Raw genomic sequence first — 515,627 nt, 5'->3', positions numbered from 1 at the left:
AGGTGAGGAGAGCTGGTTCATAAAGCACACCTGTTGCAGGTAGAGACCAAGCGAACACTGAGCCCCTCACATAATAACTCTACTATCTATAAATAATAATGTTGTCATGGTCACTTGTCCTGCCTGCTGTCCTCGCTTTTCACCCGCTCTCTGTGCGTGTTTTGTTGTTGAAAAGTGACGATCAAGTGAGGACTTAGGTTTATGTTCCAAGGAAGTGAAACTGATGACGAAACCAATGACGTACAGGGGCTGAGGTTAAGGTGATTGGTCAAATTTGAGGGAAAGTTGCGGTGATTGTATAAAAATGCAAGGCTGCGCAAAAATCACACTGATTTTGGTCACAAAATCGCAACTTCCTGGAGGGACTGCCTAGTCACATTTATTATGCTGTTTGATGGAGATTCATCAATCAGTGATGTCACAATCTCCCTCCTGTTTAGTTCTCATGTGAAAGGCGTTCAGAGCGGCCTGCAGTCTCATCCTGGGATTACTCCAACACATGTTTACCTCACAATTTGACATTCATGTCTTGTATTCACATTCAACATTAGTGATGTGTCGGTCGCGAACGATCCGGCTCTAAGAGCCGGCTCTTTGAAGTGAACGACGGGAGCCGGCTCCTGACTGGGAGACGTTTTGGGGTTTTTTTTTACTCGTCTTTTTCTGTTAAAGCCTCACGTGATTGGTCAAGACATGGTGGCGTCTTGACCAATCACTTGTCTACATTGAGCAGAACGGGAAGGGGAGGAGTTACAGACACGCATCACAGTGAGCACACCAACATGAGGGAGACGAGAGGGAGAACATGCACTAAAGACAGAGAATGCACTGGAAAGGTGAGAAAAAGAGTGACTGCAGGAAACACAGTAAACTTTAGACACATTGAAACGGCATAGACTCTTAAAAGGCAGAGTGTAGACTGTGCAAGGTGAAAGTGTCATCAATCAGGGTCCACAAATAAACCTGCAAAGGCACATTAGAAGTGTCTGTGAAGGATCTCAGTCCTCCAGGTCATGGACATTAGAACTGTTTATCCATCAGTGCAATAAGTGAAGAATAAAGACAGTCAAGGGAACCTGCTGATAATGAAGGTGTTTAAAAGTTTATAAATAATATACATGAAATTAGAGATTGGACCTTTTTGTCTAATTGGGATATGTCTTATTTTTTTTAGAACACTGTTCTGTGTTGAGTATATAAATGCAGCCTTATGAATAATAAACATTTGATGTAATGTATGTTTTTTACATTAGTTACTCATTTTACATGTAATATTACATTATTTTAGGTCATGCATTAATTTAAACAAGAACAAATCTGAGGAGCCACTCAGGAGCCAAAAGAGCCGGAATTCCCATCACTATTCAACATTTCAATGTAATATTTGTTTGTAAAAATGTGAGAAAAAAGCACAACACCACCTCATAGTTTGAGTATGTTAGTCCTCACCATGCTGTGCTGTGTGAACAACGACCTCTCTCCTCAACATGGTTATTTAAGCACAAGCACACTGCACTGTTTTATCTCTCAGTGACAGATTGAGAGCTGAAGTATTTTCCTCAGCCTCTCTTGAATGGCTTTCTTCAAAGTGAATACTCGTTCAAGGAAACAACAAAAGTGATGTGACTGAGAAATAACGCTGATGAAGTGAAAAATAGTCCACTTAGAGATTACATTTAATTAGACTTAACGTGAGACCACATTTAGAGTCTCTCAGTGGCAGTCTCTCTGTGTGTTCTCTGTCTGCAGTGTTGTTTGACTAACAAACATTTAAGATGTGCTTATCCCCCTCTAGTGGGTGACATATGGAGGAAGCTGGTCCAGAATTAGCTTCCATTCAAGAGGTGCAGATAGAGCCTGCATTCAAAATCAGGCTTTATCACAGCAGCACATTATTTTGTCTCCTGTGCATTATTCACATGAGTGACGCGTGGACGTTTTGATAAAGTGAACGGGTAATAATGCAAATATCCAGCGCTGCATGTTCAGCCTGTTATCTGCTGCTGTAAGTTAAATAATGTTGATAAGGTGGATTGAATTTTCTGCACACATTGACACTTCTTGCTCAGTATGTATTGCCTTTGCAGATGCAGTGATGAGAATAACATATATGGTGTAACCTCACACACACACACACACGTCTTTTTATTCATAGCTTCCAATTTACTTCATATATATCAGTTTCTGTAAGGAAATTCAAACCCTGCATTCTTCGATGTGTCAGCTGTGATTAGTCCATTTGAATGAGGATTTCCTTTCGTCTGTACTTCATTGGCACTTCTTTGCTGCGTTAAAGGCACACTCTAGTGTTTCAAACCTCAGCCTTCTTTTACATACTTCAGGGTCTAAATGACAAATCACCCATTGCAGCGCAGCAAGGCTGTAATCCCTTTGGGGCGAGTGTGCCTGATCAAAGTACATCCACCGAAAGTGCTTGTTTTTGCCCCTGACTGGCTCAGTTTGTCACTCAAAGTGATGACAACATTATGGAGGGATTCCCAGCAGAGGGACGCTTTTTTTGTTGTTAGAGTGAGAGGCTTTTTCAACTTGAAAAGGAACCAGGCCTCTTTTTCAAAACAGGGATTTTACCTTGTGAGTGAGGAAGAGGTCGTGTCCACAGAACTTTATGTGTACGTGTAAATGTTACTGCTTTGTAAGGCTCTTTTTTTCTGTATAAAAGTGTAAGGAACTCCCTGAAAATTAGAACATTTTTAAGTTTTAAATTATTTTTTTCAAAGTTATATTTTTGGGCATTTTCGCCTTTAATGGACAGGACAGCTGAAGAGAGACAGGAAATGTGGGGAGTGGAGAGTGGGGGAGGACATGCAGTAAATGGTCAAGGCTGGAATCAAACCGGCGACCTCTGCGATGAGGTCTATAACCTCTGTGTATGGGACACACGCTTAGACCGCTGGGCCAATGGTACCCCGTCATTTCAGCATAGTGGGAGCTCCTGATCCACTGCTGTCAAGACAAGATACTTTGTCCTACGGCCAAATACCACCAGATCCATGGCCAGTCCCTCTCCGATCCATCATGGCACCATAAGTTTCTATTCTGGTCAATGTGTTAACTTCCACTGGATCCGCTCTGCTGCGTTCCAGCTGTGTCTCTGATCTGGCGCACCGGATACCCAAGACTTCTAATTTTGCCGGATGCTGGAGCATGCCAGCGGGACAGGAAGTCAGGCACCAACACTCTGTTATCACCAGATCGTATTTTACTTAGGTCAGAGGTTTTTAGAGGACCATAAAGACAACATGGATCAGGAGAGGAGGAGGAGAATCCTTGATTCAGTGATTACCTTGGGGAAAACCTCGGTCACATGACTCCAACTGTCCGGCAGTCCTGCTCTGTGCAGAGCTGGACCGGACACATATCTGGTGGAAGTCCGATACTATTATTATTTAACTTGGATGTAACAAAATATCTGTTCCCTCAAAATCACTAGACCGGCTATGCTGCATCCCGCAGAGTAAAGTTACTATTTTTGCCAATGGAGTCTGGTGGCTTTGAAAAGGACAACACAATATTTGTTTCTTGTTTTAAGATTGAATATCATGCTATACAACAAAAAAGGTCAGCATGGTATGGAATCAGACTTCTAGAATAACAAGCACTTCTGATGGATGGATGGATGGATGGATGGATGGATGGATAGATGGATGGATTCACTTGGACCGGGATTTTTGGACCGTTATTGGAGACAAGAAATGTACCAAATGATGTTGAGACCAGAAATCAATCCTATGACCAGTGTGACAAGGACCAACATCTCTGTACATGGGGCTCTATCAACTGAGCAAAACCAGCACCCCAACCAATGCAGATTTTCTGAATGCAGCTCTTACATGCTGTTATGCACATCCCGGCTGAAGCAATGTGCATACACAAAACCTTTTTGTACTGACTCACTTAGGACTCTAAAATATGTAAAAACAAGTCCAACAGCCAAGCTCTGAGATTTCTGACAGTATGATATCGTGTTTCTTCAGCTCTTCATTTTCTGATATTTTAAGGATCGAGAACTAACTGTTCTCGCGTTGCTCCTGAGGTGTCGAGCCCTCAGACTGATTTCCTGATCTAGCTCATTACCGTGACACTGCAGTGTTAAATACATCAGGCGTAGAGCGAGGTCTCGTCGTCGCAGTGTGTTTAATGACGGCTTTTATATTCCGGGCATGACGCCTCTCCTGCAGCTGTTCGACAATGTGCACCTGTCCTGTCTTCTGCCACGTGATCAATACACCCGACCCGTGCATGCGTGCATGTGCAATCTGCTGCATCTGATAAACTCACCCTACCCTGTGCCATTAACAGCAAACTGTGGACAACCAAAACACTACACAGCTTCTCACAACTTCTGATACTACACTACAGAGATTTAATAATGTGTGACCTTCATTGATCTGTATTGGTAAATGTTTCTGTTACACAAGATCTTATTTGCACTGCAATACTCTTTAGTTGAAAGCCTTAAAAGAAGAGACTTCATATTAACTTTGTAAAGGACTGAGAGAGCACTGAGCCCTCCTTTCTCCTTTGAGATCTGCTGCATCACTACACAGAATGATTGCTGCATCATTATTATCTTTAATGCTCAGCCTAAGACCCAAAAACATGCTGCAACACTTCCCTTCATCCTGCTCACTAAAAAAACACACCAGCCATTTATCCACAACACTGAAATACACCAGGTTTAACTGACAAAGACCCCCAGCTGCCTCATGAATCATGACTCCTGTCTTGTTATACCCCAAAAAGTATTACAGGGAGGCAGCTGATGGAGATGGATAGGTGGACAGAGAGTTGGCGCTTCAACACTGGAGACAGCTGTTTATTTTTTGTCTTCTGTCAAAAAACCCTTCAGCTGTTTTTCACTGACCCTGAATGAGACACTTTTGTGACTCTTCACAAGAGAACTAAAGCAGGCATTGACCAGAACTGGGGCTTTATCAGAATCTCTGGAAGGTGTGACCTCGATTTGACTCTTGCCTTAGCTTAGCTTCATTTACCTGCAACTAAAAGGACGTTTTTTTTTATGAGTTAGACTCTATTATCTTATCTTTCACCCTATTTGCCCTTCCCTGCATGAATCGGAATACCTTTCTTGCATGACTTTCCCACCACTTCCATCTACTCGAGGCTGACCAGTGCCTAGTTTGATGTCGCTGTCATTCTCACCGTGTACACCGTTCTTTTTTCATTCTCTTTTGTTTAAATTTGGAAATGTGGATATATGTGTATGTTTGTATGTCTATACAGTTGTATGAAAAAGTTTGGGCACCCCTCTGAGGCTGCATAATAATTTACTCTGTCTTCACAGAAAATTTACATTGTTAATATTGACTTCAACAGCTGTCCATATCATCCATTTCACAGTTGCACTATATACAGCAAGCCATGCATTTACTAATATATATACAGTTGTGTTCAAAATTATTCAACCCCCACAGTAGATAAGTGTTTTTGGAAGTTTGACATTTATTTTTCATCTTGTTTATAATCACATTAAATAATGACATGTCAAATAGACAAATACAACTGAAATTACAACAAAATGTTTGTAATATACCAATTAATGGCCTTTCTGTGATTACTTCGTTGACAAAATTATTCAACCCCTTAGGTATGTATAACTTTAGTACTTAGTACAACATCCTTTTGCAACAATAACATCCTTTAGACGTGAAGCATAGCTTGACACAAGTTTCTTGCAGCGATCCACAGGTATCTTTGCCCATTCCTCATGGGCAAAGGCCTCCAGTTCATTAACATTTTTTGGCTTGCGTGCTGCAACTGCCTTCTTCAAGTCCCACCAGAGATTTTCAATGGGATTTAAGTCTGGTGATTGCGATGGCCACTCCAGAATCTTCCAGCCCTTCTTTTGCAACTAAGCTGTGGTAGATTTTGAGGTATGCTTAGGATCATTGTCCTGTTGGAAGGTCCAACGTCTCCCAAGCCTCAGCTTTGTCACTGACTGCATGACATTTGCATTCAAGATCTCCTGGTAGTGAACTGAATTCATAATACCTTGCACACGCTGAAGATTCCCTGTACCTGAAGAAGCAAAACAACCCCAGAGCATGACTGACCCCCCACCGTGCTTCACAGTAGGCAGGGTGTTCTTTTCTTTATAGGCATCATTCTTTCTCCTCCACACGTACCGTTGATCCATTGGCCCAAAAAGTTCCAGTTTGGTCTCATCACTCCAGAGAACAGTATCCCAAAACCTTTGTGGTTTGTCCACATGGTTTTTGGCATACTGGAGTCGACTCTTCTTGTGCTTTGGAGTCAGCAGGAGGGTGCGCCTGGGAGTTCTTGCATGGAAGCCATCATTTCGCAGTGTGCATCTTATTGTCTGGGATGAAACCTGAATACCTCCCTCTGACATGTCCTGTCGTAGTTCCTCAGCTGTCACCCGGGGATTTTTCTCCACCTTTCGCCTCAGGTATCGCACAGCAGTTGCAGACAGTAACCTCTTTGTACCACGCCCAGGTAGCGTTTCCACTGTGCCTTTAGCTTTAAAATTGCGGACTATGCTCCCAATTGTGTCTCTTGAAATGTTTAGCCTCTTTGCTATCTTTTTATATCCATATCCTTGCTTATGAAGTGAAATGACCTCCTCTCTGAACTTTTTTGACCATTCCTTGGACTTCACCATGTTGCAAAGATGTCCTTAACTGCCAAGAAGAGCCATGTGTCACAGTCCTTTTAAATCTGCTTAATTGCTGCTCATTAGGGTTCCGTTCACATCTACAGGTGTTTTCATCAGCTGTTTGACAACACCTGATGGAAACCTCTGTTCTTAAGAGTGGTGGACTAGGGGGGTTGAATAATTTTGTCAATGAGGTAATCACAGAAAGGCCATTAATTGGAATATTACAACCATTTTTGTTGTAATTTCAGTTGTATTTGTCTTTTTGACATGTCATTGTTTAATGTGATTATAAACAAGATGAAAAATAAATGTCAAACTTGCAAAAACACTTATCTACTGTGGGGGTTGAATAATTTTGAACACAACTGTATATATCTTACAATAGGGTAACTTAAAAAAGACAGATTTGCAGTTAATTAATTGAAATCATCTGGTAAACAGGATGCTAAAGTAACAACCTTATAATACTTTCAGTTCTGTCTTCAAGTCAACACAAGCAGACAACTTTCAAATAGTTTCTGTTTAGATAGTAAAAGTAAATAGGTGCACCAAAGTAACCCCAAAAACATATCTGTCCTTTTTGAATTAAACTCTTTCTGTAATAACACACATTAGTTATGTTGAGAATTAATTGCCCGTCCCTATGAAATTACAAAGAGTATGAACCGTATAATTACAACAGTTATATCTCATTTTGCTTCCACCTGTATGAATGTTTAACTAAGCTGTGGGTAAAGTAAAATAAAATACAGCCCTGCTAAGCTCCTTAAATCCACAGGCATTTAACTAATCTGAATCACGGGCATCATCGAGGGCAGCGCATGCAAAACCAGTCAACAAGCCAACAAAAAAAACCTCCCTCCAAAAATACCCTCAGTTTGACACAGTTGGAGTGTGTCCACAGGTCACAGATAACGTCAAACCAAACGTATTCTGTGTCTTCACTTTCCCTTTTAGAGCTGAGAGAAAACCGCAGCCTCTCTCTGCTGCTTTAAATGAGATTTATCTCCGGGAATCTTTGACCCGTCTCGTATAAACAGAACAATATCTGGGGCCATAATCATAGATCATAGATATATCTGCCCGGCATCTGTTTACTGACCCTCCCTGCAGGTCCTGACCGATCATTTGGGGAGTGATGAGTCAGAGGATCTTAAGATGGATTAGGGTTATAAATAAAACTGCATCAATTGTTATCCCCGTTGTCGTGGACATTTGCTCAGACAAATTGAAACCCAATGCCAAATCTGGACCACAAGTTTAAAGCCTATCTGTGAATATTTGGAATGCTAACAGGCCAAATACACAACAAATGAAATCACACCATGCGGTTAAATCAATAAACTAGGGAGATTCAGCTAGTGGCATGGTGGTGCAGTGGTTAGTGCTGTCGCCGAAGGTTCCTAGTTTGAATCCTTGGCTGGGCAGGTGTGCAGAGTTTGCACGTTATCCCTATGCATGAGTTGGTTTTATTTGAGTGCTCCGTCTTCCTCCCACAGTTCATGCTTGATGCTTGTTGGATAATTGCTCCCTCTAATTTGCCCGTAGGTGTGAGAGTGAATAGTTTTCTGTCTCCATACATCAGCATCGACTGCAGACCTGTCCAGGGTGGACTACGCCTCTCACCGCTTGTAACCTGTGACCCCGACAGGATAAGTGGTACTTGATGGACGGACTCAACCTTATAATCCTGGTAACAAACATTTGACTGCATTGTCTACAAACACCATTTGTTAGGAGGCAAACTAAAGGCTTCCTTTTGTTTTTGTTTTTTTATCTTTTTAAGTTATATTTTTGGGGCTTTTACACCTTTATTGATAGAAGGAGAGGGCAGTGGATAGTGTAGGAAACTGGGAGAGAGTGGGGGAATGACAGGGGGGAAAGGAGCTGCAGGCTGGATTCAAACCCAGGCCATTCAACTTAACCAGTAGGCCAAGTCTGCGCCCAAACTGAATGTATTTAAGCAGTCAAAACAAGTTCCACTGTAGAGTAGCTAAGCAAACAGATATCTACTGGTGTTGGTCCTCTCAGTGTTTACTGAACAAGGATACCTTTTAAATTTAGTATGCTGACAAGATAGAGTCTAAATGTAGTGTGAAAGGGGGCGCAAGTTGAGTGCCGGTTAAAGCGTGCCCCATATACAGAGGTTATAGTCCAGGTACCCAGTTCGACTCCCGACCACAACCATTTGCTGCATGTCCTCCCCCTCAAGCGGCAACCTGTCAGTATGTCGACGTGTGTCTTGGTACACAGCTACAGCTACGACATGTAGCTATGTAGCTATGCTAACTAGCGCTAGCACTTATCCATGATAAATAAAAATCATCCACTAGATCTTCAAATCTGCAGACGTGGGGAGTAAAACCGACCTTTGTGTTTATTAAGACAGCCTACAACTAGCATGCCTCCCTCCTAAGCTCCTTGTTAGCACACATGTGTGCAGGTAATGAAAAACGGAGGAGGGTTTCAGTATAATTTTATACAGTCTATGGGCTGAACAAGCTCCGAGCTCTGACTCCGTGACAGATCGGATATTGTTGTTACGTAACAATAACACGGAAGTCTGAAATGGCTCGTTTCACACACATTTACAGAAAGGTGGAGAAATCAAAACAGGGGCAGAATGGATTTTTTTCATTCTCGGGGGGTTTGTAGACATGCCAGGGACACATATTTCAGGTAAAGAACCATTAAAAAGTCAATTTTGCATGATATGTCACCTTTAAGATTACAAGTTTTGCCAATTTAAGGACATGACTGGCTGGATTGACAGGCGGGAACACTCAGGGTTCCCACTCTTTTCCAGAGATCATTTTCCAGGACATTTCCAGGACATTTTCAGTGATGATCAAGCTGGTATGACAGTCTAAATTGAGTTCCTAATTTAGTTCCTAAATAGTCTAATATGTTCCTCTCAGTGGAAGTCTACATTGAAAGACGTGCAGTCTATGGCTATCCATGAAATCATCTCTTACATGCTTAAAAATGATGGCAAATTAATTATAGAATAATGCAACCACAGATGTACAGCACTTCACTTTATTAGTGCAACCAAGTAACAAATCTCATGTCAGCGTTCTCTTTTCTCCAAAAATATAAAATTAGCTTAGTAAAAAAACAAAAGAGCCAGCAAAGGACTCTGGAAGCTGCCTTACTGAAATAAATAAACATTAATAATCAGAGGATCAGTGCATAAATTGACCTAATTAGAACTGAATGACAAATATGGCAACAGATTTTGAATTGGGATGTTTTTTTTTAACCTTGTCAGGTCGCACGCAGTCATGTTGGAATAATTTTCCAGGACTTTTTACTTTTTCTCCCATTTTCCAGGTGTTTTCCAGTACTGGAAAACTGGTCACCTGTTTTCCAGGTTTTCCAGGTTTTCCAGGACGCATGGGAACCCTGACACTGTAGCTGTTAGCTAGGAGGCTCAAACTCCGCCCCTTTACCTCACACTAGCTTGGACAAAGTTTGGTTTAGTTCAGCATTTCCAATATGGCTCCCGCCGCCAATTGGCCTCAAAACAGCGCTCAGGAACAGATGGGTGACGTCACAGATATGTCAATTTTTTTATACAGTCTAAGCTTCCCCCACTCTCTACTCCCCACGCTTCCTGTCTCTCTTCACTTCTTCCTATGAATAAAAATATACACGCATGGACAAAATTGTTGGTACCCTTCATGTCAAAGACAAAAAAAAAAACAATATGTCACTGAAAAAACTTGAAACTGACAAAATGAATTAAAGATAAAAATGTATGAAAATGAACAAATAAAAATCAGACATTGCTCTTGAATTTTGGTTCAACAGAATCATTTAAAAAAAACAAACTTATTTCAGTGACATTTGTTGAGTTTTTGGTCTTTAATGGAATGGTACCAACACTTTTGTCAATGTGATTATATATTGAAAGTAATGTGAAATCTAAATGTGCTTGGACCAAACCAAAGAGTAAAACCTTTTCTGTCTATTCTCATATTTGTAAAGATGCTGTGATTATAGTTCATTTCAGCCACACTCTAACCTTGGTGTGGAAACTCTCTATGCCTGTTAATGTTTCCCGCTGACCCTCACAATGTGAATTACCAAATTTGTTGAGGAAAGCTGTTCCACACTGCAGAGAGACTCTGATTGCAAATGACAGAAAAATAAACGCCTGCCATAATTTGATTAGTGTTGGAAAAGTCACAAAATAAACTCATTCCAAAGACCAAACAACCAATATTGGACATCATGAAAACGTTTGAGGCTGAAATGAAAAACTAAACGTTTGTTGGTGGCTGTCTAATGCACTGTGAGACAGACTTACAGCAGAAAAAGTGTGTATACATGACTGAACAGCTGGTACTATATCTACGAAGGTCAAGGAGTACAGCTGCTTTACAACACCCAAATGAACTTTTAACCTTTTGCATAAATCAGGTCATGTTGCTTATATAACACAACATCAATGCAGTTTTTATGAAAACAAGAAAGGGGGGGTGGGGAAGAAAGACCAGCATCTTATCCTATATTACTTCACTGTATTGCAAAGTTAGATACCTGGGAGTAAATGTGTACTCATAGTTATGGAAAGTAATGCACCATCTTCCTATAAATATCAAGCCCCTCCATTGTAACCCCATATTGGTCCCTGGGGCCCACTAGTCAGGTGTCATAGTATTTACAACAATGAAGCCTTTTTCGAAAGGCAGTCAGGGTGATGGATGGATTGTTGAACTTTGACCCAGAAGCACAGAGGGTTGAGTCCAGAGTACATTGACTTTGACAACATTGACAACATGGATGTTTTCTCAGTGACATCACCCATTGGTTTCTGGAGCTGTTATGAAACCACAACCGACCGATAGCCATATTGCACTGCTAACCCCAACTAGCTTACAGCTAACTCAGAAACTGGACACGGTAAACAACCTGTCAGCCAAATCAGCCATACCCCAATTATGCATATCTCTTACATCAGACTTCCACCAGATCCGTGTCCGGTCCGTCTCTTTCAGGGCAGAGCACTGAGCAGGACTGTAGGACAGCTGGAGTCATGTGACAAAGGTTTTCCTGCAGTAATCTCTGAATCAGGGATTCTCCTCCTCCTCCTCTCCTCATCCATGTTGTCTTTCTGGTCCTCTGAAAACCTCTGACCTGTTGACTCCAGGCCTGGCTCTGCTCATCATGGCGGTTTGTAAAGTGGCATACGATCTGTTGATAACACAGAGTGTTTAATTCTGAAAATTAACCAGATGATTTTATTTTGTTTTGGTGCCTGACTTCCTGTCCTGCTCCATCTGCTCTGTTCTGATTTATTCGTTGTGCTCTGGCATCCGGCAAAATTAGAAGTCTTGTGTGTCCTGCTTGCCGGATCAGAGACGCAACGGGGTGGATCCAGTGGAAGTTAACAAATTGACTAGAATAGAAACCTATCAGATCTTGTGCTGTGACGGATCGGAGTGGGACTGGACAAAGACCTGGTGGAATTTGTCCGTTAAAGTAGAGTGGACAGAACTACTGCCTTGAAGACCTGGGTTTTAGTTTTGGTCCTGGCCTGGAGGTCACAGTTTTGAAAGACCCTTTTTCTTCGTCTCAAAAGAGCCCCGATCAAATCAGTGTCATCTTGCAAGGATAGGATGCTGCCAATATATTTAAAGAGGTCACATTTGTCAGTCAGGTAATTGACAACCCCCCCCCCCCAAAAAAAACAAGTCCCATGACCCCTCCCTCCCTTCTCCCAATACATCTTGAGTGTTGAATATTAATCCCTAATGCCTAAAATGTAAATCAGATCTGGTGATGGACTATATATACGAATGTGGTGGAATTTGGCCGTTACCATTGATTGGGAAAGTTCAGCCCCATCCTGCAACTATACACAATTCTGGCTCTCAAGACCAGCCTGAGACGGACACTAGGTGAAATGAGCCTGATTCCTTTCTGCAGATTAATTTGATAAGAAGTCTGATCAGGCTTTTGTCATGTTATGGGGTTTTGACCAATCAGAATTAAGTATTCACTATAGTCCAGTGCTAATAAAAAAACATGCTCATGAAATGTTATCTTGGAAGCTAAGAGTAAGGTATGACAGTATTTTACTGTAGGACGTGATACAAACTGTCAAATGTGGTTACATTGCTTTGATTGGTCTGTGTTGTGACAGTCAGGTACAGGATTCTTGACTCCTGTAGGGTCTGACCCTTGACCATCTTGGCAGAGAGAGTTCCCTCACTGACCACCTCTAAAACTGTCAGTAGATTTACAACTGCATTCTTTATGGTATTTTCCAGTTTCACGGTCATGTGATAAATGGCGGCATCACGCTGTCATTTTAAACAGTATAGGATTTTTCGTTGGTGTCCTGGTGGCGGTGCACCAAAAGTGATACCACAAGAGAGGCTTTTATGTGATTTATATGTTTGTTGTAACCCCTGGGGACAGAGGTATTTCAAGATTCAGTCAGAGATTGGTTTCCATCACAGACCCCCAGTAGACATATTTAATACATGTACACCCATACATTAACTGTACACAACAAGTGATTGATCTGCAGCAGGATGAAAACCTGTGCAGGTGAAATCCCAATAAATCAGATCTTTACTGTCTCTGAATAAGGACTGCAGGGGGAGGAGGTGTACGTGAAGAGGGGGCTAGAATTCCTTGTACATTTTCATATACTGCAAGAGGAATCACTTGAAGGGTGTTCATGCTTTGTCTGGTGTCTGTCTCTATGCATTAAAGGATTTGAATATTCAGGAGTGAAGTGGAGCTGAACTGAGCAGTTGGATTTTCCGACTCTATAGAATCGGAAGCACTACGATCAGCAGGTTTTAAATGCCACAGCAGATGGAGAGTGATGTAGTTGTGCTGCTTTATTACGGCTCTGTCATTGAAATCCCATCAGCTCCTAGAGCAGTATGTGTAGGATAACCTTGATCACACGACATGGCGACAGTCTTTTTTTTATGTTACAACAATCAAAGAAAGTGGAATCAACGCCACTCAGAGATTCAGATACAGGACAGCAGGTTTTTTTTTTTTCCCCTCCAAGGACACCGTCCTCGCCTGTCATTGAGCAGATGTTTGATATATTCCTCTCCTGTTTGCTTTATCACATTTACGGCGAGCGCAACACTTAATCAGACGGTGTTGGCGTTGTCATCCAGCAGTGCGGTGAGATCGAACAGATTGTATGTGCAAGTGTTTGGAGGGTAATAATCTTAGGGAGGCGGCAGATTACAATGACGTTGCGAGTGTAATCCATTTTGCTATACCACATGGATGGATGCTTACCTGAGGCTTACTGGTCTGGACACAGCCTCCTGGCATTACTATTACTACTCTGACCTGCAGGTCGACCTGGCTTTAAACCGCAGTGACAGGTGACATCAAGGGTAAAAAAAAAAAAAAAATCAGTGTTTGGCGGCCTCCACGCTCGGCCTCATGTGTGTCTGTATGTGGAGCAGGGATCAGTGTAAGACCCTGTTTAAGCTGAAACCATGGTTGCCCGTGCAGAAACCAGACCACCCCCCTCTCCACCCTGCCACCGGTCCAGCTGTCACTAGCCTGCTCTCCCTGCTGACTCGGTTGCTGCCCACACATTCAGCTGATCTCTGACATACACACACATGTACACATACTCTAATCCACACATGAGCATACCACTTTGCTTTTAATCTATCCTGCGCGTGTGTGTGTGTGTGTGTGTGATTGTGTTTTCCTATACTGCTTTAAATTGCAATGTTTTCTTCCTCTGTCTCTGCTGCTAATGCGTTTAAAGCGGGCATGTATTAAGTCAAACCGACTGTACAAATCAATTTTGACCTTGCAGTGTGTTATTTAGAAACCAAACTTCAGCAGGTTTATTGAAGGCAAATGTGTCACTCATGGTTTGCTCAGATCAGATTTTTTTGACGTGGCTTTGTCAACATTCATAATCAGTGCAGAGATGAGTAAATGTGCAAATTCACACTGGGTATCATATCCAAGCAAATTTCATTATTTCAACTCAAGGGCGAAGTTGGTGGAAAGTTGTGTCGCAAAATTCTTCTGATGCTTAAGCCTCGGGTCCACAGGATGTGTGGCTGGGCTGCTCACTGTGCAGCCGATACGTTCTCCCATTCTAGTCAATGATCTAGGGTCCACAGGGCACGCCGCGGCACGCCTCAGCTCTGTCTTGGGAGCGCGCCCCCGCGTCTCAGATATGCTTCAAGTCTATTTTGGACAGAGCCCACGCCCAGCATGTGTCACCTATAGACTGTAAATAAAAAATGGACAGCTTTGCTCCGCCTCTTCCCGTTGTACGGTTCTGAAGCCAAAAAATCCCGCTCCTGGGCGCCGCCATTGTGCAGCCAGAGCCTGTGAAGCCACAGTAATAAGCTCCGCCCCACAGTGTAGCGTCACAAGACGCTGTGTGTCCTTTAAAGTTTCACTCTACGGCGGCTGTGAATCAAAGGAAACCAGGAAGTAAAACCCCGTTTTTTAAACTCTACTAACTAATGAAAAAGAAACTTTTCAGGAAAAAGAGGCCTTGGACAAAAAACAGTCAAATACTAACTACATATCACCACAGCATACGGATGGGAGAAACATTCATACGACGTGTATTTATTTTTTAAAGTTTCACTGCTCCCCCCATTTTTGACCTATACTGCAGCCAGCAGGGCAGACACTCTGCTGAAAGCTTCACCACCAGTGGAGCATCCGGCTCGCTTGGTGTCACCATGCACAGAAATGAACAACCTGGACAGGAAGTCAGGCACGGGGATTGCATGCAACATCTGCCAATATCAAAATAAAACATCATATACGGACTCCCGACCGTTTAAAAGAGCGTTTAGATCAGAAATACTCATCAATTATGGATGTAAGCTACATGTAATAACAATAATACCTAAGTTTTATATAGCGCTTTTCAAGAACTCAAAGACGCTTTACAAGAGAGACAATAAATAAATACAATAAAGACATATAAGACAAGCAGACGACAAGGGAAGAGGTGGAATAATTAATGTGTGGGGAATGCCTGTTTGAAAAGGTAAGTTTTTAACTGTTTCTTAAATGAATGAAGTGAGTCAGAAGCACGGATGTGTGGGGGGAGAGAGTTCCAGAGGGTGGGGGCGGCTATGGCAAAGGCCCGGTCCCCCAAGGTACAGTCCCCCAAGGTACGGTGCTTGGATTTAGTAATGGGAGTGAGGAGGTTGGAGTCAGAGGATCGGAGGCCACATATCTGTGATCCAGGTCGACTACAACAGGACTTTAAGATGGTAACTGTGGCAGAAGGTAACAGGACAACAAAACAGAGCCAACTTATTCATATTAAACTCATCTATGTTACAATGTTACAATGTCATGTAGCAGACGCTTTTATCCAAAGCGACGTACATACGAGAACAAGAACAACACAAGCAAAGATCTAGACAAGAGGAAACAAGATCAGTACGAGTAACAAAGTGCTTCAAGTCAATTTGGGTGCAGGTACTGCCAAGCAGTGTAAAGGCAATGCACAGAAGTAAGGGAGGAAAATCTACAATGAAGCAACCAAACAATTTAAGACCTTCCATTATCATCATCAACAATTAACATCACCACAATAATGACCAAAGTACCAAGTGCTGGGTCACTCAAGAGCTGAACACTGATTCCCAGAGTAGAGCAGGACAGTGCGAGTCAATTGTAGCTGGAAGACATGATCTGCCACTGGGGACAACAGTGGAGAACAGTCTAGCTAAGTGCATAGTGCTTCCTAAAGAGCTGGGTCTTTAGCTGTCTTTTGAAAGTAGAGAGTAAACCTGCACAAATTAAACTGTACAGTTATGCAGCATACTCAGTGATGATAAATGCATTTTTTTCCCCCCATTGCTTAGCGCCGCTCGAGTGGCTGCTTGTTGCAGCAGCTCTCTCTTCGTTGTTCTTCTTTCATATCTGTTTAGTTCTCTAGTTGTATTTGGAGCCTGTCATGACTTCTAATGTGTCTAATGTTTTTACTCATTTTGTTCCTGTGTGTGTCTGGAGATCCTGTGTAACCATGGTTGCATTGTTTACATACGAGATCAGCTGTTAGCAGCCCGTAGCATGTCGATGCTAAACGATGCTAGGCCAGATGTTCCCTGCTAGCTGAGGAGAAGCGGGCAAGGATGACGTGCTGGTATTTAGGTGCAAGCTAACGGTGGGTCCTTCCACCCACCGTTATGGGGAATGTAAGATCTATCTACAATAAGGTTCAAGGTTCAAGGTTTTCTTTATTATCCCCGGGGGGCCTTTTGTCTTTCAGTCAGCGGTGACACAAACAAAACAGTACAAGTCACACCAACATCAAAACATTCAAAACGACAACAACAGTAACAACATGGAAACAACAGTTATGCAGCATTGTTAAGCAGACTAGCTGCTGTCGGTACAAAAGAGCTCCTCTTCTTATTCGTCCTGCTATTCGGCATTCTGAATCTTCGGCCTGAGGGAAGCCGGCGAAATTCAAGAAAAAGAGGACGGTACGGGTCAGCCACGACGGACCAGGCCTTGCTGAGGGTCCTGGCTCGGTGGAGGCTTGACATGTCAGGCAGGGGTGTGCCCGCAACCCTGCTGCATATCTTAACTATGGCCTGCAGTCTATTTTTGTTTTTTTAGATTTGTTGACCCGTACCAGGACACAATTGAAAAGGTTAAAAGCGATTCATTAAAACAGGCATGAAACATCTTCATAAAAGTGGACGAGTTAACCCAGCACCAGAGGGAGTGCTTGCAAGAGAGGAGGCGGGGGGGCTGGTTCATACAGCAGACCTGCTGCAGGTAGAGACCAAGCGAACACTGCGCCCCTCAGATAATAACTCAGTCTGTCACAGGAAGTCATCACTTTTATCTTTACAGGTGACATATCACGCTTTTTTCATCAATATATATTGGTCTAAGAGGTCCCCAAAACATGTCTTTAAAATTTATGCTCAAAAAAACACTTTGAAATCAGATTTTGGCATGCCTGAAAAGCCCTCTTCTTCAGTCCTCTTCAGAACACTCTGTTTTCCCTCTGACCACGCCCCCTCAGGAAGTGGATGTGCCTCAGCTCTCCGGCACGTTGATCTAATGTTTACATATTGGCTGAATATACACGGCTGCTCAGAGATCACGTTACTTCAACCCTCTGAATCTGATCCAGAATCTGATCCTGACAGAGAGGCGCCTGTAGCAGGACCTTTCTGAACGATTGGTCACAGATTTAGTGTTTCTTGTTGTTTTATTTATCAGTATCTCGACGTGTGTCTTGGTACACAGCTACGAACATGTAGCTATGTGGCTATGCTAACTAGCGCTAGCACTTATCCATGATAAATGAAAATCGTCCACTAGATCTTCAAATCTGCAGACGTGGGGAGTAAAACCGACCTCTACCAGAAAGGCAGCGGGACCTTTCTGAAGGATTGGTCACAGATTTAGTGTTTCTTGTTGTTTTATTTGTCAGTGTGTCGACGTGTGTCTTGGTACACAGCTACAGCTACAGCTACGAACATGTAGCTTTGTGGCTATGCTAATTAGCGCTAGCACTTTTCCATGACAAATAAAAATCACCCACTAGATCTTCAAATCTGCAGACGTGGGGAGTAAAACCGACCTTTGTGTTTATTAAGACAGCCTACAACTAGCATGCCTCCCTCCTAAGCTCCTTGTTAGCACACATTTGTGCAGGTAATGAAAAACGGAGGGGGGATTCAGTATTATTTTATACAGTCTATGGGCTGAACAAGCTCCGAGCTCTGACTCCGTGACAGACCGGATATTGTTGTTACGTAACAAAAACACGGAAGTCTGAAACGGCTCGTTTCACACACATTTACAGAAAGGTGTAGAAATCAGAACAGGGGCAGAAAGGATTTTTTTAATTCTCGGGGGGTTCGTAGACAGTAACACATATTTCAGGTAGAGAACCATTAAAAAGTCCATTTTGCATGATATGTCACCTTTAAAGATTAGATGCACAGCGGGGGGAAACATGGATTCTTAATGTCCAACGATCCCCCACTGATGTTTTCTTCTCGTCATCGTCTTGTCAACGATATCTAAAAATATTTGGTTGACATTATTGTTTTCCTCATGAAGAAACGAGTCGTTGACGAACATTTACCGTCATAATTTTGGTAACAAAATGAACACTGCCATATACTTATCTGGGAATCATGATGGAAATATTGAGGAAAATACATTTCCATGAAACACACTACTGTACATTGTTTCAGCTGGTTTTACTGGTTGAATAACTGGCAGGTTGTGAAACTGTAAAAAGAGAGCTACATACAGCCCCAATCCCTCTAATTGCATCTCAAAGATGTAAAACCGCTGCACAGAAAGCAATCAGAGCATGTCATAAACAACTGTGACTTTTATATTTTTCTCTGTAGATGATGTATTGATCTTTCCCGCAACAGAAAGTGAAAACAATTCCTCATTTCTGGACAGGGTGTTTATGCAGCTCCTGGAACCGGTGGTCTTGGTGCCAAAGGTTGTTGTCTGTTAATAGAGCATCATAGCTCTGCTGAGCATTTTGGCTGAATTTGTGAGGTGTCAACAGAGAGTGACAAGAGGCTATACGGGAGAAAGAGGGGAGGATATGTATGAGATACACTACCGTTCAAAAGTTTGGGGTCACTTAGAAATGTCCTTATTTTTGAAAGAAAAGCACTGTTTTTTTCAATGAAGGTAACATTAAATTAATCAGAAATACACCCTTACATTGTTAATGTGGTAAATGACTATTCTAGCTGCAAACATCTGTTTTTTAATGGAATATCTACATAGGTGTATAGAGGCCCATTTCCAGCAACCATCACTCCAGTGTTCTAATGGTACATTGTGTTTGCTAATCGCGTTAGAAAGCTAATGGATGATTAGAAACATCTTGAAAACCCTTGTGCAGTTACGTTAGCACAGCTGAAAAGGGTTTTGCTGGTTTGAGAAGCTATAAAACTGGCCTTTCTTTGAGCTAGTTGAGTATCTGGAGCATCACATTTGTGGGTTTGATTATACTCTCAGAATGGCCAGAAAAAGAGAACTTTCATATGAAACTCAACAGTCTATTCTTGTTCTTAGAAATGAAGGATATTCCATGCGAGAAATCTCCAAGAAACTGAACATTTCCTACAACGATGTGGACTACTCCCTTCAGAGAACAGCAAAAACAGGCTCTAACCAGAGTAGAAAGAGAAGTGGGAGGCCCCGGTGCACAACTGAACAAGAAGACAAGTACAGTAGAGTCTCTAGTTTGAGAAATAGACGCCTCACAGGTCCTGAACTGGCAGCTTCATTAAATGGTACCCGCAAAACGCCAGTGTGAACGTCTACAGTGAAGAGGAGACTCCAGGATGCTGGCCTTCTAGGCAGAGTGGCAAAGAAAAAGCCATATCTGAGACTGGCCAATAAAAGGAAAAGATTAATATGGGCAAAAGAACACAGACGTTGGACAGAGGAAGATTGGAAAAAAGTGTTATGGACAGACGAATCGAAGTTTCAGGTGTTTGGATCACACAGAAGAAGATTTGTGAGAAGCAGAACAAGTGAAAAGATGCTGGAAGAGTGCCTGACGCCATCTGTTAAGCATGGTGGAGGTAATGTGATGGTCTGGGGCTGCTTTGGTGCAGGTAAAGTGGGAGATTTGTAAAAGATAAAAGGGATTTTGAATAATGAAGGCTATCACTCAATTTTGCAATGCCATGCCATACCCTGTGGACAGTGCTTGATTGGAGCCAATTTCCTCCTACAACAGGACAATGAACCAAAGCACACTTCCAAATTATGCAAGAGTGGACAGCGCAGTCACCAGATCTCAACCCCATTGAGCTGTTGTGGGAGCAGCTTGACCGTATGGTACGCAAGACGTGCCCATCAAGCCAATCCAACTTGTGGGAGGTGCTTCAGGAAGCGTGGGGTGAAATTTCTTTAGATTCCCTCAACAAATTAACAGCGAGAATGCCAAAGGTCTGCAATGCTGTAATTTCTGCAAAGGGAGCATTCTTTGATGAAAGCAAAGTTTGAAGGACAAAATTATTATTTCAACTAAAAATCATTATATCTAACATTCTCAATGTCCTTTGCCCCAGGCGGAGGAGTTCAAGTATCTCGGGGTCTTGTTCACGAGTGAGGGGAAAAGGGAGCGGGAGATTGACAGACGGATCGGGGCGGCGTCTGCAGTGATGCGGGCGCTGTACCGGTCTGTCGTGGTGAAGAGAGAGCTGAGCCAGAAGGCAAAGCTCTCAATTTACCGGTCAATCTACGTTCCGACCCTCACCTATGGTCACGAGCTGTGGGTAGTGACCGAAAGAACGAGATCGCGAATACAAGCGGCCGAAATGAGCTTTCTCCGCAGGGTGTCTGGGCTCAGCCTTAGAGATAGGGCCAGGAGCTCAGACATCCAGGAGAGGCTCAAAGTAGAGCCGCTGCTCCTCCGGATCGAGAGGAGCCAGATGAGGTGGTTCGGGCATCTGGTTAGGATGCCTCCCGGGCGTCTCCCTGGGGAGGTGTTTCGGGCATGTCCGACTGGGAGGAGGCCACGGGGAAGGCCCAGGACACGCTGGCGAGACTATGTCTCTCAGCTGGCCTGGGAGCGCCTCGGTATCCTCCCAGAAGAGCTGGTGGAAGTGGCCGGGGAGAGGAGTGTCTGGGCTTCCCTGCTGAGACTGCTGCCCCCGCGACCCGGACCCGGATAAGCGGAAGAAGATGGATGGATGGATGGATTCTCAATGTCTTGACTATATTTTCTATTCATTTTTCAACTCATTTGATCAATAAAAGTGTGAGTTTTCATGGAAAACACAAAATTGTCTGGGTGACCCCAAACTTTTGAACGGTAGTGTACAGTGTGTGAGAAATGAGGAATGGTTATGTCTGATGAAATGACCAGAGTTTCACCATTTAAGTCAACATTTGTGCAATTACTAACATGTCTTAATTGATGAGAGCAGCTACAACTTTTTGTCCAGAGGATTTTTCAAATGGAAAATCTGGCTTCTTATTCAGTGTGTGTATTTCCATGGATTTTGCACAAAGTTGCCTTTTTTGATATTGAGTATTATTTTCAAGTGATGCTTGTTTTCCTCAAGCATCACTGCAACCAACAGAGCCACCAGGACGCCCCGTGTCACTTGTAGTTAGACTGTCGTGCAAGGTGTCCTCCCTGATTTCTTTAGATTCATCACGCAAAGTCAAACAGCTCCTTCTGTGTGGACACTGTGACGTCTCCTCAACAGAGCTCACGTTGCAGGCTTCGTATGTAAGGTTATCATCATTTTTCATGAGGACGCTCCCCACTGTGTCACCGCTCAGGGCTAATTGTGAAAAATTAAGCGGCACACATGCAGCTTTTGGAATGGAAAGCAATTACGCTAATCAATTTCCCGTATTACAAATTGCACATGCACCAACGTATGCCTGCCGCACATGCACAGGTTAGTGTCAGTATCCACAAGAGGGAGAAGAATGACAAGAGAGGAGAGACAGCCCCCCCCACCCCTTGCCCACGGCGTGTCAGTTTTCCTTCTCAACAGGGACAGGACGTAAGGCGAGGTGCAAGCGACGCTGCGCCATGAATATAAATGGGCCTCTAGTCTCTGTTGTGCCCGTGAGCGCAGCCATAAACTCAGAGAGAAGGAGAATGAGAGAGAGAGAGATAGAGAGAGTGAGAAAGAGAGAGCAACACATCCTGTCAGAGTTCTTCTGCCCCAAGTTTAAGATCTCATCAGATAGCTTGCATAGTCAGAGAGCACCCCGAGGACTCGTGCACATGCACTATCACGACATGGATCTGTGCTCCAACCTGAAAAGTGGCCCTGTCAGGTGTCCATAAATTGGCTTGGGGAAAAAAAGGGATCACATGGAGATGCAGCATTGCCTGATTCAGGGTGAAATTTACAACTCCTCTCCCATGACCTTGGATAAATTGCTCAGATATCCTGCAAGCGCCGCCACTCCCCCTGCAGTAAATGTTTTACAGCCCTGCATGCTTGTGACTGGCCGTCAATCAGCGCAACATCCATCTGAAACAGTCGTCTGTGCGAGCATGGCAGCTTTTTGTTGTTGTTGTTGTCTAATCTCTTTGCCCAGTTCCCACTATCCCTCCTTTCCCTCCTTCTGTCTGTCCTGTGTCCTGGCATACTCTTCCTCCTCCTCCTCCTCGTCTCCTCTGTGTGGCTGCAGTGACGGTGATGATTGCGTGAGGTCTGATTTTTTAACAGTTGATTAAGCAGATCGCTTCTAAGTGTTCGTGGAAGAGCTGGACGGCTGACAAAGCAGACGTTTACCCTGAGATATAAAACCCAGAGGTCATTTCTAACCCGCTCGAAAGGCTACAAATACACGCAAAGGCGCTCTAGACTCACGTGCCGCGGCGGAGTGGGCCCCTCAATTTCCTAAAGAAGCCTGAAAATAGATTAATCATCCTGATGGTGGGTTTTGGCAGAACGATGTCTTTCAGTTCTTCATTTGTTAAAGATCTCTAAATGAAACTGCTGCTCCTTGCTCATATATCTGAACCAATGATTACTTCATGCTGCTCTTAACTTATCAGCTGTTTGTACCTCTATCAATTTAATGCAATGCACTGTGATTCACACCCTTCTTAATTAGGACCAATTAGGACCACAGGAACTAGAAACTACACCAGCTGCCCAGCATGTGGGGAACAGGGTGATTTATTAGAAATAAGGAAACAAGTCTGATTGGCTGATTTTAATTTAGCCTCCACAGTTAGCCAATAAAATCTTTTATGCATCTCAAGCACATTAGTATGAAAAGAACAGTTAAGAGCCAATCTGGCAGCTCGGTTTTGTACAACTTTAAGGTTTTTTTAGATGTTTTTTCAGCAGCACCATGTGCACCATCTTGAGTACCACCTTGTGCATCATCCTTTACGCCATTCATTGCACCACCTTGTATGCAACCTTATATGCCACCTTGTTTGCCACCTTGTATGCTGCCTCATATTCTACTTTGTACACTACACCTCTCACACTACCTTAGGAACTGCCTCATACACCACTTCTAATGCTTTCATTTGTACTTTAACTGTTATGCAACATCATAATCTACCACATGTGGAACATCTTTAGGTTCCTCATACACTTTCTTGTGTTGCCTTGTCATCTTCCTTGGAAGCTACTTTGTGTATGGGAATTGCCAAAAAAATGTTGTTGAAAACTTTTTTCATTTATAGAAAACATTTTGCTCCACAGCGCTGTTGCCTCACAGCTAGAAGGTTCCTTGTTCGAATCCCCGGCCGGGCGGGTGCCTTTCTGTGTGGAGTTTGCATGTTCTCCCCGTGCATGCTTGGGTTCTCTCCGGGTACTCCGGCTTCCTCCCACAATCCAAAAACATGCTCAGGTTGATTGATCACTCTAAACTGCCCGTAGGTGTGAGTGTGTGCATGAATGGTTGTCCGTCTCTCTGTGTTAGCCCTGTGATGGGTTGGCAACCTGTCCAGGGTGTACCCTGCCTTCCGCCCGAAGCCAGCTGTGATAGGCTTCAGCCCCCCGTGACCCCTAACGGGATAAGCGGTCAAGATAATGAATGGATGGATGGATGGATTATGCTCCACAGCAAGATTGCTTCATTTATATACTCATGGATGTTCACACTTCAAAATCAAGAGGTTGTTTTTTCTGAATCGATGATCATTAAAGTATCACTCTGAACTCTTTCAGGTTATTCAGTTAACATCTAATACATATTATATTCTCACTTTAATGTATTTTCTGTATATAAAACACTTTGAATTGAATAAAAAGAGTCCTCTGTAAGTCACAGGGCGATTTGAGGGAGACCCCTGTTGTAACAGAGCATTACATTGATTAAAAATGGATCATATCTCTGACAAAGCATAATATCAGACAGCAGATCAGCAAACGAGGACTTAGAACAAATCACCTCAGCCTGCACGCTAGAGTTAAGCAGTTTCAGTTTTGGCTTGTGATCTAAAAGGAGAAAAAGATGGACGGACACACGGGAGACACGGTAGACGCGGAGGGATGTAGGGCAGGAGCCTTGTTCCTAAATATAAGTACGATTAGCAACGCCTCCTCCTGCACGAAACATGTCCTGTGGATGTAATGCTACAACTGATCGCAGCTGTTCAGGGCTGTTTGAGAGGCTTGTTCACTATCTATTCAAAACATTTGTAATCCTGCTTAACCAACTGTAACTGATAACATGCATTAGCCCTCTGCACCTAAAGTGCCTACAAGGGTATTTAAACTAATTTAGGTGTAATTTCTAAGCATATTTTAAAATGGCTCATAATGCTGGAATCTGTACAATTTAAGTTCAGCATGAAAGTGATGAACCATACAAATTTTAAGTATGATAATTTCTACTAATATATATGGTTTTTGGCCATATTTATAGTTATTTTTAAACAATGGGAAAAAACACACAAATACAAATGCATAATATTTTCATCCAAATGTATTCTCGACAGCAGCAATATGGCCTCAAAGCAGCACTTCAGAAAGAAATGGGTGACGTCATGGATACTACATCCGTTATTTTTACAGTCTGTGTCGAAGACCTTAGAACGTCTTGTGTGTGTTCTTATTAAAAAGATATCCTCTCCTATGAAATAAATGTGTAAAGTCTTTCTACTTTGTTCTTGGACAAACACCGTTGTAAGTAAACAACTGGCCAACCTTCATAGTGAGGAGATTTGATCGATTTCAGGATCCTCACATGGATGGAAAAACAAGCGTGTGTGTGTGTGTGTGTGTGTGAGGGAGAATGTGTTGTTTGTGTGTGAAGGATTGCGTAGGAGTGGGTGGGGGGATTAGTAGAGCATCTGCTTGATCCAAAATAAATCTGCTTAATCAGAGGAGATATCAGCTGTGTTATTGATCAGGCTCGTCCCTCAGCCTGGTGTCCAGTTCACATTCTTCCATCAGTGTTGTACATGTGTTGTGTAGTTGTGTGTGAATGATGGGCAGAGAATCCTCTCCTCCTGTCTCTCACACACACACACACACACACACACACACACACACTCATTTGTGTGCATGCACATACGTTTACTCCACACATGCATACCAGTACATCCAATTACCGAAGCTAGATATGGTTGGCATAACATAATGAACAGCCATTTTTCACCTGCCTAACTGGTGCCGCACCGTTCACACTGTCTCATTCTGCACTCTCATGCATCCTCAGGTGGAGCATGTGGAGGTGAAACATATTTTATCAGCACAGAGTGAAACCAGCGCCTGCAGAGCGGTTGATTTTCGGCCAAATTTAAACCAATAAGAGAGATTTTATGACCCTGACCAGTGCTACATTTGTTTTACAACCAAACAAGTGGAATAAATGACCGTCGTTATGACTTAGAGTCTCAATTTAAAGACTAATTGACCTCTAATACTATTTCCAATCTGTGGGTTGTTGAAATCAACTCAAGATGTGGGGACAAGAAGAAGAAGAACTCTTTGTCAAACTCTACAACACATGAAACTTGTGACCCTTGGATCATAAGCAGGTATTGCATGGACTTAAACGGCTTGGATTCATAGTGAGTGTGTGTGCTGTTTTCTATCAGTGCCACAGCCCCATACACTGTCTCACTTGAAGCGTGTGTGAAGCACAGCGTGGTGGCGCGCAGCTCAAAGCAGCTGACCTCAGGAGATCACAAAATAATGTGGGAACTCAACAAAATCAACATCACAAGATAACAGTACTGGATACAGAGAGCAACATACAACAGGTTAGCTTTTGAATAATATGACATCTTAACCCTCCTGTTATGTTTGTTTCTCAGGAGCAGCAATAATGCCCCTGGGTCAATATGACCCGGGGCTTATTTAATTATCCAAAAGTGTCAAAACCAGAAAAAAATCCCGTTAATTTTTTTTTTTAAATCTCATTATTAACTCCATTACTAACCATTTAAGCCAATATTTAGTCTCAATATTAGTCTTTAACTCTCACAGATCATGGTTCAATGAGGATAACTCACTCAATTTTCATAAAATTTCATGTTAACACTTTTTTTAATGCACATTGGAAAGCCCTAAATATAAATACAATCATTTTACATGACATAGATTTTTGTTTATTTCATTTTACATTTTTATTTTATGAAGCGATGTTGAGAAATTAACACTCGACACCTCTTCTGTCATATGCTGCCCATATTTTTAAGCTGCATTTAGCTGGTTTGTAAGGTGTATATTGCCTAAAATGGAAGGAACCCCTGAATGCCTCTAGCCTTTCATCCACTATGACATTAGGGCCTGGGTTATAGAGTAGTGGAAGTTGATCTATCCACTTGTCCCTCACTGTCCCAATGGCTACCAGCTTGCACTGGAAAAAATGCCCCTCCAAAAACAAGGGAAAAAAAACTCATTTCAAGGTACTTTAACCTTGAAATAAGCAAAAAAATCTGCCAATAGAACAAGTGAAAATTTGCTTGATAAGATTTCTTTAAATAAGATGTAATATTTAGAAAACTCTGATCTTAAAATTAGCATGGAAAACTTCTTTTAAGCAAAATTTTTCCAGTATTTTAAAGCTTAGTGTCTCAGATTAAGCCAGGAATTCTAACAATTAATATTTTTTCACTCAAAAAAAGATTTGTGCACTAATACATTTCATGTCAACCTCTTCATTTGAGATAGATTCACCTTAATTTGAGTTGTATTATAGCGGCACTTCTCTAGGTTTAAGACCATCTTGTGCTTGAAATGAGATTACAAAGTTTAATTTGAGCATTTTGAGATTTAATGTCTTCTCCTAGTGAGCTGGATATACTAACATTCAGGCATGTTGTCTTTTAGGATAAGCCAGCTATGCTCAAAAGGAGGTGTTTCATTGTATGCATGTAGTTTGAAGATGTCTATTTTTATCTGGTTTAGAAGAAAAAGTGCCTGAAAACTGAAACCCACCCTTAAAAAAACAACTTTTCTTTCTTTCTTTCTTTTATCAATGGAGCTGTTTTCTGATAGATTCTCCAATAAAAGTCATTTACTTAAATCAAGTAAAGGGTTTGTCTTAAATCAAGATTATCCATTTTCTACAAATAAGACCTCAGCTTGAAAAATGTCTGAAATGTTAAATAAAACTTGTTTCTTCTAAATTAAAACTCAAAACAAGATCATCTCAAGATTGTTTGACTTAACAAGATATTAAAGATGTCTTAAAACAAGTCCCTCTATCTTGCTCAAATGTTAGTGGAGAAGACATTTAGACTAAAAATGAGACAATTTCACTTGGTAAGATTTTGAGTTTTTGCAGTTTGTCTTTTAACAATACTTTTAACCTTTTAGGGCCTGGGTTATAGAGTAGTGGAAGTTGATCTATCCACTTGTCCCTCACTGTCCCAATGGCTGCCAGCTTGCACTGGAAAAAATGCCCCTCCAAAAACAAGGGTAAAAAAACTTATTTCAAGGTACTTTAACCTTGAAATAAGCAAAAAAATCTGCCAATAGAACAAGTGAAAATTTGCTTGATAAGATTTCTTTAAATAAGATGTAATATTTAGAAAACTGTGATCTTAAAATTAGCAGGGAAAACTTATTTTAAGCAACATTTTTCCAGTATTTTAAAGCTTAGTGTCTCAGAATACGACAGGAATTCTAACAATTAATATTTTTTCACTCAAAAAAAGATTTGTGCACTAATACATTTCATGTCAACTTCTTCATTTGAGATATATTCACCTTAATTTGAGTTGTATTATAGCGGCACTTCTCTAGGTTTAAGACCATCTTGTGCTTGAAATGAGATTACAAAGTTTAATTTGAGCATTTTGAGATTTAATGTCTTCTCATAGTGAGCTGGATATACTAATATTCAGTCATGTTGTTCTTTAGGATAAGCCAGCTATGCTCAAAAGGAGGTGTTTCATTGTATGCATGTAGTTTGAGGATGTATATTTTGATCTGGTTTAGAAGAAACAGTGCCTGAAAACTGAAACCCACCCTTAAAAAAAACAACTTTTCTTTCTTTCTTTCTTTCTTTCTTTCTTTCTTTCTTTCTTTCTTTCTTTCTTTCTTTCTTTTATGGAGTTGTTTTCTGATAGATTCTCCAATAAAATGCATTTACTTAAATCAAGTAAAGGGTTTGTCTTAAATCAAGATTATCCATCTTCTACAAATAAGACATCAGCTTGAAAAATGTCTGACATGTAAAATAAACCTTGTTTCTTCTAAATTAAAACTCAAAACAAGATCATCTCAAGATTGTTTGACTTAACAAGATATTAAAGATGTCTTAAAACAAGTCCCTCTATCTTGCTCAAATGTTAGTGGAGAAGACATTTAGACTAAAAATGAGACAATTTCACTTGGTAAGATTTTGAGTTTTTGCAGTGTGTCTTTTTAAAATACTTCTAACCTTTTTTTTTTTTTTATTTAGATTTTTGAACTTTAAAAAGGGTCAGTTCGACCCCCGACATAACAGGAGGGTTAAGGATGTATTGCTCTAATATATCACTATAACTCTGGTGCAGCATGAAATGGGGTGTCAGTTTTGACAGGTGCATTTGTCAATGCAAACAACAACAACAGCAGCAGCACAGTGCTCACTAAGAACGTGATCAGTGCAAGCAACTCATCAGTGACAGTGTTGCTGTTTTTTTTCCAACTGGTTTTGGTGACTTGTAAATATCAAATCTGGGTGACAGAAAGACAGAGAATGATTGCGCTTCTTTAACTTAAACCTAAGTTTTGATCAACCTGTGATGAGAAGCTGTAAGTTTGGCTTCCACTGGGTTTCCAATGGATTTAGCTTTGGGCCCTTTATAAGCAAAGCTGTTTGTTTGAGTAGATTAAAGCTTCTTTAATCAGTTCATTTCAGTAGATTTCAAGAGCCGGACAAAATAAAATGATCCATTATTGCACCTAAAAAACCCCCAGCATATCTGCTCCAAAAGTTTGTTTTGATACCTCCTTTCTTTTTCTAGTGAATAATCTCATGACCTCCAGATTCAGTCATGACTCCTTTGTTGGTTCCAATCCATATCTTTGGAGTGACTGCTCAAGAGGTGGATGGTATCAATTTCTGTAGATTTGGTGAGTACATTATTTTTACATGAGGTGAAAATTAAATAATTAAAACAGCTGTATTCTGCACAGATAGAATAAGCTCCATGTGCTCAAAGGCAAAAATGTATTATATTCTAAGGGCAAGCTGACCCGTTATATTCAGGCTCCGCTCTTGATGGGATTCCAATCTGAGCTGTAGGACTGGTCCCAGTGGATCCCTTGTCTCACTGCAACCCCTGTCGCCTCTGATTTAAACCAATCAACACATAAACCTGCGCCTTCTCCTGTCATGTGACCTCAATTTCACTCTCATTCCTCCACCCAACAGGTTTCGCTGCGAGAGGCATTTGCGGCCGGTGACGGAATAATCTAAGCGGTGCTCTGAGATAAAGAGACAGTCATTGAGTCAGATACAGTCGAGTGTTACGGATGACTTCCTCCCGTGTTCAGATGGATTCTTGGCGCCGTGTAATGAGGAAACACGTCGCTGATAAGCAGCTGCTTCGGCACGTTATTACGCTTTGCTGCTGATGTTGTAGGCTGATGTTGTGGAGGTGTTGATATGAAATACGACGCTGTTCTTTCTCCGCTCTGCTGCTCGTGGTTGCTGTTATCAGTTGATGTATTGCCTTTGTGTGGGGTTGTTACTCTGGGTTAACTTAAAGGGGAGTTTCAGGGACTTGTTTATTTTTCAACCATTTTTAAAACCTAACTTTTGGGTGTAAATGACTAAAAATAATTGCAAAAGTTTAACATTTTTGGAGTTGCAGCAGTTGATTTCTTCTGCCACAAACTGGCTGTAGTGGCCTCATGGTAAAAGGCTGAAAGTGAAATTTTGTTTTGCAGGAAATTGGATTTTCTGGTCAATATTTTCTCAGTCTGTTGACTATTTGTTTTTCTATCTGGAGACATTTCAGGATGGGGATTTTATTTACATAAAAATGTGCACACATTTTAGGTCCAACCAGTAGCAGCTGATGCATTTTTCTGCAGATGGGTAATAACACAATCCAAATATACACATTAGATATTACACAAGTGTACTCATCTGAAGGAAATCAAAGGCATTTATCTATAAATGGACATGAGCATTTTCCACGTGGGCCCTCGTAGCTTCTGCTGAGACCTTCTTTCATCAGTTATAATCAGAGTCCATGCTGGGTCTGATCCTGATGTTTGCAAAAAGGAGGCAGGAGAAGCTAAACAAAGCATTAGCATCGCCACATACCACAAGCCTGATCAGGAAACCAGATTCTTGAGAACAACTGAGTGTAATTTATCTCTGTGTTGTTGGAATGCCTTTTAATTCTGACGTGTCACTGATCAGGTCTAAGCTCTTTAACTCCCAGCTTCTCCTGCTGGGATTTCCTCTCAAACAACCACTTCACTGAGTTTTCTATCTGCTTTGTGTCAACAACCCCAGCCTCAAACTTTTTGCCACAAGTTTAACAACTCACTCACAATGAAGCGGGACTGACAGCAACACTGGATGCCATGCTTTACATGCTTTATTTAAGGAGTGTAGCCCTTTTTGCTGCCACCTGCTGGCACAACCAGAGTCAACAGAGGCCTGAGGGCGCAAATTAAAACCGTCCCAGACCACAAATACGTGAGCGATCAAGAACTTTAGACATCTACAATACCAGTCAAAAGTTTGAACACACCTTCTCATTCAATGGTTTTTATGTATTTTAATTATTTTCAACATTGTAGATTAATACTGAAGACATCAAAACTATGGGTAACACTTTATATTAACTACACACTTTTAATTAATGCTTAATTAATGCTTAACTCATCATCTGTAAAGCATTGTTCATACATTAATACCCATTTATATATCTTGTACAAACACAGTTATAAATGTTTTATTATTCATGAATATGACTCTCTATAATGTGTTAACTAACTCTTTGTTCATACTTTATAAATTATGGATTAACCAAATACAAATGAGCTATTATGGTCATTATAAACCAGTTATAAACACATTTACAGGTTATGATTCTAACATTTAGTAAGGGTTAGTGAACACCTTATTACATAGCAAATTATGATTAATCAAGGTAGTCACAAAGGACTTATAAGCTGCTTGTTCATGGTTTTGTGAGCTGATCTAAAGTGAGGACTTTTTATCCTTAACAAAGCATTCATTAATGAGATTTAAGACCAGCAGCACCTTAAAGCACAGAATCCAAGTTATTGTTCAGTTTTTCAGCTGCATTTCAACTTGTGTTTACAAATGGTTTTATACAGCCAGCATTTAAATGTTACTGTCTTTTTATATATTTGATATGTCATATTTTATTTGAGTTTTTCCACTGTGAGCACTCTAAGTTTGAGAGATTTTCTTTTTCAGTTGCAGAGTATTTTAAGTTCATATGAAGAGTTATTTTGATAAACGCGGTTTTATACAGAGGTTGTTTCCTTTTAATAAACACAAGTTTAAGTCCATGTGTTGTGCCTGTTTCCTTATTCTGTTGAATCAATATCTGTGACTTCTGTGTTTTAAGGTGCTGCTGGTCTTAAATCTCATTAATGAATTATTTGTAAAGCATAAAAACTCCTCACTTTAGATCAGCTCACAAAACCATGAACAAGCAGCTTATAAGTCCTTTGTGACTACCTTGATTAATCAGAATTTGCCATGTAATAAGGTGTTCACTAACCCTTACTAAATGTTAGAATCATAACCTGTAAATGTGTTTATAACTGCTTTATAATGACCATAATAGCTCATTTGTAATTGGTGAATCCATCATTTATAAAGTATGAACAAAGAGTTAGTTAACACATTATAGAGAGTCATATTCATGAATAATAAAACATTTATAACTGTGTTTGTACATGATATATATAAATGAGTATTAATGTATGAACAATGCTTTACAGATGATGAGTTAAGTATTAATTAATGCTTAACTAATGCTTAAAAGTGTGTAGTTAATATAAAGTGTTACCAAACTGGGTAATAATCTGGTTTTGCCATAATCTGGATTACAGGGCTATCCATTGTGCGCTAACTTTACCTCTGAACAACACAACTGATGGTCTCAAACACATTAAGAAGGCAACTCATTCTACAAATGAACTCTTGACAAGGCTCATGTTCATTAGAAACCAGTCCAGGAGACCACTTCATGAAGCAGACTGAGAGAATACCAAGAGTGTGCAAAGCTGTCATGAAGGAAAAAGGGGGCTACTTTACAGAATCTAAAATATAAAACATATTCTGCTTTGTTTAACACTTTTTTGTTCATTAAATAATTCCATATATGTTCCTTCATAGTTCCAATGTCTTTGGTATTAATCTACAATGTTTTAGTGTGTATTCTTAACGCAGTTTATACATTCAACAATCGTTCAAGTAGACCCACAACTCCCGTCTTCATGGAGGTCAAATAACTGTGTTTGCTTTCAGAGTCTGGTGGCTTCATAGAAAGCAAATAAACAGTTATATCTGGATAAATGACAAAAAAAAAAAAAAACCTTGACAAAAGGGTCTTTATTGGGACACTCTATGTGGTATTGACAGTCTAAGTCTGCCTCAAGGTTTAGGCTCCCCTGCAGCCGTTACAGCTATTTCAATCGCCGCTGGATAAAGCCATCCACATGAGCAAAACTTGCGTGTATTTCAGTAAGTTAGACCCTAAAGAATGTGAAAGAAGACCAAGTTTAGAAATGCAAAAACAACTCCCCTTGGAAGGTCGTGCAGATTTTTCCTTCAATGTCCTTCATCTCCTCTAACCTGCCAGTCACTTTTAGCTCTGCTCAGACAGAACTGAGCTTTCAGTTTACCAATTCATCTCTCATTCTCTGTGCAAAAAAAGAAGAACTGCTCTGTATTCAAGCCACAGGAGGGCCGAACGGATCCTTCAATAATTACAGGAACCTCTCATTCTCTCTCATCCTGGAAAGTCACTCTTCAGCGGCATGTTCAATTTCCCATGCAGTAGCAGCAGCAGCAGCAGCAGCAGAGGCAGAGGAGGCAGAGGCAGAAGCAGAAGCATTGGCATCCCGGGTCCGGTGGGCAGGTATCAAAGCCCCTCTCAGCTGCTCTAACTATTTACAATGACGCATCGATCCGCTCTGTTTAATCCCACCGGCAGCTCGCTGAGTTAAAGCAACAGTTACAGCCACCACGCACACACCTACAAACCCAAACACAGCGAGCCGTCTGATCCCCCCTCTAACAAGGATGCTGCTTTTGATCGGATCCTCTGCGCTCTGATAATTCCTCTATATTGACAGTTAGAGGAGAGCAGAGGGAGGAAGAAGAGGCACTTTAAAACTAAAACACACCAAAAGAAGAAGCAGAAAGCATTCTCAGACTTCTTCACACAAGTTAAAGAGAACATTTTGGGATGCATTCTGAGATAAAGGAGGATAAATGTGATTATGTGGATTGATGAAACATCTCAGTGACAGATGAAGGTGATCCGTTACCTGTGTCGGCAATCCACATCCAGCCCTGGCTCGTCACCACTCATCCCGTGTCCGCAGCTTCAGCTGTCCTGTTCCTGTTTCCCCCTTCTTTGTTTTCCCCCCCTTTCTCTTCTTTCTCTTCCTTTCCTCTTTTGGCCCTCGTCTTCTTTTTTTTTTTTTTTCCTCTCCTCTCCTCTCCTTTTTCGTTCCTCTCCCTCCTCCCTTCCTCTTCCTCTCCCCTGCACTTGTTTGAGTCTATTTCAGTGGCAGCAACAGAGGAGCCCGCTGCGACTGTGGCATGGTTTCCAGCACTTTGGCAGAAGGTCACATTATCACTCGCCGGTGTAAAAAAAAAAAAGAGGAGGGGGAGGAGGATGGATGGAGTGATGGAGGGAGATAGAAGAGAGCAGGTGCCAGAGGAGGAGAAGAAGAGCGTAAAGAAAACAAATAATCAAACCGTGGCTGCCTGCACTTGCTCGTGTGCTCTCGGCTAAATGTTCCACGTTAGAGTTGAAGTTGAGACGGCTCCAACTGAAGAGGGTTTTCAGGTAAGACGTCCCAGAATGCTTTGAGGTGAAGCCTGTGAGTGTGCATATTTTTTTTTGCGCGTGAAGTCTTTTTAAGGTCTTCAGCAGCTGCTCACCTCTGGGAGGGGAAAAACGATAAATCCTCTCTTGGCTTGGAGAATGAGACTTCAGAAAAAAAAAAGCTGCCAGAAACTTACAGTGTGTAATATATCAGTGAGGAAAACAAATCCCCGAAAACATCCCGCTCTTCAGTTTGCCGCCGCCGCCGTGACACTCAGAAAGACACGCGAGTACTCCATCTTTCCCCAAGACACCCGTCCACGCTGCGAGTCCCATCAATCACAGCTTCTGCAGGGTGACCCTTGTCTTCCTCTCCCAGGCTCCCGTCTTCGCCCTCTTCTGATTTGAGCCGCGCTCTTGTGGCCGCTCCATGAAATTAAGACTGAAGAAGTGATCCAGCTGCCCGGGACGAGGGTATCAGCGGCCGGGCGACAGATGGTGGGACAGATGCGAGTCAGCCGCTGGAGTTAGTATCTTCTAAAAATGTCTGGTTCTCAGATCTGCCCCCGTCCTCCCTTTGGAACACACCTTGTTTGTTGTTTTCTTCAGTTAACAGCACTTGTTGTCCTGTTTTCCTCTTTTCCTACCTGTGCCCCTCCTTCCTTCATCAGCAGAGCTCTCACTCTGGATCCTCTGACCAGCTGTAATCCTGATTCCTCCACTCGGTGTCACAGGAAGGGCTTGTGAGCTCTAATCATTATGTAGTAAGGATTTATCCTCTCATTCTCCCTCACTCCCTCCCTCTCGCTTTCCCTCCCTCCCTCCCTCCCGTTTATTTCCCTCCCTCTGCTGTTGGAGCGCCGGCCGCCTTACAACTCTCAACATACTACAGCCTCTTTTTTTTTCTCTCCACCCCGGCAGCGTGATGCATCATCCCTCCTCACTCTTCCCAGAGACCCCCTTTCATTTGTCAACTCATTCTCTGGTGTTTCTGGCGTCTCTCGCTCCGCTCTGTATCTTGTCAGTCTTGCTGCAGCTCACATCAACAGGTTTGTCCTTGAAATGCTCTCTGGGACAGGCAGAGTCAGGGCTCGTCGTTTCCTGCCTGTTATCTCTCTGAGAAAGAAGCTTTGTATGTGTCTGAAGCGACAGGATGGATACATGTTTGTGCGTACTTTTCTAAACAGTACTCATATGCAACACATTTATTTAAGGGAATTCAAGATTCTTTTGAACCCTGGCCCAATTTGACATTCATATCCAGTAGGTATAAAAAGTGGACGTCTTCCTCCAGTTAATTGTATTTGCTCACAGTCACAAACCCTGAATGTGAGCCAGAGATGCCTCATCACTCAAGTTCTGTGCTGGACCTCTGAAAAGGAGAAAACTATTTCAGCTCGATTCCAAAATGTTGACGGCATCCTGACACGAGACAAGTTGGACCTGTCACATCGGCCGATTGATGACTGTAGTTGTTGAAGGAGACGTTTAATCCCATAACACTCTTTTGCCATGCAGTGTATGCACCGTACGCATGAGACTTGTAAAGTGCTTTCTGTTAGACTCAACACAACACAGCTGAATAATGTCCAACAAGTCTGAAGCTTGTCTGTCATGATATTTCTCATATCATCAGACATGTACGCTAGGCTCATAGACTGTATAAAATATGCATGTAGTATCCGTGATGTCACCCATCTGTTCCTGTCCTGAGAGCTGTTTTGAAGCCAATCAACGGCGGCAGCCATATTGGAAATGCAGAACTCAACCAGGCAGAGTGTGACATAAAGGGGCGGAGTTTGAGCCTCCTAGCCAATAGCTATGTGTTCCCAACCAGATCTCACGTCAGTCATGTCCTTATTTGGGCAAAAACTCGTAATCTTAATATCTTCTGAACCGTCACGTTAGAAAAAATTCACCCCCGGTACAGTGTGCCGAAAGAGAGATTAGCTACGTAGAGCCAAGCCTTTTTTGAACCAGGCTGTAAGCATGTTTATTAATGCTGCAAAGATCGTCTTTTTCCCATTCATGTGTATGTAGTTTCCTGTGTTTCTGCAGCCAGCCTCAAGCAGATTCTCAATGTATTGCAGTTTATAACACTTCAGCATGGGCTTCCTCGTTTGAGACCTTTGAGAGCTTGGCTAGGCTTAAATAAGAAGGTAGGTGTATTCACAGCAACAATATTATTATGGTGTTTCTACAAAATATGGAAAATAAACAACCCTGTCAGATAAATTAAGGAAAAGGCAAGACTTCATAAACTTGACTTACAATGCAGCTGACTTACTTACATGTCATCATCCATTTTTAATGTTGTTCAAAGTTACGTTGCATCTGCATCGCCAGCTTTGTTACAGAAACTTCTATTTGAGCAAAAACATCCCTTCTTCTTCTGCGTTACACATTGTCCTCAAGCATCCTGTCTTTTTAAAACTCCCAAACTGGCATGGAAACTATTTTTGGGCATGGGTATCAATGCAATGCCCGCACCAAAATCCAATGCTGATAAAAGCCGGATACAAAAAATTAAAAACAGAAAAACAATCAGGTCACTGTCACTAATTTACTTACAGACAATCTCTAATTGAACACTGGGGGTATTGACTAAGGACGCCATTTTTCTCCCCTGCCCCTTACCTGTTTAAAGCAATGAAAAAAAACACACAGTTCAATATGCCAAGCACTTTCTGAGACTTTGCTTTGTACATCCTACTAATTACCTTTTCCAAGATGTTTTAAAGCTAACAGTCATTAACGGAGGTTGAAATCGTATTAAAGTCACAGTTTGATAGACGCAGACCTATATTCAGTTACGAGCATTTAAGTTTAGTGAAGACCTGGTTGATCCAAACTTGAGTACCTCGCTTTCATCTGACATCTCCTCCGACATTATTTGCGCTGCAGTAGTAGCTACAAACTACAGTAAAGACTAGCTAGCTGGTTACTGACTCTTCTGCTGCTGCTGCTTCTTCTTCCTCTTCCTCTTCCCTCTGTTTTACCAACGTAAAGAAGCACTACCGCCTGCGACTGTGAGCTTATTAAACACACGGTATGATTGCAAGGTAAGGTAAGGCAAGTTAATTTAAATTGTTAATTGGAATCTCATCTCTGCTTTTTGCAGACGATGTGGTTCTGTTGGCTTCCTCGAGCGGGGACCTCCAGCGGGCATTGGGGCGGTTTGCAGCTGAGTGCGAAGCGGCCGGGATGAGAGTTAGCACCTCCAAGTCTGAGGCCATGGTTCTCTGCCGGAAAACGGTGGATTGCTCTCTCTCGGTGGGGAGTGAGACTTTGCTCCAAGTGGGGGAGTTTAAGTATCTCAGGGTCTTGTTCGCGAGTGGGGGTAAAATGGAGCGTGAGATCCACAGGCGGATTGGTGCGGCATCAGCAGTGATGCGGACGTTGTATCGGACCATTGTGGTGAAGAGGGAGCTGAGCCGGAAGGTAAAGCTTTCGATTTACCAGGCGGTCTACGTTCCAACCCTCACCTATGGTCATGAGCTGTGGGTCATGACCAAAAGGATAAGATCGCGGATACAAGCGGCTGAAATGAGTTTCCTGGGAAGGGTGTCTGGGCTCGGCCTTAGAGATAGGGTCAGGAGCTCGGACATCCGGAGGGAGCTCGGAGTAGAGCCGCTGCTCCTCCGCGTCGAAAGGAGTCAGCTGAGGTGGTTCGGGCATCTGATAAGGATGCCTCCCGGACGCCTCCCTTTAGAGGTGTTCCGGGCACGTCCAACTGGGAGAAGGCCCCGGGGTAGACCCAGAACGCGGTGGAGGGATTAAATCTCCCGCCTGGTCTGGGAACGCCTCGGGATTCCCCAGGAGGAGCTGGAAAGTGTCGCCAGGGAGAGGGTTGTCTGGGTTAATTTGCTTGGACTGCTACCCCCGCAACCCGACCCCGGATAAGCGGAAGAAAATGGATGGATGGAAGTTAATTTAAAAGCACCATTCAAAGTGCTCAAAACAAAAAAAACAGAACAGTAACAATCAACAAAAACATTCAGCAAACACTTAAAACTGTGCTCTTTTTTTTTTTTTTCTTTAGCAAATAATCATTTCTTTTTCTTTCTTTTTAAATATTTTTTGTTTTTTTACACCTTTTTATTGACAGAGGAAGAGGGGAATGGATGGTGTAGGACACTGGGACAGAGTGGGGGAATTACATGTGGGAAAGAGGCTGCAGGCTGGATTTGAACCTGGGCCACCCACTACATGGGCGCGCAAATTAAACCAATAGGCTAAATCTGTGCCCTTATTTCATTATCTTAAAATTATCATTATTGTCACTCCTGGTTTATTTTGTCAGCACTAGCATGTTTGCTCGAATGTATAAAAGGTTATATTTTCCTCTTTTCAAACCTTGGCTCTGTAATGCTTTAGAGTTAACTCCTCCCTTTTTACTGAAGTAGCTTGAACTAAGGATGTGAGCGCTAAGTGGACTAAAAAATCTAATGCCATCAACCTCGCCAGTAAGCACTAAAATTATTATTTTATTAAATGAGTCATTCATATTTTTATCATTGTAGGCTGGAACATGCTGGTCAAATATTGTGTCTAGCCTGTAGTGCAGCCTCCCTCCACTAGATGGGGCTGTAGCTCCAGTTAATGGCTACTACCATAACACTGTAATGTTCCACTTCTGTAAACAGGCACAGATGACGGATGTTATCTTGCAGTGTGGCGTGGTTTGTCAGTATCTTAATCTAGTAAATGGAGATAAAGTTGTATGTAGGCTGCAACTGGTAAAACTGGGATATAACCACTCAACCAGAGCAATAAGGAACCAGCACAGACATGTGGATGTTAACCTGCAAGGAGGGCTGAAGGCTGGTGGTGCTAACTCTGCTAGTGTTAGACACACTAGGAAAAATAAAAACTATTTGACATCTTTTACCTCCAGACTTAACAATCATGGTTTAGCTGCTCTGTTTGTACGACAAGGAAGATAAGTCACCTTGAACTGAATTGTGTGAACCAGTAAAATCAGCCCGAAGGCCAATGGGCAGCAAAGTTTGGATCATTTTTTGCACTATATCAGGCTGCAGACATCTTATTGGAGTAAATTCTGGAAGAAGAAGAACCGTAAAATGCAGAAATCAAAAATATATTTTACCAATCATTTAGATAAAGAGTTATGTATCACTATCAGTATCCACTCAAACCTTGCATTATATGTCATAGTTGAATGTTCTGTATTTGCATGCCTCAGTTTGATATCTGTTCATGGAGACGTGTCCTTTCACCTGCTGTTTAAACCCTGAATTACGCCTATTAAGAAAGAGATAATTAACAAACAAGGAGACACACTTTCTCCTTCTTCCTTTTGTTTCTATAGTGTAATGATTCAAGGATCAATAATCCACTTGGCTTCATGACTGCAGGACAGAAGCCAAGTACCTCACACTGGTGGCTCTCCAGCTGCAGTTTGATGTTAATTAGGAGCTCGTAAAGTTGAGAAAACTGAGCGCAGAAGAGATTTGTTGCTCACAGAAGAAGTTGTTGAGGGTGCAGGTGAACAGAATTCCATCACTCATTATAGGATGAAACCTCACGTTCTTTTTATGTGGGTTAGTAAAACTCACTTTGCACTTAATTGCAACATTTCAGTGACCATCAGGATTTTCAGTGTTCTGCGATAGAGGGATGAAGTTGCGTCGTTATGTGGAAGTGAAAACTTGAGGTCGACATCTGCGAAACATAAACTCTTGATATGAAACTGCCTCCTGTTGCACACCTTGTAATAACTGCATAGGCAATTTTGTTCTACTTGTTTGAGAGGAATAAAGGAACAGTTCCCTCAAATGAGGTAACAGGAGTTTGGTCTTGTCACTAAAGAGAAGAAGCAAAGCAAAAAGTCAAGCTTTCATTTTAAGAGTCTAAAATACAGGCTGCTTTGGTTGCTATCCAGCATGTGAAATACATGATCGTTTGACTTTGACAGGAAAACCCCCCTGGTATTTTACTGGGCAATCCTCAGATGCAACAATCTTGGATACTTTGGCTGTAATTTAAAGATTATATAACCTATATAGCGATGGTCCACTTTTCAAGGCTTCTGAAGTAGCTAGCTTTTAGCAACAGAGTTTCGTTCGTCAGAAGTGAGAATGGAGTTGGTGTAGAGAGCAGATCGTTAGTTGCTCTTGCATTCAAAGACCTGTTTGGGATTACTTCTTGTTTCTTTCACTTTTCACGTTGGACTGTTTTCCTGGTCTAGACCGTACTCTATGTTCTATTAACAAAGACCCAACATCAAGACAGGATAAGATCCAGTCCCATCTTACAGACAAGACTCGGTCTGATCTCATCTTAATCCACCATGAGCAGAGCACATTGCAGCATTTAGCAAGTTACAGTTGCAAGGACAAACTTCCTTTAACTGGCAGAAACCTCCAACAGGACCAGACTCATGTTAGACACACAACTGCTGAGTTGGAGAGACAGGGAGAATCGTTCAGTCATCCACAAGCAGGACAAAAACTACACCAACTGTGTACATTTTTTTTAGAGATAGAGGCAAAGAACCTGGACAAAATGTAAATTATAGGCTTTTTTTTTTTTTTTTACACCAAACTGTTAGAATTAAAGAATAAAGTCCAAATCTGCCCGATAGTTAATGAGAAAGTAGTGATCACTAACCAGCATGAGCAGAGCACTTTGCAGCATTTAGCAAGTTACAGCAGCAAGGACCAACTTCCTTTAACAGGCAGAAACCTCCAACAGGACCAGACTCATGTTAGACAGACATCTGCTGAGACCGAGTTGGAGAGAGGGATACAGGGAGATGAAGAGAGAGAGGGAGAATCGTTCAGTCACCCACAAGCAGGACAAAAACTACACCAACTGTGTACATTTTTTTTAGAGAAAAAGGCAGAGAACCTGGACAAAATGTAAATTATAGGTTTGTTTTTTTACACCAAAATGTTAGAATTAAAGAATAAAGTCCAAATCTGCCCGATAGTTTATGAGAAAGTAGTGTTCACTGTCCAACATGAGCAAAGCACTTTGCGGCATTTAGCAAGTTACAGCGGCAAGGACCAACTTCCTTTAACAGGCAGAAACCTCCAGCAGGACCAGACTCAGGTTAGACAGACATCTGCTGAGACCAAGTTGGAGAGAGGGATAGAGGAGATTAAGAAAGAGAGGGAGAATCGTTCAATCATCCACAAGCAGGACAAAAACTACACCAACTGTGTATTTTTTTTTTTAGAGATAAAGGCAGATAACCTGGACAAAATGTAAATTATATGCTTTTTTTATACACCAACCCTTTATTAAAGAATAAAGTCCAAATCTGCCTGATAGTTTATGAGAAAGTAGTGTTCACTGTCCAGCATGAGCAGAGCACTTTGCAGCATTTAGCAAGCTACATTGGCAAGGACAAACTTCCTTTAACAGGCAGAAACCTCCAGCAGGACCAGACTAATGTAGGACACACATCTGCTGAGACCAAGTTGGAGAGAGGGATAGAGGAGAATAAGAGAGAGAGGGAGAATCGTCAGTCATCCACAAGCAGGACAAAAACTACACCAACTACAACAATTTTTTTAGAGATAAAGGCAGAGAACCTGGACAAAATGTAAATGATAGTTTTTTTTTTTTTTTTTTACACCAAACTGTTAGAATTAAAGAATAAAGTCCAAATCTGCCCGATAGTGAATGAGAAAGTAGTGTTCACTATCCAGCATGTGCAGAGCACTTTGCAGCATTTAGCAAGTTACAGTGGCAAGGAAAACCTTCCTTTAACAGGCAGAAACCTCCAGCAGGACCAGACTCATGTTAGACACACATCTGCTGAGACCGTGTTGGAGTTGGAAAGAGGGATAGAGGAGAATAAGAGAGAGAGAGATGATAGTTAATGTTAACATTCCACCTTTGGTTCCTTGTGTCTGCTAGGCATTACACCAAACTCTTAATCAGCCTAGATGAGTCTCAATGTTTACCTCTGGGTAACATTTTTAACAGTTCTCCATCAGTCAGAAAACCAACCACCTTCTCCATTTTCAAGTCACTTAATTGTTTTGTTTTTTACTTAATTTCATTATTTCAATTAAGGAGTTTAGTCAATGAACCAAGTTATCAGTGGAACATGCAACAGCTGCATACAGCAAGTAACTGCGGCAAGGACAAACTTCCTTTAACAGGCAGAAACCTCCAGCAGGACCAGACTCATGTTAGACACACATCTGCTGAGACCGGGTTGGAGAGAGGGATGATAGTGGTGAGATGGATAGTAGTAGTTGTAGCAGCTGGAGTCTGGAACGTCCACAGCAGCAGGACGTCTACGGCAGAGGAAGCTACGAGACAAGGGAGCTCAGGGACTCCAGAAAGGTCTATGGTTAGTAACTTTAATGGGACAGGTAGAATTAAAGTAAGAGACAGGCAGAGAGAGGGGATCCCAGAATACTTGAACAGGGAGGCGGGCAGTGGATCCACACTCTAAGAAGTAGTAATTGAACACATGTGAAAGCCTATGACTGATAACCCACAAACACACACATTCCATATCTGTGTGTGAGGAACTCTTCAGCTGTTGGTGTTTCCTGTTTTGTCTCTTTAAAGAAGAGAGACTAGAAATCAAAGGACTCTACATACAAACCATTGTTGAACATCATGTCCTCAACAAGGCCACTAAAGGCTGCTAATACTAATACGAGTCAAGCTACCATCAAAAAACCAGAATCCTCCTGACATGATAGTACAACATTCACCAGATAGTCTCTTTCACAGCCACTTCTCTCTGGTCTGTCATTGGTCATTACTCAAACAGAATGTCATCTTGACTGCTTATTTAAGTCGCCTCTCTTCAGAAAAAGGACCCAGCTTTGTTTTCTTGAGGCTGTTGAATGTCTAAAGTTGAATTTCTCTGAAAGGTCAGGCTGGTATCGAGGACATGGAGCAGCACTGAGACAGTGTCGGCTGTAACAGACCAGTGCAGGGCTGTCTGCAGGTGACTCATGTCTGCCCCTGCTTTTCTCAAACTCCCTACAAACTGCCTGAAGCTATTCTGGCTCCATTCTCCTGTTTGGGTCAGGACGTGAGCCCCCCCTGGAGTTCAAGGACCAGAAATACTTCTCCTGATCTGCACGATAAATCACTGATAAAAAGCAATCATACCTCGCTTTTTTAAAACCCTTTGCCTTAATTTTAAACATTATCGCGTTCCACCCTGTGCTCTGATTTCCTCTCTTACCTGAGACTGTGCAGATCACTTTGAGACCACCTGTTAATGCACTTCCAGGTCACATTTGCATATATATATCATTGCCTGGCTGCAAACAATCCCCCTAACAAAGACAATTGCAAACTGTAGCAGAGCACAGGAAGCCATTAATCTTAATTCCCTCCCCTGTGGATGAATCCCTCCAAATATGAATCCCCTCTCTCAGGCAGGAGGACATCAGTGGGGTTTTATGAGCCTGTCAGGGCTGCACTGAGAGATTTGTCAGCAAGGCTGTATTTGTTTCTCTGCGGCTGACGGTGGAGGCAGGTCTGCGTGACCCCAATCGATCGCCATACCATAATAAATGTCCATGAATCCCCTGCTTGTGATCAACCGCATATAGAGTTGGCTTTCCTCGATCGATGGATAATCGATAAGGCAAACAGATAGGACTGTAAAGCATGAGATAATTACATGTCAGGCGGGTCTCAGGTTCGTGTGTTTGCTGTAGGAGATAACAGGAACAGCTGTTTGGCGTCGGCGTAGGTGGGTCACATGATACTACGACACACTGACCCACAGTTAATGCTGCTCCTTATCCAACCGTCTTACCCAAAGTTAAAGAGTCTCTCATTTTGTAGAAATGCGTGAGTAACACAAAGCCTAAGCAGATTAAGACCGGTCTATAATTTATCTGAGGCTTTGTGTCAGAAAAACACTTAATCTGTAGACTTCTGATGGTTTTTAAAACATACACTCATACTATGATATAAGTTCAGGCTTCCTAAAATCTGCTGAATAAGGTCACCAGTGGGGGTCAATGTGTTCAAGGGGGCGGCTGTGGCTCAGTGGGTAGAGTTGGTTGTCTATCAATCGGAAGGTTGGCGGTTCGATCCCAGCTCGAAGTGTCCTTGAGCAAGACACTGAATTGCTCCCTCTGTTGTTCAGAGGTGTGTGAATGTGAATGAATGAGATTAGCTAACTACATAGCAGCCTCTACCATCAGTGAGTGAATGGGTGAATGTGACGAGTAATGGAAAAGCGCTTTGAGTGGTCAGACAGACTAGAAAAGCGCTATTTAAGAACAAGTCCATTTACCATGCAGTTCTATGTTTTAGATGTCAAGACGTTCTTACTGTGACTTTAGATACAGGTTGTGTTACCTTCCTGGCACAATATTGTTTAGGCTTTTATTTTGATAAGACTACTTTTATTTTGAAGTTAATTTGTCATGCATGTAGACGTTGTTTTGAGGAAGTCAACTAAAGGCTGGTTTATACTTCTGTGTCAACCCTACGCAGCAGAGACCGATGCAGACACGAGTACTACATACTTCTGCATCGATGTGTCCGTGTCGTGAAGCAATACTCCCCTGAAACACTTGAGGGCAGTGTGGTCTCTCTGAAGGCCGGTCGCCTGTTTCTGGTCCTGCTACGATCTCTGTTTACTTTTCCACAGCGATTCAGAGCGTGTTATGTTAATCTACAGCTGATACATGTTGCTGTTTATCATACAGACATGATTACAGGGGAGAAGTTGGAAGAAATGAAATACAGGGCTGATGTGCGGGTGTCCTGGAAGTGCTGTAAATGCAGAATTAAAATGCTTCTGAGCGGACCAATTACTGGGCTTCGAGGTCCGCGTTGATTTGATGCATAGTTACATTTTGGAGGAGGTGCGCGTCGGCTACTTGCGTAGGTACAGGAACTATGCAGACCTACGGCGTAGGCTATGTCGTCGATTCGACGTAGAAGTATAAATCAGGCTTAAGTGAACACATGGTTTCTGTTTGACACTGTTAACGCCACAGAAGCAATGTCGTGAGTACATGACGGATTTATGTCATAGTTTTACTTATAAGTTAATCTTGAAATATATTATTCCCATTTTAAAAAGCATTGCATTTGTTTACTTTAAAAGGGAATTTATTTACATGTATTTGCACTGGAAAAATTCAGCTTTTATGGTTTTCTGATTTAAAGGTGACATATCACGCTTTTTTCATCAATATATATTGGTCTAAGAGGTCCCCATAACATGTCTTTAAAGTTTATGCCCAAAAAAACACTTTGAAATCAGATTTTGGCATGCCTGAAAAACCCTCTTCTTCAGCCCTCCTCAGAACAGGCTGTTTTCTCTCTGACCACGCCCCCTCAGGAAGTGGATGTGGCCTCGGCTCTCCGGCAAGTTGATGTTGGATGCTCACAGATCGCGTTACGGGGCGAAAGTTAAGAGTCTGTTGGAGTTCTTGCACAGAACAGGAGTGTACACAAGAATATGAGAACTGATCTAAGGATTTGATTCATCGACCTGAGGAGGGCAGCAATATGCCGTTGTTGCATCTAGCCTGCCGTACCCAAAGAAGAAGAAAAAGCAGACGATCACGTTACTTCAACCCTCTCAATCTGATCCAGAATCTGATCCTGACAGAGAGAGGTGCCTGCAGCAGGACCTTTCTGAACCATTGGTCACAGATTTAGTGTTTCTTGTTGTTTTATTTATCAGTATGTCAACGTGTGTCTTGATACACAGCTACCAACATGTAGCTATGTGGCTATGCTAACTAGCGCTAGCACTTATCCATGATAAATAAAAATCATCCACTAGATCTTCAAATCTGCAGACGTGGGGAGTAAAACCGACCTCTGCCAGAAAGGCAGCAGGACCTTTCTGAACGATTGGTCACAGATTTAGTGTTTCTTGTTGTTTTATTTGTCAGCATGTCGACATGTGTTTTGGTAAACAGCTACGACATGTAGCTATGTGGCTATGCTAACTAGCGCTAGCACTTTTCCATGACAAATAAAAATCATCCACTAGATCTTCAAATCTGCGGACGTGGGGAGTAAAACCGACCCTTTGTGTTTATTAAGGCAGCCTACAACTAGCATGCCTCCCTCCTAAGCTCCTTGTTAGCACACGTGTGCAGAGAATGAAAAACAGAGGAGGGGTTGAGTTGTATTTTATACAGTCTATGGGCTGAACAAGCTCCGAGCTCTGACTTCCTGTTACAGACCGGATGGCGTTGTGACGTATGAAAAACACTGAAAACTGAAACGGCTCGTTTCAGCACACATTTACAGAAAGGTGGAGAAATCAGAACAGGGGCAGAATGGATTTCTTTCATTCTCGGGGGGTTTGTAGACATGCCAGGGACACATATTTCAGGTAGAGAACCATTAAAAAGTCGATTTTGCATGATTTGTCACCTTTAACTTCTAAAAATTGAAGAAAGTGGGTTAAACAGCGGTGTGCTTGAGCACCAGGGAACTCTAGTAAGTGAGTGAAGCTGTGTGTTGTGCAACTAACTTCTTCCTTCCTATCCCAAAGATCAGAGCTTGTTCTTTTTGGATGCAGACCCTAACAACTGATCGTGTCCGTGAAGAGTGCAAAAACCAAACAGGCTTTCTGACGGTAAAGTAAAGCGCTGAAAAGTGGCTGAGTAGCGCGTTCACACTTCAACCAACAATATTGTTTAGGTCAGTGTTTCTCAAAATTAGCTAAACTGTGGTCAAGCTCACATACGCAGCAGTTTATCACCTAACCTCTGTTCTGGTTCTCCAGATGGTTTCTCAACCAAGGGTTCTGAACTGACCAGGATCCCCTGAGGGTAATACACTTAATATTTACAAATGCCTCAAATAACCATACTTCAAAAATACAGAAGTATTACTTCCAGCACTTCTAGTGGGTGTCCTTCAGTTAGTTCATTTGCCCCCAGGAGTTATGTTTCATGGTGACTGACTGACGCAATCTACTGGAAAAGAATAGAGCCAAGCATAAAAACTAGTACTGAGTCATCATGATCTTTAAGAACTAGTAACCTTACATCTAAATATTTTATAATGTTAAAAAATAAATAAGTGATAAACCATTTTTATTATTTCAGGGCCATTCTCAGATCTAATAGTCCATCATTTGAACCCAGTTGCTCTTCACTTCTGTCTAACCTTGCTTCCGGTCTCTGCAGACTGACACGCTCTGCATACTGTTGCTGTAGGCTGGCACTCATAGAAAACTAAAAAGCTTTGCCAAGCAGGTGGGCTGAGTGAGGAGGAAGTAACACATGTCAGGGGCGGCAGCAGAGGGAAAGGCCGGCATATGCTCTCTCTTTGTGGCCTGGCTTGTCCCGCTTCACCGGACAATATGGCAGAGAAGGCTCATCTGACCCAAAATAATATCCTCACAGGCGGCTATCCGAACGTCACGTCGGTCGTCACCTTGTCTCATACTCCTGGCGTTCTACAAACACGCTCTCGTTTTTCTCTTTCTGGGTTTTCCTGGAGCTCATTCAGAAGTGGTTCTGGGACTGAGGCGAGTAAAAACAGTGAGGCAAAAGGCCAAATTTGGCTTTTGTGGATCCCCGGAGAGAGGCCCAATTTATCCCTGTCGTCTCCAAGTATTGACCAACAGAATCTCAGCTTTCACCCTGACACTGAAGTTTCTCTGGTGCGCAGCGAGGCCCTCAGTGCTCTCTGCGAACGCCCTGATTCTGACAACAGAACAAACCCAGATAAAATACTCATCGCATACATGTTGTTTGCTGATGGATAGTGATCCTATGTCTTAAATTATTCCCCCTCTTTCCCAGAATAAACAGCCGGTTCTCTGCCGACAGTGTGTGTGGTTGGTTTTTATTAATAGCAGCTATTAAGTGAGTATTGATCCAGCTTTTTCAGGGTAAAAGAAGTCTTTAAAAGCAGAGAGGGCTCAATTTCAAACATTCCTAGCATTCAAGCTACGTAGGACCATTTTTCTTGCAGTATTTAATGGTCACATATTTTGCAAAATTGACTTTTAAATTGGGCTGCATGGTGGTGCAGTGGGTAGCGCTGTTGCCTCACAGCTAGAAAGTTCCTCGTTCGAATCCCCGGCCGGGCGGGTGCCTTTCTGTGTGGAGTTTGCATGTTCTCCCCGTGCATGCGTGGGTTCTCTCCGGGTACTCTGGCTTCCTCCCACAATCCAAAAACATGCTCAGGTTGATTGATCACTCTAAATTGCCCGTAGGTGTGAGTGTGTGCATGAATGGTTGTCTGTCTCTCTGTGTTAGCCCTGTGATAGGTTGGCAACCTGTCCAGGGTGTACCCTGCCTTCCGCCCGAAGCCAACTGGGATAGGCCCCAGCCCCCCGTGACCCCTAACAGGATAAGCGGTCAAGATAATGGATGGATGGATGGACTTTTTAATGGTTCTCTACCTGAAATATGTGTCCCTGGCATGTCTACAAACCCCCCCAAAAATGAAAAAATTCCATTCTGCCCCTGTTCTGATTTCTCCACCTTTCTGTAAATGTGTGCTGAAACCAGCCGTTTCAGTTTTCAGTGTCCTTTTTTTTACGCCACAACGCCATCCGGTCTGTAACGGAAGTCAGAGCCCGGAGCTTGTTCAGCCCTCAACTCCTCCTCCATTTTTCATTCCCTGCACAAATGTGTGCTAACAAGGAGCTTAGGAGGGAGGCATGCTAGTTGTAGGCTGTCTTAACCCTTATATTATGTTAAGCAGTCCCTCCAGGATTTCGCGGGATTTTTTTGTGATTGTTGCGGCCCAAAAAGCCTGAATTTGCGACAGCTTTTTGAAAAATTGCGGGTTTTTTTTTATTTATTTTTTCCCCCAATAACATCTCAGGGGTAAGTAAATACGCTAAATTACAGTTGTTTTTAGAAAACATTCTTGATGTAGCCACTGACTGTATTTTGATTCTCTTGATTCACAGTAAAATGCCATGAAAGGACTGTATTGCACATTTACGACGGTCCCTGAATGCACCTAGCAGTGACTGATGCACAGTCAGTTCACAGCACTCTGAAATGCATCTGCATCTTTGATGACGAGGAGTTGATCAAAACTTACTGAATGTGTCTGATGTATCACCAAACTGAATTAAATCAAGCTGTAGATGCAGAGCTTTTTACGGTAACCACGGCAACAACGTCAAACGTCAAATATTAAACAGACGTCCCCCGGTTGTGTCTTTGTCACTAACGCACACCGGGGGGTAAAAATCATCAATGAAGATGAGACAGATGCATGGAGGTGAGGAGAGCTGGTTCATAAAGCACACCTGCTGCAGGTAGAGACCAAGCTAACACTGAGCCCCTCAATCTATAAATAACAACGTTGTCATGGTCACTTGTCCTGCCTGCTGTCCCCTCTTTTCACCCGTTCTCCCTGTGTGTTTTGCTGTTGAAAAGTGCCGATCAAGTGAGGACTTACGTTTATGTTCCAAGGAAGTCAAATTGATGACAAAACCGATGACGTACAGGGGCTGAGATTGAGGTAATGAATTTGAATTTGCGTTGATAGTTGCGATCGCAAAATCGCAACTTCCTGGAGGGACTGGTTAAGGGTCAATTTGACCCTTTTCAGTTTTTGTGTTGACCAAAGTACTGGTTATCTTTTCTTTTTCTTCATGAAACTTTGTGACTTTTCCTCATCTAGGGTCATGAACTGGTGTGTAAAATCTGGACACTTTGATGTGTAGTGGAATGTCTGTGCAGAGTGTGTATACAAAGATGATGTTAAGGGTCATTTTGACCCAGGCGCTTTAATGTGGGTAATTAGCTGTTCAGATCAAATAAACATGTCTCTTTGATGTACTTTTTTTTGGAGTGCCTTTGAATAGCCATTCGGACCCAGAGACCCAGGTGTGTGTAGAGGAGGAACTTTCTCTCCCTTGTCCTTTTCACTGTTCTCATGTCATCTCTTTGACAAACACACCAAAAATGAGCTCCAGAAGGATTACAGCTGAAGAAGCTTTATCACAGATTTTGAACTGGGATAGTGACACAGAGGAAGAGATTCTGATTACGCTCCTTTATTTGTATCACCATGTTAGCTGTTGTAAAATAAGCAATCATTACATTCAGAAAGTCCACAATACTTGTATCCATGTAACAAAGAAACCCAACTAGCTTGTTCTAACACCAGAAACTGCAGCTGATGAAGGTTTCCTCTAGTACAGGGGTGTCAAACGTGCGGCCCGCGGGCCAAAACTGGCCCGCCAGAGGTTCAAATCAGGCCCATGGAACGACTTTGCAAAGTGAAAAAATGACAGAGAAGACATTAACTGCAATTTTTCAATAAAAGTAACTAATACTTCAAATGTGTCCTCTGGGGGTCGATTCATAAAGACTTTTTAGAGCACTATAAGATGATCCACTAACTCAGTGGTCCCCAAACTACGGCCCGCGGGCCGGATACGGCCCGCCTCCACATTTGGCCCGGCCCCCTGAACAATAGCCTACCAGAGACGGTTATTTGGTTATTATTTATTTCACAAATAGTGTTATTTATTTCCTGACTTTTTTTCTGTGAAGATCCCAGAGAGGGTTATTTGGTTATTATTTATTTCATTAATAGTGTTATTTTTTATTTCCTGACTTTTTTTTCTGTGAAGATCCTGGAAAGGGTTATTAATATTTGGTTATGTGTGGCTTTCTGGAAAACAATAAATGTTTTGTGTTTAGGCACCCCTGCGATCGTCACACTTTTTCTGTTACAAACTGACCCCGGCCCCCATCAGAGAAGGGAAAAGTTATGTGGCCCTCACAGGAAAAAGTTTGGGGACCCCTGCACTAACTACTAACACTAGCACTACACCCCTGCAAAATAATCAACTTTACCTTCTTCATTATTATAATCTATCTGTTCTTTTGCAGTAAATAGTACACTCTGTGTGTCAGGTGAGTGGGTAACCTGTGTTTGGTGTGTTCACAGCAGGTTTCAGGGCTTAAAGAGTCAAATATTCGGCCCACTATGAGACTCATCATGGAAGAAGAAAGATAGTTCATTAAATGAGAACATTTTCAGAATGTACTAGTCGTTATTTATAGGTTATTATGTTCTGATTTTACTGGTCCGGCCCACTTCAGATCAACTCGGGCTGTATGTGGCCCCTGAACTGGAATGAGTTTGACACCCCTGCTCTAGTAGATCCGGTCTTTGTCAAGCAATCACTGACTCATAAATCACAGCCTTGTAAAAATACAGCAAAATAAAAGTAGTACAATGATAGTTTTATCGACACTAAACCAAACATGAGTAAAATGTTTGAAACAATCATAGTGATGGCAGAGATTTCCCTGCAGCTGCAATCCACAAAATCTCAGAAACTTGTGCAAAAATATTCTCAGAGTGGTGACATCTCTTAAAGTTTTGTTTGTTTCAGGAAAAGGAGAAAATTATGATTGTAAACACAGGGCAATTTAAAGTTCTTGTGTAAGCCTTCAGAAGAAAAACACAGATTCAACGTAAATATTACTCCATCCTCGTTCTGCACTTCAAACTTCTGTTTACCACCCAGCAGCCCCAGCGAAGTGTCGCCCTGAATGCAAAGTGCTCTGGGCATCCTGAGGCTGTCTGGTGTTTCCGTCCAGCAGCCAGCAGTGTTTCGGTCGGGGCCTGAGAGCCTGGACACAACCTGTCATGCCATTAAGCATCTGTGCTCTCTGGGAACTCATGCCAGGCCTGAACCTGTTGCCTGATGGATGATACGATGACTGTAAACAACTCAACATCACTGCTGAGGCCCCCTCGTCCATTTTCTCTGTTTCCTGCTATATGTTGCCAAATAAGAAGAAGAGTTCAATGCACAGAAAACGACACTCTTTGTTTCATTATCATAAAGATTGTCTGTTGTACAAGGAAGTTTATTTCCTCACATATCTATCAACCATCTGCAGCTGAGCTCAAATGAATGTGTACAAAGCTGATTCATTCAGGTCTTACAATCTGAAACTGACATCCTTATGTCTTTTTACGACACACCTCCTGATGGTAAACATGTAGCTCAGAGAATTACAAAGCACAGCGTAGAGTTGTTTGCAATCCATTCCCCAAACGACTGAGAGTGAAAGCGAGCCGTGAGGTATCTGAGCCGACGGTTACTGCAGCTTGTAGAAGTGAAGGAAAACTTAAAGATGCAAGAGCGTTAAATACATTTCCTTAGGATGCCCTGATAGTCTGTGTGTGCTCCGGTGAGACATCAGAGCCTGAGAAGGAGATAAAAACTGAGACAGACATCTGAGAAGTGAAAAATGGAAGAAGCTGTGTTCAAAACTAGTTGAGCAACAACCCAATCTTAGTGGGAAAAACTGCCTTCTTTAAAGGTAACCATTGACTTAAAGTTAAAGCTCCTGTTAGGGACATTCTGTTTTGATTTTGGCGCCCCCTGTGGACAAAGTTGTAACTCTCCTCTTTTCTTATTGTCCCTCTGTAAGTAGTGTTTTCTTACAAAAACCTCATCCTGTGTTATTTTAAAATTTAAGTGTATCACTCATTGGAAATCTCTGCAATGGAACGGCTAATAAAAGGCTGTTTTAGTAGCATGCAGTTTATCAATTTGACTGACACCTACCTCCCGCCTGCAGCTTCAGACATTGCACATAGCTCTGCAGGAATAACACATCTTGTTGCAGTATTAGGACCAGGTTAAAAACTCCTCTGTAGCTTTAAGTCCATACCAGGTAATTTCAAACAACAAGGTGCAAATATGAGAGAATGGCCACCAGGTGGCTTTGTAACATGCATAACATCAAGAAGGAGGAAGCAAATGGCACACATTCAGTTTGGGTTGAAAATAAAACATACCAACCTTCTTTTGGTCAAGTCTCAAGTTGTATGCAAAATCTTGCATACAAATGCATCCAGAAATTCTTGAAACTTCATGTGTGGAGGCTTACTGTTCACACACCTACGTATATACATGTTGTACTTACACAAACAATAAGTAGTTAACGATTATTTGTATATTTCTCAGGTCTAATAAGCTAGACCTTTTCAAACATCAAAAGTGTTAGACCTCATTAAGGGCCTAAGTCCACTAACAGCGTTTTTCTTTATTTTTTGCACCAACTGCGCCCATTTTTTTATTTACAAAAGCACCACAGTCCAGCGTTTTCAGAGCTAAGCGTGCAAAGCCCAAAATCACCTTCACCTTGCTATTTTTTTGCATAGTGAAAACTCAACTTCGGGAACACTGGCATGCTTTTCCTCACTGACCAATCAAAATGAAGAAGGCACAGGACTCTGGTTGAAAAAAATTGAAAGAAATCATGTGATAGTGATTTCTTTCAATTGTTTTTATGCTTTCTTTGAAATCTCAGTCAAACAACAGCAAACATTAGGCATGCAGTGTATTTTAAAGGACTTAACAGTCACTACTGAGGAAAGTAGTTAAGCTAAGAACAGTGAGTGCTGTTGAGAAGCGCTCTGAAATTGATGTTGACAAAAAGCACCGCCAGTACAAACAGGCTGTAATTGGCTTGCAGCTGATTGAGTGCAAATATCTGCAGCGAGGTCTGCAGACATTCAAAGTCTGGTGCAAAGCCTGAAACCAAAATACTTTGAGGCCATGAACAGGGTTCCCACTCTTTTCCAGAGAACATTTTCCAGGACATTTTCAGTGATGATCAAGCTGGTGTGACAGTCTAAACTGAGTTCCTAATTTAGTTCCTAAATAGTCTAATAATGTTACTCTCAGTGGAAGTCTACATTGAAAGACGTGCAGTCTGTGGCTATCCATGAAATCATCTCTTACATGCTTAAAAATGATGGCAAATTGATTATAGAATAATGCAACCACAGATGTACAGCACTTTAATGATGGGCAACTCTCATCTTAGCTTTTTCTTTTCTCAAAAAATATATAATTAGTAGGGGTGCAACAATACATGTATCGTGTGGTCACGGTTCGGTACGCCCTATGAACCGAACGATACACAATTTTATATTTATTTGATCAACTTCTGACGAGGCGCTCTGTGCTGAAAGTTCAGAGGATCTGCGCTCAACTCCTCCGGGCTGCATTGTCGAGCGCAGGTCCACTGAACTGCGCGCTCCTCCCTCATTCATTCAGTCCAAGCTGGTCACGTTTGTTTTAACTGTGTTTCATATGGAAATATATATTTCACCACATGACGGGCTGCTGGGTTCATATGTTCACGTATGTGTGTGTCAGCGTGCGCCCGCAAGAGAGGGAAGCACGAGTGTCCTCTGTGGTTGCAGAGCACAGTTGTTCTGTGGTCCTGTAGCTGTGTGCAGCTTTGTTGATAGTGATGCTAGACTGGGTGATGTGGTTTTAAAGTGCGTCTATACATTACTTATTGTCTTATACTGCATGCTGTGGAAGACTTCAGCCTGATAGCGGACAGTGTTTTCCCTGCTGTTATATCGGGGGCGCACCCGCCGGGTCCCGCCCCCCTTGGAAGTCAAAGCAGAAGTAATTTAAGGTTCCCTCTCTCATAGATCAGGTCTATACCTTGTTCTTTATTTAACAGACTAAATATCCTGATGTTATTTATCTTATCTACATGACGGGATGTCATTTCTGTCTCTACATGGTTGCGCGTTCACAATTCTCCTCTGCTCTCTGTATCGCACATGGCAAATTTCGCACTCAGAAAGACACACATACACTCTCACACACACACCTCTACACACACACACACACACACACACACACACACACACACAATCCCCCCATGCACAGCAGAACATGTGTCAGGTGTAGCTGCCCCTGATACATTTAATTTGATTTAAAAACTGTGCTTTTGAGCTGAAACACAAACGTATCGAACTGAACCGACCCGTGAGTTTTGTGTATCGTTGCACTGAAATAATTAGCTAAGTAAAAAAAAACAAAAGGGCCAGCAAAGGAATCTGGAAGCTGCCCTCCTGAAATAAATAAACAATAACAATCAGAGGAGAACTGAATGACAATAATTTTCCAGGACGATATGTGATTTTCCAGGACGTTTTTCTTCTTTTTCCCATTTTCCAGGTGTTTTCCAGTATTGAAAAACTGGTCATCTGTTTTCCAGGTTGTCCAGGTTTTCCAAGGACACGTGGGAACCCTGCATGAACTACAAAGTGTAAACTTAAACAGTTGAATGATATACTGATTTCTGAGAATTATACCAATCTCCACATACATGCATATAATTAACTAACATGGCAGCCAAAGCACTAAGAATGTAAATTTTGCATTGACTAAATGCCACAATCCACACAAAATCAAATGCAGTCTGCACAGCTTGACTAACATCATGTTTCCTACACCATGTGAAAGGTTGTTTTGTCCATGACGTGCAGAAAAGTCTGCAAAAACTAAACATGAACTAAATAAAAAGCTGTAACAGGCCTATATTTGCATAATATTTTGATGCACAGGTATTGTTTAAAGAGGCCACAGTGTCAGTCATTACGCCCTGATTGGTCCATAGTCTGCAGTATAAAGATGAAAACAATATCACAGTCAGGTTTGAGATGTCGGAGCGAGCAGCCTCCTGTGTGCGCTGACAGGCTCAGAGGTCTGATTGAGGACGCTCTCTGCAGGCGAGCTGCTCTTGTTAGCACCATCCCCAAGACTTCACACACATGCTGCGGCTGAGAAGTGTGTCCTCAGCACCTGCCCCCTGACAGCAGCTACCATCACCAGTGTGTCAGCACCCTCTACAGGGCTCACAGAGGGATAACCTAACCCACACTCAAACACAGTGATTTAGGCTTTTGGCTTGAAAAGTGAAAATGTGGTGACCAAAAAAAAAAACCACACATTTGGGAGATAATTCAAATATATTCCATAATTTCCCGTGCTCTGCATGCAGGGCATCCACCTGCATGGTCCTTTCTTGGCTTCGGTGGAACAAGTGCAGCCCTGCCAACCAGTCCTATAATCCACAGGGTGAATAAAAATGGATTTGGCTGGAACAGGCGCTCAGTAAGCTGCCTTAAACCATCAAGCATGATAGTCCACAACACAGATTCTCTCATGTGCATCCTCATTTTTCACAGGTCATGCTTTCTCTGCACTAACACCACCCCTGCCGGTCTCTGAACACACACTTTTAATCATCCTGAAATAAGATTTAGAGAGAAAAGACCACACATAACCTCCTTTAAAGAGCACCAAATAGCATTTAAATCACATTATTAGTAACAATCATCACAGACTGAGAGAGCTGGTCGTTTGCAGTTTAACGACATATAGAAGAACCTTTTCATTAGCTGACCGACCGGCTGTGTAACCTCTTGATAACGATTTGAAAGGCAGCATTAGTGCACATGTTTGTGCAGGCTGGAGGCTGTCAGAGTGAGCGAGTGTTTCCTGGCACGGCGTCCTCTCCTGCCTCCGTCTCCAGAGGCCTCGGACAACAGACGGGTCACAGCGAAGCCACATTTTTAAATCCGGTGTGCAGATGGACACCAGTAGTGGTTCTAAATCCTGTGCTGGGCAGCAGTGAGAGAGAGAGAGAGAGAGAGAGAGAGAGAGAGAGAGAGAGAGAGAGGACAGAGCAGAGTCAGACGGATGCATCACCACGGTGGTGTTATGATAATAAGTGGCCCATAAATATTGGCTAGTTGGAGCATTTTCACCTGTGATTTCAGAGACTAAAGATTGAGACACTTTGGCTAGAGATGCCACTGATGGAGCATTTAAAGGACTCTTCATATGCAGCAAAGTTAGACTGCTTACTTTCAGATAACTTGCAGAAATAATTTGAAACAACACTTTCCACTGTAGCAAGATAATCAACCACCTGCCAGTGGTTATAATGTTACAGCTGATTGATGTACTGTACAACATATCTCATTATATTTGACCTTTATTCAGTCAGATTAGGTTGGGATAGGGTTGTGGTTGTGCTGCCTCCGACTTGGAAGCAACACCAACCGGATGTTGCATACTTTCACAACTCACAAACATGACTGTCGTTTCGTTCTAGAATATGCTACAACTTAATTGGCGAGCCCGCCAGGAGACAACGCAAAACTAGAATCATCTAGTGTGTGTGTTCAGAAGTTTTGCAGTTTAACCTGACGACACAACTGTCTCAGCCCGGATCTCATCCTGCCTTGCTGACATTTCTAAATGGATGAGGGAACGTCACCTACAGCTCAACCTGTCCAAGACTGAGCTTATTATCATTCCAGCCAGTCCCACTATGGACCCACAGATCAATATCCAGTTTGGATCACATAACCTCATGCCCACTAAGTCTGCCCAAAATGTGGGTGTCATGATCGATGACCAGCTAACCTTCAAGGTTCATGTTGCCGTTTTTCCCTCTATAACATCAAGAGGATCAGACCCTACCTGACAGAACACGCAACACAGCTCCTGGTTCAAGCTCTTGTAATGTCACGCATTGACTGCTGCAACTCTCTACTGGCAGGCCTCCCTGCATTCACAGTTAAACCTCTGCAGATGATCCAGAACGCAGCAGCACGTCTGGTCTTCAACCAGCCTAAGACAGCTCATGTCACTCCCCTGCTCATTTCGCTACACTGGCTTCCAGTTGCAGCTTGCATCAGATACAAAATTCTAATCATGACTTACAAAGCAGTCACCAAAACCGCTCCAGTTTACCTGGAACCCCTCATCCTACTCATCTACTGCCCTTCTCGCCCGCTACGTTCAGCCTCTGAAAAGCGCCTAGTGCTTCCAGCACACAAGGCCTCAAAATCACTAGCTTGACTCTTCTCTTCTGTTGCCCCTAAATGGTGGAATGAATTGGCCAACTCCATTCGATCTGCAGAGTCCCTCTCTACTTTCAAAAGACAGCTAAAGACCCAGCTCTTTAGGAAGCACTATGCACTTAGCTAGACTGTTCTTCACTGTTGTCCCCAGTGGCAGATCATGTCTTCCAGTTACAGTTGACTCGCACTGTCCTTCTCTACTCTGGGAATCTGTGTTCAGGTCTTGAGTGACCCAGCACTTGGTACTTTGGTCATTATTGTGGTGATGTTAATTGTTGATGATGATAATGGAAGGTCTTAAATTGTTTGGTTGCTTCATTGTAGATGTTCCTTATTTACTTTTGTGCATTGACTTGAAACACTTTGTTACTCTTACTGATCTTGTTTCCTCTTGTCTAGATCTTTGCTTGTGTTGTTCATGTTCTTGTTCTTGTATGTACGTCGCTTTGGATAAAAGCGTCTGCTAAATGACATTGTAACATTGTAACATTGCAAATGAGGCTACAGATTGTTCCAGAACACCTACAACAGTGGTGCCCAACCAGTCGATTGCGATCGACCTGCCGATCTTAGACTGATACCCCGTCGGTCGTGAGACACTGGAAAAACTTTTTCCCCATCTAATAACGTGGCATCATTTGGTGAATTTCAAATCAAATCAAATCAACTTTATTTATATAGCACTTTACACACAACACAGTTGATCCAAAGTGCTTTACAACTGAAAATGAGGAACACAAAGAGAGAATGAAAAATAAAAATCACACAAACAGAGGGAGAGAGAGGGGAAGAAGGGCGGTAAGAGAGCAATATAATTAAAAATGAAATTAACAGTAATAATAACAACAGTAATGACAAGAAATACAATTAACAGTGCAGTGAGTATCTGAGCCAGTTTGGTTAAGGGCAGTTAAAAGCTAATGAATAAAAGAGCGTTTTGAGATGACTTTTAAAAGTCTCCACAGAGGGGGTGAATGGATGTTGGGGGGACGAGAATTCCACAGTTTTGGGGCACAGATGGAGAAGGCCCTGTCCCCATGTCTCTTTGTCCTTGCTGTTCGGACAGAAGTCACAGATAGGAAGTTTTGGTGTGATGATCTGAGAGCTCTGACAGAGTGATACAGAGACAGGAGTTCTGAGATGTAAGAGGGGGCCAAACCATGAGGTGCTTTATAAACAAACAGAAGGATTTTGAAATGAGTTCTATAAATGACCGGAAGCCAGTGTAGGGAGGCAAGAATTGGGGTTATGTGGTCTCTCTTTTTTGACCTTGTCAGTATCCTAGCTGCTGCATTCTGGACTATTTGAAGGCGGGATAATGACGATTGAGTGATGCCAATGTACAAGGAGTTGCAGTAATTGATGCGTGATGAACCTATTTGAACCTGTTTGTTCCAAACATATCCTTATACACCTGAACACATCACAGAAAACAACAAACCTAACCTGTCCCATTAAAGTTACTAACCATAGACCTTTCTGGAGTCCCTTAGCTCCATTGTCTCGTAGATTCATCTGAGCTGCCGTAGACGTCCTCCTGCTGCGGACGACCTGGACTCCAGCTGATACGGACGTGCTGGACTCCAGCGGCAACAGCTTCTAGGACTCGTCTCATCACTATCACCTCTCTCTCTTACTCCCCTCTATCTGTCTTTCCAGACCCAACTCAGTCGAGGCATGATGGCTGTCTAACATGAGTCTGGTTCTACCTGAGGTTTCTGCCTGTTAAAAGGAAGTTTTTCCTCGCCACTGTAACTAGCTAAATACTGCGATGTGAAATGCTCATGATGGATTAAGGTGGGGTCAGACTGAGTCTTACCCTGTCTTGAAGTTGGGTCTCTGAAACGGGCAGGTAGCATCACCGCTGTCCCCTCACACCCTGGACACAAATTCTTCAAACTCCTCCCCTCCGGCAGGCGCTACAGATCACTGTGCGCCAAAACAACCCGCCATAAGAACAGTTTCTTCCCCCAGGCTGTCACTCTGATGAACACTAAACCATAACAGTGTCATACCTGTTGGATCAATACTCTCTGTAAATATACATGTAGATATACAATGCAACACTTCTCCAAGCAGAATTCCATATTTCTATTTTTTGTATTATTTAACTACTATTTTTATAATGTAAAAACTACCTCTGCAACTCACCACTGCACTTTATCATATTATTTTAGCCTGTACATATTAGGCAAGCCTATTTGTTGTTCTTTATGTATTTATAGCTGATGTTATTGTTATTATTTTTATTTTTATTTGGAGGTCTTATTCTTATGCCTTGTACAAAGAGAGCACAGTTTACTAAAGTCAAATTCCTTGTGTGTTCAAGCATACTTGGCCAATAAAGCTGATTCTGATTCTGATTCTGATTCTGAAAAAGTAGATCTTGGTTCAAAAAAGGTTGGGCACCCCTGCCCTACAATTTGTCAACAAATTGCACAATGTCTATCAAACTTCAAGATAGAAGAGAGGAACGGTCGTCTAACGGCCTGGAATGACTCCAAATGAAGATATTTGAATGCAGAGGTGGAGTGTACTTAAAGCAAGCTAATTGACTTTGGAATATAAAGAACAATGGTGATTTAGAAAGTCACAGTTTGCACTAAATGTCAGTGATACACACTATCCAGGGTGTGAGGACCTTGAGCAGAGGCATTCACACATCACCTTCATCAAGGACAGGTTAAAATGAGGACTCCACTAATTTCTTTTTCACTCAGAAGGAAAAACAGGGGGCTCTGGTGAACTAGTGGTCTAAGCGCCACACATACAGAGGCTACAGTCCTTGTCGCAGGGGTCACGGCTTGATTCCTGGCCGGTCGACCATTTCCTGCATGTCTTCCCCCGCTCTCTACTCCCCACATTTCCTGTCTCTCTTCAGCTGTCCTGTCAAATAAAGGCAAAAGGGCCAAAAATATAACTTTAAAAAAAAAAAAGAAGAAAAAACAGGATTTGTTTCTGTAGTAAAATCTAGGTAAAACTTTATCTAAGTAGAAGTAGAAGTTTCCATGTTTTTGAATGTAAGTTGAAACCTAGTCCTTAAGTGAGAGTTCAAATGGTCCATTAAAACAGACACTAAAGTACGACCTGTACCTTTAAGAGGATGAGTCGTACATCATCCCACTTTGTGTGATCTTCTGCTGAAACTGCACTCCAGTAGTTACATAACTCCACCCATCGTGGCTGTAACGAATCAGGAGTTAATTTTGGGAATGGGTAAAAAAAAAAAAAAAAAAAAAAAGCTATAGCTGCAGGAAGGAAATTTAAGGACTTCTGTGTTTAGCTTTCTTATGAAGTGTGCATGAAAGAAAAGAATAACAAGTCTAAGTTTGGTTCCACTAGATTTGGAAACTCATTAGGTCTTCTCTGTGAAATTTTCTTTAATTAGTCTTTCTGAAAAGTTTTGGGGATTTTCTCATCCAAGACCAGTAGATGACGACTTTATTTTCATGCAGGCTATATTAAAATAGTGATTCTGAATTTTTAATCACAAATAACAGTTTCTGTTTTAACTTTTTCCTTGAAGGATGAGATTTTTCTTCTTGTCTTTGTATAATTTTTGGTACAAATCAAACATGCCCTCCAAAGCTTTGGACATGTTTACATTTTATTTTATGTTTTTAGGATCAAAAGCTAATTAGAAATTGGCCAAAAAATGCTGTATGGCCTCCTTTTTCTCCCTCCTCTGCTTCATCTCCTCCTCTCCTCATCTGTCTTTACCGCCCATGATTCCTAGCCTCATGCCAACAAAGTGAGTTCTCTAATGCCCCGGCTCTCAGATCACCCAATTCCCCAGTCTGACCTTGCATTACCCACAATGCTTCGGGTCATCAACGGCGTGCTCACCTAATTCCACAAATTGTGACCGGGGCTCCAGTTCTGTCGAGCCCAGCACTTTAGTTTCCATTTTTAGCTCTGCAGCTTTTCAGGATTCTTATCATTATTTTCCCTAATAGGCTGAAGGAGGGAAGGTGAGTTTCAGCCTGGCCGGGTTCCTAATGACGGCACCTCCACACTGTTGTAATGGGTATTAAACCACAATCATATTAAGCTGTCCAGAGTAAAGTGAGTGTCACACAGGACGGTATTTCTTCTTGCCCGTGTGCTTCATGTTTGAGGAGAGGAGCGCTCTGCTGACAATGCTGAGCACACAGTTTATCTGAAGGTAGTTTTGTGTCGTGTCCTGGCAGGACGTTCAGTCACGTCTTTTAAATTTGTCCTTTTGGTCCAAAGTGACAAATAACTCTGGAAGCTACTGTTCTAGCTTTTCATGCAAGAACATGACTTAAACTTACTAATCTCTGTCTCAAGACCTTTTTTAAGAAAAAAAAACAAGGTACTTTAGTATGCATATTTCTATGACAACAAAGACATACTATAGTATGTGTTTGCCAGTGGGCCCCCTGGAGCCTGAATTAATTAATTTATTTATTTTTTGCCAGGGCCAAAGCCTGGAGGTATATTGACCGCAGTCAGTTGCCATCGCCCTTCAAAGCCTAAAGGATAATTCTTGGGAATATTTTTCATGGTGGCTACCAGGGGTACTGGCTACCAGGGGCACAGTTTACTTGTATACCTTTTTTATGAAAATAACGACATGCTTTAGTATGCCTTTTTTTTTTTTTTTTTTTTAATGAAAAAATGCAACATACTATACTTTGCCTTTTTTTGGACATACTGAAGGATGGCTTCTTTTTGTTTTAAAAAACCCCAACATCTTCATGGTGGCTACCAGGGGCACCGTTTACGTGTATGCCTTTTTTTCATGAAAAAAACAACATAGCATAGTATGACTTTTTTTTTTTACATACAATATTATGACTGTCTTGATAGTATGCTTTTTTTTTTTCTCTCTAAATGACCTACAAACGTTTGACAAAAAAACATACTATAGTATGCCTTTTTTGGACATACAAAAGGATGGCTTTTTTTGTTTTTAAAAAGAAACAACATTTTCAGGGTGGCTACCAGGGCCACAGTTTAAGTGTATTCCTTTTTTGTCATGAAAAAAACGACATGCTATAGTACGTTTTTTTTTTCGACATACAATATTATGACTTACTTGAAATGATGCATTCTATTTTTTACTTTTTTTAAATGACAAACAAACGTAAGACCCCCTGGAGTCTGGAGGATATTCTGGGAATATTTTTCATGGTGGCTACCAGGGGCACAGTTTAGGTTTATGATTTTATATGTGAAAAAATGCGACGTACTAAACTGTGCCTTTTTACATGAAAAAAACCCAGCATTCTACAGTATACCTTTTTAGCAAAAAAACTTTATAATATAGTATGCCTTTTTTGACATACTATAGAATACCTTTTTTCAAGGAAAAAACAACTTTTTTCATGATGGCTACCAGGGATGCCGGATACCAGGGGCACAGTTTACGTGGAATCCTTTTTTTAATGCAGGCAGGCATCCTCAAGTATGTAGGTTTTTTTCATAATAAAGGCAGACTATAACGTGTTGTTTTTTCATAAATAAAGGCATGCTATAACGTGTTGTTTTCCAGAAATAAAGGCATGCTATAGCATGTTGTTTTTTCATAAAAAAGGCAGACTATAGCATGTTGTTTATTCATAAATAAAGGCATGCCACAGTGTCGTTTTTTCATAAAAAAGGCAGACTATAGCATGTTGTTTTTTCATAAAAAAGGCAGACTATAACGTGTCGGTTTTCATGAAAAAGGCAGACTATAACGTGTTGTTTATTCCTAAATAAAGGCAGACTATAGCGTGTTGTTTTTCCATAAAAAAGGCATACCATAACATGATGTTTTTTCATGAAAAAGGCAGATTATAATGTGTTGTTTTTTCATGTAAAAGGCAGACTATAGCATGTCATTTATTCATGAATAAAGGCATGCCATAATGTGTCATTTTTTCCTAAAGAAAGGCATTCTATAGTGTTGTTTTTCCATATAAAACGCACACTATAACGTGTTGTTTTTTCATAAATAAAGGCTGAGTATAGTGTGTCATTTTTTCATATAAAAGGCACACTATAAAGTGTTGTTTTTTCATAAAAAAGGCATGCTGTAACATGTTGTTTTTTCATAAATAAATGCATGCTATAGCATGTTGTTTTTTCTGTGAACTGAAGGGTTCATTGAGACAGACATTAATAAGCTTTATTAATGAATTGAATGGTAACTCAAGAGAGACATGTGAAAGTTTCATCCATAAATTAAAGGGTAACTTGAGACAGACATTCGTCAGTTTAAATCATAAATTGAAGGTTACCTTGGCACATATGTTCATAGGCAAGGCAAGGCAAGGCAAGGCAAGGCAAGGCAAGGCAAGGCAAGGCAAGGCAAGGCAAGGCAAGGCAAGGCAAGGCAAGGCAAGGCAAGGCAAGGCAAGGCAAGGCAAGGCAAGGCAAGGCAAGGCAAGGCAAGGCAAGGCAGCTTTATTTGTATAGCGCATTTCATACACGAGGGCAACTCAATGTGCTTTACATTAACACATTAAAAGCATTGGAGACATTCAGACAGGCATAAAAGAACATAATTAAAATGACAAATATGATAAAACAGAAAAGAAAAGGAAAATTAGAAATATATTAAAAATTACATTAAAATTTTAATTTAAAGTGGGTTAAAATAATCTAAGATAGGAAGGCAGTGGCAAATAAAAAAGTCTTAATCTTTGATTTAAAAGAGGTGAGAGTTGGAGCGGACCTACAGCTTTCAGGGAGTGTGTTCCAGATATGTGGTGCATAATGACTAAACGCTGCTTCACCATGTTTCGTTCTGACTCTAGGAACTGAAAGCAGACCAGTACCTGATGACCTCAGAGGTCGAGGTGGTTCATAAAGTAGTAGCAGATCAGCAATGTATTTTGGGCCTAAACCATTCAGTGCTTTATAAACCATCAGCAGGATTTTAAAGTCTATTCTCTGACAGACAGGAAGCCAGTGTAGAGATCTAAGAACTGGAGTAATGTGGTCTACTTTATTCATAAGCTTAATACATGCATTTAAGGGTACCTTGAGATAGACATTAGTAAACTAAAATCATAAATTGAAGAGTACATTGAGACAGACACATGTATGTTAAATTTACAACACAAAATATAAACTGAATGGTCCTTCTGCAAAGATATTAAAGGGCACCTTGGACAGTTACTCAAGGTAACTAATGACACAGGAACTTAAAGGTACATAAAACAGACTCAAGGTCGCTTTCCAAACAGAAACTAAAGGAGACCTTTAATATGTCTAAAACAGGCTTTACCCTGCAGACTGTCTGGTGTTATTTTAAGTGAGACATATCACTGCTGTTGTTGCTTATACTCTGTGTATTTCAATTGAGCTGATTGAAATTCTCATGCAGGCCTTTTTATTCAACAGCTTTCACACTGTCACGATAAAACTTCTCACTATAAAACTGAATAAACTCCACTCAGAGTTCTTCACCACATCACAGGCTGCTCCCTGCTGATGTCAAATTTGTTACAGCATTACTTGAAACTTTATACAGCCCTAGAGAAGCTCGCTTGAAACTCTTATGGAGATCCCAAACTTTTTAAAGATGTTGAATTGAATATGTAAGGGGAAAATTCTCTATTTGATTAATATAGTGCTACTGCTCCCTGATAAACATCCTAAACCTTTGCAAAACCAGGAGAATTAGCCTGATTGGAGGTTAAAAATGAATGCAGTACAGGAAGTAAGGCACATGATGTGTTTGCTGCTGCACTGATTGCAAAAGCAGAATGTGAAAGAATACAGAAACATATGTTTTAACGTGACATATGTGCAGCTTTAGTTTTGAGTTACCTCCTGACCTTGAGGGAGATTTTCTTGCCTCTGTTTTAGTGTTATTCTCCTTTGCTTCCCCTTCATGTCCGCCTGTATCTGTGATTTATAGCCGTTTGTCTCCCTCTTGTGAACAGCAAGGGTTACTACAGCTTCTTGAGGCAGACAATGTTTGAGACAAAGTACAACAAAAGGAACCACTTCTTATCCTCTTCACATCTCCTTCCCTGAGAAACAAACAAGAACACAAAAAGTATGATCACATGTGTTGGAAAGTCGCCCCTGATGGTCCCTTTTTAAAACCCACTCAGCATTCGCTCTGAGTCCAAAGTAAAACTTCTCAGAGCGATGTGAGTGAATTTGGCTGCAGATGGCACTTAGCCGGACGAAGCGCTGTGGTGTTAGCAGCAGATGGTGGAGTGCCGAGCTGATGGATGCTCCGTCTAAAGCTCCAGACAAGAAGCCTGCTGCTCCTCCTCAGTCTGAGTTACTCCGGGAGTCTACAACTCGCAAAAACATCCACACACAAATTAACACACACGCACGTAGATCATTAGAGCACTGCAGTCGGGGAAACATGATGTGTTTTAGAAACCTGCTGTCAATGCAGTCTCTTTTGGACTTCTGCATGTCTAACTGAAGTCTTTCATTCAAATTTGTATCACTTTAAAGGTTAGTAATTCCTTGAATCATGCACACCTGGTGGTGGGGATTGATAAGATTTGATCAATGTCAATGCCATTGTCGATTCTGCTTATCAATCCAATTCCTCATCAATTCTCCTAACGATTCCTGAGGATTTTTTTGAGGGGAAAAAAATTAGTTCTACACAGTCTTCCGCAACAAAAATAACCATTTTATTTTTTCCAAAATGATGTCTGCACAAGACTGAACATGAACATATTCAACATGAACATACTGAACAATAGGTTGACCTCATTCTCGGCCCCGTGAGTCTGGACGTGGCCCCTGGAGCCTGGAGGAAAATACTTGAATTTGGAGAGGAAAAACGCTTTTCCTCCGGGGGTAATCGCGGAGATATTTTACCCGCTCTCGGTGCCTAATTTTCGACCACGTGAGTCTGGACATGGCCCTTGGAGCCTGGAAGAAAATACTTGAATTTGGAGAGGAAAAAACCTTTTCCTCCAGGGGTCATCACAGAGGTATTTTACCCGCTCTCGGTGCCTCATTTTCGACCACGTGAGTCTGGACGTGGCCCCTGGAGCCTGGAGGAAAATACTTGAATTTGGAGAGGAAAAACGCTTCCCTCCGGGGGTAATCGCAGAGATATTTTACCCGCTCTCGGTGCCTCATTTTCGACCACGTGAGTCTGGACATGGCCCTTGGAGCCTGGAAGAAAATACTTGAATTTGGAGAGGAAAAACGCTTCCCTCCGGGGGTAATCGCAGAGGTATTTTAACCGCTCTCGGTGCCTCATTATCAGCCGCGTGAGTCTGTACGTGGCCCTGGAGACTGGAGGAAAAGACTCTGAATTTGGAGAGGAAAAACCCTTTTCCTCTGGGGGTAATCGCGGAGGTATTTTACCCGCTCTCGGTGCCTCATTTTCGGCCGCGTGAGTACGGACGTGGCCCCTCAAACCTGGATGAAAATACTTTGAATTTGGAGAAGAAAAACCCTTTTCCTCCGGGGGTCATCGCGGAGGTATTTTACCCGCTCTCTGTGCCTCATTTTCGGCCGCGTGAGTACGGACGTGGCCCCTCAAACCTGGATGAAAATACTTTGAATTTGGAGAAGAAAAACCCTTTTCCTCTGGTGGTCATTACAGAGGTATTTTACCCGCTCTCTGTGTATCATTTGCGGCTGCGTGAGTCCAGATGTGGCCCCTGGAGCCTGGATGAAAAGACCTTGAATTTGGAGAGGAAAACGCTTTTCCTCTGGGGGTCATCGCAGAAGTATTTTACCCGCTCTCTGTGCATCATTTTCCGCCGTGTGAGTCCGGACGTGGCCACTGGAGCCTGGATGAAAAGACTTTGAATTTGGAGAGGAAAAACACTTTTTCTCCGGGGGTTATTGCGGAGGTGTTTTACCCGCTCTTTGTGCCTCAATTTCGGCCGTGTGAGTCCGGACGTGGCCCCTGGAGCCTGAGGGAAAGCGTCCCAACTCAGAACGGGGAGTGGTAGTCTCGAGACTGAGTCGACAAATGCTTCAACATATTTGAGGTATTTGCACCTTTACATGAGATGAGATCGTTAAGAAGAATCAGGTGTACAATTCCAATGGAATTGATCAATTGGAACAGGTTCTAAGTCAGATCCTGTTTTTGATTCCCACCCCTATGCACACCTGTTCTCGGCCTAGCATATTGTAGCAAACAAAGTTACTTGAGAGCATTTATTTGAACCTAAATTCTTACACTGACTAGAAGGAACACCTGACAGGAGGAGAGAAACAACCTCTCAGTCTCTCTCTTGTGACGGCTGAGATTAATTGCCGCCATATAAACACCGGACTAAACTGAAAATGAAACCGTGTCATCAGCTGCCCTGGATTCACAAGTCATTTGGCTCATGAATCATCTCTGTTAATTTTATTTGCCGCCGAAATTACACGAGGGAATCCTGTCGCTACAGAATTGATAGCGGGCCACAAATATTTGAGCCGTGTTTTCCTTTGACACGGACACACGCTCCGCTTTGTCAGCTGCTCTCCGCCCCCCCTTCCCCCCTCAGCTAGATGTACTGTGACTTGATATATCGGGTCTCTTAGCCCCTGCTTTGGCTCAAATCCAAGGCCCATTTGTACAGATGGGGTTTTTACGTGGGGCCGTTTTAGCAAAGCACCCTCCCCATAAAGCCAAAGTGTCTCATCGCTTCATAATTGTGTGATTATGGTCGATTGCTGTAGTTGGGTTGACAGATTCTGCTGAAGCCCAACAGATGCTTTTATCATATTTTAGATCCCCATTTGACCTTAATCAAGCGTTACATGTATGAATAAAACAGGGAGAGGATATTTCACTCAGGAGGAGGATCAGGTGTCCGACAGAGGAGACACTGAGCCTGTGAGGGAAGATGAAACACTTCAGTTAAAGCCACTAAGGCCTCCTGCAGGAATGTATGAGGGGTACATAGTGCCACCAAGTGGGAAGTAGATGAAATTACACCGTATAAAGGAGGAACCATCTACTGAAAAGCCCTCACACTTTCTAAATCTGCTTGACCAAGGGTTGAAGTTTAGTTTTAACGTAATGTGGCACATTATAGTAGAGTTTCTCAAAGGAATATTCACCTTTGAAATTCTTAATTTACAGATGTGGAGGGCTCTTAAAAATTGATGCAAATGATACCTCAGACACTTTGTAAACAGTCTGTTTTAGGGTACCTTTGAGCATCTTTGGGATGGATTATTCATTGCATGTTTCAATATACCCTCTAGGATCTTTTCATAACTTTTGGCTTCTTTTAAAAAGTAGCCTTGTTAGAATGTGAGCTAAAGGGTCTGTTTTTAAGCACCTTATTTACATGTGTAGAGTGAAGTAGCTAAGAAATCCTGACAGAAGCTTTAAGCAGCTGTTTCCAGGTACTTTTTTTTTAAATCTCAGATTTTTCAGCTATTTCTAGTCACCCTCTAGCGTCAGTTTTGAGGCACCATCTACCTTTGTGAAGAAGTCTTCAAAATGTATGCAAATTGCAAACAGTCTGTTTCTAGGTACCTTTTTTTTTATATCTCAGATTTTTCTGCTGTTTTCTAGATGCCCTATAGCATCAGTTTTGAGGCATCATCCACCTTTGTGGAGGACTCTTGAAAAATGAATGCAAATGATACCTTGAACAAGTTGTAAACAGTCCGTTTTAGGGTACCTTTGAGCATCTTTGGGATGTATTATTCATTGCATATTCCAATATACCCTCTGAGATCTTTTCATACCTTTTGGTGTCCTTTTTAAAAAGTAGCCTTGATAGAATGTGAGCTAAAGGGTCTGTTTTTAAGCACCTTATTTACATCTGTACAGTGAAGTAGCTAAAAAATCCTGACAGAAGCTTTAAGCAGCTGTTTCCAGGTACCTTTTTTTATCTCTGATTTTCTGCCATTTCTAGTCACCCTCTAGCGTCAGTTTTGAGGCACCATCTACCTTTGTGGAGGGCTCTTGAAAAATTGATGCAAATGATACCTCAAACAAGTTGTAAACAGTCTGTTTTATGGTACCTTTGAGCATCTTTCAGATGTATTATTAATTGCATATTTCAATATACCCTCTAAGATCTTTTCACTGTTTGTAAGCACCTTATTTACATGCATAGAGGGAAGTAGCTAAGAAATCCTGACAGAAGCTTTAAGCAGCTGTTTCAAGGTACCTTTTTTTTTATCTAAGATTTTCTGCTATTTCTAGGCACACTCTAGCATCAGTTTGATGCACCATCTACCTTTGTGAAGGGTTCTTAAAAAATGTATGCAAATTGCAAACAGTCTGTCTTAGGGTACCTTTGCGCATCATTCTGAGGTATCAAAGATTTTTCCCAGCATACCTTTTGGCTTCTTTTTAAAAAGTAGCCTCAGATCCTGAATGTAAGTTAAAGGGTCTGTTTTTAAGCATCAGTTTTGAAGCACCATCTACTTTTGTGGAGGGCTCTTGAAAAATTGATGCAAATGATACCTCAGACACGTTGTAAACAGTCTGTTTTAGGGTACCTTTGAGCATCTTTTGGATGGATTATTCATTGCATGTTTCAATATACCCTCTAGGATCTTTTTATACCTTTTGGTGTCTTTTTTAAAAAGTAGCCTTGATAGAATGTGAGCTAAAGGGTCTGTTTTTAAGCACCTTATTTACATGTGTAGAGTGAAGTAGCTAAAAAATCCTGACAGAAGCTGTAAGCAGCTGTTTCCAGGTACTTTTTTTTTAATCTCTGATTTTCTGCCATTTCTAGTCACCCTCTAGCGTCAGTTTTGAGGCACCATCTACCTTTGTGGAGGGCTCTTGAAAAATTGATGCAAATGATACCTCAAACAAGTTGTAAACAGTCTGTTTTAGGGTACCTTTGATCATCTTTCAGATGTATTATTAATTGCATATTCCAATATACCCTCTAAGATCTTTTCACTGTTTGTAAGCACCTTATTTACATGTGTAGAGGGAAGTAGCTAAGAAATCCTGACAGAAGCTTTAAGCAGCTGTTTCAAGGTACCTTTTTTTTATCTAAGATTTTCTGCTATTTCTAGGCACACTCTAGCATCAGTTTGATGCACCATCTACCTTTGTGAAGGGTTCTTAAAAAATGTATGCAAATTGCAAACAGTCTGTCTTAGGGTACCTTTGCACATCATTCTGAGGTATCAAATATTTTTCCCAGCATACCTTTGGCTTCTTTTTAAAAAGTAGCCTCAGATCCTGAATGTAAGTTAAAGGGTCTGTTTTTAAGCATCAGTTTTGAGGCACCATCTACCTTTGTGGAGGGCTCTTGAAAAATGTATGCAAATGATACCTTGAACAAGTTGTAAACAGTCCGTTTTAGGGTACCTTTGAGCATCTTTGGGATGGATTATTCATTGCATGTTTCAATATACCCTCTAAGATCTTTTCATACCTTTTGGTGTCTTTTTTAAAAAAGTAGCCTTGATAGAATGTGAGCTAAAGGGTCTGTTTTTAAGCACCTTATTTACATGTGTAGAGTCAAGTAGCTAAAAAATCCTCACAGAAGCTTTAAGCAGCTGTTTCAAGGTACCTTTTTTTAAATCTCTGATTTTCTGCTATTTCTAGTCGCCCTCTAGCATCAGTTTTTAAGGCACCTTCTACCTTTGTGGAGGGCTCTTGAAAAATGTATGCAAATGATACCTCAAACAAGTTGTAAACAGTCTGTTTTAGGGTACCTTTGATCATCTTTCAGATGTATTATTAATTGCATATTCCAATATACCCTCTAAGATCTTTTCACTGTTTGTAAGCACCTTATTTACATGTGTAGAGGGAAGTAGCTAAGAAATCCTGACAGAAGCTTTAAGCAGCTGTTTCAAGGTACCTTTTTTTTATCTAAGATTTTCTGCTATTTCTAGGCACACTCTAGCATCAGTTTGATGCACCATCTACCTTTGTGAAGGGTTCTTAAAAAATGTATGCAAATTGCAAACAGTCTGTCTTAGGGTACCTTTGCACATCATTCTGAGGTATCAAATATTTTTCCCAGCATACCTTTGGCTTCTTTTTAAAAAGTAGCCTCAGATCCTGAATGTAAGTTAAAGGGTCTGTTTTTAAGCATCAGTTTTGAGGCACCATCTACCTTTGTGGAGGGCTCTTGAAAAATGTATGCAAATGATACCTTGAACAAGTTGTAAACAGTCCGTTTTAGGGTACCTTTGAGCATATTTGGGATGGATTATTCATTGCATGTTTCAATATACCCTCTAAGATCTTTTCATACCTTTTGGTGTCTTTTTTAAAAAAGTAGCCTTGATAGAATGTGAGCTAAAGGGTCTGTTTTTAAGCACCTTATTTACATGTGTAGAGTCAAGTAGCTAAAAAATCCTCACAGAAGCTTTAAGCAGCTGTTTCAAGGTACCTTTTTTTAAATCTCTGATTTTCTGCTATTTCTAGTCGCCCTCTAGCATCAGTTTTTAAGGCACCTTCTACCTTTGTGGAGGGCTCTTGAAAAATGTATGCAAATTGCAAACAGTCTGTCTTAGGGTACCTTTGTGCATCATTCTGAGGAATCAAAGATTTTTCCAAGCATACATTTTGGCTTCTTTTTAAAAAGTAGCCTTAGATCCTGAATGTAAGCTAAAGGGTCTGTTTTTGAGCACCTTATCTGCATGTTTAGAGCTACACCCCTGGCATACGTCACATTACTTCCCACTTGGTAAACAGCAGGAGCACTTTCTTGAGCTCACAATTACTGGGATCATACATGAAGCAGTAGTTGTAGGTACAAACAGAGACAGAGGGAACAGCCTGTTCTTTTGAAAATGTAAAGTGTTAAGTTTTCTTGATCTTTCTCCATCTCCACCCTGATTGCGCTCAATCTACGAGAGGGAAAGCATGAACTAACACGCTGATGTAGTCGTTTTTGAGTGTAAGCCTCGGGCTGTAAAACAATCCTAAGTGTAAGAAAAGGATGCATGGTGTGTTCACATATTGCACAGACAACATTGAGCGCATTTTGATGCGGTACAGCACTGACACAAAAAAACAACAGTGTTTTCTGGCGTGTCAATTTTTCTTTTTCTGCTTTTCGGAGGGCTGTGACAAAAAAAATCCCATCTCCCATTGTTTGTAGAGGCTCAAAGGATTAAACAAAGTCAACAGTGATGGAAAGGCACTGATCTTTTGAAGTATTTACATTTGTGTTTTTTTTCTTTGCCTCTCCTCTCTATCCCCCTGAAGGCGTGTGTCTATATTTCTCCTCTCTCTTCCTCTCGCTCAGAGTTTGTCTTTGCTCCGGTTAGGTAAATGGCGGCCTCGGCGACAGACAGGTGCTCTCCATCTTGTAAATCCGGAGGGGGTTTGGCATAAGACAAATGGGTCTGGGAGCGTCATCCCGCCCCATTCCACCTGGCTCATCTCATACTGTGTTGCAGTGATGTTGTGTCGTGGGATTTGTAGTCCCACTCCACCCCACAAGCACGCAGCAGCTCATCACTCACCATAAAACAGCGCTGAGACACGGAGGCTGAAGTAGACAAGTTTATTAATGATAATAATGAGGATGATGAGGATGATGATAATATTAATAATTAGTCATAATTATAATAACGTTAATGTCATAATAAATAGAACTCTTCATCTGAAGCACGTAAAGAGAAGCATACAGAAAGAGAAAAAACAAAAACACAAAGTTCAGAGTACAGAGCCAGAGGAGGGGGGCAGGGACTTCTAGAGACATTTTTTAACCTTTCAATATATCCATTAAATTTTTTAACATTTTAAACTTTATTTAACTGGAACATTTACAAAAAGGAGAAAGAGATAGATTTTAGAAAATCCTTATAAATAAATTTTGTCATTATTAGAACAAAATACAAGATTTCGGGGAGTCAGAGGATGTCGTTTTTTTTTTCTTTTGCCCCCTGAAAGGACAGGTAGGGGGGAGGAGTCGGGAACGGGTGAGGGAAAGAGAGGGGGTGAGGGGTAATTATGTACAGAACACCAGGAATACAAAAGGGGCCAGTCGACTCACACACTAGAAGGCAAAGAGGGGAGGTTTGGGATGGAGGGGAGGAGGGTGTAAGGTAGTCAGGGGGGGACTCTCAAAAGGGGGGGAAGGGGGGCATCCTGCGAGTGTCACAGCTCAAGCAGTTGTGCTCAGGAAGATCAGGACCAGTTCATTACACTGAAGGCATCTGAAGGAAAGGGAGGGAGGAAGGAAGGGAGGGTGGCTGTAACCCTGCTCCTCGCTCCATCCCGCTGCTGAGGAGCGAGGCTGGAGGATTCAGACGGGGTCTTTTTAGAGGCAGAGCTTCACCGGGGAGCAGAAGGTTTAAGAGCAGAGACACAAAGAGCCACAGTTTTATGAGACTTCAAAACCAACTGGACAAATTAAAAAGAGGCAAAGAACGCCTCAAATGTAGGACAAAAAAAAAAATGGATTCACGCCCTACCACTGATGCTGAGACGAATGAATAATAAATCAGGTGTGTCTATAACGACATGTTTTGTTATTTAACTACAAATCCCATGATGCTTAGTGAGAGAAACAAGCCTCACTGGAGTATCTTTGTTTTTCCTTTAATGTGAAAAATAAAGCTCTGCAATTTCAGCCATGCAAACTTAAGCCAATGCTATATTTCAGATGTGTTTTATAACATCGGTTATGTTCGGTTTTGAGACGCAGGGAGTTTTGCATGTAACTTTTAAGAAGTGAGTTAAAGTGAGTGTGTTTAAATGCACCGCCTTGTTGTGATGATTCAATCAGCTGCCTGTCCTGCATGAGCTAACACAACAAGTTCTTGATACTGATTACGGCTATTGTTACACAGATACATACATATAATGATCTTTTTTTTAAATGATGCATATTCAAATAAGTTAAAAAAAAAAGTATAATAAAAGAAGTGATGTGCTGATATGTCTGACTTTGTGTGCAGGGGCACCACAAGGCCCGTGAAAACAGGAAGTTCCAAATTTTTTTTACACGCTCCTAACTATCGCCCTGACTTTTCCACCCTGTGCAGCACCCCTGCTTATGAGTCTTACCTTGCATGTTTGGTGTTATGCATATATATATATTTGTCAAATTAGATCCGCTTATTAAATCTACATCCAGCTATTTTTACCACTTAAACACTGCAACACCTTAAATACTGCTACTATGACTACTACGACTAATAACAAAAATATACATTATAATAACCTTACTGCGAACTTGCTACTATATGTGCATCAGCAATAACAGTATTTTTAAAATAAAAATGGTTGCCAAATATTTGAGCATCAACCACTGACGTCAATTTGAAGACGAGCTACAAACTAAACTCTGGTTTATGTCACAAAAAGGAATAAAAATCACATAAAAGACACTTCCTGCGGCAGAGTTTAGCGATAAGACGGGGAAATTAAGCAGATATTGCAAAATAAAAAATACAAAGAGCAGCATCCTAATATAAATATGAAATATTTTCGTCATCTGAAAACAGAGTAAATAAAAAATACCCCATAAAGGAACCTACACAGCATACTTGGATTAATCTGCCGCTGAAACTAGTCCCACCAACTGCACTATTCACTGTTATCTTCAAATAGACAAACGTGTATATTTATGAGCTGCTTCTAAAGATTTTAGTCTTACATTGAAACCCTTGTAGAGTGGTTGAGAGCCAGCCCTAAGATGTAAGTTGTCCGTCTTCTTCTGGGTTTTAGTGGATATGAAAATAAAGAACACAAGCCTTATTGCACATGATTTCATGAAGTACTCGTTTCAAATGAAAAGGAGATAACAGTAGCCTAGCACGTATGACATCATATCTGTTTTGGTTGTGAAGTGCATAGATTGTTCAGTGGATGAAATCAGATCAAACTGTAAAATTAAAAGAAATCAAAACTGTGCCTCTTCATCTCTCTCTCTCTCTGTGTGTGAACTCCCCTCATCAGAGCGGCTCTGCCTCCCAGGAAGTCCCCCGTCAAAGTAAAAACTCCAAACCCTGCTCCCGAGTCGTTCCTGACCCACCACGAGCCTCTAAGTAGGCCAGGTGGATCACGTGACTCTCAGAAACAAACCCACAGGTATAAAAATGCTAAGCCTGCATATGATCGCTGCATGGGAGAACAAATGACCGACTTTACCCCAATTAGACTTCACAACAGTTAGTTGCCATGATATAGATACTCTTTGTAATATATGAGAAGCTGTGTACAGATGAACAGAGGTCGCGTGGGTAGGAGCCCTGATTCAGAACATTTTTTTTAACCTGAAATAAGATGAAGTTACTCAAGAGTTGTGAGGTGAGATTTACTGTACAGGATATTAACAGTACACACTGTAGTTTTGTACAGGAAGTCAGGAGCTTAACCAAGTGTTTCCCCTCTTGGAGCAATTCACACAAAACCACTACTAGCTAAGTAGTGTACCCTGAACTCTCAAACAAAGTTGTGCTTCACCTGAACCTGCTCGCCCCCTTGAGAAAAAAAAAAAGTTTCTTTTCAGGGCCAGCAGGTTTTTTTTTTTTTCTCCAATATGCAATAAAAGCGCCCGCCCACCAGGGTCAGCATGAGAACAGCAGTTCATAAAGCGAGGGCTGCTGCAGGAAGCTTGGCTTCATCAGTGCGGGGCTCGTTAGATTAGAACAGCGAGCTCTTCCCTCCTCAGCGGCGATGAGCGAATGAAATCTGGGTCACGTCAATACACATCCGGGGCTCCGCCGTCATCACAGAGTCTCGCTGTCTCCTGATCAAAGAGCACTGAGACTGTGTGTTCAAATCATACTTTGGTTCAAGTAAGAAAAGAAAAATCAATATTCATAAACTTTTTATCTGACACCCACAACACCTAGCGCTAATTAGCAAGTCTTCCCAGCTCCAATGAAGGGCCAAATTACTGATTCTTTTCCTGAAGCGTCTGTGGGGGTAAAAGGAGGATGATGTTTTGCATTTGATGGGGGGAAAAAAAAGTAGCACTGTGTGTTCATCTGTGTGTGTTTGTGTGTGTGTGTGTTTGTGTGGTAAAAGGGGCGGGGGGTTTGGAGGGAGATCAGTTCACACTATCACCATCACACTTTCAATCATATAACACATGATCACATGTTACAGTAAATATCAGGGACATATTTAGTTGGAGAGGGGGGAGGGGAAAGGGGGTCTGATATCTATGTTCGGGGGCCAGAGGCTTTCCTGCCCACCCCCTCTACTCCCTGACATCACCACAGCCCATATAATAGATATGTATATATATTTATATACAGAAAAAGAATACATACTTATTGGACACCCTAGACATTAATGTACATTCAAAGAACTGAACCAACATTCTTGTTTAAACACGTTTACAGTGACTCTCCTGATATAAAGAATTTTTCGCTTTCCACCAAATCAATTTTTTTTCCTCTTTAAAAGTTTTCAGTGCTGCAAAAAAAAAACCCAAAATTTTAAACACACAAATAAATATTCTCAGAATACATTGACAAAAGAAATCGACATATTTCAGCCCTCGTTCCTTTGTTACCGTTGGATGGGCACTACTGTATTTCTATAATGTTTTTTTATCTAGCGACATAGTCTATATGCCTCAGGCTTGTGTTTTGGTTATGCACCTGCTGATGTAGTACAATGGGATTATTCGGTTATAATTCAATTTGTTACATGGACGTTGATGAGTTATTCTCGTCAGGGTGGAAACGTGCATCCTTGGTAGTTGTACGCACCTTGTTTTCACGTTGGTCTGAAAAGTCCGTCCGTCGGTGCAGAGTGACACGAAGGCTTGGGCTCGGAGTCTGGCAGGTGAGTAAAGTCGGCGACTCAGCGCCGTTTTATCTCTAACTAGTCCGTAGTCTTTGACCTCTGCTGGGGCGTGGAGAGGGGCAGACCGGGGAGGCTCGGCTGTATACCGTCTCACCGTCCCGCCGTGGCTCACCCCCCCACTCCCCAACGCTGTAAACCAGTGACGCTGCCCATTGGGGAGGGCGGGGATGCCCAATGGTGCTGCCAGGAGAAAGTGACATCACGACAGTATCCACAAGGGACGCTGCTAACAGTAGGCGCTGCCGGTCAGTGACACCGCAACAAGGAGGGAAGGTGCGACATCACAGGCCCGGGAAAAGGAAGGAAGTAAGTTAGGAAGTTAGGAAGGAAAGTCAAGGGCGGGGAGGTTGGAAGGAAGAAGGCGGAGCAGTGAGACCAGGAGGCTGACCTTTTGACTCCACCGGAAGTACAGCGTAGAAAGTGCGTCTGCCTGGATGCCGAGCTCTCCCTGCCACCTTTCTGTTTGTTTGTTTGTTTGTTTGTTTGTTTGTTTTTTTACACAACCTCGGCGACAGAGCAGTGTGCCATAGAGAGAGGAGGGGGAGCTCCTCCCTCCTCCTTCCTGCATACCACAGAATCAGCATCAAGGGCCAACTGTTCATCTCCCTTACCAAAAAACATAAAAACAGATTTGTACATATATACTGCTTTATACACACTTTTTACCATTGTAAATCACAAAAGTATAGAAAAATAAAATGTTTTATAATAACGGGACACTTTTCATTCTCTCTCTGTCTTTTTCTACCCGGCAAAAAGGTGGTCCCTGGTGGAAACTGGCTCACTCCGTCTGTCAAGTTTGTGGCTGGTTTTGACACCGCTGCTGCGGCGCCACTTTGTACGCCTCCCGTCATTCCCTCGCCAGCCTCAGTAGAGGGACTCCTTCTCGTCTTCTTCTTGTGTTATTTTCTTAAAGCTAGTTCTCCTCTCTTCGTTGTTTTCATCTGTGATGTCCATCAATACTGAGTACAGCTCTTCCTTTTGTATTTACTGGAAACAGGGGGAGAAAAGTGGGGAGACTTGTAAATATGCAGAAGGTGATGCAGGTCTGATAAGGCATACATAATGAGAGGTGCTATGAGAAGTGAGTGTGGTGCAGCTCAGTTGCAAGTCCCTGAACAAGTTTGCAGGAGTGTTACAGAAAGAATAGGCAGGGGAAACAGTCCCTTTGAAAGAAAAATGTATGGGATAATGTATGAAATAAACAACTTCCCCGCGCTCAAGATCTCTCTAATGCACACTGTCACAAGATGGGAAAAAGTTCACATCGCATGGATGGAGTCAAACACAGCTAAAAGGAAACGATTCTAAAACTCAGCTGCATAAAAAGTTTGAGCGCAGCAGAGAGACAACAGCTTCATTCACTTTTCATCCCCCGTTCTTGTATAATGCGACACAACAGAAGCAAGAGCAGAGGCCGCACGCCTGCCAAAGCTAGTGCTACTGCTCTCCCCAGAATAAAGATCAGAGCGTGCTGTAATCATACAAGTGGAGATCGGCACTTTGGCACTGCAAAGAGGAAAAAGTCTCAGTGTAATGGGGCTGGATGGATGCAAGAGAATGGAGGGTGGGTGTGGGGGTGTGGGTGTGTGGGTGTCGGGGGGGGGCAGGCGAGGCAAGGCGAGTGTCCCGGGACCCTCGTCATGACAGATGCTCGCTAATGCAGAGTGATCTCCAGCAGCTCCACAGAGCCTCTGACAAAAAATAAATAAATTAAGAAATGAAAGAAGACGAGGCTTTAATTTGCCTTTGTAGTGAGTTACTCTCCACCCTAACCGCCCCCACCCAACTTCCAATCCAGAGAGACAAACACTCAACCCAGTGGCGTGCTCAATCAGCGTCCACCCTGTCCCCCTCCCCCTTGTTCTCATTCAGGAGCTGCCCTCAGCACCTCCCCTATCTATTCTATACCTCAGCTTTACTGAGCCCTCACCAGGGACCCACTATACAAAAATATCCACATGCAGCCTTATAGCTCAGCAGGGAAGGGAGCACAATAGCGCCGGAGCTACATATAGTCCTCTCTGACAGGCAGCGCAGAACTCAAAGGGCTGCAGAGACAAATATATTAATCACCCACGGACGTGAAGGATTCAGGGGAGGGTTAGTTCAGGTATCAGAGTCTCTGCCTCTCTCAGTCATAGTTTGTTTAACAAGTCTGTCTTTAGTAATTAAAAGTTGAGCCCATTAGAAGGCTGGGTCACCCAGATACAAAGAGCTGTTCTACTTTATACCCACACAGAGAGCTACAGGTCCATATCACAGACTGTGTGAAACAAGGACGTGGTCTCAGTGATGTCACCTGTTGGTTTCTAAAGAGGGTTTTTTGAAAACCAACCATGGTGGTCCCCTTATTGGAGTGGGTAAGGCTAACTTTTGGTCCACCTCGAGATAGAGGTAAATAAGTAATGTCGTAAACAGCTCAGGGTTCGGTTTAGTCAACAGAACTTCTTGGTGGGTTGGGTTAGATAAGCATTCTTGTTGAGCTAGATGAATACTGAATACATATAGGTTAGAGTTAGCACCTGTTATATCAAGCAAGTATTTGATTTGGCGCCATCTGTATTATAAAAGCAAAAAACGAGAAGTGAGCGTTGACATTTGGTTTCACGAACCTGCTGTGTTTGACCCCTCCATCACTGAAATGCTACGCCACCTTGCTCCGAACTTTTCTCTGTTCGGCCACTAGAGGTCTCTCTTGCTTCAAAAATCGTAAATATCCGATGTTTGTCTTTTCTATTTCGATTCCACTTGCACTATAACTGAGCTTGTTGCTAATGTGTCTTATAATACGAACATGCAACAGGATGCTAGCACCAATTTCAAACTTACGATGTCTTGTATCGCAGTATTGAACGTTCTTTTTCTTAAACTTTGAGGTCAAATATTTATGACAGCGTAGTTAAATAAAAAAAAAGGAACAAAGGAGACTGAGGAGAAGAGTAATACTCCAGAATTAAAGTCACAAATTTGTGAGGTTAAATAGTCGCAAATTCGTACGAAAAAAGTTAGAATTTTTTTTGCGAAAACACATTCGACAAAGAAAATAAAAAATAAGAAGATTAAGCATTCACATTTGGTTTCACATTGGACGAGAACTATCTCCCTCCCCCCTGTGAACTACTGTGTTTGACCCCTCCATCACCTCCAGCGTCCACACTGAACAGACTCCATCACTAATACGCTTGCTCCGAACTTTTCTCTGTTCGGCCACTAGAGGTCTCTCTTGCCCAAAAATCGGAAATACTCAATGTTTGTCTTTTCTGTTTTGATTCCACTTGCACTATAACTGAACTTGTTGCTATGGTATCTGATAATAAGAACATGCAACAAGATGCTAACACAGATTTCAAACTTACGATGTCTTGTACCGCAGTCGTGCACTTTTTGGATTTTTGTTTTCTTAACTTTTCAGGTCAAATATTTACGACAGCTTGTTAGGGTCATTGTTAAATAAAAAAGGAACAAAGGAGACTGAGGAGAAGAGTAATACTGGAAAATTAAAGTCACAAATTTGTGAGATTAAACGGTTGCAAATTTGTACGAAAAAAGTTTCAATTTTTTGCGAAACACATTCCACAAAAAAGAAAAAAAAAAAGATTAAGCGTTGACATTTGGTTTCACGTTAGACAAGAACCATCTCCCTCCCCCCTGTGAACTACTGTGTTTGACCCCTCCATCACCTCCAGCGTCCACACTGAACGAACTCCATCACTAATACGCTTGCTCCGAACTTTTCTCTGTTCGGCCACTAGAGGTCTCTCTTGCTCAAAAATCGTAAATATACGATGTTTGTCTTTTCTATTTTGATTCCACTTGCACTATAACTGAACTTGTTGCTAATGTGTCTGATAATACGAACATGCAACAAGATGCTAACACAGATTTCAAACTTACGATGTCTTGTATCGCAGTCGTGCACTTTTTGGATTTTTGTTTTCTTAACTTTTCAGGTCAAATATTTACGACAGCTTGTTAGGGTCATTGTTAAATAAAAAAGGAACAAAGGAGACTGAGGAGAAGAGTAATACTGGAAAATTAAAGTCACAAATTAATGAGATTGAACGTTTGCAAATTTGTACGAAAAAAGTTACAAATTTTTGCGAAACACATTCGACAAAAAAGAAAAAAAAAAAAGATTAAGCGTTGACATTTGGTTTCACGTTAGACGAGAACCATCTCCCTCCCCCCTGTGAACTACTGTGTTTGACCCCTCCATCACCTCCAGCGTCCACACTGAACAGACACCATCACCAATACGCTTGCTCCGAACTTTTCTCTGTTCGGCCACTAGAGGTCTCTCTTGCTCAAAAATCGTGAATACTCAATGTTTGTCTTTTCTATTTTGATTCCACTTGCACTATAACTGAGCTTGTTGCTAATGTGTCTGATAATACGAACATGCAACAAGATGCTAACACAGATTTCAAACTTACGATGTCTTGTATTGCAGTCGTGCACTGTTTGGATTTGTGACATTTTTCTTAAACTTTGAGGTCAAATATTTAAGACAGCGTGTTAGGGTCATTGTTAAATAAAGATATGAACAAAGGAGCCTGAGGAGAAGAGTAATACTGGAAAATTAAAGCCACAATGTTTGAGATTAAACGGTCTCAAATTCGTAAAAAAGTTGCAAATTTTTCACTTTGGCGCATCCTGGTTACGCCACAAACGCAGCCAGTAAACAGGAGATAATACACCAAGTGAAGATGAATGGTAGGAAAAGTGGCTTCCTTTGTAAGGTTTTCTTAATGTTAAATTAATGAAGAAGTTAGTTTATGATTCATTTATGACGGATGATAAAATGTTAAAGGTGACATATCATGCAAAATCGACTTTTCAATGCTTCTCTACCTGAAATATGTGTCCCTGGCATGTCTACAAACCCCCCAAAAATTAAAAAAAAAATATTCTGCCCCTGTTCTGATTTCTCCACCTTTCTGTAAATGTGTCTAAAACGAGCCATTTCAGTTTTCAGTGTTTTGTTATGTAACAACAATATCCGGTCTGTCATGGAGGTCAGAGCTTGGAGCTTGTTCAGCCCATAGACTGTATAAAATACAACTCAACCCCTCCTCTGTTTTTCATTCCCTGCACACATGTGTGCTAACAAGGAGCTTAGGAGGGAGGCATGCTAGTTGTAGGCTGTCTTAATAAACACAAAGGTCGGTTTTACTCCCCACGTCTGCAGATTTGAAGTTCTAGTGGATGATTTTTATTTATCATGGATAAGTGCTAGCGCTAGTTAGCATAGCCACATAGCTACATGTTCGTCGCTGTGTACCGAGACACACGTCGACATACTGATAAATAAAACAACAAGAAACACTAAATCTGTGACTAATGGTTCAGAAAGGTCCTGCTGCAGGCGCCTCTCCATCAGGATCAGATTCTGGATCAGATTCAGAGGGTTGAAGTAACGCGGGTCTGTGAGCAGTGTGTATATTCAGCCAACATGTAATCATTAGATCAACGTGCTGGAGAGCCGAGGCCACATCCACTTCCTGAGGGGGCGTGGTCAGAGAGAAATCAGACTGTTCTGAGGAGGACTGAAGAAGAGGGTTTTTCAGGCATGCCAAAATCTGATTTCAAAGTGTTTTTTTGAGCATAAACTTTAAAGACATGTTTTGGGGACCTCTTAGACCAATATATATTGATGAAAAAAGCGTGATATGTCACCTTTAAATCCAATTTAAAAAGTATGATTTAAGGAGGGCGAGGACAACAGAGGCGTCTGATGTGCGAAAGTCGGAGGCGATGAGATTCTCTGACATACTTTTTTCTGATTTTCTTTCCCACAAATTTGTGACTTAATTCTCAAAATGGTATTCTTCACCTCCAACTCTGTTTATTCATCGATTTCTTCTCAAATCAATGTCGTAAATATTCAAATAGATTTTTGCAAAGTGCAGTTTTCAAATTGGGAAACTTCATTTTTGTCTCTTGGTTTCAATTGCAATATTCCCATTTTGCTGCTAAACACAACACACACAAACTGAGAAAATGTTAAAAAGTAAAAAAAAAAAAAAAAAATCACACACCCCCCCCTAAAAAAAAAAAAAAAAAATACAATATCTGAGGATGACTGAAACCCCCCAAAACATCGACAACATCCATGTGTGAAAACAGACATTATATTCTTATAACTGCTTTATTCTGACACTCAAAACAATCAGAGGTTACTTATATGTCACATACTGACAACAAAATTAATCATGAGTAAATGAAAGGTCATGATACTTAAAGCTATGAAATTAATCCAAAAGAAAAGTACTTTACACCTTTCAGACAATATATTCTCAATATAGAAAGTACATACAGTTCAAGAACAAGTTCAGCTGAATTGAAAATACACAGATAACCCCACTTCATATAGGAATACATATAAAACAGTTACTCAGAGAATTGCGATATAGTGTGTTTGTGTGTGTGTATATACATTTAAATGTATTTACAGGAACTGTGACTTTTTTGCTTGGTTCTCTTTTGTACAAATCTTTTTAATAAATGCACCCGCCAGCTTATCAGGGCTTACTGAATACTTGTATTAAATATAAATAATGGATAAAGACTATTTTCTGCAGATATGTAAACATTTCTCAGTACGGCTATTACAAATTAACAAATGTTTGAATCCAATAGAGGTCTGGTTGCATATTAAGCTGGTTATGGAATACAACAAAAGCAAATTTCTTTTTATAAATTCACATTTAAAATTACTTTGACTCACTGTAAGCATAAAGAAACTGCTCAGACCTCTAAGATACTGACTACCAGAGTTATGTACATTACATGGCGTGTCTTTAACTTTTAAGCCTTGATAAGCTGACACTGAAACAGTTAAACAATGCTTTTTTTGAACTTTTTTTTTTTCTTTCTGTAAACTCTAGACGATCCCGTGCAGACTGATCTCAGACCTGACCCTGTAACAACATGACAGCAGGAGCAGAGGAAGAAGAGCAACCACTGATGTAGCTCCATTTGTTTTCATGTTACTTCCCTCTCCATCATTAAAGTAAAGCACTTATCTTACAGATCTTAAAACATCTTAAAGTGCACTTATTATTATTAAACTTGGTGTTTTGGAGCTTAATATGACTTAAAGTGACATATAATAATCAGAATAATATAAGGCTGCTGGCTGGACTTATCAGTGTCCCAGTATGTGATGCTGAGCTCTTCAGCTCAGATAAATGTGGATGGATATGCCAGTGGGTTAATAAGCAACACCTAAACCAAGCTAATGTGCAAAATGCAAGAAACTACAATCACTTAAAACTAATTTTGTGCACCAAAAAATTTAACTTTCATTCTTGGATCTGAGTGTTTGGATTTCCAGATTCAATTTCTGTCCCGTGAGGAGCACCAAGTGATCTGTAACAGGACTTAAATATGTCCAATGTGTCTTATTCAACACAGCATGATGTCAGTTTCTGAGCACAACATATAAATATTTGAGAGCACATTGAGACGCACTTTTAACATGTTATTTTTATCTAAAAGTGGGACGCACTGATGCAACTAAAAAAACAGTCTGAAATGCACAGAGAGGTGTTGAAACCAGAAGTTGGCCCCAGACTAGAGGTGGCCAGGGACCCCAGGTTCCAACACAAAATCCTTCACTATGATTAGCTTCATCAAACGTTGGACTCGTGTTTGAATCAACTATTTGGGCTGCCAGGAGCGTTCTTTGAATTTCAATGCAGCCCATTCCCATTTGTTGATGCTTTAAATTGTGATTTTGGACACTCCTTTTTGAGTCCTAGAATAATTAACCCTAGTAGATTTATGTGTCACCACTTCATTGTGTTACTTTTTGTAGTTAAAAACTAACAACTGTTTGATGCTTTAATGATAATATTTAAAGTGATGACCGAGGGGACACACAGAGACAGGGATCAGGCTGGTAGCACAGATCCCTCCTTCATTAGGTCATTATAGAGAAGTGTTTGAGTTTATTTATCATGATAGACCCCTTGAGATGTACCATCTCATTTTCAAGTGGTCCCATTATTATGCATTTAAAGAAAAGACTGGTTTACTATGTTGTAAATAAACCTTGTGGAGGGCTGGTTTGACTGATACGACTCCTCAGTACAGGACAAGAAGAGACCAGAGGAGGAAAGTGACAATATTATCTATTCAGGCTTTTATGTTGGGTTTCATAATTTTACTACTTTAATGTTTTGTATTGATGATAATTATCCATCCATCCATTATCTTGACCGCTTATCCCATTCGGGGACACAGGGGGAAAGCAGGGTACACCCTGAACAGGTCGCCAACCCATCACAGGGCGATGATAATTATAATTGTATTTATTTTTAAAGCTCCTGTGAGGAACTTTCTGTTTGCGTTGGCTTTGGCGCCCCCCTGTGGACAAAGTAATGCCTCTATCGTTGCTGAATTAATTATGTTTCTGACACGAAATCTCCTCCTGCTTACAACAAGAATATTTTCTGCAGAAAAAGTACTAAAAGGGTTTTTCTTTGATGTGCTGTTGATCACCTCGTCTGACACCTACCCTCTCAGAGCTGTTTCAGGCTTTAGAAATTATAAAACAGAAATTGTTAAAATATTTTCTAATGGTTTTGTTTGATTTTGAGGATCATAAAGAGGCATGGTTGTTGATTTCAGCCTGTTTCATAACCCTTCAAAACCCCCTCACAGGAGCTTTAACTGTTTTTTTCTACTCAGTTATACTGATATTTTTAGTGCGTTTATTTAGATTTAATTGTTATCCTTACTCTTTTTTAATTATTAATTTGGCTGTTTATATTCTTATTATTTTGACTCTTTAACATACTTTTAATTAAATATATTTCTTTAAATAATAATTTGAGTTTTTTAATATGTAGAATATTTCGCTAATAATTTATTTCAGGCTTCTTTTTCTTGTTTTCAGTTGCTGCAAAACACTTTGAACTGCATTTATTTAGTATAAAAGATACAATATAAATAAAGTTTGATTGATTGATTGATGTGTTTTGGTGAAACAGTTCTAGACTTTGCTTGGAATCATCACACAAGAGGACGGTTAAACAATGACCCTTAAAAAATCTTAAATTCTGCTGCAATTATATTCTGGATATTACAGTAAATTCACTAGTTTTTATTCTATATTAATACTCAGTCTGTTTGTTTTAATGATGTCTTAATGATGATTATTTATTTTTATTCCCTGTAAGGTGACCTTGGGTGACTTGAAAGGCGCCTCCAAATAAAATGTATCATTATTTATAAACTGAGTTTGTGCAGAAATATATTATTTTCAGTTTAAATTAGTTTGAGGGATCAATGATCGATGAGTTAGTGATGAAGTGAATATCTAAGCTGGATTTTATTCAAAATATTTTAGGTCAAATGACAGATCACTTAGTTGAAACGGTGCAGTGACAGGTTCTCTAGAAGTAATGTGTAATAATTAAAAACTGTGATATATTGCATTGCTTACAGAAAAAGTACCATCACTCATATGATGAATCATATCATCACTTTCTTGCACATGAGCAGCCCTTTAGTATTAATGTGCAGGTGTTCAGTTATGAGCCGAGAGCAAAGGGGAGACCTATATGAAGCCAATATAGTCACATCAGAGTCAAACGGCCGTCATGTTGTCACAGGGAACAGGAGTGAAGTCGTGTTAAACTTTTAGCTTACTGCAAACTACTGTGTGTTAGCAAACTGCATTCACTTCCTACTTCTCTGTCTCCTCCCTCAAACACACAAGCAGACACACAATCACACACATTCTGATGCATATATAGTTTATATAGCACACAGTCGCGCACATTCAGATCAGAAAACAACAACCAAAATCAGGTTCATTCCAGCCTTGCTCACTGAGAAGTGAACACCCACACATGTTCTCTGCTGAAAACCACTTCTCCTTTTTGAAAATGATAAAAAATAATACTCAAATGTCCTTTAGACTCTTATAAAAACCCCAAATGGTGCGTACGTACTAGCATAGAAAAGGAAGAACAATTTGTTTACCCACAGAAAGATTTTCTTTGACTCATGAGATTTTTTTTTTTTTTTTTTTTGTGATATACAACATTACTCTATATCATTTTTAACATCTCGACTAAACATAACTAGCTGTATATGGTACTTTTATAAATATGTTACATCTCTGAAAGTGTTGGAAAAACAAAGAAACAAATCAAAGTGCAACAAACAGATTTTTTTTTTTTTCTCTTTACCACAAACACTTCTGTGAGCACATGTAAATAAAATAGTATTGGCAATAGCTTTGAGTCCATAGCTGCACTGAAATCTGGACAGCTCGCTGTAAGCTACACAGAGATTTTCTCCTCCACCTCACGTAGCACAAAGTTGTAATAGAAGCCAACCACTGCTGCACTCTGCACACATTTACATTATGTCCTAACTCCTGGGTGCTTTAATGTAATATCTTGCTCTACTCGTGTGTGTATATATAGCTGAAATGTTTTATACAGTATATGTCTACATAGATATAATACAGTAGCTTTAATAAGAAGAACAGTACAGACTGGTTTTATCACCCCCTCTTGGGGTCTCTGCGTAAATGAAAATCAGCTCGTGTTGCAAAGAGGACAGAAACCTGCTGGTTGTGTTGGAAATAACGTCTAACCCGCCTGCTGAGAAGTGAATAGTTTTCTACTTTGTGAGTTTCTGTTAGCTTATCCTGAGGTAAAACATTTTGTGCAATGCTTAATAAAAAAAGAGACCGGTGACTGGTAGTGGAAAGAGCCCTCTCTGTCAGGTTCACCCACCTCAGTGCTGTGTCATTAGTGTGTGTGGAAGTTAATGTGGAAAATATGCAGTGTTCCAGTGCACCTTGAGTGCAGTTTATCTGCCATGGTGTATTAGTGAGGATACGCAACCGTGTCTCCTGCAAATTTAGCTCATATGCAACTATTTGCATTCGGCAATTACATCTTGGGGGAAATATACACAGAAACTCTGCACACTGGGGTGTTATTCTGTGATTAAGCATTTGACAATTTGGTGTCTGAAGCATGAAAAAGACTGCCCCTAAAGACAAAGGTGGTGTCTGGAAAACAAATGAAGCGATCGGTTCTCCAACTATTGATGTGCCTGTCCTACAATTTATATTCTTACATCTATAACTTGAGGTACTAATGCTTCATAGGCCTGAGGTATATTGTCAAGTCTGATCTAAGATGATCTAAGTCAGGGGTGTCAAACTCATTTCAGTTCAGGGGCTCAAGTAGGCCGGTACTGGAGGCACCTTTGGCCTTGCGGTCTTCAGATTATAATAATGAAGAAGGTAAGGTTGACTATTATGGACCCCCCCCCCCCCCCCAGCACCAGCATGAACAGTTTGCTTGCTGGACAGTGTCGTATGCAGGGGTCCAAAAAGTCAACGAATTTCCACCGGATTATGCAATCTGCAAATATTCTTTTTCCTCACTCTGTAATTTTTTCACTTTGCAAAGTCATCTTGGGGCCAGATTGGAACCTCTGGTGGGCAGGTTTTGCCCCGCAGGCCGTTTCTTTGACACCCCTGATTTAAGTGCTTCCCAAGAGTCAACACATGATGACAACTGGAGCTTAAATTATGCCTCCACATTTCTGTTAAAGCTCCTGTGAGGCACTCCTCTGTCTGCGTTAATTCTGGCGCCCCCTTGTGGACAAACAGCTCTTTTACATCTTTGCTGATTTTGTCCCGTTCATATGTAAGTAATCTCATCTCATCATGCTTTCTTGAAAAAAATCTGAATCTACAGGAAGCTGTAAACTGACTCATCTGACACCTACACCCCCCCCTTGATTTGGTTACAGGTAGAAAAAACTTGGGGGCGCATGTGCCCCATGTATAAAGGCTATAAAGGCTATTTGCTGCATGTCTTCCCCCACTCTCTACTCCCTACATTTCCTGTCTCTCCTCAGCTGTCCTGTCAATGAAGGAAAAAAAAGCCCCAAAATATACCTTTAATTAAAAAACTACAATATAGAAATAATAAGTCTTGTTCCTGACGGTCTTTTTTGATTTTGCAGGTCATAAAAATGTGATTACATATAAATTCTACCACCTCGTATTGAGCAATAGACACACTTTCAGGTTTATTCGCCCCAGTTTTGTTTCCTGCTGCCATCCTGATGCAATCAAATCAAATAAGTTAAATTTAGTGCCCTGCATAGAGAGCACTAATCCCTTATAATAGCTTTGGTTGTACTTGTATTAACTGTTCAACGGTTCCCCCTCTTAAACATCACCACCTCTGCAGAATAGTTGCATTTAAACTCGCGTAAATGTGCAGGAGACAGAGCCGGAGTACGAGCATTGTGAGTCCAGAACAGAAATCTGACCTTCATGACCCCTTTTTTTTTTTTTTACTCTGCATGCTGTCAAACCACATAGTACAGCTGCTAAAGCTCCACTGCAAGTGCACAACAGTAGGACACTCCAATGTTTAAAAGGAAAAACAAAAGCAATCAGAGCAGCGCCGCCTTTGAACTAAGAATCACCAAGGCATGCAGATCAGCCCGCGGACTGACCTCTTTTACTTCTGCATGTTAAACAGATGGTAAACCAGTACTTAACAGGGATGGGTTATTGACAAGTATCTCTCATGTTTTTTTTTTTTTTGTGTGTGTGTGTGTGTGTTTGTCATGTAAATGTGAAAATCTTTTTTTTTTAAAAAGCCCCGGTATATTCTTATTCAGATGACAGCGGCTGCATACACACACCTCTGAGCATGCATCATGCGTGCTGCAGTAGGCTCACATTGGTTATGGTGACACAGCACCCAGATACAGCAATCAAGATAATGCACATGTGCATAAAAAGTTTCCAAAAGAAAAGCACAAAATGAATACAAAACAAGAGCAGAACAATGATGACATCAAATAGGTTGTTGTAGAAATATCGGCTTGAGAGGGTGTCGGAGGGGCAGGGCAGGGTGGGGTGTGGTGAGGGGGGGCTCGGGTTGGGGACCTGGAAGCTTTTAGTTTGATTTAGCTCTCCACCGAGGACTTGTTTTGTGTTTGTATTTCTTTTTTTTTTTTTAAAGATTGTTTTTTTTTGTTTGTTTGTTTGTTGGGGGGGAAATGTCTCTGTCTTTTTTTCTTTTCTTTTAGTAGGGAGTGAAGCGACTGTACCCTCCTCTGTATAGGCTAGCCTGCAACATCAAAGATGAAAAAGTACCAATCAGTATTCAGGCGACAGCTTTAGTCCGTTTCTCTTTCTCCACAAATTTCCTTCCTTCTTTTCCGTGCAGTTATTGTTTTCCTATTAGAGTCTCCATATACTGGGGTTGTTACTTTGATATATTTAAGCCAATAGTCAGTGTGTGTTAGGAACAGGGTCAGCAAAGTTAAAGCGGATTGGTGGACGCGGAGCTTAATTGGGGCAGCAAAAAGAACATTTCTTGGAATAGAAAGCCAGTGAAACATCGGGCCTGGGCTGACATATTTCCTTTAATTAATTACAATAAGAATAAATTAAATAAATACTCTGCTTTGTGCTTTTTTTTCTCCTTGAGGGAAACCATTCCTTTTCAGGCTGCAACAATATCAGAGATTCATCTAAAGCAGCATAAGTTCAGAGAGGTTTAATCACAGCTCCTTTTCATGTCTAGCAGAGGTGTCTGCACCTTTCTGGAGGGGGCGAACCACCACAGGATATTAGCCCTTAGATTTAGCACCATGCTCAAGATATCTAGGGCAGACACACACGGAATAAAGCATGCAAGTGGGCCTGTGCATGCACACCTGCACATGCACACACACTCACACAGAACTCCTCTCATCTTTCTGTGGCTCTGCTGCAATTAGGAATTCAGACAAACTCCAAAGGCTACTGAATGTCTTCAAAGGCTAATTTTGCCTAATTTCAGGGAGCCCTCTCGCTCGTACGAAACTTTCATCCGTATGAGATGCTTCTCTATGCTGAGAGTGAGTAAAGAGAATTTCCAACCTCAGAGGAACTAATTATTGTATAGCTTTTAAATGCAAAAATGACTCCTCTCTGCTGGAGAACCATTAATCAAATATGATTAAAGAATTAGAAACCAAACTGCACTTCTCTCTTTAGCTTGCAAGTTGATTCAGTGTTAGCCTCAGAGCAGCCCTGCTCTCAGCGGCCTCGCCATTTGTTCAACACCACACGTACACACACACACACATATACACACATCCTCTGGAGTCTGTGTTAGCTCCCCGAGCTCCCAACACACACAACATTAGCTCTGATATTTTTAGGGGGGGCCAAATCCTGTCGTGTACTTTGATCGAGAGGACGAGCAAAGTGTCAGAGAAATGGAAGGAAATTTGGAGGAAAAAGAAGAAAGTATAAAAAACATTCAAGCACATTTTTAATTAAGTAAATGAAGAGGAAAAAGAAATGTCTTAATTAATGAAAGCTTTTAGCTAGCAGCTGCACCGGGGAACTGTACGCTTTATGTTGTTGAAAAATCGCATGCATGCCGGAATGGTAAATTTGAGTCATTTCTCAAGCAGAGAGCACGCCTCGCTTCAAGCTTCAAGCTGTGGGCAGGAGGAGGGAGGGCGAGACAACTCCCTTCCTCCGTCTTTGCTCTCTCTTTTATGTCCCACGGCACACTGCTGCATGCGTTTGATGGTCCTTAATCTTGAGGTTTTGGTCTGCGAGCCCCGGTCCCAACCCCTCATCATCATCATAAAAACAAAAAAAGCAAAGAGAAGCTCTCTCTCTCTGTTTTTACAAAAAAGATACCCTTTTTTTTTTTTTATTTATTCACTTTTTCATCTTTGATGTAACAGTAGCTGCAAAAGCTAGCTAAAAACAGACATTAACAATTCAACTTCATCCCTTCAAGTTTGGTTTGTCTGAATGGGGAAAAAATAAAAATAAAGATGAGCCAACTCACTCACAGCGAGTTGAGGGATGTTGAATGAACAGAAAGCTTTTAGAAATGTTATGTAAGATGCAAAGTTTGTGTTACGAAGAGAAAAAAGAAAAAAAAAGACACACTGCAGTAATCACTCATTCTCATTTCAGGAGGAAGTCAAATTAATATTTCATGGGGTGAGCTTGCATGGCATAACACAAGTTTGTTGCACTAAATGTTTGAGCCAATTTCCACATGCTGGGTGTTTTTCAGTACTGCTCAGCTCCACTAGGGTGCGCCAGAGAGCATGACAAAAACTTAATCAATTAATGAATAGATACATAAATAAAAACTAGAGACCGCTGCAGCCTCTGGTCTTTATTTTTGGAGTGTGTGTGTGTTTGTGTGTGTGTGTGTGCTGGCTCGTGTTGTGAGGGTGCAAGCAGAAACAGGGGTATACGGCTCACACACTTACCATAGTCCCCACACTGTACGTGGCAGCAGGGCCAATCGTGTGGTGGTAGGGGTCTGCTGTTGCATAGACTCTGCCATAGCTGCACAACAGGGGGGCACAGAGAGAACACACTCATTGATCTATCATTGACAAGGAGAGCAGAACATTTATGCATGCTTGTTTAATGCTCGAGCCCTCAAGTCAACTCTTTCAAGTCTCCAACACAATCAATTATTTCCCTCCTCAGCCTCCTGGGCTTCCTACATTATACAAGGTGGTTCAAAAAGGGGAGTTCAAAGGTTGGTGAATTATACTTGTCTTTTCATTGTCATCTTGATTGGCTAGATGGAATAAGTAATGAGCACAGAGAGAGAGAAAGAACGAGGCAGAGAGGGAACACATTTGGTGCTGGAGGGCTTGGTCTCTCACCCTGTTCTTGTTTACCCAGGCTGCACACTGGGCTCACGCCCCCTGTCTTTTCATTGTTGCTGGTTTGGAACTAATCCTTCCAATTTCCTTCTGAGACAGGACAAGATGTGTCTGCCTTATTTATTTATTTATTCGACTTCACATATTCCTCTATTTACTTTGCTTTTTTTTTTTTCTCCCCCCTCAATGCTCGCTTGCAAATGAGGGTCTGCACGGAGCAGATAAGGCGCAACCAGCCAAGGACTGAGGGCACCAAATCAACCAGGAATAAAAAAAAAAAAAAGGAGTGGAGACAGAGGAAGAAAGTCTCCTATAGGAGCAACAACACATACATGCTGTTCGCATGAGCCACACAGAGTTTTTATACAATCTAAGTGTGGCTCGGCCCATTTAAGACCAGCAGCACCCAAGGTCAGTGAGCAGGACGTGAAATGGGAAAGGGCTGCCTCGGCTCCTTGGGGAGGGGGTTGGTGCCATGAGATGGTCAGGGGAAGTCTCCGTGGTCCTCTTATCTTCTGTGAGCACTGAACCCCACAGGCCCTCTAAGGCTAATATATCTACAAAATGACTCTCAACAGAGTGGCACCGCTGACAACCAGCAGGTCAAACCACCCTGTGCAATGTCACAGAGCCTCCACGGAGCTGATTGGACGTCGGCAGGGACTCGTCAATGTGACTGGCTCCCTGAGATGGGGAAAGCTACTTTTGAAATATAAGCTAGCAGTTGCTCCGTGTTAAATGAAGGTCCAGCACACTGCCAGAGGAATGCAGCAAGTTAAGCTACAGCAAGCAGCTTACTACACCCAAGTTTTTTCAAACACTGAACTGACTTCTGACCATTTCATTCCTGTAGTTGTCGTATTCCCATTAGGAACACTGAATGATTATAGCTACCCACATAAAGGTCAAGAAAAATTGGATTAACCAGCAACGTTTTTTTGATTTTATTCACTACTGGGAAGGTGGTTGAGCATGAGGAGCACCTTAGTCCATCGTATCGTATTATGTCATATTGTAATGTTTTGTTTCGTACTGTATCATATTGTATCATATTGTATTGTGTTGTATCGATTCGTATTGTATCTAACTGTTTTGTATCGTATCATATTGTATTGTATCGTATCATATTGTATCGTATTGTATTGTATTGTATCGTATCATATTGTATTGTATTGTATCGTATTGTATCGTATTGTATCGTATTGTATTGTAACGTATCGTATTGTATTGTATTGTATCGTATTGTATCGTATTGTATCGTATTGTATTGTAACGTATCGTATTGTATTGTATCGTATCATATTGTATTGTATCGTATCGTATTGTATCGTATTGTATCGTATCATATCGTATTGTATCGTATCGTATAGTATTGTATCGTATCGTATTGTATCGTATTGTATCGTATCATAACGTATTGTATCGTATTGTAACGTATCGTATCGTATTGTATCGTATTGTATTGTATCGTATTGTAACGTATCGTATCGTATTGTAACGTATCGTATTGTATCGTATCGTATTGTAACGTATCGTATTGTATCGTATCGTAACGTATTGTATTGTAACGTATCGTATTGTATCGTATCGTATTGTAACGTATCGTATCGTATTGTAACGTATCGTATTGTATCGTATCGTATTGTAACGTATCGTATTGTATCGTATCGTAACGTATTGTATTGTAACGTATCGTATTGTATCGTATTGTATTGTAACGTATCGTATCGTATCGTATTGTAACGTATCGTATCGTATTGTATCATATTGTATCGTATTGTATTGTATTGTATCGTATTGTAACGTAACGTATTGTATTGTATAGTATCGTATCATATTGTATCGTATTGTAACGTATCATATTGTATCGTATTGTATCGTATTGTATTGTACCGTATTGTATCGTATCGTATTGTATTGTATTGTATTGTATTGTAACGTATCGTATTGTATTGTATCATATTGTAACGTATCCTATTGTATCGTATCATAATGTCACGTATCGTATAGTATTGTATCGTATGGTATAGTATCATATCATATCGTATCATATTGTAACGTATCGGATCAGATCGTATTGAATTGTATTGTATCGTATTGAATTGTATAGTATTGTATCGTATTGTGTGGTATCATATCGTATTGTATAGTATTGTATCGAATTGAATTGTATCGTATCGTATTGTATAGTATCATATAGTTTTGTATTGTATCATATCGTATTGTATTGTATCATATTGTATCGTATTGTATCGTATCATATTGAATAGTAATATATTGTAATGCATCGTAACGTATTGTATTGTATTATATCGTAGTATTATTTTGTATTTTATGTATTTTTCCTGTTAACATTCACCCGTTTTGGTGGTTTGCATTTGTTAGTTTTAAATTAACCCCTTCCTGCGCATACTTCAATCTCTTCTAGACACTGAAGAAAATAGTAACTAGCTAGCTTGAATGAACAGCTTGAACTAACACCTCTTGTGCCTGTATTCCTCTACAGAAGAAACTAAGTTGGCATCAGCTGCAGGCTGGTGAGTGATGTCATCTGCATCAGTCACTAGATGCATTAATCTGGTGTCACTTAAACTGTTGATCCATAGTCTTTGTTTTTAGCTTTGCAGCTTCAGAAAGCTTAGGAAACATATTCTAACACCTGGCTCCAGAGAAATGAGTTCAAATGGTGACGCTGCTTCTTTCAAACACTGCTAGCGGCCTCTTTGATGCATTCAAATAAACTTTGTGTAGTTACTGTTTAGTTTCTCAAAGGGCTTTGGTAATGCAGCCTGTAAGCACTGCAGGCTTTTCAGATAATAAATGTTTCATATTTTCAGCGGTTTCGCACGCCTTTCACAAGCCTAGTGACCTCATTCTATGATTGGCTGATGGCTCCACAGTTAAGTCTGATAAGGTATTGCTGAGACAATACCGACAAACCCCTATTGATCCAATGGGCATGACCGCTTATTCAAAAGGAAGCAAACAGACAAAGCAAAGCAAACAACTTGGAGGAGAATTACATTAAATCTCAGGGAAAAGTATAGGCAAGAGAAACAGGAATTAAATCACTCCAAGAGAGAAAAAAAGCCGCTGTCCAATTTCTGCTCTCGCCGAGCACGGCTGCTCATAATTCGAGCCGCGGCGAGGCCTGATAAATCTTACATTATCGATATGATCTTCAGGCTCTCAGGCAGGGTGTACGTTATCACAAGTGACATGCTCAATCCTTCCCAGATTAGATTCCCAAACCAGCCCACATCCCCGGCTGACAACGGCTTTCAGGGGCCGAAATGAATCAGGGCCGCCTCCTCAAACGGAGCACACCTGAAGCAGAGTGACATCACTCAGAAGTGATAGAGTCCCTGCCGGTCCATCTCTCCCTCTCTCTCTCTCTCTCCTTCTCTCTACCTCCTCTTCCACAGACCTGAGGCCATTCATAAATACCGCAGTGATATACCCACTCTCCCATCACAAGCAGAGAGTCACGACATATATCATTGCTTTTCTCATCCAGTCCAACAAGGTTAGTCCTATTTTTTTGCGTTCCTTAGCTCCGAGCTAAAAAGAATATGGCGGTTTGTCTAATAGATAACTGGAGAGAAAGAAAAAAGCAGGAAGCCTTTTGGAAAGTAGAGTAATCTTGGCGAAGCATCCCCCAATTGGTCGCAGACGTTTCCATTGGTCTCATTTTTCAGTGTCTTTTATAATGCACTCTCATCCCTTCAGCGTTCTTCTTCCATTAATATTATAATCTGCTATTTTATCTCTCTCTCTCTCTCTGCAGGAAAAACTCACTTTTTTAAAACAAAGTTCACAATTATTCAGATTTATTGTCATTTTAACACAACATGTGTTTATAAGTATACTACATTTTATGGTGTCGTCTTGCTCATTATAGTTAGATTTAAACTACTTTTGTGCTCTCTTGGAATTCTTAATGTGACACTATAAACACTACCAGTCAGAAGTTTGGACACAACTTCTAATTCAATGTTTTTTTTATTTATTTTAATTATTTTTAACATTGTAGATTAATACTGAAGACATCCAAACTATGAGATAATCTGGTTTTGCCATAATCTGGATTACAACAGTAGTCAAATAGGGCTATCCATTGTGTGCTAACCCTACCTCTGATCAACACAACTGATGGTCTTAAACACATTAAGAAGGCAAGTCGTTCTACAAATGAACTCTTGACCAAGGCTCATGTTCATTAGAAACCAGTCCAGGAGACCACTTCATGAAGCAGACTGAGAGAATACCAAGAGTGTGCAAAGCTGTCGCGAAGGAAAAAGGGGGCTACTTTACAGAATCTAAAATATAAAACATATTCTGCTTTGTTTAACACTTTTTTTGTTAATTAAATAATTCCATATATGTTCTTTCATTGTTTTGATGTCTTCAGTATTAATCTGCAATGTTGGAAATAATTAAAATAAATAAAAACATTGAATGAGAAGGTGTTTCCAAACTTTTGACTGGTAATGTAGTTCATTTATAATAAAAATAAGAGTGCAAACCCCCCCAAAAAATACAAACTTAAGTCATAAATTAGAAATACACTGCAAATAATGACGTATTTTATTCTGGACATGCCTTTTAGACCACTGTGGTCTTAACTGTGGTAGACTTAAAAAGCCTGTGTGATCTAAAGCTGTTAAGCAAGCATGTTTATCCTACTTTTACATATTTGGGGTCTTAATAGCCTTTGAGTAGAAAAACGTTGGGAATTTCTGTGAAGCTGTTTACGAATTCACAAAACCCTGGAACATTTCCTGGATGAGCTGCATGTATAAACACCAACAGCTGAGAAATATTCACCCCTGACATCACCTGGACTGTTTCCTGTCAGTGCACAAGTAAAATTCCTGCAAATTGCACGAGCAGGGTGCAAACCCGTGGTGCAAACCCGAGAGAGTGACATGAAACAGGAGGATTAAAAACATCCAGGGCTGAAGAAGAAGAAGAAGAATGACCTGCAAGACGAGAACAGCTACATTTGAACGCCTAGACATCCCTTGTTGGACAAGGACGACTTCACATCTTGAGGGGCATGTGTGTACCAGTAATCTGGGAAATTATGAGGGGGCAGAAGTCTTAAAAATGTCTATGGATAAGAAATACGAAGGCCCTGAAAATGTCTTGAAATTCTCAGGACAGAAATCAACATAATCAATCAATCATCATCAATCAATTGACGCTTTTACAAACATAGCAGGTCTAGACCGTACTCTATGTTGTATTATCAACAGAGACCCAACACCAAGACAGGGTAAGATCCAGCCTGATGTCATCTTAATCCTCCGTGAGCATTGCACCTCACAGTATTTAGCTAGATACAGCTGCAAGGAAAAACCTCCTTTAAACAGGCAGAAACCAGACTCATGTTAGATAGCCATCGCCTGAGACCAAGTTGGGGTTGGAAAGAGGGATAGAGGAGAATAAGAGAGAGAGAGAGGGATGATAACCTGACTCCTCTTACAAAATGAGGGATTTCAACCTGCAGAACTTGGTAGTTGCATGTCTTCTGATGTGTCACTGTGTTATATAAAGGTTGTTTTGGATCATTACTAATAACCATGAGTCTAAAGTCACAAAATAATACCATCTAACTAACCAAACACTGCAGCTTTAGTCAAGCAACTTTCATATTGTGCAAGAGAAAATGACTGGAGATTGTTGGCTTTGACGATGGATCAAAAATGTGCATTTCTGTGGAAATCCTATCCTGATGATTGATCGCAAAATTTGAAATATATTAGTCAATTACACTCAAATGATGTAAAAGTAGGCTGAAACACCCCTTTAGGGTATTTAAGTACAACATCATGGAGGGATACATGATGATGGATTTGAGTTTCACAATGTAGATGACTTGAAGAAAGAAGCAAACTCAATCAGAAGGATTCTCACCTGTCACTGTAAGCGGCGGTGGTGGTGGGCTGGGCAAATCTGTATGCTGCATATCCACCCTGTAAAAATACCACAGTGTTAATCAATGATTAAACTCAACCTGCACGGAGAAAGGTTATATCTCAGACACACAGAGAAACAACAATGCACACACAGAGCTTTAAATTGCCTTAATAGTTAAATGTCACTGCACAGTATGTTGATCATGAGCCCACTTTCCCCAAACTGCACGCCTCCTTTCAGACACCAGAGGGTGCTGTTTGATATATGGAAGTATGAGACGAGGGGTGGCAAACGGGGAGTGACTGATGTTCCTGGAGGCTCGTCCAAGTAGCAGCAGCAGCAGCAGCAGAACAGAGGCCATGTGAGCCAACTCCCCAAATTCAACCCATTTTTAGATTGGGGGAGGTTCGGCTGCTTCATTATTGAAGAGACCCTTTTTACTTTTACACGACCCCCCTGGCTCACAAATGAAGTAGGAAGGCAGAAGACGGTCGGACCATTGGGGAGTCAGGACTGCTGTATTCATTTGCCAGAGTGGGGAAGGAATTAAAGACCTCATTCTGGAGTGCTGCTATTACTCTCTTTGAAAAATGAAGCTGTTCTCCCACTGTTTTTCTATTAGTGCCAGTGGAGTGTGTGCCCATCTGCGTCCATACGTCGGATAGGTGGCTTTTAATAATGCATGTTTTCATTCATTTTTAAACTCGGGGGGGGATGACGTCCAATGAAGAGGCAACGCTGCGTTGGTCGTGGATGTGGATGCACGTGAAATCAGGTCAGAGGCCACAATGATTGAATCACACTCCCCCCCCCCAATTCCCAACAAGATTTTCCACAGAGACAGGAAGTCAGGCAGATGACTTCCTGTGGGACAGCCATGCCTTGGGACTGCACTGATTACAGCAACAGCCTGAACAAACACAGGCCAATAAATCACTCTCCCACATTGTCAAATCCTGCACACAACAGTGCAGCACATTTGTTATTTTGTCGTGAGGAGTGCGTTTGTGCATTCATGTATGTATGCGCTCATGTGTGTTTCTATAAGGGGATGCATGCATGCATATGTATGTGGAGTATATTTATAGGTGCATGCATCCCTTTCTGCTAATGTTTCAGCAGGTGATCTATGGCTAACGGGATGCTTTGACACATCAGCTGGTTGCTTCCGACAGCTAGCCAGTGTCCACTGAATGATTGTGGAGGACACTGAGGGCTAAGGGACGGCTTCCTCTTGGTCACTGGAGACGTTCACCCACTCTCAGACAGTCTGAAGCAGTGCAGCGGCCAGTGCCAGAACTAATGGCAGCAAAGCGCCAGGGGCTGGCATGACATGTTGAGTGATGGGGCGACCTGGCCGGGCCTTGGTCGAGGGACATGGGGGTAGCAGGGACTTAGCTGGAGGTGGCTGAATGAGCATGAGAGACAAACAATATCACTCAGAGCACAGCCCAGGTCTCGTCTTCGGTGGTGGATGTCACCACAATAAAAACCAGTGAAATACAGTCCTATCATGTGGGCTGGTGTGTAAGTCATATATCACTGGGGGTTCAGCGTTTCATTACCAGGCACTGGTTGTCGCCAGGGTGAAAGTGAGAGGCAACTGTCATTGCTCCTGCACCCATCGTCATCTCGCTATCAATGCAGAGAGAAAAGTAGCAGAATCAAAGGGACAAATTACATCCTCCCACAAACGTTTGGACTAATGTCAAAGTGGGGCAGCATGGTAATTTCGGCATTATCTCCACAGCGTCCCTGCTTTTCTCTGTCAAGGGCGACGTGCAGCAAGGCCAGCCCCTGATGTGACCCTGCCTGCACGGACAGCTCCACGGGGATGGCTAATCCCTTTATCGGTTGCCGCTCCTCTTATCTCCCACATGGTGATGGCTGGGAGGAGCTGGCTCCACTCAGGCCTGCGCAGACCCCCTCGGGGCAGGCAGGGATATCCCAGCCAAACCCCTCTGAGTGTACACAAATACAAAACATGAGAGAGGAGGAAAGAGGTATCTAGTATTGGGGGGGAGGGAGGGCTGCAGAAGACAAGCCACCTCAAAAACCCAGACTAATCTAAAGTAAGAAATGACCTAACTTGACACGGGACACTGAGCCCGGGTTTGCCTCTTTGCCAAAGTCTGAGATCATAGGAAGAGAGGAGAGAGAGAGAGGAGGGAGGAGCTGAGGGGGTTTTAAATTTTGTTGTTGGGTTTCTTGGCACAGCAGACAGAGGCCTAATCGACGCCGGCTTGGCAGCGAGGCTGAGAGAACGCTGGGGGCTGAGGAGATCACGTTTTTGTCTCCAGGGCTGGGCTTTTGTCTGCTTTACTTCTGTTTCATCTAAGCAGGCACGAGGAAAAGCCAACTGTACTTACATAGATCTCTGCACCATAGAAGCCATCCTGGTACACCACCCTGTGAAATTAGAGAACAGGAAAGGAGCATTAGTTGATTTGGCGTACACGCTGCCCTGCTGAATCCAAGCCTTTCTGGTTTGTTCCTCCCTTTTTGGACCATTTGTGGGTCTGTTGGGTCAGCTCTTAGCGGCTTTAGTGTACTCTAGCACAAATAATGAATGACACATTAAAGCGAAAAGTGCAACCGTTTCACATCCCCGTCCAATTTTCTGCTCTGGTAAAATTGTTTGTCTTTTCCAGTTGCTGCAGCGTTGTCGAGAGGGCTGGTGGTGCTGGTGATGGGGAGGAGGGGTACAAAAGAAGGAGCTCTGTCACATGGCCCCGCTATATAAATCAACCAGCTGCCATCGGTAGCAAAAAGGCCCCGGAGTGGGAGGGAGGAGAAAGGGGACGTGGGATTTCTAGTCCAGGCTTCAGCGGCGAGTCTCCCCGCAGTAAGACGGATCCTGATCTAATCACAGATAGACAGCTATACTGGGCCCCCGGCCGGCCTCCGTCAGACCTCTCCCACGGCCACACAGACCACTGCTGATAAGAGACGAATGTGAGGCAGGGCTGCACAAAGCCAGGAGATCAGCATAGGCCCTGGTCACAGTCCAGTGAGATCTGCCCAGTAATACGCTATCTCAGCTCCCTACAGCTCTCCCTGTGGCTTTGTTAGTTCCCCTTTTGTCAATAGACAATGTACAAACAAGGACGGGCAGAGTGAGGGCATGTACATACCTAGATATAAACAGTGATTTCACTCCCTAAAGACATCTCTTGGAAACATAAAGAGTAAATGGAGTGCAGCACCTTAAGACCAGAGCTATTATTCTGAGAGATATGAGTAAACTGCTTTCTTGATAACACAGAATGTGCAATGTGCGGCCATGTCTTACATCATGTGTTGTGTTCAACAGAAACAAACAACACACTTCCAACACTGGAATGTCATATGATGGTCATGGCACTGTTGAGGCAATAGAGATGTGACTGTATAATAAATGGACGCAGTACCTGTGATATCATCCATCTGTTTCTGAAGCCATGTTTTGAAGCCAATCGTCGGCGGGTGCAATATTGGAAATGCTGAATTCAACTTAACGTCTATCAAGCTAGTGTGAGGTAAAGAGACGGGCCTTAGAAAATAACCAATGCCCTACTCTTGCCCTGTTTGGTATTGCTGGTGGAGATACCCCTCGCCTCACTCCTACAGGACACCGCATGGTTGCCTTTAACTTGCTCTTGGTCAGACGTGCAATCCTGCTAAAATGGAAGGGTGCTGACCTGCCCATGCTTGTCCAGTGGCGTAAGGATGTAATGTCATGTCTCAAACTCAAAATGCTACGTTTTTCTATCAGTAGATCGAAGAGGAAATGTTATGAGACATGGGATCCTTTCTTAGCCTACTTTCATGACACCCTAACTAAAGCTTTTAACCAGCCCTTGGCATAAGAAGTAAGATCTGACTCTGTGTGGTGCGCTGCAAAATAACTCTTACATATTACGCCTTACTTTTTTAAGGACAGCTGGGGATGGGGGGGTGGGAAGGGGTATTGCACTATATCAGGTATTACTATCACTGCCGCAGAGACCTGTTCGTCTTCCTTGTTTTGCACAATTCTGTACCCGGTGTTTTGACTTATTATTCTTTGCATTTTTGTGTGTTGTGTTTTGTATTTTCACATGTGATGGAAACTCAAAAAAGATATTTGAAATATAAAAAATAACCAGTTATAAAAGAACTGTGTGTGTGGGTAGCTATTCAGACCTAAACTGTTTTTGAACCAGGCAATATGTTTATTTCTGCTGCAAACATCATCTTTTTTGAATGGGTGTGTATGTGGTTCACGGTGTCCTGCAGCCAGCCTCAAGTGGACGCTCGATGAACTGCAGTTTTTAGCACTTCTGCATTGGCTTCATATTTTAAGACCGGAGGTTGCCACTTGGGTGTGATGTACTTTGGGGATTTTACACACATGACATGGAAGGTGTTGATGTAGACCAGGGGTGTCAAACATACGGCCCGCGGGCCAAAACCGTCCCGCCAGAGGTTCCAATCCGGCCCACAGGATGACTTTTGAAATTACAGAGAAGACATTGACTGCAATTTTACTGACTGTAACTGGTATTTCAAATTTGTCCTACAGGGGGGGCACCTGAATGGCACTCCGGGACTTTTTTTTCTCAAAGTGAAGAAAAAGAATATTTGCAGTTTGCATAATTCGGTGGAAAATCATAGACTTTTTGGACCGGCTGGGGGGGTCCATAAAGGTCTAGTATAATCTATCTGTTCTTTTGCAGTAAACATTACACTCTGTGTCAGGTGAATGGGTAACCTGTGTGTTTGGTGTGTTTACAGCAGGTTTCAGGGCTTAAAGAATATAATATATGGCCCTATATGAGACTCACCATGGCGAGAAATACAACAACTGTTTTTGTAAAAAGATAGTTCATGAAATATAAAAATTTTCAGAATGTACTTGTACTTTCTTTTTGCAAACAAAGGGAAACATTTAGAGTTTTTGTTATTTATAGGTTATTATGTTATGATTTTACAGGTCCGGCCCACTTGAGATCAAATTGGGCTGAATGTGGCCCCTGAACTGAAATGAGTTTGACACCCCTGATGTAGACATTTGGTTTCCAGCTGCCACACCAAAGTCTGTATACTACACCATCTGACTTGTGTTTTTGTCTCACAGAGTAATGACAATAACCACCAGAGGTTGCAGCCTTACCATTCAACCAGGAATCATGGGAAGGGGTGGAACTAGACTTATTTGACTGTGGTGGCCAAACTTGGGCGATAACTTTTGCAGATGTGGCATTGAGTATGTGCGCATTTATTCCCCTTCTTCTATCACCACTTATTCGGCTTTAACTACTAACATATTCAATTCAATTCAAAACCTTTATTTATTCTCGAAAAGCCATTGAGCTTTCCCTCATTTCCAATGTTGTCACGATCACAGGCACAAAACAATAGATTCATTAAAACAGATACATTTTGAGACCCAGTGGTCTGAGATCAAAGTCTTAAATTCTGCAAACGAGGGAATGGATAGCAACTTTAAAGTCTGTTGGAGGGTATTGCATGGAAAATGCTGGTCTACCCAGCTAGGTATTAACTTGAGGTGCTTTCAGAATGAGCCAATCAAAAGAGTGAGTCCCGTGAGATCCATATGAAAGTAATCAAAAGATGTTTCAGTATAGTTCTGTGCATTTTTTTTGTTTTAACTTACCAAAGTAATGCAGCATAAGGAATAAACAACAAATCCTTGTTTAAAGTTACAATTTAAGGTACTTAAAAAAGGGAAATGCAAAGAAAGCTGTTGGCAGTCTGCTGCAACACAGCCCAAATAGTTGCTTGAACCCAAGTACTTCCTCTGACAAGGCAAATAGCCAATCACTGTTTGGTATTTTGGGGTTGCCACTAAGTTAGGAAGTCCCATTGTGAGGAGGGCCACTTTCTGGCTTCGCCCTGGAATATGGGTTGTCATAATTTGAAGTAAAGATGAATTATAGGGTCATATTTTGGTGTGAACAAGCCACACAAAACAATACAATACATTACAAAGTCCATGTCACTGGGATGTAATCATAGAAACATGTCAACTTGGAAAATGTGAGTTTCTAACCAACTCACTAGACTTCCATAAAGCCTCACACACTCGACAAAACACAACAAAATGTCACAATCAGTCTGTAAGTGTTTGTTTTTATATTCTACATTCAGGTTGGAGATTTGATACTCACGCTCCATAAGCTGGGATGGGTGGTGGTGGTGGAGCTGTGCGGAATGTGTTGTACACAGCCCGTCCCCGACCTCGCAAGTGGGCACCCCTATAGGCCACGGTAGCGCCTGTGGCAGGGTAGGGAAACCCTGTTACTACGGAAAAAGAAAAAAAAAAAAAACACACGAGAGGAGAGAAAATGACTTTCACAGAACATCCTCCACTTGGCATTGCTTACCTTATGACAGAATACATTAGAGTGAGACGTGTGGCACTGCTTTCCCTATGACAGAATGCATTATGGGGACGACAAGGAAACAATAGATTTAATCTTTTCTAGGTGCGCCTCATCGAGCACTCTCCCCTTTCCCAGCTCGCTGCTTTGTGCCGTACTCAGCAAGGATCCACATTTGCTGTACGCATCCTTCCCTGATGCCTGGCGAGGGGCAGCCTTGAAGCAGAGGCAGGTAATGGATGCAATACCACTAGTTTCGCACCACAGCTTTTGCATAGTTGAGACACAATGGGCTGGCAGTGAGGAGAACTGTGGGAGGGTAGACTCGGGGAGAGGTAGAGGGCGTTTCTAGGTGTTGAATTAAACGGGAGGTGAACGTATAGCTGAACAACCAGACCAGACATGCAGAGCTCTGCCCGGGGGGAAATGGAGCAGATGGGCTGGACAGCCAAGGCCCAAACCTCAGAATGACCCCTATCTGGAAACCCATCTGGGACCATCTTTAGCCAGTCACACAGGTACATGTGTCCTCTGCTGACGGCCACCGGTGAATCAGGGAGGTAGTGTTAGGGTGAGAGACGTCAGGGTGAGTACGAGGGCTGGTGTGATGGTGCGACAAAGTGTCCACGGTCACAGATTAGAAAACAGGCCATGTGATCTGCAGCTCCCTACTTAACCTTCAATCAGTCCAGTGGCTGTCTGATTACAAGCTGTGGAGGTGAATACAAACACACCATCCAAAACATGATTAAGTTGGCTCCCTCTCTTCCAGCAATCGAAAATTCCCTCACATCCTGCTTCCTCTGTTCCTCACTACCCCCTCTCCCTTCCCCCCATTCCTGGCCCATCACAACACACTCATCCCCATTATTCTTCATCCCCAGCAACGCCCCCTCATCACCCTCCACTCGCCTTATTCCCCTTTATTCATTTCCATGACATGTTTTGGGTGAATTCATCACAGACCACTTCAGTTTGTCCAATCAGAGATCACTCTGATGTGGAGCAGTGGAGCGTCTGTCTGGCTGAGCATGGATAGGTGGGTTGGGGGGGTTGAGTAACACAAGTTAATAACATGTATCCAATGTGTTTCATATGAACACGCTTCCACTGAGGAGACAGCAGGCAGTCCCTCACAATCGCAGATAAACTGGTCCGCAATAAAAGATCCACGCTAGCTTGTACATAATCAGTGGTGTGTAGGTTTTCGCCTGAGGGTGGGAGGGGGAGAGAGTGACGGCCTGGCGTTAGCGTGCCATGTGCAGCATTCACCCTGCAGGGTGGACGAGGCCAGTGAGCACCCTAATGAACGATGCACACCCTAGCCCCGCTGCTTCAATAAAGCTGACAAGGAGACAGATTAGTGGTGCTTTTAAAAAACACAGAGAGCCAGGTTTAATGTCTTCTGCCATTAACATCACGCTCCATTAGTGGGTTTTCACACACACATATTCAAACTCTGCGTCTCATTTGGCCAGGTAACGCCTACACACACCCCAAAACACCAAGGTGCGTGGCGCTTTGTTTGCTGCCAACATACCAATAGACTGTCTGGGCTTGCCGGGTGCCCCCTTTCCCCCCCAAGTGATTTATAATGCTGACCTTGACATTTAAATTAGTCTCTTTTTTTGGAGCACTGGACATCTGAGCGCGTTTGCTAAAGGGCAAAAACAATCCTCTTTGATAGTTTCCATGGTGTGTATTTTTTCCCTTCTTCTTAACAAATCACCGCTATTTCTGGGCCCCAGAGAGTCCAATTGCCTTTTCCTTTATTTTTTGGAGAATTTGTATGCGATATGCATACAGTGATGTATGTGAATGTAAACTTATAATGAGTTGGCGATAGGCTACACTGCTTCAATAATAACCCATAAATCAAAGGCACTGTCACACCTTGGTAAGCCTGTGAAAAGCAACAACAGCCCCAGTGTACGAGAGCACAAACCTGGTCTAGCCACCAAAGTCAAACACCTTTTTCCGGGGAGGTGGGTGCCGGAGAAAATATGAGTTATGCGCTGGAGGGCGACGGGGTCACGCTGCACCTCATATGTCATATGTGTCAACCTGAGAGAAGCTCAATACCTGCAGAGCCAGTTGGACCCGAGGTAATCCAGCTCTGTGCCAATGATGGGGTCATAACCAGCTCCCATAAAGAAAGATCTGATTTTCCACAAGGTTGATCTCTCTAATACTTCCTGCTCAAATACATTGGGCAATGAGCACTTAATCCACGCACTGGGGACCAAAAACAGCTTAATCTAATCAAGAGTCTGGAGCTTAATTATCCCCCTAACGTACACTCCAACAATGAAAGGATCTGTCTACATATATTAAGATGGCAATTAGCCTTTCTTTTCTGTCATTTACACAGCTGCTAGCTTTTCACGTCAAGTCCTCAACAAAACTGCACCTAAATTACGAACTGGTGAGTTAAAGTACTCCTCTCCTGCTTACTTATGAATAAGCTGCAGAGGAGAGCCTCTCTCTGTTTGCCTGAGGGGACGCACCATATGAAGGGATTTCTAAATGGCAGCTGTCCATGGTGCTGAAAACATCCGACGGGAAGAAGGAGCCAGAAAAGTTTGCCAATTATTGTAAAAACAAGCTTAAGAGTGCAAAATGTGTTGCACTCAGATCTGCGTCAGATTCTTTAATGATTATTTCTTTAATCTCAAGCATGCATGCACCAATAAGTGTGTGCAAATAGGAACTCTTTGCACTTGCATTCTAACATGCATGTGATGGCTATTCTGTTCTTTTAGTTATGGCTAACCAATCCATCTAGGAATAAAAGCATCACTTGGCACCCTGTATCGTTCAGTTAACTGTTTCTCACTTCAGGTAAGGAAAATAATTATATCTCAAATAATACTACCCATCTTAGACTATGCTGATGTTGTCTATCAGTGCACATCAGACACTCACCTTAAGCCTCTCAACACTGTTTTTAATTCTCTTTGTCATTTTGTTTTACAGTGTCCATACAGAACACACCATTGCCTCATGTTTGAAGACATATTCCCTGAGACGTACGCAGCATCCCTTCTTCATTGTCCCCAGAATCCATAAAGAAATTGGTCGCAGGTCATTCAAATACAAAGCCTCATCTGATTGGAATGATCTACCCCTTTCTTCTTAAATCCATCACCTCCATCCACTGCTTTAAATCAGATATGTTTCATCATTTTAAAACAAGCTGTTCCTGTTTCTGACGTGTGTTAATGTCCTTTTTTGATGCCTTTTTGTTGTGTTGATGTTGTCTTATTTTCAAGGTTTTGTTTAATGATGGTGTGCTGGGTGGGTCCAGGAGTGAGTAAGGGTGAGGGAGAGCTGTCTGTGTTTGTTGTGATGTACTGTTCTGTGTGTATTAATTTGCATTGTGTTTTGTTGGGACCCCCTTGAAAACGAGATGCTGCATCTCAAGGGGCTATCCTACAATAAATAAATTCCAAATTCTATTCCAACGTTTGAAGGGTTAAAACAATATTTCAACATTTTTTTTTACACTTAATTTACATTGATAGGAAGTAAAACACTTGCATTAGCTTGGGTTCTCTTTGTTTGCATTACTGAATATGTACAACATCAGATTATAGTTTGTAAAAGTGGCTGGATCCATTTAAAGGAAGCAGAGTAGGACAGTTTTTGGGGGGGTTTGCTTACAAAAGTTTTCATGTAAACCAGATCAGCCCACAGGAAAGGGGAACAAAGGTGAGCGCTGATACTGGATGCCTACCAGCTCTCTCACACCATGATTTGTGCCGTTGCCATGTTTTATTGCCAATCCTTCCATTTGACTGGGAACCCAATCACCTTGCTCCTCTTTCCTGCACCATGACCCCCCCCCACCCTCCTTCCTCCGATGAGGGCTCTGGGGGAGGTTTGGGTGTTCTGTGGCAGCAGAGGACATGGCGCCACCTGCCTGTAACCTACCAACTACTCCCCCCCCACCCCACCCCACCACCACCACAGCCTCCCCGTCCTCCTCCTCCAATAGGTAGGAGGAGCCAATCTACCCTGGAAGAGGTTAAGAGCGTGGAGCCGGCATGAGGCTCTCATCCGTCATTCTCCTGAATGGGTTTTGAGGACAATAAACCTGTAGCGCCAGGACGAATGGAGACGAAGTGTGCTGTCACCGAGCCAGGATTTATGGCTCCCAATTTCACTGATCTCCCGCACAGAAATGAGGACTGATAAACAGTGATTAATCGCCTTTATATCCCATTTTACTCCCACCAAAAGTGTATTAACTGTAGCTATAATGATTTTGGAATACATCCTGAATCTAACGAACCTCATTTTTGTGTTTCCTTTTCTTGACAAAGGGGAAAACATCCAAGTCAAAGGCATGTTCTATATTCTTTCATTCCTCTTGTTCCGAGCCACCTTTCGTAGCCGCTCATCGGGGGCTGGTTCTGTTTCAAAAATGTATCTCTTATTTATGTTTCCCATCTTCCCAGCTGGCAAGCATATGTTGTCGTTTAGGCTTGGCAAACTCCAGTGCCATGTCAAGACGACTTGAAAAATTAGCAGCCAATAAATCACCCAACCCCTCCTGCTTCCCCTGCCTGGAGTGGTGGACCACACTCCCTCTGATTTATGAGATGATTTGGGAAGTGTGTGTGTGTTTGTGCGAGTGTGTGCATGCATGTGTGTGTGTGTGTGAGCGTGAAAGGGAGAAAGTGCACATGAGAAAAAAAAGGACTTGTATTAGTGTCTCGTGTTCTACATAGGTTATCTATTTATGTGTGCTGGAATGCTTTGGTCCGGGTGTGAAAACAGGGCAGAGGGCAGCGTTGTGTGTTCATATAGGTCAGAGAAATGATGGCTAATATAAGTTAAGACTTACTTACAGGGAAACTTAAACTTCAGTCCTTCTTCAGACATGACTACAACACAATCAGTAGTGTTGTTAACAATGTTAGCAAATATTCCCAATCAAGCTAAGTCCATTTAAAGCGCTTGTTGAAGGCTGTCAGAAGGCTCAGACTGTTTTTCTTGAAGTTGGAGGAAGAAATAACTTCCTGACACAGACATGTTGCTATATAGTTAGATTTTTACAACCATTAATGGCTTCTAATTTGCCCTCTTTAAAGATACTATGAGGATGCATTGATTCTGTTGATCCCTTTGGATGAAATCGGTACAGTCTTTCCAGAACAAAGACTGCATTTCCCATGAGCACCATCACCCACTGTTACAAAGATGTGGCTCTTTCCTAGGCATGCATTTGTTGTGGAAGCAAACAAATGGAATACAGATGCTACTTTTCTTTGTTTTGCAGGCTGCAGAGTGATGGAATTCATGTATTGATTTGTAGCTAAGTAAAATGAACAAACGTAACATTCCTTGTTGCTTAGCGCCGCTCAAGTGGCTTATATCTGTTTAGTTCTCTTTGTATTTGGAGCCTGTCATGACTTTTAATGACTTTTTTTGTTGTCGTTTTTGTTCCTGTGTGTGTCCAAAGATCCTGCATGTAACCTTGGTAACATTGTTTACAAACGAGATCAGCTGTTAGCATCCCGTAGCATGTCGATGCTAAACAATGCTAGGCCCGATGTTTCCCTGCGAGCTGAGGAGAAGGAGGCAAGGATGACGTGCTGGTACTGAGGTGCAAGCTAACAAAGACGACACGGACCTGTCCTTCCATACACCGTTATAGGGAATGTAAGATCTATCTACGATAAGGTGGACGAGCTAACCCAGCACCAGAGTAGCATCATGCTAAAAGGGCTAACACCGGACATGAACGCCACATTGGAAGGATTTCACCTGCTGTGGGCGGACAGGATACAGGAGAGCAAGACTGAACTAACTGGGGAAGAAGGCCAGCTCAGTCCTGGACCCTGTGGAGGTGGTGGCTGACAGGAGGATTATGGCCAATCTGTCTCCTCTGATGGACATTTTTTTTCTATATATATTCTTGTTGAAATTATTGTACTGTACACCTTCTTGTTTGCTGCTGTAGCTCCAGGAATTTCCCCATTGTGGGACGAATAAAGGAGTATCTTATCTTATCTTAAAACTTTTAAACTTCTGATTTACTATCGTTAGCTAGCCTTAAAAACGTTCCCCGTCGTGATTAAACTTCTTAGTCCTCAAAGTAGAGAGCAGCATTATACCCTGGTATTAAAATAAGTTAAGGTTTTAACTTAAACTTGGGAGCAGGACCACACCTAAACCACGCCCTCAATCACCTGACAACCCTACTTCAACATAGCCGGCCTACTCCAACTGTTTGTCTGTGATTCTTCAACCCACCCTCCCTCATCTTTCTCTACTCCACTTAACCTTTTTCCTTATCCTCTCCTACTCAACTTCTGCTCGCATCTTCTATGCCATTGTCTACTTCCAGGTACTACATGGATCAAGATCAGATCTGGTAGGATAACGCTGAGACTGAACCCCCATCCTGAGTCTCCTTCTTCTGGGCCACACTACGCACAAATGATTCATTAAATGTTCAAACGTATGTCCTTGTGTGGCGTGGTCCTTGCTAGTGAACATTACATACTGTTCACAGCCATCAAGGCTTGGTTGTAGAGTGTCTCCACCTCCGGTTGGCTTACGTCCTTTTGCTAATCCTGAGTGGTGTCCAGACCAGTTTTTCTATCCAGCAGAACACTGCGGTTGCTGGTCTGCCCCATGCTCAGTTACTCTGTTTTGCGTCGGATCAGCACTTATTCCTAAAAGTCGCACAAAAGTACAAAAGCCAAACCAGTCCAAGCAGCAGAGGTCAAGCCTCCAATGCGCTCTGCAGAGTAAAATCAATGATTTTATTGATGGAGTCTGGTCGCTCTGAAAGACAGCAATGTAATGGTTCTGATTATGCAAAATAAGGCTCAAGTTTTATTCTCCCTTATTGTCCAGATTTCTAATTTGGTGGAAACTCCACTTGACTATGCGATAATGTATACGTACTGTATATGAGCATAAGGGATGAGTGTGTGTGTTTTTCAGTGTGTATAATTATCAGGGGGAGATGTCGAAACCAATGGAGTGTCTGGGGGGAGGAGGAGGTGGATTGGAGGGAAGGGAAGGAGGAGGCATGGAGCGGGTGAGGGGTTGGGGATGAAATAAAAATGATAGATGACTGCTTTCTGTCATGGACAGTTATTTAGAGGTTCGCCGTAAAGCTGTCCGGGGAATGAACAGATTTTAGTCTAATGAGCAGAAAGGAAAGCCGTTAAAGTGGCGCGATGTGCTCAGCACTTCTTCCAAATGAAATAGTACCATTTCCCCCTCATTAAAATGCAAAGGGTTCATATAACATACAGCAATAAAGCTGGCATGTCGAGGCAGAGAGAGATAGGGAAAACCCCACTGAGCTCATCTCATTCCTCCATTACTGAGACCAGAAGGAATAGCGGCCTTCGACAGGGTAGGTGCCAACAATATCGCTCACTCAATCTCCCTTATTCGGTTAGCTCTGTAAAAGTCAATCTGGCGCACTTGGCAAATCCATCCACAGCAGCAGCCTCCACAATCTGATAAGAGTTGCAGGGGCGCTTGCTCTTGAAATCTTTTTTTTTTTTTCAGCTTTACAGTTGCACACAGCGCAAACAATGGCTCAGGCTCCCTCAGCCACTCAGAGAAGCTTGGATCATCCACTGCTTATCTGGGCCCCGCTCTCAGATTCACTTTGATTCAAGGGGAATTTCATGTTCAGTAGGTGCAGGATGAGCCCGATTGTAGAATTTCAGGGGTCAGATTCGGATTGGTTGCGGCTGATAGTGGCCTCAGGTATGGAGCGGTACATATGGGGGGAGAGGCAGAGAGAGAAAGACGCTCAAAATTCTGACTTCAGGGGGCTGCGGGGCTCTTACCGGCATACAGTTCAGGACCATAGACAGCTCCTACCACTGGATTCAGCTTCCAGCCTGGTGAATGAAAACAATCAGAGCACAGTAAGATCAGTATGGGAAGGTGTGTTCAGGCATTATGCATAGACTGCTGTGTATGAGAAGTGGACGGAGACACTCTGAGTCACACTTTGGTTTGTGAACTACACCATAATACATCAAGTTCTACATTTTTCCCCAGTAGTTTTTGGGGCCTGAAGTAGAAATACTTCAATGACGGATAAAGCAAACTCTTATTACAGTCTGAATGGGATCATAATTTACTAAATGAACATCATGCTTCTGCTGAAAAAGTGAGTGATACTCTAAAATCTAATGTTTACTGAGGGGATTAAACGAGTGGGAGCTGTGCCTGTTTTCTCATAGACCTATATGCAAACAGTGGAGTCGCCCCCAGCTGGCCATTAGAATAAAAAGCATGTTTCAGGCACTTCTATGTTGACTCCACTTTACAACCAAGCAGCAACCTCTGGTCTAAGAATATGAGGCCAATGCGGAAGAGCTAAAAACTGCAGTTTTTGGAGGATCCGCTTGAGGCTGGCTTCAGAAGTACCAGAAACCACATAGAGATTAAAATAGAGATTAATAACCAGCATATTGTTTTTTGTTTTTAATCACTTCTAGGAAGGTAGTTGAGCATGTTCAGCACTTGAGTCCAGGACAAGTGTATCGTATCGTATCCAAGCAGCAACCTCCGCCCGCCTGAATTGAGGCCATAGACTGTATAAAATATGGACGTAGTATCCGTGACGTCACCCATCTGTTCCTGAGAGCTGTTTTGAAGCCAATCGACGGCAGCAGCCAAATTGGAAATTCGGAACTCAACCAGGCAGAGTGTGACGTAGTTTGAGCCTCTTAGCCAACAGCTATGTGTTCCCGACCGGGAGTCATGTCAGTCATGGCCTTATATGGGCAAAAACTAGTAATCTTAATATCTAATGAACCGTTGCGTTAGAAATTTTTTACCCCCCCCCCCCCGTACAGTGTGTGCCGATAGAGAGATTAGCTTCATAGAGCCAAGCCGTTTTTTGAACCAGGCTGTAAACATGTTTATTAATGCTGCAAAGATCGTCTCATTCCCATTCATATCTATGTGGTTTCCGGTGTTTCTGCAGCCAGCCTCAAGTGGATTCTTGATGTATTGCAGTTTTTAACACTTCAGCATGGGCTTCATAGTTTGAGACTGGAGATTGCCGCTTGATTGAGGCAAACATGTTTACAGCCTAGTACAAAAAAAAGAGTGTAGTCTGGATAGCTCATTTTTGGATCGGCACACACTGTACAGGGGTTGAATTTTTTCCTAACGCAGCAATTTCAAAGATATTTAGAATACAAGTTTTCCATTGTGAGAGGCACAGCTGACTTGATTGACAGGTGGGAACACCGTAGCCAGGGTGTAAAATTTACACCCGCCAAGCGCCAATGGCGGGTTTAAAAATTTGTTAGGTGTGTAAAACCACTGTCAGGCTATTTTGACCCTTGTGGCGCGCTGTACTTGCGCCGGGAACGGCGTGGCGTCAGCTACTGGAGCTCTATTCATTCCCTTTTCTTGAAGACGCACGGCGGGAAGAGAGTTTTAAGGAAGATGTGGCGGCACATTCATGGCGTGAAGCCACCACAAACAAAAAGGCAGGAGACGATGGAGAAGAGGAACAGACAGCTAAAAGAAGTAATGTCACCGTACAACGTTTAAAAGAAAACTGGAAAACTGACAACGCTGTTACTATATAAAATCAAATAAGACATGTTTTTTTTTATTTGGCCGGTGAAAAATATTTTTGGCCAGTAAATTTTTGGATTGGAGGTCACTAGCCAATGACAGATGAGGTGAAAAGTTAATTTTACGCCCTGACTGTAGCTGTTGGCTAGGAGGCTCAAAGCCCGCCTCTTTACTTCACACTCGCTCAACAGCAGTTATGTTGAGTTCAGCGTTTCCAATATGGCTGCCGCCAATGATTGTCCTCAAAACAGCGCTTCAGGAACAGATAGGTGACATCACGGATACTAACCTGACCTAGTCCACTTCTTAAACACAGTCCATGTTTTTTGTCACTTACCATTCGTGTAGGGATTGGCCACTTTTTTGTTTGTCATCACTCGTGCTGTTGCGTTGTTCACCTGTTTGAAGCATTAAAGCACACATCTTAGTATCACTTCACCTTCACTTTTACTATCCAGGCAGGGTGGGAGGAGAGCAGGCAGCAAACCAAGACAAATAAGGACAAATCCTTAAAATAACAGACAAATTAAAGATGATCATGTCAAATGTTCACGGCGGCACTTTGGTCCACCTTTTTTATATAAATGTATTCATCATTCTCAATTTTCAGACAGATTACTAAATTACTGGAAAGAGGAGGAAAATCATGCACCAATTATGGATAAAAAAAAAAAGACAAAAAGAACATCCTCCAAATTCAGTAATTGCTTGGATAAACAAATGGATTCCAAAAGAAAAACACAGACAGTGCTTTGATTTTCTTCTATTGACCCGATGAGAATGACTGAGTGGAGGGGATCCGCTTGTCGTAAACAAGAGCAGAATAAGAGCAGGCAACACTAAACGATGGTGACAGGGGGGGATGCAGGTCTTCTCAGATTAGACGGGAACCCAAAGGATGATGGCATGCATTCATTCTGCATTGTCAGGTAATGATGGACAACTGGCGTGTCCGGGTCGACATGTACTGGATCCCGCATTCTACTCAGAGCAAGTTATATGCACCATTATGCATGCATGTATCCAGGGGATGCAGATATTCACACACACACACACACACACACACACACGCGTGCACGCACACACACGCTGCAGCCGCATGCTAATGCATTGGTTTTGAAGGTACATTTAGGAGGCAGCAGGCAGGAAGTATAGAAAGATGAGGGGAAAAGAGGAAAAATGAAAGCACCTCTATTTTGCGTCCCTCTACGATTGTACCGTTTAGTTTCTCCCGTGCACGATCAGCATCTGTGCTTGTTTCAAAAGTTACAAACCCAAAGCCCTGAGAGTGCCACGTTAGCCACCAGCAGAGGAAGAAGGGAAAAGGTGCACACACACACACACACACACACACACACACACACAAAGAAAGAGAAAAGAGAAGGGAAAGAGAGGTGAGAAGACAGGAATAGGTGTGCAGCAGCAGCAGCGGCGGCAGAGTCGAGTTGTAAGCAGCCAGATTAATTAGAGGCAGTTAGTGAGGCGTCAGGAAACAGCAAACAGAGAGATCCAAGGAGGAGAGAGGATAACGGTGACATGACCTCGCACAACAACACCAACAAACCTGCCTGCTTTACCCAATTAAACAGCACAGCACTGGTGCCATGGGTGAATGTCAGGGAAGCAGCGGATGCAAAACACTGTTAGCTGCCATAATAGTCGTATAATTATCTACACAACTTCAGCAGCTTGGCCGCTCAAACAAAACCCCCCCCTCCACCCCCTACCCCTACCCCCCCACCCCCCGCCCGTCTCCTTTGAAAAAGTGGGCAACAGCAGAGGGAGAGTCTGCAGAGAGACTTGATCTCTGACTGTTTCTAATCCACTGCTCTAATAAGTGGGACATTTTTATGGAGGCAAAAATTACACCGGCCCATTGATGCGAAAAAGTGAATGGTGTCATCGCAAATACCATCCTCAGTGATAAAGAAGAGCGGGGGATATCGCCTTAAAAATACACCCAACCTCTCATTTCCATCCCCCCAGCCAGCTCTCTGCCTCCCCTCGCTCCCTTGGGGGGGGGGGTTTGTCACATCCTTGAGTTATGTGGACTGGGATACTGGACCTGAGCTTTATAGTGGGAGCATTATGATACGCTGGCCAAACAAGTCCCATTCCTTTGGTTTCTATATACTTATAGAGGCATGAGGAGGGGGGGGGGGGGGGGGGGGAGCGAGAGGGGGTAGGGTTGCCGACGCTGCCTGATAATTGCTTGAGGATGTAATACATGTGAGAGATGGTGAGCGGCGTGATCCGGTATGCATGTGCAGGATCTCCGGGGCTGCTTTTCCTAGCATAAATAACATGGGACCTGTCCTTGGGGAAAGAGAGATAAAGAAATAAATTCAAAAAAGGAATTGAGGGCAAAATTAATCCTTTGGACATTCACCCGACTGTGGTTACCCCTCTATCTTTTTTTCCTTTATCATGCACAAATAATTAGCTTACAAGAGGGGAGAGAGGGGCCACCATTTTTCAAAAGAGACAAACATATTGAATGCAAATTGCCAAAGCTTCATAGGAAATAGATTGTTTATTAATGGCCTGGTCGGTTCATTATGTAGCACACAGGGTGCAGGAGAGAAAGAGGGGCATCATGGGTAATGGCTTTGTAGGGCACAAACAATAAATGCTTGTTACGGCGGAGGAGGCAGGTTTATCCGGTGCTCAATCTTGTCTGGCAGAGGGAGGCTGAGTGCAGCGGCGTCTCCGGGTTCCAGGCTCCCCCCGCGTGCCTGTATACCAACCCAAACTACTCCCAGGTATGAATGGGAATCAATAGTATTCATGCCTCAACACCCAAGCCGGGGATCCTGTCTCTTTTATGAATGGAAAGCTGTGGAGCTTAGTACACTCTATTAAGTGAACAGCTGGATGAGTAGCACTCGGCTGTTCACACCACCGCAGGCTTCACCTGTCCATGGTAGGTGGTTAGGAGACTGATTCTGCAGGAGGAGCAGCAGAGCCGGGGATATTTTTCTCTCATAGCTTGACTGGATTCGGGCTTTAGATCATCTTTGAAACATAAAGGACACACATGGTTCAAGGTGTGCAAAAAAAAACAGTCCTGTTGGATTGCTGACGGTGAAATTTGACTCCAAATATTTCAGATATTTCGCTCAGCTGACTCTATCTTTTTTGGAATTATCATTTTTACATCATGCAACATAAAAACATGTCGCTGAGCAAGCAGAAGGTTTATCTTGACCCAATCCAACATACACTGGCTGCACTGTTAGTACAGCCTGACTGATTTGAACATAAATAAACCTTTTACATACATTACCAGTCAAAAGTTTGGAAACACCTTCTCATTCAAGGGTTTGTATTTATTCTAATTATTTGAAACACTGTAGATTAATACTGAATACATCAAAACTATGAAAAAACATATGTGGCATTATCTAATTTACTAAAAAGTGTTAAACAAAGCAGAATATGTTTCATATTTTAGATTCTGTAAAGTAGCCTCCTTTTTCCTTCATGACAGCTTTGCACACTCTTGGTATTCTCTCAGTCTGCTTCATGAAGTGGTCTCCTGGAATGGTTTCTAATTAGCATGAGCCTTGTCAAGAGTTAGTCTTAATGTGTTTGAGACCATCAGTTGTGTTGTTCAGAGGTAGGGTTAGTACACAATGGATGGCCCTGTTTGACTACTGTTGTAATCCAGATTATGGCAAAACCAGATTATTTCATAGTTTGGATGTCTTCAGTGTTAATCTACAATGTTGGAAATAATTAAGATAAATAAAAACCATTGAATGAGAAGGTGTGTCCAAACTTTTGACTGGTAGTGTACATAAAACATTATTTTATATACCCTCAATCAACCACATCACATCTCTGAAACTGCACCATCGACTGGTTCCTCCATCTTTACCGATCCAGAGTGCCACACACCGTTGCACCCGGATCTTTAACGTTAAGATCAGTAACCGGCTTGGATCGGTGAGTCTTAACACCCCTAATGAATGCCTACAATGACCAGCTGTTTGAGCCCTCTGTAAGAAATAAGATTGAATATCTGTCACCCTGCGAATCAATGTGCTTCAGGTAAAGAGCCGCAGACTGAGACAAGCTAACATATGTTTGGTTTGAGTTCTTTTAAAGTCTATTTTATTGGCTGTGTTGACGATTCCCTCGCACTTATCCTTTGATTTGCTCTTTTAAATTGACAAATTGATTCAGTTTGGATGTAAATGAATATTTAAAAGCCTCCATATAGAAAACAAATCATGTCCTTTGTGTTCAAAGTTTGAATTGTAAAGGGATTATTGAATAAAGAAATTCCTTTTCACTGAATTACATTTGTTAGGAAAACATCCCAAAGCCTTAATTTTACCTGAACAATGGTTTATCAAAACACAAAAAAGATAGAGGCTGAATAATACCGGCTTCAAAGAGAACCGTGGTCCCTAAACAAGCAGTTTAAATTCCATAAGCTTGAGGACCTGCAGCCTGCTGCTGGATTAAGTGAATTGTGAAACAGCTCAATAATGAATTGATTGACAGGGCTAATGATTCACAACTTGGGTTAGAGCTGCAACAACAAAAACAATAGGGAGGAGGGGAGGAGGGGAGAACGGGAAAACGGAGAGGCATGTGGAGGACGTAGCTCTCCAGGACCAGGCTTAGGGACCACTACTCTCAGCCAATGTACACACTACACTAATGCCATCATTAGGAAACAGAAGAAGTACATGGTAATGAAGCAGCTGGCGTTCTAGTTCACTTACCTTGGATCCTCGCTCATTAAAGATAATCTCCACATCTAAAATCTTTCCAAATTGCTGCAGAGAGAAAAGAGAAAAAAAAGGAGAAGCGGGGCAGAGATGGAGTTAGAAAAGCCTTGCTGGGTGTGAATTCATGAGAAGGACGACTGGAGAAAGAAAAACCATTAAGGCAATATGGAAATGTTACTTTTGTGAGGAAATGGTGGTCAATTTGCATTTGTTAGCTCTGCAAACACTTCTTGAAGCTGGCTGGCATGTTTTAAAAAGAAGACCGCTGCTGCTGCTGCTGCTTTAATGCATTTTTATAGTTCTATCGATACTATATGAAATGAGATCACAGGATCTGGAAAAACCCTGGCTCTTTGATTACATATCAGCACCTCTGATGTTTGTTTGCTCACTTGTTTCACACACGAAGAAGAAAAAGGAGATTATGTTTTGATGTTGTCTTCAGATACTGAACCCCTTCCACCTTCTTTCTCACCTGGGGACTCCTGGAAGTCTCCCGAGCAGATAGCTGAGCTCCGACTCGTGGAAAGTTTGGTGGATCCGTTCCGAATGTACCAGGTTTATAAAAAAAAAAAAAACTTTTATTTTCCTCTCTCTGTCTCATCTTTATTCTCTCTTCCGCTCTTTGTTTGTGCGCTCTCACAGTCAACAGGACCTAAGGGCCGGTCCCCAGGGGTTAACATGCTCCAGCCCTTTCGATTTAACAGGCCTGCCTTCGGATCATTAGAAAACGGAGGAATGAAAGTAAACTGTAAGTTCCTCTAATGAGTGGAGTGAGAGCGACTTTTAATTGCTGTCTACAATGGCCGTATTATTTCATTAAAAGTAATTACCCTGTCAAGCGGTCCGCGTCGCCTTCATTTCAGCACAACAGGGAAGAAATGGGCCTTCCATGTGGTCGACGCTCAATGGGAATGGATGGATCGTTTGACTGAGCCGCTAATAGGGGTTAGGAGGAGCCGGCTATTATCTGGCTGAAGTGGAAGCAGTGGGCTCGGGGTGAGGGTCCGTGGGTTAGAGAAAAACACATGTTCCCTGCACTTCAGATGGTTTAAATGACCTCACCACAAGAAGTTAAAGAGTAGCTCTGATATTTTAAACCTCTGCACTCTTTTCTTTGATGTAGTTCAAGTTTCCAATGAAATATAGCTGCAAAAATTCAAGTTGAACGCTGCAGTTTACGCCATTTAAAGAACTTCAATTTAAGGCTCATTTATGCTTCACATTGCTTCTTTACACAATGCATCCACTAGAGGGCGTGTGACCAAACTGCCCAGCTAGGCATGCTCTTTCATGCTCTCAAAGACTCCCTTCTTTTTTCAAGAAAGCATTCTTCTTTGTTGTGTTTTGCTTGTCTGATTTGAATTGTTGGTCAGGCTGCTCAACACTGCCCCAAAGGTTCCCGGCGGTACTGCAACGCTTGGTCAGTGTGCAGAAATACAGATGAATTGAACACAAAAGGACTGGAGGCACCAGTTTTGTATGTAACTCATGTCCTTAGATCCCTCTTTACCATCTAGGGGACCAGTGTGGACATCTTGAAGGACTCCAAGTACTCGCCAGTGCACTTGGACAACAAACTGCACCTGGCCAAGAACTCTACAAGAAAGGCCTGAGCTGCTTCCACTTCCTGAGGAGGTCCTTAAACATCTTGCAGGACAAGTCTGAGGACATTTAATGAGCCCTTGGTGGCCAGAGCTATCCTATTAGGGTGAGGGTAGTGGAAGCCAACAGACTCAATAAACGGATCTATAAAGTCAGTGACGTAGTTCAGCTGGACCTTGAGTCTCTGATGGAAGAATCAGAGAAGAGGATGCTGCCAAAGCTCTGAACATTTGGTTTATTTCTCCAATTCTCTGTGCTTTTTTTGCACATAGCTCAACTTGTAAATTCTCTGCACTCTGTGTTTTCATTGTTTTTGTACAAATTGTATATTTAGGGCCTGAGCACTGACACGCAGTGGCGGCAAAGGTCCTATTGGAAACCTAAAGATTGTTATTATTATTCATCCACCTAAATGGTTACATTTTTGGAGCCTTCAGCATGCATGAAAGCGTGCCAAATTTGACACGCTAATCAGGCCTGGTGACTTTTTTTTAATTTTTATGGGTCTGGCAAAAAATTCTATAGTAGACAAATTGAAGATTCAGAATTGTTAGCAGCATACCGTTCAGACTAAAATTGTGGGCGTGGCAGACTTTCAGGCGGTGCATCAAATGCACATGTCTCGGGGGCGCTGATGGCCTAGCGGTCTAAGCGCCCCACATACATAAGCTACTGTCCTCATCGCAGGGGTCGCCGGTTCGAGTCCTGACCGGTCGACCATTTCCTGCATGTCTTCCCCCACTCTCTACTCCCCATATTTCCTGTCTCTCTTCAGCTGTCCAATGGAATAAAACCAAAAAGGCCCAAAATTATAAAATAAAAAAATAATAAAAATGCACATGTCTCGCCATAAACAGGAAACAGATTTTTGGGGGGTTCAAAGTGCACAAAATCTCACCAAATCATCAGGCAGTGGCTCATGTCAGGCAGTGGCTCACATGAGGTGGTTGCTGCAGGTGTGCGAGGGCCCGTTCATCCCCACTTGCGGCTTTACTTTTTGTGTTTATTTTTCTTACTTCCTATTTTTAGTCCTACACTCTTCCTGCTTTAATGAGTGCAATGAAGAGCGACTTATAAACACAGTATTCATGATTCTAATTCTGAAAATTCATCTTACTCTTAAACGAAAAGGTCCGTCTCTGTAGGTTTTAGACTCTTGGATGTGTCTGTGATGTTTTCAGACACTTAAAGACTAACCTAATCACGTTTGTGATAAACACCAACACTTAAAGTGGACACACTTTCTTCATCTGCGTTTGCAGCAGAAGATCATGCTGCAGCCATTAAAGCCCATTTTCATGGCTGCTGGCTGAAGCGTTCAACTTGAGAAATTTGACATGGAGTGTATTTGTATCTATTAGACATTAAGACTCCAAATTATCCTGAAATAGAGCCCAGTTTGTAAAAGACATTCATTCCCCTTTAAAGGAAAAGAATCTTGGGAATTTAAAACCCTCCTCTGGTTCAGAAGGGGGCATCTCCTCCCCTATACATCTGCTCTGGAAAAGACATTCCATAGATCCCGTATCCACACATCTGCCTCATATGGCGCTCAGCTTCATTGATTCGAATGAAGCTCCAGCTCGATCACACACACACACACACACACACAGGCATTCATATCCCAGCGTGATGCCCCGTCCTCGCCTGAGATGACAATGCTTTCCCCACGCAATGTGCAGATGCTAATTGTTTTAACCGAGCGTAATGGGCTTGTGGCGTCGATTAATTAGTTTCAGAGGAAGTCGTCTTTGTGGATTTCCACATGGCGCAGGGGACTGCTCGCTGCTCACCAGTGATCTCATGCGCCGCCATCCCCTACCCACCCACTCACTCACACACATCCATACACACGTACACAGACACACACACACACACGGAAGAAACAGCTGCCTCAGCAGCACCGATAAACAATAGCTTCAATGGGAGGAGTCTCCAGAGGGAGGGCAAGGGAGGGTGACGTCACCAGAGAGGCTGCAGCTACATCAAACATACATTTACTGTGAAAGAGAAAACAATACCAAATAAAACTGAGACAGAAGTCCTCACAAGTTACAGCACTTGTGGTTTTTCATCTTTTACCGCTATTATCTATTTTCTGATCACAGCTCATGATTTTCTTTTTTTTTAAAGTTATATCTTTGGGGCATTTTTGCCTTTATTGATAGGACAGCTGAAGAGAGGCAGGAATTGTGGGGAGTAGAGAGTGGGGGAGGACATGCAGTAAATGATCAAGGTTGGATTTGAATCTGCGACCTCTGCAACCAGGACTATAGCCTCTGTATATGGGGCGTGCGCTTAGACCGCTAAGCCAACGGCGCCCGAACAGCTCATGATTTTCAAAACATGCATGTGCATTTAACACACTCGATTGCTTTTGTACCATTTGAGGAATCACCCTGTCTCTGTTTCATGCAGCTGCCATTACATTAACCTAAATATACAATGCTCCACAGCATCCTGACCTCTCATTGGTTAAATATGGCAGCTGTGTCAGGGGCTCAAAGATTCAGTATGTTCTCAGTCTTGTACCCCTCAAGCAGAATCTCTGGAATATTTCAACCAGCTTTCTGCTTCGTGCTGCTGCTGAAGTCAAGAAAATGTCAGGACGAGTTGAGTCTGCTCTGAAAGGTGATCAGGTGTTAATGTTAGGCAAGATACCCCAAATTAGTAATAAGTTACATTTACTAGTTACTGCTATGAAACAGTGACTGGATTACTGACTGAGCCTCTTAATGCAAAAGAAACAAACAAGAGACAAGATGAAGGCCAGGACGAGTGGTGAGTGTGTTCTGAGTGGTAATCATGGGGTAGTGTTAGGCAAGGTACCCCAAATTTGTAAAAAGTTACATTTACTGCTACCAAATTGTAAGTGGATTACTGACTGAGCCTCCTAATATGAAATAAACAAGCAAGAGAGAAGATGAAGGCCGCGGTGCCTCCACCTTTGATCAGCTTGAATATCCTTTAGCTCTTCAGTAACCTATAATCACGCAGCAGCAACCCCTGTGTGTTCAAACAGCAGAGCTCAAGTGTAGAGCAGCAGCGAGTGTGACAGCGGGATGGGGGTTGAGGGGAAAGGGGGGGCAGAGGTCCTGATTGCTCTGGGGAGTGCTGTAAGAGCCCTCAACATGCTCTGGAAGAAGCACTGCTGAAGAACCCGGTCACACAAACGAGGGCACCCTCCAGCAGCGCAGCACAGGCGCCGCACAGAGCTCGTTCGCACTTGGAGTGTTTTCATTTCCTCCACACTTGCGAGGCTCTCAGAGATCACAGTTTCTAATTACTGATTAAGGTCCGCTGTGGTCGCCCCTAATGAGCCCTTCATTCAGCGCCTCGTTAAAAGGCTCACAGGTTGCTCCACACCCTTAATCCTGCAGTGTGCAGGGTGCACATCGGGGCCCTCCCTTCTTGTTTTAGGGTGCCGGCTTTGACACCGGGATTCTCCTCGCCATGTAGGGAAGCAGATGGAGCTCCCGGCGGGGCTTTGCTCTGCTGTCAATGGGCCTTCTTGAGCGGGCTGTGCTGCACCTTCACTCCCCTTCTCCTCCGTCTTTCCTTGCCTGCATGTCTGTTGGTTTCACTCATGCGCAACAGTAATGGCATATTGAGCCGTGGGCGCTCCAGAAGCCATTAGAGCTGGAGGGATGAGGCTTTGCACATGCTGATCACACAAAGACCCATTGTGGAGGGCATGTCAGAGGGTGGAGAACACCAGCTATCTTCTTGCCAAGCTCTACCAAAGACAATCAATCCCACATACCTCTATGTGCTATGCCAACCAAACGAGAAGGGCAGGGCATGTAAGAGGAGGGAAGGGGCACCATGTGGGTGCGCAGGGTGATTGAGGGGGACTGGGTGGGCTGTGATCAATTCTGTATTGTATATCTGCATGCGGCGGCCAAGCACACAAAGCCTCTGAGCTAATTACGGAGGCGATTTGGATTCCACACGACCTGCACCGGAGCTGGGAACAATAAAGCCAACAATCAGAGAGAGAAAGAGCAGCTATGTTGTCTGCAATTTATAAAGCCCCAGCCAGGCCTCTCGAGTAATTAATATCATCAGCTGGATGTTGTCTTCATAACGATGAGAATTAACGCCTCTGGCTTCTAATGGTCCAATTAGCTCATAACATTTAAAGTACATTTTTGGCAATCGTCTCCATTCACATCCATTATGGTTATTGAATTGGGGATGTTTGGTTCAATTCTTATTGAGGCTTTTGTGAGACACAAGGGTGAGCTGTTGAACTATTCATTGGCTCATTAATTGGGCGAGAGACGGAGAGAGGAAGAGAGGATTTCAGCAGAGGACCTCGAGTATGCTGACATGTAATCTGATTGAGGTGGACTAACGCTACAAAGGCAACCAGGAGAAGTAATCCGCACTGTTTCTATACCAGCTAACAACGCTTAATGACGACTTTGAAGCCATTTAATATTTATTTTAGGCCAAGAACAAAACAATCCTGAGGAATCATCTGATTTATACAGGTGACCATCATAGGAGAAGTAAAATAAGCTGTGTTTTTCACCAAGCTTGGATCTGGGGAAACTGTGATCTGACAGAAAAGGCAACTGGAGCTCAAAGATAAACTGTAAAATCACCACCACACTCGGTTTTACATCTTAACTAGCTTCTGCACGGTGTTAGTCCACCAGTGTGTTTCATGTCTCACACATCCTGCCCCCCCCTGCTGTGACCAACTGAGCTGTTTTCTATTTACCTCCTCACACAAAGCTCCTCCAGGGTTTCCTGACGTCTCCTGACAGTTGTTCTCAATAAAGTAAGCGATCGCCTCGCACCAATGAAGGCTAGTTTATAAGATTTTAAACCTGGGCCGTACTTTTGCATGGCTTTGGGTCTCGATCACTAAATAACATGTTCCCTCCAGTGGATTGTTTCTGCAGCTAAACATTCAGGTTGGGATGACTGCAATGTTAGATCTGCGGGCAAATGAGTCCTATCAAAGTACGTCCAGTGAAAGAGCTTGTTTGACACATTTAGGTAGGTGTTAGATGAGTGGATTTACAGCATCTTAAAAAAACAACCTTTTATTTAACTTTTCAATGGTGCATATTCACAATCAACGGCACATTTCACTCCCTCAGGTCTTCCTTCTGCCTCCACCTCACTGTGAGCCTTTTGCCCGTCTCAGCACCATGGGGAGCAGAGCCTTCAGTCGCTCTGCTCCCCAACTCTGGAACTCACTCCCACCAGACATCAGAAATATTGACTCTCATACCCCTTTTCAAATCAAAAATTAATTCTCTGTTTAATTTCCACTGCTTCATTTTTAACTTGGTGTTACCTTGCTTGTTGTTTTGATTTATTTTATCATTTTATTTTATTTTATTGTGTTTTAATCCCTCTGTAAAGTAGCCTTGAGTGTTAAGAAAGACTCTTTTAAATACAATGTATTATTATTATTATTATTATTATTATTATTATCATTAAAGGAAACATTTCTTACAGGTGCACAGGCAAAGCTGTAAGAGGTACCACTTTGTCCCCATAGGGGGCGCCAGAAACAACACAAGTAGGACGTTTTTCCTTGTCACTGTAACTAGCTAAGTACTGCAAGGTGTATATATGGTGGATTAAGGTGGAGTAAGACTGAGTCTAATCCTGTCTTGGTGTTGGGCCTCTGTTAATAATTTGACATAGAGTACAGTCTAGACTTGCTCTGTTTATAAAAGCGTCTTGAGATAACGTTTGTTGTGATTTGGGGCTCTACAAATAAAGATTTTTTAACTGATTGATTGATAGCACACTGAAAAACAGCCATTGTTTTGCCTTTTTTCAATGGCACGTATTCACAATTAACACCACATTTCACTGTTAAAAGAAACATTTCTTACAGGTGCACACGCAAAGCTCTAAGAGGTACCGCTTTGTCCACAGGAGGCGCCAGAAACAACATGAACAGAAAGGTTCTCACGGGATCTTTAAGACAATTACTATGAGAAGGGGATGCTTTCTCCTCTAATCCCTCTTTAAAGACCCAACTCAGTCGAGGCAGATGGCTGTCTAACATGAGTCTGGTCCTGCTTGAGGTTTCTGCCTGTTAACAGGAAGTTTTTCCTCGCCACTGTAATTAGCTTAATACTGCGAGGTGCAATGCTCATGGTGGATTAAGGCAGGGTAAGACTCAGTCTTACCCTGCCTTGGTGTTGGGTCTCTGTTCATAATTTGACATAGAGTGGTCTAGACCTGCTCTGTTTGTAAAACCGTCTTGAGATAACGTTTGTTGTGATTTGGCGCTATACAAATAAAGATTGATTGATTTCTGTCAGACACTTAGCCTGTCTGTGGCTAAATCAAGACCTTTTATTGGACGTTTTTTTAAACCGGCCCAGTTCCCCAAAGGTTAACATTGCAGCCATTACATCCAGTTCTGGGCTGCTAGCTGCATCCAAAGAGTGGAACTGCTCTAAAACCTTTCATTCCCATTATTCATGTTGACCCCAAAATAGAAACAACAGGCCCCAGCCTCATAAATACCAGAATAACCCTTTAAGTATGTTGCCTTTGTTCTGCAATAAAACCCCACTGCTTGTTATCCCTGAAGCTTAATAAGCCAAATATGCTACTTCATTATGGTGCAATAATTCTTTGATGTTAGCGGAGATCTGCTTTGTTGCAAGCGAGGTGGGGCTACTCTAATATGAAGCACTGCAGGATACCCTTATTACCACATTTCCTGGGTGCTCAATTTAAATTTTTACGACTGGCCTGGTCGGATCACGTGGTTTTTTATCGTTTTGTACATTGTAGAATTGTTACCGTCAGATCACAGTATAAAGCTTTTATTTAGTTTTTTAATTTTATATGCCAGAGCTTCAAAAAGGACACAGATTGTGATGAATGGAAGAATCTCTTTAAAAAGGTACTCACCCCAAACATTTGCCTTAGGTCGGGGTCCCGGAAGCGGAAGGGAATGTTGGAGACATGTAACCTTTTGGGCTGCTGCTTCTCTGAAGAGTCTGAGTGCTGGAGCTGGAGCTGCTGAGAGCCCTCTGTTTGCGTCACATCATCTGTCTGCCGGAGGAAACAAACAGAGAAGAGACACAAGCTGCTCATTAGCCGCTACAGTATACAGTACCTCGCGGCCCTGAAGAAGGAGAACAGGGGGGGCTTTTTGAAACAGGAGGGGGTAGCGGGGGGTGCAGGGTGGTGGGGACTGGGAGGCCTGTCTAACTAACTTACTCAGCGTCTGCCATTTTTCAAATCTGGCAAGAAAGCCAAAGCGATAAACAGCCGATGACTTATAGTGTCAAACCTGAGGTTGTGCATTACAAATCCACTTATTAATCTCTTGCACTTAGCTCTTGAGCAACAGGGAAGATTGAAGGTGCTGACAAAAAGGCGTGGATATAGATCCCACGGAACCCTGACATGTCTAGACTAAAGACACATTATTGGTGACGTTTGCACACAGCCATCAGTGTGCGAGGCCCAAAGCCCTCAGCGTTGTTGTTTCCATCATTATGCGAATGCTATGCTGACATTTCTATATAAATGACGTGTCTGATGTCAGTGACAAATCTCACTTGTTCCTGTCTGTGACATCGCAGATTGATTCCTCGGAGGCTGCAGCTTGTCTGTTTAGACGGACCTTGTTTTTGAGGCAGTTTACTAGTCCGATGTGTTTTCTGTGGACAAAACCATTTCAGTCAATAGCGTAGCTTATCCTCTCTTTTTTCAACCTTAGCAGAAAAGACCATGTATAATTCTCATATTTGGAGAAGCAGGTCTTTTGTCAAGTATCTTTCAGAAGCACTTTATATTGGTACACAGATTTGTCACATGGGTGAAGTTTGGCATCTCAGAGAGTGATTACAGAGAAGGCAGGTTTTAATGTTTGTTTGAGCTTGTGTGATGGCATTTCTTGTCTTTTTTTTGTTGTTGCATGTTTCATACCCCCTGGAATAGATACAACCTTTAGATTAAGCTACCCTGGTTATTAGCAATCATGCATTTAATTATGCAATCATAATCAGATCATGCCACCCAAGCACTTAAACTAGAGTGTGCAAAAACAGGGAAAGGACATTTTTAGTGGTTTTAAAAAGATGGTGAAAATAAAGGAAACATGGAAAGGGGGGAAAAAGAAGAAGATGAATACTCAAGTTTATTGTTTTGATTTTGGGATAAATCCAAACTGACTATGCAAAATAAAAAAAAGTCTCCCACAACATTAAGGATATAACTGTACACTCAACCTTTACAATGCTGGGTTCAAAACATGATATACTCATCAATCTTTAAGACAGTACTCAATTTTTTTTTAAAGCTTTAGGAAGAAAGTGTGTTAAGAATTAGTGACGGAGCATCACTAATGTTTAAAATCCACGTTTCCCCCCGCCGTGCGTCTAATCTTTAAAGATAAAAGTGATGCATTCATGTGACAGGCGCAGTGTTAGCTTGGTCACTACCTGCAGCAGGTGTGCTGTGTGAACCAGCTCTCCCCACCTCCATGCCAGGACACAACCGGGGGGGCGGGATGTCTGTTTAATATTTAATGTTTGCCATTTTTTGCCGCTCTCACCGTAAAAAGCTCCACGTCTACATCTTGATTTAATCCAGTTTGGTGATATATCAGACACCTTCAGTAAGTTTTGATGAACTCCTAGTCAGCAAAGATGCAGCTGCATTTCAGAGTGCCGTGAAATGACTGTCTGTCCAGTGCAACTGTCACTGCAGGTGCATTCAAGGACCGTCATAAATTTGCAATACAGTCCTTTCATGGCATTTTTCTGTGAATCAAGAGAATCAAGATATATTCACAGAGGTCACATCAAGAAGGTTTTCTTTTGGCATTTTAGCAGGGACGGGCTGAATTATTTCACTTAAGATATTACACAAGCAAAAGTGTTAAAGGAGTGATTTTAACACTTGGCACAATCCTGATACTGATATCTGATCGACTACATGAATTATTTAAAGAGTGAAGATGGGTTTTTTTCTGCAAAAATCCAAGACTAAAATGTTTAGAGTTTCCGCCGACTAAAGCTAGACTAAAACTAGACTAAAACTATGAGGACTGAAAGATTAAATGTGACTAAAACTAACAGGCATTTTCATCTAAAGACTAAGACTAAGACTAAATCTAAAATAGCCGCCAAAATTAACACTGCAGGTGACTTTATTTCCTGTTTTGATAAAACAAACGGTGGTGATTTCAACTTGTTTTTGGCTTTCAGTTGGCATTTTTGGAAGTTAGACTCTTCCTCATAGAGTTTGGGCGGCTCCACCTGCACCTTCACCTTCACACCTCCACCAGATTACTGCAATCACCACCTGTATCTAAGCCCTGCTGTGAGGCTTCTCCAGTGCCAGATTATTCCTGCATCTGATGTCGCATTTCGGCCCATTCTCCAGAGTTCTCTTGTGAATTTTCAATTGTTTGATTTTCAAGCTTTGTGTGTTTTTACCAAGCGGCATCCTCCGGTCTAAAATTATGAGTCCAATATGGAAGTGCTAAAAACGGCAGTTCATGGAGGATCTGCTTGAGGGCTGGCTCCCTTCAAAAAAGCCGATCTTTACAGCAGATATAAACATGTTTACAGCCTGGTACAAAAGATGAATCTAGTCTGGATAGCTCATTTCTGGATCGGCACACACTGTACGGGGTGTACATTTTTTCATAACACTGCAATTTCGAAGATATTCACATTACGAGTCCTCCAATGAGAGGCACAGCTGACTTAATTGACAGGCGGGAACACTGTAGCTGTTGGCTAGGAGGCTAAAAGCCCGCCTCTTTACCTCACACTCGCTCAACAGCAGTTATGTTGAGTTCAGCATTTCCAATATGGCTGCCGCCGATTGCCCTCAAAACAGTGCTTCAGAAACAGACGGGTGACATCACAGATACTACGTCCATTATTTATACAGTCTATATGTGTAACCAGTGGAGCCAGAGAGAAGACCTAGAGGCTGCCTCCACTTCTTCTATACCGTCTATAATTTGAACAAACAGCCAGAGCTTTGCTTTTTCTGGTGGGAACCTCTGCTCTGAAAAGCACACAAATGATTAAAATGAACAAAAATGAGGCCTGGCTTAGAGACTCAGAAGGCAGACTAAATAAAGAAACACAGCGCGGAGGGGGAGACGGAGGAACGACGGAGAGGAAGTGGCAGATATTGAGCACAAAAGCTGTTTGAATGTGATATGTAAACTGCAAGGTCTCCTGGGAAGTGCTCTCGGAGCATGGCAAACACACTATACACTGTGGCGGGGAAGTCACATACACAGACACAATCTTGTACTGAGATACAGACGTGGAAAGGGGAGGAGGTTGTTACTGGAGTACAAACGGTTCAGATGACACACACTCACACACGCGCGCTCACACAGTGATAACCCTCGCCCTGCTCGGAGGCTGTCAGATGGCTGCAGGCCACTCTTAGTGATACATTTCCAACCATTTAGGAAATGGGGTAGGGATTTATTCATTATAATTCATCATCACAGTATTATCATTATCATCATGATCGTAATGATGATCGCCTTTATTATTCTCATTATCATAATCACAATCTCCACTGTAATGGCCGTCATTTATTTGGTTTTTATGGCCCATTCCGAGACGGTGACATACATTGTTAGGAGTGACAGTTGTTTGATTCAAGGTCCCACTTTGTCTCCCCCCTTTACAGCCGCACAGGTAGCCCGGGCGGCAGCTTCCCCCGAGTCCCCATCTGGGCTCTGAAGGCTTCCAGACCACAGGTTAACAAGTGGCGAAGGACACAAGAGCTGGGGGAACGCAGCGAGTAGGCCGGCCCTGGCTGGCGAGGAGTGGATTTGTGACGGAGAGAGTCGGGCGGAGGGGTCTTAACTCTGCCGTGTCCTCGCGTGCTGGAGGTTAATAGCCTGAGTAGCCATGTTGGGCCCTGGGGGTGACACATTGCAGACAGATGCTGGGACCGTGGAGGGTGACAAGGTACCAGAGCCCCGCGGGTCAATCTGTTTCATCGGTCACACATGACACTATCGACCTTTAGCGTATGTTGCCAGACTACAGAGCGCCCGCTGTCCTCCAGCTCTGTCTGTCCGCCTTTTTATCACGGCGGGGGCGCAGTTGTTTGCAAACATCCAGATTAACTTTCACTCGGCGCTCAGACAGGCCGGCAGCACGCTGACATCAGGGGCAAATACACATACGGAGAACACAAAGACTGAATTGCTGACTCCCAAGCATTCCCACACTGCATCCTACTAACTCAATAACTTGGAGTGTCACTGAGATCTGGAGCGCCTGCCTGTGCGCACCGCTCCCGAGGCTCCAGCCCGCCCGCCTGCCTGGTTGTGAGACGGTGGCGTTGCAGTGGAAAATAATTACCTCTGTATTACCATAGGAGGCCACCTTCAGTGGCACTTTACTGTCCCGACAGCTGCTGTCACAAAGAGGAGGAGGAGGAGGAGGAGGAGGGGGAGGAGGTGGGATGCAAAACATGCCGTCACCGCTGAAGCCAGCAAACCGGAGAGAGTGAGAGAACTGTCAACTCCGGCAACTCTCCGGCTTCCTGCTCAGTCATTTCTCTAAAAGACTCCCTCGCTGTTATTTGCAAATCGCCTGCAAAGTGCTCTGCTCAGCACTTTCCCCCTCCTCGCAGAGTGGCATTACAAGAGCATAATTGAAACTATCTGATTGGAATGCTGCCAAGCAGGTAGATTACATCCGATTAAATAGTGGGGGGATACTGAGTCTTCGCTCTCAAGAATTATAATGCCTGAGCTGTAATTCATTATTTTTTTTTCTTCCTATACCCGGTCCTCCGTGCTGTTTGTTTTCGTTCTCTAAAGAAGCTGCAAATATATCCTCTCCATCACCTGGGAGAGCTGCCGAGCAAGGAGAGTGAGCGTGGAGCAGAGAGGCTGCTCCCCTCCTCCTCCTCCTCCTCCTCCTCCTGATTCACATAAAGTGACAGAAGGTAGAGAAGTTATTTCAGGTGACGGTTTGTAGTCCAATGCAAACTCTGCATGGTGAATGAAGGTTTTGCTGTTGTCAGTACAGACAGCAAAACATTAAAACAGTAAATATAAAACACTAAGAGTCCATTTGCTCAGCCTGTTCCTCTTTCATGTCTGTTCTTATTGAGAGGAGGAAAGGTGCAGAAGTTTCCTTCAAGGGGCAACGTGTTCCCTTCGTTCAACTTCAACTTCGACCAAAGAAACTGCCTCATAAGGCTAGTAGTATCCGTGACATCACCCATGTGTTACTGAAACGCTGTTTTGAAGCCAATCGTTGGCGGTAGCCATATTGGAAATGCTGAACTCAACCAAACGTAGTGTGAGGTAAAGAGGCGGGGTTTGAGCCTCCTAGCCAACAGCTATGTGTTCCCCGCCAAGCGGCAACCTCCGGTCTCAAATGATGATGCCCATGCGGAAGTGTTATAAACTGCAATACATCGAGAATCCACTTGAGGCTGGCTGCAGAAACACCGGAAACCACATAGACATGAATGGGAGAAAGGCGATCTTTGCAGCATTAATAAACACGTTTACAGCCTGGTTAAAAAAAAACAGCTTGGCCCTACGAAGCTAATCTCTATCTGCACACACTGTACAGGGGGGGGGGGGGGGGGGGGATTTTTTTATAACGCAAAAGTTCAGAAGATATTAAGATTACGAGTTTTTGCCGAAATAAGGACATGACTGACGTTACTCCCGGTCGGGAACACATAGCTATTGGCTAGGAGGCTCACACTACGTCACACTCTGCTTGGTTGAGTTCTGCATTTCCAATATGGCCGCTGCCGTTGATTGGCTTCAAAACAGCTCTCAGGAACAGACGGGTGACGTCACGGATACTACGTCCATATTTTATACAGTCTATGGTTCCCGCCTGTCAGTCAAGTCAGTCACGTCCTTATTTGGGCACAAGCTCGTAATCTTAATATCTTCTGAACCGCTTTAGAAATAAATTGTAGCTGTTGGCTAGGAGGCTCAAAGCCCGCCTCTTTACGCCACAGTCGCGCGACAGCAGCAATATGGCCCCCGCCGTCGATTGGCCTCAAAACAGTGCTTCAGAAACAGATTGGTGACGTCACGGATACTACGTCCATTATTTATACAGTCTATGGTGCCGATGGAGAAATCCGGTTTTTGATCCAGGCTGTAAATATGTTTATTTCTGCTGTAAAGATCGGCTTTTTTGAATTGGTGTGTATGTGGTTTCTGGTACTTCTGGAGCCAGCCTCAAGCGGATCCTCAATGAACTGCAGTTTTTAGCGCTTCCACTTTGGACTCATATTTTTAGACCCAAGGTTGCCTCTTGGTTTAAACTCAGGCCGACATGATGCCTTTGAGACCACCTCTGAAAGATACAGCCTGGTCGAGTCTTAAACACAGCTTATGAGAGACAGCAGTGTGTGTGTGTGTGTGTGTGTGTGTGTGTGTGCCCTATATGTAATATAATGTTTGTATGTGCCCCCCTCATGTTTTCAGCGTGCCCTTGTGTGCCCGTGTGTGTGTGTACATGTTATCACAGTCCCCCAGAATGCCCTTTGGAGAGTCTTCATGCCGCTGTGAAAATCTGGAATTGAGTGCTGCCCTAACGCCACTGCCTTAATTTGTTATCTGAAAAGAGAATGATTACTCATGAAATTCAACCAAACCTCAGACTATTTGAACTGAGCCAGATAACGAGCTCAGTTTTTTTTTTTTTCTCACTTCTTCTTCTTCTCCAGCGGAGCTCACTGGCAGCCCACTGCTCCCCTCATCTCTAAGGATTTGGAGAAAAAGTTGGGGTCTCTCTCTCTCTCTGTCTGTGTCTCTTCCTCAAGCCGCCTGCTTTCAAGTCAGCTTGTTTGAACACGGCACAGAGCGAGGTCCCAGAGGTCTGACTCTGGACAGCGCGCCACCTTCCCCAGTAAAGACGGAGCCGACTGGTAGACACAGGCAGAAACACAGAGAAGTGGAGGAGTGCTGAGAGAGTCCCTGCGCCTCATTAAAACATACACACTCTCCCGCTCACTGCAGGGAATACACACAGAATCCATACGTTTCACTGAATTCTCACTTTCTCTTGACTCTTTTAAAGTCTTTAAATCGAGAAGATGTGCAGAGCAAAGCGTCGTCGCGGGGAAGAGGAGCTGAGCACAGCAGAGTCGAGCCATGGGAGGAGGGTGAGTGTGACGGGGGGAGAGAGTTGCTGATCTGCTCCCTCAATCTGTGTTTCTGCAGGGTGCCCTAATCAAAGGCACCCGGGCCCGTCTGTAGAACCCAGAGCAAACAGGCTGGGTCTGTCATTAAAGCCGGGGAACACAGCGGTGGGCGACACTACACCAGCGGCCCCCGAGGATTAGACTCTGTGTTTACACCCCACTAATCTCATCCCTCTGTCCTCCAGTGAGGATGAAAAAAAAAAAAAACGGGTGGAGGAGAGGAGGAGTGGATGCAGAGAGAAGGACGGTGCAGGAGAGAAGGGATGGAGAGCATAAAGGAAAGCAAGGCAAGCTCTCATCTCTCCATGGCCACCATCTCTGGGCTTTCTTCGCAGCGGGCGAGCACATGAAATGAAATCAAATGTAGAGAGAAAAGAGAGGAGAGACGGTGGGAGATAGCGAGCGGAGGAGTGGTGTACAGTGTCTGAGGAGGAGGGGGCTGCACCTCCTGCCAAGTCTCTGTTCGCTTTAAACTCTCTCATGTGTCAGCCATTACTGTAAGTGCGGCGAATGACTGTCGAGCAGTTGGAGAGCGTCACACAAGTCTTCAAATCAAACATTGCTACATTATAGGCGGATGATAATGCGCGATGCTTCCGCTCTGCTTGTGCTTCATAAGCACTTTTCTGCCGCCAAATGTTCTCAGCCGTACGGTAATTGCGCGGCTCAGAGAATGGAGTTATTAACAACGCTCTTTATGAGTGACCCAGATCCGTCTCAAGGAGCGCCGTGGCCTCGCCGTGACCTCTCCCAGCAGGTGTTTGCACGCTAAAGGAGAGAGGGAAGGGTCTGAAGGTCTTATTTTTTTCATCTCTGCCCGTATTATCTGCCTTTCTGAAGCGCGCCTCTAAAGTTCGCAGCTAAGTCGTCCCCCCCTTTTTATCTACATCTTCCTCTTGTGAAGGTAAATCCCAGGTCGAGGCATTCCATATAAAAGTATCAGCACACAAGGATGAAATGTTTAATGTATAACTTTGAATTTCACTCACTTCCAAGCCCTCTATCTCAACACACAGCATCGCCATGGGGTTTGTTTTCCACTTGGAGTGCCAATACTTTAAACGTATGCACTCTTATGGAGAGGGGGGAAAAAGGAATACAACCAAAGCAAGGCACAGTCACACATGGAGTCATAGTAGGGCCATAGATATGAAGAGAGGTGTGACAGAAAGGGAATATTTAACCCTCCTGTTATGTTGCGGATCAAATTGACCCTTTTAAAAGTCTATTTCATGCAATATATACCTTCCAAACCAGCTAAATGCTGCATAAAAATCTGGGCAGCATGTGACAGAAGAGGTGTTGTGTTAACTTATCAACATCACTTCATAAAGAATAGAAATAACCATAACAAAACCTTTTGTATTTATATTTAGGGCTTTCCAATGTACATTTAAAAAAGTTTTAACATTCATTTTAATAAAAAACGAGTGAATTATCCTCATTGAAACATGATCTGAGAATTAAAGAACACCAATGGACTAAATCTTGATTTTAATGTTTTAAAAAATTTGATTTTAAAAATTGTGTATTAGGACTTTTTGGAGTTCTGTCACTTTTGGATAATTGAATATGCCCCGGGTCAAATTGACCCAGGAACATTCTTGACATAACAGGAGGGTTAAATGATGAAATAAATAAATATATAGGGTAATAAATAGAAAAATTAATTAAAAACATGACTTAAATAATTAAAAATATATATATATAAAAATAAAGACTAATTTCTAACATCAAATATTAAGATGCAACATAATCCAGTGACTTTAGAGTACTTTTCACTGATCCCACATATTTTCTCCAGTGTGTTGCTGAATAAAAACCCATTAAACAAATATAGGTTAATGCCTCAATACCTTCTCTGATTGTATTTCTTTGACATTTCTTAGTGGAAAAAAAAAAAAAATTGTAATATATTTTTTTCATATCCAAAAATAGAAGAAAAAAATTAAAAAATGAAGAGTTCATTTGCAAAAATCAAATCCTATTTTTTTAAAGTTTTAAAAATATTTTAAAGAAACATTTTTTCTATTACTAGCTTTAAGTATATTAATCAACTGAAGTAAGGTGGCTTTGCCCAAGTCAAAATTACATTACCAATTAGAGATATCTCAAAATATTAACTTTATTAAAATTGTATCTTAAAAAGAAATGTTTTTTTTTTTATTATAAAAAAAGAGTTATCTGTTTTTGCAAATTAACTCAAGCTAGCCTCAGTCATTCTGCAAACTACCCTAAAATCCAGTATGCTAGTTGTTGTATAAGACAGTCTGTTTTTGTGGGCCTCACAGTGGGAACACGATTTTGACTGTGTTCCTGAGTGAAGACTTCCATTGCACCCATTAATGTGCAGTTTCCATGCAGCTCTTTCTAGCACCATCTGCTATCACCACCTTGCTTGATAACCATATGGTATTTGAACCTTACAGTAGCATTTATAGTTGTGAGGTACGCACAGATCCTCTGCCTGCGACCAATTCGCCGATGGACGTAGTATCCGGTACGTCACCCATCTGTTCCATATTGGAACATCATCGGAGCTAGTGTGAGGTAAAGAGGCGGGCCTTTAGCCTTTTTGCTAACAGCTACAGGGTGCCCGCCTGTCAATCAAGTCAGCCATGTCCTTGTTTGAGCTAAACCATTTTTTGAACCAGGCTGTAAACATGTTTATTTCTGGTGCAAAGATTGTCTTTTTTGAATTGGTGTGTATGTGATTTCCTGTGTTTCTGCAGCCAGCCTCTAGTGGACGCTCAATGAACTGCAGTTTTTAGCACTTCCATATTAGCTTCATATCTTTACACTTAACCAAGACTCCCACCACCCCCTCTGCTGGTCAGTTATTGTCTGAAATTCAGCAGTCTTTTCAATCAAACCAGCACTCCACAGGTGTATTCAATTCATATGGCTCGTTTCCACCAAGCGGTCTGGTATGGATCAGTACAGTTTGGTACGGGTCGGATCGGTAACGCCTGATCCTGTTTGCGTTTCCACAGCCAACCGTGCCCTACTTGTTGGACGGCATGTAAGCCGGATTCCGACAGCCGCGTCAGCTACGTAATAGCTTGACGTCATGGCGGCGCGACACAGTGTACCCCGCTAATCAATGCAACGAAGAAGAAAAACGCGAGGAAAGTCTGCACCTCCGCGGTCGACCATGGGGCGCTGTGTCTTGACGCCGATTTCCTAAGTCTTATCTTGCCGAAGTCCACTGGAGGTTTAAACATGGCGGGGTTATGTGTTGTTCTTTATTACCGCTGTCGCATGGGAAGTGACGATTCTTTCAACCAATCAACGGACTGCAGTGTTTCTAGCTCCACCTTCTGGGGTCAGATCGGTATGTCTGGCACCCGAACAAAAGGGTACCAAAAAGTGGGATGGTACAGCTCTGTAATTTTGGGACCTGTCCCGGTTTTAGCCAATGGAAACGCCACAAAATGCATGCCGTACCGAGACGAACCGAACTGAACCGCTTGGTGGGATCAGGCCTATAGTGAACCACAGCTTTCTTCAAATACATGATAACGGCCTAAGGAGGGAGAAATGCGTTACAAAGGGGAAACGCTACAGTTCCACCTCGCTTTGTATCCGGCATACTTTGTACTGCAAGGCAGTCCCTTTCATCTCCAAGCCTCATCCTCTGGGTGAAGTACAGTTACATGGGGGTGGCTAGTAGCTCAGTCCATAGGGACTTGGCTTGGGAGTCCCAGTCAAGTCCCAGTATGGACGAAGCTTGGCAAGTGGACTGGTGGCTGGAGAGGTGCTGGTTCACTTGTCTGGGCACTGCAGAGGTGCCCTTGAGCAAGGCACCGAACCCCCAACTGCTCAGGGAGCGCTGGTTGATGGCAGTATCCTCACTCTGACATCTCTCCCTAAGCATGTTCACTGCATGTGTGTGCATTTGTATGTATATACCAAAAAAAAAAACTGTATATGTAACATGTCCAAAAAAAATAGCATGAGTGAAAAAATTGAATTCCCCCCCTGGGGATTAATAAAGTACCTTTCTTTCTAATTTAAACCTCTCTCTGCATTTTATACTGGAATATTGGTCGCAATGGTGCAAGAGAATCCACTCTATTGGTTGAGGAAAAAAGGTATCAAAAGTGCATCTTGATTTTACGGTATTTGTTGTGTGTTTTACTTTGAATTTTCTGTGCAAGTTTTTGGGCTTTGTGGCAAATCTGTGTATCTTCAGCATTCCTAAACAGTTCTGACGTACACTTTTCTACTGCACCAAAATGGGGGATAGGCAGACTTCCCTTTGCTCAAGAGCTAAAGCTTTCATTGTTTGGAAATGGCAGACGCTGGACATAGTGAGCAAGCTTCAGAGAAAACCTTACTCAGGGAAACAAAAGTCAAGAGGAAAAGCAAGCAGAAATACATCACAAGTTTTAGACTGCCTCTCAAACTCTCAGCTCTCAATAATGTGGTTAGAATCCAAGTTTGTCAATTAAATACTGATACTTCAAATTAAACATTAACCTATGTTGAGAGAGAAGCTTTTACACTTAACTCATGATATGATTCATGTTCTCTAACACAGAAAGGTAACATAATGGTAATAAGTAATGGTAATAATGTGTTTTACTTGCTGACAGCGTGTTGGGAACAGTGTTTGCAGGTGGTGGAGGACACTGACCGGTGCGGTCGTGGTGGCGGTGATGGCAGGCGTGCTGTTGTCAGTGCCAGCCGGCTCGCTGTGCGTCTGTGTGGGCGTGTAGAGGGTCATGGCGTGCTCGGGAACCCGGCTCTGCCCGGTGTAGTCCTGTGTCGGAAGCGGGTGCGGTGCCGCAAACTCTGCGGGGATGCCATTCTGTGGGGGAGGGGGGTACTGGGCTGGGGTGTACGGCTGGGCCATCGCTTCTGGTGGGTTGGTGGCCTCTTGGTTACCCTGAGAGAGAAAACACACAACGAGAGGCAAGTGTTGAGATGAAAGTTGGACGCATTGTGTGATTGTACAAGCGGCATGAAAGGAGCAGCGCGAGTTGTCCTGCAGACTAACGAAGTCAAGAGGAAACAGCCATCATATCAAGCTCAGCTCACATTAGAGAAATCCTTGATCACTGCTAATGAACACAGTTTATGTTGTAGAGCATGGCTCACTGTTGGAGGGGCAAGAGTCAGGGGGAATCTCAATTGCACTCGTGGCAAGGCACAAGAGGAAAGATCAATTAATTGATAAAATTTTGATTAAGGCCTTTGATTTCAATGACAGGTCTGTTGAAGTAGCAGCTGCTCCCTCTCCAGGCCCCACTATCTTATTTTAACACAAACCCCGCCCGGCCTCACATCAGGAGCGGTCCTGCTGCTCGCTGTCCCAGCTTCAGTGTCCGTCTCTGGTTTTAGATGCGGGTACTAAAATGATGTCACACTTTGGGCCGCATACTTTTAAAAAGTCTTGTATAATATTGTGTCATATAATAAAAAGTTTTGTTTCATTTTGTATTGTCTTTTTTTAATTGTATCTCATCATCTAGTCTTTTATATTCTTTTTTGGGTCTGAAATATTAAAGTATATAAATCTATCACCATGTCGCATCCCATCATAGTGTTTTGAACTGTATAGTGTCAGACTGTATTGTATCATAAATGTCTCACTATAAGTTTAGCTGAAGTGCACCACCAAAAAGAAAATATAAATTTCAGTGTTTTTCACCAAATGGTCATTAGAACCCAAAATATTTGAAAGCAGTCTCTAGTTTCAGAACACGACTTAAACAAAGCATGAAATCTTGTCAGTTGTGTGACCGCTTTTGGCACTTTGCAGTTTGAAATAATACTTGGAGACACAATTTAGTCACAGTCAGCCCTCCAAAAAAGAGTGACACCGAGCTATAGCTTGATTTATATAACTCTTGTTCTATTCTCCTCTCTATTGAAGCCTTGAGCCTCAATGTAACCCACAATATTTGATATCCACCACCACATATGTTTTTTATTCTTTGCTCCTGACTTAAGTGATAAATGGCCCTTCGCAATGAAGCGGTTTCACAGACCCTTTGTCTCGTGTGGATGCTCGAGATGATGAGCTACAGAAATAATGGACTTTTCTTAGCTGGTGCACATTGTTAAACTCGGTAATGACCGGACTTACAGAAGTGCACGTCTTATTGTTGCGACTGCACCACGGCTCTGCGAATACCCGACTAATGAGCAGAACGGTGAGATCAGTGCTGCTGGAGCGGATATCCATCCCAACATTAAAAACACAGAGGGAAAAGGTGAGACAATAACACCGAAATCCAATAACAGCCCCCTGCAAATACCCTCAATCAAATTTAAAGATACAGATCATGCGAGCTCGATGCATAACTCTTTCGATAACAGTGAGGGAGGGGAAAAGCACACAATAGCGGCCAGAAGTAAGGGTTTATGATTGGAGAAAAACAATAACAGTAAACAGATAGAGAAGTTTCTGTCTCTTCCTTTACAAGCTGGCTGGGGATGGTGAGATAGGAGATAAATGTGTTTTATTCTTTTCGCTTGCTGTGGTGTTTGGCTTCTTTCTGCAGATTTGCACAGAAAGCTGGACTATATGGGCAGCAGGAAGGCTGTGGTTTTAATGAGAGAGCCGAGCAACACTGTGCTGTAAATGTAGTGGAAATAATTCTACTCTGACGTGTTGGCAAACAAACCTCGGCCTTAGCTGTGCTCCGCCAATTAAGGAAATGCTCCATTATCTAAATGAAAAAACGCACAAAGCCTTGAGAGGGGGAGAAGGATTGACCAGCTTCCTGAAGCCTGCAGGGCCTCAAGGCTGCTCCTGCTGTACCGGTGGACCCTCACTCCTGCCTGACCTAATCCCCCATCTCTTTTTCATTATACTGTATTTCTATCTCCTCTGTCTCTTTCTCAATCCCTCCGCCCCCCTTTTCCCTTTCATGCTCATCTCTCCCTCCCCCACCCCCCTCTTTTTATGCAGAAACTTTTTTAATCTCTACCCCTGTGCTCTACTTTCCCTCTCCCTCCAGTCATGGCATTATATAACACACTTGCATTGCGGGGCATCCTAATTCAAGGAAGCTCTTGATGTTGGCAATTTTCAACTTCTAAGCGCCCATTTTTTTTTTTAAAAAAGGAGAATGGGATTGGTTACCTAAAAAAAGACGCACCTCCTGGTATGACAGCTGAAAGTACAACCGGATCTCCCATGTCCTCCTTTTTAACTATCCTGTGCAAACCATCAACACGTCCACGCTCAACAGTCCAGCAGAGACAGAGAGCTCAGCAGCCTGGGAACACGAAGATGCTGTGTTCGACTGTTTGTACATCAAACACTGGTCATGTCATTAAGGAGATCAAAGCGCCAGTTATGTCTTTTAGTTAGCCACTGTCAGGATCACTGCCCGCGGCTTTGATTGGTGTTTTCAAAGATTTGCTGAGGAATTACTCAGCGAGAGCGCCAATACCGGGCACAACAACGTGCAAACACCAACGTCTGGTGTCAGAATTCAGGATAAAGCTTTACCTGGGTTTTGAGAACCTCACTCTGCTAGCATGCTTAATCTGTACTTGAAGAAAAATACTTAGAACAGTAAACACATTCATGCATGTGAGGCAAAATATGATATTAAAATCAAGCCTAAGACACAGGGTCCAACCATAGACTGTAAATAAAAATGGACAGCGTTGCTCCGCCTCTTCCCGTTGTACAGTTCTGAGGCCAAAAAATCCCACACCTTGGCGCCGCCATTGTGCAGCCAGAGCCTGTGAAGCCACTGTAATAAGCTCCGCCCTACAGCGTAACGTCACAAGACGCTGTGTGTCCTTTGAAGTTTCACTCCACGGCGGCTGTGAATCAAAGGAAACCAGGAAGTAAAACCCCGTTTTTTAAAATCCTGTCCAATGCCTGTGTTCGTTTATCTTGTCTTTAATCAGATTTGCTATGATGCAAGTCATATCTCAGATCCTGTCTGAGTTTCAGGTTTGGCGTGTTGTAAATTCCACCCACAATGAAAGCAAACAGTTAAAGCAACGGCGACGATCTACATGATGAAATGAAGGTGAAAGTCTATCGTTTCTACTGTCTGTCATCGCTCGAGGTCATATATCCGTGCCAAATCCAGCTTTAGCGGTTCATGGAAAGGTGTTGTGGAAGTCAGAGACATAAAATGGAAAATGTGAGCACATATCCCAAAAAGACAGAAAGGATAAGAACAAACCAGGATTCAACTGTTCATTTAAACAAGAAGACATAAAAACATGAATGTTTTTGGAGCTCATTCTGTTTGTTTTCTCTTCTGAGTATGTTTTTTGAGATCTTCTGTTCCTAGTTTCTTGTTTGCTACACCCTCTGCCTTCTATTTGACACTTCCTTAGTGTAGAGAAATCTATGCTTTAGCTTACTTTCCTCACTTTTACTTGAGTCCTTTTTTTTTTTTTTTCCCCCACGCCTCACTTCTGCATTAGTCATGACACGTTCCATCAAACTTGTTAAGTCATCGTCTGCCTCCGAGTGCGTCTACGTGCTCGGGTCAGAATAGGAATCGCTGCCATCACACAGGACACACGTGGGCCCGGGCGTATATGTGTCAGGTCTGCTTGCTATTTGAGCCTTGTACGAGTGCAGAGGAATGAGACGGGGAGCCAAGTGACACACAAACAAGGGATAACGGCCCCGAGGTTGGTTTTGGAGAAGGAGTGTTGTAGCACCATGTCGTTGCTGTTTCAAAGGGCAGCAAGGCAAGGCAAAAAAAAAAAAAGAAGCAAGGAGGCGGGGAGTACAGGCCTCATTAGTGAAACACAAAGTAACGCTGGCTCTCGTATGATCTTCGCCTTCCTCTGATGTATGTGACAAACGAGTTATTCGACTGGAAATGAACTGGGAGAAGAAAAAAGGCCCATGCAAATCAGGGGGGGGGGGAAGTCGTGCTCGTCCCAGTGCGACCACGTGCCCTTTTCACTGGGGCTGAATCGCCATCATCAAGATAATCCATGGCGCCTAATGAAAAGCCCTCAACGGCGAAGCAGTCAGGTACACGGCACATCTCATTCCGCTGAAAGAGATTGCTGTTCATTATGACCGAGAACCGCCGCCGCAAATTGTTGTTATATTGGGGACGCTTGTGAGTGTTTGTCTACCTGCAGGGCCCGGTTTCATGGGAGAGGAACAGGTCCCTGCGCGGCACTTTAATGCCCCCCCCATCCTTACATGTCCTGCTGCCACAAGCCGCCAAAACCTCGTCTCCACGGACACGACGACGAAGACTACCAGAGAAAGAGCAGCCTTTATCGATCCATCCCTCTTTCCCTCCTTCACCCTTTCTCCTCCTATTACTGAAGAGCACAATAAAAAAAAACACGAGCTCTAATCTTAAGCTCTCTCCTGGTGTAAAATTGGATTGGAACCCCCTTTTACTTAAGGAGATCACTTCTGGAGTTTTTTGTTTTTACAAGTCCGCATCAGGAGCCAAAGAGGTCAGGAAGGCCTTGTAGCGATGCCCACTGCTGAGGCTGCCAGTCTAAGAGAGAAACTCCCAGCATTCAAAGAGAGAGAGAGAGAGAGAGAGAGAGAGAGAGAGAGAGAGAGAGAGAGACAGGACCAGTGTGGATGGTCCAGGCTTTTATTCCATCTCAGCAGGTACAACCACTTGGCCGCTCGCCAGTGATTTTTCGTGATCCTCTTTAGCAGCGCCGGGAGGGGACGGTGTTGAGAGAGAGGGCCAAGAGGAGACGGGGCTGTGCAAATACAGGAGCTGTTAGGGAGGAACTCATATCGGCAGAGTGCTGCACTGACTCATACGTGCGATGGAGGGGTCAAAGAGCAGCGCCGAGGCAAAATACGGCAGGCGACTAATTGCGTTGCATTGAATCCGGAGGGAAATCACTCAAATGGGAGCGGGCTGATCAATCTCGGGCAATCTCAGCCCGTGATGGAGTGGGCAGCTTTATGGCTTCAGCTCACTCACATGCGGCGGGGATCATTTTTCAGCGGCGGCCAGCCCTTCCTGCTTTGCATGGTCCCAACTGTACCGCGCTAATAGTCTCAGGCAACATTCTTTACGCCGAGCAATTCAAGTAGATTTATGAAGAGCTCTGCGCAGAGAAGTTAAATGTTGACTTAACATAAAGCATGGCTGTGTCAGTCCTTCACTGTAAATGTACACAAGCAACTTGCTTTGTCAGGTAACGCATGACATAACACTTTTCTAATTTTAATTCGGAGCTTGCTCTCTCTCTCTCTCCTTCTCTCTCTCTCTCTGTGAGCCGGAGAACTGTTTGTGTCTCCTCCAAAAGCATCAAGCCGTTCCCCCACAGAACAACGCTCATTTGGTTTTAATGACCGCCTGACAGCGACGGTGGCAAACTTGTGACAAATCCCGCTGGGCCGTCACAGCGCAAACCCGAGCAGAGTTTATAGTGAAAAGCGTAATGCGGCTCAGCAGAGGCCAACGCCGCGGCAATCAGTTGATGCAACACAAACGAAACACTGAGTGGTTTTCAGGCAGCTGCATGAAAGCCTCTTGTTGTCTCCGGCTCTGCTTCTGCTTCTGCTTCTTCTGCTGCTGCTGCTGATGCTGATGCTCGGTTAATTGTAGCCCCGCGCGCAAGACAGGCAGGCGAGGCCGAGATGATTTCCACAAGGCAACTGGCATTCATTTTGTCTTGGAGGCGCATAAATAAAAGGGCTGTCTAGCCAGGTCCATTTTAATTAGGGGAGCCACATGATCTAACTCCAAGTCTCTCTGTTAACACTCACCAGAGGCTGCAGCATGTGTTAATTACAACCACATGCCACACAGTGGATCCAAGGTGAGCCAGAAAAAGAGCAACTGAAAGGGGTAAACAACAACAGCAAAAAAAACTAAACAAAACCCAAACACCTTCAACTGAGTTTCTCATGATGAGGCACATATTTGGAGCGGCTCCCTTCCCCCCCAGTCAACCAATTACAGCACAGAGAGAGAGAGAGAGAGAGGGGATGTGTGGAGGAGCAGTCCAATTTAATGCAGATTCACAACGCACCCTCATCCCAACAAATACCACCGTTTCCCTCCCCCCATTACAGGAGGTTTATGATTTCAAATAGGCCGGGGGAGAGGGTTATTGTTTTGTCTCACATTTCCTCCCCGTCTCTCAATTTTTTCCACCTCATTTGTGAAGAAATCAATTCATGAAAATAAACACTCGCCGTCTTCACTCTACGTCCGGTTCAATTTAGATTTGGTTGCAACGTTTCTGCCTCTCTCTCTCTCTCTCTTGTTTTTTTTTTGTCTCTGAGAGGCTTAATCGCTTTCACATGTCACATATGTTTCATCCCCTCTAACGTGATTTTTCCTCGTTATTGGGAGCACTTACTTGCTCCGTGGGCCCTTGCATGGAGGTATTAGAAAGAGAGTTCATTTTCCCCTCACTCCCTTGCTGATTTCTTCATTATGTTGCAGCGGAGGAGGCGCCCTCTGTGCGTGCACACAGGATCCCCGGTACCGAGATCGGGGGGGGGGGGGGCCCGCTCTTAGCGATGCGACTTGCGAGTGTTACTATACCTCAGAGACGCCGGAGCACCACTTAATAAACAGAGTAGACAGAGGATCACTTTGAACTCCTGTGACATGTAATGAACCTGTCTGTCTCATCCGCAGCAGCAGCAGCAGCAGCAGCAGCTCAGGCTCCGTCTGGAGCTCGGGCTCTGCATGGTAAAAAAAATGCAGATAAATAAATAAACAAAAGGCACATCAGAATCAGCCTAGAGGCCCTGTGAGAAAGCCATCAGTTACACATGGTTAGACTCATAGCATTTTGCCAACGCCATAAGAGGAGATAATTGTCTGTTTCAGTGCTGCTGCCTCTTTTGTTGCATAACAGATATTTACATCTGGGACTAATTACTCCAGACTGGGTGTCAAAATTGGGATTAACTTGTGGGATGCATCCAGTTTGGTGTTTAGACTCATTTATTAGTGAGCGCAGACACTGTTGCTGCTTTGACCCCACCCCCGTCAAAAACAAACCAAAGAACTTTCTTCTCTTTCTCTACTTTTGTTCCTCTGAAGTCGTCAGAACAAAGTGATATCGACACACGTTCTATTAAAAGTCCTCACAAACTCAACCACTCCTTTGAGATTGCTATTGATCACCAAAGATAAAGACCTGAATGACATGAAAACTGATAACAGAGCGGGGCGGAGTGTTCGGTCATTCTTGTCATGTCAACCTTTAAATGGTGTCATGCTAACGTACAGTACGTGTGAGGGATCGGCATTTCAAGACAAAATACCATTCGGTAATCATTGGCATCTATTGGACGATCATTCGAATAATCACCCCCAAAACACACACACACACACGCTTGTCCCCCACACACATTAACCAACAACAGGACAAGGTGCTGCAAGTAGCGGGCACTGGCAGCGTCTGTATCTATCTTTATCTCGGTGTTTCTGTGATGCGGCGTGGTGTGTGTGTTTACATTTTACAGCCATGCTCAGTCTTATCAGTCCAATTCCTTATCAATTCTCCTGATGATTCCTGAGTATTTTTTTAAGGGGAAAACAAATATTCAACAAAGTATGTTCAACTTGAACAAACTGAACAATAGGTTGATCTCATTCACAGCCGTGTGAGTCAGGACGTGGCCCCTTGAGCGTGGAGGAAAATACTTTGAATTTGGAGAGGAAAACACTTTTCCTCCAGGGGTCATTGCAGAGGTATTTTACCCGCTCTCGGTGCCTCATTTTCGCCGTGTGAGTCCGGACGTGGCCCCTCGAGTGATGGAGGAAAATTATTTGAATTTGGCGAGAGGAAAAACGCTTTTCCTCCAGGGGTCATCAAAGAGGTATTTTACCCGCTCTCGGTGCCTCATTTTCGGCCGTGTGACCGGACGTGGCCCCTCGAGCGATGGAGGAAAATTCTTTGAATTTGGAGAGAGGAAAAACACTTTTCCTCCGTTGGTCGTCATGGAGGTATTTTACCCGCTCTTGGTGCCTCATTTTCGGCCGCGTGAGTCCGGACGTGGCACCTGGAGCCTAAAGGAAAATACTTTGAATTTTGAGAGTACAAAAACGCTTTTCCTCTGGGGGTCATAGTGGAGGTATTTCACCAACTCTGGGTGCCTCATTGTTGGCCACGTGAGTTCGACGTGGCCCCATGAGCCTGGAGGAAAAGACTTTGAATTTGGAGAGGAAAAATAATTTTCCTCCAGGGGTCATCGCGGAGGTATTTTACCCGCTCTCTGTGCCTCATTTTCGGCCATGTGAGTGCGGATTTGGCCCCTGGAGCCTGGAGGAAAATTCTTTGAATTTGGAGAGGAAAAACGCTTTTCCTCCAGGGGTCATCGCAGAGGTATTTTACCCGCTCTCGGTGCCTCATTTTCGCCCATGTGAGTCCGGATTTGGCCCCTGGAGCCTGGAGGAAAACTCTTTGAATTTGGAGAGGAAAAACATTTTTCCTCCAGGGGTCATCGCAGAGGTATTTTACCCGCCCTCGGTGCCTAATTCTTGGCCGCGTGGTTGAAGGAGTTCTGAGTCGCAGTGTTCATCAATTCGATTCCCACCCCTGGTGTGAAGTAGTGTGAGGTTCAGAGACCGAGAAAATCGCTGTTTTCTTCTTCTTTCGCTATTTAATGCGGTTAGCATTCTTCTTCTGTTATTTAATACGGTTAGCAAACAGCTTTAAGAAGCTCTATAGCCACCGTCTGGCGGGAATACCGTATTACAACCAGGCATTGGTAAAAACAATGAAAAATTGTACCTTCAAAATGAGAAAATATTTGAAGTAACTCTTTGATTTTTACAAAGTGAACGGATATTTGAAAATCATTGGCCATCCCTATTACATGTAGCCCAAGCTAACGATCACAGACCACCTCTCAGTCATACTCTGGTTCAATCAGCAGCTCTGCAGCAGATTCTCAAACCTCCTGACAACAATGTGAGTCATGTCCGTCAAATTGATATCGTGTTATCATTGCACAGCATTGCAGCAGATTACAGGCCTAAGCTGGTGAATAAAGAATTGCACATTAAAGCATGAAACTTTTTATTTCAGCTTTGAGTGTGTAAGTAATTCATCAACTTTTTTCTCTCCTTCCACTGTCTTTCACACTTGAGAGCTCTGAGCAGTGAACTCTGCAACTAAGATCTGAGTACAAGACTATTTCTGTTTGTATTTATATTGAATTGATTTGAGCTCAAGACTTTTCTGTTGCGCCCAGAAATCTTTCTGCAGAGGTTCCCTGATGGCAGATTTCTTAAAGAAATAACTTTATTAAATCACGCTGCATTGGAATAATGAGTCCTGTCAAAATCCAGGATTAATAAATGAGTCAGCCCGGGTCCAGACAGTTGAGGACTCTACTTAGACTCAGACTTGTAGCTTGACCAACGGCCAAATTCCACCAGATCCGTCTCTGATTAGTCACGGCACCGGATCTGATAGGTTTCTATTCTAGTCAATGTGTTAACTTCCACTGGATCCTCTTTGTTGCATTCTGGCTGTGTCTCGGATCCAGCAGGTCAGAGCCCTCCAGATCAGATACACAAGACTTCCATTTTTGCCGGATGCCGCAGCACGACACATCAATCTCAACAGAGCAGATGGAGCGGGACAGGAAGTCTGGTTAATTTTCAGAATAAAACACTCTGTGTTATCACCAGATCGTATTTCACTTAACTACAACAACAAACCGTCATGATGAGCGGAGCCAGGCCTGGAGTCAACAGGTCAGAGGTTTTCAGAGGACCAGAAAGACAACATGGATGAGGAGAGGAGGAGGAGGAAAATCCTTGATTCAGTGGGAAAACCTCAATCACATGACTCTAGCTGTCCGGGGGTCCTGACACGGATCTGGTGGAAGTCTCGTGTCAGACTGGATTCTGATTCTTCCACTGTGGGCTCAAGATTTGGCTCGGCTCGGACTCAAGGTTTGGTGACTTGACTACAAAACCAGTCTCTGGTCCAGGAGTACAACTTAAAATTCCAGCTTAGCAGTAAAACCACTTGCTCCTGCTCCTCTTTAGACTACAAATGAGCCTTTTGAAATTCTAGTGGGGATAAAAAAATGCCAACATTTGTTTTAGAATCAGCTGATTGTCATGTTAATTCAGCCTTTTTTTTTCTTTTTTTTTTCCTCAGTGCATGCTGGGATTATGATACGGGGGCCAGAGTTCCTCGTGGGGACAAAATGCCATTACTTAAGCATGCAGGAATCTCGACATGACATTCGTTGACCGCTGTGACAATGGCAAACATATGCAAATGAAGGAGAGTGCCACTGTCATTATGACCCTGTCACGGAGACTGACACCTCCCACTGGACCCCGAGCGTGTTCGGAAAAAGGAGGGAAAAGAGAGATAAACGGAGAAGGAGACGATGACAACGACGATGAGGAGGAGCGGATTCTGCAGGAACAGGTGTAACACGTTGTTTTTGTTATATCTCTGCTCTCTCATGTCTCCCTTTGTAATTTATTCCATTGGCCTATTTGCCTCTCTGAGTCTTTTTTTTTTTTTTTGCATAGCTCTGCAGCGGAGGGAGGGACAGGTTTACATGGGCGGGATTCTTTGAAGTGAAAACGCCGACTACTCCCTGCTGTAGCCAAAGCTCATCTAATCAGGGGCTAATTCCAGTTATTAAGATTTGAGAGATAACTTTGATTCATCACAGTCCATCTACCCCTATCGGTTAATCACTGTCGCGCTAAGCTCTTTTTTAGTCATCCTTTTGTTTCCACTCCCTCTGGCACGCGGAGAGGGAGAGAATAAAGAGAGATAGAAGAGAAGGAGAAAGGGAAAGGGAGAAGATATTAACAATATTAATGACCCGTGATCCTCGTCTCCTTAATGAGAAGGGTTATTAACTGTGATTATCCATGATGAAATGGTGGTAATTCTTGAAAGCTTGAGAAAACTTGTACGATCGCTTGTCTGCTGATTTGCTCCTGTGATGTTTAAGAAAGAAGAAAGGTGAGTGGGATGAGGGAGAAGAAGGGAGAGGAGAACACAGCGGGTAAAGAGGCTGGAGGAACTTGGGGGGGGGGGGGGGGGGGGGACAGAGACGCTTGCAGCAGGAAGCTGGGAGGGATTTTTATTTGGAGGCTGCTCCAGTCCCAGTGCTGCCTCTGCATTTCAGACGCTTAAAACCTGTCTCCTTCTTCAGAGTTTGATCCAAACTCTGGAGGGTTTCTCTCCCATCGCCTCCAACTTTTCTCTCCTGACTCGTCTCCCGCGGTGGCTAACGAGAAGGGCCGGCGTTCGCACCCCGCACCCTGCCGCCTGCCGCCTGCCGCCCGTCTGGCTGGTTGACACTGCTGAATGGCTTGTTCGAGCACCTATGTGATTCCCTGATACAGCATTTCCCTCACTCGCCCCCTTTTTCATTCCAATTATAGGAAGTTGCATGCTTGTGGAGTCCCTGTCGGCTCCATATGATTCCCTCAACGGATTGGTGTGTGTGTGTGTGTGAGGGGAGGTGGTGGTGGGGGGGCTGTCTGGTGAATCATTGATGTGCAGTCAGACTGTTTCATTGCAGATCTGTGTGTGCATGTGTGTGTGTGTATGTGGGGGAAGACGGGGTTTAGCAGCAGACAGATAACAATCCTGAATTATGCATGTCTGTCCCTTGTGAGGAGACAAGGAGGAGGGGCGGGAGGGAGGGAGGGGGTTGCTGGCGACAGAGATGAGCCACACTCCTTCATCCCCCCCGGGGACAAATTTGGATAGAGCAGAAGTACAGTAGGTGTGGAAAAGTCAGGACCACCATGAGCGCTACCTGACCGCTTCAGACGCTGCTCTTTAGCTCCTCCAGCTCCTCAAACTGTGGCGCCTTAGACACACACACACACACACGCTGCACACACTCCTCTCTGTGCCGCTCAGTAAACAGCCCCGTTATGAAGCCTGATCTGGGGTAATAACGCTAATGGGCCGGAGTGGCAGACTCGCCAACTTCTTTGTTGGATGTTCCTTTTTTAAAAGTGTCTCAGGGAATTTAAAGCCCGGACCACACAGAACACTATCACACTCCTGAAATTACACTGTATCACAGAAACACCTGCTGGGCCCATTTTAGATAATAATCCCATTTCTACATGCCAGTGCAGCGCTCAGACGGGAGAAATTGGATTGTTTGCATTACTGACCTGTGGAGCAAGGCAGTCTGGGAAGAGAAAGCAACAGCCTCAAGGCTTTATTAGATTCAATCGGTCTTTCATAAACAAAACCTTACTTTTCAAAAAAGTTTGAAAAAAAAAAAGAGGACGAAATGTGGGTAAGGCAGCACTTTGTGGACACACTCCATTTATTCACTCCAATTAAATCTCTTTAATTGGATTGAGGGCTGGCACCTGGTTTACACTCTGTCAACCACGCAATCCACAATAATTGATGCCAGAGCTGCGGTGTGTGTGTGTGCATGCGTGGGATGTGTAGCAATGGGGGAGGGATTTAGAGCATGTCTCACTACTCCACAATTTCACTGTGATCAATTTATCAATGGCCCACCTCGCTGTCCGCCAGCGTCCACTGCACTGAGACGGGAAATGCCTCTGAACATACAGCTACACACAAACACACAAACACACACACACACAAACACACACAGCAGTGTTTGAGTAAGCACTTAGGAAAGTTACTTACAGGTGTTTTGTTGCAAATTGTCATTGATATATTTTGTATTTAAACTATCCAACAATGATCTGTTAAAAGTAGCTCATGCTTTTTATGGTCACCACCTCAAACAACAATGATGAGGCCTAAGTTTAACTCAGAGGTGTAAGCACATGTTCTAATACAGAGTGTTCAGAGTTGCTGGTTCAACTCCCAGACTTTACTCTTTGCTGCACATAAGATAAGATAAGATACTCCTTTATTCATCCCCCAACAGGGAAATTCATGGAGTTACAGCAGCAAACAAGAAGGTGTACAGCACAAGAATTGAACAAGAATATATATATATAGGAAAGAAATGTTCCTCAAATGAGTCCTGATAGATTTTAAGCCCAGCTGGAATCACACTGGGCTGATATTGTTGGCTTATCACAGATATCTGTTCTGTTTCTGATTTAGGATGAACACTAATTTGTAATATTTTCAACCAGGCATATTTTATGGAAAAAAAATGCTTGAACTCATTTATTAAAAGTGTCATGATGTTTTATTTGATTTTATTTTTGGGGGGGCATTTTTGCCTTCATTTGACAGGACAGCTGAAGAGAGACAGGAAACGTGGGGAGCAGAGAGAGGGGGAGGACATGCAGCAAATGGTCAAGGCCTATAGCCTCTTTACATGGGGCGCTACTCCAAGGACAACATTGCCCCCACAGCGTGTTTATTACAATCAAACGGCAGCCTCTGGTTTTAAAATATGAAGCCCATGCAGAAGTGTTAAAAACTGCAGATCAATGAGCGTCCAAAACCACAGGAAACCACATACACACCCATTCAAAAAAGACTGTAATCATGTTTACAGCCTGCTTTCAAAGAACAGTTACGTTCTGAGTAGCTCATTTCTCTATCAGCACACACTGTACAGTGGTGAATTTTTTTATAACTCAATATTTTTGAAGATATTGAACTTAAAAGTTATGCCCAAATAAGGGCATGGCTGACTTGATTGACAGGCGGGCACCCTGCAGCTGTTAGCAAAAAAAGCTAAAGGGCCCACCTCTTGTAAATTGTGAATGGACTGGTACTTATATAGCGCTTTGGGGTTCAGGGTCTTGCTCAAGGACACTTCTGCATGTGACTGCCGGCAAAACTGGACTCTACCCACTGAGCCACAGCTGCACCGCCCTCTTTACCGCACACTAGCTCTGGCGATGTTTGGTTGTGTTCAACATTTCCAATGCGGCGCCCGCCGACGATCGGCTTCAAAACAGAGCTTCGGGAACAGATGGGTGACGTCACTGATACTACGTCCATTTATTATAAAGTCTATGATTACAATCCTCTTAGCACTGTCTGCACCACATGTAGCATCACAGCTGAGCAGATTGCAGACTTTTGTACAGTTTGTAATTATATGTAAAGTTAAGTGCTTCAAAAGCAGCCTGGAAAAGATGTATCTTCTGTCACAATCATGCAGAAGAATCATTCACAGCTCTAAAACTTGACTCATATTGGGCTCTAAAAATCGCATATTGGATCTTTAATTTAAACATAAGTTAATTTGTGCTTCTAAGTGCTGCGTATATAAATTGAACGGTACATTTAATTTGCCAAATCTGAAATCCCCTTTTGAACTGTGGTATAAATGAAATATAGATACTTATGTACAGTTTGAGAGTCATATGATTTTCCTTTGGTTCTTGTGTCATTGTACTCACTTACTCCACCACAGAAAGAAACACACTCCCTCTCATGTATGCGCATTTAAACATTCACACATATGCTAATGCAGCACAATTTACATACATAGTTAGGAGCTCTCACACATAGGTGAATATGCACACCTACAGAACTTGGATCCCCCCTCCTGAATACAAATGCCCGCCCAGAATACAAATGGTGTGCGCCCACACGAGGAAACACGCAGAGATACAAATCCAGGAGATGCATCACGGGCGCTGCTGACAGCACCTTTAAGACACTTTGAGAAACACCCGGCTCCTGGATGCGGAGCTCCGCTGCTGCTGCTGCTGCTGCTGCCGTACAAATGGAGAGAGGCAGAGACAGAGCGAGCGGGAGGCCAAGGGAGACCCGACACAGTAAATAAAAATACAATTTCCTCCAGTGACATGCCCATTCTGTTGGAAGCCTGACTCTAATTATTCTAAGCACTTTGAGGGATGGCTTTCCACTGCATTAATCTACACATCCCACTAGCCCATCCACAGTCGATGCACTTTTAACTACCTAAGGACGCCCCGAAACTCTTCTGAAAAACCTCAGGAGGAGGAGATTGACTTTGTACAGTGATGGGGTAAAGTGCTTTGCCTGACTGAATCTTTCTCTAAATCTCACAGCACAACAACCGCGCAACAATTTTCATTTTCAATTCCAAATAGCACATCTCTCCAACACAACTCCTGAAAAAGATCAGATTTGAAAAAAGAGGGATGTACGTGCGGCTCAAAATAAGTTGGTGAATTCTCATTACGTGGCTTGTGTGTGTGTGTGTGTGTGTGTGAGAGAGAGAGTGTGCTTGTTTTCCTCTGGGCAAGGAAAGCACTCGTAGCTCATTTGGAACAGAGATGAATCGATAAATCACCAGGGACCATCAATCAATCAATGAGCCTATCAATACTCGCAGGGGGTTGAGGCTCCTCCCACTTGCGAGGAGGCCATCTTTGCTAAGAATATGTCGAGCAAATGGGCTTTTAACATAATAGCTCTGTCCACTTGCGCTGAGTGCAAGATTGATGCCGTGCAATGTTTACATGTTGACACAAGCTGTAAGAGTGATACACAGCCGGTCCCGTGTTTACATGTAAAATAATCAGCACACACACTCTTCTCCTCTCTCACACACACACACACATATAAATTTAGTGTAATGTAACAGACTGATCTCATTCTGGTCATGTTTATCAAAATCCAAACAACATCAAACCATCTTTGATACCTCCAGCCTGTATACTGAGCTTCGCTGCTCTGCTCTGCATAAACATCCAACCCCCTCGGAGGAGACAAAAAAGAAGGGATGCAGAAGTAGAAAAACGGAAGCAGAGATCCACCTTTCCTAATTAATCGCCCCTCGTCTTTGAGTAAAAACTTTGTCATAACTTGCTGCTCTTTCTGAGGCCAAGCTGCACGGCGCGTTATGAGGAGAGTGACATTTTGATGTGATCTGCGGGGCAACGACTCTCTGTGTTCAATATGCTCGTGACAAAACCCCAGAACAAGGCGGAGGTTGCGATGGAAAGTGGCATTTTTACTGTTAAAAGAGAAGGCAGGTGATATTCTGTTAATGTCAGCGAATCCCATGAAAGGGGCCGAGAGTAAAACTGAATTGATCCCGCTAACAAGCACTGACAGTCTGCACGGGCTTACACACACACACACACACAGAAACACACACTGTGGGTTATTTGCTCCTTTTCTGTAAGCATAAAAACTCACTGAGCCACCGGATGTGGATTACTCTGACCCTGAAAGTCTTCTTTTCCTTCTTTTTGAGAAACATTTCAATCTAAAGTACAGCCTCGACAGACATGGGAAACTACTGCATCTTTTTTAAAAACTCAAACCATTTTATGCATTTAGTTTCAGGCTGAATGTTGCAAGATTCAGGTGGCACAATGCGCACAAAGACAGGGCTTAAGATTCAGTGTAGTGACATATCCTGCAAAACTCTGCAGGAAATCTGCAGTTGCATGACTCCTTTGCATGCAAATACAGGAATAAAGTCTGCTTTGGACTTCACAAGAGTCCTTGCAACTGTACTATGGTCCTCAAGTGGGTGACCTGTGGTTGATTTCAACTTTAGGCACCTTTCCTTATCCGCCATTCCCCACTCCCTCCCCTGGTTTTCAGCTCTATCCACTGTCCTATCCTCTCTGAATAAAGTGTCAAGCTGATGAAATTACTGCATCTTTTTTGAAAAGCTAAAAAATGTTTTGCAAACCATTTCATGCATTTAGTTTTAGACTGATTGTTGCAAGAATCAGGCAACACAATGCGCACAAAGACAGGGGTTAAGATTCAGTGTAGTGACATATCCTGCAAAACTCTGCAGGAAATCTACAGTTGCATGACTCCTTTGCATGCAAATACAGGAATAAAGTCTGCTTTGGACTTCACAAGAGTCCTTGCAACTGTACTATGGTCCTCAAGTGGGTGACCTTTGGTTGATTCCAACTTTAAGCACCTTTCCCCGCCTGCCATTCTCCACTCAATCTCCTGGTTTTCAGCTCTATCCACTGTTCTATCCTCTCTGAACAAAGCGTCAAGCTGATTGATATTACTGCATCTTTTTTGCAAACCATAATTTTCCTTTGCAAACAATTTCATGCATTTAGTTTTAGACTGATTGTTGCAAGAATCAGGCGACACAATGCGCACAAAGACAGGGGTTAACATTCAGTGTAGTGACGTATCCTGCAAAACTCTGCAAAAAAATCTACAGTTGCATAAAACTGGGGTTCCCAAAGTGTGCTTTGGGACCCCCTGGGGGGTCGTGAGATGTCTTTATTTTTTTTGAAGTAATCTAAATTTGCTTATTTTACCCATTATTGTAAAAATAAAGACCAAAGTAGTAGTTGCATTTGAAGTAAAACACTGCAAATAAGTACATTTCATTTGTTTTCTGCCTTTCTTTGTTGCCAGATGACTCATTTGCATGCAAACACAGGAGTAAATTCTGCTTTGGACTTCACAAGAGTCCTTGCAACTGCACTATGGTCCTCAAGTGGGCTGCCTGTGTTTGATTCCAACTTTAGGCACCTTTCCCCGTCTGCCATTCTCCACTCAATCTCCTGGTTTTCAGCTCTATCCACTGTCCTATCCTCTCTGAATAAAACGTTGAGCTGATTGAAATTACTGCATCTTTTTTGAAAAGCTCAATTTTTTTTGTGCAAACCATTTCATGCATTTAGTTTTAGACTGATTGTTGCAAGAATCAGGCAACACAATGCGCACAAAGACAGGGGTTAAGATTCAGTGTAGTGACATATCCAGCAAAACTTTGCAGGAAATCTGCAGTTGTGTAAAGAACACATCATCATAGGTATAAAATAAGATGACACAAAGCTTACTGTGCATGCAAACACAGGAGTGAAGTCTGCTGCAACTGTACAATGGTCCTCAAGTGGGCTGCTCGTCTTTGATTCCAACTTTAGGCACCTTTCCCCTCCGCCGTTCCCCACTACCTCTCCTGGTTTTCAGTTCTATCCACTGTCCTATCTTCTCTGAATAAAGGCATTAAAGCCCAAAAATGTAACCTAAACTTTGCAAAGTTTAAGGCTACACTTTTGCAAAATGATTGCAAAGGGTAGCCAATATTTTTGAGTGCAGGGTGTGAGGCCAAACGACTGCATGAGGATCACTTTTCATGACATTTCTTAAGGATAATAGAAATGTAGAAAGAACACCAGCTTCATCCTTTAAATCTAATGCACAAGAAGATATTATTATGAGAGATAATTGCATTGCTGCACCTCATTCAGGTACATTTCATTAACTGTATAACACTCAGTGTCTGGTGCAGGGATACAGGTTTTTTGTTATCAGCGGTAGCAGAAGCCTGAATTCTCTCCTCCTGTACATAATTCCTCACACCGGCTGCAAGCGTTAAGTGTTGGCAGGTAAATTAACTTCCCCTCTAAGTTACCATTCCCCAAACCACGTGCCCTTCAGCGAAGCACTTATCCCCTAACCGAGCTGCTTGTTAGCCATCAGCAGAAAAGCGGGACTGCGCTGAGAGTTAACATGCTGTGTGTGAGAGAGAGAGAGAGAGAGAGAGAGAGAGAGAGAGAGAGAACTCTGCAGGGCAACGCCTGAGAACGGAGGATGCACACTCAGCAAACACGTGTTGAATGGGAGAAGAGCATGAAATGAAGAAGAAACAAGCGGGGTTGAGAAATGTGGGGAGTTGCTCAGAAAAGGGAGATTTCCACTGTTGAGGAGCTCGTGTGAGGAATTGGTGCAGGATTACAGACATTGATCTACATTATGGAAACAGATGCAGCTGCGCCCTTTTATTCAGGCACTTACACGACAATCTCAGACTGCTGGGATGCTTAAAATCCAAAATTGAGCTGTTCACAAAAGTGAAAATGGCAAATAGGATGTGTGAGAGAGATGTAACCAGCGTGATGATGATGCACAAGAGGGAATGACACGCAGGGAATGAGGGGAAAACCACAAACTGAGAGTCTGTTACTTTGTACAGTTTTAAATCTTTTAATTTGTTTTACAACCAACAAATTGTGTTTCTATGTGTTCATTTGAAGCTGGCGTTCATTCAAATTTAAAACTCACTTCTGTACGATGAAACAGCAAATCTCAGCACACTGCCCGGGTTTGGAGCTCTTAGATTTCTACGTTTGAGGCAGAGTAAAATCCCCTCCTGCGGTTTACAACACCAATGTGTAGCACCCATATATTAGGCTTTAAATATCATCTTTTTGGATGTGAATGCAAAGTGTGCAAGCACTTCCTGGACTCTAAAACAGAGAGAATAATCACTCCTTCAGTAAGAAAATGACCCTCTTACTCTTTCTCTGTGATTCTCTAAAGTACAGCCTCTACTGCATCTTTTTTAAAAACTCAAACCATTTTATGCATTTAGTTTCAGGCTGAATGTTGCAAGATTCAGGCGGCACAATGCGCACAAAGATAGGGCTTAAGATTCAGTGTAGTGACATATCCTGCAAAACTCTGCAGGAAATCTACCGTTGCATGACTCCTTTGCATGCAAATACAGGAATAAAGTCTGCTTTGGATTCTCTCAGATTAAAGTTGTATTTTAGGGTTGTTTAAAGACATCACCAGAAGTGTGATGTTGCAATGCCTTCAGTTTCAAACGTGCAGCTAGAGCTGGGCGATATTGAAAACTATGTTATCATGATAACATTTTTCAAATCATTCTTTCATATCGTTTTAAAGGTTTCTCCTGAGTGAAAGTTGAAGACAGTCCGTTAGCTTGTATCTGGGATTTAGAAGTCTCATAAATAGCCAAGATATCTTAACTGATTAAGTTTAGTGGCACTCTGCTTTGAGCTGAGAGGTTTTGCGTGTCGCTTGTTTCAGCTGTGTTTCCATTTCTACTTATTTATTAAAGGTGACATATCATGCAAAATTGACTTTTTAATGGTTCTCTACCTGAAATATGTGTCCCTGGCATGTCTACAAACCCCCCGAGAATGAAAAAAATCCATTCTGCCCCTGTTTTGATTTCCACACCTTTCTGTAAATGTGTGCTGAAACGAGCCGTTTCAGACTTCCTTGTTTTTGTTACGTAACAACAATATCCGGTCTGTCACGGAGTCAGAGCTAGGAGCTTGTTCAGCCCATAGACTGTATAAAATACAACTCAACCCCTCCTCTGTTTTTCATTCCCTGCACAAATGTGTGCTAACAAGGAGCTTAGGAGGGAGGCATGCTAGTTGTAGGCTGTCTTAATAAACACAAAGGTCAGTTTTACTCCCCACGTCTGCAGATTTGAAGATCTAGTGGATGATTTTTATTTATCATGGAAAAGTGCTAGCGCTAGTTAGCATAGCCACATAGCTACCAGTTCATAGCTGTAGTTGTAGCTGTGTACCAAGACACACGTCGACATACTGACAAATAAAACAACAAGAAACACAGAATCTGTGACCAATCCTTCAGAAAAGGTCCTGCTGCCTTTCTGGCAGAGGTCGGTTTTACTCCCCACGTCTGCAGATTTGAAGATCTAGTGGATGATTTTCATTTATCATGGATAAGTGCTAGCGCTAGTTAGCATAGCCACATAGCTACATGTTCGTAGCTGTGTACCAAGACACACATCTACACACTGATAAATAAAACAACAAGAAACACTAAATCTGTGACCAATCCTTCAGAAAGGTCCTGCTACAGGCGCCTCTCCGTCAGGATCAGATTCTGGATCAGATTCAGAGCGTTGAAGTAACGTGATCTCTGAGCAGCCGTGTATATTCAGCCAATATGTAAACATTAGATCAACGTGCCGGAGAGCCGAGGCACATCCACTTCCTGAGGGGGCGTGGTCAGAGAGAAAACAGAGTGTTCTGAGGAGGACTGAAGAAGAGGGCTTTTCAGGCATGCCAAAATCTGATTTCAAAGTGTTTTTTTGAGCATAAACTTTAAAGGATTGTTTTGGGGACCTCTTAGACCGATATATATTGATGAAAAAAGCGTGATATGTCACCTTTAAGTGTTTTTTGGGACTTTTGGCTTTATTAGATAGGAGAGACAGGAAACGTGGGGAGTAGAAAGTGGGGGGAATAAATGCAGGAAATGGTCATTGCAAGAAGTCGAACCAGCAACCTCTGATACAAGGACTATAGCCTCCTTAAGTGGGGCGCTTCTGCCGCTAGGCCACCAACCCCTGTTTTTACATTTTGCTTCAAACATCTTTAAGCCCACCTATCTCTTACCCTGCAACATGATTGGCTGTTCAATTTCCAGTGGTTTGGGGGTGTAGTTACAGGTTTAAATGTCAGAGTTTTATTGTACATTTGTTATATTTATACTGAGAAAATTTTGATCGTGATCAAATTATCGCCCAGCTCTAGCCTTGAGTCCCAGCACATCTCTGCTGGCCACTCCCTCTTAACTCTGTGAGACAAACAATCATGTGATGGACTTCAGTGTAAAGAACGAGGCCTTGGTTTTGGATGATCTCTGCTCAGTGTTGTCAATAATAGCACGATAATTATCGTTTTATCACCCGGCCCTACATGCAGCAATCAAAGAAGGATTCAGACATGTCAAAAAAGCCCAGACATGTCCCTGTGCACGGTGCCTGAAATGTTTCCTCTTTAATTGGGGTGATATTTTGTACATGAATACTCATAATGACTGAACAATCATGTGCTAGAGTGTGATTGAGATGAATAAAATAATGTATAGTTGTTATTAATCTCTCTCTCTGCTTTGCAATGAGAAGAAATCAGCAAAAATTCTGGATCCACACCCAAAACCAATCACTTAAGATTTGGATCACGTCTCAGCTTTCACAAAAATTCTCCTGATTTTTTCTGACACTTTGTCCAACTGGCCGAGAACCAGAACCACCACCAAATTAGACCTTTAAAAAAACAGAGGATCTGCGACTTGAGGATCAGGGCCCTTATCAGTTTAATTGAACACAGGTTTTCGTCCAAATGCTCTCAGCCTGCATCATGCCAGACAAGCCTGTCTAATGGCGTCCAGTGTTTTTTAAAGGCTAGAATCGACTGGGTGTGTTTGTGTACATGGACGCGCTTGTGTGTGTGTGTGTGTGTGTGCTGAGGCTCTGAATACAGTGCTGCTATGTGGCAGCTGACACAATGGAAACAGATTGCTGTGGTCGCTGTGCAGCTCTCCATCACATCGCAGCAGATAGAGGAAACGTGGGGCCTAAGGGTCAGCGCCGCGGCTGCCTGCAGACACAAGGCACCGGGCCCCGGCCATTACTGTTGGCTAATTGGAGTTTTCCTCGGGGTCAGGCTAGCCATCTGTGGTGCCTTTTACCACCGAAGACCCCCGCTCAAATCAACCCCCCGAATCATTTTTAACACTGTGTCACCGCTTGATGTGGCTCTCTTTCTCTCTCCCCCCCCCCCCTTTAAGGACGGGGAGGTGTGTGTGTGTGTGTGGGGGGGGGGGGGGGGAGAGGGATTAAGGGAAGAGTGTGATCTCCCTCCACCAAAGCTGGTTAATAGGAAAAGTCTCTGTCTCCTCTGTGCACCATTCATCATGTCAAATGGTAATATCTTTAAAGGTCAGGCCGAGTCATAAAGAAAAAAGAGCCTTGGCTAAACTTTCTCTGGGATTTCCAGAGGTCTAATCACCAATCACCAAATCTGAAGTGTCTCTTTTGATTGGCTTTTGATGGCCTGGTTTCAAAGTGAATCATTATGCAGAAAAGGGGGCGTTTAGCAGACCAGTGCCCGGCTAATTCTCACACAGCAGCAACATGAATAGAAACCTTCCTTCCGGATGGAATTTACCAGCTTGGGGGGGGGGGGGGGAGAAAAAAAAAAGGAAGAGAGAGAGAAAAAAAAACAAGTCTGGGAAAACATAAAGAAAAACTGCAGGCGCGTGATTTATCCAGCTGGAAAAGCAGCAGGGCGCGCAACCAAAGAGGAGCGAAACGGCGAGATAAAATAGAAGCAGAAGAAAAGGTGGAAGGAAATAAAAAGCGAGGCAGAGGGAGCTAAAGACTGCTACTGTCTGACAAGTGTCACACTTGCGCTTCGATCCAGCCTTCCTCCTGCGCTAATGACTGTCAACACGACAAGCAGGGCCGTCTGAAGGGGGAGAAAATTACTCGCTGAAAAGCAATTGACTGACCCCCATCATTTCTCAGGGAACCAGTGACCTGTGAATATTTCATTATGGGGAAAGTCGTGAGGCCCATATAAATGGGGGGCGGGGGGTGTTGATCTGTCGAGCTGCGCCGTCCCAGGAAGGAGGGACCTGCCGTGCCGTGCTGTGCCGCGCCGTGAAGCCTTTTCACCGCTTTACCCCGACGATGCATAAAAGAAAGAAAAGCAGTAAAAGGAGTTTGTTCAAGAGCGGGAAGGGTCTGAATAAGAGAGAGGTGTTTCCTCTATCAAACTCTAAAGTGACAATAAATGGTTTGAAAGGGGGGAAAAAGGGGTGGGGAAAAAAAACCCCAGTGAAATGTTTTGTAGGTGTGGGTCAGAGCGAGCCATTCTTTTACCCTCTGCGCGACATTCGTCTTACATTGAGAAACATCAGAGGCCTCGGAATCGAGAGGGGCAGGAAGAGAAAAGAGAAGACGAGAAAGATGAAAGAAAATCAATCCCTCGGCAAGCCTGATTGATCGGTGGAGTTTTGGACAATTTCATCAGGAGACTCCACTAACCAGAGATGACACGACCCATATTGGAGGGAGAACGCATTGTGGAGATTAATACCCCGCATTAGAGGCATCAGGTCGGATAAACGCGGGGCTCTGGCAGTAAATACACTGGGCCCGCGTGCCCCCTCAATGACGACTTAATGCCAGAAAAATCCCCACGCAACCCACACTTTACTTTTCAAACTTTGACTGGACGAGATAATTGAGTCAATTAAGGAGCACCTTAATCCGCGGAAGGGATCTTCAAAAGAAAAATATACAGTCAAGGTTTGAGTTTGGTCTTAAGGATATAAATAAAGAGAGCTTTGAGATTGTCTCTGTTTATCCAACGATGGAGGGAAAGAGCAAGAGGATTATACCTGATCTCATTCAGGAAGCTCATGTTACATATTAACTTCCTCTCTCCACTCTTCGCCTGAAACTTTAATTCATCTTTTTGGTGGGAATAACACTTTTTTTTATTTTTATATATAATTACCTTGTGACAGTTAAGTATTCGTCAACATTGAAGGAATTGCTAAGTTCCATGTGCGCCGTGAAGAGCTCTGAGATAATATCAGGCGTGGATTTAATTAGATAAGAGCAGGAGGATTTCTGGTCATTCTGACATTTCTCTTTCTTCTGCTTTTATTCTAAGACAGGTGAGGAGAGATGAAAAATCCTATTTCAGGTAAGTTTTCTTTGGAGACAAAACTGGAGAATTCTCTCTTGACCGGTGTGACTTTCACGCCAAATGCTACTCACAATGACAGAAAAAAATAGGCTTAACAGGAGCTTATCCATTTAGAGGGAATGTCTGAGTGACCCATTCATAGGAAGGTTCAATATAAGAGCAAATGGCATGTGGATAACTGGACAAAGCAGGAGAGGAGAGGACCAGATAGTGATGAATAAAGCAGAGGGAAACATGGAGATGATCCAGCGTTATTAAAGCACACAAAGAAAGCTGCTCACATCAGGGTTCCCACTCTTTTCCAGAGATTATTTTCCAGGACATTTTCAGTGATGATCAAGCTGGTATGACAGTCTAAAATGAGTTCCTAATTTAGTTCCTAAATAGTCTAATATGTTCCTCTCAAGGGAAGTCTACATTGAAAGACGTGCAGTCTATGGCTATCCATGAAATCATCTCTTACATGCTTAAAAATGATGGCAAATTAATTATAGGACAATGCAACCACAGATGTACAGCACTTCACTTTATTAGTGCAACCAAGTAACAATGATGGCCAACTCTCATGTCAGCTTTCTCTTTTCTCAAAAAATATAAAATCAGCTAAGTAAAAAACAAAAGAGCCAGCAAAGGAATCTGGAAGCTGCCTTACTGAAATAAATAATAATAATAATAATCAGAGGATCAGTGCATAAATTGACCTAAATAGAACTGAATGACAAAAATGGCCACAGATGTTGAATGGGGATGTGTTTTTTTAACCGTGTTAGATCGCACGCAGTCATGTTGGAATAATTTTCCAGGACTTTTTACTTTTTCTCCCATTTTCCAGGTGTTTTCCAGTAACGCGTGGGAACCCTGTCACATGAAGCACATATCACTCCTTTATCAGACAGGTGAGATGCACGGCTGTTAGTTTTCATTGGCGTCCAAGCAGACAGTGCTGCAACTTCTATCACACATAGTAAATCATGGACATCATGGCGTGATGGAACGGCACCGTAGATGTGCTCGACGGTTACCTGGAGCAGCAGCTTGATTTGGCACGTCTCTGTTTGCACTTGGAGAGGACTACTTTAATAACTGTTAGAGTTTGCATGTAAAAATGAAGACCAAGAAACACTTATTATTGTATTTTACACTGGTTTCATCTTTTAGCCTCAATTAGGGATGTCACCAATTAATTGAGTATGGTTAAATTGATTGTTAGGAATTTTTATTTGATTTTACATCATGTGGAACAGACATCATGCGATCTCATATTTGGTTCAGCTATCAGGGAGGTGTTTTAAGTTTAAAGCATAATAATAATAATAATAATAATAATAATTCATAGAATTGATATAGCGCTTTTCTAAGTACTCAAAGTTGCTTTACATAAGGTCAAACTAAAAGATGAAACATGTAAATAAAACAAAACAGGCACAGAGGTGGGGTGAGAAGAGAGGTCATGTCTTGAGGTGGTTTTTGAATGATTGAAGTGAGTCAGAGTTGCAGATGTGTGGAGGGAGAGCATGTTTTGATGTGAATCAGCTGACTCAGGGTCACCATGAGTGCTTTATTCCTCCTCCGCCGCCGGACTGATCCTGATCCAGCTGATTATGACACCTGACCGTGTTCACATGTTTATTCTTCTCAATAAGAAAGAGTAGACAGAAAAATGGACACTGTGAGTCTGGAATATATTTCTGTTCAGTTCCCTTGTTGAAGTCTGAGCCTTCACTTTTATGAGTGTGTGACCACAGAGATTATGAACATTTTGAACACCTCAATACGATCCGTAGCTAATCAATACTGTCAGTTATATACATTGTGTTGTGAGGGAAAATTTGATTCAGGGGAAAAACGTATTTGGCATTGTTTTTGACATGGAAAACGGATATGTTTGAAAACTGATCGTTCCCATTTCCAAAGATCGATCATGGAAAATACTTGAAATTTACACCCCTAGTCTCAATGTGTGGAGAGGAGCAGAGTTATAAGGACTGAAGAGACTCATGAGAAGTCCCTGAGTTTGAACCTAAACCTCTGACAGTGCTTACATATCGTTCGTTTTTATTCAAACTAGGGATGTAAATTTCAAGTATAATCGATAATCCATCTTTGGAAATGTTAACAATCAATTATAGATTAATTATAAAAAAAAAGGTAAATGTTTTCATGTCAAAAATAACACCAAATGCCTTTTTTTCCCCTGAATCAAATTGTCCTTCGAGACACAATGTATATAACTGACAGTACTGAATAGCTATGGATTGTATTGAGGTGCTCAAAATGTTAAACACGCTGAATATCAAGGTGTGGAGCAGGCTCGTAATCTCTGCGGACACACAGTCATAAAAGTGAAGGCTCAGACTTCAACAAGGGAACATGTATCAGACTCACAGTGTCCAGTTTTCTGTCTACCTGTTCTTATTGAGGAAAATAAGCATGTGTACGTGGGCAGGTTTCAGCCAGGAGCGCAACCGGGTCAGAATCAGTCCGACAGTGGAGAAAAAAAGCGCTCATGGAGACCTGTCACTCAGCCGCAGCCCCCAGCTGAGCGTCTCACCTTCAGTCAGCTGATTCACATGGAAACATGCTTGAAACTTAAAACACCTCCCTGATAGCTGAACCAATTATAAGATCACATGATGTTTGTTGATAGAAAATCAAATAAAAACATGTGTTCAAGTAAGTTCCTAACAATCAATTAACCAATACTCAATTAATTGTTGACATCCCTAGTTGAAACATTTCAAAAGTGACATGCATTGTTTTGCATTTTGTGACTTTTGCTGTGTTAAAAAGTCGTCTTGTCTCATTCAGTGAACCCAGGATTGTCTCATGAGCTGACTGCATCGTTGCACCCCTAAGAAACACACACCCTGCTTCTTCTCTGAGCGTACGACTGGATCCCTTTGGGAGAAGCCTTTATTCAACAAAATTGGAGGAGTGGAAATTGAACCAAAAATCCGTCTCAACGTAAAGTTCAACGAAGGCTTTGCAAGAAAGTCCATAAGCAACCCCGTGATCTGAATTTCCCTCCGCGCTGAAAATCAAGTTTCTCGCTCTCTGCCGTGTATGTCAAACCACCGGAGGGAGGAAATAGACGGGGTGAACTAGGGGGTGGTGGGGGGAAGTGCAGAGGGACAGAGGGAATAGTGCTGATCGAGCAGATCGGGCAAGAAAGCATGAAATACTACATTACAGGGGGAAAAGGACAAAAGCAGCCACCAGGGCCTGATCATGTAGGCCTGACAGGGTGGCAGGGGGTGGAAGTAATTGAGGGTCACACAGGCCAGATGAGTGATCGCGCGGCGGCGGCGGGCAAAGTGACAATTTTTGTGGATGGTAAATATTTCAACAGTGCTCGGGCGCGCCGTGGAGGTCAGGCAAGCTCCATTTTAAAAACACAATAGACAGACACCTTTAATAAAACATCCCACACAAACACACACACACGCCACAAATTCCTTCACACACACACACACAGAGAGTCTGTCTTTCTTGCACTTAATGGTCGATTCCCCCCACAAGCAGCCGGGAGAAGTTTTCTTTAAGAAACCGGATGAATTCTGGTCTTTGCTCATAAGCAGGTGTGGAGACGTGACCATGACTGCCTGTGACATTTCGCGATGATCCACTTTTCACACGTTTTAATGCAACAAAAAGGCCCTCCTCAGTCCCTGTCTCATATCTGGTTTAAAAGCTAAGCCTTAAAGAGCACGCCTTTTTTTTCTTACCCTTAAGTGCACCGCCGAGGAGAGGAGGAGAGGAGGAGAGGAGTGGAATAAAAAATAAAAAAGAAGAAGAAGAGAGGCAGAATTTACAACATAAAGCTCGCTTCCAGCTCATCAGACTGGCGTCCGTCCAGACGAGAGCTGGAGTGTCTCTCTGATATACAACACTGTGTGCCGGTGTGACGCTGCACATGGATCTCGTCCACGCATCCCCTGGCTGAACATCACTTGCGGCAAGCTCCTGAGGACTCGTCCAACTCAACGCTACCCAGAATGCCTCTGTTCTCTTTGTCCGTCAGCGCAGGTAGCTCGTCAAAGCAGAGAGTGACGACAGAACCTGAGTCTGATCCAAAAGCTTTCCGCCGCCCCCCATTCCCCACCTCCCTGCAACAGCTCCTGTAAACTTGGCAGCCGATGTCAGTAGCCACTCAGTGGGGTTGGGAAAGCGATGTTCCCCCTCTTGCTCCCCATCTTCACTTAGTCGTTGATAAGGCAGCTAGTGGGGGAGGGTGTGGGGGGGGGGGTTGTTATAGTGTCAGAGATGGGATTGGCCTCCCTTCCACTGTTTTACATTACTGCATGTCTGCAGGAAAGTTGATTAAAGGCTGGGCGCAGATGTGAACTCCTCACCTGCTCTGCCTTTCATCACTGTTGGGGTGGGGCCTCCTTGCCCTGCCTCGCCGTGCTGTGTATGCACCGAGATTATGACCATGAAGGCTGCGTTACTGTGCCCTCAAAGGGTAATCAGAAGCTCGGGGTGGGTGGGGGATAGTGTGGCCTGGGTGTGGGTGGCTGCAAAGAGCTAGATGGTGGGTGCTCATTTATCAAACACCTCCAGGATAACCTCCGTTCTCTTTCTTTCTCCTCCATCAAGAAAAAAAAAAAAAGTGGCATGCATTAAAAATCCTCTCAACCAGCTCCGCTTTGAGCCTGAACCTGTGCTTTCTGGAGCTCTGTCCTTGTGGCAAATTAGCACTCATAATGAGCTGGAATCCAGTCCTCCATGCTGCCATTAAAAAGGGCCCTTGGGTTCTAGGTAGACTCTGTGACAAGAACCATTGGAGTATTAAAGCAGTGAAATGCATACCCAAGACCTCAAGCATGTACGGGGTGAACTCTTGACCCCCCTCATCCCATCTACATCTCACATCGGGCACCTCTGACACGGTTCCTCAGAGCTGTGTTCCCTGATCCCAGAACCCATTCACCCATTTACCCATTTTGAAACAATGAAATGGCCACAATGACTTCTCAGGCCGGATTCAATAGGTACTTCAAGAAAAGGGAAACCTGCTGGGATTGGCTTAAATGATGAAAACTATTGTGCGCAGAGAGAATCAATCGGAGCTTTTCAGCGTAATTCGATTCTATTCACAAAGGGGCTCGGGAGGCAATCTTAAAATGGAAATGCCACTTTGCTTGGAGTGGGTGGGGAGGGGGATGGTGAAAAAAAAAGGATGGTTTGCATGGCAGGACACCATCGCCTACACCTTTCAATCATGTCGGTTTGTGTCTTACAAACCGCTGTGGAGTTTGTGCTGAGTGCGGCAGAACTCGACGTAAGTGGGTTATCGTTTTCAGCCAAATAATTACGGCGATGTGGGAGGGACGCTCCACACCTCTTCTCTTACAGCCACCGCAAAGAAGCCTCACAGCGGGCACAAATGTTAAATTGGTTTCTGCTTACACTCTCCAAAACCGCAGTCCTGTAATTGCACAATATTAGAGAACAGTAAAGCCTCGCCTCAAGTAGAGTCAGGACTTCACATCGGTTTCCTTAAAGCGAGACAAAATGTAAGCAGTCTGTTTTTGTAGGAGTGGGAATGCTGCAGGTTCAGGTAGGGACAGCAGCCAGAGTGCCTTACAGGTATTTACCGTTGGGGGGGCTGTGTTACATATGGTTGCATAAGATATAAAAATATGTCATCCTCAGAATAACAGCATGTTGTTATCTAATCATGGCAGAGCAACAAATTGGTTCATTCAGCGGCTTTGATCAGGGAGGACCAGAGGGCAGGCATGGCACAAAAATAAAAGCAACTTTTTTGGTGCTGGAGCCAAAAACAGCACCTTGTTCCCTTCTTGTAATTCTTTGTCTGCAGTGGGTGGACAAACTGCGTTAACACCTATCCATTATCTTAGCCACTTATCCCATTTGGGGTCTGGAGCCTATCCCAGATGACTTCGGGCGGAAGGCAGGGTACACCTTGGACAGGTCGCCAACCCACAACAAGGCAAACACTGAAAGAGAAACAACTATTCACGCATGGGCAATTTAGTGTAACCAATTAACCTGGTGAGGATATTTTTAGACTATGAGGAAGCCGGAGTACCCGGGAGAACATGCAAACTCCACACAGGAAGGCACCGCCCGACCGGGGACTCGAACCAGTAACCTTCTTGCTGTGAGGCAACAGTGCTACCCACTGCACCACCATGCAACACTTAATCATGCACAAGTTGATCCTGCAGAACTGTAGAGCCATGGGGGCGGCAGCAGATCAGTCCATATGGACCTGGCTTGGGAACCAGAGGGTTGCCAGCTCAAGTCCCAGAGTGGACAAAGTTTGGCAAGTGGACTGGTGCCTGGAGAGGCTGGTCCATTTGCCTGGTGCCCTTGAGCAAGGCACCAAACCCCCAATGGCTCAGTTGGCATTGGTTGATGGCAGCCCCTACACTCTGATATCTCTCCTAAGTGCATGTCCATAGCATGTTTGTGCATGATTGTATGTATATCAATTGTGTGTGTATTTAGCATGATCCAAAAATTGAATTCCCCCCGTATGATACCTATGATGCATGAGAAAAAAAAGAGCTGAAAGAAAGTACAAGAAAGAAGGACTCGCCTCCCCTCCAGAGCCAATCCTGCAGGGTGTAGCTTATCTCTCTGGCCGGTAAAGTGCGGTTGAGGCTCCGGTCAGCATCCTTAACCGCTATCTGTCACTCTACCTTCTTCCTTTCCCACCCCCCCCTCCTCCCTTTGCTGCTCTGGGACCCAGTTCAGTTTCAACCTGGCTGTGGTCGGAGACGGACAGGAAGAGGTAGACGGGGAGTTGGACTGAGTCTGCAGGCAGGCAGGCAGGCAGGCAGGGAGGGAGTGTTGGGCGTGCGTGAGAAGGGAAGGGGGGGACATTGTTAGAGGCTAACCCATGGGGCTGTTCTGTTCAGGGGCCCCTTCTCCTCTCCCTCTGTCTGACTTGGCAAGAGAAGAGGCAGTGTCTCGTGCATCTTTAATGAAGGCGGTCGACGCCCTGTACAGCAGTGCCCGGCAGCCAAAGTCTATCCTGCCGCCTGCCACCGCCGGCCTGGAAGTTTGAAAGAGAGCTGATGTAGTGTATATCCACACTATGGTAATGACAAAAGGTAAAGCCAGGCCTCACTCTACTTTGGCAGTGCATGCTGTATAATCAGGCATGACGAATGGAACAACTGCAGAGATGGAGAGGTCTGCTAACTTTGGGGCTGGCACACGTTGGGGCTCCATTGTGAAGTTTACGAGTAATAAAGGAAGGAATACTCAAAGAGAATCCATCAAAAACTTCTGAACATGAAAGCTGCTGTCTGTGTCTATAATCTCGACTAAGCAGCGGTGAAGAACAATGAACTAATTAAAGGGTACTTTTTTCAGAATTCAAGTTTGATTGAATCCTGGATAACATGCATCTCAAAGAGAGATGGAAGCTCTGTCAGAGTCTGTTTACTGTAAAATGCATGATGGAGACAGACAGAGGGAGAAAAAAAACTACCCCTCTTCTCCTTTCATCTACAGTGAAGACAACCATGTCACTATTGTTGCCTCCTCAGATTTCCTGATCAAAGTGCCTTAGTTCAGTTCCAAGCCTTCAAATCACATCCCATACTTCATTCCCGGAGTTGAACTTTCCCTTCGGTGCAATCGATACTTCTTTTTTGATTTCTGCTGAAAATTGCCTCTTCTCAGAAGTCTCAGCAAGCAGATGACAGAAACATATAAACAGTATTTAGAGGCCCAACCTGTTATTCAGAGATAAACACTGGGTAGCCCCAATAAAACATCCCAACCCAGGGACAGGGAGCGATCTATCCTGAGGCCCAATGTGAAACATCACGCTGACAAAATGTGGAACTGCAAGGTCTTGTCGAACACTACAGTTTGTCAACATTAACTTGATTAATTTTTGTTTCAAACATAGGAGGAAGTTGAACGCTGTTTAGAGTCATAAATTGCAACTTTTTGGAAAAGCTGTTGTCAGGAGTGGAGGGTGTTTTTCTCTTTTTATCCTGAATTTACCTTAAAAATGAGCGATTGGAGCTTGGAGTTGTCACAGAACTCTCCTCCTTTTTTTTTTTATGACGTTTTTAATAATTAACAAGGGCTCTTTCCTTTCATCATTATCCTCACATTAAACAACACTTTACTTTGAACAGTCCTGTGTACATTATCGTTATTATTATTGATGGTTTGGCGAGAAAATACAATGTCAATCTGAACAATCCGTGGCACCCGTGAGGAGATAAGTTTGAATCCACAACCTTTAAGAAAAGTTTGGAGTGTTTTCTTGAACACATCAAAGACATCAGAGAGTGACAGTCTCTGAACACTTTGTCTCCATTATCAATTTTTTACTTTAACTTCAAAAAATACAAGGCGGAGTGAGAGAGCCCAACAGAAGGGAGATAAATGAGGAGGGAATTCTGACTGCAGATGATCTCATTTGTAGCTTTAAACATCAACCCCCCCCAAAAAAACAGGACTGGATAATGTTCCCTCTGAATAAGCATCATCATTTGGGTCTAGACTTTTGAATGCCAGTGTTTATCCACAGCAGTAGACAGAGCCACTTGTGTGTAAATGAGTACCCAACTGTCACTCACAACTACAGCACCACAGGGATAAAAGTTGGAGAGACACAGTGATAGTCTGATCAGAGTTATGGTGCCAGTTTTAAGATAATGGTTACCAAAGCATTGGTAACCATTAATGGTCCTCACTGTTGCCTCACAGCTAGAAGGTTCCTGGTTCAAATCCCCGGCCGGGCGGGTGCCTTTCTGTGTGGAGTTTGCATGTTCTCCTCGTGCATGCGTGGGTTCTCTCCGGGTACTCCGGCTTCCTCCCACAATCCAAAAACATGCTCAGGTTGATTGGTCACTCTAATGTGCCCGTAGGTGTGAGTGTGTGCATGAATGGTTGTCTGTCTCTCTGTGTTAGCCCTGTGATAGGTTGGCGACCTGTCCAGGGTGTACCCTGCCTTCCGCCCGAAGCCAGCTGGGATAGGCTCCAGCCCCCCGTGACCCCTAACGGGATAAGCGGTCAAGATAATGGATGGATGGTTACCAAAGCAGTAGAGGCATTCAATGACTGCCAACAAGCGGAAATGTGGTTTCATGGCAAGCCTAAGAAGACCATGGCAAGCCTAAGAAGACCATCTTTAAAATATTATCATGACCATTAAAGCGTATTTTTTCCCAAGAGACAGGGAAATACATGAATATATTACTAAAAAAAAGATCAGTACCCATTATCAGAGCCGTCACCCAGCTGCAAGCCTTGGTAGCCGCCAAAAAGGTTAGACATGGTGGCTCAACTGATGGTTAAACTACAGGTTGTTTTCATTTTACTGCATTAAAGGTGAATACTGGTACTACAAGTGCTTCATTTCCACGTGTGATTATGTTTACTGTAGTTTGTAAGCATTATTTTCAAATGAAACAATTTTCTGACACCTTCTCATTCAATGTTCTTTATTCTTTTTTTATTATTTTTGACAGTGTAGATTAATACTAAAGGCATCAAAACTATGAAAGAACATATATGGAATTATTTAATTCACAAAAAAGTGTTACACAAATCAGAATATGTTTTATATTTTAGATTCTGTAAAGTAGCCCCCTTTTTCCTTCATGACAGCTTTGCACACTCTTGGTATTCTCTCAGTCTGCTTCATGAAGTGGTCTCCTGGAATGGTTTCTAATGAACATGAGCCTTGTCAAGAGTTCATTTGTAGAATGACTTGCCTTCTTAATGTGTTTGAGACCATCAGTTGTGTTGTTCAGGGGTAGGGTTAGTACACAATGGATAGCCCTATGTGACTACTGTTGTAATCCAGATTATGGCAAAACCAGATTATTTCATAGTTTTGATGTCTTCAGTGATAATCTACAATGTTGAAAATAATTAAAATAAATAAAAACCATTGAATGAGAAGGTGTCCAAACTTTTGACTGGTATATATTAAAAGGTTTGGTCTGTCTTATAATTAAGGTCGTTTTATATTTGGACTAACATGATGCACACTTGCAGGAACACTTTTTTTTATTTTTTTACATGTGTTAAGATGAATCACCATAAAATGTAAATTTAACCTAAAAAAAAAATGTGCAATTACCTCTTAGTTTTCTTAAAATCTTAAGCAATGACACATGAGGAGGTTCTCTGCAGCGGGCACACAGCTTTACGCAGTGTGGGTTTGTTTACCTCTGCGACAGATGGACTGGACATGACAGTATACTTTATGCTATGTGTAGATTCAGAGAATGCCATTAAATATTTTATCTCACACCACCTGTTTCGGGAGCAGAGCGCTTGGGCAATCAACCTGAGAATGCTGCCCCACATCTTGCAGACGTTCCTTTGCACGGTCAGCAGAGTCAAAGCACAGACTGTGAAAAACAAGTGGACGCAGACACCGTGATTTTTAGACCACCTTTTTGAGCCTTTAGACACGGTTAATGTCGGGGTTTTTGGAGCCAGGAGATGATATATTTGGAGTTTGTGGTTGTAGTGAGCGGTCACACCCCAAAGTAAACCCTGCTTATTGGGTGAATTACTCAAATTATGGCCATAGTTAACAAAATAAACATCATCTTGTGGTGAAGGAGACTTAAAACTTGAGATTGAGACAAATGTTGACTGAAGTAATAATTTTTTTTGAAGTTATATTTTTGGGGCATTTTTGCCTTTATTTGATAGGACAGCTTAAGAGAAACAGGAAATGTGGGGAGTAGAGAGCTGGGAGAGACATGCAGGAAATGGTCGCGGCCAGGAGTCCAGCCAGTGACCTCACGACAAGGACTGTAGCCTCTATATGTGGCGCTTAGACTGCTAGGCCACCAGCGCCTCTGAAGTAATCATTTAAATGAGAGATATAATTGGATTCTTATAGATTTCTATTTAATCGTACATTGCCCTGCGATCCCCTGCTGGCCATCAAAGTGAGTGCAGGTTTAAGACGCTTCTGCATTTGCCTCACTTCTAAAACCTGGAAGCTAAGTCCACTTTGGATTTGCATGGATAGCCCAGAAAGTCTCAAACCTAATGCCAATCTTCAAGCCTTAAAACAGAGACACACTGATGAAAGAGAAAGAAAATAAAGGGCAACATTTTTGTGCAAAATAAGCAACATGAAAACGTGGCCTCGCTCATTGGAGTAAACAGAACCATTTGAAAAGGGACATTTTTGCAACAGTTGACAAAGTGCTTGTCAGTTCTATTCAAATGTGCGATAGCAGAGGGGACTCAATGCTAATCGACACATGAATGAAGCCAGGGAGGCGAGCTTATTCAGGAAGTGTACCACTGCAGCCCTCCACTCCCAGAATAGCCTCCAGCTTTACTGTATCTCTGGCTCTTTGTTAGCGCCTCGCCTCTAGCCTCAGCCTGCTGCATTTGTGCAACAGCGACAACAAAACACTTGTTTTTAGAGGGAAAGAGCCTGAATCTGATTCAACTTCAGAGGATTAGAGTAACAATGGGGAGCTCATGCACTCACACTTGCATTCAAACACACACACACACACACACACACTGAGATTCAGAGGCACACACACACACATGCAGGAGCGGTCCCTGCCCAAGCGGGAATGAACTGCTCCAGAAAGGCCAGGGCCTTGGCAAGGTAATTAACTGAGGGTGCTTGTTTCACATGGCAGAGTCCATTAAGTGCCATGTCACACTGATGTCAGGGTAAAGGTAGTGCACGCGCGCGCACACACTCACACACACACACTGCTTTCAAATGGGGGCAAGAACGTCTGAGGTGGAGATACTGAAGTGAGAACGACAGAGGAAAAGAAGTGGCTGTGGCTTCTCCAGGGCTCTCAAAACCGATCCCTCCCTAATCAGCAACCCCGCTCCCCCCTCCAGATCCAGGCATCGATCGGCTGCAATACCGCCCCTTGCACTGTGATGAGGAGCAGGGGGAGAGTGGATGTGTTACCCCGCCATATACCCCACTAATTGCCCTGCCTGGGTTACCACCAGCTTGCAAAATGGCCCCTTGCACCAACCACTGGAGCAACAATTCTGCTGGCAGAGCTTGAAAACGGGCCCGGACGTAAGCCCATTAGGCACGGATGACCACACTAGACTCTCCAAGAGCAGGAGGGGAGGGCGGGATCAGCTGGGAAGAGCTGCATTAGCCGAGGGAGGAAGTGGGCACACTCATCCCCACAACCACAACAGTGAACAAACCGCGAGGGCACCACACACCTGAGAGCGTGTGCCTGCTTGTACACACACAAGTAGGAACACACACACGAGCATATACCTTTCTGCGCTTCTCAGGGTAGTGCCTCATCTCAGATAACATTGTCCCCACTGAAGAGACTTCCACACAAGCTAAGTGAGGTTTATCTCCCACTTAACAGATGAGCCAAAGGAAACAAGAGAGGCACTCAGGGACTGAAGGAGGAGAGGAATGAGGAGAGAGGTTGGAACAAAGTGGAGGTAGAAGCAGGGAGAGACAAAGCAACAAAGCGGCACAACATTACAGAATGCAAACTACAGAGTGACGCTGCACGGCGAGGATGTGTGTCTCAAGGAGATGCAAAGGGGAGGACGGTCCTTGAAGGCAGATTTCCTGAGTGCTCTCAAAAAACGATGATCACCCTGAGCATTGCCTTAAAACTTGATTGCATTGAGTGTGTGTATGTGCGAGCAGTAGACTGTGGCGGACCGCGGTGACGGATGGATGCACGCCCACAGCCCTATGAGCTGCCGTTACGCTGCCCAGAGCAGCACTGCAATTAAAGGAGTAAAGGCCTGGATGCTAAGACCGGAGGAGCAAGGGCCACAGAGCTCTGGATGGCGAGTGCTGAACTGAGCACTGTGCTGATTTGTGCACTGACTGTCCCCGAGAATAGGGCCATGTATTTTTAATCAATGTCAAAGTGATGAAGTGTGTGTTTGCCTCAAAAAATCCCCTGACAAACACAAATAGAGAAAGACAAACTCCCCAAGGGGCCCCTTTGTGCACGCACACACACAGATATAGAGCGCCGCGGTGCAGAAACCGGACAGAACAATCTAGCAACTGACCCAGAAGGCTCTTCCATCTTACTTTTGGTAAACCACCTGATATGAAACCTATTTACTCATTAGTAATGCATACAAAATAACTTTAAAAAACAGCCTAATTTGGAATGCAATTAACATTTTTAATAACAGTAAATACCGCTGGACTAAGTAGTTGGCTGGCCGATAATTAGAAATTGGCGGATCCATGGCCATCCCTCAAGACAGACACATGCTGACTTTTCTGCAGGTTATCTGGTATTGGGAATCATTCCTGAAGCATAAACAAGCCAGGGAGATAGGCTGGCTCCCCTCCAACAGCCTGTCTCCTCAATTTTACAGGCTTCTTTTCCCCTTTCAGCCAATTCAGCCCCAAATATCGATCAGCAGAGAGAGAGAGAGCAGAGAGAGAGAGAAATTGAAAGAAAGAGATGGGTGGAAAAAAACAGAGAAAAGGGGGAAAATGGAGAGATGGGGAGGGGGGAGAGAGTCGGAAATGGAGGCCAAAGAGGTGAGGTATGTGGGTAAGTTGCAAAAAAGGCATAAAGTTTCTGAGTGAATTCTACACACACGTCATGATGAGGTGGGAAGGAGAGGAGGATGCAATAAAACAGAGGCGTGGAAAAAGTGGTCAAATAAGGACACGATGTTGTGTCCCTTGATATTGCACACGGATGCATTATTGACCTTTTAGCATCTGTGACGGGGAATGCATCAGTAAGAGTGTTCGGGTAGTGATCCGGGGTGACGGGCTGGTCAAGCAATGTTGGACTTTCACCCAAGAGACTAGAGCTTGAATCACAAAACTAACAGCAGCTGCTTTAACCCAAGCAGCAACCTCCATCCACAAGAACTGGAGCCAATGAGGAAGTGTTAAAAACTGCAGTTCAGCGAGGATCCGCTTGAGGCTGGCTCCGGAAGTACAGGAAACCACATACACACCAATTCAAAAGAAGCTGATCTTTACAGCAGAAATAAACATGTTTACAGCCTGGTACAAAAAAAACAAGTGTAGTCTGGAGAGCTCATTTCTTGATCGGCACACACTGTACGGGGGGTGAATTTTTTCACAACATGGCAATTTCAAAGATATTAAGATTACAAGAGGCAGAGCTGACTTGATTGGCAGGTGGGAACACTGTAGCTGTTTGGCTAGGAGGCTCAAAGCCCGCCTCTTTACTTGCTCAACAGCAGTGATGCTGAGTTCAACATTTCCAATATGGCTGCCGCCGCCGATTGGCCTCAAAACAGTGCTTCAGAAACAGATGGATGACATCACGAATACTACGTCCATTATCTATACCAGTGGTTCTCAGCTGGTCCGGCTTCGGGACCCACCATCACCCATTAGCGATAACCCGCAACCTAAATCAAGGAACGTTTTCCAGTTTATCTAATTGATTTAATATAAAGATGGTGCTGTTTGAACCTGAGATACAGAATATTAGATTATGCCAACACACAAAATAAAGAAGTGTACTGGTAAACCCAAAACGACCAGCAAGTGGTGATGCTAGAATAAGAAATCTGCCCTTTCACACTCTAAGCTGCATTTTAATGTAAATCAAAAAGTGCACATTAGGGACACAAGGTTTCAAGAATATGATGCACAAACAGGAAACAAATAAGTCTAACTAGTGAGAACCAGTTTCAAAGAGATTCAAAAATATGTAGTTTTGGCATAACAGAACATGTTAGAATAAAAGAATGATGCTATGAAAAGAGAGAAGAGTGTTTTGTTTCCAAATGCCGCTTTAATTTTGATGGTTTCCTACTTTCACTTGCCACCACCTCGGTGCACACAACGCACAGAGGTTTTTGTCATCCTTTTTCATCAATTATAATATAGTCCATATTAAATGTAGTTGCTGTATTATTTGCATTTAGCCATGCTTATTTCCCATAAGAAAGAAAATGACTTTGATTGTCTTCTTCTACACTGTACAAAGCATGGTGTCACAAGTGGCCTGAGACCCACTTTTGGGTCGCGACCCACCAGTTGAGAAACACCCATCTATACAGTCTATGCTTTAACCCCTAACAATACGTGTTTCATGTAAAAAGCACAGAGTTGCATCCCCATTAGAAAGGATGCAAAACTTAAGGTCGCCCAAAACAGCAGTAATCAATCTACCTTGAGACGTCGTCGGCAAGCGTCGGCATTCGTTGGTGAGAAATGGAAAGCTTTACAAAAGGATGCGAGATCATGTTTGTGTCTCTGTCCCTTGCAACCAGGCCTCTAATACTGAAAGCAGTGGCACTGTAATAAGATCATTAACCCAAAGACCACTGACCTAAGGAGAATGCTCAGTGATCCTTGACTGAAACGCAGAGCATTAAGGAAGCTTCTGGATGATTGCTCCAGAATTATGGAGACCACAGAACACGAGCAGGCGAGCTTGTGGGCACAAATGAAGCCATAACCAGGATTCTGTGATACATTATTCTCATAAGTTCTCTCCGATTTTATTAGACTCTTTACAGTCTTGCCCTCCATTTGGACTCCACTGTACTGCATGTAATTTCACGAGGGGGCTTCAAGGGCTTGATGCAATTACATGAAAATAATTTAACACATTTAGAGAGCCAAAGCATGGCGCCTTATCAAAAGAACCGATTTTCAATGCGTCTTAAAAGAAGCGCCAGCTGTTGTGTAGCGAAGAAAAAAAAGGGGCGTGATCTTTGACCCTGCAGCAGAGGCAAGCCATTGGCCTCGAGTAGCAAGAAGGGGGCGGATGAGCGAAAAAGGGGGCCAGTCAAAAGGCAGGCTGAACATAGTTTTACACACTATAAAATATGCATTTGCTAAGTGGTACAGCATTTTGCCCTTTGAGAGGTTCATGCATTGTTTAGGCAGCGGAGCAGAGGGGGGGGGGAGGAGGAGGAGGCCGGATGGTGGCGGAGGAAGTGCTCGGTAATGGGGCCAAACAGGAGTGCTGATTTATGTGCTCAGTCGCCAAGGTAGAAGAGAAATAAAAATACAAAAATAAGGAGTGTTTCAGGAGTTGTCACAAGCAGCTCAGCCTCTCTGCACTGCACCGTGCTCGGCCCAGCCATCACATCAACTCTCCAAATATTGCATCCACTGTATTTTTAATTGCGTGTGCTTTTAACTGTCAATTAAGCCGAAGTTAAAAGCCACCTCCAGGACGCGGCTTTTTGGTGTTGGAGCAGATGTTGGGGCTGCCGAGCTACACCCGGCAGCACGGACTGATCTTTGGTATGTGACAGCCACACAGCCTCCCTGACTGCTGCACGACATGACGCAAACCCTGTGATACTGTCATCAATTTATCATGAGATTAAATAAAAAAAAAAAAAGGCCTACCCACCCGTTCAATCTGCTGGCTCTTCTGCACTGATGTTACGGTGGAAATAACACAGAGAAACTTCAGCTAGAGAGAGAACCAGAGCACACCAGAGCTGACTTCAATCTCCCAGCACAGATGAAGCTTCATCTGGGTTACCTCTGACTGTCTGTGCACCACGTGCCTCAGGCCTGTTATGCAGCAGCCCCTCCCTGCATCCCACTTCACAACAATAGCACGCGCTAATGCATGGCCAAAAGTGGTCACCACATTCCTGGCAAACACAGCCCAATCTTTAACCTCTTTACAGTGCGCATGATATACTTTGCAAGCAGGGGCCAAGGGTTTATCCATTATGAATGAACCCATATTACTCCAGGCATTAGCAATGTATGAGCTGGGCTTTAGAAACACAAGGTCTGGGGTTTTTCTGCTTGCCTCCCTGCCACTCCTTCCTTCCTTCCTTCCTTCCTTCCTCCTCTCCTTCCACGCTGTTTTCTTCCCTTCTTAGCCACGTGCTGCCGCCGCTCTCACATCGCCTCCCATGGATTCCCTGACTCCTGCCTGACAACTCGTCTTTGGGCCGAGCCCCGCCTGTCTGATGAGCAGCTCTGAGAAAACGGAGGGGAGTTTGAGGAGGCAGGGCCACGCCCGGAGGCTGAAGCCCTCTACTGATCTTAGCTTTCGCTCGCATCTCTAGCCCAACACATTCCCTAACCCGGCCGACCCTCGACGCAGCTCCATCTCTCGCGCTGCCCTGTCTGATTTCAATGCATCTTACTGCCTCTGTGATGCTATCTGATTTCTCCAAGCCAGAGAACTGAAACTTTAATGAAATGCAAGAAAAAACAACATCAAGACAGTATGAAGCACTGTGCTTCTCTTTTTGTTGACATAGCTTAAAGCTTTCAATGCATTTTTCATAAATCTAGGTTTGCTATCTTTATGTGCAAATACACAAGTATGCAAAAACTACATGAGAGCATCAGAAAACACAAATGCACTATTGATTAAGAAGCAGCAGGAAAACAGTCTCATGACCTGCGCATCTTTCATGCTCACTTTCAGCGTTACGACTCTGCAGAGTAAGGATGGGCAATGATTTTTGAATATTTGTTCACTTTGTAAAAATCCAAGAGTCACTTTGAATATTTTCTCATTTCAAAAGTACAATTTTTCATTGTTTTCACCGGTGCCTGGTTGTTATACGGTATTCCTGCCAAATGGTGGCTACAGAGCGTCTTAAAGCTGTTTGCTAACCGCATTTAAAACTGCATTAAAGTGTGTGAGATGATATTTGTCATAATAATAATAATACATCTATTTTATATAGCACTGTTCAAAAACTCAAAGACACTGTGCAACTGTTAAAATCAATGCAAGCAAGAAACATAACTGTACAATCACAAATGAAAAGCTAACTTAAAAAAAGGTCAGTTGTTAAAAAGAGATTTGAAAGCTGAAGGGTCAGAGCAGTTTTGGATATGGGAGGGGAGGGAGTTACAGAGATGGCCCCCCCCAGGGTCGGTGCTTGGTTCTGTGAGGTGGAGACAGGAGTGTTGGCATGTGACGGACGCAGGTTACAGGAAGGAGTGTGATGGTGGAGGAGGTCAGTGAGGTAGGAAGGGGCCTGGTGGTGGAGGAGGGCTTTGTGGGTGAGGAGTAGGAGGATTTTAAACTGTATGCGGTAGGTAATGGGACGGGGAGCCAATGAAGATGTTGGAGGACGGGGGTGATGTGTTCACGGGAGCGGGTGCAGGTGAGGAGGAATGTATTGCATATTTATGTATATTTATTTTGGTCTAATTTATTGTAAGTGTCACCAAATAGTCCTTATTCATTGAGTTCTTTAATGAAGTTCAAAAGACTTCTATTTCAAATATTGCACTGTCTCTTTAAGGTTGCTCAGGGTGATATGGTTTTGAGATGAAGTAAAGGTGTCACATGAGTTCGGTGTGCTGTTGTCCTATGTGGATAAAGAGTCATTAAAGGCATCACGACGCACAGCAGAGGTTGTCCTGTTCTCTTACTTCCCCACAGCCCTCATGTATGATTAAATTAAGTTTCTGGTTAACACTGTTGAAGTTTAACATTTCAGAAGAGATGCTTAAACAAGTTATGGTGTTACAATAGCAAAAGAAGAAGAAAACATTAGCAACAGACACTATGATTTTCTCAGCTTCTGAATCTTACACCACTACTCACATATTTCCAGAGATTGAGCAGAGACAGAATTTTCAAAGTTGGAAACTTTCCATGGGAATTAACAGGAATAAATCAGGAATTGACTAAATTAAAGGTTGGCTCTTAATAAGGAACTTAAATATAGTTGGGGAACATATATTTGTGCATAGTCCTGACTAAAACAACCAGATTTCATGCAAGCACAGTTGAATATCTATGATATTCCTCAATCACATGCATATAGCACACTGCTTACTGCAGGGCTATTGAGACCATGCCCCCTACATGCACTGTGCATTCCTCCACCACATGCACACATGATTTCTAGAATCCTGCAGAGGCTAGGCTTGAGAAGCTTGAGGGAGGATGCTTTTTTATTTGCATGTTGAATGGGACTTTTTTGGGACGATCAAATATTTAACACTTGATAAAGTTCTACTTACAAATAAATCTGTTTTAATTGTATCATTTTGGATGGATGTCAGCTTACAACAAAACAAATATTTATGCTTGGATTTGATACCTTTCCATTAATTCCCAGTTAATTCCCATAACTCCCATGGAAAGTTTCCAATTTGGAATATTTCCAAAATTCCCCAGGTCAACTTTCTGGTAATTTACTGGAAATATTCCACCCCTTTGCAACCCTAATTTCCACACAAACTGGCTGTGAATGGGACAAGTGTGTGTGCATGTGTGTGTGTGTGTTGGGGATGATTATTCGAATAATCGTCGAATAGATGCCAATGATTATCGAATAGTATTTTGGCTTGAAATGCCCATCCCTACTGCAGAGTAAGGTGCTTGGATGGAGATAGTGCTCTCAGCGGAGCCTGGGACTCCCCAGGGCTGCAGCCCTCATCGACACCTCCTCTCTCCAACCCCCCTGCTGCGGGACAACGAGATTACAACAGTCCCTGGGGAGCACCCTGCTCCCAGCAGGAGCCCCAACCCCCCTGCTGGCAGCCCTATATGAGACAGAGGCACTTCAAATTCTGCTCTGGCCTCAACGCGGGTCAGCCTGATGGAGATTACGTCTCACTTTTAAATGAACAAAATAACACACTCAAGCCATTAACCTCTGCTTTGTTCCTGCTCGCATTACTACAACGCTGCTGCAATGTGATTACCAGCTAACACAGTTTGAACAATGTGGATTTATGTGGTTTTCAAAGCCCATTAATGAGTCCAAATGTACAGAATGTTATTAGCTCCAAGGTAAAATATGAGCACTTGTCTTGTGTTGTCCCCGTGTAAAAAGGAAATTAACATAGTTTCAGCTGTGTTTCAGCCACAACAAATAGCGGAGGACAGGAAGAAGTGCGGTGAGCAGCCAAGCGGCAAGAGGCCTGGACAAGGCCTATTATGACAGGAAGCCCGACTCATCAGCCATTCAGGGCGCTGTAAGAGGAGACATAAATCAATGGCGTGCCAATTATGACACCACACTGAGCCGTGTGAGTGCAGGGAATTAGCCGCACAAATCTCAGTATCAGGTTCAGTTAGATGGGCCGCGCTGGAGAGGGGAGGGAATGCCAGAGAGACACCACAGGGAGGACAAGGGGAGGAGGAAGCAGGGAAGGGAGCAGAAGCACACGCTGAAATGTGAGGCAACTTATTACAGTTGATAAGAAAATGCATTCCTGTTTATCTCTTTTGTTCTTTTCCAGCCCATAAAATCATAGCAGTCTGTGGGAGGGAGGAAGCTGGAACGGCTCTGCAAGACCCATTATCAAGTCTGCATCGAAGCAGCGAGGAAGCGAAAGCATCTGAGGTGAAAACTGTTAGACTGCAGTCGCCACACATCAAGCATGCTCCTCATATTTCATTCCCTCACACTGAGATTTCTCTCTTAAGAACATTAAACTCCACCTGACACCTCCCCTATCCACTCACTCACACACACACACACACGCACACACACACACTCTGGCAGAGTGCAATCAAGCAGGCGTCTCGGGCAGTCTTGGGGAAGCTGGGAGTGTGGGTTTGAAGCAGGCAGCAGGAGCATTCAGCTGGGCCTGAACACGATGCCTCGACACCGCTGAACACACAGCTGTATCCCCGAACTTAGATTCTGATTAAATGGAAACAGAACAGCCCATTAAAGTCATTAACATACATCTAGAGTATGCATGGGGGGATGTGCACCGAAGGGTGTGCATGCACAGTAATGTAGCGCATATATTAAGAAAAAGATCCGCTGATAGAACTTGAAAGAGCATATCTTGCAAAAGCTTATATATATTATTTATCAGTCAGACATCAAAAAGGAGACTTTGTAATGACCTTTTTAATTCATATGCAAAGGTAATGCAGATCCTGAAAGTGAAATCCTCCAAAACGCCGGTGCACAAGAGGCCGTGACATGGCTGCAGCGGCTTGTGCGTATCATTTAACGGCACAGCTTTATCTCCTAGATGAACCAGGGCGCATACGCTTCTTTTAATTCCTGAGATTAAGATGTGGGAGTTGTGCAGCTTGTGTGAGAAAAGGATGAAAGCGTGGAGTGGAGAATGCATCAGGCTCATGAGGGGAGTTAGGTTTTTAAAAATGGCGGTGCTAATGGACCAAAGTGCAAGCATGTACCGAATTGGACATTTTAGTGCAGATGCTACATCAGGAGCATGGAGCACATTGTTTAAATCACAGAATGCAAAACCAGCGTGGAAAAAAAGAAGGAAAGGGGGGAATTTAGATCAAGATAAATAGAAATAGGGGCGCTGGTTCTCGTCGCAGAGGACGCCGGTTCAGTTCCTGGCCTTTACCATTTGCTGCATGTCTTCCATGGCTCTCTACTCCCTACATTTCCTGTCTCTCTTAAGCTGTCCTATAAATAAAGGTAAAAAAAAAAGCCCAAAAATATAACTTTCAATAAAAAAATTTTTAAAGCACAGAATGCAAAAGTAGCATGGAATAAAAGTAGGAAAGGGAGGGAATTTAGATTAAAAAAAATTGAAATAAATATTAAAAAACAAATGAAACCGCATTCCAAACACCACCAAGAAGCTGGACTAGGGGACCCACATCCCCTACCCTGTGGCATGAACTTATATCTTTCTCAAAGTTAAGGACTTCATGATGATGCTTTTGATCATTTTTTTTATCTGTGTTATTGTAGATTTTATTCTTTCCATCTTAGTAGCCACAGTTGAGTTTATTTTTTTCTAATTTTGCTGCATTTTATTTGTTTTTATTTGTCTTTGTCTGCACCTTCCACAGGTGTTGAGTGTGCATGATGCACATGGTGGAAGACCGGTCATGGCACTCACTGTCATTGACCGCAGGCTCCCACATTTACTGTGAATGAACAGCATCTGCATTATTTAAGTTTATGGAGCTCATTGTTTTAATTTTTGCATTAAAACAAGTAATAATGGGGCCTAGTGGTCTAAGCGCCCCATGTTTGGGGCTACAGTCCTCATCGCAGAGGTCGCCAGCTCAACTCCCAGACGGTGGACCGTATGCTGCATGTCTTCACCCACTTTCTACTCCCCACATTTCCTCTCAATAAAGGCAAAAAAAAAAGCCCAGAAATATAACTTATAAAACATCTTTCTTCTCTTCCCTGGATTTGTTTTCGATTGAAAGTCTGCACATGTGATGAAACTGTCCCCGTACTCCCTGAGGTCAACACAAGAACACTTTGGAAAAGGTTTACAGGACAAACCAGATTTTAAAAGCGTTGCCACTTCACTTTCTTTGCATTTACTCTCTCTTCATTATTTAAAACAAAAAAGCATGAACGACCGACGCATCCATGGAGTTCTATCAAGCATGATTCAGAGTCTTAATGCAGAAAGAGGAACAAACAGCACGTAGCATGAAGTGAAATAAAGACAGGTTGTTAGCGGTGTGAGATGAAGACGTATAACCTCTCTGATAACTCATCCCCTCCTCAGTCCGCACGCTGTGGAGCTGCAGGAGCAGCAGGAGCAGCACGAGTGTCACTCTGGACTGAGAGTTATTTGATATCCCCACTGAGCTGCTCTGAGTGTGTGTGTGCGTGCGTGCAAGTGTGTGTTCAAGTCATCCAACATCAAGGTTTGTTGCCTGCGATCCCTGCTGATTTTGGTTGCCGTTCATTGGCTGATAAATCAGGAATGTTTTAATTGTACTCTGACCTTGATGAAATGAATGGACATCATTTATCAATTAGGAGTGCAATGGGGTGATGTAGGTGAGAAAGTGTGTGCTGACAGAATTATTTTTCATCTCCTCTTTGGGCTCGCTCAGCCTCCCTCTGTTCACTACACCTTTACAGGGGCTGAAACAATTTTCATCTTGCAGTGATGACTCTTTTTTTTTTCTTTTATTATTCTCATTACATTCACCCCCTTGCTCATAAAATCCCTCCCCTCGGTACAATCCTCAGCTGTTTACTCAGAATAATTCAAAAGGAAAATATAAAGGAAAAAAAAAATGTAAAAAAATGGAGAGGGAGCTGGTATGACCGGCCTAATCTGTGCGTGGGCTGCTTCAGTGTTCTCACACAGTATGGCTGTTCATGACACAAACATCAAATCCCCTGAGAATACAGCTGCCACGATGAGATGTGTTTTTATGGGGATTTAGGCTCCGGAAGAGAGATTTGAGTATTACCTATTGTCAAAAATGTGCAATGTTAGGAGAGCTGTAGCGACGGAGGATGAGGATATTAAACAGGCCTGTTAATGTTTTACACAGTGTTGTTGATGCTCCTGCAGACCTGTAAAGTCTCCACAGTAACTCTTGGTGTGGAGTGGTAAAGACGGCTCAGTGGAAGGTGGCGAGTGGGAGGTACATAAAGGGAAGACTATCACCGCTCCTTCTATCTCTTATTCTCCTCTATCCCTCTTTGCACACCAAACCCGGTCTCAGCAGATGTCTCTCTAACATGAGTCTGGTTCTGCTCCAGGTTTCTGCCTGTTAAAGGAAGTTTGTCCTAGCCGCTGTGACTAGCTAAATACTGCAACGTGCAATGCTCATGGTGGATTAAGGCAGTGGTTCCTAAAGTGTCCCAAAAATGGACGTCATCTCACTCCAATCGAAGTGAGTCTGCCACAAAAACTGCTCCCCCTAGTGGCTGGCTGCAGTATAGGTCAACAACTCTGTCTCCCCCATTCATTTGAATGGGGGTGCAGTCACCTGTAAAGTCTCCACAGTAACTCTTGGTGTGGAGTGTTAAAGGAGGCTCCTTGGAAGGTGGCGAGTGGGAGGTACATAAAGGGAAGACTATCACCGCTCCTTCTATCTCTTATTCTCCTCTATCCCTCTTTGCAGACCCAACCCGGTCTCAGCAGATGTGTGTCTAACATGAGTCTGGTTCTGCTCGAGGTTTCTGCCTGTTAAAGGAAGTTTGTCCTCGCCGCTGTGACTAGCTAAATACTGCAACGTGAAATGCTCATGGTGGATTGAGGCAGTGGTTCCTAAAGTGTCCCAAAAATGGACGTCATCTCACTCCAATCGAAGTGAGTCTGCCACAAAAACTGCTCCCCCTGGTGGCTGGCTGCAGTATAGGTCAAAAACTCTGTCTCCCCCATTCATTTGAATGGGGGTGCAGTCACCTGTAAAGTCTCCACAGTAACGCTTGGTGTGGAGTGTTAAAGGAGGCTCCTTGGAAGGTGGCGAGTGGGAGGTGCATAAAGGGAAGACTATCACCGCTCCTTCTATCTCTTATTCTCCTCTATCCCTCTTTGCAGACCCAACCCGGTCTCAGCAGATGTGTGTCTAACATGAGTCTGGTGCTGCTCGAGGTTTCTGCCTGTTAAAGGAAGGAGGCCACATGCTCATATAGGTAGGCTCATTTTCTGCAGACCAGCTAAATGAAGCCACTTTAAATCACTTTGAGGGACAGTGGGGGTCATGAGTCTTTGATACCTATATTTTGGGAGTCTTTGGCTGAAAAGTTTGGGAACCCCTGGATTAAGGTGGGGTAAGACTGAGTCTTACCCTGTCTTGGTGTTGGGTCTCTGCTCATAATTTGACATAGAGTAGTCTAGACGAGTGGTTCCCAAACTTTTCAAGCCTGCAACCCCCCAAAAATATAGGTGCCAAAAACTCACGACCCCCACTGTCCCTAAAAGTGATTTAATGTGGCTTCATTTAGCTGGTCTGCAGAGAATGAGCCAACCTACATGAGCATGTGTCTGTGTTTCCTGTGCCGTTATGAATTAACCTACTGCTACTGATGCTTTTGATATTCACTGTTGACTAACACTAAACTTAGGAGTCATCTGACATACAGAGAGGCAGAAAACTCATTACATTTTCTATTTTCAAGGTTTTATTTCAAGTTTAGCGTCTATTTTTGTTGATATTCTTTACTATAATAGGTCAATTGTATTATTTTTAGATAACTTTCCCACACTTTGGGAACCACTGGTTTAGACCTCCTATGTTTGAAAAACATCTTGAGATAACATTTGTTGTGATTTGGCACTTTACAAATGAAGATTGATTGAGTGAAGACAATCCTGGTCCTTCTGAAGGTTTTGAAGGAGCTGCAACCTCCCCCCCCCACCCTAATCAGCTGTTTCCTCCTTGGAGCGGTCTAGCATGCAGAGGGGACATCGTTTTTCATCCCTCACAAAAGACTCAGTGAGCCCTGTCTTTAACCAGCTAACAACAGACCGACCTCCCCTTCAGTTCTCCAGACATCTAAAGCCTGGCAGCGCTCGTTTCAGCTCAGGCATCGGAGAATCTGAGCCGGAGCCAGTTTTCTAACCTGGAGTGCAGTCCGGCATCATAACCAGAGAGATGTGTGACCACGAGCCAGAGAGGCCCGGCGCCGACCTTTTGAATGGTGGACTGCCATTCTCAAACACCGGGCCCCTCGGATTGACTTCGCCCTCAGCCAGATGAGAGCGCCTGCTCATGTGTGAACAGCCTTGACTGGCCTGCATGGGTTGCCAGATCCAAATGCCCTGCAGGTCTGAGGGAGCATTTTACAGCCTGTTTAACAGTAACTTCAAAAAAAATCCCCTCGTCCCATTTTTTTTTTTTTTCCACAAAGAGATTTCTCAGACATCAGGCCTTGGTTGCTGATTGCCTCTGAACGTGGTGTTGATTAAAAAGTCAGCATTGTTCGGGCTTTCTTGTTTTCTCTTTCTTGTGGATCCTGGGAGTACAAACAGCTCGATAGGCTGCGTGTGAAAGTCTTCGGGCCTTGTGTCTGACGAGGGACCCGCGGTGAGAGAGAAAGGGGGCCTGCCTGCCCAGCTTTTGGAATCCAATAAAGTGCTTTATTCCAGGGTTGAGGCCGACGTGAGGCTAATCTTTGATCTGAACTGGAAGCCGAGGGCTCGAGAGTGGGCCATGCTGCCCGATTATTTATGGGAACTTCAAAGGTTCCGCTGATCACACTTGTGTCTCTTATCTAGCGAGCGCGAAACAGCCACAACAACAAAAAGTGACTTTGTGAGGAAGGAGTGGGATTCTGAGCACGGAGGAGAAAAAGGTAGGGATAAAGGCGTGAGCGTTTGAAATAGAAGGGGGGAAGGGTTCGGCAGCGCTCTGTGGGGAGATCTCCAGATTAGAAGTGATCAGGCCGATGTATATGGGCCATCTGCCTGGGAATGTGCCTCTGGCTCTGTCCAAGAGAGAGACAATCGGACCTGAAGAGGAGGATAAGTGCTCCTCTTTCTCCTCCCTGTTCCCATGGAAGGAGCAGAGAGTCCGCCGCTGTCAGGAAACCCTGCTCTCCTCCCTCCTCTTCAATCCCTATTTCGTCCTCCCTCCCTCCCATCCCTCTTTTCCACTATCACCACCACCACCACCACCTCCACATCACATCAGAAATGTGACTGGCCTCAAACTGCTGACTTGCTCACAGTCCATTGAGTTTCCTCTCCTTATCAAATTACAGCCACCTCAATAACCCACTCGCTGCAGCACGCCGGAAGAAATGAGGTTTTCTCCAGCGCCCGCCCCTGGCACTGCACTCTTTCCCTCGTTTTTTTTTTTCTCTTCTTCTCCTCTCACATTTTTCTTTCAAAAACAGCAGACATGGGGAAGGAGAGGGTGGGGGATGTTAGAGAAGTGTTGGCGTGTTTCTTTCGAGCAGGATTGTAATGTGTCGTACGAACACGGGGAGCACGTTGGACGTTGGACCGAGGGGTTGGAAGAGATGGCGCTGTCGGATGAGCATTGCTGATTTACAGACACTGATGTCCAGATGGCAGGCGGCCCTTCTGGGACTGTTTTTTTTCTTTTTTTACTTCCACCCCAACAACTGCTCAGTCACAGCAGCAGCAGCAGCAGCAGCCCACAAAGACCCCTGCTCAATCCTAGCATCGCCAACCCTTGGTCACATCTCCTTTGAACCACCGGGCATTAGAAAGTTCCCTGTACCCGCCTTCCTTCCTTCCTTCCTTCCTTTTACCCCTCCGACAAACGAACTCCCAGCATGTCCGCCTGGAGAAAACGACACAGGCTCATCACCTGTTATATACCCGCGATGAGAGAGCTTCAGGGAGCCTACCAAACGGACCAAGCAAGGTCATCCGTCTCATTTTGCGAGCAGAGCCGCAGTTATTACAAAGTCAAAATGAAAAGCCTCTTCCCCAGGTCAGGCGTCTGACAGCTGATGGATGTCATTTAACCTTCCCAGCTCCAGCTCCAGCTGCTGGTTACTGGTTTAGACACCAAAGTAAATACGGCAGAGGGAGGAAAGTTGAAAACACCTCTTCGTCTAGGCCCCCAAATCCATCTTCTCCTGATACCAAATACCCCGCCTTGGAAGTAGGAGTAATTGATTTATTTTTAACGTCAGCGGCGTTGATGTTTTCTGAGGTGGTAATTGCTCCTGCATTAATGCATGCAAATGAGAGTTCAGGATAAATTTACAGAAACCTGTACACCCCCCCTCCCCCGCTACACACTACTCCTCCAATGTGAATTAACATCAATATTTATCTTAGTTCTATTATCCAATTCTTACCTCATTCACATGCTAATTGCTACAATTACCATTAAATAAGGGCCCCGGTTCAGAGGAAATAACCTGCTGCTGAGCACTTGAATTACTGACTCGTCACCTGTGCATTCACTCAAACACACACACACACACCTACACAGACACAGCGAGACACGAGAAGAAAGAGATGGGATGTTAACATCTGCCTTGTGGTGGGTTTTTAAAACCCCAAAACACCTGACAAAACTACAACACAACATATTTTTGGAAACCTATCCTGTCAGGAGCATCACGCCGGCTTCTCCGACAGCCAAAACAACTGATTGGAAGTGTGAGAAGCGCAAATTGAGAATGAATGCTCATGTATAATGATTGGATAGGAGCCCGTGGAGGGTTAAACATGAAAGCCCAGCAAGAGTGCCAACCCCGGTTACCTGCAGAGCCGCAGCCGACGTGCTCTGCCTTCACCTGTTTTATTGGAGACGACGCCGGCGTGTCAGTGACAGCCAATGTCCAAGTTGAGCGGGAGTAGATTAGATTAACTCCCCTGTGAAAGAGCCTTGTCTGCTTCCATTGTGCATCCTGTCTAGTTAAAACGACACAGGTATGCCACGGCAATAAGCAGGTGCGCTGACATCAGAGTCGTGTTGGGAATACTGGCTGTGATTGGAAAACCTATAGAGTATTCCTCAAACACAAACACAGCGGCTGACGTGCAGCTTCGAAAACCCTTCCCCTGAGGAACCCGTCTTACACGAAGATCAAGTCAGGGATTCTTAGGAGATACAAAGTGTACTTCAACACACCCACTAGACTCCACAGCAGGCCCCTAAACCACTTACGGGCCACGCCTAGTTCTCGCTCGGTTCTTCCTTTTGAAATCGATCCTGTAAAAGTAGCTGCCTTCATGTCTTCTCAACTAACTTTCATCTTCAATCTAGAGGACGATCACTTTGTACGTTAATTGATGACATCATTACACTCCATAACATGTGGTGCAATATTGTAAAAATGCATGGGCTTGACCTGGACTCCTTTTAAAGGTACAGTGCATAGAAATCAGAACATTCAGCGATACAAGCAGTCAGATTCCAGATTGAAACGCTCCCCTGCTCACTCCTGTCAGTGAAATGACGGTGGCCTTCAAGGACAAAAAGCTCCCATGATGCATCATAAATAGGATCCTCTATTTTTCAAGTTTCTACCACTGAAAAAGTCTTTCAGTACAAATTATTTTGCACACTTTCCATGAGTGAATTTTACGTGGCTACTCACGAAATACAAAAATACGTATGTTGCAAGTTTGTCCGTTCTGGGCTACTGTAGAAACACGGCGATGCAAGATAGCGGCCTCCATGGAGGTACATATAAGAGGCTCATTCTGAATTCACAAACATAAAATAAGTTTCACATTCAGGTGATTACACACTAATTTAAACACGCATATTAAAAGTATGATCCACTTCTACCAAGTCTGTTTGACTAAAATGCTGCTAAATTCAACACACACTGTACCTTTAAGAGATGTTGTATCTCAACAGGAGTACCTGACGGAGAGGCGCCTGTAGCAGGACCTTTCTGAAGGATTGGTCACAGATTTAGTGATTCTTGTTGTTTTATTTATCAGTATGTCGACGTGTGTCTTGGTACACAGCTACGAACATATAGCTATGTGGCTATGCTAACTAGCGCTAGCACTTATCCATGATAAATAAAAATCATCCACAAGATCTTCAAATCTGCAGACGTGGGGAGTAAAACCGACCTCTACCAGAAAGGCAGCGGGACCTTTCTGAAGGATTAGTCACATATTTAGTGTTTCTTGTGTGTCTTGGTACACAGCTACAGCTATGAGGATGTAGCTATGTGGTTATGCCAATTAGCGCTAGCACTTATCCATGATAAATAAAAATCATCCACTAGATCTTCAAATCTGCAGACGTGGGGAGTAAAACCGACCTCTACCAGAAAGGCAGCGGGACCTTTTCTGAAGTATTGGTCACAGATTCTGTGTTACTTGTTGTTTTATTTGTCAGTATGTAGACGTGTGTCTTGGTACACAGCTACAGCTACGCTATGTAGCTATGCTAACTAGCGCTAGCACTTATCAATGATAAATACAAATCATCCACTAGATCTTCAAATCTGCAGACGTGGGGAGTAAAACCGACCTTTGTGTTTATTAAGACAGCCTACAACTAGCATGCCTCCCTCCTAAGCTCCTTGTTAGCACACATTTGTGCAGGTAATGAAAAACGGAGGGGGGATTCAGTATTATTTTATACAGTCTATGGGCTGAACAAGCTCTGAGCTCTGACTCCGTGACAGACCGGAAATTGTTGTTACGTAACAAAAACACGGAAGTCTGAAACGGCTCGTTTCACACACATTTACAGAAAGGTGGAGAAATCAGAACAGGGGCAGAATGGATTTTTTTCATTCTTGGGGGGTTTGTAGACATGCCAGGGACACATATTTCAGGTAGAGAACCATTAAAAAGTCGATTTTGCATGATATAGATAGTTTAAAAAAAAAAGAGCTGGCAGCTGTAGTATGTAGGCTGAAAGGGTGTTACGCCGTTTAAAGACCTCCATTTTACTGTAGGTGTTTTAGGTGTTGCTGAAAACAAGCCTCGCAGGGAGTCCAGACTGGAGGCACTCCTGCAAACCCAAAAGAGAGGCCCTGAAAAGCTAACTGGATAGAGACACAGAGCCGGCTACTAACTGAGTTGTAAACTTCTATTGCCCCGGGGCTGCAGTCATACTCTGCTCATCGAATCAGCCTCCAACGTAGGAGAGAGGATTCAGACCTTGTCAAGGAAGCCAAAAAATAAAAACAGAAAGAGGAGCGCGTGTACGGAGAGAAAACATGGACAATGCAAACTGAATAAAAATACTTTTACACAATCCAATTCTCCTCCGAGGAGCGATATATAAATACCTTGAAACTTTCCAAGGCAGAAAGTCTTCACTGCAGTAATGCATGGATAAAACTGACCTCAGCAGCTGATCCCACAATGCTTCCACCTGTTTTTTGAGTTCCTGGTTTAGCACATTCAGAGCAATCAAACAGAAATATGCATGAAGAATGATTACCGATGTCAGAGCTGTCTTTCCCTTTGGCTTGGCCTCGTGCTCATACAGCACAATCGGGGGAGCAGATGACCTTTCCTGATGGCAGAATACCTCATCAGCAAGGCCTCTCAGTTGTAAAAAAAAAAAAAAAAGTAGACACATCGCCAAAGATCTATTAGTTTGCTCTTTTATCTGTAATAATCCTGACAGAACAAATAATATCCCAGGCATATTCTGAGCGAAAAAAAAAAAAAATAAAGAGTGGAGAAATTATCATAATCATTCAAAGTGATGCTTTGGGAGTGAAAGGAACGAAAGTGAGAATAAATTCTGTTTGGATAAATCGACTGCACTCGCAGGGCTGAAGAGAGTGAATGAAGGGCTGTGGAGTGGATGGATACCATGGAAGCAGTGTCTGTCTTGCGCACACAAACCTCCCCTCGTAAATTATCTTGAGCGATGTAGAATTTATGAGGCAGAGATATCTCACTGTCGGCCTATCATTTCCATGGCTCTGTCACCGTAATTCTCTCCAAAACTGCCCAAACCCATAGATAAAAAAAAAAAAAACGGCCCACTGCTGCAGCTACAGATGAAAAAGCAGAGGAGGCAGAATAAAAAAGAAGAAGAAGAAGAGTGGGGGGGGGGGGGGAGTAAGTGGTGTGTGTTTTTTTCTGACTCAAGCACACATTACATCCGGGTAAAGCGATGTGTAAATATGCAGAAGTGGAGTAAAGGAGAGGACAAGTGTGACAATTAGAATTTGCTCTGTTTACGTTGCGTGAAATCAAGTGTCGGGGGAATTTGTCGAATTGGAAGATGAGTCAAATTGCCAGGCGTACTCTGCTTACATCTTTACCTCGAGCTGGCGCGGCTCTCCTCGCCTCAACAACAGCTTTTACCGTTTGTTTTTTTTTCCTTTTTTTGAAATATGTGTTTGTGTTTCTCTGTGTCAGTGGGAGTGTGTGGTGTACGCGCGTGTGTGTGTGTGTGTGTGTGAAGAGATTTGGGAGAAGGAGGGAGAGCTTTTAGAGCGCTATCATAGAGTAGGTGGAGGACGGTGGAGTGTATCAGAGAGGGCAGTCCGCACATGCTGCCCTGTGAGATTGGATTCTCACCCGTGAAATGTAAGCACACAGAAAAAAGAAGGAAAAAAAAACCAAACGCTCTCGCCGCAACAACCTCCTATTTACACAGCGATTTTCCACTCGCTCGCGACAGAGCTAAATCGCATTTGTCTCCCTTCGCCGTTGATACCACGCTGCCCTGGAATTCCATTCATATCCAGTTAATTAGCACGTCCTCTCCCGGCACCAGAAAGAGCAATCATTGGACACAAAACGCGCCGAGTAATTTATTACACTTTATTACAGTTCATTGAGGAAGCCAGAGTGTGTTGGATATTAGAGTGATTACTCGTGTTTGCGCTGATAGCAGTCTGTGTGACAGGAAGAAGAAAAGTTATTTACCAAAAACAGCTGGACGGATAAATTAGACCCTTTTCTCTACATGACAGTATCTCCCACCACGCTGCTGTTTCAACATTTCTGGGTGAAAAGCGGCGTCTCTCAAGCTTTTCACTCCCTCCTTTGAAAACGTTAATTGCTATTCATTACTCGCTATTGCTGAGTGATAACAATGTCGGGAGTTACAATTCTGAGTCATTAAATTAGAAGCAGGAGGAGTGGGCAATGAGAAATGCTCATCCCTGCTGCGATGTAGCAGTGTGTTCACTTTTTAAAGGGTCGCTTCACCCAAATTAGGAGGGAAAATAATCAGATTTTCTCCCTGCTGCAGACAGTTCTGGTTTGATTTATTTTTTTATTTTTATATTTGTGACAGTGACTACAATTTAATTTGTGGTGGTCAAACTTTTGGAGAAAAAAATAACACCTAACTGTTGCAATAATTCTTCCAGGAAAGGCTTGTATCGCTGGATAATTTACAGAGCGCACTGTCAACAGTTTTGACAGGGACTATATCTTCTGCAGGAAGTAGTCCTGCTGATTACTGTAAACACTAAGGCACCACATATGAGATTTTATTCAACTTTTATTGCAGCGCCTCAGGGGCAGCAATCTCAGACATGGTTTTTTTTTTCTTTCTTTCAAAGCTGGACAAATAAAAAACAAAAATATCTGCACTGAAGGAAACCAGGAATCTGTTTTGTACACTACCAGTCAAAAGTTTGGAAACACCTTCTCAATCAAGGGTTTGTATTTATTCTAATTATTTGAAACACTGTAGATTAATACTGGAGATGTCCAAACTATGTAAGAACATATATGGAATTATTTAATTCACAATGAAAGTGTTAAACAAAGCAGAATATGTTTTTTATTTAGATTCTGTAAAGTAACCCCCTTTTCCCTTCATGACAGCTTTGCACACTCTTGGTATTCTTTCAGTCTGCTTCATGAAGTGGTCTCTTGGACTGGTTTCTAATGAACATGAGCCTTGTCAAGAGTTCATTTGTAGAATGACTTGCCTTCTTAATGTGTTTGAGACCATCAGTTGTGTTGTTCAGAGGCAGGGTTAGTACACAATGGATAAAAGTCTATTCTCTGACAAACAGGAAGCCAGTGTAGGGATCTAAGACCCGGAGTGATGTGATCTACTTCTTCTGGTCCTTGTTAGGACTCGAGCTGCAGCATTCTGTCTGAGCTGCAGTAGTCTAACCTCCAAAGACTGAATATCAACAACCTGTCCTGTGAAACCCCCCGCCCCTTATAAACCTCTAACTCCTCACCTGCATGTGTGTGTCGGCGCCACCGTTCTCAAAAACACACAAAAGCCGTTTCTTCATCAACCGGCCACACTTCCACCTGTCTCCACACACACACACACACACCAATGCACAGTCGGAGGTGGATGCTCGAGCCTGCGGAGGCTGTAATCTGTAATTTGTAAGTTCCATTTGTTTTTAACACACACCAAAGCAGCGGTCCTGTGGGACCTAATAAAACCTCATAAGCACACGGAGAGGAAGCCCGAGGCGCTGCTCTTTCCCACAGATCTCACCTTGATAGATGATTTTAGAAAAACACAGAGGCGTGCTCCACTAACAAAGTGCTGCGAGAAAAAGTAGTGATATTTAGACTCTCCTTCTGAGGAGGGGAAAAATGAGGAAGAAGAAGAAGAGGAGGAGGAGGAGGAGGAGGAGGGGGGCTCTGATTTGGGATAAATTACATGAGCTTCTCTCCTTTCTTACCCAAAGCAGAGTAATCAGTTAGATACCTGCTCTGATGCCTGCGAGGGGAAAGAAACCCACACAGTCTGGGCTTTTGTTTTTAGTTTTCCTAAGCCTACTTTTCATGCAACACAGAGCAGAGATCCACCAAAACCAAGGCCTCATTCTTTACACTGAGGTCCATCCCAGGATCGTTTGTCTCACAGAGTTAGAGGGAGTGGCCGGCGGAGATGCCACAGCTAGAGCTGGGCGATAATTCGATAACAAAAATTCTGGCAATCAATTTGTTCTCAATATAAATACTACAAATGTTGGATGAAACATTTAAGCCTGGAACTACACCTCCCAACCATTGGAAAGGGAGGCGGCGTTAATGCCCATTACATGCTAAATGCCATCCAACATGACACAGAAGAAGAAGACAGCATGGAACAGCCAATCATGTCAGACGTTCAGGTGAGACGTTCAAGGCCGAATGTAAACACAGCTGAAACGAGCGACACTGAAGCAAACTCAAAACCTGCACCTAAGACCTGCTTCCTGTTAGCACCGTCAGAAATGATGGATTCAAGAACCTTATCATAAAACTAAACCCAGACACAAACTAACAAACCATCTGGTTCCTTTAACTTTCACCCAGGGGCAAAAATCTGACTTTAAATTTAAATGAAATGATGATTTGATAATTATCGTGACAATTATTTAAACCTGTTATTACACCTCCCGACCACTTGAAAGGGAAGGGGCGTTAATGCCCATTACATGCTAAATGCCACCCAACATTACACAGAAGAAGAAGACAGCATGGAACAGCCAATCATGTCGCAGGGTTAGAGGTAGGCGGGGCTTTAAGACGTTCGGAGCCGAATGTAAACACAGCTGAAACGAGCGACACTGAAGCAAACTCAAAACCTGCACCTAAGACCTGCTTCCTGTTAGCACCGTCAGAAATGATGGATTCAAGAACCTTATCAGAAAACTAAACCCAGACACAAACTAACAAACCATCTGGTTCCTTTAACTTTCATCCAGGGGCAAAAATGTGACTTTAAATTTAAATGAAATGATGATTTGATAATTATCGTGACAATTATTTAAACCTGTAATTACACCTCCCAACCACTGGAAAGGGAAGGGGTGTTAATGCGCGTGAAATGCTAGGTGCCACCCAACATTACACAGAAGAAAACAGCATGTAACAGCCAATCATGTCGCAGGGTTAGAGGTAGGCGGGGCTTAAAGACTTTTGGAGCCGAATGTAAACACATATGTAACGAGCGACACGGAAGCAAACTCAAAACCTGCACCTAAGACCTGCTTCCTGTTAGCACCATCAGAATTGATGGATTCAAGAACCTTATCAGAGAACTAAACCCAGATACAAACTAATAAACCGTCTGGTTCCTTTAACTTTCATCTAGGGGCAAAAATCTGAGTTTAAATTTAAATGAAATGATGATTTGATAATTATTGTGACAATTATTTAAACCTGTTATTACACCTCCCGACCACTTGAAAGGGAAGGGGCATTAATGCACATTGAATGCTAGGTGCCATCCAACATTACACAGAAGAAGAAGACAGCATGGAACAGCCAATCATGTCGCAGGGTTAGAGGTAGGCGGGGCTTAAAGACGTTCGGAGCCGAATGTAAACACAGCTGAAACGAGCGACACGGAAGCAAACTCAAAACCTGCACCTAAGACCTGCTTCCTGTTAGCACCGTCAGAAATGATGGATTCAAGAACCTTATCAGAAAACTAAATCCAGACACAAACTAACAAACCATCTGATTCCTTTAAATTTCATCCAGGGGCAAAAATATGACTTCAAATTTAAATGAAATGATGATTTGATAATTATCGTGACAATTATTTAAACCTGTAATTACACCTCCTGACCACTTGAAAGGGAAGGGGCGTTAATGCACATTGAATGCTAGGTGCCATCCAACATTACACAGAAGAAGAAGACAGCATGGAACAGCCAATCATGTCGCAGGGTTAGAGGTAGGCGGGGCTTAAAGACTTTTGGAGCCGAATGTAAACACATCTGTAACGAGCGACACGGAAGCAAACTCAAAACCTGCACCTAAGACCTGCTTCCTGTTAGCACCATCAGAATTGATGGATTCAAGAACCTTATCAGAAAACCAAATCCAGATACAAGCTAACACGCCGTCTGGTTCCTTCAAATTTCATCCAGGGGCAAAAATCTGACTTTAAATTTAAATGAAATGATGATTTGATGATTATCGTGACAATAATTTAAACCTGTAATTACACCTCCCAACCACTGAAGAGGGAAGGGGTGTTAATGCGCGTGAAATGCTAGGTGCCACCCAACATTACACAGAAGAAGAAGACAGCATGGAACAGCCAATCATGTCGCAGGGTTAGAGGTAGGCGGGGCTTAAAGATGTTTGGAGCTGAATGTAAACAGCTGAAGCCTGCCAGCTCTGCACTAAAGACCTGCTTCCTGTTAGCACTGATAGAAATGATGGATTCAAGAACCTTAGCAGAGAACCAAATCCAGATACAAGCTAACACACCATCTGGTTCCTTCAAATTTCATCCAGGGGCAAAAATCTGACTTTAAATTTAAATGAAATGATGATTTGATGATTATCGTGACAATTATTTAAACCTGTAATTACACCTCCCAACCACTGAAAAGGGAAGGGGTGTTAATGCGCGTGAAATGCTAGGTGCCACCCAACATTACACAGAAGAAGAAGACAGCATGGAACAGCCAATCATGTCGCAGGGTTAGAGGTAGGCGGGGCTTAAAGACGTTTGGAGCCGAATGTAAACAGCTGAAGCCGGCCAGCTGTGCACAAAAGACCTGCTTCCTGTTAGCACTGATAGAAATGATGGATTCAAGAACCTTATCAGAAAACCAAATCCAGATACAAGCTAACACACCATCTGGTTCCTTCAACTTTCATCCAGAGGCAATAATCTGACTTTAAATTTAAATTAAATGATGATTACGACTGATTTGGAAGCATTTATCATGATAACATCTTTTTCAATATCGCCCAGCTCTACTCACGGTCATTACTTCTATTACTTTAGGTCTCTAAAAACAAACGTGCCATAACAGGCAGTGCCGGACCCCCACCTCTGCAATCTAGAGATAATAATACTAATAATAAAAGGGCTCATTTAATTTGGAGAAACAAAAACAATTATGAATCTACCTGGGTGGAGGTCATCTCCTCTCACATCGTGGTTTCATAGAATACCTGTGGACGTGTTTTTTTTATTTATTTTTTTTTCAAGGGGAACTTGAAATCAATTTCAAGCACCATTTAATTTTATACACCCGTACATGCTGACCCACAACAGCATAGTTCAAATATTGATCTTCTTTAGCGGGTGACCCAGGGTGCGTCTTAGTACTCAAACACTCTGTATGGCTGCATCCTTTAAAAGAAATAAAACAATGAGATCAGAAACTGAAGGGGAGGGGAGACTTCTGAGGCCGCCGAATAATTCCCTCACACTTGCTTCCCAATGCAATGCGCCTGCCGCTGCCGCCGCCGCCGCCACCGCCGCCGCTGCTCCGATGAAGACGGATAATGACCTTTTGAAAAACAAAATTTCAGCGTTTGCCCGCAGATCTATTTGTCAGCAGTGTGTCTTCTGGCGACGGAGAGGAAAAACACGCTTGCAGGAGCGGTGATAATGCTTTTGCTGTTCACCGCTGCCATTAAGCCGCTGGTGATAAAAAGGTGCAGTGCTTTTAATGGCTTGTGATAGCTCCCTTTTTTTTTTGCTTTCACTTGTACGGCCACTCTGTTAACTCAGCACACAGGCTAATACGTCTCATTTGAGAGGATCCCACGGAGAGGAGAATGCTTGAAGGACAGTATGAAAGTGACACTACATTATAAACATACTAATCACAGCTGGCTGGGATACTGCAGTAAAGAAATAATTGGACTCAAGCTGCTCTGGCTGCTTGAGCGTTTCAGCGTGCCATTTGCAGGAATAGAAAAACCTCGGGACAGATTATAGTCCTGGTACGGCGAGGTTACCCTCCTGTAAGTGTATACGTGTGTAAAAGTGTGTGTGATGTAGCAAAAAGCTCCCGCTGTGTAAAGCCAGGGAGGGTGTTGTGTTGTGCGTCTTGCCCTCCCCTTGCTCATGTGAGTCCTGTGAGTCCTGCGTTTGGCCTAAAGGAGCGCTCAAGCGGACCGAGCAGCAGAGATTTCTAAACCGAGCGGACAATCCTGAGCGGTAATAAAAGGCCTGGCTCAGAAATAAGGCCACTGCAATGCAGATTTGACAAGCAGAGAGTGTCAACATCCCTCTGTGACCAGGAGCCTTTAGCTGAACCTTTTTAAGTCTGTGAATGAACATACTTTATAGTACATCAGTTATAGGGGAATCCTGTCTAGTGAGTGTTCTGGGGCTGTCAAAAAGGGAAGTGAAGTGTGATGTATGGAAGCCCAAAGCAGCCAAACAGAGACACAAAAAGGAGCAGTGATACTTACTAATGTTTTTGTCTCCTGGAGAAAAATTAAAGAGGTAGTTTTTTAAAGATATTTTCTAGGTGGAATGACAATTTTCAAGGTTTTTAATACTTTTAAAGAAGGTGCATATTATATCTTGCAAGTGAGGTAAAGTTATCTTACATTGCTTGTAACAACATTTAAAAAAAAAAGGTTTTAAAGGATCACTTTTATGATTTCTTTTAGTGTTTGTTGTTGTAATACTCACGATTGCCACACGGGGCAGTAGTGTAACACTCACCTTAATTACAGTAGATGTGTTTTGTCTTATTTCTACTAAACAAAAATGTCTTCTTAGAGTTAATCTGGAACATATACCTGACTAGTCCACATATATGCTATATATATTTTAAGATATCACATGCCAAAAAAATAGACCTGAATGGCTTCTAATGAGAAAATGAATCAGCCAATGATATGCACAAAAAGCCTTTGGTATATATTCATACAGTACAGGGGCACTGGTGGCCTAACGGTTCAAGTGCCCCACATACAGAGGCTATAGTCCTTGTCCCAGAGGTCATCGGTTCGATTCCCAGCCGAGACCATTTGCTTCATGTCTTCCCCCCACTCTCCACTCCCCACATTTCCTGTCTATCTACAGCTGTCCTATCAATAAAGGCAAAAAAGGCCTCAAAATGTATTTATAATGTTTTCTCAAGCCATCTACTCATTCCTCGTTTTACATCTTTTTTTTTCCAGTCTCTTCCATTGATTTTGTGTGAATGCTAACGTAGCAAGCCAACATAAATGTTGAATTTGTCACGTGGAATCAAACATCCACAAAAAGCAACAATGAAATTCATACAATTAATTTCAGACTAATAATGATCTTTAATTTTCAAAATTTACTTGAAGACTTTTAAGACTTTTCAAGGATTTGCAGGACCCCCTAAAAATGCTTCCTTAGGCTTTTGTAGTCGATATCTGTAGATATCTTGAAATGTTGTTTTTCAAATCTGTAAGCAGGTTTCTGATTTAATGTTAAATTTTCAATGATTTCAAGGTCTAAATGGCTCCATATATTTTCATAACTTTGGCTGATTTTGGAGGAATGAGTGTTTGCCTCAATAAACTGTGTTATATTTGGTTTCAAACGCAACCACAACTTCACAAACGTTAATACATTTCAGCCCTGCAGGTGGAAGTAAATACGTATTGTCACAGTTTCTCCTCCCTAAATAAGCCAACGTAAATGTTGAATTTTTCACGTGGAATCAAACATCCACAAAAAGCAATAATGAAATTCATACAATGTTGGTTAGACATTGCTTTTCAGACCTCTTATGAGTAAAAGTGAAACTTAATTTCAGACTTTTTATGATCTTTAATTTTCAAAATTTACTTGAAGACTTTTAAGACTTTTCAAGGCTTTGCAGGACCCCCTAAAAATGCTTCCTTAGGCTTCTGTAGTCGATATCTGTAGATATCTTGAAATGTTGTTTCTCAAATCTGTAAGCAGGTTTCTGATTTAATGTTAAATTTTCAATGATTTCAAGGTCTAAACAGCTCCATATGTTTTCATAACTTTGGCTGAATTTGGAGGAATGAGTGTTTACTTTAATAAACTGTGTTGTATTCATTATCAGTATGGTATGTGTTTTCAAACACAACCACAACTTATCAAACGTTCATACATTTCAACCCTGCAGGTGGAAGTAAATACGTGTTGTCATAGTTTCTCCTCCCTAAATAAGCCAACGTAAATGTTGAATTTGTCACGTGCAATCAAACATCCACAAAAAGCAATAATGAAATTCATACAATGCTGTTTAGACATTGCTTTTCAGACCTCTTATGAGTAAAAGTGAAACTTAATTTCAGACTTTTTATGATCTTTAATTTTCAAAGATTTGCAGGACCCCTTATAACTGCCTTCCGTAGTCGACTGTGCAGTATCTGTAATTATCTTGAAATGTTGTTTCTCAAATCTGTAAGCAGGTTTCTGATTTAATGTTAAATTTTCAATGATTTCAAGGTCTAAACAGCTCCATATGTTTTCATAACTTTGGCTGATTTTGGAGGAATGAGTGTTTACTGTAATAAACTGTGTTATATTCATTAACAGTATGGTATTTGGTTTCAAACGCCACCACTGCAGGTGGAAGTAAATATGTGTTGTGTGTTATTCTCCTCTAAAACAAAAGGCAACAAAGCTTTAATATAATATTTCCACCTTAAACAAAGTTGTCCTCATTGTGAGCCGAGTTCATGTGCAACTGTCATCCAGAAGTGGAGTATATTAGCATCAGCAGCACAGTGAATTCTAATGCAGCGACACTATAGGTCCAGAATATAGACAATAGCACTACAGACTAACGCTCCTCATTAATGACTGGAGGATATTTAGCATTATTGGCAAAATGTAAATGCACATTTATTGATGCACTGCACGGCAGCGTGCATGCAAAGGCCTGCAAGCCTCCACCTTAAGATGACAGGAATTCATATACATGTGTAAGCTCAGAATACGCTCAGATTAAAAACACGGGCAGACCCCCGGTGGAAAACCTTTGTTGGTGTGTAAATCTCTCTGCACTGTGCCATTCTTCTGTACAGGGAACAAATTTAATTTTGTTCCATTTACAAAGGTCTAGTGGAGTAAGACGGTGGGTAGCCTTAAGAAAAAAAAAACCACACACACACACACACACACACACACGCACACACACAAGTGAGGCTGACTGTGAAGTCTCTGTGAAGAACAAGGCAGCACTCGCTCACACACCAAATGAAATTTCAAAATAAACGACTGAGCTGTGATTTACAATTCTCCTCCGGGCCAGGAGAAAAGTGAGAAAACATTTCAATCAGTCCCCTCCGCCTTTGTTATGCCGCTATGAATCAGCTGTTTAAGGGACAAAAACAGCTGAACGGCGGTGAGAGGAGGACTCGGAATGATTTCACACACAAACACAGAGCATATTGAGAGGTATATTCCAGAGCCCTTGAAATTGGGTTTTAAGTTGTTTTTTTTTTACTTGTGCCTGATTGAATCTGAGTGAAATGTGCTGGGATAAATTGACTGAAAAACAACAAAGCTGGCATTGCTTTATGATATAATGGAAATATCTGAAATACAGCGTTTACCAATAACAACACAACAGACAGAATCAGATAGCTTGTGATGTGACAAATGCCTTAACATGATAATAGGATCTGGCTTTGAATTGCAAGTGGGGAAAGTAAAGAGAGGAGTTTTTCTAAAGGACCCAAACAAACTGCATTGTGCTGCATTCACAAGAACTCAGGGACGACTTAACCTGGGTATCATTTAAGCAAATGAAAGCAGGAAAGAAGAATTAGCCAAGGCGGAGAGAGAACAACACGAACAGTCAGACAGCGCTGACCTCTGCTGAGTTTTAATATTTCAACTTCTGGTTGATTCAGCGGCATAATAGAGGATCAGATTTAATGTTGCAGCCTAAAAATGTAAGTGCATCAACACACTGTTTCTTCTTTAGTCAAACATAAACATCAAGCATCAGCACAATCTGCTCTCACTTTGAATGACACTGGGCCTCATTCGCCACCAAGGTATCTGTTCTTAAAACACACTGAGGTAGCATCTAATGAAATAATAATCACAATAGTTTTCTTGTCCTAATTTGTTCTTAGCTGAAAACAAGATCTATGAAAACTCAAAGGCTCTCTTTGGCACGTCTGGGTGCTGATATGTCAGTGCAGCATTATTGGATGATGTGTTTTCCTTCATTAAAGCACCGTCATGTTATTCAAAGAAGGTTATGAATACATGATTTGACGGAGTCAGCTTTTGTAATAAATGTGCTAAGTTTCATATGAAGTGCAAAATGTTAAATTCTCAATTTAACATTTTGCACTTTCTATAAATATCAGAATCAGGATCAGTTTCATTGGCCTACAAGCATGACACATTACATCACAAATGGTTTACATGGAGTCTGCTCCTGTAATAAATGTGCAATGTTTGGTCTGAAGATGCAAAATGTTAAATTGAGAATTTAACATTTTGCACTTCATATGAATATCAGAATCAGCTTCATTGGCCAACAAGCATGAAACAAAACATAAATGTTTTGGATGGAGTCAAGTCTTGTAGTAAATGCGCAGTGTTTGGTCTGAAGATGCAAAATGTTAAATTGAGAATTTAACATTTTGCACTTTCTATAAATATCAGAATCAGCTCCATCGGCCTACAAGCATGACAAATGACATCACAAATGTTTTAGATGGAGTCAACTCTTGTAATAAATGTGCAGTGTTTGGTCTGAAGTGCAAAATGTTAAATAAATAATTTAACATTTTGCACTTTCTAAAATATCAGAATCAGCTTCATCGGCCTACAAGCATGACACAAAACATAACAAATGTTTTAGATGTAGTCGACTCTTCTAGTAAATTGGCAGTGTTTGGTCTGAAGTGCAAAATGTTAAATTGAGAATTTAACATTTTGCACTTTCAATAAATATTAGAATCAGCTTCATCGGCCCTCACACATAAGATCACAAATGGTTTAGATGGAGTCAACTCTTGTAATTCATGTCCGGTGTTTGGTCTGAAGTGCAAAATGTTAAATTGAGAATTTAACATTTTGCACTTTCTATATATATCAGAATCAGCTCCATCGGCCTACAAGCATGACAGATGACATCACAAATGTTTTAGATGCAGTCAACTCTTGCAATAAATGTGCAGTGTTTGGTCTGAAATGCAAAATGTTAAATTGAGAATTTAACATTTTGCACTTTCTATATATATCAGAATCAGCTTTATCGCCCTACAAGCATGAAACATTACATCACAAACGGTTTAGTTGCAGTCAACTCTTGTAATTAATGTGCAGTGTTTGGTCAAATTGTTAAATTAAGAATTTAACATTTTGACATTACATCACAACTTCCTGTGAATCACTTTAAAACACGTAAAACGTCTTAAATTTAAAGGGGTATTCCTGCATTTTTTAGGGACTACTTTCAGCAGCGGATTAATCCACATTAGAGTTTTAGTGTTAAGCTGTAGTGGGAGGCTGTCTGTGTGATTGAGTCCATGTAAACCACAGTGTGTTCAATGTAGTGAAGGGATATATCATAGAAGAGTGTGCATGATTCATTGGTGGTGTTTTAATTGGTGTTTGAAGACAATAAGAGAACTATACACATCACCAGCGATCTTCTCAAGATGATGGGAGCGTTTGAACGGAAAGAGTCTAATAGCGGATCGAAATGAGCGCCTGTGTGTTAACCCTTTTCCCAAGAGGTCAGCGGGAGGAGGAGGGGGGAGGGTGTTAGCGTGATGGGAGTGAGAGTCTCTCTGAGTTCCATTTGAAGCCCAGCGAGGCCGCGGCTCATTTCTCAAACTCATCTCTGATGCTCACACACCGGCCTAACGAGAGCCCATGTAGGGACAAAAACCTATTAGGCCTCCCCAGTTACAGACAGCATCTCCATTTACAGCTGTCAATAGTACAGCTTGGCCTACAATAATTATCCCCCAGGAAGAAGCCGTCTCTGCGCGGCTCACATTAGTCCGTCCCCCCGGGAGACCGCCCCAACCTGAATCCTTCGATATCTAAAGTCCCTGTGAATAGCAGCGCTTTGGGAGGCAGGATCAAGGCCTGAACCGAGGGGGAAGTGTGTCACGAGTATTCCCAGGCCTCTTCTCTCTGCATCCCTCGCCTTTCACCAGATGTATCAGTGTGAGTGTGTGTGTGTGTGTGTGTGTGTGAGAGGAGAGAAGGTTCCAGCAGTCGTAGGAAAGAGATCAGTGTGAGTAGAAAAAGGAAAAGGAGCAGGAGGAGGAGGAGGAGGAGGCCCTGAAACCAGAGAGCCCGGGCGATTCCTCCTAGGATGCACCGACATAAAAGGATGGTCTCTTCGAGGTGACCTAACCATTTAGAACGATACCAGAGCCGTGTACAGTTAAGGGGGAAATTCAAAACAGCCCGACCGACGAAGCCACAAAAAAGAAATCAATACATGCAACAATAACAATAGACATCAGCGCAGCGCAATGCCATGATAGAAAATCCAATTACAAATCAAAGGGAGGCAATTTCAGAAAACGGCAGATCTTAAGATAAGTCCGAGGCAAAGACGGCGAGAAAGATGTGACATGAAGACAATAACAACTGCTGCTTTTTTTTCCCTCTTTAGACGTAACTAACACCCTGCTTCCCACCCAACAGCACCGTCTTAGATAATAGAGTTACATTTACGAGCGTTGCCATATGCCCACCCAGTGCCTGGTAAATAGAAAATCCATGAGATGCCATGTTTTTATGGCTCTGAAGACAGCTACTAACTACCATGAGCCAACCTGAGCTCCCCCCCCCGTCCCCCCCGTCAGCTTCGGTTTGTGCCATAAATATATTTATACTTTAATACGGGCCTACAGCGGTGAGCATTGCGTCCCGTAAAAGCCTCACCGCACTGTAATTCATAACTTCCTCAATATCCAGCGTCATAACTCACAAAATGAGCCCCCCCACACCCCCACCCCTTACAATACAAATACAAACTGACGGAAGGAAAGGAGAGAAGTGACATCATGCTGCAGAGGGATGGAGCAGGTAGGTTACCCCCCGCCCCTTCCATGTGTGGAAGCAGAGGGAAGGCCCTTTTAGATGACTTCTTCTTCTTCTTCTACTTCTCTTTTTTTTGTAATCAGAAGCCCACAGTTCTCCCTCCACACTGTGGGGAGTCTCTCCTTGTGTTAATGAAAACAAACACTTAGCCAGGATTTAGACGCCGCCGCCGCAGCCGCAGCCGACTACAAAGCGCATCAAAGCATAAAAAAAAAAAAAAAGCCTGGGAACACTGCCCCCCCCCCCCCCCCCCCCCCAAAAAAGAGTGCTGCACACAAATAAAGGCAAGGTGTGCGTCGCTAATCTTTTATGTAATAAACTCCTGTCTTCCTGTGATATCATGCAGCGCCATGTTCACACATAATAAGCAAAGCTGTTCAGAGCCCAACTTAATACAGTGTCTTATTTGAAATGCAAACAAACTGCAAGGCAGAGGCTATCACCTCAATCTATTCCCCCTTCTGTTCTCTGGCTGTCATCTTGCACAAGCCCACGCTGCAGCCCTGCAATGTGGTGTGGTGTGGTGGCAGGAGGAGGGGAGGAGAGAGGGGCGAGGGGAGGTGGGAAACAGGGGCAAGCATCCTACGAGGGATGTGTGGGAGAGTAAGGGGGGGGGGGGATTGCTGGCCACAGTGCGATTCAGGAGGGTTGTTTCCCCTCGCAGCGCTGCAGGGCGAGGATTTACCGCAAAGAGGGGAGGGAAAAAAAAGAGAAGGAACAAAAGCTGCTGATACATTAAAGGGATTTGAAACAAAAAAAAAAGGGATGTTTCATGAAAATAGCACACAGGAAGTGTCAATTTCAGCTCTGTGTTGGACTTTTAAAGCAACATACTGTGTCTTCACACACACGCACACACACTCACACTCACACACAGGTGCACACGCTCAAGAGGCTTACTAGCCGCTCTGAGGATTTGGATGTAACAAGGATGTAGTGGCAGGTAAAACCACCTAAACTCTGTTTGCTCACGTTTTTTTTACTTCAGCTCAGGAGGCTTTGCACAATTTTTTTTACCGCTGTCATCAAAATTCAAACTACTCAAATGTTTGAAATACAACGAGAATTGAAAAATGATGTATTGTTCAGCGGAATGACAAATTAATTACTCAGGGGTCTGCGTTAATTGTCAGGATTGTTGTAACCTGAGGGGAGAGATTATCCTCTGAGTGTTCGTTCCATTAGAAGTTTGTGGAGGTGTTTTCACCCGGTGGTCCACACACACGCCCCCCCTCTGCTTCCTCCCTCACCCTACAGAGAGTTGCCCGCTTTGGACAGATGGGTGGGAGGAGGTGAGGGCCATTACTGTGATGGTGGGGGAGAAAAAACAGGGGGAGGAGTGGGACTCCAAATGAGAAAGCAGAAAGGAGTTTCCACCGCGAGCGCCGTTATTTCCCCTCAATCAGCTGCAGTAACACACACTGTTTACTGCAACACATGCTGCTGGTAGTAAAAACAGAATTGGATGCTCGACCCCCAATCCACCTGCACCCCACACTCACACCCACCCATATCACCCCCTCAACGCACGCACTGCCACAGCCTCGACTTGAGGAGTTAAAACATGTGGATGATTCAGCTGACAGCATGCACCACCGGCTCTGTGGAGTCACCTTGTTGTTCATTTTTCACCTCCCCTTCCTCAGAAAATTGCAGTCTTCAGGTTTCACCAAACAAGGGGGATCAGTGACAGAATCAATTTCCAAAAAGGGGGAGGAAAAGAAACCCCAAAAACATAAAAAAAAATCAATGTTCATTTGCAGGAATGTATAATTATTCAGAGCGTTAGACTATTAGAAAAATGAAGGGGTGTGAAAGAGATTAAGGCTCTCGCTGTGGGCCTTCTCATAAACAATTCACAGCATAAAAGGCGCTTCTTTTTTTTTTTTTTAACAAGTTTAATAGGGTGGAAAAACAGAGCAAATCTTATGACTTTGAATTCTGTTAGTCAAAACACCCTTATCAAGAGAAAGATATGAGGATTAGTGTCCGCCAGAAATAGGGAGCTAAGACATTTGAATTCAGACACAGATTTGTTTTCACATTACAAAAGTAAATTGCAATCAAAGTGCAGCTGGAGACAGATTTTTTTTCAGCATAATTTAAACACCAGCAATGAAACATATAATTTCCTCTATTTGGTGTTTTGGTCCCGGAGGCCTCACAGCATGCAAAAACTTTCAGATTAGACGAGAAGAGATTGGAACACGCTTTGTAAAATCATCTGTTTCTCTTTCTAAATGTTTCAAGCTCTGTTTCCTGTCAGGGTCAGTCTAGGTAACAGAATTTAGCATAACATTAAAGTGTTTCTTTCCATATATGTGGACCCAAAAAGCTGCAGAAGAAGTGTGACAAAACTGCAGATGCAGTGACTCTCTTTTGGGGGTTTTATAAAGCAAACTGTGCAGCAGCTTCATCCTGGCACCAGAGAAGTGATGAGGATGTATGAGCCCGACAAAAGTGACCCGAGAAAACATTTCCAAACACAATGAGTCATGAAGTGAGTGATGTTCACAAACACTGCCTGGCCCCACGTCACAGAGACTCCTAATTTACAGCTTTAATTTCTCTCAGTACAAAAATAATAATAAAAGAAGGGGGGCAGGGGAGAGGAGAGAGGTGATGATGATGAAGAAGAAGAGGAAAAATAAAAAGGCTGAGAGATGATGAAATTAAAAGAGGTGGACCCCGTCTAATCACCTCTGGTCTAGCCTGGTCCCCCACTTCCATCCTATCCCCCTTCCTTTTAGAGGCAACACAATCAGGGTGAGGGTCAAGGGTTAGAGGGGGTGAAAGCACTCAGGGTAACAACACAAAAGCCAGCGCGATGCCTGTGACGTGCCGCCCGAGGAGCGCGCGGAGGAATGGGAAACGGCACGGAATGAGAGCGAGTGTGGATGAGAGAGAGAGAGAGGGAGAGAGAAAGGAAAGAGAAGGGGAGGGCGACAAAGCGTGCTTCAGTCAGTCTTACCTCGGGCAGGTAGAGGAACGCGGGGGGACACTGGAGCGAGTGAGGTAGCATCCCGGGGCTGGAGAGCAGCAGGCAGCCGGAGTTGGCCATGGAGCTGAGCGAGGGGTGACGGGACGCTTTGCGCATTTAGCAGGGAGATCCTTTTCGCTCTACTCTCTTTCTTCCTCTCTCTCTCTCTCTCTCTGGCTCGCGTGCTCCCACTCTCTCTCTCTCTCTCTGTCACTCTTCGGATCACTTCCTTTCTTCTGCTTCCTTTTTTTGCCTTTTTAAAATCTCCTTTTTGATGGCTTTTGTGCCTCTATTGAAGATGTAGCAGGGATGCGAGCGGTGCGCAGACAATGTGCATGTTCCACCTTTATCACTGATGCTCTCTCTCTCTCTCTTTCTCTCTCTCTCTCTCTCTCTCGCTCGCTCTCTCTCTCTCACTATCCCTGGCGCGACTCTGTTTACTTTGAGCGTGATAAAAGCCAACATAAGCATTCAGACACAGAAGGGGAGGTTCTGTGCAAGCCAAGGAGGAGGAGGAGGAGGAGGAAGAAGAGGAGGAGGAGGGGTTGTAGAGCTGACAGGGGGTTGGGTAGGTTAGGGTGGGGTTATAAAAGTGGTGGTAGCATTGAGAAGGGGGGTGGTGGTAGTGGGAGAGGGGGTGTGGGGGTTACTGATGAAGTCCCCGATGGATTCATACATCAAACGGGGCCGGCTGGATAACAGAGGGGATGTGAATGACATTAGAACAGCTGATCCTGGGCATTAGCACCTCACGGGACACTGCATGCTGCCTTTTAATTGCAGGCCCCCCCACCCTGCAAACACACACATAAACACACACACACCCCCTTGGTGGCCGGCACCACCTCCCCTCCCTCTCTGTTCTTGGTTGTGCGTGCGCTCAAGGACACATACTGTACAGCACGTATAACGGCTATATCTGTGAAGAAGCCAGGGGAGAATGCATTAAAACAAAAGAACACACACACACACACACACACACACACTCCTGAAATCCTCCTGCGTGCACCAATGTGCATCCAGCCATGCGTGTTCTGGAGCGCACGCTAAACTGTACAAGCAAAAACACATGCAGCGCTTCCTTTTAATGTATCTTCCTGATTAAGTCTGTTTGATTCAGCTTTAAAAGAAGCAGACAAAGAGAATGTACAAGATGTGGTGGTTACATCACAGGAGGAGGAGGTCGGGTATGGAGACTCCATTACCTTAAAGTTGAAGGAAAACGCAAGGAATATATCTTTAATCTTATCCGACACAGCCTTGGCTTCAAAGCCTTGATGCCTCAGCACACCCTGGTGGAGCATGGGTCATCATCGGGGTACAGCACAGCAGGGTCCTGAATGACGTGCCCGAACACTTATGGACGCAGGACATCCAACCACACACCGGATTTGACCCAACATTTAAAAAAATACACACACGTATAGGCGTTTTAGGACTGGAGGAACTTTACCCCTGAACTATGTGCGTTTCAACCAGAGGAACCAGGGTCTAAATTTAGTTCAGGGGTAGTTAATCTCCCCCCTAAAAAGCCCCTGCTTGGGGTGTAGTACTTTTCAAAGGTCCCAGGACTTTCAGGGGGCAGGGCTTACAATGCTGAACATATTTGATTGGTACATTAACTGCAGTTTTTTTAATCCACAATAACATCTGTGATTCTCTTGATTTCTCTTTCTTTCATTCGTTTTTATTTCTTCTATCTTTTTTGTATGTGTGTGTACTTTTCAGAAGAAGAAGCTGTGATTCTCTTGATTTAGCAGCTTGTAACAGTAGTCTTCTCTCAGCCCGCCGTGAATGCGTCTCTCCTCCAGGTGTTCCGGTTTTAAAAGTGACCCTGTAAACTGGAGGCCTTCAGCTGAACGTGTCAGTGTTTGTGGAGTTTCCACAGCTGTTGAAACACAGAGGGAGTTCCTGGGAATGCAAACTAGTTTAGTTTTTTTATTAAGATTTCAAAATATCCTCATCAGATATTTAATCATCGTCTAAAGACGTTTATGAGGGATGCATCTGGCTGAAAGTCTCCAGTTAACAGGGTTGCGGTTTAAACCAAAACACCGGCCGATCTCTGCCACGGCTTTTTGAGTTCAAAAGGATTTTAAAGCCGTGTTGAAACGTCTTTGCTACTCGCGCTTATCTCCTCTCACATGTTGATGAATTGAATCCATCTGTGATGAAATATAGCACCATCAAAAACAGCACAAGCTGAGCCTCTTCATGCTAACAGGCTAACTGTTGTGTTGCTCATAGTGATACCTGCCTATCCGTCTGCTTCTATGGTGGAAGCAGACAGACGTCTTTGTTTTACTGCCCTCTACTGGTCTGGTGGTGTAGTGCATTTACTTTTTGTTTCTCCATACATCACTGACCTGATTTGCACAACTTACCCAGGACTTCAGCCCCGCAGTCAAAACGCAGACAACAATGGGGACACGGGAACCTTTTAGTTCCAGGTAAAGCAGTTCTGGGGGCTAAAAGACCCAGGAACTCTTAGTCGAGATGCACCTTATGTTCCTGCATGGAAGATGATAGATGCAACCCTGTGCATGCACGACGAGAGAGAAGAGCTCACATGACCCGACATACCCGTGATTAAAGTTCCTTCATAAACTCCTGGTGTGTTCTAAAAGATGCAGCACGCCCGTCTCATCTGAGTCCCACTGTAAAGGTCTGACACGTGTAAGATACTCAACAGCACTTACTTTCTCATCCTCTTTGTCTCCATCTCCCATCATGAGCACAAAGACAGAAGAGCCACCGCTACATTCTCATCTTCAGTTTCTTTGTTTTCACCACAGTCAAGAGGGTTTTCCTCATTCGCCTCCAACTTGCTGGAGCTGATCCTGAGTCAGGCTATTCATCACAAAGTTACACTACCCCCACAGCACTTATTCATCTCTTTCTTGATCACAAGTTCTTGTTCTTTGATCAACTTGGGTATTACTCATACTGATTAACAGAGCTGGGACATGCTTCAGTTGAATTAGAACTAACCCAGGCTTGGTCGACCATAAGAAACCATGCAGTCCTGGTAGCAAGGGTAAGAGCAGATCTGCAAAGACACCCATTCTGATGTGGCTTCTCCTACATCTTTTTAATACAATCATCCTACTTAAGACAAGTTTGTACACATTGAAGTCACATATGGTCCCACAGGGGCTTTGCGATCTCTACAATATTGCATTTATTCTATTTTTAGAACCTCTAGCGTGATGCTTCTTTCTCATGCCATGCAGGATGGCCTGCAGGATTTTCAGAGGATGGATGCAGAATGATCAAATCAAAAGATCACGCTTCTGCAATGCATTTCTGCAACATGGTTTCTATCTTTGGCGAGCGGTCCAGAGATAAGGATCTAATGCTGTACTTGCTGATGTTCTTGGTTGAAATAAAACAGATATCGCTTTAAGCAGGACGAGGAAGAAGCAGGACGAGGACTTCCTGCATGACGCTGGAGGGAAGTTCATGCAAAGAAGCAACACTCATGAAAGGAATCGACCTGTGTGTATGGGTTTAGAAATGACTCAGCCAAATTCTGCAAGATCCGTGTCAGGTCCGTTTCAGATCCATCACGGCACCGGATCTAATAGGTTTTTATTCTAGTCAATGTGTTAACTCTGTTGTGTTCTGGCTGCGTCTCTAATCCAGCAGGTGGGAACGCAATGGATCAGATACTAAAGGCTTCATCATTGCTGGATACTGGAGCACGACAAATCAATCTCAACAGAGCAGATGGAGCGGGACAGGAAGTCAGGCACCAAAACAAAATGAAAGCAACCGGTTAATTTTCAGAATAAAACACTCTGTGTTATCACCAGATTGTATTTCACTTAACTACAACAGCAATCTGAGACGGACCAGACCTGGATATGGTGGTGCACCCCATGATGTATTCAATGACCTCCTGAAAATTGCACAACATTTTCAGCAGTTCGCTTAAAGCTGGGGTTGGTAATCAGATTTAGATACACTTTTTGTTATACTGGTTAAAATGATCTTTATGTCCTGATGGCAATCAATACATGATGTGTTCTTAAAAAAGAGCGAAGAAAAGCTGCGATCTACAGCCGGAGTAAACCTGGGAAACACCAACCAATCACCGTTTTTTGGGACCCAAAATTTTAAACCAATCAAATCCCGTCCTGCTGTTCTGCCCGCCTCCTACGCGTACATTTCCCCGGCGTGCACTCTGAGTCCCCATCTCCTGCCTCTGCTTCCCTTGACTCTATTTACTGCCCCTCTCTCTCCACCTCGGGCCTGTCCCCTCTGACCTGATGAGGTGCTTTGCTCAGGACTGTAGTCTGGATCAGAGTCTAAAAAGCTCTCACCACGGGGCTCTGACAAGCAGAAGAATCAAAAGTTTGAATGAATGAAGAACTTCTCTTGTCTCTCCTCTCTCGCTCACACACTCTACACCTCTCCTGATGCCTTCACTGACTGTCAACACTGTAGGAATTAAGAGCATCTACACTGAACAGGTTTAACAAACAGTAGAGCTGTTACAGTATTACATGTGTTATAACTTTTCTCCTGATATCGTGTCACCAGTACAACTGGATAATGCTAGCATGACAGTTGTGAGTGCTAACAGCAGCCATGTTTGTTTGTGTTTTTAACTTTCACTATGATAATGTTTTGGTGAGGACCGGTTTTGAATCAGTCACCATCATATGGTCGCAAGTCAGTGGCGCTCGTGCATGTGAGCGGGGGGGGGGGCGTCGTTTTGGAGGAGCTCCGAGGGAGGAGGGGAGGGGTTAGACGGAGTCCTGAGGAAATGCTACATTCAAATTCATGCTAGTTTTCCGAGACTGACGACCCCAGCTTTAAACTGTGAACGCAAACGCTCAAACTTCTCACCCCGTCTTGAAAAGACTTTTCCATCGTAGTACAATTTCAGCAAGAATTCAGGATGGGCCAATCAGAGGGTCTAGAAATTGTACAGCAAATGTGAGGGGGGAAGGGTGGTAATGCCTATATGATGTGACCAATGCAGGACTGGTGCAATCCATATCCACACAATGAAGCTGTTTCCTTCTCTTTAAGTCTGTTAGTATGTTCTTTTCCACTCAGTCACTGACCTTGTGAATGTGTATGTCAACACTGCACTGAAATCAAGTCAAGAAACAATCATCACAACGTCTGACTCTGCTTCATTCTCTATCTTGGATATCTGATTAGCATAACACAATGGCTACCACTGCGTCCTGCCCTCTGAGACACCGCCCCCCTCCTGTTCCTCCCACTGTGAGGGAGGTGAGACTAACAATTCAGACAATTTCAGGGACAAGCTGTCCTGAAATTTTCTGGATATTTTTCAGGAGTGCTTGTGTGAAAAGGTCCTCAGAGACAATTGGAGAGTTGTTCTGAATCAGAATCCTGATTCTTTTTCTAAATGACACCTCCTCAAATAAAAGCAGCTGTCTAAGACACACATGTTCCCACACCTGAAGTCTTCATGGCAATTAAACCCTGATCTCCTGGATTGATGATTGTTTGAACCGTGTCTCGCCTCCCGCTGCTACCCTAAGGGGACTTTTGCACGCTTGATGCCACATCATCTCAGGTTTAAGGGACATCTGAGCGATAAGTTAGTGGAAAATGTCTGGAAATGACTTTCAAGTTGTACCCAGACTGCCAATTTTGGATGCCAGTGTTTGAACTGCAGTCTATGACAAGGTTGAGACGAGAACTGTCTGTGTTGTGAAACTCAAAACTGGTGCATATCCTGGGATCACACCTTTAAAGTTTGGTGATGCAGAAGTATTAGTCCTGCTGTGGGAGACTAACACGGGACTTCCACCAGATCCGTGTCCGGTCCGTTTCCAATCCGTCACGGCACCGGATCTGATAGGTTTCTATTCTAGTCAATGTGTTAACTTCCACTGGATCCACTCTGTTGTGTTCCGGCTGCGTCTCTGATCCGGCAGGTTGGAACGCAACGGATCAGATACACAAGACTTCCTCTTATCAATCTGCACAAAGCTGATGGAGCAGGACAGGAAGTCAGACACCACAACAAAATGAAAGAATAAAACACGTGTTATCTTTACAAGATTGTATTTCACTGAACTACAACAACAAAGCGCCATGATGAGCCGAGCCAGGCCAACATTTATAAAGAGAGGAGTCAGATAATTCTTGATTCAGTAAATAGTGAATGGACTTGTACTTATATAGTGCTTATCTAGTCTTTCTGACCACTCAAAGCACTTTTACACTACTCATCACATTCATCCATTCATACTCATTGATGGTAGAGGCTGCTACAGTGACCATCAGTGTTAACTGATCTCATTCGTTCACATCCACACACCTCTGAACAACAGAGGGAGCAGTTCGGGGATAACCACAGAGGAGAATTAGCTCTGTCTGTGATGCTTCCTCTGCAGATTGAATAATTCCAGGCGTGCAGCAGGCGGACAAATGACCTATAATCACACATCATACTTGTATTTTCAGAAGGAACCAAAAAAAGAAACCCCCCACTAGTCATTCCAATAAAGGCTCACCTCCACTAAGAACTAAGTCTCATTCCTGCATAATGTGCCTGACAGTTTGATGCAACCATCAGTCATCTCAGATATCTGACATAGCTTAAAGGCTGAACGGTTTGGCATTGCCCGCTAAAGACATGAATCCATCTCCCTGTCTCTCCTCTCTGTGTGTTTTTCTGTCTTGCTCTTTTGCCCCCCCTCCTGCCTTTTTTTTTTTTTTGCTTGCTCTGTCTGTCTGTCTCACCCAGTTAATAATTCAAATGAGCACTGCCAGATCGCTCCCTTCAAAGGGAGTTGCTGGAATGTTCTCAACAGTGCCTTTTTCTTTTTGTCATGTGAAATCAAAGCCCCTCGAACGCAGTGGAGAAATCCTCAGTTAACTCCCCACGCTGCTGCTCTGCCAATTAAAGAAAGATCAACAACCGCTGCGATCACCCAAAAGAAGAACAAAAACAGTGATCTTAATCATTATCGTCCTCATCATCAGTTTTGTCACTGTCGCCCTTTTGTCTCCCTCTATTTCTTCCTGGCGGCGCAATCACCACATCGCGGTGGCAGCCCTGTAATAATCAGCATAATCATTATTACCACAATCACCATCATCATCACTGTCACTGTCGACTCTTGTCACGTCTGTCTTCTGGGCCTGTAATACTAGTCCACTATAGAATACCGTTCATCCTCTGGGACTGGACTTGGAAATGTTTGACTGTCACTCTACACATGTGAGCACGCGCAGACGTTTGGATTATCTCTTTATAATCCAGCTGATTTGAAGCATCAACCTGTTTTTTAATCCTCACTCTGCAACACATGCAGTCTACCTCTTTGTGTGTGGCAGCTGTAGCCTGATGAAGATGTGTTGTTAGAATGTGCTCTTTCAAGGAAAAGGTTGAAAGCAGCAGTTCTTGCAGTAAAAAGCCATCACATGCACAGGGAGCACAGTCAGCAATAATCAGAGGCAATACAAGCGGCGACTAATGGGGCCCGAACGATTGGCCGCGCAGTCCTGTTCTCTGTTTATCATATGACCGCTGATCAATACCATGCACTTGCACTAATCTTCATAAGAGATGACTGTTTATTTCCCTTAACTCCCATTACGCTGATAGAGGGAGAAGGATTCAGATCCTTGAAACTCAAATTATGTACATCTAAGGTTAAAATGAAGGTGGCAAAGTTGAGCTGAACTGGCACTTAGTGAACTGATTTTATATATACCGCATTAAAAAAAACACCTTTTGTGTAATGATCACATTTTTAAAGGCACAGTAAGGAGTTTTAACTGACTCTGAAATACTCACACACTCAGATTGATGTGCCTCCATGATCTATGGAGTAAAATGAGACAAAGCAACAGGAATGGCTCTTTCATTTTACTGCATTTTAGTGTCTGTTTTTCTATTTAAAATAAAACAGAGTCATATTAAGAACTCTCCCGAAAGTCTCTTTGTTCAGAGCTTTGCTGGTAAAGTTTGTCAATGAGAATACTGGAGCAGGATTATCAAAAAGATGTATGTTTTCTGTTGAAATGTTGTTTTAGTTGGAGAAACTCTACAACCAAGGCTTTGCTAGCGAAAAGAGCTAAACGGCTATGAAGTGTGAATGCTTCACTGCTCTTTGAGGACTAAATGGTTACATTGCGTGATAATTTGACTTAAAGCTGGGGTTGGTAGTGTCGGAAAACCAGCATGAATTTGAATGTAGCATTTCCTCATGACTCCGTCTAACCCCTCCCCTCCTCCCTCAGAGCTCCTCCAAAACAACGCCCCCCCCCGCTCACATGCACGAGCGCCGCTGACTTGCGACCATATGATGGTGACTGATTCAAAACCGGTCCTCACCAAAACATTCTCATAGTGAAAGTTAAAAACACAAACACACATGGCTGCTGTTAGCACTCACAACTGTCATTCTAGCATTATCCAGTTGTACTGGTGACACGATATCAGGAGAAAAGTTATAACACATATATAATACTGTAACAGCTCTACTGTTTGTTAAACGTGTTCAGTGTAGATGCTCTTAATTCCTACAGTGTTGACGGTCAGTGAAGGCATCAGGAGAGGTGTGGAGTGTGTGAGTGGGAGAGAGGAGAGACAAGAGAAGTTCTTCATTCATTCAAACATTGATTGTTGCTTTGTTGGTTGGCGTGATCACGGCCGACAGTGACCGGTAAGTAAAGCTCAACGTGTTCACGAATCGGCTCGCCATCCCTACAGCGTCCGGACGGACGCTACAGTACATCTACATTTTCTGTAGGACTTACTAAATGTCATTCATTCTTCTGCTTGTCAGAGCCCCCGTGGCGAGAGCTTTTTAGACTCTGATCCGGACTACAGTCCTGAGCAAAGCACCTCATCGGGTCAGAGGGGACAGGCCCGAGGTCGAGCGAGAGGGGCAGTCAGTAGAGGCAGGGGACGGGGAGTGAACGCCGGGGAAATGTACGCGCAGGAGGTGGGCAGAACGGCAGGACGGGATTTGAATGGTTTAAAATTTTGGCACCCAAAAAACAGTGATTGGTTGGTGTTTTCCCAGGTTTACTCCGGCTGTAGATAGCAGCTTTTCTTCACTCTTTTTTAGGAACACATCATGTAATGATTGCCATCAGGACATAAAGATCATTTTAACCAGTATAACAAAAAGTGTATCTAAATCTGACTGCCAACCCCAGCTTTAATTTGACTAACATGTTAATAGCGTATAGCCTATAGAAACAGTTATATACTTTATAGAGATGACCATTAAAGGCCTCATCATATTGTGTTCCCTAAAGGAGTACTGGAAATAGGCCCACTGAGGAGGCTGTGTTACTGTCAGCTGATATGCATATATAAGGAATTCACACAGTTATTGTGACCATGGAGCTCACACCATGACACCAGGTAACGTTAAACCGGCACATCTGCTCACCTTCGTAAGCTAGCTAACGGTAAACATTGTTGTTGTTACATTACAGCTAGTAACTTGATGTTGCTACAAATCAATACATGACCTCATCACTGTCTTGAACGAAGAAAAGAAGTGTCTGAAAGGAGATCTTGTTGTTTTATGTTTTATGTAAGTACCTGCCTTAGGACTACAAATGAAATTTAGCTATTGTGCTACTTTCATCATATTTACATTGAAGCATAGTGGTGAAATGTTGATTAGTGTGCATTCTCCTAATCAAATAAACTCAAATTAATTAATTAAATTAGATCTCATAAATGCATGCTTTAGCATGAGCCACATTTTGATCACAGTGGGTGGAGGTGCTCATGGGAAATGTAGTCCTCACCTACAGATTGCATACGAACACACCAGGCTCAACACAACATGGGAACTCCACACAGCGCCTTTAATGTAAGCTCCTAACACACTTTTTGTTTGTGTTGATTTTGGCGCCCCCTGTGGACAAAATGATACATCCCGTATGTTTGCTGATCTAGACTTTTGCTAAACATTCATGTGTGTTTTCTGATTAAATTTTTTTTTAAATCTCATCTTGCTTTCTTTTTACAGACAGAAGTATCTCTCATGTATAATAAAAGGTTAGTTTTATCTGACACCTACCCCCCTTGCAGCAGTTTCAGATATTAAAAATGAAAAATTAGAAGTGCTCAATATTTATGCTAATGATCTAGTTTGCATTTGTAGGTCCACACCACAGTTTATTTCAGTCTTTTTCATAACCAGTTTAAAAACCGTCTCACAGGAGCTTTAATTCCTCCAGTTAACATTCTGCTCTGATTTCATTGTCATACGTTCAACAATGATACTTTCCCTTTCTTCAAACTCAAAGTCTGCACAACTTTTTCACAATTTGCATTCATCATGTTTTATTCATCCGTTAGATTTAATTCTCTGCAAATATACTTTTCTATAGCCCGTTTCCAAAGGCCTCTCTACATGGCCATGAACGAGGTTCTGTTATGGGGAAAATACATTTACATTCTTTCAAAATTAATTTATCGCCTCTAAGTACAGGAATTTAAATACATTGAGTCGAAAATGACTGATAACAGACTAAAACACCCAAACGTGTGCTCAGTGTTTAATATTGCAACGCAAAGCACCTCGAGCCAGTTAAACTCTCCGGATTCTTGGAGAAGTATTGAGGACAATAACTCAGTGTCCTCACTTGTAGCAACAGGCCTGGTTTCAATTAATTTGTAACTATACTGTAGCTGTGAGAGAAATGCAGAACATATTATCTTCTGCAATTTAGAGGGAAAAACGGCACATGTCAAGTGAAGTCAAGTACCTCAAGATAGAAGAAGATCTGTACTACATCTGCATTTTACTATGGACACAGCTCCCCCATCAGGAGGACCACCAGAGTTTAAACAACACAAGAATGTCAGAGTGAGGATTATGGAATATAAAACGAAGACTCAGGCTCTGAACATTTGTATGAAAGTAACTATGACCCTCTGCCATATTCGTCATGAGTCACAGAGAAGGAAAGTTATTGTCCAATTGTCAGAAATCAATATTAGAACCATGTATAATGACAAGGAGTGAAAGTAGGCTGGTACACATTTCAGGGTTAAACATTCCAGAGTGGATTTTATCTCCCAAAGTGTAACTATTTCTGATTATATGGTGTTAAGTGTTGGAGTTAATTGACAGTGTTGATCCATCAGTGTTAACACTTAATCTAAGCTCCGCCCAGGTCTCCCACACGAATTTCAATTCGTCCAAGCTGGTTAGTTTTTCTCCTTTCATGCTGTTTGAGAAGGTAAATTGGATTAAGTTTCAATTCATGAAATAAAATATTAACTTATGTTGTGAACTGCTGTGTGTTCAAAAAGGACATCTGTGGAGAATATATGCTTTACAAAGCACGTGTTTGCAAGGACTTAGCAGCAACTGCGTCATGGTGTTCAGCTAATGTTAGCTAGCTGTCTACGGCAGCTATGTTTATCTCTGAAGGTAAGTCTTCATTTGGGATACTTATGAACAATGCATGTAAGACTGCAGTAATATCTCATAATGCTTCCTCAGTTTTATCCAGACTCAAAGTTTCATATGTGAAGAGTTGTGAGTTAATTGGATTGGCACCATCCTACTTGGCTGATCTTCTCCATGCTCACAACCCAACCCGAGCACTGAGGTCAACAAACCAGCTGCTCCTGGATGTGCCTAAAAGCCGCCTTAAAACCCGGGGAGACCGAGCCTTTGCAGCAGCGGCCCCCAAGCTCTGGAATGGCTTGCCACTCCAATTAAGATCGGCCCCAACTGTTGAATGTTTTAAATCTTTGTTGAAGACCCATCTCTTCTCTTTGGCCTTCTACTCGTGAAGAGGACATTAATATCCTGTTATGTTGTGTTGTTTATTGTTGTCTTCATGTAATTTTTACTTTTTACCTTGTAAAGCACTTTGGCCAACACTGGTTGTTTTAAATGTGCTATATAAATAAAGTTGACTTGACTTGACTTAATTCTTGTGACTTTTTGTCCAAAGCTTAAAATGCATGAAGATCTGAGGGCTGCACAGAGCATCAACATTTTTAAAAGCAAACCTCAAGACCGACCTTTTTAGTCTCGCTTTTAACTGAGTTTTATTTTCATTCTAAATAGTTTTATTTATTTATTTATTAATTATTATGTATTTCAAATTTTAGTCACCTTTATTCTACTTATGTTTGTACTTATTTATTTATTTTAAGTAAAGCATCTTGTGTTTTTTCAATGGTTTAATATTTCAGTGTTTTATTATCTTAGAAATGTATTTTATTTTGGTGATTTTAATTTCCTGTGTTGAGTTTTACCATCTTATTTTACCTCCTGCGTTTCCTCATTAAGATATCATGAGAGCGTTTTCCTCAGTTCGTTCAGCAACTTCTTTTTTATTTTTCATTTATCTATTTTATTTTCATTGTTATTATTATTATTGTTGCATATATTGTGTTCTTAACCTTAGGATTGTGAGTTGGGTTTGGGGTCAGGGCTGGGGCTGGGATCTTTTTCTTTTTCTTAATCTATTGTATTTTAAGTTGTTTTTATGTACAGCACTTTGTGTTACAATGGCTACGTTTACTTGAGACTTTTAATTCCTCTTTAATTCCGAATTAAGATTAAATCCTCTTTAAAAAGATTTAAAATGACCATGTAAACACCTAATTCCGAATGAAAATGATAAGTCCGAATTAAACTTAAATCCGATGTAAGTAGCTGGTTTATTCTGATTTTAAATCCGAATTGAATAATTCCTCGATCATGTATACGTTCATTCCGCTTTAAATTAATTCCGGTCGTTCTGCGCATGCTCGTTCCCTTGTCCTGTCGCGATGACGCACATACTCCGCGCTGGCGGGCTCATATTTCAGGCTGAGGTAGAGCAGCCGTTGCACTAACCGGCTTTGAATCGCCACAGTCCGGTCTTCCGCCTCCCTTCTCCGGTCCTCTATCCCCCTTCTCCTCCTCAGCTGACGAAAGTGAAGCAGTACGTTTGTGTCGAGCTGCTTTTTAACAACTATAGTCAAAATGAAAGCGAAATTTTAACTTATTGTGTGGTCTTCCATGTTGTAACCGAAAATGAAAGAAGCAGGAACTGGAGTCTGTTTTCTTCCGGTAAACGTAATTATGTCACGCCCGCCCCTGTCCAATCAGAACCCTTCCCAACCCCCAGACGTTAAGAGGAATTAAATAAAAGCAATTAAACGTGTTTTCCATGTAAACCTCAATTCGGAATTACTATTTCCATGTAAACACGAAGGAGAAAACTTTAATTCCGAATTATTTAATTCGGAATTAAAAAACATCATGTAACCGTACCCATTGTCATTGCATGAAAAGCGCTTTATAAATAAAGTCTCATTGATTAACATTGCATGTTGCTGACACACACACCTCCTCCAGGTGGACTGAAGTCTACAAAAATCAGGAAGTAAATGAAACAAAACTACATGTGGTTCCCGGTATTTCCAGAGCCAGCCTCAAGTGGACACTCAAAGAACTGCAGTTTTTTTAACACCTCTGCATTGGCTTCAATTCACACGGCCGGATGTTGCAGCTTGGTACCACCAAATGATTCAGTGGCGGTACGCAGCAGTGGCAAGAGGGGAGAGCTCCTGCCTGCAAGGAGTCATGGATCACAACAGGCCGACATTTGTTGCAAAACCTCTCAATTAAAATGTGAAGCAGAATCAGTTGTGATGTTTCCTGACAGCAACTCAGACAAGCCGTGTGTGAGGTGAGGTATTGGGAAGCGTTGCTCTGTAACTCATTTCAACTACTTTCAGCTCTCGTTGAAGATACGCCACTATTCACAGAGGTGTCATAACTCTTTGTTTAGGATGCAGTGGTGTCCTCCATTTGGGAGGTACTTTGCTGTCAGGTCAAAAGGGCAGGCAAGAGTACAAGCTAAGAGAGGAGTGTTTTCTCCTGGACCACAAGGTAAAGCACTTCACACTGTCAGTGGGTTTTTAGATTCCACATTTGAACGTGAAGAGTCTGGTACAGTGTGAAAAAGACATTCAAATAGATGTTTGAGTTTCGCACAGTGACAGCCTTGGTGTGGGATATAATTAGCCCATCTGAGCCACTGATGTGATCACTCGAGCAGAAGAAGACACTGTAGAGGATCCTACTGGGAGCTGTTTGGTTCCCCTGACCGCCCCCACCCTGACGGACACACAACCCCAGACCTCCGGAGCCTCACTCTGTACAAAACAAAGCAGTGCTGTTTGGTGCTTCTGGATTTCTTTGAGATGCACCGAGGCCTTTGGAGGAGCACCCTTGAAGTGCCCCTCTGACAGCCTTCCTCATTATCTGGCATCTCCAGAGTGCGAGCCAACCCCGCTGTAGAAGGGGGGCACAAGGATGCCTCGATCAGTCCGCCCCCAAGAGCACCCAGAGAAGGGAGGGTTGTGCACTCGCTAAAGGTCCACTGATTATATCTCAGGCCCAGAGCTTCAGGGATCCCCGCTAATTAAAGGTTGTGTCATATCTGTTAAAGATAACAAACCTATGTAGGGTCCATTTTACCGACTCCCCTCCTCCCTGCCGGTATTTGCGTTCTCCTGCAGCATGTCAGGTTGCAGGCTCGGTCTGAATTCAAGGCTGACCGTCTTTTCTGCACCCCAGAGGAGAGGGCTCCTGTTTAACCTGCCCTCACCCATCTCAGCGTGCCAGCGGTGTTCTGGAGGCATCAGGGATCCTTTGTCTGGAGGCATAATTAAAGCTCTCGTTCATTATTTCTTCACTTTGAGCGCAGATCTGAGTAATTAGGAGGTACTGCCACGGGGTGGGAGTGGGGGGGGGGGGGAGCGATCATGGAGGCACATACACATAAAAAAGGAGAAAAACACGCACACAATCACGCTTCTGTTCTCAGAACATCCAGGAGAGAGTGCGCCTGAACACACACACACACAGTGAGTGAAGAAAAAAAAAGCCCTTGTTCAATCTCAGCACCAAATGAGCTGCATTCATCTCCCACCTATCTTTGGATGCCAATATCTGGCACCGAGTGAAGTATGCTTTTTCTCCCCTCACAGCTGTCATGTACTAATGCATTGATTAAAAATTTTGATTAAATGGACAGTTAAGGGAGGAACTGCAAGAGTGATCTGCGATCCATGCCGCAATTGGACGCAGGGATAGGATGTGGAGGGCCCTGGCTTTTTGCTGTGTACGGAGCTGAGGCACTTGCTTCTCCTAATGGGTTTCGAAACAGAGCTTGGCTTTTATATGGTGTCATTCATCCTCATATGTTTTCGCCTGCCGCGTTTCAAAATCACTGCTTCTTTATGGCAAACTAATGCACCCGGTGCTAAGATCAGCAGGTTGGCTTTGGCCATCGCTCACTGAGCTCCGGCCAGATATAAGGACGTTTCGAAAGCTTCCACCGGAGGACGCAGAGCAGAAACCGAGGGGTACTGAGTCTGCCTCCCACACCGTCATACATCAAGTCTATACACACACACGCACACACACACACACAAACCGACCACTGCTCCTGCTGCTGCTGCTCTGACAAGGAGGGAAAGGAGGGGGTGATGAAGCTTTATGGCAGCGGACAGTCAACGTCAATACGTCAATACATACCACCCTCTCATCCAAAGGTCTGGTCTGCTTGTAGCCGTGCAGCGCTGAGGCCAGAGGGTGTGTGATAGTCCAGGGTGGTGGGTGGAAGACAGGGGAGGGTTTTGTTGGGGGCATGGTGTGAGACAACAAACACTGGCGGATGGCTCACGCCCAGTAAGCCCTCCAGGCCCACAGAGGCTATGATAGAGAGAGAGCTGACAGGGCAGAGGGACGGCCAAGCATGGAAATCACATCAGATCAATGATGAAAAATTCAGTGGTGGCAAGAGTCGCTCTCGGGGATGATGTCACATGGCGAATGTAAGTGTGTGACTCCTGGATGTACATGGAGAGGCCAATATGTCAGCTAGTGAATGCGCATTTGTGCATTTTGTCTTCTGGGGTTGGAGTGGTTACTTAGAAACAAGCTTAACAGTCGGAAGGAAGTGAGCAGATGAGAGACAAAAGGTCTTTAGAGCTGAACATGCATATTCTGCTGGTACTTACAATTTCAAGTTAGTCTCTAGTTTGTCTCTTTTTAATCTCTTAAAGGTTATGCTTGCTCCTGAGCCATCTATAATCCTTAACCTGGACAATGACGATGAAATTATCATTTGAAGTCTTGGCTCAAGTGCGTCCTTATAAGACCACTCCTTATTGGTTTCTGAAGCAGAGTTCTGAAGCCTTTGGATGGCGGTGGCCATATTGGAAATGCTGGCCCAACCTAACTTTTGTTCAAGCTAGCAAGAAGCAAAAAGGTGAAGGTGTTCACGCTTGGTTTTTCCATGCTTACACCCTGTTTCCACTCAGGTATGTAATTGGTGTCTGTGCACATTGGATATCATTGAGATTCCCATAGGAATAAATGGAATTTAAGTTAACTCACCTCTGGACACATAACCTTGTGGAAAGGAGACATTATTTCAAGGAACATCTAACACTTTCTTGTCGCTTTTTATGAAATATGAATGCTTTGTTCCAGACCCCCGCACAAGTATTGATCATTTGAATTCTTGTCCGAAGTACATCATTATAAGACCACTCCCTGTTGGTTTCTAAAGCAGCGTTTTGAAGCCTTTGGATGGCGGTGGCCATATTGGAAATGCTGGCCCAACCTAACTTTTGTTCCACCTAGCAAGAAGCAAAAAGATAAAGGTGTTCACGCTTGGTTTTTCCATGCTTACACCCTTTTTCCACTTAGGTATGTAATTGGTGTCCGTACACATTGGATATCATGGAGATCCCCATAGGAATAAATGGACTTTAAGTTGACTCGCCTCCGTACACATACCCAAGTGGATACAAGACCAGGATTGTCTAACACTTTCTTGTCAACTCTCATGAAATGCGAATGCTTTGTTCCAGACCCCCGTACAAGGATGGATCATTTGAATTCTTGGCCGAAGTACATCATTATAAGACCACTCCTTGTTGGTTTCTGAAGCAGCATTTTTGCCCTATCGATGGCGGTGGCCATATTGGAAATGCTGGCCCAACCTAACTTTTGTTCAACCTAGCAAGAAGGAAAGAGGTGAAGAGGTTGAGTTCATGCTTGGTTTTTCCATGCTTACACCCTGTTTCCACTCAGGTATGTAATTGGTGTCTGTACACATTGGATATCATGGAGATCCCCATAGGAATAAATGGACTTTAAGTTAACTCACCTCTGTACACATACCAAATTGTAAATTACACATTAATTCAAGGAACATCTAACACTTTCTTGTCACTTTTCATGACAATCAAATACTTTGTTCCAGACCTCCGTACAAGGATGGATCATTTGAATTCTTGCCCAAAGTACGTCATAATAAGACCACTCCTTGTTGTTTTCTGAAGCAGAGTTTTGAAGCCTTTGGATGGTGGTGGCCATATTGGAAATGTTCACTCAACCTAACTTTTGTTCAACCCAGCAAGAAGCAAAAAGGTGAGGGTGTTCACGCTTGGTTTTTCCATGCTTACACCCTGTTTCCACTTAGATATTTAATTGGTGTCTGTACACATTAGATATCATGGAGATTCCCATAGGAATAAATGGCCTTCCAGTTGACTCATGGATACCAGACATTAATAACAGGACTGTCCGACACTTTCTTGTCGCTTTTTATGAAATACGAATGCTTTGTTCCAGACCCCTCTACAAGGATTACATGGATGCATAAGATAGCATGTGTCTATCTGCTGTTTGAAGCATGACACTTGAGTCTTAAATGCTGTTCTAACTAAAAACTCATCTCTATTCTAGCTGTAACTCTTAACTCAACTCCAAACTTAAACACTCTGCTGGTAGGAGTCAATATTGTCTTATAACTTTACTTTGGAGCATCCCCGAGAGGATAAATGAAGTAATTTTTCTTCTTGGCCTCCATCTGTTTACTTTTGTAACCCAATAGTGGAAAAGCACATAAACACAAACACACACTCTCACACACACCAACAACCAAGTAGTTTTGTTATCTCGCTAAGTTGCAGATCAATAAGTCAGGCCAGTGTTCTGAAATCTTGCCCTGAGGGTCTAGATCCGGTATTACTGCTTCTCTCCTCTGCCACCGTGTTAATTGTATTCACCTGTTGTCCCAGGTCTAAATCAGTCCCTGATCCACACAGCGAGAGTGGATTCTACTTGAAACCACCAGTGCTTTAGACCTGTGAGGACCAAGTGTGAATACACCTGACAGCATGTGCAGCTTGACAGGCACATTACACATATCAGGGGTTTCTTTACAGCCCAAATGTTCCACAATTCGAATCTATCAGAAGCAATCATTTTCAAAATCCACCATCCTTGTGCATTTCAGATTTCATTGACGTTCTGTCAAAAAATAAAAAAGCAACCTTAACCATAATGGCTGCAGCCCAAAGCGAAGTCAATTACACAGATTGGTGCGGTGACATAAAGTGTATTCCATTTGGGAGCAGATTGGTCATGCCCAGTAATGTTCCCTTCCAGCAGCCATACCTTTGACCATTACTCTAAACATGCAGTTGGGGAACCGGAGACCTATTTCCCACAGCCGTGAATGCTACTGTGTCTCCCAGAGGGGTCAGGGGTTCACACTGCTGCTACCAGGCTCTCATATTTAGCAGCAGCGAGTGAGAAATGGCACATCAATACTTCCACGCGCATGGGGCCATCGTGGCACCAGCACACACACATATATCAGAATGGAGCATCAGTCAGGCCCGGAAGGTGTCGTGAAATGTGTGAATATATGTGCACCCATAACTGCACGACCATCAGCATCCGAAACACGCTGACAACCGATGTTCAATTGTTGGATTTAAAAACATATCGGTGTACTTACAACCAAACCTGATTTAAAAATCAATGGCAGGGATCTTTGTGGAACATTGACAACCTCTAATTCATGTTTGTGGTCATGTGTCTCCAACCTGAGCTCCATCTATACATTTGTGTTGAATCAATACCTTCTGTAGCAAATAGCCCTGGACCTCAGGTAGATACACTATAGTCTACAGCAAAGATTTAGCGCTAGCTTGATGTGCACCTGCCCAAAAATGTACACGAAAACTACAAAACACCAGGACCTGGACTGATTCTGCTGTGATTGGTTCACTTCATAGCATCCAATCCAATCTATCAAAAAAAGCTTACTTGATGCTAGTTTATGCTAGCTGATACAGCCTGTGTCAACAATATAAACCCTGCCTCTGAGGCTAAAACTGAAATGTCCTCAGGTGTATTTTGTTTGTGTCTACACTTGTTGAATCTAACGCCAGTGTCCCTTATTTGTAGCAAACAATAAGCCATTAAAGGACAAACCAAGCAGCAATGTAAAATGTTAAAATATGAAGCCAATGCAGAACTGCAGTTCCTCTTGTGTCCACTTGAGACTGGTGCTAAATGACTAGGAGACTCCATAAACAGCCATGTTAGAATCTCCATCCTTAGTCTGAATAGCTCATTTCTCTTTTTGTAAAAAAAAAATACAAGGGGTGGGGAAAAATGTTTGTTTTAAAGATATTAAGTTTGAGTTTTGCACAACAAGGCATAATGAGGGGCGGGGCTAACTTCACCAACATGTGGGCACATTTCAACTGTTAGCCAGGAGGTTTAGAGCCTGCCTCAACTTAGCCTCTTTGCCTCTTGCAAGGCCAATCAAGAGTTGGCATATCCAATATGGCGTCTGTCATCATTGGGCTTCAAAACTCAATTTGGGAAAACCCGATGGATGATGTCACTGAGACTATGTCCATTGGTTCTATAGAGCAGGGGTTCCCAAACTTTGTATTCTGTGACCCCGAAAATAACAGTGCCAGAGACTGGAGACTGGACCCACTGTTCTGATGTGGTTAAATTTAGCTCACAGAACTCATAGGCCAATCCAAAATCCTATTATCTTTGTAATTTAAAGAAAGCTATAGCAGGATAATCTCCTTAGGGGTCATGTGGCAACAAAGAAAAGAAGAAAAATTTTATATTTTCATTGTTGTTTCTACAATTTAGCTGCAAATGTTGTATATGTTTTTGCAACAAAGGGATAAAAGATGCAATTTTAGATCATACTAAGTTTTTATTGATTTTTGGAAGGCATCTTTCGACCCCCCAATCAGTGTCTCCTGACCCCCACATTGGGAACAACTGCTATAGAGTCTATGGGCTAAATACAGATGCACAAAAACCCAACCCCCAACTAGTGGTTAAATGGTGTATCTGCAGAACATCGTGGACACATCACTTCCTAATTAATACTCAAAACTGCATTGATATATTTATGCATCGTTCAAGTGTGCTAATGAAAGTCAGACATTCTATAGAGAGTGATCTATCAAGTGTAGGACATGCGGCAACCTCCGGTCTGAAGATATGAGGCAAATGCAGAAGGGCTAAAAACTGCAGTTCATCAAGTGTCCGCTTGAGGCTGGCTATGGAAGGACTGGAAACCACATACACACCCATTCAAAAAGGACAATCTTAACAGCAGAAATAAACATGTTTACAGCCTGGTACAAAAAGTGTAGTCTGGATAGCTATTTTCTGGATCGGCACACGCTGTACAGGGGGTGAATTTTTGACAAATGCGGCATTTTTGAAAATATGTAGATTACCAGTTTTCCATTTTGAGAGGCACAGCTGACTTGATTGACAGGCGGGAACACTGTAGCTGTTTGCTAGGAGGCTCAAAACCCGCCTCTTCACTCAACAACAGTTATGTTGAACTCAACATTTCCATTTTGCCGATGATTGGCCCCAAAACAGGGCTAAAGAAACAGATGGGTGACGTCACAGATACTACCTCCATTATTCATACGGGTAATTCATTCATAAAGGGTTTTGTAAGCTTGTAGGGACAGTTTCTTGCACTACTTTGAAACAAAAATATCATCAGTTACTCTGAGAAGAAATTATGCATAAGTCATGCACTCGTATATCAGATGGTGTTTTTGTGTTTCAAATACATTGGGCCAGACATGACCATCAAACAGGCCGGAGGGGGTCTGGCACCGAGTAGTTCCTTGAGCACCTACTCTTTTTGCATTCTTCGTACAGGATGGAAGTAAAGTAGCGTTGGTTCAACACGTCGATCAAAGGCTCAAAGGTGTGGATCAGAAAGCCTTCCACAATAAGGATGTGAGTCTCCTCTTCTTCCTTATTGTCAGACTTTGGGATGATCTCAGTATCAAGGTTGTTATTAACGCCATGAGATTTCTCAAACTTCACCGGGTTCTCCAACCATGCCTAGATAGTGCTCATCATGGCGTCCATGACTCTCACTCAACAGCTGTTATGTTGAACTCAACATTTCCATTTTGCCGACGATTGGCTTCAAAGCAGCGCTTCAGAAACAGATGGGTGACGTCACAGATACTACATCCATTATTCATACGGTCTATGGTGTAGGACTGTTAGTTGGACAAACAATCAAAGGGTTTTTGTAAGCTTGTAGGGACAGTTTCTTTCACTACTTTGAAACAAAAATATCATCAGTTACTCTGAGAAGAAATTATGCATAAGTCATGCACTCGTATATCAGATGGTGTTTTTGTGTTTCAGATACATGGGCCAGACATGACCATCAAACAGGCCAGGGGGTGGGGATCTGGCGCCGATGAGTTCCTTGAGCACCTACTCTTTTTGCATTCTTCGTACGGGATGGAAATAAAGTAGCTTTGCTTCAACACGTCGATCAAAGGCTCAAAGGTGTAGAGCAGAAAGCCTTCCCCAATAAGGATGTGAGTCTCCTCTTCTTCCTTATTGTCAGACTTTGGGACGATCTCAGTATCCAGGGTGTTATTAACGCCATGAGATTTCTCAAACTTCACCGGGTTCTCCAACCATGCCTAGATCGTGCTCATCATGGCGTCCATGACTCTCACTCAACAGCTGTTATGTTGAGTTCAACATTTCCATTTTGCCGATGATTGGCTTCAAAACAGGGCTTCAGAAACAGATGGGTGACGTCACAGATACTACATCCATTATTCATACGGTCTATGGTGTAGGACTGTTAGTTGGACAAAACAATCAAAGGGGTTTTGTAAGCTTGTAGGGACAGTTTCTCTCACTACTTAAAACAAAAATATCATCAGTTACTCTGAGAAGAAATTATGCATAAGTCATGCACTCGTATATCAAATGGTGTTTTTGTGTTTCAGATACATGGGTCAGACATGACCATCAAACAGGCCAGGGGGTGGGGATCTGGCGACGAGTAGTTCCTTGAGCACCTACTCTTTTTGCATTCTTCTAACGGGATGGAAATAAAGTAGCGTTGGTTCAACACGTCGATCAAAGGCTCAAAGGTGTAGAGCAGAAAGCCTTCCCCAATAAGGATGTGAGTCTCCTCTTCTTCCTTATTGTCAGACTTTGGGATGATCTCAGTATCCAGGGTGTTATTAACGCCATGAGATTTCTCAAACTTCACCGGGTTCTCCAACCATGCCTAGATCGGTGACGTCACGGATACTACCTCCATTATTCATACAGTCTATGGTGTAGGATTGTTAGTTGGACAAAACAATCAAAGGGGTTTTGTAAGCTTGTAGGGACAGTTCCTTTCACTACTTTGATGCAAAAATATCATCAGTTACTCTGAGAAGAAATTATGCACAAGTCATGCACTCGTATTTCAGAAGCCCAAATAACTGCAATTGGCATGAAACTCTGTAAAAGTAGCTCCACATCATTAATTTAAAGCCATCCAGCTCATTTTCCATCATAACGTAGAGTATTAGAGACTTACTTTGTAAGATGCAGTAAAAAAGATAATTTAATGAAGTTAAAAGCCATACACAATTTCATTACTTTTACAAAACAGGATCATAGGGAAATTTGATAAAGACTTAAAAAAAAAAACATCCAAAACCTAACAACCCTGGCATCCATACAACCAATGGACCCACTTTATTGAATTATGGGGAGTTTAGAGGTTCATCAATGTCTTGCCCCATGCTCCATCTCCAACCTTTATACTCAACAATTTTCATCCAAATGAAGGCGAACAAAAAAGACGAAAAGTGACCCAGCTTCTCCATCAGAGCCTGGAGGATCTTGTTTTTGCAGAGGCTAAATCAATGCCTTCCTTTGAATCACTTCCCAAATACCATTTGTTCCAAAAAGGCCTTTTCATAAATGTGCCGCTGAATGTTTTATGTCGGATATTTTTTCCCTCCTAGTGTCTTTTTTTGATCACTTGCCTGCATGGTAAGCGCTCGTGTTTTGTGAAGTAGTACTCAAATAGAAGCTCTAAATATAAAGTTTGTGTGGGTGCGTGCCTCTTGTCCCAAACCCAATGTGTTTCCCTCAGTGTTTGGGTGTTTGTATCTCTGATGGTGTTTCTCAGGCTGCTGTGGATGTGTTTTGGTTTAGAAAACCTGCTGGGCTATAAAACCCTCCTGCGTAGCATGAAGTGCCCGGAGCGTCTGCTGTTGTTACCTAAGATCCAACTCTGCCCTCTGACCATATCACCGGCAGCACACAACAACAACAACCCCGCCACCTCCTGCATTCATCCCATTCCTCCGCCATCAAAACATAGCTACAGGGACTCTCACGCTGATACAGATTTTCCATGGACATCTGCCCCGGAACGATGGCGGCTTGAAGAGAAAGGGCTTAGGAAATTCTGCCCAAAGGAGGTGGAAGAAATGTGGGTGTAATATCTGAGAGCGGGTATGTAATATCATACCGAACCAAAATGCAGCGATCCCTGCTCAATATTTTAAAACATGTCTGGCTTTAATGCCATCCTGTTGAGTGCATAATATCAATGCTCCCGATGGAAAATGTTAAACTCTGCACGGCGCATATCTGAGAGAAAGAAAATGACAAACATACATATATATACACATGAAGGTGTCATAGGTAAATGTTCAAGCACAGCACCCTTGGCGAGAGGGATTGTTTTTCGTGGTCATGCGTGTCCATTGCGATCAGTCATGCTCATGTTGCTGTATTACTTCCTGTGACGCTCGCTCGCTCTTTCCCTAATGCTTCTTTTTCTACAGTCTCTAAATGCTATCTGTCAGTAGGTGTTGCAGGACTGATAGAGGCTCGTCTGTTGCCTTTCTCATTACAGCGGGGGAGACAAAAACCCCAGCGAGCGCGGTAACCTTTCATGGAGACAGAGGGAGGGAGGCATCCACACAGAGCCAGCACCTCCGTCTACTTGACATAACCCTATTACCGCTTCCTTAATTTGTCCCGCCGTGACAAGTCACAGCCACAGAAACGGTTAAAAGAATGAGTGAACAAAAGCTGCATTGCATTATGGGGGTGGAGGAGGCGAGGGAGGGGTTGTTGAGGGTGGAAAACAATGGGGAGGAAGAGCTGATGCATCAGCCATATTGGATCATTTCTAAAGCGCCACACATATACTCCACTTAACTGATCGCTCTGTGTCTTGACTCTTTTTGAAATGTTGTTAACTTTTTGTTTTCAAATGTGAGAGGTGATCAATAACGACTTAATCAAAAGAGTTTCTCCACAGTTTATACAAGCTATTATTTTAAAGCTCAGATAAGGTGATAATATTCATTCTGTTTGGCCTTGCTTCCCTTTGAGAACTTCAACTTTTGCTAAATGCAGTGATGCGTCTTCCATCATTTAATATTTACGCCAACACCAAGGTTCTAAAGAAACCTTCAGCGCCTCTTCTTTGTTTCCTAAATCTGTTTGTACTAAATATGATCAAAGCTCCACGCAAGGCAGAGTGTACCCTCAACATGAAAATGACAACGTCTCAAAAATAACTAAATGACTGGCAAAATGAGTAACAGCTTCAAAATGGCTGATAATAAGAGCCGCTGAAATATGAGCTCAGTGGAAAGTGCCAGACACTCAGACAAATGTGACACTAAATCCGGCATTTGGCACATCCTAAGTAAACAAAAGTGTTGATAAAAGGAAGCCAAAGCAATCTTCTATTGTGTGCAAAATTTACAACAGCAAAAAGAAAAAAAAAAAAGGAGAAAGGAAAAAAGGGCTTTCTTTTTCTGTGGCAGCACCACATTTCAGCGCAGGCACCTCAACAGGAGCGCCTGCACTGAAAGACAGTCGCAGCTCTCTGTAATCACACATAAGCTGTGACATGTTGAATATCCACTGTAACAATCTGTATCCAAACTGATGGAACAAAAGACTGAATTAACCTAAATGCAGCGACTGAAATAAAAGCAGGAGTCCTTTTTTAAACACTGGTGGGAGTTTTGAACAGATGTGCACAGTGACTAAACAATGTATCATCATATAACAGCTCATATGACTTCCTACAAAACAGGAAGCACTGTTTTTCATGTGGAACGCTGCGAATGTCCAAAAGGTTTTCCAGGTCACTGAATAACAAAACAACCCCTCTTTGAGTCTCTTACAATCTCACAAGGTAGTGCCTGTTTTTCAAGGTTCCTTACACTCTATTTCAAGGTTTCCTTTAGCTACTGTATTGAGGTACCCTTAAGCTGCTTACCCTTATCCTTTTAGCGTTTGTTTCAAGGTATCCTTGTGCACCTTTTTGAGGGATCCTTTGACTGCTGTTTCGAGGTACCCTTAAACGGCTGTTTTAAAAGCTATTTTCTTTCTGCCCTGTTTAGGCCATGCAAACCCATCAGTGTTAGAGTTTAATTCAAGGTACCTCAACACACCTTTATAAGGGAATCTTCAGCTGCTGACCTGCATTACTAGTCCCAAATGTATCCTTTATCCTTTAAGCAAATGTTTCAAGGTACCCTCACACCTCTTATGTGACATTTTAGGTGCTGTTTCAAGGTACCCTTCAGCTGCTTTTTAATGTTTTATGCCGTTTTCAGAAGTCCTTTAGCTGATGTATTAAGGTACCCTTAACTGCTGTTTTGTAATGTGTTTTCTTTTGTCATGCATTGTTTCCCTGTCAACATCTCTCATATCTACATGTTTTTTTTCAAGGTACCTTACACTCTATTTCAAGGTTTCCTTTAGCTACTGTATTGAGGTACCCTTAAACTGCTGTAATCTAGTTTCTGTCTGCCCTGCACTGTAGACCAAGCAGACCCCTCAGTAAGTAAACCCTTATCCTTTTAGCGTTTGTTTCAAGGTATCCTTGTGCACCTTTTTGAGGGATCCTTTGACTGCTGTTTCGAGGTACCCTTAAATGGCTGTTTTATAATCTATTTTCTTTCTGCCCTGTTTAAGCCATGCAAACCCATCAGTGTTAGAGTTTAATTCAAGGTACCTCGACACACCTTTATAACGAACTCTTCAGATGCTGACCTGCATTACTAGTCCCAAATGTATCCTTTATCCTTTAAGCAAATGTTTCAAGGTACCCTCACACCTCTTATGTGACATTTTAGGTGCTGTTTCAAGGTACCCTTCAGCTGCTTTTTAATGTTTTGTGCCATTTTCAGAAGTCCTTTAGCTGATGTATTAAGGTACCCTTAACTGCTGTTTTGTAATGTGTTTTCTTTTGTCATGCATTGTTTCCCTGTCAACATCTCTCATATCTACATGTTTTTTTTCAAGGTACCTTACACTCTATTTCAAGGTTTCCCTTAGCTGCTGTATTGAGGTACCCTTAAGCTGCTGTAATCTAGTTTCTGTCTGCCCTGCACTGTAGACCAAGCAGACCCCTCAGTAAGTAAACCCTTATCCTTTTAGTGTTTGTTTCAAGGTATCCTTGTGCACCTTTTTGAGGGATCCTTTGACTGCTGTTTCGAGGTACCCTCAAATGGCTGTTTTAAAAGCTATTTTCTTTCTGCCCTGTTTAGGCCATGCAAACCCTTTCAGTGTTAGAGATTAATTCAAGGTACCTCGACACAACTTTATAAGGGACTCTTCAGATGCTGACCTGCATTACTAGTCCCAAATGTATCCTTTATCCTTTAAGCAAATGTTTCAAGGTACCCTCACACCTCTTATGTGACATTTTACCTGCTGTTTCAAGGTACCCTTCAGATGCTTTTTAATGTTTTGTGTCCGCAATGTATCCTTTATCCTTTATCCTTTGCAGGTTTTTTGTGGACCCTGATTGATGACATTTTTACCTTGCACAGTCTACACTCTGCCTTTAAACTGACTATGCCGTTTCAATGCATCTAAAGTTTCCTGCAGTCACTCGTTTGCTCACCTTTCCAGTGCGTTCTCTGTCTGTCACCCATGTTCTCCCTCTCGTCTCCCTCCTGTTGGTGTGCTCACTGTGCTGTGTGTGTCTGTAACCCCTCTACTCCACGTTCTGCTCAATGTAGACACGTGATTGGTCAAGACGCCACCATGTCTTGACCAATCACGTGAGGCTTTAACAGAAAAAGATGAGAAAAATAAAAAAAAACGGCTCCCAGTCAAGAGCCGGCTCTTAGAGCTGGATCGTTCGTGACCGACACATCACTAATTGAGACCAGGCAAAGTGTTTTAGAAATGATTCCACTTCACCATCCTAAACTTAAGTTAAGTCCTCCAAGTTGGTTCACAGTTACATGAGTTATGTTGAAATAGCTGTGCTTTATTTTCTAGATATGAGAACAAACAGTGAATGATGGCGGCCAGAAGTAGGAACATTTACTCACTAACTTTCACACTGTAATCAACAGTTCCTCCAACATATCAAAAACCGTGTACTTTTCTCATTACTCTTTTAAATATCTTATTACACTTAAAATGTAAGTTATTGTAGATAACCTAAATAGGTTGTTGGAGTATATTCAGCAGTAGATGAACCCATCATTAGTAGAATTTGTTAGCACAAAGTAAATACTGAAATATATTAAGACATCAGAACACTTTCTGTACTGTTTTGGTTGAAAGTGTAATCCTGAATTCAGAACTCTTCCTTGCACCGTCTACATTTTAGTACTTCTGCTTTTCCTAGGTAGAAGAGGTGAATAAGTTTCCTTTCGTTGTGTGCTTTATGCATCACACAGCAGACATAGTGGTGTGCTTGGAATTCTTATTTCAGGGGAAAAACAAACAAAAACAAAAACTGGCTAGCAAAGCAGAGAGTAATAATGTCTTTTTTGGCTAAACAAACAAACAGAAGAAGAGATCTCGACACACAGGAGTTGACCTTCGCCCCTTTCTCTTCAAGTGTTCTTTAAATCTGGACTTCTGTGAGCACTTGTCTCGGTTTTAATGTTTAAAAGAAGCATAAAGCAGGGACAAACACATTAAAGTGTGGCTCGGGGTGAGGATATCAGAGAGATTATGTTTTCTACAGTCAACGGGCGCACCTCAGGGGGCCGCGACCCCTCGCGTTGGTGACTCTGGCGGCTCAGGCTGAGCTCTCTCCCTCTTCTCTGGCCTCTGATCTGGGCTGCAGCGGTGGCAGCCACGGGTGTGGGTTCAACGCCTGAGCGCGGGAGCTGTCTATGTGGAGAGATTAAAGGGGCCTGTATCGATCCACAAGCGCTCATGCATTTTGCATGAGGGAGACATTGTCAAAGCAGCGTCTCAGATAAAAAAAAAAGAAAAAAAAAAGAAGCTAGTAGAGGGAGAGTTCTAGAAAATATGCTGAACTCTGTGAAAAATCTTAATGTTGAAGTGCTATGCATGTAAACTCGTTCTTATATATTGGATTGCCCGTGAACTTTCATCGACCTGAGATATTACCCGTTTTTCATTTCTTCCAACGCCATCACCTCCTCTTCTCCTCTTCCTCCATTTTTGGGGGTTTTATTGTTGGAGTCAGAATGAGGAAAACAAGCCCCCCTTAAAAAAAGAAAAAAAACTGCCAGCCAGAGACTGTCTAATGGCGGCAGTGAGTCCGTTGGAGAATTCTCAAGTAGAGTGTGAATTATTTAGGACGTGTGGCTAGTGTGCAGAGCATGAAGCCACTCCGCCCGGCAACTGCCAGGCAGAGTGGCCCAGAGAATACAGCGTGCAACAAACATCCGTCTGTCTGAGGTCTTTATTTCTCCTCTTCGCCTGCAGTTTGGTGGAGTGAGAGACGGGGGTTTGTGCTTACAACTGTGAAGTGGATTTTACCCCCAAAAATTGAGCAGATTCCTCTTTTTTTCTAAAACAAAAATGGAGGCAACTCAACCCAGTTGCAGCCCACATGACGCAGCTGATTGCTCATCATCAACATTTCATGCAGGTCATCATGCATGTTTCAAAAGCACAAACGTTCCTGCACTGTACAAGCACAGGCCAGGACCCCCTCCCTTCACAAGTCAGAGGGGCCTGCTTACCCTGCAGGCGCATGTCAATCTCACCTGAACGACCCCCGATAACAAGACAAAAGCAATCAATCTCTGATATTGGCCGGGGTTGGGAGAGTCGGGGATAACACAGACGCTATCAGCGAACGCCAACAAAGACGGAGATTTTCCTGCGCGCCGATGATTAGAAACACGGCGGCTGCTGTGACACGCTGATCTGCGGCGGTTTTAAACAGAGGCGGCTGTCATCGCTGGCAAATGATGACGCCGAGTGCCGATAGACGAGATGTGATCTAGGTGTGAATGTGTGTGAGAGGAGCAGAGAGGGCTGTGTTGGTGCAAAATACAGCAACGCTTTACACACACACACACACACACACACACACACACACACACACACACACACATTCACTGAGAGAGGACCAAACACACTGAAACAACCAGTCAATGAAAAACACAGAATATATAAACACTACATGCACACACTGCAGTTTGTATGAACTTATTCACTTAAAAGAAAGTTTGTACTCGTGTTCTGAAATCAGAGGCATAGATACTTTTTATCTTTCAAGTTGAATCTTTTCATCTGAGTGCTATAATCCCAGAGAATGAAAATGAAACCACCCAAATAATCCCAAAAAGCCTGCAGATTGGTGTGCGTGAACCAAAGCAAGTAGCTGTGGTGCATAAAACGGGAAGACAATGTTAACATACTTTAAAGTTATGCACTAAAAAGACATGAATCAGGTGTTGCGGTCATTTTATGGACGCCAGTGTTTAGACGTTCATGTCAGGGTCCTGCTCACCGTGTTGGGGTTCCAATCAGCAGTTACAACCCACGCAGTCAGTGCACAGAGTGTGCTAAAGGCAGCTAAAATGTCTGGAAAGACAAAGTCTGGGCGGCATCATATGTGTTGTTCTGATTGGCCTGTAATAAATGTGACAAACAGAATGTGATCCAATCACCCTCTGAGTTGATTTTTTCCAAAGCTTCTGTCCAGGGGTGCAGCTCGCTCGGCTGGAAGTGAAGCTTCCACCAAAGCGTCTGCCCCCTGGTGGCTGGCTGCAGTATAGTTAAAAAACTCTGTCTCCCCCATTCATTTGAATGGGGCTGCAGTCAAACTTTAAGAAATGAATGCAAGTCGTACGAATGTTTCTCACATCCGTATGCTGTGGTGATATGTAGTCAGTATTTGACTGTTTTGGGTTCAAGGCCTCTTTTTCATTATAAGAGTTTAAAAAATGGGGTTTTACATCCGGGTTTGCTTTGATTGACAGCTGCCATAGAGGGAAACTCCATAGGATCTTGTGACGCTACGCTGTAGGGTGGAGCTTGTTATCGTGGCAACACAGAAATTACCGTGGCTACCACAGAAATTCTGGCTGCACAATTGCTGCGCATTGGAACAGGGTTTTTTGGGCTTCCAAACTGTACATCTGTCCATTTTATTTACAGTCTATGCATCTGTCCTTCCTGAACACTGTCTCTGGGGTGTTGCCCCAATGGATGTGAAATACATCCCATGTTATGGATATATGAATATGAAACTAGTCTATCTAGTGTGTCAGGTAAGACGCCGTGATACGTTAGTCACAAGATTGCAAGGTGTTAGTTCTATTTGTTCAACCCATCCATTGCCCCCTTCTTCATGTCTCTGAAAACTGTACTAAATGAAGTTCCAATAATTAATAATGATAATAACAATAATATTAAATGTAATTTTTTTTAAATTCATGCTAACAGACACAAAAAAGGGAAATAAACATCCACTCACACAAACTTTTAACATTTTTGGCATCTCTTTAGGAAACCATGTAAGACTTGGTTGCACACTGATGCTTTTGATTTCCTGGTGCATGCTGGGAATTTTGGACAATCCAAAATCAAAATATCAGAAAATTCCATCAAAGAATTATTGATCAAAAAATGACCAAAAACATAATTTTTTTTAACATTTTCCTTAATAGAGCTTTCCAACTTAGATCAAAGCTGCAGCTAGGTAGAGATGAATGACATGGATGATGAATCAGCTCTCAGTTATTCTGTAGATTACTATCCCATCCAGCAATTTTAGGCATGAAATTATAAATAAGGATCAAATAGTTCACCATCACGGCTATAAATGCATGCACACATACACAGCTGCGCCCTCACTGTATACGCAGACTATGTCAGAGGAATTTTCCAACATCAAAAATCAAAGCATTTAAGTAGATTGTACACAAGCACGTCTTGGAAGCTTGATCTTACTAATCTACAAATGGCTTCTTGTTATTAAACTGCTAATTCAGAGGATTAAAGGATCCATGAGAACACAATCCCCTTTACTTCCTTTCCAGGGTATGCTGAAGGTGGCTTAAATATTAATTAAGCACACACACACACACATGTCTACTCATATGCACACACATATACAGCAGAGAGTACACACACACACTCGCTTTGCTCAGGATTAACTACAGAATGTATATCCGGGATTCTCTGCTTTTCCTTTTGTCTCATTTTGTCAAACAGCGTCTCAGTCTTCACTGTGAAACCTCCAATTCTGTCCAACACACACACACACACACACACACACACACAGTGAGATTAACGCTCAGACACACAGACCTATTTTCATATCCCCAAAAAACTATACTGATTAATTCCTTTCATTCTTTTTTTAGGATGCTTAGTGCTGTCATCTCTGCACTTCCCTTCTCTCACATCAACTAAAAACCTCATTTCCCTTCCTTTTTTGCCACCTTGGTCCGGGGCAAGGAGACAAACTTGTGTCGCAGAGGACATAGTTCCCTGTACAAGGAAGTTTAACAGACAGGAGTACACAGATTACATCAGTGTGTCAAATTAATCTGAATTCTGTGGTAGGACTTTTTATAGCTCACAATTCTGATTTTAAACTCAACTCAACTTTATTTATAAAGCACTTTAAAAATGACCACAGCCAGAACAGAGTGCTGTAAATAAATAGACAAACAACGCAGGCATAACACAATTAAAACACTAAAACAATAGAAACAAAAAACAGACCATAAAACACTAAAACAGGAGCAGAGTCTTATGCTGGGTTGAAAGCCAAGGAATAAAAATGGGTTTTAAGACGAGTTTTAAAAATGGACAGTGAGGAGGTTTGTCTAATGTGGAGGGGAGGAAGCTCATTCCATAATTTAGGAGCAGCAACAGAAAAAGCTCTATCCCCTTTGAGCTTCCCAGAATAAGGTTTTAGTGTTCAGAATTTACACTTAAAATTACACGTTTTATCAAACTCAATATTTAGACTTTAAATTCCTGAAAAATCCACTTCTATTTTAAAATAGGACATAATTCATGCTTTTTTTTAAGCATTCATTTTGGAATTCTAGGATATTTTGTTCCCCACATGTGTGGATTACAATCTCACATACACACTGCAGTACTGACAGTTTATGGAAGTTCGTACGTTGTGTGGTTTTGAAGCCAAAAAACCCCGCTCCAATGCGCAGCCAGAGTCTGCGCCGTAGAGAATTTCTATGGTTGCTATGGTCATTTCTGTGTTGGCACGGTAACAAGCTCCACCCTACAGTGTAGCATCACAAGATCCTATGGAGATTCCATAGACTGTATAAAATATGGACGTAGTATCCGTGACGTCACCCATCTGTTCCTAAGAGCTGTTTGGAAGCCAATCGATGGTGGCAGCCATATTGGAAATGCAGCCTCCTAACCAATAGCTATGTGTTCCTGACCAGGAGTCACGTCAGTCATGTCCTTATTTGGGCAAAAACTCCAAATCTAAGTATCGTCTGAACCGTCACGTTAGAAAAAAATTCACCCTCCCTGTTCAGTGTGTGCCGATAGAGAGATTAGCTACATAGAGCCAAGTTGTTTTTTGAACCAGGCTGTAAGCATGTTTATTAATGCTGCAAAGAGCCTCTTTTTCCCATTCATGTCTATGTGGTTTCCGGTGTTTCTGCAGCCAGCCTCAAGTGGATTCTCGATGTATTGCAGTTTATAACACTTCTGCATGGGCTTCATCATTTGAGACTGGAGGTTGCTGCAGCTGTCAATCAAAGCAAACCCCGGAAGTTAACCTCTAGTCAGTGTTGCCAACTTAGCAACTTTGTCGCTATTTTTAGCGAGTTTTCAGACCCCTCTATCGACTCTTTTTCAAAAAGCAACTAGCAACAAATCTAGCGACTTTCTCTGGTGTTATTGGAGACTTTTGGAGACTCTGATATGAAAGCATGTATCGTTCTAAATGAGCAGCGGGTGCTGCAGTGGCCCCCCTCCCCTGTCCCAAAGCACTCACAGACGGCTCAGTCCTCTAGTCCCACAGCAGACCCTCGTAGCTACAGTCAGAGCAGAGATGTTAACCCCTCTGTGTCCAGACTGCAAATGAATGGTGCATGTACGAAGACACCGCTGGCTGATCCATTTAGATTGTTAATGTAGATTGTATACAATGAATATCTTGAAAATGATACTGTTGTAAAATCAAATGTTTTACTTTGATCTTTTTTAGGCTCTTAAGTGTAATTATAAACATATTTAGGGTGGTTTTTTTTTACCTATTTATGTCTCTCCCTCTACGTTACACGTCTCTCTGACAGCGTCTATTACAATTCAGATTATGCAAATTAGGCGATGACGTCATTTAGCAACTTTTCAGACAGCCAATAGCTACTTTCCTCTCCTCACTAAGGAGTTGGCAACACTGCCTCTAATAACTAACGAAGAAGAAACTTTTCAGACAAAAGAGTCCTTGAACACAAAACAGTCAAACACTAACTACATATCACCACAGCATACGGATGTGAGAAACATTTACACCACGTGTATTTATTTTTTAAAGTTTGACTGCTCCCCCATTCAAATGAATGAGGGAGACAGAGTTTTTGACCTATACTGCAGCCAGCCACCAGGGGGCAGACGCTTTGGTGGAAGCTTCACTTCCAGCCGAGCGAGCTGCACCCCTGATCTCAACTAGTTTCCAGTAAACAACAGGACATAGAGGAGGGTTCGGTCAGACATACTTGCTGCTTGCTGTGTAGCCTTGTGTATAGCCTTGTGTATGCCCTACCTTGGAGTGCATGCTATACAACTCAGGCGGCATACAGCTACTGGATGTGAGGGATGCAAACAACAGACATGGCACTACTCAGGATGTCACTCTTATGTTGATACTGAGATCAAGGCAGAATAAGTGACAGTGGCAGCAACCTACTTGGTATGTGAGGCTACTAAATCCAGCTTGACAGGACAATGGTGAGTAGAGTCAGCTTGTCTTCAAAGCCTTCCACCATTTATAATCTCCACTGCTGTTAACGCGGACACACTGCCCCTGCTGTTCATATACACAATCTGCACCTTGTGTTGGTGTCACGTTCATTTTTGAGGAAGTGCACAGGCGAGGAGGGGAGGAGGGGGGGAGGGTGCTGCTATTGGTTAATAGTCAGAATTAAGAATCTATCATTAAACAAGAGAAATCTGGTTGTGTGATATTCAGTAAAGATTATAAATGAATGATTAGTATGTTAGAAGCTGAAGAAGAATGGAGGGACGCAATCAGAGAGACCAGAAAGGTTTTAAAGTTTGGGGCGCCAGTCTTTTTCTGGTCTCTGCAGATCTCAGCGCTCAATATTGCTTTAATAAATAGTCTTCATCCAAATTTTCACTACAGGAATAAATAAAGTCCTATCTGGTCTTAAATCTGAAACCTTGACTTCAGGCGTCCTGAATCTAAAGAGGAGGAGGACCTTATGACCCCTCCTAATTTCACCACCAAAAACCAAACCAAAGAAGCAGCTGGCTGGAGAGAGATCCCCAGGGTGCTGGCAGTGTTCAATAGGGAAGTATTTATTGATTGTAGAGTATATTAGCTTGCTTAACAAAGTGGAAATAGTGATGCATCAACAATACCTGTATCCTTGATTGACGTATTTTGATTTAACTTGTGTGAACACCAGGGAGCCCTGTGATAGGTTGGCGACCTGTCCAGGGTGTACCCTGCCTTCCGCCCGAAGCCAGCTGGGATAGGCTCCAGCCCCCCGTGACCCCTAATGGGATAAGCGGTCAAGATAATGGATGGATGGATGGATGAACACCAGGGGCCATCCTGCTTTCCTCATGCGCGTCTCCTGCGCTCAGCTGGTAGTTAACTAGTTAATTCACTTTCAAATGTGACGTCAATTTAAAAACCAATCATTGAAACTTCAGCAGACATCCATGTTGAGTGAGAGAATGTACGGATGTGTTGGTCATGAACAACTTTCGTTCACGAACGATAGCTGGTTGTTAAAGCCACTTATTGTACGTGAATGAAAGTTTGAGGGGCAGAAGAGCCGGTTCTTGCAGAGCCAAGAACCGGCCTTTTGTAGATTTGAAGTAATCTGTAGATTTTTATGGATGTAATCTGTTTGGGATTAAATCTTTTACTGGACTTGGATCGTGGAGAACTTTTGTGTCGCAGCGGGAAAGGAGGGACCGTTAAGGGCCAAATTCCACCAGATCCGTGTCCGGTTTCTATTCTAGTCAATGTGTTAACTTCCACTGGATACACTCTGTTGCGTTCCGGCTGCGTCTTTGATTTGGCAGGTCGGAACGCAACGGATCGGATATGCAAGACCTCTATGTTTTCAGATGCCGGAGCATGATGAATGAATCTCAACAGAGCAGATGGAGCAGGACAGGAAGTCAGGCACCAAAACAAAATGAAAACCCGGTTAATTTTCAGAATAAAACACTCTGTGTTATTGTTAGATCGTTTGTACTTAACTATGACAAAAAAGTTACATTTTAGAGTGGAGGCAGGCCTGGAGTCATCAAGTCAGAGGTTTTCAGAGGACCATAAAGACAACATGGATGAGGAGATTCAGTGATTACCACAGGAAAACCTCGGTCACATGACTCAAGCTGTCCGGCGGTCCAGCTCCATGCTGCGTTCCGAAAATGCAACCAGTGGGTGTTGACAGATAAGAGAGCATGGAGCCGGACCGCAGCGGATCAGAGACGGACCGGACACGGATCTAGTGGAAGTCTTGTGTCAGACTTTCATCTGGATTTGGCGTTCGTGCTAACGTTTGTTAGTTTTGAACAGAATTCACAGATTCACTTTTATGGAAGTTAACATCTTTGCTAATTAATAAACTACCAAGGGGGTTACATTTTGGGTTAACTGAGCTCATCTCTGAGAATTCCTAATTTTTGGATTTAGACTTAAGTCCTGAAATTTCTAGAGTTGGCCAGGATTCAAATTCAGGACTACAACCTCAGCTTTTAGACAGCCCCTCCAGGAAGTTGCGATTTCGCGATCGCAACTATCAATGCAAATTCAACCAATCAGCGCGATTTTTTCGCGGCCTTGCAACTTTATACAATCACCGCAACTTTCCTGCAACTTTGACGAATTACCTTAATCTCAGCCCCTGTACGTCATTGGTTTCATCATCAATTTCACTTCCTAGGAACATAAACGATGACAACGTTGTTATTTATAGATTGATGGGCTCAGTGTTCGCTTGGTCTCTACCTGCAGCAGGTGTGCTTTATGAACCAGCTCTCCTCACCTCCATGCATCTGTCTCATCTTCATTGAGGATTTTTACCCCCCGGTGTGCGTTAGTGACAGAGACACACCCGGGGGACGTCTGTTTAATATTTGAGGTTTGACGTTGTTGCCGCTCTCACTGTAAAAAGCTCGGCGTCTACAGCTTGATTTAATCCAGTTTGGTGATACATCAGACACCTTTAGTAAGTTTTGATCAACTCCTAGTCATCAAAGATGCAGATTCACTTCAGAGTGCGTGAACTGTCACTGCGAGGTACATTCAGGGACCGTCGTAAATGTGCAATACGGTCCTTTCATGGCATTTTTCTGTGAAGCAAGAGAATCAAAATACAGTCAGTGGCCACATCAAGAATGTTTTCTAAAAAGAAAAAAAAAACGAAAAAAAAAAAACGCAATTTTTTCAAAAAGCTGTTGCAAATTCAGGCTATTTGGGCCGCAACAATCACAAAAAAATCCCGCGAAATCCTGGAGGGACTGTTTAGACCTCAGAGCTCAAAATTTGGATCTCTAGATTCAAGATCGATTCAAGATTCAAAGGTTTTTACTGTCAATTTTCACTGTATATACGAGACAAACAGGAAAAACGAGATGCTGTTTCTCTCTTCCAGCTTTTAAATATATAACATTTGAATATAAAATATAATAAAATACAGTTTTATAAAAAGAGCCTATGTACACAGTGCAGGTAGTGCAGTGACAGTTTAAAAATGGATAATGAAAATAGATAACAGTGCAAATGATATTAAGGTGCAGACAGTATTCGAGATAAGTAAATGCTGAGGTAAAGTCCTTGTATGTAGTGTGTGTGTGTGTGTGTGTGTGTGTGTGTGTGTGTGTGTGTGTGTGTGTGTGTGTGTGTGTTATAGTCCAGGGGGCAGAGGGGGGAGGTAGTGAGTGGAGTTCAGCATCCTGACAGCCTGGTGGAAAAAGCTCTACTCTCAAGGTTTGAAAAGAGAAGTGAGAAACTAAACTCTTTGGTCTTATTCTCAGCTTTACAATTTAAATCTGAGAAATTGAAAAAACTAAAATCAAATCAGACTTCTGAGAAGAAGTTAAAATGATCAGAATTTTGACCTGACACTCTCAGTCATAAGATGTTTTTTCTCCAGTGTTTTTCCAGCATTGTGTGATTTACTGTGTGGCTTTATACAGATGCTATTCAAAAGATGTTTGATTCTGATTGTATCTCACTTTGAATTCGTGAGGAAAAGTTTTGTGAAGATGCTCAACCGGAGCCAAAAGTTGAGTAATTTTCCATCAGCAAACACAATATTTCTATTTAAAAAAGATAAAACAATCTGAATCAGTTTTATTGTACTCTTTCTCAAACATAAAAAAGGACTGGAGCTAAAAAATATTTTCATTCTGTCAGCCAAGGTTATCCCAGCTCCATTAAAAAGTACTCTAAATTGTTTGAGTTCTTTCTTTTCCTGATTTATTCCTTGTTTCCACATCACTCAAACGGCAGAGATCTCATCTTTTTGATTGAACCTGTTATGTATGGCACATTATACATTATATATAGTGCATTAAGACTGACAGTGATAATACATTTTGACATGCTTGCCTTGCTGAAGCTGCACAAACTGCTGATATGGTGGATTTACAAGGTGTATCATTGCGCCCACATTAAATGAAAAGTTAAATTATGAACCAATCTATTTCTGATTTTAACAACATCCTCCAACGACACATTATTTTAAGTGTTCCTGTAAAAAAAGCCATTATGAATATAAAACAGCTCAAATTATTGTAATATCTTGATGAAAAGGAAAAGTTCATCTCCTCCAATCTCTCCCGGTCTTAAAAGCGAGACAGTAAATTGACATCAAGTGTCAGCCGTGTAAAAGTCAAAGAGTCAAATCTGCGCCATAACCCGGAGAGAATGTACAGAGGCCAGCATGAAAAACTACTCACGGCAGATCACATTACCTGCCTTTTTCACTGAAATAAGCAGTGTAATTTATCCTGACCTTTTTAGATTACTATGAATGTGCTGTCTTGTGTAATTTTAACTGAAGTCCTCAGCAGCTTTGCTGGTCTGGAAACACCGGCTATGAAACCCGAGGAGGCAGCCGCTGATGGGATCAATGGGCTGAAGCCACCAATACAGCAATGATACAATAGCAAACAAATATGAGGGACTGCCTGACATTCAGGGTGATTAACACATCACTGCTAAAAGAAGGCTTTAAAGGGGAATAAAATACTGAATAAACTCACTTATCTGCAGACTGAACATGAAAATGTCACTTCAGTAGAATTCCCAGCCTCTGGAGACCAACACACTGTTTTTCTATTGCAGACAGAAATTTTGCAACAATGCTTTTGCTATTATCCTCAACAAAGAAACCAAGAAAACAAGCATATTTAGCTTTACATTAATGTCTTGATATCCTTTTTCTAATAACTTTTAAAACAAGTGAACATTCAGTGTTAAAGACCCAAAAGACTTCTTAAAACTATAGGGATTTTAAAAATGCAGTATGTTGTCATTACGCAGGAAATGTGTCTAAATTAAGCACACTTGCTATTTTAATCCTGTTATCCTAAACTGTTCACTTTATTTATGTGTGTTTATAAAGAAGTTGTGCAAAAAGGTTAACATGCATTGTGCAGTATGTTTGTGGATTTTCATTGGAGTGTGTTTTTCTGTCGACATGTGGATTGTTTTTTGTTTTTGTAGTTTTGGTTTCAACATTTTTCTGTGGCAGTGGTCCACAACGAATTTCAGTAATTAAGTGTACCGTATCGCAAAACAACATATTGTACCGTAAGGTATCGCAACGCAACATAACATAGCCAATCATATTGTACCCAAAAGTGTCGTACTGTAACGAAACTTAACGTAACAAAACTTAACGTAACCAAACTTAACGTAACGAAAGGTAACTAGATGAAACATGAGGTACCATACCAGATAGATAAATAGATAAGAAAGATAGATAGATAGATAGATAGATAGAGAAAGATAGATAGATAGATAGATAGATAGATAGATAGATAGAAAGATAGATAGATAGATAGATAGAAAGATAAAGATAGATAGATAGATAGATAAAGATAGATAGATAGAGAAAGAAAGATAGATAGATAGATAGATAGAGAAAGATAGATAGAGAAAGATAGATAGATAGATAGATAGATAGAGAAAGATAGATAGATAGAGAAAGATAGATAGATAGATAGATAGATAGAGAAAGATAGATAGATAGATTGATAGAGAAAGATAGATAGATAGATAGATAGATAGAGAAAGATAGATAGATAGATAGAGAAAGAAAGATAGATAGATAGATAGAGAAAGATAGATAGATAGAGAAAGATAGATAGATAGATAGATAGAGAAAGATAGATAGATAGAGAAAGATAGATAGATAGATAGATAGATAGAGATAGATAGATAGATAGATAGATAGATAGATAGAGATAGATAGATAGAGAAAGATAGATAGATAGATAGAGAAAGATAGATAGATAGATAGATAGAGAAAGAAAGATAGATAGATAGATAGATGAAGATAGATAGAGAAAGATAGATAGATAGATAGATAGATAGATGGATAAAGAAAGAAAGAAAGAGAGATAGATAGAGAAAGATAGATAGATAGATAGATAGAGATAGATAGATAGAGAAAGATAGATAGATAGATAGATAGATAGAGAAAGATAGATAGATAGATAGATAGATAGAGAAAGATAGATAGATAGATAGATAGATAGATAGAGAAAGAAAGATAGATAGATGAAGATAGATAGATAGATAGATAGATAGAGAAAGATAGATAGATAGATAGATAGATAGAGAAATATAGATAGATAGATAGATAGATAGATAGAGAAAGATAAATAGATAGATAGATAGATAGAGAAAGATAGATAGATAGATAGAGAAAGATAGATAGATAGATAGATAGATAGATAGAGAAAGATAGATAGATAGATAGAGAAAGAAAGATAGATAGATAGATAGATAGATAGATAGATAGAGAAAGATAGATAGATAGATAGATAGATAGACAGAGAAAGAAAGAAAGATAGATAGACACATAGATAGATAGAGAAAGATAGATAGATAGATAGATAGATAGATAGATGGATAAAGAAAGAAAGAAAGAGAGATAGAGAGAGATAGAGAGAGAAAGATAGATAGATAGATAGATAGATAGATAGAGAAAGATAGATAGATAGATAGATAGATAGAGAAAGAAAGATAGATAGATAGAGAAAGATAGATAGATAGATAGATAGATAGACAGAGAAAGAAAGAAAGATAGATAGACACATAGATAGATAGATAGATAGATAGATAGATAGATAGATAGATAGATAGATAGATGGATAAAGAAAGAAAGAAAGAAAGAGAGAGAGAGAGAGAGATAGAGAGAGAAAGATAGATAGATAGATAGATAGATAGAGAAAGAAAGAAAGATAGATAGATAGATAGATAGATAGATAGATAGATAGATAGATAGATAGATAGATAGATAGACAGAGAAAGAAAGAAAGATAGATAGACACATAGATAGATAGATAGATAGATAGATAGATAGATAGATAGATAGATAGATAGATAGATAGATAGATAGATAGATAGATAGATAGATAGATTGTTGTTGTGGCACAGTACGTCTGCACCCCCCCACCCCCCCAGGCTGTAAACCTAGGGGAAACACTGCATACCCTATGGTATCATACCATACATAACGTAATGTATGGTAACGCAACATAGCCAATCATACCGTACCCTGTCGTATCGTACTGGAACGAAACTTAACCTAACGAAACGTGACAAAACAAATCGTATCTACCCTTTTGAATTGTAACATAATGAAACAAATCGTACCATACCCTATGGTATCGTACCAAAACGTATTGTCATGTCATATTTAACTACTTTCTATCTTACTGTATCGTACATTATCGTATCCTATCATATCGTACTGCATTGAGGTATCATGTCTTATTAAATGACTTTGTATCGTACCGTTTGGTAATGTACAGTATTGTAATAAATATGTTATTGTATGGTTAGATATTGTATTGTCCAAAATGTATTATGTTGCATTGCCTTTTGTATTGTATTGCATCATATGGTATCATTTGGTATTAGGTTGTTTCATGACACATCATCATTGTATTCTATCTTATCATATCCTAATGTGTTTTATCATATTATATTACATCTTATCATATCATGTTGTATTTTGTTGCATCATACCATATCGTGTTATATTGTATCGGATCATCATTTCATATTATCGTGTCGTATCGTATCGAATACCTTTGAATTAAAAGACAATTAACATATTTTTCGTCAGATGATGAATCCTGACTGAACATACTTTCACAAGAACGAAAAATCAACTTGATCAAGAGTCTCTGAAAAACGAATTTCTCTGCCAAACAACCAAATACCATCATTGAGTTGCAACAGAATTGTACAACTGTTCGAATGGCTCATAGATATCTAACGTGTTGTATCTCTGGTCTTTACATCTATAGGAATACATAATCAGTAACATATTGAATTCCCTTTAGTCATTACACCATCTTACTATATGAAGACATGAAACAGAGATGATGAGTTAGTCAAAGCGGTTTTGTACTTGTTAGTGTTGATCAAAGTGCTTTAAAAGGCTTAGAGTTATAGTTTCAAGAGTCCTCATGAGTGTCTCAGTTACAAGTAGAAATACCCAAGTAAATTCAAAACAGACTAATTCTCTGTGAGGGACAAAATAAAAGCCAGACTTGTGTAGAAATATTTACTGCTACTTGGATTTCCTCTTTTGCATCTAGGAGAAATCACAGAATTCCGTCACTGTCGTCGTCATCATTATAATGAGAGATTTGCCTTCAGCCTCTGTGTTCCTCACTCCTTTAAGTGACGCTAATAACAAAAGAAGAATCCTATTTGAGCTGTGACAAGTGTTTCAGGATTAGAATTTCAGTCCTAATGGCTTCTCTGGTAACGCTTTAATTCACTACCTATGTGATATCAATTCCATTATAATCTCATTAAGCTGTTGCACACTGAGGTGATTTCGAATGAATGTGAAACAGCCAACCGTACGTTCCCCCTCTAATTGAGCAATACTTTTTATTCATTATTATCGCCCATTATTAAATTAATGAACTTAATGGACTTATTTTCCAAATTGCAAAAGACCCCTGGCAACATGTTTTTAATTCCATTAGCAGGCATATTGAATGGAAAAATGCAAAAAAATAAAAGGGGGAGAGATACACAGAGGTGTGTGTGGGGTAATTAGCCTACTGCTGTGACGGATCATCAGCGGCACAGTTTCTCCTCTCACACTGAGGGGGAGTTTGTCCATCTTGTCCCGAGTCTCTGGTGACAAAACTCACCTTCACACCCACTTCTCTTGTTCTGTTCTCAAATGTTTCATTGACACGAGTAACATCGGTGTGAAACTTGCTATATTGAGAAGAAGTAGGAGGAACAGATTGTGTTAAAAACAAGCCGCAGTAAACACATCTGATGACTTCAGGTCCCTGTGTAGAATAATCCAGGAAGAAAGAGGCAGTACTTTGAAATTCCTGCATACCATTCATATATATTTCTTTCCCCCATAATGCATGTACACAGATAGGAGGGAAAGACCCAAATATATATCTCAGTGAATGCAACAGTGTGCAGACGTAGAGGGATTGCAAATGAGTAGATGCATAGAGGCACTTTTTGGTCCCAAAATTCCTGTTTTGCTTGGTGCATTTTTTCCCAGGACCCATTAAGACAAATTTGAATTGCTTGAACGCTCTGTATGATTTTGCACCTTCTTAAATCTGCAGGTTGCATTCCCTCCTTTAACTTAAGATCCTTTATAACTTGAGTATCTCATTTAATGTTCCAACAAAAAGCTGAATGTTCAGATTGCATCAGAACACTGTCTTTATTCAGATTTAAAATTGTATAGTTATGATGTGTATGTATTTGTACGGATGTGTATTGCATTCATATGAAAAAAAATTAATTCTGCTCTGTTTTTCTGAATTAACGAGATACCCAACAAATCCCAACAGCACCTGAATGAGAGAGAGCACATCTCCCCAGTGTTAGCTTCTCTTCACTGGCTCCCAATAAAATGTAGACTAGAATTTAAAATCCTCCTATTAACCTGCAAAGCCCTTAAAAATCAGGCACCCTCGTATCTTAAAGAGCTCATAATGCCCCTATAGAACATAATTACCCCTCTAGAACTCTACGCTCCCAACATGCAGGCTTGCTAGTTGTACCTAAAATCTCTAAAAGTAGTATGGGAGGTAGAACCTTCAGTTACCAGGCCCCTCTCCTTTGGAATCATCTACCAGTCAGGGTCCGGGAGGCAGACACCCTCTCCACTTTTAAGAGTAGGCTTAAATCTTTCCTTTTTGATAAAGCTTATAGTTAGAGCTGGATCAGGCTTGGACCAGCTTTTGTTATGCTGCTATAGGCCTAGACTGCCGGGGGAACTGGTGCACTGACACACTGGGATCCTAGCTCACCCCCTTCCCCCCAACCCCCTCATCACTTACTTTAACTCTGCCTGTCCCATTAAAGTTACTAACCATAGACCTTTCTGGAGTCCCTGAGCTCCCTTGTCTCGTAGATTCCTCTGAGCTGCCGTAGACGTCCTCCTGCTGCGGACGTTCTGGACTCCAGCTGATACGGACGTACTGGACTCCAGCGGCAACAGCTTCTACTACTCGTCTCATCGCTATCACCTCTCTCTCTCTCTTACTCCCCTCTATCTGTCTTTCCAGACCCAACTCGGTCGAGGCATGATGGCTGTCTAACATGAGTCTGGTTCTGCCTGAGGTTTCTGCCACAGATTTAGTGTTTCTTGTTGTTTTATTTGTCAGTATGTCGACGTGTGTCTTGGTACACAGCTACGAACATGTAGCCATGTGGCTATGCTAACTAGCGCTAGCACTTATCCGTGATAAATAAAAATCCTCCACTAGATCTTCAAATCTGCAGACGTGGGGAGTAAAACCGACCTTTGTGTTTATTAAGACAGCCTACAACTAGCATGCCTCCCTCCTGAGCTCCTTGTTAGCACACACGTGTGCAGGGAAGGAAGAACGGAGGAGGGGTTGAGACGTATGAAAAACACTGAAAACTGAAACGGCTGGTTTCAGCACACATTTACAGAAAGGTGGAGAAATCAGAAAAGGGGCAGAATGGATTCTTTTCATTTTCGGGGGGGTTTGTAGACATGCCAGGGAAACACATATTTCAGGTGGAGAACCATTAAAAAGTCCATTTTGCATGATATGTCACCTTTAAGTCTGATTCTGAGATTTGAGTCCAGAATACTTGAACTAGAGACTAAAGTCCTTTCTTTAAAGTCATATTTGTGAGTAGCTGTTTGATCCCCATCCCCAATGAGATCATGCATTTTCAATCAATCCAAAAAAGACACTTCTGTCATTAAGTCTCAAATTAACTGCTTCTGTCTCACCTATTCCACTTGCACTGTGTAGCAGCAATGACATGTCCAGGTTTCATTTGCTCTCTGTGATTCTCTCTGTAATTTTAATGCTTCAAAAAGAGCTTTACAAATAACGCTAATGTCTGTATTCAGCCTCAGACTTGACTCTGTTCGAGCCTCTCTAATCTGTCGCCCTTTGGTATTAAGACACATTGTACACGGTATTACAACATATTTGAATATTGTATTGTAAGCTGAACTAAACATTACCTGAATAATATATGAAATAGATTTTCTGAAATGAGATCTTTTCAGTAACCAGAGGCCGCCACGCAAAATTGCCCAGAAGATGAAAGCTGCTGCGGATCTGCATAACTGAACGGCCGATCAATACGTCTCAAAGTAAAATGGCAAGTCTTGATAAGGTTATTGAATTTTCTTTTTAATTAAAAAGCACACAACTGTGCTCCTCTGTCAAACACCACGGCGCCGCTGATGAGGAGAGGAGGAGAGGGTCGTCCTTGTTTATATGTTCATCAGTGTATGAAAAACAGAGAGCGTCTGCACGTCAAAGAAAGCATTTCCTGTGTGTCTGTGTCTCTGGATGAAGCGGCCATAGAACCACGGCTCTTCTTACACATTGTTTGAAAGCTCTAAAGTGATCTGTGTTATTTATTTCACGCTCGCGCAACATCATTTCCCACTTCATGTTCTCCGTCAAAGCAAAACAGCTCTGATCCTGATGTTCCCCCTTTAGAAAATGATGCAACAGCACTAAAGCACCCATACGCCAGCGCTGTTATGCAACACGTGAGACACTGCATCCGTTTTGTTTAATGTAAACGTCCAAAAGTGGCACACTCTCTTCCCATATTCTAGTCATGAAAATGCATAATTTAAAAGAGCTGAGACCAAGCTGCTCCTCAGCGGCGCAGAGCGAGCGCTGCATCGTATCAGTGTGAACATCAGTGGAGAGAAAACTGTGCTCCCCGGAGAGAGTGCCATTACATTCAATCGTCAACCGCTGGATAAAACTCATTTCACTCTGCACAGTGTCTGAATGGCTCTATACATTCTGCAGAGGCCACGATGTGATAGCACAGCATGTCACAACCACACTAAAGGGATTTTAAAGCAGGTTAGTGCACTGCAACAAAAGGCCCGGCGCACACAACAACAAAAAAAAAAAAACACAGAGCTTGCTGGGGCAGAATGACACGACGGCCCGGCGGCAGCATCAGCAGCAGCAGACCCTCCTTCGCATCGCCTGGAGGACCCGCGGGTGAACAAACGGGACAGAGCCTCTTGCTTGTAGAGAGGCCCGAACCAAGTTGTTGACAGCAAGATAATGTCAGCTGCTATTTTTAGATGAATGAAAGCAGCTTTGGGTGAAGTGAGCCTGTTTTAAATATTCATTCCTTGCCTCTATTTAGCACCATCACTGTGCACCTGGAGGAAACATTGAAGAGAGCATTTCCTGAGCAGGATCAGACCGGCATTAAGTCTTCTGCTGGGGTGTCACTCCTTTTATTCACATGCATGCTGCACAGTCATTTAATGCATGAGCCATGACATGTCATATATCACTTTAATAAGGCAAAAATGAACTATAGATTTTATTATAGATTTGGTCTACTTTTCTCCTCACTTTCAGGTAAACAAGTTAATCCAGAGTTCTTTTTGACTTCTAATTAGAGTCAGTGATTGTGAGTTTGGCGGTTCATTCACACTTCTGTCACAGTGGAGAAACACAGCTGTCAAAAATTCACAAAGGCTTACTAATAGAGCAATGAGGTGAGTAAACACAGCGTTTGCATCTTGATTATTGAGAGAAAGCATGACTCAGCACTTCCAAAAACCTGACTCTTTTAGTATTTACTTAATTAAGTTGTGCATATTTGTGGATAATTCAGCAAAAGTAAAGCTATTTTGGTTTCCTGTCTGTACCTGGAGGAGTAAGTTTTTGAAAATTTGAGGTCCCTTTATTGAATATATCAATAGTAAAAAAAATGCTCCCTGATTAATCTAGGCATTGGTTGGACTGCACTGATGGTGGGTTGTTACGCCTTGGACTGAACATATGGACCCTTCACCTGGATCTTTAATTTACCCATGGACTTTTACACAGCGGAATGTTATCCGTTATTTCCTTTCTTCATTTTGATCTGACACTGATTTAATATCTCACCTTATTGTGAAATGGCAGTATGGGCATATATGTCTGTATATTTTCTTTGTTCTTTTGTTTTGTTTTTTGTCTTTTGATAGCTTTCCATTCAAATGATGTGCGTGCCTATTACTTTCCTTCCTTTTTATTATGGCTTGTCTGTCTGTTTTCTTGTCTTGTTATATAACAAAAAACTGAAAATAAAGTATTTAAAAAAATTTTAAAAAGTCAAGCTATTTCAGCTTCTAATAGCTCATGTTTGTACTAAACATCCATTCAAAAAAAGGGCACCAAATATTATCATGTTACCTTGAATATAGGAGGACCCTGATTATGAGACAACCTCCTTTTTCAAAACTGATGCCTAGAAAAACAGTTTCGAGGACCAAATCTATAAAGGAAACAAACATATTGAATGTATTATCAATTAAAATTGAATAAAACATCACGTGTGTAAAGCTTAAGGTGTTGGCTTGAAATGTGTATCCCTCTCATTTTCCAACTCATTGTAACAAAGAATCAATTAACTATCAAAGACACTCAGACACATTGTGACAACCAACCCCGTCACATGGATGGTTGTCACACATTAAGGGTTGGTTGTCACACACTATAGGGTTGGTTGTCACACACTATGGGGTTGGTTGTCACACACTATGGGGTTGGTTGTCACACACTATGGGGTTGGTTGTCACACACTATGGGGTTGGTTGTCACACACTATGAGGTTGGTTGTCACGCACTATGGGGTTGGTTGTCACACACTATAGGGTTGGTTGTCACGCACTATGGGGTTGGTTGTCACGCACTATGGGGTTGGTTGTCACACACTATGGGGTTGGTTGTCACACACTATGGGGTTGGTTGTCACACACTATGAGGTTGGTTGTCACACACTATAGGGTTGGTTGTCACGCACTATGGGGTTGGTTGTCACACTATGGGTTTGGTTGTCACACACTATAGGGTTGGTTGTCACACACTATAGGGTTGGTTGTCACACTATGGGGTTGGTTGTCACACTATGGGTTTGGTTGTCACACACTATAGGGTTGGTTGTCACACACTATGGGGTTGGTTGTCACACTATGGGTTTGGTTGTCACACACTATAGGGTTGGTTGTCACACTATGGGGTTGGTTGTCACACACTATGGGTTTGGTTGTCACACACTATGGGGTTGGTTGTCACACACTATAGGGTTGGTTGTCACGCACTATGGGGTTGGTTGTCACACTATGGGGTTGGTTGTCACACTATGGGGTTGGTTGTCACACTATGGGGTTTGTTGTCACACACTATGGGGTTGGTTGTCACACTATAGGGTTGGTTGTCACACACTATAGGGTTGGTTGTCATGCACTATGGGGTTGGTTGTCACACTATGGGTTTGGTTGTCACACTATGGGTTTGGTTGTCAGACACTATGGGGTTGGTTGTCACACACTATGGGGTTGGTTGTTACACTATAGGGTTGGTTGTCACACACTATGGGGTTGGTTGTCACACACTATGGGGTTGGTTGTCACACACTATGAGGTTGGTTGTCACACACTATGGGGTTGGTTGTCACGCACTATGGGGTTGGTTGTCACGCACTATGGGGTTGGTTGTCACGCACTATGAGGTTGGTTGTCACACTATGGGGTTGGTTTTCACACACTATGGGGTTGGTTGTCACACACTATGGGGTTGGTTTTCACACACTATGGGGTTGGTTGTCACACTATGGGTTGGTTGTCACGCACTATGGGGTTGGTTGTCACACACTATGGGGTTGGTTGTCACACACTATGGGGTTGGTTGTCACACACTATGGGGTTGGTTGTCACACACTATAGGGTTGGTTGTCACGCACTATGGGGTTGGTTGTCACACACTATGGGGTTGGTTGTTACACTATGGGGTTGGTTGTCACGCACTATGGGGTTGGTTGTCACACACTATGGGGTTGGTTGTCACGCACTATGAGGTTGGTTGTCACGCACTATGGGGTTGGTTGTCACGCACTATGGGGTTGGTTGTCACGCACTATGAGGTTGGTTGTCACACTATGGGGTTGGTTTTCACACACTATGGGGTTGGTTGTCACACACTATGGGGTTGGTTTTCACACACTATGGGGTTGGTTGTCACACTATGGGTTGGTTGTCACGCACTATGGGGTTGGTTGTCACACACTATGGGGTTGGTTGTCACACACTATGGGGTTGGTTGTCACACACTATGGGGTTGGTTGTCACACACTATAGGGTTGGTTGTCACGCACTATGGGGTTGGTTGTCACACACTATGGGGTTGGTTGTTACACTATGGGGTTGGTTGTCACGCACTATGGGGTTGGTTGTCACACACTATGGGGTTGGTTGTCACGCACTATGAGGTTGGTTGTCACACTATAGGGTTGGTTGTCACACACTATGGGGTTGGTTGTCACACACTATGGGGTTGGTTGTCACGCACTATGAGGTTGGTTGTCACACTATGGGGTTGGTTTTCACACACTATGGGGTTGGTTGTCACACACTATGGGGTTGGTTGTCACACACTACGGGGTTGGTTGTCACACACTATGGGGTTGGTTGTCACACACTATATGGTTGGTTGTCACACACTATGGTGTTGGTTGTCACACACTATGGTGTTGGTTGTCACACACTATGGTGTTGGTTGTCACACTATGGGGTTGGTTGTCACGCACTATGGGGTTGGTTGTCACACTATGGGGTTGGTTGTCACGCACTATGGTGTTGGTTGTCACGCACTATGGGGATGGTTGTCACACACTATGGGGTTGGTTGTCACACACTATGGGGTTGGTTTTCACACACTATGGGGTTGGTTTTCACACACTATGGGGTTGGTTGTCACACTATGGGTTGGTTGTCACGCACTATGGGGTTGGTTGTCACACACTATGGGGTTGGTTGTCACACACTATAGGGTTGGTTGTCACACACTATGGGGTTGGTTGTCACACACTATGGGGTTGGTTGTCACACACTATGGGGATGGTTGTCACACACTATGGGGTTGGTTGTCACACACTATGGGGTTGGTTGTCACACTATGGGGATGGTTGTCACACACTATGGGGTTGGTTGTCACACACTATGGGGATGGTTGTCACAATGGTATTCCAATGGTAAACATCTTTTAAAAAAGGAAAGAAGGCAGAACTAAATTTGAAAGTTTAATTGCACTGACAAGTGATCGGCCTACATAACTTAATGCTTTTTAACATAAAATGAGCAAGGAACATGAACAGGAAACACATCTTTAGGCCAGCCTATATAACAACATAAAGAACAAAACAAATAGGCCTAACAATAATGGCCGACTCAACTAGGCATTACATGTGACAACAAACCCCAAAGAGAATGTGACGACCAACCACAACTGGAATTTTTTGCTAGCATCAAGGCTAACAACCATCTAACAACTATTTAGCTAGCTAATACAAATCTAAACTATAGCTTTCCCCTCACACTTTGTAAGGGTAACACTTGTTTAGTTATAAACCCATTGTTTAAAAGCCTAGAAGAAAAATACTGAGGAGCTGAATATTTACAATTTGACATGAAGAACACAAAAAGTCCTCTCACCTCAAGTTCAGCTGTCTTACTCCAGAGAAGATTATGTAGGTGAGCTCTGATCCTAATTCTGGAAATGTCCATACCCCAATTTGAGAGACAGCGCCCTCTGGTGGCGAGATATAACGAGTGTGCCAACCAACCCGTGTGACAACCAACCCCGTTCTCCCCTACTTTGACGCCATAGAAATGACAACAACCTGGGCGATCATTTTTTTTCAGTAACACTCACAAACTGATCATTTCAGGCCCGCTAGCTTCAGATTTCACACTCTATGACATCATATTTCTTGCCTGTTTGCCAGTCGTTTAACATATTAAATATATATAAATATAAATATATTACAATTTATATCTATATATTTTTTTTTATTTATTTGTGTTTTTATATTTGATAGATAACAGGCTGCAGTGGGTCTATCTTTATGGGGTCTGTGAACTGAAATTGCATATATATATATATATATATATTTATCTATCTATTTATTTGTTCATTTATTTATACATATATATATATTTTTTTTTTTATGTAAGTACTTATCTATTTAATATTTATATATTTATTTATTTATATATTATTTATACATATACCTATATATTTTTATTTATTTGTGTATTATTTATATTTGATAGTGAACAGAATGCAATGTGTCTATCTTTATGGGTAAATATTTGTATTTATTTATTTATATTTAGATATATATTTAATATAAGTATTTATTTATATATTATTTAGATTTTTTTTATTTATATATATATTATTTATATATATCTTTATATTTTTATTTATGAATTTATGTATTATTCATATTTGATAGAGAACAGGCTGCAGTGTCTATCTTTATGATGTCTGTGAACTGAACGTGTATATATATTTATATTTATATATATTGTTATGTAAGTATTTATGTAGACATATATTTTTTCACTTATCTTTTTATCTATTATTTATATTTAAATCTATAAATGTATTTATTTATTTATGTATTATTTATATTAATATATATTTTTTGTGACCCCAATTTTTTTTTTAAGTGGCTATTTATTTATTATTTTTTTACAGATATATTTATCTATCAATAGAAAACGATCTATATTTATCCATACATGAATTTATGAGTGTACTGGGGATACACTGACATCCGTGTCACATTATACAGCACTTTAACTGAGAATTATTTATCAGCAGGGGTTCAGTCATCTTCATGGGCTGGCCCTTTGTGCTCTGCTGAATATTTCTGTTTCTAGTTGAAGCTCAAAGAGGAGCTTTGACCACCTCACACCGGGCAGCCAAACAGACACACGGCGCTCCGAACATACAGCAGGTTGGTTATATAATGATCATGAAAAGTACATGAGAAGAAACGCCCCCCCACCCCTACAAACACACTCTAAATCACACTGACAGGAGTGTGCACAAGCATGTGGAGACACACACACACACACACACACACACACACACACACACACACACAAACACACATGGGCTGACATGGAGAGAGGCTAAACCTGACATGAGGTGAGATGAAGTAGCATATCTCATCATCGCTGAGCCGGCTGTGTCTGACCCCCAGGATGGAGGTAGGCTCGGGGCATGGCCTCAGGTCCCAGGCAGCCCGAGTGAGCGGGGCCCTCCGCCGAGACTTATAAAGTCCCCGCTACAATTTACTGGGGAGGCTCAAATTGTGGTGTCCAGTGGCCACAGCGCGGCCCTGCTGTCACCGCCACTCTTATTTGCTTCATTCCCTTTGACACTTCCTCTCGATTAGGGTCATAAATTCCATGAAATCGGTCAATAACCTATAACACTAATGTCACTCTGCTGCCATTAATTTTACAGCTTGTGTGCCACATTCTTTCTTAACCCCTTTTTACGTGACAGGGGGGGTTTATACTCCCCGGGATTGATTGAGAATAGTATATAACATGGTTTGAATGGAGCCTCTGAAACCATAAAATTAAACACATGTATGAAAAACAGCAGTGGAGACGAGGATATGACAGGCTGTGGAGACTACAACCTGCACCTCACTGAATTACCTCTTCTTAGCATATTTAGATGTTCATTATTTTAGTCACTTATGCTTTAGAGTTTATTTTTGGTACATTTTTATGCTGGAAACACAAAACTGAAATGTTGATTTCCGTCTTAAATGATTCAGTTTGCAAATCAAATATATGTGGCATCAGCTCCCTTTGAAATTTCATTGGCTATCCCAGGTGCCACCCAAATTTCCTAATTTCTGATTGGCCAGTTGCCTTGTCAGACGTGACACTCGTGTAAAGTCTCAGGAGGCCAACTGCATTTTAAGGAGGGCCATGGCCACCCTGTTCCAACCCCTGGACTTGCCCTTGTGTGAGACTGTCTATGCATTTAATATTTTTTATTTATTTGCTTTATTTATTTATCTATTTATTTTTATTTTATTTATTCATCTATTTTTATTTTTAAAGCGACTTTGAGTACAAAGAAAAGAGCTATACAAATCCTATTAATTATTATTATTATTATAACTTTGAATTTTGACTTGTACACGCATCTTTTAGAGTCTTTAAAAATGTAAGGTTTTACATGTTGACACCCAGCTGTGTTACCTTTTATATGTAGGATATTTCAATGTTAGTTGTTAGAGTAGGAATGCTTTTAGGAGACAGAAATAGTGTCCCTCTTGAGGCTTGTCAGCCATGATGAGTGCTATCCATGCACGTATATGTTCCCATCATTCATCATTCAGTGTCAGTCCCCCTGATGTGCACGGTGTCTCACTTGTAACATGCATGGTCATACATCTGTTGTATGGAGGAGGATAGTAAAATATATAAAGAATGATGAGATTTAGACCTAAAGAGCGATTTGTTGACACATCAGCTGGGAATTAGCTTTCCTAACTTAGTCTTCCCTTAGGCAATAAGGGATAATGTATATTGCACAGGTGGTCATGTGGATTAGAATCGCAACAGGGTGAGCAAGACCCTAAGATGTAAGGAGGGGTCTTGCCTGTGTCCACTAACTGTCAATGCTTCCTGGCTCTCAGGACCAGCCTGACATGGAAGCTAATATTTTTGCCACATTGTCAACAGGCAGAGAGGGAATGTGTCGGATTCTCTTTCTGTGGATTTTCTTCCGTCAGTATGTCGACGTGTGTCTTGGTACACAGCTACGAGCATGTAGCTATGTGGCTATGCTAACTAGCGCTAGCACTTATCCATGATAAAAAAAAATCATGCACTAGATCTTCAAATCTGCAGACGTGGGGAGTGAAACTGACCTCTGCCAGAAAGGCAGCGGGACCTTTCTGAGCGATTGATCACAGATTTAGTGTTTGTTGTTGTTTGATTTGTCAGTATGTCGACGTGTGTCTTGATACACAGCCACAGCTACGACATGTAGCGATGTAGCTATGCTAACTAGCGCTAGCACTTATCCATGATAAATAAAAATCATCCACTAGATCTTTAAATCTGCAGACGTGGGGAGTAAAACCGACCTTTGTGTTTATTAAGACAGCCTACAACTAGCATGCCTCCATCCTTAGCTCCTTGTTAGCACACATGTGTGCAGGGAATGAAAAACAGAGGAGGGGTTGAGTTGTATTTTATACAGTCTATGGGCTGAACAAGCTCCGAGCTCTGACTTCCTGTTACAGACCGGATGGCGTTGTGACGTATGACAAACACTGAGAACTGAAATGGCTGCAGAAATCAGAACAGGGGCAGAATGGATTCTTCTCATTCTCGGGGGGGTTTGTAGACAGGGACACATATTTCAGGTGGAGAACCATTAAAAAGTCCATTTTGCATGATATGTCACCTTTAAACTCAGCCGAGAAAGACAAACTTAAAAAACAAAGTTAGAGGGACGACTTTGAAACAAGTCAAAGGCAGTGATCGCTCTCTGCAGTTTTTGTCTTCTACCTCTCCATAACTTTGTCTCAGAGCTTAATCCTTTTACTCCACAAAGCTTTACATCTATAAACGCTTGTGTCAAACATTTATTACAGTAACCACAAACTCAATGATTTGTGTTTCTGAATTTTAAACACTTCATGATTCTATTTGAGAAAGTGAGCATAAAACTGCACAAATTACATTTGTTGCAGTGAGAGAGAGAGAAAGAGAGAGAGAGAGGAAGAGAGGGTAGACGTGGATTTCTTATCATGCGTGGCAGCTTGCCAGTGGAAATGTTGCTGCCGTTCTCACAGGGGCTTCTCCTCCAATCTTTTCCTTATGTGAGAGCTGACACTTCGGGGCATATCTATGGCACAGGCGTGTTAGCGATGCACGCGCCTTCTGCTGCAACACTGCCGAGGAGAGGATGAAGAACTGCCATGAGAGACTTCTGGAGTTACTGGCAGGCGCAACAGGCCGACCGCAAAAACAGTCAAATAAATATATATATAAATAAATCAATAAATAAGACTGCTGGAAATAATTACCACAACATGCCGTTTAAACTTCTGTGAAAGTGCTAAAGAGGAAACTTCTGTAAATGACTCGGTGCTGAGAGAAGCCGTTTCTTCTCCGTACATCAGCTGAAGGGTGGACATTTTTAGGCCACGGCGCCACGTTCCCCCAGACTTCAATGACACATGCTTATGATCCTGAAACTTACTTGTTGTTCTACTGTCAATGCTCAAATGACGCCTTCTTTTTTTTTTTTTTCTATTTATAGACTTGTGAAATTTGGGGCAAAATCTTTGAACCTCTGCTCCAGTTTAAAATTCAGATCATCATTTGTTGCAGAAGCCATAGTCTTAATATTTAATCCTGCAAGTCAGTGAGATGTAAAGTGTTTAAAACATTATTCTGCATAATCACACATCCCTCTGCGTGTGTTGCACGCAGACAATATCTCAATCGTGTTCTGGCAAGTTGGCGTGCGCTGGCAACTCTCCATCCTACTACTCCACCGGCTCTTCTTCTTCTACTCCTCATCGTTTTCCTTCTCCAGCCTTTATTCTCACGTTCTCCTGAAGAGGAGGCTTTAAACAACAACGCCGCCCGCCCGCCCGCTTGCCCGCCGCAGTTAATCATCAAATCGGACTTTTATTCCTCGCCTCCTCTGGAATGGCTGGAGTCGAATTGACACGCAGCGGGCAGGGCAAAATGGCCGCTCGTGGTAACAGCTCACAAGCCCCTGGACAACCTGAGGCATGGCCATCCAATCCCACATCATTAAGGCTGGAGTCCTTTATTGTGTTGGAGGCATTAAATGGTGCGCTGGCTATAGCCCTGAAGTCACACTCCACTAGGAGAAAACAGCAGAAAAATAACGGCACAGCTGGATAATGACTTTTCCCTGGGAGGCTGACCATGTGTACAAAAGCGCTAATGATAGCAGGTGCAATAAGCGAGCGCAAGGCTTTTACTGCGTCCGGATCTATTTTCCTCCTGCTAAACTCGCCAGTGATTTCCCCCGTGTAGGTGTCTTTCTGTAGTTTAAGAACACCTCCCCCCCCCCTCCCTCCTCTCTTCCCTTCCATCCTCCTCCTTCCTCTCCATCCTCTCTCTCTCTCCTCCTGTATCTAATCTCTTCATCAGCTGTGCGGCTAATATCAAAGAGGACTGTGGTGTGAAAATCCTGCAAGTAAAACCTGCTGTCAGAGCCTAATCACAATTAGCTGAGCTCTAGACCCATTAGCCCCAAGGGTGGGGAGAGACCAAAAGCTGGCAGAATTATTGTTACTACTACGACTAAGCTGGTGATTGCTAATGATCCCACGAAGAAGAAGAAGAAGAAGAAGAAGGAAAAAAGAGGCTAAATCAGTCTCATTCATCTCGATGTTTCCTGGAGAATTTATCTGCAGATGTCGTCAGACTTACAATGTAAACATTCAACTTCCAGCCTGCTGATGAAGTTGCCTAACTCTGATTGGTATTAGGAGTTAAACAGATAACACATTTCCTGGATGTTCTCGCCTCGGCTGCTTCCTTAGCCCCGGCTTTGTAGCAGAGCTCTTACATCAGCTCCCTCTACAAAGGCATGTGTGCCTTCCAGATTATAAAACATTGAGCTGGAAGTTAATGACTGATTGCAACAGCCCGCTCCTGAAACTTGTAAGAAAGAAAAAGGAGAGCAACAAACTCCTGGACAAAAACAACACAACTCGGCGGCGGCGGCGGTGGCGGCGTTACAAACCCCTGGAGTGAATCACCTGCAGTGTGGAGCCTTTCAAAAAGGAGCCTCACATTTGATGTTAAGCCCCCCAAACTGCTCTGACTGTCGGACGACTTGCCGAGGGGGGGAGACAGAAATGTCGAAAGTTATTACAGCAGTCAGGTAAAGTGTGTTGCAACGCGGCCCCTGTAATGGGGGTGGAGAGCCGGCCAGCAGCAGCTAATGAAGGCGTCTCGGGGAGTACTAAAGAGTCTACGTGACACTACTCCTGATGCGCCCGTCTGAGGACACAGATCAATTAATACATTAACAAACGATCGCAAGCACTTCATCTTGCAATATGAAACCAGCGGCGTGGACTTACTGCCCTCCCGCCCAGAATGGCTGATCATGCTCTGCCTCTGCACACCCTGCCGCCATGAATTTCAACGGGCTGCAAAAAAAAAAAAAAAAAAAAAAAAAAAACGCCTCCGCTTGGGTTTGTAATGTCTCACCAGAGGCATGCATTGTAACCCAAACACATGCTGCACATGTATGCACTGTGCAATAAGGGCAGATGCAGGAGCGCTTCAAGGTACTCTTTATCGCCGTCGAAACCCACAGATATCATTTGCAGTATAATGCGCCGTATATGACCGAATCACAGCAGCTTTGATTGAGCGTCCGCCTAAAGGGAATCCACTCCCACTTATGACCGCAGATCCCAAGCCTGAAACTGACTCCTTCCTGTTTTTTTAAGCCTATTCTTTAGACTCTTTTTCTTCCTCCTCTGATAAAAACAAAGCATTAATGCAGGCCAAACGCACCATGTGAGCAGCCTGCGGCACACTTGAGTGCGTTGGTCGGGGAAGTCTAACGTAAACCATTGCTCCTTGCCATGCCATATATATCCAGTCTCCCCATTACCACCATCTCCACTCGACAGCGAGGGCCCTGCACTGCTAAATTATTCATCACACTGAGGGGAGGACAGAAGCATGCATGGTTTCTCCACTCCATGCCTCTTCCCCTTTTTCTCTCTGGCTCTAATGCAAAGGAACAGCCGGGGTGGAGAGAATGATATACAGGCCCGTCTCTCCATCACTGTGTGGCCATCGCTGGAGATGTCGCCTCCACTTCCTCCGGTTACCACAGCGGAGTTGAGGTTGGGTTTGGGGTTGCTCTGTGGCACAGCAGACGGTCGCCGCCTCGCCCACCATTGCATACGGGGGAAAGAAAGGTGGTTGGCACCCAGGGGCCCCATGCATAACGCGGGACGTCTTTGTATACACATTCATCTATATCAGTGGGCAATAGGGAAATGTAAGCCAAAGGTAATTGCCCCGGATAAGAACATCTGCTTGGTGAATAAATATTCTAATGAGGGGAGCTTGCAGGTTCCCCAGACTGATGCACGGCTGACAGGCCTCCGGAGGGACGGCAGGTAATGCACACCACCTGCAGTTCAAACAGGAGGCGGTCCCACCCTCCTCTCGCAGCTAAACGCCGGTCCACAAACGCACACACACACACACAGCCACACAAAGCCACCCACGCACGCTCACTGTGGGTGATACCAGGGATGAGTGGTAAATCATTGATCATGCACTGGCTGTGATGTTCTCAAGACCGACAAGTGCAATGTGAGACTCTTGCAGCTCTTGTATCTGCTGCTGCTGGAGAGACGCTGACCTAAGAGATGCAGCAGAATGCAGGGAGGATGCACGTTGTTGTGATTTACTGTGCTGCCTGCAGTGTTTGCATGACGGTGCAGCGTGCTTCAAACTTCTGCTTGGTCTAATTTGCTAAAAAATATGTCATTGCTTCTGTTTCATGTAAAAAAACAGCAAACATTCATTTTCATTTTTAGAACTGCTTGGTCGAAATGTGAGAATTTCTGCAGCTTTCAAAAAAGGCTTTCACTGACATTTCTTGTCATCATGATTAATATTTGATTATTATTTCTATTGTTATACTGTATTTCAAAATTTCATTTTATTTTGATTATCATTATTATTATTATTTTTTGTGACTATCTGTAAAGGCAGGGATTCCCAAAGTGTGGGTCGGGTCCCCCTGGGAGGTCCCTAGACACAAATGGGGGGTCATGAGATGTCTTCCAGGATGTTTTCTTTTTTTAAGTAATCTAAAAATAGCACATTTTACCCATTATAGTAAAAAATATCTACAAAAATCATAGCTAAACTTGAAATAAAACCTTGAAAATAGAAAATGTAATGAGTTTTCTGCCTTTCTTTATGTCAGATGACTCCTAAGTTTAGGGTTAGTGAATATCAAAAGCATCAGTAGCAGTGGGTTAATTCATAACAGCACAGGAAACACAGACACATGCTCATAAAGGTAGTGTCATTTTCTGCAGACCAGCTAAATGAAGCCACATTAAATCACTTTAAGGGACAGAGGGGGTCGCAAGTCTTTGGCATCTATATTTTGGGGGTCACAGGCTTGAAAAGTTTGGGAACCCCTGTGTTAGGGTCCTTTTCTTCCTATTTTCTGCTTTAAGTGCATATGACCCTGTCCTCTTTTGTTACTACCCTATGTACACTGTAGTGATGTGTCATGATCAAAAGCTGTGGCTTTACAGGGAATCAGAAGAGCCGGCTCCCAGTTTTTTCCTTTAGCTGCTTAGCTCTCACAGTGCTCAGCCCCAGCTCTGCTCACAGCAGAACTTTGTTTTGATTGGTCAGCATGGCGGCCATGCGGCCAATCACACGTGAGGATATAGGATCATACCATTATGTTGCTTGAGTTTGGTTCTGGTTCTGTTTGCTTGAGTTTGGTTCTGGTTCTGTTTGCTTGAGTTTGGTTCTGGTTCTGTTTGCTTGATTTTGGTTCTGGTTCTGTTTGCTTGATTTTAGTTCTGGTTCTGTTTGCTTGAGTTTGGCTCTGGTTCTGTTTGCTTGAGTTTGGTTCTGGTTCTGTTTGCTTGAGTTTGGTTCTGGTTCTGTTTGCTTGAGTTTGGCTCTGGTTCTGTTTGCTTGAGTTTGGTTCTGGTTCTGTTTGCTCGAGTTTGGTTCTGGTTCTGTTTGCTTGAGATTGGCTCTGGTTCTGTTTGCTTGAGTTTGGTTCTGGTTCTGTTTGCTTGAGTTTGGTTCTGGTTCTGTTCGCTTGAGTTTGGTTCTGGTTCCGTTTGATAGAGTTTGGCTGTGGTTCTGTTTGCTTGAGTTTGGTTCTGGTTCCGTTTGATAGAGTTTGGCTCTGGTTCTGTTTGCTTGAGTTTGGTTCTGGTTCTGTTTGCTTGAGTTTGGTTCTGGTTCTGTTTGCTTGAGTTTGCTTCTGGTTCTGTTTGCTTGAGTTTGGCTCTGGTTCTGTTTGCTTGAGTTTGGTTCTGGTTCTGTTCTGTGTATATGTTTGCAGTTTTTTGTTCATTTGTGGAATAAAAAAGTTTGATTAAAATACTAAATAAAAGGTTTTGTAACAGAATAAATCCACAAAATTAGGCAATTATAAGGCTTCTCATAAAAACAGTGTAGGTAAAAGGGTTTTCAACACAAACCTTTAGTTTTTGCAAAGTTATGGTAAAATATACGGCTTCAAAAGATCCTAAATTAAGAGCCGTTTGGGAGTCAATAGAGCCGGCTCTCTGATAAGAGCAGAACTTCCCATCACTGGTACACTGCCATTCTGTGCAGGGGGTGGGGTGGGGTCAATGACATGGCCGATCCATGTTTTGCAAAGTCAGAGCCAATAAACAATCAATCACAAAAAAACAAGGCTTTCTCAATTGTCCTTCCTCAACATTACGAGAGACATTTGATTGGTGCAAACAGAAGAAGACGTTACGTCTGAAACACAAAGAGAGGAAGAAAATCACTCCATTTGAAAGATCCTAAAAACATTGAAGTCTATTCCACATGAATGCGTCTGTGTTATTGTCCATTCACTTCGTATTGATCAGCATCTTTGCAGCAGTGTAACTCTAACTGTTATGTTTTTATTTTGCACATCAAATGAACAATAAGCTGATTCCAATGATTAAAGCTTCCGAGTATGACATAACATGTAAGGGCTTCAATTATTCTTTAATTCCCTCTCTAAATATCAAAAGGCAGACTTCTCACAACTTCCAGACATCTTGTGACGGCTGCTTTCTCCTGAGAAAATATGTCCAAAGACTTAGTGAATAAACGACTAATAAATGAAGAAATAAATAAAAACATAACAGCAGATTCATTTGAAGTGAAACAAAAACTGAGCTGTTATTTCAAGACTTCTTCTGAGCTGTCAATGGCTCGTCCCCCAAAAAATGGTGCGAGCCTAAAACACACACACACACACACACACAGTGAAAAAAAAATCACTTTCTCCTTTCTGTTTTTGTCAAATTCACCACAAACTCTCAAAGTCTGCGATCATTCAGAAAGGAGGTTTCCTGCTACTTCAATGAAAATAAGACAGAATTATTAATTCCAAAGTTCCAGTTCCAGAGAGAGAGAGACCCGAGTATTTAATGCATGTTTAGAGCCAAGAGGTACTTTTGGAGTGAGGAGAAAGTAAAAAAGCAGGATCCAAAATTAGCAGCCAGCGCTCAATGAATTCAGATTACAAACCATGTGTGAGCATACATGAAGAATTGTCATCAATTAAACATGCCGTGAGACGTTTGGCCTGAGATGTGGTACGCTGGTGGCTGGAGCAGCAAGTGACTGTCAGGAATCGATTCGCAATTCTTTGATGGACCGTCTCAATCCATCAACGCTATCACTACAGTTACTGTGTCAGAGCGTCTTTGCTAGCATAATAAGATGCAACTTTAAAATATATAATAATGCAGGACTTTATCAGCCATGAAAGGGGAATAAAAGACCTCAGTGGAGTCAAATTCATTCATTGGGACTGTTTTTTTTATTGTGCCTAAGACACTTTAAATGTATTAAAAGAAGTACCTGGATATTCTACTTCAGTTTAAGTGGTTGAAACATCAAAAATGTCAAATGTTAATTAAAATTAATCACAATATTTATATACTTAATCGTGATGAATTGCATTTTTAATTGCATGTTTTGCATGCAGTCTTGAAGTCCATGTGAACTGTACAGAAATCCTTACAACTGTCTTGATTTGAATGTTAAATGAGTGCAATGCAAAATGCTTTAATGCACCGTGGGTCTCAAAATGCTTAGAGGTAGGGGACGGCTTCAAAGAGCTTATTCTGAGAACTACCATCTTTAATTTTTAAAAGGATAATACTGTTACACAATAAGAAAAATGCAGAATCCAATCAGTGTCCATATGGTGTGCAATTATTCACAGATAATTTAGATTACTCTAACGTCCAGGGATCCCTGGATAATGCTTTTGCATTTGCACTTTTCAGGAGTTCCAGTTTGGATGCTTTCTCTGTTTATTTTATTTTCTTGCATTAACAAATCCAACGTTGGCGTTAGCTGAAACTGTCTTGACTGAAATGAAATATGCTTTAATGCAGTGTGGTATTGAAACCAACGCTTAAAGGTTTTTTTTCCCCTAAAGGATGATACTGTTACACATTGAGAAAAATGCAGGAGTGAATGTGCAAAACGTCCAATCAGTGTTCATGAGGTGTGCAATTATTCACAGCTAATTTAGATTACTCAGACGTTGGGGTGCTGGTGGCCTAGCTGCTTAAGCGCCCCAGTCAGCGTCGCAGAGGTCGTCGGTTTGACTCCCGGCCACAACCATTTCCTGCATGTCTTCCCCAGCTCTCTACTCCCCACATTTCCTGTCTCACTTCAGCTGTCCTATCAAATAAAGGCATAAAAAGCCCAAAAATATAACAAAAAAATTTTTTTACTCAGACATCCAGGGATCTCTGGATAATGCTTTTGCATTTGCACTTTTCAGGAGTTCCAGTTTGGTTGCTTTCTCTGTTTATTTATTTTCATTTCATGCCACGTCACACTCCTGCCTTGCATCAGTCTGGTTTAAAACTAAAACTCAAAGTTTAGACTCAAACTCGGTGATGTCATTATTTCGTTTTACACACAGTGCAAAGACTCTGCAGCTGCTAAACTACGATGTGCAAAAGGACCCACATTTTTAAAAATGCATGCTTTAATTTGGACCTTAATGACTTTGTGATTAATGCGTCAACACCATCAGGATTAACGCATTTCATTTTAACATTAAAAATTCCTGCATGTCAATCTTTACTCTAAGTTTTAAGAATTAAAACACACCAAATTAAATCTGACTAAGTAAAATAACTTCTACTACATTATTTGATTGTAATACAACATGGATTCATGTCTCCTGCATATCTTACCCTGCTCTCTACTCCCCACATTTCCTGTCTTACTTCAGCTGTCCTATCAAATAAAGATGTAAAAAGCCCAAAAATATAAAAAAAATATATATATATTCCTCTGACATCCAGGGATCCCTGGATAATGCTTTTGTATTTGCACTTTTCAGGAGTTCCAGTTTGGTTGCTTTCTCTGTTTATTTATTTTCATTTCATGCCACGTCACACTCCTGCCTTTCATCAGTCTGCTTTAGCTGCACTTGTATGATGAGGACTAAAACTCAAAGTTTAGACTCAAACTCGGTGATGTCATGATTTTGCATCACAGCAGCACAAAGACTCTGCAGCTGCTAAACTACGGTGTGCAAAAAGGACCCACATTTTTAAAAATGCATGCTTTAATTTGGACCTTAATGACTTTGTGAGTAATGCATTAACACAGTCAGGATTAACACATTTCATTTTAAGATTAAAAAGTCCTGCATGTCAATCTTTACTCTAAGTTTTAAGAATTAAAACACACCAAATTAAATCTGACTAAGTAAAATAACTTCTACTACATTATTTGATTGGAATAAAACATGGATTCATGTCTTTCACAAGTGTCTATAAATTGTAGTAAAGCGTTTTTGGATATCAACATCTCAGTCTTTTCATGTCAAGGTATGAAGAAGTTTGAAGGCGGGTTGGATGAATACTTTGGATGTTATTCCCCCCAACAATAACACATTCTCATAAACCCACACAGAAAAGTAACACCTCTTTAACCAACATGACAACTTATGACAGCTGAGGAGCCTGCAGGGCTGCAAACCTCACACTACTACTTCACTCTCCTCTGAGCACTCATGTCTCTGACCGGCTGCAGGGAGAATCAGTGATGAAGCCGGAGGTGTAAAAAAAAAGTTGATCGGTGAGCAGCATCCTCAGTCAGCGCCTTCAAAGAGGCCTGGAAAACAGCGCTTGAGCCTCTCTCAATCAGCATCAAGGCGAGTATCAGGGAGGCCTGTGTTTGAGCGCGGCCTCTGAAATACACACACACACACACACACACTGCACGCTGTATTGTTTTCATTCAGTTGTGACATTTTTGGGGGAAACATACACTCTTTCCTGTCACTTCCGATCCAACCCCGCAAAAACAAACTTTTTTCTTGCACTTCAAACTGGAGCTCGTTTTCTCCACTTAGAGTAACTTTTAGCCCCCAAAACATCCTCTCTCTCTCTCTCTCTCTCTGCAGACATCTGAGCTACAAATCGATACGCAGAGCCGCTCACTCAGAGCATGCTTAACATGGTTTTTGTAATTCATGCTTTGCTCTCTTTCAAAGAAGAGTGGCCTTCGTATTAAGTTATATAATGGAATCAGTCAGGTAAAATAACTCCTTGCCACCCCTGTAAAAAATAGAATAAAAAAAAAGAGGCTTTCCTCAGAAATCTGAACTCACACACACACACACACAGAGTCTGTAACTGCATTACAGCCCTAACTGTTAATATGGTATTTCTGGGAAGTGTGTGTCGCTTTGGAGAATAATTTCCTCCACTTTGTGTTTCTGCAAACGCAAAAAAAAAAGCAGCAAGCGCAGGGCGGGAGGAAAACAAACCACCGAGGAGACAAAACCAATCTGACTAATCGCACAAAATCTCAAACAGAATTAATCAGCAGCTCCTGGTTAACAATCTGTAATCATCCTCATTCTGTGTCTAATGCTTCTTAATTTATTGGAAAACAAAACAAAAAAAAAAATAGTACACCCCCGGCTTGGGAAACCCAAACAGCACCACAAAAACCAAACAAGAGCACAAAAAAAAGGAATTCAAAAATGTGTCCCCAGAAGACCCCGAGCGGCTCCCTCTCAGACGTTAAATCAGAGAGATGTAGTTTCAAATGACAGACAGGTTGCATGCCGGGTAGTTTAACTGTCAGAGGAAGTTGAATAACAGTAGTTGTAAAGGTATTAGTGTGGGGCGAGCATCACACGCCGACATCCTCTCTCGTTTAAGGCTGGATAAATCCGAGCATGCAGGCCTCTGTAGCATCTGGCTGCAGCAATCCAGTGTCAATAAAACACATGGAAATATAACGGCTCTGTCCATGCAGGTGGGAGGCGTAACACACACACACACACACACCCCTCCTCCACCCCCCACCACACACACACTCACAAACTCACTGTATATACTGTAGAGGCGGTGAACACTCATCACACACACATCATACACATCAGCTCTTCAACGCCCAGAGTCACAAAACGGAGCTTTCTTTTTTTGGGGGTGGGGGTACTCACCCAAAAGTACATCATCATGGTGGAAGAAGGACGGATTGTAGGATGTCAGGAGGTGAGCGGGCGAGAAAAGGAGAGAAAGGCCGAGCACTGGGACCAGTCCAGCCAGTCAAGAGGAGTCCGAGTGTGTGCACAGAGAGCTTTCCTGGTCCCTGTTCCAGTGAGGCTGCAGCCCGCTCTCTCAACTGTTCAATTGGGCTTGACTTCAGGTTTCCCCCCCTTTCTTCTTCTTCTTTTGCTTCTTCTTTCTCTCTATTTAAAGCCTCCACTCCTTTCCCCTCTTCTTCTTCTTTCTTCCTCTTCTTCTTCTTCTTCTTCAACACAAGCAGAACAAGGGGGTTGCAAAGAAAAAAGACAGAGCAATAGGGAGGTGTTGTAACCTCTTTTTTCTTTTGACACTCTTCCACTCCACTTGCCTCTCCAACGCCACTCACTTCGAGACTCTCCCTCTGTCTCTCTCTGCTCTCCCACTCTCCCTCTCTCTCCCTCTCTCTCTCTCTCTCTCTCTCCCCCCCGTGTGCCGTCTCTTATTGGTGAATGTGAAATCAGTCGGTACGGCGCCGAGGCTCAACTAGAGCAGGAGCAGTAGCAGCAGCAGCAGCAGCAGCAGCAGCCTGCGCGCTTGACAGCTGCCTCCAGCGTTCCTCCACCGGAGCCGTGTTGCTCTGCATAGAGGAGAGCGCCGAACAAACCGGGATCCTGCAGACGGTACTGTAAAATTCAGTGTCCCGGGGAGGGAGGGTGAAGGAGGGAGGGAGGGAGGCAGGAAGCTGGTGGAGAGCTCAGTGGGGAGGAGGCGGAGTAGGAGGGTGGGGGGGACGGGGAGACTTGTGTTGATGATGCTGAAAGTGGAGGACTAAAAGATTGCTCCTCTTTCTTCTTGTTGCTGCCAGTGAGCGAGATGTTGCAACTGAAGTTGTGTTCATTTATTGAAGAGAAGAAGAAGACAATGCAAAGAAGAAGAAGAAGAGGGGGGAATGTGTGTGTGTGTGTGAGTTGGTGGGGAGTGGGGCTCTCAAGGAAAACCTTAAAGTGTGCCACAGGCAGTTTGGAGACACTTGTTTTCCACTTTGCTCTCCATCTTTCTCCCTCCTTCAAGAAACCAAACTCTCAGGTTGATGACCAGATTTTCTGAAAGACAAGGAAAGCGTCTCCGTGTGGCGGATCAGAGGCCACGTGAAGTTGAAACACCTTTGTGTGCCAGGGCACATTACATTACAAGGTTTAGTGTGTTTTCCATCTGGCGGCTGCAGAGAGAAAGAGGAGGAGGAGGCAGGCGAGGGAGGAGGAAAAGGGGGTTTGGCTATCTTTTAGACAGCACTGTAACAATGAGCCTGCCTCAGCAATTTTCAAAACATATCATCAATAAGCGACTGGGAGCGTCGCGCTTTTAAATATTAACCCTGTGTGGACCAGGGGGAGGCTGCGGCGTGGAGCTGAAGTGGTTTTTGCGGCGTCCTCCGGTGCAGCATCATCCAATAAAAAAGACCTCCTACGGGGATGAGCTAATTTGCTGTAGGATCCTAAAGAACATTTGCCAGCTATAGAGAACCTTGGCGTAATGAACAGAGCAGTTACATTCAGGTTGTGTTACCCATCAGTAATTGCCACATAAGGAGGCTGAGTGAAATTTGCAGCTGGCTTTCTGAGCGGATTGATACACGAGGGGCCTCATTCATATGGCGGGAACTGTCATCTTGAATTTATCACCCTGTTTTATTTTTTTTCCCCCACCTCCTCGAAGGAAAGCAAGGAACGCTGGAGCGTGGAAACGCACAATGGCGTCCAAAGAATCAAAAGTTGTATTATTATTAGTTTATTTATTTCATTTTTAGGGGGGAGCAGAGAGTGGGGGAGGACATGCAGTAAATGGTCCAAGCTGGAATCGAACCTTTGACCTCTGCAACGAGGGCTCTAGCCTCTGGACATGGTGCACATGCTTAAGGCTGATCTAAACTTGCGTCGCCCCTACGCATCAGGGGCTGACCATAGACTGTAAATAAAATGGACAGCGTTGCTCCGCCTCTTCCCGTTGTACGGTTCTGAAGCCAAAAAATCCCACTCCTGGGTGCCGCCATTGTGTAGCCAGAGCCTGTGAAGCCTTTGTAATAAGCCCCGCCCTACAGCGTAACGTCACAAGACGCTGTGTGTCCTTTGAAGTTTCACTCCACGGCGGCTGTGAATTAAAGCAAACCAGGAAGTAAAACCCCGTTTTTTAAACTCTGATAACTAACTATATATACTACATATCAACACAGCATATGGATGTGAGAAACATTCGTACCACGTGTATTTATTGTTTAAAGTTTGACTGCTCCCCCATTCAAATGAATGGGGGAGACGGATTTTTTGACCTATATGGCAGCCAGCCACCAGGGGGCAGACACACTGCTAAAAGCTTCACCACCAGCCAATGGTACGTCTCCCTTGGGGCTGACGCGGACATGAGCACCACATACCTGTGCAGGTTTGAGGGCATTGTGGTCTCTCTGATAGCCGGCCCCGCTACGATCTCTGTTTACTTTTCCACAGAGATTCAGAGTGTGCTAAATTAATCTACAGCTGATACATGTTGCTGTTTATCATACAGACATGATTACATGAAGAATAGAGAGGAGGAGATGAAATACACGGCTGATGTGCGGCCGATGAGCGGGGATCCTGAAAGTTCTGGAAATGCAGGAAATACAAGCCACCGAGCGGACCAATCACAGGGCTTGTGGTCCGATTCTATGCATAGCTACATTTTGGAGAAGATGCAGGTCAGCTATGTGTGTAGGTACGAGAGCTACACCGACCCCTTGCATAGGCTACAACGTTGATTCTACGCAGAAGTATAAAATCAGCCTTTAGACCGCTACACTCTAAAAAGGGGGTTTTGTGGGTAGTGCACTGAAGGGTGCACATGCGTCATCACTTCCTCTTTGCTAAGGTCAGTTTCAGTTTGCAGGACTCCCCAGTTGGGGTTTGGCGTCATGGTGGAAGGTAGAATTGATATTAGGGTTGCTATCTTCCAAGCAGAAAAAATAAAGGACACCCTCTGCAGCGGGGACGCCACTCTGCAGGGGCCGGACCACCAAAGGCCTAATAGAGGGGTGGAGCACCAGTTGTGGTAAATCATAATAAAGACATTGTTTTAACCCTAGAACACAATCGCTGGGTGATTTTCAGCAGAACAAACACATTTACATGATTTTCATTATGTTGCGATCATTTGAGTGTCATGGGTCCCCGGGTTCACTTCAGCATCGTCTTTGAAGGCGTGGGTGTTTCACTACTCCAAAGACCTGCTTTTTCCTACAGGCACGTGTTCAGGTGATTTTCACCTGGCTATTTTGAGTTGTAGTTTCTCTCTCCTGTAAGCTTGTTTGTGTGTCAAGGAGACGGTGCTTTCACCAGAGAAGTCTCAAATGTCACAGGAATGGGTGGACCAATCACCAAGTCTCCAGTTTCATCTGTTTTTTTGTTTTGAGGATTTTTGGTCCCAAATTCCAAATTTTTCAGTAATTTTTGAGCATTTTATAGAGTCCCCCCATGATACTTATTTAAAAAAATTTTTTTTTTTAGACATGGCACTGTCATGGTCTGGTTTTTTGTGTGTGTTTTGCCCTCCCTCCTGATCCTTTTTCTCTCTCCCTCAGCAGGTACATGCAGAGGGGCGGGGCCGATCTCCACGGGAGCGAGGCTCACAAGACACACCTGCCTCTCATCCCGCAATCAGCCCGGCTTCTTAAGCCTGCTCCAAATTCTCCTCAGTGCCAGAAGATTATCACTCATGCTTGTGTCTCGTGTGTCCTCGCTCCCGTAAAGATCTTCTGCCTCAGTATTGTGCTCAGCGTAGTTACTTTAGTTTTTGTCTCTAGTGAGTTTTTTTCCCTCCTGGACACCCTTAGTTATTTCTGATCTTTTGTTCTCGTTTCCCGTTAAGGTGATTTTCTGTTTGTTACCTTTTTGATAATAAACGTCTTTTGTTCGACTCGGCATCTGGGTTCTGGCTCTCCTTACACGGCCGTAACAGGCACAGTTGAAAATAAAAGAAAACTACTCCTATTTGTTATGTATTGTTATATTTTGATGGCAAGTACTTTTTATTGGGTATACTATATTGGGTAACAAACACCTGGCGTTAGTGATGGTGTCACATATTTTAGCGATAGTGTTCCAGGGTTAATAACATGTTGCCTTAGCTTTTAGCTTGTTAGCTAATCATGCACTGCCTGTAATATATACAGTATAACTAGGGTGGCTGTGGCTCATTGGGTGGAGTGGGTTCAATCAATCGGAAGGTTGCCTCTACAATCAGTGAGTGAATGGGTGAATGCAGGGCGTTAAATTAACTTTTTACCTCATCTGCCATTGGCTAGTGACCTCCAAAGGTTTACTGGTCCAAAATATTTTCCACCTGCCAAATAAAAAAAATCATGCCTTATTGGATTTAAAACTATTACCATGCATTACTCCATTTAGCTCTCTGTTCCTCTTCTTGATCGTCTCCTGCCTCTTTGTTTTATCCTTTCTGTTTGTGGTGGCTTCACGCCGGGAATGTGTCTCCACATCTTCCCTAAAACTCTCTTCCCGCCGTGCTTCTTCAAGCAAAGGGAATGAATAGAACTCCAGTAGCTGACATCACGGCGTTCCCGACTTACCAAATCACAACACAAGTACAGCGCGCCGTGAGGGTCAAAACAACCTGACAGTCGGCAGAAATGGGCCGAAGTATGAAAACACAACCTCACATGCAATACACAATTGTCCATTAGCCACTGGTGGGTGTGCGTTTTTGTTTTTTGACATGCCAAACTAATTTTTTACTCGCCATTGGCGCTTTGCAGGTGTTAATTTTACGCCCTGGGTGAATGTGACGAGTAGTGTAAAAGTGCCTCGAGTGGTCTGAAAGAGTAGAAAATCGCTATATAAGCACAAGTGCATTTACCATTTAATAACATTAAAGCACATGAGTTTTTATTACTTAGTTTTAAGTTGTGAAATGTATTTTTTTTTTTAAATATGAGTAGCTTTTAACTTAATCTGGGGGGGGGGGGGGCGGCAGTAGCTCAGTCCAAAGGGACTTGGCTTTGGAACCGAAAGGGTCGCCTGTTCGAGTCCCAGTATGGACGAAATTTGGCAAGTGGACTGGTGGCTGGAGAGGTGCTGATTCACTTCCCTGGGCACTGCCGAGGTGCCCTTGAGCAAGGCACCAAACCCCCAACTGCTCTGGGTGCGCTGGTTAACAGCAGTATCCTACATCTCTCCCTAAGCATGTTCACTGCATGTCTGTGCATTTGTATGTATATACCAAAAAAACTGTATGTGTAGCATGTCCAAAAAATAGCATGATGCAGATGACACACACATTTACATCACCATATCACCAGGGGATTATAGTCCCATACAAACACTGAGTAAATGCACTGAACAAATCAATGACTGGACGAGACAGAACTTTCTTCAGTTAAACAAAGAAAAAACTGAAATGATTGTTTTTGGAGGAAGAAAGGTTAAAGGTTACTGCTCAGCTCCAATCTGCACAGATGAAATGTTCAAACCAAGCCAGAAACCTTGGTGTAATCATAGACTCAGATCTTAACTTCAGCAGCCACATTAAGACCATCACAAAGTCCGCCTACTATCACCTTAAGAATATATCAAGGATTAAAGGACTTATGTCTCAGCAGGATGCAGAAAAACTGGTCCGTGCATTTATCTTTAGCAGACTAGACTACTGTAACGGGGTCTTTACAGGACTCCCTAAAAAGTCCATCAGACGGCTGCAGCTCATACAGAATGCTGCTGCTCGAGTCCTAACAAGGACCAAGAAAGTAGACCACATCACTCCAGTTCTTAGGTCCCTACACTGGCTTCCTGTCTGTCAGAGAATAGACTTTAAAATCCTGCGGATGGTTTATAAAGCACTGAATGTTTTAGGCTGAGCTGCTGCTACTTTATGAACCACCTTGACCTCTGAGGTCATCAGGTACTGGTCTGCTTTCAGTCCCAAGAGTCAGAACGAAACATGGTGAAGCAGCGTTTAGTCATTATGCACCACATATCTGGAACACACTCCCTGAAAGCTCCAGGTCTGCTCCAACTCTCACCTCTTTTAAATCAAAGATTAAGACTTTTTTATTTGCCACTGCCTTCCTATCTTAGCTCATTTTAACCCACTTTAAATTAAAATTTTAATGTAATTTTTAATATATTTCTAATTTCCCTTTTCTTTTCTGTTTTATCATATTTGTCATTTTAATTATGCCTGTCTGAATGTCTCCAATGCTTTTAATGTTTCAATGTAAAGCACATTGAGTTGCCCTCGTGTATGAAATGCGCTATACAAATAAAGCTGCCTTGCCTTGCTATGAGTGAAAAATTGAATTTCCCTCCTGGGGATCAATAAAGTACCTTTCTTCTTCTTCTTAATCATTTTAGTATTTCATCATAGTTAAATATATGTAGTCTTCACTTTGAACATAAGGTGAAATGTACACTGTTGAGTAAAGTGCAAATTGCAACCTCTATTTTATTGAGTAGAATCTATAAGTTGTTTTTTATAGTGTGGGCCAATGGCGCCCCAGAATCAAAAGTTTTAGAAGAATTTATTTATTTTTGTTAAATCAAACAACTCCCAGGCCTCTCCTCTTCCTGTACGCCTCCGTCACATCACAATCCAGCCTCTCCATCATGTTGCACACACACAATCTCCTCTTCTCTGCATTTCCACGCACATACAAGGCCTCCGTATCTTCAAACATGTCCACCAGAACCCAATGAATTTACATTAGCAATCACAGAGTGGGTAACCGCCCCCCCTGCTCCTCCATCAATCTCTGATGGGAAATAAAAATGAAATGCACTTCTCCGGCAACTCGGATTAAGGATCACGCTTTTATCAAATACTAAAGTCTATTTCAAGTCCTGTTCATAAATAACTGAGGGGGGTAGAGAGGGAGGGAAAGAAAAAAAGGGTGGAGGTATAAAAAAAAAAAAAAAAAAATGAGGGGGAAACCAGAGGGGAAGGCGCAGGCAGGAAGGCGGGGGTGGTGTGGGTGCAGGCAGAGAGCATCATGGTCTTGGAGCTAAGGGCACTTGGGGTTGGAGGGATTAGGAAATAAGGTAGGAAATACGAATCTGAGGGCATTTCAGCTTCATTTAATCCCCACGACTCCTTTCCAGGAATCTCCTTCAATTACAGATGAAAAATGGAACTCTGCTGAAGATGGCGTAGCTCGGGGTGCAGACCCAGTTCTCCCTGCTTCCTGTCTCGGCTTTTCTCCCACACTTCTCACCGACGACGCTATAACCGAGTGGCTTTCCCGACCATTTAGATTTCCCACCATAGTCTAGACACTCCCCGGAGACTCTGCCATCCATTATAAAGATAGAGCTTTCAAAGAGAAGAGGAAGTGAAGGCCTCACACAGCGCACGCTCTTCCTGAAAATGTCTCCGACTCTCACCGACTCGGGATCTGTTGTCTTAATATTTTATGATGATCTCACCTCTCCTCTGTAGTGCGCTGCTACTTACAGAACATCTTCTGTCAAACTGCACTCACATCTCTGTCATTAGAAAGACTCCAGAGGAGACAATGAGCCGCACTTCCTCCCCCCACGAGTTCTCACTTCACGCCGAATCCCAGCGGAGTTCTGGGTTACAGTTACGGCTTCCTCGACCTCTCGTCCTCATTCATCAAACACTCGGGCAGCGCGCCGGCTGGCCTCAGCTGGCAGGAGAGCCGATTGGTCAGCGGAAGGGCAGGGAGAGATGGCGCTCCATCCTGAGTCTATTTGAGGTTTTCTTCTCTCTAATCACACACTTCACTTTATGGAGTGACCCGTTTTACAACTGGCTGACGAGGATCCTCGGCTGTGTTCATCAGCTCCACAGGTAGGTATTGACATTTTTACACTAAATACAGCACACGGTGGAAGTGAGGACACTGTTTTAGTACTGAAGCATGAAGAAGACTACACTTCTGCCTCTCTCTGTCCTTTCCAAGCATCAGGATTGTATCATATAAAAAAATGCATGCTGAGGAGGTTTGGATAACCTTTAGTATTTCTGTTTGCTTTTATTCTTGTAGTGATGAGAAAGTGTCCTCGTCTACTAATCCCTGGTTTAAAATAAACACCTGAGCGTAGTGTGAGGTGTGCAGAGAGACTTTTCACAGACAAAAATAATGTTCTAGTTTAATTTAGTAGAACTGGAACACAGCCAGAAGTTCCAAATCATGTGAAACAGGAAGCAGGGGAATGTTACAAAGACTAACTTTTAATTTTGTCAGGATTATACTGAGTTCAAGTAAAGCAACATTTAAGATGTGTTGGTGGTTACAGTGCTGGCGGAGGTCTAGAGACAACAGGTTAGAATTTACTATTAACAGAATAACAAAGACGATGAAGAAGCAACATAAGAGAAGCAATGAAAAGGAGAAGATAGAAAGAGAGAAAAGGGACTAGTAGAATAGGGACAGGAAGGAGAAGGATGAGAAGAAGCCTAATAAGATCAGCAATTAAAATAAGGGGAAGAAGATGACAGAAAGAGAGGAGAAGAACGAGAAGAAGAGGCAGGAGAAGCACAGGAAGAAGCGTAGGAAACAAAAGACAAATCACAGCACAGGAAGAAGAGAGGAGAAGAACGAGAAGAAGCATAAGAAGTAAAATAAGATCAGCAATGAAAAGAGGAGGACAAGAAGATGATGGAAAGAGAGGAGAAGAACGAGAAGAAGAGGCAGGAGAAGCACAGGAAGAAGCGCAGGACACAAAAGACGAATAACAAGAACAGATACAAGAAGTAAAAGATGCAAAAGATGCAATAAGATCAAGTACAAGAAGCACAGGAAGAAGATGACAGAAAGAGAGGAGAAGAATGAGAAGAAGAGGCAGGAGAAGCACAGGAAGAAGCGTAGGAAACAAAAGACAAATCACAGCACAGGAAGAAGAGAGGAGAAGAACGAGAAGAAGCATAAGAAGTAAAATAAGATCAGCAATGAAAAGAGGAGGACAAGAAGATGATGGAAAGAGAGGAGAAGAACGAGAAGAAGAGGCAGGAGAAGCACAGGAAGAAGCGCAGGACACAAAAGACGAATAACAAGAACAGATACAAGAAGTAAAAGATGCAAAAGATGCAATAAGATCAAGTACAAGAAGCACAGGAAGAAAACGAAGGAAAGAGATGAGAAGAACGGGAAGCACAAGAAGAAGCCAAATACGATCAGTAATGAAAGAAGAGGAAGATGATGACGGAAAGAGAGGAGAAGAACAAGAAGAAGTGACACAGGAAGAAGCGTAGGAAGCAAAAGACGAATAACAAGAACAGATACAAGAAGCAAAAGAAGCAAAAGAAGAAGCACATGAAGAAGATGATGGAAAGAGAGGAGAAGAACGAGAAGAAGCACAAGAAGAAGCACACGAAGAAGATGATGGAAAGAGAGGAGAAGAACGAGAAGAAGCACAAGAAGAAGCCTGAGAAGCAACATAAGATCAGCAATGAAAAGAAGAGGAAGAAGATGAGGATAAGAAAGGAAAAGAAGAACATGAAGCAAAAGATGAATCACAAGAAGAAGTGCAAGAAGCTAAGGAAGCACAAGAAGAAGCGCATGAAGAAGAGGGTGGAAAGAGAGACGGAGAACGAGAAGAAGCACAAGAAGAAGCAGAAGAAGCGTACTAAGATCAGCAATGAAAAGAAGAATAGGAAGGAGAAGCACAGGAAGAAGATAAGGGAAAGAGAGCAGTACAATGAGAAGAAGCACTAGAAGAAGAGGCACAGGAAGCACAGGAAGAGTCTTAGGAAGAAGCACAAGAGACAAAATATGAATCACAAGAATGGGTACAAGAAGCAAAAGAAGGAGCAAGAGAAGCAGCGTGAGAGGAAGCTCAAGGAGAAGCAGGGAAAAAGAACGCCTCAAACCCCAAATTGGTACACTTTTTGCCAATATAATACTTTCAATACTAAGTATGGTGTCACATTGAGGATGTTATATGTTCTAAGTTCAGCAAATGTTTGCATACTGCTCTTGACTTCTATATACAACCTGTAGCACAAACACACGATGCTACAAGGCAGTTTACCTAAATGATCTGTAGTTGCCTTTAAAGCTTACAAGTTTTGGACACTTGTGAGCTTTAGTGTTTGATAAATACCAAACAAAGACTTCTTAATTTGGAACACTGAAACATTTTAAGAGCTTGATCTTTTAATAATTGATTTGTCGTCTTATTTCATTACAGTGTTTGATGACAGCTGGCCTGTGAAGTACCTTGTTTCTATTATGCATGCTCTGAAAGGCTGCGTAGGAGAAGCAGGTAGACGAAGGGCGGATGCTTTCACTTAAATGCACAATTTTTTGGTTTTTCATTTTGGGAAATAAAACACAATTGGGTGATAAGTTAGCGGCAATAACAAAAAACGAAATTGCGTTAGGCCACCCAGACATCCCACAAGACAATAAATACGGGTAATAGAACGAGGAGGATACCTGCCTTACGTGGTAATTTCCTTAACTCCAGCGTTCTCACATAGCCTGCATATTTAGCCTTAAAAACCTGTAATGCTTTGTTTCTCAGCCCTGGAAGACATCATTAAACATCATTTGTAAGCATGCATTACACTGTATGCTGCAAACCGCCCATCTGCTGACTTTGGAACTCACTGTGGAGAGACAATAAATCTATTGTAAGGCTCCATATGAAGAACCCCGCTGTAGTAACACCACCGCGTCGGCATACGTGGAGTATATTAAACATAGTCGCACGCACAGACTGTATGTAGTGTTAATAATGCAGTGTTTACACCCTGGCATTAAGCAGGCAGCTCTGGCCCAGGGCTCTGCAGTAATTAGGGGGCTGTGTGTTGGGGATGTGAAGGCTTGCTGTGTGTCACGCTGATACCACTGGTGTGTCAGCAGCAGCAGCAGGCGCACCGAGCGCTACATGAGGCCGCACCTTTCTGTCCCTGCAGGAAGTGGCAGCTTTTGTTTCAACAAGTGCTCCCGCGGCCTCTGAGCCTCTGCATTGGACATGGAAGCTACGGGGCTTTTCATGTAGTCGGTTAAAGGTGTGATGTTCACGCCCCTGTAATGTCTTGCCTTTAATATGAATGTCACAGGGGCATGATGGAGGGACTTTGTTGAAGCACTGCTGTGCTGACTTCAGAGGTAATAACAGAGGCGTTAGAGCGGACAGATCACTGTGAGCCAGTTAACATCGCAACATTATGTACACCAGCATTACATTACCAGGTACCAAGGCGGGACAGCAATGTAGCTACATTACAACCATACACTGTATAATAAATGGACAAAGTATCCGTGATGTCACCCGTTCCTGAAGCCTTGTTTTGAAGCCAGGCAGCGGCAGCAGCCATATTGGAAATGCTGAACTTAACCTAACCTCACCCAAGCTAGTGTGAGGTAAAGAGGTGGGCCTTTAGCCTTTTCGCTAACAGCCACAGTGTTCTCCGCCTGTCAATCAAGTCAGCCATTTGGTCAAAACTCGTCACCCATCTGTTTCTGAAGCACTGTTTTGAAGCTGATTGTTGCTGGGTGCCATATTGAAAATGCTGAACTCAACCTAACATTTGCCAAGCTAGAGTGAGGTAGAGAGGAAGGCCTTTAGCCTCTACGTTAACAGCAACAACAAATAAACCCCAGCACAGTGTGTGCTGAGAGAGAAATGAGCTATTCAGACCTAAACTGTTTTTTTTGTTCCAGGCTGTAAACATTTTTATTTCTGCTGTAAAGATCGTCTTCTTTGAATGGGTGTGTATGTGGTTTTTGGTGTTTCTGCAGCCAGCATCTAGTGGATGCTCGAGGAACTGCAGGTTTTAGCACTTCCGCATAGGCTTCATACTTTAAAAGTGGAGGTTGCTGCTTGGTTATGACACTGTTGCAGACTTGCAATATAAAAAGGTCTCGTGAAAGCTATCTGTTATCACATCAGGAGAAACAATGTATGTGGTGTAAATGTCATGCATTTATCATGTTAAACCCATAGACTGTATAAATAATGGACGTAGTGTCCATGACTTCACCCATCTGTTTCTGAAGCACTGTTTTGAAGCTGATTGTTGCTTGGTGCCGTATTGGAAATGCTGAACTCAACCTAACATTTGCCAAGCTAGAGTGAGGTAGAGAGGAAGGCCTTTAGCCTCTACGTTAACAGCTACATGGTGGCCGCCCGTCAATCAAGTCAGCCATGTCCTTTTGGGCAAAATTTGTACGTTTAATATCTTCAAAAATAACAAATTATAAAAGAAATAAACCCCAGTACAATGTGTGCTGAGAGAGAAATGAGCTATTCAGACCTAAACTGTTTTTTGTACCAGGCTGTAAACATGTTTATTTCTGCTGTAAAGATCGTCTTCTTTGAATGTGGTTTTTGGTGTTTCTGCAGCCAGCATCTAGTGGATGCTGGAGGAACTGCAGGTTTTAACACTTCCGCATAGGCTTCATAGTTTAAAAGTGCAGGTTGCTGCTTGGCTATGACACTGTTGCAGACTTGCAATATAAAAAGGTCTGTGCACTCTGAGTCCCCGTCTCCTGCCTCTGCTTCCCCTGACTCTACTGACTGCCCCTCTCGCTCAACCTCGGGCCTGTCCCCTCTGACCCGATGAGGTGCTTTGCTCAGGACTGTAGTCTGGATCAGAGTCTAAAAAGCTCTCACCACGGGGCTCTGACAAGCAGAAGAATGAATGTCATTTAGTAAGTCCTACAGAAATGTAGATGTACTGTAGCGTCCGTCTGGACGCTGTAGGGACGACGAGACGATTCGTGAACACTTTGAGTTTTAATAACCGGTCACTGTCGGCCGTGATCACGCCAACCAACAAAACAACAATCAATGTTTGAATGAAGGAAGAACTTCTCCTCTTGTCTCTCCTCTCTCCTGTCTCCTGCTCACACACTCTACACCTCTCCTGATGCCTTCACTGACCGTCAACACTGTAGGAATTAAGAGCATCTACACTGAACACGTTTAACAAACAGTAGAGCTGTTACAGTATTATATATGTGTTATAACTTTTCTCCTGATATCATGTCACCAGTACAACTGGATAATGCTAGCATGATAGTTGTGAGTGCTAACAGCAGCCATGTTTGTTTGTGTTTTTAACTTTCACTGTGATAATGTTTTGGTGAGGACCGGTTTTGAATCAGTCACCATCATATGGTCGCAAGTCAGCGGCGCTCGTGCATGTGAGCGGGGGGGGGCGTCGTTTTGGAGGAGCTCTGAGGGAGGAGGGGAGGGGTTAGACGGAGTCCTGAGGAAATGCAACATTCAAATTCATGCTAGTTTTCCGAGACTGCCAACCCCAGCTTTAAGAACAATAAAAATATTGACATGATCATTCCTTCTTCATTTTTCAGTACTCATGACTTGTAACAACAGAAAAAAAAAAAAGTCCCATCTTCTGTTTAATGTTCTTACATCTCTCATAGATTTGTTTACCAGATGAAGCATGTACTGTGTGTGTCAGTGCAAGTCTACTTTTGAATTCCTTGGTGAGTATATTTCATGTGTAATAAAATATATTTCCCCTGCACAAGCTGTAAAAAAAAAAAAAAAAAAAAACAGACTCAGTAGCTTTTCCATTTGCAACACAAGCAAACCCGACTGGATTCCTAACAGGCTCTTGCATCTCCGTTTGACATTAATTGATAATCAAACAAGCCTTCACATTAGACATTTATGAGATCAGCTGAATTATCTATTTAATGTAACCCAATTATATGCAACCCTTGTGCACCAATCAACAGTAATTCCCGGCTCATAAATGACAGCCACAGAGACAGATTTAATCAATAATAAACATTGATGAAAACTTGCGACCCGCTTAGAAAGAGGGTAATTAACAGGAAGAAAAAGTGCTGTGCTGAATTTTCCCTTTCTTTTAGAAAATGAGTCACGGTTTAGGCCTTTCAAAAGAATCTCTTCAAGCACATAATCCTGCACAAGTGAGTGTGTGTAAAACAAACTTCCAATTTCCCTCTGACAATAACGGATGGACATTTATCATTAATTCTTAACACAGGCTCCGGCTTTCCAGCTCTTAATTAAGGCCTTATAATTTTTTAAGCTGTTGCCTTTAAAACTAGAATTCATGAATTATAAAGTGGGTCAAACTTTTACACCAGTTCAGCTTCGGTGTGGAAGAAATGCACAAATGCTTTCCCTCGTGTTTCCAGGGCTGGAGATGACACATCTTCAATATGCCTCACTTGAGATTTATGTTCTTGAAGCTTGAGCCAGGAAAAGCCTGATACGAAATAAGATACGAAGAACTGGTGGAGTTCCCTAGTCTAACATCCATGCAGAGAGCACTGTCACATCCAGCACGCTGAGTATAACTTCAACCAACGCATGTCAACAGAGGAGGCATCAAACGTGGCCCATTAGAGCCGTTGGGGAATTCTGCTCATGAAGCATGTTTGGGTCCAACAGAAAGCTCTTCTGACAAAATGGAGGTAAGTGTGCACCCACTGCTCTTACCAGTCTTGTGAAGAGGGGCACTCCCAAATGCCAGAGGTGGTCGTTCAGCAGTCCGCTGTACACCACGTTCCCGAAGACAGCAATGCTTCCTGACTTACACAACGTGTTTCCTACAGGGAGAAGAAGAAGAAGAAGAAACAAAAGGCAGGCGTCATTTAAACAGACAGGAAGCAGCCAGGGGGCAAGAGCATGCGGCAAGACACCGAGCTTCTGAGGGAGAAAAAAAGGCAATCAGAGGAAATAATGGTGAATGCATCATCGATTCTTATAAATATTGATTTCAGAGGTTTATTGACCTTAAATGTGATGACAAATACAGATAGGTGGCTTGTCTGCGATCAATAAAGCTGCACAACCGAGCCAGGCGGATCAAAAAACACAGCACAGTTTATCTAGACGACCAAAATAAGAGGCAATACAGAGAGGGAAGATGTTCCTGAGACAGACAAACAGAAGTGTCAGAGGCTGAACCTGCAAGTGCATCATCACTTACAACTGCTGGACATTAAATACACACTGTAAAAGAAATGGGCCACCTGGGCTTACAGTGGGATACCTCTGCTGTGTGATGTGATGTCATTTCTTGGAGTATTTTGAAATACATCACGCTGGTGTATTCCTTAAGCTCCCTAAGCTAACAGATTCAAAAGGCAAATAAACCATGATTGAATGATGTTTGATGAAAGTAGGGATGTTCAGAGGCGACTAGATGTCTAGTCGTTTGGATTCTGACTGACGACTTGGCTAAAGGTACGAACACAGTCAGGGAACTATCAATACTGAGGGCAATATTAAAGGTGACATATCACGCTTTTTTCATCAATATATATTGGTCTAAGAGGTCCCCAAAACATGTATTAAAAGTTTATGCTCAAAAAAACACTTTGAAATCAGATTTTGGTCTGCCTGAAAAACCCTCTTCTTCAGTCCTCCTCAGAACAGTCTGTTTTCTCTCTGACCACGCCCCCTCAGGAAGTGGATGTGGCCTCGGCTCTCCAGCACGTTGATCTAATGTTTACATGTTGGCTGAATATACACGGCTGCTCAGAGATCACGTTACTTCAACCCTCTGAATCTGATCCAGAATCTGATCCTGACGGAGAGCCGCCTGTAGCAGGACCTTTCTGAACCATTGGTCACAGATTTAGTGTTTCTTGTTGTTTTATCAGAATGTCGACGTGTGTCTTGGTACACAGCTACGAACATGTAGCTATGTGGCTATGCTAACTAGCACTAGCACTTATCCATGATAAATAAAAATCATCCACTAGATCTTCAAATCTGCAGACGTGGGGAGTAAAACCGACCTCTGCCAGAAAGGCAGCAGGACCTTTCTGAAGGATTGGTCACAGATTTAGTGTTTCTTGATGTTTTATTTGTTAGTATGTAGACCTGTGTCTTGGTACACAGCTACAGCTACAGCTACAGCTACAGCTACAGCTACAGCTACAGCTACAGCTACAGCTACAGCTACAGCTACAGCTACAGCTACGACATGTAGCTGTGTAGCTATGCTAACTAGCGCTAGCACTTTTCCATGGAAAATAAAAATCATCCACTAGATCTTCAAATCTGCAGACGTGGGGAGTAAAACCGACCTTTGTGTTTATTAAGACAGCCTACAACTAGCATGCCTCCCTCCTAAGCTCCTTGTTAGCACACATGTGTGCAGGTAATGAAAAACGGAGAAGTTGAGTTGTATTTTATACAGTCTATGGGCTGAACAAGCTCTGAGCTCTGACCTCCGTGACAGACCGGATGGCGTTGTGACGTAACAAAAACACGGAAGTCTGAAACGGCTCGTTTCACACACATTTACAGAAATGTGGAGAAATCAGAATAAGGGCAGAATGGATTCTTTTCATTCCCGGGGGGTCTGTAGCCATGCCAGGGACACATACTTCAGGTAGAGAACCATTAAAAAGTCAATTTTGCATGATATGTCACCTTTAATGATTTGGCCAAAATTCAGTATTAAGCAGTATGTGAGCAAGAGCAAAACCTGCAGTATGCCAAAACTCCCTGGATGTCTACTGATTCAGGAAAATTTCACAGCATGCATCGGACCAGTCTCCCTCATGTACTTTTTCCCATAATGCACAGCGCTCGTTCCACTTTTTAGGTGCTGTGAAAATCATTAAATTCCATATAAACCACCTCCTAACTTTTGAAATCATGAGTGTGTGCTAAAGAAGCAGTTTGGCCATTGTTTACTTCTGCAATGTTATACAGTCTATGGCTTAAACCACACAGCCTGCAAACAACTCAAGGGTCTCAAACCCCTACATCAAAATACTGACAAACCACAGCGCTACAAGGTGACATCATAGACATCATTTATATAGATGTATAACACATTTGAGTCATTTCTTCAAGTTATGAATCAATAAAAAAACTTCTGAGTTAGTTTATAACTGAAGTCTGGGTTTTCAGTCATGTTCATAGATGGAACCAAACTGACAGTGCTCTACATACTGTATATAGGTCTGACATCATCTGCTTAACAGTAACACACTATGTGCACTGCAGTAAAATGTATAGCATCAGCCCTCCTATATAAGTGCCGTCCGCTGCCTCTGAGCCTCGCCACCCTCTCAAAGACACTCTTAATTAGCTCAGTGCCAATGAGCGGCCCTCCCAAACACAAACACATGCATGTGTGCCCACACACACACGTCCCCGAGAGTGTGATGTACTGCACACAGGCGTCCCCATGTATGTGATGAATGCAGCTTATGGAGCAGGCAGCACAGCAAACACAGGTCCCCATTGTAATTTCTGCACAAAGGAACGCTGCAAAGGCACACCAGGGGTGGAGTGAAGCAGTGCTGACAAGCAGCACATGCATTATTTAAAAACAAAAGTAAAAAATGCCCATTAAAGTGTCAGTGGTGCTTTCGGCAGTGCTGGCTTGGGCGCGGTGTGCGTATTACTGTTATTAATGGGCCAGGCGTGGGGGGCATTTCTTCAGTGTGATTGCTCTGCTGCTGCTGTTGCTATCCGCGGTTCAAGCTCAAGCCTCCCCCCCCCCCTGCTTCTTTTCTTTCTCTCCATTTCTTCTGCATGTGTGTGTGTGGAAGAGGAACAGATAAAGAGCATGATACAGACAGAGACGGAGAGACACTGCGAGACCCCGAGTGCACAGTCAATGAGCTCCTACAGCTAATATCATTTCACATTATTGAATGCATATTAAGGCAGAGAGAGACCTTGTCAGACGAATAGGAGCACCAGTGCTTATATCAAATTCTGATCCGCCGTCACGACAACGTCAAAAAAAAAAAAAAATGCTGGGAATGTAGTCAGCACATTGAAAAGAAGTGCACACCGTTTTTTCTTTGCAGTTTAAGATCAAGGGCTATACATTACAGCTACTGACACAGCAGAATGAGGTCATTGTGCATGTTGTAATTACAGCTGGGTAAACACTCTGCTCGCCCGCTGCAACACCGGGGGGAGCATGCAGGACTAATAAAGAAAAAAGAGGACGCAAAGCGATGCCTTTTGATCTCTCCGCGAGCAGTATTGGAAAATATTTAATCAGCAGGAATAAATAAATTGAACAAAATGATCATTTGTGTTCCAGAGCGATGACATACATTAAAATCAATGCTTTACTGTTTGGAGACTACAAAGACTCATCCCTGACCCGCTCTTCTATAAGCGGTGTGTTATGCTGTTATTAATGGTGTTTACATGCAGCGAATAGAGCATATAATCTCATTTTCCATATTTGCATGTTGCAAATGTCACACACAGAAGATAGCTTCATTTTCCCCCTCACAAACTCTGCAGATCTGCACGGCGAGTGTTTCCTTTTAATTATTGTTTTAGTCGTGTTGATGAAACTTGGCTCTGCTCGTTCGAACCGAACGTAAAGAGACGACGTGAAGCCGATCGTTTCACAACAAAGTGTTGACGATCCCTTTCTTTGGTAGTTAATCCAGCTTTTTTTTAGGGCCCCTCTCAGCACTTGGGTGTTCTCTCATCTGCAGACTCGACAGCATCGAGCCCAACCTCTGATTAATTATTAATTGTGTGATTAAAGTGTGCAGCAGTGTGTGGGTGTATGTGTGTGGCTGAGGGATGCAACCTGCAGTGTATACTATGTGTTATCTACAACTTTTTACTCCTTCACTGATTTTCTTCAACTTTCAGAAGACGGCATTTAACTGAAGGCAGCAGATTATTTAATATGTCAAATCATCCAGCATGTACGATACCTACGAGAGCAGAAGAACGGGAGGAGAGAGTATTGTTTTATTAAGTGAGTGAGGCCTGGTTGAGTCTGGCTCAATTTTCTTTTGGCTGCAAGTCAGAGCTTCTTCTTCTTCTTTTCTTTTTTTTAAATCTCTGTGCGTACATACATGGAGAGTCTGCCGACGTAGATTTCAAGGCCAATCTTTCAGGTTTGGACCTGCTTATGAATTATTCTAAATGTCAATATGCAACCTTAAACTTTGCACTGTTTCAAACTTTTCAAAAGGAGAAAAGACAGATGCAAGGGGTCTGAGCGGACTGCAGCATTTACCGCTCGGCATCACATTAAGGAACACATCTGCATCAGGTGCACCGCACTGATTGGATGAAAAGATGGGGGTTCAAATGTGCTCAATTGAGTTTTATATGTAACTCTAAAATGTAGGGGAGAGGAACCACCTGACTTTTTATCAGCACACTGTTCTAAAGGCAGCATCTCTGATGGTATGGGGATGCATAAGTGTGCTTGGCATGGGTAGCTTACACACCTGGGAAGGCTTCATTAATACCAAACAATATATACAGGTCTAGGAGCAATAAATTCTGCAATCCAATCAAAATGCATGTTTCACCAGAGACCTTACATATTTCAAAACAAAATGGTCAAACCACATTTTGCATGTATTAAAACTGTAGTAGAAGAGTTCAGCAGGTCAACCTGACTACTCCCCACTACAAACACTTCACTCAAAACACACAACAAAGGAGACCTGGACATGCTGAGCAGCCAAGAATCCTACATTAGGCAAGAATGTTGAAACATTGAACTTCAAAACTCCAGAAATGAGACTTCTCTGTTGTTGAAAGATGTAGGATGCAACACAACGGTAAACATGCCCCTGTCCCAACTTTTTGAAATGTCTTCAAATTTAAAATAATCATATTTTTTTGAAATGTCATTGTCTATTTTTAAGTAAGTATAGGGTTTCTTAACCATCATAACCATCACATCCTGTTTTTTTTTTATCAACATTTCACACAGTGTCTTAACTTTTTTAGAATTGAGGTAATTAAAAAAAGATGATTTTGGGCAGCCTGCAGGTAATCACTTTGGCAGAAACCTCCCTCCTGGCAGAAGTTTCAGGCATTGAAAAGAAAGGAAAATCCCAAAACACTTAATCAATGATGATCAATCTTAACGCTCTTAGCTTTGGTTGCTTTTCTGACTCATAAGAAGTCATCAGTGTTTATTTTTGTCTGCAGCAAAACTACAAAAAATTCTTCACAGGAGCTTTAAAAACTGAGCAAAAGGTTTGCATGTCTCCCTTTTGAAATTGCCCCAACATGACGTCCATTATTGGGGATCAAAGGACATATAGGTACAAAAACTTTGGATTCATACTGGTGCATAGCTCCAAAAAGCTTTAATGGTTGCAATATAATAATCCTGCTGCCTAAAGTTGTTGTTTCTGCCCCTGACAGGCTTTGATTATTACTCCAAATGTCAGTATTACAGGAAGGACCCCTTGGATATATTTGGTGAGGTAAGATCCTTTTCCAGAACTTAAACTAACCCTTACATTCCTTCCTCAAAGCCACCAGTCTGCTCTGACAGAAGAGTACTTTTACCTCCCAGACTTACACTTGCTGTTTCACTGCTGCCTTAACCAGTTAGCTTTGTTTTGGGATCCTGACTAACCATTAAAACACCAGAGTCCCACTAATAAATTATTAACCAATCACGTAGTAATTTTTCATGCAGTGTGCCCACTATTTCCACTTTTTAACAACTCAAGTGAAGAAAGCGGTGCAAAGAAATTTTTGCGGATTAGTTGTCCTCATTTAAAGGTCGCAGAGATGTTGCAAAGAGGAGTCCCACATTTGTTTAGAGCGCTGAAAGCTGCCTGATATGTTTCCACAAATAAAGTATAATCCTCTTAAACAATGCTTTCTATTTACAGCCTGCTAAATATAGGAGCAAATATATGGAAGGAAACCGTAGGAGTGTGGTGCCAGCTTTAAAGGTGACTGTGGTTATTTGGATGCATGTATTAGCGTGCACGCTGCCATCCCCCCCCGGCCTCCTGCTCTCCGGCCCCTCCCCTGGCTCTGTGCCGCTGGAGGTTGATAGCTTTAAGCATTCAAACTCCAGAATGCGCAGCTCACTTCTAGCAACGAGGCACATTGCTGCAATGCAATAAGGGAAAACAACACTTTTAATAATTCAGGCCCTGAGACCGTGAGGGGGGTGGTGGTGAGGTGGAGGGTGGATGGTGGAGGGTGGATGGTGGGGGGGGGGGATGGGTGGAGAGAAGACGTCTTAAAGTACCGCAGAATGGCTCATTTAGCTCCTGCTACGCATTATTAAAGTTGTATCGAACCCCCTCCTGGGTCTTTCCCAAAGTTTTTTTTTTTTTTTTTTTCATTTTCCTTTCCTCTTTCCCCAAAAGCCTGCGAGGTAACCAATAACAGCTAGCAACATTTATAAACGACAGAGTTTCCTGCACCTTAGAGGAGGAGGTAAATAATGGTGTAGCTCTTAATCTCTCTTTCTCCCTGTCCTCCCCGCTCACTAGTCCTCCGGTCCGAAATTTGTCAGTGCTTTATCCTGTTTGAAGCGTAATACCGAGCCCTTTGCTGTCCAGATTATTTTCTGCCTGAGCTAAGCCCACGATGCATAAAAAATGTGTGGAATGAACCTTGTATAGAATCAAATTGAGTAATAAAACCGTGTTCGCTGTGGCACTGATGGACGCATGATGGTACCGTTAAGGACGTGTTCAAAGGTACTGTAAATTGCCTCGGAGCCTGATGGCACTCTGCTGAGCAAAGAGAGTGAATATGAAAAGGAGATACAAGAGGCACAGGAGAAATGGGGAGAAGCTCCCATGCAGATGTACTTACACGTCATATGCAGACATGAAGTTAACCTGACATGCGTCTAATTGTTCAAACAATCAGCAGATTATACAAACCCCTCAACATCATGTTGATTCTTTTATATTCCAAATAATTATCCATGGAAAAAAAAAGAATCCTCTTAATCCACTCTGTCGCTGCCTGGGAGCATGTTACTGTATGGAAAATATTCTCTATCATCTTGTTTCATCTGCTAATGGTTGCTTCATGATGTTTACACCAAGTGAAATGTTCAAACCGAAGACTGCATGTTTTCTACTGGCAGCAGCTTCGTTACATCCACTCAGAACATATCAGACATCAACAGATGTTTCTGCAAACTTTGGAACCTCTACTGCAAACAGGTTTTCAACAATGTTCGCAACAAAACTCAACTCAACTTTATTTATAAAGCACTTTAAGAACAACAGCAGTTGGACACAAAGTGCTGTACAGAAACATAATGGATAAAAACAAACAATAAAATCATAAAATCAATAAGAACAATAAGATAAAATCAATAAGAACAATAAGATAAAATAAAGTTGAAAAATAAAAAAAATAAAAATAAAATAAAAAGGCACTAAAACAAGAGCAGGGTCTCATGCTGAGTCGAAAGCCAGGGAATAAAAATGGGTTTTAAGACGAGTTTTAAAGGTGACATATCATGCAAAATTGACTTTTTAATGGTTCTCTACCTGAAATATGTGTCCCTGGCATGTCTACAAACCCCCCGAGAATGAAAAAAATCCATTCTGCCCCTGTTTTGATTTCTCCACCTTTCTGTAAATGTGTGTGAAACGAGCCGTTTCAGACTTCCGTGTTTTTGTTACGTCACAACAATATCCGGTCTGTCACGGAGTCAGAGCTCGGAGCTTGTTCAGCCCATAGACTGTATAAATTACAACTCAACTCTCCTCCCTTTTGCATTACCTGCACACATGTGTGCTAACAAGGAGCTTAGGAGGGAGGCATGCTAGTTGTAGGCTGTCTTAATAAACACAAAGGTCGGTTTTACTCCCCACGTCTGCAGATTTGAAGATATATAGTGGATGATTTTTATTTGTCATGGATAAGTGCTAGCGCTAATTAGCATAGCCACATAGCTATATGTTCATAGCTGTAGCTGTAGCTGTAGCTGTGTACCAAGACACACGCCGACATACTGACAAATAAAACAACAAGAAACACTAAATCTGTGACCAATCCTTCAGAAAGGTCCTGCTGCCTTTCTGGCAGAGGTCGGTTTTACTCCCCACGTCTGCAGATTTGAAGATCTAGTGGATGATTTTTATTTATCATGGATAAGTGCTAGCGCTAGTTAGCATAGCCACATAGCTACATGTTCGTAGCTGTGTACCAAGACACACGTCTACATACTGATACACTGTAAAAATTGTCCGTAGAAATAACAGAAAAACACTGTTAAATCCCAACATTAAAAAACCGTAAAGGGAATTACAGCAAAACATTGTTTTCTTTACAGTGTAATTTAGTAATTTTTTAAACTAAATATAACTGTAAATTTAACATGAAAATGCTGTTTTTAAAACATAAATTCGTTGTTAAAATTACTTATTGATGTTATATTGACACATAAATACTGTATTGCAAAAAACAATGCAATGTATATTAAATAACAGTAAAATTGTGTTAAAATTACAATTAAATCCTGTAGACTTAAAACATGCATGGTTTCCAAAATGCTACAAGGAAGACTGCCTATTAGCCACTAAAAAAAAAAGGCAAATGGGGGTTGTAGAAATTAAGAATGAACATTTCATGATTACACACACACACACACACACACACACACAGACACACACACACATATATATAGCGCAAAGAATTAAAAATGATAAATTTAACAACAGAAATAACCTGCACGTGCTGGGTTCGAACACTCATCCCCTGCCTCCCAGCCGGATACTCTTCCTATTGCGCTATAGGCTCGCTGCGTGCGAAATGAACAACAAGCAAAGGTAGGCTTGTACATGCAATCACTAAAGATAGATTATGTAAGTATAATACAGCTTAAATGTATTTAGAACAAACAGAGATGAAACCTTTGTAAATGTGCTCTTTTCTGCTGGCTTGGAAGAATGTCCGTCATGTTTTCACGTTATACATCTAAGGAGGTGTGGCCAAGGCTATCTGTATCAGGGGTGCAAATAGACAACGATAATCTCAAGGTAAGTAAACAATGCTATTTTTGTGCATGATAATTTATTTCACAAAGACTAGTGTAGCCCATGGTTTTCTGGAGAACAGTGAGTCGTGCGCGTGCGTGGCGATGTGAGGTCACACGCATCGCAGTGCCTTATGGTCTCACACACTGGTCCCTTGGAGTAGTTCGGCAGCGCAGCCAGTGAAACGTTCCTGTCGTCAAAGTTAGAAGGTAATTTAGTCAAACTATCAGCCTCTCGTTCTGTTAAGTCAGAGTTTAAGGTAGCTGTTATTTTGTTGAAGAGTTGTAAACCCTATGTCAACTTCATGTTACCAGACAGTTAGGTTAGCCAAGCTAGCTAACCAAGTGTACCAGTTAATACCCCTGAAGCATACTCAACTGTCAGGTGAAGTTAAAGGCAGTTTATTTTCAAGAAACTGTGTGTTTCATATACTAATTTCTTCTGTAGGCGATAACTGCTAACTGTAGCTGCATTTGCAGGCAGCTAATAACGGAGAGCTTTAGCAGCTAAGCTCTCCGCGCCTTTTTTCTATTGTTATTTTTGCGGAGCGGTGCAAAGTGAATATCATTGAATCATACTCAATCGTCATATTAAGTGAAAAGCCAATGTTGTGAAACGACACAGCGTGTCTTAATTTTATTTTACACTCATTGATAAGCAGACAACCATCACTGCTGGTTGATTTGCTGTTGGCTGCTAGCAGCTAATTGCTATTTGGCCTGTTTCAAGCTCCCCATGCAACGAATAGCTACCTGTTTCGAGCTCCCCTTGCCATGATTCGTTGTCGTTTTTGCGGGAGAACCTTGCAAACGTTGAAGGGTTATGTGTTGCATTGTAGGATTCATAGAAACGAACCACGCTGTGTGTTCAGGTGTGAGAGTGCAAATTGCAGGCAGACATTTTGCACGTATGCATCATTTAAGTGTCACTTTTATCGGAAGCACAATGTCCCAGCACCGTCTGTTACTGCTAACACAGCCATTATATCAACTTTTGTGTGCGCCATGCCACTTTGCTCACACCGATTCCAGACCGTGCAGGAACTTCTTGTACACTTAAAAAAACATTTAGTGGAGGGAAGATCTGTTAAGTGTCCAGTGGCAGGTTGTCAAAGCACATTTGCTGTGAAGTCATCATTTACAGCGCACTTGTCCAGGAAACATCCACACTGTTCAGTGAATAACATAAATGATCTTTACAGAGAAATCACACCGCAGTCCTCTGCCACGGCTTGTGAAGAGGTTTCGCAGACGGTGGATGGTGCAGCTGAAGTACCAGTAAGTACTGAACCAACACAGATTTCCGATGAAACCTTTCTTAGGAGTGTTTGCCTGTTCTATCTAAAACTGCAAGGACAGCTCCTGCTTCCAGATTCAACGATACAGGTAATCGTTGAAGAGATGCAAAATCTACATGATTTAGGACTTGATTACGCTTTAAGCAAATTACACTCCCTCATGAAAGATGAGTTAAATCTAACTGATGATGTAATGGGGAAAGTCTCTGATTGTATTAAGGATTCTGATCTGTTCTCTTCATCTCATAAAGGCCCGTTGAGAACAGCCTACACAAGAGCTCAGACATTCAAACGCATGTTTAAATATGTAGAGCCCAAAGTAGTAAGATTAGGATATGATGATAATATGAGACAAAGAAATGCTTATTACATACCTGTGAAGCAAACACTGACTAACTTACTAGAATCACAATTTTGGAAAAATTCTGTGTTGCAACAGACTACTGACACAGATGCATGCGTTCTTAGTGACACTTGTGACGGACAGGCCTACAAGTCCAATCCATTCTTCATTGCAAACCCAGGAGCCCTGCAGCTTATTTTGTACCAAGACGCATTTGAAGTAGTCAATCCTCTCGGCTCAGCAAAAAAGACACACAAAGTTCTCGCTGTTTATCTTTCTGTTGCAAATTTGCCAGTTCATTTGCGATCCAACACAGATCACATGTCCCTAATCTTGTTGTGTAGAGAGAACGATCTAAAAAAGTTTGGATGTGCTAAAGTATTTGCTAACATGATATCTGATTTGAAAGATTTGGCAGAAAATGGAATTACTGTAGGAGGGGAAACAGTCCGTGGGGCTTTGTACTGTATAGCGGGGGATAATTTAGGGTCACATGGTATTGGAGGCTTTAACGAAAACTTCACGTCTCGTTATTTTTGCAGGTACTGTGAGGTAACCAGAGACGAATTTAAGAAGGAACCCAATCTTTGCGGCCAGCAACGAACTGCTGATACCTATGACGCTGCTGTCGCCTCTCTGTCTGAGGAGAGCAGAGAAGTCAAAGGAATAAAACTGAGGTCAGTTTTCAATGATGTCCCAAACTTTCATGTATGCCAACCTGGTCTCCCACCATGCTTAGGCCATGACATTTTTGAGGGCGTGTTGTCCTATGACCTTGGTCTGTACTTGAATTATTTCATCAAGACAAAGAAATGGTTCACATATACCCTTTTGAACAGGCGAATCAAACAATTCCAGTTCAAAGGTTCAGATGCTCTCTCCAAGCCATGCACTGTCCCATCTGGTACACTCAAACTCTCTGGTAATGCGGTTCAGAATTGGAATTTTTTGAGGTTGCTACCTGTTCTAATTGGCGACAAGGTGCAAAATGCTGATGATGACGTGTGGCAGTTGACTCTCCTCCTCAAAGATATTGTTGACCTAGTTTGTGCACAAAAGATTTCACTGCCACAGATAGCGTACCTTGAAATCATAATCCAGGAGTATCTGGATTCAAGGGCGTGTTTGTTTCCTCATAGTACTCTCAAACCAAAACACCATTACATGAGACATTATCCCTCACTAATCCTGAAATTTGGACCCCTCATTCGTCTATGGACGATGCGTTTTGAAAGCAAACACAGCTATTTCAAGCGATGTGCCAGGCATTTGAAAAACTTTAAGAACATTTGCCTAACTCTTTCTGAAAGGCATCAGATGTTTCAAGCATATGTCTCAGCAGGACCAGGATGTAGTGAGCTTCTGCTAATTAAAAATGGTTGTGCTTTCATTCCCAACCTTTACAGCGACACAGTCAATCATGCTGTTAGTGAATACGGATTTTCAGAAAAAGATACAGTTGTCTCGACAGAAATTCAGTACAGAGGTACAGCATACAAGAAGGGGGATTTTTTGGTCTTGAATGAGTCTATGGAATTTGGCGAGATTGTCATCATTTTAACTAAGGATAATGCTGTGTATTTTCTTATGGATTTACACAAATCAGACTGTCTTCCCAAATATCACCTGTACGCCATTACACAACAAAGTACAGAAATGAAGTGTGTTAACATTAACGACTTGTTAGATTTTTACCCATTGACCTCATACATCATTGATGGACACAGAGTCATCCCACTGAAACACAGCATTTTGTCAAAGTGATTTGGTCAGAAATGGTGGCTAGAATGATGAGTCTGAAGTATTTCAAGATTTTCACAGACTAGTTTGGGCCTAATTCATATTGAAGTTAGAGTTGTGCCCAATATGAATGCAATGTTCTGAAGTAAATGTAGTAAATCAGCTACATATTGTAAATATTTCCTTATGATTTAAATACAGATGTCTGAATCATTTCTACGCTCTGCCATCACGGAGGCCTTGCCTGACCTTCCAGACGTAGCAAAGGATATCCTGCAAGAAACTCTTCAATCTCTAGGTGTAGAGACCCATGATGACTTTCAGTTTGTTAAGGAAGAAGATTTGTTGTCAGCCTTGAGGCCCATACAAGCCCGGAAGCTGGTTGCTGCGTGGGGTCTAAAATGTAAGTCTAACATGGTTGTTTAAGATGGTCACACCCCTCCATTTAGAAACCCAACTGTTCCGACAATAGACTTCCATTATTCAGAATGGCGGGGTTTCCTTTTTCACACACACACACACACACACACACACACACACACACACACACACACACACACACACACACACACACACACACACTAGTGTTGGTATTTTTCTTCTGCATGTACACCTCTTCTATGATATTTTTACCAGTTTGTTCAGTCTGGAAAGTAATTTCTGCGCCGTGTGTGTAGCCAGAGAGAGCCGGGGACAAGTCTACATTTAGACAACCCCCCATTCCGAATCTCTCTCTCTCTCTCTCTCTCTCTCTCTCTCTCTCCACACGGCGCAGATATTATTTTCCAGACTGAACAAACTGGTAAAAATATCATAGAAGAGGTGTACATGCAGAAGAAAAATATCAACACTAGTGTATGCATGAAAAAGGAAACCCTGCCATTCCGAAGTACGAAAGTCTATTGTCGGAACAGTGGGGTTTCTAAATGGAGACCTGTCCCCGTTTAAGATGTGATCAGTTATCAACATTGCTATTTAGTTAAATTAAAATGTAAAAACATCCATGTTATGTCTGTTTTGTGTATGTGTGCTTTTAAAGGTCCCTTCCAAGAAAGTGGTTCTTCAAGCCTTACTGCCTCACCAGGACCTTCCCCTTCCATGGTGTCTCTGTCGCCAATTTCAACGTCATCATCCAGCAGTCAGAGCCCAAGAGGCAGTCTTCCAGACTCATTCATGATACCATGGGGACAGTTCCCAGAGGCTTTGACACAGGATTTGGAGAGAGGAAGGCGTCCAAAACCAAGTATGAGGAAAGAGATGGTCAGAATTGTGGTCCGCGAAATGATGAAAGCAGCCACCTCATTAAGTAAGAAGAATGCTACTGATGTGGCTAGGCAATTAGTGTCAAAATACCCCAAGTCACTCCAAGATGTCATTGAGGGCGACATAATTGGCACAGGGTACAGCTCCCTCGTGAAACAAATTCAAAATCGGATCGAAAATGTGAAAAGACCTACAACACCAAAAATTCAAAAAAGAAAATCACACTACTCTGACACCGACGAAGTCCCCCCTGAAAAACGGGCAGCGATTCAAGACACCTATGGGTGCATCCGTTGGCATGTCAAGTTTCTGCCCCTTGGGGAAACGCCCGAAAGCCAGCAGCAGAAGAAAGAGGAGCTAAAAAATCTGTTCAGCCAGAATGAACAAAGCCCAGGTCCTTTGAAAATGCTGATGAAGTCCACATTCTACAGCCAGCGACAAGACGTGAACCAAGGGAAAGACATGAAGTACCTCCTGGAAAACTGGCCATATTGGTTTCATGAAAATGGCATGAATGTTCACTTTAACGAGCTCACTGGAGTTGCCCTGAAGGAAACCTTCTTGAAAAATGTGGAACAGAAGGGGGAAAGGCTCTTGAACTTCATGAAGACAGTTGCTGTCAACAAATCCAAAAGATTCTATCAAGCTGCAACAAAGCTACAGATGATGATGGGAGAACACCCAGGCAACACACAGGTCACAGAGATGGTGCTGCTTCTTCTGGCTTATTTTGACGAGAGAGATGATGTGATGTTCCATTACGTGGAGGACACTTGCCTGGCTGGCGAAGTGGTCATGGACCGAGTTCCCTTGACTCCCACAATTGTTGTATGTGGTAAGTTAACCTCACTCACCTGAGTTGAAGAGGAAAGGCTTACACATACAGTAGATGCTGTCTGGGAATAATGGATTCACACCTCTTTTTTCTGTTGGTGTGGGTTTTTTCATACATACTTGTTTTCACGCTTGACACACGAGTTAGTGACTGACATGTGAAAATGTAAACTTGATTTCTGGATTATTTTTAATTTTCCTTTTTTTCCCCCTTTTTTTTAAGGACAATCCTGCTATTCCTCCAGAAGGATGATGCTGAGTGTGGATCACGTCATCGTGAATGAGAACATCTCTTCCTTCATCTCGTCCTTGTGCATGCTGTTTGGGTCTTATTACTGCTTCAACATCCATTACCCAACTGCACTTGCATCCACCCTGGAGTTCCTACAGAGGTAAGTAGTTTTCTACAAGGTGGCGGTATTCATCATACAAAATACAGTGGTCATAGTACACTAATGCAAATACCTTGGGGGCAAAGGGTGTTTTGATGCAGGTTTCCTTTGTTGACTAATGGAGACGGTTGTATCATGTATAAGTGATATGTGTTCCCTCTGTATTCCTAGCTGTTTCTTCTCCATTAATCCAGAGAAGGGGACGAAAGTGGAGCGAACAAATGCAAAGCGCTTGCATGTCAATCCAAGAGTCATTACGTTGATTCAGGACCTCTCCGACCACGAATGGCGTTCCGATTAAAAAGGTACTAGTGCTAGTGCAACTATTGTCTTTGATTATTGACTGACTTTACAAATGAAATTAATGAGACAGTGGGAACGGTAACTGTACTGTTGCTATTGTCCTGTGCAAGGCACTGTTCCATGATGCTACGCATTGTCACGAAACAGGCACTGCCGCCATCCTGAGACAGCCAGGTATTGTCCAGGGGTGCTAGGCACAGTGCCTGACTGTGCAGGACAGACAGTGCCTGGCTGTCTCGGCACATTGCCTAGTGTCCCAGGACAGTGCCTGACTGGCACTGGGACAGTCCATGGGACTGCAGCAACCATACAGAAGTTATTTTTCCCACTGCTACTGATTAATGGAGACTTGTGTGTGTGTTCTCTATTCCCCAGGTGTTCCTCTAAGTGACCACAGCGGTTCATGTTTCCCTAAATGTTCTTCAGGGTGTTCTTCTACATGTTCCCGCCCATGATTGGAGAGCCACTTAAAAAGGTGCGTGTGCTAGTGCTAGTGCTACTGTTTACTTTGATTATTGACTGACTTAAAGGGAAACTTCGGTTTATTTCAACCTGTCTCCTATCTTCATGAATTTGCTTCGTGTGACTAGTGACGTGTAAATAATAGTTGTCATGTTAGCCATCATCTAGATACAGCCGGGACGCTGCTACTAGCTTCAGACCGGTTGAAATGAAAGTGAACGGACACAGGCAAAGTTTGTCCACTAAACAAGCTTGTTTTACACTAAAACCGCCACACATAGTTAGAAAATGTCAGAACATATAGAAATGGCATGTAAATGTGCGATGTTAGCTTACCTGTTACCCAATGCAGCTTTCATCCAACTTTCATCCACACGAGTAGAGGTAATTAGCTCAAACATGTAAACAAAGACGTCTTAAAACGGGTAAGCTAACACACACTTTTCCATGTAGTTTCTATATAATCTCTGACATTTATACTAACGATGTGAGGTGGTTTTAGTGGAAAAAAGTTTGTTTAGTGGACTAACTTTGCCCATGAAAGTATGTCCGTTCACTTTCTTTTCAACCGGTCTGAAGCTGGTAGCAGCGTCCCGGCTGTATCTAGACAACGGCTAACATGACAACTAATATTTACACCTCACTAGTCACGCGAAGCGAATTCATGACTATAGGAGACAGGTTGAAATAAACCGAAGTTTCCCTTTAACAAATGAAACTAATCGGAGTTCATGTATGCGTTTCTTTCTCTTCTCTATTCCCCAGGTGTTCCTTTGAGTGACCACAGCAGTCCATGTTTCCCTAAATGCTCTTCAGAGTGTTCTTCGAGATGTTCCCGCCCATGATTGGCGAGCCACTTAAAAAGGTGCGTGTGCTAGTGGTAGTGCTTCTGTTGTCTTTGATTGTTGACTGACTTAACAAATGAAACTAATGGGAGTTCGTGTATGTGTGTCTTTCTCTCCTCTATTCCCATAGTTGTTCCTTTGAGTGACCAAAATACGGGGCTGATAGTAAGGCAAGACTTCTAACTTCTAGATGTTCCCGCCCATGATTGGCGAGCAATTTAAAAAGGTGTGTGTGCTAGTGCTAGTGCTACTGTTGTCTTTCATTATTGACTGACTTAACAAATGAAACTAATGGAGTTCAATTATGTGTTTCTTTCTCTTCTCTATTCCCATAGTTGTTCCTTTGAGTGACCACAGTGCTCATATCTCCATTGTTTTTACAAAAATAAATTTGTATTCTTCTGAATCATTCATTGACTAACGAGTGGTTTGTTACAGCCTATCTTTAACTTAACATTTAGAAGTAATTTAAAGCGCTGCTGATAAGAAGAAAACTGTAATACATGTGTACATGTCCCGTTGGTTTTACGGATAAAAACTGGCAGCTGTGGTTGCCAGAATAATCCTGTTAAAAATACAGTACATACTATATGTAAACATTACAGAACAACTTGTAAATTTTACATTCTAAAACTGCTTATTTTACATGTCCCGTTGTTTTTACGGATAAAAACTGGCAGCTGTGGTTGCCAGAATAATCCTGTTAAAAATACAGTACATACCGTATTAAACATTGCGGAACAACTTGTAAATTTTACGTCCTAAAACTGCTTATTTTACATTGAATCCTGGTGAAATGTTCATGAAATCATTGTTTATTATACATTGAATATCCGTAAAATTAACAGTTATGTATTGATTATTGTACATTGCATACCTGTAAAATTTACATTTAGTTATCATTAATTGTACATGGAATCCCAGTAAAATGTACAAGTTGTACCGTAATGCTGTTTACATTTGACTGTATTTTTAACAGTATTATTCTGGCAACCACAGCTGCCAGTATTTTTCCGTAAAAACAACGGATTTTTTTTTACAGTGTAAATAAAACAACAAGAAACACTAAATCTATGACCAATCGTTCAGAAAGGTCCTGCTGCAGGCGCCTCTCCGTCAGGATCAGATTCAGAGGGTTGAAGTAACGCGATCTCTGAGCAGCCGTGTATATTCAGCCAACATGTAAACATTAGATCAACGTGCTGGAGAGCCGAGGCACGTGGTCAGAGGGAAAACAGAGTGTTCTGAGGAGGAATGAAGAAGAGGGTTTTTCAGGCATGCCAAAATCTGATTTCAAAGTGTTTTTTTTAGCATAAACTTTAAAGACATGTTTTGGGGACCTCTTAGACCAATATATATTGATGAAAAAAGCGTGATATGTCCCCTTTAAAAGTGGACAGTGAGGGGGCTTGTCTGACGGCTAAAGGAAGATCGTTCCACAGTTTGGGAGCAGCGACAGAAAAAGCCCTATCCCCCCCGAGCTTCCGCTTGGACCTCGGTACCTCCAGGAGCAGCTGATCAGCTGACCTGAGGCACCGAGCAGGGGCGTAGAGATGGATCAGCTCAGAGAGGTAGGGCGGGGCGAGACCATTTAAAGATTTAAAAACAAATAAAATAATCTTAAAATGGACTCTAAAATGCACAGGCAACCAGTGGAGGGAGGCTAAAATGGGCGTTATGTGCTCCCCTTTACGTGCTCCAATTAAAAGGCGAGCGGCTGCATTCTGGACCAACTGGAGACGTGCGAGGGAGGACTGACTGATTCCTAAATAAAGTGCATTGCAGTAATCCAGCCGGGATGTGACAAAGGCATGGATTACTGTTTCAAAGTGCTGTCGTGCAAGGAAAGGCTTCACCTTTGCCAGCTGCCTAATGTGAAAAAAACTGGACTTTACTATAGAGCTGATCTGCTGATCCAGCTTAAAATCACTGTCAAGCTTAAAACACAAGAGTTCAGAGGTAGAGATGGATCGCCTACGTAAGGCACGCCAATGACGACATGAAGAAAGTGGACATCAGCACGGCGAGTTTCATTCTGAAGCTTAAAAGTATGAAATGTTATAGCCCTGATACAGGGAATATTTCATTATGATGGATTATTTTTATGGTTTCATTACGACCCCCTCCATGGGTCGCCACCTTAACGTGGTGGAGGGGTTTCAGTGCTCTAATGATCCTAGGAGCTTTGTTGTCGGGGGGCAATTGCCCCTGGTAGGGTCTCCCAAGGCCAACAGGCCCTAGGTGAGGGGTCAGACAAAACGTGGCCTATAAGACAACTGATGAAGAACAACAACCAGGATGAGTGTACCCTGTCCTGAGGGCCAGCGGAGCCCCCACACTGGAGCCAGGCCTGGGGTTGGGGCCCGGAGGGCGAGCGCATGGTGGTCGGGCCTTCTCCTATAAGGCCCGGTTGGGCACAGCCCGAATAGGTGACATGGGTTCATCCTCCCTTGGGGGAGTCACGGTGTAGTGGGGATTGGGCCACAGCCAAAAGCAGAGGCCTTGGCAGTCCCATCCCAGGTTACAGGAATGAGGATTTATTATAACAATAATTCAACTTTATCCCATAAAGCAAATAGAAATAGTTACACTAATACTGAAAAGCTTTCATATTCTTTTTTTTTAGTTATATTTTTGGCCTTTTTGCCTTTATTTGATAGGACAGCTGAAGAGAGAAAATGGTAGGAGGAAATGGTCTTGCAGCCGGGAATCGAACCGGCAACCCCTGCAACGGGGACTGTAGACTCTGTATGTGGGGCACTTAGACCGCTAGGCCACCAACACCACGACAAGCTTTCATATTCTCACATAATAAGCGGTAGCTCAGTCCATAGGGACTTGGCTTGCCGGTTCGAGGCCCAGTACGGACAAAGTTGGCAAGTGGACTGGTGGCTGGAGAGGTGCTGGCTCACTTGCCTGGGCACAGCCAAGATGCTTTTGAGCAAGGCACCAAACCCCCAACTGCTCGGGGTGCGCTGGTTGACGGCAGTATCCTCACTCTGACATCTCTCCCTAAGCATGTTCACTGCATGTGTGTGCCCCCCTGGGGGATTAATAAAGTACCTTTCTAGTACATGCAGGGAAGAAGAACAAGCAAAGCTGCAACAATATGATGAGAGGGAATAAAAATGGCGTCACCGGTGTGGATGTTCTTCATTGTTTCAGAGGGTAACACGGTTCTAATTTGTGAAAAGGGTCGCAAGTATTCCCAGAGCAGGAGTAAAGTCCTTATGTTCTGACACAACATATCTTAAGTAAACTGAAAAGTCATCCTTTTTCAACAAAGATGTATTGAAGAAATACGAAGCAGCTTGAATGAGTGCCAATGAAATGGCGAGTGCCGAAGCGCCACTTTGTGAACAGCTGAAAGTTTACCAGAGACAACCCAAAGCTGTAGCAAAGAATAACAAAATCACTAAATATACAGCACATGATGACCCACCTTTTTCCAAGGTAGCAGACCAAGACTTTCACAAGCTAACGGCATATGTGGAACAGTATCCTGATCCTATTCACACTCTGATCCACAACATCAGTGACAGAAGTTTGACCACAGACATAACGGCGTCTGACGCTATCCAGTGAGTGTGTCTAGTTTGACGGTCCAGTGGCTAGTTGAAGACATAATTGCTACAGCTCATAGTACAAAAGTCAGAGGACATTTGAAGAGTCAGAACTGTCTTTGTTTTTATGTTGCATCCCATCTTAGTAGTGTTGGATTTGTCAGTTTGGCTGTTGCATATTGCAAGCAACTGGGACCATAAAGGCAACAGGAAAATCTTTACTGAGGCTACAAATGAGGAAGTTGTAGTCTCATTTTTCTCATGGACTTCTTTAGAAATCACTTGAGTCTTCCCCCCTGCTGGCTATTTGAAGGAATGCAGTTATGAGGCAGTTATGAGGCAGTTATGAGACAGATAGACACACACTCACAGATCACACACACTGGCTTGACTTTCAGCATGATTCTTATAAAAAAAAAAAAAAAAACATAATTTATAAATCCCCACCAAGATAAGCTTCCAACAAGCTCTTCCTTTCTATGAAAATTTGACATTTCAAAGATACCGTGCTGCAAGGTTTTCAGCCCCGCAGCAACAAATTACAATTATCATAATTTATGATTAGTGCTTACATTGCACAATACAATGGAAAAAAAAAAAAAAAGTACAGGCCTATTAAAACGTCTATTTAGGATATATACACCATAAACTGCGGCAGAGATCTTAAATCAACGTGTGCCGTGCTGTGAGAGACGCAGAGACAGAAGACAGGAGGTCAGGGGAGAGGAAGACAGTGGGTGTCAGACGCGTTATGATTGGCTGATATATTGGCCTTTAATGAGAAATTAGAGTGATGGAGTGAGTGTTTTTCATGTCTGAAATTGATGGATATGCGACTAATGAAATATCTTTGTTGTATAAGACACTGGCTGCCCTTAGGTGGCTTCTTTTTCATTGATTCTGATGCAAATATTGATCGGTTTCACACACACATAACTATCACTTGGACTACTGATTCAATGAAAAATTCAACATTTTCTTTTGATCCAGCTTAGGTAAGAAAACTGGGACTACTATTTTTTCTGTACAGTAAATATGAGTTTGTAGAGGACATATAACCCAGCTTATTGGCTGAGAAAAAAGAGGAACGACTAGCTTTGCATCAAAGTCAGATGTTGGCTCTGGATGAGAGTTGAAGGAACCAGATAGTTTGTTAGCTTGTGTCTGGATTTTGTTTTCTGATGAGGTTCTTGAATCCATCATTTCTGACGGTGCAAACAGGAAGCAGGTCTTTTGTGCAGAGCTGGCAGGTTTTGAGTTTTCTTCTGTGCCGCTGTCACTTGTCTCAGCTTTAACATCTTTAAGCCCCACCTACCTCTAACCCTGCAACATGATTGGCTGTTCCATGCTGTCTTCTTCTTCTGTCTAATGTTGGGTGGCAGCTAGCATTTAATGCACATTAACACTCCCTCCCTTTCCAATGGTTGGGAGGTGTATTGAGAAAAATTACACACACTCTACACACACCTGCAAGCCTTCCAAACTTTCAGCTCCCATTGGTTTTTATGTACAAAAACCTTCTGCTAAGCTATGCTAATTAGCTGCTGACATTACATTGCTTTATTAAGATAAATGCAGGCAAAGTAGTGTCTTTCTCATTTAGCTGTCAGCTACAAAAACAAAAGCATGTGATGGATTGAATCATGGATTTGCATGTGGATTGTACACATTTTGCATAAGTGGACCGCAGGAAGAGTAGTTCCTACCTTGGAAGTAATGAATGGGGATCCAAATACACAAATAAGCATGTCCCTAAAAGTGGAATTACTCTTCTAAAGATGATTTTCAGAGGCATCTTCAATCGAGGTATAACTGGTCTTCTTTAGCTTGATGTTAGCTTGTTAGCTTCTGTTGAATAATCTGAATTTTTTTTTTTTTTAATATTTTTATTTTTATAATATCAATTTTTAAAAAAGGAGTAGATACACAAACACATATCAAGTCTGTTTTTTTCCTCCAATGTTGAATATAAAGAAGTGCTAGAAACTGCAGTTCCTCAAGTGTCCACTTGAGGCTGGCAGCAAACGCCCAGGAAGTCCCATTAACATCATGTTAAAGTGCTGATCTTCAGAGAAGAAATAAACATGTTTACAGCCTGGTGCAAAAGAAATATTTAAATTTTTGGTTTGAATAGCTTCTGTATGATTAGGGGCGTGGCTAACTTGACTAACTTATGGGCATATTAAGCTGTCAGCCAGTAGTCAAAGGCCTGTCTCTTTGCCTCCTTGCTTCTCTCTAGGTTGATCAAAAGTTAGGTTGAGTCAGCATTTCCAATATGGCGACCGCCGCCACCAGGCTTCAAAGCTCAACCTCAGAAACCAATGATTATGTCACAGTGACGTCGTCCATGTTTTATACAGTCTGTGGTTTAAACATAGCTTCATCATTTACAAATAACCAATGTCTATGCTGTTACCATCATGACAGGAACTGAGCAGCAGACTCATTTTCAGTTCCTGGAAGTTGTTGTGTTTTTTTTTTTGCTTTCATGAAATCTACCAGCTCCTGTTCCAGCAGGTTCAACCTCCTCACCTCACACACACGGTTTGATGGTAGGCTTTACACATCAAAGCAATACCAGTGAAGCCAGCCAGTTATCCACCCAGCCTAAACGTCAGACACACCAGTCAGCTAGCAGCTCCGTCTCCCGCTGAGTGTCAGACTCTGACGTTCTTCCTGCTTCTGCCATCTAAGCTGACTAAACACAGCCCCTGTTTTCTCTTCAAAGCTATGCAAATTAGCCACGTTGCTAAGTGGATTCCTCGTTTTTGTTTTTTTTTGCCGTGAAGCCAGAGGGCCGATTAGGGCCAATTTCTATCTACAGAATGTATACACACCTACATACAGTAGAGAGCAGAACTCCCTGTGGGGGATTCTCTGTGGTCTTTTCTTTCTCATAACACAAGCCTCCTTTAATAGAGCAGTTGTTGAATTTAAAGTGAAATAATGTGCATTCCTCTGCTGCAAGGAAATTAAAAAGGGTGAAAAAAAAAAAGACAACAGAGGAAGGAGGGGGCTTATAAAGATCAAAACAGAAGAGGCACAGAGCAGCAGAGAAACACAGTCGCTCTCTCTGAACACAAGACGGTCAAAATTATGTGGACAACCTTTAGCACCTTTTGTGCTTTTGGCACACGCTCTGAAATACAGATATGATGCCAGGGCATACATTACAGTGAGTAGCTTTTGGTCAACAGAGGCAACCGGTTAATGTTCACAAACACACGCTGTGTTGTTTACTATGATAATGAGCCCAAAGCTGCATACAGACCATAGAATGTATAAATAATGGACGTAGTATCTGTGACGTCACCCGTGTTTCTGAAGCCAACCGTCAGCAGGTGCCTTATTGGAAATGCTGACCCAACAGTACATCCATTTCGGTTCACGCCCTGTTCACCTCCTGCCTAGACTACTGCAACTCCCTTCTTTTTGGTCTACCTGACAAATCCATCCATAAACTTCAACTAGTTCAGAATCCCACTGCCCGCATCCTCACCAGAACCCCCTCCACCTGCCACATCACACCTGTCCTGCAGCAGCTCCACTGGCTTCCCATTAAATACTGCATCATCTTTAAGATTCTGTTCCTCACCTACAAGGCCATCAACAACTTAGCTCCTCAGTACCTCATTGAGCTCCTCCATACCAAAGTACCCACCCTACCGTCGTCTCAGGTCCTCCTCTTCCACCCAACTCACCCTCCCACTTGCTCGCCTTCAGCCGCTCGGCCCCCCGCCTCTGGAACTCTCTCCCCCTGGACGTACAAAATTCCACCTCTCCCACCACCTTCAAATCCCACATCAAAACTCACCTTTTCCATCAAGCCTACTCACTTTAATCTGCCTTCATGGGACTGGAATGACTTCCCCTTCCTTATCATTGTATTAGTGTTGCATTGTTTTTATTGTTGTATTTATATATTTATTTACTGTTGAGTGTTGTTTTTTTACTGTTGGTATGTTGTAAGGTGACATTGAATGTCCAGAAAGGCACCTATAAGTAAAATGTACATATGTATTAACTTCTGGCGGGCTAGTGTGAGGCTAAGAGGCGGGCTTTGAGCCTCTTAGCCAACAGCTACAGTGTTCCTTCCTGTCAGTCAAGTCAGTCATGTCCTTAAATGGGCAAGACTCATAATCTTAATATCTTCTTCTTATAGAGAAATTAGCCACAAAGCAGTTTTTTGTACCAGGCTGTAAACATGTTTATTATTTGCTGTAAAGATTGTCTTTTTTGAATGGGTGTGTATGTGGTTTCTGCAGCCAGCCTCTAGTGGACGCTCGATGAACTGCAGTTTGTAACACTCCGGCACGGGCTTCGTATTTTGAGACCGGAGCTTAAACCATAGACTGTATAAATAATGGACGTAGTATATTCGTGATGTCACCCATCTGTTTCTGAAGCGCTGTTTTGAAGCCAGTCGGCGGCGGCAGCCATATTGGAAATATTCAACTCAACCTAACTGCTGTCGAGCAATTATGTTGTAAAGAGGCGGGCTCTGAGCCTCCTAGCCAACAGCTACAGTGTTCCCGCCTGTCAATCAAGTCAGCTGTGCCTCTCATTGGAAGACTCGTAATCTCAATATCGTCAAAATTACAGTGTTATGAAAAAATTCACACCCCGTACAGTGTGTGCCGATCAAGAAATGAGTTATCCAGACTACACTCATTCTTTGTACCAGGCTGTAAACATGTTTATTTCTCCTGTAAAGATCGGCTTTTTTGAATTAGTGTGTTTACGGTGCTTCTGCTGCTGTTTTTCCTCTAGTGGACACTCGATGAACTGCAGTTTATAACACCTCCGAATTGGCTTCATATTTTGAGACAGGAGGTTGCCGCTTGGGTTAAATACCTGATTACACGTCGTACTCCAGAGTCTGCAACACCATGCTATCCAGACATAATAGATTGGATATTGACCAATCAGAATCATGACAAGTAACAACAGACAGGAGAGGAGGGGGGCTACATTTTGATGCATCAGGAGTTTCAACATTGCATCACGATAACTTGTGGACAGATGAGCAGGTTTGTTTGATTTGCATAATGTGCATCTCCCTGTTAAAATGTGTCTTGCATCTTTGCCCTGTGACTTTATATATATAATAAGTGGAGTTTAATGGTTTCAGGAAACATGTAATTGCTCATTAGTGTCAACAGTTTGTGTCCGACGTTCTCTGATTACTTGACAACGTGGTGTGTTCAAAACTAGTCCCACTTCTTTGTCTCTTTGTCCTTGCTTCCCTTCATTTGAAGCTCCATCTCTTCCAGAAGTCACTCCTCATTCTCTTTAATCTTTCCTCATTAGTGCACAGGCCCGTTCACTTACAGTGGACAGATTAATAAGTCATTTACACTGGGTTATATTCTCCATGCGCTGTACTGGCCTGGGCTGGGCTGCGTGGAGCGGGCGAGATGTGGAGGGGTGGTGAGGTAACTTAAAATGAGCTGCAGTTCTGTTTCTGATGAGATTGCAGCAGGGATGAAGGGGGAAGGTGTGTGACAGGGGGATAGAGGAGGAGGAGGAGGAGGAGAGGGGGTTCTGTCGACATAACAATCATTATGATAATAATTATCATTGGTAAAAGCAAAGTGTTTTTGCTGTTGTGGAACCACACTAAAAACAGCAACCCTATTTGCTACAGCCATTTCCATTTCTTCTTATCGTTATCTCTTCATTATCATTATCACCATTACGATCGGTCACAGCATTATTATCCTAATTGTTCCCAGCATCATTGCAACACACTGCGGCTAATGACAACCTCAAGATGTGCAGAGAAGGGTGGTTTTTTTTAATGCAGGAATAAATAATGCAAATGCAAATGCAAAAAAAAAAAAAACGACCAATGAAAATTCTCCAAACTGCCCATCTGGCTGGAGATGTTCTGCAGAAACAAACGAGAGGATAGAAACCAAAAGCTGTTTTGATGTCTCAGTCTGGATGTGCACTGGCTACAAGAGAGGGGCCTCGAGATTCCATCAGACTATTGATTGCTACCAACGCTCCAGTCCTGCTTTACCACCCTTATAAACAATCTCTCTGTCAAGCACACTATAGGGCAACAAATGATCTTATTTCATAGATTTTTTTGGATTTGACTGATGAATTATTCATTGATGTTCTACCCTTGGTGCGAGGGGAAAGGGGGTAGAGGGTGTCGGGGAAGGAAAGACAAAGGAATGCGTGGTGCTCCAGACTGTGTACATGAATGCTTTCTCCCACAAAAGAGATTTTTTTTTTTTCTCTTTTTCTCCCCCCCCCCCCCTCTAACCTACATCAGCCGTGCTTTGTCAACATCAGCTGAGTGAGAACTCCCAGGGGCCGACAAATCTCCTGTAATCTGCTAGACCTCCCCTCCATGTCCGGCGCTGTTGCTTCCTGTATCCCTCTAAGTGTTATTGAGTCTGCAAACTCTGAAAAATTGTTATCAATTTGGATCCAGTCCAGCACCTGTGAAAGGCACACTATGGCAGATTTTTTTTTTTTTGTTCTTTGCCAGTAACAAAAGCTTTAGTGCCACACACTCTTGGCCCAGATGTTAGGGATAATAGTGACAGTTAAGCTATAAAGAAAGATGCTCACAGGCGGTAAAAATTTCACAGTTCATATTTTGTGATGTTTTCTGTTCTGTTGTCATGTGTTTAACTGCGGAGGTCAATTACTGCTCCCTGATTTATTTTGGTGGAGGTGTGTGTGTGTCAGGAAAAGAGCTAGAGTGCAAAGCCTTGTAAAACTTGGTGAGCGAGTGCCATTGGCCGAACTGCTGGATGTTCCTGCAGAACTCTGGAGATTTAGGACACATAGAGCTATGAGGGAGGAGAGCTGGTGTAAGAAGACAGAGGTTTATGTCTCTCCTCTCTCATCATGGGCAACGTGAGATCTCTGGCTAATAAGATGGACGAACTAACAGGACTAGCAAGGAGTCAGACGGAGTTTCAGGAATGTAGCATGGTGTGCGTCACGGATATTCCTGACCACAACGTCTCCATCGATGGCTTCCAGACCCTCTCGGCAGACCGGGATAGCACCAAAGGCGCTGTGGGCCTCCAACCATATTATCTGCACAGGGAGATCTTACATGTCATACATGTCATACTGGTAGCTGTTTACATCCCCCTTCTGCCAACCCGACTACGGCGTCCAACGTTCTCAGCGCTGCCATAGCCAGACAGACCACCAGAGTGCCCTCTTCCTGATCTGCAGGGACTTCAACCATGCATTTATTTCCTATATAGCTTACAGGGCTCTTAAGTCTCATGCATTGGGCGTAAGACACATGCATTTCAACCTGATCACACGCTTACACGCCTCACTCTGTATTTCACACTCACAATATTTACTAGGACAACGGCCACCAAGTTGCGCCGCTTTTCCTGAAGAATGAGTTTTCCACACACCAGCTAATCAAAAAGAAAGAAAGGAATAGAGCTACCCAACAGCCATTCAAAAAAATAGCATCACTGTATCCGGGTAAAACAATGCAACAACGTTACGTTCCAAAGAAAAGGATGCACATCTGCAATGCAGACTGAGTGCAGATTAGAAGATGAGGTTTGTCTGCAGGTCTGCTTTATTTGGGGTTTATTTATGCTTTATAATTTCATGTGATTTAAGGCTTAGCACCTGATGGTGTGGTGGCCACAATATCACTTTCATCACTCTTATTGTGAAATTGAGACTCTAAGGAGGGTGTATTAGGTATCACAGCAGCAGTGTTGACAACCTAGAGAGTTTCAGACCCCTCTAGTGACTCTTTTTTAAAAACACAAGCGACTAGCAACAAATCTAGTGACTTTTTCTGGAGTTAAATGGAGACTTTTGGAGACTGACGTGAAAGCATGTATCGTTCTTACTCCACTCAACGAGCAGGGGATGCTGCTGTGAGTCCCTCCTAGCTGCATTCAGAGCAGGAGGCGTTCACCCCTCTGCATCCAGACTGCTGGCTGATCTTTTTGGTCTATTTAGATTAGGGTTGTCAAACATAGCAACATAAAGTGAAAAAAATTACAGAGAAGACATTAACTGCAATTTTCCAATCAAAACTACTATTTCAAATTTGTCCTCTGGGGGTCGCATAAAATCATAGTGCTAACTGAGTGCACCTGAACTTTTTATTCTCAAAGTGAGAAGATAGATGACTTGCTGTTTGCATAATCCTGTTGAGATTCATAAAGACTGTTTAGAGCAGTGTGATCCACTAACTACTAACACTAGCTCTACACCCCTGCATACAACACTGTCCAGCAAGCAAACTATTCATGCTGGAGCAGAGGGGTCCAAAATAATCAACTTAACCTTCTTCAGTATTATAATCTCTCTGTTCTTTTGCAGTAAACATTACACTCTGTGTCAGGTGAATGGGTAACCTGTGTGTTTGGTGTGTTTGCAGCAGGTTTCAGAGCTTAAAGAGTCAAATATTCTGCCCCACTATGAGACTCATCATGGCAAAAAATACAACAGCTGTTTTTGTTCAAAGATAGTTCATGAAATGTGAACATTTACAGAATGTTCTTGTACTTTTTTTGCACTAAAGCAAAGGAAAATATTTAGAGTTATTTAGTCATTTAGAGATGTTATGATTTTACTGGTCCGGCCCACTTCAGATCAACTTGGGCTGTATGTGGCCCCTGAACTGAAATGAGTTTGACACCCCTGATTTAGATAGTTAATGTAGATTGTATACAATAAACATCTCCTAAGTGTAGTTATAAACACATTTAGGGTGTTTTTTAACCTCTTTTTTGCTCTCCCTCACTGTTACACGTCTCTCCTACAACGTCCATTACAATTCCAGGTATGCAAATTCAATGATGACGTCACTTAGCGACTTTCCTCCAGCCAATAGCTACTGTCCTCACTGAGGAGTTGGCAACACCGCACAGCAAACTGAAAAGTCTGACCTCATGGCGTATTAGCGCCCAGCAGCACGGCAGGGTTAAACCAAGCCAAGAGAGGCAAACAAGCTCTTCGCTACAGTAGATTTTCCAACTGCGTGCCCTTTTCTACTTACAATACAAACACATAACAATGCAGCTTCTTCTTTGTGCATGCAACAGCACCGGCTGGAATATTAACTTTAATGTCATTCTCTCTTGTCTGTGAGACAGAGGCTGAATAATGTAGCAGTGGTAGCTCACTTCCTAAAAAATCGGCCAAATCACAGGGGATGATGATTGTTGCATTGCACTTGGCATTTCAGTCGTATCCAGTATCGGACCAAGGCGCTCTCAATTGCACCCTGGGGGCTGAGGGCTCGCTAACTGAAGAGAAACCAGGTCAACTGATAGGGGAATTGTGTCGTTATCTTTATATGTGCATGCTGCAGATACAGTGGCACAGCTCTCACTAGCAGATCGCTACATTTTACAGAGCAATCAGCGCCTGTTATCGACGCATGGGCAGCAGGGCTAAACTACAGTAATCCACTTCATGTTTACTAATGAACCGCCATTTAGCGAGGCAGCTCCATTCTGCATCGGGCAGCGGGGGGGGAGGGAGGGCGGGGCCAACACTTGGGTGAATTCACATCTAAGAGAGGAGAAAGTGAGAGCCTGAGGGGTGAGCGGCAGCCTCCCGGACTTGACATCCCATCATGGCTGGCTGGCTGGCTGGCTGGCTGGCTGGCTTGCTGGCTGGCTGGGCCGCTTGCTGGCGATGCAGAGTCTGTTTGTTGTGCATCCATCAACCCCGGTGTCCTGCCCAGGAGCCGATCGATAGCCAACACAAAAGCTCATTGATGACAGACAGCTCTTGACAAACATATAGCATTTTTTCTGTCTAGTATAGCAATAATCTCCAAGGTCACTGCGAGACATTCAATGGCGGCCGGGGCGCGAGGAGCTCATACCAAGTCTTCTCTGTGTCTTTTCACATTGGAGGGGGAACAAAAAAGGGTCTGATGCATTTTAAGTCAGTGCTGAAAGCTCTTGGCACATTGTTATCCAGCTGGAGACAGACAGAATAAAAGCAGAGGCTCCTGACAAGAGGTGAAGCTTCCCTGACATGTCACTGACTGACTGACTGACTGACAGCAGAGTCCCCTGAGGACACATAACTAACCTGAAACTTAATGGGGTAATGGCGGACCAAATTAGTCTTGGTCAGCACAAGCTCCAATAAAAGCAGCGGTTAATATTTCAGGATTGTTCAAATGAAAAAAATTGGAATGTTCTTTTTTCCTCTTGCAAAAGTTAGTTTGTGTGACAGCTGAGAAGATGGACAGCCACACATACAAGCACACACACACATGGAGACTACAGGTGTGTTAGGGCACAGACTTGGAGTTATAATAGGAGGGCCAGGCTCCCCCCCCCAGGCCATCCTGCCAGCTGGCCAGACTGAGTGTGAGTGATGCCCAAGCGAGGCAGCCCCATTAGGGAAGTGCTGGTGGTGAGTGCAGGATAGCTCAGGTAATTAAAGCCAAACCAAAGCAGGCAGGCGAGGCGGGGGCTCCCAGATTTATGTGGCTGAGTAATGCACATACTGAAGGCAGCTCGCCATCCAAAGGCCTCCCTCACTCACAAACAGTCTCGAGAGGCATTAGCTCCCTCACCACTCTGATGCAGCCTATTACTCCCGCTCTCTCCATCTTGTTCTTCGGTTTTGTTTTGGATCTGTGCGCCGCTCTGAGAGTCTATCTGATAAAACATCCACTTCCACACGGTTAAGACTAGATTTGTATTTTCTCAATACGCTGACATTATTAGCCAACCTTTCCACTGATTGGATTTGAGACATTTGGTTGAATAATGGATGGAGGCATTTCTTAGAGGCTTTGGTTTCAGTGTGAGACACACAAAAAAAAAGCCAGCCTTGTTATTTTTTTGTGCGCACACTGTGGTGTTTCCTGATCTCAACCAAGTGCTTTCTGTGCCTAAACTGAGTGTGTTACATTTACCAAGAGCAGGAAGGGAATAAAACATACCCTGAGGGGGATGCTAATAAAACATTACCTTGTGAGAGGCCAAAGAGGGGTGTTAAAGGGGGTTTCTAGCATTGGGATGGGATGAATGGGAATGGAAACATGTTGGACATGTTTAGGGTTAGGCACAAAATACTTGGTCTTGTACAAACCATTGTGGAAGGGTATGTTGCTGTAGTGTGTGAAGCGTCTTGGGCTGATTGATATATCTTACAAAGATATCTGTCTAAGAGATTGGTAATAAGCTGAAAGGATGCCAGATGGTTTCAGATGTGGTATATCGGCCAATGCACTACACTTCCTTTGTTCTCAATGTGAACTGTTTGCATCTTAAACTGTAGAAAGCTCGGATGTAGTCTCAGCTATGTCACCCATTGGTTTTTGAAGAAGCTATGCCCGTCGCCATATTTAAGATGCTGACTCGACCTAAGTTTTGATCAACCTGGGCACAGGTAAAGAGGGTGAGTTGAAGGGGGTTTAAAACTGGGCTTGGTAGTAAGATATAGATCCACTTTTTGTTATACTGGTTAAAATGATCTTTATGTCCTGATGGTAATCAATACATAATGTGTTCTTAAAAAAGAGTGAAAAAAAGCTGCTATCTATAGTTGGAGTAAACCTGGGAAAACACCAACCAATTCTTGCCATCAGGAGCCAAATGATGAAACCAATCAAATCCCGCCTTGCCGTTCTGCCCGCCTCGTGCAAAGCGTACATTTCATGTTTGTTTGTGTCTTTAACTTTCACTACGATAATGTTTTGGTGTTTTCTTACCGCTGACTGAGACATGAGTTGACGTAGTGCAAAACACAAACGATGTGCTGGGGACTGGTTTTGAATCAGTCATGATCAAATGGTCATGAATCAGCGGTGTTGGTGTTTTTGTGTTTCAAATACATGGGCCAGGCATGACCATGAAACAGGCCAGGGGGTTACTAACTCTGGTTTCTTCAGCTTTCACTCAGGACCAGAAATCTGCCTTTAAATTTTTTAAATTCGATTTTTATCTTGATAATTATCAACATCGGCTGACATTCAAAATATTGTAATAACACCTTTTTCAATATCGCCCAGCTCTTATGTCAAGTATGAAAGCAAAATTGCCTTGGTAGCGATTTGAGGCCAACATCAGAAGAAAAAGCATCAATGACAATTAAAAGTTATTACCAATGATGTACTTTTAGCTGAGCGGATGAAAATCGTATGTGAAGTACCTCAGGGATCCATTCTGGGGCCTCTGCTATTCAACATCTACATGCTCCCCTTAGGTCAGATAATAAGAAACAACAAAATAAAATGCCATAGCTATGCAGATGACACACACATTTACATCACCGTATCACCAGGGGATTATAGTCCCATACAAACACTGAGTAAATGCATTGAACAAATCAATGACTGGACGAGCCAGAACTTTCTTCAGTTAAACAAAGAAAAAACTGAAATGATTGTTTTTGGAGGAAGAAAGGTTAAAGGTTACTGCTCAGCTCCAATCTGCACAGATGAAATGTTCAAACCAAGCCAGAAACCTTGGTGTAATCATAGACTCAGATTAATTTCAGCAGCCTCATTAAGACCATCACAAAGTCCGCCTACTACCACCTTAAGAATATATCAAGGATTAAAGGACTCATGTCTCAGCAGGATGCAGAAAAACTCATCCATGCATTTATCTTTAGCAGACTAGACTACTGTAACGGGGTCTTTACAGGACTCCCTAAAAAGTCCATCAGACGGCTGCAGCTCATACAGAATGCTGCTGCTCGAGTCCTAACAAGGACCAACAAAGTAGACCACATCACTCCAGTTCTTAGATCCCTACACTGGCTTCCTGTCTGTCAGAGAATAGACTTAAAAATCCTGCTGATGGTTTATAAAGCACTGAATGGTTATGCCTATTTGTTGTTTCTTTGTATTTATAGCTAAGGTTATTGTTATTATATTTTCATTTTATTTTTTATTGTAGTTCTTATTCTTATTCCTATTCTTATGCCTTGTACAAAGAGAGCACAGTTTACCAAAGTCAAATTCCTTGTGTGTTCAAGCATACTTGGCGAATAAAGCTGATTCTGATTCTGATTCTGATTCTGATCTGCTACTGCTTTATGAACCACCTCGACCTCTGAGGTCATCAGGTACTGGTCTGCTTTCAGTCCCAAGAGTCAGAAGGAAACATGGTGAAGCAGCGTTTAGTCATTATGCACCACATATCTGGAACACACTCCCTGAAAGCTGCAGGTTTGCTCCAACTCTCACCTCTTTTAAATCACAGACTAAGACTTTTTTATTTACCTCTGCCTTCCTATCTTAGCTCATTTTAACCCACTTTAAATTACAATTTTAGTGTAATTTTAAATATATTTCTAATTTTCCTTTTCTTTTCTGTTGTATCATATTTGTCATTTTAATTATGTTCTTTTATGCTTGTCTGAATGTCTCCAATGCTTTTAATGTTTTAATGTAAAGCACATTGAGTTGCCCTCGTGTATGAAATGCGCTATACAAATAAAGCTGCCTTGCCTTGCCTTGCCTTGCCTTGCCTTGCCTTGCCTTGCCTTGCCTTGCCTTGCCTTGCCTCGCCTCGCCTCGCCTCGCCTCGCCTCGCCTCGCCTCGCCTCGCCTCGCCTTGCCTTGCCACTGTCTCATCTTCATCCTCATTATTTTTGTTCTGGCACCGAGTAGTTCCTTGAGCACCTCCTCTTTTTGCATTCTTCGTACGGGATGGAAATAAAGTAGCGTTGGTTCAACACGTCCATCAATGGCTCAAAAGTGTAGAGCAGAAAGCCTTCATGCTAGTTTTTCCATGGCTACCAACCCTAGCTTTAAGCCTCCTGGCAAATAACTGCAAATAACAAATAATGAGCTAACCCAGCACCAGAGGGAATACTGGCAGAGTAGCATCATGCTAACAGAGCTAACACCGGACACGAACGCCACATTGGAAGGATTACACCTGCTGTGGGCGGACAGGATACAGGAGAGCAAGACTGGGCACAATGGGGACACAATGGGGAAGGCGGCGAGCTCAGTCCTGGACCCTGTGGAGGTGGTGGCTGACAGGAGGATTATGGTCAATCTGTCGTCTTTGATGAACATTTCTTTCCTATATGTATTCTTGTTGAAATTCTTCTTTTTTGTTTGCTGCTGTGACTCCATGAATTTCCCCATTGTGGGACGAATAAAGGAGTATCTTATCTTATCTTATCTAAACACACCCACCAGTCGGTCCACTTACTTAACCTTTAATATAAACACAATTCACCCAATGCACAATTTGTATGAATATGGAAATAAGCTATTGAGACAAAAAAAAAAAAAAATTGTACCAGGATGTAAGGAAGTTTGTTGTTGCCATATAATTACCAATCTAAAATGTAAGGCATGAGGGGGATTCCATCCCCTTTGAAGCCAGCCTCAAGTGGACACTTGAGGTACTGCTTTTTAAACTTTGGTATTAGCTTTGTTTTTCCACAGCAGACATTTCCACTTGGTTTGAATACATACAATCAACGCTATTCCAAATGTGCTTTGTCAATATGACTCAGACTGCAAATAGAAACTCTGACAAGTTCATGGAGCCGGGACACATCCACCGAAAAATGTCCTTCCCTACAGATGCTGCATTTTTCTACAGTGGCTAGAACCGCATACACTTCCATTTAATGCTGAGTGTGAGAGCTTCTGAACAATGTCAGTGGTTTACCTTCATCAGTACGACCATGACATCTTTTGGAAATCATGAGGATGGATTCCTGACGCTACATATTTGTCATAATGGAGATACAGCACAGAAACATTCCTATCTCATGTTCTCCTGGGAATGGACTAAATGTCTCCCCGCTGAGTGAAAATGTTATTTTGCCTGGTCAACACAACAAAATTATCACACCCCCTCAAAGCAAACTGAGCATTGAACTCTGAGCTGATAGGGATCACTTGTCCCCGTCCCTCATGTGAACTCTGCTTGATCTTTGCTCTGGATTAAAGTGACAAATTGAAAGTCGAGCCAGTTTAAGCGCAGCTATGATGTTCCACCACACCTTGTCACATTCCCCTGACATCCATTAACATGACGTTGAACATTTGGGGGGAAACGATAACAGCACGTCTGAGGAGGAAACACACTTCTGAAGTCAAGAATGTCAGGGAGCTGTCAGAATCAAATCTTAAAGATGACGCTCTCAGAGGAAACCGACCACACTCTGCGTTGAGGTTTTTGGTCGATCACACCTGTCAGCCTGCACATCACTTACTTATGTGGGTCCTTGTTAGCTGTCTGATGATGGGAATAGCTTCAGACTACCTGCTACAGCTGAACAGCTTATTTCTGACCATTACTTAACCGGGCATCGAGAGAATGGATCAGCTCAGGTACTCAAACGGAGAGGCAGAGATCAGGGGTGACTGAGCGGCTGTAGGGTAGGATACAGTAAATCCAGCCTGCCGTCAGATCACATTTCAATCCAGTCTCCACAGATGGAAAGATGGCCCTGGACGCACAGACGTATCAAATAGACAATGCTTAGATTGTCAAACAGAAAAACAGATCAGAGGGAGAGAGTGAGAGACGAGAGGAGTCCTCTGGAGAGCGAGCCAATGAGAGAAAAGCCAGATGGGCAGACATGCATAGAGTAAATCATGCAGGAGCTCCTCAATGCCGGGGCCGTATGGAGACTGGCAGCGCGGGTTGGGAAGAGTTAGCCGCAGTGTGTTCCTGCTAGCGTTATCAATGCTGACAGGCAGACAACCCGTTTATAAGGAAAGGAAAAAAAGCATCAAGGAAATCCTGCTCTTGTCTATCCCCAATTGAATTACCGCCTTGATCCAAAGATGGGAGGGGTGAGGTGGGGTGAGGAAGTGGGGAGGCGGGGTAATATTCTTTGACGAGAAGAGGCCGCTCCAAATGCGCACGGCGGAAAATGTATATCCGTACAGCGCGTCCCCCAGGGCTCACATCTCACAACTTTGCCCATCTATTTTTATTTGTTCCTCGTGCCTCCAGTTAATGCAGTGCTGCAGCCCACAAAATGGAGAAAAGGGAAGGGGAGGGGGAGAGGAAGGAGAGGAACAGGGAGGTGGAGAGGAGGGGGCAAAGAGATGCACTGCTGGGAGGGGAGCAGGGTGTAGATCGCATGACCCCTGTTGTGTTGTTGGAATACTAATGTCACACAAAGTTCCTCGGCAGGAGATACGAAGGAACAAAGTGCATAGGATACACACACACACACACAACACACTCAGGTGTATTAGCACTTGTGCACAACAATCCTCCTTCTTCCCAAAAACTCACCAACATGGTGAAGTCTAAGGAAGCCCGAAGGGGGGAAATGGACGCCAAATGAGAGACCCTTTGGGCTTCTGTAGAGATGACAGAAATTTGGATGAGGCGCTTATTGGTCCCGTTCCATCCAATTAAATTGAACACACCGTATACTTTGGATGATTTTGATGTATTAAAAGTTACATCTGTGGAAACAACACTGCGCTCTCCAAACAGGGCTCTTACAGGAAAAGTTGGGCCAATCTATATCAGCGTATTTTGATGGAAACTCAGAAGGTGGTGCCCCTGAATGTCAATAGCAGTCTTATATTACAGAGGAAACCAGTGTGAACGATGATTACTGCAGATCTGGTCAAAGTTAAAGCAGGAAGCCTTCAAACTGTGATGGATGCGTACTATAGTGAGTTCTGGGAACGAGTGATTTCACAGAGAACAAAAGGGTTGAATAGAAATGTTCTGATTGCACTGCCGATTTCGATCACAGGGACAGTTTTGGTTGGTTTGCAGGGCCAAGAGACTCTCCTGGTGGCTGTAACCAAAAATAAATGCTGGGATTAAAATACTTATCAGGCTAAACTTTGGCTCTGGGCTAATTTTGTGGTGCACAGCCTCAAACTCTTCCACACTGCACTCTTGACAGGCTTAGAAGAAGTTGCATGTTCCTCCAGCTCAACACCACAGCCATGTAAGGAGACGTTGTGACATGTCTGAATTAATAATATACCTTGCTTCTTTGGGATTACATTGTACTTTACTACAGAGGAAGTACACTCTCCATGCAGACACTCAAAATGTGTGATGATAGTTTCAGATTGAAGTCTTGGAGAACAGTCAGCCTTGGAATCTATCGGGATAGGAGAACATATTTATAAGTCAATATTTTGTCAGACTGTCTTGTGTTATATAATTATGGATATGCCAAATGGTGCTGCAAATTTGACTTATTTAGTCACCCCGTTGTGACTGCTCACTGGGGCGCTAATGACTCGAGCGAGGGTGGCGTTAATGCAAGTCAAACAGCCAGAGAAGAAGTTGAAGGAGGCGAAATAGCATCAAAGACAGCAAGGGAAATGTTGCACGGTGAAGAGATGCGCTGGTCACTTTCAGAACTAAAAGACGAAACAATAAAAAGGTGGGTCCAGGTCTGTACGCTAAAGGAGGAAAGGTGGAGGATGCACTCAAGACTGCAGAGACAGTTTCAATCACCTGCAATGGAAAGACCTTACCTACAAGGACAGTGAGTTGGAGATGCATATATACGTGCCATAAACTAAAGGGTTGCATGAGACCTGGTGCTTTAGAGCAGGGGTTCCAAAACTTTTCAGCCCGCGACCCCCAAAATAAAGATGCAGAAGACTTGCAACCCCCACAATAAAGATGCCATAGACTCGTGACCCCCAAAATAAAGATGCCAAAGGCTTACGACCCCAAAATAAAGATGCCAAAGACTCGCGGCCCCCAAAAAAGATGCCAAAGACTCACAACCCCAAAATAAAGATGCCAAAGACTCACAACCCCAAAATTTAGATGCCAAAGACTCACAACCCCCAAAATATAGATGCAAAAGATTCCGCAGCCCCCAAATATAGATGACAAAGACTTGTGACCCCCAAAATTTAGATGCCAAAGACTCACAACCCCAAAATATAGATGCAAAAGACTCACGACCCCAAAATAAAGATGCCAAATACTCAGGGCCCCAAAACAAAGATGCCAAAGGCTCACAACCCCAAAACAAAGATGCCAAAGGCTCACAAACCCAAAATAAAGATGCCAAAGACTCACAACCCCAAAATAAAGATGCCAAAGACTCACAAACCCAAAATAAAGATGCCAAAGACTCACAACCCCAAAATATAGATGCAAAAGACTCACGACCCCAAAATAAAGAATCCAAATACTCAGGGCCCCAAAACAAAGATGCCAAAGGCTCACAACCCCAAAACAAAGATGCCAAAGGCTCACAACCCCCACAAAAATATGCCAAATACTCAGGGCCCCAAAACAAAGATGCCAAAGGCTCAAAACCCCAAAATAAAGATGCCAAATACTCAGGGCCCCAAAACAAAGATGCCAAAGACTCACGACCCCAAAATAAAGATGCCAAATACTCAGGGCCCCAAAACAAAGATGCCAAAGGCTCACAACCCCCACAATAAAGATGCCAAATACTCAGGGCCCCAAAACAAAGATGCCAAAGACTCACGACCCCAAAATAAAGATGCCAAAGACTCATGACCCCCAAAATATAGATGCAAAAGATTTCGCAGCCCCCAAATATAGATGACAAAGACTTGCGACCCCCAAAATTTAGATGCCAAAGACTCACGGCCCTGAAATATAGATGCCAAAGACTCATGGCCCTGAAATATAGATGCCAAAGACTCACGGCCCCAAAACAAAAATGCCAAAGGCTCACAACCCCAAAATAAAGATGCCAAAGATTTGCAACCCCCAAATATAGATGACAAAGACTTGCAACCCCAAAATATAGATGCCAAAGACTCACGACCCCAAAAAATAGTTGCCAAAGACTCAAGACCACCAAAATAAAGATGCCAAAGACTCACAACCCCCACTGTCCCCAAATTAGCCTACCTACATAAGCATGTGTCTGTGTTTCCTATGCCGTTATAAACCAACCTACTGATACTGATGCTTTTGATATTAACTGTTCACTAACCTTAAAACTTTCAGTCATCTTGCAAAAAGAGAGGCAGAAAACTCATTACATTTTCTATATTCAAGTTTTTTCTTCAAGTTCAACATTCTGGAAGACATCTCACGACCCCCCATTTGTGTCTCCTGACCCCCTAGGGGGTCCCAACCCACCCTTTGGGAACCCCTGCTACAGACTTTAAATAGACCCGGCTGTAGTTATTGACATCACTGTGAACCCAACTGTAGCTTTTAAAACTTTGGTTAAAAAAAATCCTTGAAAGCACAAAAAAAACATTTGGTACACCCCATGCGTTGCCTTCAGTCCTGCTGACAGCGGGCTTTCTGCATCCCTGCAGCCGAGAGCTCCAGTGTGTTCGCTCTCAGAGAGAATGATGCTCCTGCAGAAACTGTTGTACTACTGCCGATACGTTCTCTCTGTCGTCATTAAGCGAGAAATAGGAAATGATGCATAAGTATCGAGGATTTACCGTCACATACAGTACGGCTGTCATCACACAGAGGTGCATCACGATGATATACGCCTCCAATCCTCCATTCCTGCTGAATGTCTTTATAACTCTGCATTAACCCAAATCCCTGGCTGGCACTGGGAGGTGTCAGTGGGGGTTTGAAGGTGGGGTACTTCCTCAGTCACACCTGACTATTACACTTGCTTCTCAACTTAATGGCACTTCCAGGCAACCTGGATGTCTTGGTCGGGATCATTTCCTTGATAAAATGCTCAACTTAGGAAGCTCCTGCAATATTTTCCGACGACCTGTGCAGAAGTGTGTTCGGTTGAAAAACCGACGCCAGCAAAAGGAAGCCACACAATAGCTCTCATTATTATCTATTTCTTCTTACTCAACACCTCAGCTGGTATCAGTAGGTGACACAGCTTGAGATATATAACAATAACAAGGCTGCTTTAAAGAGCGAGGGGGGGGGGGGGGGGGGGGGGGGGGGGGGGGGGGGGGGAGAAGACGCATTAAAACACAGCTCATCCTCCTGTTAATTTATGTTTCAGATATTAAGAGATATAGACGTGCTGATGTGAGAGTAGCCATTAACACAAAGATACTAAGTCATTAATCTGGATGGACAATTTGGGATGAGCTAATTGAGCACATGCTGCCTAGCTAATCCCACGCATTCCTGTACGCCATTGATTTCATTTGACCATTATCGTCCGAGGTTGTGACCAAAATTAGATGCAGCCTGGCTAATTATCTGACAGTCGGCAGCTAATTATCCGGCTGTAGCGAGACACAGGGACAAGAGAGGGGAGAGGCAAACCTCCCACCACCTCTTGTAAGCTTGCAAACTAGTCATCTGCAAGAGTTGTGATAGGGACCACAGCGAACGGGGGAGGGGGGTGGGTTTAGTGATTCCATGTAAGATCTGAAGGAGAACATAAACCAAGACAGAGTCCAGATGAATGTGGCTCCTCAACAACAAACCAGAGGAGGGAAAAAATGAGAAACATGAGGAGTGATGCTTTGGCCTGATTCTCATCTGATGAAAATTATCTCCATCATTCACATGACGGCAGGAGGACTCAGCCGGCAGACCGTAACACACACACACTGTGTCGTCAGTCAGCCCCCGGATCAAGTGCTGTCCCTGTTTGGTCTTTTTCTTGGAAGACAGTCCCAAGGAGATGACAGCAGCTGACGGGGAGGGCAGGGAGGGGAAGCGGGGAGGTAAGTGTTGGAAGGTAACTCCTGGGGGTCAGAGGTCAGAGAGAGGAACCTGCCTCGTACGCTAATTACCCAGGAGGCTACGCCCAGCCTGCTGCTCACACACACACACATGCACGCATGCAGGGATGAGCTTGGGTGCACAAATGACACACATACACTAAGGCAGAAGTAACATATTCATATTACTGTCCTAACTGTGATGGAGTGTCTCCTTAGTCGACTTATGTTGGGCGCTGAAGCAATTCCCATCTCAAACAAAGTCACTGATCGATCAAATAAAGCAAACACTCTCTGGTTCAAGATGCTCAAATATGAAGATTTGCAGCTGTTTTTATATATCAATGTGACTTCAATTATTTGGATTTTTGGACTGTTTGTGGGACAAAAAGCAACATTTTAAGTAGCATTGTCATTACAGCAGTGGCCGCACTTCGCCTTGGTACTGGGCCCCGTGCTGCATGTCATCCCCTTTCTGTCTTGTGTGGAATTTATTGTGTATCTTCAGCTGTCAATATCCAACAAAGGGGAAATAAATGTCCCAAACTTTTAGAAAAGATTATATTTTTAGACTCTCAGAATGTGTGAGGGCATTTCTCACTTAAAGGCACTGTAAGGAATTTTCATGTTGTGATGATTCTAGTGAAACCTGGGGATGAAATCAGGATCGCATCCCCTTTAGGTGCATTTCGACCAAGAGTTCGCTGGTCTTTTAGCCCCCAGAACTACTTTACCTGGAACTAAAAAGGTTCCTGTGCCCCCCTTGTTGTCTGCGTTTTAACTGTGGGCTGAAGTCACGGGTAGATTGTGCAAATCAGGCCAGTGACGTATGGAGAAAAAAAAGTAAATGCACTACACCACCAGACCAGTAGAGGGCAGTAAAACAAAGACGAATGCCATTCATCACAGATGACACCATAGAAGCAGACGGACAGGCAGGTATCATTATGAGCAGCACAACAGTTAGCCTGATAGCATGGAAGACGCTCAGCTGGCGCTGTTTTAGATGGTGCTATATTTCATCACATATGGATTCACTGAATCAACATGTGAGAGGAGATAAGCGCGAGTAGCAAAGACGTTTCAACACGGCTTTAAAATCCTTTTGAACTCAAAAAGCCGTGGCAGGGATCGGCCGGTGTTTTGGTTTAAACAGCGACCCTGTTAACTGGAGACTCCCAGCCAGGTGCATCCCTCATAAACGTCTTTAGACCATCATTAAATATCTGATGAGGATATTTTGAAATCTTAATAAAAAACTAAACTAGTTTGCATTCCCAGGAACTCCCTCTGTGTTTCAACAGCTGTGTAAACTCCACAAACACTGACACGTTCAGCTGAAGGTCTCCAGTTTACAGGGTCACTTTTAAAACCGTAACACCGGGAGGAGAGACGCATTCACGGTGGGCTGAGAGAAGACTACTGTTACATGCTGCTAAATCAAGAGAATCACAGCTTCTTCTTATGAAAAGTACACACACATACAAAAAAGATAGAACAAATAAAAACTAATGAAAGAAAGAGAAATCAAGTGAATCACAGATGTGTGTGATGTTATGGTGGACGGCGGGCGGAATAAAAACACTACGGTTAATCTACCAATCAGACACGCTCAGCATTGCAGGCCCTGCCCCTTGAAAGTCCCGGGACCTTTGAAAAGTACTACCCCCCAAGCACAGGCTTTTCAGGAGGGAGAGTTCCTGCGGTCGAATAATGCCTCATGGTATTAGATGAGTAACATGGTTGCGCAACATGGGAGCTAAAGAGAATTATTATACCTATATCCAGGTGATATGACAGAATATTTTCACATTGCCTTCTCTGCCATTTCTCCACCCAATCACACTCCAAGCCTTAGAATAAGCTCTCAATATAGACTGCATCAAAGCATGGCAGTCATTTTTATGCTTGACATTTGAAGTAATTTTGGACTTTTAAAAGGCAACAGCAGCGAGGGATCAGAAAATGCTTAAATGTGGAATGTGAATTTAAGACCTCAAACTTTGAAAGTGTCAATCATGATAAGTATCACTTACAGGGATCAATTTGAAGCCTCAAATCTGTGCATGATCTTAGTCTAAGGAAGCTAAAGATGGCTCCCATAGCTGTACACGGCTGTACTAGGATAAATCACTAAACACTGCTCTCCTTGTTTTTTTTTTTAAAGGGTATGATTTGATTCCAAACCAATCCTTATGTACTTAACTTTTGTAAAAAGATCTTGAATGGTGGTCCTCCCGGCCTTTAACACTTGTACTCTTACTGTAAACAAACCACAGGCGTCCATAAGATACCCTAAACTTCCCAAATAACCCTTTCCCTGCGTTACCGCATGCCTGACCCCGGAAGTACTCTGACAGGAAGCCCCCAGCAGGCTCAGGTTGCCGATGGGCTCGGCCGCCTGGCTCTCGGTAAACAATTGGCGTGTTTGTGTGAGCGATGGGCACATCGTTTGTTTTGCTAATGGGTGTTTTTCTCCTTCACACTCCGCGGGGAGTGCTGTCTAATGAGCCGCCCACCCGCGCTTTCCCTCCTGCAGCCCCTGTGCCCTGAGTGTGCGGCTTTAACCCTGGTGCAGAGGAGGATGGATCACAGGGGCTGGGGCTACTTATGCACTCAAACACACACATATGCAGATGCCAAAAAAAAAAGAAGACACATATACTCAACCTCGACTAAACACACACGCAAAAAGGGAAAAAGAGACTGATCTAAAAATATGCTTTATGGAATATGTTACACATCTTTAATAATTAATAAGCAAATGCAGAAAAACATACCCACGTGAATATTCTGTGTAGCTATTCCCAAGCTAATGCACAGGAATCTTTGCTAACACATGTGGACACTGGTGAACCGACAAGAACTTGGGAGCTCAGCTGTACCGCTCCCTAATGCACCAGAGAGGACATTAAATATACATGTGAACCTATGAAGCCAGGGCATTGGCTCCTTAGTAACATATCACACAGGGGGGATGTCACGCAAAGGCTGCGGATGATGAAGGAGGAGTAGTGATCAAAGCCCTGGCCTATATGTAAGTGTGCATGTTTATGTGCAGCCATTAACGTTCCCTCGCTCACTGATAGGATAATGCGTTCCAGCGATTTCAGAGTATCAAGCCGGATGTGGTTTGAAGAAAGATAATGAGTATTAAACACAGTGACCCAACGTGAAAATGATACGGGTGCATCACGTGCCTGAAGGCGACAACGGCGTGTCCATAGGTGCATCAATCAATCATCCTGTCAGTGTTGGGGCTTTTGCTTGCTGATGATTTATATGCAAGCTTGCAGCTCTTTGCAACACAACCTGTGAGGATTCTAACAGTCAGCTGTCATGCAGAAAGTCGGCGGTTCTCAAAAAGCTTGAAGAGGTTTACTCCTGTTCTAAAATATTTTTTGGGGGGTGCTTTTTTGCCCTTTATGGATAGGACAGCTGAAGAGAGACAGGAAATGTGGGGAGTGGAGAGTGGGGGAAGACATGCAGGAAATGGTCTCAGCCCCTGTGACGAGGACTGTAGCCTCTGTATGTGGGGCGCTTAGACCGCTAGGCCACCAGCGCCCCTTTGTTCTCTGTTACCACCTAGCTCAAGGCTGGTAACAAGAAGGGAGGCCACACACAAATCAAGTGTTCAAAAGGGTTATTGGTGTAACTTTTAGAACCTAACTCATCAAATAACTCATGATGTATCAGAATGGGAATAACCGGTCATGTCTGAAATGTGTGGATGAGTGAAAGTGTTATGTGATGGTGGTGATGCATGCTCACAACCAAGGAAGACAGGATGAGGAAGGGGTAGCAGGCCCAGCTGAGAGAGAGAGAGTGACAGCTCAGATACCTCTTTTTGACCAAGCCCATGGAAGAGGCATATCATGGCATCAGATCTACATGACCGCCAACAACAACGATGGCGGACAACGGCAGCTTGTCTCCTTGGCCGACCACTGCTTTGCCTTGGAATCCATCAGTCTCTTTTATTTTTACACTGCAGGACAATGGCAGAAACATGTTTGGTTTGGGTTTTTGATCACGGCACCCTGCCCCTGATGTAAGAAGTTCAAGGTTCTAGACCAGCAAAGAGTTGGAGCCGCTCTTGAACCGGTTTTCCCGGCTCCAACTCGGGCCCTGAAACTGCCTCGGCCGAAAAGGGGTAAGTGAGGCAGGTCTTTTATTCCTTCTGAAGGCCCCACCCAGCAGGGCAGGTAACTCAGACTACCCCTCCCAGCTCCACCCACATGCCATCTCCAGATACCTGCAAGCCTTAGGTAACACTTGGAGACTGAAACAAACAAGACATGCAGGCAAAGCGGGAGGGGCCATCACACCCCCTCCCTTGAAATGGGAGTCAATGCACAAATACCCAAAATCTAAATACATACATACAAGCGAACAATTTTTTTAGTACACACTGGCATATCAATGTTAAGCTGTGATATCTGTCATACAACCTGCAGGCTGACTCCAGGACCGACCCCTCAGCTACCGTGGTAAAGAAGCAGCAACAAAAATGCTACCATATTATTGAAAAGTGTCTCCCATTCAGATGAAAAGACCCACGGTGCCTGTATAAGCACATCCAAGACGGTCTCGTATACTTGAAACTCCTGATTTGGAGGTTTGCAACATGGTCATCTAATTGCAGCTGCGAGGCAGCTCTTTCTACAGAAAATATCTCAGTGTGCGCTTGGAAAAAAAAGCATCACAGTGAGAGCTTTAGGCTCTACTGCATCGCCATTTCTCACAGCTTTTAGCCCGTTGTAGTTTTTGCTCCTGTGTGCTGGAGAACAGCTGGAAATATATCAGGCCTGCACAACTTTCCAAAACACTCCACGCCGTTATGGCATATGGTACCAAAAATATACGGCGAAGTGATTTAAAAAACAAAAAAGATATCCAAGCACATTTCTAGGGTGATTAAGTGTATTATGAAAAATGTGCTCTGCTTATATATTTTCCTTTCCCTTCCCTTTAGTTACACCGTCTGTGCAGGAGAAACACTGCCATTAAACAGCATTACTGTAAACATGTTCCATGTATGATGGCATATGGATGCCTGCGTCACCACCTAAGGCATAGGTTTTGATGTGCACGCCGTCCTATATTCAGATTAGTGTGACATCATATAAAATGCATTTAGATTTGCTAACCATCTGGAGGGAGGCTGAAACAGGTGTTCCTCCAGAGTGGAGGCGCTCCTTCAACCCAAATCTCTGCATCGATGAGAAAACACATCAATAGTGAACAGCACATAGGAGTGCAACAATCCTACCATCCCTGATGCAGAAGTAATTCATCCACTGCCTCGCCTTAAATGAGCACTCCTACAGAATATTATAAAGGAAATGGTCTTATTTCCCTGTCTAATGGGAATATGATGTTTTTATTCAACCCCAATATATTTGCTCCTCATGCATTCTGAGAATAATCTCACACTAGATAGATAGGGCATCAATACAAAGACGCTCGGGTTGGAATAAATTACATATTCAAGTCAGACAGTTATTTTAGCAGAGTGAAGATCCCACTCAGTTTGCCTCCCAGGGTGTCTATATCCACATGTCAGATGACGAACCCCGCCAAAGCCATCACGGATGAGGTGGCGGAGACAGACAGGGGCAAAGTGCTCTGGGTAAGACGAAGTAGAAGGAACAGCTTTCCAGGGAGTGCTGAGGGTATATGGGCCTTCTGTAAAACGGTGGCACAAAGGAAAGGGAGAACTCTTTTTTTTTCTCCCTTAGACCATATGCTCCTGTTCTGCACAGGAGCTCGCCTGAATGGGATATGAGGTCCAGAGACACTGCTGGTCCAAGCCTAGCAGGTGTGCTGCCGAGGCTTTCAATCACACTCGCGCACGCACACACAGGAGCAGATATATACTGCTGTTTACACTCGGCAGAGTCGTAACGCAACAGCTCTCAAAGTAGCAGCTGCCCAGATTGGCCATCTTGAGTTGGGACGCTGCATACTTACACTCTTAAGCAATTTCCAGTCTGTAAAATGAAAGTTTTACGACTATGACCGTTTGAGACAACATCAGCGGAGTAATATAAGGTGGCTGTCAGTGCTGCAGCTGTGGTGGGAAGCAATATGGACCATCCAATAAGCATGGAATCTGATGATAGCAATGTAAGGCACATATGTAGTCCAACACTAAGTTCTGAGCCACTCCTTTTCTTGTGACTGTCAGTCAGATTGCCTTTACATTCCCTATAGATCAATGTCTCCATAGAGTTAATGCTAATGTTAAAACACAGAGGGTTACAGCCTGAATTACTTTCTAAGACAAACCATTTGTGGGGTGAGGAACCATATTTAGGTGCATTTCAACCAAAAGTTCCAGGGTCTTTTAGTCCCCAGAACTACTTTACCCTGAACTATAAGGTTCCTGTGCCCCCCTTGTTGTCTGCATTTCGACCGCAGGGCTGAAGCCCCGGGTAGATTATGCAAATCAGGCCAGTGACGTATGGAGAAAATAAAAAGTAAATGCACTACACCACCAGACCAGTAGAGGGCAGTATGTCAAAGACGAATGCCATTCATCACAGATGACACTATAGAAGAAGATGGACCAGCAGGTATCACAACAGTTAGCCTGTTAGCATGAAGAGACTCAGCACGGCTTTAAAATCCTTCTGAACTCAAAAAGCCGTGGCAGAGATCGACAGGTGTTTTGGTTGAAACAGCGACCCTGTTAACTGTTGACTCCCAGCCAGGTGCATCCCTCATTTAGACGATCATTAAATATCTGATGAGGATATTTTGAAATCTTAATAAAAACTAAACTAGTTTGCATTCCCAGGAACTCCCTCTGTGTTTCAACAGCTGCCACAAACACTGACACGTTCAGCCGAAGGTCTCCAGTTTACAGGGTCACTTTTAAAACCGGAACACCGGGAGGAGAGACGCATTCACGGTGGGCTGAGAGAAGACCACTGTTACAAGCTGCTAAATCAAGAGAATCACAGCTTCTTCTTTTGAAAAGTACACACACATACAAAAAAGATAGAACAAATAAAAACTAATGAAAGAAAGAGAAATCAAGTGAATCACAGATGTGTGTGATGTTATGGTGGACGGCGGGCGGAATAAAAACACTGCGGTTAATCTACCAATCAGACACGCTCAGCATTGCAGGCCCTGCCCCTTAAAAGTCATGGGACCTTTGAAAAGTACTACCCACCTCTTCAGGGGAGATTAACTACCCCTGAACTAAATTTAGACCCTGGTTCCACCGGTCCAAACGCATGTAGTTCAGGGGTAAAGTCCCTAACTTAGTCACACCCACCTGCAACCTGGATATAAAACTTTGTTTGCAATTGTTTAAAGTAACATAAAAGGGGTTACACATCTCATGCAAAAAATTATACCACTTAGGAAGCAGCAAAGCAGGTAAACATGTAGGGGACTGAGATTCCACTGCAGCACCGTCATAAAGTTGAGCCCTTTCTTTGCTTAACATTACTCAATAAAAGTCTGTAAAGTCTGTGCGCCACACACACCCAGAAACATGCACACATACATCACAGTTCCATAATACCTGCCTGGACATTTAAAGTGACTCTATTACACCAGGTTGAGCCTTGCGCTACCTCTGATGGAGGCCTGGTGGCAGAACAACTTTGCCCTGCCATTATGCCTCCATGCAGACGAGGTGTAACAGTTCAGTGGACAACATGCAATGCAGACAAGGGTTAGTGTTAGCTCTGGTAAACCTAAGCTGTAGAAAATGCCTTGTGAGAGAGACAGAGAGCATGATGGGAAACAATCTCAGCCGGAATCTTGTAAATAGTTGACATGCTTGTTCCCCTGTCTTTGCAAAACCGTCTTTAAAATGTCCTTTTTAGTTCGATTGGGTCAAATATCAGTCTTCTAAAAGCCCTTTCATACAACCGAGCCTTTGTTACAACTATTCTACAGAATGCAGCGCCATCGCACAATGCACATTCCTCTCGGAATACCTGCAGCCAAGCGCACACATCTGACTTGAACATTCAGTTACACACACACACACACCAAAACTCACACATCCATTAATGCATCCCTCCCCCTTCCTTCTACTGAGGCTCCAGTATTAGTGAAACCCCAGTCTCCTGGCAGCCCTATCCATCATCGCACCATGCTAGACAGACAACAGAGCACACCCTCACGCAGCCCACGGTACCACATTTGCATTTGACCACCTTCATTAAATTCAGCAAAGGTAAGACTAATTTAGACTCTCTGAGGCAACTTGATCTATCTATCTATCCCAAGTTTTTTTTTTTTTTTCTTCCAAAGATTGTCCTCTAATAGAATTAAAAGTAAAGGTCATGAGCAGTGTATTAGTTTTGATGATTGAATTAGTTACTTCATCCCTGTTGCTCTGCAGCGTACGGTGACATCTTAATAATAGGGAAACTGGATTTTTTTTGTTTATGCTGTCACATGAAACCAGAGGTTGGGCATGCAAAATTAACCAGTTAATTCACTTAATTTATCAGCTGGGTAATTATTTAGAAACAGTGGGTCCTCACGAGTGATGGTTAGTGAGAGCCAGCAACGACTAATCACCCTGGGTGGATTTCTTTCAAGCTCACATATTAACAGATTCAAACCAGAGGGATTTGATAGCTTCCTCATAATAATCTTAATTCAACAGGGAGAGTAACTTAATATTTGAAGAAATGACCACACTGCCACCAAGACTTTAATTTTACATGGTGTTCTATAATGTATTTTCCCCAGGTGGTGTCAATCACCTGGGAATAGTACAAGCTTCCTTAATTTACTTTTTTTTTTTTTTTTTTGCAATTTCCCATAAAAAAATGTAAAAAGTGTTTCTTATTCGTTTTTAAACATCTTACAATCTGTTTACAGTTTCACCCAAGAATGCAGGAAATAAAATATTTCAGCTCCAGGGCCGGGGCATTCACCTTTTTTTAAAATGATGGTGTTAAAAACAAAACTATACAAAGAAAATATTGCTTTGGAGGCACGCACTCTCAAACTAGCCTGTACAGTCTTGATGAGGAAATATCCCTGTGCCCTAAAATAACAAAGGGAAAACCTTAAAAAGGTGGAAAATGAGACTGTGTTTTTGTTTAAAGCTGTGATCTAATCTTTAGTTTCTCATGATTTAAAGCTGGGGTTGGTAATCAGATTTAGATACACTTTTTGTCATACTGGTTAAAATGATCTTTATGTCCTGATGGCAATCAATACATGATGTGTTCTTAAAAAAGAGTGAAAAAAAGCTGCTATCTACAGCCGGAGTAAACCTGGGAAAACACTAACCAATCACCGTTTTTTGGCTCCCCAAATTTTAAACCAATCAAATCCCGTCCAGCCGTTCTGCACGCCTCCTGCGCGTACATTTCCCCGGCGTGCACTCCTCCGAGTCCCCGTCTCCTGCCTCTACTTCCCCTGACTCTACTGACTGCCCCTCTCGCTCGTCCTCGGGCCTGTCCCCTCTGACTTGATGAGGTGCTTTGCTCAGGACTGTAGTCCGGATCAGAGTCTAAAAAGCTCTCCCCGACAAGCAGAATAATTAATGACGTTCAGTAAGTCCTACAGAAAATATATATTTATTGTAGCGTCCGTCCGGACGCTGTAGTGATGACGAGCCGATTCGTGAACATGTTGAGTTTTAATAACCGGTCACTGTCGGCCGTGATCACGACAACCAACAAAACAACAATCAATGTTTGAATGAATGAAAAACTTCTCCTCTTGTCTCTCCTCTCTCCCACTCGCACTCTCTACACCTCTCCTGATGCCTTCACTGACTGTCAACACTGTAGGAATTAAGAACATCTACACTGAACATGTTTAACAAACAGTAGAGCTGTTACAGTATTATATATGTGTTATAACTTTTCTCCTGATATCGTGTCACTGGTACAACTGGATAATGCTGGCATGATAGTTGTGAGTACTAACAGCAGCCATGTTTGTTTGTGTTTTTAACTTTCACTATGAGAATGTTTTGGTGAGGACCGGTTTTGAATCAGTCACGATCATATGGTCGAGAATCAGCGGCGCTCGTGCATGTGAGCGCGGGGGGGGGGCGTCGTTTTGGAGGAGCTCCGAGGGAGGAGGGGAGGGGTTAGACGGAGTCATGAGGAAAAGCTATATTCAAATTCATGCTGGTTTTCCAAGACTACCAACCCTATCTTTAAGGGGATGACTTCCTCTAAAACAGTAATGGTAAAAATACCAGGTCCCATCATCGTGATTCATTTCACTTAAAAAACAGAAGAACTGTCACTTTGTTGAGAGATCAGCTGGAGCACCAGCACCAAATCTAGGTTATCAACAACTGCAGATGTGACCAACTTAACCATGTCATTTTTAAATTTTTCCAAAGTTACATTTTTTGTGCATTTTCCCCTTGAATGGATAGGACAGCTGAAGAGAAACAGGAAATGTGGGGAGCAGAGAGTGGGGGAAGACATGCAGCCAATAGTCCAGGCTGGAATTTAACCTGCAACCTCTGCAACAGGCACTGTAGCATCTGTACATGGCTAGGCCAACAGTGCCCCTTAACCATGTCATTTATCTCAAATTACAGAAGTCAGACCAAAACATCAATGTCGGTCTAAGTATACCCACTTCAATCCAGCTTTTCTTGTTTTCTAACTTCTAAAAATTGAAGAAAGTGGGTACCAGGAGTGATCAGTGGTATTCTCTGGTCTAGAAAGGTCCTAAAGTACTGTTGTTACCAAGTCCCACTTGTGAGAGCAGGAGATCTTTGGATTCATGGGCTCATAGTTTTCACACCACCACCACAAAACAGAAGTTTCTCCCCTCTACAAAGTCCAGTTGCCTTTTCAGATCAAGCTTTGATCTTTCTCCACTCTCTTTCTTTTATCAATCAATCAATCAATCAATCTTTATTTGTATAGCGCCAAATCACAACAAAAGTTATCTCAAGACGCTTTTACAAACATAGGAGGTCTAGACCACTCTATGTCAAATAATTATGAACAGAGACCCAACTTCAAGACAGGGTAAGACTCAGTCTGACCCCACCTTAATCCATCATGAGCATTGCACATCGCAGTATTTAGCTAGTTACAGTGGAGAGGACAAACTTCCTTGTAACAGGCAGAAACCTCAGGCAGAACCAGACTCATGTTAGACAGCCATCATGCCTCGACCGAGTTGGGTCTGGAAAGACAGACAGAAGGGAGTAAGAGAGAGGTGATGGTTAGTCTTTTGAGTCTTGTTCTTCCTTGTTAACTCAGACTTGAACAGCTGATCAATGCTCTGCAGGTTGAGGAAGAGGAATGCGTTGCGTCTGGGAGTAGTGCAAAAACAAATGGGCTGGCACGGTGGTGCAGTGGGTAGCGCTGTTGCCACACAGCTAGAAGGTTCCTGGTTCGAATCCCCGGCCGGGCGGGTGCCTTTCTGTGTGGAGTTTGCATGTTCTCCCCGTGCATGCGTGGGTTCTCTCCGGGTTCTCCGGCTTCCTCCCACAATCCAAAAACATGCTCAGGTTGATAGATCACTCTAAATTGCCCGTAGGTGTGAGTGTGTGCATGAATGGTTGTCTGTCTCTCTGTGTTAGCCCTGTGATAGGTTGGCGACCTGTCCAGGGTGTACCCTGCCTTCCGCACGAAGCACAGCTGGGATAGGCTCCAGCCCCCCGTGACCCCTAACGGGATAAGCGGTCAAGATAATGGATGGATGGAAATTTAGTGTTGGCTAAAATTACGTCTGCAGCATTTGATAGCCTAACCTTGGTTTCTCAAGAGAGGGGCCGAGCTGACCGGGTCCCCTTGTGGATTACACATTCACCAGTGACCAAATGCATCACACAACCCCACTTCTAAAGAAAACAAACCGTCTCTTTTTAATAGTTTCCCTTAGCTGTGAAACTTTAATAAATCAAAAAGCATTGACAGATGTAATTATGTTTTGCAGAAATATTGTTCTGAAATAAAAACTAAAGCCCTTTACAAACATGCCATGAACATTTTCTCATTAGAAAGAGGAGTCACAGTACGAGTGTAAATCTCAGTTCTGTTGTTGGCGAACAAAATGTAATATGCTGTGGCTTCGGGCCGTTGTTGAACTCTGCCCAAGGTCTTCTTACATCATGTAGCTTTCTTCTGTGGAATCTATACCATCCACTGAACTTTGCAATACATTTTTCATACAAGTGACCTGTTACTTCATAGTACAGGAACCAAGTTCAGAACTTTTGGTGCAGATCCAAAGATGTATTTCCAAAGATTTCACAACAGGGAATCGTCATATTTCACTACTGTATGCCATGTTATGTCTGTAACTACATATCTTAGAACATGCACTCATGTGTTTTAAATGAATCCATTATTTGACAATACAGCTTGAGTTGAATCTGTCATCATCTGCATACAAACTCTTAAACAGAACGCCGTCTCTTGTCTATTTATAAGAACCATCCGGGGGAGGACCGTCTCCTTGTGGCTGTACTCTCTTCTGACCTTCTGATCTTCAACAATATTGCACACCACTTTTGTCCTCCTGTTTGTAACACTAGGTACTGTACTGTTGCATCAACCTCTCACAGCTTGAGGCGATGTGAATGCAACGCGCCAAACAGGCCAAGAACTTCCATGCGCACATCGCATGAGAGTGTTTTCACTCCTCTGTTGGCCTCTGGCCCCGGCTAACTCCCGACTGCTGCTCCGACCGGGCTCTCCACAAAAGACTGTGAGGCTCTGGATCAAATGAGACATCTCCTTCGGTCTGCTGTGAATGCACACACTCTGCGGGTGGAAAGCACAGCGTTCATTTAATCTCACATATGCTGAGCACCGGGGCTGTTAACAAAATCTCTTCAATCCCCTCCCCCTGTGTGCGAGAGCCTGCAGGTAAATGAGAACAAAATGTATCTGTAATCCAACTAACTGAGACAAACTATTATTTGTATCATAACCGATGCTGAAGGGGAGCGATTCAGCTATTATTAATTCTTTGCCAAATGTTTACGTCATTCAGGTTCTTAATGACTCGGCACTAAAGGTTTTGGAATCGCTCCAGTTTCATTTTGTCAGTCAGCGGCCACGAAAGAGGCTAGAAAGGCCGCAGAGTAACCCCCACCTCTGCAAGTGAGCCAACTTACAGCATGTCCACTAGAGACTGTTATCTCTGCCACTGAGAGGCTCTGAGTTTTACTCCAAGTGTCCAACAACTCTGCAGAAAGGCTCCCTGCAGAGATTTTTGTTAGGGAGTGCAGGACTGTTTTTGGAAACCAGAAACAGATGTTGCATGACTGCCTTCATACCAACCAGACTCTCTTAACCAAAACAGTAATTCCCTAGTTAGTTGTCCAACACTGACCTAATTCAGGCAGCAGTAGACAAGCAACTACGCCGTGCTCACGGCAAAAACAACCTCCCAAGTTGCATGCCTTGCATTTGCCTATACATATTAAGTTGCAGCCATTACAGCCTGTTTCTCAGCCGCCAGATGCAGAAGCAATCTACTGAAGCTATAAGGCAGCAGGACGTAGTATCCATGACGTCAACCATTAGTATCTGAAGCGCTGTTTTGAGGTCGGAGGTCAGTTGGGGTCAGCATTTTCAATATGGCCGCCACCATCTTTGGTTTAGCTTTACAGAAAGCAATGGGTGGTTAAACCAAGACTGCATCCATGTTATAGACATTCTATGAGACTAATTTAAACCCAAACCAGGATCTAACCGAGTAGTTATGATTACAATTAACTAAAGAGTCAATAATGCTGTGATTGGCTGGAAACATGTTGGGGTCAGCATTTCCAATATGGCCGCCACCATCTTTGGGTTTCATTCCACCTCTACAGAAAACAATGGGTGGTTAAACCAAGACTGCATCCATGTTATAGACATTCTATGAGACTCATTTAAACCCAAACCAGGATCTAACCAAGTAGTTATGGTTACAATTAGCTAAAGAGTCAATAATGCTGTGATTGGCTGGAAACATGTTGGGGTCAGCATTTCCAATATGGCCGCCACCATCTTTGGGTTTCATTGCACCTCTAAAGAAAGCAATGGGTGGTTAAACCAAGACTGCCTCCATGTTTTAGACATTCTATGAGACTAATTTAAACCCAAACCAGGATCTAACTGAGTCGTTATGATTACAATTAACTGAAGAGTCAAAAATGCTGTGATTGGATGGAAACATGTTGGGGTCAGCGTTTCCAATATGGCCGCCACCATCTTTGAGTTTCATTACACCTCTACAGAAAGCAATGGGTGGTTAAACCAAGACTGCATCCATGTTATAGACATTCTATGAGACTCATTTAAACCCAAACCAGGATCTAACCGAGTAGTTATGGTTACAATTAACTAAAAAGTCAATAATGCTGTAATTGGCTGGAAACGTGGCGAAGGGGGAACTCTAAGCTAACTAATGGTAATAAATAAGAGTCTGCAAAGTTTAGTTGATACACAATGGTTTCTAATTTCAATTCAAAACCTTCATTTATGTAGAGGACATTGAGGTTTCCCTCATTTACAATGTCATCAAGATCCCAGGCGCATCAGAAACAGCGAAACAAAAACGCATACTCATTCACAAAACAACAGATTAATTAAAACAGATATAATCTGAGACACAGTGGTCAGAGATCAAAATCTTTAACTCTGCAAAAGAGGGATTAGATTACAACCTTAAAGTCTGTTGGACTGATTTCACCATAAACTTGAGAGGCTTTCAGAACAAGCCAATCAGAATGAGCCAATCAGAAGAGAGAGTCATGGAAGAACCATAATTCCTCTCCAACAAGGTTGCAATGTAGCCTGGTAGCATTCCAGTAAGGGCCTTAACATATATAAATACCCAGTGTTTCCCCTAGGTGCAGACAGACTTTGCCACAGCAAACTATCTATCTATCTATCTATCTATCTATCTATCTATCTATCTATCTATCTATCTATCTATCTATCTATCTATCTATCTATCTATCTATCTATCTATCTATCTATCTTAAATAGATGTAGGACAAATCTAAAATAATTCATGTAGTTGATCAGATATCTGTATCAGGGTTTTACCAAGTATTAAAATCAGCATTTCACTTTTAACACTTTTGATTTTGAAATATCTTAAGTTAAATAATCTAGCCTGCAAAAAAGGCAAAAGTAAACATTCTCCATGTGACCACTATATTTGATTCTCTTGATTCAAATAAAAATGCCATGAATGCAAAATACAGGTCTGCATTGCACTTTTACGACGGTCCCTGAATGCTAAATGCTGTTGGTGCTTCACACCGCCCCGTGTGAAGACCCGTGTGACGTTCATTTGCGTCCAACTAATGCTTTGCTTTTGCTTTGGGAGGTGGTGCACATGGAAAATGTAGTCTTTATCCCAGAAAAAACACCAAAGATTTCACCCACACGGGTCACCAGCATCAACACCAACATGAAAACTCCTCACAGTGCCTTTAAATAAAACAAATTAAGATAACATTAACATAAAACGAGCTCTTCTGGAGTTCATGCAGCTAAGAGAATTGGAAACGTGTGCATACTGTAGGCTGCGTCAGTCACACACTAATAATTCCATTTTCATTCCTCAGAGAAACAGGAATCAAGTCGCTGGCTGACACTGAGCACCGGCTCAAGCTGTTCAATAACTGTATGTGTGCTCGACAGGCTGCAAGTTTTCACAGCCAGTTCTCCGAAAGCCACGAGAGGCAGTTAGAAATGACAATCAGATAAAGAAAGGAGCTCCGCTTCTTCACTCTGGGTTTAAAAGTTTTCCATTACACGTCAATGTCGCCGTCAGACGTATCGTACTCAAACGGGTACTCTATGGGTTTAATCTGTTATTGATTATGTCATCAGTGTAAGTGATAAGAGGTCATTGCTGTTTTGATTTCACACTGAGGCATACCAGGTTCAAATCATCACACCTTCATCTGAACAGAGGACTTTGGACCACTGAGAAACAGTCCAGTTCTGTTTGGTCCAGGTAGGATGTTTATGATGCTGTCTCTGGGTTAGGAGTGTCTTGATGTTGCCACAGACGTCCTCATGCTGTGGACGATCCAGACTTCAGTTGATACGGACGTGATGGACTCAAGCGGCAACAGCAACTCCCACTACTACTATTCGTCTCATCACTATCATCTCTCTCTCTCTTGATCTCCTCTGTCCCTCTTTCCAACCTTAACTCAATCAAGGCAGATGCCTGTCTAACATGAGTCTGATCCTGTTCAAGGTTTCTGCCTGTTAAAGGAAGTTTTTCCTCGCCACTGTAACTTAATGTTCCTACCCCATTTGAGATGCCCATCAGTATACTGGCATACTGAGGGGCGATGTCCAAGTGATTGACGTTAAACCCATAGTGACAGAACAAAATCAGTGCACAAGGTGGCTCCAAAAAATGCGTACTGTACCTTTATTTTCTGAGGCAGATTTTTATCAGTGGACTGGATATCTGGGAAATCATTTAGGGGAGGTATCATCTCTCTCTCTCTTGATCTCCTCTATCCCTCTTTCCGACCTCAACTCGGTCGAGGCAGATGCCTGTCTAACATGAGTCTGGTCCTGTTCAAGGTTCCTGCCTGTTACTACTACTAGTAGTACTATTCGTCTCCTCACTATCATCTCCCTCTCTCTCTCATTCCCCTCAATCCCTCTTTCCAACCCTAACTTGCTTGAGGCAGATGGCTGTCTAACATGAGTTTGGTTCTGTTCAAGGTTTCTGCCTGTTAAAGGAAGTTTTTCCTCGCCACTGTAACTTAATGTTCCTACCCCATTTGAGATGCCCATCAGTATACTGGCATACTGAGGGGCGATGTCCAAGTGATTGACGTTAAACCCATAGTGACAGAACAAAATCAGTGCACAAGGTGGCTCCAAAAAATGCGTACTGTACCTTTATTTTCTGAGGCAGATTTTTATCAGTGGACTGGATATCTGGGAAATCATTTAGGGGAGGTATCATCTCTCTCTCTCTTGATCTCCTCTATCCCTCTTTCCGACCTCAACTCGGTCGAGGCAGATGCCTGTCTAACATGAGTCTGGTCCTGTTCAAGGTTCCTGCCTGTTACTACTACTAGTAGTACTATTCGTCTCCTCACTATCATCTCCCTCTCTCTCTCATTCCCCTCAATCCCTCTTTCCAACCCCAACTTGCTTGAGGCAGATGGCTGTCTAACATGAGTTTGGTTCTGTTCAAGGTTTCTGCCTGTTAAAGGAAGTTTTTCCTCGCCACTGTAACTTAATGTTCCTACCCCATTTGAGATGCCCATCAGTATACTGGCATACTGAGGGGCGATGTCCAAGTGATTGACATTAAACCCATAGTGACAGAACAAAATCAGTGCACAAGGTGGCTCCCAAAAATGCGTATTGTACCTTTATTTTCTGAGGCAGATTTTTATCAGTGGACTGGATATCTGGGAAATCATTTAGAGGAGGTATCATCTCTCTCTCTCTCTTGATCTCCTCTATCCCTCTTTCCGACCTCAACTCGGTCGAGGCAGATGCCTGTCTAACATGAGTCTGGTCCTGTTCAAGGTTTCTACCTGTTACTACTACTGCTAGTACTATTCGTCTCCTCACTATCATCTCCCTCTCTCTCTTATTCCCCTCAATCTATTTTTCCAACCCCAACTTGCTTGAGGCAGATGGCTGTCTAACATGAGTTTGGTTCTGTTCAAGGTTTCTGCCTGTTAAAGGAAGTTTTTCCTCGCCACTGTAACTTAATGTTCCTACCCCATTTGAGATGCCCATCAGTATACTGGCATACTGAGGGGCGATGTCCAAGTGATTGACGTTAAACCCATAGTGACAGAACTAAATCAGTGCACAAGGTGGCTCCCAAAAATGCATATTGTACCTTTATTTTCTGAGGTAGATTTTTATCAGTGGACTGGATATCTGGGAAATCATTTAGGGGAGGTATCATCTCTCTCTCTCTCTTGATCTCCTCTATCCCTCTTTCTGACCTCAACTCGGTCGAGGCAGATGCCTGTCTAACACGAGTCTGGTCCTGTTCAAGGTTTCTGCCTGTTAAAGGAAGTTTGTCAATGCTCACGGTGGATTAAGATGAGATCAGACTGAGTCTTACCCTGTCTTGGTGTTGGGTCTTTGTTAATAATAGAACACAGAGAACGATCTAGACCTGCTATGTTTTTAAAGAGTCTTCAGATAACGTTTGTTGTGATTTGGCACCTTCCCTAGCACACTTCTCCTTCCCTCCTTGCAGTAAGCAACAATTCAAACTAAAACAGATAAAAGCCTGAAACATTTAGTGGATTGTAATGCATCTAAAACATATTACATTTAAATATACAGTACCAGTCAAAAGTTTGGAAACACCTTCTCATTCAAGGGTTTGTAATTATTTTAATTATAGAAACATTGTAGATTAACACTGAAGGCATCAAAACTATGAAAGAACATGTATGGAATTATTTCATTCACAAAAAAGTGGTAAACAAAGCAGAATATGTTTTATATTTTAGATTCTGTAAAGTAGCCCCCTTTTTCCTTCATGACAGCTTTGCACACTCTTGGTATTCTCTTAGTCCGCTTCATGAAGTGGTCTCCTGGACTGGTTTCTAATGAACACGAGCCTTGTCAAGAGTTCATTTGTAGAATAACTTGCCTTCTTAATGTGTTTGAGACCATCAGTTGTGTTGTTCAGAGGTAGGGTTAGCACACAATATATAGCCCTATTTGACTATTGTTGTAATCCAGATTATGGCAAAACCAGATTATTTCATAGTTTTGATGTCTTCAGTATTAATCTACAATGTTGAAAATAATTAGAATAAATAAAAACCATTGAATGAGAAGGTGTGTCCAAACTTTTGACTGGTAGTGTATATATTAAACAAAATTTAACATAAACTTAAGCCACCATAAACTAGTCTGCAACATCATGCTGGGAAGAAAGCAGCCTGTGGTTTCAGTTGCAAAAAAAGACTGAAAGCTGCAGCTTTAGTGGTTTTGATTTTGGATCAATTTAAACAGGATTATGCGGACATGATCTCCCATGGCAGACCGAAAACAAATCAAAACATCTGAAAGTGCAAAAACAAGCTCGGTTTGAATTAATAGTTTTTACTTATTTGTTAATCACATTATTGTTTCAGCACTTTAGTCCAGCTGTTATGGTTTGGTTTGGTTTGGTTGTTAGAGCAGAACTCCTCCCAGTGAAAGACACAGACGTTACCGCTCTCCCCTCAGCAGAGTCACTTGTGCATACAGTTTATATTTCAGATTTAAATGAGCGAGAGAAAGCAAAAGGGAATAAGACAAGGTCGCTCGCTGACTTATCACTTGTCTCATTACTCGAAACAGCGACTGTCAGCACCTGCACATCTTTCCTTCTGGTCCAGTACATATCCATACTCCAGCAGAAAGGGGATCAGTGGAACAAGGAAGCTAAATAACTCATACTGCTCCGGGGTCATTTTATACAACAGTGATGCCACTTCTGCTGAGCTCAATTAGCAGAAAAGAGAGTCAAATGTGTGTGACACGTCGATGTGAGAGGAGAGAGGATATTTTCAAAGGCGCATAATAGCAATGAAGATATTTTCAGCCTTGAATCAACTCTTTTTGAGGATACTGAGGACACAGAGTACATTAGCAAGTATCAACCACCAATGATGGGTTATAAGTGGGAGCCAATTATCTCAGCAGGGTGCATATTACTGTACCGATGAGCTGCTCGGCCTCTGGAAGTTCTGTCAAGGTTAAAAAACAATGGTTCAACCTTTCGCATGCTGAAAGAAAGAGACGGCAAACAAAAGGAGTTCAACAGGGAGACACGCAGAATGCCAAAGAAGGAGGGGAAAAAAAAATAAAAAATCTGAAAGATGAGGGAGAGAAAGACAGACAGAGAGAGCGCGAGAGTGAGAAGGAGCTAACACAAAAGTGTGGCCCTCCTGGGTTGGATGCTGACACCGGTGAGGGATTACTGAGGGGAGGAGCGCGGGCCATATGGCTGCATGGCAAAGTGGAACCCACGGGGAGGCAGCGGGCACATTAGCTTGCACGGGGCCCTTCCATCGCTTCCTCTGCACTGCGGTTTGCGGGACGCACAGGAACATTGACAATGACATCAGGCTCTCCCACCTCTGTGATGGCTCCTGGATCCCAGCTGACACCGCTGGCGGAAGGCCAGGAGGAGAGGAAAAAAAATAAAAAATCACCTGCTCCGCCCCTGCGAGCACAGAGTTACTTATGCCACTCAATAATGACCCGGGGAACGCTGCAAAAACAACAAGCACGACGGTCATGGGAAGGCTGAGACTGAAGGCGTTCACCCGGCGCTCTGTATCGCTGGCCCCTTTCAAACAACAGAGGAGAGAGTCATAATAGCACCACGTTTCACACCAAAAGCGCCACTGTCGTTAAATCAATAAGTCATTACCTTTAATGGGATAAGCACTTTGAAAACTAATTGAAAACAGCTCCATTTACTCCAGCCAGGCCCTTAATGCAAACAATACTGTTGTTGCAGCGAAAAAAACAAAGAAAAAACCAAAGAAAGGAGCGGGGAGAAACACGCACGCTGCAGCCAGGAATCTAGTGTCTGATAATTTGGTCAACTTTGTAATACACTCCTTTTAAAATCCAATACAGCCATTTAACCCTCATCACATCTTACAAAGGACTGTAAACAGGGGGGAATCAAAGGAGACCAACGACTGTCACAATGCACCAGTGCCATCCACAGCCGCGAGCCGGCACACATTCCACTTGTGGGATAGAGTCGGCGGGCGGATCTGAAACTTCTTACCTAGTCAGGTAATGTGATTAAGTCTGAGTGCTTCTTAAGTGATTTGTTTTCCCAACATTTCACAAACAGACTTGATCTCCCCCTCCTCGGCAAATGTGTCAACGATTTGACCGTTTCACTAGTGCTCCAAACTGCAACCGAGCGATAGTGAGCGTCTAAAAATGTGTTGTGGCAGGTTTGCAGAGTATTGATTTATATTAGAGAAAATGACTGTGCATTCAATTCCAATCAAAAGCCTCGGTGGCAGGCAGCCAGTTCTGTTACTGGGTGAAAGACACTGTATTAAATGTAAAGCAAATTGAATGCGCAAAAGCCAAATATAAACCTTGGCAAGTGGAGCCTAATCAGAAATGGATTCTCATCAACACAATTACTAAGTGGGATACGTCACTGGACTTTTTTTTTTGTTATCATATGTACATAATCCCTGTCTTCCTTTGTATCACTAATTCTATTTATAAAATGAACAGCTTGATTGATCTGGCTGATCAAGCTGAAACCATTGCAGCGTGCTCTGACCGATCTCTACTTGGTGGCACATGATGTGTTCAAACTGGGCTTCATTATGGCTGAAACAATTCCAATGCAATGTAATGAGGGACTCTGCTTCATGGTATGTGGTATCATATAGAGAGGGTTGGTGGTTGGAGTCTAAAACAAAGAAGAACCCTATCCAAATGACTTTTTTCTGTCTTGTTACATCAACTTAAAGCTCCTGTGAGGAACTTTTTGCTTGTGTTGATTTTGGCGCCCCCTGTGGACAAAGTTATACCACCTGTCTCTTTGCTGATCTAGTCCTGTACATGCTTAGGTACTGCTATCCAGGGGTGCAGCTCGCTCGGCTGGAAGTGAAGCTTCCAGCAAAGCGTCTGCCCCCTGGTGGCTGGCTGCAGTATAGGTCAAAAACTCTGTCTCCCCCATTCATTTGAATGGGTCCACACTCGAGCTTTAAAAAATAAATACACGTCGTACAAATGTACATATGTATGTAGCTATTATTTGACTGTTTTATGTTCTTTTTTGGGGGAACAGGCGCACTAACACACTGGGATCCTAGCTCCCCCCCTTCCCCCCCAACCCCTTCACCACTTGCTTCAACTCTGCCTGTCCCATTAAAGTTACTAACCATAGACCTTTCTGGAGTCCCTGAGCTCCCTTGTCTCGTAGATTCCTCTGAGCTGCAGTAGACGTCCTCCTGCTGCAAACGTTCCTCTCTCTCTTACTCCCCTCTATCTGTCTTTCCAGACCCAACTCAGTCAAGGCATGATGGCTGTCTAACATGAGTCTGGTTCTGCTGGAGGTTTCTGCCTGTTAAAGGAAGTTTGTCCTCACCACTGTAACTACACTGTAACTGATTTTTGTATTTTCAACAGTATTTAACCACAATATCTACAGTAACTTACTGCGAAAATGATATGCAGTATATTACTGTAAGCAGCAAAGGATTATGGGAAAATATTCAACCACTACTGTAATTCAATTTTGCCCGGGAGAAACTGACCAATGAGGAGCAAACTTTCTTTGAAAAAGTTTTTCTAACGGTTTTGGTGGAGTTGGTGGTCAGAGGAGGATTCAAGAAGAAAGCTGCTTAGAGTTACTACATCTCAAAAAGTAAGTACATATTTATTTATATTAATATAAAACAGACATTACAACCAAGGTCTTAGCTAGGCTTATTTCCCACTGACTTTTACAAATATTGTGCTGTTGATTTAACCAACCGAAAGGTCATTAGCTAACAAGGATTGTTAATGATATTCACAAACTTATTTTGTAATATTTATTGAAATATATATATATATTAATTATTTTTCGTCTTTAAATGTGGTGTAAAGTGTTAAAGGAAACCTTTTCATTTGGCGACGTGCATGTTACCATATTCTACCGAGTAAACACATACACAAACACATACTCAGTAATAATTTTCCAATGAAGACAGCTTTGCTCGTCAGTAGCTCCTTCCACCATGATTTATTAGGTTGAGAATGGAGTTATATTGAGCAACATTCAAGACGGGGATCATTTTTTAGTTTTCTAATGTGATGTTTTTTTTCCAGGTCCAGTTGTGGACTGAGGAGTAAGCGTGTCCTGCAGCGTCTACTGGTGAGTAAAGTCAACGTTTAGAGTAAGCTAGCATGGGGTGTGCAATGAGTTATGTTCAGCTAAGCGGACTTCTTCACGTTGTACTGTGAGGTGAATCTTTCGTGCTTTATTTTCGACAGGATTGTCGGCGAGGGTCTCGTTTGGAGCGGTTCTGTGGCTGTTGAACGGGTGGTCGGGACCTCGGCGCCTGGTAACTTCAAAGCGGTAATACTGGATTTATAATTTAAATGAACCTAGCAGTTGAACAACAACACATGCAGAACATTTGCTTATTATTGTGATATTAGCGTTGAGGGGTAAGTGTCAAAATGGTCGCGCCGTTTGTGTGCAAACGCTGTGATTTAACAGTAAGGACGCTCTCTGGCTTTTACAGGCATGTCAAAACGCATAGGAACTTGGCTTATTCTGAGTTCGGTTGTGGTATGTCAACTTGTCCTTGCAGTTTTAAGACACTGTCAGCCCTTCAGACTCACATGCGTCGGAAACACACACAGCCAAATAAACACGTCGGCCGTAATCCTTCACCTGCTGTAACACACGCAGCGGGTTGTCCTGTTGAGGGATGCGAGCATTCATCTTCAAATTTGCTCACCTTGACTGACCATTTAAAAATGCATTTAAAAGACGGGCAGAAGGTAATCTGTCCCTTTCCTGACTGTAAGAAGAATTTTCATGTTATATCATCTTTCACATCCCACATCAGCAGGAAACACAAATACTTTGTGCAAAAGTCTGTTCAATTAGAAAATATATGTAGTCATGACCAGGATATTAATACCGACAGTCATAACCTCCTGAGACCCGGCCCATTCATTAATGTCCTTTATAATAGACATTTTGTTCTCCTGTATCTTGCTAAAGTATTTGGAGTTACCCTTCCAAGCCCTATAGTATTCTGCAGGGGACATCCTGGGCTTTCCATTGATGTGTCATTTGATTGGTTTGCATGCTGGGAACTTTACTTTTTTCCTCTATCAAGATGGCTGCCATACCAGCAACCACATTTTATGGACAGAGGAGAGGTAAGTCAAATATTCTTTATCTATTGCTATTTTTACCATGATAATTATATATATTCTTGTTCATAAACATGTTAAGAATAATATTTTTACATCTGAAAACAGTTTCATTGTTTCTGTTTTGAAATAACAGGCATTTAATGAATGTCAACTGTAGTGGACACCAGGACCATTTTAATGTATTTAATGACTGCACATTGTTGTAGGAGAAAGAAGTGAAGCAGAGAGGATTCTGTACCGGATAGTGGAGGGAGATTCAGATTTGGAACTTTCAGATGAGGAAAAGGATGAGGAGGATGAGTATCAGCCTGTGATAGGTGTAGATGATGATGAAGAAGGAGAGGAAGAAGATGCAGGAGAATCTGATGAGTCAGAGGCAGAGAGGGAGCAGCAAAGTCGTCGTGCTCTGTGGGCCAGGACTAACTTGTATGTTTTTTTTTGTTTCAGGCTAATGTATTACACTTTATGATCATGTTAGATTATTGTAGTATTTGTACTGTGTAAATGCTGTTAAATATATGCAAGTTACCTAAAAATATGCTTATAAAGTTGGTCAATAGGGAGTCATATCATATCCATGACTAAAATGACTGCATTAATCCAAATTGATGTTAAAAAAATTAACTGTTACTCCTTTTATTAACTTGAATTTTTTTTGTGTTTTTTTTTTGTTTGTTTTTATCATCCATCAAAACAGATTCACACCTGTGCTACCTGGGCTTCCTGCCTATCAAGATGACCCTAAAATCCGTCAATACTGGAGTCCAATCCAGTACTTTTCACAGTACATTGATAACAAAATCTTTGCAGAAAGATGCAGGAAGATGCAGAAAGATGCAGGAACAAGGGCTGCAATGGCAAGACATACATCAGGTGCACCAAATGCAAGATGTTCCTCTGCATAACCAAAAAGAAAACATGCTTCCAGGATTATCACAGCTAAAATATCCAGAGGAAGAAGAAAAGCAGAACTACTTATGTTCTATGTCTTATAGTTCACTGTTGAACTGAATACATGTTTTACGTTACATTATAATGTATTATTACAAACATTTTGTCCTTGCAAGCAACAAGTAACAGAAGAGTGATACAGAATTTTATTGTTTTTGTTAAAATTGAATGTGTTCTTGGGTCAAAATCACTCTAAAGTTATAATCTGCTCCTTTTTTCTCATTTTCTAAATTCTGTTCTATTTTCAAGCAAATATCGTCCTGTTGTCCTCTACAATGGACATGTTATGAAATAAAAATTAAAAATATATTAAAAAAAATTAAAATTGTAAGGTGTTTTTTTAGGCCCAAATAGATAGGAAATCACACAAAAACAGAAATTGTAAGACACTTGTTTCCCTTGGTTCTCAGGAGGATATGCATTTTCAGACTGACGCAGACGATGAGGCTCATCCTCATGAGGATGAGAATGGCAATGATGTGGAGGAAACTTTTCTGACAAATTTGGCACTGTTCTATTTGAGGATGCAAGCTAAAATGTTGCTACCAGCCACCACTATCCAAAGTCTGATAGAGGAATTCCAGATGGTGCAAGACAACAGCATGGCACACATCTTTTCAAAACTGAGGGATGAATTGGTAAAGCTGAATGTGTCAGCAAGTGACACTGATAACATAGTAGCAGGTCTAAACAAGAGCAATCTTCTGAGGTTGTACAATGAGGGAGCATTTAGGTCAGATGAAACCCGGAAGACATTTTTCAAGAGGAATTTTAACTATGTGGCACCCAAACAAATATACCTTGGAATAAATGCCAAAGGAAAGGAGTGTTTCTTGCAGTATGTATCAGTAAGTGAGACCCTGAAGGCTCTTTTGAGTCATGATTCAGTTAAAGCACAGTATACTGAAGCACAGGAGCACAGATCAGATGATCCACATTTGTTGGAGGATGTCAGGGATGGCAGGAATTTTAAAGACAAGGATGTTTTTAAGCAGGGTATGTCCTCAGTGTCTATTATCTTGTACCAGGATGCCTTCGAAGTGGTAAATCCCCTTGGCTCGGGGAGAAAAAAACACAAGCAACTTGCTGTATACATGACCCTGTCAGAAATTTCTCCACACAACAGGTCCTGTATAGACCCTATACAGCTTGTTATGCTTTGTAAGGAGGAGGATTTCAAGTTCTTTGGGCAAGAAAAAGTGTTTGGTCCTCTTGTAAAAGATTTGAAAGATCTTGAAGATACAGGGGTTGAGCTGAACAGTGGTCAAATAATGCAAGGAGCAGTCCTTGCAATAGTTGGAGATAACCTCGGGTCACACATGATTGGTGGTTTCACGGAAAACTTCAGTAAAAGTAAATATTTCTGTCGCTATTGTCTTATTGACAGACCTGCTTTTCATAATGCTCCAACAGAATTAGGTCTCCCACGCACCAAACAAAGTTACAAAAACTCTGTTGATGAGCTTTCTGGAAATATACAGCTACGTGAAGTAAATGGCATAAAATTTGACTCTGTCTTTAATAGCCTGAAACACTTTCATGTATGTGACCCAGGACTCCCACCATGCTTAGGACACGACCTTTTTGAAGGTGTTGTTTCAACAGATCTTTCTCTCTTCATCAAGCAGCTTGTAACTGTGGGAAAGCATTTCACTTACACCCAGTTGAACAGGAACATATCTTCTTTTAAGTATACTGGAACTGATGTCAACAATAAACCATGTGAATTGCGGGCAGGCAGTGAAAAACTAGGGGGTAATGCAGCTCAGAACTGGTGTTTTCTCCGGTTACTCCCACTGCTAATAGGTGATCGCATTAAAAATCCACTGGAGGATGAGATTTGGCAGTTGTGCCTGAAGCTACGAGAGATAGTTAATATGGTAACAGCTCCAAAAATACATGCTAACCAGGTAGCATATTTGAGGTTTCTCATTAACCAGTATGTTGACTCTAGAGCCTTACTGTTTCCAGATGCACAACTGAAACCAAAGCACCATTTCTTACTGCACTATCCAGAGCTCATACTTCATTTTGGTCCACTTATTCGACTGTGGAGTTTGCGTTTTGAAAGCAAGCACACATTTTTCAAGCAGTGTGCAAGGAAACTACATAACTTCAAAAACCTGAACAGTACTCTGGCAGAGAGACACCAGCTTCTGCAAGCCTATCTTCAGGCTGGCAGTCTCTTCAAGCCAAAACTTCTAGTACAGCAAGCTGATGAGTTTGACAGCCACTTGTACCACCCTGGCATCCAGGATGCTGTTAGGTTGAAAGACATCTGTGAAGGCACATTAGTGACACCAGCTGTTACATACAAGGGCACTAGATACCAGAAATCCATGGTTGTAGTTCTGGAGGATGGCGACAAGGGATTCACCTTTGGCAAAATTGCTCTCATATTGATTAACTCGTCAAATGTTAATTTTATCGTTGAAAAATACCAATCAGTGCCTTTAGTTGACCTAGGTGTGCACTGCCTCCTTGACTCAGGTATTTCTTATGTGTGTGTCAGTGTGGAGGCCCTGGCTGACTACTACCCGCTGTCTTTGTACAAAAGATTTGATGTTAATCTTGTACCTTTTCATCATTCTGTCTATCTTAGGTAAATTAAGAGATATGGAGTCAGTGGAGGACGTCATCAGGAAGGCCCTCCCCGCACTCCAGGAGCGGGATTATCACAATCTACTCACACATTTGGCTGGTATTGGTGTGAAGACAGAATGTGATCTGAAGTTTGTTACCTTTGAAGACTTAAAAGATACCGTCCCACTTATTGCTGGCCGAAGACTCATACACTTCCTCAAGAATCGAGGTAAGAAATATTACGTCCTAAATTAACAGTGCATTCCTGCTTTTGAAATATTTGACACTGAACAGAGCAGTGCAGTCACAATTTTTTAAGACTAGTAACACTGTTGTTAACTGTAAATAGCCAATGACCCCCAAGTTTTTACCTGACAGGTCATTCATTATTAATTGTACCAGTTATGTTACAATCCATAAAGAAGTTTTATTTTAAAATCTGTGAGTACCAAACTCTTTATCTGCTAAAAACACTTGTTTATTCACATACATTTCATATAGTTACGATATTGAACTGCTTGTAAATAGTCTGGTACCAGTTATTTATGGTGATTACTTTATGTATTGGAGTCACAAATTCAAATGTGTTATGGTGCCTGTCACACAGAGATGTTGTTCTCTGTCTTTGCTTCTGAGGACATTAGAAGACCAGTTCAGTTTTTATCAATCAATTTAGCATGTTGTCTGTTGACTCCAGTGATGTTGTGGCCTTTACATTTTCAAACTTCTGGTCCCATGTTTTAATTAACTTAGTGTTTTAAGGTTTGCATCTGACACCTTGGTTAAAACAGAGGTCTGTGCTTGGAGAATTTGTTTTTTTTGTGTGTATATAGTGTATATTTGTACATAGTTCGTTTGAAATAGGATTGACCCTCACACATAGCAAGATATTTAAATACTCATGTGGTCAGGGAAGTGAATATTTTTTGGGAAATACAAAGTAGAGGGTACAGATTTTCAGCTTTTGGTTTCTAAAGACTAGTTATTGTGACTGTTTGAAAGTGCTGAAATACATACAATAATGACATTTAAATGTTTGAATTCCTCACACAGGCCGTGAAAACCTCACATCTGACCAGCTAGGCAACTGTACGGCAGGCTCTTCATCTTCAAGCACATCACCCACAGCCCCTATCCACAGCCGTGACTGGATGTCATCCTATGAAGTCCCATGGGAGAAAATGACTCCAAATTTAAGACAATGTGTTGCACAAGGCCAGCAACCCAGAAAGCAGGACCATTTGGCCATGGTGAGAATCATTGTAGATTCAATCCGTGAATTATGCCTGAACCCTTCCAGAAACCAGTGTTCAGAAATCGCAAGACGAATCACTGACAAGTACCCAAAAAGCTTTGCAGATTTAACAATGGAAGGAGAGCTAATTGGCTGTGGTTATGGGTCCTTGTTGAACCAGATCAAAACAAGGGTTGAGCATGTAAATCGTGACAACACACTGGTGAGAGTGAGAAGAGTAAAACGTCCAGTCAATGACAGCGAGCCTGTATCCAGCAATGAGGCCCCAGCATCAAAATGTTCAAAAACAGACAGTTATGGCTGCATCAGTTGGCACCCACTCAACCTCCCTGCAGATGAGACTCCAGAATCAGTAGAGGAAAAAAGGAAGGCAATGGTAAACTCCTTCTCTGAAGAGGGGCCTCGAGCAGCAGAACATGGCCAGGTAGAAGAATTTATGAAGATAACCTATGCCACTCAAAGATATGCTATCAATAGCAATCCCCCACCCAGTATTGACGAAATGAAAGATCAGTGGCCATTTCTGTTTTTAAAGAAGTTCATGTGTGGTCACTTTTACACACTCACTGGGATAGAAATTGGTGGCAGACTCCTGGATACCCTCTGCAGAAAGGGAAAGAAAGTCATCCACTTTTTTGAGAGCCAGCTCCAAAGGTGGAAGAAGGAAGTCAGGAAAGTCCTGAAGGACATCGACGATGGTGAAGAAGACATCAACCATGGAGTTGCATCGGTGCTCACCCTGATGGCATTCTTCAAGGAGAATGAGGATGCACTGTTCCTTCTGGCTGATGTTAGTATTTTATCAAATGAAAAAGTTAAAATTTAGTTTTTTGAATTGTAAGTCATTTCTATTATCTTTTTGTTACATTGCTGCTCGTAGGTCACTGCAACTTCAGCAGATGTAGAAGGCAGCCTTCCTATACCCAGCACTCCAAGATTGATAGCGCGTGGTAAGATGACCGACCAAATTTTTCAATGTTTTATATCAGTGATGTAACAGATCCCAAATATGAAGCGCTGCCTGCAAGCTAGTTCGGGCAGACAACTCACTGCACTGATTTCAAACCCACCTTCTCCCCAGCAATACAAAACACAAAAAACACAAAACAGGAATCCCTCTGTAAATATCAAGTCTGCAGTTATCTACTACAAGTTTCTTCTTGTATGACCTTTGACAATGTAGAACACCTAACAGAAGTTTTTTTTTTTTAAAGAAAGTGATCTTGTGACTGCTTCAAGCAGTTACTGGCCCATTTAGAAGAGGCACTTTGGAACAGGGTCTGCACAAGTGTTATTGAAAATTAAGAGCACCTCTCAGTATAATGTAGTCAGGACAACACCACCTTTGAGTTATCGCAGTAGTAACACAACATATATTATATACAACCCTAAAAAGCTGTATTATGCTGTATGTGTTACAGGGGATTCTGTTTTCACCGCGACATCCTGGATGCTGACTATGGAGGGACAAGTCCTTATCCAGCCGCAAGAACTAACAGATTTTCCCTCCGCACTAGCCGTCCTGTTCTGCTGTTACTACATTTTCAATGTGCAGTACCAGGAAGAGGCAGCCAGTACGCTTGAGTTTATTCAGAGGTTTGTATAATAACTTCATCAAAAGAGATAGTTTCAATTGTTACATGAAATGATATATGGTTTGTTCGAATTTGAGCACCACAGATGGGAGTATTTTTCTGCTACTCCATACATGGAAAAGTAATGAGCAAATATAAGGTTGTTTAATTTATTCAGGATTTCTCATAATTGTCATAAAAGGTTGTACACTTTTTTTTTGTTGAAGAGTTTGTTGAAGAGTAACACAGCTGCCTTGTACAAAATTGCCACAACCCTATATTTGCTCGTAACTTTTTCATCTACGGGGTAGAAGACAAAGTGCTTCTATATACTATTTCTCAGAGGCTTTTATTATTCAGATTTGCAAGTGTAGTTTGAGATTTGTAAAATTGGAGATGGATCAGTAAAGAATAAAAATTATAATAATAATACCTGAGATTTATATAGCCCCTCTCAAGACACCTAAGGTTGCTTCACATAGGAGAGAAAACAAAAAAAAAGACAAGAATAATGAAAGAAAGCAAAGGCATATATAAATATGATTAGCTAAAAGGTCTAAAAATATCAGAATCAGAATCAGCTTTATTCGCCAAGTATGCTTGAACACACAAGGAATTTGACTTTAGTAAACTGTGCTCTCTATGTACAAGGCATAAGAATAAGAATAAGACCTAAAATAAAAAATAAAATAAAAAATATAATAACAATAACCTTAGCTATAAATACAAAGAGACAACCAATAGGCTTGACTAATATGTACAGGCTAAAATAATATGATAAAGTGCAGTGGTGAGTTGCAGAGGTAGTTTAACATTATAAAAATAGAAGTTAAATAATACAAAAAATAGAAATATGGAATTCTGCTTTGAGAATTGTTGCATTGTATATCTACATGTATATTTACAGAGAGTATTTATCAAACAGGTATGACACTGCTATGGTTTAGTGTTCAGTCCACAAACAGGATCCTAGCGTAGGTCCTGGGGGAGTCCAGGTGATGCAGGATGTAGTTCAGACCCATGTTGACTGCATCCTCCACCGACCTGTTTGCCCGGTAGGCAAACTGCAGGGGGTCCAGCAGGGGGTCTGTGATGTCCTTCAGGTGGCTCAACACTAGTCTCTCGAAGGACTTCATGACCACAGACGTCAGGGCGACGGGCCTGTAGTCATTGAGTCCTGTGATGGTGGGTTTCTTTGGGACTGGGATGATGGTGGAGCTTTTGAAGCATGAGGGCACTTCACACAGCTCCAGCGATGTGTTGAAGATCTGCTCAAATAACTAGAAATACACAACTCAGGCCTGTCCATCAGCTCTTTTTTTAAGTTATGTTTTTGGGCATTTTTCACCTTATTTGATAGGTCAGCGGAAGAGAGACAGGAAATATTGGGAGTAGAGAGTGGGGGAAGACATGCAGCAAATGGTAGATGCCGGGAGTTGAACCTCTGACCGCTGCAACGAGGACTATAGCCTCTGTATATTGGGCGCGCTTAGACCGCTAGGCCAACGGCGCCCCCAATCAGCTCTTTTTACAGATGACTTTGCAACATTTCCTCTGTGAAAGATATGATGTAAAGATACCACTGATATTAATATTTAACTTAATTAATACTTAACACGGCCCTAGTAGTCATCGTTTTCCAGACGTAAAACTTTGATGAACCTGTTTGGTATAGCTGTGTAGGTACTTGTTTGTGTTCATATTTTATAGCCTTATGGTTGATATAAGAAACAGTTAAAAGCCACAATGTGATGCAGTAGAGTTGAAGCTGCTTTTGGTAATCACAGAGTAAACATCAGAGTCAAGGGGGTCAAAAGGTCAGGCTTATAGTAAATCCAAAGAGTGCCCTCTGCTGGATCAAAAGGAAAACTACTTCTAATGGCCTGATGAACTTGTAAAAAATGGAATTCTACAGATAATTATAGTTTGAATTTTAATTAGTGTCAAATGAATGTTCACATTTTAGAATAAAAAGTGACAGCCCTATGCACAATAAGCATTTGTCTATATATTTGTCACACATTTGTATAGACTGCTGATCTGTCTAAACGTAATCTGCCTCTTGTAGATTCAAGTAGAATATTTCATTGATTAACAGATTTTTTTTTTCATTTCTCCTACAGGTTTATTCTTAGATTAAACCCTGATGGCTCCAAATGCCAGGCTACGTCAATGATCAGCCGGACTTCTGGTAAGAGGGTAAACAGAAAGCTATCCAGCCTGAATCCACGTGTCATGTCACTAATCAAAGAGCTTGTGGATTTTGAGTGGCAGAACTATTAAAACCATACATGCATACATCAGGCCGAATAATAATAATCGAATTTGAAAAAATCTGAATCGGCTGTGCTCCAGAGTTCAACAGAAACATGTATATATTTAGTCTGTTCTGTCATCAAGCTGCTATAACGTTGTGTTAGTGCTTTACCTTATGTCCGTTCTGTATTCTATATTGAGCTTCATTTGTTCTAAGTCTTTTCCCATCTGACTGACATCATATTTAACTGACAGAGATTTGATATTCGATTTTAATATTTAATAAATGGTAGAATTTTGAAATTGAATGTAATATCTGTGTTCTGAAATCCAAGCATAACTGTATTTTCCCAGTGCAGGTAATGTTAATGGTTATGGCTATGACCTTGTATATTAGATTTTCATGTATATTCTATATTCTGTATATATGTTATTAACAATGATTAATAATTAAACTAATTATTGAACAAACTTTTTGGGGCAAGACAAATGTTTGAGTCATTTTTATTTATTGTGTTGAAAACTATGTATGTATTGTTTTTTACAAAACCACATTGCTAGGATAAATTCTCAGTAAAAATTGTGATAACTGTAAAGTTTAAAAAAGAAATAGAAATACTGCTGTGAAAACTAATACTCTAAGTACAGTAATGATCCTGTAATTTCAAATCGTGTACAGTAAGTATACCATGATAGAAAATACAGTAATCATAATGTGAATATTAATACAGTAAATGTACTTTTACTGAGTATACAGTAATAACGCTGCAACTTGAAATACGGTAATGATACTGTGAATTAAAATACAGTAAGTATACTGTTATAAAAAATACAGTAACTAAGCTGTGTATTGAAATGCAGTTTTGATACTGTAAAAAAGAAATACAGTAATACTACAGTAAAGACTTTTACAGTAACTTACTGGCACCCTGCTGCCAGTAAGTTACTGTAAAATTTACAGCAACCTTTTAACAGTGTAGCTAAATACTGCGATGTGCAATGCTCATGGTGGATTAAGGTGGGGTCAGACTGAGTCTTACCCTGTCTTGGTGTTGGGTCTCTGTTCATAATTTGACATAGAGTGGTCTAGACCTCCTTTGTTTGTAAAAGCGTTCTGAGATAACATTTGTTGATTTGGCGCTATACAAATAAAGATTGATTGATTGATTGATTGATTGGGTTCAAGGCCTCTTTTTTCTGAAAAGTTTCTTTTAGTGGGGCGCTGGTGGCCTAGCATTTTAAGCGCCCCACATACAGAGGCTACAGTCCTTGTCGCAAGGGGCGCCGGTTCGATTCCCGGCCGGTCGACCATTTCCTGCATGTCTTCCCCCACTCTCTACTCCCCACATTTCCTGTCTATCCTCAGCTCTCCTATGCAATAAAGGCAAAAATGCCAAAAATATAACTTAGAGAAAAAAAGTTAGTTATTAGAGGTTAAAAAACGGGGGTTTTACTTCCTGGTTTGCTTTGATTGACAGCTGCCACAGAGGGAAACTCCATAGGATCTTGTGATGCTATGCTGGGTGGCAACACAGAAATTACCGTGGCAACTATACAAATTCTCTACAGCGCAGACTCTGGCTGCACGATGGCTGCGCATTGGAACCAAGGGAGAGGTTCGGATGGCTGGTGGTGAGGCTTTCAGCAGTGTGACTGCCCCCTGGTGGCTGGCTGCAGTATAGGTCAAAAAATCCATCAGTCAAACTTTAAAAAATAAATACACGTCCTACGAATGTTTCTCACATCTGTATGCTGTGGTGATATGTAGTTAGTATTTCACTGTTTTGTGTCCAAGGCCTCTTTTTCCTGAAAAGTTTCTTTTTCGTTAGTTATTAGAGTTTAAAAAACGGGGTTTTACTTCCTGTTTCCTTTGATTCACAGCCGCGGTGGAGAGAAACTTAAAAGGACACACAGCATCATGTGACGTCACGCTGTAGGGCGGAGCTTATTACGGTGGCTTCACAGGCTCTGGCTGCACAATGGCGGCGCCCAGGAGAGGGATTTTTTGGCTTCAAAACCGTACAACAGGAAAAGGCGGAGCAACGCTGTCCATTTCATATACAGTCTGTTGCTGTACTTGTACTTGTTGCTTGCTTGTGTTGTCTATTCGTTGTGCTCACCTGTCGCTCAGTCTATATGTTGCCTCATTTGATCTGCATGCAGCTAGTTTAACGATTGGTAGTCACTGCCAGATGCAAATATGTACAGCACTGTTAAATGTTGTCCTGTTGTGTCTACATATGTCTTCTTTAACATTTCCTCATTGCTGCTTCCTGATTGTATTTTACGTCCATGGACACTCTCTCAAAAACTGTCACATCATGTCCTTATGTAGCTTTTCGTCATTTTTAATCGTATGGTGCTATTTGTACTTTTCTTTTCTTCTCTTTTTTGTTTGTTTGTTTGTGTTTTGGTTTCTCCTCTACCTTCTTACTTTGATTTGATTTTACTCAATTTTATCTTTGTTTAATCCTGATCTTTTTAGGGAGCCTTTTTTAACATCTGGCAAGGGACTACGGATGCAAACTAGCCTTTTGGCTAACTCTGGCATATTTACAGAAATGTTAATTAATATGCATGGTCCTTTTAAATAATACATAAATAAATAAATAATACATAATCAGGCAGACTTACACATCATGTCCTTTAAAAGTGAAATTGATCAATCACTGCGGAAGAATATATTAGCGTGCTGATCTGACACCTACCCCCTCGCAGCTGTTACTTGCATTTAACATTTCAAAATAAGAGCTGGAAATATTATTGGAAACTGTTGGTCTTGTTTGCATTTGTATAGGTCATAAAAAGGCATCCTTGTTAATTTCAGTCTGTTTCATGACTAACTAAAAACTCCTCACAGGAGCTTTAAGAGCTGTCTTATACCAGTGCAACCAATATACAGTATCACTTAGTGGTCCTGCTTTATAAACAATGACTACAAGTGCAATAATCTCCCCTGTTAAGAGTGCTGCATCCTCTGTAGATGTACTGTAAATTTATTTTATACAATTTGATGCTTATTTATGTGTATATTTTCCTAAGGATACACTAGTTTACTCTTAATTACCTGTAATTCAATATTTTTGTATTAATGTTTGCACTTTCCACTATGCTGCTGACACTGTAAATTCCCCCATTGTTGGACCAATAAAGGATTATCTTATCTCATCCCTCTTATCAAATGAAGAGATAAATATGTTATTGTATTATTGTATTTCACCCAGAGGATCCCGCTGTAATCTAGATAAAACTTTTTCACTTAGATGCCAATGCATCCGTCATCCTCACAACAATTAACTCCCTTGTATACAAGACGCAGTCCATATTTGGGGAGCTCCCAGAGCAAAGAAGGTTCAAACTGCATTCCTGCTCGACGACTTTCACTGCAGATGTGTAGCTCTTTCTAGTCCCATCTGTTATCGACCCCCTGCCAGTAGTTGAGCACAGCCTCTGGTAGCATTGATAGTTGTGAGGTATAGTCCATGACCAATTTGCATCATCCGCTGGTCACTGCTTCGCTATGTATCAGGTAGACTTTGGGCATTGTGGTCACTTGCTTCATTGAGCGCCATCTTTTGGGTGAGATCCTCTAACACAGTGGTTCTCAAAGTGGGGTCCATGTACCATAGCGTGGGGGTCCGTGACATAATTAGAATACATTTCTAATAAATTAGAAAAATGTTGCTGTGTCATTAAAAACAGCATATGTACCATTGTTAGGATACCATTTAGTGGCTCAAGGGATATGCCAGTCTTGCTACTGTTCATTTAAGTATAAATGCTGTCATGTTGAGTCCACAAGGAATGAAATGACCCTCTGTTTTAAAGTATACAAGTGGTATTTACATGATTCAAATTGAAGTGTTACCTGGTTATCACTATGGAACAGGTCTGAAGTATTTAGATTCATAGGTTTCACAATACAAATAATTCCAAGGGCAACTAAGAGTGCAAATGGTAGTAAGCATGTGCTTATAATTGTAATTGAACGACTGCTCTAACACAATAGAATACCTCTCAATGCCTTGCATTGTACACTGGTATACTGGCTGCACTGGTGTATAGGATGCAGCTCACTTTTTAGGTGTCCAAAGGTATTAAAAGTGCGTCTTCTACACCAGATGTTATGGTAGTTTTTGGTGCCTGTACATAATTGGACTGCAACCATTTCCCAATTAAAGTCATGGGTTAGAAAGGCATCACACACCCATATCCAACTGCCCCCATGGAATTCATTCATTTAAGTGTAGACATCAATCAGTGGTGTGTACAGTTAGTCTGATAACTAGGTTAGCCATTAGGCTGTCGGAGAAAGAGATGATCGTGCTGACAGTCCAGGCCGGAAGATTAGTTAACAGGTGGGAGTCTGAAGGGCCCCCACTGTTATCCATGAGCACCCCTAACCCCCTGAACCACATACACACACACACACTCTTTTCATCTCTTGCTGTCTTTTTTTTTCAACACTTGGAAGAATGACATACCCACATAAATGGGTGAATAAAAGAACGAGGGCACCATCTGGTTGATCCCGGTGCTAATGGAGCAGCTCAATTACGCTTTGACTTTCAGTGAACTGACCGGGACGGCGCGCTAATGTCGCTGTGTGCTGTTTATGTTTAACACCAGACACTGAGTGGACATGCTGGATCGCTGGAAGGCAAAAAGACTTTTAGAGGCTTCTGCAAGGGTGCCAACAAAGTGTCAGTGGTGCTCCGCCATCCAAGGAACCACTTCCTGTTGTCTCGAAGTTCCTCAGGAAACACAAGCAAGCACACAAAATGGAGGGACGGCGACGTGGGTAGTGGATGGGGGGGGGTAGAGTGGCGCGGGGGAGGGGGGGTCGATTCGACACTTGTTGTTCTATCCTTGAACGAGGTGCTCAAGCTAAATTGGCTGCGCAAATGGCTAATGTGTATAATGGAATTGAGAGTTGCCCTGCATAAGGGCGTCTGCTAAGCAAATAAATAATTTAATGCAAATCCCAGCATCGTGCCTCCTGCCAATTAAGCTAACCTGTTTTAGCTGTAAGTGATTTTATTACATTAGCATGCCGTAGCTCTGACTGCATTAGGGAGGGTTTAATCAGTCTGTAATCAAATTAGAGCACAAGACAGAAGGAGGAAGTGCCATGCTTCCACAAAGCACCTTGCTGGCGCACCTGCAGGTCTCATCTGAGAAATCTATATTTAAGATGCTTTTATACATATGGAGCATGCACCATCGTGTTGCATGCATGCATATGCTTTGTGAGTGTAACGGATATTAGTTGACTTGCTGTATGTGTGGCTAAAACAGGTTTCAACAGCAGCTGTCACACCACAAACAAACGTGTGGTTGTTTGTGACGAGCTCTTTTATTATTCAGGTGACACGCATAAAGAAATCGATCGTCCGAGCGCTCCTTTTTGTTTCCCAACGCTACGTTGGACAGCTAACTACATGCCATCTTATCCCTGTTGATGTTCCCTGTCACATTTAATAAAGCATCACCAACAAGCAAACTGCATTACCAGCCTGATTAACATAACATGCTCATGCAATCATCCATGTTGCTCATCACGCTGACCAGAGGGAAAAGGGATGCAGAGATGATCTACGGCTACTTTTTCCACACGGCGTTTCAGAAAATGCACAGTGAGGTATAGCTGCTGTGCTTAAGCTGTCAAGGAGCAGCTTCGCAAAGCCTGACAAATCTGCCTCGGCGAGAGTGAGCGCTCAGAAGGCGCTGCCAAAACTGATACCCTCATTGCCTTGTTTTCCTGCTTTTGTTTTCCCTGTGCTTATTGGAGGCTGAGGTTGGTGGTGGGTGGGGGGGCGTAGGAGTGATAGTTGGAGGGGGGGGGTTAGCAACATGAGGAATGTGTTTGCCCTGAAGGCAAAGTGCAGAGAACAGTCTTTAAAGATTCTCTGAGCTGACAGATGGTGGTGATGGCTGACAGACAATGTCTCACATAAAGCAGAGCTGCTGCAGACGAGTGGAGTCATGATCACCTTACGTTCCCGTCATCCTCTGATCAAAATAAATAAATAAATAAAGAGTCCTTCCAAATGAGATGTGCATAAACATACGTCAAAAGCATACATACATAATGTCCATTGTAACGGGTTTCCATACATTAGTGCTGTCGAGGATACAAAGCCAAGGCCGGGTTATGATGTCTGAGAGTGGCAGCTATTGAGACAGTATTCTAATGAGTTTCAATCAAAGTAAGACCAGGACAGAGATATGATGAGACCAAGACTAAGACCAAGACAGAGACGCAATGAGGCCAAGTCAAAACCAAGATAGAGACATAATGAGACAAAGTCAAGACCAAGACAGAGACATGATGAGAAAAACTCAAGACCAAGACAGAGATATAATGAGACCAAGTCAAGACCAAGATAGAGACATAATGAGACCAAGACTAAGACCAAGACAGAGGCATAATGAGACCAAGTCAAGACCAAGACAGAGGCATAATGAGACCAAGTCAAGACCAAGACAGAGGCATAATGAGACCAAGTCAAGACCAAGACATGGCTAATGACACCAAGTCAAGACCAAGACAGAGACATAATGAGACCAAGTCAAGACCAAGATAGAGACATAATGAGACCAAGACTAAGACCAAGACAGAGGCATAATGAGACCAAGTCAAGACCAAGACAGAGGCATAATGAGACCAAGTCAAGACCAAGACAGAGGCATAATGAGACCAAGTCAAGACCAAGACATGGCTAATGACACCAAGTCAAGACCAAGACAGAGACATAATGAGACCAAGTCAAGACCAAGATAGAGACATAATGAGACCAAGTCAAGACCAAGATAGAGGCATAATGAGACCAAGACAGGCATAATGTCAATAAGTCAAGACCAAGACAGAGACAAAATGAGACCAAGTCAAGACCAAGACAGAGACATAATGAGACCAATTTAAGGCCAAGACAGAGACATAATGAGACCAAGACTAAGACCAAGACATGGCTAATGTCACAAAGTCAAGACCAAGACAGAGACATAATGAGACCAAGTCAAGACCAAGACAGAGGCATAATGAGACCAAGTCAAGACCAGGAGAGAGACATGATGAGACCAAGTCAAGACCAAGATAGAGACATAATGAGACCAAGACTAAGACCAAGACAGAGGCATAATGAGACCAAGACTAACACCAAGACAGAGACATAATGAGACAAAGACTAAGACCAAGACAGAGGCATAATGAGACCAAGTCAAGACCAGGACAGAGACAAAATGAGACCAAGTCAAGACATAGACAGAGGCATAATGAGACCAAGTCAAGACCAAGACAGAGGCATACTGAGACCAAGTCAAGACCAAGACAGAGGCATAATGAGACCAAGTCAAGACCAAGACAGAGGCATAATGAGACCAAGTCAAGACCAAGACAGAGGCATAATGAAAAAGTCAAGACCAAGACAGAGGCATAATGAGACCAAGTCATAGCCAGGACAGAGACATAATGAGACCAAGACTAAGACCAAGACAGAGGCATAATGAGACCAAGTCAAGACCAAGACATGGCTAATGACACCAAGTCAAGACCAAGACAGAGACATAATGAGACCAAGTCAAGACCAAGATAGAGACATAATGAGACCAAGTCAAGACCAAGACAGAGACATAATGAGACCAAGTCAAGACCAAGACAGAGACATAATGAGACCAAGTCAAGACCAAGACAGAGGCATAATGAGACCAAGACTAAGACCAAGACAGAGACATAATGAGACCAAGACTAAGACCAAGACAGAGACATAATGAGACCAAGTCAAGACAAAGACAGAGGCATAATGAGACCAAGTCAAGACCAAGTCAGAGGCATAATGAGACAAAGTAGGTCGAGCTGCAGGAGTTGGGGTTGATCGGATGGAGATGCAGAATGGAGAAAGAGTAAATGAAGACATCACCATTTGAGAAGAGAACGAACTTGACATGAAAGAGCATGGACCTGATCAGCCGCAAACACCTCCACAAACACTGTTCCGTTCAGCTGAAGGTCTCCAGTTCACAGGGTCACTTTTAAAACCGTAACACCGGGAGGAGAGACGCATTCACGGTGGGCTGAGAGAAGACTACACTTACGAGCTGCTAAATCAAGAGAATCACAGCTTCTTCTTTTGAAAAGTACACACACATACAAAAAAGATAGAACAAATAAAAACTAATGAAAGGAAGAGAAATCCAGTGAATCACAGATGTGTGTGATGGCATTGTGGACGGCGGGGAGAATAAAAACACTGCGGTTAATCTACCAATCAGACACGTTCAGCATTGCAGGCCCTGCACCCTGAAAGTCACAGGACCTTTGAAAAGTACTACCCCCCAAGCAGGGGCTTTTTAGTGGGGAGATTATCTACCCCTGAACTAAATTTAGACCCTGGGTCCACCGGTCGAAACGCACGTAGTTCTTGGGTAAAGTTCCTCTGGTCAAAAAACATCTATTCTGGAAGAACGCCACTGATGAGGATCATTACAGGTGAAAAATAAAGAGATGTCCTCACCCTGTCACCTCTCCTGACATTTCCTCTGCCAATACATTGAAGTAATGAAGACGAGGCTGTGAGAAGTATGTGTGAAGAGGAATGATTATGAAGGATAGGGAACAGTGGGCTCTTATGTCAAAGGAACTATAATGACTTTTCATGAGTGTGTCAAACAGAAGATTTCTCCTGGCCAGACAGAGTCAATGTCACCGTTGAACCACGTGTGTACATTACTGTAGGGAAGCATTAACGCGGTGTCACACATTTTAACATGCACTTACCTATGCAACCCGCCCCGCTCCACCCCTGCAGCCTCTCTCATGAATTATGGCCTCGCAGTTTGAGAAGTCATTGATAGGAAGGCCAAGCAGGAGTGGAGGAGGAGGAGGAGGAGGTGGAGGAGGTGGAGGGAAGTGAGGAGAGAGAAAAAAAAAAGAAAATCAATCGGAAGCGTCTCAATTAATCTGGCGAGTGGCGGATTGATTGCAGCCCTAAACTGGGTAAACAGGATTGTCTATTTAAGGGCCATGATCCCTTAATCATCACTTTAGCTCAAATAGACCAGGATCGCCACATCTGCTGGCCTGGCCGGATGCAGATGCCAGGGCCTCGCCTTTTCGACTTCAGCCTCCCTCCCCTTTGCACCGCTCCCTCTTGTCCCTCTTTACTCCTCTTCACCTGTGATGGACGGACAAGGCGCATGTGGCCTGGAGCGCTCTAGCCCCCAAATTGCCATCGTGGGACCGCTCTGAATGGTCCAACCTGAACCCTGACCAATGTGCAAGCTGGGGCCCCCTGAAATGGCTGCTATCGGGTTTGAATACAAAACATGTATTATGGCTCGCTCAGCTCGCCATGAGGACCGTATTATAAGCCTGCAAGTGAGGTGGATGGAGGTGGAGGCGGAAGAGGAAGGGATGGAGGGGGGGTGTGTGTGTGTGAATGCTTGCAAGCCTGAACCAAAGGCCCAGGCCTCTCACAGCATAACATGAATTACAATGGGGAATGTTTTATGGCAGGATGCAGAGTGTAGAGGACCTGGGGGTGCAGAGATGCGGCTCTGAGAAGATGGCTGAGCCCAGATGAATGGTATACCTCAGTGTGAAAGTAGTCATCACCATACGGGAATATCACTGTATCCCCGCCTCCTCCCTGCCTCTCTCTCTCTTATTGTCTGGAGTGCCGGAGTTGCCCGGGCTCCATTCTCTAGAGCCTGATTGAAGAGGCTCTCCTCTCCTCCTCACCGGTTTGATTTACTTAGGCTATCTGTGGGAATTGGGCTGGAAGCTTCCTTATTAAGAGGAGACTGTCTGAAGGGTCCACTGACTGATTGGGCAATTGAAGGGAAGGCACGTGAGCAGAGATACAACAGCTATCGCTATCCCCAATAATACACACACAAACACACACACACACACACACGCACAAATGCATACAAACACCCCAGTGGTTTATGTATGAGGTCTAGCAGGCACATGTCTGTCACAATTCTTGGGAGCCAGCTTCAGCCCAGTAAACCGCTCGGATCTATCTCTATAAAAGGCCCTTAAATCGCTCCCTGGTGGTGAGTAGCTTGCATTCAGTGGCTGCTCCCACGGATCCTGTACACGCACCGACACACTTGTGAGGAAAAAAATGGGGGGGGGGGAAACAAAGCGGAGATCAAATCGTGTGGCTGAGGATAGAAGCAGCTGAAAGACAAAAACCTGCCTCGGCTGTAATGACAGCTCGTCATTTACATTTTAGACACAAGCTCAGTCCTTTCTGGAAGAAAAAAAAAACACACCCTCACATGTTGAGCAACACAGGCTCAAAGAGGAGGAACAATGCTGGAGGCAGCCTGAACAGAGAGATTCCCGTTCCTAAAGTCACCCAGCCCTGCGGTCACACGGACGAGCCAGCATGAATAGCAAATTCCAGCACTCTCACTTCATCGGAGAGACAAAAATAAAGCCAGAGAACAAGAAATCTGGTTATGAAACGGGTGGAGGGAGCGGGGAACGCATTCATCAAATTATCCCTACCCATTGACGGCTGTCTGTGCCCAGAGGCCCATCCTCTCCCATATGCGCTGAATACATTTGCGCCAAAGACACCTCTTTAAACAAAAAAACTGCTTCCTCTCCCTTTACACCGACGCCTGACGTCTCGGAACGCACGATTCGCTAGACCTGCTCGATGACCTCAATTTGCTTCAGTCTCTGTATCTGTAATAGCCCATCTGTTTCTTCCTACTCATAAGCAAAGCGCCGTCTTCACAATCTAATATCAGAGCACTTATTTCAGACACAACAGATAGATATGGATTGCAGCAGTAACTGTGATTGTGTTTTTTTTTTTTTCTTCTTCTTCTTCCATGAGTCTATGAAAGCAATGATGCTATGAATAAAAATGCAAAGCAGATCAGACTTGATACTCTCAGTGGCAAATGAAGGGATGGAGGTGACAATCCCAACTTCCTGTGATGCGTCCACGCCGCCCCCCCCGATGAAAGACAAACACCACTTCATCATGCATTCATTACATGACAGAGCGAGACCAGGGTGCATTCACACGCAGCCATATATGCCTCGTAAAGATTAGCCTTCATCTTAATCAATGCTGTAAATTATTTCATCATTCAGGGGAAATCGCATCAATACAGCCTGGATGTATATTTTTCCAGCAGGTCGCTTGCTATTCTGTTTACAGAATGTGTTCGTGTCATGAATATTTATACCTAACGCTGATGAATAATGTTGTCTGTTTATCCCAATGAAAAGGATTGTAATGATCAAACAAAATTACCATTTATGACAGTTATGGTTCCCTCCTAAGACTGTGTGAATTATTAATGACCGCCATTGATTATTCGGCCTAAAGAAGGTGAGCGGGGTAATTCCATAAGTGCCACAGTGTGGATTGGTGTGCTGGCTCTGGCTCTGTTTTCCTCACTCCGTCTCATCCTCCATTTGTACCTTTCGCCAAATGCGACCAGGGCAGGGTCTTTCCTGTAATTCCATTACTGCCGCTACTATGGCATCCCATCATCCCGCAGGACAACTTAGAGACCACTTAGAGACTTGTGCACGTTTAGCCGAGTTACAGTAATGCTGCCAACCGGGCAACAAGCTCTATCTATCACTAGCTAACAAACAGAAGCTGCAGAGTGTGGACGGGTGAGTGGAGAAGACACTAGTGGGACGAAACTGTATGAAAAGGTAACAGTGAAAAAGTGAGTAATGGGGCGCTGGTGGCCTAGCGGTCTAGGCGCCCCAGGTATAGAGGCTATAGTCCTTGTCGCAGAGGTCGCTGGTTCGACTCCCGGACATTGGAGCATTCACTGCATGTCTTCCCCTGCTCTCTACTCCCCACATTTCCTGTGTCTCTTCAGCTGTCCTATCAATAAAGGCAAAAAAGCCTAAAAAATATGACTTTAGAAAAAGTGAGTAAAACATCAAAAGACAAAGGATACTGTTTAAAAGCACCCAAAATAATGCAAGGGAAAACACAATATAGCCTATGGTTCTGAGCTGGCAGCAGTGTTGCTAACTCCTCAGTGAGGAAAGTAGCTAATGGCTGTGCTAAAAGTCACTCATAATAAACGTAACGCTCATAAAACAGACACTGATTGATTTTTTTTGGCCATTTCCAAACTTTCCCAATTCCAGAGTTTGGGGTCCAAAACATGTGGTCATATATCAGAACCACTCAGCTGTTGGCCTAGCTGTCTGAGCTTGTGTCCCATTTACAGAGGCTCTAACCCTCGTCGCAGAGGTCATAGGTTCAATTCCAGCCTTGACCATTTACTGCATGTCCTCCCCCTCTCTCTACTCCCCACATTTCCTTTCTCTCCTCAGCTGTCCTGTCCATTAAAATAAAAAATGCCCCAAAATATGACAAAAAAATAAAATATGGAAACACAACTTGAGGCATGGCAACAGTGGATGAGGATTCCAGAGTGCTGAGTTCTAGAATGCAATTGGAGCCTTAAAGAGACAGTAGCTGGAATGAAATGTGTGCACTGGTTGTTCCCATAGACTGTATAAATAATGGACGAAGTATCCGTGACGTCACCCGTCTGTTTCTGAAGCGCTGTTTTGAGGGCAACCGTTGGCGGCAGCCATATTGGAAATGCTGAACTCAACATAACTGCTGTCGAGCGAGTGTGAGGTAAAGAGGCGGGGCTTTGAGCCTCCTAGCTAACAGCTACAGTGGTCCTGGCTGTCAATCAAGTCAGCTGTGCCTCTCATTGGAAGACTTGTAATCTCAATATCTTTGAAATTATGGTGTTATGAAAAAATTCACCCCCCGTACAGTGTGTGCCAATCGAGAAATGAGCTATCCAGACTACATTCGTTGTTTTTAACCAGGCTGTAAACATGTTTATTTCTGCTGTAAAGATCAGTATGTGGTTTCCAGTACTTCTGCAGCCAGCCTCTAGTGGATCCTTGATGAACTGCAGTTTTGAGCACTTCCACATTGGACTCATATTTTCAGACCGGAGGTTGCCGCTTGGTTGTTCCTTGTTTCACTCTTGCTATTCAGCATTAATAACTGTTACTATGAGGTTGTGACCAATCACAATCAAGTATATAGTAGCCAAGTGATTAGAGAGAAAGCTGGACAATAAAACAGAACATGCTAAATGCTTAAATATATATCATATAACATTAGTTTCAGATTTCTCAGTTAGTTATTAAATAAAAGCAGGAACAAAAAAACTGTCCAGAACTATTTCTGTGACCGAAGTGGGTCGTCTTAAATTTCTTTGCACTGTCAAACAAACTAAAAATTAATATTCCAGTTTACTGTTAACTGATTAGTTTCCGGATGATATATAACAACAGAGCCACAGAGCAGAGCTGAGCACAGGACCTATCAGAGTATAATGGTTTATTTTAGGGCTGTGATGGCTCAGTGGATTAGAGTGTGACCACAGTGGACTCTGTGATGGGCTGAGGAAGTGCAATCCACACATACACACACACACACACACACTGGGCTCACTGCTGTACTCAACAGATTAGCAGCCTTTGTTACACAAGTGGTGTTTTCTGAGAAAGGACAGGGTGTCTGAGAGGCTGGCTGAGAAGAGTGTGTGTGAAACAGAAAAAACACACACACACACATACACACAACAAAGCTGAATGGATCAAGCCCAGATCTCATCACCACCAGCCCACTTTAGAGACTTCTTCCTCCATCCTGCAGGCCCCCGGACCAAGTCATCTTTACAGGACTGCTTTTGGTTTATCACCCTCACTCATCTCCACCTAGGCCAGGAGGGGTAAACCGGGCCAGAGGAAGGGGGGGGTCAAGCGTGGGCTCACCCAATAAACCCGCCTCCCCCTAATCACCCTTCTCTCACTCCTCCCTTCCATCCCTCCATCTCTGAGCCAGAGTGCATAAATCTGCTCCTCTTGACAGCTGCAATCAACAAGGGCCGTAGTGAACCATGCGTAATGGGCGGTTAAGACAGGGGCGTAGGGGAGCGGCAGAATTTACAGCAACAATTATAGCCCCCATACAACGAGATGCCTGGGGGCTGGAGCGGCTCGGGAAAGGGGGGACGGTGGGTTTAAGTGAGACGCAGGTATGTCCTCATAGAGCCGGCCACTCACTCAGAGCAATTGTTTTGCAGTGGAGGTGGAAGTCGCTCAAAAATAAGGTGGAAGAGATAAATGATGACAAATGACGCCATGGATGTTCCATTTGTGATGCATATTTCTGATGTTTTTGTACTTATATCTCTGCTTTCGAACATATTACTCATACATTCTTCCACATGTATGTTCACTGTACCAAGTGACACATGAAAAATGTGATGCCGCTTGTGGAGTGGGGAGCTTTTTTATATATTTGCCTGACCTGCTCCCCTAATTCATGTATCTGCGGCCCTCTCTGCATCCATCCATAACAAATGCCACTATACACCGTTGGACATGACCTGCAGATATATGTGTGTGTGCCACATGTGTGTGTGTGTGTGTGTGTGTGTTACCGACGGATGCTTTTAACGATCAGTCATTCTAATCAACACGTGACCTTTTAAAAGCCATTATGACAAACAGATCAGCCATGAAAGCCGGTGACCTGGTGTGTGGCCCCGGGACGTCAGGCCGCTGCTTCCCAACATGACCCCTCCCCCCTCTCTGCCATCACAGACAAATACACGCCCAGGGAGTGGAGAGCAGATCCAGGACAGATGAGGAAGGCAGTGAAAACAAAGCAGCAATCTCTGAGGCTGACAAATGAAGGAATGGCAGAAGTGCCCAAAAGCGGGGGGCAGAGGCCACAGCCCTCGTTGCAGAGGTCACAGGTTCGATTCCAGCCTTGAACATTTACTGCATGTCCTCCCCCACTCTCCACTCCCCACATTTCATGTCTCTCTTCAGCTGTCCTGTCCATCAAAGGCGAAAATACCCAAAAATATAACTTTATAATAAAAAGTCCCCAAAAGCTGCAATTCCTCTAGTGGCCACTTGAGGCTGCTCCAAAAGCAAGTCAAACCCCATTAGGTCCCATTTTAAGATGCCTAATTAACCAAGTACTGTGTGTCCGCAGCGCTGAAGACTGCAGTTTCAGGACCACATGTGGGACTGCATGTCCAGGACTCTTTTGCTGATGCTATAGATTGGGTTAGGCCTAGGTTAGCGCTCAGAACTAGCACTACCAGAGGTAAGTATCGTACAGATGTAAGGATTAGGGTTAAGCCTTGTTTATACTTCTGCATCGACCCAACACAGCAGTGGTCGACGCAGACGTGAGCACTGCATACTTGAGCGTCGATGTGTCTGGGTCTTTATGATAGCCGGGTTGCCTGTTTCTGATCCTGCTACGTTTTCTGCTTACTTTTCCCCAGTGATTGAAAACGTATCATTTTAATTTATAGCTGATAGATGTTGCTGTTTATCATACAGCAATGATTACAGCGAAGAATAGAGAGGAGACGTCAGAGGACATGAAACACGGACGATTTACAGCCGGTGTGCTGCGATCCCGGAAGTGCTGTAAATACAGGAAATACAATGCCGCCGAATGGACCAATCACAGGACTTACGGTCCGCATCGAATTCTACATGCTGTTACATTTTGAAGGAGGTGCGCGGCGGCTATGTGTGAAGGCCTCTGCTTGGGTACGGGGGCTACGCAGACTAGGCTAGACTATAAACCAGGTGTCACAGTTTCACACTACAAATGGTTATGTGAACATGATAAGAAGGTAGACTTTGGCGATCCAATTCACGAGGTGAAGCCATGGCAAACAACAAGGGTCTTAGGATTGTGTTACTCAATCAAGCAGAAACCTCCGGTCTAAAAATATGAGTCCTAAGCGGAAGTGCTAAAAGCTGCAGTTCATGCTGCTTGAGGCTGGCTCTGGAAGTACCGGAAGTCCCATACACATGAATGGGAAAAAGACGATATTTACAGCAGAAATAAACATGTGTACAGCCTGGTACAAAAGATGGGTGTAGTTTGGATAGCTAATTTCTCGATTTGAATTTTTCAATAATGTGGTAATTTCAAAGATATTTAGATTACGAGTCTTCCAATAAGAGGCACAGCTGACTTGACTGAAAGGCGGGAACACTGTAGCTGTTGGCTAGGAGGCTCAAAGCCCCGCCTCTTTATGTCACAATCGCTCCACAGCAGCAATATGGCTGCAACCGACAATTAGCTTCAAAACAGCGCTTCAGAAACAGATGGGTGACGTCACGGATACTACGTCCATTATTTATACGGTCTATGGTCCCATTTTCCCACCAGATGCAAACAATTGCGCTATTCTATGCTATTCAAGATGCAAATGACTCGCTCAATTTGCATATCAGAATCACGAGGGGATAGTCGCAGATAATCCGACCCATTAGGGTTAGGCTAGGTTAGCGCTCAGAACAAGTGCTACAAGAATTAGGGTTACAGTTACACAAAAAAGTAGTTATGGTTACATGCTAAAAATGGTTATGTTAACATGATAACAATGCAGTGTTTTGTGATCCAATTATGGAGCACACAATACCGGTCTTAGAATAGTGGCCCCTTAAATGTAGTCCTATATCTGCAGCCCTGAATCTCCAGGTCTGCAGATTCAGATGCTATTCAATTCACTGCAGACTCAATTGTGTTTACAGGCTAGCACACAAAGCTGTCATGGTCTCATGGAGCTCATTTCTCTAGTCATAACAACTGTACATAATTAGAACTTGTGTATAACTCACCTATTTGAATAATATTAAGGTTTCAAGGTATGCATAATTGGGGCCTGGTCACTTTGTAATTGATGGAACTCCCTTAGATGCTATAGTCTTAACAGCTCTGGTCAGCTACGACCATTTAAATCAATCAATCAATCAATCAATCAATCAATCAATCAATCAATCAATCAATCAATCAATCAATCAATCAATCAATCAATCAATCTTTATTTATATAGCGCCAAATCACAACAAACGTTATCTCAGGACGCTTTTACAAACATAGGAGGTCTAGACCACTCTATGTCAAATTATGAACACTTAAGACCCAACACCAAGGCAGGGTAAGACTCAGTCTGACCCCACCTTAATCCATCATGAGCATTGCACATTGCAGTATTTAGCTAGTTACAGTGGCGAGGAAAAACTTCCTTTTAACAGGCAGAAACCTCAGGCAGAACCAGACTCATGTTAGACAGCCATCATGCCTCGATATCTTTTAAGTTTGGTGACTTGTTTTGGCCAATAAGATTTCAAAGGGGGGCAATCCCACCCCCTAGCCCCCCTCTGGACACAGCCATGGCCAATCAAGTGTTGACAGTCATTGTTTATTCATGTCACTACAATCTGCTTGCAGCACTAGAGCTGAAGAAAGCTCAAAACAAACCTCATGCATTTAGTTAAGTTTGAATGGAACCACCTCGTGCTTTCCTTAAAGCACACACCAGGAATGGTAATTGGACTTACCTTTATGATATCATCTTTTATTGCACGGGAGCCGGCTCGCAGTAAAGTGAAATAAAATACCTTCTAATTAGTGATTCAGCGTGCAAATTCATTTAGCATGAATGTGTGAAGAAACTAACAATATCAGGGTTCAATTTCAAATCTAATTTTTCTGCACTCCAGATTGAATTACTGAACTGAGCTGAGGGGAGGGGAGGATGGTTGGAGGGAGGATAAATACTTGGTCATTACTTCTAAACAAGGACTGAGATTCATTAGGATTCAGGGGAAAAAGAGAGGAAAAAAGTTTAGATAAACTTTAGGGGAGAAAAAGAGAAATTGTAATTAGACATGAAAAATATTCCCAATAATCAAATCACATTTTGTACTCGGGGCTTTGAAATTAAATTAACTGAGTTCATATACTGGTATATCTCTCAGCCACTTTCTTCACTCTAAAATGTGTTGCCGGAACACCAGTCCCCAGAGACTAGATAGGAATCTAATTAACTAAGATCAATATTACTCAGAATTTTCTCTGTCTTTCCAGCTCTCCAGCTACTTGTGTCTCCTTTGTCTTGGCAGTCTGAGGCTCAGATGAGTTTTATTTCTGCAAATATGCTCGCTTTGAAGAGGTCAGCATATACGCCGGTGCCTCTGACTTGGGGCATGCGAACGTCAAATGTAATCCTTGGTGTTTCCAGACACAAAATGTGAACAAGGAGTGTCTTGACACAGAGGTGAATGCCCCTTTGTAATAAGGTTGGCGTAAATACTTGTTTAAATAATGCTCTTTTTTAAATCCCAAACATCTTCTTCTTCAAGACCTGCATGCTTTTGACTAAACTTTGTTTGATCACAAAATGTTGCTATCATTTTCATCACATGCAGGAACACTTTCATTATTCCAATCTTGGTAATAAAAACACATCCTAAATATCATGCTCACGGTAAATAAGGTATCAGCAGTGGGTTGCACCAGCTCTGCAAAAGTTACAGTGTGGCCTAGTTTGAACATAATTTCTAACCGAGGATGGAGTTTACACGCCATTGACATGTCACAGGTTGCACCAGCTGAGATAATTCCCACATAGGCATAGGTAGCATCTTGAATCTTACACAGGACTTCCATCAGATCCACAGCGGTCCGGTTCTGTGCTCTCTAGTCCGTCAACACCCAGTGTTTGAGTTTTTGGGACACAGCACAGAGCAGGACCGCTGGACAGGTGGAGTCATGTGACCAAGGTTTTCTTGCGGTAATCACTGGATTCTCCTCCTCCTGTCCTCATTCATGTTGTCTTAATGGTCCTCTGAAAACCTCTAACCTGTTGACTCCAGGACTGGCTCTGCTCATCATGACAGTTTGTTGTCATAGTTAAGTGAAATACGATCTGGTGATTGTTTTATTCTGAAAATTAACCAGGTGTTTTCATTTTGTTTTGGTGCCTGACTTCCTGTCCTGCTCCATCTGCTCTGTGCTGAAAAAGAAGTCTTGTGTATCTGATCCGGAGAGCTCCGACCTGCTGGATCAGAGATGCAGTTGGAACGCAACGGAGAGTGGATCCAGTGGAAGTTAACACATCGACTAGAATAGAAACCAGTGCTGTGACTGATTGGAGACGGACCGGACACGGATCTGATGGAATTTCCCATCACACCTTGCTCTCAGTTGGGGTTAGTACACCTCTTTACATCACACTCGCTCAACAGCAGTTAGGTTGAGTTCAAAATTCCCAATATGGCTGCCACCGCCAATTGGCCTAAAAGCAGCGTTTTAGAATCAGATGAGTGACGTCACGGATACTACGTCCATTATTTATACAGTATGCTTCAAATGCATGGTTCAGTGTGGCCTTTGCACCCTAACTTAAGACATAACTTATACAGAGCAGGTGCAGCAAGTCACAGGCCTGAGTCCTGAAACAACATCCACTAAAAAAAATGTCAGGAAATGTGTTGACATGTGTGACAGCCACAGCTGAGTCCAGTTGCATTTAGAGACAGAAAGGTCTTTCACATCTAGGGTTGCAAGGTTCTGGGAATTTTCAAAGTTGGAGACTTTCCATTGGATAAAGAAGGAATTTATTAAATTGAAGGTTGGCTCTTAATAAGGAAATTAAATATAGTTGGGGAAAATATATTTTAGCATAATCCTGACTAAAACAACCAGATCTCATGCAAGTGCAGTTAAATATTTATGCTATTCCTCAATCACATGCACATAGCACACTGCTCACTGCAGGGCTATTGAGACCACGCCACCTACATGCACTATGCATTCCTCCATCACATGCACAGATGATTTCTACTTTTGGATGGATGTCTGCATATAACAAAACAAATATTTATGCTTGGATATGACACCTTTCCATTAAATTACCCTCAATTCCAATGGAAGGTTTCCAATTTGGAGTATTTCCAAAATTCACTATTTTAACTTCCCATGAAAACTTCCCAAAAATGTTCCAACCCCTTTGCACCATTATTCACATCACACACTATGAGATAATGATATCTCTTACAATAACGACAATAATGAAATAGAGGGATCCAGCACTCTTTTACAAGAGTTGATAGGTTATAATGCTTATTACACTTGGAGCCTTCCGTTTTATCCTGAGGGACAGACAGCGTGAGAGCCCTGAACAGTGCCTGTGTTTTAAACCTTAAATTAGTGTTTGTTGTTTTGTTACATGAGAGCTGGATAGCTAATTTCTCGATGTGCTCTCCCTGTGAGGGGGTGAATTTTTTTCTAACGTGGCAATTTTGAAGATATTGAGATTGTCTTCCAATGAGAAGCACAGCTGCCTGCGGGAACACTGCAGCTGTTGGCTAGGAGGCTCAAAGTCCGCCTCTCTACGTCACACTGGCTTGACAGAAGCAATATGGCTGCCGCCGCCGATTGGTCAGTCTATGGTTTTAACTTGTACTGTCATTTTCTTGTAGATGTTTTTTTATGACATGTGCTGCTGACCTCTTGGCCAGGTCGCCCTTGTGAAAGAGATCCTGATCTCACTGGGTTTTATGTGGTTAAATAAAGGTTTTAAGAAAAATAAAATAAAATAAAATCCTGCTTTTGCATGACTTAGCATCAGTTTGATGGTATGATACCAAAGAGGATCAAATTTCATGGTGTTATGTTGCCACTAAACAGAAACAAAAGTTTGCAGTGGAACCAAAAACTAGATTTCAAATCTGAATTTAATTTTGTAAACCTGAAAACAGAAATGAAATGCTTTCAACTGTTGCAGAAATCTGACTGAGTTCATGAGCAGAGAAAACGTGTTTGTCTTCTGACAGAAAGATTGAATATTGTGTTGGGTTTTTTACTATTTAAAAAAAGATCAGAGCCGGTCAGAGTCGAGTCCATGCGAGCACATCCAACGCAGAATGATGCAAGATGCTCTGCTTTCAAATGTAATCCAAAAAGGTGCTTTTCTTTCATGGAGGGAAAGAGCAAATCTATGTTTTTGGATTCCCACCTTTTGAAGTGGATATGGGTTAGCGGTCCTATGTGTTAAAGAGTGATGACCGGATGACTGCAATCTGGCAGAGCGCCCTCACGCAGGAAAGCCAAACCTGCTGATTCAGGTGAACGAAGTGAGATTTGGTGCAGGGAGAATAAGATCCCTCAGCCATATGCCGTGCACAGATCAGTGGTTGGCCTTTTCCTCTCACGACGGTTCAGATTAATTACGATCATCACGTCTTGAGTCTGGGCCCCATAAATCACACTGACTCTAAAATAATGTAGTAAAATAATATTCCATATATGGCATCGCTGGAAATTCAACACCATTATCGCCCATCTTCAGAGACGAGGGAGAATTAGATAAAAATGTGAGACTCCTTTATAAAATCGTGTCTCTACACTGGAGCATAAATAATTACATTTCTAGTAAATGGCTGGAGGTTGAGAGCCACTCAGAGCGGCACGACACAGCCGTGTGGACATGCAAAGTTCAAATAAAGTCTAAAGTATACGGATATGTCACGCCGGAGCCTCAACCGCCCCCCCAACGCGGGTGCCCACTGAGCATAAATCCACTCTGAGGAAATCTACAAGGCTGTCTATCAGCAAGATAAGTTGGACTGGACACAAATCCTCTCAGTCATAAATCTGCAGAGGCATATAGGGACAGCCTCTCAATCAAGAGTCAGCTCCCGTCAACATGTCCCCCCCCAGGTGAATGCACTGCTCACATGAGTGTGTATGTATATCACAAATACTGCAAACACTACCACCCTGTAATGCCTCGCAGCTCGTTTCCCCCGCAGGTCAGTCCGCTCTGATGTGTTCTGCTGACAGGTATGGATGTTGACACTATTGACATGACATGTCGTCCTTTCTAAGTCCCCAAGGCCCCCCATAGTCCCAAAAGATGACAGGGCTCGATATTAAAGACAGGTGCTCAAAGGGAGGGGTCTGGTTTTTGTTTTGAAGTGGTCCTCTCGTTAAATTATTTAGGGTTTAAATGACTTCACGGTCTTAAAGTTTCACTATTGTTCCAATAATTTGCTCCCCCCCCCCCTAGAACAGAGTGTTACAGCTGCAGCGTAATCCTTTGGGGAAAATGGTCCAGATCCAAAATGCCCTCTGAGACATCTTGGTGTTTGGCTCAGGTGTTTTTTTTTAAAAAGATCGCCACAAATATAATCAATTCTGCAAAGGTGCTTTTTTGAAACCTGAAATCGAATAGCCATGGAAGTCCCTGTTGTGCTCCAGGACCCCCATTATACACTAAGGTCATCTTTTGTGGTCGCTGTTAAGTTATTGAGAGAATCTCTAACCAGGTTAAGAACCCACAGAAGATGGCAAAAGCAGAGAAGACTGGATTAACCTGTGGGTTAACCTGTTATGGGTTTCTGTGGTGAACTAAGCAGGTTACCTGACCCTTGGTTTGTTTACGTTTGGTGTTGTTTCTCATCATATAAATTCATTTGGGTCATGGTTTTACTTCTTCTCTTTAAAGCTGCTGTGAGGAACTTTTGTTTTGTATCAATTCTGGCGCCCCCCTTGTGGACAAAGTGATACCTCTTATCTCTTGTCCTATACATACAAAAGTAGTGTTTTCAACAAAAATCTCATCCTGTTGTCTTTTAACAGTCAACTTTATCATTTTCTATGAAAACAGTCAAATAAAGGCTGTTTCTGAAGCAAGATGTCCATCATCTGGTCTGGCACCTACCCCCCCAGGGCGGTTTCAGGCATTAAAAATTACAACAGAGAAGGTGTCAGTGTTGCTGCTGATGGACTTGTTTGCTATTGAAGGTTAAAAAGAGACATCAGTATCATTTTCAGTCAATTTCTCAGCCAGTTCAAAACTCCTCACAGGGCCTTTAAGTCATCACATTTCAGTATTTCACACCTGGATTGTTTTAAATAAGTCAATGCGAAACATTGGCTGGTTTCCTCCTTGGCCTGGGTCGTTTAGACATAGGTGAACTCAGAAACCACACTCAAGATTCTGAACGACTCTTTTATGTGAACAATGAGAACCGATTCGCAGTTTTTATATGCAGATTGCCCACGCTGCCTTCACGTGTCACCTGCGTGCCCCATGAGTCTTCTGTTCACACTTATTGTCTACACTTTGTTATTGTTCAGGGAGCCAATGAGCTGAGCTCCTGTTTGTAAAGTAGTTCAGGTGTAGAAACACCAGGTCCTAATGTCCTAATTTTTATTCTAGTGAAATGTATACTTTTTATACACATGTATATATTTTTTTCTTATTTTTATATTGTTTGATGTATTGTTAAAATGTTCGTGTGTGGAAAAGTTTACAGTAAAGTTGTTTTGAATGGAAGTTATTTGTAGCCTGTGTAGTTTTTATAGTGCAACAACGTTTTTTAGGTGAGGGAAAATTCAAAATAGTGATCTCACTGTCAAAGCATGGGGATATGGCACCCACTTATGGAATGTTTACGATGCCAAATGAAATTATAATCAATATTTCAGAATAATTCCAACCAATAGAGCATATATATATTGGTGGGATGTGTAAATTTGAATTATTCTGATCCTAATCTTACCTTATAAGTGCTACCAGTGATTGTTTCCTTGATAAAAACGAGTTACCCCAGGACCACTTCTAATAAATAAATAAATAAATAAATAAATATAACACTGAGCCAAAGAGCCAGTCTTTTGAACGGCTCTTTGAAAGGAACAGCTCCTCAAGATCTGGTTCCCTTCAAAAAGCCATGAATCCCATCTCTACAAAATACAAATGAAATGGGGGGCACGCCACTGTATGTGTGCCCCATGAAAACAAGGCCTTCTTTGTTTTTTTATTTGTTGTTGTTGAGTATTTTTGTGAGTGCGTTTTGTGTGTTATTCTGATTGTATATCAGGTGTATTGTTCCAGTCATTGTCTTTCTTGTTATTTGCAAAATAAGATCAAAAACAGCAACCACAACCCACCTAGATTAGGGGGTCTAGGATCTCTTTTGGGCACCAGGTACTTATTCCCGATTGAACTCAACAGACCGACTACTCAACTCAGCAAGTTGAAAAACAAAAATAGACAAAGGGTATCGTGCAATCAGGGGTAAGATTAAAAAAAGTCCACGTCAGGTAATAACAGTTCTACGCTGATGAGATGTCATTCTACATATCTGATAGTTCTGATTATAGAGTCACATTTTGGAGCATTTCCTCTCTCAAACTGCAAACACCCATTAAAAAATATGTGAGGTTCCTTCATTGAATCGGAGTCCTTATTAGGATTTTGAGAGCGTGTATTCTTTAAGCCTCTAACAGCAGTTCAGGCGTCTGCTGCAGAGGAGACAGCATAATACCTACAATGTAACAAACAGGAAATGTTTGCTGTCTGCTTCATTTCAGAAACACTGATGCCGCCCGGGGAAAACTGAATGCAAGCAATGTCTGTTTGTGTTTGCGTATGTAGTGTACACAGGTCTAACACAATATTGCATTATGTCTTCCTTGCAAATAACCGGATTTGGAATGAGATCCGCCACATTTTACACATGTCATGGTGTGCGTAAGAATCCCTCTGACAGGATGTGACTCGAAGAAGGTGTTTTTACATTGCAGTCCGCTGTAGAGGGTGCACTGACCTGCTCAGCTGGTATTCCTCCATGCTGATTGGGATTTATATGGACAAGAGGATATTTGTTTACTGACACATGCCAGTGGAATACTTCAGGTTGTTGTCATTCATTGTTGGAACAAATACTTTTCAAGGTATAGCTTTGATTATAAGAGACTCAGGGTGATATATGGGTGAAAAACAACAACTTTTAACATTTTAAACCACACAATTAGTTTTTTTTTGGGTTCAGTGAAGTTACATTTTAGCCCTGACCTTACAAAACAGACCGTCCAACTTCAAATGTGTTAAGTATGACATTCAAAAAACCTCCATCTGACCCTTGGGAATACATTGAATCTGAATTATAAGGCTACCTCAAATCAGGGAAGAGGGTACCTTAAAATACACCAAATGTGCCTTGGATAAGATACTAATGGGTACCATAAAACAGACAATTAAAGGTGTCTTATAGTAGGGATCAAAAGCTTCCCCATGACACACACCAAAGACTTCCATGGAACAGATACTTAAAGTACCTTGAAACAGACTATAACATTGTTAAAACAGATGCTTAAGGGTACCTAGAGACTGATAGTTATGGGTACCTTTAAAAAAGTCACCAAATTCTGCCCTGGTTCAAGTTACAGGATAAAAAAAGGTGCCTTAAAGCAGACCTACCCCAAATAGACACCAATGAAATCCATGGAACTGAAACTACAGGGTACCTTAAAGCAGGAAGTCTAACTTTTACAGAACCTAAAGAGTACAATGGAATATAAATATTTACTAGACAAGGGGTACCTTAAGACAAAGGCCAAAGGGTACCTTTTGTTAGTCACTTATTGTGACTTGGATCAAAAAACTGAAGGGTACCTCAAAACAGACAGTTATGGCTGTCTTCAAGCTGCTACTAAAATCTACCTCTAGATGCTAGAAAGTACCAGGGAACAGACAATAAAGGGTACCTTAACAAAGATAATTAAGGACACCTTAAAGCAGACACTTCAGGATGCCATAGAACAGATGCTAAGAAACTATAACAATTGGTTAAACATATTCTTGAGGGTACCTAGAAACTTAAAACAGTCACTAAAGTGTGTCCCTGATCAAGTTATAATATAGGGTACCTTAAAAAAGACTATCAAGAGTGTCTCAAAGTAGGTAAAATAGGCTTCCTTAAATAGACACTAAAGGGAACCTAAAAACGTGCATTAAGGGTTCCTTAAAGCTGCAAGTCTACGTTTGAACTTTAAGAGTACCATGGAATAGAGATATTTTAACATATCAGGGGTACCTTAAAACAAATGCTTGTTAATAAATAGATTAGTCCCGAATGGTTTCTTGGATCAGAAACTGAAGGGTACCTTAAAACAGACCGTTATATCTGTCTTAGAGCAGATACTGAAATCTACCGTCACTAGATGCTGGGAAGTACCAGGGAACAGACAATAAAGGGCACCTTAAAGCAGGTCTAACTTTCTTTGAAAAATACCAAAGGGTACCTTAAAACAGAAGAATACATTCAGTGTTAAAGCAGACCCCAAAAGCTACCTTAACCAAACACTAAAGAGTGTCATTGAACAGATGATGCAGAAAACCCTGTAAGAGGTTCTACTTTTATCATAGACTGAGGGATACCTTAAAACAGACAATAGAGGGTGCCATTGAAGAGAGAACTTTGTAAGTGATAACAAAAGTAACTCGACTAGCTTTCTTATGTCTTGCCAATTGATGACGGTGGGTGAGAACACATTTTAGATGCTACACCTGTAAGACTTCAAATGAAAAAAACGTGCATCACATTATCATGTTTTATTTTCAAAGGCACAAAATAATCTTTCATTTTTCAGTACAACTAAAATAAGACAGTTTTGCGTGTCCTATGCTTGTTTTGGGGGATAGTAAAATTGTATAAGTCACCCTTTATTTGATTTGAGTTAAAAACATTGACCCTGATTTTGTACAGCAATGCTTCTCATCAGTTTCCCCATCCTCTTGGGTCCAAAGTCTAACTCAACATCCACATGTCCTCCCCGTCTGTAATTCTTCTCAGCATCTCAAACAACAGATAAAAGCATGGAGGCATCAAACACCCTGTCAAAGGAGCCAGTGGCCATTCAGAGTTGCTTTCAGGCCATTGCTCTGAGAGTGTCTTTATTTCTGGATCACAATCCTTGCACCACCCCCCCCCTAACCAGCTCACTCTCTTCACAGAGCAGTTCTGTGCGTTCAGCACATTTCAGCACAGTGGATATTTGAAATGTCAGGACATTTACTCTGCTTATGTGTGGTAGATCTGAACTTCCATACTGCTAGGCACAATTCCTGAACCGGCCACATGTATTATTCATCCGGGGATGTATACAGTGGCCGGTGCACTTGACTTTGTCAACGTTCTGTAAACACATGCACTAAATTATTGAGGTTTGTAAAGGAGGGCCTGTTGCCTGGCTTGGTGGGCCTGGTGCCATGACAGGTTGGATGGGCAGTAACGAGGAGCTGTGTAAGCACCCACAGATAAAAAAAAAAACATTAAAAATGTATGAGTCGCCATCTCCCTCTGGTCAGGCAGAGGATCATCCCACCACCCACAGCTTCTGCTCAGCCCGCTGCAACAGGATCCACCTGCCAATTCTCTCCTGTCACCTGTCTGGGCCACATCACTGTCACCTCCATCAGCTGGGGATGGATAAAGGCGACTGTCACTCCTTCCCCATCAGCTGTTTGATTCTGATATCAGCAAGTCGTTACAGCAACACGGATGCTCACGGCAAACGCCCTGTGGGTTAATGACAAAGTGGTAAAGAGCTAAAATTGGTATCCATGCAAAAAAAAGACACATCTTTCTGCCTCATGTGAACCGTCTGGATGACAGGTTTCTGACAAGTGTTTGTTGGAAAGATCCTCAACATGATTTTTTAATGGTACACAATCCAATAGATAGTAATTTCCTGATGGTCTAATTGGTCCCAGGGGGAGTTTTCTCTTCATCTTTTATGAGGAGACCCCATAGACCTTAGCTTTATTGGATTTATGACAGCAGAGAGAGAAAAGATACTAAAGGTATAATTTATTAACTGTTTGTCTTTTTTTTTTTTTTTAATTGAGCTGCTTTCTGCAAATACAAACAAATCAAAATGACAACGACAAACAAAGATATTTAAATATTTACAGAGAGATACCTCTAACACACCACGTTCATTTATGTGTCTTGAAGAGTAAACAGATTCTGTTCAAGACTCTAGCTTTTTATCCTGGTTGTCATTGAATCATCGGACTGCCTCATTGCATGCTGTACAGGCAAAAGTAATCCAAATATGAACATCTGAGCTGAGTCTGACGTCATGGAGATTTTTGCATGCACAGGCGTGCTCTGCAAAGATCATTCAAGACTCAAAACTGTTCTTAGTTTTTGTCTTATAAAAGAGCGATGTTATCTAGAATTGTTAGGTATAAGATATTCTTATAAGGACATCTTTGCTGACCAAGTCTTACATTGGACTTCCACCAGATCTGTGTCTGGTCCGTCCCTGTGCTCTCTCATCCGTCAACTACCACTGATTGTGTTTTCAGACCATAGCAAGGAGCAGGACCGCCGGAGAGATGGTCATGTGACTGAGGTTTTCTCACTGTAATACATGTTTCCAATGCTTTTAATGTTTCAATGGAAAGCACATTGAGTTGCCCTCATGTATGAAATACAATACAAATAAAGTTGCCTTGCCTAATCACTAAATCAACAATTATCCCACTCCTCTCTTTATCCATGTTGTCTTTATGGTCCTCTGATAACTACCTGTTGTAGTTCAGTGGCATACGATCTGGTGATAACACAGAGTGTTTTATTCTGAAAATTAACCAGGTGTTTTCATTTAGTTTTGGTGAAACCTGACTTCCTGTCCCGCTCCATCTGCTCTGTGCAGATTGATGATAAAGATAGAAGTCTTGCACATCTGATCCGTTGCGTTCCGACTTGCTGGATCAGAGACGCAACCTCCAGCCGTGAGAATTGAGTCCAATGTGGAAGTGTTAAAAACTGCAGTTCATGTCCAACTTGGACTTGTAAAGACGTATCCTGCTTTTGGAACTTGGTTGCCTCCATACTTACAAAAATGTTGGACTGTGAAGTGCCCTGCACCCCCACCGTTCTGCTTTGAAATGATTTTTCTGTGCTTAAAATTTCTAGACCTCAAACATGTACATTACTCGCTGGCCTAACGGCAGCAAAAAGAATGCTGGCACTACGGTGGAAATCACCACATTCCTTGTCAAGATCTCAGTGGCGTAATATGTATCTTGATATAGCTGTTGTGGAGCTCTCAGTGGCCAAGATGCACGGAGCCACAGGAACCACTATCTCATCCTGGTTAAAATCCATAACTAAGATCAAAGAATATGTCCAACTTTATGATTTAAATGAGCATTATTACGGTATTACTTGACCATTTCCTTTTATTGTTGTCTTTATTTTTATTTACATTAATGTTATAAATGATGTCATTGTCACTATTCACTTCCTTTATCACTATGAATTCCCTGTTGTTATCATACGGAGATCTATTCTGAGGTGGGGTGGGTGTCGCCATACCTTCTTTTATCTTATTTTATTTTTTCTTTGTTTTACTTCATGATATGCATCGACTTTTCCTATGCAGTTGATATTTCATTGTGTTGCATATCTTTAAAAACAATAAAAAAAATTTGATCACAAAAAAAAAAAAAAATGCAGTTCATGGAGTGTCCACATACACACCATTTCAAAAAAAGCCGATCTTTACAGCAGGAATAAACATGTTTACAGCCAGGTACAAAAAACAAGTGTAGTCTGGGTAGCTCATTTCTCAATCGGCACACACTGTACGGGGGGTGAATTTTTTCACAACACTGCAATTTCAAAGATATTAAGATTACAAGTCTTCCATTATGAGAGGCACAGCTGACTTGATTGACAGGTGGGAACACTGTAGCTGTTGGCTAGGAGGCTCAAACCCCGCCTCTTTACGTCACACTGACTCCACAGCAGTTATATTGAGTTCAGCATTTCCAATATGGCTGCCGCCAACGATTGGCCTCCAAAACAGGTCTTCAGAAACAGATGAGTGATGTCACGGATACTACGTCCATTATTTATACAGTCTATGGAGTTAACACATTGACTTGAATAGAAACCTATCAGATCTGGTTCCACAACAGATCAGAGACAGATCAGACCTGGATCTGGTGGAATTTGGGTGTCAGCCTTTTTTCTACCCTCAGATGTGCTTAAACTACAATGTTACAATGTTACAATGTCATTTAGCAGACGCTTTTATCCAAAGCGACGTACATACGAGAACAAGAACAACACAAGCAAGGATCTAGACAAGAGGAAACAAGATCAGTAAGAGGAACAAAGTGCTTCAAGTCCATTTGGGTGCAGGTACTGCCAAGCAGTGTAAAGGCAATGCACAAAAGTAAATAAGGAACATCTACAATGAAGCAACCAACCAATTTAAGACCTTCCATTATCATCATCAACAATTAACATCACCACAATAATGACCAAAGTACCAAGTGCTGGGTCACTCAAGAGCTGAACACAGATTCCCAGAGTAGAGCAGGACAGTGTGAGTCAACTGTAGCTGGAAGACATGATCTGCCACTGGGGACAACAGTGGAGAGCAGTCTAGCTAAGTGCATAGTGCTTCCTAAAGAGCTGGGTCTTTACACAGAACTACAGAATCACATTTTTATTAAATGTAGAGAAAAAAATGGTAATCGGTGGGGATTGCTACTTTTTAGATTAGTGATACCTAGGCTTTGGTATCTGCCAATACTGACACTGAACCGATCCGATCCTGTTATTGATTTAACAATCTCTATCCCTTAATGCTTCTCTGACTTTGAAAACCACAAAAGAAGCGTGACATGCGCCTAAATGCTGCAGCAGAGCCTCTGTAGTTACCCTCCATCATGCTCCTCTGGGCTGGCACTGATGCTGTTGTAAACACAGAGAAGCATAGAACTGATATGGATCTGCACTATATATCGGCCCCTTGTCACCGATATCCGATCTAGCTTTTTGAGTCCGATCTAGCCGATGTCAGATACCAGGATCTAGTGATGTGTCGGTCGCGAACGGTCCAGCTCTAAGAGCCGGCTCTTTGAAGTGAACGACGGGAGCCGGCTCCTGACTGGGAGCCATTTTTTAAAATTTTTCTTGTCTTTTTCTATTAAAGCTTCACGTGATTGGTCAAGACATATGGTGGCGTCTTGACCAATCACATGTCTACATTGAGCAGAACGGGGAGGGGAGGGGTTACAGACACACACAGCACAGTGAGCACACCAACAGGAGGGAGACGAGAGGGAGAACATGCGCGACAGAGAGAACGCACTGGAAAGGTGAGCAAACGAGTGACTGCAGGAAACACAGTAAACTTTAGACACATTGAAACGGCATAGACTCTTAAAAGGCAGAGTGTTGACTGTGCAAGGTGAAAGTGTCATCAATCAGGGTCCACAAATAAACCTGCAAAGGCACATTAGAAGTGTCTGTGAAGGAGCTCAGTCCTCCAGGTCATGGACATTAGAAGTGTTTATCCATCAGTGCAATTGGAAGAATAAAGACAGTGAAGGGAACCTGCTGTTAATGAAGGTGTTTCAAAGTTTATAAATAATATACATGCAATTAGAGATTGGACCTTTTTGTCTAATTGTGAGGGGTCTTGTTTTTGTACTTTATATTTAATTTTTGTAGCACTCTGCTCCATGTTGAATATATAAATAAAGCGGAATTCCCATCACTACCAGGATCGGATCCGTGCACCATTATTATCAATTATCAGTACAGACTCTAAATAATATCTAGGTTATTGCTTCCTGCATTAAATGTAAATATGTGTGGTTTGAAGTTTTTTGCATATAAGTCATATCACACAGTCAAGAAGAAGTTGGTCCAAAGTTCTCCTCGATAAATCAATACCTTAATTCCAACAAATTACCAATTCCCACAAACGTGGAACCATCTCCAAGTCAGACTAAGGCATCAATACCTGAACCTACCTGTCAGAGAACTTTGAAGTAAGGCTCGTACACTCAATTCCCACCCTGAATCTCAGCCTTGTGTTAACCCTCATACATAAAACAACAGCCCAATCACAGACTCCACCTCAACCTCTCCCATTGACAATTTCCGAACACTCGCCCAACTCATCTCCCGCAAGACCTTGCCTCCTCAGCCTCTCATTGGCCCCTTGTATGCGTGCCCGAGAAACCGAAAAAGAGCAAGAGTCAAAGCAATTAGAAAAGCATCTCCTCCCCTAAAGAGCGAGGTTGATCCTCAGCACCACGACAGGTCCCTGAGGTGCGCCGTTTAAAGCTGCGACACAGTTAGGCCCCCCGCCATTAAGGCTATCTGTTGTGTAAAAGGATGGTCATCATAATTTATGTGTTTTTAAGCTGCAGTTGAGTACTTTTCCACATCCATCTTGGCGCGCATTAGAATTTCAAAAGCATCTGTGAATCAGGGCTGGAAGACTGGCCGAGATGATTGCAGTGGTTTTCTATAGTCTCCTGTGGCGCTCTCCCTGACCCCGAGTCTGTAATCTATATTTTCAGAATAATACAGAGAACCGGAGATGTTCAAGGGCATAACCCTCTAATCTACTCCACTTGCCATGTGCTTGGAATGTCCACAACCGCTCTTGAGCTTGGGAGGAATAAAAAGCTGCTTTTAAAAAAAAAAAACAGGCTTTAACTTTCACGGCGACAGCAGTGGGGAAAGAAATGTGACAAAATGCAAATGTCCAGCAGTTTCATCATGCGACGAATACCTCACACTGAGAAGAAGAAGACATGTGCACACATTGCGCGTGACAGGAGCAAACACAAGGCTTGAGACGGACAAACACAGAGCATATGCTCCTTCCACAATGATCAGTGACCTCCCAGGCTCGCAACACAGTGCTAAATGAGCAACTTTCCTCTGTGGAGTAGTCAATAACCACACAGCCACAACGATCGTGTCAGCGTCCAGCCTGGCCAACATCCCCCGTAATTAATTAGTTCATGTCTCCTCCGCTCAGAGAGAGAGAGGGGGAGGGAGAGAGAGAGAGAGAGAGACAGCACAAGGCATATGTACTCATCCATTACATGTGCTATCCAGGGGTCAGTGGCCCTGGCAGGAGCAGTCGGCGAGAACGCCTGCAGACTTCAACCCAGGTCCATTTTAGAAAATTGCCTTTTGGGTTAAAGAATCGTGCCTCTTGGTTGCCGTGTCACTCAAAGACAATTTGATTAATATCAATCAGCATTAGAAGACAGCAGATCTATATGCCGGAGGACAACTTGTCCAGCGGGAGCAGGCCCCGAGCGGAGTCTCTAAGGCTCGGGATGTTTGGAATGAAGCAGCGGACCGATCCCCTTCAGTCTCAGAGAGCAGGCCCCGCTGCTTTTCCATCTCTGTCTCAGTTTTTCCTCTTCTTTCTCAACTCCAATCAGTCCTGCCTATCCCCCACATCACCACCCTGTCATCTCCACCAATACCGATCCCACTGTCCCTGCACAATACCCCCCCCTCCTCCCCTCCTCCCCTCTCCCAGACCGTCTCTGAAAGTCTCATATGTGAAAAACAAGCCAAGAATCAATCTCTGCTCGCTTGCTCGGTGGATTCCCTGACCGTCAGATACCGAGGCAAAGAAAGAAGGAGGGGGGTATTCTGCACATCAGTCTCCCCCTTCGGTCACATGCTGCCTTTTTGACTTTGTGCTGAGTCAGGATAAACACTAAAGACAAAAGCCTACCTCCCCCCCCCACCCCCGATCTCAGAGCATTCCCTTTATCGATTCCCACCACAGCCACCCTCTGCGTCCGAACGAGGCGGAGAAGCACAGCACATCTGTATCAATCTGTGTATTCCTATAAGTCTGCACTTTGAGCATCTGCGTTGTCTGTGTGGGGTAGCATTTTAATCAAGGCCCCCGCGCATCAGATTAATGGAGAAATTTGATAAACGTCTTCCATTCGCGAGCGGGATTTTGCAAACTCAGGACTTCGGCTTGGAGCAATGGGAAATGAAGAATTAAAGCGGAGATGAGAGAATGAGATGTTTGAGGTCATCTCTTTTTTAAAAATGACTTTTAATCAGAATTAAAAACCGTCTGCAATATCCCAGTGATGATTTCATTACCGGGGGAATCAAGATGTCATCCATTTTTGAGGACGGGACGTCAAAAGTTTTCGGGGAAGGGGGGGGACTGGGACTGGATCATGAGTGGCTTTGCAGGATGTGGGAGCCGCAGCTTGCAGAAGTAGTCAAAGTCATCAAGACAGGCAAGACAAGCCTCATAAAACATTCAGGTTTTATGTTTTCTCTCTGCAAAGCGAGTCCTCCCACATGTATTTTTTTAACGAGCGTTAAATATCCCCCCCCAACAAAACCTGATTGACGTCCCTTTAACTATCAGGGTTCAGATAATGCGCTCAAATTGAAATCAGGAAGCGTATCTGTAAAAACTTGTAAAACTATGTGGATTTGCATGAGCTGAATGATAAACCTGCACCATGACCAAGAGAGGCACACGTCAAATGTGAGGAGAGGAGATTTACAGCGATGTGTGGACGCCAAGGAAAGAAAAGGTGAAATCGACTCTCCCCGCGTGCGCCAAATCATACCTCCATTTTTCATTAAGCTGTAAACGGCTGCACGCAACAACTGCAACGGAGAGGATGGCAAAGTTCATAACAAATATAGATGGGTTGTTTTCTCGCTCTCTTTTGACATTGTCACAAAGCTAGGATAATATTGATGGCGAAATTATTCTGTTTATTAAGTAATCTCTGTGAGGCAGGGTTTCAATCGTGGGCTGGTTTCCGCCGGCGACCAAAGTGGCACTTTGCGGGCACATTGAACCGTGTCACCGCTAAGCGAGGCTGACACATCGGGAGATGAAAGTCTTGTCATTCATTTACCCGTGACAACCTGTGTATGCTAATGTCCGAGCATCTTTAGCTCAAGAGAGGGGACCAGTTCTGGTCGTGCGGTGGAGTACTGGAGGGAAAAAAAAAAAAACAGCAGGGGTGAGCGGTGCAGCTGTGTGCCTTCAAGTAACAGAGTCCCTGATGCAGCGTGTGGGTCATGATGGATGCATGATGCAAGCTGAAATACTGAGCTGCACTTCAGAGTCAAACATGGCGGTAACATGCAGCACAAGTTCATTTTCACTCTGCTTTTTTATAACCTCAGTCAGGGAAGTACAGAAGCCTAAAGAGGGAAAAAAGAGATAATGCATTTTTTGAGTTTGATCTTTTTAGGACCCGAGCACTGACAAGGTCGGCGAAGGCCCTCTTGTAACCTGAGGGATTATTATTATTATTTATTTGTTTCTTCTTCTTCTTCTTCTTTTTTCTTTCTCCTGACTTTTGAATCCCCAATTTGCTTGCCTTAAAGTGGCCCAAAAGTCCCCAACCGTTGCACATGCACCAGGCCTGGCGAGAATTTCGATATTTTAGTGGTCCCGTGAAAAAAAATCCCCAAAATGGCTCAACGGCGCCCCCTTGAAGTTGAAAATTTGAAAAGGCCAGCCCCATAATACGGTTCAACATACATGCATGCAAATTTTTTTGCATAGGTGTCATGCCAAGACTGTCAAGACCTTAAAAAAAAAAAAAAAATCCTCTTGAAAAATCATTTTGAAGTAGACACATTGACGATCAAAAGTAATCAAACAGAATTTCTCCAAGTCAATTGGTGTGGGCGTGGCACCTCGCTACATTTGGAGGACATTTTCAAAATCTCTAAACAGTAATATCTCTCATGTGCAATAATGGATCAGGCCCAAGCCGGTCATGCATGATGAGTGCCCCAGCCTGAACGCCTCTATAGGCAAATATTCACCAATATCATATGGCGCCCCCTACTGGCAGCAGAAAATCACATGCCCTACAGTTTTTTATCGAATCAACTCCTGCTTTGCACACAATGTCGTTTTCACACTGCAGATGAACATTTGTCAAAGGGAGCTCGCCTCGGCAAAAGCCTGATCCCTGCTGTTATAGCGAGCCTGAAGAAAAGGCCTCGCTGAATTATACAACCTTGTCTGAGTGTTGATGCCTTTGTTGAGCCTACAGTGTATGTTCTTGTGTTTGTCTATGTCTGTGGAAATGCAGAAAGGTGCTGTGGAGAAGAATTTCCCCCAGGGGGACAATAAAGTCTAAAGTCTAAAGTCTTAAATGTATCACAATCTGCAAAACCACAGGGGAACGATTGCAAGGATCTTTTTTTAACTTCCTGTTATGGTTGTTGCTTTCATTGGTAGTAAATACAAAATTTGCTTTATTCTGCCACAAGGCAAAATTGCACCGCTTTTAATTCATCAGAAATATTTTTTTTTTCCAGTTCTAGATCATGAGTTTTAAGCAAGCAGCTTTTTTTTTTTTTTTTTAACATTTTTGCCACATTGTCAACAGGAAGAGGTGAAGTCAGAAACATTATAAATAAGCTGAGCTAATTTCTGCAGCTTGATTTGATATGACAAGTGTAATCTGGTAGTCACCCTTGCTGTGCAGCAGTAATAACCATTGTTATGGGTTTTCAACCAATGAGAATCAAGTGTTTGACTCATCTGGGTTATTAAAGTTCATAACAGGATTAAAGCCTGGAAGGCAAATGTTAGTTTAAAATGAAATGGTGGCCCTTGGTTCTGTTTTTAATCTATTTCATTTCTCTTATGCTTCCAAACAAGCTTGAAAAATATTACACATCCTTTTTTATCTTCTTTTTTTTGTAACCAAATGTTCCAAAACTTCCTGTTTGCTCAGTCTGCTTTCTTATCAGTTTATTCGATCTAAGGAACACAGTTTCTTGGACTTTTTTGTTTGCTGTTATTTAATTTTGTATGCGTTTAAATGAATGGAAAATGATTGAAGTTATTTGGAGGTTTACATTTCTCCATGCACATTTAGCTAATGCAAATATATTTAGTTTGTGTGAACAATTTTATTGTGATATTTTTGGTGGCTTTTGGCTTTGGATTGTTGTGTATTCAGTACTTAAAACCATTGACTGTATAAATAATGGACGTAGTATCTGTGACGTCGCCCCCCTGTTTCTGAAGCGCTGTTTTGAGGCCAATCGGCGGCCATATTGGAAATGCTGAACTCAAAATAACTGCTGTCGGGCGAGTGTGACGTAAAGAGGCGGGCTTTGAGCCTCCTCGCCATCAGCTACAGTGTTCCCGCCTGTCAATCAAGTAATAGAAAACTTGTAATCTTAAAGGTGACATATCATGCAAAATTTTTAATGGTTCTCTACCTGAAATATGTGTCCCTGTCTACAAACTCTCTGAAAATGAAAAGAATCCATTCTGCCCCTGTTCTGATTTCTCCACCTTTCTGTAAATGTGTGCTGAAACCAGCCGTTTCAGTTTTCAGTGTTTTTCATACGTCACAACGCCATCCGGTCTGTAACAGGAAGTCAGAGCTCGGAGCTTGTTCAGCCCATAGACTGTATAAAATACAACTCAACCCCTCCTCCGTTCTTCATTCCCTGCACACGTGTGCTAACAAGGAGCTTAGGAGGATGGCATGCTAGCTGTAGGCTGTCTTAATAAACACAAAGGTCGGTTTTACTCCCCACGTCTGCAGATTTGAAGATCTAGTGGATGATTTTTATCTATCATGGAAAAGTGCTAGCGCTAGTTAGCATAGCCACATAGCTACATGTTGGTAGCTGTGTACCAAGACACACGTCGACATACTGATGAATAAAACAACAAGAAACACTAAATCTGTGACCAATGGTTCAGGAAGGTCCTGCTGCAGGCAGCTCTCTGTCAGGATCAAGGGAGAGGGTCCCGGTGGCTGGTGGTGAGGCTTTCAGCAGTGTGTCTGCCCCCTGGTGGCTGGCTGCAGTATAGGTCAAAAAATCTGTCCAGTCAAACTTTAAAAAATAAACACACGTCGTACGAATGTTTCTCACATCCGTATGCTGTGGTGATATGTAGTTAGTATTTGACTGTTTTGTGTTCAAGGCCTCTTTTTCCTGAAAAGTTTCTTCTTCGTTAGTTATTAGTGGTTAAAAAACGGGGTTTAACTTCCTGGTTTGCTTTGATTCACAGCCGCCGTGGAGTGAAACTTCAAAGGACACACAGCGTCTTGTGACGTCACGCAGTAGGGCGGAGCTTGTTACAGTGGCTTCACAGGCTCTGGCTGCACAATGGCGGCACCCAGGAGGAGGATTTTTTGGCTTCAGAACCGTACAACAGGAAGAGGCGGAGCAACGCTGTCCATTTTTATTCACCGTCTATGGTCAGGATCAGATTCTGGATCAGATTCAGAGGGTTGAAGTAACACCGGTCTGTGAGCATTCATGTATGTTCAGCCAACATGTAAACACTTATATCAACGTGCTGGACAGCCGAGGCCACATCCACTTCCTGAGGGGGCGTGGTCAGAGAGCTCATTCTTATTTAAAGGCACAGACACAGAAAACAGCCTGTTCTGAGCAGGGCTGAAAAAGAGGGGTTTACTGGCTTGCCAAAATCTGATTTCAAAGTGTTTTCTTGAGCATAAACTTTAAAGACATGTTTTGGGGACCTCTTAGACCAATATATTTTGATGAAAAAAAAGCATAATATGTCACCTTTAATATCTTCAAAATTGCCACGTTATGAAAAAATTCACCCCCACCTCCGTACAGTGTGTGCCGATCGAGAAATTAGCTACCCAGACTACACTTGTTTTTTGAACCAGGCTGTAAACATGTTTATTTCTGCTGTCAAGATCGGCTTTTTTGAATTGGTGTGCTTCCAGAGCCAGCCTCAAGCAGACACTGGATGAACTGCAGTTTTTAACACTTCCACATTGGCTTCAATTCTCACGGCCGGAGGTTGCCGCTTGCCGCTTGCTCTTAATGCAATTAAATCAACCTCCCTGCAGTACAGATTCTAATGTTACACAACACTTAAAGAAATGAAGAGGCTGCAAAGACTCTAGAAGTGGGGGCATTTAGATCTGTCTGATTGAACAGACGCTCTTAATGAATGTTATCGGTGATGATTTATTAATGCTTTGATGCACATCCAGTTATTGTTCGAAATTCCAGCATTTCACATCACCTCAAAAGAAATGCAGCAACTCTCATAACACGAGGAGACACATTCAACCAGCCAAGGTCTAGAGCCCCGTCACCTGGCAACTAAGCTAAATACTAAATTGTTCAAAAGCCGCGCGTCAATAGGATTCGCCTTTGAGCGGTATTGACATACAATTAGCTTTTCAAGTATTCACAGGGGCTATTTAGAGGGCAATAATTGCATAGTATGGATCTCTGTTTGTTCAGTGAATTCATCGAGTGGATTGATACATTCAGTGGGTGGATGATGTATTTAGTGATTAATGTGAAATCTATCACAGACAGTGAGTGGACTTTTTTTTCTTTTTTTTTTTTTAAAGCAAAATTGGATTTTTTTTTATAACATTACATAACAAGGAGTTCATTATGACTCCTATTATCCAAATGTGTGTTTTTCTAACCATTCAGCGTGTTTTAAAAAGCAGACGAAGAAGAAGAAGAAGAAGAGGAAAATGTTGTGCATACATTATGTTGATTGAGCACATCTGTTAAGGCAGTCGTACATGGGAGTGATTTTGAGACGATGCAGATGACAGATTTTCTGGCTAATTTCACAGAAGATTATGGCCATCAGTGTTTTTTTTTTCCTCTCCCATTATGAAAGCATGCAGTTATTGCTGATTTCAGGCCCGGTTTCTTTACAAAAGTGGTGCTCCACAACTCAGCAGGAATTTTACTACTGCTGTTTAAAATGTGGATTTAAGAAAGGATCTGGATTTTTTGTATCCATCAAGGATCAACACCCTTCAATTTGGGTGTGTAAGTGGATTGGATGAGCCTGATCCAGAAAAACATTCAAGACATCCAAATTTAAATGATCACTCTAAATGGGATAAAATCTATTGAGACCTTTTTTAATTTACTGTTCTGACCAGCCTTAAATGTTGACTTATACTATTTGATCTTGTGTCTCAATGTAATTGTATGATGAACTACATGGAAGAGCAAAACATACAAATGTAAAAGTCTATTTTAAATTAGTCTATTATTAAGTATAAAACTGGTTTGATAAAATTTGAAAAAAATTTTGATCCAAGATTTGATCCACGTTATGAGCAAATATCTGGTCTGATTATTTCCAAACTGGGTGGTGTATTAATAAAAAAATAACTAATAATAATAATGATGATACAAATTATAATAATGATAATAATAATAATAATAATAATACAAATTACAATTATGATAATAATAACAATAATAATAATAATAATAATAATAATAATAATAATAATACTAGTAATAATAATAATAATGATATAATAATAATAATAATAATAATACATATAATAATAATACATATAATAATAATAACCGTATTATTATTATTATTATTATTATTAATATTAATAATAATAATAATAATAATAATAATAATAATTGATAGGCCTTATATAGCACTTTTCTAAATAGTCAAAATCTCAAAAAATACATATAAAAATAAATAAAATACAAAAAACAGAGATGGGAGGGAGTAGAAGTCATATGTCATGTGTTTTTTCCAGTGTAAATAATGTCCCATTTTTTTCCAAGTGTGCTCACAGATGTGTGCATTTAGCCGACTGAATGATTAAATGTCATCACCATCGCTAGTCTGCACTAGAATTACCAGCTGGTTAAATTAATGATTAATATTTGTATTATTGTGGACCCAAAATTACGTTCAAGATTGTATCGAAGCTGTAGCGCAGACATACTCTATTTGGCATTCTTGGCCCTGTTAATGTCTGCTGCCATAATGCTATAACGCTCTACTACCAGGATGTAAACAGACACAGATGACTTTTCAAAATACTGCCGAACCAATCCCGTTTATCATCATAAATAATAAAGCTGCTTCCCTTAGCGCCCCAACAATGTCTAGATTTTCAGCGTTCATCTTGTGTAGCATTTTCTATTTTTTTCTGTTTGCTGTGAGTTTGCTATGGATGAAGTTTGTTTTGGCATTTTGCAACACATCTATCTCATTTACAGGGTTTCAGCTGTTGTTTTAGTTTTGGACTCATGCAAGTGTTTTTTGAATTTGCAGCACGTTCCCAAAAATTGTGATGGCTCAGGCTGTTGCTGCTCGTCTGCCCTTCTTGGCGACTGTACAGATGGCACCTCATAGCATGGCACGGTTCAGCAGTATTTAGATTTAGTTATATGTAGGCCGTGTCGTGTTGAACTGACATATAACTACTGAAGCAATGTGTTATTTTAACCTGCATGTAGGACTGAAGGCGTGTGCAGCTAGCTCTGCTAACGTTATCCACAACCTGGAAGCCAATGTTACACACTCTATGATCCCATGTGTAAAAAAAAGGTGCCAAATTAAGTCTGTTTTCTGGGTGTTTTCTTACCTTTAGACTACTTGGTGAGTCTGAACTTACATTTTTACACCTCCAGGAAACTTCAGAACATCACGACTCACAACTGAAGGATAAACTGCGGCACCGAGGTGAACTCTAGGTTTGAACATCTTCCTTTTGAACAAACCAACACTACATTTCTTTAACAGTAACAGCTCTCCAATTACCGGCTTGGATCGACCCAGTTAATAAAACAGTCCATTTGATCCGCTGAACCCTGTTTGTGTTTTGGCTCTGAGCTACAGTGTGTTGTTGATGCTGTGATCAGATCTATCCAGGCAGACACCTGACATGATAGTGTTACTTCCACAGCAGCTGTCACTGCGGTCTGTCAGTGATTGACTCGCACCAGATCTGCTTTCGTATTAATATTTCATCTCTCACTTAATAGAAAAACAGATGTTCTGCAGCCGTGTACACTGGGAAATAAGCTGGTGGTAATGTATGCATTACTTACAGCCAGCTAACTAAATTTAGAATGAAATATGCATCTGACAGATGCCTCACAATCAAGTTCCAAAAGCCTATAATGGGATATCGACAGATTTCATTTATGCAGGGCAGACTGACCTCATTGGGGGAACTAATAAAACTTTTGGTACATTCAACCGGAAAGATGCCCTGGCTGTATTTCAGTCTTAGGCAGCTCTCTGGGTGCCCTTTAAAGCATTGACCTCTTCACAGAGTGAGGGCTCCTATGTGATTAATACTGCTGGGCATTTATTGGCACGCAAGGCACTTTTACCAATAGGTCACCTGCTTGACCTCAGCGCGAGCACGGGGATCGAAACCGACTGGACAGGAAACTATATGGCTTAAGGTGGTAACAACAGGCGAAATACTAAAAAGGCATAACCATTTTACTCATATAAAGCTACATGGACACACACACATGCATACACACACACACTCACATACAGATCCTTAGTCTCTATCACATTCACCAAGACCCACCCACACAACACACACAGCCCGGGGCATAAAAGGTTTCTGCGGCCAGAGCACAAACAAACTCATTTGTAACCTGCCATGACACACACACACACACACATGCGAGATTACACATACACACACACACACACACACAACAGAAAAGCCAAGTAACATTATCCCCCAGTGCAGCTAGATGGATCAGACTGTTTATCAGAGGCTCTCTCCACCAGCACACTGTAAGAAGGATCATAATGTCAGCAATCGATTCCATGGCAATCAATACAGATACCTATTCAGATACCTATTGATGCGGTTTAACAGGCATATTAGTCCGAGCGCAGGTAAATGTCAAGAGTTCTGCTAAACAGTGTTTCTAGGTAATAATTGGATTGAAAGGTGGCTAAATGACAGTGGACTGTTAACACAGAGGCGGTTTTAAGTGAGCTAAAATGCTGCTGCTGCTGAGGTAGAAGAAAGAAAAAAAAAGGAAAAGTTTGAGACCGTTTTGTTTCTGTATCAGGTCAACAAGCGTCTTAAAATAGGATACAATTTGTCTTACGTAAAGCAGGGATAGATGGAGCATCAGAAGAAAAAGAATAACAAGCAACCAAGAAACTGGCTCTGCAACACAACACATGCACACTCTGGTTTATCAGCAGTAAATAGCCGGTGCCATGTTCCCATGCTCCTTAATCATACTGATGCATGTACACAAACACACAGTAACGTAAAGGCACGTGCACACACACACACACACATACACATACACACATACATACATACACCCACGCACTTCTTCTCTATCTTCCGCGAGCAGTCGAAGGCGAGCGCGCGCACTCATTCGCACATTTTTTTTTATTTTTTTTTTACCCCGAGACCAAAGGAAGAGCTGACTGCAACATTTTTCTCCACTTCAAAAAAGTAGCCAGTGTCAAAATGATAAATGAGGGATCATGAGGGAGAGCGTGCATACTTACATTAGACTGCACAAGAGCTTCAAGAGCTGCAACAGCACGGACCAAACGTGGGTTTTCAGATGGTTCCTGCACAGCTTTGAGAGCGCGCTGCTACACAGAAAAGGAGCCGACATGCAAATTACATGCCACGGCAATGATTAGCAGCGAAATTACTATCAACATAACAATAACGTTTTCGACACAACGGGCTGGCGGGGTGTGTGACCTGACATTATGAGCAGCAGGATGGGGGGAAATGTTGTGTTCCTTATACAGGTGTTGCCTGGTAAAAGGTTGATTGCTAATTTCCCGGAGGTGAACGCGGCTCGCAGATGTGTGTGGAGAAACATCTGATCAGGCCTTGAGACTGCTGATGCAGGGCGGCGTGGGGATATTTTTCAAACATCATTTATAACATCATTTCAGCATCAGTTGCAAAATGGCGTCGGGGAAAGATTGATGTGTGGCGAGAGCTGGTTAATATGCGTGATTGGAATGATACACAAACCGGTCTGTTTGTTGTTGTGAGAGTGACGGCGCACATACTGACGAGACAAGCTCTCGGATTTACAGGATCAACATTAATTCCAATGACGGGCGGTATTGACATCGAGGCATTTCTGTCTGTCTAAGGCTTTTTGAAATGATTAGAAATGTGCACATGGGAACAAGTCAACATTTGCGATGGTGGAGTTTAATGCATGTTTATGTTTTAGCTTTCATTAAATATCAGGCTGCTTTCAGCCTCTGTCTGTACTTAAACCAACAAAGAGTTATGCTTTATAATGTGTGTGGAAGCTGTGAAATCTTCAGCCAATTTGGACCCTTTTTTAAAATAATAAACATTTAAAACAACTGCTGAGAAAGCTCACCATAATTTGGGTCAAATATATTAAAAATGAGTCAAATTTAGAAACATAAAGGAGTTTTAACGTCACCTAACAAACACTTTATTTATAATTAAACTTGTTTTAAAAAAAAGATTGAGACAGACTCTAAAAAGGACAATCAAGGGTACCTTGTAACAACATTTAAAGACAAGGGTACCTTAAAACAGATACGTATAGGTGACTTTAAACATATACGTAAGGGTACCTTGAAACATATATGTTTAGGTGGCTTTAAACAGATTTATTAGGGTACCTTGAAACATCTGCCTGAGAAAACCAGAGAGCAATTTTTAAAAAGAACCTTAAATCAGATGCTAAAGGGTACCTTAAAACCGACATCAAAGGGGATGTGCAGAAATGGGAAAGCGCCTTGAAACAGGCATCAACAAGAGCCTCATGAGCTGCTGGTAAAGGGTACCTAAAAGCGTTAGCTCAACGTTACCCTGATAGAGTTTACAAGGACACTAAAAGAGACCGAAAAAAATTAAAAACAGATATCAAAACAGAAGCTTCAAAGCTAGAAATTCTGATTTCACCCTGAAATCAACATTTTGAAAAGTACTTGAAATCAGATGCTGAAAGGTACCTTTAAAAGAGACAAAAAAAAAGGGAAGATACTCTAAAGGGTACCTTAAAACTGACAGCAAAGGGGATGTTTTAGCCATTGCTAAGGCAGAAATGGGAAAGTGCCTTGAAACAGACATCAACAAGAGCCTCATGAGCTGCTGGTAAAGGGTACCTAAAAGCGGTAGCTCAACGTTACCCTGATAGAGTTTACAAGGACACTAAAAGAGATGGAAAAAATAAATAAACAGAAGCTTCAATGCTAAAAATTCAGATTTCAACCTGAAATCATTTTGAAAATTACTTAAAATCAGATGCCGAAAGGTAAGACAAAAAATATACTCTAAAGGGTACCTTAAAACCGACAGCAAAGGGGATGTTTTAGCCATTGCTATAAGGTTTATAAAAGCAGACATGTGAGAGTGCCTTGAAAAGGACAACAATGAGAGCCCAAGAACTGCTGGTTAAGGTAGGTCAAGGTACCTAAAAGCGACAGTTCAAGGGTAACCTAATATATACTACATGAACACTAAAATAGAGCTGAAAAATAAAAACAGACCTCAAAACAGAAGCTACAAAAGGTACAAATTCTGATTACAAGCACTTAAAATCAGATGCTGAAGGGTACCTTAAAACAGACAACAAAGATAACCTTAATGTCACTATTACTCAAGTGTAACTCAAAGCAGAAGTGTACCCTGAGACAGATGTGAAATGTTCATATAAATCACAGCTGAAGCTAAAAGGTACCTTGAAGCGGGGAGTCTAAGGGGTCCAGAGAAACAGACACAAAAAGGAACCTTAAAGACACTGCTGAAACAACATCATATGGATGGTACCTGGCATGTGCTATAACATCCAAATATATGCTTAAGGGTACCTTAAAACAGATAATAAAGATAACATTATAGTCGTTACTGCTCAAATGAAAGGTAACCTGAGATGGATGTGAAAAATGTTAAAAATCACAGGTGAAGCTAAAAAGGTACCTTAAATTAGAGGCGTAGGGTACCTTGAAATATATGTAAAAAGGTACCTTAACACAGACCAAACCCTGTGTTATTAATAATGAGAGCAGACCAACTGGACGCCATGGGTAACCTTAAAGCAACATTTAAAAGGTACCTTCAATCAGACTCTATAAAGCGTTCCTCTCCAATTAAGACTCTAAAATGTAACATGAAACAGACATGGAAGGTACCTTGGATATGCACTTAAGGGGACATCCAGACAGATGCTTGAGGGTACCTCAAGGCGAGGCCTAAGGGTACCTTTGGGTAGATGCTAAAGGAACCCTCAAAATATAACCGTGTGTTGGTATTGAAGAAAAATTGCCTTGAAACAAAGGATCATGTGTATAACTTTTCATTAACTATCACATTAAACATGCATTGAGGATATTTTGTCCTGATCAAATGTCTCCTAGGTGTCATTCAGTTTGCCTTGTAGTCATGTTTTTATGTCTTGATTATGGAGGAGACTCAATGTGTCACCACACGCCGTAAATACTAGCACAAGGTTTGCTTCCAACGATTCTGTAGCACTTCTCCAGATAACAAGAGGAAAGAAAGCCGTTGCAAAGTTACTGCATGGGCACTGCCCAGCACAGCCCCGGATCAATTACAATGTAATTACAATAGCAGACAGAAATACAACCTGGGTCTGTGCTCTGTCTGCACTGATAACTGATAGATAAGCACCTGAGGGATGGCTGAGAGAAGCACCTGGCCAGAAACACATCTCAATGCTGTCAATAAATTACTCTTTTGGGACTGTTCTTTCCCGGGTAAGGCTACACGATCGGCCGCCACCAGCCACATCCCGACCTCCTGAGCAGTCCATCTAGTTGTCCGCCGGGAACGGCATGTGAGGGGGGTTGTGGTGGGGGGGGGGGGGGGGGAAACAGCAGATTCGAATACTGCGGTAGAAAATAAGGTCCTCTCTTTCTACCGTTCCTCCACCACGGCACACGCTCTCTCAATGAGCCCTCGGGTAACCTCGCAAGTCGGTGCAATTTTCAAAAACTCTGATCAACCCCTTTCCTTATCAAGAGGCACTCAGAGCTAAAATGTGTGACACTCGCGCAGATGTGCCAGTGATCTGCGGTCAAAAGGATGAGTGGAAGAGCAAATTTCAGTGCGGAGAGTGTACAAAGACAAAGAGATCAGCGATAAGACAGAGGAGTGCACCCGTATCGACTGCTGTCAGTTAGGGGCATGTTAAGGAGTGTATTAAGGATTAGAGGGGATTAGTCATATCAGATCACTAGAGGGTTATCAGTGGTCGCAGCTCCACAAAGAGGAGCTCCCGGCCGCTCTGAAACAAGCACCCCACCGTCCTCGTATAAGTCTTAATATTAACCCATTAAGTTGGAGGATTTATGAGTTTGGAAAAACAATTAAGCCTGTGATTTTTATTAGGAGCTTGATTGAGTGCCTCCTCCCCGATGTCTCGACACTACCAAACTTTACCCCCTCAGGAGAGCCAGGGCCCGCTCCAAATATTGCCGTGATTTAAGATGCAAAACCAACACACATTAAAACAGCTCAGAGCTTATTCCATGTGCGCTTCCACACAAAACCAATTTAGTTTCCATTGATCGCTTTTCAAGCAATTAGATTTCCATTGATGGAAAAAGTAGAGGCTGCTTGTATGAGACGGGGAGGGTCAGTGGTTGGGCGCTGTGATTTGCACGTTTATTCAGGCCGCTTGACCACCTCCCTTAACCCCCCTGACAGATCCCTGGCTCCCTGGCTCCCTCCCCCTCCTCTCCACGTCCCCACCTTCCGGACAACAAATAATTCACCCAGCACGAAAAAATGCCTGGCGTCAGATTATATATCCGTCTTTATTTCCGATATTGCCTCTTTGTTTCTGCAAACTTGGCTGATTTTCTAAATTGTGGAGTATTGACTGTTTCAGGGCCTGACCAAGCGAGTCTGATGTAACACATTGGAGGTAATGATATCCCAGCGACGGGAGAGGCAGTGGCTGGGGCAGCAACTGGACGTTGGCCAGGCACTGTAACCATTAGTCTCCTCGGGAGCAGGGAGTCTGTTCTGTTCCAGCAACGGCAGGGCTCGCCGTCAGGACAAACGGTAACCCAACTCAACTAGAGAAACCACCAGCACCCCTCTCATGTGCCCGCCTCAGACAAGAGATGCCATCAGCAATTACTTCCACTCATACAGGCAAGGTCAGCCCCTTGTCTTTCTGGAGAAATCTACAACATGCCTTTCTTTACCTAAGCTGTCACACAGCTAGTGTTTTTTTTTCAAAGTGAACAATTCCTTATTCAGAATACATTGTAAAGGTGAAAAGGTGAGAAGTAGATTCAAGGTATAAAAAAAAAAGGAACACTGAATGCCATTAATGTGAAAGTAGGGAGTAATTCCCAGCGTGTTCCCAGAGGAAATCCACCTTTCGCCAAAGCCTGGGGATTTTGACAAATGCCTTTCTCAACAGCAGCAAAGGAGACAAATGTTACATTTAAACAGAAATACTTAATTTCCGCTTTTGGTGACTTGCAGCGGATATCATTAATCAACAGAGGCCTACCACGCTCAGTGAGCCTGCTAAGAACCAGATGATCGCCCTCTTCCACTCAATCCATCAAGTATGATTGGAGAAAGAAAAGGTTCAAAAATTTTGAGTTGCACCCACGCAGGAAGAGTAATTACCCTTGTGCCAGTCGCTGAGGTGTTCCCGTGACACCTCGACCCTCTGTTTATCATGCACCAGATTACTCATGGGGTTGTCAGCGCGGCGTGACAGAACCAGCACCTCCACCTATGTTCCCCTCACTCACTGCACCCCGAGGAAGACAAATATGACGTACGAGTGCCCTGAACTTTTAACGAGCAAACTTATCTGGTGGATCCGGAAAACATAATGCCCTTCATGTTTGGAGGAATCAGAAAAAAAAAAAAACACAAGAAGGCCCTTGGATTTGAAGGATGATATCTCTTCTCCATCTCTAAAGACCAATCTGTTGATTCTGGTCATTATCTTGCACTGTCACATCAACCAATTGTTGTGCCTCGTGGGTATTACTCACTGTCTGCTTTATGATAATATGCATTGAAAAGGGGTTTTAAAGGTGCTACGTGCAGCATTTTGAACATCTATACATCATTGTCAAATTAATTGTGATACATTTGTTTACCACACTTGCAAACAAATGAGACCATTATAGCCTCTATAGCTCATGAAAGTGTTTGTGGTAGTGGTTCTGAAAGTTTTGTACAGTACTTTCTGGTAGTATTCGCTTGTTAAGATATTTTCCCCTTAATTGAAGATGACAAATTAGTAATTAGTATTTAATTGGTAGGCTGTCACTTTCTGCTTGTACTTGCAAAACAGCGCCCTCTTCCTGTTCATGCTGGAAAACCCCTGCAGACAAATTATGGCCTATGAAGGGAAAACAAATAATGTATTTAATTTTCAGAGCACAAATTTCAATAGTGCGACTTCATAGAAGTGTCAATCAGAAAAATTAAAATGATTATTTTTTTTAAATCTAATACTGATATTCATCTGTCTACATCAGTTCCTCTCTCTCATGATCACATTTAAGATACCATTAATGAGTTCAAAGCATAGACTATAAAATATGGACGTAGTATCCGTGACATCACTCATCTGTGTCTGAAGCGCTGTTTTGAGGCCAATCGGCGGTGGCAGCCAAGCTAGATCGGATATTGGTGACAAGGGGCCGATATATAGTACCGATCCATATCAGTTCTATGCTTCTCTGTGTTTACAACAGCATCAGTGCCAGCCCAGAGGAGCAGGATGGAGGATAACTACAGAGGCTCTGCGGTTTAGGCGCATGTCACGCTTCTTTTGTGGTTTTCAGAGTCAGAAAAGCCTGAAGTTGCCAAAAAAATATTCCTAGTTTTATCCTCACATTAAGGAATAGAGATTGTTAAATCAATACCGGGATCGTATCGGTATCAGCAGATACCAAAGCCCAGGTATCGGTATTAGGACCTAAAAAGTAGGATCGTTCATGCTCATCTGAGGGTAGAAAAAAGGCTAACACCCAAATTCCACCAGATCCAGGTCTGATCTGTCTCTGATCTGTTGCGGCACCAGATCTGATAGGTTTCTATTCAAGTCAATGTGTTAACTCCATAGACTGTATAAATAATAGACATAGTATCAGTGACATCACTCGTCTGTTTCTGAAGCGCTGTTTTGGAGGCTAATCGTTGGCGGCAGCCATATTGGAAATGCTGAACTCAACATAACTGCTGTGGAGTCAGTGTGATGTAAAGAGGCGGAGTTTGAGCCTCCTAGCCAACAGCTACAGTGTTCCCACAGTCAGCTGTGCCTGTCATTTGAAGACTTGTAATCTCAACATCTTTAAAATTGCCGCGTTAGAAAAAAATTCACCCTCCTCACAGTGTGAGCTGATCGAGAAATGAGCTTTCCAGACTACACTCATCTCTTGTACCAGGCTGTAAACATGTCTATCTCTGCTGTAAAGATCAGATTTTTCCCCATTCATGTGTATGTGACATCCGGTACTCCCGGACCCAGCCTCTAGCGGATTCTCAATGAACTGCAGCTTTTAACACTTCTGCATTGGACTCATATTTTTAGACCGGAGGTTCCCGCTTGGTTCAAAGATGAATTCACTTTTAGTGTAAAAGGTCCTTTGACCATTTAAAAAAGTGGACGTAGTCTCAGTGACGTCACCCATTGGTTTCTGGAGAGGCTTTATGAAGCCGATTGATGGCGGGTCACCATATTGGAAATGCAGACCTAGGGTGTTTTAACACCTGGATAGTTTTGAGAATTTGTTCCACAAGAGGGGGCGTTTCCCTCCTTGCTCCAGAACACATATGAACACAGTTATCACACTTTGATACAGAACAAAATAAGAGATCTCCTAAAAGAGGTGGTCTCAGCTTGCTTCCAATCAATCACACTTAGGAAGTAAGTGAGGTAGCTGGCATAAAAATAGTGATAGGCTTAAGGCCCTGTCACACATTGATGATTTAGCCAGCATTAACGGCGTATACAAAATTGGCGAGTACACTGGCGTATGTCTCATAAGTTATAGGTATGTTATGTATAAGATAAGAGCCCGCTGAAGCGCGCTGGTATACGTCATAGTACGGCGAGTAAGTACGCCTGCAGCGTATGGATCATTCGTTCGGCATACGCTGGCCATAAGTTGTAGGTAAGCTATGCAATTGTTGACACACGTTCACACAATTCAGTTTGTGTCAGCATTTTAGAGGCATTTTGATACGTCAGGAAAATGCTGGCTAAATCATCAAGGTGTGACAGGGCCTTAATGTTACTCATCATCTCAATTCAACATCAGCAGAGGAGCTGGTGCTAGGTGCAACAACATCACAGGAACTCAACATCTACTGGAACAGCTGGTTTAGCTCTGAGAATTTTGTCCTTCTCGTCAATAGAACTTCCACTTTGGCCAAGCTAGTCTTGTACCTGAGGTCAAGCTTGAAAGCACCAAAACAGAGATCAAAACTAGTTTTTGTACCAGGCTATTAACAGGCTAAATTCGGCTGTACAAATTGGCTATCAACACGTGTCCTTATAAGGATTCTTTCTGGCTTTGGATCACAGTCTCAAGTGGACACTTGAGGAACTGCAGTTTCATTTTGAACACCGAAGGTCACCACTGGGTATGAAGACCGGGATCTTATTTTAGTGTGTTTAGAGGTCTTGTTTAAGAGCCAAATTCCAAAATCCTGAACAATCTAGACAATCTAGATGTCTACCTTTCTCACCTTGATTCTCCAGTCTTGTACCTGAGGTCAAGCTTGAAAGCACCAAAACAGAGATCAGCACCAAAACAGAGATCAAAACTAGTTTTTGTACCAGGCTATTAACAGGCTAAATTCGGCTGTACAAATTGGCTATCAACACGTGTCCTTATAAGGATTCTTTCTGGCTTTGGATCACAGTCTGAAGTGGACACTTGAGGAACTGCAGTTTCATTTTGAACACCAGAGGTCACCACTGGGTATGAAGACAGGGATCTTATTTTAGTGTGTTTAGATGTCTTATTTAAGACCCAAATTCCAAAATCCTGAACAATCTAGATGTCTACCTTTCTCACCTTGATTCTCCAGTCCACTTTGACATCACTGAGTTGATTGGTAAATGGACTTGTACTTATATAGCGCTTTTCTAGTCTGTTTGACCACTCAAAGCGCTTTTATACTACTTTCATACATACATTCATACCCATTCACTCACTGATGGTAGAGACTGCTATGTAGTGAGGGACCATCAGTGTTAGCTAATCTCATTCATTCACATTCACACACCTCTGAACAACAGAGGGAGCAATTTGGGGTTCAGTGTCTTGCTCAAGGACACTTCGGCATGTGACTGCTGGAGCTGGGATGGAACCGCCAACCTTCTGATTGATAGACGACCGACTCTACCCACTGAGCCACAGCCGCCCCGTATGATTAAGAAACATACTGCCCTCTTGATAACATGCTTCAACACGGCATAGCTGAAACCCAGTGCTAGCCTCCTGGAGCTCCCCCTGCCTGCTTGTTGACAAGTCAGATCAGACACTCCGGTTCTGTCCAGATTTTCTCAGGGTCAACTCTCTGCCTCATCCAATCTGCGCAACAAGAATCAAGCATCACCTAGAGGAGAATTAGAACAATCCAAAAAAAGAACAAGTGGACGTATTTGGAAAGAAAAAATGGTGGAAACCATTGTTTACAACATAAAGGCCCGATCCAACAGCTTGGAGTCTACAAAGGAAACCAATACGAGGATAAAGCACACTGACGCAATTTAAGGTTCATAAAATGAGAGCATTGGTTTAAAAATTGATGGTAACATGACAAACTGATCCCAATGCAAATGTGCTGCTGTTCACTCTGTTGTAATCAGAGTCCATGAAATACCAGAACAGCTTGGAAAATCTGTGAGATGATTAACAGTGTGGGTAAAATGGGAACAAACCACTAACAAGCTGCTGATTATGCACAAGAGTCCATTAAATACAAAAACAAAGCATGGTCAGATTACAACTCTCACCAAAACTGGAACTTTTTTAGTCTCTGAGAACATCTTTGACCTGTTTTTGGTATAAAAAAAATCACCATGCATATTATTCACAATAATAATAAGGAGGTCAGTGACCTGGATCAGGCCACAAAATGAGTCAGTGATGTTCTTATGTCTTACGCTAATGTCTCACAGTGGAGGTGATCATGTTTTACTGATGTTAGACTTAGATGTGCATCAATGTCTTTTAGTTTACCTTAACATTAAAGATATATAAACTTAGTGTTGCATTTAAAATGTCCAAACAGGAGGTGAGTCAGACCAGGACGGCCGTGCAGAGGCAATAACAGTAAAGCAAACAGGCTGCTGCCTTTGCACCACTGCTTCTTGCCTCCCCAGTGATACATGCCAGAGATAACAGCTTAATTTCAACCTCAGCACTTTTACTGCACTGTCCGAGGCATTCACTGCATCAATGTATCAATGTACCGCCATGCTAGTCACTCTCCACTGCGACAACTAACAATTTTTCCATGATGGAAGCTTTCAGAAAGGTGCCACGATTTTAGCTCACACACAGGCCAACCCTCCTCTGATGGCTTTGGTCTTGGGAGACTCTGCTGGCTGTTTGTTTCTTGGAGAACAGGTCACAGGGCAGACTTTTGATTGAATCCCCCACACTGTGACTGGTGAAGGGGGCGGAATCGTTCTTGATTCTGCTGCAGAGGCTCCTTCCTTTTTTTTTTTTTTTTTTTTTTTCTGAAAAACATTTCCTCCTTCCCCTTTGAAAAGCAGCTGCTGGAGCTACTTCAAGTATTTCAGATAAAAAATGACAACATGAAGAGAGAAAAAAAAGAAGAAGAAAAATAACGACGGAGGCTGAGATTCTTTATCTGAAGAGCTCTTGGTGTCTTGAGTCCGGTAAATCATGCCAGAGGAAGGGGAGAGGTTGTTTTTCACGTTTAATGAGCGAGATCAGATCCATTACATGAAATATTATGTTCTTTTACAAAGTCTACAAAAAAATGAGTCATTTGCTTCAAAAATGTATGAAGTTCTTCCTCTTACAAATCAGATATGTTCGACTTCACAGTCTTTTTTCTTTCAGTGACTCCAGAAAAAGAAAGACGGAAGAAGAAAGTAGTGAAATCTACTGTTTTATAGCCGCACTGGTGCTCAGAATGCAAAGTAAAGCGAGGCTTCATAAAAAGATAATTCTTACACGAGTCTGCTGAGAGTTGACATGTCAGGTCCCTAAACACACGTTTCATAAACATATGTGTTTTTGCTAAATTTAATCTCTAAATCTTACAAACTGTGGCTTCATACAAACAAACAACGCTTCAGCTGAGACTATTCTCAAAGCAATTAAGGCTTAAATTTAAAATGTGCTAAGATAGATTACACTCATTGCAAATCCTCTTGTCAATTCACATTCATTCTCATGCTCCCTGTGAAGCAGGAAACCCAGCACCATGCTGGCTGGGGTTTCCCTTGAAAGCCCCCAGATCTGCAGAGCGTTGACCCTGCATGTCACAGGCGGCGTGGCGAGCATGCCGGACGGTCATTAACACTGACACAACAGAGGCCGGGGCTGAGGCCGCCCGGAGCGCCGAAGCCATCGAGGAATCTGGGCACCAGAGGAGATCCACCTTGTTGGGGGCGTCACGGTGAGAAATCGGTCACATCATGCATCACCTCGAGCAGCAGGGGGGAGCGTGGAGGGGCAGCTTTTTAAAAGGGCAAACATGAGTTGAATGAAGAAAATGCTCTGTAGCATATCTCTCTGCACTCTGATACAAGAAATGGGAAAAAACATGTGCTTACAGCTGCTTGGATTGTTAAGATGCCTTATTTCCAACACACCTTATTTATGTAACATATAACTTAAAGCCTCTGGGAACCCAAATCAACAAAAACCTTCTACCTATGATATTTCAGACCATATGTAAATACTAAACACTATGTAAAAATATTAGAACTCCACTTTGATCAATTTTCAAATACATTCAATTACGTTTTTTAACACGTTTTAAAGGGGTTGGTTTGACCTGATATTTATTACGTAATAAATATCCAACCAATCAGAAAAGAAACACTAAGTCACGTTGAACAAAACTACTCCGCTCCTGCTACTGCCTGTATATCTGTCTCTCTGCTCTTTGCACCGCTCTGATCATGTGTCCCTGTCTGCACATCAACCGCTGAAGATGACAGCTTGTTGTCTTTCTTCTATTTTCCTAACTGCGGTGGATTTGGGGAAAACTTTGGGAAGCGGTTGAGTTGAGCCGCAGCCAAGTGGCTAAAGCAGTCCTGCAAATGCTCGACTCATTTCCCCATGACCGGTTCACTAACTTTCCCCAGGACCGGTTCACTAACTTTCCCCAAGTCCGGTTCACTAACTTTCCCAAGGACCGGTCCACTAACTTTCCCCAGGACCGGTTCAATAACTTTCCCAAGGACTGGTTCACTAACTTTCCCCAGGACCTGTCCACTAAAATTCTCCAGGACCGCTTCACTGACTATCCCCAGGACCGGTTCACTAACTTTCCTCAGGACCGGCTCACTAACTTTCCTCAGGACCAGTTCTCTAACTTTCCCAGGACCAGTTCACTAACTTTCCCCAGGACAGGTCCACTAACTTTCCCCAGGACCGGTTCACTACTTTCCCCAGGACCGGTTCACTAACTTTCCTCAGGACCAGTTCACTAACTTTCCCCAGGACCGGTTCACTAACTTTCCCCAGGACCGGTTCACTAACTTTCCTCAGGACCGATTCACTAACTTTCCTCCGGACTTGTTCACCAACTTTCCCTAGGACCGGTTCACTAACTTTCCCCTGGACCGGTCCACTAACTTTCCCCAGGACCGGTTCACTAACTTTCCCCTGGACCGGTCCACTAACTTTCCCCAGGACCGGTTCACTAACTTTCCTCAGGACCAGTTCACTAAGTTTCCTCAGGACTTGTTCACTAACTGTCCCCAGGACCAGTTCACTAACTTTCCCCTGGACTGGTTCACTAACTTTCCCCAAACAGCTCAGAGTTTAGACAAACAGCTCCGTCTGACACCCTGAGCCGAGCTCCTCTGCGTGCACATACTACACCTCAGCCTCCTCTGCTCCGGGCGTCCCATGGTCCTGATGCCCCGGAGACTACAGAGTGATAAAACTAATAAATGATAGAAGTCCTGATTCTGAAGTATTTTGTGACTCAGCACTCAGAGACTATTTGAAATGAATAATTTTCAGACTCTGGAGTTTTGATGTCTTTAGATTCAGAGTCAGACGGCTCAAACATGCAGGCTGTGAACTCTCTCTTGACCTGCCAATCAAAGAGTTAGGCCACGCCCACACAGTCCTGAGAAATGCTCTAACCTGTAAAATAAGCTGTTTTTGAACAGAGTTATTTCATAGTTATGGATGTTTATTTTCACTCAGATTTTTGTTGATGCTTGATCACACATTGCATTTTGCTATTTTACATGAATTTTAAATATTCCATTTTCGTCTCCAAAGCCTTTAAGACGCCTTATTTCCAACACGCCTTTTTCATGGAACATATAACTTAACAGGACTCTCTTTTCAGCTCTCCCCATGCTCACCAGCCTCTGTTATGACAGCACATCCTCTCTCTCTTTGCTTGAGCATGTTACACATGAGTAATGATCATGCATCTTAAAAATAACCACTATCCTACATGTCCACATATAGGGGGAGAGCTGTGGCAGCTCAATGCAAGCATGTCTCCTGTTATCCATAGGGAAGGGCAAAATGAAATGTGCTTTTTATCATGTGCTATGAATGCTCTTCATTCTCTCCCTGCCCCCCTTCACTCATATCCACATTGAAACTCCCGTCAAAAAAATATTGGCAAATGTTGTAATTACGTGCCGAGTATCTGCGCCTTACATGGCTCCAGGCTGGGAGCGGTCCCGGGCCTGATATTTCAGCTTTATCATATTTTAGTTTTATTTGAGGATGGTGGCAGCACCGTGCCTCCAGTCAGCCATAATTGAAATGAGGGAAGGGAGATGTAGAGGCTGTGTGCCCCTCTCCTTGTAATCAAGCCCTTAGTCCTGTGTGCTTTGCCGTTTTTCAAAGTGAAATATCCTCGCAATCTTTGTAGTAATACGCAGCGAGTCCTCTTCATGCCTTCGCCCGTGGGTAATTAGGCATGAGAAAGTGTACTTTTTACACGCAGGAAAAGAAGAGCCGTGCATCTGGATCACTGAGGCCGCAAAGCAGGCCTCAGATGCTGCAAAAACCGCTAAATAAAATGCACGATCACATGCAGAACAACATGAGGCTGGTTGGTTACTAATTTATTATTCTTTTTGTGGAAAAACCGTGACATCAGTATTCAGCCAGCGGTGCCAGCGATCTGTTTCCCCCACATTCGCCGTACATGTGAGAGTCGCGTGTAAAGGGAGGCGAACGGTGAAAAAGAGTGAAGCCGGGGGGACCCATGGAGAAGTTGATGTATGATCCCTGGTGGCTGAGCTTGTTTGAAGCGTGGAGCTGGGCAGGTGATTCGAAGGCGCCGGCTCTTTAAACAGCGTAATGAGCCAGAGAGGACGCTGCCTACCCTCCCCTTCCCCAACCAAACACCCACCCGCCAAATCCCCCCACTCAGCCTCCACTTCATATCCCATCATGTTGGAATGATAAGATTTTAGAATGCTTCACTTATCAATATACTTTCTTTACAAAAACTGTCTCAGCAAGACGGACAGTTTTTGCCACACCACAGGTTTTGCTTCCTCCAATCATCCAAATTAGCCTCCAGCTAATTTTGAAAAGTGTTTCTGTGTTAAGGCACATTTACTGAGTGGTTCTCATCACTTTTTCCAGCAGTAAATAAGTTGTGATAAATCCTCTACGGGCTTCCTCTCCAGTGCCAGACAAAGTCAGAAACTGGCTGGTGAAGAAAAGTTGAAGATTTCAATACAAGAAAACGTGACAGGGATGAACACACTTTCTGAAAGTGCCACCAAAGTAGAGTTATGGTGGCCTGAATTTAACATTTTACTACTGTGCTGCTTCATTCCTATTTAAAGGGCATAAAGGACAATCTATGTCACTTCCTGTCTGCTTCCCAGTGTTACTCTGAGGCCATCATCCTCTAGAACACTACGCTCCCAAACATGCAGGCTTGCTAGTTATACCTAAAATCTCTAAAAGTAGCATGGGAGGTAGAACCTTCAGGTATCAGACCCCTCTCCTTTGGAATCTTCTACCAGTCAAGGTCCGGGAGGCAGACACCCTTTCCACTTTTAAGAGTCTGCTTCAAACTTTCCTTTTTGATAAAGCTTATAATTAAAGCCGGCTCAGGCTTGGACCAGCTTTTGTTATGATGCTATAGGCCTAGACTACTGGGGGAACTGGCGCACTAACACACTGGGATCCTAGCTCACCCCCCTTCACCCCCAACCCCTTCATCACTTACTTTAACTCTGCCTGTCCCATTAAAGTTACTAACCATAGACCTTTCTGGAGTCCCTGCGCTCCCTTGTCTCGTAGATTCCTCTGAGCTGCCGTAGACGTCCTCCTGCTGCGGACGTACTGGACTTCAGCGGCAACAGCTTCTACTACTCGTCTCATCACTATCACCTCTCTCTCTTACTCCCCTCTATCTGTCTTTCCAGACCCAACTCAGTCTCAGCAGATGGATGTCTAACATGAGTCTGGTCCTGCTCGAGGTTTCTGCCTGTTAAAAGGAAGTTTGTCCTCACCACTGTAACTAGCTAAATACTGCGATGTGCAATGCTCATGATGGATTAAGGTGGGGTCAGACTGAGTCTTACCCTGTCTTGAAGTTGGGTCTCTGTTCATAATTTGACATAGAGTGGTCTAGACCTCCTATGTTTGTAAAAGCGTCCTGAGATAACGTTTGTTGTGATTTGGCGCTATACAAATACAGATTGATTGATTGATTGATGACGTCATATGCAGCATCCCGCTATACACTCAAAAGTTGTTATTTGGACTTCCAAATAACCTCAATAAAATTGATCCACATATAATTTTCTACAGATCTAAAACTGTCTGTTTTGATATCTATGAATGCTTTTAAGCGGTCCTTAAACGACTTGGAGGCTGATGCATCTGTCTGTAGATGTTTTGTGTAAATGTCACTCATGCTGTTTTCCTGGAGGTGCCTGTTGTGTAGCTGTTGTATGCATCTGCTATTTGTATCTATGTCTATTGTCTATTTGTAACTCTGTAACTGTGCTGCTGCCTATCTTGGCCAGGACTCTCTTGGAAAAGAGATTTTTAATCTCAATGATTGTTGGTACAACTAAATAGCTGATTTTGAGGGCTGTACCCTTAATGGCTATGAGTTAGAAGTACTGTTTGTGTTTACAGTGCATTGGGCCCCCACAAATCCTCTACCATAGATGTTCTCATTTTTGGCAGGACCACTTCCTGGTCACAGGCCCTTGGAAGCAACCCAACTTCTCAACGTCCCTATCAAAGAACCATGACTCATACCCACTTCTAAGTTCTTAAACTTCCCAAATAGCAAAAAGCCCGAGCAGCAGCAGTGCCCAGGTGTACGAGTGTTTCTGCTCTGCCTGCTCGAGCTCTTTTTCCTTCTGCTGCAGAAGTTCAAAAGTCAGATCCGCCACCCTTTGCTAACATTAGCACAAAGGAAGCAGGCTGTTTGTGAAACTGTTACAGTTTTTCTGGCAAAGGCTCGCAGCATGGGGATTAAACTTGGTGGTCACAGAGGACCTCCAACAAGCAATGCTTGCTGGACACCAAATCACTTTTTTTTGCACATTGGAATGCTTCTCCCGAGAGCCTTCCAGTTAATTCTTATAGTCTTAATTTAAGTTGCTGAAGAGCAGTGTTTATGAGTTGTGTTTGGGATTTTGCACGCTCTGCCCTCGCCTTTTATTCCCTGCGTCCTCAGCTTTGCCATCTGTCTCTCTGGTGACGCTGCTTTCCGTACAATGTTCTCATCCACCAGCTATCATGTCTGAGGACGCAGCAGCAGCAGCAGCAGCAGCAGGTACGCACACACAGGGGATGTCAGAGTGTGAGTGTTAAGTGTGACAAACAGAAAGTTAGCACGGATACTAAATGTGTTTACATTAAATAAGTATGGTTGCCTGAAACTGGCCCTCATGCACAATTTACTGTGTGTCTGTTTGCAGACGTATTTCTTGCACTGAAACAAAGACGAGGGGGGAGAGAGAGAGAGAGAGAGAGAGAGACAGGCTACGAGCCGTCTTTGCAGCATTTCATTGCTGCTGATAATATATAAATGCATGCACACATGGATGCTGCTCGTAAATGAATAAACACATACATCAATTTCAAAATCCAACACATTTGAATTTCAAATGCAGCGGCGCCTTTTTTTTTCCCCTCTTTTTTTTTTTATGATATGTCTCATTTCTCTCGTGGAGATATAAAAGGAGAGGGCTGAGAGGAAAAATTAGAGGGGTGGGAGAGAACAAATGCTGTATGGAATTTGAGATTATGTATTTGGTTTGTGTGTCTCCCTCCTGTTTAAATCAAACGTGTGGGGGCCGCGCAGCCCTGGGCTTGTTGCTGGTGACAGTTTCAGTGTTTCTAGACTTCTCTCCTCCCCCTTTTCAGTCCAGAATTGAGAAGCGGGGTGGAACGGGGGGTGTGGGCTTCTGGCGGAGGGTGAATTAAATAGTCACTCTCTCTCTCTCTCTCTCTCTCTCTGTCTTTCTCTCTCTCTCTCTCTCTCTCTCTCGCGCGCGCACTTTCTCTTTTTTTTTCAGTGGCGTTTAAAATCAATTCATTCAGTGGACTGCTGACACAGCCCGGCCCAGAGAGCCCAGGATTTATGGCTCCCTCTAATGGGCATGCTCTGAACCAAAGCCCTGCCGTCAGCACAATCCTGCCAGCCACCCGTCCGCCCCACTCCCTCACTCCATCTAGCTTTTAAAGACGCAGGCACCCCTCCTCGTCCTCTCTCTCCCCCTTCCCCCCCCCTACCTCTCTTTTTCCCTCATCATCCCTATAGTGGTTATGGAGGGGGTCTTGGAAACACTATCTGGAGAGTTTAACATAACAACACAAAGAACAGGGCCGTATACGACACTCATCATCTTCTCTTGTTGTGTTTTTATTGTGCAATCATGGCAGATTTCTTTGGCCTTGTTTACAACAAATGACACCTCTCTCTGCCTGTCAATTAATATCTATTAACACCCACACTATTTAGCATGACAGCATATGTTTTGATGGTTAGAATCTCAGCTGAATTACATGTTTACATATGTTGGGGAATAAATAACTTACAGCCACAAAAAGTTTGGACTTGCTCCAGTGCGGTGCTTCAGCCCGCGGCTGCAGAACGGATGGAAATGGCTGCAAATAAATCTCTGTAGGGAAATTCACCCGATCAGATTGCATCCACTAAAAGTGCTTGTTTTTGACACTGACAGGCTCATATTGTTATTTCAAGTGTCTGACAGCATCACAAAGAGGATCCATGCAGAGAAATACCCTTAAACACTTCATCACTCTTCTGAAAGGTGAGCCTTCAACACCTTTTTGAACTTGTAGGCATGTTTATCTCTCAGCCAATATCTGTAAATTGTTAGTATATTATGTTATAACATTCAATCCAATCCAATCCAATTTATTTATATAGCACATTTTAGAAACTACAAGGTTACCAAAGTGCTGCACAACAAATACCAGCAGTAGAAATAAAAAATAGTAACATTTAAATACATTAAAGGTCAAACAGAGACCAACATAAACTCTCATGCTGTATTAAAAGCCAGGGTGCAAAAATTTGTTTTAAAGGTGTGATTTAAAGTATCCAGGGTGGGGAGCTCATTCCACAGTTTAGGAGCTACCACTGAAAAAGCTTGGCCTCCCCTCGTCTTCTGTCGTCTTTTTGGCACGACAAGACGCATCTGATCAGCAGACCTCAGTGCTCTGGAGGGGGGCGTAGATGTGTATGAGGTCAGAGATGTACTGAGGTGCCACATCATGTAGAGACTTAAAGCTGGGCTTGGTAATCAGATTTAGATACACTTTTTGTCATACTGGTTAAAATGATCTTTATGTCCTGATGGCAATCATTACATGATGTGTTCCTAAAAAAGAGTGAAAAAAAACTGCTATCCACAGCCGGAGTAAACCTGGGAAAACACCAACCAATCACCGTTTTTTGGCTCCCCAAATTTTAAACCAATCAAATCCCGTCCAGCCGTTCTGCCCTCCTCCTGGGCGTACATTTCCCCGGCGTGCACTCCTCCGAGTCCCCGTCTCCTGCCTCTACTTTCCCTGACTCTATTTACTGCCCCTCTCGCTCGTCCTCGGGCCTGTCCCCTCTGACCCGATGAGGTGCTTTGCTCAGGACTGTAGTCCGGATCAGAGTCTAAAAAGCTCTCACCAACAAGCAGAATAATTAATGACGTTCAGTAAGTCCTACAGAAAATATATATTTATTGTAGCGTCCGTCCGGACGCTGTAGTGATGACGAGCCGATTCGTGAACACGTTGAGTTTTAATAACCGGTCACTGTCGGCCGTGATCACGCCAACCAACAAAGCAACAATCAATGTTTGAATGAATGAAGAACTTCTCCTCTTGTCTCTCCTCTCTCCCGCTCACACACTCTACACCTCTCCTGATGCCTTCACTGACCGTCAACACTGTAGGAATTAAGAACATCTACACTGAACAGGTTTAACAAACAGTAGAGTTGTTACAGTATTATATATGTGTTATAACTTTTCTCCTGATATCGTGTCACCGGTATAACTGGATAATGCTAGCATGATAGTTGTGAGTACTAACAGCAGCCATGTTTGTTTGTGTTTTTAACTTTCACTATGATAATGTTTTGGTGAGGACCGGTTTTGAATCAGTCACGATCGTATGGTCGAGAATCAGCGGCGCTCGTTCATGTGAGCGGGGGGGGGGGGGCGTCGTTTTGGAGGAGCTCCGAGGGAGGAGGGGAGGGGTTAGACAGAGCCATGAGGAAAAGCTACATTCAAATTCACGCTGGTTTACCGAGACTACCAACCCTAGCTTTAAAGACAAACATTAACATCTTAAAATTAACTCCAAAATGGACAGGGAGCCAGTGGAGGGAGGCGAGAATGGGGGTGATATGTTCATGCTTGCGGGTTCCTCTTAAAAGGCGAGCAGCTGCGTTCTGGACTAACTGTAAGCGAGGGAGGGAGGGAGGGAGGTCTGGTTAATGTCAGTGTAAAGTGCATTACAGAAGTCCAAACGGGTCCAGATAAAGGAATGAATCAAGCGCTCAAAATCATTAAAACATACAACAGATTTAATTTTGGACAAATAGCATCAGATGATAAAAACTGGTTTTAACTACTGAGTTTAAAATCGCTGTCCATTTTGACGCCACGGTTTGTGACTATGGGTTTTACAGAAGTCTGCAGGGTACCCATGTCTACAGGAGAGACACCACTGGCTCGACCGGGTCCAAACACCATGACCTCAGTTTTATCTTCATTTAAGTTTAACTACTTAAAACTAAAACTACAATAAATTAAAGAAACAAGAAAATAATGCTGATTTACATGCATTTTGGCGTGTCACACAAACAATGCATCTCTGCATCACCATACTTCCAGCCAATGTTGTCGTGCGCTTTTCAGAGCCAGGCCAACATCGCTAACATGTTCTTTTTACTCAGATCTTACTCTTTTATCCAACACTGAAGAGACTTGCAAGTGCATATCAGTTTGATGTTGCAAAAACAATCAAGGGAGGGCCAAGTAACGCTTGCTAATTTAGGCGAGGGTCATGTAGTGCACCATGGGTAATGTGTTTTTGGTGCTACAATGAAATAAAAGAAACAAGTGGTGGTACCGCAGCATTTCCAGCCAACTCAAATCCACAAAGCAACTCCAAAGTTCTCTTATTGTTACTCTGCAGAACACACAGGTTGCTTGTCTACAGCAGGGGTTCCCAAACTTTTCAGCCTACGACCCTCATAAGATAGGTACCAAAGACTCACGACCCCCGCCCTCCCTCAAAGTGATTAAACGTCGTTTCAATCTTCATTTAGCCGTTCTGCAGAAAATTAAGCACCTGCATGCACAATTAATTCATTTTTAACTAACTCTAACCTTAGGAGTCATCAGGCATTAAAGAAAGACAGAAAACTAATGAAACATTTATAATTTTGCAAGATTCTATTTGAAATTTAACTATTTTTTTTAGAATAATGGGTAAAATAAGCAACTTTAGATCATTTAAAGAAGAAAAAAAATGCTGGAAGACTCCTTGTGATCCCAAATAAGTGTCTCTCGACCCCCCAGGGGGTCCTGACCCGCACTTTGGGAACCACTGGTCTACAGGGGTGTATTCAGAAGCTTGTCAAAGGATGGCAAGGTTCCCCCTTGAATGCTGGTTGACCATCCCTGGCAATCCTTAGATGCGATTGGCTATTTGTTTTGTCAGAGGCAGATCCAAAGTTAGGATGAACTTTTTGGGCTGTGATTCAAAAATTCAGGCTGCACGGTGGTGCAGTGGGTAGCGCTGTTGCCTCACAGCTAGAAGGTTCCTGGTTCGAATCCCCGGCCGGGCGGGTGCCTTTCTGTGTGGAGTTTGCATGTTCTCCCCGTGCATGCGTGGGTTCTCTCCGGGTACTCCGGCTTCCTCCCACAATCCAAAAACATGCTCAGGTTGATTGATCACTCTAAATTGCCCCGTACGTGTGAGTGTGTGCATGAATGGTTGTCTGTCTCTCTGTGTTAGCCCTGTGGTAGGTTGGCGACCTGTCCAGGGTGTACCCTGCCTTCCGCCCGAAGCCAGCTGGGATAGGTACTCCATTCCAGCCCCCCGTGACCCCTAACGCGCTAAGCGGTCAAGATAATGGATGGATTCAAAATTTCAAAGAACTGCCAGTAGCTTTCTCGTGTATGTAACTGAGACCGGTTTTCTCTTATTCATCATTTAATCATGGGAAAAAAAATGCTCACATTTATTTCACAGGACAGATGCAGAAGAGTGAGTCAGGCTGTTTGAAATTGCAAGCAAACCAAACATACAGTGAACTCATTGATTCAACATCTTTGTTTTGAGATCTGCAAGAATCAAGAGAAGAAGAGTTTTTCCTTTCTCTTGTTGTTACTTCCTGAAGTTAAAAGTTGAACACATACATATCAAATCTGTATGACTCTTCAATGTTTGTATTTGAACAAATGATATTTAGTTGTGCACACAGACCCAGTTGTGTCTGGTCCCTGTGATGTAAGCTCCATTTCCCATTAAAAAACGGACCTTACCTCCACTTTAAGGACTATCTCTCTCTCTGAGTCCTCTCTTCAGACACTTAGATTAACCATTTGAGCCTGTCAGTAGAAAAAAGCAAGTACTTAAAGGGGACATTGCAGCCATTATTGGCTATTTTGTGCCTCCAGACTGAATCTCCAAACTTTTTGCTCCTTTTAAAATGTGTAAAACAGAGTGTGTGTTTTAGAGGAGCTGAATTCTTTATTAAATATCTCTCTGTTTTTTTCTCACTGAGCCCCTGGAAAAAAAAGATTTCCTCACACTGAGAAGTATTTTTAATCTCTATCTCTGCTATTAACCGTAACAGCAGGAGGGAGGAAGAGGAGGAAGTGTACGAGGCTGTCAACTTCAAAATAAAACTCAATCTTAATGTCTTTTTTTTAGTGTTGTGGGCAGGGATTTGATGTTAAATGTTTTCTTATGATTATTAAAAATCCAAGAAGCACCTCCCTGAGCAGTATATAATACCTCTCTATCCATTACCTTGGGTGACTAGTGGAGCTTCCTCAGGTCCTGGGAGTGTATATATATTCATATATTCATGACCAAGTCTAGTGTCACTGGATCCGAAACAATTTATGGCGCAAGAGGAGGAAAAAAAGAAAAAAAGAAAAGGTGATTGAAAACACTCGGCTCTGTGCCCAGCCAGTGTAAAGATATATAAGAAGGATCATGGCCTGAATTGCGATGACAACATGAAGTCACTCCTGCGAGTCACTTCGAGCGAGTTAGCGAGTCTATCGTCTGACTGAATGTGTTTCTGGATCATATTTATGTCTGCGACGCAGCTGTGTACACTCAGGGAAGTACGCCGCGCTGCTGTTGACCCTGTTATATCCTCAGGCAACCTGGCAATTTGCAGACAAACACAGACCTTTACTTCAGCCCCCGGAGCCTGTAAACGTACATCCTTATACATATTCCAGATCCGCTCTTGCAGCCCTGTCGAGGCCCTGAATTAGCCTCCCATCACAGCAAAGGCTCCAGCTTCCCCCCCCCACTTAAGTTAACCATAACTGACCATTTGGCGTGGCTTCATTATAAAGCCATGCATGTAAAATCAAGTCATGGTCCCCCGGCCGTCACATTCAATTTCAAAATACAATCCGCCGCCCCCTCCGTTAGAATCTTCATCTTTCTCTCTTACTTAAGTTCAACCCTCTCCTTGTTTCATAAAATATGATCTGATTAAAATAGATTATGCACCTTGTTAGCAGAGCGTTTCATATTTGATACGGCGGCAGCTTTAAGACGGGCAACCTCCTCCATGATTCAAAGGGATTGTGGCCTTGTTCTCTGGCCTATTTGTTTAATAAGCTTTGCTACATCAGTGGGCCTTTTAAGTGAACACAAGCCCCCGCAGCAAAGGCAAAAGATCAATACTCACACCTGTAAAGAAAAGAGGGGGGGGGGGGAGGAGGAATCACGGCCAAGGATTTTCTCCTTCCAAGGAATACAAGGCGAGATAATCGTCCGCATTTCAGAGCGTATACCAGCGAGGAAATCCAAAAGAAAAAAAAAAAAAAAACAGGAAGCAGCTTTTATGAACTGACCTGTAGGGAGAGCTACAGGTCAGCTGTGAAATATTCAGCAGCGATTAGCCGGCTGCAGCTTAAACTGAAGCTTTGCCAATGTCTCGATCATAAGAGACTGTGTTATGCTAATGGGATATTATAAACAGAAGAAGAAAGGCAGAGTCTTTGAGGGCAAATTAATTCATTATAATCCTCACCTCGTCTAGCTGACTGATGGAAGGCTCCTCGTGTAATCGCTGACGAAGAGGAGGAGGTGTGGGGGTGGAGGGGGGCTTCTACTGTATGCAGGGGAGAGCTCAGATGTGGGGGAATAATACCGGGTGAATGAAAATAACACTCCCTCCATTTAGCGCGAACAAAAGTCCGTGTGAGAGGGTAAAAAAAATGTAATGCAGTGCTTGAGGAATGTAATTATCATTTAGCGAGTCCGTGAGCTGTGTTTGACAGGGCCTGAACTGCGTGAAAAACTCATTTTCATTTTTCTTATTATATCATGATTATATAAACAGTCTTAACCAGTGGCCACAGCAGCAGCAAATTATTGCAAATTAGCCCCATATTGCCAGTTTTTTTTTTCACGGCAGCAAATGAACAAGCTGGAGAACTCCAGTGTTTGTTCCATAAATCAGCCAAATGCTGCACCTGTTGAGAATGTAAATAGCTGAGGCTATTTGATTAAACTCTTACATCAAAACATTTGAAGAGAACCCCCCTTCCCTTCTTTTTTCCTCTCCCTTTTTGTTTCTTTTTTTGGGGTGGGGGGGGGTTGTTTATCCTCCTGTTTTTCTTCTCCACATTAAGTTTGTTCTCTCTCCTCCTACACCCACTGCAAGCAGAGTTTCAATGGGCGGTGACGGGGGAGACATAACACCCACCAGCTATACGTGGGGGCACGGGAGGTCCATCATTACCAAGCCGCAGTGGTGATCACGGCAATAATATAGAACTATAACCGAGCAATTAGACTAATGGAAAACGTCCCTATTTCTCCCGGTGTGCTGCAGCGATATGCGCAGCGTGCCCCGCGGGCCCCCCCTGGAGATGAGGCTGGAGATGTGAAGTGGAGAGGAGGTAATGGCGGAGGCCCATTGATCCTCACTGCCACCTGCTATATGGCTCCGCTGAGGATGGGAGGGGAGGCAGAGGACTCCATCTGGGGAGAGATCACGCCGGCTCCTGGGCTCTCAGGCATATGGATAAGAGTCTTTCTCTAGTCTTCCGCTACTTAACCAGCACACATTAGCACAATATGGCCGGATAGGGGAGAGTAAGGCGTGCATACATACAGGCTATATTACAGTAACTGTGCGTCCACAGCGAGAGGGCGTGAAGCCGTTTTCCCTCAAACTCTGGAGCACCTCGAGTGAGGCCCGGGTTGAGAACGGGGGCCTAGCTGAAAATTTGAGTCTCACTTTCGAATGAAGCATGCATTGGGAAGGAAGATCAATCACAGAACATCTACAGAAAGTAGCTGCAGAAGCTACACAGCTCTTTGCAGATAGGTTGCACCATGGCTTGTTGAAATACTCAACTTTTACTGAGGTTTAAACTTTAAAACAAACCAATGTACCTATTTCAAATCATAGCCTTAAACGGATAAAAGGATAAAAGATAATTTAAGTCAGTATATACTGTTCCAACACTTGTTTAATTTAGTTAAGCAATTAAGAAAGCTTGTGCCAAGTACAATTAACATCAAACAAAAAATATTGCCTTGCATAACTTCAAGTTCTTTTAGTCATAGTCTTAAAGGTGACATATTACGCTCTTTTTCATCAAAATATATTGGTCTAAGAGGTCCCCAAAACATGTCTTTAAAGTTTATGCTCAAAAAAACCACTTTGAGTCAGATTTTGGCATGCCTGAAAAACCCTCTTCTTCAGCCCTGCTCAGAATGGTCTGTTTTCTCTCTGACCACGCCCCCTCAGGAAGTGGATGTGGCCTCGGTTGTCCAGCACGTTGATCTAATTTTTACATGTTGGCTGAATATACACGGCTGCTCACAGACCCGCGTTACTTCAACCCTCTGAATCTGATCCAGAATCTGATCCTGACGGAGAGGCGCCGTTTTTCATTCCCTGCACACGTGTGTGCTAACAAGGAGCTTAGGAGGGAGGCATGCTAGTTGTAGGCTGTCTTAATAAACACAAAGGTTGGCTTTACTCCCCACGTCTGCAGATTTGAAGATCTAGTGGATGATTTTTATTTATCATGGATAAATGCTAGCGCTAGTTAGCATAGCCGCATAGCTACAACTTCGTAGCTGTGTACCAAGACACACGTCGACATACTGACAAATAAAACAACAAGAAACACTAAATCTGTGACCAATGGTTCAGAAAGGTCCTGCTGCAGGCAGGCAAAAAGTTGGAACTGAAAATCCAATCATTGAAAAAAAACTGCATTCGAAAAAAAAAAAAAAACGTCATCGAAAAAAAAATCTGTCTTTGAAAAAAGTGACATAGAAGAAAAATAGTATGGTTGTCATTGAAAAAAATATTAGAATGCAAAATTTGCTATACATTAAATTATGTAAAATTTGATGTTTGTGATTTTAACTTCAATGAAACGTTTTCAATGCCAATACCTGTTTTGATGCCGTTACATTTTTTTTCAATATAAGTGTTTCAATGTCAATGTTTTTTGTTTTTTTTCAGTTTCAGAGTGTTTTCAATGCCAAATTTTATTTTCAATACCAAACATCAAAGTCATCATTTTGGCTCCATACGCGAGTCTGTGAGCAGTCAACATGTAAACATTAGATCAACGTGCCGGAGAGCCGAGGGCACATCCACTTCCTGAGGGGGCGTGGTCAGAGAGCTCAGTCTCATTTAAAGGCACAGACACAGAAAACAGCCTGTTCTGAGCAGGGCTGACAAAGAGGGGTTTAAAGGCAGACCAAAATCTGATTTCAAAGTATTTTTTTTTAGCATAAACTTTAAAAGGCATATTTTGGGGACCTCTTAGACCAATATATTTTGATGAAAAAGAGCACAATATGTCACCTTTAAAGTAAGGAGCACACTTGCTGGGGGATCATGTCCTTTAAGATAAAACCTTACTGCTTCAGTTACATCTTTCCAGTGCTCACTTGTTTTCTTCATATGGAGAGCCCTTATAAAATGCCTGTGTCAAAGTTGTTTGTGTGGATGGATGAAGGAACAACACCGGTCTCCCTGCCTTTTGACTTCCTACTGTTTTGGGCGCTGTCTCTTCAGGTGGTTAAATAAGGTTAGTTGTGTTTCCATCTGAGGTGCGGACCTTCTCGTTGTTTGCGTTGTGTCGCTTTGGGAAAATCCAAACCAGTTCCATATTACCAAGGTAGAGTTTCTTAAAGGGACCAACTCCTCACTTTGGCTTTCATCAGCAGCCATGCTTTCTCTCAACAAACCAAGACACTGCCTACAGCTCGCTCTGATTGGTTCATCCGTGTGTGTGTGTAGTGCTAACATGAAGCAGACTAACAAATGGTGTGATTCAGCAGAGAGAAAAAAACTTGTGCATGGTCACACAGACTGAAGGCACAGACACGGCACAACGAGGGATAGAATATGCACTACAGACGGTTCTATGATCTCTGTGCTTTGACAGATCGTCGTCACATTCTAATCCTTCACGATCTAAGACTGCATATCGCACCCCCCTAGTTTAAACTACGCAGACCTCCAGCAGACGTGTTGTTATCGGGAGCAAAGGATAGCATGACACGATATTCAACTTCTAACATCTGTGTTTCTTCCACAATTGTAAGACATTACATGCATACAGGAAGTGAAGTCATAGCCAACATCTGGGTTCACAAACACTAAACTTTCCAGGTTGCCACTTGGTCTCTGCAAACATTTGGATGGATTATTATTCACACAAAAAAAAAGGCTTGTGAGTAAAATCACAGAAAAAGCAAGCCAAGCAGTCGTAGATTAAGATTCCTCTCATACATACATCTTTTTTTTAATGTTGTAAATGAGGTTTGGGATTTTCAAGAGGCGTGAGCATGAAGAAATAAAACATTCTTAGTGGGCTGAATTGATTCTGAAACAGATCTTTAAGGGATCGTATATAAAATTCAACATTCTGATTCCACTGCTGCGTTTCTGCATTTTTTAACCCGAACGACCAAAAGTCCTCCATCAATATCAACGCTCAGTCCAAAGAAACTGACCCTCAAGTAGCGCTGGTTGTTGATGTTGGTGTGTGCAGACAAACAGCGGCTATACAGAACATGAGAAGCAGCAATAGAAGTCTGTTGAGAGGCTTACCTGCCCAGCTGGGGGTCTCCATGTACAGGTAAAGCCGGTCGGGCTGAAGCTGGGTCACTTGACTTGCTGCTGCTGCCACAGGTGCTGATGAATCCTGCAGAGAGGGAAGAAAAGGAAGTCTGTTAGATATAAAACTGGAGAAGGGAAAACACTCAGACGCACATGCACAACATTTGAAGTTTCCTGAAAGTTTCCAGGTGGACTTTCCACAGGGTGAGTGGATGCGTGAACACAGCCGGGGATATTCAGGGAAATTAAGCATGAGTGAGAAGGTGAGGGTGATGATATTTATATCATATGATGAGTACTGCTGCATACTGTTTTCTGCTCCCTTTACATTCATTTGCACTCATTCACTGATGCAGTGAACACATTTGTTTACACGTAGGGTAAGAACATGTCAGCCTAGTGTCAGACTCTACTTGTACACATTACACTGTGAGTACTGCAGCATCCTTTTTACACCATGTCCTGTCTCCAGAGCCTCCAAGCTCCTCCTGTTCCAAAGGGGAAAGAAACTTCCTGCTCTAAGGCTCTGACAACAGCATCATAATAAAACCTGTACAGTCCAGGTCTAGACCATACTCTATGTTCTATTATTAACAAAGACCCAACATCAAGACAGGATAAGATCCAGTCCCATTTTACAGACAGGACTCAGTCTGATCTCATCTTAATCCACCATGAGGAGAGCACTTTGCAGCACTAAGCAAGTTACAGTGGCAAGGACAAACTTCCTTTAACAGGCAGAAACCTCCAGCAGGACCAGACTCATGCTAGACAGACAGGACCCAGTCTGATCTTATCTTAATCCACAATGAGCAAGGCAGTTTGCAGCTTAGTAAGTTACAGTGGCAAGGACAAACTTCCTTTAACAGGCAGAAACCTCCAGCAGGACCAGACTCATGTTAGACACACATCTGCTGAGACCATGTTGGGGTTGGAGAGAGGCAGAATCCGCCAACAGGACCAGACTCATGTTAGACACACATCTGCTGAGACCGTGTTGGGGTTGGAGAGAGGCAGAAACCCCCAGCAGGACCAGACTTATGTTACACACACATCTGCTGAGACCATGTTGGGGTTGGAGAGAGGCAGAAACCGCCAACAGGACCAGACTCATGTTAGACACACATCTGCTGAGACCGTGTTGGGGTTGGAGAGAGGCAGAAAACTCCAACAGGACCAGATTCATGTTAGACACACATCTGCTGAGACCTTGTTGGGGTTGGAGAGAGGCAGAAACCTCCAACAGGACCAGACTTATGTTACACACACATCTGCTGAGACCGTGTTGGGGTTGGAGAGAGGCAGAAACCTCCAACAGGACCAGACTCATGTTAGACACACATCTGCGGAGACCTTGTTGGGGTTGGACAGAGGCAGAAACCTCCAACAGGACCAGACTCATGTTAGACACACATCTGCTGAGACCTTGTTGGGGTTGGACAGAGGCAGAAACCTCCAACAGGACCAGACTCATGTTAGACACACATCTGCTGAGACCGTGTTGGGGTTGGACAGAGGCAGAAACCTCCAACAGGACCAGACTCATGTTAGACACACATCTGCTGAGACCATGTTGGGTTTGGAGAGAGGCAGAAACCTCCAGCAGGACGAGAGTCATGTTAGACACACATCTGCTGAGACCTTGTTGGGTTTGGAGAGAGGCAGAATCCGCCAACAGGACCAGACTCATGTTAGACACACATCTGCTGAGACCGTGTTGGGGTTGGAGAGAGGCAGAAACCTCCAGCAGAACCAGACTCATGTTAGACACACATCTGTTGAGACCGTGTTGGGGTTGGAGAGAGGCAGAAACATCCAACAGGACCAGACTCATGTTAGACACTTATCTGCTGAGACCTTGTTGGGGTTGGAGAGAGGCAGAAACCTCCAGCAGGACCAGACTCATGTTAGACACACATCTCCTGAGATCGTGTTGGGGTTGGAGAGAGGCATAAACCTCCAGCAGGACCAGACTCATGTTAGACACATATCTGCTGAGACCATGTTTGGATTGGAGAGAGGCAGAATCCACCAACAGGACCAGACTCATGTTACACACACATCTGCTGAGACCGTGTTGGGGTTGGAGAGAGGCAGAAACCTCCAACAGGACCAGACTCATGTTAGACACACATCTGCTGAGACCGTGTTGGGGTTGGAGAGAGGCAGAAACCTCCAGCAGGACCAGACTCATGTTAGACACACATCTCCTGAGACCGTGTTGGGGTTGGAGAGAGGCAGAAACCTCCAACAGGACCAGACTCATGTTAGACACACATCTGCTGAGACCTTGTTGGGGTTGGACAGAGGCAGAAACCTCCAACAGGACCAGACTCATGTTACACACACATCTGCTGAGACCGTGTTGGGGTTGGAGAGAGGCAGAAACCTCCAACAGGACCAGACTCATGTTAGACACACATCTGCTGAGACCTTGTTGGGGTTGGACAGAGGCAGAAACCTCCAACAGGACCAGACTCATGTTAGACACACATCTGCTGAGACCGTGTTGGGGTTGGAGAGAGGCAGAAACCTCCAACAGGACCAGATTCATGTTAGACACACATCTGCTGAGACCGTGTTGGGGTTGGAGAGAGGCAGAAACCTCCAACAGGACCAGACTCATGTTAGACACACATCTGCTGAGACCGTGTTGGGGTTGGAGAGAGGCAGAAACCTCCAACAGGACCAGATTCATGTTAGACACACATCTACTGAGATCGTGTTGGGGTTGGAGAGAGGCAGAAACCTCCAGCAGGACCAGACTCATGTTAGACACACATCTGCTGAGACTGTGTTGGGGTTGGAGAGAGGCAGAAACCTCCAGCAGGACCAGACTCATGTTAGACACACATCTGCTGAGATCGTGTTGGGGTTGGAGAGAGGCAGAAACCTCCAGCAGGACCAGACTCATGTTAGACACACATCTGCTGAGATCGTGTTGGGGTTGGAGAGAGGCAGAAACCTCCAACAGGACCAGACTCATGTTAGACACACATCTTCTGAGACTGTGTTGGGGTTGGAGAGAGGCAGAAACCTCCAGCAGGACCAGACTTATGTTACACACACATCTGCTGAGACCGTGTTGGGGTTGGAGAGAGGCAGAAACCTCCAGCAGGACCAGACTCATGTTAGACACACATCTGCTGAGACCATGTTTGGATTGGAGAGAGGCAGAAACCTCCAACAGGACCAGACTCACGTTAGACACACATCTGCTGAGACCGTGTTGGGGTTGGAGAGAGGCAGAAAACTCCAACAGGACCAGATTCATGTTAGACACACATCTGCTGAGACCATGTTTGGATTGGAGAGAGGCAGAAACCTCCAACAGGACCAGACTCACGTTAGACACACATCTGCTGAGACCGTGTTGGGGTTGGAGAGAGGCAGAAAACTCCAACAGGACCAGATTCATGTTAGACACACATCTGCTGAGACCTTGTTGGGGTTGGAGAGAGGCAGATACCTCCAACAGGACCAGACTCATGTTAGACACACATCTGCTGAGACCGTGTTGGAGAGGGATAGAGGGAGATTAAGAGAGAGAGATGCATACTCAAAAAGGACAAAGCTGATTAAGTACCTGTCATGGTTTGGTTAGTTCAGTTTGTTCCTTGTGTTTCATGCCTTGGTTCCTCCCTGTGTTTATTCTGTATTAGTTATCCTGTTCAGTGATCCAGGTCTCTAGTGGTTTCTTAGTCTAGTCTTGTGTTTCCTGTTTTATTTTGCAGTTCTGAATCCTTGTGTCTCCAGTTAAGTTTTAAGTCATGTCCTTGTGTTTTTCCCTTCTTTTGTGATTACCCTCATTAGTCTCACCTGTGTCCTGTGTTCCACACCTGTGTTGATGACTCTGTGTATTTAGTTCGTCTGTTTCCCCTGTCCCTTGTTAGATCATTGGATGTCTTCCCTGTGTTTTCACTCTGTTTCTTTTCGTGTGATTCCTATGTTTTATTTGGATTTATTCTTAGATGTTTTTAGTAAGTTTTGTTGGTACCTTTTGTTTATTAAAACCTTTTTATTTTTGTTTTATTACACCAAATGATAATACTAGCAACACAACTCTGACTGGACAAGGTCAAAACAAGCAAATATACAAATACAAATAGACATGTGATAACCTACAACAGGACAAGACTTGGGAGCAAGGGGTGGAGCGTAAATATTGTTCAGTGTATAGACAAAGAGATAGAAAATTGAAGGAAAAAATAAAAATAAAATGTATGCATTCATGTTCATTCAAGAATTGATGGGGTTTAAAACTCAGGTATCAATAGGAGTCTATCAGTACTGGACTGTATTCATGGTGCTTCACAACTTAAATCTTTAGAATAGCCATCAAAGCCTTTTATCTATCACTAATAAAATAAAATTCAAAGAGCCTCTGTGGCCACTGCCTGGATCTACACGCGCTGATGCTGCTTCCTCCATAGATCCACCTTTTTATTTTTAAGTCTGCATCTTTACACACAGTCTCATTTAACTGACTATCATTCCCTCTATTATTATTAAAGTTCATCAAAATGATCCTCACTGCAACACTTTGGTGCAGCTTCTTAACCTGACATGATCTGCAGGGTTCAGCTGATGAGTGCAGGTTGTTTGTTTCGGTCTCTGTGCATGCAAAGAGCATAAAACCAACCTGACTGATGAAAACATGTCGTCTGTTTTAAAAGAGAAGCAGTAAATGATTCCTTCCATTCATTCGCAGGTCTTCTGCCACCGAAATGTAATCTAAATCCCAAAAAGTATCCCTCAAGTCTCTCTCCAAATTAAGTTTTGAACACAGAAATGATGCTGGTGCTTTTTTGCTATTAGATTTGAACGCTGAACATATGGTTTAAGTTAATTTTCATAACATTTCGAGAGGTGTTATTACATTTACGCAGGGCAATTATCTGCCAGTGAATTCTTAATTTTGGTTACGGAGGGAGTGACTGAATGAGAGCGTGATTGCGCCTGAACGAGCATCTGCATCACTGTCCTGAAAAACATCTAATCCGGTGAGTGAACATTAAGAGCGTACAGTGCGTGCAGTCTGCAGCATCGCCATACATACGGTGCATATATTTGCAGCGTGTTTATGCCTCAGTGTGTGGCTGCTGCTGCTGCTGCTGCTGCTGCTCATACAGCGGCTGCTTTTTTTTTTCTGCTGACTGCTGTATCTGGTGCAGGCCTCGGGTTGGCTGTTGCCCAGAAGCCCAGCCGGCGAACCGCGGAGAAAGCGCATTGATTTCATCCCAGCAGAAATCCCTTCTCCCCGGTACCCGCCTCCCTACCCCGCCCAGCACCTGATTAAGCATTTGCAGGGAGCCATGCCAACACAATTTGTCATTTATCAAAAGTAATTAAAAGCAATTTCTTTTCTCTTGTTGATTGGGAATTGACTAATTGTTGAGTCTGTGAAAACGAGGGAATAAATAAAACAGGGAAGGATGAATTTTACATAAACTCAGAGGAAAACATAAATGCTGCAAAACGAGGGCCAGACATCTGGCTCTGTGATTTCTCTCTACATGATTATGACTGCAAAACCGAAACAGTTGTTTAGCACACTCTGATATACAGCCCATAGGCAGTAAATAATATATTAGAAACAGCATATTGACTAGCTGACTTAAAAGGGTGTTTTCACTTCATGTTGTGTGAACACAAGAGTGGGAGGAAAAATACAAACACTGGTTGTTAACAGAAAATGAGAAAACACGGCTCCCACTTGAGCAGAAAGAGAGGTTTGGAGCCGGTGAATATGAACGTCTCATTCTGAGAGGAAGAGGGAGAGAGGAGATCCTACAGCAGAGGTTACAGTATCCAATGAAACCAAGCAATACCGTTTCAACATTATCGGTAACAACCTCTGAATGCACCATTACCTTCTATAAGGGCAGAATGAAATGTCAGAATTGATTCGAGTGGGGAGGGTTGAGATATAAGTGGGCAGCTAAGGTGGCCATTTTGTTTCAGTGGCCCTTTATTTGGTGTCCCCGGATCATTAGCGGACGGCAGAGAAAGGAGGGGGGGGGGGAAAGGAAGCTGGAGGAACATGAAGGAGGCGTGGGGGCGGCCGTCACGGGGAGTCTCTGGTGACAGCAGGTGAAATGAAAACTGCAGAAAACACACACACACATATATATATATATATATACAAAGAAAAAAAAAAGAAGAAGAAGAGGAATCAAAGAAAAAAAAAAAAAAAAAAAGCCATGCAGAAACCGCCAGAGGAGTCGTTTAAATTTCCCACCACTTTGTAAATAACTTTAGCCGCACAAATACCTGGCTTTCCTCTGAGCGGATAAAAAAATAAAAAATTCCAAGCCAACAATTTATTCTCTGCCAACAAATGGAGCCGTTGCTTCAATGAGACGATTTGAATATCCCTTTGAAGGCTGCAGATGGACAAGCAACGCTATCATTGCCTGGGAACACAGAAAATAATTGGGCAACGGTGGTGGGAGAAGCCTAACACTGAACGTCTCTCTGCTCCTCTGCTGAGACACAGCCCTGCTTGGAATATCTAATTGAAGCGCTCACTCTCTCCTGCCTTTTGTTTACATTCCCATTCATCATAAAAAAAAAAAAAACTCAATTACTTATGTTCCCTAACATGTATGGTTATTAATGTTCTAATTATGCTTCTCCTCTCTAATCTTTCGCCTTGCAATTTGGGTGATGTATGTCGGGAACAAAACGGCGCGAGTCCCCTGGATGTGGGAAGCTGAATTAAGCAACGTACTGTACGTGCAATAACGCACCCTTCTCCTGGGAGCCATCCCACGAAGAGAGGAAAGCTTGTCATGGTTTGTCTATACACGGGGTTTTATGCCCAGCTGAGTGAGCGCGTCTCATAATGTATCGTCTCCGTTCGACATGTAGAAGGTTGACTAATCAGCTCTGGTAACATCGGGGTGGATGTAGCAAAAGGGGGAGGAGTGGGGGGGGAAGCTGACAAGCATGGAGGAAAAAACAAAGCAAACTACCTCTGGCCAGCTCCTCTTATTCTTCTTGTGAGAGGCTATAGGTATGACAGCTTTAGAGGTGTGAAATAATGTCGGTGAGAGCCTTGAGGAGCCCCTGCAGAGAGGCTGAGAGGGTCCTGTACTGCCTCAAGCAATGAGTGTTCTTCAAGGCTTTTTTTTCCTCAGAGCACTTTTACAAGAGCACAAATTAGGTGTAAGGAATGCCTGTGTGTGTCGGATGGTCGGCCGGCTTGCACACACACACACACGCACACACACACACGCGCATAGAAAAAGAAGGGGGGAAAAATTTTTAAAAAAAGGGGGCAGAAACTTGGATGACAGTGAAGAAACGGAGGGCGTCGTAAAGTGTGGAAAATAAGCTCTCACTTTCAAACGTTTACGGCGGCTCAAATATCTGATGATACCTCTCATAGCTTTTAATCTTTAATGTGAAAAATTAATCATCCCATTCATTATTTTAATAGCTGTCATTTTTCTCTCCCCAAAGTGATGATTTATAACCATTAAGCCCTGCGTAGGCTTGTGTGAGAGGGATTTATCGTAATGTTTGCACCAGGTAGCCTCCAACCATATTTCATTACTCTGACAAGCCATTAAAATGCCCTGGTGATTAAACAACAGCTCTGAGGTCAGCGTGTATGCCTGTTTCTTTACCCATGCAGGATCACGGCAGTGCAGGCGCACAAAGCACTCTCTCTCCCCCCCCTTTGGTCGCCCCCCCCTGGACCTGCGATCGTGGTTATAGATCTCTATCTGTGGCGCTGTGAGAAGGCGACCGTGAGAATAATGTACATGCACAGGAGATACGATGAAATGAAGTTAAGAATGGGGCTATTATGCTTTTTTTTTTTCTCTCTCCCTCAGAGGTTTGACACTGTGATAACTGTGCACTTAGAGGAAAAACTCCAGCCTCACTTACTCTTAAATCCATCTATCTGTGGTGTTCAGAGTGTTCCAGGAGTTATTTTGTGATCATGTAATCTGCCTCTGGTCTACCCACTTTACTCTCTCTTCTACCTTTTATTTTCAGTTATTGACTCCCCGCCGAAGCCGGCGCTGTAGGACTCCAGACACCAGTCCTGGAAGTCTGACTCGAATCATAATTTCAAGGACTTGTGGCTCGGCTTGGTCTTGAGCACTCGCTGCAACAAGACTTGGAAAATGCAGAGGAGGACTCAGACTTATAATCGACAAAGACCTTGTTTGTTGTAATTGTTTGTCAGTTTTTTTGCAAGCGGCAACCTCCGGTCTCAAACTATGCAACATTTAGCAAGTTACAGTGGCGAGGACAAACTTCTTTTAACAGGCAGAAACCTCCAGCAGGACCAGACTCATGTTAGACAGACAGGACCCAGTCTGCTCTCATCTTAATCCACCATGAGCAGAGCACTTTGCAGCATTTAGCATGTTACAGCGGCAAGGACAAACTTCCTTTTAAAATGCAGAAACCTCCAGCAGGACCAGACTCATGCTAGACACACATGACCCAGTCTGATCTCATCTTAATCCACCATGAGCCGAGCACTTTGCAACATTTAGCAAGTTACAGCGGCAAGGACAAACTTCCTTTAACAGGCAGAAACCTCCAGCAGGACCAGACTCATGTTAGACACACATGACCCAGTCTGATCTCATCTTAATCCCCCATGAGCCGAGCACTTTGCAACATTTAGCAAGTTACAGTGGCAAGGACAAACTTCCTTTAACAGGCAGAAACCTCCAGCAGGACCAGACTCATGTTAGACACACATGACCCAGTCTGATCTCATCTTAATCCACCATGAGCCAAGCACTTTGCAGCATTTAGCAAGTTACAGTGGCAAGGATAAACTTCCTTTAACAGGCAGAAACCTCCAACAGGACCAGACTCATGTTAGACACACATGACCCAGTCTGATCTCATCTTAATCCACCATGAGCCGAGCACTTTGCAGCATTTAGCAAGTTACAGTGGCAAGGATAAACTTCCTTTAACAGGCAGAAACCTCCAACAGGACCAGACTCATGTTAGACACACATGACCCAGTCTGATCTCATCTTAATCCACCATGAGCCAAGCACTTTGCAGCATTTAGCAAGTTACAGTGGCGAGGACAAACTTCCTTTAACAGGCAGAAACCTCCAGCAGGACCAGACTCATTTTCAGGACTTGTGTGTTTTGCTGTCAAAGGTTTTACAGCAAATACAAGCAGGTGAAGTGCAACATATTGGATAAGTGACAGAACTTTCAAGGAGAAGACTGGACAAGCTCAAACTTCTTCCTCATACATTAGTCCTGGATCAACCCAGGAAAGTAAGCTAGGTGCTAGAGTAAAGGCTGGTTTACTTCTACTTCTGCGTCGAAGTGCTGTAAATGCAGGAAATACAATGCCGCCGAGCCGACCAATCACTGAGGAGGTGCACATTAGCTACGTTTGTAGGCCTCTGCGTAGGTACAGGAGCTACGTGGACCTCCAGCGTAGGCCACACCCATCAATTTGACACAAAAGTATGAATCAGACTTTGGCCAACCTGGTCTGTTCGTCAACATTAGCCTCTAATGTGACTCAGCTGGTGAATCCAAGATGTTTGGTTGGTTAGAATTCAGATGTTTAGTGGTTAGGCTGCAGGTGGTTTTTGTTCCTGCAGCAGAATTGAATGCATCTCCCTTTAAGAGAGGAGCATTGCGCATTTACACACAACACACTCCACAGCACTGTAACTTGCATGGAAATCTACTAGCAGCCTGTTGTAACACTTTTAACAAACCTTTGACAAGACTATCAGAGTTTGTGATCTTGCGGTGGCACCTTAGAGAGCCAATCAGATTCCAAGGAGGGGCCGGTGCAACCCCTGGCCACCCCAGCGGACATGCCCCTGGTGATATGTGAACATGTGAAAAATGAAGATTTTAACAGCTGGAGACAGCTCGGTCAAATCTCAGGAATCAAAACAAACAACAGAACCGGCCTTCTGTCTGCGTCTGCGTTTGATTGACATCAGCGTGTGCTCGCATTGCATCATCTCTATACGGCTTTGCCTCTGGTGTGTTAAACTGAGACACCTTTACCACAGTTTTACTGTTGCAGTGCATTTGTCAATTTTATCTCTGTCTCTCCTGCACGGAGGAGCGTCCTGTGTTGATGTCTGATGGCTGTGTGAGACGACAGTTCTGGATAGAGGTCCTGACTGTTTTATTCTGATGCCAAACCTGACTCTGTCCTGGTCAGTGGGAATTAAAGTCCCTTTATGCAGTGACATTTATGCATTCAAACATTTATCTAACTGAATTAAAGTAACAAGTATGGTGGAACACAAGGCACACTGTTTTAGTAGTAAGTGTTGGAGTTTTATGTATAAAAGAAATTGGTTGGTGTTTTGTGGGTTGGCGTAGACAGATGTTACTTGAGAAGTAGCCGGAGAAACAGCAGCCGGCAACACAAAACGGATCAGCGGTCAATCCCAGCGGAGGAAGCTGGCTGAACAGCCGGCCGGGGAGCATGGGGGAGGATTTAACTCCCCCTGCATGTATGTTCATGTCTAATGTCCTGAGTCCAATGGGCTGGATTGATCACCGATGCCACATCTGACAGTGACTGACAGCGCCTGTAATTGCTATGTTAGCTTTGGGAGACCAGGAAACTGCCATGGTGGGGGCAATGTGAATGAAACATGCAGGCGTTTCTTCACATCACACACAAGTCCAGCTGTGGATATTACATCACGGTACACAATGCTCACGGTCTGCCTGGATGGCCGTGCGCAGAGAGCGGTGTGATTAATGGGTGTGATCAGTGTCATGTGTGGCGTGATGGCGCCATGAAAAAAAAAAACTCCTGCTGTGATTCAGGATTGTGTTTTACGTGACGGATACATGTCCCCTCGGTGCAACATTTTCACATGCTATGTGAGGACATTGGAGTACAGCTCAAAGAAATACGGTGGCCCTGAAGGTGAAGTACGCAAACCTTTTTTAGAAACAGGAAAAACATTCCACTGAAGCACAAAAATATTTCACAAATTGAGAATTTTTTTTCATTAAAGTGGAAAAATTCCAACACTATGAGAATGTTTTCTGAAAAAATGTAATATTTTCCAAAAATATTTCTTTTTTTTTTTTTTACTTTCAATTTTTATTTTCATAAAAAATGACAGCGGTAATATATGACACATCTGTTTGTTACAATTAATCCCACTCCCATCCCCACACACACACAAAACCTTAACCAAGAGGGTTCAGAAGGTGCTATCTTCTACAGTGGCTTAGCATATAAAGGAACTGTCCTGGGCTGTCCTCTGAACTCCATAGAGGAGGTGGGTGAGAGGAGGATGTTAGCCAAGCTGACATCCATCATGGACAATCCCTCTCACCCCCTGCATGAGACTGTGGGGTCCCTGAGCAGCTACTTCAGCAGCAGACTGAGACTCCCACCCTGCAGGACAGAGCGCTACCGCAGGTCCTTCATCCCATCTGCAATCAGACTGTTGTGTCCCGTTAATCAGCTGTTCTCATCTTTCATTCATATTCACAAATAACTACTGTATCCATCTGAATCCCACTGTTCTTCATACTGTGTATGTATGTTTTTAAATAACCTGGTGCAATTTTTATCATGCAATAACTAACCATATCTATTTAGCAGATAGAAGTGTACATAGTGTGTATATATCTGTAATAGTTGCCATATTTTATTTCTTTTTACTTTATTTTATTTTATTTTTGCTTTATTCTATTTTATTTTAATTTAATTTAATTTTAATTTAATTTTTACTCTATTTTATTTTTATTATATTTTATTTTATTTTTGCTTTATTCTATTTTATTTTATTTTGATTTCATTTTTATTTTATTTTATTTTTAATTTATTTTATTTTATTCTTACTTTATTTTATTTTATTTTTGCTTTATTCTTTTTATTTTTTAATTTTAATTTAATTTTAATTTTAATTTAATTTTTGCTATTATTCTTTTTTAATTTAATTTTTAATTTTAATTTAATTTTAATTTTAATTTAATTTTAATTTAATTTTAATTTAATTTTAATTTAATTATATTTTACCCTTGTCATTGCTATTATTACTGTTATTGTATGTTTTAACTATGTTGGCACATTGTTGTATTTCCCCTCTCCCATGTTGTAAGCTGCAGTAGAATTTCCCCCAACGGGGGAAAAATAAAGTATATCTTATCTCAACAAAAAAACAATACAAGACCATTTCTAGTTCTCACACTTGATCTTCATTCTGGCCTGTTAATCCCATCAAGCTACACGCCCCACTTCAGAAGATATTATTCTGTTCTGTCCTGCATCCTATAAGACATCCTGTCATATGCAGCTACTGTTCCCAGTTCAGTCAACCAGTTCAGAAAAGGAGGTTCTCCTGGTGTTTTCCAAATCCTGAGGATACTCTCTCGTCCACTCATAACAGCAGTTTGTAGCTTAGGAGCTTAGGACACAGTGCAAATTGCCCTTTTACAACATTAATAATATAACAATGAATCTTCCTCCAGTACTGATTAAACATGGGGCATGACCAGAGTACATGTACCAGGGTTCCCTCACCTATGCCACACTTCCAGCAAATAGGCGAATCCTTTAAGCCTAGTCTAAAGAGCCTATACTTGGGGTCCAATAAAAACAGTGCAGAATTTAAAATTGGATAAGCCTCACCCTCAGATCCCTTGACACTATTTGAAAATGACCGGCAGTCTTATGCCACTATTGCTCATCATATGATACCCCTATATCTCTTTCCCAGGAAATTTTAAGGGTTGTGACCATGTTACCTCCTCCATATCCATAAGCATCCTATAATATTCAGTGGCTTCATGACCTTCCCCCAATACCTCTGTAATTGTATTTAACTTATCTGCTGACTTTGGAGATTGTATACTTGACCCAAAGAGCTTTTGCAACAAATGTTGTAGTTGGAGATATCTCCAGAATTGCATTTGGGGGTAAATCAGATTGTTGTTTTAGATCGTTGAATGATTGAATTGTATCAGCATTATACATATTTTCTAATATAAGGATACCTCTTTGTACCCACTCCTTCCAAATATAAATATAAATACCTTTTTTATCAATCTTTAGTGTTGGGATTGCTTATGAAAATATTTCATAAAAATAAAAAAATATTGTGAAACATTCAATTAATGAAACACACACACACACACACACACAAAAAATAATTTTAGAAACACAAAGTTAAAAAAAAAAACAAAAAAAACATGAAATATTTTCAGGTTTGATTGAATTTTTTTCTGGTTAAGTGGATTTTTTTTTTTTTTTTTTTTTTTGCTTTTCATGAAATATTTGTGAATTTTATTAAAAAATGTCTTTGTGATTGTTTTCACTTCACTTTCAAGGCCAACTGTTAAGAAAGACACAGATGGATGGAAACAAGTATAAAAGCAAATGAAATATGTTTTAGAATCCAAGAATGTAAACTAAAGTAATATTTCCTCAGATAGTCGCCAAACTAAAACTGTCCCAGTTTAGTTTATACCACTCAGTCCGCCTTATTTGTGCATCATTTTGATTCAAAAACATGCAGTCCAAGAGCTGCACAAAGGAAAAGATTAACAGCTGCCAAACTTGAAACATCCAACAATATAATGCAGATGCTATATAGGGTATATAGGCACAAAAGAGGACTTGAAACTGTATGAGACCCTAAAAACCATCAATAAACCCTGTGCAAACAGAGAAGCACAGCAAGGAAACCACAAACAACAAATATTGAACAACAAAACCACAAGCCATACAGCGTTAAGAAGCCTGCAAGGGTTAAAAAGACACTTACTGGTACCTGGATGTGGACTAGAGTTGAAAGTTTAGCAAACTGTAATGGGTACTTTGACACATACCTAAGTGAAGCTTTTAAACATAGATGAAAATCAATAACAAGAATGTGCAGAGGATATGAATCCCAAATTAAAACACACAACAAAGTCAACAAAGGAGGCCGAGTCGACTGCAATGCTCCTTTTTCATGATGTGAGCCTGTCTGAACTGGAACTTGTGCAAATGCTGAAGCAAGGCCTGCAAACAACAAGCAGCCTACAGATCCCTTGATCTCTTCACTCGCTCTTTCATGACACTTTTAAATCATACAAAAGGCCTTACACTGCCTTGTCATGTTATTTGTGTTCATCACTGGACAATATCTCTTGCTTCTCTGCAAACCAAGGATGATTGTGCTTCTGTCATAAGGGCCTTGACACTTTGGATTTGGACCAGAGAGAATGGAGGTAGAGCATACACCTTAACTTGTTTGGGGTGAGGTCTGGCCCAAAGAGGCTTCTCTACTGCCTCTCTTTTTAGGTTTAAGGCCTTTTTAGTAGGTTTTGAGTTATCATTAAGGTAAAGGCACTGGGGTGAGAGTGTAAGGTTCTCATTGAGCACTTATCCTTTTCATTAGGGCAGGGGTTCCCAAACTTTACCATGCCAAGGCCCCCCCAAACTGCATTAGCTTCTGGCCGTGGACCCCCTTTGCAAACCCACAGACAATGCTTCAAAATATGTAAAGAAACATACATTTTTAGAATGTGTTTTCTTACTTTTATTCCCTTTTCAATAAGTATTACATTTGTTTAGCATAGGAAATTATTAACAAACGCTGGTAGCCTAGCGGTCTAAGCGCCCCACATACAGAGGCTACAGTCCTCATCGCAGGGGTCACCGGTTCGATTCCCAGCCGCGACCATTTCCTGTATGTCTTCCCCCACTCTCTACTCCCCACATTTCCTGTCTCTCTTCAGCTGTCCTATCAAATGAAGGTGAAAAAGCCCCAAAAAATATTTCAAACAAAAATCAAAAAACAAAAACAAACAAAAATAATAATTAGATTCTATTTTTTTCCCTTCCCTCCAATTTTCTGAGGCCCCCCTGGCGTCCCCCCTGCATTAGGGTACAAGTGCTTAGAGCTGCAAACGGCTCCAAAAAAAAAAAAACCTCAAACTATTTCTGCTGACTTCCTTCCCCTGAAAGGAGCTTTAATTTATCCATGAGTTTAAACCTGCACATGTATATTGCTCATTTTCTTCTCCTTTATATGAAAGAAGAACTAAATCCCTTCCTCACCTCCAATCTTTACCTAAGTCAACTCCAATAAACCAAAGAGCTAAGACACTTTCCACCTCTCCCTGTTACGATTGGTTAAAACATATTAAACAGCAGCAGCAGATATGTTATTGGCAGAGAGATGGGATTCCAGTCTGTGCCAGATTCTAAAAACTCAGTGTTGTTAACATTTACTGCTCCTGTTCCTGAGGGAGGGAAGTGATCATCAGTAAAAAAAAAAAAAAATCGCTCTCATAGATTTGAAAGCCCAAACTGGAAATTGGGACATATACTGTAGGCCATGATTTCTACAATTTTATTCCTTCCCACCACTACCAACGACTCTGCCTGGATCCACTGTGGATGAGTGTTATAACATCCTGTTTGGCTGCCTCTGCTCGCTGGGCCGATCCAACAGTTGGATCGAAAACCGAAAACAGACAATGCAGAATAACCCACAAAATATTTTAAATGGGTAATTCATAGTACCTAAAAACAGATAACAGACTACCTTCAATGGTGTCCTTTCAGACACCAAAATATGACTCAACATCAAAGGAAACCTTGAACCTGATGCCAAAAGGTACCCTAAAACAGACAATGTAGAATAACCCACAAAATATCTTAATTGAGTAATTCAAAGTACCTAAAAATAGACAACAGACTACCTTCAATGGTGTCCTTTCAGACACCAAAATATGACTGGACACCAAAGGAAACCTTGAACCTGATGCCAAAAGGTACCCGAAAACAGACAATGCAGAATAACCCACAAAATATCTTAAATGGGTAATTTAAAGCACCTAAAAACAGGCAACAGACCACCTTCAATGGTGTCCTTTCAGACACCAAAATATGACTCAACATTAAAGGATACCTTGAACCTGATGCCAAAAGGTACCCTAAAACAGACAATGTAGAATAACCCACAAAATATCTTAATTGAGTAATTCAAAGTACCTAAAAACAGACAACAGACTACCTTCAATGGTGTCCTTTCAGACACCAAAATATGACTGGACACCAAAGGAAACCTTGAACCTGATGCCAAAAGGTACCCGAAAACAGACAATGTAGAATAACCCACAAAATATCTTAATTGAGTAATTCAAAGCACCTAAAAACAGACAACAGACTACCTTCAATGGTGTCCTTTCAGACACCAAAAAATGACTCAACATTAAAGGATACCTTGAACCTGATGCCAAAAGGTACCCTAAAACAGACAATGCAGAATAACCCACAAAATATCATAAATGGGTAATTCATAGTACCTAAAAACAGATAACAAACTACCTTCAATGGTGTCCTTTCAGACACCAAAATATGACTCAACATTAAAGGAAACCTTGAACCTGATGCCAAAAGGTACCCGAAAACAGACAATGCAGAATAACCCACAAAATATCTTAATTGAGTAATTCAAAGCACCTAAAAACAGACTACAGACTACCTTCAATGGTGTCCTTTCAGACACCGAAATATGACTGGACATCAAAGGAAACCTTGAACCTGATGCCAAAAGGTACCCGAAAACAGACAATGCAGAATAACCCACAAAATATCTTAAATGGGTAATTCAAAGCACCTAAAAACAGACAACAGACTACCTTCAATGGTGTCCTTTCAGACACCGAAATATGACTGGACATCAAAGGAAACCTTGAACCTGATGCCAAAAGGTACCCGAAAACAGACAATGCAGAATAACCCACAAAATATTTTAAATGGGTAATTCAAAGTACCTAAAAACAGATAACAGACTACCTTCAATGGTGTCCTTTCAGACACCAAAATATGACTCAACATCAAAGGAAACCTTGAACCTGATGCCAAAAGGTACCCTAAAACAGACAATGTAGAATAACCCACAACATATCTTAATTGAGTAATTCAAAGCACCTAAAAACAGACAACAGACTACCTTCAATGGTGTCCTTTCAGACACCAAAATATGACTGGACACCAAAAGAAACCTTGAACCTGATGCCAAAAGGTACCCGAAAACAGACAATGCAGAATACTTTTGGCAGAGGACGGTGCACACTCAACATTTTTATTTTTTGGGATCTGAGTGGAAAAAACACAAAAACATTGAGTTATTATGAGCAATTGGGACATATACTGTAGGCCATGATTTCTACAATTTTATTCCTTCCCACCACTACCAACGACGCTGCCTGGATCCACTGTGGATGAGTGTTATAACATCCTGTTTGGCTGCCTCTGCTCGCTGGGCCGATCCAACAGTTGTCACTGCGACAGAACAAAAGCTGCAGAGGAGGGGGGGGGGAAGGTTGAATTTGCATTCTAATGTGTCTAACGTCTCGTGTTTGTTGTGTCCCCGATGAGAGGCAAACAAAAAAAAAATGGTGCTAATTTGTAATAGGTATCAAAAAAATACCCAGCATTAAAAAGTTAATTACCGCAGTAAATGCAGCAGTTGTAAATGGGAGATAATGCTATTTCTGCAAATGATTGTGGTTTCCGCCAAGCAGAGAAATAATATTTAGTATCCAGCTGTACTTCTGGATGCATACAGAGAACAAGGAGGAGGAGGAGGAAGAGGAGGAGGAGGAGGAGGAGGGGGAAAGGTACTTATAATTCAGAATATTTTTTTCTGCAACTTAGCAAGTTTTTCATCTATCAGCAAGGCACATTAAATCCCAGCTGGTCAGATGCTAGACTCCTGATGCTCGGCTTTAGACTTGAAACAAACTACTGCTGAAATGAAAGCAGTTCTCCGAGCAGTGGAAACTCGACTCCTACAAGAGTCTATTAAAAATACATGTTCAAATGAATCTTGGTGGGGATGACAAGTTTTACCATATTCTTCTTGAACTTTTAATGTAGCAAGCCGTGACTTCAAAGAGGGAAATTAAATATTAAGGCTATTATCTAAGCTGTTCCCAATATTATTCAAGCTTAGGTTATTTATATAGTACAGTAATAATTATGTTATATAAGCCAGTATTCATTTCAGAGCTAACATAATGATCAAGAGGTGGCTGGTTTGTAAGTTTACAACTAAAAGGAGTAACTTCATTTATATATTTGCTGCAGTAATCCCAACAAGATTATGTAGATTTATTGTAGCACTCCTAGGTGGATATAGTAAATGTAAATATATTTATAATTTACAACTGCATGGGAACAGATCAGTTTTAATACCGGGGATATGAGTTCAACTTTTGGCAGAGGATGGTGCACATTCAACATTATTTTTTTTTATGACTGGACATCAAAGGAAACCTTGAACCTGATGCCAAAAGGTACCCGAAAACAGACAATGCAGAATAACCCACAAAATATCTTAAATGGGTCATTTAAAGTACCTAAAAACAGACAACAGACTACCTTCAATGGTGTCCTTTCAGACACCAAAATATGACTGGGCATCAAAGGATACCTTGAACCTGATGCCAAAAGGTACCCTAAAACAGACAATGCAGAATAACCCACAAAATATCTTAAATGGGTCATTTAAAGTACCTAAAAACAGACAACAGACTACCTTCAATGGTGTCCTTTCAGACACCAAAATATGACTGGGCATCAAAGGATACCTTGAACCTGATGCCAAAAGGTACCCTAAAACAGACAATGCAGAATAACCCACAAAATATCTTAAATGGGTCATTTAAAGTACCTAAAAACAGACAAAAGACTACCTTCAATGGTGTCCTTTCAGACACCAAAATATGACTGGACACCAAAGGAAACCTTGAACCTGATGCCAAAAGGTACCCGAAAACAGACAATGCAGAATAATCCACAAAATATCTTAATTGAGTAATTCAAAGTACCTAAAAACAGACAACAGACTACCTTCAATGGTGTCCTTTCAGACACCAAAATATGACTGGACACCAAAGAAAACCTTGAACCTGATGCCAAAAGGTACCCTAAAACAGCCAATGCAGAATAACCCACAAAATATCTTAAATGGGTAATTTAAAGTACCTAAAAACAGACAACAGACTACCTTCAATGGTGTCCTTTCAGACACCAAAATATGACTGGACTTCAAAGGAAAATTGAACCTGATGCCAAAAGGTACCCGAAAACAGACAATGCAGAATAACACACAAAATATCTTAAATGGGTAATTTAAAGCACCTAAAAACAGACAACAGACTACCTTCAATGGTGTCCTTTCAGACACCAAAATAAGGCTGGACATCAAAGGAAACCTTGAACCTGATGCCAAAAGGTACCCGAAAACAGACAATTCAGAATAACCCACAAAATATCTTAAATGTGTAATTCAAAGTACCTAAAAACAGACAACAGACTACCTTCAATGGTGTCCTTTCAGACACCAAAATATGACTGGACACCAAAGAAAACCTTGAACCTGATGCCAAAAGGTACCCGAAAACAGACAATAGAGAATAACCCACAAAATATCTTAAATGGGTAATTTAAAGTACCTAAAAACAGACAACAGACTACCTTCAATGGTGTCCTTTCAGACACCAAAATATGACTGGACACCAAAGGAAACCTTGAACCTGATGCCAAAAGGTACCCGAAAACAGACAATGCAGAATAACCCACAAAATATCTTAAATGGGTAATTCAAAGCACCTAAAAACAGACAACAGACTACCTTCAATGGTGTCCTTTCAGACACCAAAATAAGGCTGGACATCAAAGGAAACCTTGAACCTGATGCCAAAAGGTACCCGAAAACAGACAATGCAGAATAACCCACAAAATATCTTAAATGGGTAATTCAAAGTACCTAAAAACAGACAACAGACTACCTTCAATGGTGTCCTTTCAGACACCAAAATATGACTGGACACCAAAGAAAACCTTGAACCTGATGCCAAAAGGTACCCGAAAACAGACAATAGAGAATAACCCACAAAATATCTTAAATGGGCAATTTAAAGTACCTAAAAACAGACAACAGACTACCTTCAATGGTGTCCTTTCAGACACCAAAATATGACTGGACACCAAAGGAAACCTTGAACCTGATGCCAAAAGGTACCCGAAAACAGACAATGCAGAATAACCAGACACTAAAGAGAGCCTTTGAATGGACACAAGAAATCTTAAACGGGGCTTTCAGGGTTCCTAAAAAAAGACAACAGGCTACATTTGATTGTTTTCTTGAAGCAGACACTAGTTAGTACCTTTGAATACGGTACTTTCAATCACAGTTAAGCCTTTATTGAACCAGATGTTATAGGTGCTTCAGAACTGAAGTGAGAGGGTACCTCAAAACAGACCAAAAAGGAAACCATCATTCAGAGATGCTAAGGATACCTTAAAAACAACATTTACAGAGAACTTCAAAAGACGATAACATAATAATCAAGAGGTGGCTGGTTTGTAAGTTTGCAACTAAAAGAAGTAACCTAATTTATATATTTGCTGCAGTAATCCCAACAAGATTATGAAGATTTATTGTAGCACTCCTAGGTGGATATAGTAAATGTATATATATATTTATAATTTACGACTGCATGGGAATAGATCAGTTTTAATACCGGGGATATGAGTTCAACTTTTGGCAGAGGACGGTGCACACTCAACATTTTTATTTCTTGGGATCTGAGTGGAAAAAACACAAAAACATTGAGTTATTATGAGCACCGAACGAGAAGAATCACAGTAAATCTGGAGCTACCTAACCCGGATCACCACTGTTTACCCACCGGTGAGACAGTAAATACTCTGGCTGACATTTGAGGGAGGTTAGTGTGCGCAGAGAGCCCGAGTGGAAGTGGAGGCTCAGATGAATTTGTCTGACAAATGCTCCTGGAGTATGTGTTGTCGACAGTGCTTCAGCAAGGCCCTGGACTGGGATTTGAGTCTGACTGAAGCCAAGCAAAGCATGCCAGATCACTAATTGCACAATTTAAAACCAAAGTCCCTGGCAGCTTGTCATTTGAAATGGAGAGAAGAGCCATTGCTTAATCAGTGAGCTCAACATAGATCTGCAAAGCTCTCCACCGAGGAGCCCCCCCAGACGTACATGGCTGAAGCTCAGTGTCAACCGCCAAAGCAAAGACAAAGCGATTGGCTGGCTGGCTGACTGCTGCTGCTGCTGCTGCTGCCGCTGCAAATGAAACGTTTTATGATCCGTCACATTCGTGTGATTGGTTGATTGAATCGCTGTGCATCAAATGTTGGTGTGCTGACAATGATTTCATTTTCATTTAATTGACCAATATATGAGCAGTCAACTGTTGCTCCCAGTTGGTGGTGATGAAGTTCACAGCAGCACTTTGATGTCCCCTCAAGGCATCAGACAACTGTCTGCACATTATGTAGTTTTAACAGCGCTTCTGCTTTGACTTTAATTTGGGACTTGAAAGTTTCTCGAAAGTCATTTGACCGTTTATTAGTTCATTTCTCTTCTGAGTTTATACTGAGACAAAAACAGACACGGGTACCAAGAAGCAGACACCAAAAGATGACTCGACAGACATCAAAGCATACCTTGAACCTGGTGCCAATAAGTACCCTAAAACAGACAAGGCAGAATAACCTGACACTTAAGAGAGCCTTCAAATAGACACATAAGATATCTTAAAAAGGGAACATCCAGGGTACCATAACACAGGCAATGAAGAATAACCTGACAACTATGAGAGCCTTCAAGTGGACACAATATCTTAAATGGGACAATCAAGGTACCTTAAAACAGACAACAGGCTACCTTCAGTAAGCAACCTTGCAGACACTCAAAGATGACTCAACACAGACATCCAAGGATACGTTGATCCAGATGTCAAAAGGTACCCTAAAACAGACAAGGCAGAATAATCTGACACTTAAGAGAGCCTTCAAATAGACACATAAGATATCTTAAAAAGGGAACATCCAGGGTACCATAACACAGGCAATGAAGAATAACCTGACAACTATGAGAGCCTTCAAGTGGACACAAGATCTTAAATGGGACAATCAAGGTACCTTAAAACAGACAACAGGCTACCTTCAGTAAGCAACCTTGCAGACACTCAAAGATGACTCAACACAGACATCCAAGGATACGTTGATCCAGATGTCAAAAGGTACCCTAAAACAGACAATGTAGAATACCCTGACACTTAAGAGAGACTTTAAATTGAAACATAAGATATCTTAAAAGGGAACATTCAGGGTACCCTTAAAACAGAAAATGAAGAATGACCTGACAACTATGAGAGCCTTCAAGTGGACACAAGATCTTAAATGGGACAATCAAGGTACCTTAAAACAGACAACAGGCTACCTTCAGTAAGCAACCTTGCAGACTCTCAAAGATGACTCAACACAGACATCCAAGGATACATTGATCCAGATGCTAAAAGGTACCCTAGAACAGACAATGAAGAGTACCCTGACACATTTAGGAGTCTTTAAATTGAAACATAAGAAATCTTAAATGGAACATTCAGGGTACCATAACACAGGCGATGAAAAATAACCTGACAACTATGAGAGCCTTCAAGTGCAAACAAGATCTTAAATGGGACAATCAAGGTACCTTAAAACAGACAACAGGCTACCTTTGAGCAGACACCAAAATATGACATGACAGAGATATCAAAGGATAACTTGAACCTGGTGCCAAAAGGTACCCTAAAACAGACTATAAAGAATAACCTGACACTATGAGAGGCTTCAAATAGATACATAAAATATCTCAAACATGACATTCAAGGTACCTTAAAACAGACAACAGACTACCTTTGATTGTTTTCTTGAAGCAGACACTTGTTAGTACCTTTGAACATGATACTTTGAACCACAGTTAAGCCTTTATTGAACCAAAGGCTGTAGGTTTTTCAAGACTGAAGTGAGAGGGTACCTCAAAACAGACCAAAGAGTATCCTGTCCTTAAAAGATGCTAAGAACACTTTGAAGTAAACATTTAGGGAGATCTTAAATTAGATGCTAAGCACCTTAAGACCTAATTAAGTGCCTGTTAAACCTAGCGCATACTTAAAAACACCTTTAAGGTTCCTTGAAACATACATAACAAAATAGAAGCAACTTATTAAAACACTCACTATTACTCAAAGGGTTCCTTCAAACATTTAAGAGTATATGCTACCTTGAAATGAAAAACAATCTACATATATTTTGAGGGTTCAATCAAAGCTACAGGGTTCCTCAACACGGATCATGACAGGTTCTCTGAAAACTGTCACAAAAGGGGAACTTAGAACAGATCCCTTAGAAGAAATTAAAGCCCATATTGAACCCAGCACTAAAAGATAACTTAAAACTGATGCCAGAGGGTTCCTTGAAACAGACACATGGTGTCATTTTGAATCTCATACAGATGCAGAAGGTGTTTTATTTGACGTCTATGTCTGTCTCCTCCATTCCTCTCAGGTAATCTGCACATAACATCCAACAGGTGAGTGAGGCTGAATTTCTTATATAATCCTCTCAAGTCAAGGTGGATTCAGACCTCTGCATACCACAACAAGCCTTGATGTGCATATCCTAATTCTACTCCAGGACTTTCCACATCTCAGTAAAACATCTATAGAAATAAATGTTTGAGACAGGCTGTAACACAGCATGCTTTGTTAAAAATAACAACCTCCTCTTGACTAAATCTCTTTATGACATGATATTTCAGGAAATAACAAAACAATAGGCAGCTGCAGTCCTTAGAACAGAAACACAAAAAGGATAGACATCTTTCAGTCTTCATAATACATAATAAAATATCTATTTTACTGCTGCGGCAACGGAACTCTACGGGGCATTAAATTCTCCATTTCCTGTTATAGCTATGTTACAGGTTCAGGCAATTCTCCTCTGGCTATTGGGAGGAGCTGTAAACATTATTACTATTGAGGCCGGGTTGTATTTTGGTGAGAACATTAGCAAAGAGGCGAGTTACTCATCGCCCCAGCGACATGAAACTGAAGTGGAGTTTTTTTTTTTTTTTTCTGTCTGGTTTGGGCCTAACGAGAGCATGCACACACACACACACACACACACACTGGCACACAAACAGCATCAGGGAGACAGCAGCTCACAGAGGAAGGGGTGGAGCTGGAGACACACACACCAACACACACACACACACACACACACAAACACACACAGATGCACAAAGTCAGAAAAAAAGAGAAAATAAAAAAACACTGCCCTGAAGTCAATTCCACACTCAAGCAACATCCGTCTCTGATCTGGGAGCGTTCTTGCAGTGGCGGCACAACAAGAGTGATGCGGCACTGAGGGCCATGAATTAAAAAGTCAATATGTAAAACCATAGAGGGATGCCATTTTGAAAAAGCGTTCCATCAATGGAAATCATATTAACATGATAAAGGGCAGATTGGGAGGCGAGGGCATTGATTCAGATGCCGCTCTGTGGCCCCCGTCACGTCCACCTCAAACATGTTAATGAATCGTGCTGCAGAAATATAAAACAGAAAACGAGGGGCCTGGTCGGGGTAACGTGAGGAGAGAGGCTTGGTTTAAAGCAACAGGAGGTGGTTTTGGGGAGCAGGTCAGTGGAGTCCTGCTGAGCTGCACCTCTGGGTGCCGTATCAGTGAGAGTCTCAGGACTGTTGTCTGAAGATGAACTTTTGATGAGGATAGGTGGCAGACTTGCAGAGTTGTTGTTTTTTTTTTTTATCAGGCAAAGTTGGGAGTGGGTCCAATTAGAAAGGAGCCTGGGAGAGAGAGATGAAGTACTATAATGCCACCCAGAGACCAAGAGTGCGAGAGCAGAGAGAGCGGAGAGAGCGGAGGATTCACCCCCTGTTGACCATGACTACAGACACATAGCCTGGGGGAGGGAGCATCCAAGGCTCCACACTCACACACACAGGAAAAGAGAAAGTGAGAGCAAGAGAGAGAGAGAGAGAGAGAGAGAGAGAGAGAGAGAGAGTGAGTGACATGAAAGCAACAAGGCAGTGCTGCGAGGCCAAACAGATGAATTACTTATCAAAGACGCGCACAGCAGACCGGCTATGAGGCTGCAACACACAGACAGCTGGGGCATTATCAATTCACCTTCAATTAGCTGTCCTTGGCACTGCCTGCCAACTGGACCTGGAGTATCAGTACATTCACAACACATAAGCTAATTCAACAAAAAAAAAAAAAAAAGGATCAGGTGGATTCTTTTGAGGGATTCAATTAAAAGCGTTGAAAAAAAAAAAAAGAAAAACAGACAATTTCTATAAAAGGATGAAAGCAAAGGGATTATTTTCAATGCCACAGGAGGGGGGGGAGAAGAAACAGAAAAGGAGGGTTGGAGAGGAAGAAAAAAAAGGGAAAGGCGCTCCTTCTTTGGAGTCTGATGGCACAGCACCTTTGTTAAATATGAACTAATTAAGTGGAAAAATGAAAGTGTTTCATCTTCATTAGCATCAGACAATAGGACTATGAAACATAATTGGGAGTAGTTCCACTTTAATAGAATGAACAGAAGTCATTTGGTATTGAAATGTGCAGGGTGATTTAGCCAAAAGAAAGTGTATTATTAGATTTAATAGAATACCTACACATGATCAATGCTCAGAGCACAGGTGGTAGTTTGTCTCGGCTTCTTCAAATGATTAGGCCAACAGAATAATGGCCAGCCGGAATCACGTTGCGCTCGCATTGATTACCAGGAGCAGCCCCATTTTTCATGAAGTGGAGCTGCACACACCATTTATTAAGCCTTTACACGTGTGACATAACAACTGGTTGCCGCTGAGCGCACCTTGCAGACTGGATTTGGTGGAATCAGGGGGTGAGTCTTAAAGCCTGAGGATGATGATGGATTGCTTTCAGTTGCGTGTTCTGAATAGCCGATACGAGGAGGTCTGGTAAACATTAGACTATATTTTATTATTCAACACATCACCATGAAACATTTTGTTTAATGTGTATAAAATGTATGATCTATTTTTAATGCTAAATACATGTTTCAGGTCTTTCTTGTTATGCCTGCGTCTGTTTTGAGGTACCCTTTAGAGGCTGTTTCACCTTCTTATCAAGTGGTGTGAGCATTTAGTCAATTAAACGATTTAAACACGTCACCCTCACTAGTCAGCAACAGAATTACCAGTCGATTGAACAACTTGTTACTGCTTTTATCACTGTAGGCCCTCAACACTGGTCATATGTCGTCTCTAAGCTGTAGTGAAGCCACCTGTGGTGTACTTTCCATGTGTGCTCTTCTATCTGGGTGTAAACCAGCACAGATGACTGATGGCATCTCATAGCACGACGCAGGTTGGTATCTTGGTCTAGAAAGAGATAGAATTTTATGGAGGCTGTGTCTGGTAGTGTTGTAGTACTCGAGACCGGTCTTGGTCTCAAGACCCTTTTTTTAAGGTCTCGGTCTTGCCTTGGAATCGAAAGCATTCGACACACGACAACAAACTCTGAGAAAAGAAATGCTTCACAAAATAATCCTGCACAGCTACTCCTGCAACCTTGCATTCTACACAAGACTTGGGGAGTGGCAGTAGCTCAGTCCATAGGGACTTGGCTCGGGAACCGGAGGGTCGCCGGTTCAAGTCCCAAGTGCACTGGTGGCTGAAGAGGTAGTGGTTCACTTGCCTTTGAGCAAGGCACTGCTCAGGGTTGAGGCACTGGTTGATGGCAGCATCCTCACTCTGACATCACTCCCTAAGTGCATGTCCACTGCATGTGTGTGTGCATAAAAATTGTATGGATATACCAAACTGTGTGAGTAGCATGACCAAAAAATTAAACAAGTGGAAAAATTGAATTCCCCCCCATGGGGATTAATAAAGTACCTTTCTTTCTTTCTTTCTCCTGCCTCGCCTGAGATCACAGGCAACAGAAAACACAATTTGAACTTAATTCAAAAGCGAAAATTCAACTAACGAGGATGAAAACAAAACATAAAGTGGGAAATCAACACCAAGCAGTATTGCCTGTTTTCATGTCAAATGCTGGCCTAAGCTGTTAACTCAAATGTAAAGTGTGTGGGTAAGGGATAGAGGGTTCCAACAGGGGGTCAACAGCAAATTTTTGCAACTGGACTCTCTCTTTGGGGGCGGCAGTAGCTCAGTCTATAGGGACTTGGCTTGGGAACCGAAGGGTCGCAAGTTCGAGTCCCAGTATGGATGAAGTTTGGCAAGTGGACTGGTGGCTGGAGAGGTGCTGGTTCACTTGCCTGGGCACTGTCAAGGTGCCCTTGAGCAAGGCACTGAACCCCCAACTGCTCTGGATGCACTGGTTGATGGCAGCATCCTCACTCTGATATCACTCCCTAAGTGCATGTCCACTGCATGTGTGTGTGCATAAAAATTGTATGGATATACCAAACTGTGTGAGTAGCATGACCAAAAAATAAAACAAGTGGAAAAATTGAATTTCCCCCCATGGGGATTAATAAAGTACCTTTCTTTCTTTCTCCTGCCTCGCCTGAGATCACAGGCAACAGAAAACACAATTTGAACTTAATTCAAAAGCGAAAATTCAACTAACGAGGATGAAAACAAAACATAAAGTGGGAAATCAACACCAAGCAGTATTGCATGTTTTCATGTCAAATGCTGGCCTAAGTTGTAAACTCAAATGTAAAGTGTGTGGGTAAGGGATAGAGGGTTCCAAAAGGGGGTCAATAGCAAATTTTTGCAACTGGATTCTCTCTTTGGGGGCGGCAGTAGCTCAGTCTATAGGGACTTGGCTTGGGAACCGAAGGGTCGCCAGTTCGAGTCCCAGTATGGATGAAGTTTGGCAAGTGGACTGGTGGCTGGAGAGGTGCTGGTTCACTTGCCTGGGCACTGTCAAGGTGCCCTTGAGCAAGGCATTGAACCCCCAACTGCTCTGGATGCCCTGGTTGATGGCAGCATCCTCACTCTGACATCTCTCCCTAAGCATGTCCACTGCATGTGTGTGTGCATAAAAATTGTATGGATATACCAAACTGTGTGTAGCATGACCAAAAAATAAAACAAGTGGAAAAATTGAATTTCCCCCCCATGGGGATTAATAAAGTACCTTTCTTTCTTTCTCTCTCCTGCCTCGCCTGAGATCACAGGCAACAGAAAACACAATTTGAACTTAATTCAAAAGCGAAAATTCAACTAACGAGGATGAAAACAAAACATAAAGGGGTCAAAAGGCTCTTACATCGCGTCAAAAGAAAGGCAACAAAGACAAAAACCAAACCTTGTTTGTTGCTGTTAATTGTATTTAAAGTAAACTTAAATAAAATAACCAGAAGTCTTTTATTTTGTTAACTCTCATATTGATTTTTCCTTGATATGGTCTTGGTCTTGTCTCGGTCAGCAAATCAGAATTAAAACTTGTGTTTTAATGACTTGGAAAGTAGTTGCTTTGTAACATCTAGTCTTATCCCATATTTATCACATAGTGTTTAAGTGAAAGTGTGTTTGCTTGGGTTTTGTGTTAACAGCAAACTTTGCCAGTAACTCAGATTTGGCCCCTAGTAATGGGCATTATTGGACGGCACATAGGGGATGTTAAAAGCAATGCTCATTCACCAACTTCCATCCATCCATTATCTGGACTGCTTATCCCATTTGGGGTCACTGGAGGCTAGAGCCAACCCAAGCAGACAGGTCACAAACCTATCACAAGGCAAACATGGAAAGACCATTCACACACACACACTCACACCTATGGGCAATTTAGAGTAAGCATGTTTTTGGTCTGTGGGAGGAAGCCAGAGTACCGACTCAAGCATGCACGGGTAGAACATGCAAACTCCACACAGAAAGGCATCTGCCCGAGCAGGGACTCGAACCCAGGACCTTCTCGCTGTGAGGCAACAGCGCCCTCATTTATCAACTTGAAGTGGGAAATCAACACCAAGCAGTATTGCCTGTTTTCATGTCAAATGCTGGCCTAAGTTGTAAACTCAAATGTAAAGTGTGTGAGTAAGGGATAGAGGGTTCCGAAAGGGGGTCAACAGCAAATGTTTGCAACTGGGTTTTGCCAGAAACTCAGATTTGGCCCCTAGTAATGAGCATTATTGGACGGCACATAGGGGATATTCCACTTGTCAAAATGTGAAAGCAATGCTCATTCACCAACTTCCATCCATCCATTATCTGGACCGCTTATCCCATTTGAGGTCACGGGTGTGCTGGAGCCAACCCCAGCTGACTTTGGGCAGAAGGCAGGGCACACCCTAGACAGGTCACAAACCTATCACAAGGCAAACATGGAAAGACCATTCACACACACACACTCACACCTATGGGCAATTTAGAGTAAGCATGTTTTTGGTCTGTGGGAGGAAGCCAGAGTACCCCGAGAGAACCCACTCATGCACGGGTAGAACATGCAAACTCCACACAGAAAGGCATCTGCCCGAGCAGGGACTCGAACCCAGAACCTTCTCGCAGTGAGGCAACAGCGCCCTCATTTATCAACTTGAAGTGGGAAATCAACACCAAGCAGTATTGCCTGTTTTCATGTCAAATGCTGGCCTAAGTTGTAAACTCAAATGTAAAGTGTGTGGGTAAGGGATAGAGGGTTCCGAGAGGGGGTCAACAGCAAATGTTTGCAACTGGGTTTTTTTACCAGAAACTCAGATTTGGCCCCTAGTAATGGGCATTATTGGACGGCACATAGGGGATGTTCCACTTGTCAAAATGTGAAAGCAATGCTCATTCACCAACTTCCATCCATCCATTATCTGGACCGCTTATCCCATTTGAGGTCACGGGTGTGCTGGAGCCAACCCCAGCTGACTTTGGGCAGAAGGCAGGGCACACCCTAGACAGGTCACAAACCTATCACAAGGCAAACATGGAAAGACCATTCACACACACACTCACACCTATGGGCAATTTAGAGTAAGCATGTTTTTGGTCTGTGGGAGGAAGCCGGAGTACCCTGAGAGAACCCATGCATGCACGGGTAGAACATGCAAACACACAGAAAGGCATCTGCCCGAGCAGGGACTCGAACCCAGAACCTTCTCGCTGTGAGGCAACAGCACCCTCATTTATCAACTTGAAGTGGGAAATCAACACCAAGCAGTGTTGCCTGTTTTCATGTCAAATGCTGGCCTAAGTTGTAAACTCAAATGTGAAGTGTGTGGTTAAGGGATAGAGGGTTCCGAAAGGGGGTCAACAGCAAATGTTTGCAACTGGACTCTCTCTTTGGGGGGCGGCAGTAGCTCAGTCTATAGGGACTTGGCTTGGGAACCGAAGGGTCGCCAGTTCGAGTCCCAGTATAGATGAAGTTTGGCAAGTGGACTGGTGGCTGGAGAGGTGCTGGTTCACTGGTTCTGCCGAGGTGCCCTTGAGCAAGGCACCAAACTCCCAACTGCTCTGGGGTGCACTGGTTGGTGGCAGTATCCTCACTCTGACATCTCTCCCTAAGCATGTTCACTGCATGTGTGTGCATTTGTATAATATACCAAAAAAAAAACTGTATGTGTAGCATGTCCAAAAATAGCATGAGGGAAAAATTGAATTTCCCCCCTGGGGATTAAAAAAGTACCTTTCTTACAAGTTAGTCTGGCAAATTTTACATGGGGTCAAAGTCAAGCCATTTTTAATGCACATGGCTTTACACACTGGAACATTTTCACATTGAAAATGTCCCTTAAATGGATCCAAGGTGCCAAACTCAACCCATGACTTTGTTACATAGACCAAGGTGTCTGTATACTTGTTGCCATAAGACTCCAGGCATGCCAGAACCCAGATATCCAGACTTGGTAGAATTTGCAAAGAGAGAAACTCATGCAGAATGTGCCCCCCTCGCCCCCACCTTAAGAAAGGCTTAGTGCGCAGAAGCAACATGGTCATTTAAAAGAAAAAAAAAAAAAACATGAGCGCATCACAGAGCTTGGCCATATTGAAACAGCAGTCTTGAGAAACAGTGGGTCTTTATCACTTCAAAGGCTGACATCCCTTCGGCGTCTCGGGGAAGCCGTGACTGGCACTCGTACAGCCCTCTTTCTGCTGCATTTGTCCAATCTTAGAAAGCCCAGAGTCAGGAAACACAAGGTCTTTTCAAAGTTAGTCAACAGGCCTTTGAAGCGCAGCCAACGGAGTCAGCAACCCAGCGACAAGGTGCCGAGCCATTATCATTCAATAGGCAGCCGGGATTTTGCATATTTAACAGGAAATTTCACTTTGCTTTTTTGACACGGGGCATTATGCATCCTCTGTACATAAAATCCATCAGCACCTTGCCAATTGTGTTTGTGCTTTTTCCCATTTGGCTGGGGAAATGTGTTTCTCTTGCAATGCACACAACATTCAAAACATGCAATGGAATTAAATTATATGTCTTTCTGGACAAATAAATTGGACCACACATCGAAGGCAAACTGTTTCACCAATTTATTTATTCACTTTGTTATCCTGTTTGCTTTGGTGCTGATATAACCGCTGGGTAGAAAAGCCCTAAACTCTGACATTTTTAATCTTTGCTTGTTTGCAAAAGAATGCAGGAAAAAGTGCTTCGTTTAGATCCTTTTTCTCACAGAGGAGAAGCAAAACTGAGGTTATTATTTAGGCACACAAAGCAAGACTAAAATGTTTAAGCTATATAAAAGTCTTGTTGTTTAGGACGTATTAACGGTAGATTTAATGGTAAAAGATTCACAGTGGGAAAGATCTTAAATGTGATAGTCTTTCCTTTTTCTGAAAGAGTAAGAACTTTTAAGCAGGAACAGGTGTCTTGCAAGGGGTGGACTACTGCTGGAAAAACATGTTTATAACTTGACATAGAATTGAAGAGAGGAGGGTAGTTCCTTCTTGTAATCTGAGTCGGTCAGCAGCACGTGAGGATGTTTAGAGGACGTACTTGTAGCTGGTTTAAGGTGTAAAGAGACACTGATGTCTCTTTGTTTACTATATAAAACAAAGCTAGAACAAAGACCCAGAGTGAGGCAGCTTTTTATCATTAGGGCCCAAGCCTATGGAACATGCTACCTGAAGATCTGAGGGCGGCACGGAGCATAAATATGTTTAAAAGCAAACTCAAGTACTACCTTTTTAGTCACAATTTTAACTGAGTTTTCCTTTTTTTTTTTTTTTTTTAACAGTTTTATTTCACCTCAATTTATTTATTTATGCATGTATTTATTTATTTATTATCTAGTTCAAATTTAAGTCACTTTTTATTCATTTTATTTATTTATTTATTTATTTATTTATTTATTATCAAGTTCAATTTAAGTCACTTTTAATTCATTTTATTTATTTATTATCTAGTTCAAATTTTAGTCACTTTTAATTCATTTTATTTATTTATTATCTAGTTCAAATTTAAGTCAATTTTTATTCATTTTATTTATTTATTTATTATCTAGTTCAATTTAAATCACTTTTAATTCATTTTATTTATTTATTTATCTATTATCTAGTTCAATTTAAGTCACTTTTAATTCATTTTATTTATTTATTTATTTATTATCTAGTTCAATTTAAGTCACTTTTAATTCATTTTATTTATTTATTTATTTATTTATTATCTAGTTCAATTTAAGTCACTTTTAATTAATTTTATTTATTTATTTATTATTTAGTTCAATTTATGTCACTTTTAATTCATTTTATTTATTTATTTATTTATTTATTTATTATCTAGTTCAATTTAAGTCACTTTTAATTAATTTTATTTATTTATTTATTTATTTATTATCTAGTTCAATTTAAGTCACTTTTTATTCATTTTCTTTCTTTCTTTATTTATTATCTAGTTCAAATTTTAGTCACTTTTAATTCATTTTATTTATTTATTTATTTATTCATTATCTAGTTCAATTTAAGTCACTTTTTATTCATTTTATTTATTCATTAATTTATTTGTTTATTTATTATCTAGTTAAAATTTAAATCACTTTTTATTCATTTTATTGTATTTATATAACATCTTATTTTTTTTTAGCCGTTTAATATTTTAAAAATGCTTTTTATTTTGGTGAGTTTAATTTCCTGTGTTCAGTTTTAACATCTTATGTTTCCTCATTAAGATATCATGAGAGCGTTTCCTCAGTTCGTTCAGCAACTTCTATTGTTGCATATATTGTGTTCTTAATCTTAGGATTGTGGGGTGGGTTTGGAGTCTGGGCTCGGGTTGGGATTAGGATGGGGGGGTCTTTTTATTTTTATATATATACACACATCTTTTTCTTTCATTTATTCTATTTTAAGTAGTTTTTATGTACAGCACTTTGATTGATTGATACTTAGTAAAATGAGATGATCAGCTCCAGCACTGGTTGTGTTTTTTACACTGAAGTTAAGTTTGTATCCAGGTCGGATTTTCCTCAAAAAACGCTGAGTCATTATTCAACACTCGCTCTGAAATGTCTCTGTTTAGAGCTCTGCTAGTAAAGTTTGGCAGTGAGAAGTAAGTTATCAGGCGAGGAGGACTTTTTCTCTTTGGGTAACTTTCTCTTTGGGTATAATGTTTTGTACTCATGGCTGATACAGGAGCAGGATTAGCAGAAAAGATATACGCTTTCTGTTTGAGTGCTGTTTTAGGTGGAGAAACTTTACAGCCCTGCACAGGATTTGATGTATATGCCTGAATTTGAATGCTACACTGTTCTTTGAGGAGTAAAGAGCTAAACCATATGCATATTTATGTTATTCAGACACCAACAGGGAAACCTGAACACTAGGCCTATGACAGGTAATGTTAAACTGGTGAGTCTATGTAACTTAAAGCTCCTGTTATGTTGCAGGTTAAATTGACCCTTTTTAAAAGTCAATTTTAAGCAATATATGCCTTCAAACCCAGCTAAATGCAGCATCAAAATGTGGGCTGCATGTGACAAAATTAATGTAGTTTCAAATCAACACATTACCTCACCACTTTGCATCCTGGAAAAATGTCTCGAGCACAGAAAAGCAGAATAACAAATTCAACAAATGCACGCTTTGGCAAGAGCCACTTCTTTACAACAGTGGGCAATGGTGCTCATGGGAAATGTAGTCTTCAACCTTGCAAAACCACAAAACTTTGTCCAAACGGGTCACCAGAATCAACACATGTGAACTCCCCACAGTGCCATAAAGTTCCCACCAGTCCTTTTTGCTGCCACCAACTCAGACTAAATACCAAAACCTTCAGTGGTTTAAACCAGTAGTATGCAAAAATGTTCTCCAATGGGAATAGTGCATCCGAACCATCACCAAAAGATACATTCAAAGAAGACAATGAAGGCGGCCGGTGCAGTTACACAAAGAACACCAAGGTTAGCTGGATTCAGTATCCACAGGGGTTTGCCATTAGTCTGTGGCATCAGAGTGAAAGCTTGTTTGTAGCTAACCATGTTTGGAATGATGTATAACAGTAATAAGAAAAGTCAATCGGGGGGGGGGAAAGGGACGCCAGTGTCACATACAAAGTAGTCGCAGCACATACACAATGGATCAGACAGAAAGACACTAATTGGAGAAGCTCTGCAAACTAATGGAAATTCCCAAACACTGCTGGGTTGGATTCCTCTCCAGTTAAATGTCGAAGCTATTTTTTCGATTGAAGTGAAAAGTTGGTGCTTCTCCTTTGGGATGGGTGAAATCAGCAAGGCCAAACTTGAACATCACAAACGTTTGGTGGTCCGTTTTTGCACCAAAGTGGTCTTTCATGAGCATTTCATTATTTTAAACTCTTCAGAATAAACCCAACAGCAAATCCACTAAAAAAACCACACTATTTGGCATTTATTATTTGGACTTGCAGGCATCATGTTGTCTCTCTGGTGTCTTCCAGAGCTTTGGTGTCCCTCAGCAGTCTAACAGCCACAGTAATAGCCGCGCTCCTGCCCTTTGGGATTTGCTCTGACGACCCAACTCGAGTGCATCCATTCCTAATGAGCGGCAAGCCGGTGCCCGTCTCCTCCTGTGGGGCTGTCAGCTGTCTTTCCCCCCTGGTACAAGGAAAGAGGAGAGCACCCAGCAACCCCTCGGCTCCCCCCGGAAGGGCGACTTCGCAGGACAGAGTGGGGGGGTCCCATGGCGAGCTGCTAATGATCCATATGATGGCCTGGGCCAGCCATTGTTTGGGCTACATTACCCAGAGAGGGACAAACAATCGTTCGCAGTGTCACTTGATAATGGCCCAAAAAGCAAATCTCACAGACCTTCATTCTTCACAAGGGTAATTAATTCGCCGCTGTGCTGGGATGCTTCGCCTCTTCCAGCTCCTCTCACACTGCCCCGACTATACTCTCGCAAAGATTTCCAATTGTTTTGCAGACAATGGTTTCAGAAGGCAGTAAAAGACCATTGATCTGAGGGCTATTTGCAAATACCCGTCTCCATACAGAGAAATGCATCTTACTGTGTTGCGTTAAGCAATTCCACATTTTAATGGGTGGACTATTGATGGTTGATGCCAAAAGAGTATGGTATTGACGCGCTCAAACACATCCACAATGAGGTCTGGAGGGGATAGCACCAGCTCAGCACAATAAATAAAGCAAGGAGCATCAAACTGAGGAGGAGGGATTGCATAACGTTGCAGAGCCCTCATAAAAAAAAAAGTTACTATAATGTGTGTCATGATTGACTTTTATGATCAATGCTGCTGTTCATCCAAAAGTCCGCAGCAGCAGCAGCAGCAGCAGAGCTCCCAGTAGGCGGCTGCAGATCTATACCTCTCAGGGTGGAATACATAGTAATTACAATTGCCGATTAGCTACATGTGCATTATTAGATGTAATTAGGTGTTGATTAAAATTGGAACATTACATGCAATAGTTCCAATGAGGGTGATAATAGCAGGGCCAGAGGATTGGACGTATATATATATATATATATATACATCTCCATTCATCATTTGCAAGTATACAGAGTGCATAAACAAAACGCATTCTCCTCTCCCCCCCCCCTGTTTCTGTTTCACCAATAAATCCCACGCACTGAGAGAAATGAATGATTTTTCGACAAAACAGAGACAGCACAAGACAAGACAAATGTCTGTGCTTACATCAAATGTTCCCAGATACGAAACAATCCAACCACACCAATAAAGCAATCAATGCTAACCTAATCTCTGCAGCCTCAGCGGCACTTGCTTGCCATTTCTTAGCCCCAAAATGAAGAGGAAAGGAGAGCCCGAAAGGCATAAATAAATAAACCTCAAACCGCTCATGTTCTATTGCTGCCACTGAGGAAGGAGGGGTGGTGGGGGGTGGCACAAACAGCCATCACACATCTACAGTATATAAAGCTCATTTCGAGTAGCAGCGTGGCTTTATTCGAGCGCAGAGGTGAATTACAAACACAGTCGCTTTCAAATTTGGTTAAAGGAGAGAGAGATCGAGGAGGAAAGGGAGGCTGTGGATGAGTCATCTCTGCCGGTCTGGTTTGCCCTCACTCCTCCAGCCTCTAGCGAGGGCCAGCAGGGTGGTGGAGGGGTGAGGAGGGGGAGCACTTTTCTTCTTTTTTTTTTTTTCTCCATGTGAGAGAAACTGGCCCAGTCAAAGGTGCTTTTTGGGGGGGTGCAGGATAAGCTGGGGCACTGTGTCTCAAATGGGGACACTCGAGTGGGCAAAGCCTATCTTAAAGAGCGCTGCGCCTTTTTTTCTTCTTCTTCCCCCCACTGTGACTCTTCATACCTCCATCCAAGCAGAACTAAGGGCGCCGCTCGCTGAGATACAAAAGGGACAAAATCACTCTTTTACACTTCCACACTCCCGGTCTCTGCATACCCATGGGTGTGCATGTACTGTACAGACTCACAAACACACACCGAGGAAGGAAAAAAAAGCACACACACACACACACTCCCAGGCACAAGACTGCTCCCTTCTGGTCACAATATGAGGCTACACCGCTCCCCCCCCCCCCCACAAGCCTACCGTCACATCACTTCAGGGGGCGAAAACGTGGATGGATATTGTCCAGATGCAGTTGTAATTTCACTAATGCTCACTCAAATGTCAATGGGGTCCAGTGACAAAGGATTCTTAATCCTTCATATGAATTTAGCGCCCAAAGGCAGAACAAGAAGAGGCGGTGTGTGTGTGTGTGTGGCGAATGCATGAGGGGGCATACATTACACACGACTTGTCTCTGGCCTTAATGGGAGTGTTCAGTGAATTCAGCTGATATTTAAATCAGCGTGCAGTACGAGGGGGGGAGGCGACGCCGAGAATGATGAGTGTGTCGAACTATTGAACTTTCCTTTATTCACCTGTCCCGGTCTGGAAACCGTCCCGCCCCCCCCCCCCCCCCTTGCAAGTAAATGTGGATTTGTTGCCGTTCGAGCCAAAAAAAACGCACGCCACACAAACACACCCCATCCCATCAGCCTAAATCACTTAAGTGGGGCAGAAACAGAGCAGAGCTTCCTCCGAAGTCTCCTAAGTGAGATGCTGTAGTTTCACTCTATTTGCCCAAATTATACTCTGCTGTCTGTGGCGCTGCCTCGTCCTCAGGAAGTGATGAATCAAAAGTGAAAGGCTAAAACTGCTGCAATTTCACTTTTTTTTTTTGGCCCCCTCTCTCTCTCTCTCTCTCTCTCTCTGCCAGTAAAACCTGGGAGAAGTTGAAAACCTGCCGATGTATTTCAGAAACTGCATGACAGCGTGTTGGGCTGCAGGTTTGTGCCCATTGCTCTGGAGAATCCATTAAAAAACAGCTTGCAGAGCCATACTGCTGCCTTCACAAATGTAATATACATCAGGCTGAGCAGCACTGGAGTTTGATTGTTTTATCTGTGTGAGCTGCAGAGTTGATGTAACAGGTGATGATTGATCTGATGGGGACTGTTTTATACTGTTGTACTTAGCTCCTCACTCTTATGTCTGACAACAGTGTGTTAAAGCGATCATCATATTGAGTTTTGGCAGCACTGAGCTGAATTTATAATTGAAGGGCTGACTGAAAAGACCTGAGAATTAGTCAAAGTCATGAAAACAGTAACTTCTTTAACTTTTAGATACCGTTCAGGTCAGGTTTGACCAGGTTTGATTTTTGGAAGCAGTAAAAAAAAAAAAAAAAGCTGATTTCTACAACTTCTCCTGCAGTGACAGAAAATGTGCATGATATAAAGGTGCTGAATTATTTTTTTTTACATTGGAGCTCTTGCAGGGCAACTGTATGGAAGAGGATAGGGGCACTGAAAAAAAAAAATGATGGTCCAATATATATTTTTTATTATTATTCTGAGAAATCTGACTTTTTTTTCTCAGATTTCTGACTTTAATCTCATAATTCTGACTTTTTAAAGATAATAATAAAAAAAATAGTGGCCCTTATCCAGTGGCAGTTCTGGGGTGGGGCCAACAGGGGCCAGTGCCCCTGTAAAACTGAACCTGGACCATGTCAGTCTGCATGTTGATATTTTTTGTATAACTATTTTCTTTCTTTTTTACAATCCTTATAATTTAAGTGTCTGTTTTTTGTATTCAATGCTGCTCATATGTGCCTTAAATTGCCCCCCGGGGACAAATAAAGTTTTTTGAATTGAATTGAATTGAATTGAATTGAATTGAATTGAACAGCTGCTGTCAGTCTGCATGTTGATATAGTACACAGTAGTATATATGTCTAGTATATAGGGATGCACTGATGTTTTGCCAGTTTGTTCTCAGCCGGTCCTCGCCCTTCTCTGTCTCTTTTGCCAGGGTTGAATGTGTCCCTCTGACGACATCCTTGACCCCAGCCGCCCCCCCCCCCCCAGTAAAATTGGTCTAGAACCCCCACTGTCCTTATCCTCTTCTGTACAAATGTGATTCTTTTCAAACAGAGCTGAAGTGCTAGGAGACACATCAGAAGATAAAAAGTGAGATCATTTTCTCCTTTGAGTTGCATTTAAAGAAGAAGTTAAAAAAAAAAAAATAAGACTGAAAAAAAAATTAAGGTCCAATATATAATTTTTTTATTATTCTGAGAAATCTGACTTTTTCTCAGAATTCTGACTTTTTAAATATAATTTAAAAAAATGTAGTGGCCCTTATCCAGTGGTGGTTCTGGGGTGGGGCCAACAGGGGCCAGTGTCCCTGTAAAACTGAACCTGGACCCCCCTGTGATTCTTTTCAAACAGAGCTGAAGTGCTAGGAGACGCATCAGAAGATAAAAAAGTGAGATCATTTTCTCCTTTGAGTTGCATTTTAAGAAGAAGTTAAAAAAAATTAAATTAAGACTGAAATAAAAAAAATATTCTGAATTTGTAAATGCATAAAATGATTCCAAGGAGGGCAATATTTTCTTTATATTATGTGGAAAAATGTGAAATGTTGAATATATCCTCCTCTAATTCAAATAATCTTCCTCAGCTGTGTTATTTCTTCTTACTTGTCACTAAATACTCAAAGTTACTCTGACTCATGATATTTCAGCTTTGTTCCCAACATTTCAACATCGCTCTTTGAATAAAACAAACAAGACAAAAACTCTGAGATATTTTCAAACTTGTAACAGAGGTTTTGAGTTTTAGCTCAAAAATTTGACTGCAAACAGATCTGTTGTTCAAATTGGCTTTGATGATTATTTTAAGGAGGTTTTGACTTGGACTACGGTGGCCCTGAAGGTCAAGTGCAAAAAAAAATAAAAAATCCAAGACTGCATGAAGAAGAATTCACGCAATGCAAACATTATCAATGGAATGCAAAAATTTTTCAGAACAAAAGTAAAATATTTTACAAAATGTTAAAAAAAACAAAATTGCAGAGCGTGAACATAATGGTAGAAAAGTCCAACTTTCTGTTATGTTTTATTTATTTTTTGCAGATGCTGAATTTTTTTTTTTTGTTTTTAGTTTTTTTTTCCTATTAAAAGTTTTTTTGACCCTCACATATTTTTTTTTATGCTTTCACGTTCCACAATTATTTTTGTATTTCATGATTTTTTTTTATTTATTTATTTTTTGTGTGTTTTGGAAAAAAAAAAGTTTTCCATTTCATTAAACATTTTTGTGTTTGATTAAAATTTTCAGTCAGAGTGAAACATTTTTTGCAGTCATTGAATGTTTGTGCAGTTGATGGTACTAAAATGAATAAAATCATCACAGTCATTAAAGTTGATCAGATCAGATATTTATGTTATTTTTTAAATAAAAACATTCCCTGCATACAATTCAATTAAGTTATGTTACAAGATCTCTGCTTTCTATAGTTCAGATGTTTCAAATAGTTGCTTTTTATGTCTTTCTGGGTTCCATTTTCCAAATCTTCATGTAATCTCACAGTAAGCGTGTCAGACATAAACCTGTCAAATTGAAGGATCACTATCATGAAAAGCAGGATTCATGTTCAGATCTCTTAAAGCCTGACATTTAGTTATTTCTCATATTGCTTTGAGCATTAATTCAAGCTCCCTCTTGTCACACACACCTACACATGTGCACAGGGACCATTGTTTCCCCATAACGCTGGTCCTCATCAGAAGGGACAGCTCCTGCAGTTTCGGCACCAATAATTACTTGACTTCATGTCAGAATCAAATCCCTTTAATAATGGGAACAATTCAGCGATTGCCTGCCGTAATCAAATTAGCCAGAGTCTTTTTGGAGTTTCAATTATCTCCAGTCGGCGGAGCACTTTATCCGGGGCTCTGGCGGCGGCTCTGGCTGGGGGAGCTTGTGCGCGCTGCACCGGGGCTGACAGCAGCAGCCTCACAATTACAATGAGGCCCGGGCTAATGTGATGACAAGATCGCCTGCCTGCCTTACTTAGCCTTTCATTTGTGCTGGGTCTCCTCATCGTCCCCGGTCTTATCATCGTGTCCATGTACCTGCTCAGCCCCCAAGACACACCGCTCCTCCTCCTCCTCCTCCTGGTTCTTCCCTGGCTCTTTATGACGAGGGCACGGCGGCATTAAAGCTGTGTCCCTGCAACATTTACTCCTCCACACTCTAAAGGAAAGGTTTGTTGAACAGGTTTGCAGCAGGGTCTTTTTATTCATACAGCTCTACAGATGCACACTCAGGGACTGCTCTGTGCAGCTGCAGCCTCCTACTGTTTGCCGCCAGCTTTGAAGCAGAGTCAAGTCTTTGACATTGGCAGCTACCGGTGGGGCAAACAGTACAGTACCAGTGAGGGGAAGTTAGCATACTGTGCTAGCAGCAATATGGCAGCAGGTCTAAGCTTGGCTGCTCAGTTTGGAGGGAAAAAGAGGAAGAAGAAAGGGATTCTGTTTGGGTAGTTTTGCCTTTAGTGGAGCTTCACCAGATTGTAACAATAGATGCATAAGTGCTGATGTGTTGGTAACAACCAGGACTATTCCAATAAAGTCAGTGGAGGAGTGTAATGTTTTCTCCTTGTTTTATCTTTGTCTTTTAATTAAAATAAGGCTGAAATTGTATCTGTGTTGTTTTGCAAATTGCCAAACACACCCAGGCTTTACTTTGTTTTAGCAAACCTTTATTTCAGCATGGCATGAAATGTGTTGTATGTGTAATGGGATGCACTTTTGACTCCTTTGCTTCCATCTAAAAAGACTGCCAGTGCAGTAACCTCCATTGCTCACTGTATGCCACCTGACCATCTATCTCAGTGGTTCCCAAAGTATGGGTCAGGACCCCCTGGGGGGTCGTGAGACACAAACTGGAGGTCGTGAGATGTCTTCCATAATGTTTCTTTTTCAAAAAGTTATCTAAAAATAGTACATTTTACCCATAATAGTAAAAAATATTGACAAAAATAATAGCTAAACTTAAAATAAAACCTTGAAAATACAAAATGTAATGAGTTTTCTGCCTTTCTTTAGGTCAGATGACTCCTAAGTTTAGGGTTAGTGAACAGTTAATTATCAAAAGCATCAGTAGCAGTGGGTTAATTCATGAAGGCACAGGAAACACAGACACATGCTCATATAGGTAGGCACATTTTCTGCAGACCAGCTAAATGAAGCCACATTAAATCCCTTGCTGGCTGAAAAGTTTGGGAACCCCAGATCTATCTGATCTTGCATGCTGGGACACCACTTTTACTAGTATTCCTCCCATCATTTGATCATAACTGGCGTAAAAGAAAGCAGCGGTATACTTTTAAGTGGATAAACTTTGTGGAGTAATGGTTTGACTGAAAAGAGTCCATCGGTTTAAGGCAACAAGTGAACAGCAGAGTTTGGGGGGTGCGAGTCTCAAGAAGTGGGTCGGTACAGCAAGGCTTTCAAAGTTATAACATGAGCTCAACTGCTGTACTGGTAGCTAGCAGGACTGCAAACTCCACAGATGGTGCTAGAAAGAGCTACACAGCTGTATAGAAACTGAATGTTGCTGAATGGGAGACACCCAAAATCAGACTAGTTGGACCTATATTTAACAAACACTGACTACAGAGTGGAGTCCCAAAGGATATTCTGCAGCAAACAGCCATCATAAGAATGTACTAACATTTCCTCTTAATACACAGTTATGCATGTAGTGTGCTTTAAAGGTGACATATCATGCAAAATTGACTTTTTAATGGTTCTCTACCTGAAATATGTGTCCCTGGCATGTCTACAAACCCCCCGAGAATGAAAAAAATCCATTCTGCCCCTGTTCTGATTTCTCCACCTTTCTGTAAATGTGTGCTGAAACCAGCCGTTTCAGACTTCCTTGTTTTTGTTACGTCACAACAATATCCGGTCTGTCACGGAGTCAGAGCTCGGAGCTTGTTCAGCCCATAGACTGTATAAAATAATACTGAATCCCCTCCTCCGTTTTTCATTACCTGCACAAATGTGTGCTAACAAGGAGCTTAGGAGGGAGGCATGCTAGTTGTAGGCTGTCTTAATAAACACAAAGGTCGGTTTTACTCCCCACGTCTGCAGATTTGAAGATCTAGTGGATGATTTTTATTCATCATGGATAAGTGCTAGCGCTGGTTAGCATAGCTACATAGCTACATGTCGTAGCTGTAGCTGTGTACCAAGACACACGTCTACATACTGATAAATAAAACAACAAGAAACACAAAATCTGTGACCAATCCTTCAGAAAGGTCCTGCTGCAGGCGCCTCTCCGTCAGGATCAGATTCTGGATCAGATTCAGAGGGTTAAAGTAACGTGATCTCTGAGCAGCCGTGTATATTCAGCCAACATGTAAACATTGGATCAACGTGCTGGAGAGCCGAGGCACATCCACTTCCTGAGGGGGCGTGGTCAGAGAGAAAACAGAGGGTTCTGAGGAGGACTGAAGAAGAGGGTTTTTCAGGTATGCCAAAATCTGATTTCAAAGTGTTTTTTTGAGCATAAACTTTAAAGACATGTTTTGGGAACCTCTTAGACGAATATATATTGATGAAAAAAGCGTGATATGTCACCTTTTAAAATTACCAACACAATAATTTTTTAGTCATTTACCAAAATTGTACCACATATCTTCATTTTCCTTCCAATTCCTTCTGTTTCTGTGAGGTCTACCCATCATGGAAAACATGAACTTTCCCCCAGGACCCCAAAACGGAGGAGTTTTAAAAAACCTCTCCTCCTAAGAAAAACGAAAAACCATGTTCCAGGCTTAAACACTGCAACACTAATGTACTATTCTGCCATTTAAATCTCTGCACTGCTTTCCTCTTTACTTTATTTGTACGAACATTTATCAAAAAGTCCCTCATGACTTCCAAACTGTTTATTTCTGAATCTGCTATTTGACGGTCGTATTGCTGAGAACTTGGCCCACACACTCCGAGGGCTGACTGAGAGATCATCTTAATTAGCTCCTGTGTGTACAGTGTCATGTTTGATGTGACCTCTGACCTCTCCTCCGCTGATTTACCAGCTAACTGTAGCGCTAAAGTGTTGAGAGGCTGAAATTAAAATCCTCCACATCTCAAAGTGCAACACAACAGACTGTGTGTGTGCTCCTCCTGCGGGGCTTCTGGTTGCTGCAGACATCAGGGAAGCTGACAACACTGCACTTAGTGCTGTGTTACAACAAATACAGGCAGAGACAGGCAAACTGTTTGCAGCAGAACTCCTGCTGGATTAATGATCTCATAGAGAGGCCCTTTGAATGACTACAGTGATGCAGATGAAGACAATCTACATTGATATCCCAGAGCTTTGGTATGTGCTCAATTTTCAGTCACAATTAATTGAACACAGCCAAACACAGGATCACAGAGTCTGCAGGAAAACAACGCCAAATTGGTTTGCCAGGTTTGGCTAAAGTTAGCAGAGCTAGCACCACCAGCCTTCAGTCCTTCTTGCAAGTTAACGTCCACATGCCTGTGTTTAACAAGACACAGCCCAAATACAACTTTATCTGCATTTCCAAGAAACTGCCCCGCAAGTTGGGTTTGACTGTCATCAATTGGCTTCACAGCGCCTCTTAGAAACCAATGGGTGACATCAGTGAGACTGTGGCCCAGTCTCAATGTCCTCCCTGAGCCCTGAGCCCTTCTTGACTTAATTGACGTCACCTGTAGAGTGATATAGGACAGGAGGCTGTTCAACAGGTCCAGGAGACAAATTTGCTTGGTGCGACACTTTGATGAGCAGTTAACATGGGAGAAACATATTGGCAACATTGTAAAGAAAATGGGTTATGGGATATCATGTATTAGAAGATGCTCCCCTTTTCTCACCCCTGCCACTAGAGCAGGGGTGTCAAACATGCGGCCCGGTGGGCCAAAAACCGGCCCGCCAATGGTTCAAATCCGGCCCGCGGAACCACTTTGCAAAGTGAAGAAATTACAGAGAACACATGAACTGGAATTTTTCAATGAAAGTAACTACTATTTCAGATTTGTCCTCTGGGGGGGGGGGGGGGTCACATAAAATCATAGGAGTAAACCAAAACCTGAACAATGCTTTTTTTCTTAAAGGTGACATATCACACTTTTTACATCAATATATATTGGTCTAAGAGGTCCCCAAAACATGTCTTTAAAGTTTATGCTCAAAAAAACACTTTGAAATCAGATTTTGGCATACCTCTGACCACGCCCCCTCAGGAAATGGGTGTGGCCTCGGCTGTCCAGCACGTTGATCTAATGTTTATATGTTGGCTGAATATACACGGCTGCTCACAGATCACATTACTTCAACCCTCTGAATCTGATCCAGAATCTGATCCTGACGGAGAGACGCCTGTGGCAGGACCTTTCTGAAGGATTGGTCACAGATTTAGTGTTTCTTGTTGTTTTATTTATCAGTATGTAGACGTGTGTCTTGGTACACAGCTACGAACATGTAGCTATGTGGCTATGCTAACTAGCGCTAGCACTTATCCATGATAAATAAAAATCATCCACTAGATCTTCAAATCTGCAGACGTGGGGAGTAAAACCGACCTCTGCCAGAAAGGCAGCAGGACCTTTCTGAAGGATTGGTCACAGATTTAGTGTTTCTTGTTGTTTTATTTGTCAGTATGTAGACGTGTGTCTTGGTACACAGCTACAGCTACGACATGTAGCTATGTAACTATGCTAACTCGCGCTAGCACTTATCCATGATAAATAAAAATCATCCACTAGATCTTCAAATCTGCAGACGTGGGGAGTAAAACCGACCTTTGTGTTTATTAAGACAGCCTGCAACTAGCATGCCTCCCTCCTAAGCTCCTTGTTAGCACACATTTGTGCAGGTAATGAAAAACGGGGGAGGGATTCAGTATTATTTTATACAGTCTATGGGCTGAACAAGCTCCGAGCTCTGACTCCGTGACAGACCGGATATTGTTGTGACGTAACAAAAACACGGAAGTCTGAAACGGCTGGTTTCAGCACACATTTACAGAAAGGTGGAGAAATCAGAACAGGGGCAGAATGGATTTTTTTCATTATCGGGGGGTTTGTAGACAGGGACACATATTTCAGGTAGAGAACCATTAAAAAGTCAATTTTGCATGATATGTCACCTTTAAAAGACTCTTAAAGGAACACCTTAATCAGAACTCTAACATTAATGAATTTTAATGAGTTTTAGTAAACATACTGTTTTGCTTTTTGATTCATTTTTGAAGCATTTTCATTTTTTTCTATTTTATGTTTGTAGCATTTTTCTGTTTTTTGTATTTTATTTCTATATAGCATTCAAAGTTTTTCTTTGTAATGCTTGTTGAATTTTTAGTTTTGTATTTTATGTATATTTTGTATGTTATGTTTTGTTCTATGTAGACCCTAGGAAGAGTAGCTGCTGCGTTAGTGGCAGCTAATTGGGATCTGAATAAAGAAAGAATATAGCAATATTAAGGATTTTTCATTGGACAATTTTGACTTTCCTCAAATTCAAGGTGCTTAAGGGACGACTGACTGCCATGTGATCCAGGCTCTTACCCTACAGACTGCTTAACCACGTCACAATGCTATGAACTCCTGGTAATTCCCTTACGCTAAGTCTGCAAAAATGCCCACTTATGTAAAGGGGGCATAAAGGGCTCAAAAAGTCTGGGAGAGATCCTTCACACACTTGATGATTTGACAGTGGGACAGCCTTAAACCTTCATGGACTTAGTGGGAACGCGCCTCAAAGTCAGTGAGCGCTTGAGGGTGGACATGGAGGTTGGGCCTACATCTGTGTTTTGTAAAATCTACGGATTTTACCTTCAACCATGCTTACCTATAATTTTGATGCAGTCAGATGAGGCTAAGCTAGCTTTAAGCTAACATCAGACAAATTTAGAGGCAAAACTAAAAAACTTTTTGTGCAAAAAATGAGTTAAAGCAAACATGCACTCCTTCATTCTTGTTTATTGACTTGACTTGTAAGACGGTGTTTGTGTGTGATTGATTTGAAATAAACCAGAATGTGTGTGTGTGTGTGTGTGTGTGTGTGTGTGTGTGTGTGCTCACAGCAATAAAGAAACATGTGAACGGCGTGACTCACTGATAGGTTTTAAATAGTTTCTGGACAATAATGGAGCTCCATGGCCCCAAGGAAGAAGATAACACACACAGTACTTGTTAGGAAGATATATTCATTGTTGCTTTTTTGTCTTGTTGTCAGCACAAAAGTGTGGAATATCACCAGACTTAAAACTAAAGGATCTTGTCGCCCCTTTGGTGGGAAGCCTGATTGATGTCTCTGCAATGTAAAGCGCAGCGCCTAAAGGCATGTCAAAAGCAGAGAAATCCATTCTCCTCCACTACCTGCCTGTCTGAAGCTTCAAAAGCAGCTGTTTCCAGTCACAGGCCTGTGAAACCGAACAAAGCACAATCAAACATTTCCATAATTTAAACATTATGTTTTAATCATGTCGTGTTGAGAAAGGACAAACGGTTAAGTACAGTCATCTTGCTGTTTACTGTAAATATTCATCATCTCTTTCCACTCATTGACAGTTTCACTGAAGTGATTATCCACCCCTGTAGAGGTTTTCTTTTCCTCCTGAATGTTCTCTATTTGAATATTATTCCATAATCAGCACAACATGTTGCTGCCTGTCTGTGTTTACATCACTGATTTGCATTCAAATCATATTTCCTCTTTCTCTCCCCGAGCATGCTCAAGTGCAGATGCTCCAGAGGTAACTGGGAAAGAGGTTGCTTGTGCCAAATATACTGTAGGAATAAATAAACACTTTATCAGGCGGGTGGAATAAAAAGAAGAAAAAAACCTATGTACAGGGGAGGAGCGGGAGTGGAAAAAGGAGGGGAAAAGACGCCATTGTCCTCTTTGGAAACGAGCAGTGCGAGAAATGATAATTAACCGGTAATTAATTTGGTGGTCTTTATCTCAGAGCAATGTGTGCTCTGCGAAAGATTAGGGGAGCTTTTTAATAAGCGGCATAGAGTTTTGATTCTGCCTATTTCCACCCGCAACAAATAAGCTCTGTGTTTGTTTATTCCAGACAGGCAGCTGGCAGAGAGCGGCTGATACATTCACAGGAAGGCTTTCCCAGTTTATTCTCAGTCTGCTGCCGCCGCCGCCGCTGCTGCTGCTGACGGAGGCCTGGAACCCTCGATGTGTTGTGCACATGACATCAGAACAGTCCTGATAATTACCCATGAATGAACTAGCTCTGTTTTGTCTTGCATTACTCCACTCCTGCAGATTTTTTGGTTTTTTTTTTTTTTTTTTTTTAAAAGACAAACATTTTGTTACAATTAAAATGTGTCTGCACTGTTGAATGCTGGGAGTCCACTAAGCAGTCGTTCAAAGCAAGGATGCCAAAACTCAACTCAACAGATCTTTGATATCGCTTTGGCACTTTTTGAAACATTTTCAAAACTCTATAGTTCACCTGCAAAAAAGCTGTGACTCACCTGTGACCGTGACTCACCTCAAAATGAGGGATTTTTTTTTTTTGTATGTGAATAAGTCAGCGCCATGACAGGCTGCACAATAAATCCCCACTTTCCCCATCGAAGCCTCTGCAAAAACACGTCACAAACTTCTGAATTCAGTAAACAAGCCATGCATTCTCACTCAGCTTGTGGACACTTTCACAAGTGGCAACCTCCATACTAAACAAATAAAACCAGTGCCAAAGTGCAAAAAACTTCCAGTTCCTCTCCTGTCTATTTGAGGCTGGCTGCAACAGCCAAGGAATCCACATTAGTCTTATATTAAAATGATATTTTTACAGCATTGTTCAGAAAGGGTTTTGGTATGCTGCTTCTTTATTAATTCACACACACAGTGAACCGAGGATGTAGTCTCACTGATGTCAACTGTTGGTTTATTAAGAGTTGTCCCGAATGGTGTTGGAAATGATGACCAGGATGTAAAGGGGCAGAGTTAAGATGGGCCTTTAGACTCCTGGGTAATAGCTACAAAGAGCTAGCCTCAGCTCCACCTCTATGCCATTGTTTAGATGATCCAAAGTTCAAAGTTCAAAGTCTTTCGTATTGTCAAAAACTGGTTCTATTTGCTTGAGTTTGGTTCTGGTTCAGTCTGCTAGAGTTTGGTTCTAGTTCTGTTTGCTTGAGCTTGGTTCTGTCTGCTTGAGTTTGGTGCTGGTTCTATTTGCTCGAGTTTGGTTCTTGTTCTTTTTGCTTGAGTTTGGTTCTGGTTCTGTTTGATTGAGTTTGGTCTCTGGTTCTATTTGCTTGAGTTTGGTGCTGGTTCTGTTTGCTTGAGTTCGGTTCTAGTTCTTTTTGCTTGAGTTTGATTCTGGTTCTGTTTGCTTGAGTTTGGTTCTGGTTCTGTTTGCTTGAGTTTGGTTCTTGTTCTTTTTGCTTGAGTTTGGTTCTGGTTCTGTTTGATTTAGTTTGGTCTCTGGTTCTATTTGCTTGAGTTTGGTTCTGGTTCTGTTTGCTTGAGTTCGGTTCTAGTTCTTTTTGATTGAATTTGATTCTGGTTCTGTTTGCTTGAGTTCGGTTCTAGTTCTTTTTGCTTGAGTTTGATTCTGGTTCTGTTTGCTTGAGTTTGGTTCTGGTCCTGTTTGCTTGAGTTTGGTTCTGGTTCTATTTGCTTGAGTTTGATCCTGGTTCCTTTTGTTTGAGTTTGGTTCTAGTTCTTTTTGCTTGAGTTTGATTCTGGTTCTGTTGTGTATAGTTTGGTTGTGGTTCTGTTTGCTTGAGTCTGGTTCTGGTTCTGGTTCTGTTTGCTTGAGTTTGGTTCTGGTTCTGTTTGCTTGAGTATGGTTCTGGTCCTGTTTGCTTGAGTTTGGTTCTGGTTCTATTTGCTTGAGTTTGGTTCTGGTTCTGGTTGCTTGAGTTTTTTCTGATTTTGTTTGATTGAAGTTGGTTCTGGTTCTGGTTGCTTGAGTTTGGTTCTGGTTCTGTTTGCTTGAGTTTGGTTCTGGTTCCTTTTGCTTGAGTTTGGTTCTGGTTCTATTTGCTTGAGTTTGGTTCTGGTTCTGTTTGCCTGAGTTTGGTTCTGGTTCTTGAGGGACAGTGGGGGTCGTGAGTCTTTGGCCCTGATATTTTTGGCAGTTGCGGGCTGAAAAGTTTGGAGACCCCTGATGTAAACGACCGTGTTCTGACAATTGGCACCCCTGTTTTGAAAAGTAGCTCTATGATTGAAGAACAGACTGTTTCTTATAAAAGCAGTACAGAGAAACTGTAACATTAGCAAATTGAATGTATTTGATTTTTTTGGACTGTTGAGTTGACAAAATAAGCGATTCAAAGATCAAACTTTGATCCTTACTTTTGAGAGTTTTCTGACATTTATTGTGCAGAATAAGCAGTAGATTACGAAAACAACTTTTAACTGGAGCTCTTGTGGCCTTGATTAGATTACATAGCAAATACTTCACCGGTGCTGTGCACAATTCAGCAGAAAAGTTCCTGCTCCGTTTGAAAACTTCATCACTGACATGTTGATATTTTCAAAGCATTGCTTCATGTTTTTAATTTGTGTTTCAGTTACTTAAGGAGTACATTTGTTTGCTTGTTTGGCTGCATTACGTGACAAATCCCACTCTATATGTGAAAACGTGCTCTGCATTTTTAGTTCTGATTCTGAGACTTTTGCATGTTTGGAAATATTAAGAAATGTTTGTAGACATTAATTAATGCACATGTAGATCATATTTAGATATTTTTGTGCAAGGCAATTATTTTTTTAAGGTGAATACCTCATAAAAACACTAAAATACAATTTATCAAAATGTTTAATCCAACTTTGTGAACATCTCTGAGTCATTTCCTGCAGAAAATCTGTTTTTCTCAAGTAGTAGAAAAAGATGAATAAGAAAGGATGAGATCATTTCATTAACAGAATTATTCCCTTTGCAAACCTGCTCTGCATTTTTTAGTTCTTATTCTTATTCTGAGACTTTTGCATGCTTGAAAATATTATGAAATGTTTGTATACACTAATTAGTGCGTATGTAGATCATTTTTTTACTTATTTGTGCGAGGCAATGATGTTTTTTTAGTTTAAAATCTCATAAAAACATTGAAATACAATTTAAAAAAAAGGTTTTAATCCAATTCTGTAAACATCTCTGAGTCATTTCCTGCAGAAAATCTGCTTTTCCTGAGTAGGAGAACAGATGAATAAGAAAGGATGAGATCATTTCATTCACAGAATTATTCCCTTTGCAAACCTGCTCTGCATTTTTAGGATTCTATTCTGATTCTAAGACTTTTGCATGCTTGGAAATATTTAGAAGTGTTTGCAGACATTGATTAATGCACATGTAGATCATATTTAGATATTTTTGTGCAAGGCAATTATTTTTTTAAGGTGAATACCTCATAAAAACACTAAAATACAATTTAACAAAATGTTTAATCCAACTTTGTGAACATCTCTGAGTAAATTCCTGCTGAAAATCTGTTTTTCTCAAGTAGTAGAAAAAGATGAATAAGAAAGGATGAGATCATTTCATTCACAGAATTATTCCCTTTGCAAACCTGCTCTGCATTTTTAGGATTCTATTCTGATTCTAAGACTTTTGCATGCTTGAAAATATTATGAAATGTTTGTATACACTAATTAGTGCGTATGTAGATCATTTTTTTACTTATTTGTGCAAGGCAATGATGTTTTTTTAGTTTAAAATCTCATAAAAACATTGAAATACAATTTAAAAAAAAGGTTTTAATCCAATTCTGTAAACATCTCTGAGTCATTTCCTGCAGAAAATCTGCTTTTCCTGAGTAGGAGAAAAGATGAATAAGAAAGGATGAGATCATTTCATTAACAGAATTATTCCCTTTGCAAACCTGCTCTGCATTTTTAAGATTTTATTCTGATTCTAAGACTTTTGCATGCTTGGAAATATTTAGAAGTGTTTGCAGACATTAATTAATGCACATGTAGATCATATTTAGATATTTTTGTGCAAGGCAATTTTGTTTTTTTAAGGTGAAAACCTCATAAAAACATTAAAACACAATTTAACAAAATGTTTAATCCAACTTTGTGAACATCTCTGAGTAAATTCCTGCTGAAAATCTGTTTTTCTCAAGTAGTAGAAAAAGATGAATAAGAAAGGATGAGATCATTTCATTAACAGAATTATTCCCTTTGCAAACCTGCTCTGCATTTTTTAGTTTTTATTCTGATTCTGAGACTTTTGCATGCTTGAAAATATTATGAAATGTTTGTTTACACTAATTAGTGCGTATCTAGATCATTTTTTTTACTTATTTGTGCAAGGCAATGATGTTTTTTTAGTTTAAAATCTCATAAAAACATTAAAATACAATTTAAAAAAAGGTTTTAATCCAATTCTGTAAACATCTCTGAGTCATTTCCTGCAGAAAATCTGCTTTTCCTGAGTAGGAGAACAGATGAATAAGAAAGGATGAGATCATTTCATTAACAGAATTATTCCCTTTGCAAACCTGCTCTGCATTTTTAAGATTTTATTCTGATTCTAAGACTTTTGCATGCTTGGAAATATTTAGAAGTGTTTGCAGACATTAATTAATGCACATGTAGATCATATTTAGATATTTTTGTGCAAGGCAATTTTGTTTTTTTAAGGTGAAAACCTCATAAAAACATTAAAACACAATTTAACAAAATGTTTAATCCAACTTTGTGAACATCTCTGAGTAAATTCCTGCAGAAAATCTGTTTTTCTCAAGTAGTAGAAAAAGATGAATAAGAAAGGATGAGATCATTTCATTCACAGAACTATTCCCTTTGCAAACCTGCTCTGCATTTTTAAGATTTTATTCTGATTCTGAGACTTTTGCATGCTTGGAAACATTAAGAAGTGTTTGTAGACATTAATTAACCTTTATTTAGACATTTTTCATATTTTTTGTGCAAGGCAATTTTGTTTTTTTAAGGTGAAAACCTCATAAAAACATTTAACTACAAGAAAAAAAAAGGTTTTAATACAATTCTGTAAACATCTCTGAGTAATTTCCTGCAGAAAATCTGCTTTTCCTGAGTAGGAGAACAGATGAATAAAAAAGGATATGAGGTAATTTCATTAACAGAATGATTTCCTTTGCAATGCAAAACAACAAAAAATTTGTTTATTATGTTGAATTAATGAAAAGGAACCACCAAAAAAGCTCACAAGCACAGGAGCACAAGAGGAATTTCTTCACACGCAGGTTTGTTGAGCAAATTCAGAGCACTGCTGCCATCTACTGGCCAATACTGACATCAGAGTAACTGCACAGTGATGGAAGGACAGTCATTCAGAGGAACATACAGGGAACTACTGCACTTTAACAGTGAGAGACTCAAGCTCAGAGCTATGCAAACTCAAAATATCTGAACCCAAGATTGCAGGAATGGTTTAATGCATCTGGGAAAAGCTCAAACTGTAATTAAAGAGAGTATTCATGAGAGTGCAAACGTGAGTAAAACAGTTAATCTATCTCCTGACAAGTCTTCAGAGCGAGAGAAAACCTGCAGCGGACTCATCATCCGTATAGAAAATAATAGGATAGATTCTCAACATTTCTCATCCTGCAGTCCCGCTCACGTCCACCAGATGTCCCTGTGCAGACAGAAATGCCAGCGACTCTCACCACCTCTCTGTCCTCAGCCGACCCCTTCCAAAAAATGCAGCAACAAACCAACCAGGCTCACCCCCCCACTCCTGCCTCCCAATACCCATCAGCCCCTGCAGCATCAGCGCAGGAGCGGAGGAGCGGCATCATGTCACCTGTCTGAACCCTGCAGAGGAAACAGATCCAGCCGGTTAAACAGGAGTTAAATCCTCCTGAGTAGAAGTAGAAGAAGAAGAAGAAGAAGCAGAGTGGCATCTCCTGGTTTTATATTTAGCGCCGGTGTGCACACGCTCACAGGAAGGCAGAGAAGGAGCAGTGTCCGAAACGCCCGCACAAATCCACACCATTTCCCACCGTACACGTCCTTCAACCGAATGACCTAAATCAATTGTCAGCACCTCACGACGGGGGTGAGCGCCCCCTACTGGAGCTTGACCTTAACACTACCCGTCTCTGGTTCAAAGGAAGCAGCAGTGCAAAAATGAAAAAAAAGATTAAATTAGAGCGCTCGCTCACACAGTCGGCGTGTGAATAATGAATAGGAGATGAACACCGCGCTAAACAATGGAGGCCCTGGTGGCCGTTTCTGCAGCTGTTCGGATCTCTCCCAGCATGCACTTCACTCCCGGGCAGTCCGTGCCTTTATAGCCACTAATACAGTAGCACAGAGAGGCCTGCACCTGCTGTCCCTGCGGCTGCCCCGGGCCCTCCACCAGCCACCACCACCACACAGCCAATAAAAGAAATATGAGCAGGATGTAGCGGGAGGGCAAACATTCCCACACAAAAGACACACTTACACACACACACACACACACACTCTCTCTCTATGAAGAATGAGGATATACGAGCACACAAAATCCAACTCTATTTGTCTCCGCCACCCCCCCTCTCCCTCCATCTCCATCCTCTCCCTCTACGCTCGCTCTTCATCTCCCCACGGCAGAACTGACTAAAAGTAATTATACATGTTTAATAACTTCAAGGACTATAAAAACCGCTGTCGGGGGGCGAGGAGGTCCAGTTTAACGACGGTGATAAAAATGAGGGTAAGGAAGAGGGGACAGAGGAAGAGGCGGGGGGGGGGAGGGGGGGGTGACAGTAAGAGAATGAGCTGGTGAGAGGGAATGGAGGCCCTGGGAAAATATCCAGGGAGTTACACCAGCATGAAAAGTAGTTCAGGCCCATTTCGGCGCCGAGGGTAAACCCTGCTGGCATTAGCCGAGCTGAGTGGCTCCACAGTCAGAGGCCGGTGTCTCCTGTGTTACCCACAATCCTCCTCTTTGCTGTCTACCAGTAATGCCATGCCCCGTATTCCACTGGGATATCATCTTTAAAAGTCAAACAGACAATGGTGATGAGGGAAAAACCCTGTTTCAAAGGCGCTGAAGTGAAGCAAATCTCTTGTAGCTCCGCATCCTGGCGGAGTCAGACACCCGTGGGCCAGGGCCTGTATTAGTTTGAATTCTGGGAGTGTGGGATTGACGAGACAAAGCTACGCTGTCTGCTGTGTGAGAACGCAGGGCGGTGAAGGAGAGATCCGGCTCCTTCGCTTTCTTTCTTTTTTTTTTTTTGCTATAGACACTGAGTGATCCAGGGGTTAGTTCTGAATTCCTCTGCCTGCTCTGACTGACTGTGGTTCTGCCTATTTGGTGTGCAGCACAGCATGAAAATCCCCCAGAATAACCCCCCGGTTCACTCATTCCCACAGCAGCCTCGGCACTGAGAAGACTCGGCGTGTTGTGGGGCGCAGGAAACACGTATCAGAACACGCCGCTCGTCTACTTTTACCGACCTTGGCAGGGTTTCATTTTATGCTTTCGTTTTGTTTTCACTGTAACCTCCTGATCATCAAATTATTGGAAAAAGTGTAGGTTTCTCTCAGCCTGCTCCGACTGTACGCTGGAATTCCGTATGAAAAGGAACAGAAGGTCTGCTGGGTTCACGCTGCCTCTGCTCTTCCTCGCCCCAGGCCTTCAGCATTCTGCGCTTATGTATTCTTTCCCAACTTCCTGACCTTGTCCAGGTCCAGGTGAGTGCGGATGGGTTCAGTCGACCCAGATGCCCGGCAGGTCTGTTTGGCCCGGGCCGAGCGGAGGCGCCCGCTGCCCCGCTGAGGGCGTGGGCGAAGAGTGTGAGGGACGCTGGGAGGAAGAGGAGGAGGAGGAGGAGGAGGAGGAGGAGGAAGAGAGGACATTCCTTGGCCTCAGGTGAAGCTGGGCGCAGTGCCGCAGTGCCGGACGCACACTGAGAGCAGGAATATATAAACACACTGAGCTGCAAGCTGCACCCGCTGGCACACACACACACACACACACACACTCACACACACATAATAGAGTCAAGAAAGACATGCACAGGCATGCATATGCACAATGAGGCGCTTGGATACTCATTCAAATCATATTCATAAGCAGGCTGAATGTAAACAAACAGAATGAGTAACATGCTCACGTCTGGCATATAAACACACAGCCCCAGTGTGCATACACAGGTATTACTCTCTGTATTTATATCACAAATAAAACACCAACACACACTTGGCTATTACAGCACTCTGCCGTCCTCCTGCTGCTACTTCCGGTAACAACAGCCAAGGCCTCGCTCTAAAGAAAGAGCGAAGCCACGGATCAGGAGCTGCGCGCCTGCCAACACACACCACCACCACCACCACCACCAGAGCAACGCACCCCCCCTCCCCCTTCCCTACAGGACCATACTGCCCCACACATAAACCCACTCAGCTCCAGCAGCAGAGCACAAAAGGATGTGGGAAGACTGTGGCAGGTGTCCCGAAAGCGGAGTGGACACACATGCACGACAGAATATTTTTTGCTGATACCAACACAAAGCCGAGAACAGAAGAAGACGTAGGAGCACAAGTTGCACATCGACATCCAACACTTGTCCAAAAAGAAGAAGAAGAAGAAAAAAAAAAAAAAAGAAGAAGAAGAAAAAGTACTCCTCCAGATTTTTTATTTTTGTCAGGCTGGGAAAGCCTCTGAAACTGAAGTGGGATCAACTCAGGACAATGCTAACTCCACAATGATAAAAGAACCAATGTTTAAGATCGACGGGTCAATAGTTTTGGGAGGGTTACAGAAGTTTTAACGGTCTCGTAAAAGACAAGCCCACGAGAACTATCCCCAACTCTGGAGTTCTACTTAACTTTTTAAACTTCTTTAAGCTCATAGTTTTCAATTAACAGCACGCTCCCTGGTTCTAGTTCACTTTCAAGGCTCCCATGAAGCCCATTCGCAACATTTACAAGCAGCTGTTGTCATGAGGAAACTGAAAAAGCTGCCAAGCACCAAACAGCAGTAAAAGACCAAGACAGAGAGGAGCTTAATGTTCTCCATATCAAGTCTCAAATCCACTATTTGAGAGGTACAAGAGAGCAACAGGTGCTTGTATGCTCCGGATTGCTAGCTATCTGAGGAGTTAGTCAATTCTTTAAGACACCCTGGAAACCAGCTTTAACTGGGGGTGGATGGCTAGCTTCAACATGAATTCATTTATTTTATCAGCAGTGATAACTTTGAAGATTTCATTCATTTCAATTTGTTTCACACAATACAATACATGAGACACAAGAAGACACTTTGAATTGATAGAAAAGGCAATGACAATGATTGTATATCATGTATAGGTGTCAGGTTGAGCTGTTTATTGACTCAGGGTGTTCCTAATTGGAGGTGACCAAACTGGAGCTACAAACTGGAAAAAATCCCCCTCCAAAAACAAGAAAAAAACAACTTTTTTCAAGGTACTTTAATTTTGAAATAAGCAAAAAAAATCTGCCAATAGAACAAGTGAAAATTAGCTTGGTAAGATTTCTTAAAATAAGATGTAATATTTAGAAAACTGTGATCTTAAAATTAGCAGGGAAAACTTATTTTAAGCAATTTTTTTTCCAGTATTTTAAAGCTTAGTGTCTTAGAATAAGACAGGAATAATAACAATTAGTATTTTTTCACTCAAAAAAAGATTTTCATATCAACTTCTTCATTTGAGATATATTCACCTTCATTTGAGTTGTATTATAGTGGCACTTCTCTAGGTCTAAGACCATCTTGTACTTGAAATAAGATGACAAAGTTTAATTTGAGCATTTTGAGATATAATGTCTTCTCATAGTGAGCTGGATATACTAATATTCAGTCATGTTGTTTTTTAAGGATAAGCCAGATATGCTCTAAAGTAGGTGTTTCATTGTATGCATGTTGTTTGAGGATGTATATTTGTATCTGATTTAGAAGAAACAGTGTCTGAAAACTGAAACCCACCCTTAAAAAACACAATTTTTCTTTCTTTCTTTTATCAATGGAGTTGTTTTCTGATAGGTTCTCCAGAAAAATGCATTTACTTAAATCAAGATAAGTGTTTGTCTTAAATCAAGATTGTCCATCTTCTACAAATAAGATCTCAGCTTGAAAAATGTATGAAATGTAAAATCAACCTTGTTTCTTCTAAATTAAAACTCAAAACAAGATCATCTCAAGATTGTTTGACTTCACAAGATGATTAAAAGATGATTAAAGATGTCTTAAAACAAGTCCCTCTATCTTGACATTTAGACATTTAGACTAAAAATGAGACAATTTCACTTGGTAAGATTTTGAGTTTTTGCAGTGCAAGGGAAGTCAAATTTGGACTTCAAATCAACAGGTGGATGCAAAACAGAAGTAGAGGCAATTTGTTTCACAACCAGCGCACATACACTGACAAGAAACTACACAAGACACTTTGAATTGATTGGAAAGGCAATGGCAATGATTATATATAATGCATAGGTGTCAGGTGGAGCTGTTAATTGACTCAGGATGTTCCTAAGTGACTCTAATACAGCTTAGCAGCATTCATTATCCCATTACGTTTACAGAGAAGTTGGAGGAGACCAAACTGGAGCTACAAGGGAAGTAAAATTTGGACTTCAAATCAACAGGTGGATGCAAAACAGAAGTTAGGGGCAATTTGTTTCACAGCCAGCGGTACACAACCACACAACCATCGCACATACACTGACAAGAAACTACACTAGACACTTTGAATTGATTGGAAAGGCAATGGCAATGATTATATATAATGCATAGGTGTCAGGTGGAGCTGTTAATTAACACAGGATGTTCCTAAGTGACTCTAATACAGCTTAGCAGCGTTCATTTTCCCCACATGTTGAAGAGAAGTTGGAGGAGACCAAACATGAGCTACAAGGGAAGAAAAATGTGGACTTCAAATCAACAGGTGGATGTAAAACAGAAGTCAGGGGCAATTTGTTTCACAGCCAGCGGTACACAACCACACAACCGTCGCACAAACAGTGAAGAGAAAATACATAATACACTTTGAATTGATTGAAGAGGCAATGGCAAGGATTATATATCATACATAGGTATCCGTTTGAGCTGTTTATTGACTCAGGATGTTCCTAAGTGACTCTAATGCAGCTTAGCAGCGTTCATTTTCCCCACATGTTTAAGAGAAGTTGGAGGAGACCAAACTGGAGCTACAAGGGAAGTAAAATTTGGACTTCAAATCAACAGGTGGATGCAAAACAGAAGTCAGGGGCAATTTGTTTCACAGCCAGCGGTGCACAACCACACAACCGTCTCACATACACTGATGAGAAACTACACAAGACACTTTGAATTGATTGGAATGGCAATGGTTATATATAATGTATAGGTGTCAGGTGGAGGTGTTAATTGACTCAGGATGTTCCTAAGTGACTCTAATACGGCTTAGCAGCGTTCATTTTCCCCACATGTATTAAGAGAAGTTGGAGGAGACCAAACTGGAGCTACAAGGGAAATAAAATGTGGACTTCAAATCAACAGGTGGATTCAAAACAGAAGTCAAATGCTGTTTTTTGACACAGGAAGTGCTGTTAGTAATACAATACAGTAATTTTGCAAGAATGCAATTAATACTCATGGCAGTACTCAACATAACATTGTCAAGCTCAGTTGACTTAAATTGGGGATCCAGTTTGGAACCTAAGCTAGGTTCCAGGTCAAGGAGCATCATCTTGAGGAAAGCATCCATCACAAAGATGTGTCAAGTTCTCTTTACATGCACAACGTTTGAGGTTCTAGCTACAGTGGAGATGACTTTCTGTAATGTCCTGGCATGGATTTAGTGTATATTATCATAAACAAGGAGAGTCCGCTATACCTCCTGCTGCAGCATGGATCCACAGTGGTTAAAACATTTGGTTGAGAAATAACTTAAACAGAGAATCCAAGATGGCGGTTCGAGGAGTAGACTCTTTTACCTCACGCTTTACCCACACTTCTCCAAACCTTCTCTTTCAAGCCCAACATTTCTTTGTCGTTGTATTGTATTAAGGGCTTATTCATAGCAACATCATTGGAAATGGCAAACAAGCATGTTAAACAAAGCTAAAAAGACTTGTGATATAGCAGCTAGCTACGTTAGCATGACTGTGTTAACCAACCGGCTAGAGAGCCACAAGTGGGACCTTTCAACTGGATTCAAGAATTCATTCTCAGCGCTGGAGACCCAAAACTGACCAGGTGCAAACTACTGATCAACGCATCAAGTCTAAAGAGAGACAGAAAATGTGGGGAGTAGAGAGCGGGGGAAGACATGCAGGAAATGGTTGACCGGCTGAGAATTGAACCGGCAACCCCTGCGACGAGGACTGTAGCCTCTGTACGTGAGGCACTTAGACCGCTAGGCCACCAGTGCCCCCGCCGGCTTTGTCTTGAGGCTCTGTGTGCAGATATAACCAGTAGAAATTAAAAGTTAAAAGCTAAAAGCTAAAGGTGGGCTGCACGGTGGTGCAGTGGGTAGCGCTGTTGCCTCACAGCTAGAAGGTTCTCCCTGTGCATGTGTGGGTTCTCTCCAGGTACTCCGGCTTCCTCCCACAATCCAAAAACATGCTCAGGTTGATTGATCTAAATTGTATGAGTGTGTGCATGAATGATTGTCTGTCTCTCTGTGTTAGCCCTGTGATAGGTTGGCGACCTGTCCAGGGTGTACCCTGCCTTCCGCCCGAAGCCAGCTGGGATAGGCTCCAGCCCCCCGTGACCCCTAACGGGATAAGCGGTCAAGATAATGGATGGATGGAAGCTAAAGGTGCAGACTTGAAAGCCTTGACTTGGAAGGACTTCCAGAATCAGAAATAACTTCAACAAGAAACTGTCAATTAATAGTGCACAGAATGATCTGCCAATCAAGCAACCAATTAATCTACCAACTACTCCCCCAATTTCTACAGTTAATGCACTCAAGCTCCATATCTCTGTGTCATGTATAGACTGCAGTGACTGTATCAGATCTGGCTTTAATGAAGGTTTGTGTTCAGTCGTAGCAGACATAGAGGAAAACAAACACACCCTGACACAAACACGGTCGCGCCCGCAGAGTGACAGAGGAGAGGGATCTGTGGAGGAGACGTTGCCTTGGCCTCGGACGATGGCTTCCCCTCCAGAGCCACGGGAGACAGGAGACTCAGCGCCGGCTGGCTTCGGGTTAGCTCCATTTGGCAGCCAGCAGGCCGAGCTGGCCTCGGCGTGTTCACAAACGAGCGTGGAGGAGAAAGGTGATGATGTGTGCGCGACAGCAAAGCCAGCGGAGTCATTACACGAATCCATCATGACTTATTATCACCGCTACTGATCATATCGTACACACACATGGTTGTACTCTTCTTGGATGACAGCCTCTTATTTTCTCAGAGCAAACGCCGATAGAAATGAGAGGGTTGTTGTTGCCTGAGCACGCCCCCGCAGCCCTGCAGCCCTGCAGCCCCCCCCCAACCCTGTCCCAGATCAGGAGAAACACGCGCTACAGCTCCACGCCCGCTCCTTTGATGACAATGACCTCGACAACTCTGCCTCTTTTATTCAGGGAAGCTTTCAGGAAGTGTCTTTTTGACAGGATGACACGCTGCCGTGCCTCGTCATGAAAGACAATTCCAATCAGAGCTGCACTCCGATAGCGCCATTCACAAACCGGGAACAATAGAATAACTGAAGTCTATCATGTCCTGCCATGTAAAACAACCTTTGGGCTAATTGTTCCCAATTAGGTTGCTGACACAAAGGGAGGCTGACAAGCACACAGGTGCCTGTCTGTCTGACAATCTCTCAGAGGGGGTTTATCCCTGCTACTTTAGCTTTGTTAGTGTCACACGGCTCTCAATGCATCTCAGCACATCAAACCAGAGCCTGGGAAAGACAAAAAAAAAAACGAAGTGTGTGATTTATAATGAAACAAAAAGGAGAGGAGGAGGGAAAGAAGCCGCAAGGACTTTCTCTTTCTTTCAGTTTTCTTTTTCCAAAACATGTTGATAGAGCTGAGTGAATTATTCAGGGTGTCAGCCTGACTTCTAGCTGGGATGCAGCTGCTATGTACTTTAGCTTCAGGGCTCAGGGAAAGTTGGTGGTGGTGGTGGTGGTGGTGGTTTCGGACAAGAAGTGTAGAAGTAAGAAAACTCATTGTACAGTACACTATATCTGTGTCTAAAGAAAGTCCAAAAGTATCCAAGATGTGTCTCCTTTCATGGTGAAAATTCACCTGCTGCAGGGTCCCAAGTTTGAAAAAAAAAAATCTGCTGTAGGGCCTCCATGGACCCCAAATTCTGCCATCCAAATTCACATTAAATGCAAGAGCTGACAGCAGACCACACTCTGCAGCTTCATTATTTGTTCAGAGACCGCAAATCCAACCGGTGCTCTTGTTCTGACAAACAGCTTTAACGTACTGACGTAGCCTCAGGTTTTCTGTGTCAGTTAGTTTGTGGTTATTTATCTAAAATACAGTTTTATTCATGACTCTGGACCATTTCAGAACAACGCCTACCATGCACTTTAAAAGAAGACACTGGAGCAGCTTTAAAGGTGACATATCATGCAAAATGGACTTTTTAATGGTTCTCTACCTGAAATATGTGTCCCTGGCATGTCTACAAACCCCCCGTGAATGAAAAAAATCCATTCTGCCCCTGTTCTGATTTCTCCACCTTTCTGTAAATGTGTGTGCTAACAAGGAGCTTAGGAGGGAGGCATGCTAGTTGTAGGCTATCTTAATAAACACAAAGGTCGGTTTTACTCCCCACGTCTGCAGATTTGAAGATCTAGTGGATGATTTTTATTTATCATGGATAAGTGCTAGCGCTAGTTAGCATAGCTACATAGCTACATGTCGTAGCTGTAGCTGTGTACCAAGACACACGTCTACATACTGACAAATAAAACAACAAGAAACACTAAATCTGTGACCAATCCTTCAGAAAGGTCCTGCTGCCTTTCTGGTAGAGGTTGGTTTTACTCCCCAGGCCTGCAGATTTGAAGATCTAGTGGATGATTTTTATTTATCATGGATAAGTGCTAGCGCTAGTTAGCATAGCCACATAGCTACATGTTCGTAGCTGTGTACCAAGACACACGTCGACATACTGATAAATAAAACAACAAGAAACACTAAATCTGTGACCAATCCTTCAGAAAGGTCCTGCTGCAGGCGCCTCTCCGTCAGGATCAGATTCAGAGGGTTGAAGTAACGTGATCTCTGAGCAGCCGTGTATATTCAGCCAACATGTAAACATTAGATCAACGTGCTGGACAGCCGAGGCACATCCACTTCCTGAGGGGGTGTGGTCAGAGAGAAAACAGCCTGTTCTGAGCAGGGCTGAAGAAGAGGATTTTTCAGGCAGACCAAAATCTGATTTCAAAGTGTTTTTTTGAGCATAAACTTTAAAGACATGTTTTGGGGACCTCTTAGACCAATATATATTGATGAAAAAAGCGTGATATGTCACCTTTAATAATTAGGTCTAACACTCTTTCAAATATAAAGACATTTTGGTCAGAGAGTCCAACATTTACTGAGACTGGGAATCTATTTCCAAGACCACAACTGGATTTTCTGATGTGATTTTTTTCCCAGCATGCTTGTGGTGGAAGAAAAGCCAACAATGGAGCTAAAGCAGCGGCAGCTTTTGGACCCATGTCTGTGTAGTGGTATACATTAATGCCTGTGTTATACTGCTGCATAGACTACAGGCTGTGGTTCTCAAAGTGGGGTCCTAGGACCCCTGGGGGTCCGCGAACCATACTGTGGGGGTCCGTGAAATAATTCTAAAAAATGTCTAATAAATTCTAAAATTGTGCTGTGTCATTAAAAACAGCATGTATTTGCACAATTTGCACCAGTAAAACCAGCATATTGTGCCCATTACTCCCACCTTAGTTAGCTTTGGGCCAATAGAAACTGATATGATTATGACACGTCCCATCACTCTGTCATGTATCACTCATTTACAACTTTCCCTGTTACTACTTAGCTTTGCTTAGAATGCAGCCATTACTAAATCAGTTCACATTGTCAAGTGATGCTAAGCCCAAGCTAGCTAAATTAAGACAATATGACGACAGGTATGTATAATTATAAGGGGGGCCTTGGAAAATGTTCTCACCTGTAAGGGGTCCCTGGCCCCAAATTTTTTTTGAGAACCCCTGGACTACACCATAGCTATGCCATACTGGCCCTCACCATACTTCTGCGTTGTAGTGTCTATGTAGCTCTGCAATACTCCGCCTGAACACTACTTGACAGTGAGATTGTTATGCTAGTCTTATCCCCAGTTTCAGGTCTTTCTGGATACATTCTCTGCTTGTTGGTGCAGAGGAAACTATGGCGACTCCAAGGGTATTATCTGAGCATAATATGTTGGAGTTGGAGCTGATGAATTTTGAGCAGGAGTTGATCATACTGGGGGTTTTTTTGCAAAGAAGAAAAGAGAGGGGATGTTGGAGATGTAATGCTTCACTGATGTATGCATCTACCCAGCAGACCAATCACAGCAACCTCTGGTCCCCAAAATATTATGTGTTTATGTTATGAACTGCAATTCATCGAGTATCCACTTGAGGCTGGCTGCAGAAACACAGGAAACCACATACACACCAATTCAAAAAAAGATGATATTTACAGCAGAAATAAACATGTTTACAGCCTGGATAGCTCATTGCTCGACAGGCACACACTGTACGGGGTGTGAAATTATTCATAACACTGCAATTTCAAAGATATTAAGATTATGAGTCTTCCATTATGAGAGGCACAGCTGACTTGATTGACAGGCGGGAACACTGTAGCTGTTGGCTAGGAGGCTCAAAGCCAGCTTCTTTACCTCACAATCACTCAACAGAAGTAATGTTGAGTTCAACATTTCCAATATGGCTGCCGCTGACTATTGGCCTCAAAACAGTGCTTCAGAAACAGTATGCAATTTTGTATCAGGAAACACCTCTGTAAATACTGGACTGGCCAGATTGCACTGCAGTGACACCAAATTGACCCACAATGCATTGCAGCTCTTCAAGCTACACAACATTGGAGCTTGCCAGCCAGCAACAACCAGTGTATAAATATATGTCATTTCATATGTGGTTAAAAACAGCAACTCTGTAGCTGTTGAGGTCTATAAATGTGTAAATCTGAGGTGAATTCTATATATACAGCCTGAAGGATGAGCAAGCTTAGTCATTGTAGCTCGCACCGGATAAACTGCACTCACTGTTTGAGTGTAGAGTAGGAAGTGCATTAGTACTGTATGTGGTTTTGGGCGCAGTCGTAGAAAGCAGTCTTCCTGGAATAGTATCAACAGTCTTGGGAGCTTGAGGGAGCGCTCCTAAGCACTAAAAACTTGAGATCATTCTTGCTATGTTCAATTCTATTGGATTGACTGACTGATTGACTTAAGACAGGCTGAACTCAAGTCCTCTGGGAGTGGGCCACAAATCCAGTACAACTCATGATACCTGCAGGAACATGCGTGCACAGGCCATGCAAGATAGTCCACAACAATGACATCACTTGGCGTTACAGCATCAAAAACAAGCCTCCACTTCAACTTGCTTGTCCTGGAGGGAAACTTGTTCTGTTGACAGACTTGAGGCACGACATGATTCACATCAGGACCGAGGAAACACAGCTCTAACATATGAAGATGTTTAAGCACTGAGAGCCACTTTCTTCCAGTTACAAGAGCAGCTCCTCCTCTGAAAGCTGCAAGAAGTAGAAATACTATTGCAGTAAACTCCCCAAATCAGCTGCCAGCTTTCCCACAGTAATGATCAGGTTTCCCCACCATTGATAAGCTGCATGAGGAACTGACAATCTTCTGCTCTCCCATCATAACTTCCCTTGCATTGGATCAAGCTATAACTGTTTGCTCTTTTCCTTCCTTCCCCTCAAACATGTGTCTCTTAGTTGATTTGTATCCGTTTGCAGGATGATACCTTGATGTTGAAAACTGCTGTTTCAAAGTCTTCAGAGATCTCACATCCCTGGGACTCTCCTACTCTCCTACACATCCCTGGGACTCTCAAAGAAAAATCCCAATACAGACATGACTCTGTAGTGGAAGTCACTGCATTAAAAACAGACATGACTCTGTAGTGGAAGTCACTGCATTTCAAACAGACATGACTCTGTAGTGGAAGTCACTGCATTAAAAACAGACATGACTGAAGTGGAAGTCACTGCATTAAAAACAGACATGACTCTGTAGTGGAAGTCACTGCATTAAAAACAGACATGACTCTGTAGTGGAAATCACTGCATTACAAAAAGACATGACTCTGTAGTGGAAGTCACTGCATTTAAAACAGACATGACTCTGTAGTGGAAGTCACTGCATTAAATACAGACATGACTGTAGTGGAAGTCACTGCATTAAAAACAGACATGACTGTAGTGGAAGTCACTGCATTAAAAACAGACATGACTCTGTAGTGGCAGTCACTGCATTAAGAACAGACATGACTCTTTAGTGGAAGTCACTGCATTAAGAACAGACATGACTCTGTAGTGGAAGTCACTGCATTAAAAACAGACATGACTCTGTAGTGGAAGTCACTGCATTAAATACAGACATGACTCTGCAGTGGAAGTCACTGCATTAAAATCAGACTTAACTCTCTAGTGGAAGTCACTGCATAAGAACAGACATGACTCTGTAGTGGAAGTCACTGCATTAAAAACAGACATGACTGAAGTGGAAGTCACTGCATAAGAACAGACATGAATCTGTAGTGGAAGTCACTGCATTAACAACAGACATGACTCTGCAGTGGAAGTCACTGCATTAAAAACAGACATGACTCTTTAGTGGAAATCAGTGCATTACAAAAAGACATGACTCTGTAGTGGAAGTCACTGCATTAAAAACAGACATGACTCTGTAGTGGAAGTCACTGCATTAAAAACAGACATGACTCTGTAGTGGAAGTCACTGCATTAAAAGCAGACATGGCTCTGTAGTGGAAGTCACTGCATTAAAAACAGACATGACTCTGTAGTGGAAGTCACTGCATTAAGAACAGACATGACTCTGTAGTGAAAGTCACTGCATTAAAGACAGACATGACTCTGTAGTGGAAGTCACTGCATTAAGAACAGACATGGCTCTGTAGTGGAAGTCACTGCATAAGAACAGACATGACTCTGTAGTGGAAGTCACTGCATTAAAAACAGACATGGCTCTGTAGTGGAAGTCACTGCATTAAACACAGACATGACTCTGTAGTGGAAGTCACTGCATTAAAAACAGACATGACTGAAGTGGAAGTCACTGCATTAAAAGCAGACATGACTCTGTAGTGGAAGTCACTGCATTAAAAACAGACATGACTCTGTAGTGGAAGTCACTGCATTAAATACAGACATGACTCTGAAGTGGAAATCACTGCATTAAGAACAGACATGACTCTGTAGTGGAAGTCACTGCATTAAGAACAGACATGACTCTGTAGTGGAAGTCACTGCATTAAAAACAGACATGACTCTGTAGTGGAAGTCACTGCATTAAAAACAGACATGACTCTGTAGTGGAAGTCACTGCATAAGAACAGACATGACTCTGTAGTGGAAGTCACTGCATTATGACCAGAAATGACTCTGAAGTGGAAGTCACTGCATTAAAAACAGACATGGCTCTGTAGTAGAAGTCACTGTATTTAGTACAGACATGACTATGTAGTGGAAGTCACTGCATTAAAACAGACATGACTCTGTAGTGGAAGTCACTGCATTAAAAACAGACATGACTCTGTAGTGGAAGTCACTGCATTAAAAGCTCTTTTCCTTCCTTCCCCTCAAACATGGGTCTCTTAGTTGATTTCTATCCGTTTGCAACATGATACCTTGATGTTGAAAACTGCTGTTTCAAAGTCTTCAGAAGTCTCACATCCCTGGGACTCTCCTCTTCCTTCCTCTCAAAAAACTCCCATCTCCCAATTTGAATATTGACTTGACATGATGAGACCTTCCCCTTGAATCCGCTCAGCAGTCACAAACTGGTGCCATTCATCACTAAAGAGGAGATATAAAACGAAGGCTGACATCTAAATGATTCTGCCCAATCTCCCATATTTCACAGGAGGCCTGCTAATATCAGTGTTGACATTTAAATGAACATTCTAATCTTCGGGAAGGTCTAATTTGATCAATGCAAAAAATTCCCAAAAAAGAGGAACCCTCCTCGTCGCACTCACACAAAAACACACACACACGCTCGCACACAGTGATGTGCATCTCCTGGTACATCTGTCACCTCCATGAAAGGAGACCTCCCGGTGACCTGGCCCCCATAAAGACAAGTCGCTGCTCACCAATTCACCGCAGGCTTCCCGCATCTGAGCCTCAACCGCCACCGACGCCGCTTTCATCCAGCGAGGCTGCAGGCAGCGGGAACACACAATACAGCAGCTTCACAGAGACATGTGACGGCAGACAGAGACAAGTACACAGAGATATGAACAAAACGCTTTTCCGCCGCAGCCATGGCAGCATAAACTGAGATAAAAATCCTGCCATTCTGCAATAAAACCTCCCCCAAACCTGCGACTAAATCTCAATATTTATCCCAAAAGGTGTGATTTAACGAGGCCACTGTGGTGCATTATTTCTTCTTTGCCGTCTGACAACTTTCCACTTATTTTCCCAAATGAGCCACTACACAGGAAATGATGAAATCTCCTGATAATGTCATTCGTGATGCACAGAGAAGAAAATAGAAGAAACTGGAAAGCAACCCCCCCCCCCCGAGAGAAGATTGACAAGGCTAAATTATACAGTAATAATTCAAATTCTGATGATACACTCTGTTTAAATCGTCTGCATTATTCACAGCCTCCAACCTCTCTGTGTCTCTCTCCATTATGTTACTTGTTCCTTTGTCATGTAGCGAATGGACCTTGAAACCTTCAATGTTACACACTTTCAATAACCCACAGCATTTTTCTACATAAATCCCAAAAGCTTCACAATTTTTTTTTACACAAAAAGCAACGTAGTGATGATATTAAAATAACCCCTTATCGGTCGGCCTCCCTTCATACGTTGAATGCAGGAAAAAAAAATGGAGCAGGAACAGAGGCAGCTTTTGGCCTGAGGTGCCGTTGTTTATGCTGTTGATTGAAGTTTTAATGTTAGCTGGGTTACTACTTCCCTGTTAGGTGAACTTTCAGCAGCTCACTGGATCATCGGGCGCCCAAAAACACAGGAAATCACATACACACCCATTCAAAAAAAGATGATATTTACAGCAGAAATAAACATGTTTACAGCCTGGTTCAAAAAAACAGTTAAGGTCTGAATAGCTCATTTATCTACCAGCACACACTTTACAGGGGTGAATTTTTTTATAACTCAGTATTTTCAAAGATATTAAATGCAAAAGTTTTGCCCAAATAAAGGCATGGCTGTCTTGATTGACAGGTGAGCACCCTGTAGCTGGCCTGCCTCTTGACCACACACTAGCTCAGATGAAGTTAGGTTGACTTTGCTGTGTGGCTTTAGACTGAGCATCAACATGGTGTCTTACTATATTCAGATTATCCCTTTCATCGGTTTATTTTTATTATACTTGCTTTTTATCTTATGTTTTCCATTTGTGGAATTCTATCTAGTTAGTCTGGAGGGAGTGTTTCTTTGTTCAAAGAAAAAGGAAAATGTGTAAACTTCTAATTTTGGATGTGACTGTTTTTCTATGCGAAAATCAATAAACAAAGTTTAAAAAAACAAAAAAATAAGTTAGGTTGACTTTTCGCATTTCCAATATGGCAGCCGCCGCCGATTTGCTTCAAAACAGGGCTTCAGAAGCACACGGGTGACGTCACAGATACTACGTCCCCTGTTAAAGGTGACATATTCTGCTTTTTTTCATCAAAATATATTGGTCTAAGAGATCCCCAAAACATGTCTTTAAAGTTTAATGCTCAAAAAAACTCTTTGAAATCAGATTCTGGTCTGCCTGTAAACCCCTCTTTTTCAGCCCTGCTCAGAACAGGCTGTTTTCTGTGTCTGTGCCTTTAATTGAGACTGAGCTCTCTGACCACGCCCCCTCAGGAAGTGGATGAGGCCTCGGCTGTCCAGCACGTTGATATAATGTTTACATGTTGGCTGCTCACAGACCTGCGTTACTTCAACCCTCTGAATCTGATCCAGAATCTGATCCTGATGGAGAGGCGCCTGCAGCAGGACCTTTCTGAGCCATTGGTCACAGATTTAGTGTTTCTTGTTGTTTTATTTCCCAGTATGTCGACGTGTGTCTTGGTACACAGCGACGAACATGTAGCTATGTGGCTATGCTAACTAGCGCTAGCACTTTTCCATGATAAATAAAAAATCACCCACTAGATCTTCAAATCTGCAGACGTGGGGAGTAAAACCGACCTTTGTGTTTATGAAGACAGCCTACAACTAGCATGCCTCCCTCCTAAGCTCCTTGTTAGCACACACGTGTGTGCAGGGAATGAAAAACACTGAAAAGGTGGAGAAATCAGAACAGGGGCAGAATGGATTCTTTTCATTTTCAGGGGGGTTTGAAGACATGCTAGGGACTCATATTTCAGGTAGAGAACCATTAAAAAGTTGATTTTGCATGATATGTCACCTTTAAGAGGTCCGCCTGACTCTTAACCTAAACACTGAAACCATTGCAGAACATCCAGTCAGGACATGCCCCCCCCCCCCCCTCCGGTGTGTCTCAGTTGCTCTTCTTGGTGCACTGCTTAGACAATTATCATAAAATATAAAGCCTAATATGAATTATTGTTGCAATTGCTCAACTCCTGTGTAATCCCTAATGTGAGAAATGATGCCAAACAGTTTCATGAGATTACTCATTTTAGTTAACAGTTAAAGCGATCCTCCCATTGATGCTCAGAAAAGCGAAGAGAAAATTGGATAAAAAGTGCAAAATGCTTTAAAAGAAATAAACTGCAATAAAGAATGGAATTATGTTAGAAAAGTTTGTGCTGCAAATGGTGTTTTCAGTGGATTTTACCATGATTTAATGACCTTTATGCAGACAGAGTCTCATAAAAAAGCCCGAGCACTTCACAGAAATACTAAAAAAAGAATCACTTGAATTATAAATCAAACAAAATAACATAATCTTCCTTAAATTTATTCCCGTTCGCTTTGTTCATGCTCCCCCTGCGTGTAATAACAAACAAGAAAAAGCTTCTGTGTCTTCTATCACTGGATACAAAAGCTTGTTTCCTAAATATAACATGTATCTGCAGGAACAGCTCACCCAGCCTCACCTCACGCACAGCCAGACAGACTCACACACACACACACACACATACATCAATCGTCAGCGTATCAACACCCACTGTGGCCTCCCGCCTGCTTATGAGAATGTGTCACCTCTTGTGGCACCCGGAGCAGATAGCAGGAGGCCAAACCAGAGTGTTTAACTCGGGCTGCGCTGAATGGCTGTAGGTCACCACTGTATCATCTCCTCGCCGCACACACACACACGGGGCGAGCCAGGTGGCTTTTATTTGACTTTAATGTGGAGAAATATTAGATTTTTTCCTGGGCCGGCTAAATCCTTCCCCTGGGCTCGCAGATAGCCCTGAGAAAAGCGTACACAGAAGACGGGTCAATAAGAGCCCTGATGCCAAATCTCCTTAAACTCACTCTTTATTCATGAATATGTGCTGAAACAATCTTTGGGAGGTATTAGGGAGTTTGTGAACAGAGTGCAGGCCTCTTTAATCCACTTTGGTTAACACTCTGGACTGAAATCCAAACATGCTCACTCCTGCACTTTGAGTCCATAAGGAGGATAAATGGCGTGCTACCTTTGGCCGCTCCGGCGGGTGGAGGCGACATTTTTACTTTTTTAATCATCACTGTGTTATTGTTGGAGTAATTAGGCGACCTACTGTTGGTGTAATTACTGCAAACAAATGAGACTGTGTCTGCAACGATACAGAGCCTCTAACTCATGTTGCTATTCAATTTTTTTTCAGAACTCATTTTCAATAAATGTCTTTTTTTCTTTTCTTTATCCACTGAAGAAAACGCTGCTTTGCTGGGCTTAATCAGAACATGTTGATACAAATATAAAAGATAAACAAGTTGTATTTTTTCTGTTTGTGGCCGTTTGTAGAAGTCCTGAGAGGCGAAGTGAGAAAAAGAAAAAAAATGTTCAATTTTCCACGGCTGATTAAAAATGTTTTCCCTTGTGTGCATGTGATTTATGAAAGGGTGCAAAAAAAATGCTGTTTTATTTCCTTAAACTTGAATTAAAAATGTAAAAAAATAAAGTTTTGCTAAGATATTTTTCCATGTCTTCTTCTTTTTTTAATGCCACTTCATAATTAACCCTCCTGTTATGTTACGGGTCAAATTGACCCTTTTTAAAGTCTATTTTAGGCATTACATGCCTTTCAAACCTGCTAAATGCAGCATAAAAATCTAGGCAGCATGTAGCAGAAGAGGTGTCGTGTTAATTTATCAACATCACTTCATAAAAATAAAAAAAAATTCAAATTTAAAATAAAATAAACAAAAATATTTGTCATGTAAAACTATTGTATTTATATTTAGGGCTTTCCAATGTACATTAGAAACAGTTTTAACATGAATTTTCATGAAAAACGAGTGAGTTATCCTCATAAAGAACACCAATGGACTAAATCTTGATTTAAATGGTTAGTAATGGAGTTAAAAAGAAGATTAATTTAAATTTTTTTTGAGGTTCTGACACTTATGGATAATTGAATATGTCCCGGGTCAAATTGACCCAGGAACATTATTGCTGTTCCAGAGAAATGAACATAACAGGAAGGTTAAGTAATGTTATATACATTTTGTAATCCCAGTTAATTATACAATTGTATTAATCGCTATTAATAACAGAGCGTGAGATGGAAAGGCGGATTGGTGCAGCGTCAGCAGTTATGCGTGCGTGGTACCGGACCGTCCCGGTAAAGAGGGAGCTGAGCCAGAAGGCAAAGCTTTCAACTAACCAAGCAGCAACCTCCAGTCTCAAACTATGAAGCCCATGAGGAAGTGTTATAAACTGCAGAAACACCGGAAACCACATACACACCAATTCAAAAAAGATTATCTTTGCAGCATTAATAAACATGTTTACAGCCTGGTTCAAAAAACAGCTTGGCTCTACCAAGCTAATCTCTCTATCGGCACACACTGTATGGGGGGGGATTTTTTTTCTAACTCAACGGTTCAGAAGATATTAAGATTATGAGTTTTTGCCCAAATAAGGACATGACTGACTTGATTCCCGGTGAGGAACACATAGCTGTTGGCTAGGAGGCTCAAACTCCGCCCCTTTACATCACACTCTGCCTGGTTGAGTTCTGCATTTCCAATATGGCTGCCACCGTGATTGGCTTCAAAACAGCACTCAGGAACAGATGGGTGACGTCACGGATACTACGTCCATATTTATCTATGGTCTTGAAGAAAGAATAAGATATTTTTTAAATATTATTATTATTATTATTATTATTATTATTATTATCATTATTATTGTTATTATTAGTAGTATTCATATTATTATTATCAGTATTCTTCTTCTTCTTCTTCTTCTTCTTCTTCTTCTTCTTCTTCTTCTTCTTATTATTATTATTATTATTATTATTATTATTATCAGTATTATATTTTTTCGTTAACTTACATGGATGAAGCACTTTTTCTGTCTTTTAAATTTCCTATTATGACCACTAATGCTAGATATGGAGAAAAATGCAGGTTAAATAGATGTCTCACTGCTGATGATGTCATTGTTGTTGTTGTACTACTCATACCAGCCACAAAAGGCAAAATCACCACACTTCCTCATGCTTTTAAAGGTCAGTACAAATATCTCAGTGCACAAACAACACGGAAGAAAACAATTTAGATAGACCTGAAAAATTAAACTCCAGTATGTTTGCCCCCTCAGGCCTCCATACCTCCCACTCTGACCCTGCCACAGAATCTGAACTTTTAGCTCTTTCACAAAAGTCAGCCATAAAAAAAAAAAAATACAGCACTGCTCATCTTCTCAATCGTCTAAAAGAAGAAGGCCCCCACAGTTCACAGACTGGCCTGGTGTCCAGCTGCTGGGCGAAAAATTGATTCTCAGCTGGTGTTTTCTGAACTTAAATCTTGTGTAGAAACTTTCAGCCTCACTTCTGTAACAATGGCCCGATGCAAAAAAACGCGGAGGAGGCTGTCAATCTTCTCTACAAACTGCCTGCTTTCTCACCATTGTTTAAAACCGAGTCATTTTTCATGTGGTAATAAGTCTTAATGTCAAAATAATGCATGAAGAACCTTTTAAGTGCAATCTTTTCCAATCAGAGCAGAATGGCTCGTGTGACAGGCTTGGACACAGATTTGGTTTGATTGCAGAAATAAAGTATTACTGCATTAAAAAAAAAAACACGGAGCTGTCATGTGCACCTGTATTTAAAAGAGGGATCATAAATAGTAAAGAGAGAAATAGATTCAGCCGCAGCTGCAGAAACAATCAGGCTTCATTAAGAGACGATCCAAGAAGAGATACTCCACTGATTACACTGATTGATTGACAACTTATCCCTGGCAAATGCACAACATTAATACGACAATGAGCAATCACCTCAGAGAGACAAACACTCATCCACTGCAATTCAATATAAAGCTGGAGAAATAATGATTCTCAGGCTAAAAGTAGATCCAATTAGTGGCTAATGTTACTGATATGATACAGAGGAAGGTTTTGCACTGTGACCTGTATATATTAATTAAGCTTTAGTGTTCACACTAACTCCAAACTCTAATTTGTCCTTCTTTCAAGCATGCTATGTCACTTTGTTTGTCACTTAGAGCAACATGAAACAGGGTCAAATTCCATGCGTGGGGTCAAACTTGACAACTTCAAATACACTTCAAAATGTGAATTTGAAGGTTTTGTTTTCTCACAAATACATTCCAGGGGGGGGGGGGGGGGGGTGGGGGGGGTCGTCCCTATGTTTGCACATTTCTAGGACATTTTCAAAATGAGGTACTGTGTTCCTACCAAGCGGCAACCTCCGGTGATTATTTTTTAAAGCGTCTTCCAATGTTAAAATTTTCGGTAACACTTTATATTAACTACACACTTTTAAGCATTAATTAAGCATTAGTTAATACTTAACTCATCATCTGTAAAGCATTGTTCATACATTAAAACTAATTTATATATCATGTACAAACACAGTTATAAATGTTTTATTATTCATGAATATGACTCTCTATAATGTGTTAACTAACTCTTTGTTCATACTTTATAAATGATGGATTCACCAATTACAAATGAGCTATTATGGTCATTATAAAGCAGTTATAAACACATTTACAGGTTATGATTCTAACATTTATTAAGGGTTAGTGAACACCTTATTACATAGCAAATTATGATTAATTAAGGTAGTCACAAAGGATTTATAAGCTGCTTGTTCATGGTTTTGTGAGCTGATCTAAAGTGAGGACTTTTTATGCTTTACAAATAATTCATTAATGAGATTTAAGACCAGCAGCACCTTAAAACACAGAAGTCACAGATACTTGGATCCTGTTTTAAGGTGCTGCTGGTCTTAAATCTCATTAATGAATGCTTAGTAAAGGATAAAAAGTCCTCACTTTAGATCAGCTCACAAAACCATGAACAAGCAACTTATAAGTCCTTTGTGACTACCTTGATTAATCATAATTTGCCATGTAATAAGGTGTTCACTTACCCTTAATAAATGTTAGAATCATAACCTGTAAATGTGTTTATAACTGCTTTATAATGACCATAATAGCTCATTTGTAATTGGTGAATCCACCATTTATAAAGTATGAACAAAGAGTTAGTTAACACATTATAGAGAGTCATATTCATGAATAATAAAAGATTTATAACTGTGTTTGTACATGATATATAAATGAGTATTAATGTATGAACAATGCTTTACAGGTGATGAGTTAAGTATTAATTAATGCTTAATAAATGCTTAATTAATGCTTAAAAGTGTGTAGTTAATATAAAGTGTTACCAAATTTTCTTAAATGTACACAAAGCAAAATTAATAATCAATTCAAAACTGAATGCCCATCGCCTCCTATACAATTGTGCTGCTTCCCTCTGAGACAATAAGATAATGCTTTCACAGCCATGACTTATACATACATAATTCTATTTTTAGCCAACACTGTATGTTCCACAAAACATAACAGCATCATATGTCACCTCGTCAACCCATCCTCCAGCAAACACACGGAAGCCTGTGTGCAGCATTTAGGCGAAGCACAGCAGCACAGTGGAACATTAATTAAGCCTGAGCGTGTGCACTGCAGGCCTCTGTTAATGTAAACACACAGTATGACGGAGGTGTGCTGGGTGTGGCTGCTAATGTGAGTGAGTGTCTGTGGGTGGCGGAGCACATATGTGTGTGGGTTTGTCTGCCTGGACCCTGCAGAATGTTCCTGCATGCAGCCGCACGCAAACACATGCAGAGGAATCTTGTATTCTAGTGATTGTACTCGTTGACCTCAGGACTCTGATGCTCCGCCCCTCTTTCCTCTGTGTGTGTGTGTGTGTGTGTGTGTGTCTATCAGCCAGCTCGGTGCATCTTTCCGCGTGTTTTACACTCATAATAAAATGCTCCATCCTGCTCCTACACACTCCTCCTCCCCCCTCCACACGTTCCCCTAATGAGATAAATTAGCGCCTTGCAACAGATGCATGGAATATACACTAATGGCCACCATCTGTCACTCATCTCCGGGAGACGGAGTGAGAACGGCGTGCTAAATCCGATCACAAGCCCCTGGCAGAGCCCCACCGCGGCGAGGAGGAGGAAGAGGAGGAGGGAGAGAGACAGAGAGAGAGAGAGAGAGGAAGACAAAGAGCGAGAGATGAAGAGTACAGTACAGAGCCAGGAGGGGGTGGCAGTGTGGGGGTTTGGTGCAGACTGGACCGAGGTGCAGTACAGTAAGTGGTGGAGAGGCGTTGGCGCTTCGGTACAGCAGGTTAGACCTGCTGGTGATTCAGCGAGCATAACAAGATTTGAAAAAGTGTAGAAGGGGGGTTTGTGGAGCTCGCTCTGGTCACGGAGAACAAAGATGCCGGATCGTTCTTTCTGATCTTGTTTGGAAGAGGAAGATCCTGCTGGTTTGGCGTGTTGAGTGCGGTGAGCCCAAGGAAGGCCACTGAGGAGATGTTGGGATTTCAGATCTTTCTCTTGCAGTTGGATTTCAATTTGGAGAGCATGTCTTAACATTGTGTGCGTCCTTCTCTTCTTTGTCTGCATCCTGAGCGGCTGTTCTCTTAAACTCAGTTATTGCATACATCTAGATTTAATGCAACAGATTAAAACAGCATGCCTAAGATGAGAAACTTCAGAAACACTTTGCAGCTTGGTTTATGAATTGAAGTGTATGGGTCTAACTCTTTTCAGTCCCTCCAGGATTTTGCATGGTTTTTTTTGTGTGATTGTTGCAGCCCAAAAAGGCTGATTTTGCAACAGCTTTTTGAAAAAAATTGCAGTGAAAGTTGTGTTTTTGTTTTTGTTTTTTTGTTTTTCCCCCCCAAATAACATCTCAGGGGCAAGTAAACAGAGCCGTGGGAAATGGATTTAAGTTGGTGGTGCTGTAGTAAGAGGTGCAATTTTTTTTCTTTTTGCATTTCGGTTATTATGCAACTGATACACATACATTTTATTTTATTTATCTGGTTTGAATACAAGCGTTCAAGTGAACTTTTCATAAGAAATTCACAAATTGCAACCTCCATACCCCGTTGTACAGCAAAGAGCATACAAGCCAAACCTGGCAAAACAGGCCCAAAGGGCAGTAAAGCGCATTGAAGAGAACTTATCCAAATATGTTTAGTCTTTAAGCAGGCACACACACACACAGGGCCCATGCATCTGGTTATTTCAAAATGAATATTTAAAATTGCTATAATTATTTCTCAAATCTTCCTCAGGCATTACATTTTCAGAAAATAATACAATGAAGCATAAACTGATTTATTGTGTTAATTCGTGTATTTGTTTCAACTTATTTATGCATCCAGAAAAAATTATGATGCCTTTTCCAACAGTGGGTGCTGCAGCACAATCAGCACCCCTACTTCCCTGCTGATTTACCATGCAAGTAAATACGCCAAATTACAGTATTTTTAGAAAACATTCTTGATGTGACCACTGTGACTGTATTTTGATTCTCTTGATTCACAGAAAAATGCCATGAAAGGACTGTATTGCACATTTACATGGGTCCTTGAATGCACCTTGCAGTGACAGGCGCACTACACAGACAGTCAGTTCCCGGCACTCTGAAATGCATCTGCATCTTTCAACAAGGAGTTGATCAATACTTATTAAAAACTGGATTCAATCAAGCTGTAGACGCTGAGCTTTTTACAGTAATGGCGGCAACAACGTCAAACCTCAAATATTAAACAGACGTCCCCCGGTTGTGTCTTTCTCACTAACGCACACCAGGGGGTAAAAAGCATCAATGAAGATGAGACAGATGCATGGAGGTGAGGAGAGCTGGTTCATAAAGCACACCTGCTGCAGGTAGATGGCCAAGCTAACACTGAGCCACTCAGATAATAACTCTAGTATCTAGAAATAACAACATTGTCATCGTCGTTGGTCAAATTTGCAGGAAAGTTGCGGCGGTTGTATAAAAATGCAAGGCCACGCAAAAATTTCAGTGATTGGTTGAATTTGCGTTGATAGTTGCGACCGCAAAATCAGAACTTTTAAAGGTGACACATCATGCAAAATGGACTTTTTAATGGTTCTCTACCTGAAATATGTGTCCCTGTCTACAAACCCCCTGAAAATGAAAAAGAATCCATTCTGCCCCTGTTCTGATTTCTCCACCTTTCTGTAAATGTGTGCTGAAACGAGCCGTTTCAGTTTTCAGTGTTTTTCATACGTCACAACGCCATCCGGTCTGTAACAGGAAGTCAGAGCTCGGAGCTTGTTCAGCCCATAGACTGTATGAAATACAACTCAACCCCTCCTCCGTTTTTCATTCCCTGCACACATGTGTGCTAACAAGGAGCTCAGGAGGGAGGCATGCTAGTTGTAGGCTGTCTTAATAAACACAAAGGTCGGTTTTACTCCCCACGTCTGCAGATTTGAAGCTCTAGTGGATGATTTCTATTTTTCATGGATAAGTGCTAGCGCTAGTTAGCATAGCAAGCTGTGTACCAAGACACATGTCAATATACTGACAACTAAAACAACAAGAAACACTAAATCTGTGACCAATCCTTCAGAAAGGTCCTGCTGCCTTTCTGGCAGAGGTTGGTTTTACTCCCCACGTCTGCAGATTTGAAGATCTAGTGGATGATTTCTATTTTTCATGGAAAAGTGCTAGCGCTTGTTAGCATAGCCACATAGCTACATGTTGGTAGCTGTGTACCAAGACACACGTCGACATACTGACAAATAAAACAACAAGAAAGACAAAATCTGTGACCAATGGTTCAGAAAGGTCCTGCTGCAGGCGCCTCTCCATCAGGATCAGATTCTGGATCAGATTCAGAGGGTTGAAGTAACGCGGGTCTGTGAGCAGCCGTGTATATTCAGCCAACATGTAAACATTAGATCAACGTGCTGGACAGCCGAGGGCACATCCACTTCCTGAGGGGGCGTGGTCAGAGAGCTCATTCTCATTTA

At 42.4% G+C, this 515,627-nt stretch overlaps 3 protein-coding genes across 8 annotated transcripts; 2 read left to right on the top strand and 1 right to left on the bottom strand.

Moving 5' to 3' along the window:
- Positions 1–73,622: 73,622 nt before the first annotated feature.
- On the bottom strand, positions 73,623–440,202 carry LOC117832468 (RNA binding protein fox-1 homolog 3-like). Its single transcript, XM_034711616.1, has 13 exons — positions 440,048–440,202; positions 436,453–436,546; positions 292,743–292,852; positions 140,589–140,891; positions 128,723–128,866; positions 120,212–120,265; positions 115,813–115,873; positions 113,720–113,773; positions 105,681–105,813; positions 101,898–101,937; positions 99,526–99,584; positions 93,199–93,277; positions 73,623–78,891 (listed from the first exon to the last, which is right to left on the bottom strand). Exons 2-13 carry the CDS (start codon positions 436,472–436,474, stop codon positions 78,889–78,891), a joined length of 1,062 nt encoding a protein of 353 aa, XP_034567507.1. The 5' UTR covers positions 436,475–436,546; positions 440,048–440,202; the 3' UTR covers positions 73,623–78,888.
- LOC117832467 lies at positions 301,819–309,919 on the top strand. Of its 6 annotated transcripts, none has more exons than XM_034711613.1 (11): positions 301,819–302,032; positions 303,231–303,306; positions 304,212–304,346; positions 305,611–305,812; positions 306,449–307,507; positions 307,730–307,898; positions 308,070–308,203; positions 308,577–308,676; positions 309,429–309,528; positions 309,639–309,734; positions 309,844–309,919. In XM_034711613.1, the coding sequence occupies exons 4-7, from the start codon at positions 305,611–305,613 to the stop codon at positions 308,197–308,199; spliced, it is 1,560 nt and encodes a 519-aa protein (XP_034567504.1). In that variant the 5' UTR covers positions 301,819–302,032; positions 303,231–303,306; positions 304,212–304,346; the 3' UTR covers positions 308,200–308,203; positions 308,577–308,676; positions 309,429–309,528; positions 309,639–309,734; positions 309,844–309,919. The 6 variants fall into 6 exon arrangements, 4 of the variants coding, with proteins under 4 accessions (XP_034567504.1, XP_034567506.1, XP_034567503.1 ...); XM_034711615.1 differs by lacking the exon at positions 301,819–302,032 and adding an exon at positions 302,106–302,238 and having other exon boundaries at positions 308,093–308,203; XM_034711612.1 differs by lacking the exon at positions 301,819–302,032 and adding an exon at positions 302,109–302,238.
- Positions 355,865–366,523, top strand: LOC117832466. Its single transcript, XM_034711611.1, has 8 exons — positions 355,865–355,981; positions 356,428–356,473; positions 356,593–356,677; positions 361,046–361,255; positions 362,080–363,071; positions 363,162–363,231; positions 363,703–363,877; positions 365,979–366,523. Exons 4-8 carry the CDS (start codon positions 361,060–361,062, stop codon positions 366,136–366,138), a joined length of 1,593 nt encoding a protein of 530 aa, XP_034567502.1. The 5' UTR covers positions 355,865–355,981; positions 356,428–356,473; positions 356,593–356,677; positions 361,046–361,059; the 3' UTR covers positions 366,139–366,523.
- Positions 440,203–515,627: the final 75,425 nt, after the last annotated feature.

This window comes from Notolabrus celidotus, chromosome 20 (genome assembly GCF_009762535.1).
Source record: "Notolabrus celidotus isolate fNotCel1 chromosome 20, fNotCel1.pri, whole genome shotgun sequence".
Classification (NCBI taxonomy): domain Eukaryota; kingdom Metazoa; phylum Chordata; class Actinopteri; order Labriformes; family Labridae; genus Notolabrus; species Notolabrus celidotus.
This window is presented reverse-complemented; position numbering and strand designations above follow the sequence as displayed.

What these genes read in the sequence shown, in the direction of transcription:
- LOC117832467 (XM_034711613.1), top strand. Translation starts at nt 305,611, where the DNA reads ATGTCTGAATCATTTCTACGCTCTGCCATCACGGAGGCCTTGCCTGAC. An exon ending in TGCTGCGTGGGGTCTAAAAT is followed by an intron (nt 305,813 to 306,448) that starts GTAAGTCTAACA and finishes GTGCTTTTAAAG; the next exon opens with GTCCCTTCCAAGAAAGTGGT. An exon ending in ACCCTGGAGTTCCTACAGAG is followed by an intron (nt 307,899 to 308,069) that starts GTAAGTAGTTTT and finishes CTGTATTCCTAG; the next exon opens with CTGTTTCTTCTCCATTAATC.
- LOC117832466 (XM_034711611.1), top strand. Translation starts at nt 361,060, where the DNA reads ATGGAGTCAGTGGAGGACGTCATCAGGAAGGCCCTCCCCGCACTCCAG. An exon ending in CACTGTTCCTTCTGGCTGAT is followed by an intron (nt 363,072 to 363,161) that starts GTTAGTATTTTA and finishes TGCTGCTCGTAG; the next exon opens with GTCACTGCAACTTCAGCAGA. An exon ending in ACGCTTGAGTTTATTCAGAG is followed by an intron (nt 363,878 to 365,978) that starts GTTTGTATAATA and finishes TTTCTCCTACAG; the next exon opens with GTTTATTCTTAGATTAAACC.
- LOC117832468 (XM_034711616.1), bottom strand. Translation starts at nt 436,474, where the DNA reads ATGGAGACCCCCAGCTGGGCAG. An exon ending in ACCTAAGGCAAATGTTTGGG is followed by an intron (nt 120,266 to 128,722) that starts GTGAGTACCTTT and finishes TTCTCTCTGCAG; the next exon opens with CAATTTGGAAAGATTTTAGA. An exon ending in TGGTCCTGAACTGTATGCCG is followed by an intron (nt 105,814 to 113,719) that starts GTAAGAGCCCCG and finishes CTTTTTCCGTAG; the next exon opens with TAACAGGGTTTCCCTACCCT.